This window comes from Mirounga angustirostris, unplaced genomic scaffold (assembly GCF_029215605.1).
Source record: "Mirounga angustirostris isolate CCGP_5_RB_7025 unplaced genomic scaffold, mMirAng1.0.hap1 SCAF_14, whole genome shotgun sequence".
In the NCBI taxonomy this organism is placed as follows: Eukaryota; Metazoa; Chordata; class Mammalia; order Carnivora; family Phocidae; genus Mirounga; species Mirounga angustirostris.
In genome coordinates, this window is record NW_026991722.1 from 72,356,323 (window position 1) to 72,858,476 (window position 502,154).

Sequence of the window (502,154 nt, forward strand, 5' to 3'; positions counted from 1 at the left end):
TTGTTGCGATGAGGACTTTTTTTTTTTTTTAATTTTATTTATTTGTTTGACAGAGAGAGAGAGAGATAGCGAGAGCAGGAACACGAGCAGGGGGGAGTGGGAGAGGGAGAAGCAGGCTTCCCACAGAGTGGGGAGCCTGATGCGGGCCTTGATCCCAGGACCCCGGGATCATGACCTGAGCCGAAGGCAGACGCCTAACGACTGAGCCACCCAGGCGCCCCTGCAGTGAGGACATTTAAGATCTACTCTCTTAGGGGCACCTGGGTGGCTCAGTTGGTTAAGCAACTGCCTTCGGCTCAGGTCATGATCCTGGAGTCCTGGGATCAAGTCCCGCATCGGGCTCCCTGCTCAGCAGGGAGTCTGCTTCTCCCTCTGACCCTCCACCCTCTCATGCTCTATCTCATTCTCTCTCTCAAATAAATAAATAAAATCTTTAAAAAAAAAAAAAAGATCTACTCTCTTAGCAACTTGCAAGTACATAATACAGTATTTTTAACTATAGTCACCATGCCACATACTAGATCCCTAGAAATTATTCGTGTTGTAGCTTGGAGTGTCTACCTTTCAGTTGACATCTCCCCAGTCCTGGGCTCCCAGCCCCTGGTAACACCACTGTACCCTGTTTCTCTGAGTTCATTTTTTTTTTTATTGCACATATAAGTGAGATCATATGGTATTTGTCTTTCTGTATCTGACTTATCTCACTTAGCATAATGCCCTCAAGCTCCATCCATGTTGTTGCAAATGGCAGGATTTCCTTCTTTCCCATGGCTGAATAATATTCCATTGTATACACACACCACATCTTCTTTATCCATTAATCCACTGAGGGACATTTAAGTTGCTTCCATATCTTGGCTCTTGTGTCTTAAGCACAGGATCTTTAGACACACAGGAACAGACCTATTATTCTATAGGAATAAAGAAAGGAGCTTCGGTGGCCTTCCCCTCTTCTACAATGTTTTAGAAGTTAGCAGAAATAACCATCCTGCCCAAAATATCAACACTGCTGTCATGGTGCCTGAAATTCCACTATTTGACATTAGCTCCTTTAGATACAATCACCTGTTCATTCATTCATTAACTGCCATGTTTATCGAATGTTTGCTGTGTGCCCCATACTATTTCTGCGTGCTGAGGATATAGCAATGAGCAAAACAGTTGTGTAGAAGAGGCTGAAAGTTGTAACTAGTGAAGTAGGAGAAAACATCAGATGGGAGTCCCAGAAACCAGAGGCACAAGGCATTTTAGGAATGTTGTTGGCAAACTGTGTAAGATGAGGACTAAGAACTCACCTTTGGATTTGGTAAAATGGGTGTCACTGGGGACCTTGACTGGAGCTGTTTTGTAGACCAGTGGAAACAAATGCCTGATCAAATTAGGTTCAAAAGACACTGGTAGTTAAGGAAGTGGAAGCAGTGAGTATGGACCAAGCCTCTCACGTGCAGATCAGCCAGTCGTGCACTTGCACAACTCAGGGGTGACCTTAATGTACACCATGATGTGAATGCTACTTACTGGAGTCACCCAGCTAGATAGCCCAGTTTAGAAGAGTCTTTCTAGAATTTTTGCTATGAAGAGGAGCAGAGAAATGGGGCAATAGCTATAGAGGAATGTGGAATCAAGGAAGATTTTTTAATAAAAGCTATTATGCTAAGTTTGTCACTAATTGGAGTGACTTAGCAGGGAATGACAAATTGATTGAAACCCAGTAGCCCATTAGATGTGATAACTTATCAGGTGGGGGAAATGACTCAATAACAAACTAAAAGCAAACCAAAGGGGGGGCGGGGAAAGGAGGATGCTAAAGCCTGGAAAGAGAAACAAACTCAGAAGTTCAAAGATGAACTTCATCTGTACCCCTCCTTCTACTTTCGTATGGGTTGATGTGCCCAGAAAGGGCAAGCTTAACACAAAAGGATGGGGTGAATTCCATGCACAATAGTACTTGGATAAGAGAAAGAACATTTGAACGTGTATATCAATTAGGAATATTCTGGGCTGCAAATAACAGAAAATCCAAACTAACTGGATACAAGTTTATTTCTTCCTCAAGTAAAAGAAACCTGTAAAGAGGCAGCCCAAGGCTGGCATGGTGGCTCCATGATGCCATTAGGGACTCAAGCTCCATCTATATTTCTGTTCCGTTCTCTCAGTATGTGGCTTCCATCCTTAAAGTCACCTCATGATCCAAGATGGCTGCTGGAGCTCCAGCCATCAAGCCTACCTTCCAGGCAATAGGAAGGAAGACAGAACAAAAGGGACTCACCTCCCAGTTGAGTTGGCCCTCTTTAAGAAGACTTCTTAAAAATGCCATGCAACACTTCCACTCACATTGGTCAGAATTCAGTCACATGAGTATACTTAGCCACAAGAGAAAGAAAGAAATGCAGTTTGTACTTGGGCACATTATCCAGGACTCTGTTTCTGAGGAACGATGCAAGAATGCAAGTAGATGTCATTGACTGAGTTTTCCCAGAGTCATTCAAATGATGCCACATCAGCAATACTGAGGTTAAAATTAACATCATCCCAACCCAGGCAAAGGGACATGGGGAGGGACCTAATCTCAACCTTAGAAAGGACAACGGACTCACATTTGTGTGACAGCTCCATGTGGGTGGAGACACGGCCACTGTTGGAATTCCATACCCTCATGGACCAGTTTCAAGCTCCTAAGGGCACCCCAAAGCCACATGCTGAACCTGGGGCTTCGCAGCATTAACCCTGGGAAGCCCTCAGGCTTCTGGATTTTCAGGGGATGAGCCCCAGGACTCAAGTAAGAAATCCAGCCTCTGGGCCATCTCCCCCATCCTGAATGGTACAGTTTACCTCACTGCAGCCCCTGAGCTTTGGCAGAGAATGTACATTCCTTCCTGTCCCCTTACACTTTCCGGCTCAGGAAATGGAGGATAGATGTTGGGGTCCCAGAACATGACTCGTGTGGCCCGATATTTTTCGAGACTGCTGATCTGACATCAATTCACAGAATTTTTTACAACAGGCTTCTCCCTTCCTGTTGAGAAGTTCCCCAGATATAAATATAACAACAGAAACAGACCTATGGGGTTCAGCCAGGAAGAAAGGGCTGTGGGTAAGTCAGACCTCATGGCTCCTTCGAGCACTCAGAGGCAACATTAATCTGGACACTTGGATGAAAGGCCCAGCTCCCCTTGCCAGACAATTTGTAAACGACATGGCCAGAAAGCATGTCTGGACGCCGAGACCTACTGTTCTCCTGAAGCTTTGTGGGGTGCAAGCACGGGGCTGGGAAGACTCGTGCTTTCTACAGTAGTTTTGCTGTCTCTCTTTCAGCTACAAATTTAGAAGCGGAGCTTAATAAGAAAAACAGAAGCCACAGGAAGGAGGCGGCTCTGGAAACAACATATGTTGCAAAAGCCTCTGAGTCTCAGCTGCTCCCAATTAGAGGACACCTGATTGGCTCTAGAGCAGGAGCCCAGAGAGGGGCCAGCTGAGCAGGAGTGAAAGATGCCCACATGTGTACCCAGCCCCCCTGGGAGTGTCCCCTGCAAACCAGGGCATGGATAGCCACAGCATTTCAGCTTCTCCTCCCCTTGACCTTGCCTACTTTCTCTTCCCCCCTTCCCTCCCTCCTGCGCTCCCTCCGGCCCTTCTCCCTCCTTCTTCTCCCTGTCCTGCTATTTCCTTCTCCTTTTTTGTCAGTTCCTTAGTCCTCTTAGAGGACATCCCTCAAGCCTTGCAGATGGACTGTGTGGCATTTAAGGCTAAACGCATCCCTGCTTAAGACATTTCCTGTCAAAGAGAAAAAGAATAATTCCGGCTGACACCAAGAGCCACATTTACCGATTGCTTATTAAGCATTGCTCTAGGAACAACCACCACTAGCTCGTTCCTTCCCCAAGATGATCTCTTGCAGCAGATGCTCGGCTTGTCTCCTGTGGAATACACGAGGCAGAGGGAAGAGAGCAGGTGGCTTTCACACAAGAAGGTGTGAGACAGAGACTGAGGGACTGCTTTCTGTTCTGTTTCTGGGGGGAGAGCCTTTTGAAACTCCCCAGGGAGTCCTTGGGAAGAAACTCCTTCCCTTTGTTGTGCCATCGTGATTTGGATGTAAAAAAAAGGAAAGCAGAGCTTCTCATTTTACAGGCACGGTTTGAAGAGGCAGACAATGGGTTAGTAAGTAAGGGACTCCAGGGACCAACCAATTGTGCCACCTGTTACTTCCACCTGACATGATCTGGAGGCATCACACCTTGCATCAGTTGGACTGGGCTTGGTTGGAAGCCACAGGAAGCCCACACAAAAGTGTTCCAATGATGAAGGCATTGATCATCACCCCTAACAAGACATTCAGATGTAGGGCAGTTCCAGGGCTGGATGACTCAATAGCTCAGCAACAGCATAAAGGACTCAGGTTCTTCCTTTCTTCCCGTCATCCTCAGCACCACCCCATCATGGTCTCAAGATGGCTGTCACAGGTCCAAGCAAACATCCACACACAGCATCCAGAGGTGAAAAGGGGGCAGTCTTTTCCTCGTGTCTCTTTATAGGAGCTAAGAACCTTTTCCCAGAAGCCCCCAGGAGACCTCTCACCTCGCATTGGCCAGAACTGGGCCACACGTCCCTGGTCTAAGCAGAACCAGGCAAAGGGGGATGGAGGTGCATGTCTGCTTTAGCCAATCAGGATTTACCACATTGGGGTAGGGGAGGGGTGGGCAAGAAAGAGAGCACATGGCTCTCAGTTTGGAAACCAATATTTTCTGCCTCAAGCATCTCCCTTAATGACACACTCCCATCCACCCCCTCTCCTTACAAAGCATTGTCATGCCAAGGAGTTCAAGAGTCAGCTTCTTTGCAGGCTAGGGAAACTACCTATTGTAAATGCAAAACATATGAAAGTCATCTTTTTCCAATTCTTTTGGTCTTTTGCCTTGACAAACAGAGCTTTGCCTTGCCAGTCTGTATCTGATCAAACACCAATAACGATAAGGTTAAAATAAAAATGGGTCCAAATTCCTGGCTCAACTCGATTCAGAGATAACCATGTACAGACTTTCTGGGTGTTTCTATAATGGATTTTGAGCTCAGCCTGTGTTTAGAAAAGATTGGTGTCACATATAAGCAACATGGGGTCAGACAAAGTTTAGGCTGATTCAGCAGTGGGTCTGAAAGAAAGAGGGAGCCAGAGAGAGTCAGTAAGAGAGACTGAGACAGATGAGCAACAGAAAGATATGAAGAGATGGAGAGAGAACTCTTCTTTTGTCTCCATCCTAATGCAAAGACATAGACACATTGCTCCAAAGAAACGGACAGTTCAACTCTGAAGGCACAGAACATATCATGGAACCCCCAATTGTTACAATCTCATCCCGTAAGTAGTCCTAAATCCTAGACCACAAAACCACTCGTGCAAAATCTCATGGCCAGCCCTGAAAGTATGCTTGGATCCCACCACCAAACTGTTACAAAACAAGAATAAGAAAAACCACCCCCACGTAATGAGCTTTCACCATGTGCCAGACACCGTACACAGTATTTTATATTCCTCACCAGATCTGCTCTTCCCAAGAATGCTGGGAGGCGGTGTTATTTTTAATGATTGATTTTCTGATGCCCATTACCAGTATGGTAAGATGTTTGGTGACCCGCCTGAGGCTAGTAAGTGGCAAAGCCAGGAACTTAACTGAAGTCCATCCTTCTAATAATAATTATGTTCACTTTTAAGCCATGCACACCTCCACGACCATTCCAAGCATGTTACTAGCACTGGAATATTTTATTAACATGGATAGTGGTGGCAGGGAGCAAAGATTATTCTGGAGGCTGGTTAATGGCATTATTATTATTATTTTAAAAACTCAAATGTCCATCAACAAATGAATAAATTGTGGTCTATCTACACCGTGGAATATTATTTGGCCATAAAAAGGTACCTCAGAAACATGATGTTGAATGAAAGCGGCCAGACATATAAGGTCACATATTGTATGATTCCATTGATATGAAATGTCCAGAATAGGTAACTTCAAAGAGTAGAAAGCATATTGGTGGTTGCTGGGGAATGGAGGTGGGGAGATTGGGAGGGAACTATTTAATGGGTATAGGGCCTTCTTTTGAGGTGATGAAAATGTACTGGAACAAGATAGAGGTGGTGATTAGACAACATCACAAATGCACTACACGTCCCTGAATTGTTCAGTTTAAAGTGGTTAATTATATGTTATATGAATTCTCCTCAGAAAAAGAACAAGAAGGAGGAGGAGGAAAAAGAGGAGGAGGAGGAAAAGGAGGAGGGGAGCAGAAGGAAGAGGTGGAGGAAAAGGAGAAGAGGAGGAGGAGGATGAAGGAGAAGAAGGAAGAGGAGGAGGAGAAAGAGGAGGAGGAGGAAAAGGAAGAGGGGGAGCAGGAGGAGGAAAAGAGGAAGAAGAAGAAGGAGGAGGAGGAGGAGAAGAAGCAGAGGAGAAGGGAGGAGGGAAGAAAGGAGGAGGAGGAGGAGGAGAAGAAGAAGGGGGAGGAGGAGAGGAGAAGAAGAAGAGGAAGGGGGAAAGAATCAGTCATTCTGGCCTTATAATCATCACATCCTCATCAAAACATCTGAAAGGGGCCCAGCGACTCTCCCTCCAATGGGTGGGGTGATAATACTCAAACAGCCACTGATGCTGTTATTAGTAACTGTTCATACATCAGGCTGTCTTGGTAAAGTCATATTGCTATGTGCAGAGTTGCCCAACTGAATCACATTACATCATTTTAAGAAACCAGGGTACATTTCTGATGGCTAAAGTTCTGCAGAACCAGACCAGAGGAGCAGCAAAGCACCACCACTGAGAGATAGGACTGCATATCACAAAGGCCAGCTGACTCTGTGCCCTCCCTGGGATCTATGAAATGAGTATGTAAGCATGAAACACAATCATTAGGTCTGAAATAAGCTGTGTCCTCCAGGAGGAATGGAGATAATTCAATTGGCAGTGTGCTGTCTCTGACATCGGTTACCTTGTAGACAAAGCCTCATATGGTCCTGATTTGAAATTTCTTTGTGGAAGATGGGAGTGGGATCTGGTTTCTGTCTGCTTGGGACAGGAGGGGTGAGGGCAGGTGGAGAAGAAAGAGAATCAGGCTGCAGTTATAGGGCCATTGTGGGAAGTTCCTGGCCACAAACATCCAAGACACCTCTTTCATTGAGAAAGAAAGAGAAAATTGCAGTGACTCTGAACTTTCCATTTTCAAAAGCTGGGTGACTCCATCCAGTGTGAATGAAAACTCTGACATCTCAATGATAAAGCCATCCTGCAATGTCGAATCCAGATTTCCTATGGAAGATAGCCTTCATCTAGTGGAAGGGGAAGGGCGAATCCCAGCCCTCCATATGAACAAGTAACTTCTGGAAAAATCTAGATTTATTATTTCTGCAGGACCTACCCTTCCCCTACCAGGAACAGCATGTGCATTGGCCAACAGGACAGCCAACAGGTTGGCATCTCCCCTCGGAGACGGTACCCAGCTGATGTGACAGAAGACAGCCCCAGGCCTCCCAATTTCCAAAGCTTCCTTCTTCTGTTTGTCCCTTTAGCCAAGATATTGCTGGATTATCTCAAGTGCCTGGATCCAGCTGGACTTTAACCTGGTCCTTCTTAACATCTCCCGCATGGTTCTCCTTGGTCTCACCTGACATTCCCTACATCCTACCACTTAAAATAACTTTCTTTCCTCACCTGTACTAAAGTCATAACTATGACCCAACTATTCTTACACTCATTTATGTACTTCCTGGAGGTTTCCCACTTGGTTCCATTGGCCTCTGCTGACTCATCCTCCACTCTCTGAAGGCACCGTCTACCACCTGGCACCACCCTCCAAATGTAACTCTCACCCACGGTAAACCTATTGGTGTCATTCCAGTTCAATACACATGTTGAGAATCACTCTTATCTGGGTATCAAGTTGAGAATTTTCACATATATATGAGAACTTTGGAAGACTTGAATGAACTCTGTTTTATCGACACTACGAAACATTATGCAGCTGATTAAAGGAACGCACTAGGATTAACCCAGAGATCACTGATATATTAAGTCAAAACCAACCTGCATGTGATCAAGGTTAATATCATCAGTAATATGTCAGTAGTACGTACTGTTAATGCGATGTGATGAGAATGGCACTTCATCTCTGTGGTCTTCCTCCCCCAAACCTATTGCCCAATCTAAGCAAGAGAAATACATCAGACAAACCCAGATTGAGAGGCACCATTATTCTTCAAAAGTGTCAAGGTCATGAAAGACACAGAAACCCTAAGGATCAGTCTCATGCCGGAGGAGACTAAGGAGACACAATAACTGAATGCAGTATAGTATTCTGGATGAAGTCCTAGAACAACAGAAAGATATCAGGGAAAAACTGGTGACATGGGAATGAAGGGTAGAGTTGAGTGAGTAGTAACCTACCAGGGCTGGTTTCTTGGTTTTGACAAATGTACAATAGGGAAAACTGGGTAGGGGTATATGGGAACTCTTGGTACTATCTTCGTGACTTTTCTGTAAATCTAAAATTATTCTAAAATTGGAGGTTTATTTTTTTAAATGATTTATTTATTTACTTTAGAGAGAGAGCATGCGTGAGTGGGGTGAGGGGCAGAGAGAGAGAGAATCCCAAGCAGACTCCCTGCTGAGCATGGAGCCCAATGCAGGGCTCCATCTCAGGATCCTGAGATCATGACCTGAGCCAAAATCAAAAGTCAGATGCTTAACCAACTAAGCCACCCAGGTGGCCAGAAGGTTTATTTTTAAAAAGAGCAACAAGTTGTAATATGAATAATATACTCTTCATTTGTTTCAAAAAATAAAAACTATAAACATAGAGCATGGCATAGGACACACACTAAACCTACTACCTGTTACTTGGAGCAGGGGACCTGAGGGTTGACAGAGGAGTTACTAACATCTTCTTTATATTTCTATGTTATTTGAACTGCTGCAGTGAACAACCTGTTTCTATGCTATCCCACCTGTCGTAGGAAGAAAAATATGCAATTTTTAAAAATCTAATAAAATTTTGGGTAATATATTTGCTTCCTTATTCCCAAAAGCACTGGCAGGAAAACATTTACTGGAAATTTAACAAGGAAGGCCAAATTATACCCTCCTCCAATCCCTGAAAGAATGTTTCTCTCCAGAAACATGGTGGTATTTCCACTAGCCCCATTGGGCAGTTAAACTGGATATCAAGTATGGGACCTAGCATTATCCTAAAGCCTGGAATTCTATAAATAATAGCCCTACATTATATCCCACAAAAAATTTTATACATTAAGGGAAGTCTAGGGAAATGTGTCCACTTTGTACTATGCGCTAAACCTGAAGATGTTGAATATGTTTTTGACTAATGAAATAGAGGAGCTCTGGTAGGGTGTGGATAGTGTAGGATGAGCAAGGAAAGTAAAGAGGGATAGACTCTAAGAAAAAATTGAGGGAACTGACAATTAAGAAACTACTTATGGGGCGCCTGGGTGGCTCAGATGGTTAAGCGTCTGCCTTCGGCTCAGGTCATGATCCCAAAGTCCTGGGATCGAGTCCCGCATTGGGCTCCCTGCTCAGCGGGGAGCCTGCTTCTCCCTCGCCCTCTCTCTCTCTCTGCCTCTTATGAATAAATAAATAAAATCTTAAAAAAAAAAAAAAAAGAAACTACTTATGACTCTTGAGAGAGTGAGCCAAACTGCAGAGCCTCTGAGGAGAGAAAGGAGGCAAAGATTCACTGGAGGAGAACCACCTGGTATAACTAATAAAAAGGTTTAGCAGGTTTAGTGGCCAGATACAAGATAAATATACAAATACCAGTAACTTTCCTTTATAGCAGCTTCAATCAATCACACAAAGTCAGGGACAAAAAGATCCATCCATGTCAACAACAAACCCAGAAAATACTGAGGGCATAAAGTTACAAGAAATGCCCAAGACCTATGTGATGACACAAAACTTTATTGGAGAACACAAGTAGACCTGAATCAGTGGATTTATCTTGTTTTTTTCCAGGTAAGAAAGTTTAACATTGTAAAGATGTTGACTTCACCCCTACTGTAATCCAGAATCTCCATGCAATTCCAAACAAACTCGTAAGAGGGGTTTTAATAGAACTTGAAAAGCTGATTCTAAAATTCATCTCATTGCTGTTCTTTTACACAACTTCATGGCTTTTCAAAACTGTAATCATTAAGGAGGTGGTCTCAGTAACTGGAAGTAGAGTTGTTGATTCCTTGCCATCCCCAGCATCTCACCTCCCCTCGCCACTGCCAAAGAGCACCCAAATAGCCAGGGCTTGCATAGGATTGACCTCACCCTCTCCTCTAGAGTGGGATCTGATGGATATAAGCCAGTTAGCAGGTCCCAACCTCCCACCCCACTGCTGGGTTCAAATCAGGTCAAAGAAGGACAATCAGACCTAATTTTTGAATGTTTTGCTTATAGATTCCTTCTTTTTCTTGTTGGATATGACCAAGAAAGCATGCAGTCTTACAAGTTTCTGGATTCAGACGAAGGTGGCACAAACACTAAGAAGGCCAAGCTGATAAATGCAGAGAGGGAAAGTAGGTCCTTATTGTCATCTGGGCTGTTGGATCCTGCCTTGTCTGAAGCCCGTGGCCCTAGACTTCTCAGTTACAAGTCAGTAAATTCATTGTGTTGTATTAATCAATTTAAATTGAATTTTCAGTTGTTTACAACTGAAAGTATCCTTCCTGCTTCAATACACCGCACACATAGATAAACAGAACAGTGTAGAGTATCCCAAAAGGGATAAGGATGTGTGTATGCATGCACACACGTGCGCTTCCTGTCCTGGGGTCAGTGGGTGTTTCTGCAAGAAAGCGTCTTAAACCACCTGCATCAATATCACTTTAAGGTCTTCCAAAATACAGGCTGCAGGCTGTCAGAACTAGAATGGGGGATTTGCATTTTTAACACGCTTCCCAAGTAGTTGGTAGGCACGGGGAAGTTTAAGAACCGTGGGTCACAACCAAGTAGTAGGTCGTGAAATCCATTCAGAAGGTCTGGGTCAGTATTTTTTTAAATAAAAGAATGGGTTGGAATGGAAGGAATGGGAAAAAACAGAGTAAAACAGAACACATCAGAGTGTGTCACAGCAGAAAAGGTAAGTACTGTTTTATGAAATTTTTGTTTCTGTTGTACATATGCAAGCTCAAATTCAGCGGGCGTTCAGCAACCCTTGACTATAATTGTTGTTAAAATATCAAAGTGCAATTTCTACTGGTTGGTAGATAGCTCCTGCCTACCCATATGCCCTCCTGCTGCCTTAAGACAACCCCACCCCCCACCCCCCACCAACATTAGCATCAAAAGGGTTAATTTCCGGCACAGCAGGGGGTTTCCAAGACCTGGCTCAGTTTTAAGACCAAATTCTGATCATCAGCCTCCTGGCCTGACCAGATGTTAAATATTTGACTCTCACCTCTGTACATGTGTGTAGGTGGAATGTATTGGAATGCTAAAATGTACTGAGTTTATGTGTAATGCTTGAAAAGCACCATTATGGACCAAGGGTTCTCAGTGGGTGTTGGTAATGGGAGATTGGGGCGGGTGTACTGGGTGCACTTGGGTGCGTGAGCCGATCCCATTCCCCCATGCTGGCTTTACAAGGCAAAACAAACAAGGAGTGGCCTTTGCTTCCTTCTCACATATTTGGTTTGAAAACAAGCAGTGGGAGGTGTGTAAATACACACACTGAACCCACGATTGGAAGAGCAAGTGGTGAGGACACAAGATCCAATGGGACGATAATGACGTCCAACTTCTGGCTAAAGTCCAGAGATGATCCACAGTCTGAGCTTGGAAAGAAACGTGAAAGAAGGAAAGAGAAAAAAAGCTACTGACCTTGTCCACTGACCTTGTCAACATGACCAAACTCCAGTACTGATGAGAAATTTTAATATTATCAGTCCTTCAAGTGCTAAATAACAAGCAAACCCTGTGTTTTTAAGTAAGATTCACCAAGAGCCAGTCATTTCACAAATTTAAAGTGGCCAGTATGATTCAAACCTTGGACTCTGAATGAATTCCATTTCCTAAAACCCTGCCCATCTTGTGACTCTCCACCTTCTTATTCCACTGGCTCATTCTCAACTCCCAGAAGCATGGTTAGACAGGAGATCAAAATCCACTTTTTTTTTTGTAAGCTGTACATATTTAATGTCCATGATTCAATGGGTTTAGAAATAAGTATACACCCATGAAACCATGACCACAATCTATGCCATAAATGTATCCATCACCTCAAAAGTTTCCTCCTGCATTCTTATTATTTTGTGTGTGCTATAAGAACACTTGACATAAAATCTACCTTTTTAGCAAATGTTTAAGCCTACAATACAGTGTATTAACTATAGGCAACTGTGGTATACAGTAGATCTCTAGGACTTACTCACTGTGTATAACCCAAACTTTGTACCCTTTAACTAATTCCGTCCTGTTTCTCCCTCCCCCAAGCCCCAGCCCCTGGCAACCACCATTCTACTCTCTGCTTCTGAGTTTGACTCAGATTCTTCATATAAGTGGCATCATGTAGTATTTGTCCTTCTGAATCTGGCTTATTTCACTTGGTGTTGTGTCCTCCAGGTTCTTCTGTGTTGTTGCAAATGGGAGGATTTCCTTCTTTTTTAAGGCTGAATAATATTCCATTGTGTGTATATATGTGTGTGTGTGTGTGTATCACATTTTCTTTATCCATTCATCTGTCCACAGACACTTAAGTTGCTTCCGTATCTTGGCTATTGTGAATAATGTTGCAACGAACATAGGAGTGCAGATACCTCTTCAAGATCCTGCTTTTAAATATCAATGGATGATTCTTACACCTTTCTTGTTACTCCCCCATTGCTACTTGGGAGTATATTAAATTCTTGCAAAGTACTAATAAAATGCATTTGGGGGCACCTAGGTGGCTCAGTCAGTTAGGTGTCTGCCTTCGGCTCAGGTCATGATCCCAGGGTCCTGGGATCTAGCCCCATGTTGCGCTCCCTGCTCAGTGGAGAGCCTGCTTCTCCCTCTCCCCCACTGCTTGTGCTCTCTCACTCTCTCTCTCTCTCTCAAATAAATAAATAAAATCCTTTTTAAAAATTTAAAAAAAAAAAAGATCCTGCTTTTAATTCCTTTGGCTATATACCCAGTGGGATTGTTGGATCATAAGGTAGTTTTTCAATTTTTTAAGGAACCTCCATACTATTTTCCATAGTGACTACACCAACTGACATTCCCATCAACAGTGCACGAGTGTTCCCTTTGCTCCACGTGTTCACTTGTTTCTTAAATAAAAGACATTCTAATGGGTGTGAGTTGATATCTCACTGTGGTTTTTATTTGCAATAACCTGATTATGAGTGATGTTGAATATCTTTTCATGTACCTGTTGGTCATTTGTATGTCTTCTTTGGAAAAATGCCTATCCAAGTTCTTTGCCCATTTTTAAATCAGGGCTTGTTTGTTTTTTATCTTTATTGCTATTGGGTTGTAGCAGTTCCTCATATATTTTGTATATTAACCCTTTATCAGACAGAGCATTTGCAAATATTTTCTTCCATAGAGTGTCTTTTCATTCTGTTGATCGTTCCCTTTGTTGTGAGGATTTACCTTTTGCCAGCACTTTTAAAAATGCTCCTCAAGAAGACAGGTGGAATGAAGCTTACTACAGTGCTTGATTTACTCCAGTAAAGTCCTACAACCTAGTCTAAATTCAGCTAGATTCTTCTGACCCTTGATCCTACTGCTGGGGATTTACCCCACAGATGTACTTACAGTGGTTACCGTAAGTGTACTTCCCCAAGTGGGGAAAGGGTAGGATTGCCAGGCACAATACAGGACGCCCAGTTAAATGTGAATTTCAGATTAAAAAAGGAATTTTTTTTTTTAGTATAAGTATATCCCTCCCATACAATATGTGGGACATACTTACACTAAAAAAAAAATTGTTGTTTATCTGAAACTCAAATTTAACTAGGCATCCTATATTTTAATTTCCTAATCTGGCAGCCCTAAAAAGGAGGGCCTATAGGAAAGGGAGTTCATTTTCCACATTGTACTTTTCTGTACTGTTTGAATTTCCAAGTGTTAACAAATGTAGGGGTTTTTATATAAGCAGGGATTATATGATATATTAACTATCTTTGTTGATCCATTTTCCTCTTCATTCTTTGTCATTTGTAAAAATTTCTGATGGGCTAAATACATCTTTTCAAAGATTAAAAAATTCAGCTGAATGTAAGTGGAAAAGGACAATAAAGAAGCATTTTTCCATCTAACAGATGGGGGGAAAGAAAGGGTTAAAGTCAAATGTGGAAAATGACCTGAAAATCCAGGGCTGTTTGAACAGTAAATGAATTGAAAGAAATACCAGAAATGGAAGCTGAACCAAAACATGGCAAGAGCGAGAAGCAGAAACCGAAGTGGGAGCAAATATCTGGTGGCCCACGTGGCCAGAACGCTGTGTTTTATTTTAATCAGCCTTGAATGTTCTCCGGTTGTTTTTTTTAACTTTACTCCTATATGATAAACAAATATTTCTCATTCCTATCATTCTGGTTTTCGCATTCTTATTGCACCATCATTTCACAGAATGCAGACAATCCTGAATGATTTACATTTTGCTTCAGTGAGTCTGTAATTCATACATTTATATATTAAAAAAATTTTTCCCCTAGGCTAAAAATAAATATTTGCTCTGTCCTTCTTGACAGTATTTTGGTCCCCAGCAGGCAACTGGAAAGTTTCCTTTGCAGGTTGGACAACTGTCCCTCTGCAGGCAGGAACCTGCCCGCCCCCATTTGGCCCCCAGGATCATTTGGGAAGGTCAGGTGAACATTTTCTGTTAAATCATCCCAAGAGCATCGTTTATCTTTCTCAAACCTTCCTTGGAAAAATTTCCTTGTGAAAATAAAAAAAAAAATTTCTTAAGTCATTCTGTAAACTGTGAAATGTGGCCCACATCACACTCAGCCCTCAGGAGGAGGCTGGTCTTGCCAGGCCAGGAATTCTGGAAAGTTCTGTCTGCCTCTGGCAGGTTTGTTTGCTCTGTACACTGGCCTTTGCGTTTGGGATTTCACAGCCGCACAAAAGGAGCTTTCTCAGAGTGAAGAGAAATATCCAGAAGGCCCTGGAGAACAGGTGACCAGTAATGAAGCCAGTGGCCAAAACAGCGTGAGGTGCCTGCTAACGAGCTTTGTCATCTAGGTAATGAAGTGCAGGGCAATGTCCAGGGGAGTCCTGGGGTTGAGCCGGCCCAGCCTGGGGAGCTCCCTGGTGAGGCCTGTGTATATCTGGGCCCAATCTGTCCACAGTTCTGAGGATATGGGCATAGGTGGGACATAGGTTGGTTTTCTCACATTTTTTCTACCTCTGGTTTTCTTTTTTGGTTCCAAAAACACTTTTTTTTTTTTTTTTAAGATTTTATTTATTTATTTGACAGAGAGAGAGCACAAGTAGGCAGAGTGACAGGCAGATGGAGAGGGAGAAACAGGCTCTCCGCCGAGCAGGGAGCCGGACACCGGGCTCAATCCCAAGACCCCAGGATCATGACCTGAGCCGAAAGCAGCCGCTCAATGGACTGAGCCACCCTGGCGTCCCTTTTTTTTTAAGATTTTATTTATTTATTTGAGAGCAGAGAGAAAGAGCATGAGCTGGGGGGGAGGGAGAGAGAGAAGCAGACTCCCCACTGAGTAGGGAGCCCCACTTGGGGCTCAATCCCAGGACCCCAAGATCATGACCTGAGCTGAAAGCAGATGCTTAACTGACTGAGACACCCAGGTGCCCTCCAAAAACCCTTCCACTCCATTCCCTAGAAGTTGGGAGCTTGGTGCAGACTAGGCTACTCCTGCCCGAAGACCCCAGGGAGGCCCAGGGCTGAGACCCAGCAGAGATGGGTTGGGGAGCATTCTTGGGACAGCAGACAAGCCTATACTCACCTGCTACACCTTCTGTAGCCCGGCTCACCTTCCACCTTCAGAGGGAAGGCTCTCTCTAACATCAGGCAGGCTGGCCCTCTAGTTCCATTAGCAAGGGACACCAGGCAATTGAAAAAGGAAAGAAAATGACCTCTGGGTTGACATTCAAGACACAGAGAGGGAGATTGCACAGGGTGAAGAGTCCAGAACCTGGAGCCAGGCTGCTGGGTTCACAGCCTGCCCCACCACTCCTGGCTGGGTGGCCCTGGGGAGGGGCTGAAATGTTCTGTGTCTCCATCTGTGAACTAGAGATGGAACAACAGTCCTTGTCTCTGAGGGTGACGGGCTAGTGCACGGGAGTGGTACGAACAATGGCATGTCCTGGCGGTTGGAGAAGCAGCCGCTGTCGCCACCATTAAAGTCAAGCTGGTCATCTTCAACAGAAAAAGTCAGAGGAAAATGGGATGCATGTCCACGTTGGGCTCAGTAGACCAGCCCCTCTGATCTACCCAACACTGCAGCACAAGGAAGCTGTTTGATAAAAACGTGTCCTTTCCTTTGATTTGACCATTCACGGCTCTCTACCTCCTTCCCCTTCTTACTTGTTTGGGTGACCTGGGGGCTTCCATCCACCCTAGGGAGACAAATGAAATAGCAGGCACAGGACAGCCATGCCCAGTTAGTTCCCCGCAGCTAATGGGGCGCAGAAGGGCTTAGATGACCAGCTCAAGGTGCAAGCACTCAAGTGCTAAACGAAAATGTCAGAGGATCATGAGAACCAGAAACCATGTGTTTCCTAAGAAGGGGTTAAATGAGGAAGATGTGACCAAGACTTAGAATGGTTTTATCACCATGAGCTACATTTCAATGTCCCCAGACATAGAGAAGCAGACGTTCAGGGACATCTGTACAATAAGGTGGTTCCAAGCTCAGGTTCTCAAGCCAAAGGCACTGGGTTCAAACCCTGACTCTCCTGCTTTCTAATGGTGTGATGTTGGGGAAAATAACATCCTCTACCATAGCACTGTCCAACAGAACTCTCTGCAATGGTAGAAATGTTCTGTAACTGTGCTACACAACATGGTAACCACCAGCTACCTGTGTACTGAACCCTTGAAATGTTGGCTGGCCCACACTTCAACTAATTAATAAGTAATTTTAATTGTTAATTTTAGTTAACAGAAGCTGTGCTGTTCGTTATGGTAGCCTCGAGCCACCTGTGATTGTTAAAATTGAATTAATTAGGACACCTGGGTGGCTTAGTCTGTTAAGTGTCTGGCTCTTGATTTCAGCTCAGGTCATGATCTCAGGGTCATGAAATCGAGCCCTGCGTTGGGCTCTGCACTGAGTGTGAAGCCTGCTTAAGATTCCTCTCTCCCCCTCTCCCTCTGCCCCTCCCCAACCCTGCTCATACTCTCTCTCTCCAAAAAAATAATAATATTAATTGAATTAATTAATTAACTTGTAAAAGCCCCTGGTTTTCCTCTATATGGTCTATACCATGGACATAATAATAAGATCTACCTCATAGAATAAAATGAGTTAAAGTAATGTAATGGGCCAAGTTCATGGTAAGCATGTAATGAAATTTAGCTGCTATTATGATTACTTTTATTTGATCCACAGTAGTCTCCTCCCTGCCCACATCTTCCATTTCCTTTTCTGTGACTAGCTCACTCCACCTTGGGGATCAGCTCTGTGGGAGGCAGAATAACACGGCCCCCCCCCCCCCCACAAAGTTGTCTGCATTCTTATCCCCAGAACTGGTGAGTATATCAGATTATATGGCAAGGGGGAATTTAAGCTTCCATGTAGAGTTGAGGTTGCTGATCAACTGACATTATTTCAGATTATCCAGGTGGGCCCCATGTAATCACTAAAGTCTGCAAGTGCTGGAAAAGAGAGGTCAAAGAGATGCAGCGTGAGAAAAACTCGAATGGTCACTGTTGGCTTTGAACATGGAGGAAGGGACCACGAGCCAGGGAGTGGGGTGACCTCCGGAAGCTGCAGAGGCAAGGAAAAGACTCTCCCCTAGAGCCTCCAGAAGGACACAGTCCTGCCGACACCTTGACTTTGCCCGTGAGACCCATTTCAGACTTCGGACTCCAGAATGGCAAAAATAATAAATTTGTGCTGTTTGAAGGCACTGAGTTTGTGGCCATTTGTTACAACATAAACACAAAGTGAATACAAGCCCTGACTTGCTGATTCTGTGAAGAGACTGTCCCTTGCCTGGCCCCGATGAACCCCAGCAGCGCAGGCATCCCATCTACTGGTCAACATCATGGTTAATTACAAACCTATAAATCACAGGGATAGAGGGGAGGAGCTGAAAGACTTATTTAAAATAAGACTTCTCATTTTTTTTTTGCAAGAAAAGGATTGGCATTCCATTATGCTTTCAAAGTCCTATTTATATGTTTCAATTCAGTTCTTCTCTAAATGGTGCAGAGCAAATTTCTAGTCCTCCGTGCACCCCCCTGGGAAGACCGTAGGGCTAAATAGAAATAAACTGACAGTGCGTGTATATTTTTCCTTGCAGTGCACTATCTCTTTCTTCGCCAAGCCCCTCTCCTTTTCTGAGGCACCTCCAAGGAAACAGGGCCCTTTTCGGGTGTCTTGAATGCTGCAGATCCTGAGGGATGGCAAAGGGGTGGAGGGCTTGTAGCCAACCCCGAGGAATCCAGTTGGACCCTGGGGAGGAGGGAGGGCAAAGCCACGACTTTGGTGACATGCCTCTCCTGTTCACCATCAACCCCTACCACAAAGGCCTCATGTGGTCATCTGCATTCCTGCTTCTCTCCCCAAAGCACAACTTTGTTTCCAAAAAACAGCCATGTATGTACCAGATTCTGTTTGGTCTGATCAAAGATGTTGATGCAAACTTTTCCTGCAGAAGAGGAATAATATCGCAGGCTTCTGGGGGTGAGGCTCATTTCTAACATCAGCCTGGGAAGGAGATACAAGCCCACAGGCCCTTGTCCACAAATCCGAAATCCAAAAATGTCTGAACACAAAAAGTCTTCTCATAACTCATTTGGCAGCAAAACCTGGACTGACTGGCCATGAGGTGACACAGTCCTTACTTCTCCAGTTTAGTGCGAATATTCCTACAACTTCCTGCAGAAAATAGTGTGTTAGCCCAGAGCTCTCCCCCAAACACCGAGCGGGGGGCAGAGTGTTCCATAACACACAGCATCTATAACGGATTACTTTTTGAAATTCCAAAAATATTCTGATTCCCTCAACACACTTGATTTTGGATAACACAAAGGTTTTGAATAATGGATTGTGAATTTGCACTAGATTTGCATTTCCCATCACATCTTCCTTTTCCTTCTCTTTGTTCTACTAGGAACCTAAAATGGAACAAAAGTATATTCTTCCCCTCGATAATATTTGTAGTTTAAAATGATGTGTCAATTTCAAAATTGGTTAAAAGCACAGCAGGAAGTCTGGGTCAGCTGCTGCTTTATCTGCACCCCGCACTCCTTTCTAGTGAGGAGCCTGATCGAAGTTGTCACCCCAACTCCCAGAGAGCTTGCTGGGTGTGGGGGGGGCTCTCTGAGTCAGTGTCATCTAAACCAAACAATCTACAGCACTTGGCATACTCACTTCCTCCATGCCAGGTTTCCTAGAAACCAAAAGTGAAGACGCCACGTGTCTCCCAACACCAGAAGCGAGGCCTGATTCCAGAGTCTGGTAAACCCACTGGTCCTCCAGCCAGCTGTGGGGCCTCACTGCCACCATTTAGCTCCAAAGCCTTAGCTCTGTCGGCCACTTGACTGCCCAAAATATAACAGAAGGTGACATTTCTGGCCATTCACAACTCCATCTGCCTCTACTGGACACCCTTGATTCTTCTAGAAAACAGCCTAGCTTCAGGTTGTGTGGGAACCCAGGGCTGGCCACAGGAAGTTGAATTTATGCTACCATTTGGCTTTGCAAAAATAATCCTGTTTCTTAGGAACATTCTGTTGGGTGTCTTTCAAAGATTCTAAAATTTAATCTGTTAGGTTGCATTCATTTAAGCAGAATACAAGGAAAAGTGGAGTAACCAGATTATTCGGAGAAAAGAATGGGTTATTGGGGAACAGGTGAAGCTCAGAGTTTTAATCAGAGTTTATGATTTTACCCCAACTGATTTCACTGCGTAGCTGCTCATCTAACCATGGCGCTCCCTGGGGTCACCTGTCTTCACACCTGCCCTGTCTATTAAGTGGGGAGGTAATTCTTTTACCATGAGACAAGCTGTCTTACTTTGGGCTCCCGAAGAAGCAGACCCTCGGTCAGGATTTGAGTATAGGAACGCTACTTGGAAGGTGCAGGATGCAGCACTAGGGAGTAGGAAGTGAGGCAGGAAAGGGAAGGAAGCCATGGAAGGATCTGTCACTTCCACCTGTGACTGTAGGCAGTGGACCTCACCCCCTCAGTAAGCTCCTAGGCAAGGGAACAAAGCATGTGCCCCAGAATGACCCCGCCCAGAAGGGAAGGCTCTTCCTTCAAGTGGCATTCTAATTAATAACTATAATAAATTACATAAGAATAAATGTGTAAATAAATATAAATAAATAAACTATATTAGTAAATTCCACACAAATATGGGAAGGAAATACACAATCACTGTTAGGCAAACAGCACACTAGTCTTAGCGGCAGGCAAGACCCTCCATCGGATACTGAAATCAGTGAGCCAAAGTCTGAGGAGAAATGGGATATTTGCAAGGTTTCAAATATCTTCCCCAAGGGCAGTAACTGCAAAGGGAAAAATGGAACTATTACAAAGGAGAAAGTTGGCAGGCATTTCCCGAACCAAGTGATCAAGTTTAACAACACTAGGAGTGAGGCCCCAAGGACAGCAAGTGCCCCCTGCTATGACGTCATGGAGAGAGAGGCCCGACATCACCCTGGGGCATTCTTGCCAAAAATACATAAGCTCATTTAAACGTGGGCAAACATCAGACAAACCCAGATTGAAGGTCATTCTCAGAAGTCACTGGCCAGTGCTCTTTAAAAATGTCAAGGGGATGGATGACAGACAAGGAAATGCTGAGAAACTGTCACAGATGGGAGCAGACCAGAGACACGACAATTAACTGCAACGTGAGCCCCTGCAGCAGGACGTTAATGGAAAAACTTGTGAAATTTGAATAAGGCTTGTTATTTAGTTCCTAGCTTTACATCAATGTCAATTTCCTAGTTTTGACCATTGTACTTCGGACGTGTGAGATTACACATCAGGGGAAACTGGGGAGAGGGTATCCAGGAGCTCTGTATGCTATTCTGCAACCCTAAAATTATTCCAAAATCTAGAAGTTTACTTTTTTTTTTTTTTTTTTTGCTGGTTAAAACACACAACTTTATTGATGAAACACAAGTCTAAGATTAACAAATGTAAACCAATGCAAAAGTGTAGCTTATTTAGAAGTTTACTTTTTGATAGAAGAATCAAGCCCCCAAAGAGGTGAGTGAACTGGGAATTTAGGCATCAATTGCCTACAGCCATTGGTTGAGGGCTTTGTGGGTGGGCGGTACTCCCTGGCACTTCCCACCTGCTGGGTAGGCAAAGTGGCCTCCCAGGTTCTGAGAAGGAAGCTTCACGTGGTGGTGGTTGGAAGCCGCGTGGAGATAATGACCACCTGAAAATTCAAGAGGGGGGTCCCAGCAGCAGCATCTCCCTGTGCTCACTCTGAGAGGCAGCCCAGCAACATTTGAGGGGCCTGGAGATTAGTTTCCACCTCTCCCTTCCCCGCTGGCAGAGCCTCTCCAAATACATTTCCATAGAACCCAAATGTCTTGCAACCATTCAACAATGACCTCTCCCCTTGCTGGGTGGGACCTGCTGATTTACCCCTCACCCTCATGACACCTCCTTTGTCACCTTTGGAACATCCACACCAGCAGGCGGAGAGTGGAGTCTTCCCGGTATTTAAGGACAAAACCCCATACAGAGGTCAGTAGATAATGACCGGTGAATTTAGAAAAACAGAACCAAAAAAACCAAAAACATTGCCGCATATTCGTAATTCCATTTAAGCACAGAGGTTCGACCTAAATCGGAACGTAATGATCTGTGTCGAGGAACCGGTCTTTCTTCCCACCGTATTTCAAGGACTGTATTGCTCACTTTATTCTAGAATCCACAGAAAGTAACCCTACTGAGCTGTCAGCTTACCTCATAAGGGCACCTACAGGCCCCCAGCTCCCAAGGCTGCAGCCTTTTCTTAGGAAAAGTCACCGCTTTTGAGGATCTGATGGTACATTTATTTTGGAAAAGAGGGGGGGAGTTCCTTACACACACTCCCAACCTCTGTTTTAAATTATTGCTTCAGGCCTTCCTGCCAAACCTGTCATGTATAAAGGGACTCACGGCAAAGTGTGTGTGTAATTTTTAAAATTCCACCGGTGGTGATTTGGAAATAAGAGGGGTTCCCCCCTCTTTTTCTTTTCTTTTCTTCTCTGCTAGGGCTACTAAGGCATTTAACATCGTTTTAATCTGGAACACGAGTGGAATCTATTAAAACCTCTTGTGCCCTGTATATCAAACTTGCACTTTACATCATCACAAAGCTTTAGAGTGTTAAGTAATTGATTTAATTAAACAAGCAACTTTTTTTTTTACCCTTGAGCCACACCCTGGATGTGAAAAGGTTTTATGAATTTCAAAGGATGTGGAGACACAGGAGCAACCTATGGCTCCAGAAAATCGGGGTCATCACTCCGGCAGAGGTAGCCCCGGTTTTAGACAACTTTGAGGGTCTTTGATGTCCTTGTTTTATCATAGTAAGATTTGCTGGCCAACCTGGCATCTGTCATCTTGCAGCCCATTATTCGTTCACTTTCTTTCTTTCTTTTCTGGGATAGTTGACAAACCCCAGCATTCATTCACTTTCTTCCCGAGAACGGGCTCAGCCTCCCTCCGGGGAGCCGCCCCTGCCTAACCCCGAGACCACCGTCTCTGAACCCGCTCCCGGCGGGCAGCGGGGCTCCAGGGACCCCAGAGCCACAGCGATTGGTTCAGGGTTATCATGTGACCCAGCAGAAGCCAATGAGAAGCCACAGAATGTTGACGGGCATGCTGGGACCAAGGAGCTTACTGGCTTTTTTCAGAAGTGCGGGCGCCGCCATTTTGGGGTCTCCGGGGGCGAGCGTTGTGCGTCTAGCGGCCTCCGGGAAGAGCCTAGGAAGGGACTCAGTGGGGAGAAGATGGGGCCAAGAATTAGAAAGGAAGGGCTGGAAACCGCATCTTGATGATTGTGTAGACCCCTGCATCCACCTACGCCCGGAATGGGCAACTGTTGTCAAATGAGACAACAAATTATTTTTAGTGCTTAGGTAGGGTTTCTGTCACTTCCACCCAAATGAGGCATAAATCAATCTCTCTTGGAAATGAGCGAAGCAGTGCCATAATAAGATTAAAAGCTACTACTGAGGGGCGCCTGGGTGGCTCAGCCGTTAAGCGTCTGCCTTCCGCTCGGGTCATGATCCTGGGGTCCTGGGATCGAGCCCCGCATCAGGCTCCCTGCTCTGCAGAGAGTCTGCTTCTCCCTCTCCCGCTCCCCCTGCTTGTGTTCCCGCTCTCGCTGTCTCTCTCTGTTAAATGAAATCTTTAAAAAAGAAAAGAAAATAAAAATAAAAGCTACTACTGAGATGCTGCTCGGCCCACATAGTGCAGCCTGAGGGGTCTTGAGGGTTCTCAGGGCGGGGGTCAGGGGTCCTGGGGTCTGACTCAGGAGGGACTCTGCACCGTCACTTCGTCCCCTGGAACCCAGTCCCTGAATGAGGAAGGGGATAAGGTGGTCTTTCAAATGCTGCCTCCAGAATGGTCTGATGGGTGATCTTAGGGACAGTGAAGAGAGATCGCAAACCTCATGGCTACACGTGGTCACGTGTGCACATACGGGTACACACGTACCTAGGCCACACACATGCGCATGCACACATACACGCATGCACACACATAGTATCCACGTACCGATGCTGTGTAGACATCATCCGTCCTGCAGCACCAGGAGCCTTGTGCTTGCTCAGACTGACTCCCTTGCCTGCATATCTAGAACCATCCACAATGCCTTAAACCTGCCTCTCGGCCACCCCTCAGATCTGGGGACACACACACACACCAGTGAGGTGGCCTCGTCCAGGCTCAGCGCTTTTAGCAGAGGATTCTGGGGTTCCAGGTACCAGGAGTTGCCTGGGGCCAGGGGAGGGATGAGGGTGAGGAAGGAGGAGAGCTCGCCCTCAGGCCCACCCCTGCACTTGTGCCCCTCCGAAAGTGGCCCCTCCTTACATTTGGCCCCCTGGGCTCCCTAGTCTCACCTGTGGGCCTGCTGGGGCCACTGTAAGCGCTGGGTGGACACATCTTCTCACCCAGTGGACTCCATGCCCTGTGGCACAGCCAGGGTAGCTGGCTAAAGCACAGGCCTGGGGCAGCCACCCCCTTGCTGGGCCCCCAGGCACCACCATCCTCCATCCTGGGGCCCTCATAAAACACACGTCAGTCCCCGCCCCCACAGCATCCCCAAAATACCCCTTCTGGGAGCCCTATTTTTAGTTCCCTGGGCAGAAGCAGCCCTCCCTTCCCTCTGCTCTCCCAAACAGAGTGCTTTTCAGAACCAGGCACGTGGGGCACAGTGGTTTCCTGCTACTTGGAAAAACAGAGTCTCAGCTGCTTCTGTCACAGCCAGCTTCAAAGGCACGTGGGACACACTGAGTTTTCCAGGGCTTCATTAACAGTCCCGGAGAGGCACTGTCTTCTCTTCCGCCCTGTTCTGCTTTCAGGGATCTGCTTCTCTAGGTGCCTCTGACCACTCACCTCAGGACTTTTCAGATGCCTGGGAAGGAGCCCTCTGCCACTTTGGTCTGACATGGCCTCATGTTCTCAGGAGGAGGGGATGAGAGGATATTGCTCTGCCTTAATGCAGCTAACGATGGCACCTTGCTTGGGTTTGTAAGACTCTGTCCTTCCTGGGGACGTGAAGCTCACTCCTCTGCATTGGCACTTTTTAATGGACCATCGTGCGGAAGGCTCAAATTGAGTTAAAGAAGCCATTTTTCCAATCCAAATACCAAAGTCACTTTCACAGGACTTAAAACAAAATTGCTCTGTGACAGTGAAGAAGGAGGGGATGATGACAATGGGGGTGGGGGTGACGCTTGGGCTGGAACTGGCCGAGATGAGCAGGCAGGAGGACACGGAAGAGAAATACCCGGGTGTGGTATGGTCCAGATTTTTGTTTTGTCATTTTTAAGGGAGCAATTATTTCCACTGGAATCCAGAGAGGACTGAGATTTTCAATTTTCCTCCAACGTGGGGAGGAAATGGAGACTTTTAGTTCTGGTTCATTCATTCCAGTTCAGAATCACTCTGGCTGGAAAACTCCAGTGGCCTTTTCTGGTTGAATTTTTATGCCTTCATTCCTGCCAACTCCCCATGCATTTAGCTCCAGCTCCTCTTCTTTTTTTCCTTCAGGCTCCAAACTACTGTTGCAAAATCATCCTTCTGTTTGGAATTTATGGTGCCTGCACTTTTCAGTCGTCTTCCATCCGATGCTTCAGCTGTTGCTTTTATGTCTATGGTAACATCCCTTCGTCACGATTTATAGACTTAAGGGGTATAAATTCTTATGGAGATGTCGAGGGTGCCAGGGACTGTATCCACATGTGTCCCTTCGTGGGCCAGGGATCCAGAGTCCATTACGTATGTCAGGGGCGCTGTGTTTTAGGGGAGGAACAGGAAATATGGACACCCTGTGGTGGATTATTACATTTGCTTCACATACTCCACGCTGAGACCATAGACCACCCTCCATAAATCTCCAAACACATCCCCTTATGCAAACCCCGGTCTTGATGCCATAGACTACCAAACACTGGGCCTGATGGCCCCCTTGTCACCCACCCATACAGAGCATCTCTACAAGGAATTGTCTATGCAATAAGTCCTGGTTCCTCCCCCTCAGAAGACAAGTGTATGATGGAAAAGACATATTCTTTTCATGCCAAACATTGCCTTGTTAAAACTACAACATAGGAAAAGAGTCTTTTTGGAGAGAGGGAAAGAGGTGGAGGTAGCAAAGGTCAGGGTGGAACCTGGACCCGTCCTGACAACAGTTGCCATTTTCTGGAACAGGAGCTTGGCTCCTTCATATTGTTCCATATATTTGTCAAACTCATCCTTCTCCACACGGAGCATTCCCTGGCAGTCACCACCAGGAATATAGTCTTGTGCGGTCTTTGGAAACTTCCTTTAAAACACCCTCAGTGTTCTACTTAAATGTTAGCAAGTCACAGGTTTCCTGGCCTGGAAAGAGAGATCTATTTTAAAAGATTCATAGCACCCCACCCTCCAAACACCCAATGTCTCCCCACCAGCTGTAAAACAAAGTACCTTTGTAGTTCCTACAGTGACAAAACAATGCACATTGTAGGTCCCCCCACACGTTTGTTGAAGTGATTCAACCTGTGTTGATTTCCTCATCTGGAAAACTGGGCATAAAGATGTTTGCCCTGCTAATCCCGAATTGCAGAGGGGAGCCAAAGAGGCAATTTCCCTGACTTCCCATATACCGCCAACCTTAATGAGATACCTTCGTTCACTAGCTCAGTCGTAGTGTTTTCCGGTGAGCCGTTTCTCCTGCATAACAACCAAACCCAAAACATAATAACGTAAAGTAAGAGCCATTTTATTATATCTCGTAATGCTGTGGTCAGCAACTCAGGCAGGGTGTGGCTTTGGTGATTCTTCTGTTCTCCATGGTGTCCACAGAGATCATTCGGTAGTACTCAGATGGCTGATAGGCTGGCTCAGAGAGTCCAAGATGGCTTTGCTCATATGTTCAGTACCTTGGAAGGCTGGGCTCAGAGGAGCTGTCAACTGGAGGATCACTCGAGGCCTCCCCAGCATGGCAGGCTCAGGATAATTACATTTCTTTCACAGTGGCTCCAGTCTCCAAGCATGAGTGTTCCAGTGAACAAAGTCGATGCTTCATGGCATTTTATGACTTAGCCTTGGAAATCATATGGACTCATTTCCACTGTAGTCTATGGACCCCCTCTCTCAATGGGAGGAGTGTCAGAGCATTTGTGGATATGTTTTAAAACCACCCCACAGTGTTAACCATCTTCTGTTGCCCATAGTGGGTTGGAAGTTCTACAAACGAAGAGCTAGTCTTTCAGGAAGATGAGACAACATTTACCTAGCATGCCAGGCCCAGTCTGAAATTCTTTTTATATACTTTTCCAGATGGAAGAAAGACACGGGGAACTGAATCCCTGAAAAATCTGTGTGATGGGTAAGCTGGTTCCTGAAAATAGGCCCAACCAAGATGGAAAGCGGCCATCCCATGCTCAGTCCAGGACCCAGATGCTGTGTTTAATCCCATCTCTGGCCTTAGTCTATCCTATTATCAGCTTTGTATGAAGCTCGGAAAAGGGGCAGGAAACACTGGGGTAAGAGTTCATGAAAACATGACTACTTATCTCAAAAGATCAGAATTCTTAACCCCATAGATAATCATAATAATGCCCAACCACGGTTCCTTTTCTCTCTCTCTTCCTTTCATTTTTTAAAAAATTCTTCTTTGTTTTTTCCATTCATTTTTCCTTTAATCCAACAATATTTATTGAATATAAATTCAATAGACTGAGCCCACAGTCTAGAAAGGGTAACAGATAATCACATAATCTTAATGACCAATGTATCATTGCAAACTAAGATCAATGCTCTGCAGCAGGGATCAGCAAACTCTTGCACAAAGGGCCAAATAGTCAGTATTTTAGGTTATGTGGGCCATGTGGGCTCAGTTGCAACTACTACTCAGCTCTGCCATTGTACCAAGAAAACAGCCATAAACCTTATTCACAGTGGCCAAGACATGGAAACAGCCAAAGCGTGCATCAGTGCATGAATGGATAAAGAAAATGTGGTGTATATATTCCACATAAGATTTACACAACACACACATACACACACATCCTATACAGTGGCATAGTATCCAACCTTTAAAAAGAAGGAAATCCTGTCATTTACAACCATAAGGATGAACCTGGAGGACATTATGCTAAGTAAAATAAGCCAGACATGGAAAAACAAAGACTGCACAATCTCATTTATATCTAGAATCTTTATTAAAAAAAAAAAAAAGCTGAACTCATAGTAACAGAGAGTAGAATGATGGTTACCAGAGACTGGAGGATGGGAGAAAAGCAGAGATATTGGTCAGAGTACAACATTTGAGTTATAAGATGAATAAGTTCTGGAGCTCTAATGTACAGCGTGATGACTATAATAAATAATAATACTTGAAATCTGCTAAGAGAGTGGATCTCAAGTGTTTTAACCACCACCCCCCAACACACACACACACAAGATGGACTGCGAGGTGATGGGAAGGCTAATTAGCTTGGTTGTGATCATTTCAAAATGTATACATCTATCAAAGCATCATGTTGCAAACCTAAGTATATACAATTTTTATTTATCAATCACACCTCAGTAAAGCTGGAAAAAAATTTTAAAACAAGAAAACAGCCAGAGACAATACACACAAAATAATGTGGCCATGCGCACATAAAACTTTATTTATAGAAACAGGTGGAGGACCAGATTTGTCCTAGGGCTGTAGTTTATTTACCTCTACTCTGGGAGTAAGAAACTTTGTTCTCTGAAGATGTATTACAAAGAAATTTGATCTACTTTAGTATAGGGAGAAAAGATGGGGGTTGTCTTTCTCTGAGGAAGTAACTTTTGAATCACTGGGTACTCACCAGGTGAAGGAGTGCATGAAGAGTAGCATCATGTGTTGGAAGAACTTTAAAAAGGTCAGTTTGGATAGAGAGAAGAAGGCTGGAGGGAAACTGGCCGGACATGAGATTGGGAAGAGGTTGACCGTGGCCATATCATGGAGGATCTTGGTAACACTAGTAAAATTTGGGGGGTTTTGATCTCAAAGCAATGGAAAGTCAGTGAGGGATTTTAAGAGGTTTTGTCTTTTTTTTTTTTTAAGATTTATAAGTAATTTTCTTTTCTCTCAACTAAGTCACTTATTGACCTATCTGAATGAGCTGAGGTTGCATTTTCTCACAAGGAATTAATTTGCTAATGAAGAGAATGTGATGGTAACGCTACAGAGCTAAGGTGTCACATTTTGGTGGTCTTTACAACCTTGGAGCATGGTCACAGGAATAAAGTCACACATTCCAAGGGATCAAAGAGGATAATGTATGGAAAAGTACTTTTTCAAAGTATTAAAATACTATTCAAATGAAAGGTCTTATTATTATTCAAGGTTGGTACTCTGGAGGGATTCCTTGCATAATTAACTAATTGGTCTCACATTTCTCACCATGGATTTTGAATTTTTTAAAAAAGAAAGTATTTGACTCCAAAGGTTGTTAAACTACTCTGTTTCATGGTGTTAATTTTTCCATTGTCTAGACAGCTGTAGAGTCAGACAGGATTATCAGGAGGAAAGAGGCGATTTATGACCAAAAGTCAACCTTCTCAGCCAATAGAATTTACATATTAATGACCACTGTGGCAGCTGTAATAAAAAAACAAAAACAAACATTAAAAACCAAACCTTTTCATATTTGTGCATTTCTGGAATTTGGCGACGGGTAGATATTTTGCATTTTTAATACACACGAAAGACCTTTTAATAAAACCACAGAAGGAGATTGATGAGTGTGTACCTGAGGGTGGAAGAATCTGAGAACAGGTTTTTTTCTTAGAGATTTTATCTATTTATCTGAGAGAGATAGAAAGCATGTGTTGTGGGGGAGGGCCAGAGGAAGAGGGACAAGCAGACTCCCCGCTAAGGGCAGGGAGCCCGATGTGGGGCTCGATCCCAGGACCCCGAGATCACGACCCAAGCCAAAGACAGATGCTTAACCAACTGAGCCACCCAGGCACCCCAAATCTGAGCACAGTTTTAAAGGATACATCAACCAGCTTTAAGATGAAGAGGGACATAAGGAGTCATATGGCCACATTCCTTAGAATCAAAAGGCAAAAACATGCCCATTAGAGTTGAGTCATAAAAATCAAATCCCTCAGAGGCTACCCTATCCTATATTTTGCCTTCCACATTCCCCTAAACAGGCATTCCATTCTGTTCTGTTTGAATATCTCTGTTGATAAGAAATTCACTGACTTCTCTAATTGGAATAACTTCTTCCTTCTATGGACTTAATATCTTCTTCTTTGAAGTTTTTAATCATTGGTTCCAGATCAAGCCTCTGAAGCCAGTAGAATATGCCCAGCCTTTCTGATAGACTGCTCTTCCACTTCCCCATCTTTAATAGGGTATATCCCTTCAAGGTCACAAGATGGCTGCTCCATCTCTAGCCTCTTGTGCCTGCTTGAAGCAAGAAGGAAAAGAGGAAAGGTACATGTATAAGGAAAGCAAAGCAATCCCAAAAGTCTCCACTGGATTTCCACTTAGGCTCATCAGCCAGAACTGAGTCATATGACGACCCTATGTATGAGCTCTTCATTTAAACAGTGGGGTATAGAGAAGGAAATGTGGGCATGTGTCAAGAGCCTTTAAAATGTTCTTAACTCAGATTTGGTCATTTGCTTCCAAGCACTGTCCTGGACAAAGGATGTTCATCACAACAGACAAAACCTAACTGCCCACGAATAATAAAGTAGCTCAGTTAAGTTGTTAGAACCAACCAAAGACATGGGACAGGCATCGAAAGTTGTTTGTGAAGTTATTAAAAACATGCAGATTTGTCATAGAACTCAATGAAACATCCATCAAGAGAACAAATGAATAAACTGGTTATTTGCTTATTTGTTTAAAATGTTATATTCACACTGGTTGTTTATTCAGACAATTGAGTTGTTCTTTGCAACAGTAAAGAACAAACTTGCTGATTCATGAAGCAACATGGATGAATCTCAAAAAGATAGCACTGACTGAAAAGATGGTAGGTAAGAAAACACATGGGATGATTCCATTTATGTGAAGCTCTAGAACTCCAAAAGTAATAGAAAGGGAAATCAACACAGTGGTTGCCTGCAGGGGAGAAAGAAGAGAATGATCCCCCCCCAAAAAAAGGCTCAAGGGAAGTTTCTGGAGGGTTGGAAATACTCTAGATCTTGACTGAGGTAGAGGTTACATAGGTACACATTTGTAACATACACACTTGTCAAAACCCATCACCCTGTACATTTAAGATAGATACATTTTATTGTACATACATTATAGTCCAATAATGTTGATATAAAATAAAATTTAGCCATGGGACAAAATCAGTGTACAATTTGGAAATACTGTATTAAAGTAGAAAAAATGTCAGATGGAAACATATCAGTGTTAATATAGTTCAGGGTTTTATTTTGGGGTGCTGGAAATGTTCTGGAACTAGATAAAGGTGTCGGTTGCAAACACTGGAAATGTGCAAAATGCCACTGAATTGTTCATTTTCAAATGGTTAATTTTATGTCGTGTGAATTTCCCTTCAATTAAAAAACAGGTTAATAGTGGGTATCTCTAAGGGGAGGGGCGACAGATGAATGATTTCTAGTTGCATTTTATCATCCTCTCCCTTCCATTCTGCCCTTTGAATTTTCTGCAATAAGCACACATCAACTTTATAATCAGGAAGTGACCATACAACTGATTAGGGACATGTCGTGTTTCAGGGGGTAGAAGCAGAGCCTGCTTTCCTAGGGGACCCAGCTCCCAAAGGACACTTCTGGGCAAGAAGGAGAGGAATTTGGTGAGTATTTTCTGCTCTCCTGCATCTTACGGCTGAGCCCCATTGCCAGCCGCAGTACTAAAGTGGACACTTTTCCCTTGCCCATACAGTTGGTCCTTCTGCATCACAAAGGCCCTCAGGGAATTTTCTGATAGTACGTAAGGTGAAATGTACATCAGACATTTTCCAGGGAAAATGGAGACACAGTGGCCCAACTCCCTGCCTGGATGTTAATGACCAAGCTTGCATGATGGAGGTCTAACTTGTGTGTGTCCTCGGAGGTTTGAGCAGAGTTGAGGTTAATGCGGGTGGGCGTTCCCAACTCCAAATTAAGAGATCAGAGACTGTGCCAGATACCACGCGCCAGGTCTTTGAGACATTCTCCCTTCTTCCTCTCCAACGTCAAGAGTCGAGATCACCTGGGGTTGGTGGAGGGCGTGCGTGCGGGAGCCGCAGACCAGAAGCCCTGAGTTCCAGTGCCAAGCCCACCGCGTGCCATCCTGTGACGCCGTGCACTTAACCTCCCCCTGGCCCAGTTTCCTTGCGGTGTTAGCATTCAATGCGATGGGGCGTGTCAGAGCCTTTGATAACCCTTCGAAGATTACAAACGCAGGTGCTGCTATTAGGATAGCCTAAAAATAGTTCCCCCAGAGGAGGACGGAGTCACCCTCTAAGAGAATGTGGTCTTTGCAAAATAAAACACGTCCTTTTATTCACTCAAACGCAGCACCTTTCCGCCAGAGAGCAGCCAACAGGCTCGTGTTCCGAGAGCTGGATTTTTCCATTTGGGGGCACTGAGGTTTATTTGGAGAGAGCAGAGCCTGTGCTCAGGTGTCCTTGTTTCACACGTCTGGCTCCAAGTCCTGTATTGTTTCGGTCAGACTGCTGGCCTCTTTAGCCCAGTGCAGATGGAGCCCCGGCAGAGAGGACAGAGAACAGTGGGGAGAGAGGGAGAAAATGGTAAGGTATTTCCTGTCATGAAATCCAATCTGATTGAACTTAAAAATAGCAGGAAAATCAACACTTCGGAGACTGACCTTTTTTTTTTTTTTTTTTTTAAAGTTGGGGGTGGATGGAGAAAAGAAACCTCCCGTGTTTCGCCCCTGGAATGCCAAGATTTTCTGCGCCAGAGTTATGGGCCAGAAACCAGAAAAAGAACACAGACTGTCCTCAATTCAGTGGCAACAAAAGGAGAAAGAAGGGGTTTGGATTTTGAGGAGCAAAAGGAAATATGGCTGGGGTTTCTGGCCTGCTTGCTTTCTTGGTGGGGGATGGAAGGAAGAGCTCCTCGCTGGGAAGGGTTGGTAGGCGGTGGTAACAATGGACAGCGGGCTGGAAGGGGATCCCATAGGGACGTCGGAGGATGGAAGAGTCGGTCACTCGAGGTTGGGCAGCCTCCAGTTTCTCCCACCAGATAAACCCAAGGTTTCTGGCGTAACCCAGCCATGCCCCCCACCCTCCCAGGTGAGCTGGGAAAGCCTGCTTTCACAAGAGGCCGAAAGGAGCAGTAAATGGAGGGTAATGGGGTCAAAAAATAAGAAAACGATGTGGCAATTCATCCTAGCTTCTGTCTGAAGCTGAGACAACACGGGAGAAATGAAGATTTCTCAGGACACATTTAAGAGGTGAGGCAGGACCTAAGGTTTTAAATAGGAGATGTAAATCTCTCTCCACGTGTTGGCTGGGGATGCGATTCTGGTGGTACTTCTCCACCCTGGTACTGGAATCGAGATTTGCTCCGGCCCCCAGAGATTTGGGGGGAACGAAGAGGGCATGAATCCTTGCTGGGTCAGTGGGGCAAACAATGGAGAAATAGGTTGGTTAGGTTCAGAGAGCAAAACATACTTCTTTCTTTTTTTTTTTTTAAAGATTTTTATTTATTTATTTGACAGAGAGAGAGATAGCGAGAGCAGGAACACAAGCAGGGGGAGTGGGAGAGGGAGAAGCAGGCTTCCTGCCAAGCAGGGAGCCCGATGCGGGGCTCGATCCCAGGACCCTGGGATCATGACCTGAGCCGAAGGCAGACGCTTAACGACTGAGCCACCCAGGCGCCCAAAACATGCTTATTTCTGTCTTTGACTTGCCTTTCTTTGGAGTTGGGATTGTGGTTACTTTTATCCCGGCATCTGGGCCTTTCCTAGTGCATTCTGCCTGCGCATTGACCAAGTGACCCCACTCCCCACTCCTTCATGTGCACTGCCTGACCGCATGGGCTTTCCCCCCACCAGCTTGTGTTCCTTTCTGCAGCAAATACTTCCCTCTCTCCGCCCCCCCCCCCGACCTGACTTCTTGTAGCCCCGGTGAGCGGTCTCATCCAATTCTATTTCACTTCCACTTTGAGGCGCAGCTCTGGTGAGTGTGCTGATTGTCTCATTTATTTCTCACCTGTTTGTCCTCTCCTGGCCCCCCTAAGGTCAACTCCTGCCCAGCTCCTAAATCTTCTCGCCTCCCTTGGTGAGGGCTCCTCTATCAATTCACCCTCTCTACTGTTGATCTCATCTCTCCCTCTACATTAGTTCCTTCTCCTTGGATTATAAATTTCCTGAGTCTCTGTGAGAGCGTGAATAATGATCCTTAGCCTGGTCTCCTTCCTGGCTTGTATTGCTCTCCTTCCCCAAAAGGCAGTCCTGGCCTTGGCTTCGGTCCGGATGCCCCTTCTTACAATGTACCTTTCTGCTGACATGGCTTTATCTGTGCTCCCAGCAATCTTCTGGTCCCCAAACCCCAGATGCCCTAAGCAGCCCCTGGAGGTCACCTGGCTTTACAAACAGGTGCCAGGAACCCAGAGGGGAAACCCACACAGTTAGGTCTAGCACCGCGTTATTATCAGCCACAGATGCAGTTTTCAACTTTCTAGTAGCCTCACGTTTTTAAAACGTAAAAAGAAATAGGTGAGATTCATCTAACAAATAGGTGTCGTGTCTCAGTCTATCCAAAATCTTACCATCTCAACATGGCATCAACATCCATTATTGAGTCATCAACATTCTTTTTGTGTCCTAAGTGTTTGAAATCCAGTGTGTCTTTACACTGTAGCCCATCAGATTCAGACTAGTCCCGTCCCAAGGGCTCCATAACCACATGTGGCTGGTGGCTGCCAGGCTGATCAGCCCAGCTCTAGAGCTATAGCGTGGCCCCAGCCCCAGTCCAGGGCCTTCTCACCATGCTGAGCTGGGAGGTGCCTCTCTGGTCTCTGCCGCCCTGCCTCCTACACCCCTTGACCCTAGGGGGTCACCACCACCATGCAGGGTCTGCTCTCCCCTCCCGTGCTCCTGACCCTGCATCCTTTGGGTCTCCTTTGCACCCCTCTTCCTGCTCTGGCTCTCCTCTCCTCTTAACACTCCAAAGATGGGCGTCACTCAAGAGAAACAGATTCATGTCAATGACGGTAGTAACAATCTTCTTCATCATCATCATCGTATTGAGCCACAAATTATCGTGAACTCATGGCTTAACACAACAGAAATGTAGTATCTTATACTTCTGTAAGTTAGAAGCTTGACACGGGTCTCCCTGGGCTAAAATCAACGTGTCTGCAGAGGGGTGCCTGGGTAGCACAGTCACTTAAGCGTCCAACTCTTGGTTTCGCCTCAGGTCGTGATCTCAGGGTCTTGAGATCAAGCCCTTAGTTGGGCTCTGTGTTCAGTGAGGAATCTGCTTCAGATTCTCTCTCCTTCTCCCTCTGCCCCTCTGGCTCATTCTCTCTCTCTCAAATAAATAAATAAATATTTAAAAAAAAAAAAAAGTATCTGCAGAATGCATCCCTTCCTGGAGCCTCCAGGAGAGAATTCATTTCCTTGCCTTCAAGCTTCAAGAGGCCACTTGCATTCTTTGGCTTATGGCCTTGTCTTCCATCTTTGAAGCCCGCCACAGCGGGTTGATTCCTTCCCACGTCACTCTTCCCAATCTCCTTTTCTGACTCCTTTTTCACTGGGTCCACCCAGATAATCCAAGATAATCTCTCTATCTGCAAATCAGCATGTTATCTAACATGGCCACAAATTCCAGGGATTAGGACAGGAGCCTCTCGGTGGAGGGGCGTTATTCTGCCTCTCCCACCCCATCTCAGATGAGGAAAGAGAGTTTAAGTAACTCATGCAAGGTTAAGTAATTCATGAAAGATCTACATGCATGTAGATCTCATTGACTTTGAGACCTTGACGTCTTTTTGATTCTGTCACTCCCCTGATACAGACTCTGTGGTCTTGGACTAGGAGACACCAGCCCACCACCCAAAGCCTTTCCTTCCAGATCCCAGGCTTGATTACAGCTATTATTTCCTGGATTTGGATATCCAGCCAAATGATGGAAGCAACCCAAGTGTCCATCGACAGATGAATGGATAAAGAAGATGTGAGATATGTATATATAATGGAATATTACTTAGCCATAAACAAGAATGAAATCTTGCCATTTGCAACAATATGGTTGGAACTAATGAGTATTATGCTAAGTGAAATAAGTCAGTCAGAGAAAGACAAATACCATATGATTTCACTCATATGTGGAATTTAAGAAACAAATGAACAAAGGGGCAAAAAGAGAGAGACAAACCAAGAAACAGACTCTTAACTACCGAGAACACACTGATGGTCACAGGGGGAGGGGGTATGGGGGAAACAGCTGATGGGGATTAAGGAGTACACCTGTTGTGATGAGTACCTGGTGATGTATGGAATTGTTGAATCACCATATTGTACACCTGAAACTAATATTTAAACACTGTATGTTACCTCTACTGGAATTAAAATTTAAAACTTTAAAAAAAAGATTTCTCCACCTGACCTTTGCTTCACCCCGACAAGGGCAGTCTTACTTGAAATGTGCCTCAGAAAGGCCAGTTCCAATCAAGGTAACCATTCTCTCTCCCCAGCCAAGAAAAACACCGAGGCGAGTTTTCAGATCATTAAGCCCTCTTTGCCCAGCAGCCAGGTTCCTTCGTTTTCCTACACTGTTCAGGAGAAAGAAAACCTCAAATCCATTCACCCACTGCATCCAAATGTTCCAGAAAGGTCGATTTGGGACAAATGTGGGCCTGCAGGCTTCTCCAGCCCATCCCTTGCCCATCTGCTCAGAAGCCCTCTAAGCTGCAGAGAGATGGATGGACAATACACTCTTCTCCTGCCCAGCTGACCCCAGCTAATTCCCCGTGAAAAATGCAGAGGCAGTGGAAAGATAGCCAAGAGCAGCCCAGCACCTTCCCTGAATCCCCCTGACTGGTCAGGTCCAGTCCTGAGTCTGGGGTCACCTCACCAACAGCCGCCCACCTCACTCGAACATAAGGCTCACTGGTTATAGGTTGAAAGAGGCAGAAGCTGCCCACTCACTCAGATTCCTGAGAACTCACAGACCCACCTTTTCCTCAACAGAATGTAAAAAAGTGGATTCTATCTCGTGATATTGTGATTTATAATAAGAAATATATATTTGGTCTTCATCCCGGTTCCTGACTCACAGCCCCTAAAACCCTCGGAATTTCTTACGTGATAAGAGAGATAAAGGTGTCTCCTGCGATTCCTAGCAAGCCCTTTCAACCACATCTGAGTGTCTGTGAACGTGGTGACTTTTGGAAAGGCCCTGAGGATGGGGGGCTGGGTGCCAGTGGGGCCAACCATGTGATTAGAGCATCGGAACTTCCAGCCCCAGCACTGACCCCCTGGGAGGGGAGAGGGGCTGGAGGTTGAATTAATCGCCAGTGGCCAATGATTTAATCATCATGGCTACAACATGAGAGACCCCCATAAAAACTCAGAACAGATGGCGTTCAGAGAGCTTCCAGGCTGGTGAACCCATGCAGGTGCTGGGAGGACGGCACGCCCAGCGAGGCCTGGAAGCTCCATACCTCTTCCCACAGCCCTTGCCCTCTACTTCTCTTCCCTCTGCTTGTCCTTGAGTTACATCCTCTTATAAGAAACCAGTGATCTGGTCAGTAACCTAGTTTCCCGAGTTTTGTGAGCTGTTCTAGCAAATGAACCAAACCCAAGGAGGAGGTCGTGGGAACCTCCAGTTTACAGCCGGTCGGTCAGAATCACAGGGGACAGTGTGGATCGGTGAGTGGCATCTGAAGTGGAGACTGCCTTTTGGGACTGAGCCCTGAACCCATGGTTCTCCAGGAAGATAGTGTCATAATTGAGTTCAGTGGTAGGACCCCGAGCTGCCCTCAGAGTTGCTCGGTGGTGGAAAAGCCCACAGCATCTGGCCACAGACGTGTTCAGTGTGAGGACTGAGGACACAGCCACCTCCCAGCTTCCTGGCACATCTGACTCTGGCCCCAAGACCACACTGAGCTTCCCCTGCCTGCCATCACCTGCCATCACCCCCATCACAGGAGACCACCCGCCTGACGGACGCGCGCAGATCGCCCACGGAACTCATTTCAGGCCAGGGTTTGAACAGCGTTCTCATCAAATCTGTACCCAGAGCTTTTCGCCAGGAGTGAGGGGGGCTCATTTAGGTTTCATCTCCTTCTATTTATTAAATGAAAATAAATGGAGACCGAACGAGATGAGGTGTGTGAGAGCCCTTCCCAAGGTGGCCGGCAAGGTCACGAACCCCCGGCTCCAGCCTCTCCTTCTCCACCCTCCCCCGCCCCCTGTGCACATGCCTGGCAGGAGGGCCCAGGTCCAGTCTGATGCCATGAAAGTGAGCAGATGGAGAAGGGGCGGGGGCGGCGCTCTCTGGAATAATAAAAATACTTGGTGTGTGTTCTTTGAGCAAGTTATGAACGCCAAAAATGGAATAAATGTATGTGAAAAAAGGAGCATTAAAAGATAAAGGGCTTAATGACAGGATTGCGTGTCCGGTGAACTCCTGGTTTTGTTGCTGCACTATTATTGTGAGAGACTAAGCGAGGCGGGGGGAAGCTGAGTGCACCGTCCATGGGACTAGCTCCGCTATTTCTGCAACTTTCTATAGAGTCTACAATTATTACAAGATAAAAAGTATTTTCTTTTAAAAGGTGAAGGGCTTGTAGCTGAATGAAAGGGGGAAAGAGGGAGGGAGGGGAGAGAGAGAGAGCTGGAGAGCCAGGGAGAAGGACAGAGAGGAAAAAGACAGCCATTGCATTCTATCACCAGGTGACAGATGATAAAGGCAGGAGAGGACTGTCCTTGGTGAAGCTAGCCGAGGTAGCACACCGACTATTTTCGATGCAGCCTGCTCTATTCTGTGTATATCAATGGCTTCCGACTGGTCTGAATTAAAAGCTATCTCCAAGATGTGCTTGGAGGTGCAGGTTTCTCTTTATTATTTATTCGGGACCCCTATCCAGTGGAAAAATGCCTTTGAAGGCCTTCGCCTCCGCTCCTGGGCCTGTTTTATTTGGAGAACAATTGGAAATGATGAGCAGCATTAAATGCAAATTCTACTTGGCAGCTGCCTGACGGAGGCAGGACGGGATGCATATCCCATATGTACGCCCACGTGCAGGGAGAAGTGCAGGCCTGGGCACAGGCGATCAACAAGGCGACCACGCTACTGGGTTTTCTCGGTTATTTTCCTCCTAGGAATCAGCGTTTTCCAACCAATCGCTCCTGGACTGACTTCCAGCAACACTGATCCTGGAAGATTAGTTCCAAATTCTGCAGCCTAAGGTGAAACATTTGAATGTTCTCCGAAGAAACTAGTTTTATTTGACTTCAAAGAACACAGACCATGGTGCCTGGAGGCTCCTTGTCATGAGTGGTGGAAAATTTATTCCAAAGCTCCATTTCTCATTTTTTAAAAATGTTAAGCCAAAGAGACATATATTTTCCTGACAACACAGAACAGAGAAAGGCAGCGGTTACCTCAGTATTAACTTTCAGATCATATCCACAAGGTAAATAAAGCATAAATTAACCAATTACAATAAAATACCAGATAAATGCCTTTGACAACTCTGAATTTCCCAGGAAAATGCTTCCAGCTGTGACCCCTGACTTGCAAGGCATGGGCTGCGCAGGACTGAGTGTGTTTATAAAGGATGGAGCTGTGTCTCCATCTTCATCCTCCACGGGGTCTCTTCCTTTCACTTGAACAGAATCGGATAGAGGCAAACCATTTTAAAAGTCACTGACAAGCAGAGATAAGCCTGGATATTCCCAAGACTTCCCATTACTATACATCAATCTGCTTTTTATAAATTGAAAATAGACTCCTAAGGATTAAGCCAAGAGAATGCCAGAGTTAGCAGCCTTGATCCAGTAAGAGGAATAGTTCATTGGACAGAAGATGGGAGGTGGAATGGGGTCCTCAGGGCAGATGGACCCACAGCCTGTTTTTGTAAATAAAGTTTTATTGGCACACAGCCATGCTCATTCCTTTACATACTGTCTGTGCCTGGTTTCTTGCTATGAGGGCAGAGACCACATGGTCCACAAAGCTGAAAATGTCTGCAGCCTACAAAATGGGGAGCCAAGATGGTACTATCTGTGGTGGCTGGAATAAGGAAGGACATGGAAGGTCCTTTGGAGTCACACAGGTGGCCAGTGGAGAGACTAAGGCAGTGATAGCCAGGTCGGCAGAAGGCACGGAGGTGACAATGAGTGGTGTGACATAGCTTCAGTCCTCACACCATCTTACACATCATCTTACATCACACAATAGCTGTATTTGCTATTGACGCTGTGTAACAAATTACTGCCACTTAGTGGCTTAAAATAATGTTTATTGGCTCACAGCTCTGTGGGTCAGGAGTCTGAGCCCAGTGTCACTGGGTTCTGTGCTCAGGGTCTCACCAGGCTGAAATGAAAACCACGCTGTCATCTGAGCTTGGGGTCCTCTACCGAGTTCACAGGGCTGTGTCAGAATTCAGTTCCTTGAGGTTGCAGGACTGAGGTCCTTAAGTGGCTGTCAGCTCTAGACCACTTTTAGGTCCCAGAGGCCCCCTGAAGTGCCTTGATATGTGGTCCCCTCCATCTTCAAGCCAGCAGTGGAGTTCTTCTCAAACATCAAGTCCCCCTTGTCCTTTGAATCTCTGACTTCCTCTGTCTCTGACCCCCGAGACCCAGATATAAAGGGCTTCTCTGTTTAGGTCAGAGCCCCTGGCTATTTCCCTACTTTAAGGTCAAAGGTGATTTGGGACCTTAATTACATCAGTTTCCCTGAGAATAGTGTTAAATTCAATGACTGGGAGAAGGTGTGTGTACCCAAAGGCTGGAATCCTGGGGCCATCTTGTAATTCTGCCCACTCTGTACCATCCTACAAAACAGCAAGCAAACAGGCAATGCCTGAAGTTGGTAAACCCAAAATTAACCACATCAGCCTGTCTTTTAGAGGTGTGGGGGTATCCACCAGAACTAAAATCTGAAACTGTTCAATAGAGGTTGACTCCAGGGCCAGGAATGGGGAGGTGAGGGATGGGGCAAGGAGCTGTCACTCACCACTAGAACACTATTCTAGACTATTTAGTTTTTTTTAATTATTCATATATATTACTTTGATAGTGATTTTTTTTAAGAGGGTAAAGAAGTCAATCCCACTGGATTTCTTTCCTATAGGTTCTTAGCTCAGTTTTCTCATTTACCGAAGTTACTACCATCTACAATTATCTTTATTTTCTTTTCTCCAACCTCAGTAGAGGACCCTAAGCTCTTCTCTTCCTCAAGGGCAACTCACCCACCTACCCTTGACCCCAAGCCTCCCCCAGCCTTTCCTGGGACCTTGCTCTATCAGATGAGCCTGGTCCACCCACCACCGACAAACTCTCCCTCTCAGTCTGGGCTCCTCTAGAAGCAGAGGCTGAGACCAGAAAGTGACTGGAAGTGGTCTATTTGGGAAGTGACCCCAGGAGGCACTGGATGGGGAGCAGGGAAGTGACACAGAGAGGGGAAGAGCAGCCCATAAAGGGTTTCCAAGCCGGGGCATCCTAGGAGGCCATGTACCCCCACAGCCACCCAACCAAAGAGCCAGGAAGCCAGGACATTTGCCCATCAAACCCCATCTGTTACTGGGGCACCAGCTGGGGCACCGGCTCTTTGGCATGCCATGTACCCCACAGTGGATCATGGTTCCAAAGGTGGAAAAGGAAGCTCTCAGGCAGGACATCACAGGTGCTCACGATCAAGTACCATCCATGCATGGACACAAATGCCCAAGAAAAATACAGGTGGCATCTACAACATCCATCATCCTCTCCCTCGCCATAAGCTCTTCCGTTGAAAAATGATGGCCTAAGGATTATGGAGCACGCTGCATTGGTTTCCTAGGGTTGCCATAACAAGTGACCACAAACTTGAAGCAACAGCCATTTATTCCCTCACAGTTCTGGAGGTTAGAGGTCCAAAACCAAAGTGTTGGCAAGGCTCCCTCTGAAGGCTCTAGGAGAGAATCTGTTCCGTGTCCCTCCCCGAGCTTCTAGTGGTTGCCAACAGTCCTTGGCATTCCTTGGCTTGTGGATGACTCACTTCACCTCTGGCTCCATGTGGCCTCTCCCCTGTGTGTCTGTGTCCAGATTTCCCTCTTCTCATAAGGACGGCAATCCCTGGATTGGAACCCACCTTAGTCCAGTGTGATCTCAACTTGATTACATCTGCAGGGGCCCTGTTTCCAAGTAAGGTCACATTCACAGGTCCCAGAGGTTAGGACTTGAACATATCTTTGGAGGAACACAATTCACAACCAACAACCGCACACTTACTATGGAGACTCTATGCTAAGCACTTCATATGTTTAGATCACACACAATACCTTTGAGGTTGGTCCTATTATGATCCCCATTTTACACATGAAGCCCAGAGAGGTTAAGTAATTTGCCCAGGATCACACAGCTAGCCAGTGACAGAGCCAGAAATCCAAGCCCACCATCAGACTCTGGTTCTGACCAGTGTGCAGACTGCCCCTCCAGTACCCCCATCTGCCCTCTTCTTGACCCCGAATCCCCTTCTAACTGTGGTTTCATCTTCCTTTCCCTTCCCATCCAAACTTTCCATTTGGTCAGCCCACATACACATGTTGAGCATCTTCTAGGTGCCAGATCCTGGCGAGGAGCTGGGGACACCCTGAGCAAAAAGAGGCATCTGCATTTTTATCATGCAGTGTTTTGTGTTTCCCTCTAAACTGCCTTACATCACTTCGGGGAATGGAACATACTATCTAGAGGCCAGACAGATGCTAGTCCGGTCTTTCTGCCTTGCAGTTCCCTTGTTATGCCCAGGCCTGCAGTAAGTCTTGTTACAAATTACCATCTGGTCTTAGCAATGCTCTGGTGCATGGAAAGATGGGCCTATGGGTCCCAATAGTCAGGAGATGGCCAGAAGCAGCCCATTACAGACCAGAGCCCCAGTTTGGAGGGAGTCCCAGGGCCCACAGGGAAGGATTTGCAGCACTTAGGAGCTCTCTTTGGGAATTCCCAGGAATAGGTAGGATGAGGAAGCAAGTAAAGGAGATTTCCTGGGTAAAGCAAATAGGAACTCGAACTATGGCCATGTGAGCACCTGAGAGAAACAGAATCCAAGCCCAGAACCTCAGGGACATCCCGCCCCCCCCTTCCTTCTCTCATTTTCTTCCCTGCCTTGTTCCAAAAGGGATTTGAGGCAGCTTATGAGAAGACCTATAATTCATTAGGAAGGGTTATCAGAAAATAAAAAAGAGACCCCATCCAAGGGTGAGGCTCCTTCAAGACCATAACCCAAACTGCCCTGCATATGTGATTCAGAGTTTTCTAGAAGCCACAGTGAAAATGAAAATCTGGTTATACAGCCGAACTCAGAGTGTCCCCGACAAAATATGAGCCGATTGCTCAGATGTCAGGGCTGACGTCCCCAAAATATCCTCAAGTTGGACACAAGGGTGATTTTGACAAGGCAGTTTCTCCATCAACCTCATTATCGTCCAGTGCATGTTACTCCTTGCAATTCAGTCAAGACAACTAATTACAGGTTAATGAAGAGTAACCTCTATAGTAGGTCATGTGAGTTAATTCTACAGGGTCTGGCATACCACAGTCTTGGGAAGGCACTTTGTGCCTGTTGTGTTAATCTAGCCAGTGTTAGACTTTAGACCTTCTATTTTGGCAAGGATGAGGAGAAAGGGGAACATTCTTGCACTGTTGGTGGGAATGGAAACTGGTAGAGCCACTCCGGACAACAGTATGGAGGTTCAACAAAAAGTTAAAAACAGAACTACCCTATGCTCCAGCAATTGCACTACTAGGTATTTACCCAAAGGATCCAAAAATACAGATTTGAAGGGGTACATGCAACCGATGTTTATAGAGGCATTATCGACAATAGCCAAACTATGGAAAGAGCCCAAATGTCCATCAACTGATGAATGGATAAAGAAGATGTGGCATATAGATATACAATGGAATACTACTCAGCCATCAAAAAAATGAAATCTTGTCGTTTGCAACAATGTGGATGGAGCTAGAGTGTATTATGCTAAGTGAAATAGAGAAAGACAAATACCATATGATCTCGCTCATATGTGGAATTTAAGAAAGAAAACAGATGAACATATGGGGGGGGGAAGAAAAGGAGAGAGGGAAATAAACCATAAGAGACTCTTAATGACAGAGAACAAACTGGAGGCTGATGGAAAGAGGTGGGTGGGGGATGGCGTAGATGTTGTGATGAGCACTGGGTGTTGTATGTATGCGATGAATCACTGAATTCTATTCCAGAAACCAATATTGCACTGTATGTTAACTAACTAAAATTTAAATTAAAAAAAAAAAGAGATGTTAGACCTTCTAGAGCAAGGGGTCTGCCATCTGTCCCCATGGCCCAAATCCAGCCCACAGCCTGTTTTTGTAAATAAAGTTTTATTGGCACTCAGCCATGCCCATTCCTTAATGTATTGTCTGTGGCTGCTTTTGAGCTATAGCAGTGGAGTTGAGTAGATACAACAGACGATCTGGCTCAAAGATCCTAAAATAATTACCATCTGGTTCTTTATAGCAAAAGCATGCAATTCTGCTCTAGAAGAAGGGAAGGGCCACACGCCCTTCAGGTCAGCCTTCCATAAAGACTGTTCTCAGCCAAATTCCCAATAGATGTGGTGCAGCAGTGAGGTTAAGATTATACTTCCTGGCAAGTACCTGGCGTGCACTGCTCGGCACTGACTGTTATAAATGGAACCACATGCCTGAGCCAACGTTGTGGGTTGACCTTGAGAATCCTGACAAGGACAGGTGCTTGCAAAGGAAACCTCTGCTCTGCTGAGAAGTGCCAAGTTCATCCTTAAAAAATAACTTAGCATCCCACTCAGCACAGATCGATGAGCACTGTAGAGCTCACATCTGTTTCACCGAGGATGGCCACACTAATTTTAGCCCGGAAATTTCTGAAGGTCCACACACCCAAACTCAATGTCTCAACACAGCCCTGGTAGACAGCTCAGCATGGAGGTATGTGCTTCCCCGTGAAGGGTCACAGTGTCCTTGAGGCCCTGCCTTGAGCCCGTTGGCCTGTTTTAGTTCACTGGCAGCTACAGTGAGCAATTTCTGTGCACACAGACAACTCCTCTCTGCAGATGCCTGCCTCTCTGCTTCTTGGCCACCCCAGAGCTTACTCCAGAGGTTGCTCAGCCTATCCCCAGGGAAACCTACAAGGACTGGGGACTTAAGGCCTCCAGGGTAGACCCCACCAAAGGAAATGAGAGTCAGTGGATAAATAGTCCAGTTTGCCCACTCCTCAGTAGAATGATTTCAAGGCTGGTCCATGGAATTCTAACGGGGACCCCTGATGGGACTGAGTCCCAGCTGCCACAGTTTCTGGGTTTTCTCCCTTTCCAGCTCACGCTCCCCACTCCCTTACCTGTGTTTCCCAGTATCAGCTCCTGGATAAGCTCCTGCCTCCAATGCTTGGCTCAGCATCCGTGTTTGGGGGACCCCAACGAGCCAGGTGCCCTCCAAAGATAGACTATTTACGAATTATACAATGAATGCATTAACTCACTTGACGTACTCTAGGGGAGTATTCATTAGCCTGTTAAAAGTTGAACAATATCCACCGAAGTTAATGGCATTGGCTTAAAACAAAAAAGTTTTAGTGCTACCCTGAAATGTTCCGGAAAGAATTATAGGGAGGGGCCAATTGTCTGTTAAGACCACTTGAAGACCTCAATGACAACACCATGCCCTGCATATTAAAAAAAAATAATCTTCTCTGAACAATGTCTATAATGGCCCTTGCCATACTGTATTACATTTTCCTGAATAAATCTCTCTCTCCTGCATGTGGTGAGTTGTAGGAGGGGACACAGGAGACACCCCACTTTATTAACTATTAACAGGGTTAACAGTGTTCCAAAATATCAGCCTTCTGAAATGGTCTGTTTGCTCCTCTTGGCATGTCCAAGGGGGAAAAGTTTTATAAATCAAAAAGAGGAAGTCAGGCTAAGATAGGTCTGGGAGCTCCATCAGAGCTGGAATGCCAGTGAGACTGCAGTTTAAGGTATATTTTGTAAGTTTGACTTCCTTTCTCTGGTAGATGGACGCAGTAATAACCTGACTGCTTGCCCCTTGAGTGTCCATGCTCAGCTCTGTAACCTTCCAGAACCCTCCCACCCAGCCTCTGGGTTTGGCCAGGTGCCTTGTTTGGCCAATGAGAAGTTGGCAGACTTGATGTACGCAGAGGCTTGAAAAAGTGCTTTGCGTTTCTGCTTGCCTTTGTACCTCTTCCTTGCCATGACAACATGCCTGGGCTAGCCTGCTAGAGTACAAAAAATACCTAAAGCAGAGCAACATCGCCAGCATTCCAGCCGGCGCCCTCTCAGACCAGCCAAGAGTTAGCCCACGCTCGGGCACATGAGCGAGCCCAGCCAAGGCCAGCAAAACCACTCTGATGACCTGCAGACCCATGAGCTACAGAAGTGCTAATTGTCTTAAGCCACCGGGGTTTGGGGGGCTATTCATTACACAACACTAGTGTGGCAATAAGTAACTAATACATCTTCCTTGTCTGAAAATCATATTAAAGACAGGTTTCCTGTGCCGTAGGCTTTGCAATCAAACATTACCACAATCCGTGGAGCATGACAAAGTAAACACAGAATGCCCCTTCCATGAAAGCTAAACCTCCACTGACATACCTCTAAAATGGATATAACAGCATCGGAAAGAATCCCAATTCTGGAGCCTCTGAGCCACCAGGAAATGTTGCTGTCCACATCCTCCCTGCCAGGAGCTAGTCTCCTTTGATAGATGATTTCAACCACTTAGTCATTTCTGCTGCAAGCATCTAAGGAGTATTTCCCATACAAAACCTAGATGAACGGGACCAAACTTAGACACGCATCAACAGAGAGCATGTGTCAGATTCTGGTGCAATATGAGCAGGGTATAAAAAGGGGGTGAAGAAGGACCAAGAGAACACAAGAGAAGGAAAGAGAAGGAATCTCTAAGTGGGTGGTGACTCAGGACACTTTGCAGAAGAGGTGACAGCGTGACCGATCCAGTGTGAAGGTGGTTAGGGAACACTGAGGCATCCCAGCCATCTGCCTCCACACGATCACACCTCTACAGAATGGTCCCAGAGGCATGGGCATATTTTAGGAGGAGGACACTTAGCCATCCCGAATGTCTTCTGAATCAAGTCGAGAAAGGAAACAAGGAAAATGATGGTGGGGGTGTAGGTGTGGCATAGAGGGAGGAAGGCAGAGGGAGGGAGGGAGGGAGGGAGGGAGTTTTTCCTGGCTTTTCTCATTGCTGGCTTATTTCTCCCAAGAGTCAGTCCTGCTGGACACAGCAGGGAGCCATCAATCAGAAGGTGAAATGCTCAAGACACAAAGGGACCCACAGACTCTCCTGGAGCCAAGTTTTCAGTGAGACCCCCCTCTTCACAACCTCTTTGGATGTCAACATAGTTTGAAAAATACATAAATCCTTTTTTTTCCAAGGCAATACTACTTCCTTCCTGCTTCCCCCCCAACGGGCCTCTCACACAAATCTTGCTTCCCTTGATTTTAAACAATGTTTTAAAAATTATAAAAGTAATGATACTGGGGCGCCTGGGTGGCTCAGTCATTAAGCGTCTGCCTTCGGCTCAGGTCATGATCCCAGGGTCCTGGGATCCAGCCCCGCATTGGGCTCCCTGGTCAGCGGGAAGCCTGCCTCTCCCTCTCCCACTCCCCCTGCTGTGTTCCCTCTCCCACTGTCTCCCTCTCTGTCAAATAAATAAATAAAATCTTTAAAAAAAAAAAAAAAGTAATGATACTTGTGGAAGAAAATAACAGACACTTATGGAAAAGTACAAAGAAGAAATGAAAACTGCCCACTGTTTTCAGCACCCAAGCCAAATCCCTATTACCGTTCTGGTGGATTTCCTTCCAGTCTTTTCTAGGCATAGTTGTGTGGGATTCTTGCACCTCTATCATCATGCTGTACGTTTAATTTTGGATCTAGCTCTTGTCCCTTAATGTTACAGCTTTCAGATTAAGTTTCATGATCAGGGTGGCTGGCGTGCCATGTGAGGTCATATGAGGCATAATTCTGAGTTTGTTACCACATAAAATTTCATCAAAAACATTCTTCATGGCATTTTGTGTCCATCATAAGCAGCTTTTAAATGACAATGGAATAATCTGTGGAATAGATATCTCAAATAAATAATGGTTCTATGAATCTATGTGTACGCGGGAATCTTAGAAAGATTTATATTAGGGAATGATACAACAGGCCTGCTTTTAGGATTGTTATATTGGGAGGACTGAATGAGACAGTATATGTAAAACGCTACAGTAACACAGAGTAGAACCTCAGTAAAAGTGAACTATCGTGAGAGGGAATGTTACCATAATTACTGTTAGCCTCACCACCGCTCTGATACCCCACTGCTAAATTTTTTCCAGAGTTTATACCAAACACACACTTCCACTGGAATCTCCTTCCTGACAACAGCATTGCATATTATTTTATTTTCTTCTCTGCTGATTTGATGGGGTGACATATTATTTTAATTTGCATTTCTTTGAATCCAATTCAGGTTGACCTTTTAAAAGGTCTGTTTTTCCGTATTTTCCATGGTTCATGTTTGTCTCCTTGGTCAGGTAGCTGTTCATATGCTTGGCCCACAGAATTCCATGAGGAGGCCTTGGTGCATCTCTAACTCGTCTTGTCTTTGTGAATTCACTGAAATAGTCCTGAAGTGAGCTCACCTGTTCTTTGTCAGGCAGATTGGGAGGCCCAGGAGGCAGGGGTGGGGGGGTCTGCACTCCCAGAGTTTACAGACAGGAGGATAAACAGACATTCAATGGCACCTTTACAACTTATCACCAGTTGTAGATGCTTCCAGAGGGGTCTGTCAGGGGGATCTCCCTGGTCTGGGGGATGGAGCAAGGCTGCTGAGAAGGGAATGCTGGCCTGAGAGATGTTAGGAGGGAGACAGAAGGAAAGGCAGGAGTGCTGAGAGCCCAAGCAGGAAAATTGGCTCTGTCTTTGACAAAGAATAGAGTTTTGTTACTGCAATCACACAAACATGGGTGTTGCTACAAAATATGTAAAAGTGCACCAGATTCTTAGGTAGCTAGGCATCTGAAAGAAATATACTAGTAATAATAATAATGATAATAATTTTTAAAATCTGGCTCTTTCTCTGAGTCGCATGTAACCTCGTGAGTTCTATCCATGCAAAGATTAATGCTCCCGGGAGGCATAGTCCTTGGCTACTCAGATGTCCTTGCTCTGCTTTCTCTCCATCGCTCTTTAATTGTTTCAGTCAAGATAGCATTCCCTTGTGCTTCCAGAGTTCCCAGAAATGCAGCTTTTTCCTTCTATGTTACACCTAACGGTCTATATTAAGATCGCCCCCCTGACTGGAAAGCAGCTTAGCCGGGACTTTCTAGGAAGGAAGGAGCTGCTATTGGCTGCAGGAAAGGCAGGGGCTTTCGGCTCAGCACACCAAGCCAAAACCTCATTTTCTAGCTCAAAACGTTCAAGGTTTTTTTTCAAAATTTGCAATGCAAATTCCGTGCATTATTAGATTTCAAACAAATAATGTTAGGTGTTCCCCACTGCTGACAAGACCCTGGGATATCCAAGGGTTCCCTCCTGAAACCATCCCCAAGGCTCCTGGAATGTTTAATTAACATAAGAAAAGAATTCAAAGACAAACTTCCCACCAGGGAAAACACAGTGTCCAAAAGCGAACAGAGTGATAGAAAAGCGAGGAGAGCTGGGAGAGAGGTCCCGAACTCTTCTGCCCTGGGTATCTTCCCTTCCCACACAGACCCAGGTTCACTGTTCTGCAAAAGCGCTCTGAAAGTGGGGGAGGGGGGGTGAGACAGGAACCCTCATCCTAAAAATGGTAGTAGTCACAACACTGGGTGATGGAAAAGGGAAGGTCCAGAGCAGAGGGAAGGGCTTCTCCTGGGTCGGGTTTGTAACCAAAAGGAGCTCTCTAGGCAAGGACGTCAAGGTGAGACTGTCCCAGCGCCCATCAATCTGCAGCCACCCCCCCCCCAACCCAGCACTGTTGTGTGACCTTTTCCACTCTTCACACCTTGTGGCCTGCCTGTTACCAATTAAACTACTCGAGGGCAAACGTCTTGGGGTTGTCCTCAGAATGGGAGACCAAATCAAGTCCCCTCTTCTACCAGCCATGGGCAAGGCAGAAATTAAGCCCTGGTCTCATGACTGGCAATGCAAAGCCTGAATGTTTTCAGGTAACCACCAAAGGGTGGAGTGAAAGTTGATTAGTGAGTTACATGGGAGAAGGGCTTCCTGTCCCTGTTTGCTCAGAGCACTCCTTACACAGCACAATCAATAAGTCCAAAGAATGTTTCCAGCTCCAAATATGTGACAGTGCTAAATGCTCAGGGGCACAGTGAAGAAACCAGAACATTGCCTAGCCTGCCAAGAGTCCACTGTTTATTTAAAGATGTGTCTGCAACTGTCCCCTCAAAAAGTCAATGTCATGGGGGGACGGGGGTGTGTGGGGCTAGATTAAAAGAAACGTACAACCAAATACAATGAGGGAAACTTCCTTGGTCCCTGGTTTTAAGGGAAAAAAAAGACAAGAAATATATTGTGTGAACAACTGGAGAAATTTTAATCTTAGGTGATATTAGGGAGTTCTTGCTACTTTTCATTGGATGTGATGAATGACAGTTTTGTGGTTTCATAAGATAAAGTTGTTCTTTGTTGGAGATGAATGTTGGAGAAGTATTTAGGGGTGAAGGGTCATGATGTCTGCAACCTGCTTTCAAGTTGCTTTCAATGGTTGGACAATAATATACATACTGGATCTGGAGATCAATAGATCGATAGATGACAGAACAAATACGGCAAAATGCTAACAATTGCTAAACCTAGCTGGTAGATATACGGAGCTCAACTCAATGTTTTATAATAAAAAAGTGTTATCTGACTCAGAGATTGACATATGTATTTTTATATGTGTGCATATACGTATATACAAATGAACGTGTGTATACACGCCTATCTATATATATCCACATGTATGGATATACATATAAATAACAAACATATATATACAAAATTCTGTTTCCTGCAAGGAAAACCACTAATAACATCTAACACAAGACTTATCAGGGGTCATGCTATCCAAGTGCTAAGGTCACAATGTGAGCCAGTCTATCTGATTTCTCTTTTCAGGGAAACAAAGGTCTATTGTTAAAGGGTGTATCATAGCAACTGTGATCAGTGCTTTATTATTTTAAGCATTTTCACATACATCCTATCATTAGATCAGCGGCTGACAAATTTTTTCTGTAAAGGGACAGACAGTAAATGGCTCTGTGGGACAAACAGTCTCTGTCACAACTATTCAGCTCCGTCCTTGTGGTGTGAGAACAGCCACGGGTTATGTGTCAATGAAACTGCATCCACAAAATGGGGGGCAGGCTGGATTTGGCCCAAGGACCACCCCTGGTCAACCCCCAATTTAGATCCTCTCAATGATGGGTAGGTACTATTTTTAACCCCATTTTACAGATGAGGAAACCAAGGCTCAGCAAGGTTGACACTGTTCAGTTAGTTAAGTAGTAAAATCAGCAACAAACCCGGATGCTCAGACTCCAACATTCATGTTCTGTTTCTACCTATCATGTTTCCACATCTGTGTCTTGAAAGTAAAAGATGAAAGACAGAGTAGAAAAAGACAGGAAACCATCTGTGAACAGGATCCCATTTGTTCTCAGTGACTTCCCTTTCCTCAGGATAGCAGGGGCTCCGGGTATTCCTGCCAATGGAAGAAAAGGCTAGACACGCTTTTCTCTAGGGCCACAGCTATGGAAGGATGAAGAACCCAGTCCTTTGAAAAATGTCCACTAAGGAAAAGAGACAGCCTCATGATGAAAAAGCAATCAATACATGAGCTTCCAACTTCAAAACTGGTATAAGAACTTGCCTCGATCTTGACATCTAAACGTTTTAGTTAAGCTTTCTATTTTGAAATAATTGTAGATTCGCATGCATTAGAACTAATGCAGAGATCTCTTGTGCCCTTTATCCAGTTCCCCCTACGGTCATTTCTTGCAAAGCGATAGTACCATATCATAACCAGGACGTTGACATTGATGCAGTCAACACACAGAATCTTTCCAACACCCAAGGACCCCCTGTTCACCGCTCTTCCCTCCCATCCCTATCCCCTCCTTCATCTTGGGGAACCAACAGCCTCTTCTCCATCTCTATAACTTCACCCCTGCAATCACGTTCCACAAATGGAATCATACAGTACGTAAACTCAGCGTAGTTCTCTTGTGGTTCAGCCAGGTTGCTGAAGGCATCAGGGTTCCTTCTTATTGCTGGGGAGTATTTCAGGTTCTACCTGGAGCCACTCCCAAGCCACTTGCGACACCACCTTGTTATCAGCCTCCTTATGGGTAACTTCCTCTGCATCTTCTCCCCACACGACCAACTCCCCCCACCCACCGCCACATAAAAGCAGCAACAATTGCAACACTATCTTCTCCCTTCTCCCTTCTCCCTCTCTCTTCTCTCCAACCTCTCCCATCCCACTGAGAACATCCTCGAACCTTCTCTTTCCAGAAATCACATCTCTTGACCCAGATTTCCTGTCAAGTGAATAGTCTGGCATAGAATATCTCCAGAAGGGTGATAAAAACAAGGATGTGTTGGTTGCCTCTAGAAAGGGTTGGGGGGCTGGGAACAGGGGAGGGGCAGAGACTGACTCTGTGCTGTATTGGGGGAAAATGATGACCTCTTGAACTGTATATCTATTCGAAGTATAGCGTTCCACACTCCCTGCACTTCACTGCTAAGCAGCCCCCCTGGGAGATATTTTCTTTAAAAATATGATTTTTTTCGGGTCACCTGGGTAGATCAGTCAGTTAAGCGTGTGCCTTGGGCTCAGGTCATGATCCCAGGGTCCTGGGATTGAGCCTGCTTTTCCCTCTCCCTCTGCTCCTCCCCCTGCTTGTACTCTCTCTTTCTCAAATAAATAAAAATCTTTAAAAAATATGATTTTTTTTCATGTGCCACATACTGTTCTCTTCTTAACCGGGCCCCAGTTTATTTGATCAAATCCCAGGTGTTCGATGTCTTCTCTGTGCCCAAATCGTTGACACTAAGAAGAATGTCCTGACCACCTTCCTCGTACTTGGATCATTGACCACATCTCTGATTATTTCCTTAGAAATTGCTGAGAGTGACCCACCAGACAGATTTCTCAAAGTGAACTCCGGGATCAAAGAGGCTCCACCTCTAGCCCCAAGTGCTCCCTGCAGAAAGTAGGAACGTAGAGGCCGAGGGATGCCCTTCCCACACCACTCCCAGCTTGGCATGTTTCCAATCCTTGCTCCATTATTAAGTCAAAACATGTTACCTCCTGCTGCTCACTTACATTTCTTTGATTACTGCTGAGGTTGACAATGTGTTCAATTTTTCATTTGCAATTATTTATTGCCCAATTGCATTTTCTCCTCCCTGAATTGTCGGCCCAGAATCTTTGCTCGTTTTTCTTTAAGGATCCTCGTCTCATTCTTACTAGTTAGTGTGAGTATTCTGTGGATTGAAGGACATGACTCTAATATATTTGGACATGTATTTGTTTTCATAGTTCATCTTTGGCTTTTCATTTTCTATAGGGAAAAGATACATACGTGTGTGGAAATTAAAAATTTTTTAAGGGGTCAATTTATGAATTTCTTTCCTCAGGGATTTTTTTTCTATTGTTTTTATACTTGGAAAGAAAGAACTTATCCAGAGAGCACCCAAGCAGCGGCATCCATATGCTCTTCTAAATTTATCTATGATTTTACTCATGGATAACTTTACGTTACGTATTTCCTTCATGCAACTGAAATTTATTTGGAATACAGGATGAAGTGAGACTCTTGACTGATTTTTTTAAGAGTCAAATTTTCCCCTAAATGATTTATTAGCTATTTATTAACCAAGCTATCCCTCCGATCATGTGGGAGTGCTTCCTTTAATGCAATTAAACATATTAAGTTTATACTGAGAATAAATTTTTGAGCTCTCTGTTCTGTCCCTTGATCTGCCAGTTTATTCTTGATTTAATGCAATTCTCTTTAATAATTATAGCTTTCTAATATGTTCACTGTTTGGAAGGGTAGGTCCCCTCCACGACTCACTCTTGTTATCAAAAATTCCCGGTCACACTTAATGATTTATTCTTCCTAATCAGGTTCAGAATCATTTTGTCAAGTTCCTCAAGTTCTCATAGAATGGTAAGTTCCATGCATTCTACCTCGGCAACCTCTTTTCCATCCATGCATTGACTTTTGTTTCCACTGTACCTTCCCTAGATCTGTGCATTGCTTTCCTGGTAAATACTTGAATTTTCTCCCAATGAACTTAGGAGTTGGTGCACTCAGGACATCTGGAGACCCCCCGGTGAGGAAGTCAGCAGGTCCTTACACAACAGCAGGTTAAACTCAAGCTGCACAATCAGTATTCTCTGCACACCAATGTGGCAAACTCTATCGTTGCTCTGAAATGTCTGGTGTCCCTCCCTCAGGGAGGACTGTACTTTCTTGCCCTGTTGAGGACAGCCTTGGTCACATGACTTGCTTTGGCCAACTGTCCTCATGTCAAAGCAATAATGTGTCACTTGCTGAGCTAACTCGATGAAGCATCTCTCGACCCCCAGCCCCCCAAAAAGAATGCCATCTCCCCCTCTTCGCACTCCGTGTGTGCTGGTGACTGTGACAGGCTGGGTTTCCAGCTGCAGCCATGGTGAATCTGTCACCCAGCCACTAATCAGAGGCAAGTCTCTTGAGGGCACAGACTGGCTATAGCACCTTAGTATTCCTCGTGGTGTCTGCTCCAACTCATATGCGGCGGGCGGTCAACATATTTATCTGTTGAATCGAGGAAGGCAAACAAACCACTGGTTTGAACTTATAAAGCAGAAGTTGGATGTCCTTTTTCCATTCCCTCTTTCTCGGGCCACCCTGAGACCAATGCTCATTCTAAAAATAATCACAATGGTTTGTAAAGAGGAGATTTCCATGTGCCTATAAAACCCCATCATTGACATTTATACCTATGTTCTATTTCTATCCAAAATTCATTATATTTTTCCACTCTTTACTCCCAGGAATGGAAAATGGATTGTAAAAACAGGCCAATGTCTTACAGGAAACTTCTCCATCCCAGAAAAAAACAGAGAGGGACTCTTCAGAGGAAGCGGATAACACTGGCCCTGCGTGTTGAAGAGCCAAGGACCTGCGTTTGGAATGTGTTGTACTCGGCCGCCCCCTTGCGACGCTCTCCGTAAAGATAATGTCACCAGCCTTGTCTTGGAGACAGAGACATAGAGGCTTTGAAGAAATAGCCTTCACAGGAAATGCCTCCTGAAGTTGTCTGCACAGGAAATATGTACAAAAGGAGAGGATGAGATAGAATGTGGACAGATCTGTTTTATTCTCAATTGGCGCATCACGCGAATATTTTCCGTTGTATTTCCTGGGTCAGCGTGGGAAGTGGGGTGCTCTCCCCCCACTCCCTCCTCTGTAACCTGCCTTTGTTTTTCGGAGAGAAGGGTTTTTACTCACAGCTACTCTCTTCGCAGCAAGCTCTCCCTCTACTCGCACCTCTAAGCCAAAGACTTGTCTCCCCTCAGCCTCCTGGAGCTGGGGACAGTGACTTTTAGGGCTGGAGGGACTACTCCATAGTGTACCCGACTCTTCTGGAGGGCGGGCATCCTGGCAATCTCTCTCCTCTCCTATTTCTGATCTTCCCTTAAGGATTCTCAATGAAAAAGCAAGACTGCAGAATCCACTCCATGAACAGGCTCCCAACCAGAGATGGGGGAGGGCATCTCTGACCTGAGGTGTGCTTTCTAACCTGGAGTCCAGTATTTACCTGATGCAGGACACCTTAGAGCAGTGGGATGGCTGCAGGGCCCCCAACACTGGGAGGTAACCCCAGGGGCCACCCACATGCATTTCTCTACTGTCCCTTCTGCTTCCCTTGGTCCCCACATCTCATCTCCTCTTGCACCATCAATAAGATGAGGCAAATATTTTTCTACTTGAAAAGAACCTGAGTCCACGGGAGGTGAATCATATGCCAAAGCCTACCCATTGTGTTAGAGTGGGGCTGATATGCAGCCTTCCACATGTACCTATTTGGTCTTCATCCCTGTTCCTGGCACAGAGCTCCTGAAACCCCTGGAATTTCCTAAGTGATGAGAGCCCTAAAGGTGACTTTTGTTATGTTAATGAGGTGACTTTGGGAAAGAACCTGAGGCTGGAGCTGGTTACCAGGGGAAGCAGCCCTGTGACTGGAAGGTTGGAACTTCCAGCCCCATCTCCCAAAACTCCAGGGAGGAGGGGGGGCTACAGGTTGAATCAATTGAATCAATCATGCCTGCGTAATGAAGCCTCCAGAAAAACCCAGAAGGTCAGCGATCGGGGTTGGGCGAGCACATAGGTTGGTGAACACACAGAGAGGCAGGGAGAGTAGGTGCCCGGAGAGCATGGAGGCCCTACGCACCTTGCCCTGTGCTGGTCCTGAATTATATCCTAGGTAGTAAACCCGAGATCTAGTGAGAAAAATGTTTCTCTGAGAGTGTGAGCTGCTCTAGCAAATTACTCAAACCCAATGAGGGGATCATTGGAATCTCAGTCTATAGCCTGGGGCCCAGGCCACAGGTAAAAATCTGGCCTTGTGACTGGCATCTGAAGAGAGGGAGCAGTCTTGTGGGACCGAGCCCCTGACCTGTGGTTCCTGATGCTCTCTCCTGGTAGACAGTGTCAGAGTTGAGTTTGACTGCAGGACACCCAGCTGGTGTCTTTACCCACCACTCACGATTCATCTCGGGGCTGGACAGCCGCCACCCTCACAAAATTGGGATTTGGGGATTAGCAAGGAGGAAGAAAGAATGGCTGTTAACGAGGCGACTTTGACCGGGGAATGGGTTTGGGCCCTCGCATAGTGTCAGGGATCGGAGTTTATACAGTTTTCTCGGGACACTTAGGCCGGTGTTCACCTGACCTCCAGGCTCTTCAGAGGAGGCCCATCGCTGTTGTGGATGAAAGGGATGAGGCCAAAGGCTTGGGAAGCACCGAAGTTTCAGAAATCACATGAAAGGTCTGCATTACCACACAGGGAAAGAGCCAGAAAGGATGGAAATGGAAGTCTGGCTCTGCCTGACCCTTTGGCCTCATACGAACTTCTAAAACAGAAGATGAAGAGCAGAGATTTTTAAAAGGAAAAGCAATTCAGGTGCGAGTTGGGGAGGACACTCATTTCACACAGCTTTTCTCCAGGGCAGCCGGCCCCCTGCACACGTTTGCACACGGAGCAGCCCGGGTCTCTGCCCGAGGCTTTCACGTTTGCTCGGTCGCACACACAAAAGGGGGAGGAGGGCGCATGGCCGCCAGTGGGGAGTAGAAACACAAAGACAGGCCTTTTCCTCTGCCTACTGACATCTTTTTGGGGGACCTCGGTCTACAAAAAAAATAATAATTTCCATTTTGGAAACCAGCCAGTCTGCTCTTGCGTTCACTCACTTCCACGAGCCCGAATCCCAAGGTGGGCTCACCGCCTCCCAGCCCATAAAATGCCAAATCAGCAAAACCTCTGAGCTCTCGGTTTTTCCAACTGGAAAGCAGGAGAGAATGCATCCCTGCCCTCCCGCCCTACCTGGGTGTGCCGAGGAGAATAAATGAGGCCGCCTGCGAGCCAGGAATTCTTCTCCACGCCCTGCCCTCCCTCACAAACCGCTCCACGGTCCCCCCTGCAACAGGGCCTCCCAGCAGTTCCAACCATGTGTCCAGAGGAGGTAAACGGATTGGCACTGTCACTGGGATCCTCCGGGAAGCAGACCCGAGATGGAGTTGGGAGGCAAGAGGTTTGTCGGGGCGATGCTGTGAAGGGTCAGGGGAGAGGCAGCAGGGCTGGGCCAGAGCTCAGACGCCCATGGGAATGGAATGGGAGGCTTCCACCAACCCCACCGCGGCCCCTCAGCCACGGAGTCCCGCGCTGGGCAGAGGTGGCCGGGCCCTTGCATCCCCGCCGTGCTCACCACCGGCGGCAGGCTCCCTCTGCTCGAGAGCTGGGATGGAGGCTGGAGGCACGTGTTACAGCTGGATGCTGTCAGATCACTGTCCCCCCTGCAGCTGAACAAGGGCTTCCTTAACGGGATGTCTGAACGTGCACCTCCACCATCGCTGTGTGTGTCTGTGTGTGGATGTGTGTGGACATACACAACACGTGAGCTGGTGTGGCTTATATCGTGTGCCCTAAAAATACATCACAAATTGAAATTTCATAATGATGTGATGCAAAATACAGCAACAGGTGTCTGCGTGTTTTCCTCCTGCTCCGCTCCACTGATTGTCTGGCCTTGAGTCCACTCTGAAGACTGCGGCTCTAGGACACCCCTGGACACCCCTGGACATGTGGCTTGTCATGGGGCGCCCCCCCCATCTCTTGCCTGGGCTGCGCTGGTTTCCCCTGGACCGCAGAAGTGACAGGGCTGGGAGAAGGGACACAGTGAAGGGGCGCTTATCCTGTCCTTGCATTGGGTTGTCAAAAACTTGAGATCCACTGGGGAAGCCACATCACGTCCATGTTCACAACATAAATTCACAAAGGTCCAAACCAAATGTAACCACATGGGGAGCTGTGCACCTCTCAGTCCTACGGTGAAGGAGCCGGCAGGAGACAAGGTCCTTCAGACGCTAACAGGAGAGGACGGACACCTTGATAAAGCATCTCCAATATCGCCCCACAGTTAGATCCTTCACCCACGTGTTGAGAATCCCCAAGACTATGATCATGATCTATGATCATGATGTATATTATGATGGACACAACTAGTTGGGGAAAACCACTCCTAGGATTTCTCTATTACCGTTTGAAGGACCACACCTGCAACTCTCAGCTAAAACCCTCAGCTGAATCAAAGTTCCCTCCCAGGGAAAATGAGCCTACACTTCCCTGCCCTACCAGGAGCAAACAAAATCTGGTCCGCGGCATTCACCTTCGTTTTCCATTACAGTCCCTCCAAGAAACTGTCCTGTGGGTGAAGAGGTTTTCGAAACAGAGGATAAGGTCGTTCTATCCGACTGCGGACGCATTCAGTGCCAAACCACAGGGCCACTGAGTCGCAGCGCTGAGAACCAGACCATAGCTGATTGCCTGTGACTGTGAGCTCCACGGCCCAGCTGGCCGGCCTGTTTCTGGTCTAATTCTATCTCTGCAAGGACTGTGTTGAAGATGGAACTTGTTTCCTCATCCTGCTTTTAATATCTGGGGGTTTGTATACACGGGAGAAATGGATTTTAAAGGTTGGACAACCCCATAGAAGAGAAGCATGAAGAGTCTTTGGAATTTTCTTGGGTCAAGTAAGCGCTAACTCATTCTTAATCACACGATACAAGGAGTTTAGGGACACACAGGAATTTCACGGGCAAGTCGGAAAAACGATTTTCCTTTTAATTCACGAGGCAGAGTTAGTTGGGCTGGACTTCCAACTTACACGAGCAAACTTGGGTCAAAGACAGTGTCAGCCAGGAGCGGGGGTGGTGACTGAGTGGGTGCCGGGCACCTGCTCGTCAAGCCCTGTGAGGTTGTGCCATTCTCAGCCCCTTTATATAACGAGACAAAGGGAAGGCACTGTGCCACAAAGAGAGGGTGCTGGATTCGAAGTCCAGAGCCCGTGTGCTTAACTACCCCTTGGTAATAAAAGGGGAGTTTAAGGAAGAATGGGAAAAGAAGAAAAATACAAATTTATAAAACTATAAATGTTATAAAAAGAAAAATATAAATATTATAAAATACATACAACTTTATGAAAACAGAAGCTTAAGGCTCACTGTTTATATAAATCAGTGTGTGTGTATACAATCAGCCTCTTAACTGAGAGCCTGGTCGCGACCAAAGATACCACCTTATTTTAATGGACCGAGACTACTTCATGTATTCATTTTATTTTATAAATCTATTTTGACCCACTCATACCATCTCTTCCAGCAAAAGTAAAAACAAAAGAACACTTAGATCCTTTCTTCAACTGCCACTTCGTTTACTGCTGTAAATCACACAAACTTTTCTCATTGACTTATAATTTCAACAAAGCTTTATATTTGTATAAAAATGATGTAGGGTTTCATTTATCCCTGTCCCCACGATCATGCTCCCATTTGAATAATCGGAATGTGTCCCACTTGATGCATTGAAATCCACATTTATAAAAGACCTGGCCAGTGCATAAGGCAGTGCAAGTCTCTTCTCCCAAACCTCCTCTGCACCAGGTCTGGCTGGAGTAACAACCCTGTTAGTCAGTTTAGCGAAAATCCCCCATCCCTGAAATCCGATCACCTTGTCCTGCCTTCAGTAAGAGTTGGTTGAGCAAGAATTCTTCCCCACCCACTGGCCCTCCTCCCCATTGACTATAAATCCCCAGCTGCCTTTGCTGTATTCCGAGTTGCCTGATCTGTCACCCCACTGCGATAGTCCTGACACCTATCGAAATAGCCCTGAATAAAGTCTTCCTTACCATTTTAACAAGTGTCGAGGCAATTTATTCTTTTTATTTCTTACCTTTTAAAGTAACCTTTATGCCCTATGTGGGACTCGAACTCATGACTCCGAGATCAAGAGTTGCACGCTCCACCAACTGAGCCAGCCGGGCGCCCCCAAATAATGTATTCTTTGACAGGCAAAACATCTCACCACTGACCCTGTTTGAAAGCACTGGAGTAAAAGAGTATTCATAGAATACCTTAAAATGCATTATTGCAAATGAAGTGTTCTGAGAGTATTCCAGAAGGGCTTTCTTTGTCTCATCTCCCGGGCAGTTTTGTTTACTCCACGGGATTCAGAGGCGATTCTCGGTCATTATTCGGATGTCACCCCATTACAGACCCCATCACCTCCAGCTGGACCAACAAGGTCCTTCCTCCTCTCCTGTCTCCAATTCGCCTCCACCAGTAACTCCCCCATGTCATTTGCAATAATGACCATGTTCCCAGCTTCCTAGTTCTGGGCCACCGCATCCAGCCTCCCTAAACAAATCCTATGTTCCGGAACATATCCCATGTTCCAGTACCTTCCGGCCCCTTCACTTTTGCTTGTGACATCATCATCGTCCTGCAATGTCCCGATGCTAGCTCGCACCCTCTTGGGTGTCAACACCACTCCTCTTGACTTCAAGCAAGACGGGTAGCTATTCACTGAACAACTGAACAAATGTCACCACTCAATTTAATAGAATGGAAAACAATCAGGGGAAATTTTTTTTTTATTCTCATGTTAATCCCCATACATTACATCATTAGTTTTAGATGAAGTGTTCCATGATTCAATGTTTGTGCATAACACCCAGTGCTCCATGCAGAACGTGCCCTCCTCAATACCCACCACCAGGCCAACCCATCCTCCCACCCCCCTCCCTTCTAGAACCCTCAGTTTGTTTTTCAGAGTCCATCGTCTCTCATGGTTCGTCTACCCCTCCGATTTCCCCCGCTTCATTCTTCCCCTCCCGCTACCTTCTTCTTCTTCTTCTTCTTCTTTTTTTTTTCTTAACATATATTGCATTATTTGTTACAGAGGTACAGATCTGAGATTCAACAGTCTTGCACAATTCACAGCGCTTACCAGAGCACATACCCTCCCCAGTGTCTATCACCCAGTCACCCCATCCCTCCCACCCCATCCCCCACTCCAGCAACCCTCAGTTTGTTTCCTGCGATTAAGAATTTCGGGGGAAATTTTTTAAAAAGAGTTATTTTCTGGAAGAACCTTGTATCCTGACCTCGCCTGAGCCTGACGAATTTAAATCATTCCAAGCAAACAAGTGCCCCCTTGTGGCCATGGCTGGCAGTACATCATCCCCAACAAAAGCGGCCAATTCCCCGAGAGGAGAGAGGGAGAAAGGAGTTTGAACTTTGGAAAAGAGGGAGTTTACCTGTTCCCATAATTGGGACAGGATATTTGCAGCCCTGCCCCTCCTGCACTTCCTGTTTGGGTCGTTGGCATCACCCCGTATCTGTCTCCAAATTTAAGAACCTAGATGTTGCTCACCCATATCCTATCAGCCACGAAGTCTGGGCTGTTCTACCTCCTACATCTCTCTCTCCAGTCGGTTAACCTGTGCTCCACACTTGTCTCATCTGTAAAATGGGCACGATAAGATCTCCTCCCTCAGTTGCTGTCAGGATTGCGTATTATGTTTTAGTGCCTGCTAGGGCTGGAATATGCAAACACGTCTTTATTTCTCTTGCTCATAGCTCTTTGCACTTAGGTCCCCTCCCTAACTCTCCAAACATATGGCTCAGACCCTTGAAATGGCAGCAGTACTGAGTTACTTACGGTTCCCCAAACACACGTCGTGAGTTCACGCTTCAGTTCTTCATGCAAAGGAGCAGCTCCCAGAGTGTGGTCCCTAGGGCAACAGCGTCAGCCTCAGCATCCCCTGGGAACTTGACAGAGACAAAGATTCTCAGGCCCCACCCTGCACTCACTGAATCAGAAACACAGGGTTGGGCTCAGTGATCTGTGTGTTCACAACCCCTCCGGGTGCACACTTCATTTTGAGAACCAATGGTGTGTACCCCATCCTCTGCTGGGCGTGTGCTCACTGTACCTGGGAGCTTGAGCACTGGTAAACTCCTCTGCATCCCTTAAAGCCCTTCTATAAGGAGCCTGGCCTGGCCTCATGGCCCTGGAGAGGGCTACTCATGCTCACCTCTGCACTAACACTGTATCTTGATCACACATTATAGATGTTCTTATCAGACCGTGCTATAATCATTTGTTTAGAAGTCTCTCTCCCACTAGGTAAAACCTACGTAGCAAGGAGCATGTCTGGTAATATCCTCTGTATTTTCAGCCCCTGGCAAAGTGGCTTTCACTTGGGAGGACTCTCAATGAAACTTCACCTACTTGAGCCGACTGGCAGCTTGGCTGGTTGTCAAGAGGAAGGATATAATTTTCTAATTGATGGAGCCCTGGTTTCAGATTCAGGATATCTGGTGCTCTTCTCTTTACACATACCTTTTAAAAATTTTTTTATTTGCAAATCATATATACCCATCTCTCCATTTCATCTACAAGAAGTGAAGTATTGACAAGGTTCTGACCCCTTTAAATTTCTTAACTGAATTTTCTGACCGTCTTTATAGGCTGTGATTTCCTCCCCAAGACCGTAGCACTTGGCCTTCAATTCAATTCAACAAATAACATGATGTGTGGCATAACGGTGGAGAAGGCTGGCCCTGGCTTTCTGCAGGAAGTGCTTCTTGCTATTTACTAGAAGCAAGTCCTTGGCCAGGTTAACCTCTCTGATAATGACAGCCGGTATTGATTGCATGCTCCCTCTGTGCAAGGCCCCTCTACTAAGCACTAACCTGCATCATCTCCCTTCAGCTTTATGATAAACACATGCAATAAGTACAAATATCATGCCCATTTTACGGATGAGGCATCTGAGGCACAGAGAGGTCAAGCAACTTGCTCAAAATCACACAGCTAGTAAATAGGGGACTGGGATCAAAGCCAGGCAAAGGGCCTTCAAAATCTACCCCTATTGTGATGCTTTTTTTTTTCTAATTCTGCATCCTAAATATTCTTCCAAGATGCCACCTTCCTTTTTTGTCTCTTTTTTTCATTGTAATTAAATATACAGAACACACAACTTGCCACGTTAACCATTTTAAAGCATACAGTTCGGTGCATGAAGTCCATTCACACTGTTGAGCGGCCGCCGCCACCATCTCCAGAACTTTTTTTTCCCAAACAGAAACTCTGTCCCCATGAAACACGAACTCCCCATTCTCCCTATCCCCCAGACCCTTGCAGCCATTCTATTTTTTATCTATGAACATGACTACTCGAGGTCCCTCATTTAGGTGAAATCATACAGTATTTGTCCTTTTGTGACCAGCTTATTTCACTCAGCATAATATCCTCAAGGTTCACCCATGTTGTAATGTGTGTCAGAATTCCCCTCCTTTTTAAGGCTGAGTAATATTCCACCATGTGGATAGATTACATTTTGCTTATTTGTTCATCCGTTGATGGGCACTTGGGTTGTTTCCACCTTTTGGCTGCTTTTGGCCAATCCTATGAACATGGTGTACAATATCTGTTAGAGTCCCTGCTTTCAGTTCTTTGGGGTATGTACTCAAGTGGGATTGCTGGATCTTACAGTAATTTCAGGATACCTGAGTTTGGGGTTAGCTTTGCCCCCTCACTTCTGCATGTCACTAAACGCTCTTTTCAGCATCCTGTGCATAAAATAGAGATAGAATATCTTTTTCCCCTCTGAATTGCTATGGCCATTACAGTAAGTATGTTAAGATAGAGATCTCAAATTCTAAAATGTAAAGGTAGTTTATAAGTTCCACCTATCGTCGCCTCAAGAGAAGGAACTTTTTAACCACTCATAGGTTCGTAAGTGGGTCTGGTCTGTAGGCTACAATCTGCACTCCTGTGTTGCTAAAAACCTTCCCCTTCTTAGAGCATTCTTATACTTCGTGGAACTCTTTTTGGTCAGATAATGGATTTTGATGACCCCCCACAGAAAAGAAACGGGGAAAGAATATTAATCTGCTGACACACGTGCTTGGGAATTTTGGAACCCCAAAGAACTGCATTATCAATAGGCTGTCTTACTAGAGATGATCCTTGGCACACTCCACCATGCATTGTCCAGAGTTTTTTAAAACACTGTCATTTGCCATATGAGTTACATGCAATGGTCTGAGTCCTTGGAATGAAACTATTTCATCAATCCACAGCACAAATGAAGTAATGGTTTGTAACTTAAAGATGTACATACTGGACTATCAATTTTCATTTTATATCATCCCAAAGAAATTGCCTGATAAAATCACATCATGCTTTTTAAATATAATACTACCTCTTGCAAAAAATCATTAATTATATCTTATATTAATCATTAATTAATGATAGCTTTTTCATCTTTTGAATGAGTGATTATTAATTACATCTTTTTATCTTTTGAGAGATCAGTTAAAGCCTAGATATAGTTGATAGAACTTAGAAAGAACAGAAAATTTGAAAATATGAAACAAAGTAAATGCACGTGGAGCATGAGATTCAACATTTAAATCAGATAAGAAAGGCATAAAGTGGAGAGAGAATGGGTGAAAACTTGGCACCATGAAGTTTTATAAGACACCCACAAATACTTTCACAGCATTTATGGTGAGTCAGAAAAATACTTTATGGATAAAAAAAATATATATCTTTTAAAAGCAATTCGGAGAGCAAGTGAACAGCTTCTGAATCCTCATAAGGGGAAAAAAAATGTTTAGAAATTTGCACAGAGGTTGGGGACTGGGATGGAGGATAGCCGCCCCCCCACACACACACTGACCACTAGAGGGAGCAAATCCATGCATCTCAAGCCTCACCACTGCTTCATCTTCCAAAGGGAAATGATGCCAAATTACCGGCCCCAAAATAACTAAGGAATTAATTTTCGGCCTCTTTGGCCACGTGACATAGAGCTGTCAGGTTTTTGATGTTCAGTGTCTCTTCCTTCCCTATGTAAAATAACTTTGGCGTTTAACTCTGCCACACTAATAAACTGTGCCTCGGGGATTTTGTATTAGTTAGTTTTGTTTTAAAATGTATCAACTCTAATCAAGGGGAGAGCAACACTATTTCCAGTAAAAACTGAATAGCAACGTAAATTGTTCTTCCATCTTAAAGGGGTTATTTTTGTTTTGTTTTGTAAAGGAAAAACAAACATCTCACTATTTTAAGGTCTGCACAGAGAACGTAAACACTTCCGTATATGATTAATATTCTACTCCCCATGAGTGAATCAGCAACTTCTAGATTCCTGTTCTTTATAAGGAAGAAAAAATGAACCCCAGGTGGGTCTTCCCCCAAATTATTGGCTCTCACCCAACCCATATAACTTGCCTTTGCTCAAGGAACGTAAGCTAATTTAATCATCTCCTTCAAAACTAAATCACGAAGGCAAATAAAATATAATTAATTCCAAAACAACATAGCTATCTTGCTATTCCACAGTCATGGAGATTATTCAAGCCATTGCTAAATAAAACTGCAAAATAAAATTGAATATTAAAACTGTGTCACTACACAGACGCAATGATCAGAGGACCTTGGGGAACTTGTAAGCTATTCTATGCATTTTCTCTGAGAGAGAAAAAGAGCAGAGAGACGCTCCTTGGTGTTAAGCTACTGGTGAGGAACACAAGCCGTGTCCCCATAGCCATCCCTGAGTAGCCTCTCAAATCTTCAAGAATTTCCTGCATTGAGCACATGAGGTCAACAACAATCTCTATCTCCCAGACAACCTGCAGCCCAAGGATCTCTTGAGGATCTTGATTAGCACTTACACTAAGACAGAAACACTTACGCAGAGAAGAGCTATTCACGCGCCCTCCTGCCACTCACTCTGGGGAAGGGGAAACAACTTGGCCAACATGAAAAGCCAGAGCACTGGGGCAATCAGAAAAAGACCTGGAAATACTGACTCACTAATACCCAAGATGCATGATCAAAGACGAGAGATCACAGGCTTTGGTTCCCGTTTCCTTCTTTCCTCAAAAATGACTGTTGGATAAATTTAATTTTGTTTATTCACATGAGGCAGACATTTCAGTTGGGCTGGTCGTGCCAGATAGTTTTGCTAGCTAAAACTTTGATGGTACATGGTCAGTGTGCACTGCCCTTGACCTGGACAAGAGGGGCCCCCACTCGGACCCTCGCAGGAGCCAAAGGGTGAGCCAACCTGGAGCCCTAGCTCTACACCAGACTCCCAATATCTCTGACCTGGACGTTCCTTCCCAAACAGCCCAGGCTTGCTGCCATAGCCTGCATGAGCCTCTTCTTCCAATGCCCTCTCCCAAGAGCAGGTGGCTGATATAGACACTCCAGCGTGAGGACCAACAAAGGGGCAACTGTGGGGCGGGATGGGAGTGGGGAATGGCCAGTCTTTGGACTGTGGTCGGGGGTGTCCACCCTCCTGGACTGCCATGTACCACCATTGAACACTGAAGGGTCACAGCGGTCTGAAGTTGGGCAGCCTTTCAGTAGGAGAACACAACATTTTATGGACCACTTTGTTAGCTTGGTTATAACTTTTACACTCATAAATCAAGCTAACACAGTGTTCGGTATGAATGTGGGTTTCCATTTCAATAGATGTGGGTCTCTATTTGTACTCTTGCCCGAGCCCCAAAACACAATACAGGCTGCATTATTCAGGGTTCTCCAGAGAAACAGAACCAATAGGATCTATAGAGATGTAAAGAGAGAGATTTATTATTAACGGATTGGCACACATACATACACGCACCCAGCATGAGTCTGTGGGGTTCGGTAATAAAACGCAGGGCAGTGCAGTCCATAAAAGTCAAATTGCAGAGTTGGGAGTGAGAACTCAAAACAGCGGGCACGGGCTGTGAACGTAGGAAACATAAACTGCACCACAGTTAAAAAAAATGAAAAAAAAGAAAATGTGTTGTGTCTGAAACATCCAATCCAAAAACAATGCTCTTAGGCTGTTTGCAAGGCACAGCTAACACAAAATGACACTGAGGTTTTGTTTTGTTTTTTAAAGATTTTATTTATTAATTTGAGAGAGCAGAGAGCACAGCTGAGGGTGGGGGGAGGGGCAGGCAGAGGGAGAAGCAGGCTCCCCACTGAGCAGCGAGCCCGATGTGGGGCTCGATCTCAGGACCCCGAGATCATGACCTGAGCTGAAGGCGGATGCTTAACCGACTGAGCCACCCCGGTGCCCCGACACTGAGGTTTAAAGGTCGCTGATCAAACATTCCAGACTAGATGGGCAAAATCTGGACAAGAAGAGTAATGAAGGGGAGAGGACCTTGCAAATATTAAAGCATATAATAGAGATACTGTAATTAAAAATATTTGAATGGAATAGAAATAGACCCAAATATATATGAGAAGTTTGGCTTGTAATGCAGCTGACGTTTCAAATCTGTGCAGAGACGACTTAATGAACAGTGGTAGGATAACTAGCTAGCCATCGGAGAAAATGTTTTTCAGTTGAGTCTTTACCACCTTCCTTACAAAACCAAAGACTTAACATTTAAATCAAAGATTTACACATTTCCAAAAAAAGCGTAACAGTAGTAAGAGAAAACATGGGGGAAATTGCCATGAACAGAGGACAGTTGGAAATATCCATTAAAACATTAAAAGGTGCACTTATCAATGTGTGGATATCGAACAGCCACTAAGGCACATGCTAAGTGAAAATCAATCACATGACAGCACAGGTACAGATTTTGATCATTTCTCCAGAAAAAGGCAAGATATGCACACACATGTTAGTATATTCTCGAAGGACTGTGCTGACACAGAACTCAAACACCATTTAAGAAGAGGGAAGCCTGGTATTTTACAAGGTACAACTAAAAACTAAACCAGGGGCATTGATTATACAATGAACAGCACAGAATTGGAAATACCACAGAGAAATTAACCAAACCAGAATCGCAGCGAAAAACAATTCTCTCAAGCACCTGCTAGGTCAAGTAGAAACAAGTAAATGTAATACTTCGGATTTGAATAATACAATAAATTAAGTTTAAAGGTATCAATTGCTTTGCAACTTCTCACGTTCAGGAAATTCCCCATTTCTTTGCCTAAATCAAACGCAATCCCACTCAGGCTCACTCATGCCGGGGTTGGCTTCCTCAGCCCCTGGCACTCAGGGATCCCACCTCTCCTGGAATAGACACTGCCACTCCCTCGAGGGGCAAAGCATTCCAGAACTCAAACATGCAAAATTCCTTTGTCCAAGGAGGCAGGCTGGTGCTCCTAGAATTACCTTTTCATGTTTTTATTGATTTGTCCGCAGTAGCAAAAAAGCCTCCACGTTCCTCCTTAACTCCCTGTCAGACAAGCCTGTGTAGTAGGTAGAAATTCCAGTATGCAAACTCGGGTCGGCACAAAAGATAACCTTATTGCTCTATTCTGAGTAAGAGTTCTAAAATCCTATTATGAGATCCCACATGACAGAAATGTAATTTGGGTTTTTTTGGTTGTTGTTGGTGTGTGTGTGTGTGTGTGTTTGTGGGTGTGTGTGCCTTCTGCAACCTTCTCCAGGGAAAGACCCCCTGTTTTTTGGTTTGTTACTGTTGTGTCAGTTCTTAAGAACAGAAATTGTACAGGCCAGATTCTCTAACAATGATTAATGAAAAAAGGGATACAATACAACTTGAAAACCTTAAATAAATTCCTCTGAATAATTCTTGGATCCAAGAGGCAAAAGTGACTGCAAATAAACACTGTTCAGAAAACGGTGACCATTTTCAACAACTACGGGTTGTAGCCAGAAGCTAGTGGTCGGAACTGAAACGTGGACACCACAGCCTTACGCTGGCTTTACTGTGATGGTTATAATGAAGTGTGTTTCTCTGAGGAAAATTGATTTAATATATTTATTATTAAACAGTAAGGAAATGAAGCATTAGACTAACAAAAAGCTAGAAAAAGAACAGCACAATAAAATTAAGGAAAAGAAGAGGATATGATTGATGATAAGAGAAGAGTAGTAATTACAAAATACACCCAGAAGAACTGATCATCAAATCCAATGTCCACTTCTTAGGGGATTTGGGAGCGGGGGAGGCTAACAATAAAATAGACATACTGGGGCAAGTATAATAAGAAAGAAAATATACACAATGGGAGGTATGAGAAAAGGTTATTAATCACAATGACAGTGAGAGCTAAGAACTTAAGAGTTATGTACATCTCTAAAATGAGATGTCCAAAAACAGGATGATTTTTCTGGGAAACTAGAAATCATCAATGGGACGCCTGGGTGGTTCAGTCAGTTAAGTGTCTGCCTTTGGCTCAGGTCATGATCTCAGGGTCCTGGGATCAAGTCCTGCATGGGGCTCCCTGCTCAGCAGAAGTCTGCTTGTCCCTCTCCCTCTGCCACTCCCCCCCACTCATGCACACTCCCTCTCTTTCTAATAAAGAAAGAACATCTTTAAAAAAAAAAAAAATGAGGGAGAAAATCTGAATAGTCCTGCAAAAAATGTAAGAATGTTGTCAACACATGGTAAACACCCCTACCTGTTGGATGGGCTGTATTACACTTTCAAAGCTCAAATGATTGATTAAAACATTAATACTAGACGTTGCCTTAATTCTGTACTTTTGGCAAGTGGAGAAGGACATAGATGTTAATCTACGTGCTATGTAATCTCTTCTAGAACAAAGAGTAAAAATAAAACTACTAAATCCTTTCTTAAATAAGAAGGCATAACTGAACCTCTTAAGATTATACCTGTGTCAATTTTCAAAAATTGGATGACCAAAAAAGGTGTTTTCCTTATTTTTCAATAAAATTGAAATTCAACTTTACTCAATAAAAATGAAAAATTCAATAAAATTTTTTAAAATTCAATAAAAAATTCAATAAAAATTTAAAAAGTCGCTTTCAATGATTCAGTACAGTAACAGATGAAAGGAGCGGGAACAGATGAGAATCTTGATAAAGGCCCTCATTAGTTTAAGGCCATAAAACATTTTACTCATCATTAACCCATCCAACAAGATGTGTTATATGATGCCATCTTGGTCACTCGTCTCTTAAATGATGTGGACTCATTTTGATTTCCTCTCCAGCTGTTAATTTGGAGAAGGAAGAGGATGTTCTGTTGTGTTTTATTTCCAAGTGGATAGGATTTTTGGCTCTTTCTCGGCAACTTCAATTTTTATTGTTATAGTCAGAGAACGTGACCTGTGGGGATTTTCCACATTCTGGAATTTAGTGAGATTTTCTCTCTGGGATAAAACATGGGTCAGTTTTTTGTGAATATTCCAAAAGGGTTGTTGGCACACAGTTCAAAGACAACTGACAGACTGTTTGTTAATAAAGCCAGTTGAGTAGTTAGATCCATCACAGTCTAGCTGATTTGCAGATTTCTGAGAGATGAGGATCAATATAGTCTGCTGTGATTAGGGATTACTGTCTCATTGTATTTCTAAAAACATAAACTCTCTCTCAAAGCTATGTTGGCCAAATAAAAGCATATAACTATCTTCTTGACAAAGTTCATAAATCGATGCCATTTACCTTGCACTCTACTTGGGCAATGCTATCACACTACTTGTGTCCTCTTTGGGAACATCTTCCTGGTGTTCTTCCACTCCCCCTTGGTATCACACTTCAGCCTTGGTGTCTCTTCCTGCAAGTGGTCTCTTGTCATCAACCTCTACACATGGTTGTGGTGAAACCTACCATTCAACTTGAAAATGTCTGCCAGTGGCAGAATTTAACCCATTCACATTTTCTAGGATCGATGCTTTGTTTAACTTTACTCCCACCATCTTGTTATACACTGTGCTTTTTAAAATTTCTTTTCCTGATGTTTACTGGATCGAGTGACCTGTCTTGGTGTGCAAGCCAGAGAGAGCCTGGTTCTCTCCCAACCTGTCACTGGCAGTAAGAGCGTCACAGCGACAGCTACAGAAACACGGCCTGCTGGCATCCCAGTCCCAACGTCCTGCTCACTCTCCATGGGACGCAGACAGTGCTTACCCTCCAGACTAAAACCCTGTGGGTCTCAAGCTTACCTCAGAAAGGCAGGAGGGGGACGCATCAGGATAGAGGAGTGCCAGGGGTAAGAACATCTTGGAGACAGGATGAAGGCTCAAGATGACTGACTTAAATGTTAACGAAGACACATTACCTTAACTCTGTACTGCAGGCAAGTGGGACACAGAAATGAAACATGGAAGAACACAACACCAAGCGACAGAATAGGTTTATTTGAGAATCTAAATACAATCCACACCAGCACTGGGACCTCACTCCAACGTTACAACAAGAAGTGCCTTCTTTGCAACCAAGAGGCCAACTCTGTTAGCTTCAGTGTTTCCAATCACATAGCCAGCTCCTTCTGCCTCCCAGCCAGCCCCTCGGAAACACCTAGCCGTTCTCACCTACACCAGCTTTCAGCTTTGGTACACTGCTCACAGAACTTGTCTCTTAAGCACCTTACATTATACCATAACACAGCTGATCCATTACATCCGGCACACATATGTGTCTTTTGTTTTATGCCAAAGGCCTTCTCTCTTTCTTTACAACACAGCACAGTGTGATATTTTTTCTTCCATTTATTACATCCAACATTTTCTATTCGTTCCAGTGGACCCACTTCTGTTCTGAACTCTTATTAGACATCCCTTTCCCCAAGGTTCCTGCACAGTGAATAACACGTGGCTAAATCAGATAGATTTCCTCAATTAGTGTTCTTTATTGATTAGAGTCACACATTCGAGGAAAGCCCTTCTTCCTAGAAAAATGCATATACCCACATATACACAAAATTCTGCATATATTTTAAGGAGGTTCAAGACCTCCCTGAAACACATCTATAGGTATCAGGTTTAAAATCCCTCCAAACACAACACTCCCACCATAATTCATGATACAGAGAAGACTGGGGCCAGGGCCAGCCCAGAGGAGGAGGGAAGTCTCTGAGTGAACCCATTTTCAGAAGCATTTAGTAAATATAACTGTCAAGGTACAAACAAGACAGAGTCTATAAAAGGCATAAATTCACCTGAAAACCAATAAAAGCAATCTTTATATGCTATTATTTTACTCTAACACTGTATTTCGTTTGCATGTGCCTAAATCCGAGCAATGAGAGCACTTTGGTGTGACAGTCACCTTCCACTGAGATCTATGCCAAGCTCTCGCCGACATGTATAATAAACACAAGGCCCTGGGATCTTTGGATTTGCTCATGTGCCTAATATGGGAATGATTAAAAAAAAATCTAATTTAGTCATGATCTTCAAAGTATTCTACCTATGTACACTAGGAGTAGTAAGAGACCCAGAGGCCTCCCTACCTGCCTCTCCCAGAGGCTTCTCCACACTCCTTGGAGCTCATGGGCTTGTGGCTGCTCTCTGCTGGCTCCAACATTTATTTTTATCGTAGTACAGATGTTTTGTCCCTTTCCAGCTGGGACACAGCACTCAGTCCCTCCAGTTTCCATAAGCAATCCACTCAGACCAAGCATCTCAAGACTTTAAGGAGGGATTCTGAGGTCCTAAGGGTTCATCTGTGAAACCCCTGGGTCCCTCTCTTCCAATGACCTTTCCAATTCTACTCTATTTTCTTGTCCCAGACTACCCTGGGAGAGTCAAGTTCTGCTGGCCCTTCTCACATAAAGCAATTCAGCTCTCTCTAGGTTCTACCCCCAAATTTAGATGCCCAAACCCATCACAGTGTGGTTCAGCAGAACAAAAGAACTCCAAACAATGGGACCCATCTTCCTTAACAGGCAACTGGGATTGTTTTCTTCCTGTTGTATTACTAAATGCTTCCAAACAGCCCTTCCAACTATTTCATGAGTTAGGTATTTTCAAAACCATAGGTTTTGTAGGTGAAAACCTGAGGTTTGGGAAAGTTAAGAAACTGCACACGGTCACAGAGTAAGAGCTCTGCCAACCTCATTCTCCCTATCTCTCATTCTCTCTCTTAATCCGGCAACGCTATTTATATTTGGCTCCTGCCCGGTGATGGTGTCAACCTCTTCCCCGCCTCTCCCCTCAGGTTTGATTCCCCCATTGAGGACTTTTTCCATCTGCTTCTGATTATTTGCTTTCCATTCACCTGTTTTTTTCAAATGCCTGAGAATAACAGCAAGTTATACAGAAAAATTAACAATTTCACATTTTTTAGGATAATAGAACCAAGAGTTGGGAAGTCCCTCAGAAGGCATCACATCCAGACTCACACAACACTCAAGAATCCGACAACTTCCTCGAGGTGGCCTGTGACAGACCTGGGCGCCCAGAGCCTCTACAGCAGACCATCTGGATGTTTGGGGCTCTCTGATTTGACAGAGTTCTTTTTTTGGGGGGGGGGCTAACCAACGGCCTATTTTATTAATGGCTTTGAATAAGAAAAGTGAAATGCTTCATCGTGTTCTTAAAGGTGCAATCTGCCACTTATTCAATAGGGCCCCAAGTCAGAAACTGTGAAGTAAGCCTTGACTTCTCTCTCACACCCTGAATCTTAGCAGGCACCCAGAGTGCTGACTCAGTGGGGGACAGGTGTGCCCACATGTGACACGTCAAAAAGGCCAGTTTGGACTGCTTCCACCTTGATGGTGGAAGTGGCATATAGACTTGCCCCTCAAAGCCAGCAGATGCAAGAACCAGAGTCAAAGGCTGTGGCACAGAACAGGGGCCACCACACCTTCCCCAAGGGGTAGATCACACCTTACCAGGAGCGGGCCGCAGTCATCAGGGACTGGAGCAGGGCTTTGCAAAGTGAAAGAAAAACCTATGGGCACTAGGCAGGTAATAGAAATGACCAAGATGGGTCACACAGGGAACATGAATTCGTTGCCAACATTCAAAAATCACTAAATTTTATATAAAACTCCAGGTTGCTGGTTTTCTCTTAAGAGAATATGTGGGAGCCTTTGGCCTATATTCTAGCAGAGAAATAAACAGTTACAGCCAAGTAGGGGCCAACCCTTCAGTAAGACATGCCTTCTCCAGTTTGCCACAGACCTTACCACTCCTCTTTGAGTTATTCCTGATGCAATTTAGTCATTTCTTACTTGCTTGGGTTGTGATCCTTGGGCCAGGGTGTCCTCGCAACTTGGTTTGCTAGGACAGTCCCAGTTTAGGCCTGTGGTCCTCATTAACAGCACCTCCTTTACCCTTAAGTGCCCAGTTTGGACAGTAAATTATAAGTTCACCCTAGGCATAATATACAAGCCACCCCCCACCACACACACACACACACACACACACACACACACACAAAATGACCCCTGAATTCACAGAACTACATGTCAAGCACAGAACCCTGTTATAAAGTGATTTTATTAAATTGATTTGGACATACTGTAGGTCAAATAATATTTTCCGAAGATAACAATTATGGACTTTAAAGCTCGACATAAAATTAGTAGCTTCAAAAGTGTTAGTCATATTCCCCAGCAACAGCATGATAAAATAATTCAACTATGTAGAAATATAGAACTCTAGGACTAGCTGGAAACTCGGAAATCATTTAGCCTAATGTCCTCGTTCTGTGAGAAAACTAGACTCAACGATTAGGCGATCTGCCCAAGCTCACACACCTAATAGTAATAAAGCTAGAAATCAAACCGATTTTTCCTAAAACTAAAATCCTACTGATGATATTTCCGCTGTCTCTCTACCAACTAAAAGTCTAGGCGGCTCTCTAACGCCGCAGGCTACCATGACATGGACGAAGGTAAGACACTACAGTAAATCGTAGTCGAGGGCGTCAGGCCTGGAAGGGGTTCCACCCAGGAACCAGGCTGGCCCTCTCCTGGGCAAGAAGGACACACAGGAGAAGGGACTTCCCAAAGGCTGTGAACAGAGCTGTCTGGATGAAAATCCAGAGAGGGACACAATTATCCCCAAACCCCATCTCTAGTTTCATGGCCCACCCACTAAATTATGTGCTCCTTTTAAATCTCCTTTATGCCTTTGAGGTTTTAGTTACACAAAAACCCTTTCCAGTCAAACAGAAAAAATTAATTCAAATATGAAGAGAAAATCAAGCTTTGTTTCAGTATTTCGATGACTATTTCAGGTAATTCATTTCCCAACCTCTTAAGACAATTGACAGACACCACAAACCTGTTCACCCATTTCAGAGCTTCAAAGATCCTTAACTTCCCCCAAGACTTCCTGAGCATAAGGACTACATGTGGGAATCAATGGAAACAGGAATGAGAAGAGAAAGTTAAAAATTAGTTGATTTTTGTTCTCATCATTGGGGACTTTTGGTCTTCTAAACATTCCTTGAGTTCTTCCACATGAGTTTTTAATATCAATCTAGCCACACACACACACACACACAAAAAAAAAAAAAAAAAAAAAACCAAAAGAAAGAAAAAGAAAAGAAAAAAGGGCCTATAAACGTTGGGATACTGAGCAACTCAGTATCTCTCCCCTCCCCGCTGCTCACTCTGCCCCAGCACCTGGCCACCTTCCGCTCCGCAAACATGACAGCGGGGGCCAGCCAGCTGGTGCTCCCAGCCTTGCACGCTCCACTCCAGCGCCCCCCTCAGAAAGGCCTTCCCTGACTGCTGTCTAATGATGCCCCACCCCCACCCCACCCCCACTCTAAATCATCACCCTAGTTTATTTTCTTCATAGCACTTAATCACTATCTCAAACTACAGTATGTATTTGCTTACTTGCGTATCATCTGTCTGCTCCACCAGAAGTAAACTCCATGAGAGTAGGGCCCTTGTCTGTCTTACTCATTGGTATTCCCAGCACCTAGCACAATGCCTGGCACATAGGAGGTGTTCAATAAATACTTGTTGAATGAATGAAGAAAGGAGAGAGTGACATAGATATTCATGCCTAAAAACGAAGGAATACATGATCCTCAATGAAGGTATCGAGGACTCCTACACATTATTGCCCAAAATTACAGAAACAGACTAAATATTATTAGTGACTCCTCCCACCATCCACTTCTCCTATGGTCTCCCCTAGCTGGTAAGGAGCTCCACGTGCTACAAAAGGAGCCCAAGAGGGCAATTCTGGATGGAGAAAAGTTCCAACTTTGCTTGCTTGCTTCTTCCTCCCTATTTACATTCAGCTATTTCCAAAAAATTCAAGTTAAAAATATGTGATGTAGCCACTAGAAAATTAAGTCTAACATAGAGACACAGTGATTAGCAGAATCCACAACATGTTTTAAAAAAAAGTTCAAGGGCATGTATGTCTGCCAGTGACTTCTCTGATGGGCCAAGTGAATGGAAATTATGAGTCACCTAAAATCTAAAATGAAATTTAATGCCATCTAGGAAGGGGTGGTTATTTATGGGTACTGTGAGGACATACAGGTAAAGCGGGCTCACAGGTAATAGGATCTATGGAACGACATGTAGGGGCTGAACCAAGGGATAACCTCAGAAATACCAGAACACTGTCTTTGTGGGAGCTGTCCCTTTTCAAATGCATTAACCAGTATGCCTGAATCGAGAGAAGGAAGGGCATGAGCTCCTGAAGGGGGGGATGACTGGGATAACTTTTAGGTAAAGCGTAGACAGAAGGTGACTCAGGAGGCTGGGCAATGATCATGGTTTCCTGTGTTGTATTTCCCATTAACTGAGGCATCAGGCCCAAATCCCAGGAAACACACACCCATGACTGGGACCTCACAGCCTGTCTTGGGCAGACACTCAGAGGGATTCCAGATTCAAAGCCAAGTTGTGGAACACACTCGGCATGAATCAAAAAAAACTAACCTCACATATGCCTCTTCAAAAAGAATGTCCTGCTGGGGCTTGCTGTAAAAATTTCTTGGGTCAATGTAGGTATTTACAGGGTTTCCTTCCTAGTGGCACTTATGGGTTTTAAGATTTTTAACTCTTAGCAAAACGCTCTATATAACTGATATTTTGAGATGGTTTCTCTCCTTTGTATGCACTCTCTGGTGGATGCAGAGGCTGGTGCTCTGACTGAAGGCTTTCCCACACTCATCACATTTAAAAGGTTTCTCCCCAGTGTGCACTCTCTGGTGGATGCAGAGGCTTGAGCTCTGGCTGAAGGCCTTCCCACACCCACAACATCTATAGGGTTTCTCCCCAGTGTGTACTCTCTGATGGATGCAGAGGCTTGAGCTCTGGCTGAAGGCCTTCCCACACTCATAACATTTATAGGGTTTCTCTCCTGTGTGAACTCTCTGATGCATGCAGAGGCTAGAAGTGTGCCTAAAGGCCTTCCCACACTCTTCACATTTAAAGGGTTTCTCTCCGGTGTGGACTCTCTGATGCATGCAAAGGTTTGAACTATTACTAAAGCCCCTTCCACACTCACTACAGACATAGGGTTTCTCACCTGTATGAACTCTCATGTGAATTTGAAGATGTGAGCTCCAATTGAAGGCTTTGCCACACTCATAGCATTTATAGGGCTTCTCCACTGTGTGGATTTTCTTATGTCTGTTAAGTTTTGTTGTAGTACTAAAATCCTTACCACAATCATCACATTTATAGACCTTCTCTCCTGTGTGGTCTCTCCAATGAATATGAAGTTCTGATATATGAAAGAAACCCTTGTCACACTTGTCACATTTATGGGGTTTCTCAGCAGTGTGAATTTTCTGATGCATAAAAAGATCTGCTCTCTCAGAGAAAAATTCCCTACACATGGGGCACTTGTAGATCATTTTTCCTATTTGGTATCGTGATTTAGAGGAAAAAATTTCTGTACGACTACTATAGTTACAGGATTGCTATTTCATAGAGTCTCTTATTTGGCCATTCTGGCAGTTTATCTCAGGCTTGCTCTATTAGGTAGGTCTAAGGTTGGCCTAAGCTTCTCCCTGCCTGTATTTCTGTGGAAGATTTCTTCCTGCATAGTGCTCCTCACTCAGTATTATTATTGATCATAAAGTGACATTTACTTCCACATGAATTCTGTAACTCATGAACACAGAACTTTCCTTTAGATCCTGAGTTGTCAACATTCCAAGGGGCTCCCAAGGTGCAAACCTCTGCGTTTGTAAGCCCCTGGAATCTTCCTCTTGTAGAACAATCTCGTACTTCCCACTTCTAGAAAAAGGACTGCACAGTGTCCCCTGTGGTGGAGGGTCTCGGTCCCCTGTAGCCTCCCCTTGAAGAGTCAGTAGGACATTCTGCCTCCTACACATCAGATAGGAGCCTTCCCAGGAAGCAAGCTCCTCGGGTTCCACGTGTGCCAATCCTTCCTTCTGGGGATTCCCTACATGGGTCTCACTCCAGTCTCCTGTAACAGAAACATAAGTAAATATACTGAAAATGCCTCTTTTCCAAAAATTGCTATTGGTTCCATAATTAATTTCATATAAACATGACAGCAGCAATACAGACCTTTTTTGATCTTGAGGAAGAAGCTCTCTTATCGTCCAGAGAGATGTATCTCTTGGATTTGCAGGTCTGAAGAAGAGAATTTGTAGATATCATGCTCCTGTTCATAGCCCAAGTATATAATCCACTTACAACCACTTACTGTAATTATTTAAACAACGTCAAGGGAGTATTATTGAAAAAGAAAAGAAATCCTCAGAAGACCTGAACATGAGGAGCAGCTGTCCTGCATAAAGGAGCAAGAAGGAAAACTATCTCCGCTTTGAACTTCAGAAAGGACAGTGTTTGCTTTAGAACTAAAACATCCCATTTGAGTAGCCTTCCGGTCTATAGAAAGAATAAATCTACGATATACCGGTATTGAACGTCATTCCCTTGCTTAATTGTCCTCAATGGTTTCCTGATATACTTAAAATAAAATCCAAACCCTTCAGTGAAAACCCAAGGCCCTGCATGACCTTGCCTCCACTCTGCCCCATACCTTGCTGTGCCTTCTGCTTCAGTCCTCAACACCACAAGCTAGTGCCTAAAATGCTTTCTCCCCCACCTGGCACGTGGCTTGCTGTGTCAGCTGCTCCTCCTCCCTCACCTGAGGAAGGTTCCTGGGCTGAGACTCCATTTTAATCTCTTTGATTCCTTCAAAGCACATAGAACTTGTAATTATCTTATTGTTCCTTGGTTTTTGATACATCTCTTGTAGTAGGATGTAAATGCCATGAGGAAAGAACTCTGTGTGTTGCTCACTGTTACGTTCCAGTGAAGGGGGGGTGTTTAATTAATATTTGTAGAATGCATCTATAGAATATTTTATGACAACCTCTCTCCTCCAACAGACATATCCCACTTCATTCTGGTATAGAGGCACACTTCCCAGTGCCTTATTACCAGTCTTTTCACAACCAACAGGGGACAAAATACACAACAAATAGAATGATCAGGAAATAAAATAAATCCCAAAATATTTATTTGAACTCTTGTGAGATTTAGGACTATGTTTTAGCAATCTTTTCATCGTTTGTATTCTATAATCAGTAACTGATACTTCAATTAATTAATTAAATGAAATCAACAGATCTTCTTAAAGTAACACTTTCAACAGTATGTTCCATACAAAGACAAGGTAATGGGCAAATGAGATTTCTTCAACATTAAAGTGGCAAAATAAATTGGACTCTTTTAAATGGAAGTGTCTGGATTATGAAATTGAACTAGATACCCAAATTTCAGCAAATATATAGTCAGTGGCTGGAAAAATATATGCATTTATTCTTTGTTCTATAACAACATTTCTAGAGATCCATCCCAAGATATAATGGCAGAAATAGGAAGTGACAGATGTCCTAGGTTATTCACTGAGGCAGTACCTGTCATGGCAAAACTGCAGACAACCAAAGGCCTATCCACAGGGGACTGGTCCAATCAACTCTAGTCCTTCCTCACAATAAAATGCTGCTTAGCTGCTCAAAAAAAAGGAATGAGGAAGAACACTATGCATTGATATGGAGCAAACCCCCGTCATACTGCTTAGTAAACAAAGCAAGACACAGAACAGCATATATACTATGCTAACTTTTGTGCAAAGCAGGGATGTGAATGCGAATGTATGTATTTATTCACATAACATGCACAAATTAATACGGAGGGTAACACAAAACCGAATGTAAGCAATTATCTATGGGGGAAGAAGGAGCAAAGATGAAGTAAAACTTTTCCGAATGTACCCTGTTATGTAGTTTTGGCTTTGGAAATGTGTTTATATATATATATATATATATATATATATTCCAAAAATAAAATTAAATAAAAAAAAGGAAAATGATACCTCAAATTTTAAAACAAATGAAGAGAATGAACCTTAATTTTCAAGTTGGTAACATCCACAAAGGGCTTCTGAGCACCACATACTGAGTGTACACACTTAGCGGGACATATCCGGTTGCCAAAAAAGCTGCAAAGAGGGGCGCCTGGGTTGCTCAGTCCGTTAAGCATCCACCTTTGGCTCAGGTCGTGATCTCAGGGTCCTGGGACTGAGTCCCACATCGGGCTCCCTGCTCAGCTGGGGAGTCTGCTTCTCCCTCTGCCGCTCCCCCTGCTTGTGCTCGCTTGCTCTCTCAAATAAATAAATAAAATCTTTTTTTAAAAGAGCTGCAAAGAAATCAAACTTCTTTCAATAGTTTAATTGTTAGTTATAACAACACTGGTGTGTTTATAAAGATTAAGCAAACAAGTAATTTTGTTAACATTGTTAGGAACCAAGATTCAATGTAAGATAAACCAAACACAAACATAAAATCAAAGTTAAGGAAAAAACTAATCCAACATAAAATTTGACTTATCAGTTTGAATTCATGTCTTTTTTTAGCTCTATCCACCAAAAAGACCTAGAAGCAATGACAACCAACAGCAAAACACCCTTCTCCACCAAAAGACACAGGGATCCTTGAAGGAGCAGCTGATTTCAAGGCCAGAGCAGCAGTTTACAAAATGAGCTGGGACATCTCGTTATTCCAGAAAGCAAGAGAGTCATGCCAAAGGAACACCAATGCCAATTTATGAAGAGACTCCCATTGGCCAAAAATGGGACAACCGAGCATCAAAAGGAATAATGAACGCAATCTACTGAAACAAATTAAATATACAAAACCTCAGGAGTTCACAATGATTTCAGGGGTGAGGAATGGGGGTAGAGGGGAGGAGGGAGAGAGAGAGAGAGGGACAGACAGAGGCAGAGAGACAGAGATTCAAGGCACTGAATAAAACTGGAAGTAACTAGGCCACCAACTTTTTACCCTGAAAACTGGCAATTAAAAGGCAAGAACCGTGCCTCCACCCTATCTTTCCTCTATGAGGTTTTTTTTTTTTTAAGATTTATTTATCTATTTTAGAGAGAGAGCATGGTGGGGAGGGGCAGAGGGAGAGAGAGAATCTCAAGCAGACACCCTGTTCAGTGTGGAGCCCCACGCGGGGCTCAATCTCACCACCCTGAGATCACAACCTGATCTGAAATCAAGAGTCAGATGCTTAAATGACTGGGCCACCCAGATGCCCCTCTATGAACTATCTTTTGAGGTAATGCAACAACCCAGGTAGTAAATGTGTAACCCTAACGAAATACCTGACCATGACCAGGAATTTTACATTGCAAGGTTCAGGCTGTTACCACCTAAACCCACTCACCGATCTTAGCATTACTCAAAAGAGGAGCAACCAGACCTGTGTGCCCCCCAATACGATGCGATAGGAAACACACAGCATCACTCTGAAATATTCTTCCCAAAAGATTGAACCAGGACCTAACCAAGACTCTAGACATCATTTTTATTTAAAGGAACAAGGAGGGATAGAAGAAATGCCAGGAAGCAAGTAGAAAATATCAAAGTGTGAGCCAGTCCATAGGACAGCTGCCCATTGTTCCAACAAGTAAATGGCCTGGAAGTGGGGAGTCGTGGGAGAGAGCTACTCTAGATTAAAGAGACTCAAGACCTAACAATCAACTGTAACATGAGGACCTTCTTTGGAATCTGATTCCAATAAACCAGCTGCTGAAAGGAGACAAGTGAGGAAACATGATTAGGGATGGGGTCATCACGTTGTGTAAGAAATGCGGCCAACTGTGTTATTAGGTATGCTAACACCACTGGAGTCATGTAAACAAATGTCAGTGTTCTCAGAGATATATAGTGAAGTTTGCAGGAATGAAGTGATACGAGATGGGACCAAGATGGTCTTCAAATGCTTCAGAAAAAAAAAACAAGACAGTAAAGCAAATGTGGCAAAAACATTGTCACTACTGAAGCCAGGTAATGGACACATAATGATGGATAAACGATAAATAAAATGTTGTACCTCTGTGCGTATCTGAAGTTTTTTATGATAAAAAAATCGGATGAAGAAGACGTGGTCTTCTTTAAAGAAGGTCTATCCTTCCATAACATACAATGGAATATTACTCAGCCATCAGAAAGGATGAATACCCAACTTTTACATCAACATGGATGGGACTGGAGGAGATTATGCTAAATGAAATAAGTCAAGCAGAGAAAGTCAATTATCATATGGTTTCACTTATTTGTGGAACATAAGGAATAGCATGGAAGACATTAGGTGAAGAAAGGGTAAAATGAAGGGGGGAGGAAATCAGAGGGGGAGACGAACCATGAGAGACTATGGACTCTGAGAAACAAACTGAGGGTTTTAGAAGGGAGGGGGTGGGGGGATGGGTTAGCCTGGTGATGGGTATTAAGGAGGGCACGTATTGCATGGAGCACTGGGTGTTATATGCAAACAATGAATCATGGAACACTACACCAAAAACTAATGATGTAATGTGTGGTGACTAACATAACAAAATAAAAATAAATTTTAAAAAATCAGTTAATGCTGGGAAGACATTCTTTTCCTGCTCCTCTTGCAACAACAAACTGATCCCAGAACCAGGTACACTGTACAGACATGAAACTAAACTAAACAAATATGATCTCCCAAATGGCTGACTTCTCCAACCAACTTTGAGCACGTAAGAATGTGCACAGCATCGCAGATGTCCCTGGAGAGAGAGGAGTCCATAGCTTCAGGGCAGGGACAACAGGAGGACAAAGGCGCAGCCTCCCTCCCTCACCAGCCAACCCAGACACTATGTGGCTTTCCTCACTTGGAAATGAAGCAGTGAGGGTCAGGGCACCCATCCAGACTGGCCTCGGAAGAGACTGACTCCACTCAGAGGGCAAAAACTCCACCCCAAAGCTCAGGGACATGAAATTCCTACATGAACTTCCGCCAGAGTTTCCCTCAAGGAGGAAATCAGTCACCATTCCTTCCAAGTAAAAATGCTCAAACATACCTGTAAGTCTTACCCCATGGTGGGGATGGGGGGTGGGATAAGCCACATTCTGCAGGAAAAGGAAAAAGAAGATAAAGCAAGAGAAACTCCAGCCAATTTCCCACATGACCAAACAAAGAACAACAGGACAAACAGCAGTAAAAAGGATCCCTGCCATAAACTTTCCTAAACATCACCTGCCCCACTACACCTGTACGCATAAAGAAGACTGGAAAGTGAGGGAGCAGGTATGAGCTAAAATTCCTACAAATCCCAAATGCACATGTTCCCAAGATTCTCCCACTCAAGACATGTCTCATATCCAATGATCCATAAGAGCTTTGAAGGGGACAGCCTTTAGAACTGCAGGATCACCCTTCTGACCTGAGGAAGAAGGAGCCTTGCCCTGAGGTCTCCTGACAGTGTCTCCAGACTGAGACACTCAGTCTCTCCACATGAGACCTCAGGAGCGGGCCAGCAGTCTGGAAGTTCAATCTACAGTGGGGAGGAACTGCTCAAATAGGAATGTAGAGTTTGCTGAGAATTGAGAGAAAAACTGCTTAAATTCAGCCCCTGAAATCCCCACCTTCCATGAAAAAGGGCCTTCCTTCCATCCACTGGAATCTTTGCCTCATCTAAACATTGTGACATGAAGGAACATCCAAATCAGAACTGCCCTCTCAGTACAGCTAAAAATGAGTAATCGGCAAATAAATACCTGATGCTGAGATGCAAAGAAGTAAAGAAAATGAGTCCTAAAGACAGAGAAACTGTCCTGAGGGCGTAGAAGCTCTGGGTGCTGGCACTGGGAAGGGCCATCTGGAGGTGCAGGTGCAGGATTCACAGCTGAGAGGACAGAGCTGTCGCCTTTTGAGGGCCGCTCCAGGCAAGTGCTCCCCATTCGAGATTGGGAGGCAGTGCTAACCCTGAACCATAGTCTAAGGCTGTGGGAGACACACAGGCCCCCACACTGGCCTTAATGTTCCTTGTAGGCAGACGTGCTTGTGGGGGAAGGAGCCCCCTCTGGTCACACCTGCAGGGGGCAAACGTCAAGAGGAAGGACAGAGCGAGGACACCGATTTTCTTCCCTAACTTCAGCCTGAGTCTGATGCAAAATACAGGTAACAGTCCCTCGGCCCTGGAAGAAGCTCATGCTGTGCTGGGAGGAATGGATGTGGATTCTGAAAGAGAGATTATTTAAACATACTTTTACATACACCTTTTACATATGTTATCTCTTTTACATAGCTCACCAAAAAATACTGTTTTGCCTGGGAAAAAAGAGTGCACTAGTTTTTCATGAATTTCTTGTTAAAATGATCTTATGGTTGCAAACCAGGAACTCAAAGTAGAAGGGCCTAGTCTCCACAGGGCAGGTGTTGGAGAACAGAGATGCCAATGACTGAGACACATGGACAGACAGCATCCCACAGGGACGCTTGGTGCCAAGATGACGGAAGGCATCAGAGGAATGCCAGCCATTCAACCACAGAGGGGGAGGTCAGGAAACTGCGACCAACGCTCCAGAAGGCTGGGTCATACTCTGTCCAGGTTAGACATAAAATCAAGACCAATCACCCTGACGCGGCAGGAGAGAGAAACGCAGTTATGCTCCTACAGGAAGCAGGAGCCAAAAGCCTCAACATCAGACTCTGCAAACACCTGTGAAATCAGATGCCACCTAATGCTGCAGCACGGCGCTATCCTGAATGAGGCAGACTGTGGCTCGGGAGCTACAAAGGAACACACCTGGGACTGCTGCCAGTGACAAAGAAGAGAAATTCACCGCCAGGCCACTAAAACCCCCAGCCAGGCTTCTGAGGACATACGCTTGCAGAAGGGCACGCCAGTGGGCCCCAGACCGGGGCCAGGGAGACTGAGGACCATGTCTTGATAGCACTGACGACAGGGAAGAGCGGGGCTGGTGAGGGAGAAGGGTTGGTGTGGGGACAGGACAGGGATGCCTTCAAAAGACTGGGGACTAAAAGATGCAGGGCAGCTGCTATGTGAATGAAGTTCAACCAAAGGAATGGAAGGGACCGAAAAGTGTATTTCTACTTAGTATTAGAACATCAGGCGAGTATTTCACCCAACACAATTTTGTATCTGTTTCCTTTTTAAATAATCAGGATAATGTAGATGTACCAGCCTATCACCAAAAAAAAAAAAAAAAAAAAAGTTTTCTACACTATCAGTCAGTCAAAATGTGAAGGAGCATGCTTTGGAGACCCAAGAACAGAGATCTGTATTACGTATTTTCTTCTTTTTTGAAATGCCGGCTGCACAAGTGCTCATATTATCAGTAAGATGCTGATACCCACAAAACCTCTCAGGTAATAGACTGGCTTCTCATGTAAACAAAGAAGTAAAGGAGCACATGAAGCAAGAACAGCAGATGATGATGGGTTTGAACGTGGGTGAAGGGTACACAGGGGTACATTTTGTTATTTCCTCTACTTTTGAATTTATTAGAAATTTCCCATAACAAAAAAAAAAACCAGTAAGCTTTTGCTGGTGAGATCCCTGTAACGAAGATGTGAAGTCATGAGAAAGACAGACACCGGCGTTCTCAACCGCAGAGCTAAATCAGCTGCCGGCAGGGACACCACTACCCTGACGACCCAGGCACATCACTGCACGCAGATGAGGAGGACGCTGGCATACAAACGTATGAGCAGCTGACCTGTCTCCAGGGAAACCTGATCATTTGACCACAACACTGTCTGTCCTTCCAGCTTTCTGACTCTGTTAATCCGACAGCATCTTTCCTTTGTTCCCAGAGGACCTCCAATCTGCTTTTCATGGTTTTCTGTCCCACTAATCAGACCCCATCCGCCTTTTCCTCCCACTCCCTTTCCTGGCGCAGACTCCGCAGCCCCACCCTTCTCACCGGCCACCCTCCTCTTGCATCACCACACGAAGGCCATTCCTCAGCTCTGTCATCACCAATAACGGCACGGCCATCTCCAAAATCCGTTCAAGCCACCCACTCTCTGACCACCTGGCGCTTCGTCCCCTGCCAGCTAACCGACTCCAGTAGTCCCTCACCCACAGACTCACAAGCGCTAGCCTTTCCATTTCTCCTATCAGCCGCTCACTCCGCTTCCGTCCACCATGAGAGCTCCTCTCCCAGGCTCACTGCTAGCTCTCTTGCCGCCTTCTCCCTGTCACACCATTGTAATAACACCCTCCTTCTTAAATCAGTTCTCCACCTGTCCACGCAGGCACCCAAGCGGCTGAATGATGCCAGGCTTTACTGAATCCATGATGACAAACCTCAAATGGGCACCAGGCCTCCACACACTCCTCTGAGAGTCTTGATTTCACACTTCCCAGTATTTCCAATTGCTGCTTCGCGGTCATAACAGCAATGTCCCTGGTACCCTCCTTTCTCCTCAAATCTCCCGTGTCTCCTCCACCTCCCTCTCTTGGGGCTGATAACCTGCCACGGTAATTGAGAAAACAGAAGCAGCCTGATGGCAGTGTCCTCATCCTCCCACAGGCGCCCCCGCAGCTGGCTGCATCTGCACCCACACTCCCTGCCACCCTCCCCCTTCTTCCTGCAGGCAAGCGTCCTGCTCCTCACAGGCCAGCCCTTCCACTGGTGTGCAGTCAGCTCTTCCTGAGGCCTCCCCAAATTAAATCCTGCAATGATTCTCTTTGCCAGCAACAACTTTGTCCTACCTACTGGTCCATTCCCATACAAACATGTTCTAGATGCCCCTTCCTGAAACAAACTTCTTTGGTTCCCACAGCCCCACCCCCCACCTATCAGCCAAAATACCTCTCTCCTTCACAGCAAAACTTCTTGGGAGCTTCATGCTTCACACTCTCTCGATCAGGTTTCTGTCTCTCCCTTCCCCTCAAAACCACTTTTATCCAGGCCATTGTGACCTCCACATTGCCGAACCCAATGGGCACTGCCCTCGTCTACTAGACGGGACCATATGACACACTTTCCGGGGCTTGCATCATGGCCCCTCACTGGCTGTCCTGCTCCCTCACTAGCCACTCCCTGTTTCCTTTACTGGACACTCCTCCTCCTCTTCTGCTTGACTTCTAAAATGTTGGGGTGCTGCAGGGCACCAATGGGGGATCCCCTTCTTTGCAAGTCTATAATCGCTCTTCAAGTAATCTCACCCAGTCACACAGGCTAAAATGCCATCCTGATGTCGGCTCCCAAGTTCTACGTCTAGTGCAGGACTGCATCACAAACAGCACCCCCAAACCCAAGCCTTCAGCGGGCTCCCTCTTCACTCTCCCATCCCAGGAGCATCCACGCAGGAAGCCCGCCTTACTTCCTCATCCCCATATCTGCCTCCCTCCATGATTTCTGTCCTGCCTGGCCTCGCCTCCGTGACCACGACAGCCACCCCAGCCAAGCTCAGACAAAGCCCACAGCTGCTCAATCAGCCATCTCTCAGCTTGACTCGTGCGCCTCCACAAGTCGTCAGCCTAATCTTTTAAAAACATGAATAAAACCATGCCACACCCCTGCTTCAACCCTCCACTGCTCTCTAAAGTGCATGCTCCTTTCTCCGGGGCACATGCAGGACACCCAATCTCACGCCCACACCCTCTTGCACACCACACACCGCCTCACTGGCCCCCTTTCCAGTCTTCAAACTCACCAAGCCTGCTCCCTCCAGCGCCTCAAGCGCTCCCCTGCCCACGCGTCTCCCTGATCCTCAGGGAGCCAGCGTCTTCGCAGCTGTGAGGGCGTCTCAGAGGGCCCCGCTCCATTAACCACTTTAGACTGACTCACCTCCTACCCCTCAGGCTCTCTCAGCCAGGGCTCTGTTGGGTTTTCTTCACCATCCCATACCCACCACAGCCGTCTGTGTGCTTACGGACGCGTTTCCTTGTTTGTTGTCTTCCCTGCCCCTTGAGGGCCGGCTCCCAACCAGCAAGAGGCACAGAGAACCAGTGAATTTAGTGAACATCTAAGACTCTTTCATCTCTTTGTCTTCCACGGGGCACCAAGCAACAAATGTTTATCGAGTGTGTGTGCCCTCAACAGTGAGCAAGAACACGCCTAGTCCCTTCCTGTGTGGAAGTTACCATCTGCAGCAGGAAGGCAGACATCATCAAAGACATCCACAAGAAATGTAAAACCCACACTATGCTAAGTGCTACGAGGCAGAGCCGGGTGGTGCTCTGAGAGCCCATGACCGCGAGGGCAGCGGGGCTGACCTGGTCAGCAGGGTCAGGGAAGACCGCCCCAAAGCACAGTCAACCACAATGGACTGTGGGAGGGAGTAAGGCCTGGATGAGAAGAGAGGAAGGGCCCACAGGGGACACAGGGCATGGTGAGAATGGGGAGGATGGTGTAGAACTCACAGGTCTTGATCTTTATACTAACAGCAATGGAAAGCCACTGAAGTGGTTAGTTTTTGTACATTTTAAAATGGAAACATCATACTTGTGTTTTTATTTTTATTTTTAATTTTTAAAAAAGATTTTATTTATGTGAGAGAGAAAGAGAGCGTGAGAGGGAGGAGGGTCAGAGGGAGAAGCAGACTCCCCGCTGAGCAGGGAGCCCGATGCGGGACTCGATCCCGGGACTCCAGGATCATGACCTCAGCTGAAGGCAGACTGAGCCACCCAGGCGCCCCACATTTGTGTTTTTAAATAAAAAACTGTAGCTGAAGTAGAGTTAACAGGTGAGTGAAAAGCAGGAGTACCTGGGGGTGAATACGTTAGCGATTACCTTAGTAGTCTAGGACAGGAAGGATAGTAACCTGTACGAAAGCAGCTCTAGAGATAAAAAGAACTGGATGATTTTAAGGCATATTTAGGAGAGAAAAATCAGTCAGATTAGTGGACTGAACACAAGATGAAATGCCAAGGATGACCCTTAGGTTTTCTGTTTGAATAACCGGGTGGAGGTGGGGCCGTTCATTAAGACAGGAAACACTAGGAAAGACCTCAGATTAGAGACTAAGAACATGACTTCAATTTCAGACATCTGTGATATCCAAGAGCAGATGTCAAGGACAGTAGCTGGATGGAAGGAACTGGCACTCAGGTAAGATGTCAGCACTTCATAAGATGCAAATTTGTGAGCCATTAACATGTAGAGGGTTAACTGAAGCAGTGCCAGGTGAGACGTGAAGAGGACACACTCCAGCACTAAGAGGACATCCTGCATGATTCCACTTACAGAGTTCAAAACAGGCGAAGTTAGTCTACGCTCTTAGGAACAGAGAGGGCAGAGGAGCTATGCCTAGAAAGGAGCACAGGGGGCTCGGGGGTCCTGGTCACGTGGCTCCCTAAGCTGGGCGCTGGTTTACACAGAGTGTTTACTTGAGAGCTGTGACCATTCATCATGCTGTACCCTGCAGTTTGTGACTGTAGTTATGCTTCCAGGAAAAGTTCAGGGAAGAAAGAGAAATGGGAAGAATTCCACTGAAAGGGAAAGGCAGAGTAGGGGAGAAAAATTGTGGAAAGGCCCGTGGAGAATCAGAGAGTCCGCCTGAGAGGGGGAAGGCCAGCCCTCCGCTGTGGCAGAGGAGACGGCACATGGTGGGAGAGCACAGGAAGGTGCTCAGTGAGCAGGAAGCAAGGCCACCTGCAGAGGAGAGGGCAAGTGGGTGCTGGGCAGCTTGGGAGCGCAGAGAGGGTCTCGAATGGTTGTGTGCAGGGCAGGAGAGTGGAGTGACCAGAGAAACACCAGAAGTGGTCATGGGCTTATCACTCAGGTGCTGTGTGAGGAACGCAGATGGATGAGTGTCTGCAGGACTGGGTTTTTGCCAAATGGGAATGATCAAAAGACAAAGCGGCTGCCTACCTGGAAGAAATCATTGCCTATTCCAACAGAAATTTCAGCCTTTGCGTGCTGACAGGGAAAATCATAAAACTCCCAAGGTTTTTCGGTCAACAACTTCAACTGAGCCTTGAGGGCTGCTGGAGTGCCTGTAGCCTTTCCTGCTTTCGCCTGTCTCTGATTCCACCTCTCCCCTGACTCCAGGCAGCGGCCCCACCCCCACCCGGATGGCCACTCCTCAGAGCGCTCCCTCCTCTCCCACTGCCAAAGCTCAAACACACGCACACTGTCCAGTTCCAGTTCTTCTATCTCCTTTTCCAGGGGAAGAAGTGCCCGTGATCCTGCTCACGGTGCATCCCTTCACCATTCCTCTCTGGACATCGACTTTTTCTTTTTTCATCTTGAATGTTTTCTCTGAAATTCAGACTGCTGCCTCAGGAAATCTAGTCATTTGAAAATACACAATTACTTTGTCATAAAGTCAAGTGAAAATTACCTCTTTTCTTGTTTCTGAGAAAATACAACTAATCTGACTATAAGAAACTTAAAAGTACTACCAGTCTTTCTAAAATTTTAGGGCTGCCAAGACTTCCTATAAAGCATGAAGTATAAATAATCCCACTCTGTAGTAGCAGACCCTTTAATTTGTGGGTTAAATCTATTTCAGCAGAGATCAAACGAACTTCCCATCCAGAACTAGATCTGTTAGAACATACAGGTTAAAGTTTTTTTCCCTCAAAGGAACAAGGGCACACTTTCTGGGAAGGATAAAAACAAAAGAAGAACAGGAAAGAAGATATGTCTACGCCTCCACACTCACCCAAAAATCACCACCACCAACGGCAATGGGCTGAAGTGGCCACATGATTAATCTTCCTCACACATGTAGAACAGGCAAGTGTGTCAGAGGGTCTGGAGAAGGCTCTCCAACAAAGATGATCAGCATTACCTCAGATGATGATGCACTAGACTAGTAACTGAAATATAAGGAATCCAAATCAACTTCTAGGTCCCTTAATTACTGGGAAGTATTTTAGAAGAAGAACCCTGTGTTCCCAGTTCTAATACATGCTGGCTCTTGCCATGTTTAGTGTTTGATACGTAAGCGATTCTCCACCCAGAAGCAGGCCTACAAGAAAAGTGTCACCATCCTGGATGCTGAACTCTTCTATGTAGGGTCAGAGCACGCATGCATACAGGCATATGTTCTACAAACATTTATTGAGTTCCCAGTATTCGTCAGGCACTGGCCTAAGTTCTAAAGAATCTTATGATGAACAAAACAGCCATGGTTTCTGCATCCATGTGTTTTACAATCTAGGAGGGGAAGGTGACAGGTCCAGTATCGCATGACCCATGCTATCACAGAGGCTCACATCTGTGGACACAGCTGCCCAAACAAGGGGCATCCTAACTAATCTCAGCATGACAAGGAAGACTTCTAGTAGACTCTCCTTCTAAACTGAAATACAAAGGACAAACTGAGTTAGCCACAAAGAGTAGGAGGGCAGAGGATCCCAGCCTAGGGAATGGCAGGTGTCTAGAGACAGTCAGGATGACAAACCCTAGCAAGTGAAAGTTCAGTATGTAAAAGGCAGAAGGTGGGGCAAAAGCAGGAGTCACACATCAACAGAGTCCTACAAGCAACAGGAACACTTTAAATGATAAGAACTTTTTTTTTTTTAAGGACTTATTCTTGAGAAAACATAACTGTTACAGTTGCGACACGCCTGTACAGTCAGTAGTGGTCTTCCTATAAAGCTAGAATTCCATCTTAAGAAAAACAGGAAGGCAGGGGCACCTGGGTGGCTCAGTCAGTTAAGTGTCTGCCTTCGGCTCAGGTCATGACCCCAGGGCCCTGGGATCGAGACCCACGTCGAGCTCCCTTTTCAGTGGGGAGCCTGCTTCTCCCTCTCCTCTACTTGCTGCTCCTCCCTGCTTGTGCTCTCTCTGTCAAATAAATAAATAAAATCTGTAAAAAAAAAGAAAAGAAAAGAAAAAAGAAAAACAGGAAGGCATGAGACTGCCAAGGTTCCTAAGAGGGAAGAAAGGATGGGATTCAGGCACAGACAAGGGGTGAAGCATGGTAAAGGCCCCACTGGGGGTTGGAAAACCAAGTTCCCCAAGGACACTAGCTCCTGAGTGGGCTGGCGTGCAGCTGCTTTTCTCGTAGGAGGTGAATCTGGCCTCACTACTCCTCCTGGAAATGCTAGTTCAGTTTCTGGAACAGGGAACACTCTCTTCCAGTGTGGGTACCAAAAACTGTGTAAAGATTTAACTTGAAGTCCTCATTGCACTCAACACGTCTTTTCCCTCAGAAACCCACACTGTCTCTGAGTCTCCCTTCCACTGTAGCCCAATCAAAAATCAACAGCCAAATCCCCATCTTCTAATTGCAGCACCAACTGCTGACATTCATTCCTGCATGAACTTGTCAATGTCAGGCTGGGTTAACCAGAGCTTTGCAGAAGAAAGTGTACTAGGTTGAATTCAGTCTCTCAAAAATTCATGTCCACCTGGAACCTCAGGGTGTGACCTTATTTGGAAATAGGGTCTTTGCAGATGTAATTACTTAAGATAAAGTCATACTGGATTGGGGTGGGCCCTGAATCCAATGACTGTGCCTTTATAATAGAAAGGAAAAAGAAATTCAGACAAATACATGCACACAGGGGTTAGAAAGCAGTGTGGCAACAGAGGCAGAGATTAGAGAGATGTGTCTACAAGCCAAGCCAAGGATTGTTGGCAACCACCAGAAGCTAGAAGGGGCATAGGATTCTTCCCTAGAGCCTTCAGAGGGAGTACAACCCTGCTGATACCCTGCTCACACCTTGATTTCAGAGTTCTGGCTTCCAGAATAGAATAAATCTCTGCTGTTATAAGCCACCCAGTTTGTGGCACCCTGTTACAGCCACAGGAAGCTACAGCCTAGGAAACCACCAGCTCTGGAAACTAACACCAGGACACGGAATGCTTTCAGTAACATCTTCCCCTCCACTGATCTCTGTCAGGTCCTATATTCACACAATGGGCCTTTGTTTATTCTTTTGGGATGTTGAATGGGGCAGGCTTATTTCATACTGATCCAAACCCTTTTCACTCCATAAAAACCTGGAGTCATTTCACCTTTGCTCCTTTTAGAAGAATACAAGTTATGTATTTCATTTACATTCTTTTACTAAAGAGATTACATTTCACAGAAAAATCTTAATTTTTTCTTTCCTTCCCAATAGTTTCCTCTTTGCTTCAACTTCAATCCATAAATGGTACATTCGGTCTTCACCTCCCCAAAGTCTCTCATGTACGTGTACACACACACACACACACACACACACACACACTCTCTCTCTCTCTCTCTCTCTCTCCCCGCCGCCCCCCCACCCCTGGTGGGCAGCACGGTAAAGGAGAGTGAGCATAGGTTTCACAGCGGACCAGCCGAGATGAAATGTAGCCTGTATCTACTGTGAGCTCCGTGGCCTCGAGAAGAGCTTTAAGCTGTTCTTAGCTCTACCAAATTACGGTTTTGTGTGTGATGGGAAAGGATACTTTCTTAGAATAAAATTTTAAAGTCCAAAATCAAAGGGAAGTGGGCAGGAATGGAAAAGAATGTTCCATCTGGAAAGAAGATAAAATGTAGTCAGAGAAGACTTTATAGTGGAAGCACAGCTTCTGCTGTGGCCAAGCAGTTGCAGGAGCCTCTCCTCAGTGCCTGGCCAGTGAGGGAACACGGTCCATCCCTGTACAACCAAGACAAAGCCTGCCTGTGTGCCATGGACTGGAATAGTCTGGGGTGCCCCACAGTCTGTGCATGCAAGACTCCCATTCACGTGGCCATGCCACTTCCCTTCCCACAGCAATGATGAGATCTCAGCATCTCCCTAAATCACCATAAACCCTGTCAAATAATCACCCAGTGGAGAAGCCTTAATACCATGTGCTCTCCAGGGGGCCGAGAGATGAATGAGCTCCGGTCTCACACACAAGGCCTGATCACCAGAGAAAAAGATTCCACTCTTCCTCTACATACATCAAACCATGAAAACCTATCATCAACTCAGCAATTTGTTCTTGAGAGCATTCTACCTCCGAGATCTTGAATCCCCAAGCACCTCCGCTCTCTGCATCCACACACGTTCTCCCCAACTTCCCCACTCCTTAAAATGATCAGCTCACTGAAAGCCACCTTTTACCCCAAAAAGCAGAAATTTCTGCCAACTTCTGTTCTATTACAAAATACACACTTTGCAGCTTTTCCACTTACTAACAGTCTGACTTTAAGCAAGTTATCTAAGCCTAAGACTCAATTTCCTCAAATACAAAGAGAAATAATACTTCTACCTCTATCTCTTAGGGTCATTACAAAAATGAAATAGGAATGCACAAGGCAAGGCTCAGTAAATACTATCTCTTTTCTTTCCTCAATCTGCCTGCCTGCTAAACACAGGGAGTTTGCACTGCTAACTGGGGGCGGCTTCAGAAACTCACACTGAACACAGTCACGTAATCACCTCCCAGCTGCCACTCCCTTTCCAAACTGCACTGTCGCTTCCTACTAGGGTTACCTCTCCCTCCTAAGCAGCACTGATGGGTCAATAAATCCGGGTGCTCCATCCTCCCACTGTGAAAGCCCAGTCCCCAAGATTCCTCATCACTATTCAGCAGTCAAGGTGCAAGGAGCAGACCTAAGCTCGCCCCAGACTTTCTCTCCTAGTGCCCCATGGAGTAAAGAATGGAGCTCTTCCACGTGGCCCAGTGATGGTGCCCAGGACAGATGTTCAAGCAGTTTCTACTACCATGACCCTCTAGGGCTACCGGGCTCTTCTGTCTTGCCTTCAATTCTATAACCCCTTCTTACCTTAAATTAGCCAGAGCCCTTCTCTGCTGCTGATTAACAAGCAACCTTAACTGACAAAGTGTTCTAAACAGCCACCACCAATCTGCACCCACCTCAGTTCTCCCTCTCCAAAGCTTAAAGTGACTGGGATCAACATTCGCATCATGAAGTAACCGAATGTGGAAAAGGAAAATTGGCTCTGGAAACTTGATTTCAAAAAGGGATCCACAGGGACGCCCAGGTGGCTCAGATGGTTAAGCATCTGCCTTCAGCTCAGGTCATGATCCCAGGGTCCTGGGATCGAGCCCCACATCGGGCTCTGTGCTCAGCAGGGAGCCTGCTTCTCCCTCTGCCTGCCTGTCTACCTACTTGTGATCTCTCTCTCTCTAATAAATAAATAAAATCTTTAAAAAAAAAGGGGGGGGGGATCCACAGACCAGCATTATCAGCCTGGGAGCTGGTCAGAAATGCAGAACCTCGGGTCCAATCCAAGACCTACTTACTCAGAAACTGCCTTTTAGCAAGATCCCCAGGGGATTCTGAGACTCTAACACACAGTAGAGCTTGTGAAGCAGTGATGAAGAGGATCAATGTAGTTCTTTGCAAGTGCTTGGTCAATGTCTCATACTTAATGTGAAAACGTTCTTTGTAAACTGTAAGAAAACAAAAACAACTTACTTGACTTCTAACTCTCCCCAACAGAGGACAGGGCTTGGCAGTATTACATGGTGCTTAAACACACAGTGGGCCCACAGATCACTGCTCAAATCCTATTCCTATCACTATCAGTGTGGCCTCAGACCATTTCCTAAACTACCTGAGCACCAGCTTCCTGTCTGTAAAATAGGTCTGTACTACATACCTACTTAGATCACTGGATATGCAAATAGTCCATTGTCATCACAGCCTTCATTATAACAGATATTCTTCATCTCCTTAGTTATGCTCCCAGGTCAAATGGTTCCTAACTACATGAGCTCAGCACCCTCTGACCTAGATCCTTGCTCTCAACATGCTTCTCACAATCTAATAATCATCTCTGTTGATTAACGTCCGTCCAGACATGAGCTCCATGAAGGCAGGAACTGGGTCCATTTTGCTCACCACTGAGTCACAAGCATACAGCATTACGCTCATCTCACAGGACACAGCCAAATGTTGAATAAATAATCCAGGTGGGTGCCCTATTAAATGGCTTCAGGTTTTATTTAGACCCTTCCCTGAGTTGGCAAAAATGCAAAGAATAAATATTGGCTACAGAATGACAAATTATTTTCCTTAAAGATTCCTCTTTTACCCAATTTCCTAGCTCAGAATAAGCTGGGTGTGCTGTGGTATCCATCCACCTCTTTCCTTCTTCCTTTTTCTCTATCCCTGCCCTCTCATTCCTCCCATCCACAGAAATTTTTAAAGTATGCTCTAAATTATGTTTACCCACACACATCCTTCACATTGTTTCCTTACTCACACACCAGGTCTGAGGCTCTTCATACAACATGCTAAGAGCCTAACACCTGGCCTGGTTCATCTTAAACAAAACTGTACCCCACCCAGCAAGGGCATGACGTCAAACACCTTCAGGGATCAGGCAGGTAATATAAATGTGGGCAGTTGTCTGTTTGAGACATCAGGGCCTAGTGGGCCCTTCCTGGCTACTCTCCCTTAAATTTAGGCATTCAAATTCCTACAAATAAGATATCAACAGGTGGATATCAAGCCAATAGCCACAAGTTGAGTCCCTTGCAAAAAAAAAAGGAAAAAAAACTAACTTGTGAGCATGGGATACTAAACAATTTGCCCAACCTCTTAGAAAAAATAATCTCAGTTCTTTCCAGTTATCATCCTAGACCAACAGTTCTTAAAATATTGTCTGAAGACTCTTTCAGGGTGCTCGCTTCGGCAGCACATATACTGAAGACTCTTTCAGGATTCCAAAACCCTTACAAAACAAGATCAAAATGATTTTCAGAATAATACTAAGACACTGTTTGCTTTTTTCACTGGGTTGAGATTTGCGCTAAGGATATAAAAGTATTTGTTGGTGAAACTACAGACTTCTTGGCTCCTCACATGAAAACCTAAGAGAGACCAAAGAGTGCTAGCAGTCAGTTGTATTCCTCACCTCTATGGACTCAGAGTTTAAAAAAAAAAAAAAGCTTCACTTAGGAATACCCTTAAAAAAGCAATAAAAATCATTAATTTTACTAAACCTAGACCCATTTATTATACTGACATTAAATATGTTTATATTTGTATTAAATACATGCAAGCATATTTTCTAAACTTCTATTTATCATATCATGTTGGGCGTCTGCCTTCAGCTCAGGTCAAGATCCCAGAGTCCTGGGATCGAGCCCCACATCGGGCTCCCTGCTCTGCGGGCAGCCTGCTTCTCCCTCTCCCACTCCCCCTGCTTGTGTTCTCTCTCGCGCTGTGTATCTCTCTCAAATAAATTAAAAAAAAAAAATCTTAAAAAAAATAAAATAAAATAAAATAAAATGGGAAATACACCAGGCTGCACAGCAAAGTACAACGGCTGCCTAAGGAAAAGCACTTGCATAACTGAGGTGTAACCTCAACTAGCCTTTTTTCTTGACAAAACATCATTTTTTACTCGAAAGAATGATTGACAAACTGGTTACGCAGACTCAGATACTGGGCGGACATTTGAGGTAACAGTAAACCACTGATGGTATATTGCCAATGGTCAAACCCAAACCTTCAAGGGAAAACTGGGATTTTGGGAAACTTGTGTATGCCACCATGAGCTCTATAGCTTTCCAATATTTGAAGACTTTTCCATTGAGACTGACAGTGATCCTAAAAAATGTGATTTTTTTATATTACATATAATGAAATGTATGAACATTTGCAAGATCTGTGTAACTCAGCGAATCAATGTTTTCCAAATGACCAATGTGTGAGTTAATAAAATCATCACAGGTAAAAGATCTGTTCAAAGTACAAGAGAGGGGCGCCTGGGTGGCTCAGATGGTTAAGGGTCTGCCTTTGGCTCAGGTCATGATCTCAGGGTCCTGGGATCGAGTCCCGCATCGGGTTCCCTGCTCAGTGCAGAGCCTGCTTCTCCCTCTCCCTCTGCCACTCCCTCTGCTTGTGCTCTTCTGTCTATCTCTCTGTCAAATAAATAAATAAAATCTTTAAAAAAAAAAAAAAAAGTACAAGAGAGACCCATGGATTTTACTCTACTTAGAGTAAAAAAGTTCACTGGTGTGGTTTCAGAATGATGTTGCGACTTTTACAAACCTACCACTTGTCAAGTTTTAGTGCTGTACACAATTGAACTCACAATTACCTGAAAAGGCTACAAAAACAATCCCTTTTCCAACTATGTCATCTCTGTGAGCCCAGATGTCTTCAGCTACTTCAACCAAAACCACAAACTCAAAAAGTCTGAATACAGAAGGAGATGCCTTCAATTTAAGCCTCATTATTAAGAAAATTTATGAAAATGTAAACATTGCCACTCCTCCCACTACATGTTTTTGGTTTTTTTTTTAGACAATAGCTATTTTTCATAAAAATGTCATCTGTGTTAACACAAAATGTATTTATTTTTAAATAAATTATTTTTGAAAAATTTTAGTTTTCATTTCAATTTATGGTAAATATCAATGCCTGTAACCCACATCAACAGAAAGCTCTTTGGAGTCCTTAGTAACACTTTTTGAAGCGTAAAAGGATCCAGAGATCAAAAGGGAGTTGAGATTCCACATTAAACATTTTTATTTTAAAGCCTGAAAGTACATGAACAAATGGTAAGATGAACACTTACTCGTGTTAGTAATTTATTACCGAAGTAAGAAAAATGTCCCCCACGTTCCTCCACAATAATCCCAAAGTCAAGTTTTATACAAGAGAACTTAAAGATGAACACCACAGGAAATAACTCTCTACCCAGACAGGCGTTTTATAGAGGATTCAGAAATTATCCCATTAGGCAGCAATCCACTAATGTGTTCTTGTAAGACCTTGATTTCCAGGTCCAAGGCCGTGCAATTCTATCATCTTGTTCCCCCTGGACATAATAGATGCCCCTGTTCATGGAGAGAGAACATGGGACATGTTCCCAGCTTGGTTAGCAACTCCTCCTCCTCACAAATTATCAGGAAGTGCCAGAAATCAACTCAATCAGATATCTGGCAGTGGTACAACTCCAAGGGAAGGGATAGCTCTGCTTAACCTTCTCCTACAGGCTTTGGCACACAAAACAGAAGTGGAAAGGCCATTTAGGTCCCTGGTGCCTGCATGCTGCCAAGTAACAGGACTAAGAGATTATTTGTTCTGTTCCAGGCCAGAGATCTGGGCACACGACAGAAGCAATATCTACCTCCGCACTAATCTCTACTATACCTTCTGGAAATTCCAGTCTAAAGTACACATTAACAGGCCATAGGAAGACTTAGATACTCAAGCCACACATGGACCCAGCCCACTTCCTTTCCCTAGCTATCTTAGTATAACTTAGTCCCATCAATCACTTAGAACTCATTGATCAAGTCTGTGGAATGCCAAACCCATTCTATTTAGCTTTACCATCACCATCAGTCCTGGAATAGAAGATACCAGCAGCCTGGAAGACACCCATTCTGGCTGCCCAGGGCAGGCTCATGGCCCCAAATGGGTCCTTCCTATTTCCCACACTTTTTCTAGTACCCCACTGTTCCAGATACTAGAGTTATTTTTCCTCATTACAGCCCCTCTGCTTGGGCCCTGGGCCACCTCAATGGTAACAGGTCACAGTGAAGCCCCACTTTGTAAGGTGCTAGCCATCACACCTGGGAGGCTTCGGAAAGCCTCTGAAGAACGATCCACCTGGTTTCCCCGGGCATTCTAAAGCACTCAGGCCTCTGGCTGGTCTACTCCTCGAACGTCTTCATCTGCCCTAGCTGACAACACCCCAGAAGGCCCAACTGCCAGGCCACTTTTCTGAGATGTGCTTCTCACTCCGAGAAGTGAACACAGGCTTCCTCGACTTCCTGGGCCAACTTCAGTAACCAGAAGTTGTAGGGGTCAAAGCTGACAGGGGAATTTCACTTATAGCAGTCTAAGCAGTCACCTAAAACTCCTGGGTCTAAGTCTCTTGTGGCCAAACCCTTCCACATCAGAAAGCCCAGCCTCAGAACATATTCCAGGTTTCTGTTCACCCAAAGGCCTGTTCAGATACTTATGTATGGCATCTAGTCACTGGAGTACCATGCACTTCTGAAAACTGGAATGACCTCAAAGCAGGATCCTCAAATTGTCCATCAGTCTTTGGCCATTGGCTGCCATCCATGTAACATCTTAGTAACATGCCTGACTAGTATTCAAATGCCCCTCTACCTGGTGCTCAAGTACCAGGTAGCATCTCCTGAATGCATTACCGATAATCACTGACCTCAATAATTTATGCGATAATTTCCCCCAAAGACACTGAGGTCAACTTTTTAAGTTGGTCAAAGGCAGTTCCGCTTCTGGGCAGGATTTGCCAACTAAACTTATGTCAGCCTGGGTCTATGCTTTTCTTTTCTGGAATGACATCAAACTTTGTTATAGAAAGCGTTACTGACAGTGGTAGAATTTATGTCACTTTTGATGCCTTCTCTGCATTTCCCTGCCACCAGATGGCTAGAAAAGACTCCAATCCAGTGTGACTCCTGAGCACTAAGAGAACCCCGGACAACGGCCCCTTCAGCCACTCACCCGGTATCTCCTGGGGAGGCCACCTTTTCCCTACCCTTGGCCACTTTCCCTACTTGGGGCCCCAAGTACGTCAGCTCCTCACTTCCTTTTTCCCCCTTCTCTCCTCACCCCTTATTTCTGCCCACATTTGACAAGCCCCACATGTCTAAAATCCGAGGTTCCCTGACCTCTCCCTCACAAAGCTCAATGGCTAATGTGGGCTCTCTGTTTTAATGAGATACGGGGAAGAGAGCTGTTTTCACTTTGTCCCCCAGACAACTGCTTTTCTTATGTCTTGACCTGATGACTCCTAATGCAGAAAAGATAAAAGACAAAAGAAGCCACGTGAATTTTCTTTAACTGGAAAGTACCACAAAGACTATAAATTTAGGTCCACAGAAGGGCAACAGAGAGTGTGGAGGGAATGATGCCAGGTTTTCTTCTGAGAAGGGTAACTACATGTGTCATTAAGGCGATAAAGGAAGACACAGGTATGCATTCCCAGCTTTCTCTCAGCCAAGTCCTCCCACAAAAATGGCCTACGGAATGACACAGCTGGGTGGAGGCCCTGGCTCTAGCCCTTGCTAGGGGATCATGTCTGATCTCAGGCTGATCTGTAAAAATATGGATAATAACATCTACAATGCTTTGCTGTGGTAATTAAAGGTGATAAATGTGAAAGTACCTATCCGAGTGCCCAGAGCACAGCTGAGGCTAAGTATGAGTTTCCTTATCTCCCTTATTTCCATTAGCACATGACACAACCATCCCTGCCAAGAGCACCACCTCACAGGCAGGGGCTTCCTGAGGCTAGTGGGCCGCCTCCCTGTAATTAGGGTTCCTCCTCTGTTCACAGTGGAGCGCTGCTTTCTTACCTCCGTGTCTGTCTCCTGTACCTCCCGGTTTCTGCCCCACTTTCAGCTTTTCTCTCTTGACCCTCGATTCACAGGACTGTTTTAAAATGCATCTTACTTCGGTGGCATTTTCTCACAGTGTGGACGTACTACTTTCTTCCTGCTCTTCAACTCTGCACACAGAAACCCTGCACACACAAATGCTGGAGCAATGGGACAGAATGTGACCCACTCCAGTGATGGCCCCTATGAGAATACCACATAGAAGGCACATGTTTATCTTATCCACCCAGTCAGTGTGTAACACATACATGCATTAGGAATCATAATGGTTTGGTGGGTAGAACACTGGACTTGCAGACAAGTCCGAAGTTCAAATTCTTGATGTGACACTAAATGGCAGTGTGACCATCGGTCATTTGGCCTCATCGGCCTCAGTTTACTCATCGGTGAAGTGTTAAGCCATGCAGATGCTCCCTCTCACTGTTAAATTGCGGGGGTTACATGCCATCCTCAGGAAGGAGGAGCACCAATCGGGGCACTGAAAGAAAGTGCTATCTTTCCAGGACACAAGGACGACACCTACAGAGAGTCAAAGCACTCTAAGTCCCAATCTTTCACAGCTGGGCCAAGGGACAGCTCCGGCCCTGAGGGCAAGCAAGAGCTGCACAGGGGCAGGAAAGTGAGCACAGAAGGCTCAGGTCAGATGAGCCCAAATGCTTGGTGAGAATGACTCTCTTTATGAAATGTGCTTCCTCCCTGTACTGTTGGAGTAGTAAGACCCAAAGGGGCAAATCCATGTCCAGGCCCTGGAGAGAAAGAGAGACTGCAAAGCTCAAGCCACCCTCTCAGGTAAAGGCAAGGGAATGCCTGAAGGCTACACAGGGCTCAGACTGGGTAACTAAAGGAAGGACAAAGACACACTGGACCCAGGAGGCCGCAACTGAAATAAAACGTGGGTTTCGCAGGACTATACCCAGTGACACCTGGACTGGAAGTGTCACTATAGTTTGGCAATCAAAAAGTTTAGGGATTTGGAATTCTGGCTATTTTCTTAAACATATATATATATATTTTGTGTGTGTGGTAAAAGATGCTTAACAAAATGTACCACCTTAACCGTTTTCAAGTGAACAACTCAGTGGTGTTAAGGATATTCACATTATTGTAAAACAGGTCTCAGGAACTTCATCTTACAAACTAGAACTCTGTCCCCCCAAACAACAATCCTTCCTCCTCCCCACAGCCCTAGTAACCACGAGTCTACTGTCTCTATGAACTGGACTGCTTTAGAAATGTCAGATTCTGGCTATTTTCATACCTGACTCGTAACTCATAACTTGTATTATTTGGCAAGCCAAAGTAACCATGTTCTCTCTTGACCCTCGATTCACAGGACTGTTTTAAAATGCATCTTACTTCGGTGACATTTTCTCACAGTGTGGACGTACTACTTTCTTCCTGCTCTTCAACTCTGCACACAGCCAAGTGTGCCCCTCTACCTGGTGCTCAAGTACCAGGTAGCATCTCCTGAATGACAGATTTATAAAGCAGGCTGAGATTTATAAAGCAGGCTCACTGAGGAAGCATAAAGTCAAGAGCAGCTGACTTCTTATAATGAAAGAATCATACAAAGATAACAATAATCCTAAAATGGGATAGGACCTGGCAATCAGAATTCAGGATTAGCATGTACTGAAATTTCTCAATGCCCCAAGCTCAAACAGGGACAGCGAATGGTTACAACAAACAATGCAGAACGTCATGGTGTTCAGGCTTTTATTTGGTAGGACTGGCACTGATGGGTGATCAGTGTTATTTCTGGAATTAAAGACTATTAAAATTAAAATTAAAGACTATTGAAGACTAATACCAAATTTAGCCAGTGGTCTCAGCAAACGCACTTCTAGGCTCTCCAGATAGAAATATCCACAGGACTGAACTAGAAACGCAAAACACGTGAACGCCTCACTATCAGCTAGGCCTGTGGCTCCAGTCCCTGATGCAGCATTTCATAGGCCAGGCTGGATCCCATGGAGGACTCCTTTCCCCCTTATTAGTGGCAGTCCTGAGCTTCAGGCCAAAGTAAGTATTGGCATGAACAGGAGAAACTAAGATACTAAACCTTAAGTCTTACCACCCATAATAAAGAAGGCTGGTAGAGGGTACCCCAGTCAGGACAGGAGAGAACTAAGCCAGAAAGAGATAGAAAGAACATCTGTCACTCTATTAGGCTTCCACTTAGGACAGTGACTTGCAAGACCATCAAACACAGGGGGGAAAGAGAGAAGGCGGGGGGGCTATGGGCTCTTCCATGTAGGAGTTGCCACAGTCTTACCACTCTGGCCATGTACAGTCAGGAAGGAGAAAAATACCACCCATCCTGTGGGCTTAACGTTTTAACCAGGCACAGTGACTAGGCCCACTGGAATAGAGGCCACTGAAGTGCCCTTACCTGACCAAGTCAATTCTCCTTATATGGTAGGGAAGTTAAGGTCAGGGTTGGGAGAAGCCCAGAAGCTGAGAAGTCAGCCTTTGGCAGTGGGGAGGAGGGGGGCGAATAAAAGAATCCACACCGTCCTGCCCCCATCAGTGCCCCAGGGCCAACAGTTATCAATAAGGGCTCTCCTTTCTCTTGCTTCCCAGCTGTGCATGGAAGTAATGGAAAAGCTTATCATGTGTATGAACCACAGAGACCCAGACTGCATGTTCCACTGGAGTATTTTGGATTTCAGCAATAAATGTCATTGCACATACTTCCTTTCATAAAGATGAACAAATACCTATCCTTGTCTTCTCGAGTTGAAGAGGAAGAAAAAAAACTATCAAAATATTATCACAAATCTAAAGGCTCAAAAGGAAACAAAGGGAAAAAAATGCTTGGCTGGAAACAGCGGCATTCAGAATCAAATGTGCACAATGATGTAAAACCATAAATCCAGGGTGAGATTTTCAGAAAATCCTATTTAAGGAGAAAGCTATTGCTGTTCAGGCTTTGGGAAGAACACCAGAAACTTACAGAGCAAATCCCACTGAAAAACAAGTGGTGCTATCTCAATGAAGGCAGGAACAGTGGGAGCTTCAGGTTTCTGGCCCAGAGGCCTCCAAGAAAGCAGAGGAAAACAGCATGGCAGAGAGAAAACTCTACTAACCATGGTTCACGTGAAAAGAAGCGAGACCTCAGAGGAACGAAGAAGAACTCGAATGAGACAAAGGTGTTTCTGCTGTGTTTAGAGCTGAGGAAGGTGTCCAAGGTCTAGGGGACTCAAAGCCAGATAGAGGCAAGAGTTTAGGGAAAACTAGGAGGCTGGAGGATCTTCCTCCTTGTTGAGCCCAAATGCTTAGAAAAAACTCCAGAGACAGCTTTGGTTTAGAAAAACTTGAGGGGGATTTTCCATCTAGGAAAAAACAGTGAAACAATGAGAAAACTTACCACAGTGACAGGAGTCAAAACCCCCAAGACATTCCAGAAAAAGAGACAGAGGAGGGGCCACAGTGGGTGCCTGAAGGGCCACCAAAGCCTTAGGATCCTGCTGGGTAGGGAAAATGCGAGAAAAAAGTAGAAGGTCTATATTATGAAAAATTTAGGATCACAAAATTTTTTTGAAGAACTGGCTCAGAATACAGGTATCCCCATTTATATATGGGATTCATATAAATATACGGGATTCGAGGTATATATGGTCAAAGAGAAAATGGGAAAACCTGAGAAACCCTTGAAAGGAAAATTCAGACAGTCTATATAAGTTCACTCCAAGATATCACAGTTAGGCTATGACAGGAATTTATTCAAACTGAATTTTAGGTTCATAGATATTGGATACTGGATGTAAGTGACTTGGATAGGCTGGAACCCGAGTGGGTCTAAGATCAGTAACTGGTTTTTCACCACTTTTCAGTGAGATGAGCACTGGAGGAGCACAAACTGGAGCCAGGCTGAGCAGGTTGGCACCCTGGCTTTACCACACACTAGCTCTGTGACCTTCACCTAAGAGGTTAAGAATGTAATTAGTAGAGATAATAAAGGCAGCTGACCTTGTAAGGTAATCTTCTGAGGTACTTTAAGAATTAAATAAGTTAATGCATGACAAGTACAGAAAAGAGTGCCTGGAAATTTGTAAGGGCCCAACAAAGATTAGCTATCATTACCTCCCCTCTCTGCTATACTCCCCGGCTGCTATGAGTAGTTCGGCTATAGATTTCAACACCTATTTTTTTTTTAAAGATTTTATTTATTTATTTGAGAGACAGACACACAGTGAGAGAGGGAACACAAGAAGGAGGAGTGGGAGAGGGAGAAGCAGGCTTCCCGCTGAGCAGGGAGCCTGATGCGGGGCTCGATCCCAGGACCCTGGGATCATGACCTGAGCTGAAGGCAGACGCTTAACGACTGAGCCACCCAGGCACCCCTCAACACCTATTTTTAAGTTTGGGGAACATCACTTTTCCTTGGGAAGTCAGATGACATATTAAAGGCACTTAGGTATCAAACTGCTGCCATGTTGACGTTCAGACCTAACATTTAGTTGTTCTAAATTTCATGCATCTGGGGATGGTGCTAAATTATTTTATGTCTATAGAGCTTCCCAGGTCCTTGGGGGAAAGGAAGTATGTGCATGACATGAGGTTAGAATTACCCAACTTTTCTAACAGCTATCTGAAGTAGCTGTATCATTTTCAGCGGAAATCACTAACATGAGAAATAGAATCCTGCAGATCACCCTGAGTGACCCTGCAATGTCAGCGTCTGAATAAAATATGAAGAAAATGGAAAAGTGAAAATGCTTTCAATATATTTAGGGATTGTAGTTTTTCTATGGGAACAAAGGGCTGACTTAGAATGAAGGCTGTTAACAGGCCTTTGAAGGGCAGGAATACATTTGGAAAAATCTCAAATGGTTTTGATATTGGGCCAAGTTTTTTCTTCCTTACTGAACTGCACATGCCAATTGTGGTACCTATGAGCCTACAAATCCTACCAACAGGGATGGTCTCAGCCTTCAGGGAAGGCCCAGGCTGCCGTGGACCCCACCGCCACTCCTCTTCACTCACCACGGCCTCTGAGACCGAGTGCAGACACCTGACCCAAGAGCTTAACAGTGACCTCTGATGTGGCTTGTAAAAATAAAAGCAGCAACCAAGTCAGATCCCCAACCTCTTTCTCAGGCAGCTAAATACTGAGAACGAGGTGATCTGCCGTGAGAGGTATAGCTGCAAGGTTATGATGTACACAGGAACCAGAGATGTCAGGAGCAAACGGAATCTAAGTCGGAGAACAGACAGACGGAGAAGGGAAAAAGAATAAGCCAGATGCAGCAAGAGGGAAAAGACAAAGAAAAGAGAGGCCCCACCATCCACGGGAAAGACTGCGGCTTGTCTCCAGGCTGCCGGAGTTCCTGAGGTTCTCTGGTCCAGGTGCATCCTTGCACCATGTTTTACAAAATAGTCTGAATGGATCTCTGCTCCTTGCAACCAAAACCAGCTAACTTGAAACAGTTACTTCAGCTCCCCTGAGGATGGAGTTTTCCCAGGCGGCAGTTTGGTGCCTCCAACAAACAGATAGTCCACTCTGCCGGACGTGCCTAGACATCCCAGCAGAACAGGGGTGTCTCATCCAGGCACCTCAGCAGAGTCCCTAGGGCTTATGAGCATCTCAAGGGCCTATGGAAATGCTGAGACCTGAAAAAAATATTTATTGGATCCAAAATACGAAAAGAAAATTATAACATCAAAGTTAATAAATGTTTAAAGTCCCCTACTAGTCAAATGAAGCTTAACTCACAGTTCTATGAAAGCCGATTTTGTGAGGGACGTGGGTGCATTTTTAATGTCTGCTATACAACATGGTACAGGAGAAAGGAAGAGTGTGGAGGCCTTCCATGGCCTACAAACCACAGCAGCAGACATGTCTGGCTGAAGCTGGGACCTGCCTATCCTACCCCTTGTATATGCGTACACTAATTATTATGCCTTACCACTCAAAACTGAGTACTATGAGGTTAGAAATCACCCTCCCCTCCCAAATTTAAACATACTCTTACTTTAATACTTCTGATATTAGGAATCTATTATCCTTTCTTAATATTTTACAAAACTGAAGACAAGCCTCTCTTAGCCATCTTACTAGTTTTTCCAAAAAGGGAAAAAATGTTATTCATGATTACAAATGGTCCTGCACATTTAAAGGACTGGACTTTTGACATCTTTCAGAATAATAAATCAAAAGTTGGTCACATTTATTCTGTCTTTCCTTATGCAAGAGCCCCCTTGAATGTCATGAATAGACCTAAACATTCTCTCCCACTTAGTCAGATTCTCAATCTATTCTCAAATCTATTTTCTAATAGGAGGTGGCAGAGAAGTTACACAAAATTTAAATCTTACACCTGTAAAAGCGAAAAGCAAGTATGATTCTTCTTCTACAGTCACTGTGGCATGGCTGTAACTGGCTGCACACAGACAGGTCCCCATCTGCTCTTTGGAGTGCCTCCGGCCCACCTAGCTAGGCCCAGTCTGCTCTCCTCACTTTCACTGCTCAGCCTCCCCACAAACATCCATACCTTCTGTTTCCACTCCTGCGCACCCTCCTCTCCCTTTCCGCCCCCCTCTCCCACCCCCAGCTGCACTACTTCTACAAAACTGCTCTCAAAGTGGTGATCTCCTCGTCAGACCACTGGGCCACTCCTCACAATTCACAGACTCCTGGTTCATACAAGTCTCCTTGGTGCCCGATCCCAATACTTGTTCACCTCCCCTCAGGCCTTGCTGAGGGCACGGACCGTTTCTTTCAGTCCTATGGGCTAAACACAAGTATCCTCGAAAGGTTATGTCCTGACTCAACCAGCTGCTTGGTTTCAATGAGACCATTTCCATTATAATTCCAAATTCTCTCATAACCAGTTCTGTCTTCTTACCTGTATTTCCCACTGCCTAAGGAATATTTCCCTATCATCCCACAACAAACTAAAAATCATTTGCCATCTTCCAAATCCCTATAAAAGGCAACATCCTCCCTCAACAACTATCCCAGGCCAATAACTTTAAAGCCAGCTCTCTCCTCCTAATCCCTACACATCTTTTAACTTTGTCTTCCCTCTGCTTGTTTTTCCTCCAGCACTTAAATGCAATGCAAAGTCTCTTCTATCTTAAGGAAAACCAATATTTAATCCTATCCCTCCGTTAGCTGTCATACACTCTTTCTCCCCCATTTCCCTGTGGAAGCATCTTAAAACTTTATTTTCCTGATTTCTACAGCTTCACTTCCCATTCATTCCTCAACCCACCACCACACCATTCAAGTTCCTCTTGGCCACTGACCACCACCAACCACACTCCTCTGGCTCCCTTCTGCCTCTGTGTTCTACTCTCGCCACATAACCCTTACACTCAGTCGGCCTGGAGAGCTCCTGTTCCTCCATAAATACTAGTATTCTCATGGGCTCCATCTCAGCTCTCCTCTGCTCCCAATTTACATCCACCCCAGTTCAACATCTAGACCACTGGCTCTCCTGGGGCTATTCAAGAATACCTTGAGGAGTGTAGGTTTTAACTGTTCATAATGCCTCCAGAGGGCACTCAAACATTTGCTCAGAAACCTTCATGGATATTTACACAAAGATATTAGAACCTGAAGTGAATCTCACAGTGGATAATGACTACCTCTAATGAGATGCCAAGCATCATAAGGACTTGTACAACCTGCAGGTTCCCTGATTCTGTGAGGTGGGGGCTTATCACAAGGGTCTAATCCTATCATAACATAGAGATGCCATAATACTGAATATTGGTTAACTGGGAAACCTGACATGTTTGCTAGCTGATGCCCAAGTACTAGGAATTAGTGAAATATTCTTCAATCCTATCAACCTTAATCCTAACATGTTTGAAATGGACATCTAAAAATAATTTGAAAGCCAGAGGGACATAATGGAGTTTACTCACAGAAAAAAAGGGGTTCAGATTTTTTTTATGAATTGTTTTATCATTTACCTAACAGGCAGAATTTATAACCTTTGGGACAGAGGTTTGCTCTGGCCATAACAAGGGCCAAAAGCTCTGTCACAATATCATGGAAGGCACTGCAAAATAAGATGTGGAAATAAGCTATGATTATTTTATGAACTTATGGGATATGAAAAATAAATGAGCTCTAGAATAGCTTTACTGAATTTCTTATAACATATCAGGTGACATAAGAGACATTGCAAATTCCAGAGTTAAAGGCATAGAAATGCTTCAGTGCAATTGTAGTGCAAAATACAAAATTACTGCTTTTTAAAATTAAACTTTAAGTGCTTCTGACACAACTCCAAAATTAAATTTCATTTTTTAAAAATCTCTTTTCCTCCAATTTCTGTACAAATGATCACTGAACACAGCCATTGGTTATCCATCTCGTGAGTCTTCTTCTAGGATTCGTTGCGGTAATTCTTTAAACCTAGGTTAATGACTTCAAGTTGCCAAACCTAGTTTCACTCCTTATCCCTTTATTGTATCTCTGAGCCATTTAAAATGACTGCTCTCGCCCAATTCTTGGAACTTCCTCCTCAGCTGCCAGGATTCTGCACTCTCACGAGTACCCTCTGTACGCACCGCCCGGCCAGCCCACCAGGCTCAGGTACACAGCTAGGCAAATCTGCTCTGCTGGCCCTGCAACCGTGAACAGTGAATTCTCAGATTCGCTCTCCTGAGAATCTAGAATTGGGAAGTGGAAAGGCTGGGTCTGTGAACTGGCAGGGGTCACAGACTCAGGATAGCCAAGGCAGAGAGAGCAGCTGCACTGACTCCCGTCAACTCTCCAGACACTAGTGGGCTCCAGCCAAGAAACCACCTTGAATGCCATGGAGACCTCCTCAGAAATCCCCCTTCACTTAAGCCATTTCAAATGGGGTTATTTCTTTCAACCACCAAACGGTCTCTGATTAAGACATCCTCTTTCCTAATTATTTCGTAGGCACATTCTCCCCTACTTTTTCCTTTAACGTACACATGCTGCAGCTCTGCTTTGAGCTTCTTCTCATTCTGCCCTACATGTTCTCACCCTCTCCCATCATGTGGCAAGTGAATGATTCTACACTTCTGCTGTAGATTAAATGCTTGCACTGCCCGCCCCCATTCATATATTGAAACCCAATACCCAACGTGATGGTATTAGAAGAGGGGCCTTTGGAAGGTGATTGGCTCATGAGGGTGGAGCCCTCACAATGAGATTAGTGCCCTTTTATAAGAGGCCCCAGAGAGCTCCCTCACTCCTTCTGCCATGCAAGGACATAGGAAGATGGTCACCTATTAATGAGAAGGTGGGCGCTCAACCAGACCCTGAACCTGCCAGACCTTGATCTTGGACCTCCAACCTCCAGAACTGTGAGAAATAAAGGTTTGCTGTTTTATCTACCCAACCTGTGGTAGTCTGTTTTAGCAGCCTGAATGGACTAGACAACTTCTCATGGTGAGGTGAGCACTTCCAGGTGAGTGCAGACACAGGCCACCACCCTATGTCCTGGCCTGTCTCTATGGGGAAGGGACCAGTTTGTCAACATCAACAGAAATCACTCCAGTCAGTCAGTGGTACTGACAACAGAAGCACTAACTCTTCAGAGAAACCACCACCTGCTGAGAGTGGCAGAGTCTAGTTCAAAAGACAATTACATTACCCAAAGTTAGGGTCGTGGAATCTTAAATAACTCCATATAAAAGGCATCAACAGTCCAGTCTAAACTAGACAGATTTTTCCTAATCTTAATCAACTTATAACTGTATAATTATACTCCAAAAAACTTTACCACATAGAAACACTAATTTTAATAATGGACTTGTGCACAGTGCTCAGTCATTCATATAACAAAGCATGTCTTTGCAGCATAAAAGCCTCTTCAAGAAGAACTACACATCTGTCCTATAAGCCTTTTACACTCAACATGTCCAAAACCCAATCTGTCATCTCCTCACCAAAGCCAACTACATTCCCAACTACAGGAAATGGGTCCACCAGCCCCTCAGCTGCCTGAGCCAGAAACCTAGTGGTCAGCCACCCTCCTCCCTCTCATGAAGTCCTGTCTACTTTATCTCCTCAATACCTCCTGAATTTAGCCCCCTACCTACCCTGTCTCAGCTCTAAATCGGGCCACTGTCATCTTCCCCCACAAAAGCCTCCAGTCTTGCCTCCCTCTAATCCACTATCCACTACAACGTAATCTTTCTAAAATGTAAGATGGGTTGCTATTATCCAGCTTAAAGTTCTTCAAAGGGTCCCATTAACTTTCAGTGTAATTTCCAAATTTATTCATGTGGTTTTTAAACTTTGAACAATGTTAGCTCCTACTTACCTCTCTTGGTTCGTCTCTCACCGCTGCCCATTTCAATTCTAGTTCCAGCCAAACCAAACATCTTCAAACTCCCCAGGTCTTGTTTGCTACTATGCCTTGACTACCACCCTCTCCTCCCCACACTCCTTTTACCTCCAGGCCTTTACACTAATCGTTCCCTTTGTTTACCATCAGGGCTCACCTCAAACATCATTTTCTGTAGGAAGCATTCCTTGACTTCCACCCCTATACTCAAATTTGGATTATGTGTGATGTCTTTCCATGTGCTCCCAGAGCCCTTACATGTCCTGTAATGTAGCTCTTCTATCACATTTACTTGGATTTGTCCACCAAAGCATATGTTACTCCACGTTCACACCACCTACTGCAGGTCCACAATAACACTTGGTAAGGAAATGAATCCATTTGCCTTGATGATAACCTCACCTACACTGCATGCTCCCAGGTACCCTGAGCTCCACTCAGCTGACCCACAGGCAGGCTCTGCACGATAACCATATTCTTGATGCTTCTGCCTGTGGTCCAGTGGGCTAAGCCCTCCTCATCCTGAAAGACTCTGTAAAATGCAACTTGTTCCATGACCAAATCTGTGTGTTCGAAACACAGCGAGTTAGTAAGAAAAGAAATCCCATGGCCCATGTTTAAGTTTCTGCATTTATTCTACAGATAGAAAATTAGAAATGAGAACTATTTTTATTGTGCATATTGCTAGAAGCAATTTTCCTCCAAATACTGAAAGCAAAAATCATCCCAATTTATTCCAAATGCCTCACTCAAAAATGTTTAGATATTAGTTTTTAGAGTACATTTTAGAGTATGCTTTAACATATGATAGGGCTTACCTATTTCTAAAAGTGCACATCCCTATTAACCATACAGCTAACATATTTGTCCGTATATATATTTTTAAAAGTAAATATTCCATTAGACGTGTAATACATATAATTTTAGAAAATATAAAAAAGTAAAAAAATTTAAATCACCACGCCCTATCACCCAAAGTCCATAATTTTTAAGATTTTCATCTAATTTCTTCTAGACACTTTTCCATCATAGGTTTTTGTGGAGCGTTACTGGGATTTCTGATTAAGAGTTTGAATCATGTCACATATGCAATTTTGTATTCTGATTTTCTCCCACTCAACACTGTCATAAGCATTTTAATACATTTTCTCCATAAACATTTTAATGGCTATATATTGTCCAGTGGACATACCATAATTTAATCATTCTGCAAATACACCCTAAAAAATAATTCTAGGATATACATCTTTTGTTCTCTATTTAAAAATATACTTTTGATCAGTTCCTAGATAGTTGCTACACGAAGGAATATGAATACTTTTCAAGGCTCTTGATACATATGGCCAATGTAACATAATAGTGTGACATTTTCCCCACATCCTCCTAAGTATTAGGTATTGTAACTTTTTAGTCTAAATGTAGGCCTTTATTAAATTGATAACTGAGAAACTGTAACATTTTAATTACAAAAGTAAATACTCATTGTAAAAAAAACTGAAACCAAAGCAAAAACATGTGAAATAAAAAAATCAGTCTCTCCTGTTTTTCCCTCAATAGTCACAATTAAATATTTTCCATGTATCCTTCTAGACCTTTTTCTATTTTTATTCAGAACACACACATGAATATTTTGGTTTTTTATCTTACAAAAAAATGGAATTAAATTTGTTTTGATTCAACAATATATTCCAGGCATCCATCCAGGCTATATGTCAATGCATACAAACCTACCCCTTTTTTTAAAAGCTACATAACATTCCATAGTACACAGATACCAAAATTTATTTGTGGTTATCTTCCGTTTTTTATTATAAATGATGCTACAATAGACTTTGCTCATACTAACTTGTGTTCTCTTGTGGGAATATTATAGATTCCTTGAGGAGTATCTGCTAAATCAAAGCATGTTTTTAAAAATTTTTATAGGCTCTGCCAAATTGTTATTTGAAACGATAGATCCAATTTTGTGTTCCCAACAATGTATTAGGTGCCTTTTTCTCCACACCCTTCACTATCTTAATTTTTGCATGATAGCCCCCACTGAAAAAATCTAGTTGTTTTAATTTTCATTTCCTTAATCACAAGTGATGTTGAATCCCTCCTCACTGCTTTGACTCTCATATCTTTCTGAGAACTATTCCTATTCTCCATTTCTTAATTGTGTCAATTCTGTTATTTTTTACCTCTTTATACATGTTACAAACTTTTTTCCCAGTCTGTCACCTTGTAATGTCTGTCACACAGAAATGTCAACTTTGATAATGATCAAATTTATCACTCCTTTCCTTATGATTTTGGGTGTTGGTCTTTCCTAAATGGTCTACAAAAAAATCATATTTTCCAACATAATATATCCTCCAACATATTTCCCTTTATTTTCTCCTAATATCTTTATAGTTGTTTTGTTTTTGAGTTAGTTTTTTGAGCCAAATAAAATTCATTTTGAATTTGGGGAAGTAAAATCTTTCTTCCCAAATAAAGAGTCATTTATCCCTACACAGTATACTGAACAATTAATTCCCAGCTGTATCAAAATACCAACTTTATTCAACCCTAAATTCCTATATATAAGTGGGTCTGTTACTGGATTCTACTTTGTTCCATGTAGCAATTTGTCTATGCTTGTGTTCACCATTTATATTAGTGCAGCATTACAGTATGTTTTCATATCTGGTATTATCCTCTATCACCACTTTTCCATTGGAAAAATTTCTTGGCCATTCTAGCACATTTCCTCCTCCAGATGAATTTTAGAAGCAATTAATCAAGTGCCCAAAAATAATTCTCACTGGGATTTTATGTGAACTACATTAAAATTACAGTTTAATTTGTAGAATATCTCAATGTTTACAATGACGCTTTCCCCTCTAATAACATGTAACATCTGCCCATTTATTTAGGTTAGCTTTCAAATTGTCCAGGTAAAGGTTCTTCTTCATAAAGTTTTTCTGCATTTGTTCCATTTTTAAACATCTTCTAGTTCTGTTGCTCTTGGGAATCAAATCTAACTTTTCTGGAGGAGTAATTACAAACTATTTGATTATTAGTGACAGTATACATCTTTCCACATGTTTAACAAATTATACTTCTATCCAGTGAACTGTCCACATCCTGTAACCACTTGTGTGTGGACTTTTATTTTCCTCACTGATCTGAGTTCCTTACATGTTGAAGATATTAAGCCTTCACTTACGTTTGTCATAAATATTTTCCTACTTTGTGGTCTGGCTTCTAATCTTAGGGTTTTGTTCTTCCTCTCTTCTTAAAGAAATTTTAAATTTTTTGTAGTCTAATATACTGATTTTTAAACTAATAACAGATCCGAGTACCCCAGAAGTGCCAGGACCTAGACCTCTTTCCCTCACAACACCTGCACAGAAGGTATTATTTTCCTCACTTAGAAGATTCTAGTTCAGGTCTATCTGATTGCAAAGTCCTTGCTCTGCCCACCTCAACACACAAAACCCTCTCTTCCAGATGTTTAATGTCTACTTCCACATTTTATTTATGATTTAACGGGTATTCTTGCTGATTTATCATTTACTGTATTCCCATACATATTTCTGGGGTGCTGAATAGGCTCCAGAGACCTGTAGAGATATTTTAAAGCCAGCATGACACTGTTTTGAATGGGGTTCTATAACATGTTTAATATCAGATAGGATTTGTCCCACCTCATTTCTCATAATTCTGTCCAGTTCATCCCAAAATGGATAGCTCTGTAATGTTTAAACATCACATCCAGGAACATGGCCTGTTTTCTCATTTAAGACATTCTTTCTTATCTTTCAGGATAGTTTATGGTGTCCTCCATGCAGACTGCACTTGTCTCAATAGAGCTGTACTTACAAGTTTTATGTTTTTTTGCATTGTGATCAGAGCCTGTTTTTTGGTTGGCTTTTTTCTTTTCCATTTTAGTTTCTGCCAGGTTATTTTTGGTATTCAGAAAGCTATGAATTTCATATATGCATCATGTACCCAGTCATTTCCTCAATTTTTCTTTGTATAATAGTTTTTTGTTGTTGTTGTTGTTATTCTCATTTTTGTAGCCAATAGCATCTACATATACTTCCCTTCATCTCATTTTGGATCCTTACCTCACTCTTCTTGCATATGTTACTGCTTTAATAAAACTTACAAAATCCATGTTAAATAACTCCCCAATTTTTAATTTGACTCTGATAACTTTCTGTTAAGTATAGTGTGGATAATTACCTTAATATTTCTGTAGGCACAAAGAAGTGCCTACTTTTTAAAAATAAGGATTTTTTTTTTTAAATCAAATATCTATTTTGTTTGTAGTTTAGGTGGCAGTTTGAATTCAATGTGAACTCCAAGGGAAAGATCACCTCTCTTCCAGACAGACTTCTGAAATGGCCTACCTAGTCTCCCCCACTTCCACTCCCCCCACACCACACCCCCACATTCTGCATGCAGCAGCTGGAGCGGCTTTTTAAAAATGCAAATCTGATTATGTCATTCCCCTGCTTCAAACCCAACCCTTGCAATGGTTTCCCGTTTCACTCAGAATAAAATAAAACATCATTAACGTGCCCTACAAGACCCTACATGATCTGGCCCCCTGCCTAGCCACACTTCCCTCTCACCCACCAGAATCTATCCACAAGTCATTCTTTCAGTTCCTGGAATGGGCAAAGCTCTCTCCCCCTTTAGGGCCTTCCCACATGCCATTCCCCTGCCTGGAAAATTATCCCCCATCACTCTACGCTAACGCCTACTCACCCTTCAGATCTCAGCTCAAATCTTATTTTTGCAAAAAAAAAAAAAAAAAGTCTTTCCCAGGCCACCTTTTCACAATCTAAAATTTGCTCCCCTTTTTATACTCTCTCATAACCGGTACTACTTAACTTTCCTAACAGATAACCATTTGTGATTATATGTGCTGTTGCAGGACTGCTTCATTTGTGGTCCCCTCCACCCCCACAGATTATACCTCTAAGAGAACAGGGACAAATTAATTATGCTGGCCACACCACAAGCATTCATATATATTTGAATGAAATAAAAATACCTAAAAAACCCTTAACTGTATCTCTTACATCTTAAAACAATACCCATCATATCATTCAATCAATATTTAAGCTGTTAAAACTCTTTTTGATACTGCCTACAAATTCAGTAAGAATACACTTTACCCCAAGGACATAACAGCTAACCTGCATCTGATGCTGCCACAGGAAAATACATATATAAATTATATCACTAGGAAATGTTTAAATATGAGAGTTTTGTTTTATGCAGCATTCATTTTGCTGATACTTTATTCACAATCAACTAATTTATAGGTCTTATTTTTTAAAGCACATAAAGCACTAGGAAAAATGTGCTTTGTCAAATACTCTTTAAGAAGTCTAATGTATTAACAGTACTTGATAAAAATTACAGCAAAATCACAAACTAAAAAGCATTCAAAGTTGGTGATCTCTATTATTCTGTAACAGACACTTCTGGTCAAAAAAAGTATAAATTACATTGCAAATAAAAAATCCTTTTGGATCACAAAAGCTAACAAAATCAACATTTATATACTACTTTACATTCTGCAAAACACTTTCACATATGTCATATCACTGAACTCTGTGGAGCAGACAGAGTAGGTATTACCAGCATTTATAGGAAAGAAAACTGAGGCTTAGAGTGATTGTCCTCCTCAAGGTCAAAGGACTGGAAAGTACTAGCGTCATAATTACATTGGGGGAGGGGTGGAGGTCCCACATGTAAATTTCTTAACCAAAGAGAACTTCCATCCTAAAGGCCTGTGTCTGTAATTAGTGTAGATTTATGCTCCCTTCCCTGAAATTTCATTTCACCAGAGAACCACCACCGAAAGAGCTGCTTTAAATATGAAGCTAAAATTTAAATTGCCACCAATCTGGGAAATAAACTATGGTATACCCAAACTATGGAACATGATGAGCAGTTCTTCAAAACGAGGTAAGGCATTACATGCTGAAACTGAAAGATAAGAGTACACTAGTACTTGTTAAAACAAAGATAATACAAGTACACACACGGGGAAAACATTTTAAAAGATCTAGAAGAATACACATGGAACATAGAATAATTATCATCTCTGGAGACAGGGGTTGGTAGAGAAAGACTTCAGCCATGTCTGTGATGTTTTAATTTTTACAAAGAAAATATATTACTTTACCTATTTAAAACTAATTTTTAAAAATTTAAATTAACCTGTGGTTTGAACAAAAATGTCATTTTTCTGCTCTAAAAGCTATGCATCCATAAAGGAAATCGGGGCCTCTCTAAAAGAGAAGACAAATATATTTAAAAAACGCTTCAATCCTGTTAAAACAATAAACCATCTAAATGTCACAAAACGTTCCTCTAAAAAAGCAGTAACTTAAATTATTTTTTAATACCTAGTCTCCTTTGTTGCAGTAAGACAACCAGTAAACAAACTAGCCACTGGAAGAGTACAGAGCAGGCTCCTCCTAGAGAGATTTAGTTGTTAGAGTTCGGCAAGGAAGGTTTCACAAAGGAGCCGAGTTTTGAGGGAAATGAGAGGTGACTTGGCAGAGAGATGCGGGAAGATTAATCCAGATGGGAAAATGTCTGGGAGGTGGATATACTGAGTTAATCGGAAGCGGGGGACAGTAAGCAAACTGAAGTCAAGTCCTGAAAGAGGAGAGGATTCCTTTGGATGTGGGAGCTGAGAGGGAGCTCGGCTGCGCGGCCATCCAGTTTACCTGGGTGAGAATCCGGCCCTTGTTGTGGTCAAACAATGGAGGCGTCCAGCGGCAGCGGCGTTCTGCGCTGGGTGCGCGGAAGGCTCCTCATCACCTGAGTAGGATGCTCGGCGGGCTCTGCTGGGACGCAGGGCGCTCTAAAACACACAACATCACACCATGCAGCCGGGCTTCTCCGCCGCACAGCCCGGCTCCCTGCTCCCCCGGCGCGGCCATTACCGCCTCTCCAGGGACCCGCCTGGAAAGGCTCCAAGGCGCGGCTTCACGGGCTTCCAAAGCGGTTTCGCTCCCCCTTCCCTCGGCTCCAACAACAATGGAGCCCGGCCCGGGAGTCCGGCTCCCGCGGGGCCTCCGCCCGGCCTCGCCCCTGCCGCTGCCCATCCCTCGCCGCGCACCCGGCAGCCATCTGCGACCCCCGCGCCCCGCTCCCGGCACCGCGGGCCCGCGCCGGCCGGCCGGCCGAGGCCCGAAGCCAGGCTGCCCTCCGTGGGGCCTTGCCCGGGGGCCGCCGGGCCGCCCGGCTGCTGGGGGCCGCTCTGACCTTTCCCACCGACGCCCAGGGGCCGGCCCCGGCCCGAGGCCCATCCTAAGAGCTGGGTTGTTTTTCTTTTCTTTAACCCACTCATCCTCCTTCCAACCCCGAGCCCGCTCCCCTTTCGCCGCCGCCCCCGCCTCGTTCCCGAAAAGAAATAGAGAGACTGAGCCCGGCCGCCCGACAACTCACTCCAAGTGAGGGGTTGAAGCGCCCCAGGCCGCGGGCTCCGCGCACCCACCCTCCCTCTCCTCAGGGGACACCTCACAGGTGCGCCTCCGAGCCGCGCGCGCGCGCTCCGCACACCCAGACGCCTCCGGAGGACAGCGCGCGTGCGCACGCACGGGGCCGACGAGCCCCGGGGGAGCGGGGGCCGCACGCATGCGCGCCGTCCGGCCCTCGCCCGGCACCCCCCCCACCGCCCCCGCCCCCGTCGGCTGCCCGCGCGCGCCCTCCCCCCAATCCCAAGCTGGTCCCGGGTACCCGCCCCCCTCGCCAGCCCCCGGCCCTGCGCGCGCGTTCCCGCGCGCCCGCTCGATCCTCCTTCCCCGCCCCACCCGGGCCCGCGTTACCCTGGGTAACCGCAGTGCGGCCGCACCTGAGCTCTGCGCCTGCGTCCCACCGGCCAGACCCTCCCTTCCCCTTGGTTGGGTCCCGTGCCCCGCCCCAGGTGGGGGAGGGGGGCGTTGCCCCCTCCCCGCCAAGTGAGTATCGAGCGGCCTCCCCCGCCCTGCCCGGCAGACAGACCCGCCGCCGCCGCCGCCGCGCCGGCGCCTCAGCCGTCCGCCGGTCCCCACGGCCTGGCCTCGCCACCCCGGCCCCAGGTCCCGGCGTGCACCGCGGCGAACGCTCGGGTGGGAGCCGGCGAGATGCGTTCGGCGGGCGGCGCCCACTGACCTCCCTCGGCCGCCCGGCCGGAGCAGGGCCGGAGCCGGGAGCCAGCCCCGCCCGCCGCCCCGCCCATGGGCCGCCAGCCCCCGCAGCCGCCCGCCCGGAGGACCGCGCCGAGGCGGGGAGCCGCCTGAAGGACCGCGACGGCCGCGCCCGCAGGTGAGGCGGGGCCCGAGGTGTGATCGAGTCCAGCCCGGCTCACCTGGCCGTGCCTCTGGGGAGGCTGTGCGGGCGCCGTGGGGGCGGGGGCACCTGTCGGGACCGGAATTTATTTAGGTTGTTTTAAAAGCCCTCGTTGCAGGGGGGGGGGGTCCTCGCGTCTCACCCCCAGGGCTCGGCGGTGGGGAAGGGTGTCCCCTTGCGGAAACAACGGGGCGGGGGGGGCACGAAAAGGTGGAAAGGAGGGCAAAAGTGAGGCGCAGCGACCCCACGCCGGCTGCCTGCCCCGTTTTCCAGCCGGTTATGGGGAGGGGGGATGCCGTTCCCAGGGCTCCAGTCCAGGCTGCGGACCGTCTGCACCGCGCACCCAAGCCAATCCGATGGGGCAGGAGCGGCCAGCTCAGGGGCTGCTCCGACCAGCCCCGGGGTGAGGTTGTAGGGTGAGGGATCCGCATTGCAGGTGCACCTGGAGCGCCCGAGGGCCTGGCCCTGCTTTGTCTGGGATGCTGCGGGGAGGCGGCCGTCTGAATCCACATCGCCTTTTTAAATGCGTTTTACCATCCTCTGGACGTTAGAGACCCTCCCTGATAAGTTGCCTTGTCTCCTGTCTTGATAACCCTTTACGTAAGTACTCTACCTTACAGCCCTTTTCTGAAGCTTTGATGTAGGCTTTAGATGACCCTGAATAACGATTTGCTTGTAATTCGTGAAACTGAGCATAATGCAAATATGCAGTAGAGCTCTAGGCTTGACTACAGAGCTGCGGTCTACTACAGTGAGTTACTCCAGTTTATCTAACTTACGTTTTCGTGCTGACCTGTATTGTTTAAATTCAAGCTTTGGTATTTAGCAGTATGATCTATTCCAATAATTGAAAATGAGGTCACCTAAGAGGAAATACAGTCGTGCTCCGAAATTTAGGTTGCGGTAATAGGTCTTATTACAAAATACAAGCTCCGAGGCTGTAGTGCTTTAATACATTACGCATTTTCAGAAACCTACCTGTAGGAGTGTTAAAGCTAGAATTGCTGGGTCTTTTTAAATAAGATTTTTAAGTTTGAGATTTATACAAAGAGCATTGTTATTGTTTTATTAAGTGATTTTTTTTTTTTGCACCGTCAATTTGCCTGCATTTTCTTCCCATTGAATTGTAAGGAAAAAGATACTGACATTTAAAGTGATTTTTATCCCCAAAGATGTTTTAAATATATGCATTTGTTTTGGCTAAATGTTTATCTTATGTGAAATGTTTTTGGGAAAAGGTTTTAAGGCTTGTGATATATATGTATATATATGTGTTTACATATACGCATGTATATATATGTGTATGTGTATTTACATGTACATACTATTGAAAAACCTTAAAATAGTTTTTATTGTTTCTCTGCATCATCTTATAATTACTCAGTAAATTTAGGTTAGGTGTATTTAAAATCCAAAATACAAAACAATTACTTGTGTGTATCAGATTTTTATTGTGGTACATGTAAACACATCAATCTAACAGGTTTCTTGGAAAATATTCTTTTTTTTTAAGTGAATCCTTTTGCTTTCATGGAAGATCACTTGGGTTCTTAACTCTTTCATCTGTGATTCATTGGATAAATTCATTTTAATGTCATTACTTAATTGGCGGAGAGCATTTGCAACAATACTGACGTTAACATTGATGCTTTTAAGAAATACTTATAAAGCATTTTCTCATATTTCTAACAAGAAAAGACATGGGGCTTTTTCTTCTATCTTGAACAAGGTCAGCCATAAAAAGTTCCTGATACATAGTGGGCACACATGTTATTAACTAAGATTAATTACATCTACTAGATTGGATATCTTTAAAGGTCAGCGACTAGGTTCCTCTCTATGCTTCACGTTTGACTCAGATTGACATTCCAGGCTAGTTAAGTAGGTGCTAGCTTAATGACACCAATTTTCACTTCTCCAGCTTTGAAATTTAAACCTGCAGAAAGGTTTGGGCAGGGAAGTGAACGTGTTCTAATTGTCTTCAGATATTTAAGGTTTGTCATGTAGCAAAGGGAATGTATGTATTTAGGGTAATTCCCAAGTACAGAAGAGGCCAAGTAGTATTTATAAGAAGACAGATTTCACTTTGACATAAAAGCAAAAGTTTCTTACGATTACAACCTCCAGCAGTGGAAAGAAGGGGCTGCTCCTTCCCCACAGAGTTTCCAGATAAGCCCATTCCCCAACAGGGCAGCAATCTACTAGGAGATAGCACACGGGGTGTGTGAGAGGCCTTCTGAGATGCGGTGTCTAGGGATTCCAGTGGCAGTGGATTGAAGGGCTTTGTGGCTTTTTTTTTTTTTTTTTTTTAAATGCTGGCTTCATAGCTACAGCTGTGGGCATAAGGACTCCCCAGAATGTGGCTGAACCCTTGGAAGATATTTGTACCAGGGTAGAGGCCAGCCTGGTATCAGGGGTGATTTTAATCCTACTTTGCTCTTGTATGGGGTTTTACAGGTAATAAAGCACTCTCACATTCAAAACACTTTTAAAAGACTTTTTTTAATTATACGTGATTTATATTTCTCTCTTTGGCTTTTATTTTCTACGATAAACAATTAAGAGGAAAATTACCCATTTCTATGAAGGCAAGCAGAAGAGGTTTTTTTTTTTTAAAGCTCTTTTTAAAAATGGGATGATGTCAGTCATTGTTTTCAAAGTCAGCAGGTTGTGAAGGTGAATAGATTTTCTTAAATTATTTTTTAAAAGATACTGATTAAGGGCTGATTCTTGTGCTTGCTCTGCATTTTAGTTTCTGTTTATTTCATTACTCAAACATGACTCAAATTTCACAGCAAAAAAAAAAAAAAAATCCAGTCATATCCACCTACAGTAAGTTGCATTGGACATTCTTCCAGTTTGTCTGTGTTGTTTTTAAATATATGTTGGCAGCTGAAGGTAAAACACAGCTGAGAGAAATACAGTTACAATGTGCTGAAAAGATTGGGTGAATTGGAGCTTTGTGTCTGAAGTAGAAGATTTGTCCTATTTGTGCTAAGCCAATCCTGGGAATGATAATTTATCAACAATAGCGATGATGATCTATCCATAATAAGAAAGATTAGGCGGCTCTTGACTGTACGTCACGATACATGTTTTAAATGGGTTGGTGGTGTTAGGACTCTGTCTGTGGCCAAGGAGCAGAGCAGAGCTTCTTGTGAATACCAGAGTACCCAAACGAACTTCCTCTGCACAAGGATTAAGTGGAGCATAATGGTAACGGGCCAATTGAGTTAAAATGGCGTCTGATCCCTCCAATTGAGGAAGAAGTTAGAGGAAAAACCATCCTGAATTAATGTATATGTGTGCTTAATCTTCCAGAAACCCTTTTAGTTCTCCCTTGTTCTTTATTTTTTTAAAAAAATATTTATTTGACAGAGAGAGTCACACAAGCAAGGGGAGTGGGAGAAGGAGAAGCAGGCTTCCCGCAGAGCAGAGAGCCCGATGTGGGGCTCGATCCCAGGACCCTGGGATCATGACCTGAGCCAAAGGCAGACGCTTAATGACTGATCCACCCAGACGCCCGCTCAGGCACCCCCTCTCTTCTGTTCTTTAGCAGATGAGTTTGTCTCATGCTTTTTGTGCCGGTTTATCCACCAACTGAATTTGGGTATGATCGTTTAAATAAGACAAAGACCCAAACTTTAAACACGGAATACATCATTTATTTATACTTTATTCATGAAGGGAAAAGAGAAGAATACCAAGTTCTTCTGGCCAGCCAAAAAATAAAGCCTTAAAAAAAAAAAAAAATCGGAGAGGCTACTTTAAATATTATGACCAGGTCAACAAATTATCAAGTAAGGTACCCAGTTAGAAAGCAGCCTTTTTAGAGGTCAAAGGTTGCCTTTTAGAGCTCCTCACCAGAGTTTCTGAGGCTGTCACACAGCTGTCTAAAAACCTCTTTGTTAATTAAAAAACAGGTGTTTGTGTATTTTATGCAGGTTTCCACACTGGAGAGCAGAATAAGTTATACATCTTTGTGATTATCCCCAGTTTACCATTTTATCAGAAATAACTTTATGAAGCAAGGAATGTCTGCTTCTCTGTAGCTATAAAGGAAGAGGGAATGTGTTTTCTCCTTTTATCCAGATTCTTTCTACTAGCCAAATTCTCAACACTGGGCAGTGGAATTCCTTTGGTTAGCACCAAACAAAAGAGCAAGACTGAAATGCTTGAAGCTGACAGTAAAGGAGAGGGAAAAAAAAAACAGAAGAGCACTTTTAACAAATGGAATTTGAGGCATATAGTACTCTGCTGCTACAGTTTCTTTCTTTGTTGCCTCCTTGGTGACACTTAAGATGTGAAATTTAGACCTGCATAAGATCCACTACTTTTGCTCATCAGATTTCCTTCCCAACCTATTTCTAAATGCACCGTATGCCCATTTTATTTACTATAGGTAAGGGGGTTTATGAGGCATGCTTTTAAGCCCAATTTCTTACATAAAATTGCTTAAGCATCACTGCTACATACAAATTATAATTTTCTGTATTATTACAATTCTGTTTTTCTTGAAGTTGCACATTTTACCTAGCAGTGCATGGCATTATACTCTGAAAGGGCTATCTGTTATGTTGGAGAGTATTCGTAAAAATACTGGTTCCCCAAGTTACAGTCCATCACTGTGTAGAAAATAATCCAGGATTGCCATATTTTTCTCTTGGCTTCTTACCTAGTGTTCTCAGGATGAACAAGTGTAGGTGGTTAGGCTCATGTCATACCCCGAACAGTGAAGACTCTCTTAACCCCTTTCCTCCACTGTCACACCTGTCAACCCAAGTGAAAGGCACTGGTGTTATTTCTCCTCCAGTGGCTTGTGGTATGTGGGAGCAGATCCAGTTTTGTTTTGTTTTAAGATTTATTCATTTGAGAGAGTGAGTATGAGCATGAGTAGGGGGAAGGGCAGAAGAAGAGAATCTTCAAGCAGACTCTCCACTGAGCGTGGAGCTCAACTCAGGGCTTGATCCCACAACCCATGAGATCATGACCTGAGCCAAAACCAAGAGTTGGAGGCTTAAACAACTAAGCCACCCAGGCGCCCCCAGATTCAGTTTTTAGAAATATTTGTTTGCACATTGGTAAGAAAGATGGAGAAAGGTTGGTTGGTTGTTCACTTTTATGTTCCCATAGACAAATATATAACAGGAGTTATTGGTATGGTCTATTCAAGGAGGGATCAGTCTTTGTCTTCAGCAATGAATCATCTTTATGTTTTGGTTCAGTCCTGGTGTCCAGACCAGAAAGTTTAGCCAGTGAGGTACTTGCTCACTGACCTGCCCTATTGCACTGCCCCAGGGGAGAGGGGAACACAGTCTTGTTTGATAGGGAGAAAGGATATGTAATCCTCCTCAGCCCCTGTGATGGGTTTCAAGTGAAGAATTCATTCCCATCAAGAAAGTGGTCAAGTCAGTTTTTGACAGAGGTTTATCAGTATAGTGAAGCTGTGGTATTAGGACCTGGTTCAGAGATGAGCAAAGCCAAATCTTGTTGAGGGCAAAGGCTGATGGGTTTTTTTGTTTGTTTGTTTTGGTTTTTGGTTTTTTTTAAGGAGGAGACAAAATAAAAGTCTAAGTTGGAACAAGTAAAGCCAGAGGTGAGGCCTTTTTGGAGACAGGTCGGTTGAGTGCTCTTTGTTGGAGGTGTTCTCCGGTCTCATCCATGGTTGTAGGATGGAACCCGGAGCAATTTGGACCGATCATTGGCTCATTCTATAACACTACACTGAATTCTACCCACCAGCAGGCTGTAGAGTGCCTTTCAAAGGAAATTTGGGACACCACCAAGACCTTCATGTGCACGTTATCATCCCATGTCGGAAGCTCAGACAGGAAGCAGATTACCCGTCACTGGGCCTTGGAGGAACACTGATTGCAGTGAGAAGTTGTTAAAACGGCTGAGCCAGTGTCTTCCTACCAGAGCTGCCATGAGTTCCTGGCACATTAGGACCAGTAACCCCGCAGAACTGCAAGTCCCTACGGGAAAGTTGAAGTGATACTCTGGATTGATGAACCCTGATGTGAACCCGGTCACCCAGGCTTCCTGCACCTGCACTTGAAGCCCATGGACACCCCTTGTCAACAATTCCCACTGGAGAACCCAGCTTCATCCAGAACACTAACATTATGCCACTGGAGCATAGTCAGAAGTCTTGGGAGCCTACTCAGTTTTTTAGGTGAAGGTCCCAGATTTTTGTTTGTTAAAACTCTTGTGTTCATAACCCATAGGTAGGACATCTATCTAGCCACTTCAGTCCAATTTCTGTAAAATCCTGCTAGATTATTTCTCTCAATTTCATCTTTTTTTTTTTTTAAGATTTTTATTTACTTGAGAGAGAGAGACACAGCGAGGAGAGGGAACACAAGCAGGGGGAGTGGGAGAGGGAGAAGCAGGCTCCCCGCGGAGCAGGGAGCCCGATGTAGGGCTCGATCCCAGGACCCTGGGATCATGACCTGAGCCGAAGGCAGACGCTTAACGACTGAGCCACCCAGACGCCCCTCAATTTCATCTTGATACTTCACCACCTCTTCTGATTCTGTGTGATACAGTGAAGGCCTTGGTGAGTGTGTAGGGCATTAGAGCTCTATTTACAATCTGACCTGTGAATTGTGGTTTCCTGTTATAGACAGACACACTTAATGTGCCAAATCTGGACATAGAATATTTCAGAAGTCCTTTTGACAGTCATTATGACAGCTTTTGTATGTGGGTAGCTTCTACATCTGTTGAAATTGCTAAGACGTTCACATTAAAACCATTTTCCTCATTTGAATAAAGCTGATTTGAATATGTGTTTACAAATGCCACCCCCCCAAAGGGATAGATAAGCCACTCTCTTTGTCTTTATGGTTCTTCTCTCCCACTCCCTCGACACCCACAATGTGAGCCTGACAAATAGGACAGCTCATATAATACTGTTGAGCTCCAGTGGAAAATTTGGAGCATACAGTTCATGCCTAATTATCCCTAGCATCCTCTTCCATGTGTGTACCAGGCTGTGGAGCAAGAAGAGGAAACTAAGTCCTTTGGAGCTACCAAGGAGCTGTCTGGGGCATGGTCTGGTTGCAAGGACTCCCTGCCAGACTCCAGAGGCCCTTTACTGCAGGGGCCTGGTCTGGGACAGAGACAGCATAGGGAAGAGCTTCCAGAAGGAACTGGTTTGTCTGAAAATAATGAGTGCTGATAGATAGCGGTGACCACATTATTCACCAAAAGAAAAATAGTTCTAAAACAGCCCCCAATATAGGGTAACATGAGCACCATTAGAAATGAGTTCCTTGGGGCACCTGGGTTGGCTCAGTCGTTAAGCATCTGCCTTCGGCTCAGGTCATGATCCCAGGGTCCTGGGATCGAGCCCCGCATCAGGCTCCCTGCTCTGCGGGAAACCTGCATCTCCCTCTCCTACTCCCCCTGCTTATGTTCCCTCTCTCGCTGTCTTTCTCTGTCAAATAAATAAATAAAATCTTTTTTAAAAAAAAGAAATGAGTTCCTCCCCAAATGAAGAGGACTCACTGTTTTTGCAACTGTCCATAGTCAGAATGAGAGTCAGAAAAAAAGAGTGAGAAAGACCAGTGGGATTGCATATTCCAGTGAGGACAATACATTTTGTCTTGTAGACGGACTGCAGAGGCAAAGGTGGATAAAGATTCTCCTTTGCTGAGAACAGTTTGCATGAGAGACTAATTTTCTTGTCTGCAGCTGTTAATCTTTTCTCCCCAATCATACACGAATTTTTATTGATTTACTTTAATATACCTGATTCACACACAGTCATTCCAAACAGTTTATCTAAATAATATATAGAGATTTAAAATTGTGGATTTTAAATGTTATCAGATATATCAGATGTCCATAATAACATCACTTGATTTTACCATCTTTGAGCTGTAAGAAGAGTGCTCAAAATAGGGCACCTGGGTAGTTCAGTCAGTTGGGTGTCCAACTCTTGGTTTTGGCTCAGGTCATCATCTCAGGGTTGTGGGTCAGGCCGTGCGTCCAGCTCTGTGCTCAGTGAGGAATCTGCTTGAGATTCTCTCCCTCTGTGCACCCCCCTCCGCCCTTCAGAAATAAAAAAATAAACCTTAAAAAAAAAAAGTATCCAGCAGATGACCCACGGGGGTTGTGAGGAGATAAGATATGGTTTTTCCCATTTGAATTTGTTTCTTTACATGTCTTTAGGTAAATATAGATTATTAACTAATTACCTCAGTGCTCTTCTAGTCCAAAAGGAATTAGAGATTTTAGAAAATATAGACAATTTACATTAAAGAATAATGCAATTGTTGACTAAGAATTTGTCAGAGAAATATGGTATTTTAAAACATTACTCAGCTAATGGAAGTGGAGTAATTTTTTTTTTTAAAGATTTTATTTATTTGAGGAAGAGAGCAGAGAGCACAAGTCGGAGCAGGGAGAGGGGCAGAGGGAGAAGCAGACTTCCCGCTGAGCAAGGAACCCAATGTAGGGCTCAATTCCAGGACCCTGGGATCATGATCTGAGCCAAAGGCAGACGCTTAACTGGCTGGACCACCCAGGTGCCCCAGAAGTGGAGTAACTTTATAAGTTAGCATAATAAGTAATATTGTCTAAGATTTTAAAAAAATAAATTATACTAGTTTCTTAAATTTTAGTTACCAGTTGCACACTCACATTTAGATTTACCGACTCTTATGATGTGGATAACCATGAGCTTATCAGTAAGGCAAGTGTAAGGGATTTATGAAGTACAATTTAGCCTTTGTGCAAAAATCCTACTTTTCTGTATGAATTAGTATATGTAGGGTTGTCTGTTCCTCCCCACTCTAGCATGTTGGCTCTATGACAGCAGGATTTGTATCTGTTTTATTCATTGGTGTATTCCAGTGTCCTTCCTGGTACCTGGCTCAGAGGTACTCAGAGAGAGGTGCTTGCTTTATGGAAAGAATAAAGTGTGATACTTTATATGCCCCCACTGAGAAAAATAGGACCTTCCTTTACATCCCCAAATTCACAAAACTGTGTGTGAGAGGATTTGCCTCAAGAGTACTAAGGACACCTTGAATAATTTAATTCTGTTATGCAGCCTTCCATGTTATATTGAAATACTTTCATTCTTGTTCTTAATATAGAGGCTTTTCAAAAGAGATAGCTTTTCAATTTGTACCTGTATCTTTAAATTTTATTTCTAAACTGGGATTCTTATAACCCAATTGCTTTTACTTTGGAAGAGACCTTTTCCAAGTAGAAAACCATTTTCAGATTTACCAGCTCAACACTAATTTCTTTAGTTTCCCCAATACATTTGTGCAAATAACCAAGTTTAAATTATAGCTCTTTTTACAAACAGCATTTCCCTGGTGATCATGGAGCCTGTTCTTTCATTTTTCCCAGCCTGGAAAGCTTTTCTTAAAGTGCTAGTACACATAATATATTAGGAGTTTTGGCATTATTTTATAAATTTATTTGGAGTCCTTAAAATCCTTTTAAGATTCATATATACTATTTAGTGGTCTCCTTAAAAAGAATTCCTTTGCATTCAAAATGTTAAAGCCTTTAAACATCAAAATTTCCTGGAGATTCATTAACTGTTCTAGATCAAAGGACTCCCATGGAAAGTGTATATTGGGTCAACTTTGATATACCCATTTATCATCTCTTAAAATACCACTTTTATAATTATAGTACTGGAGTCCCTCTTTGGGGTTCCAGAAATCTCTCACATTCATCCTCTCTGTTTCAGGTCACTTATGCATTTGTAGGAAAAGACAACATTTTAGACTGTCAAATAAAGGGAGGAACATTATTATAGTCTTAAGAAAATTGAAGTTTACATGCAGCCCTTTTCTTGCAAACAAAAGAAAGGAAGTGCACATATTTCTGGCCAGCATGGTGAGGCGGGTATAGCAGCACCTTCCTGCACCCACTCCTCGCCAGGAGCTTCATATGTGGGGGAGAAGCCCTTTCAAACAGAGGCCCTTTCCTCCAGGGTCAGCAGCTTGTTGCAGGGAGAACGCCGCACATGGCTGGAGCTTGTCCCTCCTGAGAGCTCCATCCAACCACAGTTTACTGGCAATCCAGGAAACCTAAGGAGAGTGGAGTAAACCTCAAGTCAAAAGAGAAAAAAGGCCTGCCTCCAATTAGATTGATGAGCCCAGGGCTTTTCAACCACAGTACTGCTATTTCGAGCTGCATCGTTCTCTGTTGTGAAGGCTGTCCTGTGCATTGTAGGCCGTTTTGCAGCATGCCTGACCTCTACCCACTAGATGCCAGACATGCCCGTTCCCTGATTGTGACAACCCCAAATATCCACCCTGGGGGCACAAGTGCCCGACGAGAACCACTGCTCTCACTGGGTCACACTCCCAAATGGAGTTAATCAAGAGGATGGAATTCCCTGCGTTCTTCCTTTAATTCTGACTGCTTACAGTTGTCTCAAATAATAACATTCACACATGAATTCCAGTTATTTTTTGAAATATATGTATTATATATATACATATCTTGGAATATATATGTGTGTATATATATGTATATGTGTGTAGATGTGTGTATATATATACGTACACACCCATATATATATGTATGTCAGCCACAAGAACAATGACTGTGTAGATTCTCTGACAAAAAAGCTGCTTGTGGAGAGCTGGTTAGAGTCAGTTTGCAGAAACAGGCCAGCTCTTCCCCAAGACCCAAATGGGTACCACTCCTCCCACTCTCTGCTGGGTTATACTTGCCTCAGCAAGGATGCACCCTCTTCTACTCCCCATTCTATTTAAAAATCCATCTGAGTGTGGCACTGGTGGTTGATTTGGATGGACACACACAAACTCCATCCGAATAAGGAATTTGTCATGGTCTAATTTATTTTAATCTTCTGTAGGAAGAGAGAAATCCCAGGCTCCTCTCTAACCAGGAAACCTTAAAGGTTTCTATATCTTCACATAAGAAATGTCACTCTAAATTATATTATTAAAATAATAAATTATCGGGTGCCTGGGTGGCTCAGTCGGTTAAGCATCTGCCTTTAGCTCAGGTCATGGTCTCAGGGTCCTGGGATTGAGCCCCACATCAGGCTCCCTCCTCAGTGGGGAGTCTGCTTCTCCCTCACCCTCTGCCCCTCCCCCCTGCTCATGCTCACTCTCACTCTCTCGCTCTCTCTCAAATAAATAAAATATTTTAAATAAAACAAAAAGTTATCAGTAAGGCAACCAATTAGAAAAGCAAACTTTTAGATATCAAAGGTTATATTTTGAGTGAATTAGCAATAATCTCTAAAGTCCAGATGTCTTAAAATACTTGTTTGGTGGTGAAACGAAAGTATACATTTCCACACAGGAGAGCAGAGTACGACCGTAGTTCTTTAACAGAACTAGCTTCTTAACCCAGACACAAAGGAGTGTCTGCTTTTCTGCAGCTGTAGGAGGAAAGAAATATTTTCTCTTATTCTGAGATTTTTTATTTTTAATGAACAGCATCCTCAAGAATAAGCACTGGACTTCTAGTTAGCATCAAGCAAAAAAAGAATAGACCCAAGAAGCTTAAAACTTAAAATATGGGGAAAGAAAAGGGCAAGAGAGGACTTTGAACAAATGGAACATGGGGCAAATGATTCTGCCTCTGCAGGGCATGCACTTTGAAGCATTCATGGGTTGTCGCCTTTATCTGGGCCAGGCAGCACAGTCTGCGGCTAAGGGCGTGGCCTTGAAGTCGCCCAGTTGGGGATGAAGCCCAGCCCTGCCACTTGCTAGCTGTGACTTCAAGGAAGTTATTGAACCTGTTGAAGCTTGTTTGTTAATGTGTAAAATGAGGATAATAGTGTCTACTCCTTAGAGTGAGTAGAAAGGGCATAGCTTGGTGCAAGGCATTGAAAGCACTCTGTGCAGGTGGTTCTCTGTGACCCCATTTCCCCAGAGCAGGGGGATGTGCTGTTAAGGCTCTTGCCTTCCATAATCCTACCCCACCAGACTAAACACTCTTCAGTCCAGGTTTTGTCTCTGTTGGATAAAACCTCAGTTTTCCCCCCATTTTCTCTCTCTTCTTCCATCACCATTTTTCTGAGTGTCTTTTAATAAGCAACTGAAATCCAACCCTGGCTTTTCTGTCTAACCTGATTTTCTACCATTCCCCGGAATGTTCTTTCCACGTTCAACATGGCCTCATTGCTACTCTTAAGACTCCATGTTTACCTCACCAGAAACACTCTCTCTTGTGTGAACCCGGTCCCTCTTCAAAACAAAACCATCTCTGCCCCGGCAGTCCTTCCCCTCTCAGCGCTCACCAGGTTCCCCCACATGCCTGGCAGCGCAGACGGTCCTGGGAATGCTCAAATGACTGGGACCCTGCCTCCAGGGATTTATACAGCCTCGCGTGGGAGACAGGCAGGTAATCAGAAAGCACTTCAGGCACTGTGGCAGGCAAATCTTCATGCCCATTACCCCTCCCCTGGTCCCTGTACTTGGCATATACCTCATGAGGATTTCATTATACTTAGTTTTCTTTGTACTTGAGAGGCTGAGTCTCACAACCCCGGTAAATTGTAGGCATAAGACTGAGTACACAGTGGGCACCAAGGAGCATATGCTGGCTTGGTATTTAACCTCTAGGCACACGTTTTAAACGGAGGATGGGTTGCTCGGCCTATTCTAACAGGCCTTGTCAACTTCAAAAGATAAAAAACAAAACCAGTGATGATGTCCAGCTGCTCGCCATAACCTCTTGGTGATTCGAGTGATTCCCAGGCTTTCAGAACTCCTGTAACAGTGCATTTTTGAATTGGGAAATCTGACAGTAGAAATAAAGAATTGTCCTGTGAATGGAATAGAGTCAGCTTTACAGAGAATTTGCTGCATTGTCCACGTTTTTCTCATGTCGTCAAGGACCAGGAAAAGCCTCTTCGGAGCTTGGCATGTGTGTTTCCTCATTTCCGAGTCTCTGACTCCACTGAGAATTTCCTCCAACGTGAACTAAGCCCTTGATTTGCACGTGGCATAGCCACATCCTGGTGCGTGAGCACCAAGGATTGATATGGTTGGCTCATAACAGAAATAACTTTTCCACGTGTAAATAAACTGCCCCAACAAGATCCCGTATGTCACAAACTCAGAATATCTTGAACATGCCCACACTTTCCCTCCCACTGAAATTAAACTTTATTTCATTTTTATGTGGCCTGATAGTTTTTGGGTCTTTTTATTTGAGAGATTCCCCAAAGGCATGCATGAACTGGCTATCCTTCCCTCCTTTGCCTTTGCCTTATTCCCATGCCAATTGGATAAATATTTCCACATCCTCTCACCTCACCAATACAAAATACATGACCTAACAGGGGAGGGTGTCAGACCAAAGATTGGCTGAGAGCACCACTAATTCCCAGCTATAGGGAACCCTTTCCCAAAGGGCCAGCTCAGATTACTAGAGGAAGGCATCCATTATTCTAGGTGCTAAGTGATATAGCAGGGAACAGAGAGAAAGGCCCTTGTTCCCATGGAGTTTACATTCTGGTAATGTAGGAAAGATAAATAAATGACCAAATTGTAGGTAGTGATAAATGCTAGGGAGACAGAAAATGAGATAGTGCGATGGTGATGGCAGTTAGCATGAAACTAGTAAATCATTCTTGCAGTGCAAAGTGAGAACAGGCCTGTAACGGTGTCTGGGGGCGCCCAGGAAACGTGTTTGGGTGATTCTCCGCATTGCAGCAAGCCCACAGTTCTAGGTGTGGTTCTGAACGCTTTACATCTCTGCTGCCGGGTATGGTAGCCCCCGGCCATGTGGAGCTATTTAAATTTGAATTAATTCAAATCAGAATAAATACAAGGGGGAAAATGTGCTTCTCAGACCTCCTAGCTACATTTCAAGTGCTCAGTGTGGCTAGTGACCGCTCTACTGGACAGCAGAGAGCAGACTGTTTGAATCGTCGCCCTAGGTTCTGTTGGTTAGCGCCTCTTCAGAGGAGCTCATTTCATTTTCATGGTGACCCTGATAAAGTGGGTACTGCTATCCCATTTCACAGATAAGGAGAGTGAGGCACAGGGACTAGACATAACTTGTCCAAAGTTGCATAGTTAATACGAGACAGGGCTAGGATTCAAACTGTGGCCATGTGGGGGTTAATTCCTACCCTGCTGTGTCGCTGGGGCCCATAGATGACTAGAGCTCGTCTAGGCAGTCCACCTTCCATAGGACTGCAACCGATAGAGGAGGTTACGCCTTGGTAAAATCTTGTCACAGGATGCTTTAAGATTCAGTGAAAAGAAATTCTGAGCCAAGGGCTACGTCTTTCCTGTCTAAAAATGTAGGCCTGTATTAGCACAACTCCCTCCTTGGAAAGAAAAGAAGGAGATACAAAGCAGCAAAATAATACCAGGGTGATGTGTGACCTCCATAGAGCAGATCATCTAAGCTGTCTGTGCCTCTTTCCCAGCGTGTACAGTTGGGAAGATAGTAAGGACCCACCCCACAGGGCTGTCAGGAGGACCTGGTGAGGCACCGCATGGGTGGCGCTCAGTACAGTGCCTAGCACCTGCTCCGCCAGGTGGGCGGCAGTCTGTAGCGGCCACAGGGATTGAAGTTCCACGGTGCACGTGAACAGCCAGGACGCTCACCTTCTCCCAGAGCTAACATGAGACCTTCTGGTTCCAAACACCACACACTGGAATTGGAGGAGAGCACCGGGAAGGACCCAAGCAGAGAAGATGTCCCCTTTGTTGTTTTTGTTGTTTGTTTTTTGGGTGTTTTTTTTAATATTTTATTAGAGAGAGAGAGGGAACACAAGCAGAGGGGGAGTGGGAGAGGGAAAAGTAGGCTTCCCATGGAGCAGGGAGCCCAATGTGGGGCTCGATCCCAAGATCCTGAGATCATGACCTGAGCCGAAGGCAGACGCTTAACCGACTAAGCCACCCAGGTGTCCCAGATGTCCCCCTTGGAAACAGATTTGCATTGAGCTCATACACTGTGCTTGTAAATCGAGGCAAGTGTCTTAGTCCTCTGAGCCATCATCCCTTAAAAAATGGGGATAATCATACCTATCTTGGATAATAGTTTCAATAATTAAATGATTATCTACCTATGAGCCTGGCGCATTGACACTTGGTCAGTAATAACCATAATTACTAAGATTGAGGAATGATTTTCAGCTTCTCATGACTAAAAAATGCCTTTGAGTATTTTCTTGCCCAGATGGCTTGGACTGACCCCAAGACTGGGTTAGGGCCGAGACAGAACAGATTGTCATCCAACACCGTCACCACCAGCACACTGTAAACTGCAGCAGCCAAACCCCAGAGAAGCCAGGGCAGAGCCGGCCGAGGAGCATCGTGGGGCACAACGTAGCAGCTGTCTCACTGAGGTGGAAGCTGCCCCATGCTCCCCCACACCCAGCGAGAGAAGTGTCCACCTGCAGGACTGGAGGAGACCGTCCTGCCCAGGATGCAAAGCAGGAGGAAAAACAAATCCCACAGGCTCCCAACTGACCCACAGACTTTAACCAGAGTTGGAGCAACCAGAAGACGCTGAAACACCCAACCTAAGAATTTGGGACTTCAAATGGAAAATCTGGGCACTCTGAACCAAAATTGCTGATTTCCAAAGATGTGGATACATCAGGTGCTTATTATTAAAAGTACTTAAATAAAAGTGGGCCCTGAAAGAGTGTGTCATGAACCAAGATTCTAGTTAACCCCATCGTGGGAGCACGGGGTCAGATACAAGATGAAAACAACAACAAAAGACTGTTGTACAAATGGAAAAAGTGACAAAAGTGTATAAAAGAATCATGACCTTTAAAAGGTAAAGGTCAGTAAGAGTAAGAGAATACTGAACTGCGCTCCATTCTTTGGAAATTCCTTACAGGACACAGTGATGTTTGCTTTCCCCGATTTCTTCTGCTTTCCTCCAACAGCTGATAGCTCATCTATGAAATACAGCTGCCCTGCCTCTTACTTTACTTCTCTTTGTTTTCCTTTATTTCCACTGGGCTAATGTACTGATGGCTCATCTATCTAGTATGATCCAAATTAGGTTGCAAAGACGAGCCCTAAGATGGCACGCACGGCACCTGGCAGCCCCCTCAAGCTCATCAGCTACATGTGGCTCTCAGCGTTGCCTGTTGAAGTGACAGACCTTCTCCATGGATCCACGTTTCAAGGAAGAGTTTTCCTCTTCTCTGGAACCTCCTGCGCAATTTATTGAAGAAGTGAAGTATGGGATCCTGGGAGTTCTCTCGTGCCCTGACATAATAAAGACTCATTGTGAGCAGAAAGAACTTTATGGGAGTCAGCCTGAAATGCCACCAGTAAATGTGCCTCATTCATTCAGCACAGACAGGAAGCTCATGGAAAGGAAACTTTGAAGGAACTGAGCAATCTCAGATCAGGACTGTCAGATCACAGGATGGAGAGTCAGAGGGTCATGTGGCCGTAGGTGGACATGCTGAAGCCATCCAAAAAAAGTGATAGGTAATGAAGCTCTAGGTAAATGCCTCCTTAAAAGACTAAGTTTATCTTCTTTTCAAATTATTGGTACTCAAGCTATGTTATTCCATAGAAATAAGTGTCCAATAAAAACAAATATTTTATTCATGATTATCAGAGGATATGTAATTACTGAAATTAAATGCCTGGCCACTGTGACTTTGGTTACTGAATTGACTATTGTTAGGATATTTTAATAATTTTGAAGATCTCTACTGTTTTCCCTGTTTAAACGCTTCTGAAATAATTAGTGTGGACCCATTTTGCAGAAGGGCAAGTCAGAGGAGGTGACTCTTTTTGGCTTGATTGCTGAGCTAAATTACGAAGCTGTCCAAGATGACGTAACTGGGAATGGGCAGAGCTCTTCCACCTAAATCACAAGGATAAGGTCTCTTTTTTCTGTAAGTGATAATCTTCCCAGATGCCCCATAAGGGTTTAGCTAAATATGTTTTATTAGCACTAGTGAAACAATTGACTGTTTTACCTTTTATAAGCAATAAAGGAAAAGTTTGGCTAAATTAAAGTGCATAGAGCTTCAGTTAATAATACCTTTCTTTCCTTGAAACCTACACTGTAATTAGGTAGGTCCACAGGATGGATAAAAGAAGCCCTATCAGTTAAATCAATTGAAATGGTTCATCTGTTTGGCAAACCATACTGAGAGATTTTTAAAGCAAGTGAACACATCTTCTCAGCCTAGGACATACAATTTAGATTGTGGTCACCAAGTGCTAAGATTTAAGGAAACTCTCCTATTTCATTATTGTGAAAAGGCAGTCTGCATTTGGGTCACTACATCTTTTAGGTTATCAATCAGTAGACAATTAAAATCTGCAGTAATCACAGTGTAGAAATGGAAACACTAATCAGATATGACCTGCTTATTTTCCCTTCCATTTAAAGGAAAATATCACTAGGTAGAACTGTGTGTGTGTTAAGTTGGGAGATTTATATGTCCTTAAATTGTTGGCTTAGGACCATCTTGGTAAATGACAAGCTTATTAGAAGTTCACAAGTGGCATTGCTATTGAGTTGTGAATGTTTTCATCTCTAGTTTCTGAAATGAGGCTACTGGGGTGGAGCCCAGAGGGCAGTCATCCTGGATGCTGTGCAGAAGGACAGGAGGAAGACATAGGGAGAGCAGAAGGGCCAAGCAGAGCCACCACGTGGCCATCTATTTCCCTAGAGGCAACTTCTCTTTAAGACTTTTCTCTTTGAAGTAGAAAGTGCTGAGCTGAGTCTCTACCAGCATTGTGTCTGGATATCGACTCCACCCCGCCCCCAGCCAGGAGATGGGGGTGCTGGTGTGCCTGCCACAGACTGTAGGCATTCTGACTATTAAGTGGCCCAATGTTCTCGGAGGCCCAGGGCACTCCCAGAAAGTACCATGTGATTGCAGACCATGGAGCTCATGCATCTGCCTGCTTAGAGACTCTCAGAGAATCTGAAACACAGACTTGCTTCTTCCTGAGATGTTTTTGAGTGGAGGGGCTGAGCCCCTACCAGGGTGTAGATACTTGATGTGGTTTTTAAATAGAAGCCAAATGGAAACTCTTAAAGTATGAGATAATCGGACTGCAGAGAAACTTGGTTAATAAATCCATCATGGAGGCCCCTAGTGACGGCAGACTTCCCAGACAGCCACGTATCACATTCCCATGTCTAATTGCCAATCTCTCTAATCACATCTATTACAACTTTAATGCTAGGCTGTACATGCTTTCAGGAGGAAATGGCTGTCAGTGTCTAAAGAATAGTTGACGGGCCTTGTATTTTATGATGGATAATGTCAGAGGATTACAGGAATGCATAATGCATGGGAGCAGGGAGGTACTCAAGTGCTCATCGTGATCATTGTCTGCATGTCTTGGGGGCACCCGAATTGTTGCTTTTGTAAAAATGGCCTTCCCGTTCGTTATTCTTGGTTCTGGTAAACTAGTCACAATTCTAGCAAGACTACCCTGGAAAAAAATAACTAAAACACGTGATACTACTTTGCTAGTGGATAGTTAGTGATTATCTTTTTTTAAGAGAAATTGCTTTGTAATTTTTTTCTGACTCTAAACTAATATACATTTATCATTAAAGCAGCTTTAGGGAGTATCAAAATAGAATTTTTAAAAAGTAAAAATCATCCACAATCCACCATCTAGAGATAAATGCTTTTAACACTTTGTTGTATATCCTTCTAGATGTTGTCTCTACTTATATAGACAAAAATATGACATTAAATATACAGCTTTTAATACACTTTTTTGACTTATCGTAAAATATTTCCTTGTCGATAAGTACACAGCTACATGATCATTTGTGATAATCTCAGAGTTTGCATGCACCATGCTAACCTCTTATCAGCAGACATTCAGATTACTTTGTGAGATGGTTATCTTGCAAAAAAAAGATGCTTTTCTTTTTTTTTTTTTTTCTTTGCTTTCTACTGGAGTTTTCCTCTTAGCTTTTAGGGACATGCCCATTTAAAAAAGATGTGCCACCTACCTAGCTCGAGACTCTCCATCATCTGCTCTGCCCCTCATGCTTGTGCTTTCTCTAAAATAAATAAATCTTTTTTAAAATTTTATTTTTTTAAAGATTTATTTATTTATTTGAGAGAGAGAGCGAGCAAGTGCACAAGCAGGGGGAGCGGCAGGCAGAGGGGGAGGGAGAAGCAGGCTCCCCGCTGAGCAGAGAGCCCGACATGGGGCTCAATCCCAGGACCCTGGGATCATGACCTGTGCTGAAGGCAGACACTTTAACCGACTGAGCCACCCAGGCACCCCTAAATAAATCTTTTAAAAAACCTAATTCTCTAAGGATGATCAATAAAGATTTTCTGTCACTTTAAAAAACAATTGCACCTTTTGTTTTCAACATTTTTTTTGCTTCTGCTTTGTTTTGGGGTTTTTTTTTTAAAGATTTTATTTAGAAGGAGAGAGCATGAGTGCTTGGTGGAAGGGGGAGAGGGAGAGAGAATCCCAAGCAGACTCCACACCAAGCGCAGAGCCCAATGTAGGGCTTGGTTTCACAACCCCGAGGTCATGACCTGAGTGGAAATCAAGAGTTGGATGCTCAACCGACTAAGCCACCCAGGCGCCTCCCAGGTGCCCCTTTTTGCTTCCACTTTGTCAAGGTGTTCATTCTCTTTACCAAAATATTTCTGGAGTGGTTGTTGAATGCTTATGCTCCCTGGAAATGATGTCCTTTTTCTTGGTGCCCTAATTCTTGGGGACTCTTAAATAACTTACTAGTTGAATTTCTTAAATACACGTACAAGTAGAAATAGTCAGGTCCTACAACGTAAAAGAGTTTTTTATCCAGGATTGTTCTGAATTCAGATTAATGTCAGTATTCATTTTCAGAGACGGTTTTCTTTCCTAAAAGCAGGTATTTTGGATTGAGAGTTGATGGCCTAATTAGCCTTGGACCTTTTTTAGCTTCTTGTAGAGCATTTCAGATTGTTTCTAAATAAGAAGTAGGCTTTACTGTCCCTGAGGGTGCCTTGCTCTGCCTACCTCTTTATTCTCTGCGTGAATGCTTCTCTCCAGTGCAAATGGAAGATAAAGGCCAGCAGAAAATGCTTCTGTTTCCTTTTATGTTTCTCTCTTCGGAGGTAACTAGAATTTCTTTGCTAGCTCATTTCCATACTTAGATGATGTTCTGGAAATACTGGAAGGTGGGACTCAGTAAGCAACTTGGGAGTATGTTTGCATAACTGTGGGCCAGTATTTACATGAAAACAATATAGCTAACATTTATAACATTTACAGCTCCCATTTAGCTATAGCTAACAGCACTTACTGTACCCAGACACTACGTGATTGCGTTTCGCTCTTGAAACAACCCTATGAGTTAGATGTTGCGGTGATTTAGGTGACAAGATGGGGTTCAGATTTAATCTCAGACATAGTCTGTCTCCTCAAGAGCTTGTCTGTTCTGGTCTTGTTTATCCCACTGTGTTCAGCAAATCTTTGGGCCTCAGTTTCTTGAAAGAAAGAGGGGTTGGAATAGCTAGCTGATTTTGAAGGTTTCCTCCACCCTCACCTTCTTGAGTCCAGAAATCTGCCTAGAAAACCACCTCCCTGCTAGAAATCCTCTCACATTGAACGTCTACACTTGCTGACTTTGCCCTCCTCAGTCAACCTCCATTTTCTCCATGGCAATGCCTATGTTCTAAGACCCGTAGGAGAGCAGCACACGGAGTCCCCAGGAGAAGGCCACAGAGGTCCTTGTCACAGAACACTGGGATGCCACAGCCTGTTCAGGGCCAGGTGGCTCCTGTCAGGTCACAGGCCTTGCCAAAGGCACGGACAGACCGCAGCTGTTCTGATTGCTCGTGGAATGAGGGAACCTAACATGAATGGGTTATAACTTATTCATGACTAGAAGCTGAAATAGCTTCTTATAACTAATTCACAGCTACCACGTGAGTGCTAGTGTGCTATTTTTTCAGATTCTAAAATTATTACCCTAGTTCCACAGGCTTTGTGTTGAGTGAAAAGATAAGTCTGCTTTTGATTGCCCACGAACAAAGAAGTTTCCCATTTTTAAATGGTGGGACCCTTTCCCATCAAAGACACTCCATTGCTTCTAGTCTAAGAAATGTGGACAGGTACACTTTAAAATATTGCTTCTGGCATGTCAAGGAATTATGGGATGAGGTCATGTTCAAATCAGTGCTGCCGTAATGCTTTTTGATTAATGCAATGTAATTCTCGTGGAGACCTGCACTCAGCAACATTAGGAAGCATTGTAAAATTATCTGAAGCCGGCCTGTAATGCATGAGTTCAGATGTAAAGGAAGAATGGAAGTTCATTAGGCAGGAGGGTGGGAGGTAGTTTGCCAGGAGAATTCCAGATGGAGGGAAAAGGCGCGCAAAGGCCCTGTGTTGGGGGAGGGGTATGGCAGATGAGGTGGGGGAGGACGACAGTGTTGATGGAGTCCAGGGGGAGACTGGTGTGGGGCAAGGCTGGGGAGGGAAGGCGGAGCAGGCTGGGCCTCTGGGAATGGGGGCTGGATCCCAAGAGCATCGCAGGGATGCAAGATGGTCAACTTTGTCTGCAGATGAAAATGTAGGCAAGATCTGTGTGTGCGCTTAGGAGGAATGTTGAAGAAAAAGGTATGTGTTTAAAAGGGGGCAAAAGCGAGTCTGGCTTTGGTTCCTCCCCATCGTAGCACCAGAGCTGCTCCCCACAGCAGCAGCGGGGCCAAGATGCGGCCTTTTGACCCCACACAGACTCATTGCTGAGTCAGCCCCAGAGGAAGACAGGGAGTATGGCCCTGGCTTTCGGATTGGGCATCCGCCTGAACCCCAAGGACCAGGGCACACATGCAACGCTATGTGTACCTTATTCTTTCTCCCAAGCTGGCTTAGCTGCTTCATGAGGGCTCCGGCTAGGCCCAGAGTGCCCTGCCCCCAGCCAGCTTCCTGGACAACTTTGCTGGTGAGCCTTTTTGCCATACTGGCTGGTCAGCAGTGCCCTTTGGTCATTGTCTGTCTAACCTGGAGCTCAGCCCGTGGATCCTGCTCCGGTGAGCAGTGCTGTGCAGGCTGTCACGTGGCCCGGGCCTGGCTCGGCTGGAGGAGCACTACGCTCCCCGTGCTGAGAGGCCACCGCGAGGTCCCCTGCTTTATTTGCCCCTCTGGGTCAGAGCATTCGAGATGTGATGCAGACGTTTGGAAAAGCATCTGATTTTCTGCATGGAATTGAGACCTACCCCAGCCTTCAGGATTCTCGCCCACAGAGCCTGAGGGCCCAGAGAAGCTGCAAGGCGCAGATGCAGCATTCTCGGATTTATGTTTTCCCTTGTCGATGGGATATTCCTGTTTTTCCTCAGGGGAGTGTTCAGAGAGCCAACGACGTAGGTGATAGGAGAGCACTTTGTGCCCGTACAAGTGGAGATGGCCCATAAATAAAATTATCATGTCATCATTTATACATTAATGCCCTGAAGGAGAGGAAAGAACATTACTTTTGAGTTAGGACGAAAATTGGAAACAAGCTACTGATAGGCCATTTGTCCTTGTGCTGCCACAGAGCAGTCTCGGTGAGGTCGGGGCCGACGTCTCTCCAAGGACCTTCATTAAAAGCATGTTATTGCCAGGAAATGGTGTTAGCATCCCTCCCCGCGCTGGGAGGAAGTCTTGGCCAGGTCTCCAGAACCCCTCTCTAGAATTTGGAACAGTCTTTGTCAAGCATTAATTTTCCCAACATGTAGAGGGAATTGCAAATTAACAGAAATTTACTACCTCATGAATTTACCACAGGAAAAACTGCATGTGTGGCTTAACCTCCAAATCGTGGTCAAGGTAGCCTGTTCAGCAGGTCTCCCTTCAGGATGCCCATGCCCACTGCTTCAGCCCGAGTTTGCTGGCAGAGCCGTGCACGCCGTGGGCGGGGGTCCTGCCCTCTGACCGCCACCGTGGCCGGGCCCTGGAATGCCAGTCACTTGGAAGCCCATCATCTGCAGCTAAGCACAGCATCTCCGAGAGGAGAGGAGGCCAATGTCCAGGCCGCACTGCCTTTGGCCGAGCCAATAACTGTGAAATTGCTGACAGCTCCCAGCGACGCTTAGAAACAAAATTGGATTGCCTCAAGACTAAAAGCGGCAATACAAAGAGCCCACAATTTGTAGCATATGCCCCTTTTGACATAGAAAGTGCAGTGTTGTGCAAGCTGTGCTCTGGGAGTGTCAGCCTCCATTACTGGTTGACACACTGTCGAGACGGGGTGAATGCCTTTACTCAAGAAGGATGCATTTTTCATGGGTAGTAGACGCCCTGCATTTTTACCTTCATCCATCACGCTGACCCTTTCAGGGATGAGTCCTGAATGCTCCTTCGTGTCTCTGACTCCCAGAGTGTCTTAGAGATTCTGAATTAAGCCTCTCAGGACCACCTTCATTTCTTCCTCCAGATTAGCCACATCTCCCAGCTGTGTCTCCATGGCCTAAACGGGAGGCTTCTGTAACTTCGTTCTTGCCAATTTACTGGAAGGATTAGGTCATGACCCGTGATTGCATGTCACAAGAGCTAAGGATAAGAAATTGAAATCATCACTTTCTTTTAGGCTATAGCAACGCCTTGTCATCAGGAAGTCTGTGATATTGTCAGCCTTTTGAGCGGAGGGAAAAGAATTGAGTAGCTTGAATACCATTTGGAGATGTGACTCGTTTCCTCGGGCCTAAGTGGGCCTGCACTGTTGCTTTGTATCCCAACAATTGGAGGGTGCCCTGCATGAATAGCTTCTCCTCACTTGGGCCTGTTACGTCAGCACAGAGTGCAGAGAAGGACAGAGCGCCAGTCAGTGAAGTGCCACGGGGTTGAAAACGCCTGCCTTCCCGCTGTCGGGACCCCAGACGGAGTCGCCACGCGCCCTTGCTGGCTCTGCACATTACAGACTCATAGTCTTCCTGTTCACTTTGTGTTTCTCCCGAGGCTGTCTGCCCATGACAATGGGAAGCTTCAAGGGCACGTTCTTATTTCTGTACTTGCCTCAGTGAACTAATAAATTACAGATTTAGTACAATTCAAAGCTGCTGATCCACTGAGGCAATTAGAATATGAATGCTTCTTTAAATCAGATTTAAATGTGTTACAAATAAAATGTACCACACTATGATTGGAACGGGGTAGCCGCTGAGGTCCTATTTTTACTCCCCTCCCTGCCCGCTCTGGTAGATTATGGGCACATCTCATCTTGTACAATCAGTGCTGGACAAAACTGTTTTGAAATTTTAGTGTTTCCCCTTTTCTTTGAGCAAGGCCTGACTTAAAGTGAGCATTAAGCAGGAAGTCAGAGGGGGCTCCTTGCCACAAGAGCACGCTGGCCAGCCCACCCGCGCCACTCGTGATGGCTGACTCCTATGTTAGTGTCCTGCTCTAACACGAGACCACGAGCTGGCCAGGCAGCATGGGCTCTCCAGAGCCCTGGGATCCCAGGTGGAAGTCCCCGCCTGGCCCAGGACCTGGACAGGAGCACCTGGCTGCAGCAGAGACAAGCCTTCAGGGTGGAAACTGCAAGGCTGCTCACAGCTCCCCATGGAAAAGCTCTGTCTGACGGAAACTCGACCCTGGCCTCAGCTGCAGCTTGAAGTCGAGTTAAAGGCCTGGGAAATCTCATCTCTGTTCTCTAGAAGCCATCACTGTAATGAGTTCCCTCTTGTTGGATTCTGTTTCTGGTCTTTTCTGTGAACTGCACTGTAACGGCCATTGTCACGGCTACCTCTTTTCACACAAAAGTAAATCTTGTCCTTCGCTCGATTCCTAGAAATGAAATCGTGAAGTCAGAGGGATGGTACGCTCCCAGGCTCCAGACACACTTCGCCAAATTGTACCCCCTTCCCCCCCCCCCCCGACAGGGCAAAGCGGCCAACACCACCACTGGACGCTGCACCATGCCCCGCTCCCCGCCGAATGTCCTTTTGTTCCTCTGTACCTGTTCCCCTTACCCGCCCTCCCTCCCTCCCTCTCGGGCTTGCCTCTCACACTCTATTTCCTCAGCTTGCCTCAAGTGAAGCCTGTGGCCCGAGGAGGTCGTGGGAAGCTTTTCCGTGTGACTGAAGACGCAGGTCTTGAGTTCCAGTTATGAACTTTGCTTAACTCCAGAGCTGGGGTGTGTCACCCAGTGTGGTGACAGCACCTGGGCGTGTGGTCATCTCCAGAGCCATCCACATACCGGAAGCCCTTTGAGAAGTAGTGTTCCTCTGGGAGGGCTCTTTGGCATAGCAAATGAGGAAAAATGCACTCTGAGGTTCTGTATTTACAAGAATAATTTACAAGCAAATAACCCACATTTCGTCCTTTGCATTTTTCAGTGCTGTGCAAGGCGTCTTAAATTTCTTTGGTAGCTTTTCCAGAAAGACCAATTGACTTCACCACATTTCTCGAGTTACAGTAAAGTCAGAGAATCTGAGGCCCTGAGTGAGCAGCTGATGATTGATGACAGAAGCCACCGTGGGTGGGGAGGCAGGGTTTGGGGACAGACTCCAGCTTCCCATAGTCACCACATGGCCCTTTCCCAAAGAAAGATGTGGGGCTCCTCTCAGCTCTGTGAAATCCATGGGCTTCCTTCTGGAGTTCTCCCCGCCTCTTCCTCCTCCTCCTCGCTTTGGCCATCTCTCAATACCATTTTGAGGAAACGTTCACCCCATTGCCCAGGTGCTCGGTCTTTCCGTGAGGAAGCTGTCAGTGTGTACCTTGTCGGGGAAATCTTTGGCAATCTAGCAATTTTGGTCACAGTCTGTTGAAGTCTATGTGGCATGTGGAAAGGCTAGGATTTGGAATCGGGGAACCCAGGTTTGATGTACCCCTTCTGCCTCCAGAGCCAGGCCTCATGCTGCCTGCCACCCCCCAGAGCCAAGGAGGGCAGGCAGCAGGCAGCGCCCTCTTCCAGCCTTCCACCCGCAACCCTCGCTGTCAGAGGTAGCCACCAGGGTCTGTGTTTCCCGCAGGCCATCTGGATGTCAGCATGGCAGCCACAAACCTGGAGAACCAGTTGCACAGTGCCCAGAAGAACCTCCTGTTCCTTCAGCGGGAGCACGCCAGCACCCTCAAGGGGCTGCACGCCGAGATCAGGCGGCTGCAGCAACACTGCACAGGTACCAGGGGCCCCGCGCGACCCCCGGAGCAGGGCCCCCCGGCCCAGCTGGGGCCGTAGAGCAAAGCAGGACCTGTTGTCGGGACTGTTTGAGACAGAAGCCGGCTCAGAAGCCATGCCAGGCTTGCTCAGGAGTGGAGCGAGAGGAGATTTCACTCTTCTCTCTGATGCGGTTAACCCCACCATCGCTGGAGTCCATCCCAATGTCTTCCCTCATCCTCTTTGCCTAATCAACACACACCAAGCGTAAAGCTGCAAAGTCATTCCTTGGCATACTGAGGATTTAGAAGATCAAAATGCAATGGTTAGGATTTACAGTGCATTTTGGAACTGATCGTCAGACTGTAACACACAGAGCAAGCTGCTTGCTAACTGTAGATGCCAGGGTGTGTCTTAGGGAAGGAGGGTCTCTCTGAGCCCTAGGAGGGACAGTGGCCGCTGGTGGCTCCTGCCATTTGCACGCCTGCCGCTAACGCGGCCAAGCCCTGCTCTGTCTGGGCAGGATTTGCGGGCTGATCATGGGAACCGGTTCTGCATTTTCAGAGCTGATGAAGACTTTGAAACCTACTGTAAACATACAAAATTAATGTATATGGTTTCCTTTTTAGATTTAACATATGAGCTGACACTCAAAAGTTCGGACCAGACAGGTAAGAACTTCTTCCCGGAAAGTGAATGGTGGTATTATTTCTGGTTGTGGCACATGTTGGTGCCATTTGTTCATTAGCTACACATCTAGAAGAAAATACATTGCTAGAAAGAGTTGCACGTGTGACCAGAGCTTTCTAAGAAAAGATGGGAAGGACGTTTGGACCCTGAGGTGTTATGAGGGGCTGTCAGTGGAGTGGGAAGGAAGAGTGGTTTTATTTTCTTTTGATGGACACATATATTTGGAATGTCTGTTATATGCTTTTCTTGATTTTGATATTTCTCCAGTGAATGTCTTCCTTCTCTAATCAAGAAATTAATGTAATTTAAACCAGAAAGAGGAGAAGGAACAGGGTCCCACCACCTCTGTCCGTTGAGCCTCACCCAGGACCTGGCACAGAGCAGGCGCTCCCAACACACTGGTTGAGTGAGGGACCAAATGACTAGATAGTCCCCAAAGAATCGTGAATGCCTTTCTCTAGACTGCAGTCTCGGAAATGCTTCCCCTCAACCAGAATCCTCAGGGACTCCCAAAGATATCAGCCTAATGGCAGCTGGGGCAGAGAAGATAGAACGGGGGCCCCTGTGGCTGATGACAATTAGCTTGCTCCCAGAACCAAGTGGGGATTTGAAAAGTGCAGAATCCACACGAGTCGAGATGCCTTTTCCTAAATAGGCCGCACTATGGTCTATTTATTATTCATGAGTGTGTCCAAGTACGGGTAACAGACACGGACCTCTCCATGGGTCTCGGTGCATCGCCAAGTACTGACTTTTCCATTTGTGATACTCAGGTTACAGTCTCTTAAGTGTGTCTTTCAGGGGCCCAGATGTCCTTTTGTCTGTGTGGCAGAGGAGGGGCCTCACTGAAGAGATAGGATGCCAGGCTTCTCCTCCCCCGAAGCCCTGGGCCAGGATCAGGGGCCTCCGGGGATTCCTGCACCCCTGCCACCCACATCTCGGGAATCAGGGTGTTTCATTTCCCACCCCCTCCTGGCCAGGCTAACCTGAAGATTAGTTCTTGCCCTTGAACCCTCTCTGCATACAGGAGGAAGGAACTCATATGCCTGGTCCCTCCTCCCCTGCCCCTAGAGAGCCCCTTGAGGGTCTCAGCTCTAAATCCCAAGGCCACCCACCCACCCTCCTCAGCGGCAGGGGCGCAAGGTGATGATTGGAGGCGGTATGAGAGCTCTCAGCTGGCCCTGGTGGGGGCATCTCCCCTCCCCAAGACTGGAAGTCACTGCTTTACCTTGGTGGATGCAGAACTTGCTCCATCTAGGGGCATGGGGCGGGGGCGCAGATACAGGCTCTTGGACCCCCTCCCCTGAAGGTTGATTCTGAGGCTCAGGGAGGAGACCTGAGAATCTGTTTAAAAAGTGCCACAGTGAGAGGCACCTGGCTGGCTCAATCCATAGAGCGTGTGACTCTTGATCTCGGGGTCGTGAATTCGAGCCCCACATTGGGTGTAGAGATTACTTAAAAAAAAAAAATTTTAAGTGATGCAGTGACTGAGCACTCAGGCAGCTGGGGAAATCTGTCTGTAGGTGATGAAGAGCAGTTGCCTCAGCTGAGTGCACATGCAGATTTTATGGGGAAAGACCGAAACTTTAAAAAGGATGTGGGTGTGGAGGAGGAGGTAGAGCAGAGCTTCCTATAGAAGAGTGGAAATTAGCAAAAGAGGAGGTGCTGATCCCTGGGAACAATGGTCACCAAGGAGCAGCTCTCTCAAGTCTCAGGGAGGTAGGGCAGGCAGACGCGGTAGCTCCTAAAAAGTCAGGAGCCAACAAACATCAGTCCATAGCCCTGGATTTGGGGCCCCACTCGGCCCGCATCCCCATGTGAGAGGTGCCCGCGGACGCTGGCTCCCAGCCCTGCACAGGCCCCGGTAGCGCTGGGGGGAGATCCTGAGCTGCTGGAGGTGGGCACACACAGGGTGGGCCGGGGGCTGAGGCGGAGCCCCCAGGCCCAGGAACAGCCGCCCTTTGAGACAGGAGGAGTTGGGGACCCTGTGGCAGGGAAGGCGGCAGCCTCCCCTCCTGTCTCCTCTGCAGCTTCAGAGTTTTGTGCTTAGACACGGAGAAAGTCTACAGTTGTCTTTCACAACGGGGCTTCGAGTGAAGCAGGCGCTTAGTACATGCGGCCCAAGCAGACAGAGGGATCTGCTCACAGTTTATTCCTCTTTGCTGGGGTCTGATAGCCTGAGATTGCCCGTTGTGACTTCAGCATTTTTGAAGTGTGGAGGCGTTCTGTGCAGTGAGCCAGGGAACCGAGAGCTGGAAGGCGCTCCGAGAGCACTCGATCCACACCTGGGTGAGGGAGAGGGCAGGGGGGTGGGAGCAAGAGGCCCCGGGGAGGGCAGCCGACACAGAAGGACTCCCTGCCTCTGCTCCGGGGGGTTCTAAACCCCGCCCCCTCGGCTTGTTCTTCTAGGAGAGGGGTCTTCCAGAAGCAGTGAACTAAAGAGAAGATGTGAAGAACTGGAAGCCCAACTGAAGCTCCAGGAGAACGAGAACAATGAGCTGCTCAAAGAGCTGGAGCAGAAGAACGCCATGATCGCGGTGCTGGAGAACACCGTCAAGGAGCGGGAGAAGAAGTACCTGGAGGAGCTGAAGGTGAAGAGCCACAAGCTGAACATGCTGTCCAGCGAGCTCGAGCAGCGCGCCAGCACCATCGCCTACCTGACGTCCCAGCTGCACGCCGCCAAGCGCAAGCTCATGAGCGCCAGTGGGACCTCGGACGGCAGCCCCTCTGGGAGCCCCGTGCTGGCCAGCTACAAGCCGGCCCCCCCCAAGGACAAGCTGCCCGAAACCCCCCGCCGCCGGATGAAAAAGAGCCTCTCGGCCCCCCTGCACCCCGAGTTTGAAGAGGTCTACAGATTTGGGGCTGAGAGCCGGAAACTCCTCTTGCGGGAGCCAGTGGATGCCATGCCTGACCCCACCCCATTCCTGCTGGCCAGGGAGTCCGCCGAGGTCCACCTCATCAAGGAGAGGCCTCTGGTCATCCCCCCCATCACCTCCGACCGTGGCCCGAGCGAGCAGCACAGCCCGGCCCGCGAGAAGCCGCACAAGGCTCACGTGGGGGTGGCCCACCGCATCCACCACGCCGCCCCGCCGCAGGCCCAGCCCGAGGTGGAGACGCTGGCAGTTGACCAGGTGAACGGAGGGAAGGCCGTGAGGAAGCACTCAGGGACGGACAGAACTGTGTGAGGCCTGCCCCAGGCGGCCCTTCACCTTCGGCTGTCGATGCACTGTGAGCACTACTAGGAAAAACTCATCCATGCTTTTGTTTGTTTTAAATCCAATGCATGCCAAATTTTTTTCAGACCTGTCAACAGATTATTCTTCTCCTGCTCCTCTTGCCCTCTTTACTGACACCAAAATACGATCGTGTCCTTGCTGCAGAATACGTATTTACTAATCGCTGTGGCCAAACACCTGTGTGCCGAATCGCTTGCTTCTAATCCCACTCCGTGTAACCTCCGTGCGCTCATGGACAAAGCACAGGCCACAGGCTGCATCACTACTCAACGTTAATGAAATCAGATAGTCACACGCCTCATTCTACAGCCAGAGCAATACATGCCGACCGACCTTGACCCTCTCGCTCCAGTTTCCAGGGCAGCCCGTCTGGAGCAGCCCCTGCTCCCTCCAGGAGACCCTGTAACCTCCCGACAAGCCTTTCCCAGGGCGGCACGGAGAGCCAAGCAGCTGTATGTGTGTATCACGGGAACGAAATATGATGTTACTTCTCATATCACTACAACCTGAACGTGTGTTATTTTTTGTTAGTTTTATCCAAAGTGTTCAAGATCCCAACAAACTTTATTTTCTAAACCTGCCTCTTTCTGTTTTGTGTCTTTTATTAAACCACCTGAGGGAGGAGCTGGGGGGAGGAGACTGTGGGAGCGGGAGAAACAGCTACCCCCCCCCCCCCCCCGCCCAGTAACTACTGCATTCTCACCCCATGTTCTCTCCCGGGGCTCTCGCCCCTGAGAAGACTGCACTTCCAGGTTCTGGCAGAAGCTACTTGTGCCCATGACTGGCCCCTGCCCTTCTGCCCTGCTGGTGCTCCACCCGGCTCCTCCCTTGCAAAGCAAAGCCACTCCTGCCCTCCAGCAGGCCTGGCCCCAGGGTGTGCGGAAGGAAGGGACGCCCAGGAGCCAGGCCGGGGTATTCTAAGTCTGCCCCCAGCCCCACGCAGACCCAGCCAGGGTGCAGGTAGGAGCTCATGCGGGAATGACACGCCAGCTCAGGGTCCTCACCCTCACCCGGCAGACTGGAGAGCTCTGGAAGGGGGGAGGGGTGGCGGTGGGGGACCACGGCCATCTCTGCTGGGGGCAGCAGCATGGGCCCAGGAAGGGGACTCTGCCGGACCCTGCCCAGCAGCCCAGCACTTCCACCTAATCACAACGTCTCCTCTGAGAAGAGCAACAAAACGACATACCTTAAAATGTTCTCTAGTATTTACTTTTCAAATATGCAGAATCCTTAGAAACAGTTTAAAAACCAAAACCATCTGCTTAATTTCTACGGAAAGAGATTAAATTGACTGATTTCAAATGAAAGGAAAAGCCATGTCCGTCCACCCCCAGCCGCTCCAGGCCCCGAGAGCTGACCGCAGACGTGACCACTGTTGCCGACTGCCCACATTCCCACCGCCAGCCCCGGACGGAGCTGGGCGTGTGGGTTTCTTGGCCCGGACGGTCAGTCGGAGTTCAGCGTGAGGCACACCCCCTGCAGCACCCAGTGAGAAATGTGTTTTGAGGTGAAGAGATCGGCTTCAAACACCAGACCAACTCCCATGGCGTTCCTTCTCATGGAGGTGGTGTAGACCGGCGTCCGGAAGGTGTTCTGCAAAGGAGAGGCAAGTGAGGTGTGTTGCCGGAGGGCAGAGGAGCTCAAGCCCAGGCCATGGGACACTCATGTGGGTGCAGATGGTGCAGCGCCTCCCGCCGGCCTGGCCGGGCCACCCTCCGCAGCCGAGCACCGACAGGGTGAAGGTGGATCCGGGCTGAGCGGGGAGGCACCTGCTGCCACCCCAGATGCGAGGACTTGATGAGGCAGGACGTGACAGGGTGGGCTTCCCCCACCCACCAGAGTTTAACCACCTGTGTTTTAAAGGGCCAGAATGTCTGAACCACCCCAAGTGTGACCCCCCCCGACCTGCAGTTTGAGGCGATGGGCTTCGATGGGGATGATCTTCAGAATCGGCAGGTCGACCACCAGCACCTTAGGTTTGCTCTTGATAAGACATCCTCTTTCTACATCCCAGTCAGCGCCTTCTAGATACAGTCCCGAGACAAAACATCCTAGAGATACCAGGAAGAGACGGGGATTTCTGTGGAGGCACCGGCGGCTCTCCCGGATGTCCGCGGTGCACGCACAACAAGTAACCGGCTCTCCGTCCCCAGACACAGCCCAGGCCTTTTTCCAAGAGAGGTGGCCGTCCTTTCTTCCCTTTGTGGAGGGACAGCCCAGACAGGACACTCTGTAGATCTCATGAGCCTCCCCCAGAGCCTCGGCGAAGGGGACGAGGGGTGGGCGCCTCCCCCAGCAATCTGCTTCAAGGAACACAGCCCAAAACGCTGGAGCCCCGGGTTATAAAGACGGAAGCACCGGTCATTCGGTACCACGGCAACCCCAAGTCCCCCCTGAGCCAGAGGGAGTGGGGGCAGGGAGTCAAACCCAGCAGAGAAAATGGTGTCTGGGGAACAGGACACGACAGACATGCACAACAGCAGAGGACAGTCAGTCACCCAGAGAGCGTGGTGGCCCTGACACCTGCCAGTTCCTCTGAGACCTCGCTGGCCTTGTGCTGCGGGGATGGTGAGCATCCCTGAACCTCTACCATGAAGCCCGTCTCGACGAAGCTGGCTCAAGAGCGCTTCTGTTGCTCACGGTTAAATGTCCTCCGACTCCAGGGCCCCGCCCTAGGAAGTGGCAGCTCCCAGCCAGAGTCTGCAGCATCAGTCACCAGTGTTGAAGGGACCTGACGTTATACTTTATGGGTCCAACCTCGTCTGATCTGCCTTCTGGCGCCCACGCCCCTGACCCCTCAGGGTTTCCAGGGAAGCCCTCGGGTGATCCAGTTCTGTGAAAGATCTAATTCTGACCGAGGAGCCCACTTCCCACAAAGGAGCCCAGGGAACATGGTTCAGGTCTCGCCTGACATCAGCCCCAGGTCTCAGTGCTGAAACTGGCAGAGCAGCGCGTGTGGCCACCCTCCGGTCGAGACTCGGGGAGCGCACCCATAGCACCGCTGTCCGCGGCAGCCTCACTTTCAAACGTGGCCTGGCCCTGTTTCAGCCCACACCATGCTTGTTGCTCTGCCTTGGGGACAGCTCGGGGAGGAGACTCCCCAGCCAGCTGACCGTACCTTGTCCTGCCCGCTCATTCACTTCATCTGCATCTTGGAACTTGGTCACTTGCGTGAACAAGGTGGAGCGGTCAAGCGGCCAGTTGTTCTTCCGGCAGGTGGCCTGCACCAGGGCCGTGAGGTAGGACTCTGGGATGTGCAGCCCCGAGAGCCACATCACGCTGGGCTCGCTCTCGGTGACCTGGAGGGAAAGGAGGGAAGCTGGCAGGAGCCTGGGGCCAACATCAAATGCCAGGGCCAAGCGTGAACCAGATGTTAAGTTCACGATTAAACATAGTTCACTTTGGCAGCAGAAAGATGGGCGTGGGTACAACTGGAAGCATGCTGGGGAAAACAAGCTGAACTGCCTGATTCCAGAAGGAATGAAGATCTAGATATAAAAGAACCAAGTCACAAAAGTACCAGATCAAATCTCCAATGGATGTTGTCAAGATCTTGGAGTTGGGAATGCTAAACCCAGAGGCCATAAAAGAACAGACTGATACATTTGACTAAATAAAACTGTAAGACTTTCTTACAGGAAAAAATGCCATAAGCAAAATCAAAAGACTTATGACAAGTTGGGGGAAACACAATACTGACAGACACAGGGCTAATCTCCCTGATACACAAAAAGCTCCAAAAGATCATTTTAAAAAGATGAAGAACTCGATAAAAATGAAATCAAGACACAAAAAGACGATTCACAGAAAAAGAAATGAGATACCTACGTGTGTGTAAGATATGCTCAGCCTCACCATAATTAAAGAAATGCACACCCACACGTATTATTATTTACCTATCACGGAGCAAAGATCCAAAATATTAAGAATACACAGTGTCGCAGAGAGGGGAGGAAATACTCGTGTTCGTTCACTGTGGTTCCCACTTCTCTAGAAGACTGTCTGACAAGAGCTGTCAGAATGTGAAATGCACACCCTGGGACCCAACTCTGCCATTGTAGGGATTTGCCTGTGAAATATACTCATGTGCGTAACTAAAGACATGGGCGCCAGAGCATTGTCCCTCCTAGCTAAAAAGAGAAAAAACCCAAATGGAACCACCTAAGTGTCCATGAGGGGAAAGGACGTGGAACATCTGTAAAACAGAGCCCCATTAAAAGAGTAAGTTAGATCCAAATGTACTTAGAGGAACAATGGCCAAGATGGACTCTGAGATGAATAAATCAGATTGTGCATAATAGGCTTCAAAGTCTTGAAAACGAAACAAAAAGGAAAAAACAATACAGGTATGCCTGTAGAGTCAGAGACCATTTCTAGAACACCCAGTCAACTGCAAAAGGAAGGTACTACTGCGGAGTTAGAGAGGGGTTGGGAGTTGGAGGTGGTTGGGGGCAGGGTCAGTCCGGGCTGAACCTCGAACCAACGAAAAGACCGTTGCCTCTACTTACCCACAACGTGTACTGGCTGAACCGTCGCAGGAAGTAGAGCATCCAGTTCCCAAGGGACTTTAACGTGTCCGGGGCAAGCTTTCTCCAGATACTAGGGATTTGCCCGAGGAAAAGAGACCTGGCTACGTCATCTAACTCGTTGCTCATGCCAACTTCTCCCACCAAGGCCTGTTCGCAGAGTCGAGAGCAGTCAGGCAAGACCATCAGAAAACTGGGTGGTGTGTCTAGGCAGTGGTGTGCGCGTTAGGAGCATGCTCACCCTCTGAAGTTCAGCCAGAGACTTGGACATCCGTATGACGAGCTTGTTGAAGCGTTCCAGCTCCTGCAGAAGCACTACCGACGTGGGGGAGATTCCCACCCCGAGGTGCTTCCTGATCTGGTCCAAGTCAAAGATTCTAGGCATCTTGTTTTCTATGTCCTTGGCAATGTGGCCAATGTAATCATCCCGGCTGATGCCACTGCTGGATTCCCCTAAAACCAGGACAGTTTTTAGGGAAAGCAAGGCATCTGAGTGTTGGGACTGGGGCATCCTGAGCCTTCTGGTTCGTGGAAAGGCATCAACAATATACAACCTACAAGAACCAAGAGCACCCTGTGCCAACACCTTCCACCCTAACCAAACCAATTCCGTCCTCCACAGACTTCACCTGTCTGAGGCTGCAGCTCCAGCAAGTGGGCCCACATGTCCCGAGCCGCCCGAGTGTAATATCCAATCTCAGCATTGGAATGAAGACCAAACACTTCGGGTGTGTTGGCCAGTGGGAGGGCCTCAATGGCTTCTATAATCAGAACAGGGAATACACTGTCACACCACCCTCATTTCTGAGGGCCCACTGCCTCAACATCCCCAGATAGGCAAGACTAATTTCCACTGCTTAAGGGGTGACACGTTTTTGAATAAAAATTCTATACCACCACACCCTAATACAGCTGTATGTTTATCATTTATGAAAATGGCTCAGTGGGCTTCCCTTCCAGGCAGAATCTGACATATTTGTCATCATTCTAGGACAGGAAATCTGAACTAATTCCATCAATGCTGAGGCTATAAAGAACGTGCTGGGCCCCCTATAAAAACATCATGGAGCACGCCCACCAGCCAAGGATCCCCACCAGCAGAGAGGTCAGAAGAGCCATCAAGCCAACCACAGAAAACAGAACAGCTGAAATGTATGGTGGATCTCCCTTAGAAAACAATTTTAACATACGTTTTGATGCCTGAGAAATCTCACCAACAAATTTTTCCTTTACATCACCAACGGGGATTTTATAGTCCACTTCCTTATTCCGGAAGAAGTGGAATGGCTGGAAAGTGTCAAAAACGAAGTCTCCCAGGTACTCATCCATGTAGATGGTCAGGATGCGCCGATCGAAGCTGTCGATGGCTCGTCCTCCGTACATGACCTGAGGTACAGGAAGCAAGAACTGGCTGGGAGCGCAGGACCCACCAAAGGACCCCTGAGACCAGACGTGCCCTTGGGGATGCTCCTGCTGGCCTGGCCACTGTGCAGCTCAAACCATGTCGATGGCATGCCTTGTGACCCACTGTGAACAAGAGGTGCCCTCATGAAGAGCCGGGAGCCCATAGGCCATTTGCAAAATCCCCAAAACCTAGTGAACAGACCACAAAACCACCAAAAAAGCCAGCTGCCGCTTTGGTCTTTGGAATTGGTGATGTCCCTGTGGGTGCCACCTGCAGGGCATGGGGGTGGGGGCTGTATAAAGTAATGGTCTCCAGAGTGGCCCTCCATGCCTGCTGGACAGGAACAAGATTACAATGACAGGCCCGAGGCCATGCCCACCCCTAGAGAACACAGCCCCCACAGTGATGAATCCAGAGCGTCCATGGGGATGGAGCCCACTTAGGAGAAAGACACCCAGGTGATGAGCCAACAGAATTCCTCAGAAACCTCAGGCCTCCAGCTGACGGGTGGCAGAAGCAAGAGGGGAGTCACCAAGGGCTTAGAGGTCACGCACGGGGCCCCGGGCCACAGCCCATCTCCAGCCCCAGGAGGCAGCCCATGAAGGGTCCCCCAAGAGGCTCCTACCTCTCCAATGAGGTACTTGAGGCTGCCCCACGGGATCCTAGGGTCATGTTGCTGGAAGGCTTTTGTTAGGTACGTGTTCAGAATCTCCATGCAGACCTTAAAAGAGGAGGCACCGGCGTGGTTATCCTCCAACCTACGAAGTCACTCCCGTGCTGACCCTTTCCTGAAGTGTGGGCGGCAGCAGCCGGGTGGTCGTGAATTGGAGAAAGGGTCAGGGGAGATGAGCCGGGTGAGGGGGACCAGCAGCCACCGCGTCTTCACCTGGAAGTCAGACTCATTGAAGTCATAGTACACGTTCCACCCGATCTTCCCGAACTTTCTCCTCTCCTGCACCACCGCGTGGAAGAACGCCAGCACATAGACCAGGGACTTGAAGGCCGGGTGCGGACACTGCTCCAGTGTGTCTTGAGAGATCTTGAAGTACGTTGCTCTCATGTTGAGTTTCAGCCCGTTGGGGGGCTCTGTAACAACCTGTCAGAAGACAAATCGTGACCAAAACCACAGACCCATGAGTCCAGCTTTGAAGAGGGTGCAAAATGTAGACATCTCGGCTTTCCCTTCCTCTCTGTGCGGCCACCTTTCCCATCCCCCACACAGCAAACGTCTCTTGTGAAAGGCCCAGCAAAGAAGTTAGGGAACAAGATACTGTTCTGGCTCCTGTTCATCAAATGACCCAAGGAAGGTGCTTTAGCTTCTCTGGACCATGGAAAGTAGTTAAGTTTTCCCTCAACCTGCCCCAGATGACAAAACCTTTCCAAACACAACTTCTCTGGAGAGTAAGTTAAGTGGGGCATCTAATCCGCTAGAGCACTGCAGATATGGGCAGAAGGTTTGATAAATGTGAAGTACAGGAAAACGAACCTAGATAGTGTTTTGGATACGTGTGGAAGTGGTAGAGACAGGCCTGAGAGGCGTTAACTGTCCCCCCCCCCCGAAAATCATCACCCAATACAGGACAGTGCTTATCTCTGAAGAGAGAGGAAGAGATGGACGTGGGAAGGGTGGGTGTGAGGGTCCGGCTGCGTCCTGGATTTCCAAACCCACATGCGTGCACACACGGGGCTGGGGGGCCGGGGTGTCTGTCAGAAGCCAGACCTTCAAGGACTTCTGCAGAATCCCAATGGGGAAGCCCTTGGTGGGGTCTGTGGTGAGCCACAGGCGGAAGTCCGGGTGCGGCTTGCTGATCCTCTCCAGGGACTTCTCCAGATCTTTCAGCCACTGGACCAGGAGATGGCAGTTCTGCAGCATCAGCCACTGCCCACGGGCCACTGCTGTCTCCAGCAGCTGCAGCGCTACCTGCACCAGGAGATGGGGCGGGGGGAGGGGGGTCGGCGTCCCAAAGCCATGCTGGCCCCATGCGCTCCCAGACACCCACCGCACACCCCCCGGAAATGAACAGCCCACCCCAGCCGGAGCCAGGGACCCAGGAGCTCCAGAGGTGCCTTCCAAGAACTATCTTTCAGAATCCCTCAGGGCCCGGAAGATGAGCCAGCACCTTCCACCCACCGGCTTCCCTCGGCCCCGGGAGCTCCAGGTTCTCTGGGACAGTCGCACCAGCGCCCTGACTACGTCCGTGGCCATGCCCTGGGGGCAGTGACAGCCCCGATCTGAAACGGGGACGTCACCGGGACAGGAGGAGATGACGACTACGTGTGAACAGACGTTGGGAACAACAGGGCACAGCGGCCTGGCAGGGTCTGCATGACAGCATGCCCGCGGTGGGACCATACGGCTGTCATGCATCATCCGGGCACCAGAGCACCACTGCCCAGAGGACCGGAAATGCACCCAGCTCCCGCGTGGAGCGGCACCCTCAAAACCAGATATTAACCAACTGTTAACAGAGGCAGGGACCTCACCTAAATTTAGAGTTCGTTCCTTCCAATAACAAATTACCTTTTCTTGGCCTTGACCCATGGCGAGGAATTTGAGGCGGTTTCCTCCAAAACCACTGCGCTCGGCTAATTTCATAAGGTCGCTGGCAGGGTCAGAGCCGGGACTGAGGATGAACACAATGGGCGAGTTTGGAGTGCTCTGCTCAAAGATGGCCTCGAAGCTGATCATGGGGGGCTGCACGTACCTAGTGAAGGAAACAAAGCAGGGTCTCTTGTGGAGGACAGCCACAGCGCACTCACCTCACCCCGTCCGGAAGCTTCTGGCTGTTCCTCTGGTATAAGTCTGCACAGGTTAGAGTCCAATGTCTACACACACATCACACACAGGAGGGTGAACTCCTAGGTGACACGGGCCCCACTGCGTCCCCCTAGCGCACCCCAGCACATTCATGGGGGCGCCTCCCGACAGGGGCCCTTCTGGGCAGACGTCCCCACGACACACAACCCAGAGGCCCCATGCCAACAACTCCACAGGTATGTCCTGAATAGCCCACTTCTCAAGATTTTTGAAAATTAGTTACCAACACATCAGGCTTGGGCGATTTGACACAGAAATCCAAATTTGTAACTTCTTTCTAAGAGTCGGGGGATCCAGCCACTGGGAGGTGGGCCCCTGCCAGCTGGTGTCAGTCAGCGGGAGCTAAGGGGCAACTGCCCCTGTGGACCAGGCTTGACCTCTCCCATGTGCCGCCGTCCCCAGCCAGCCCCGCTCACTCATTGCCGTCTGAGTTTGAGTTTGCAAGCCCAAGTTATCTGCCTGTCTTCAGTTCCAGAGCCGTGCTGTCCAATACGGAAGGCATTCGGCACGCTGGCCACTGAGCACTGCGAGTGTGGCCAGTGCAAACCGAGCTGTGCGGTAAGGCTGAATCACACGGGACTTTGAAGACTTAATACTAAATAAATATTTCCATAATGTTTGCATTGACTACATGTTGAAATGATATTTTAATGTGCTGAGTTAAATAAAATGTAATTAAAATTAACTTCATCCATTTCTTCCTGAACGCGGCTACTAGAAAACTTGACACATGTGACTCCCACTGAACCTCTCCCGAATAGCACAGAACTAGAGTGACTAACACTGCCAAAGTTGGGTGGCCACCGCTGTCTGCGAGTCCGGGGTGCGGGCGGGCGGGGACGAGCCCACAGAAGGGCCAAGCAAACTCCGTAACACACTTACTTCTCTCCCATTGTTTCAGTCACGTAGTCGGTCACTGCCCGATACACCCGATCCACACGGAAACAGCGCAAAATAAGCAACTTCTGGAAAGGGGTGATGTTGTTATCGTAACCCAAGGGAAATGGAAACTGCTCGAGTGAGTCCAGGTCATACCACTAGGAAAAGAACATTCATGGTGGCATCAACTTGGGAACGATATAGGCCCCCATTTCTATACGAAGCTCCCAAAAGTCGCTTTATAAAGGAATGAAACCTATACGAGTATGAACCTCCAAGTCACTTCTAGTCAGATGTGTCATTTTCTACCTCCCCCGCCCCCCAAAAAACGACGAATTTCAGGAAGGGAGGGGCTGAGTTTTTTTCACTGTTGAGTCCCATGGCAAGTGCCCATTTCTCGGATGGATGGATGGGTGGATGGACGGATGGACAGACAGATGGACGGTTCTCCCACACACCAGCTGACCCACATAAAGGAGAATTCCATCAAGGGTGTTGGAGGGAGCTGACTCCACTCTGAACGGGTCACTCGGGTCACAAGGAGTAAGGCTACGGTTGAAATCTCAAGCCCACCAACATGGAGGGAAGGGAAGGAGGGGAGAGAGAACATGGTCTCACCTCCTGCCAGACTGCCACGTGTTTCTCCACATCATCAGGAAGATTCCCAAAGTTGTCTGAGAACATTTCGGATAAAAGCATGATATCTTCCCAGCCCTGGTCAGACAACCATGCACAGGGCTTTTTTCGTTGGCTCTTCTCCAAGGAAATGTTTCCTAATCACAACAGAAGATGGAAAGTAAACAGCCAGCAGCAACGTGCCGGGAGGAGTGAGTAGTCGGGCCTTCGACTTCTCCCACTCCGAGGAGAGACCCGCGTCTCCAGAGGGGATGGACGGAGAAGGACACGTAGACTCACTTTGTCACTGTTGGGGACCCCACCCAGGCAGCTCAGCGTGGCCTCCGGCCTCAGGGCAGCCTGTGGGCAGAGACCCCGCTGCTCTGGGCCAGACCAGAACCACTTCGGAGGTTGCAATTGTCAACTGAAATATTTAGTAAAGCAGTGCTGTTGGACGGTGCCCGGGGCGGTGGGGGCGGGTGGGGGGCTCAGTCGGTTAAGCGTCTGCCTTCAGCTCAGGTCATGATCCCAGGGTCCTGGGACCAAGCCCTGCATTGGGCTCCCTGCTCAGCGGGGAGCCTGCTTCTCCCTCTCCCTCTGTGGCTCCCCCTGCTTTTGCTCGCTCTCTCTCTCTCTCTCTCAAATAAATTTTTTTTTTTTTTAATTGTGCTGCTGGAAGCCAAGTTCTAAGGAGAAGTTTGGTAATACTCTGGTTTGTTTTAACGAACCTCCATGTGTGTGCAACGGGGAGGAGGGGGGGTCAAGGAAGTGGGGAAGAATGAAAGGAGGCACGTTCATCACCTTTTAAGAAGAAATCTAATTCTTCCTGGGGGACTCTGCCTTCTGCTTGTTCTATCTTGATCGTCATATTGAAAGAGAAGAGTAACTTGTGTCTCTCAAACAACCCTGGAGGGAAACATCAGACGGGCACTGATGAGGTAAATTTGCTTTCAAAGTGGAGTTTCCTACACACGACAAGCTTAAACGTAAGAGAAATGAACTGAACGGCCGGACATCTCGGTGGCGCCCAGCACCCCCACCCCTCCACCCCTGGATGTCCGCGGCTGAGCCCACACAGCGCGGGCCCGGTCTGCGCAGGGAGCCCAGGAGCCAGCCTGCAGTCCCGCTCACTCGTGCATGTCCACAGCGGCCCTGCCTGCCGCACCCACCGCACCTGCCTGGGAGAGCAGAGCGGGGTCCAAAGGCGGCTGGAGGACCGCGATAGAAGGCCAGAGCCACCTTCTCGATGGAACACGGGTCGTTTGCCTAACCCTAAGTGTGAGCTCTTGTCTGGCGTCATCTAGGAGAGGCGTTAGCAAGCTCCCTGTAAAAGGCTAGATAGGAAATATTTCCGACGTTACAGGCTGTCTCCATAATTACTCATCCACCGCTGCAGCGGGGAAGCAACCACAGACGACTATAGACAAATGGCCCTGCCGGGTTCCAACAGCACATTATTTATACAAGCAGGCAGGGGGCCAGACCTGGCCTGCTGGTCACGGTTTGCCAACCTCCACTGCAGAGCAAGCACATTCCACCAACAGATCTGTTAGTGATGGGGGATGCTGAATACTAAAGTTCTTCTTCTTTAAAATAAAAAACAACAACATAAGAAATGTGTTCTTGGGGGAAAAACTGTAAGTCAACATCTGTGACTTGAATTCTAGCTTCTGTGCGCTGCAAGAAGTAAGCGAGCCCTGTAGGGACAACAGTCCTCAACCTTTTTCCTGCCCACCTGGAATGGGCTGAATTGTGTCCCCCCCCAAATCCATATGTTGAAGCTCTGACCCCCAGTGCCTCCGAATGTGACTGTGTTGGGAGTGGGGGCCTTTAAAGAGGGAACGAAGGTAAACCGAGGCTGTTAGGGTGGGCCCTGATCCCCTCTGCCTCACATCCTCCACAGAAGAGATCTGGACACACACACAGAGCAGAGGGGTGCTCACCCGTGCAACCATAGTTATAGATGTTAAAGGTCAGCGTGTCCATAATGTTCCGTAATCGCTTCATGAGAATGGAGTCAGGCAGGGACTTCTTAAGTGACAAGCCAAAGACCTCCAGGAAGGCGATGAGGGAGTACTGGTACATGGCATTGACCAGGGCCATCTCGGACAGCACGAAGAACAGGATGGCTCCCCGCCTGGCGGCTGGCCGGTAGCCATCCCGCAGCCTGTCGATGTCCAGGGCTGTCTTCTCCGCCAGTTTGAGCTTCTCTGATACCTAAAGAGAAGGTGTGTATCACCGTGGAAACAGGGAGACTGACACCGTCACCAGGATGACTTAGGAAATGGGCAAGAAAGTAAGGAATACAGAGAGCAAGAGTGGGAGGGAGCAGCAAAGAAGTCTGTGCAATGCTTGCTGGGGTTTGCAGAGCACCTACCCTCTTGCCAGATGTTTGTTGGCCAGACTCCCTAGCACCTGTGCCCCGTCCTTCTAATAACAGTCCCTGACTTCAACTTAGACACTCCAACTTCCCCCCTCTCTTCCCATATGTGGGGTCCACCCCAATCCCAGGAGAGGAGCGTGTGACCCAGGCCCAGCCAGTCTATACACAGCATCCCCGGCCATGGGATCGGCTTGGGGTGGACATCTGGCTGAAGTGACTCTCGGGACCTTCATGATAGGGACAGGTAACAATTCTCACTCTTCCCTTTGGACCTGAACCTGAGGGGGCATGAGGACATACCCACCTGGTGACCATGAGGGGAACTTGACTCATGGGGAGGCAGAGAATGAAGCCACCCCAACAAAAGGCCCAGCCCAGAAATGGAGAGAAACTGGGTCCTGGTGATATGCTTAGAGTCCTGAATCCAGCCCTGCCTGAAGCCATCCCTGGACTTTCTGTATTCTAAGCTAATAATTTCCCTTTTGACTTAAGCCAAGTAGAGCTGGGTTTTCTATCACTCTTAACTCAAAGAGGCCGACCTGATGCACAAGGGTCCCTGGGAACACCTCTAGGGCTCCCCTCCCCATAGCACACCCCAATAGAGGTGGCCTGTTCTCATCAGGCAAACCCTCAGGTGACTAAGAGCCCAAATCTGAAGCCAGCAGATTTGGAGCCAACACCTCAGCTTCTAAGATGCGGGAATGAGGCCCTGAGATCCCCGAGTCCAGTCTTCTCCTTGAGCAGATAAGGGAACTGGTACCAGCTCCAAAGGAACCACCCCGCCCCCTCCCAGTGCAATGCACTTTCCATGCAGCTGATACCTCCGTGGCCTTGGATTTGGTCTCCTCCAGGGTCTGCACCAGCTCCACGTTGTCCAGCATGTTCCCCGTGGAGGTCGCCAGTTCCCGAAGGAGGGAGTCTTCCAAATCCTTCAGCAGGTTCTTGTTCTCACTCGTCTCCTGGATGAGGTGCTCCCGCTGCTCCTCCAGCTCTCGCCTCTCGGAGGCCACTAGCACGCTCAGCAGCTGGTCCTCGAGGCCTTTCAGTGTGACTGTGGGAGCAAGGGGAGGCTGTCACCGCTGGGCACCCCGCGTCTCCTCACCTGCTGCACGCTTGTGCCTGGCGTGGGCAAGCGGAGGGTGCATCTGAGCCAGCATTTCGGGAACTCGAGGACTCGCTCCTGCCGTTACTCTAAAGCCACCGGTCAGAACAACGTGGAGATGCTCCTCCACAGAGTGGTGAGCGACAAGAGTGCAGAGGCTCCCACAGATCGGGGAGCCCGAGTTGAAAGCACAGCTGGAGGACAACCCTAGAAAACGTGAGAAATGGCACTCAGCTCCTAACAGAATTCAGTTGGGAGGAAGGGGGGGGTGGGAAATGCAAAATCCTGCCACATATTTAAATCACCAACACAGAATAACTTCCTGCCCCAGCAGAATGGGGGTCTCACCCCACTCCAAGTGTGGGTATCCGAGCCCTATGGTCCAGACTCAGCATTCCCCAGACACGCATCTCCCTGCCTCCCAAGGGGGCGCCCAACCTTCATCAAGAAGAACCGACCGATGAAGATGTGACCCCGAGAGCATGACCTGGGGTCAGCGGGCACCCCACGAAAGCCCTGAACTCCCACTGTGGTCTCTGTGGTAACCACCCCAATTTGCCACTGAGATTGTGTAGATCCTCACCCGTGTAGTTGATGACCATGGCCTTCCCAAACACAGACGGGGTGTATCTGGGATTGGCCAGCTTGGTGTTTAGGTACAGTCTGAAATTTGAATCGTAATCCACTTCCTTATCTCCCAGTATGATGAATTGCCGTCCTTGGACGACTTTGATATTTTTCTCTAAGACGTTATCAATCACAGGATCAATGTACTCATCCACGTCATGGAACAGGAAAGGAGTCCCATACTTTATGGACATCTCCAGCTGCTTCAGGAAGTCAGGGTCATTAAAGGAAGCCACCTGGAAGACAGGGGTGCTGTGCGCTCAGCAAACATACGAGGAGAGCGCTTCTGGAACAGGGAGTGGGCATGCCGGAGCCTCAGAGGGAGCCAAAGGGGAGAAAGAATGAGGGAGAGAAGCAAAGCATGAGACCCATGGAAGCCAGAAACCTGTTAGGTTCAGGCTCTGAGCAGCCCGAAGTAATCATGACAGAGTCTCATTACGACTTGCAGGATGGGCCATCTCAGGCCCCTGGCAGGCTGGGGGTGGGGGGGGTGGAGTTGAGAACCATCTCAGCATTAATAACATTTGTCTCACTGTCTATGTATATTTTAGAGGCAGACCCTGCCCCCCAACAGCAGGTACATACTTGGGAGCAAGGATTCGAAAAAAAAAAAAAAATAAGGAAAAAGCAGAACTGAGAATCATGAGTTTGTGAACTAGTTCAGCAAAAAGTGATTGGGCCCCAGCAATTTCACCCAGCGAAATTGAACACATATGCCCACCAAAAAAAAAAAAAAAAGTGCATGTGAGTGTTCACAGCAGCATTATTCATAATAGCCAAAAAGTAGAAATCATCTGAATGCCCATCAATGGATAAATGGATGGTAGAATGTGATCCATCCCCACAATGGACTACGATTCAGCTACAAAGAGGAAGGAAGCGCGGACACCTGCTACAACCCGGGTGAGCCTTGCAAACATGATGCCGAGTGAGAGGAGCCGGACACAAAGGCCACATAGTGCATGATTCCATTTATGTGAAATGTCCAGAGGAGGCGAATCTATAAAATACATTAGTGGTTGCTAGGAGACAGGGAGGGGGGAAATGGAAGGATGGTTGGGGGGGCGGCGACGGCTAAAGCACACAGCATTGCTTTTTGGGGTGGTAAAACCTGATTCTGGTGATTGTTATACAACTCTGCATATAATACACTAAAAACCATTTAGTTGTATGCGTTAAATGGGTGGATTTTACAGTATGTGAATTACATCTCAACCAGAAGATATTGAGATATCCTTCCTCCATTCCAAAAGAAAAAAATGACTGAGCGTCTCAGGCCACCAAGCACGGTGCAGGTAGGGGGACACAAAGATAAGGGAAGCACGATGTCCAGCTTCAAGCCGCTCACAGCTGAGAAGCAACACAAGGGTCAGAAAGCAAAGCCCAGGGCAGGTCATGCTGCCCTCAAGGACTCAACAGGGTGGGCACGCCGGGAGGGGGAGGGCTCCGCCCAGGGGCGGACAGGACGTTTTCAGCAGGGCATTGCCAGGGGCCCAGCACTGCCAGGTAGAGACGGTGGGAGAGACAGGCTGTGCCCCGAGAGCAGGCAGTGAGTGAGGGCAGAGGACACCCAGGGAGGAGCGGGCCATACCCGCAGGTTATTTTTCTCCTCTTTTCTCTTTATCCAGTTGAGGGCCTGCTGCTGGGGGTCGATGCAGAGGGGGAAGCGGCTGGCCCGGGTGGTAAGGATGCCATTCTGAACCGAGAGCTCATCGGGGGGCAGTCCCTGGGATCCCCACCTGGAAGGGACAGTGACAGGGAAGTCTGTTTTTCTTGTCAAGTTGTGACTGAGTGCTAAGAGTGGTAGGATTGGCCTTCCAGAACAATCTACCAACCCCCAAGCTGCTCAACACTCCTCAGGGTCGGGGAAGCTGGATTTGCAGCTCAACATGCCATTTCTGTGCAATCAGGTCGGCTGCACCCCTCGCTCTCCCCTGCCAGGGTGATGCCCACGTGGACCACGCACCACACCCCCCCGCCCCCCACAAGGCCCCCTCATCCTCTGGGCTCAGGGTTGCACACACCTGCTGATCTCAACATCATCTGTGAGCAGGTTTTCTAACCGGAAAGGCTGGCTCAGGGGAATCTCCCGCTCCAGGAGATCATTCTGCCAAACTTGGTTGACCATCTGGTCACGGAACTCCCACGTGAACGCGCCCTCATAGCTCAGGAAAGCCGCGCAAAGCAGGCAGTCCCCCAGCAGCTTCACCCGCCGGTGCATCAGCTCATCCAGGTCGTTCAGCCACCTGGTGCAGGAGATGGGGGCTGCAGTAAGCCGTTATCTTCTGGCACAATCAAAAGGAACATTCTAGAAGAACCACCCTGACGCACTGCTAATGGGGCTAGCCAGAAGGAAACTTCGTTGAAGATAGTCCCTTCTTTTAGAAACAAAGATTGCCAGGTCATTTTGCAACTTCCCACCCTAACGAGCCCAGTGTTTTGGAAGACCTTGTTCAATTGCAGGGCTCAGTAGAACCCAGCATCTACAGGGCTGGAGAAATGTGAAGCATCTAGTCTCAAAGCTACTTATTAAGTAGTAATCACATTGTTTCTGAATGCTTTAATCAGCAACTTGCAGACATGCCCAGCAGAACTCAGGAGCTCTGGTCCTGCTTGGTGACAAAATTCTACCTTCTACCGAAGATAAAATGGAGTAGATGTTTTATTTGGCCCCTTCCGCTAAGCGGCCCAAGTCTTCTAGGTTTTAGAAATACTGAAAATGGTTTGTTTCCCATGAGCAAACAGTATTTTCTAGTGTTTTCCATATTACTTTTATAGGCGCCAGATTAGAAACTTCTCTCATGTCCAGTGGACCAGCTATGGCCAAACGGCCTTGCCCCTAGGCATTGGACAGCCCTATGTGCTAGGTCGGAAGAGACCCTAGAAGACATCTGTCCAGCCACAGAGGCGGACCCCTCCTCCAGACCCACCCAGGACGCGCTCAGGGTTAAAGGTCACTAGGAAGTAAACATTTCCAGAACACACAGCACCTTGCCAGAGGCCCCTGGTGCCTCCCTGTCCCCACAGCTGCACTGCCTCCTTCACCCTTAATAATTAATAAACCGCAAGAATGTGTAAAATGGCCTTAGCCACCCTAAACACGGTAATAGCGAAATCAGAACTTTCCCACGCGGTTTCCAGATAAAAACGCGGCGTGGCGGAAAGACGACATGGTAAGAAATTCGGTTGCTGACGTTCACTGACACAACACGGAGTCTCACTCGGACCTCTCATCGGAGGGGTTCCTCAGCCGCTGACCTGATGTTCTCAGACCCCAGGCCTGAGATGAGCTTGTCCGCAGCGATCAGCCGCCTCTCCATGATTTCGGCTTCTTCCTGCAGCATTTGCTTTTCCAGAATGGCCGCCTCGTATTTGGCCCCCAGGGCTTCCAGTTCCCTCTGGATCGCTGCCAACTCATTCTGGATCCTTTCTAGCTCGCGTTTAGTGAGGTAAAAGTTCCGCTCCAGCCTGGCCACCTAAGTGAAGACAAGGCACAGAACGGTGGGGAAAGGGACCGTAGTGGGGCAGGGATGAAAAGAGTCTCTCACCCCGGGGCTTAAGTCCACACCACATTTCTAATGTTGTTCCTACTCTTTGGGGCTACCGTATGCCCTGCTGAGGTACGTGGCTCCTTCTTAGTCATCTCTTCTACCATTTGCTGCAAAAGCTCTTTTTTTTTTTTTGGTAAAAAAGCTCTCCTGCATCCAAGTTAGCCGATGGCTTCATTTCCATGTGTACTGAGGTCACAGCAAAATGATACTGTGGTTCTAAGTCAAAAACTCAAAAGAATGCATCGAAAACAATGCTGGTCTTCCACCTGGTCCTGAGTTTTCTGAGTAACAAAATTCTGAGTGATAAAGCAGTGTCAAAATAGGTCTCAAAATGATCAAATCAGCCTAATAACTCTCTTTGTATTGTGTGTTCTACAGGTTACTCTGACCCAGTGGTTCTCAGCTGGGGCCGATAGTGCCTCCCACGCCAGGACAGATGGCAATGTCTGGAGACATTTTGGTTGTCACATCTTGGGGGTAGGGACAATGGCATCCAGTGGGTGGAGGCCAGGGATGCTATTACACATCCTACAGAGAATGGTCCAGCCCCAAATGTCAGTAGCACCGAGGCAAAGAGGCCTGCTTGAGTTATAGAGGATGATTTTTACCCATTTATCCTACTCTTTCCACACAAAATTTGAAAATCTTCCAGACTTTGGTTCTGTCAGTTCATTCACACTGTCTAGATGAGAGTGATATAATTCAGGGTTATCATGTATTAGCAGTGGAGGGGGGGAAATGTTTATGTGATGGAAAATCGGAACCTTGCTCACATTTGTCCATCAAAGCTGTGGACATATTCATTCCGACTCCAGATTGCTCCCTTGGCAGCTCTATTTAGGTCTTACAGATGGACAATACCTTTTCTCTTTTGGGCTTGATTTCTCTAAAAACGTCACAGTAGCCCATCACAGCTTCAACAAACTTCAGCATCCCCAAGCCTGCTTTGCTCACAGCTTCCATTTCTTCAGTTGTGGTATTGAGAGTCTTCAAGAGGCCTAGGGGTCAAAGATGGAATGATTTTGATGATTGACAAGCTTCATCTTGGGAAAACAAAATGGGAAATAAATTGCCGATGGACAAGTGTCACTAAATGAGTTTTATGTAGGTGGATGCTTAAGATGTGAGTGAGGGACACAGGTTACTGCCACCCAGGACATCCTATGATCCAGGCACCTCTTGTGTCCAAGGTGTCCGTGGGGACCCTCAACTGTGCACCAAAGTGGCTCAGAGCAGGTAGCTAGCTGGAATTCATAGGCCATGATGGCTCACCATCACCTCTACCCGCACCCTTACCCCAGGAGTAATTTCACATGAATGGAAACCCATCCAGTCAATATTCGGGTAAAGAGAGGTCCTTAGGTTTTTGCAGTTGTTGTCATCCTTTGTGTTTCATTTAGTTTTTTCTGAGTGGCTGAGAAAGAGCACTTGATAATAACGTTTTGAACAAAACATGAAGGAAAACAGTGACACTAAACTTGAATGGCCTTTGGCAAAGACTAAAACCTCATTCCCACTGGCTAAGCATCTAGGCAGGTCAGGCATCAGGCTCAAAGGGAATGCCGGCATTCTATAACTGAAGATGGGGAGGCTGGCTGTGGGTGGTGCCAGCCCCTCCTCACCTATCTCCCAGGGACCTATAGAAGACTTTATACTGGCAAAAGGTGCAAGGGGAGAAGTCACGGTTAGACCACCTCTTGCACCACCATGCCTGATGGACAAGATGGACGGAAGACCTAAGTCCAGGCTGGGTTCCATAAGAAGGTCCTATATCCTAAGGGGAAACACCAGAGTGATTGCTGTCGAATGTTCAGAGGGCATGGGCTTCTACTGCCCATCTAGCACCCAGCCTTTCCATTTCACACAACAGTGCCTCAATCTCCTATTCTTCCTCTGGGAATGATCATTTGGCCTATTCTATCCAAAAGGCCACAGTGACAACTGACCACAACAGGAAGGTCGGCCTGTGACAAGCCCCCTCTGTGCTCTCCGTCCCTGCTCTCAAAGCCTGAGTTGCCAAACTGAGATCAACCTTGGCTATTCCTGCATCTGTCTGTACGCACCTCTGATATTTTTCACCTGGCTTGGGGTGATTGAATCAAAATCAATCTCCATCAGAGACCTCAGGAAATTTGAGTCAGACATCATGCCCTTGGCAGTTTTCCAGTTGAGTTCTTTGTACCCTTTCATGATGAGGATGCACTCACACACCGTCTGCACCTGTTTGGGGGGCTTAGCGAATGACCTGGTGAGAAACAGAAACACGCGTGAATCAGACCCAGGATGTGGCCAGGATCTAGCCTAAATGAGAGTTTAGAGAAAGTTCCAGAAAAAACGGCTCAACCCAGAGTCATTTTTTTTTTTTTTTTGAGAGAGAGAATGAGAGACAGAGAGCATGAGAGGGAGGAGGGTCAGAGGGAGAAGCAGACCCCCCGCTGAGCAGGGAGCCCGATGCGGGACTCGATCCCGGGACTCCAGGATCATGACCTGAGCCGAAGGCAGCCGCTTAACCAACTGAGCCACCCAGGCGCCCCAGAGTCATTTCTTAGCAGTGACACCGCATGGAGGCAAAGGAAGCCATATCCCAACATGGAGTTGGGCTCCTCCGGTGGGCTTCTCCCAGGGCCAGGACTGGTCTCAGCCATCAGGGGCCAGATCGGGCTCCTGGAATGCAACTGGCATCAGAATCATGGGGGCAGGTATCATTAAAATGCAAACCCAGGCCACCCCAAGCATCTGAGTCAGTAGGTCAGGGTGGAGCCTGAGAATCTGTGTCTAATTACACCTTGGGGTGGTTCCTCAGACTCCGTCGCGCTGCCGCTCGCATACTGCCATCCTCCTCCTCCTCTTCATCATCGTCCTATTTTCCGTTCACTGGATGAAGAGATGGGGCTCAGAGTGTTTGGATGGCCTGCCTGTGTTCACACAGCCTGTGGGATCCGGGGTCCCCACACCCTGGGCTCCTTCAAGGCTGTGTCACCCCTTACCCGTTTCCTTTGTCTTCGAGGAGACCGCACCGTCACTCTGCTGCTCCCAACACTCTGATGTCCGGTGCCCTCACCCTCCAGGGCACTGAGACCCCAGGGGATGGGAGTCAGCACAACAGCACCAGGACATGCCCGAGAAGGAACGGGTGGCACGTTAACTGTACCCGGGGGGCGGGGGGTGCTTGGCCGCCTGTTGCCGCACAAAGTCTCTAAAAGCCACGCGAGTCCTGCAGACACCAGACCCCCGAAGAGAGCCAGAAGCAGCAGGAACACGATGAAGAAGAGGTGAAGGGAAGGAAGGAAAAGAGAGAAGAGGGAGAGATGACAGCAGCCCCTGAAGGGCATAGGGCAGCCTAGGGGGGAGTGAGGTGGGAGCCCAGCCATTCCAGCAGGAGGCCAGAGCAACCCAGAGGCAGGCGGGGGGCGGGGGGCGGGGGGTGGGAGGGGCGAGAGAGTGAGAACAACCTGACCAGCACGGCAGCATGGAGACTGTCTCTACTGGGCAAACGGCCCAGCCATCCTGGCCCCAGGACCCCCACCCACTCGCCTGCGGACAGGAGAGGAGAGAAGGAGCCACGCGGTATAAGGACAAGCCAGGGCAATGACTCCAGCACAAAGCCCAATGATTAAAGCAATGGTCCTGAGTCACCGGGGAAAGGTTCAGTTTACACTGGCATTAGGCGTTTACGAAAGCCGACCATGCTGTCAACTGTTTTTTTTTTAAAGGTTTCCTTCAGGCCCAGGCCACTGACCTTTGAATAATCAGAGGAGGAAAGAATTAGTGACATGTTTTCAGATATAAGGCAGAAAGAACCCCAGCCTCAGAGAAGGGTTCTGAGCCCATGGGCAAGTTATAAACTATTCAGGGTTCTCAAATTTCCCACGTGTAAAACGGGGAGGCAGAACCAGACCTTCCCACTCCAAAACCCTGTGAGTCTATGAAAGTGAAGTTCTCTGCTATTAGCTTACAAACTAGTACCTGGAACCATGTTCATTATACAGAATGTATTGCTGAGGTGTTAGGAAATCCTGAGGTTGTCAGTCTGGGAAAAAGAAACATTTTTGTTTCATTCCCTTTCTCCTATCACAAAAGAAACTCAGGTGAGAGAGAGCGAGATGGTGATGATGATGATACGCTGCCCTCCCTGGAGGGGAAGAATCATCACAAGCCCCACTCCCTACCTTCCTCACTCTAATAACCCAGACACTCCGACTGTCTCTGCTTTTCCCTTGGCCCAAGCTCCTTCCAGCCTCAGAGAGGGTCCCCCTCTAGCCTCTATCCTACAGCTGGTGGATCCCTACTCTCTGGTCACATCTCAGTTTAAATGTCACTTCCAGGGGGTGGAGGATGCGTCTGGATGGTGCAGTCAGTTAAGCATCCAATTCTTGGTTTTGGCTCAGGTCGTGATCTCAGGGTGGTGGGAGAGAGCCTCACACTGGGCTCCACACTCAGTGTGGAGTCAGCTTGGGTTTCTCTCTCCCTCTGCCTCTGCCCCTCTCCCACCTCTCAAATAAACCTTTAAAAAAGTAAATGTCACTTCCTGGGGAATACCTTCCCTGACTACCTACCCCCAGACTAGGTGAGGTTCCCCATTATCCACAGTCATGGCAGCAAAGACCTTCCCATCCGAACTTCTTGGGTGATGTTACTGTACATGTGGGATTCCTGCATGAATGCCCGTGCCTTCCTGAGAGTGTCAGCTGAATGCAGTGAAGGCCTTGTCTGCCTGGCTCATTGCTGCTCAGCCCCAGTGCCAGCACAGGATGCGTGGGTGCTAGGCACCCAAAGACTACCCAGTGAATGGAAGGAAGAAAAGTCAAATCGCAAGCTAGTAACAAAGAGAGCCTTTTATACTATAGAGGATCATCCACTTCTGATCTTTATGACTCCTAATCTTCCCGCCTTAACATCTGATGATTTTTACAAAGAGGACTGAGCATTACAGAAACAAAGTGCTATTTAAAGAATCAAAGGATTATGAAATCGTCAAGATGTCAGTGCTAGCTCACCACACTTCATCCAAACAACCTAAAAGAAGCCAGATTATAGTCATCTGGAAAAAATAAAATTGGATCCAAACTCACACTGAACCCCAGGAAAACCCAAAAGATCAAATATTTAACTGTACAGAATTAAACTGTAAAAGTATGGGAAGAAATCATGGGGAAGGTGTTTTACAATCTTGCAGTTTTAAGGCCATTTAAGTATGACATGACATCCAAAAGCCACAAAATAAAATATCGCTAAAGTCTGCCATATAAAAACAAAAATCTTACACACAGCAAACACAAACCTCACAAGCAAACTCAAATGGCCAATGAACCACTGGGGAAAATATCTGCAACTCACATGGTTAAAAAACTGATCTCCCTATCACATAAAAATCCACTGGAAATGCATAAGAAAAAAAAAACCCAACAATAACAATTTAACAGATAAATGGGCAAAGCATATGACCGGTTCACAGAAAAGGAAATACACACGACCCTTACACACATTTTTCACATATGAAAAAAAGGCCAACCTCACTTGCAATAAGGGAAATGCACATTAAGACTACATAAATACCATTTTTCATCCACAAAATGAGCAAAAATTCAAATGTGTAATAATGCTCTCTATTGGCAAGGCTATGAAAAAGCAGGCACTCACGTGGATTGTCAGTGGCGTGTAAATTTGTTCATCCCCCAGGGACAGCATTAAACAGCAGCTAGAGACATTATAAATGCACACACCCTTGGACTCGGCAATTCCACTTCTGGAAATGTATCCTTCCAGGGGACTTGCCCAGCTGCACAATGAAGTATGGTCCGGGTTGTTCTTCGTCACGCAGTGTGTAAAGGCAAAAGACTGGCAACAAGCTAAAGATTCATAAGTTGGGGCTGGCGAAGTAGACGATGGCACAGCCTTACAGGGCAACGGGGAAGTTCATCATATAGCAACATGCAACAAATCTCCAAAATGCATTGTTCACCGGAGCAGCCAAGATATAGGAAAATGTGTACAGTATAAGACCATTTACACACCAAAAAACAGGAGGAAAAAAGAACACTCAGGTATCCCTTGTTCTACTACAGACCTTCAGAATCTACAGTCAGGAACTGAAGAGGCGCATGTATATGTGGTGGCCTTGAACATAAAAACTCCGGGTGGATATGTGAGAACTAAACGGCAGTGGGTATCTGTTGTGTGGGGGAAGGGGAACTGAGCTGACGGGGCAGGTGGGAGGGGCTTTCACATGTCATTTTTAAGTCGGAGCCATGATCCTAGCTCATGCTCACTTGGCACCGACTTCATGATCAACCCAGTCCTGAGAGCTCTTCATGTAATAGTTCAGTCCATCCTCCCAACAGCCCTGATGCCATGGGGACAGTTATCATCATCCACATGTCACAAATGAAGAAACTGCAGCACAGAGAGGTTAGGGGACTTGCCAAAGGTCACACAGCCCATAAGAGGCAGAGCCGTGGATGAACATATAATCTACTCCAATAATCACATTTTTAAAATTATTTCTTTTAGGTCATAGGCCATTTCCACTTTCTCAGGAATGAGCTGAGCCCCCGTCTCACACCTGTCTCAAGCATGATGCAGGCAACCCTCACTCACTGTGGGGGACACATAGCGAGCTCTCCATTTAGTTCTGCAGATGCCCCATCTCGCCTCTCCCCCCTTGGGCTGATGGGGGGACTCACACCCCCTTCTCTCCAAATAAATCCCCTTCAAACCCCCTTCTCTCCAAATAAATCCCCTTCAAAACTCCTCCCCAGCTCTCTGCTCTTACAGTATTTTTATGCTGCTGAACTGGGAATGGTGCCCAAAATTTGTGTAACTGGTGACTGGCTATTTCCCTTGAAACATAAACTGAGATGAACCTAAAAGCCTTTGCCGATGGTCTGTCCTACAGCGCAGCTTGCTATGCATGTCTGCTTTGTTCCGGCACCTCGGTCTGAATGTCTGACACGTACGGTTGTGACTTTAAAACGTCCATCCTTATACCTTCATTCAACCACGCTTCGCAAAACTGAAAGAACGACTTCTTGCCAACAGCAGCAGCATCTGCAGATGACCTCCCAAGAATTGCTTGGGTCCCCTGCCCTGGAACGAGCTGGACATTCAGTTCAAATCCCCATGTTTCACTAATGAGCAAACAACAAGGGCACAGCCGTAACAAAGGAAGGCTGCTCAGCCCTCAGGAAGAGCGAGAAGCAGAGAACAAGCCTCGTTCTGCTGGGAGCCCAAGATGGAAAGTCATCCACTGACCTGGAAACAGGAGTCTCTCTCTCACGAGCCCGGACTGTGGGGCCAGAAGGACCAAACCCCTTCTGACAATGAGGATGTGACAGGGAGAGCTGAGGGGCTGAGGGTCACAGGGGGGAGGAGTGGGGGGAGCTAGGCAGACGGCAGCGCTCCTTCCTGGCTTTGGTCTTGGTGCTAAATTTACCAGTGAGATCCATTAACGGTGCCCCAGGGTCAGACCACACAACACGGGGAGAAAGCTCCCCCGCCGGCTCCACACCAGGCCCTTTTCCTGGAAGTCCTCTGGTTGTGGGAGATGCAGTCATTTTATAGATTGTTTGCCAAATGCCTGGGAGTCACAGCAAGGAGCCATTCTCCCCCCGCCCCAGAGCACCCCCTCTCCACTCGCCGCTCGTGGCACATCTCTGTCACGCTATTTTTAGCAGGGCGCTGGCCCCCTGCTTCAGGTGCCCTACTGTAGTTTAGGGCAGACACTGATGTGGGGTTTCCTGTGGGGAACACTGGCTTACTAAGCTCTGGAACTCAGTCCCCTCTGTGAGACAGCCTGGGCCCAAAGTCAACAGGCCCTGCTACGTCCTGGCCCCGGGAGGGACCTGGGGCGAGCCACCTCACCGCCCTGGGCCCCACCTTCCTCATCACAAATGAGGATCATAACAGGAATGACAGAACCCGCCTTGGACAGCGCTCAGCCCAGTGGCCGGCACATGACGTAGCTCCGCGCCTAACTGCCAGGATGTAATTGTTCTGAGGAGTGCCGTGGGCGGCCAGGCACACGTGGAGACCGCCATCGGTTACCTGATCTCGGTCACGTCCGATTTGTCCAGCTTCTGCAGCTCCAGCTTGGCGGCCTCTAGGATGGGCATGACCTCAGCGAGGGCCATCTCGGCCTCAGCCTTCTCCACTGCGATGATCTTGTTTTGTTCTTCTATCTCCATGGCTTTTTCTTCTGCGAGCTTCTTCTTTTCCTCGGCTGTGGGGGGAGGGGCAGGTCAGTGAAGCTTCTGGGCGTGGAGAGGAGAGACCACGACCACTGACACAAAGCAGCAGAGAGCCCTCCAAGGTGGGTGCTGGGCTGACAGGGGGATCTAACGAGCTCGGGCCAATAGGGCGGCCTTGGGTGTTCCTGCTAGAAGAGAAGTCCTCACTGGGCACGGGGTCTCCAACCCCAGGACCACTACTCTCACTCTGACTGGCCCACCCAAGTCCCACCACTCCATCCACTGGACGGCCCCCAACCCCGCTTGACCAGTGTGAGCTGAGGACACCAGGGCTGCCCTTCCTGTCTTTCTGGCTCACTGAAAGCTCTCTGCTTCTCATCACCATCTCCTAGGTTTGTTCAGGCCCTGCTGGAAAGCCACCCCTCCTAAGGTGGCCTGCCCCTTCTGTCACTCTGGACCTCATTGCTCTATTTGCTTCATGACACTGATGGAAATCTAGCATTTCACCTAATTATTGGCTCATTGATTGGTTCCAGTCACTAGAATGTAGGCATCTCCCCAAGGGCTGTAACCCCAATGCTTAGCACAGAGCTCAGCTCACAGTAGGTGTACTGGGTTGACTAGTGTTCCCCACAGTCCGCATCTACCCACAACCCCAGAATGCGATCTTATTTGGAAAGAGGGTCTTTGGACATCTGATGAGTTCGTGTGAGGTCATACTGGGTTAGGGCGGGTCCTAAATCCAATGGCTTATGTCCTTATAAGAAGACCACGTGAGGACACAGAGACATAGAGGGAAGAAGGTAATGTACCATTGGCCCCAGGCACTGAGATGAACCTAAAAGCCAAGGACTGCCAGCAAATGCCAGAGGCTGGAAGAGGCAAGGAGGGATCCTCCGCTAGAGCCTTTGGAGGGAGCACTGCCCTGCTGACACCTTGACTTTAGACTCTGGTCTCCGGAATGGTGAGAGAGTCAACTTCTGTTGTTTGAAGGCCCCCAGCTGTGGTCATTTGTTTGGGCAGCTCTAGGAAACAAATGTACTGTCCCTTGTCCGCAGGCCCCAGGTGGGACAGGAGCCCAAGGACTTGAGCATCACAGCCATGCTCATAACCAGTTTGGTGCATCACCATCCTGCGGGCCCGGGGGCCCTGCTAAAGTTCCTGCGGCTCTGCTTCAGCAAATGGCCCCAGGGAACCCAGACAGCAGGCACCTGCTAAACAGAGGCTGGATGCCCTCGGATTTTCCAGTGCAGCGTCCTCTAGGGAGTCCTGTCCATAGTCAACAAGCAAGCGTTGACGGAGCATCTGTACGGTGAAAGCATGTACGGGCCCTGACACTGAAGGATCCTGGCCCAGGGAGGGATTCTGGCTGGAGCGGCAGGAAGACAAACACATGGGAAGAAGGAAGCGAGGTCACAGCCGTGAAACCGTCGGAACTGAGAAGCAGAGCGGAGACCGTCAGCACTGTCGGGGTGCTGAGAAGAGGGGCCCGCGGGGCAAGTATCACAGAGGAGGTGGACCTGGAGCAGAACCGCATTGAAGGAGGGCTGGAGTGACTGCAGGTGAGCTCAGCACAGCGGGGAACCCACCGGAGGGGCCCAAGAAGCCCCACACGTAGGAATGCTCGTCATGCTCAGGAGAAAAACGGCAGGCTGACAAGTGGCTTCTCAGGGATGTCCCCCAGGGGAGCCCTGTCCTGTCTGGGGGAGCCCCTGCCCCTCAAGCTGGCCCCACACTCACCTATGGCCGTGTTGGTGGCGATCTCCTCCAGCAGGGCCTCACAGGCGGCCGACTTCTCCGCCAGCACGACCTTCTGCACAGCCAGCTTCTGGTTCAGCTCGTCCAGCTGGATGGTGGCCTCCTTCAGCTTGTCCAGCCCCCCCTCCAGACGCTTGCACTGAGCTACAGAAAGAGAGAAGCTGTGTTCGTCACAAGGGTGGGTGCTGTTCCCCACACGCCTGGGGCAAGCATTCCAGGGGTCTCACTGTGATCCGTCCCACTGGGGCTCAACCGAAAAAGTCATCTTCATGAGATGTCAGGCACCATTCAGTACCTCTACCACCATGCTGGGACCGCATCGGCCGAAATAAATGTATTTCTGAAAACAGCGTTTCACTTGGCCAACAGCCAGAGCATTTTTTCAAAAGCATTTCCCGACAGAGCATGTTGTGGCCATCAGACCCTATCTCTAGGCAGCGAAAATGCAGAGCTCCAAAGGGCATGATCCAACACTGCGGCTCTGCTTCAGCAAATGGCCCCAGGGAACCCAGAAAGCGAATAAAAATACGAGCATGCCAGGCCTCTCCCATCCAGAAGAATCGCTCTGAGAAGTAAAATCCAGAACATGCTGTACTTGGCCTCAATCCTGAGTACACCTGCGCGTGCTAATAAAGCACCTGCTTAAAGACAAGGTCAGCACTTGGATCCTCTCTCGTTCCCTACCCCATCCCCCCGTCTTACCTATGTTATACTGAGTTTTCTCATCCAGCAGTTTTGAATACGTGTTAATAAAGTCCAGGTAGTTTTTGGGGGTTACATAGTTGCTACGTCTCAATTTCTGTAGAAATTGTTTGCTGAATTCACCCACGGATTTATGGACCAAAACAACGTGCTCCACCACACTATCTGTGTTTTCCACCGGGATCATCGGATTAGTCCCTGAAAAGAATGGGAAAAATGCCTCTGAGATGATGGGAAAGAGCAGCTTCCCAAAGAGTTAAACACGGGATTCCTATATGACCCAGCAATTCCGCTCTGAGGCATGGACCCAAAAAGACCTAAAAACGTCAGGCAGACTCTTGCAGGCCAATGCTCATAGCTGCGCTGCTCACGACAGCCAAAAGCAGAAGGGACCCAGTGTCCGTCAACAGATGCCCAGATAAACAGAATGCGGTCCATCCACACGATGGAAGAAAGGAAACTCTGCCCCGTGACACAACACAGATGAAGCTCAAGAACATGCTGAGTACAAGAAGCCAGGCATGAAAGGACAAATGTTACATGATTTGACTTCGTATTAAGTCTCTAGAATAGGCAAATTCAAAGACAGAAAGTAGATGAGAGGTTACAGCGTGGGGGGTTGGGGCGGGGGGTACGGGAAGTTCGTGTTTCATGGGGACAGTTTTGGTTTTACCAGATGGAAGGAGGTCTGGAGCTGGATGGTGGTGGCGGCTCCACAAGAATGTGAATGTGCTTAATGCCGCAAGCTCGACTCCTAAAAATGGCTAAAATGGCAAATTTTATGTTATAGATGTTTTAGCACAAGAAAAAGGTGCTAGAAAAATGTTCACTAGAGAAAGGAAAAAAGCAGCTATCACTTGGTTGGTGGCTCTTCTGGGCCACGGGACCGATCCATGCTCTGGCAATTCCTCTTTCCCTGCGGGTAGAAGGTCTGTCTCCGGGGCTGGCTGTGCCACTGTCCGCGGAGGGGGCTCGGGGTTTCAGGAGGGAAACGCACCCAGTGTCCCTGCTGGATCCCTTGTGCCCAGCGCACAGTGGGCACAAAGTGGGCCTCCCTCTACATCTGTTGAAACAATCAATCATCGCTTCCAGTGCTCAGATCACATCTGTTGGACCACCTAACAGACAGCACAACATACTTAACACGGAATGTGCCTTCAACTAAAATGAAGGAAGAGAAGATTGACCAAAAGTAACCATTCAGCCGGATGCTGCGGGTTTGATCTTGAATTATACAAGGGGCCAGCACTCCACAGCCCACGGTGCAAATATCCATACTTTGGGGCACAGTTAGCCCAACGCCAGGGAATCTGTTCCAAGAAAAAAAAATTCTAAGCGAATTCGGCGTGGTGTTGTTTATGACATGGAGCCACTGGATACTGAAAGCAAACCTCAGTGCTGCTAACACACGGGAATGGCTCGCGTGCCTACGGAAGCTGAGGCACACCTGGATCGGGTGACCATGCAGGACACATGCGTCCCACCACCTGGTTTTGTAGACAGTTTGATGGGAACACAGCCACGCAGGCTCACGTACGTACTATCCGCGGCTGCCTTTGTGATTCAGTGGCAGACATGAGTAGTTGCAACCGAGCCTGCATGACCCACGAGGCCGAAAATATTTACCATCTGGTCCTTTACAGAAAAAGTCTGCTGATCCCCGAGCTATATTGTCAGTACAGAGCCATTTTCTTAGCCCCTGCATGTTGATTCAAATTATGAGTGCTCCCTGTGTAAAGGGACAAATGATTTATTTACTGAACACATATGTAGAAGGTAGAAACTATTGACAAGGCCACCCAGTGTCATTTGCCGTGAATCTGCTCAAGTTAGGTCCAGATAAAGAAAGCTTTTCCCTAAAGATGAAGCTTTTCCCTAAAGATGAAGAACTTCCTTTCTTATTTCGAAGATTAAAATTAATAACCAAGGACTTAAGTGTTTGAAACTTCTGAGCAAATTCAGCGCTGACTGATCATCAATTGGCCTACTAAAAGGTCCTTTGGGCATCCTTTGAGTCAGGGATCAGGCACACTTCTACTGTAAAGAGCTAAACAGTAAATATTCGGCCCTCGTGGGCCTTATGGTCTCTGCTATAATTCCTCAACCCTGCAGTCTGAAGTTTAAAAGCAGCCATAGACATCATGTTCGTTGACAAATGAGTCAGTGCCCCAATCACATTTTGTTTACCAAAACAAGCCATTGGCCACATTTGGCCCAAAGGCCATGATGTGTCAGTCCCTACTTCGGATGATAACTGGTCAGTTTTATCTTAAATTGTAAGTCCCCTGAAATCCCTTTATTTTTTAAAGATTTATTTATTTAGGGGCGCCTGGGTGGCTCAGATGGTTAAGCAGCTGCCTTCGGCTCAGGTCATGATCCCAGGGTCCTGGGATCGAGCCCCGCATCAGGCTCCAAGCCCGCTTCTCCCTCTGCCTCTGCCCATCTCCCTACTCATGCTCGCTCTCTATCTCTATGTCTCAAATGAATAAATAAAATCTTTAAAAAAAAAAAAAAAGATTTATTGAGAGAGAGAGAGAGAGCACACACAAGCAGGGAGATGGGGAGAGGGAGAGAGAGAATCTCAAGCAGACTCCCTACTGAGCATGGAGCCCAATGGAGGGCTCAGAGCCCAGGACCCTGAGATCATGACCTGAGCCAAAATTAAGAGTCAGACGCTGAACTGACTGAGCCACCTAGGCACCCCCAGCCCCCTGAAATCTTTAGATTAAAACACAGTATAAGCCAAAAACACACTGACAAACTTCAAAACCATTCACGGCCATGGGGGTGAATGGTGAAGGGATCTACTGGACCAAAATTCCAAGTCAGAAAAGCAATAACAAGTTATTTTGTTATACCATTAACACGGCCCCCCCATTAGCAGTCACGTACCTAAAAATGACTTAGCGACCGCGTGCAAGGCTTGAGAAGGCCAGGGCATGAACCAATCGATACCAGTGTTATTTACAAGACCTTGAGAAGAAGGAGAGACAAAAGAGATGATCAGTCTGCAACCCTAAGACGCTCGAGGACAGTGACACGCTCTTCAGCACCCAGCACATTGGTGAAAGAGCTAGACGTGTCCAAGGCTAATTCACCCAAAGCAGAGTTTCTCAACCTCAGCGTGACTGACATTGGGCCGGATGGTCCTCTGCGGCAGGACTGTCTGAGCAGCGTGGAACGTCCAGCAGCACCCTGGCCTCTATCAACTGGATGTCGGTAGCACGCTCCCTGACACACCCAATGCGACAAGCGAAAATGTCTCCAGGCATTGACAAATGTCCCTGAGAGGGGCCCAGTAAAATCACCCCCCACTTCACAACCTCTGCTCTAGAGGTCTAGGACTGCACCTTCTGCGAGGCTGGCAGGACGGTCCAAACAGAGGAGAGCAGAGAGCTCACTATGGGCCGCACACCGGGGCCTGGGAGCATTTCCTGGTGTGGGAAGACAGCGCCCAGCCCGAGAGCCTGCTGGCCATTGTGAGGGGCAGAGCGGGGCCCACATTCCAGCCCAGGGCCCAGGCCATGTTTTGCTTTGCCGGGAACGCCCTGCCGGGGGGGTGGGAGGGGGAGCGGGAATGGCTGTGCATGCTCAGCTCAGGGGCACCTGGGAAATTCCTGCACCGGGTCCTCAGGGTGTCCCCGACCGGCGACATGCCCAGGACGATGTGCAGGTTGTTTGCGCTCTTGTTCACGAAGTACTGCCACACGGACTCCTTGGCCAGGCCCGTCCCTTGCTTCAGGGCTTCTGGTCCGATCTGACTGAGGATCGTCTCCTTCTCCTCTTCTGGGAAAAGCGCCGGCACGATACCTGGAAAACAAAGACACGTTGGGTTTTTCAGCCCCGGGGTCATCATTTCTCTAGGCCCCGAAATGACAGAAGCACAGCATCCCTGGAGGAGCGGAGAATGCCAAGGCCAAGGAGCAGGGTTGGGCCCTGACTCTGAGCCCTGAGGCTCACACGCCGTGTGTCAATCCCTTTGAGCCTCAATCTCCTCATTGGCGAAATGGGAGGAATAAATGCTTCCCGCTTACCTGGGAGGGTGATCGTGAGCGTCAGAGCGGGGGTACCCAACCAGGGACAAGTGTGCCCCCTAAGAGACATTGGCAACGTCCGGAGACATGTTTCGTTGCCCCAGCTGATGGGTGTGTTGGGGCTAATGGCAGGGAGCAGGTAGAGGCCGAGGGTGCTGCCAACCAGCCTCGGAGAGGAGAGCCCAGGAGAGCCGCTGATGTCGTCAGTGAGAAACTGCTGCCGGGGGTAAGGCCTTCAGAAAATAAACAGCCTAGACCGCGTGGGGTGCTGTTAAGTGAGGCCCCCCGCAACACTCTCAGCCTTCACAGAAATACACCCCAGCCCTGCAAGGGGCTGGTTTACAGATACGGAAAATGGGGCTGACACGTCCCCGCCTGTTCACGAGCCTGAAACCCACATGTGCAAAGTCCGATGCCAACCCGAGGAAGCGTGTGCTAAATGCGCTGTGCGTAGCCCGGCCTGCAGACGCCCCGGGCGCTCAGGAGCCTCGAAGCTGCCGCCGTGGAGGAGGCTTCTCAGGGGAGGGGGACCCTGCGCCGCACAGGAGCCAAAATCGGGGAACTTGCACTAGACTGGAGGAGAATCACTTCTCCACTCTACACCTGCCTGTGGTTTGGGTGGTCTGCCCCATCAGAACCCCTGCGCCGACCGCCGAAGGGATGGGCTCAGAGGTGGGCATGTGATCCGAGCCAGCCGATCAGAGCCCTGTTGGGGACTCCGGCCGCAACATCTGGGAAAGAGAGTCTCGTTCACCCAGGCTGAGCAAAGAGCATGCAAGCCTGGAGCTCCTAGTATCCATTTGTGGGTTTTTTGTTGTTGTTGTTTTGTTTTTTAGTTACTTTGGGAAAATTCAAAAATGCGAAGACAAGAGAACAATGGTAATGCCAAGACAGGGCGGGGGAGAGACGAATTAGTGACTGATCTCTTTCGAGCCCCTGAATCCAACCATGCCCCGGGACTTTTTCAGTCTTGTGAATCAATACTGACTGCCCCATTTCTCTTTAATTTCCTGTAAGCCAATCGGAGTTGAGTTTCCATCATGTGCAACCACGGAGGCCGCTAAAGAGAGCGGCAGAGAGAGAGTGTGGCAGGCAGGACGAACAGCATGGGCAAGAAGCAGAGGCAGGACGGCACAGAAGGAGGGCAGAGGAACTCGGGCTGCAGAAATAGAAGTCAGTCTGTGGAGACCCAGAGCACCGAAAGCGTCCGAGAAAGGGAGCTGGTGATGTGCTCGGACGGCAGGGTTTGAGTTGATCAAGGTAGGGATGTGTGTGAAGAGTCGAGGTCAGACATGATGAGGGTCTGGCTCTGATGGATGGTAAAGGGGACGCGAGGGAAGGGACAGGTTTCAGAGACAAATGAGAAAGCGTGATGTGGGAGAGGCCAGGAATCAACACAGCGGTTCAGGCCTAATGAGAATTCTGGAATAATGAAGTAAATGGGAAGGTGCTGAGAGAGCCCCCTGACGACAAGAAAGCAGCCAGATTTTCACTAGGTGGGGTATTGTCTTAACTATATCTATGCCATTTCAAATTAGTACCACACATTCTTATTTAATATCTGATAGGTTCCCATACAGAACGAAGCTGACACAGCAGGCCTGGGGCTGCACTCCTTACAAAGGCCTGCGTACAGGGTTGGCCCCTGGCCGGCGTCCGGGAACTTGGACTTGGGGAGGGTTCCCACCACCGTTCATCCATCCAAGTGGCTCACCTACAAACAGTGTGGTCTATGCTGACCACCTGCTTCCCCTCTGGAAATCTGGAATCTTGGTCATGCCAGGCAGCAGGTGCCTACATGACCAGCCCCCAGTGAACCCCCTGGGTGCTGAATCCCTAATGGGCTTCCCTGGGAGACGACCCTTCACATGGGGTGTCACAATCAGAGGGAAAGGACTTAAACGTGTCCTGTGTGACTGCCCTGCAAGAGGGTTCTGGAAGCCTGTGCCTGTTTCCCCAGACATCCCCCCCGTGTACCTCTTCCCCTTTGCTGATGATGCTTCACGTCCTTCTGCTGTAATTAGATCATAGCCGTGTAGTCTGCAAGAAATACAGGAACTCGCTCCAGGTTCTCCTCCTACCATCTCAGCCTCTGGCTCACTCCGCCTCTTCTCCCTGAACCCAGTCCTGGGCTCACCTGATTTCTCGAACTCTCCCCCCAGATGCTTCCATCCATCCCCAAGGCTTGGGGAACCACACGCCAGTGATGCTAAAATTGACATCTCCGCCCTGGGCCCCTATTCTGAGAGCCAGACCCCTGTAATCCAACCACCCATCTGCCAGGGGTTGTGTTGCCCCCAAAAAGAGATGTTGAAGTCCCCAAGACCTCAAAATGTGACCTCACTTGGAAACAGGGTCTTTTCAGAAGTCATCAAGTTAAAATGAGGTCATTGAGGTAGGTCTTAAGCCAATACAACTGGTGTCCTTATTATAAGAAGGGGAAATGTGGATGCAGAGACAGACATGCACACACAGGGAGAGCGGGAAGGCAAAACCCGGGCGAGGCGTCACAAGCCAAGGAATCACAGAGACCAGCAGAAGCTGGAGAGAGGCCTGGGACAGTCTCCCCCAGAGTCCCAGAAGGAACCACCCCTGCCGACACCATGGTGTGGGACCTCCAGACTGTGAGACAACAAATGTTAGTGGTTTTAGATTTTTTTTTAAGTGATCTCTACCCCTAACATGGGACTCGAACTCACAACCCTGTGATCAAGAGTTGCACGTTCCCCCGACCGAGCCCACCAGGCGCCCTAAATATCTCTGGTTTTCAACCACCCATTCCATGGTCATTTGTTACAGCAGCCCTAGCGTGCTAGCTAATACACTCTGTGATGTTCTGTTTGGATTTCTTGTAAGTGTAACACACTCCACACATCCTGAGCGGCACAAGCCCCCAGCTGGTCTTCCCCCTCCTAGCAATGGGACCACTCATCACTCGCTCCGGCCAGAAACTGGGAGCCTCCTGGGTGCGCTCTCCCTTACTTGCCCTCATCCGATCTGTACAAGTCCTGTTGGCTCCACCTCCAAACTAGCTCGTGAATCCACCCACTTCTTTTTTTTTTTTTTTAAAGACTTTATTTATTTATTTGAGAGAGAGAATGAGATAGAGAGAGCATGAGAGTGGGGGAGGGTCAGGGGGAGAAGCAGACTCTCTGCTGAGCAGGGAGCCTGATGCGGGACTCGATCCCGGGACTCCAGGATCATGACCTGAGCCGAAGGCAGCCGCTTAACCAACTGAGCCACCCAGGCGCCCTGAATCCACCCACTTCTCTCCATTCCCACCGCCCCCAGCCCCCGCCCAGCACCGTCCAGACCCAGGTCACCGGCCACCCTCTCCCGTTCTCACCTCCCTCTTGCCTAGACCCCACGGGGCAGGGACCCGTGAAAACATAAGCCTAGGCCACATCATTGCCCAGACAGTGACCTCTAATCTGCTCTATGTGACCCACCAGGTGTGCGCCGAGTGGCCCCTCCACCTGCCCTTGTAACCAGCCAGCACGTCCCTCGCGGGAGCAGCCACCCAGCACCTGACGTCAGCATGTTGTTGATGAGCTCCAGGAAGCCCTCCTCGGCCACGTGGGCGTCCGTGAACAGGAAGATCATCATTTTGTTCTCGATCCCGAGTTTGAGGTAAAGGTTCTTCAGGTCTTCCCGGAAGTTGTTCTCAGAATAGCCTCGGGTCAGAAGGATCTCAAATACCTGCCGACAAAGAGCACAGCAGCGGTGAGACCACCGGCCAACGGCGGGGGGGAGAGGGGCAGGCTGTGCAGCCGTCTCGGGGACACGAGTGACAGCGAAAGCAGACGCCCCGGGCCATCTTCACAAATGCTGCTGAGTGGGAAACGCAGGACAAAGGAAACTCGGACATCCCTTTGCGTCAGACGAGCGGTGACAGATATATGCTGTGTGTGCACACACGTGTAGGCGTGACAGTGTGTGCGGGGGACACAGGTCTGTGCAGGTGGGATCACGTGAGTACGGCCGAGAAAAGGACACCTTCGGTCATTAAACGAATCGTTTGAGTCACAGGGCAGGGGGACAGCCGGGAACGGGGACGGGGTGGGGGGCAGGAAGCAGAGGATGGGCCAAGCCACGAAGGACAAGGGAAAACGAAACGTACACACACACAAGCACAACCATAACGTGTGGGCACAGTCTCGTTCAGAGTTCATCGAAAATGAGAGAGATCGTGGGAAGATGTGTAGGGCAACTAAGGAAGAAGCCATTTCAAATTCTTAAATTTAAAAATCTTACTACACACAAAATAGACATAAATGTAAACGAGGACACAAATTTCAGTCACCTCTTTTCCCTTCATTTCCCTTGGCCCCGGGGGCATACACGTGTTAACTGCAAGCAGCCCACTGTCAGCTCCGAAACAGCTCAGAAGACTTACAGGAACTCGAATGTCCCCAGGACCTAGCCTCCCCTTGACCCCAATTCACACCCACGCACGGGGGCACACGCACCCTCTGTTCCACTCACGTGTCCTTGCACAGCACTCGGTGCACTTCCACACTTACACTCACGTGGTCGCACAGACCTTCACATTGTCTCTCTCTCTCTCTCTCTCTCTCTCTCTCTCTCTCTCACACACACACACACACACACACACACACACACACACACGCTCAAGGCAACACGGATGACGTTCAGCCAAATATTTGGTCTCCGGTTCCATCTGACACCTGCAGACCCTATCCATCCTCCCCGGGTGCAGCTTCTCTGCTTCCCCACCACAGTTCCTAACTCCACTTGGCATGAACCGCTCGCTGGGATCCTGCCCACCACCCCCCAGCCTCCCCTCCACTTCCCGGGCAGGGCACAGCGACAGCCCAGCTCGCCTTCATCCTCCTCCTCGGTCCCTCGGGCACCCTCTCTCTGCCATTCCCCGAGGCCAAGACGCACAACCACTACCTCAGAGGAAAGTTATGTCTGATTTACCCAGACCCATCAACAGAAAAAAATCAACTTGTCTAGAAAAAGGTACAATTATAAAACAATGACATTTTGGTCACATTTTTTTTTAAGATCTATTTATTTGAGAGAGAGAAAAAAAGCAAGCAAGGGGAGAGGGAGAGAATCCCAAGCAGACACCCCGCTGAGCACAGAGCATACATGGGCTCGATCCCACGACCCTGAGATCACCACCTGAGCCGAGACCAAGAGTCAGCTGCTCAACCGACTGAGTCACCCAGGCGCCCCTTGCTCACACATTGTATCAGATTTTAAAGATAAATCAACCAAATTTGTTTTTTCACTTTTCTAGAAATGTTTTAAACAAAAGGTCAATATTTGTGAAATACTGCAAGCTAGATTCATTCAACTAACCCTGACTGCTCTTCTATATAAAGAGTTCTCACAAATCAGTAAGTGCATAAAAAGGCAGCTCACAAAAGAGAAAAGACAAATATCCAATGAGCATATAAAAAGATATTCAGATTTCACTATGAATTTGAAGAAAGAAATGCTTATTTAAACTATACTATATTTCACCTATAATATTGGCAAATATCAGAATGACAGTATCCAGCGGTGGCAAGAACAGGGGAAAATGGATATTACCAGTAGCATAAATCAGGATAATCCTTTGTTGTGGCTGCTATTGGTTGTTAAGGCATTTAAATGAACAAACCAAGCAAGATGAAGGACATAATGCCACTGTCCTCATCACCCATATTTAACCTTTGCTTAAAAAAAAACCCACATCCGGGCGCCTGGGTGGCTCAGTTGGTTAAGCGACTGCCTTCGGCTCAGGTCATGATCCTGGAGTCCCGGGATCGAGTCCCGCATCGGGCTCCCTGCTCGGCAGGGAGTCTGCTTCTCCCTCTGCCCCTCCCCCTCTCATGCTCTATCTCATTCTCTCTCTCAAATAAATAAATAAAATCTTTAAAAAAAAAAACCCACATTGTCATGCATGGGTCTTGGCAATGACTCTTTAGATATGACACTAAAGCATAAGCAACGAAATCAAAAATAAACAAGTGATTTGTAGAGATGACTCTTCTCCAAAATTCAGCCTCCCTGCATGTTACACATCTCCACTTGGAGAGGCCCCCGGGAGTGAACTGCCAGTGGGCATGGCGGGAGCTCACTGGAAGATTCTGAGAATGGTGTGGAGAAACAGGAACCCCAACGCAGTGCTGGTGGGACTGGAGAATGGTACGGTCGCTTTGGAAAACAATCTGGCAGTTTCTCAAGTGATTAAACATGAAACTGCCATATGGCCCGGCAATTCCACCGCTAGGTATCTACCCAAGAGACACAAAAACACATGTTGACACACAGACTTGTATGTGAATGTTCAGAGCAGCGCCGTTCACAGCGGCCAAAGGGTGGAAACAACCCACATGGCCATTAACGGGTGAAGGGGTAAACAGAATGTGGTCAATCCAGACAACAGAACACGATTCAGCCATAAAGAGGAATGAAGTACTGATCCGTGGAGGGAGCTTGAAAACATTACTACGCTAAGTGAGAGAAGCTATCACAAAAGACCACATCCTCTATGATTCTATTCACAGGAGAGTCCAGGACAGGGAAGTCCACAGAGACAGAAAGTAGATTAGTGTTTTTTTTTAGGGCTGGGTGAAGGGCAGAAAGCTAAGGGGCATGGGATGTCTTTTGGAGGTGACAAAAATGTCCTCAAATACACTACAGTGATGGTTGTGTGGATCTGTGAATATACTGGAAAGCCCTGAATTGCACATGGGTGAATTGTATGACCAGTGAATTATATCTCAATAAAGCTATTGCTTTGGGGGTTTTTTTTCGTTTTTTTTTTTTTAAAGAGATTCTAAGAATGGCCCAGAACTGTGTGGGCTGGTCGTGCAGATACAACGGCCAGGAAGCAAGTTGCTGACCCGAATGCTGGGTCCACGGAGGTTTGGGCCAATCCCTCCTCCACATGAATACACACCACAAACCACAAGACTTGCTCATGTTTGACTCTCAAATTTGATTTGACATAGTCTCCACTCCAAAGATAATACAAAAGTTAGATTCTTTGGACATTCAGTTAAAATAATAACAAGAAAAAAAAAGCAACTCTACACTCCATGAAAACATCATGTTATGATCTGTTATAGATTATTCCAATATTTGCATGAACTACCAATGGCTGAAATTGGTTTAACAAACTTATTTCTGGGAGGGGAGGTTGACTCACCTCGCAGCCGGCTGTGAAGGCGGCCAGCCTGGCAAGAGACTGCTTCCCAGAGCCTCCAACCCCGACCAGCAGGGCGTGGCCACGGTCCATCCGGATGATGCGATGCACACGGGTTAGGTGCTCCAGAGCATCATCAAAGAGAACTAAGTTCATTTTGGTGTTGCTTTCATTATACTCCTCAAGAATTTCCTGAATTAAAAAAAAAAATTGAAAAGGATCACTGGATTTTAAGAGACAGACTATTTCCTTTTGTCCAGGGGGAATTAAGAACAGAGGATTGGTTTTCTTTTCAATAATCTATAGTGGTTGAAATAATGAAATCATCTGGGTTTATGGGACTAAATCTAGTGTTGACAGCTAAGGTTTTGATCTGCTGGTTTGTGATCAGCCAGCAGTGAGCCAAAGCTCATTACAGGGCTCAAGTCATGAGTTAAAATGAAAATGAGTATCAGAGAGTCAGCTGAGTAGTTCCCAAACCTGGCTGTGCATTTGAACCCCGGGACCTTTCATGGGCTTGAAGAAGGGAAATTCAGAAGGGCGAGGCCAGGGGCCCGTGCATTTAACACATTCCTCAGGTCATTCCGTGCACCGCCGGACGTGGTGATCACCGGACTGGACACGAGCCTACATTCTGAACCTTGAGACAGCGTCATGGGTATTCTTCTCAGCTCTGCCTCCTGAGTACCCGTGCAGTGCTTGGTTCCCCTGAGAAGCGCTCCCAGGAAACGTGAGCGCATGGAGAAGATCACCCCCATCCACACCTGAAACAAAGCCTTGGCTGCCTCATAATCCTGGATGTCTTCATAAATGCGTGTTTCCTCTTCCTGCAAGGCCATCCGGAAGTCTCCAAACAGGATGGGATCCCGCATCACCACCTCCACATCATCGTTAAAATGTTCCATAACTAAGTCTCTTATGTGGTCTTGCACCTTTCGACAGAAAACCACTTAAGGACCCAGACTCAACAACATAGATGTGCTAAAACTTGTCAGAAAAAGAACATACGCTAAGATTATCTGAGGTAATTCCTTTTTTCCAGTTGCTACAAGGTACTTAATAACCCACCCTCCTTTATCCGTCAACTTCTGTTGTTAGTATATTTTTCTCCATTGGTGAACTATATAAAAAAAAATACATGGTGGGAGAGGGGGGTTACTACACTTGTTTATTTCACCCAGAGTTGAATTTGCTGGTCTATTTTGAGGTACTGACCAGTTGCTTGTCTGTTTCATTGATTAATCGGTCGTGGAAGACCCTCAGACACTCGTTTCTCCAGACTCTCACCATCTGGGTCACTGTCTGGAACCTACATGATGGAAGGGGCAAAATCAGTCTCGAAGTCATCTAGAGAGAGAGGCGCCACATGCCACTATTTTCAGATGGATACACAGGGCACAGAAAAGGACAACTTCTCTATAGTCCTTTTCTCCCCCTGGTCTCACATTAATGAAATTTAAAGGAAACTAACAAATTAAGTGTAAAGACCATAAAATCACCATCTACAATTTATCCTCTGGTCAGGAAGAAAAAGAACATTATCTGTAAATGACATAAGTGACATAAAATGTATACCTGACCCGGCTCCTATTTGCTGGGATATATGGATTTAAAATCAGCATCAAGGCCACTGGCCGCTTAAGAACCAGCTCCATCTGGCCCCAGTTCCAGAATTTTCTCTGGTTTCTGACAAAGAGCCCTCACCCCCTGCTATATACCTGGAGCTGTCTTCTCCTGAACTATCATTCCAAACCCTTCAAGGGTACCTGAGAATAAGTTTGGGTACGTGGAAAGCCCTCAACTAACTCACTTTTCAAAATTTTGTGGACTCAACGTGAATCCACAAAATCGGACTATGCTTGCAAATCCGCATAAAGTATACATTAACATAAATACACAAGTCTAGCTTTAACAAGAAAATGTCTATACCCAGACTTAAATCCTTTCTGTCCCCTGTGCTTCCTTCTCCCAAAGACACACATAATGTAACCAATTAGCAACTGCAAACAATTCAGTGCCTGAGCAAAAGGCAATTTTAGAACTAGGAACAAATGATCAGTAGAGCAGTCCCACGGAAGGGCTAAATCCACTTGTCCACGTGTCCACACATCTGCCTTTCTTGATTCCACCTGTCTTTAAGTCAAGGGCTTATAAGTCATCAGGCCCTAACCATGCATTTAACTCTTCTCTTAACAAACAAAAAGTGGGTGAATAAGGGATACATTGATTCATCAAGTTCATTGACAAGTCCTCTGTCATAAAAAAGTAAGAAAAAGCATCATCATACCAATGGGCCACATGTTAGTGAGACAAAACAAACTCACCGCTCTGGATTCGTGAGGACAAAACCATTAAAAACTCTCGAGAGATCCCGAAGATTAAAGATGTAATGGAACTTAGATGGAGTGGGAGGCAGGTCCTGAACAATGGTTTTGTAAAGCGCCAATGTGCAGAAAGTCAGCTTGTCACTCACAGCCATGATGCTTTCATGAAACACCTAAAAAAATGAAGTGTCTATCAATGGATGAATGGATAAGCCAATGTGGTCTATCCATACAGCAGCATATTATTTGGCCATATCAAGGAGCAAAGTATTAACACATAAACTACCACACGGATGAACCTTGAAAACATAAGGCTAATGAAAGAGGCCAGTCACAGAAGACCACATAGTATATGATTTCGTTTATATGAAATGTCCAGAAGAGGGAAATCCACAGAGACAGAATGCAGATTAGCAATTGCCAGGGGCTGAAGGATGAGATAGTGTGACCGCTTTTGGGGTGACAAAGATATTTTGGAATTAGATAGTGGTGATGGTTGTACAACATTGTGAATGTACTCAATACCAATAAACTGCATACTTTATTTTTAAATATTTTATTTATTTATTTGACAGAGAAAGACACACAGAGAGAGGGAACACAAGCAGGGGGAGTGGGAAAGGGAGAAGCAGGCTTCCTGCCGAGCAGGGAGCCCAATGTGGGGCTCGATCCCAAGACCCTGAGATCATGATCTGAGCCGAAGGCAGACGCTTAATGACTGAGCCACCCAGGCGCCCCAAACTGTGTACTTTAAAATGGTTAAAATAACTAATTCTACACCATGTGAATTTTACCATAATTTTTAAAGAGGAGATATGTAGGGGCGCCTCCGTGGCTCAGTTGGTTGAGCATCTGACTCAATTTCGGCTCAGTTCATGATCTCAGGGTCGTGAAATCAAGCCCTGCGTCAGACTCTGCACTGAGCATGGAGCCTCCTTAAGATTCTCTCTCCCTCTGCCCCTCCCACCACCCCCCATTCTTCTCTCGCTCTCTTAAAAAAAAAAAAGAAAAAAATTAAAAGGTCAAAGAAACTTATCATCTGATTTGCTTTGTTTCCCTAAATTTTCACATTAACTGGCAAGTCAACATGATGTGAAACCAAAACCCAAAGCAGCCTTTGGTTTGCATTTGACTAGTGCAGACCTCCCAGTTTTGAAAGTGAATAGTTTAAGGTAAGGCGTGAACATCCCAGGTGCCCCCAGTTCCTACCGATCACACCTCACCATTCCACGCCTTTATCTTTCCTGCCCCTGAAGACTTTGTGTGCACAGACCTCACTGTAGGAGGGAAATGCCAGGACCAAAAGGTCATCGTTTAAATGAATGGGTTCCATTTTGCAGGAGGTGGTGGCCAAGTTAAATCATCATACTGAGAGCAGTAACTAGTATCTAATGAGTATCTGCTATGTCCTAGACACTGTGCCGCACATTTCACGTGCATTTTTCTCCTTTCATGCTCCCAGAAACTCAGTGACGTGGATACCATCATTATCCCCTTTCCAGATGAGAACCAGGTCTAGGAGAGCTCAAGGAACGTGCCCAGGGAGCAGAATGGGGTCTGATTCCCGGTCCTGGTCCCCTAGTTGAGTCACTGCTGCAACTCGATGTGGCACATGCAGCTCAGGGCCACATCATGACTTCTGTGGACCCAAGACACTCTTGCCTTCTGGGCCTCTTCCACCATAAAAATATATTACTTTATTTTTTACGACTGTACTGGTATAAAGATGAATATAATCCAGGCTAGACTATATTCATTTTTTTCTTCTGGTTTTGAAAGGAATCAGAACATTTTCATGGACCCCCCCAAAAGGACCGTGGGCCTCGTGCCTTCTGTGCCTAATGCCTAAGTTGACTTCTCCCCAACACAAGGCCCTCTAGTTTAGACAGCTAACTAAAAGCAAGTTACCGAGGTGTGGCCTTTCAGGATGGAGGAATAAATTAAATGCAAAGACTCCTCTGAAGGAAATGGTACATTGAAGACATTGAACAGTGAAATAAATCTCGGATCAACTTCATTGCGGCCTCCTCCAGCTTTTCCCATCGCAGCAATAAAGCCAAGGTCCCGAATGCTTTTACAGTTCAGCTCCTTCCCACGGTCATATAAGTAGCCTCTTTCCAACAGCAGCTTCAGCAAGGCGACTGGCTGTTGTGTGCCATATTCATCCACCTTGATTTAGTTTTTAAAGAAAAGAGATAACAGTAGTACCGTAAAAGAGAACTCAGGGATGCCTTTGCTGACCATCTGAACTAATTCTTGTCTCTTCTCTTACTCTCTGAGCACCGTGGTTTTCGTTCCACAGGGCTTCTCAAGGTTTGCGGCTATATATTCATTTGTAATTTTTTAAAATCCGTCTCATAAGCTCCATGAGAGCAGGGACTACTTATGTTTTGTTCATCACTGCTCAGCACCAGACCCATAAGAGGTGCTCAATAAATATATGTTAACTGGATGTATGCATGGATGGATAAAAAGGTGTATGGGTGTGTGCATGGATAGATGAACAGGTGCATGAACAGATGGATGAGTGTGTGGATAGATGAATGGATAGATAAATGGAAGGATGGATGGTTGGATGGATGGATGGATGGATCCTGGCTCTGCACACAGTCTATGTGGAAGATAGATTTTCAGAGGAAAAAAACATGCTGCAGGAATTACATAAACTTAAATTTCAGTACTAAGATAGATTCACACCACTCAGGCTCTGGCCCCAGAAACACTCTCCTCATGCATGCTGAAGTTTCTCTTCCTTGGTAAATCCAGAGGAATCCTTGGGAAGTGTCTGCCGTATGCTTCCCAAGTATGTGGGACTGAGAACAATATTATCATCTAAGCGCATTGGAAATCACTTACTCAACCACATGCTGTAAAGAGTTTGGAGGCTGCCTGCTGCTTACTTTACTCCTTTAAGAAAGCAAGGAAAGCCATCAGTAAGCAAAAGTCCCTCTGCGTAAGAAGAGCATTCCGGTAACGTTGTCTCCTGAGCTGGCTCCCCATAACCAGCACCCTGCAGGTGTTACGAAGAATGAAGACATGTGTTCTCACACTCCCAGACTCCATACACATACGCAACACAAACACAAGAACACAGCCTTGGCCACCGCTCCCTGCTCCACAACCTAAGGCTACCTTTGGCATATTCATGTCGTCCATGAACACCAGGAGGCGTTTTCCCATGGGTGGGCCATACGTGTCTTTGGTTCGTTTTTCCACATTTGCTTCCAAATTTCTTTGGATATCCATTGATGTGGTGCGGGAGGAGAAGTTGACAATTAACACAATCTGCAACAGAGAAGGATCATTCCAGAAGGTGGTCGTGTCTTCACAGTACCAGAGGGAAATGCTGGACCATGAGCTACCATCAATTTTGGAAATTCACTAGTATCTGAACTTTTTTATAACCCAACATGTGTCTGTCCTCCATTCTTTCCTTTTGGCAGGTGATACAGGGCAATAATGAGTGGCAGCACATGGGACTTGGGCACAATGGGGACTGGGTAGGGGGGGATCTTAGTTCTGCCCAGTTCTGGCTAGGGGACATCCAAAGAGAGGTTCAACCTTTTAGAGCTTCATTTTTCTCATCTGTAAGACGATTATAAAGCATCTGCTTGGACTACTTCATAGGGTGATTTAATCACAGGAAATGAAATCCACAGAGGTGTTTGCAATATGACAAAGTAGTATTCAACCATAAGTGACTAGCGTGCCTGCTGCATCTTAATAAATAGGTCTGAGAGAGCATCTTTAGAACTAGCTGCTGAGAGAAAGGTGAGGGAGGCCCCCGGATCCCTGTGTGGAGTGCACATCCTCACACACGGGACGTACCCAGGCCTCTCACTGTGCTTCTTAGAGCAGTGAGAGTTCATTGGTCAGTGGTTCTCAGACTTAATTATGCCCCGGGTCACCTGGAGGGCTTGGTGCGACGCAGCCCCAAGGGCCCCATCCTCAGAGTTTCCAATTCAATAGGTCTAGGACAGTGTAAGCAAGTTTTCAGGCAATACTCCTGGCCGAGGGACCACCCTTTGAGAACCACTGCTGTAGATCACCCTGCCCTCTAAGGGGCCCACAGGGGCAGGTGCACAGGAGCTGAACGTGGCAAAGGCGAATGTGCATCTCGTTATAATGAATGTGATCAGATGTGCCTGTTGGGCCGAGAAGCATTGGCTGCTGAATCCCAGGGGAAAGGGCATCGTGGTGGGGGTTTCTGAATGTCACTATTGTTTGCCTGACTCCACAAACGTGCAGGTCCCTCGGGCTGGAAACCTCCCGCCTGTGCCCTCCACAATGACATCCTGAGAGCTAAGTAAACCATGTTTTCATGCGCCGGTGTGTGAGTGGGCTTGAGCACTCACAGGCAGGTCGGCCCAGTCCTGCCCACATCACACGACGCCCATCGCACAGAGCCCGGCTGCCCACTCCCTGCCCCAGAGGGCCCTCTGGTTTCCTGGGAACAAGCCTAAGTAAGAGAGTCAGGGAGGAAAGCTGAAGGAAACTTTGCTCCCCTTGGAGGTTCCAGAAGGAGGTTCCAGAAATGATGAGTGAATATTAACAAAAACCTGAGTCAGAGTGGATCTGGGGCAAGTACATATGAGCTGGATATCCTGAAACTCACAAGCAGCTCCTTGGAGGAGAGAGAGTCTTTCCTCAGTTATTAAAACACTAAATAAAAATTGTTTAAAGCCAGGGCAGTTGAAATGATGAGCAGGCAGCCCACGTAGGGCAACTCTAAGTCTAGAAAGGAGAACTACCCTCCTTGTTCCTAACATTTGGTGGTGCCCTGGCACATTCTGCACTCTCGTGTTTCAGGGGTTCTCCCCCACTGACTATGAGTCTCTCCAGATCTGACTGCAAGTTGGCTGTTGCCTGCCCCTGTGGCACAGACACGGTCAGACCCTCCCACGTATAACACAGGGCTGGAGGAAGGCAAAAACCACAAAATGGTGATGAGTAATGCGACGGCCAGCCTCTAAGATGACCCCCACTCATCTTCACCTCCAGGTATTCACCTGCATAGGCCCCTCCCACACTCTATCAAGGTGATTCACCGTGATCTCTGTGTGACCCACAGAAGGTGGCAGAAGTGAAGGTAGGTGATTTCCTAGGTCATCAAAGACAGTGCAGTATCTGATTTGCCATCCGTCTTGGACACTGGCTCTGGCAGAAGCCAGCGGCCCCATCAAGAGGCCATCCAGCAGCCCTTGGAAAGGTCTACACAGTGGGGAAACTGAGGCCTGCCATCTTGGAAGAGGGCCCTCCGGCCCCCGTCAGGCCTTCACATGACTACAGCCTCGGCCAACGGCTGGCCAGTGATCTCAGCAGAGAGTCTGAGCTCAAACCACCCAGCGGAGCCACTCCGAGATTCCTGACCCACAGAAACGGTGAGATACGGAGCGTCGGTTGCACTTGCTACACGTTGGGGTTGTTTGTTACACAGCCGTAGGTAACAAATGAGTACAATGACTTACATTGATCTCTTCATTCAGATTTTTGAGGAAGTTCTGGGTAGTGGCTGTCTTGGAGGTGCCAGATTCACCGACCAAAATAACAGGCTGCTTGATCTTGACCATCTGTTCCAGCATCCACGTCATGCGTGTTGTATCCACTGTATGAACTGAGGAACATGTTAGGCATGGGAGCATCCCGGAAACGCCAGCGGATGGGCAGGTGGCAACACAGAGCTCCACGGAATCCCAAACAACCCACAAAAAGCATCAGCGAAAACCCAAGATGTGACCTTGAAAACGCACGGGTGGGTGCGATCTGCTTAGGAGAATCTCCTTACCCCAACCATTTATCTTTAATAGCTTTACGGAGATATAACCTACACACCATGAAATCCACCCACGTCAAGGGTCTAGTTTGGTGAGTTGGACACATTCCTATCACTGCCACAGCCAGATTTAGAATACCCAAATGGGTTTTTGATATCCAGTTCTGCTGGATATCAGGATATTAAAAACTCAGCGTCTCCGTGGCTTACATCAGTCACCTCTCTGCAGGGCCTGGTTTCCTGACCAACGACTTGCTCCGAAGATGAAGCCGGGTCTGGCTCAGTCCTACCCACTGGTCGTTTTTAATCCTGACCGGCTCCTGAGGAACTGGGTACGTCTCCCTCTATCAGCCACTATTACCTAAATAGCCAGAGGGGCGCATTCAAAATACAGCTCGACACAGAAACATCCACGGCACGCAACCCCGAGGTTGCACGCTGCAACCTCGCTCGTTCCTCTTTCTCTCGTCCTTCATTCCTTCCGGGGCCAGCCCGCACACTGAGTGGGCCTTGGGAGGGCCACAGAGGCCACCGGACCCGTGCTCCTGCCTCACGGAACGAGAGCCCCACGCGGTTAAACCAAGAACGGGGTTTGCTTCTCACTTACCCAGGATGTCGATGAATTTCCTCTTGGGGCTGTGCACATAGTCAGGAACTAATTGATTCCACGGTATCCATTTCTTCCGCGTGGAATCAAAATGAAAGTCATACAAGGTTGGAAGGTGACCTGCGGTAAACAGTGGCCTGATTTCACTTCAGTCCTAGACCTGGAACTTCAGAATCAGCTTTGGCACATGATAGAGTTGAGCTAATGCTCCCTGTTCCCTGGACGGCAACTTAACTGAGTATCCCAATGAACGTTCCCGTCCACTGGGCGGAGAGCCGCTGAGTCCCTTCCCTGAGAACACGAGAGAGAGGCAGACAGGCCCGGTCCCTAGGCTGCCAGGTGTTGGTGGGCCCGCGGTGGGTGGTGCTATGTTCTGCTACAGGGCAAGCCCAGGTGCACGGGCACCGCGTGAGGGCGTCTAACCAGGAAGGGGCAGCACCGGGTGCCACAGGGAGCATGGGATGCCCCGGGCCTCCCCAGAGCACAAACCTCTTTGTACCTGAACACCACTCACAGGGTGCTCTGCAAACTCAGCTCTAAGGAAATCTCCCTCGGGCACCTCCTCCCAGACAGACTTCTGGGGCCCCCGTAGGCCCCAGCAATGCCAACTCTTACAGCTAGCACTGGGGGAACCTTTCCCAAAGGAAATGCCATCCAATCTGAGACCTGAAAGGTGGGCAGTCCTGAGCTGAGAGCCCTGGGGGCCACCGGGAGGCTCTGTCAGAGGGAGAAGAGAGCATGGCTGGTGGCTGGAGGAAAAGAAAGGAGTGAGTGGGTAGTGCAAGAGGGAGCAGGCGAAGTCAAGCTAGAAGGGCCGCAGGGCTGTTGCATGAAGAACCCGGTTGACCATTCCAGATGCTGGTTCTCCACCCTGTGGGTCCTGGGGAGCCACTGACATTAGCCTCTTGGGGGAGATGTGGTCAGATCTGCATATGCAATGACCAGTAGGACTGTAGAGGGAAACACATCTGGAGGAGGTAAGGAGAGACTGGGAGATCTGTTCGTGAGGCCCCTGCCTTGCCCGGGGCACAGGTGACAGGAGCTCACGAGAGATGGCAGGGGTGGGGGTGACAGAAATGACAGGTTGTGGGGGAAAAAGTATCAAGGTCACCAGTGTGCAAGGCAGGCAGACAGGTGATTGATAGATGATGATCATAGACAGATTTCAACAGAACTGAGTTAGGGAACCAGGAGAAGGCACAGAAGGGAAGGAGACTGGCAGTCAGAAGATGTGGGCACATGGCCAGCACTCCGTGAGGACATGAAGCACAAAAGGAGGCTGGAGGACTGAACCCCAATGTGAGGAAGGGGCGGAGGAAGGAGACGGGCAGGAGTGGCCCGCAGGGCAGAGGAAGAACATTTCAAGAGGGCAGGGCGTGGTCAGCCGCACTGGACGCTGGGGCAAGGTCAGGACAGCGAGGGCAAGAAGGCCCATGGGCTCTGGCAGAGAGGGCAGGGGGGATGCTTGCTGGAAGCACATTTCAGCTGTGGGGCGAGGAGGTGGTGGCTGTGGGTTGAGAAGCGAGAGGGATGAGAGGACAGAGCTTGCAGCCAGCCTTTGAAGGATGCATGGCCTTAAAAGGAAAGAGGCAGAGAGACGTCTCTAGAAGGAGACAGGATTAGGAAGGTGTCACCTGAGCAGGTCCAGGAGTGGCTGGGATGGGGTCAGTAGGGGAGAGACGGGAGAGATAGCTCAAGAGGAGCCCAGCGAGGAAGCGGGCCCCTGAGCAGCAGGAGGGCAAGCCCCAAAGTGCAGGGCAGCCTCTGTGGCCGGGGCCACCTCCTCCCTGAGCAGGGAGATGGGGAGCGGAACAAGTCTGGGGGAATCTGATGCCTTCCATTTTTCCTGTGGAAGCAAGAACGATCTTCTGCAGAGCGAGGGGAGAGGGTCAGGTGGTCTGGGGGGAAGAAAGGGAGGCTACCCGTGAGGACGGGAGAGTTCAAGGCCGAGACTCCATTTACGGAGGCAGCAGTCTGAATTCGTGGTTTTCTGTGTCACTCAGCCCTGGAGAAGCACAGAAGACAGATTCAGGGCTCCTCACGGGGATTTCAGAAAGGACAACAGGGCAAGGGGGCCAGGGGTTGGGACAAGAGAGGGTAATAGACCAACAGTGAAGGACGCGAAGAGAAAAGCAAGGAGCACAGGGTTGGGCTAGAGAGGGGACAAGAAGAGAGGTGGGTGGCAGTCCCCGCGAGGCCCAGATGGACAGGTATGGCTGGAGTCACGGAGGCCAATATACATAGACGATGCAGACACAGTGCCGGGTGTTTTGAGCTAGCATGAATGAGGTCAGGGGACCCATTGCTGGGGTTGAGGGCAGAAGGCATCTGGAAATGAGGTGTCCACAGGGCCACTCAGGTCCCCAAAACGAGAGCACACTAGGGCCCCCGAGTGAGGGGCTTGCTGATGACTGCCACACGAAGCCCGCGTGGCATGCAGAGTTGGGAAGCACTCACCCAAAGGAGGCTTGCCGAGCTGGGAAAGTCTGAGCAAACTGCCACCCAAGAGGGCGGGGACTTGAAAAACATCTTTAATTTGCTCAGTGGTCTCCATTAGAAAGACCTGAGACCATTTTACTCTATGCGTTCAAAAGAACACCCGAGGTAATGAGGATAGACTACGACTTGGAAAGATGTCTACGGGCCAAGTCATATTCAAATATCATCAAGAAACAGACAAAGACGGATCCTAGTGTTATGTATAGTTCTTGAAAAAGGCATGCTTTCACCAAATATAGTTCTTGGAGCATGCGCATTTTTTCACAAACCTAAAACTTTAATATGAGGATCTCCTAGGAATGACCTACCGATCCTCACTTGATCACCTTCTGTTCAAATACTTGGGAAGACAGCAGCTGAATTAAGTCGTGGAAATTTAGAGAGGCGGTTTAAAAAAAAAAAAAAAGATAAGTCCAAAGGAGAAGAAACTCAAAGTCAGGCAAAGTGTGACAAATTTTAAAAACTTAAACAAAGGGAAGGCAGCAAGTGCCTAGCCTCAGAGGAAAAAAGTTTAGTCAACATGAAAAGCCACCGGGGCTCCAGCTCATGCATCAGAACTTCTGAGGATACACCAGGGGCTCTGACCATTGCATGTTTGTCCACAGAAGCAAACGAGCTGCAAAACCCATACAGGCAAACACGTGGAAAAGCAAGGTCACTTCCTCTAAAAACCTCCCCAAAAGCATTCTGAGCAGGAAAACAGGTTGCATTCAGTTCTTACTTGGCAATTCCCCGGGATTGGCCCATTCTCCTTCCGTATCGGCAGAAGGCAAAGAAGCAAGTCGTTTAATACATTCATCAAATTTAATCCTTCCATCCTCGAGCAGAGAAGCGCCCAGAGAACAGTACAGAGCCTCTAAGAAATAGCACTCCAGAAGGTCGGGGTCCTCTATTTCTCCTTCTAGTAGTGCATCCAACATCTTGGTTAACTGGGTTACCTAGTGCACAGGAAAATCCCCGATCAGCCCATATATTGTACTCCCCCCACCCCAGGGTCAGTTCTGGTCCTAAATCCTGGGATCCCAGGTCCCAGAGTGATGGGAACTTATGACCCACCATATTGGTTCAATCAGATGGAGCCTGGCATCTTGTCCTGCACAGGGTCCCTGAAGGAAGAGCTGTGTCTTCCTTGTCAGTAACCTGCAATGTTACAGTTCACCCCCCTAGCATCTCTGCTTCCCCTGGACCGTGGGTCCACCTTTAGGGAAGAATTTCTCTTTGCTAACAGAGATAGTTTCTTACCATATTTAGGTCTGTCTGAGGGACTATTGTCTTCAGCTTCTCGCCTTGTCTTCCATCCACTATCCCTTCTACTATCACATCGATGAGATAGGGCACGTATTTCTCAAAGAGACTCTCTAAATTGCCCTGCTCTACCTATAAAAGAGCAGAATTCCAATGCATTTTCAAGGATTCCTTTATTTAAATGGAAGCTAGTGGAAAGCTTATCTTGGCAAAAGAGGGATGAGAAAGGTCTTCTGATGAATGATAAATTTGACAGGTGAGTAAACTCTGGTAATAGTGCCTTATATTTGTAGAGATTTGTCCCCTATAGTGCACTTTCATCGTGAAGCATTTCATTTCACTGCCATAGAGTCTACCCCACCACCGGGGAGGGAGGGAGGAAAGCAGATCCCATTTGACAGCAATGGGGCTGATTATCTTTGAATTCAAGTTACATGGCCATAGTCATCTTGCAGAGAGTGCAAAGCAGCAGAAGGCCCCTCTCCCTATCAAGGCATTGAGGACCACCAGAGATTGCATGGGCCATTAGACAGCCCTCTCTCCCTTACAGCAATGCCTCCCATGGTCCTATCATGCTCCCCTTGGTCTTCTCTTCTGTGGGATAATTATGTCCCGGTTTCCAATTCACCATCAGCCTAATGGTCCTTCTAGCGATACTTTGAGAATATGGTCATGGTGTCCTGGGTGTGGTCAAATCTTCACATGTGTGTGGGCCTCACAACCTTCACATGACTGTCACACCTATCTCTGCACTTTTTTTTTTTTTAAGATTTTTTTTTTATTTATCTGAGAGAGAAAGAACAAGAGCACAAGCAGGGGGAGGGACAGAGGGAGAAAGAGACTCCCCACTGAGCAGGGAGCCTGATGTGAGGCTCGATCCCAGGACCCTGGGATCATGACCTGAGCCAAAGGCAGACGCTTGACTGAGCCACCCAGGCTCCCACTCTGCACTTTTTAATGAAGCCTTTTGTACAATGATACAGGTTTTAGCAGTCACGTGACACATGACAGAGTTTGAAGTTAACTAAAACCATCAGAACTCAATTACATGACAAGCTAGGTCCTTCACATACAACATTCATCCAATTAAGTAAAAGCTGGGCCCAGCCCCTCTAGAGACAAGTCTCTTAATAGCTGGGCCTGGCTGGACCAGGATTTGCCAACTACAACCCGCAAGCCAAATCTGGCCCACCACCTGTTTATGTAAATAAAGTTTTATTGGTACATAGATATGCCCATTCACCTACAGTGGCTGCTTTCAGGCCACAATGGCATAGTTCAGTAGTTGCAAAAGAAACCATATGGCCCACAGACCTTAAAATATTTATTCTCTATCCCTTTACGGAAAAAATTATCAGCCCCTGATCTATATTATCAAAATCATTACCTATCCCATCAGTTATGGAATTATCTGGAAATCTCCTAAGTGTATCTTCCATGTTTTCATCCAATTTATTAATAACACTAAGTGCTTAAGATCATAAACAGATCAAGGTCAAGGTCATGGCTTTAACTACAAACATCCCTCTGGATTATGTTTATCCAACTAACCACTAGTACTAATAACTTTTAAGTTCATTTTAGAAATAATTTCCACCTTGTTCTGTATTTCATTAACCCATTTTTTCCAGAATGGTTGATATTTCAAGTTTTTAGGATCCACATAAACCATTCCACATCGAGACACAGTTGCAGGAGAGGCATACTGTAAATCTCCAACCTGGAGAAATAAAGAAAACCAGTCATGTCTACAGCTATAAACAACTAGACTGCATGTTTAAAAGCCTTTGCTTTATGTAAAGTTTTTTCAACTGCATAAAACCCATGTCATACCCAGATTAACACAGCTTTCATGAGGCTTCTAACTGAACACTTAAGTTTATCATGGGAAGATTATACATTCTGATGTAGCACCTTTTTAAGTTTTCTTTACCTATAAATTAACGTGAAAATTAATATACTTTAGACTACCTGACAAAAATAGAAAACTATAGAGGAGAAAATAAGTTATCCAAAATCCCAACACCAAGAAACAAACATTGTTTTGGAGTATTTTCCTCTCAGTCTTTTTTCTTCACTTTTTTAAAACATAGTTGAGATTGGGTAGTATAAAACTTAATATGTATGCACCTAAACTATAAATATAACACACTTATCTCTCTATGAAAAAACACAGTTCAGTCAACCAATAAGAATGATATGCACAAATATTCATGCATCGACAAATTTTGCAGGCCAAGTTAAAAACAGCATTGACACTAAGCCAAAGTGAAAGCAAGTCTCAGGGCCACCACTGTGAAACAGGTTCAAAAGATACGATAAAAAGTTTGAAAATTTCAAACAAATGAAGAAAAGGTAAAGGCAAATAGTGTGAGAGAAAAAAGAAGGCAACTACAAACTCCAGATTTTAAAAAAAGACTCTAAAAGAAAGTAAAAATAACAGTATACTAGTTGGCTCTACAGTAAATATTTCCATATACATAATAATGCAAATACTGTTTACTGATTTAACTGATTTAGCAATATAGTATTCTGAGGAGGGGAGTAAGCTAGTGGCATGAGAGATGAACTCTCATAGCAGTCATAGCATAGACTGGAAGGAAGGAACAGCATGCTAAGTGTGTTATTTACTGAAACTAGGATAATGATCAGAAGTAATGCAAGAGTGAAAAGTAGTTACTTCTGGGATTCAATAAAGAGGGATAAGAGGAGTAGGGGGAGTACTGAGTTGTACTCATCATAAAAACTCTTCTGCATTGTTTGGGTTTTCTTTAGTCATCTATATTTACTACCAATTTAATGAACATTTAAATTTTTAATTAAAAGACATATTAAAATTTATTTTTCATCACTACTTGCCTCAAAGAGCAGAGCACAGTGTGCTTGAAGCCGAATGCGCTCACCATTGGCCAACGTCAACAGTTTGTTGTCATCCATCACAGAATTCATGTTTTCCACCCACAGAGCATCTACATCACCATCAAATAAAATATACCTGTAGCAAAGAAAAGTAAGCCAAGCTTTGGAAGAGGCATACTGTAAATCTCCAACCTGGAGAAATAAAGAAAACCAGTCATGTCTACAGCTATAAACAACTAGACTGCATGTTTAAAAGCCTTTGCTTTATGTAAAGTTCATGAACCTCCCCATTCATGCTGATGTCTTTTTCCTGGAGTTTTGTCCCAGGACCTGTGACAGAGCACCCAACTTGGTCCAGAGCTTTGACGCATAAAATCAAATGGAAAAACAACAACAACAACATAAAAATTGAGTCCAGGCCCCTGTGTGGCTTGTTCAGTTGAGCGTCCAACTTTTAGGTTCTGCTCAGGTCATGATCTCATGGGTCATGGGCTCAGGTCCCACTTCGGGCTCGGTGCTCAGCAGGGACTATGCTTGGAGATTCTCTCCCTCTGCCCCTCCACTCGTGCACTCTCTCTCCCTCAAATAAATAATCTTACAAAAACTGTTTGAGTCAGTCAGCAACATTGAATTGAGAAATTAAGAATTAAGAAACTTCACACAAAAATCTGGATGTCTTGCTTCTCTTGCAGACTGGAGGGCTGACAACACAGACCTGCATTCTGGCATAGGAACAATCTGCAGAAGCTCAGTAGCAGCTGTCCATGGAGACAGACAGTACCACGATCTCATTTTTTTCTTGAAACTGAGACTGAATAGCAATGGCTATTTATCACTGGTTTTTACACCAAGTTTTCTCATGGTAAGGTTAAGAGAAAAGGGAAATATTTTATATACCCATGTGCAATGGGTTGAATGGTGGCCCCCAAAAGATATGTCCATCCAGAACTTGTGATGAGACCTTATTTGGGGGGACAGGGGGGTCTTTGCTGATGTAATTAAAGATCTCAAGATGACAGCATCTTAGATTATCCAGGTGGGGCCTTCTCCAATGACAAGTACCCTTACAGAGGGGAGAGTATCCTCACAGTCAAGGAGACAGAGATAACACATAGAGAACTAAGATCCCACCCGGTACTTTGTGAACAGGGCCCTCAACATCTGACTCTAGGTCTGTGGGCATCCATGCATGAAACTGCAATACCGTACATTGTCTTTTTTACCCGTAACATTTAGATAATTAACATGAACTAACCCAGGCTCTCTCCTACTCACAAAGGTACTCACTTTCGCTCCTTCTTATCTGTTGGCCTGTTGATCTCCCTGAAGATGTTTGACAGCACTCCATCTGTCCAGTCTCGGGTAGTGGGGTCCAGGATGCCATAGAGCTCTATGACACTCATGGCTTTGGGATTCAGGATGTACAACTTTGTCATCAGCCCAAGCCTAAATCAAAGGAGAGGCTTCAGCTGTGGTCCAGGTGGCCTAAACGCATTAGGAAAACAGTCTGGGCCACCTGTGTGGGGATTTGATGTTTTAGATCCAATCCAGAATTAAAATGCAATCCACACATCTGAAACTAATGATGTACTACTATATGTTGGCTAATCGAATTTAAGTAAAATAAAACACAACACAACCCACACAAACTCTCCGCTGGGCTTCCCACTTACTGTTAATGGCTTACACTAAATGCAAGGGAACCATGTTTCACCGAAAATGTGGCCCCAACACAAGTAAGGTCTGAACTAAAAACACAGCTTTGCCTTTTGAGGGCATCGAGAGGCTAAGTTATATGTTCATGCCTATGACAATTTATGTAAATATTTCTTAATTAGCTTATAGGAGATAATAGTCATCCAGGACAACATAACACACCCTTGGACTACTAATGTTCAATCCCTCATATTTACAGGATATCTGCTCTGTGTTGCTGACTTTATAAATCGTGTAGACAGGGCATTTGCCACCATAATGCCTATAAATTCCTGTAACATTATGGGATTAATTCATCTACAGAAAACCAGACTACACAAAAACAGTAGTTCATAATTAACTAAATAAGTAAATAAAAATAATGGTGACATGTAAATACACACATGTAAATGAAGTTCTATCAATTACCTATGATGAATTAATTAAAGAATAAAAGGCAGGGGTACCTGGATGGCTCAGGTCATGATCTCAGGGTTAAGCATCTGCCTTTGGCTCAGGTCATGATCTCAGGGTCCTGGGATCGAGCCCACATCAGGCTCCCTGCTTAGCAGGGAGCCTGCTTCTCCCTCTGCCTCTGTCTGTCTCTCGTGAATAAGTAAAATATTAAAAAAAAGAATAGAAGGCAGGATGGCTATGGCACACCCATTTAAAATCAGTAAGCCACTGTCCACTGGTTTTCTCATAAGAAACGTAAGAAGAAATAAGAAAAAAAAAAATGACACTTACTCATTAGCTTTATAGACTATCTAGAAATGTTAGTCACAAAGATTATAAGGCTTGATTTAGATTTTTGCTGGAATATTAGCATGAAGTCTTTGTGGAAGCTAGTTCTTGCTTAAGAGAAAAGTGAGAAGTCAGAAGAACCAACTCAGTATAAGGATAGGCACTACATTCACTACAGGTCTTCAGAATATTCTGTATTAGGAGTGTGAGGTCCCTTTCCCTTGGACCAGCAATGCTCCCACTGGGCTGGCGATAATAAGGCCTTTGGAGAGAGGACACTCTGTTTTTGGCCACTCTGATACCATAATAGTATTGCATAATGGTGAGTGTCCTGATTTACTTGGAAGGAGCAACCTGAACACCAAGAAAATACAACTTAAGTTAATTTTCAAAATATCCTTATAAGGCTGTTTGTGAAACACTCCTCTCACAGATAAACCCAGTCATAGTCTGATGCACGAAAGGGTCACTGTTTTGCCTTCTAAACTAGCAAATCAGCAATGAAACAAGTAGAGACGCTCTGAGTCTAACATGGTGTTTAGGACACTGATGTGTTCAGATTTCAGTACTCAGGATTGAATATTGACCCTGTGTAATGGGTGCCCCTCTTCTCTCTTTTTGTATTGTATGCAATTCTGAAGATGATTGGGTCATGAAAGTAATTGGTGGCCATACGTCCAATGCATTAAAAATGTTTTGTGTTCCTTTCTAACTGGATTACACCTGGATTAAAAATGTCTTCTTTTGGTAGCTATATGTAGTTTCAAACATGAATGAACTTTTTGCTTTTGTAATTTTAAAAAAATGCAGTGTTTGCAGCACCTGGGTGGCTCAGTCAGTTAAGCATCTGACTTGATTTCAGTTCAGGTCATGATCTCAGAGTCGTGAGATCGAGCCCCACATCAGGGTCCACGCTCAGCACGAGTCTGCTTGAGATTCCGTCCCCCCCTCCCCCAACTCTCTAAATACATTGAATAAATAAATAAATAAAAAATTTTTTAAAAGGCAGTGTTTTATGACAAATTTTACCTCCCAGGAATTGAGAAAGCAAAGTGGGGTTAGGTGATACCACTACCATCCTGACCGGGACACCACCCTGGCAACCAGGCCCTCCCCTCGGGGTCATACTCACTTGGTCTGGGCCTGACACAGAGCATTAATGACCACGGACTTGCCCCCTCCGGTGGGCCCCACCACCATGGTCGTGTGGCGGGTTAACATGGTCTCGAACATCTGAACCACTTTATCCACCTGTGGGGCAACCATTGGCAGGAGTAAACACATCTTTTTTTTTTTGTTTAAACAGCTTTGTTGAGTTATAAATCACATACCACACAATTCACCCATTTAAGTGTGCAGTTCATTGGGTCTTAGTATGTGCAGCATTACCACATTCAATTTTAGAACATTTTCATCACCCCCAAAACTGCATTCATTCATCCCCACCCCCCAGCTGCTGACACCACTCCCACGGTATATGCAGGCCTTCGTGTCTGGCTACTCTCACTTCGCATGTTCTCACGGTCCATCCACGTTGCGGCGTGGGTCAGGACTGACTTCTTCTTTGTGGCTGGGTACTATTCCACTGTGTGGATAGATTGCATCCACAATAAATACGAACCTATCCACAGTGGATAGGTTTATTCATCCATGGGTGAACATCTGCATTGTTTCTATTTCTGGGCTCTTACGAATAATGGTGCTACGAACATTTGTGTGAAAGTTCTTACATGGACCTATGTTTTCATTTCCCCTGGGTAGGTACACAGGAGTGGGATTCTGGGGCATATGGTAACTCTACCGTTAACGTCTTGGGACTCTGCTAGACTATTTTTCCATAGCTGCTACGCCATTTCACATTCCCTTCCTAAACAACCACATCCAGAAGAAAACGTCAGGGTCAGGAAAGGTGCAGAGAGCTCTCTCATCTGTGGCTGGTACCTGCTGCCGCAGCCCGAGGCTTCTGGGGAGCCTGACGCCCTGAGACAGCCTGACCAGAGGCGGCCACTCTGGTCCTGCAGCCTTAGGCATTTACACCCTCAGCAGAACACTCCGGCAATAATTTATGGCTTACTGACAACATATACAACCTTACAGACTTCAGACGATCAAAATCTTATCAGTAACATCTAATTTAATTTTTCTTGTAAGTGTGACTCTGGAAAAAAGAAAAAGTTTGGGGTGGGGAGAGAACACGAGATGGTGGGACCCCAAAACGAAATACTTATCACATTATACCAAAAACACCTGGAGGGTGGTAGGTACATACCGTGGAATAGGACTCAGCCTCAAAAAGAAAGGTGATTCTGATATCTGCCACACTATGGATGAGCCATGAGAACATGCTGAAATAAGCCAGTCACGAAAGGATGCATGCCGCAAGATGCCACTTACATGAGGTCCCCAGAGGAGTCAGATTCATGGAGACAGAACGGGTGGGTGCCAGGGACTAGGGAGGGGGATGCGGAGTTGTTGGTTAATGGGGACAGAGTGTCAGTTTTGCAGGATGGAGAAGTTGTGGAGATCTGTTTCACAGCAATATTAATATACTTAACACTGCTAAACTGTATGAAAAATGGGTAAGATGAAAATTTTCGTTATGGGTACTTCACCACAAAAAAAAAAGAGAGAGAGAGAGAGAAATGCTTAAGATGGTAAATGTTAGGTGTGTTTTACCACATCTAATTTTTTTCAAATGGAAAGGACCCAGATGCCGCCTGTGGACTCATTTGCACACCAACTTACCTGGACAGGTAGGACAATGTAGCCACTCTCCTCCAGCACCCGCTCCACGGCATCGTTAAAATCGGGGTAGCGGACGCGCGGGCAGTCTAGTCCAGGAAACAGGTCAGAAATCAAACCAAGGAAAAGAGGGACGTCCTCAAATACGAACTTGGGCAGATTCATGTCTCGAAGGGCCCTCATCAGCACCACATCCTGGATGGAACGGAAGAGACGTCTTCAAAGATATTTCCGAAAGACCCAGGGACTAGTCTAGAAATCCACTTATGAAATATAAAACGAAACTGTATATAAAATATAAGACCTACAGCACTGCAAGTGTAGTCGCTGGAGAAACATGGGAGCCTGCTGCCCACAAAACAGCCATGGCTGATGTCTGCTTTAGAGGAAGTCTCATGCTTTTATTGCAAAGCAGAAAAAACACCGCAAACTTAGGCTCATGTCTTCCTGAGAACGGGGTTTGTCCCCACCCCTCCACCCCACCTTCCTGCAGACACTTTGGTGCTGTGAAGACCTTCAACTTGGCCTATGATAATTAGTCAAATTAGAAAAAATAATAATAAATTATAAGAGACTCAGTTAAGGCCAGCAACCAAATGAAGTGACAGCGAAGACTAAAACTTTCCAGTGGGGACCATACTGTAGCCCATCCTCTCACCCCAGTGTTTGTTCGGTGCGGGAGAACTGGAGGAAGCCCCGGAGGATGCCCGCATGCGTGGCCCCCTACCTCTCTAAGGTCAGAAGAGCCTCTCTTCAGCTCTCCAGCCATTACCAACACGGACTTCAGGGCTCTCAGTCCAAAATCATAGTGATGTTGCTTGGAGAGTTGCTCCCGGGCCAGCTTATAAAGGACGGTCATCTTTTTGGCCAGGGTCTTTTGTGATCAAAGACAATGAAAAGCAAAGAAAGAAAATGACCCGAAAGCAACAGAACACCATTCCACAAAGAAAATGGACATAAAGGTGTTCAGGTGGAGCACTGCCTCCTAGAGCAATACCTTAGGGTGGGGCCTTCGTTTTCAACGATGACAAATTAGGCACTAATTTCAGAGAATGCAGGTCTTACCAAACTTTGAGGACTGTCTTTGAAAGCTGAGGAAGATCTTCACTGGCTTAAAGAATAGAACCCGTCCAACTTTTTAAATCCTAGCAATCACACTCTGAAGATATGCTTCCTGTTTATTTGGACCTGAACATATTATTAAATCTCCTGGGGGCGCCTGGGTGGCTCAGTCGGTTAAGCGACTGCCTTCAGCTCAGGTCATGATCCTGGGGTCCTGGGACTGAGCCCCGCATCGGGCTCCCTGCTCAGTAGGGAGTCTGCTTCTCCCTTTCCCTCTGTCCCTCCCCTCAACTCCTGCTCACGCATGCTCTCTCTCTCTCTTGCTCTCAGTCTCTCTCAAATAAATAAATAAAATCTTTTTTATAAAAAAAAAGCTTCTCCTGTAACTCATTTTTCAAGACGAATCAGCCACTCATAGACTACTGATGTAGCCACTGATGCAGACGACTACCTCAAGTATTCAAAGCCTGCTGCTCCCTAAGGATGGCGTGGGGACTAAGAACCAGAGATCCCAACACTCCTGTTCAAAATCCGGACAACATGCGAGCAGTAAGAGCCTTTTTAAAAAAAAATTACACAAAAGAAACCTCACAACCCTTTGTGTTGAAAATATTTGCTATTTTGCATATTTTCCAGAAGCTTCTGGGAAAATACAGGTGCATACTTTTTTATACATATTTTCTTTTTTTTTTTTTTTTTTAAGATTTTATTTATTTACTTGAGACAGAGAGAATGAGAGACAGAGAGCATGAGAGGGAGGAGGGTCAGAGGGAGAAGCAGACTCCCTGCCGAGCAGGGAGCCTGATGTGGGACTCGATCCCGGGACTCCAGGATCATGACCTGAGCCGAAGGCAGTCGCTTAACCAACTGAGCCACCCAGGCGCCCCTATACATATTTTCTAAGATGATAAAGGAGATTGTGTGCATGTGTGTTTGTGTGCGCCTGCGTGTTTTAAAAGCCACCTATTCTCACGGCATGAGGCTAAGTGAAAGAAGCCCATCAAAGAGGGTTACATACGTATGATTCCATGCACAGAACATTCTCGAAGCGACCGACTGTCACGACAAAGAATGACAGGTGGTTGCCAGGAGTCAGCGCGGGCAGAGGGTGTGTTACCAGGGGATGACAGGAGGGGCTTTCTTTGTGGTGATGGCCCAGCTCTGGATCGGGAGTGTGGAGGTGGTTATGCCACACACGCGACAAAATGTTCTAGAACTCTACATACATACCAGAGAGAGAGAGAGAGAGGATGTAAAGCCTGATGGAATCCGGGTAAAGGCTATACCTGAGCTAACAGCACTGTGCCCTCGTCACTTCCCCGGTTTTGACAACCTGCCTTAGGGGGTATAAGATGTCCTCACTGGGGGAGGGCCACGTGGAACTCTGCACTATTTTTGCCACTTTTTTTTTTTAAGATTTTATTTATTTATTTGACAGAGAGAGACACAGCGAGAGAGGGAACACAAGCAGGGGGAATGGGAGAGGGAGAAGCAGGCTCCCCGCCGAGCAGGGAGCCCGATGTGGGACTCGATCCCAGGACTCTGGGATCGTGACCTGAGCCGAAGGCAGACGCTTAACGACTGAGCCATCCAGGCACCCCTATTTTTGCCACTTCTTGTGAGTCAAATTACTCAAAAATAAGACTTACAATTTTAAAAAGAGACCAGGAGGAGGAGAGAGGCAAAGCAAAAAAACAAACAAACAAACAAACTAAGCCACACAGAATGCAAACTTCCCAAGTGCCCCGTCTGAGAGTGGAGCCAGGCTCCTGGGATGGCCGGGCCGGGCGCTAACGAGGCCGCACCTTGGCCCAGAGGAAGCCCTCCGAGAAGAGCATGATCTCGCAGATCTGCTGCAGGTCAGGCGCGATCACCACCACGGGCCTGAAGAGGGCCTTCACCGACTCCGGCAGCTCCGTGCGGCCCGCGTAGCCCGGGTTCATGGTGATGAAGATGCCCATTCTCGAGTCCAGGGAGATCTCCTGCCCTTCAAACTGGAGGATGATAGGAAAGGAAGACGGTTACAAGGCCAGCAGGCCCACCACCGGGGAGAGGGGGCTGGGAGAGCCACGGGACCGTCTGTCTTCACAGGTATAAGGCAGAGGCCACCCTTTGACTCCCTTCCGTTTCCAGGCATTAAACATGGAGTCCTCATGCTTATGACCTGAGTGTTCTAGGCGGCAAGCCTTGACCTCCCCCCAACCCTGATCTGAATCCAGGCTCTGCACACTTGAGAAGTGGCTGAAGCTGGCAAAGAGTGCAGTCTGGGGATGCCCCAGATGCCCCTATACTTTGAGTTTCTTTAGCCTCCGGTCCAGTTTCACCTGTTTCAACTTTTTCTCTAAGATTTTACTATTTTATTTCTTTCACTGGTCCACCACATAGACAAAGACAGAAAACTGTGTTTTTATGAAGCACAGATTGCCTCGGGAGCTAATGCGGCCCCGAGGAAGGAAGCCACTGTCTTGTCTCCCAAGCCCACGCTGAGACCGCCCTCACCCACTCCCTGATATCCATGTGGGGCCCAGATTGCCTTCTGGACAGACAGGCCTGCTCTTTAAAAAACAGCTTCTAGGGATGTCTGGGTGGCTCAGTCGGTTAAGCATCTGCCTTCAGCTCAGGTCATGATCCCAGGGTTCTGGGATCGAGCCCCACATTGGTCTCCTTGCTCAGCAGGGAGCCCGCTTCTCCCTCTGCCTCTGACTCCCTCTGCTTGTGCTCTCTCTCTCTGACAAATAAATAAAGTCTTAAAAAAAAAAACACACAGGTTCTACAAACCTGAATGCACTTCAGGTTCAATTTCCCTCCCTCAGAAGCAGTAAGCTTGGCCCTAAAATATTTCAGAAGAACCAATTAAAAGAAAATGCATCCAAAGCCTTTATGGGAATCCTGAAAATGTTTAACAGGATCAAGTTTACATAATCTCTTGACAGTGAGCCTCACTGAGATCTGGGAGAAAAGCAGGCGGGATGCCAGGGCCACAGAAGTACCCACAAGTGAATCCTCACCAGCCCAAGCCAAATTTGTGCCCTGAACTTCTTGATGAGGCTCTGTAGGACCCTAGACAATATATAGGCGTTTTCAGGCACAAAGGAAGGAAGGACAATTTCAGGCAGACAGGAACACATTTGGTGTGACAGAGCCTGGTGTGTCTGCAGGGCGAGTGGCATGTGGATGACAGAATGCTGGGAACACAGGGTCACAGGGGGAACAGCGGAGCACATTAGGATCCCAGGAGGCCCGGTGCAGGGACGTGGCCCAGCCACTCTGGTCCCTTTGGTCAGAGAACCCACTTCTGGGCTATCTAAATTATGTAATAAGATCATGTTTCTCCAAATTCTGATCCAGCCTCATCAGCTGTAACTTAATACAGACTTACCAACTCAGGTCTACAAACGCATCCTTGGATGGGCAGAGATTGGTGGATGCTCAAAAATTTTTCACATCTGCCTTTTCGTTTTGATAACAAACAAACCTTAAAAATCCTCTAACTTGACGAGGTAGGAAGGCAAAATTTTGTGTTTGTGTGATAACATCTATTGAAAGACATTTTGATCAGACCATTAATCTTGAAGACTGCTTTTTTCTCGAACTTGGGAAGTGACCAAGAATATATTTTTCTTTAATGGGGGCTCTGTCCACCACTTACTTGAGAACACTGCCTTACCCATCGGTAGCTACTACTTCTTCTACTACTGGAATTCGTTCAAAGTTCTAGAATATTGCAGTTCCTAATTCTCAAAGAGGCTGATAATTTTGGGGAAACCCAACCATCTCAATTTGAAAGCAAAAATCTGTCAAATCTTCATCTGATGTTTCTAAAGTCACACGGCAAAGCTTCCACCCCGGAGAATGTGATCGGGTCAGGCTGCATGCTCGCGCCCACCTGGAACGTGGTTAGCTGATGGATCAGAGCATTTCGGATCGTCTGAATCTGAGAGGAGATGACTGACAGCACAGAGGCATCGATTCGATTAAACTCATCAAAGCAGCCCCAAGCCCCACACTGGGCGAGGCCAGAGAAAATCTTCCCAATGGCCTAGCATAAAAGAAAAAAAAAGCACAAGGGCAATTTTTACCTTTAAAATCGCACGCGATACATTTACAGATAGAGTCCCTAAATTAAAACAGTGAACATCAGGTTGGTAGAGGCAGCAGGCCAACCGCCCCACTAATGGATCTTTCTGGCAAGACTTCCAGGACCCTCCTGGGCCAGCTCTCCTATTCACAGTTTACAGATTAAGGATTTTCATGGAAAACTCCAGAGTCCTGGCTTCTCTTGAAATACTGGAAAATCTAGCAGCCGGGGGTCCATTTTCGCTAAGTGGTAGCGATTAACCGCAGCTAGAGAGTGGCGCCCCCTGGGGCCACAGCAGTGCCCTCCAGCCGGCCGTGGCCCTCGCCTGGCTCCTCACCTCCCTCCCTGTCTCCCCGTGCTGCAGTCCTCATTTACATTACCTACGCGGCTCTGGTGGCATTTCAGTTTACAACGTTTGCTCTGCATGCTGCTAACAAGCAGACACGTATAAGCTCTGAGACTGAGGGTCAAAGATTTTTTTCTGCTCCATTCTTCCAGCTGTCGCCCCGTCTTTTCATGGAGGAGTGTGGGGTGCAATGCCTTCCTCCCACGTCCCGCGTTCAGCTCTCCACCGTACCTTGTAATCCATGCCTTCTCCGCAGTTGGTCACGACACAGAGCAAGCCCAGGGCTTTGGCCAGATCCTTGGTGGTCTCGGTCTTGCCAGTACCTGCTGGGCCAGCAGGGGCCCCTCCCAGATACATGGACAGGGCCTGTTGATGAGCCAAATGCAAAACCTGTGTTGTCTGATTCACACAAGGAAACAGGTGCTGCTTCCCAAAGCACTGTGACAACATATGTGTAGTATACATGTGGCAATGGACACGCTCACACTCACCTGTCCTGATAGTCACTATCTTTTACATTTCTTTTCTGTTTTTCCATTGACCTCTGCTGGCCGCCCCCACGCCGTGATAGAGGGACCAGTGACTAAGCGACATGCTGGAACGGGTGCCTCCTCCGAGGACGAGGCCCTAGCAGTTCCCAGAGCTGAGGCGAGACTCGAGCACACAGGTGCATCTGTGCCGTAAAGGATGAGCCCAAGGAAAGGTCTGGCCCTGTGTCTCCAAATTCTAGGAGTTGACCTCAGAGCCCATGGAATGCCCTGAGAACTGTGACTCTGGGCCGCATGGTATCAGCCTGACCTCTGGAGAAGCTGGAAACTCAAGTCAGCCATGCAAGCAATCGGCCATTCCTACACGACCAGTCCCCAGCTGAAAGCCTAGACACCACGTACGAGCTTCCCCACTTGGCGACACTCGCTGCCCGTGGCCACGCGGAGCTGCTGTGAGAGCGAATGCTGTCCGCACGCCGACTCTGCCAGACGGAAGCACAGCTCCCAGCCCCAGCCGTCTCCTGCTGTGGGGTTTGACCTGCACCCTCTGGCTATACTAAACCACAACCAGGACTGCGATGGCCTTTCTGAGTTCTGTGAGCCCTTTCAGCAAATTATTAAACCTGAGAGTGATTTTAGGGGCCGCCTGAACCGGCAACAGCCCAATCCCAAAAGGTGGCAAGAAGGTCCTGTTCCGAGTTCAAACTCGTTTACAGATTTTGAACAATGATGTCCCTTGCTGCCAGCATTGGTTTCCTGGGGCTGCCCTAGCAAATTACCACCACGTTGGGGGTGAGGGCGGGGGTGCTGAAAACAACAGAAATGTATTTGTTCACAGCACTGAGGGCCAGGAGTCTGAAATCGGGGTATTGGCAGGGCCGCACTCCCTCCAAAGCTCCTAGGGGGTTCTTTGCTCTGGTGGCTACAAGCATTCCTTGGCCAGTGGCCACCTCACTCCAATCCCTGCCTCTGTCTTAACATCACCTTTCCTGTCTCTCTGCATCCTCTCCTCTTTTCACGAGGACACCAGTCATCGGATCTAGGGCCTTAATCCAGGATGTTCCCAATCCTTCCCTAGTTAAACAAAGACCCTATTTCCAAAGAAGGTCACATCGTGAGGTTCCGAGTGGACATGAATTGGGAGGGAGGAACACTGGTCAACCCAGTATGGTATCTGCAGTCGCCCTAATCACACTTCGAGAACAACCCATAGCCACAGGCAGCTGGTAACCCCGTAGTCCGGGCGGCCGATCACCTGAGTGAGAGTCAGGTAAATCCGGTCGGTGAGCGGCGTGATGACCAACCTCCCGTTCAGACCCATGAACTCATAGCCGTAGCTGAAGGTGCCCGTGCACTGACGAATGTTCAGCTCGTCAGGTTCCCGGTCCCAGTAGAACCGCAGCTGACTTTCCCATTCGAACTCCCGGGCCTCGAGAATGCTGGAAGGGGAGAGGAGGGAGAAGAGGTCGGAGAAACGGCGAGGCCAAGCCCGGTGGAGGATGCACTGTGACACGCCGGGGCCCCCAGAGGTCCCTACCTGCCTCTTATGAAAGAATCAACTATATCTCTGGCATGCACGTCGATGATGAGGACCGTGTTCAATTTCTTTCTGTCGTTTTTGCTCAAGGGCATGGTGATCCGAGTGACCAACTCATCAATCTGCTGGTGCATTTTCTTGCCATAGTCCTTCATGGCCTGCTTCTCCCCTTCCTGTACTTTGTGGAAGACATCCTCCACCTCCCAGGTCCACCACACCTGGCAGGCGGCCAGCACCACCATCCCTTGGTACAGGAGCATCCAGTTGACCCTAAAGGAAAATGCACACCTGTTCGAGATCTTTTTCCAGGGACTGGCACCAGATGACAGTCCCCGTAAGAATGTAATTTCTTTGATCTGGAACTGAGGAGGCAAAGTGAGGGCTCTAGGTAAGCGAATGACCATAAGTCTTCCAGCTGGATAGGAAAACACCAGACCAAGGACACGCACACACAAGAAAGTTAGAGGTGATGATGTAGAAAGATGCTAGATCCCTTTTAAAATATGCCTGGACAGGTTTGCAGAGTGACTTAATATTATGGGCATATGATAAGAATTTCTACATTTTTAAATTCCAACAAAAAATTTAATCATCTCTGACCACCTCACCCATTTGCCTAAGTTAGAGCTTCCTGGGTGTTGCTCACTACTCTTTTCTCTCCCTTGCACACCTGACCAAAGTTATACAGATGTACAGGGAGATGGGGCTGTGGTGGTTGTTCCTCCAAAAATGGCACCAGACGATACAGGGTACTCTGCACCTTGCTTGTCCCATTTAAGAATTCTAAGAGGTAAGCCTCTAGGTCAATGGATGTAGTCTAACCCAATCTTTATAAAAGCCGCATGATATTCCAGAGCTTGAGAGTCCTGCAGTGTACTCAAACATTACCTTACTGGTGTCTAGTTAAGCTGCTTCTAGTTCCTTCACCAACACAAATAATACTGCAATAAACATCCCTCTACACCATTTGGCGATGTCCGGAGACATTTTCAGTTGTCACAACTGGAGGTAGGGGTGTTACTGGCATCTAGCGGGTGACAGGGTCTGAGGATGGTGCTAACCATCCTACAAGGCACCAGAGTCCCCCACAGCAAAGCATTCTCCAGCCTCAGACGTCAGTAGTGTTGAGGTGGACAAACACTGCTCTGCATCTAACCTGATGAGTCGGAGCTGCTTCTAGACTTACAGAACAGAACCCCAAAAGCAAAACAACCAGGCCAAAGTATAGTGCATTCTTTGGGTAGTTTAATAGAAATGGTCAAATTACTTTTAAAGGTTGAAGCAATCCTTACCCCACCAACAATGCATAGCACTGCCCTTCTCACCACATGCTCTCCAGCACTAGGTATTATCACTCTTTTGATTTTTTTTTTTTTTTTTTTTTTTTTTTTTTTTGCCAATCTAAAAGGCAGGGGGAAAACAGTATCTTATTCTAAGCTAATTTGCAGATCCCCAATGACTAACAACAGCTCTCCTCTTTTCATATGTTTATTGGCTGCTTGGATTTCCTCTACAGAGATACGAATTTCCAAAGTCGGTAAGTGCCTTGAAATATATTTAGGGCACATTTTTTTTCCAAATCGCACTTTAAAAATAATGGACCCAGAGCTGTAAGTTCCAATCCATGGAAAGTGACTGTAAATTACTAGTCTTTACCTTGATGACACACATGAATGGCAAAATAAATTAAGAATATTTAAAACAATGGAAAGATTAGGCTTTGCCATCTTGTTTTAAGGTTGTCTGGCGCCTCTAAAAACCTATATAGTATTTATAGTTATGATCCCTACACACTAGAAAGATATAATGAAGGTGATGAGGGGCCTAGGAAGTTAGAAATCAGGAGGGCAGAAGCAAACTTGACCAGAGAAAATAAAGTGACTCAGGGCAGAGCTAAGAGGAACATGATGGTGTTTTGCAGGATAGTGGGTGCTTTCTGGGGCTGCATACCCCTGGGCTTGTCTTCTCAGTGATACCAAAACATGTCTGTTCAAACAAACCAATACATTCATTTCAACTACACACCCTTTCGTTAGAAACAACAGCTCCCACGTGAGGCGGAGGGGCATTTGGGGAGGAGAGGGGTGGCGCAGAGACTTGGGGGTGCTTTCCCTTATCCCGTCTCCCACCAACCACACCCTGTGACACACAACAATGCCCTGGCAAAGTGGTAGTTATAATGTAGCTAAAACTAATGTTGGTGTAAAATTCATCTGATCTGGGAGCATTAAGGAGACTTCAGAATACTCAGTGATCACTATTTCTGGAGGCTGGTGATTTCTGTCTAGCTCAGCTTTGTAAGAGCATCTAGCACAGTGATTAGCTCGGAGCAGGAGCCCGATAAATATTAGCTCAATCAATGAATATAACTGATAATATGCTAGAGCCACCTCCTACCAGTTCACGAGAGTTCATTGTCAAATATTCAAGAATTTTGTAGGCTGATGTTCAAACCACTTACCATTATACCACTTAGCTTTGAAATCAGCTGTGATGGGAGTATTGACACCATGAACACTGATGAACTCTCTAAATCAAAGGGGTTTTTTTTCCCCTTTTTCAGAAAGCCAGTGTACCAGCATACCACTGGGCAGATCTATATATACCTGATTACCTAAGGATATAAGCCAATTCTTACAGTACCTAAAAAAAATAAAGGATCATAATCATACAAATAAAATGCTATTCTCTAATAAAGGTACTTAACTAGATGTTTTCAGTCCATAAATCAAAAAGGCAGTGTATAAAATCGAAAGGATAGCATTCTTAAAATAATAATGGAGGTTTTATGTGTGCATAAAGGCCCTGCCGAATATATTCCTGGGAATCCCGCTTGAATCTAATGGAACTCGTTATCCAAAGATGCTTTATATACTTTGTGTTCAGGTGCATATTAAAGTCAGCTCTCCTCGCAGCAAGAAGCAGGCTCAGCTCGGTGCCTAGATGCTTCTCGGGCCACAAAAGTCAAGGCATGATTGAGATCGTTAAATATTTTAGGAATGACTTCACTCCTTAACCCATACACAGATTGACCCTCCCGAACACCTGGTTTCTGTTGGGTCACCAGGTCAGTGGTTGGCTCAGAATCCCTGGGGAGGGGCTTATGAAATACACAGATGGCCCACCCCCAGAGTTTCTGATGGGGCAGATTTGGGGGCGGGCCCAGGCATTTGCGTTTCTAACAAGCTCCCTGGGGCCCTAATGCTGTTGGTCCAGATGCCACCACCCTTTGAGAAGTCCTGAACTAGGTGGGCCTTTAAAGACAGACAATGCACGGGCCAACTTAACTACCGCAAGAGAAGAAAACTTCATTCGGGATGTCGCTTGATCTACTCCAAGCCCTTAGTGTTAAATCATCCACTAGGACTATTCATATGAGAAAGTGACACGCATTCCCAGTCGCGACCCTACCTGCTTCTGTCTTCACAATATCTAAAGATAGCCTCTTTGGTGATCAGCCGGTTGGTCCTCCGCATTTCGTTCAACACGGCGGTCATCCAGTCCTCCACGCGCCCCTCCGCCCGGATGATCTTGCGGAACTCCATGACCTCTCCTTCTGCTGAGATCATGGCGGACACCAGCTTTTCTCCATTCTCCCCATCGTGAAACCTCAGCAGAGCGATGTTGTCGAACATCTGCAATACAGCGGGACATCCACCCTGTGACACGGATGCTGGGTGGCGGCACCAGGTTCTAGAGAGTATATGCGGGGAGGGAGAGGTATGTGGACAGAGGAGACACAGAACAGCCTGGTGATTCAACACCATGGGGCTGACAAGTGAGACGTGTGCTTGGATCCCCCACGGCCCAACTGGGTGACCTGGGGCAATCTGCTGCTCCTCTCTTGGCCTGGAACAGACATAATTACGACACGTCCAAGATGAGGTTGGAAGGTCAAATCAAACAACATGCGAGAAAGGCCGCCGGCACATAAAACACTTGCCTTCCATTGCCCATCATCAGCGATATTGATCAGAATGCTATTCAGAAAAATGAGTCTTTTAGGACTCAGGATATAAGACAAGGCACTCTGCCAGTCAGAGAGGAGAAGGGAAAGGCAATAGGCTTTAAAAGATAAAACCAGAGGTTTGCAAAAGGGGCTACCAGTAAATGTACTTCTAACACGCATTTTTCTATAACAGTCAAATATTTGTTTATGAAAGCAGAACAAAATATAAAACTCCCCTTTGAGAAAGGAACACATACGACCCAAGACATGAATTCTAGTGTAAGAAGGAAATCAGCATTAACTAAAGGGAAACTGTGGAGTTCTGTACTTGATCCCACATGCTCTGTTTATTTGGAATAAAGGAATTATTCTACAACACCGATTCAAAACCACAAATGGTCCTGCCCCCAGGGGGGACACTAGGCAATGTCAGGAGACATTTTTGGTTGTCTTAACTAGAGAGCGATGCTCCTGGCTTCGAGTGGGTAGAGGCCAGGGATGCTGCTGAGTGTCCCACGGCACACAGAACGGCCCAGGCCCCTGACACACACATGTACACACACAGAGCAAAGCGTTATCTGGCCAACTACCGACACTGCCAAGTCTGGGAACCCCTGGCCTAGGCTGTTACAAAATATAGAGCTTTGACCCGCTGATCGAAGATTCATTCTGGCCGTGCTCTGGCTGTCTATCCCCAGAGACGGTACTGTCTGTTGTTTCTTGTTGGTCAATATTGTTCATGGATACGCGTATGTCCAAGTATGCAAAGCTGGAAGGACTCACAAACCAACTCGTGATTGTGGCTGCCTCCCAAAAAGGGAGGGAGAGCTGTGACAGGGAGAGGGGGCAAAGAGTGTGGCAACTTTATCTCTACAGCTTTGTTTGACAAAGAGAGGGCGAGAGAAGGGAAGGGGGGAGAGGGAGGGAGAGAGGAAGCAAATAGGATTAACTGGAAACAAGTTGGTTACCAGTCAATTCTGGGTGATGGATAAGGTTATTTAGCCAACATCATAAGGCAGGCACTAAGTATTTTACAAATACAAGCTCATTGACTCTTAATGACAACTCCACCGAAGCAGGTAACTCTCCGGGTTATCCTTATTTACAGATAAGAAACCGATGCCCAGGGGCACGTGGGTGGCTCAGCCAATTAAGCAGCTGCCTTTGGCTCAGGTCATGATCTCAGGGTCCTGGGATAGAGCCCATGCCAGGCTCTCTGCTCAGCGGGGAGTCTGCTTCTCCCTCTCTGTGCTGGCTCTCTCAAATAAATAAAATCGGGAAGGGAAGGAAAGGGGAGGGGAGGGGAGGGGAAACCGATGCCCAGAGAGGTTAAGTAACTTGCCAAAAGTCACACAGCAAATTTGTGTGGTCAGGATTTGAACAAGGCAATCAGTCCACATGCTGAAACCCCATCCTGCATCATCACCCTTTGCTTATTATATTAGTCTTTGTGTATTACTGGGTTCCTTTTAGTTTCTCCAAAAAATAATGTTTTTGGACTTTACAAAAAGAGCAACAAATAACAATGGAATCTTTGTACAGTTTCAGACTGAGTGGATTTCATCAGATTTTTGTTTCCGATAAAGGCCAGGCAGCATTTCCTAGCCTCGGGGCTGAGCCGACCGCGCAGAGACCTAGGATGGAACAAGCCCCGGGACAGAGCGTGGGCAGCCGCTCCCGGGGTGGGGGGTGCAGGGCCGCGGGAGCCCACCTTGATCATGTGCTCCTGGACACAGAGAGGGTCGCTGTTGCCCAGGATGCTGAGCAGCTCGTCGTCAGAAATGAAGAAGAACCTCGGGAAAGCGTTTCTCTTGGAGTCTAAGTAGTCATTTAAGCTCTTCTGGCATTTCTCGAGGCCCTCGCTGACGTGCTGCAAGTCAGCCAGGCGGTTCGGGGCCTCGCAGCATCTCTTGATCACGGGGTCCTTCAAGGCCTCACCCATGATCTGGACGAGGGCGAGAGGAGAGCCGTCGGGCCAGGGAAGCGCAAAACCAACACGCACCCAAACCACAGCCTTCTGCGGGCCGAGGCGGATGTCCCCAGCACCTCCTAGCGTACTATAGACAATTTACTTATTTCTGACGTTAATGTTTTCCAGCCTCCCACTAGAAGGTCAGCTGCTGGGGTAAGCAATTTTTAATCTCTCTGGCTCACTGATGTGTCCCTTGGGTCGACAACAGTGTCTGTACATGGAAGGCCCCCAGTCACCCTTTGCGGGATGAATGAACCCAGAAGCTCCACTCTGGACCACGTGCATGTCCCGGGACGGTCCCTCCGGCACCCTTCATGGTGGCACATGGAGGGGGCAGTTAGGGAAATATCCCCAACATCCAACAGGAAACTGGGTCAATCGTTGGCTGAAAGTGATCGTTTCCACGTTTACTTATTGAAATACATGCCAAAGACATTCAATTTTTTTAAATGATCCCATGGGCAAGAATGATCTTATTTTGCGGAGTATTTACTTATAATACTTATTTATATGTTTATACAGGAATAAACAAATTCTGGAAAGATAGATATTGACCTGTCAAAACGGTTATCTGGGGTGTGGGATTATAGGTATTTTTTTCCTTTCTTTGCTTTTTTTTTTAGTTTCTCAATTCTTCTATAATAAATATCCATTGTGTGATTTAAGTTTAAAAAAATAGGGCGCCTGAGTGGCTCAGTTGGTTAAGCGACTGCCTTCGGCTCAGGTCATGATCCCAGAGTCCCGGGATCGAGTCCCGCATCGGACTCCCTGCTCAGCGGGGAGTCTGCTTCTCCCTCTGACCCTCCTCCCTCTCATGCTCTTTCTATCTCATTCTCTCTCAAATGAATAAATAAAATCTTTAAAAAAAAAAATAGGTTATGCAAATGAATAAGGAAATACTATCAACTCTAATGGATAAGAGAGACCCAAATGTGAACCGGCCGCTCCTAACTAGAGAGCGTGTAGCAACACTGAGCAGCAAGGCACCCAGCTTCAAGGGCAGGTGGCTCTGGGTTAAGACCCTCACCCCACTAATGGCTAGGGGCGGCAAAGACGGGCACAACCCTTTCTGGGAAGGACTTTAAAATGGGTGCTTCTCCTTCACTGGCAATTTACTTTCCACCAGCCTCTCATAAGATATTCATCCTAAATGTGGAAAAGGCAGAAGCACAGGCCTGCAAATTACTGATGAACGCAAAGAATTCCTCTTGGAACAATATGTCTCGTTACAACAATCAACTAAAGTAATGTCAAGCCACTCACTGGAACGTTTTATAAAGCTATCAGAATCTTCTCTCGAGTGTCAAAATACAAAATACCTTTCTCATAATATCAAAAGAAAATTAGGAGGAAATTATGCAGAATATCATTATCGTTGTGTTTTTAAACCCATGTGCACAGAAAAGAAAGACAAAAGAAATAAACAGCATACTAAAGTGGTCACATCAAGGTGACAGAACTCCGGAAGATACATTTTTTTTTTCTACCTTTCTACATTTTCCAAGTTTTTTAAGCAAGTATTACCTTTATAATAAAACATCAAGGGGCGCCTGGGTGGCTCAGTTGGTTAAGCAACTGCCTTCGGCTCAGGTCATGATCCTGGAGTCCCTGGATCGAGTCCCGCATCGGGCTCCCTGCTCAGCGGGGAGTCTGCTTTCTCCCTCTGATCCTCCCCCTCTCATGCTCTCTGTCTCCCATTCTCTCTCTCAGATAAATAAATAAAATCTTTAAAAAAAAAAATCAATATAAAAAAGTTTCAGTGCCATGTGCCAGCGGCTTGAAACCAAACACAAATTTTTACTGAACAGATGAAGGTCATAGGTAATGATTTAAAAAATTCAGAATTAGGGGCACCTGTCTGGCTCAGCTGGAAGAGCATGTGACGCTTGATCTCAGGGTCGTGAGTTCGAGCCCCATGTTGGGCATAAAGATTACTTAAAAAGTAATAAACTTAAAAAAAAATCAGAAGCTACTTAACAGACAAAATACGACCTGCAGAAACATAAGTAAACGTATCTCAAATCACTGTCCTTTCATGACTAAAACAGAAGCCAATCACTTGCCCTTTTAAATATTCTGTCGATGTTGTCAAACTTCTTCGCCTCATCAGGAAGTTGTGACCTGATATCGCCACCGATAAAAATGCTTTCAAGATACATCCATTTTCTCTGAACCAACATCCAAATCTGGAAATGCACAATGTGAACATCAGCACAGATACCTTGAGGTATGGAGGGCAAACTCCCACCCTAACACAGGACAGATGAACGTCAGCTCAGATCAGAAGTCTCCCCAGGCAAACGACAGAGTACACACACTCCCAAATATACAAGAATGATGAAGAAAGCATAGCTAAATATTTTAAGATACCAAGCCCCACACAAAAGCAAAAGCAAACTCTCCACACCAGCCCAAGGCAAGGAAGAAGCTTCTAGTTGTAAGCAGGGGTGGGGGCGTGTTACCCAGAGGAACAAAAGACAGATCATGTAAAAAAAAAAAAAAAAAAAAAAAAGCCCAAACAGGGCCACCTGGGTGGCTTAGTCAGTTTAGCATCCAGCTCTTGGTTTCAGCTCAGGTTGTGATCTCAGGGTCATGAGATTGAGCCCCGTGTCAGGCTCTGTGCTCAGCGGGGAGTCTGCTTGAGATTCTCTCTCTCCCCATCTCCCTCTGCCCCTCCCCTCATCTCTAAAATAAATAAATAGGGGCGCCTGGGTGGCTCAGTCGTTAGGCGTCTGCCTTCGGCTCAGGTCATGATCCCAGGGTCCTGGGATCGAACCCCGCATCGGGCTCCCTGCTCCGCGGGGAGGCCTGCTTCTCCCTCTCCTACTCCCCCTGCTTGTGTTCCCTCTCTCGCTATGTCTCTGTCAAATAAATAAATAAAATCTTTAAAAAAAATAAATTAAATAAATAAATAAATAAATAAATCTTCTTAAAAATAAAATGGGATCGAGTCCCACATCGGGTTCCCTGCTCAGTGCAGAGCCTGCTTCTCCCTCTCCCTCTGCCACTCCCTCTGCTTGTGCTCTTCTATCTCTCTGTCAAATAAATAAATAAAAAAAATAAAAATAAAAATAAAATGATTAATGTTATGTAAATTTCACATCCATTTAAAAAAATGTTTAAATAATGAAGAAAAATAAAACAGTGCTATATCCTACCTAACAAAAAGTAATGGACCAAAACAAGCAAGCGAAGGAAGCCCATGCTTGAGAGGAGTGAGGGCCTGGGCCACCTCCCCAGCCAGTGAACCAGGGCCGGTATCATCCCAGCCAAAACTCAAGTTTGTGCCTGGAACAAGGCACTTGCCTGTGGTCTGGGGAGAGAAAAGAGGCAACACACAAAAATGGTGAGATGAGCCTGGGCCGCTCAGAGAAGTCTGGACTAGCACTTCCCACAACAAGAAGCAAGCCCCAAGCCGCCTACCCGACTTGGAGAAACTGCAGAAACACATGACAAAGTGAAGCAAGCACAGGCAGAAACATTTTATGTAAGATTGACTTTAAAAATAAATAGATCCCACCGAGAAAAACCCACTACCAGGAAAGACAGTCCCGGTACATACATACATACATATACACACAACACACAGAGGAAAACTCGGACCTGAGAAAAGAATAAATATGGAGAAATGTGAAAAGGGCTTTAAATATGTTTAAATTCTTCCATGTGCTAAAGGAGATGAACATATCCTGACAAGAACAGGACAGTATATAACAAGAATAGGGTCGTATGAAAGAGACCCAATTAAGAATCATGGAAGTTAAAAACGCATTCATTGAAATAAAAACTCAGACTGACTCTTCTAATCATGCACACACAAACCCTACAATAAATCAAGCCAGAAAAGCATCAGGGTCTGAGCACAAAATATTCTCGTATAAAAGTGCTCTCTGGCTTTTCTCTCACCTCAATGACTTCCCCTATCAGAGAAAGCGTTTTCTCCCATTTGTGAACAGTCTGCAGAAAAGGCCCCACAAATCTGCTTCCCGAGATGCTTTGCAGGTTGACAGTGTTGTCATCAAGGCACTGGATGATTTCGTCAACAGACCCCAAGATGTAGCCTCGCTCCTGTGTGCCTTTGAAATATTTGATCACGGTAAACTTCATACTTTCCCACGTATCCAGGATTTCCTTCACCGCCTGCTCAGGAAGATAAAAAGAGTGGTTCGGGCACAGACATCGAAAAAAACAGAACTCCAACTCAATAGCAACCTTCTGAGCTTGCCTTCGGTCAGCTACTCGACCCAGAGCCTTGGTCAGTTTTCCAAGTAAGCGGAGATTCTGTCATGGCGACCCCAACATCCCTGACCAAGCACTGGCTATGTGCCCGGTAAGCACAGTCCCTACAGGACCGCCTTCTGTCCCCAAAGCACCCTAGGGAAGTAAGGATTACTACCCGCATCCTATAGAGATGCCAGCTGGGTGCTCAGAGAAGTGAAGCAGCTTGGCCAGGTCACTCGGCACCAGAACCAGGCTCTAAATTTCCTGGTCTGCCTCCCTGCACACATGATCCTGCCCCTGGGTTTGCCATTAAGCGAGAAAATCAGATTACAAATTTATATACCTATTGATGATTGCATTTTCAAAAACCAGTTGTATCAATATTTGTGTGTATTGTGTGTATGCGATGCATACATGTGTGTACTGCATACATCCGTGTATGTGGTATGTGCATTTATGCACATGTATGTGTGTGCATGTATGTGTATGGGCTTATGCATGGATGTGCCTTTATACCTGTTTGTGTGGGACTATACGTGTGTATGTCTGTGTGTGTGTGTGTGTATGTGCAGGCCCGTGTCTACACACTTCTAAGTATTAAAGGACATACACTGAAATATTACTAATTATCTTCAGGTGGTAGAGTTACAAGTGATTTATTTTCTCAGTTTTCTACCATATACATCCATTTAATAAATACACTTAATAAATGCATTGGAAGTGAAACGATAATCTAGAACAATAAAAAATTTAACCAAGGCAGAAATCCTAGAATTTCTAGAGCAAACAATTCTTTATTACTCAAATACAACAAGTGCTATAACAAAAGTTTCCGGTTAAGCAACTGCCTTTGGCTCAGGTCATGATCCCAGGGTCCTGGGATGGAGCCCCAAGTCCAGCTCCCTTCTCAGCGGGGTATCTGCTTCTCCCTCTCCCTTTGCCCCTCCCTCACAACTTGTACTCGAGCATGCGCACTCTAATAAATAAAATCTTTTGAAATAATCATAATTCTCTGAAACTAATATAACACCGCATGCTAACTACACTGAAATTAAAATAAAGTAAAAATAATTCTCTTTCTTTTCTCAACTGTTTGGTAACTAAAAGCAGTCTTACTTTCTCGATGGCTATCTCCTTGACAGCGGCCATTACGATCTCATCGAGAACATCCGTGTGTTTGTGAAGTTCCATAGCAAACATGTTTTCCAAGGTGAACGTCTCTGTCATTTCAAAAAATACGCCTGTTTTTTCCATGAGCTCTTTCCAGTGCCTGAAAGTGCATCCACATTAAAACCTTTAGGCTTCCTGGATTTAGTGATGAATTTAATTATTCCTGCTTACATCACAGGACAAATCCCATTATAAATGAGGACATCCCTGGGATCACGTTTCCAAAGTTTTCCAAAAATCCCACTGGCTTCCAGAATCAAACCCAGGAAACCACCTCTAGCAAGATACGCTCTTAGATGGCTAGTCTTCACAGCCATCTAAGAAAATATACGGCTTTGAACTTTTTGGAACCTACTTCTGTCATGTAGTCTGTGGACCAGGGATCTCGACCGCTGTCGGCTCACTCAGCCTGGCTGAGACCCTGGTGTAAGTCGTGAGCTGCCGTGTATTTGGTAAATATTTATCATGCTCTTTCCTCTGCTCCAGGCAGTAGGCTAGCTGCGGCAGGGGCAAGCGACCAAGGGCCACGCTCCTGCCCGCGGGGACTCCACCACCTACGCAGGGGTACAGCCAGGACACGATACAACAGATCTATATATTAAATAATCACATACTGCTTTGAGTGCCATGAGAAAACCACAGAGTACAGAGACAGTAATAAGGGGTCTGCTGTAGGGGCGCCTGGCGGGGGGGGGGGGGGGGGGCTCAGTCGGTGAAGCATCTGCCTTCAGCTCAGGTCATGATCCCAGGATCCTGGGATCGAGCCCCGCATTGGGCTCCCTGCTCCTCAGAAAGCCTGCTTCTCCCTCTCCCACTCTCCCTGCTTGTGTTCCCTCTCTTGCGGTGCCTGTCTCTGTCAAATAAATAAATAAAATATTTTTTAAAAATGAGAGGGATGGATCTCTGCATATACATGTACATATGTAAGTAGGTGAACAGGCTTGAATTGGCACAGACTGTCTGGACAGGTGGAGGGAAAACTGATAAAGTGATTGACTCTGGGATTCTCCCAAGACTTGTAGTCAAGGATAAGAGGGAGGATGACCTTCCACTATCATGTGGTGGTGCTTAAATTTTATGCCTTTTGTGCACAGCTTTTTCAAAAATGAGAAAGATAGAAGGTAAATACTAAAGTGGTGTCATCTCTATTCCCATCAACATTTATAATGCCCCTGAAGCCAAACACCCTGCAAAGAAAGCATTTTTAAAATGAGTTTGCTTCTGGGGTGCCTGGGTGGCTCAGTCTGTTAAGCATCTGGCGTTTGGCTCAGGTCATAATCTCAGGGTCCTGGGACTGAGCCCCGCATTGGGCTCCCCGCTCACCAGGGAGCCTGCTTCTCCCTCTCCCACTCCTCCTTCTTGTGCTTGCTCGCTCGCTCGCTCTGTGTCAAATAAATAAATTAAATTTTAAAAAAGGGGGGTCTGCTGTAGATGGGAGGGTGAGGACAGGCCTCTGTGCACACAGACACATCCAGCCGCTCTGCTCTTGACCCAATCCGGCCTTCTTTTAAGGTTCACATTTGGCCTGTGGGTTGGCCCTTTTTTATGGTTCCATTTATATGGAATGAAGATAATAAAGAGGCTAAGTGCTAGACCAGCAGAATGCCACGTATCCAGCATATAAGCAGTAAGCACTGGATCACTGACTTTATTGTAAAAATCCAGCCAAAAAAGGGGCACCTGGGTGACTCGGTGGTTGAGCATCTGATTCTTGATTTCGGCTCAGGTCATGATCTCGGGGTTGTGGGATTGAGCCCTTGTCGGGCTCTGAGCTCAGCACGGAGTCTGCTTGAGATTCTCTCTCCCTCTGCTCCTCCCCCCACTCACACACTCTAAAATGAATAAATAAGATCCTTTTAAAAAAAATCCACCAGGGGTGCCTGGGTGGCTCAGTTGTTAAGTGTCTGCCTTTGGCTCAGGTCATGGTCCCAGGGTCCTGGGATCGAGCCCTGCGTCGGGCTCCCTGCTCCACAGGAAGCCTGCTTCTCCCTCTCCCACTCCCCCTGCTTGTGTTCCCTCTTTTGCTGTGTCTCTCTCTGTCAAATAAATAAATAAAATCCACCAAAAAAAAAAAAAACCAACCCCACACAAACCAGAAATGGTCAGGAAGGAGAATCTACTATTCATCCTCCTCTATTCCCAGGCCTCGGCCAGGAGCTGGTATGAAGTAAGGGTGTCACAGCATGAATAACACCAGGTCACCAGAGAGAAAGGGATTTCCTTTTCAGTTTCCCTCCACTCCTCTGATTACATCAAGGGGAGAAAGTCTCGGCTAGGTGCTGCTGGGCCTTTAACACCTCCTCACGGTTATTCACCCTTCGTCCAGGGTAGGCCTCCCACTAAGCGACAGGCAACAGTTTTGAGCTAAACTTTTTGAAATGTTTTTATTTTTATAATTTTTATAAAAATAAAATACAAATTTATATAAAAAAATTTTTATAAGTTTTCTATTTATGGCAAAAGCTTTTGGTTTCCCATTTACAGTGGTGGTGTGGGTTTCTTCTCCGAACATGTTCAAGTAAAAAAAAAAAAATAAGCTGATAGGAAAAAAATCAAGCCATGACAATATAAATGATTTTGGCTGGGATATGACAAAAATGGTGAGAAGTTACCTAAGCTTGGGAAGCACTGGGTTATGGCATCAAAAAACAGGGAACTTCAGCTAGAAAATGCTTTCTTGCTGAGCAGAATGACGTCATCCTCTGATGGCATTCCATGACTCTCTGCCCACCCACTGGGAGATACGATGGAGGGAGAGAGGAGCATGGCAGGGAGAGCGTGACTCCCAAAGCTCCTACTATTTCCTGTCCCTGTGTGGACACGTCCTGCTGATCCCAGACGAATGAGGAGTGAATCTCCTCCATCTCACCCCCAGGACTGCTGTTCCATTGAAAAACTAGGGACACCTGCTCTGTCCAGTATGGTCTCCACAAGTCACCTGTCGCTGCGTGCCAAGTCCAAATTAAAGATGTCGTACTCATAAACTACAGGCCGATTGCAACTCATTTTTTTAAGAAGAGCATAAAATATCTTGTGAGAAATGTTTTATAGTGACTGCATGTTGAAACGATAATGTTTTGTGTAGACTGGGTTAGTTAAAATATATTACTAAAATTACTTTTACCTGTTTTCTTTTTCAAAGCAGCTAGTAGAAATACTTTAAATACCGTATATCTGCTGGATGGCGCTGATCTAGATCCCCTAATTTTTTTTTTTAACTGTTTGAATGAAGCAACCACCAATGCCCATTTACATCTGGCAGGGTTTAAAAAAAAAAAAAAAAATAGAATCCTTGTGGTTGGTAATTGTCTAGAAACTTCACAAGGAAACAATTTCATAGAAATATGACCTGCATCTTTCAAGTTCGGCAGAGCTGTTGCAACCTTGGGCTTTGTCATCAGATCTAAGCAAGGACTCCTTTTAGACTAAAACTCCTCCCCCTTTCACAACGGCTAACAGGACAAAACCAACCTGTCTCTCAGTGCTTCATGCTTCAAGTCAAGAAGTAAAGGAATTGAGTCTTTGAACGCCTTCATTTTTGCTTCTAAATGGAAGGCCACTGATAAGTTTCGGACCTGCCGGGGTAGCTTTCTGAGGGACTTGAGAAAACCTTCGATTCCTTCCTGGAGGAACTGAACATTCAGGTTGATCCAGAGGGTCTGAGACCATTCTTCTTTTGCAACCTGGAAATGGGTGAGAAATTGGCTCATCAACAAGGCCCCTTTGACAGGCGGGAGCCAGTACTCAACCCTTGGTCACGCTCACTTCTTTGCCAGCAGGATCGCCCATCTATCCACAAAAACCTCAGATTCACAAAAGGAAGCATTGGTTACTGGCTTCAAAACACAAACAAAGGAATTCCAACTCTTTCAAGGCCTGGCCAAAATAATGCTGCTAAGATTACAAAATACTTACAATTTAGATAATCCTGCCCGATTATCATAATCAGCATTTTGTGCTGAATTTCCTGAGATTTAAAAAGTACTGTCTTGCATAAAATTTACCATCTTGGATAATCTGCATTTGCAACCTGTGACATCGAGGTTCCGATGGGGTTGCTTCGAGTCACGAAACGTATTTAACAGAAAATTGTGTTAATTGATGAAATATACATATGGTAATTTTTTTGACTTAGATGTAAATGACATTAAGACATTTACAATTTTTCATTTTTTTTCTTTGTCTTCTAAAAAGATATTAAAAGCTCAAATACCTTTTTGATTATTTTGAGATGACATTCACGAATCATGAACTTTTTGCAAAAATTTAATGAGAGATGAATCAGAAAGAAACTAAAGTACTTCTTAGGAGTTCTTACACCTAAACGTACAGCCTGTCCATCATTAAAGGGTCTTTCTTCCCTCCACCCTCCGTTCCCCTCCCCTCTCTCACTGACACGTTTGAAAAACCTCAACTGCAGTTAAATCCACTCCTTGGTATTTGTTCAAGTGTCAACGCCTACACAGCGCATATGCTCTGCCTTCCCCGTATGACCTACTTATCACCATGTTTCCTCCTTACTGGATCATTCCCATCACTATACAATTCCCATTGTTATTTCTCCCATCTTAAAAAAATTATCCTGACCCCACATCCCTTCCACCTAACCCCTCCTCATTTCTCTGCTTCCCTTTGCAAACACATTGGGAAAGCTGTCTAGATTTGGCGTTTCTGATTCCTCTCTTCCCATTCTCTCTTTTTTCATCTTTATTGGGGATTAACTGGCATACACAACTGGACATATTTAGACGCCCAATTTGCTAAGTTCAGGCATGTGTGCACACCCATGAGACCATCACCACAGTCGAGATCGTGAACTTGTTCACAGCTCTCAAAAGTCTCCTCCTGCCTCTCTGTAACCCCCCTCCCACCCCCAGACACATGGCCCTGCTTTCTGCCATGATAAATTCATTGGCATGTTCTAGAATTTTATGCAGATGGAATCATACAGGATGTACTCTTTGGTATCCCAACAAGATGATTTTGAGACCCATCCATCTTGTTGCCCCAGTACATCAATAGTTCGATCCTTTCTACCACCTTCTCACATTCCATGGGATGGACGTGGCACGGCACTTACCCATTCACTTGGTGGATATCTGGGTTTCTAGTCTTGGGCTATTACAAGTAAACCTGCTGTGAACATTGATGTAAACGTCTTTGCAGGGACTTATGCTTTCTTTTCTTTGGGGCAAATATCTCGGACTCACTCTAATCAGGCTTCCACAGCTACGACTCCATCGAAAGGTTTCCAAGATCACAGTGGCCTCTGTGATGTGAAATTCAGCGTTCATTCCACACCACCTCTTACCTGATCTGATGCAGTGTTTGGTGCAGTTGGACAGCCTGGAAAGGCTATTTTCACTTGGCTTCCAAGACATTCTACTCACCTGTTTGTCCTCCTACCACCGAGGCCCCTCCTCGTTCTCCTTTCCTTTTGGGGCATCTTCTTGTGGTATTTGATATTGGAGTGCCCCAAGTTCAATTCTTGTTCTTCTCCTCCACGTACCCCACTCCTCACTGTACTGGGCTGAAGAGTGTCCACCCCCAACCCCCCACCGCCACTAGAACTCACATCCCCCTGGAACCTCAGAATGTGGAGATCAGGATTTGCAGATGGAGATCAGGATTTGCAGATGGAATTCATTAAGAGGAGGTCATGCTGAATGAAGTAGGACGGGCCCTAAATCCAATGACTGCACCAGGAAAAAACCTGCCCCTGGTTCAGAGCCTTGCTCAAATGCCACCTCCCTGAGCCACCACCTTCCTCCCCTGGGCCCCGTGGTGCTCTTGATAAGGGAATTCTGTGTCTTAAGATGGCCAGCAAAGGAGTCCCAGCCCCTGCCCCGAGGCTCTTCCAGGTCCTTTGTTCTGCTCTGCTTCCCGAGCTCCAATCCAGGCTCTTCTCCCTGCCCGCTTCGTTCAGAAGCCTGAAGTGCCAAGTATGCGGATGTAGATGTAGATAAATTGCCCCTTTGTTTGTGCTCGGGGCTCAGACCTTTGGAGACCACTCTCCTCTGAGCCTGCCGGAGTTAAACAAACCTCCAATCCTACAAGATCTCCGGGTGCCGCTTGGTTCTTCCATCGGGCCATCCAGTCCAGGTTCTGTAACACTCTGTCTACTGTATTCCTATTACACATCAGAGCAATGGTGATTTGTTTGCGGGTCAGGGTGACGGTTAATTTTATGTGTGAACTTGACCGAGCCACAGGTGCGTGGATATTTGGTTAAACATCATTCCGGACAATGTTCCCCAGGGTGTTTCTGGGTAAGATTAACATTGGAATCAGTAGCCTAAGTAAAGCAGATTTCCCTCCCCACTGAGGGTGGCCTCATCCAATCCACTGAAGGACTGGAGAGAAAAAGACTGAGTAAGAACTCTCTCTCTCTCTCTCTCTCTCTGCCTGTCTTCAGGCTGGGACATCTGTCTTCTCCTGCCTTTTAGTTCAGACCTGAGCCGGAACTACACCATCAGCTCTCCTGGGTCTCCAGCTTGCCAACCCCACATCCTGGGGTTTCCAGTCTCCAACAACTCTATTTGGTGGGATGCCTGGCTGGCTCAGTGAGTAGAGCATGTGACTCTTGATCTTGCGGTCATGACTTTGAGCCCCATATTGGGCACAGAGTTTACTTTAGATAGATTAGGTAGATAGATAGAGGATAGATAGTGAGATAGAAAGAAAGAAAAGGAAGTAAGGTCCATCTATTTGGTGCCTGATGGTTCTGTGTCTTGGGAGAACAAATTAAAACAGTCAAACTCTCGTGGGGCTCAAGAGGGCAGAAATGGAATGGGCAGATGCAACTCCTTTCCAGACCCTATTCTCCAACTAGCACAGCACTGGGCTGTACAGAGCAGAGGGAATAGATGGAGGGATGAATAAATGAATGGCATGAATTTGCATGGGGAGCATATATGCAAGAGGGTATCCAAATGTCATGATAGTTGCTACTTTTTTTAAAAAAAAGATTTTATTGATTTATTTGAGAGAGTGAGGGAGAGCGTGCATGAGATTGGGGCAGAGGGAGAGGGAGAAGCAGACTCCCTGCTGAACAGGGAGCCCAACCCGGGGCTGGATCCCAGGATCACAACCTGAGCCGAAGGCAGACGTTTAACCAACTGAGCCACCCAGGTGCCCCAATAACTGCTTTTAATTTCCACTTCAAACTAAATGGTTCACCCCACTCCTTAACCAAGCCCCAAGCACCAAAGAGTGTGTTCTTTTTTATTATTGTGGCAAAATACACCTGACATTTACCATTTTAAGCACTTTCACACACGTATGATTCAGTGATATCAAGTATATTCACCATGTTATGCAATCATCACCACCATCTAGTTCCACACCTTTCTCCCCAAATGGAAACCCTAAAGCCATTGAATATCGCTCCCCATCACTTCTTCCCAAGAGCCAAAGTGAGAGCTTCTACAAAATTGGCCCCAGGCTCTTTATCATGGTGGCCTCACGATCCACTGAGCCTAGTCGGTTCTCACACTGCCTTCAATGAGGGGTACACTAACCTTTAGTCCTTCGTAGAGCTCATAAATGGTCCTCAGCCCATTCATTTCCTTCTGCACTTTGAGCAGCTCTGGATACATTGTAATTGGAAGATCAAAAAGTTTCTCAGCATTAGCCAACTCCTGACGGTTCTTTTCATGTTTCATGAGCTCTTTTTCAAAAGTGGCTAAAAGTTCTACTCCTGGTGATTAAGTAAAGACATAGATCAATGAGTGCATAAAAATACAAGGTACACAAAATTAAGAAATCACAGGCAATGTACATAAACTATCATTCCATCCATAGAAGCCATCTGGGAAGACATGTCTGGAATTACCACAATTTTATTTCTCTGTCATTCTAACAGAAATCAGAGGGCCAGGTACATACGCAAAATTCTCCAGTTAGAAAATTCTGTCTCCTGGGCGCCTGGGTGGCTCAGTGGGTTAAGCAACTGCCTTCGGCTCAGGTCATGATCCCAGAGTCCCGGGATCAAGTCCCACATCAGGCTCCATGCTCAGCAGGGAGTCTGCTTCTCCCTCTGACCCTCCCCCCCTCATGCTATCTCATTCTCTCTCTCAAATAAATAAAATCTTTAAAAAAAGAAAATTCTGGGGGCGCCTGGGTGGCTCAGTTGGTTAAGCAACTGCCTTCGGCTCAGGTCATGATCCTGGAGTCCCGGGATCGAGTCCCACATCGGGCTCCCTGCTCAGCGGGGAGTCTGCTTCTCCCTCTGACCCTCCCCCCTCTCATGCTGTATCTCATTCTCTCTCTCAAATAAATAAATAAAATCTTTAAAAAAAAAAAAAAAAGAAAATTCTGTCTCCTTCACATTTATCCCTCTAAGTGGCCTCAACCTGGGCTGCACGTTAGAATCCCCATGGCATCCGGACCACCCTCCAAAACAATGGGATCAGACAATTCAAATCTGGGCCCCAGGCATCCGTGGGCTTTTGGGATCCTCAGGTGAACCCAGTGTACAGGCAAGGTTAAGAACTACTGCTCCAGGGCGCCTGGGTGGCTCAGTCGTTAAGCGTCTGCCTTCAGCTCAGGTCATGATCCCGGGGTCCTGGGATCGAGCCCCACATTGGGCTCCCTGCTCAGCGGGAAGCCTGCTTCTCCCTCTCCCACTCCCCCTGCTTGTGTTCCCTCTCTTGCTGTGTCTCTCTCTGTCAAATAAATAAATAAAATCTTAAACAACACTGCTCCATTCCATCATCCCATAAAATTCTTAAGCAAAACATACTCAAGTACCTCAGTAAGTCCAACGGAATATTCTTACCTTTATCAAGATCATCACCAACAGAACCAGGGCCTTCACGATAAAAACACTTTGCAAAATCCTCTATCTGCTGTCTATAGTTTGATATTTCACCTCGAGTAATCTGTGAGGGGCAGGATTGCATTAATTTATCCCAATGGATATTTGTCAATATCTTTACTCAGAAAGTAAAAAATTTAAAAGGTACCTCTGTGAAAGTTCTCTTGATGCCCCCAAGAGCATGCTCCACATTCACTGAATCATTAAACAGATTTGACCACATGCTTTCAATGTTGTCAACCAGTTCTTTCTCTGCATCAGAAGGCTAATAAAAAGATTTCAAAAAAAAAAAACAGAACAAACAATAAATGGTCTGCATTTGGAAATGAAATCCTGGTCAAAGCTACTTCCCAAGGATTTCTGCTTCTGATAACTAGGTCATTTGAACCCAAGAGAAAACTGCTTGAATTAGAAAAAAATTATATATTTATAATGCAAACATCAGGATAAAATCACATTTAAAAATAAGTAGATAATACAGATAGAAAGAGAGGTAACCTAGAGAGATAAGCCCTTCATAAACTAAAACCCAGCTTCAAATCAACAATCTCTAATTAAAACAAGGTTATCTTAGTTTGCTGATGCATCCAGCTGTGCTGTCAGAAGCAAAAACAAATCTCCTGTGATGAAATATAACAACATCTAGAGCCTCCAATTCTCTACAGATTTGTTATGTACACTGTCCAGAACTCACTCAGAAATAACAGGTACGTAAGGAGCAAAATGACTTGAAGGAAACCAAAACACACAGACAATATAAGCAGACCATCATGGAGTTCTAAGACACAGACTTTTAAATAATTTTACTTAATAAAGGAAAGCAAAGACACCATTGAGAACTTTTAATTATAAAAATATAAATTTTGCATACTGTGCATTTTTCTGATGAAAGGATCTCTAGCTTTTCAGGCTACTGCTCAGTGAAGGTGTTCAAAGAAGTCAAGCAACATAAATGCTGAAATACAAGTTTTATGCAAATGTAGACTTATAACAATTACTTGCTGCTGCTTTCTAGTCTGTTTTTCCAGCTGATTCTTTTTGAGTGTATGGGATGCACAGCATGCAAAATTTTGCACGCAGTTTCACGGAGATGCCACCCCCCCCAAACTCCTCTATGGACTTCTAAAGGTCCTTGAAAGCACCCTGAATGACTCCAAATAAAGACAATTGAATTATTATCCTCTACCTGTTTCTTTTATCGTCTTACACCTCCTCTCTGATTCTCCCTCCCTCACTTCTTATCATTTTTGCAAGAGCCTTTTATTTATTAGAGGAAGTTAACACCAAAAGAAGAAAGGAGGGAGGAGGAGGAAAGGAGGAGGAGGAGGAGGAAAGGAGAAGGAGGAGGAGGAGGAGAAGGAGGAGGAGGAGAAGGAGGAGGAGGAGAAGGAGGAGGAGGAGAAGAAGGAAGAGGAGAAGGAGGAGAAAAAGGGGGAGGAGGAGAAGGAGAAAAAGAATCGACATGGTGTGCAGTTACAGATCAATCTACGAAAAATATTTGAGCCATGCAAGATCAAGAAATAATCTCTGCTTTCATTATTCTAAATAACTGTGGGGTTGCTTTACATTTAAATTTTATTAAAGTCATATTTGAGAAGTATGTCTGAAAAAGGTCTTATAAGTCAACCCAGCTGTAAAATGCTTAAGAAAATCGTTCACTCGGGCGCCTGGGTGGCTCAGTCGGTTAAGCGGCTGCCTTCGGCTCAGGTAATGATCCCAGGGTCCTGGGATCAAGTCCCGCATTGGGCTCCCTCCTCTGCGGGGAGCCTGCTTCTCCCTCTCCCTCTGCCTGCTTCTCTGCCTACTTGTGTTCTCTATCTCTCTGTCAAATAAATAAAATATTAAAAAAAAATCGTTCACTCACAAAGACATTATACATTGCCATGGTGCGGTATCGCTCCTGGACATCCCTGTATCTCAGTTCCATGACCAGAGATTTACTTCTAATTTCTGCAATGGTTGCAAGGACAAACTTAAGGTCTTCAAGGGTGCTAGGGCTCTTCTTCAGGTTCTTGGCCAGCCTCTAGAAAAGAAAAGTCCAAGGACACTAAATAAACCTAGAAAAAACCTGACTTTCATGAGAGGCAGTTTCATTAAACCCAGTGATCCACTACCTCCATCTCTTCATGGAGATTATAGAGCTCCTCCTTTGCTGACTCATTGAGAAGCTTTCCAAGTGAGGTCACCCAGGACTTGGCATTTTCCTGCACCGTGTTCGCCAGGGGCCCTAGCTGCAGCCTGATGCAGTGCTCATCCTTAATTAAAGGGTGGCGCAGGACATCATAGGCTATCTTGGAATAGAACTGCAACTTTTCATCATATGCCACACAAGGAGGTTTCTTGGCGGCGAACTTCTCCATCACAATGGCTTTGTCCAATTTCCATAGAGGTCGATACCTCTTCCATTTTTGGAGGTACTTCATAAGACTAATCAGAATCCTGTGGACACTTTGGGGGATCATAACAGCTTGTTCAATTATCTGAGGGTTCAGGGAAATATCATTGTAAAAGCTGATTATAACAAGTTCTTCTTCCTCCCCCTTCTGAGGAGGGCATTCGATGCAGCTGCCGTTCATCCATCGAACAAAATGCTGGCAAAAGAAGAATCAGGGGAAAAGACAGCACTTCAGTATTTATTTTGCTTCCTATGTATATATTCATATTCAGGAATAAGTCTTGCTAATAATGGAAATCACTTTATTATTTTTTTCCCCTTCACATTTTTACTGTGGTAAAAAAAACACATGACAGAAAATTTGCCATTTTGGCCATTTAGAATGTTTATAATTCAGTTACACTAAGTACATTCATAATGCTGTACAACCCTCACGATAACCTCATTCTAGAAGTTTCTCATTACCACTAAATTACCTATTAGTAGTTACTCCCCATTTCTCCCATTCCCTAGCCCATGGCAATCACTATTCTACTCTCTGCCTCTATGAGTTTGACTTATTTTTAAATTTTTTTATTTAAATTTTAAACATACAGTGCAATATTGGTTTCCCTATGGAATGGGAGAAGATATTTGCAAATGGCATATCTAATAAAGGGCTAGTATCCAAAATCTATAAAGAACTTATCAAACTCAACACCCAAAAAACAAATAACCTAGTTAAGAAGTGGGCAGAAGGCATGAACAGACAAAGGCGACATCCAGATGGCTAACAGACACATGAAAAGATGCTCAACGTCACTCATCTTCAGAGAAATGCAAATCAAAATCATGATGAGATACCACCTCACACCTGTCAGAATGACTAAAATTAACAACACAAGGAACAACAGGTGTTGGCAAGGATGCAGAGAAAGGGGAACCTTCCTGCACTGTTGGTGAGAATGCAAACTGGTGCAGCCAGTCTGGAGAGCAGTATGGAGGGTCCTCAAAAGTTCAAAATAGAACTACCCCACAATCGAGCAATTGCCTACTAGGTATTTACCCAAAGGATACAAAAATAGATTCAAAGGGGTACATACATCCTGATGTTTATAGCAACATCATCAACATTAGCCAAACTATGGAGCCCAAATGTCCACCGACTGATGAATGGATAATGTGATACATATATATATATATCACATTATCTTTATATATACATATGTATATATATATCTTTATATATACATATATATACATATATATGTGTGTGTGTGTGTATATATATATATATATATATATATATATATATATATAATGGAATATTACTCAGCCATCAAAAAGAATGAAATCTTGCCATTTTCAGTACCATAGGTGGAGCTAGAATATATAATGCTAAGCGAAATAAGTCAATCAGAGAAAGACAAATACCATATAATTTCACTCTTATGTGGAATTTAAGAAACAAAACAGATGAACATACGGGAACGGGGAAAAAAGGAGAGAGGGAAACAAACTATAAGAGACTCTTAACAATAGAGAACAAACTGAGGGTTGATGGAGGGAGGTGGGTGGGGGATGAACTAAATGGGCGATGGGCATTAAGGAGGGCACCTATGGTGATGAGCACTGGGTGGTGTATGTAAGTGATGAATCACTGAATTCTACTCCTGAAATCACTTTATTAATAAATTGTGCTAGATTGCAAAAATAACCACAATTTTTGTTCCTCCCATCAAGGGTTGAGTCTATTGGCAAAACTGTCTATTGTGTGTGTGTGTGGGGGGTCTATTTTCCCACCCTGCCCTAGCCTGTAACTTGACTGATGGAAAGGGGCAGACATGGTGTTGTGCCAGTTTGAGGCCAAAGGCTCCTGTGGCCTGACGGTTTCCCCTCTCATGCTCTTGAAATCGTGCAACCAGCAGATGAATGCCCTTGAGCTAGGTTAGTCGATGGCAAGCCACACGCAGGAGAACCATAGTACCCCAGCCAATAGCCAGCCGATCATCAGACACGTGACCAAGCACAGCCAGGACCAGAAGAACCTCTCAGCAGAACCCAGCCCACAGAACCATGAGCGAAATACAGTTATTGTTTTAAGCCTCTAAAACTTAAAGTGGCTTATTATGAAAAAAAGCTAACTTGTAAAAGAGTAATAACCACTCCTTCCTGAACAACATCAGTTTCCATATTTACAGGTAGAGACACAAAGTCAGGAAAAGGGACTCCCCTGGGTCCCAGAACAAATCTGTGAATTTGACACCCCTTGCCGCACAGTCAAGACTTCCTCTTCTTGGGGCGCCTGGGTGGCTCAGTCGGTTAAACGTCTGCCTTCGGCTTAGGTCATGATCCCAGGGTCCTGGGATTGAACCCCATGTCGGGCTCCCTGCTCAGCGGGGAGCCTGCTTCTGCCTCTCCTTCTGCCCCTCCCCCCCAACTCGTGCGCTTGCTCGTGCTCTTTCAAATAAAATCTTTAAAAAAAAAGAAAAAGGATTCCCTCTTCCTTTAATCAAGTGTGGTGCATAACAGCAAAGCATAAGTGTGTTACACATAACTCCTCGCCGTCTGTAAAATGGGAATAACATGAAGGACCAATCGGACTGCTATCACTAGGACTCATAGGCAATGTCCATTCGGAACCACGAACTGCCAAGCACGATGCTAAGCTCTCTGCACGCGTTACAAAATGTAACCCCATTGACAGCTCTAGAAGGCAGATTCTATCATCCTCTCCACTTAATAAAGAGGTCGCTAAGCTCCTAGTTAAAAACTTTTGCTTATTTTGCTTTCGGTCATGAAATGGGAACCCTGAAGCTCAAAGAGAGGGTGTAATTAAGCTACAATGGGGTGGAGCATGACAGGTAGCAACGGGGATCAGAAAGGCAGGCAGGTGGGGCACCTGGCTGGCTCAGTCGGTTGAGCATCCCGCTCTTGATTTCTACTCAGATCATGATCTCGGGGTCATGAGATCGAGCTCAACGGGGAGTCTGCTTAGGATTCTCTTTCTCCCTCTGCCCTTCCCCCCACTCACACACATGCTGTCTCTCTCTAAAAATAAATAAGGCAGGCAGGTACTAGATTAGGACCACAGTAAGGGGTTCAGATTATGTTCTAATGCAATGTGAAGTCATCGGGGGTTCTGTAGAAGAGATGTGACATGAAATGACTTGTACCTTAAAAAGATAACTCTGTCTCCCCCCACCCGCCCCCCGTGGTGGAGAACGGATTGTGGAAGCTACTGCAGTGGTCCAGGTGTGAGATGATGCACGGGAGTCAGCCAGGCCCCCAAGGGGCGGGATATGGGCAGATGGGAGGAAACAGAGGAATCGAGGCTGGCTCCTAGGTTTCTGGCTCCAAGTTGGGCGACTGTGTTGGTGCCAGTTTCCTGCAGGAGGAAAACCTGGGGCAGGATCAAGTTGCAAGATGGGGAAGGCAAGAACTCCACCCCGGACATGCCAAGACTCAGGTCGGAGGGGACGGACCCATCCAGGAGGCAGGTGACTCGAAGAGCCTGGTGTATGGCAGAGTGGTCTGGGCTGGGGATGGATGTGGGTGGTCATCCCCAGAGCGGTGGCATTAAAAGCCATGGGACTGGCCGTGACTGCATGGAGAGGAGAAAAGGGAGCTGGGATCAAGCCAGAGTGGGGCACCCTGGGCTCTAGAGCTCTAGAGGAAGAGCCTGGAAGGAGTGCAACAGTCTGGACAAGGGGCAGAGTGGAGCCTGTGTTCTTATGACCTCGGCGACTCGAGTCCCAAAGCTCGCGGGCCAGCTGTCGGTGGCAACGAGCCCCTGTGAAGCCACACAGACGTGTCCACCCTTACCTTGGTGATCTCCACGCAATTTCGGACGCAGTGGACGCACATTTTGTCGATCTCGTTTGCATTGGGATGCAGGATGATCTCAGGAGCCGTCAGAATGGTGTCCGTTTGAAACAATGGAACATTCCCAAGGATTAGAGAATTAAAAGACTGCAGATTCCTAGGAGGGGTTAATAAAAGAGACCCAGGGCTCACTGGACTGAAGTACAACCAACACTCGAATGAAAGAGCCGGCGTCACCGAAGTCACATGTGAAAGCCCACTGTGAGGACTACCACATGCAGAGTTGGTAAGGGACAGGGTACACTGAGTTTCCTTATGCGCCCCTGTTTGGGCCTACATTTTTCAATAGCTCATTTCTACTTTTGGGAAGTGAATATCTTGTAGTTGGAAGACACTTAAATAACAGTGATGACTTCCAGAAAATGTTCCACCTGTTTCAGGAAAAACTGTCTTCACACTGGCTTTGTCTTCCCCCAGGAAGTCCCTCCCTCTTGTAGCTCACTCCTTGTCTTCAGGATTCAGCTCAAACACGGCCTCTGGAAGCCTTTCTCGACTACTCAGTCACAACAGCTGCTCCGTTTTCTCCCAGGAGCCCTATTCTGCCTTATTTCTTTCACAGAAATCATCTTGGTTATGTCTGGTTCCTTGTGTTTTGTGTCTCTCCTATGAGGATGGAGAAGCACCAGAAGGACAGGGGCCCTGTCTGGTCCAGTGCCTGGCATGTACAGGCTCTAAGAAACCTGTGAATGAATGAATGAATGAATGAGTGCATGGATGGATGGATGGATCAGGGGAAAACATAGCATATTAGAAAGGGAAACACTGCAGGAGGTGCCCTATGTAAGGGGCTGCTGCAGGAATCTAAGAAGCAACAATAAAAAAAATGAAATGTGTAGAAAACAGATCTTTGTAAAGGATCAACTTAGTGAAATTTGTCAAACTGGGTCCAGGAAGCAAGACAACCAAAGGTGTTTTATTTATTAATGTCTTGTTCCAAAATAGATTTTAGCAGCTCACAAAAATAACTGCAGTAAGAGACCCTAAAATCAAAGTGGGATAAAATAAGGAGACACTAATCACAGATATTTAATGAAGTGATAACTGACCCAGGTTCACATCCTAGCCCTTCTTCTTACTAGATGTGTGTGTGGCCCTAGGCAAGTCACCTATTCTCCCTACAGTCTGTGTCTGAAAAATGGGGATGAGATTGTAAAGAGTGTAACACGAGCCGGTACAGAGTAAGCTCCCATATATGATAGATTTAAATATATATATGTAGTCAAGAAAGAGACAATGCAAACATAAATACCTAAACACTTGCTGCATTTAGGCTACAAATTTCATTCTGAGTTTCCCAGCAGCCAAGGAGAAAAGGGAAAGCTGTACAGTCAACAATTCATAGAATCCACACCATTTAAAAACAAAACAACAAAAAAATGAAGGACAAAAAGAAAACTACTTTTTCAGGAGGCTAAGATCAGAAGGGATGCTGCAGAAATTTCTTCTGGGGTTCTTCACAAAGGGGTTGCATGATGAAATGAACACCACCTTTGACAATATGGAGGTAACAGTCCCAGTGATGAAGTTCCTAGGCTGCATTCCTAGAATGATCCTAAGTCAATGCAATGAAGCCCAGGCAGTCAGCTTTCACCTGGCCTAGCTGAGGTGCTGGGCTGTGGGCTAAGAGCTCTAGGGGGGTCAGGAGAGCCTTGTCTGTTGTGAGGCTGGCCCACATGACAGGCATTCAACACATGTGTGATGCCCATAGCAGCCAGGGATTTACTGTAGACCATCAGGGAGAGTAACTGGCTCATATGTCCTTCAGTTCAACCTCTCTCAATACAGGGGAGGGCATCACCTAGGATTTGGGTAATACTGAGCAACAGGAATTCTCTGTAAGAGAGAGACACATGTATGTCTTTCAGATAGTTGAAGTGGGGAGAGGGATCATTTCCTTTTCTGAATGTTGAGCCAAAATGGAAAGTCACCCTTAAACCAGAAAGCAGACTGTCCAAATGATTTCTATTATGCATTTTGTGACTCCCTCTTTAACTATTCATATATGTAAACTATTTTAATCTATGCACCCTGTCTTTAAGACAAGCAACAAGATTAACTTACTTCAGGATGAGCTTTGTCAAGACCTCATAAATTTTATGTTCCCAGTATTCATAATAGGAGGCCAGCTTGGGAGCCTTGCCCGTGTTGGTGTGGATGACCAGACCCTCGACTTTGGTCAGTAGAGGCCCAATGGTAAGATACCACCTGACCATGTGATCCACATCTTTGGCCCTTTCTCGTTCGATGTGCTCAAAGAATTCCTTCACGCCTAGAAAGCAAGACACCTGTTACCATTCTTCATGAACGCAGGAAAGGACATTACTCGCAAAGCAATCCAAACATTAGCTGTATCTCTTAGAAATACAAAACCAGCCTCTAACCGAGATTGAAAGCAGAAAATAAGTCAATACCAAAAGTCAAGACATGCCCTAAGCAAAAAATAAACGACAACATGGGAATGCCCATTGTGCATGCCAAAACAGACCACATACAAGAGATGACGTTTATACCTCTGGGCAATCTTGCTTTTCTTAAATTGCTTTTTGACTACTCTAAGACCACTTAAAATACCTTGTTGAAACAAGTAAATGTGAGTCCATAAAAACACAATCTACTTTACTGTTACAAAGTTATTGACAAGAGTACTACTGATTTTCACAGACTCAGGAATTTGTAAAACTGTCTAAGCAATATATAAAACATGGCAAAAAGCAAGAATTACTCATGATCCTTTCAAGTAAATGACTGAAATCTTTAGGAATGGTTTTATTCCGTTCGTGGAATAAATGTGTGTGTGAGTATGCGGGCAATCATAACCAACAGGTTCTTTTCATTTCTTCTGTAATCAGAGAAACAAGAAATCATACCTACCTGGGAGATCTTCCTCACTTTTAGGTGCCGGATATTTAAAGAGATTTATAGACTCTATTAACGTAAGCCTGTTAGAAATGTCATCTGCATTCTTATGAATCTGGTGGACAAGGGACTCAAATTTCCCAATGGCCTGTTTGCACCGAGTTATGTAGTCAGCAATACCTTTGGGGAAAAAAAGGAGAATGAGAAAAAGATATTTGGCTTTCAACTCTTTCTTTCCATACCCTGCCCACCAACATCTGGAAGGTTAATACTGGCATCCCTTCACAGGAAAGACCCTGCTCATCTCATCCCTTTGGGTCTTTGTGGTGGCAAACAAACACTTAGCACTTTTAGGGACCAGGACAAGGAGCCCTGTTCTCAGAATCAACCAGGGACGCCTGGGTGGTTCAGTCGGTGAGGCGTCCACCTTCGGCTCAGGTCATGATCCCAGGGTCCTGGGATCGAGCCCCACATTGCGCTCCCTGCTCAGTGGGGAGACTGCTTCTCCCTCTCCCTTTGTCCCTTCCCACTGTTTGTGCTCTTTCTCACTCACTCTCTCGCTCTCAAATAAATAAAATCTTCAAAAAAAAAAAAAAAGAATCAAGAAATGATAAATTTTCTCTGTTCAGATTTTAGCTAATCATCATCTAATGCACTGTGAGGAGAAAGAGAAGGTCCAACTCTGCTGTCTTCCCACTGCCATGGAAGCATGAACCCTCCACTCTACCCTAACCTGCCTCCAGTCTCCTTTGGCCTGTTGCTTAGAAAAGTAGCCAGCAATAACATGAATAGTAAACCTGGATTAAGAACATGTAATTTGTCAGGTAGTGGTCTAAACATGTTACTATGTCATCAAATTTTTACAACAATCCTGTGGATTGGGTACTAAGATTATGCTGACTTTACAGATGAGGACACTGAGCCTCCACAAGGTTGAGTCACATGGGGAGAGCTGGACGTTTAACTCTGGAGCCCAAGTCCAAATATACATGTTCTCCATACAAAGGAGAAGGGAAGAAGAGAAGGAAATGACAAGGAAAAGAGGAGAGAATATTTGAAAAGAAGGAAAAAAGATTTAAAATGCCTTGCCTATTTAAAATAGTAAAGGGCACGTGTTGTAATGAGCTCTGGGTGTTATACGCAAATAATGAATCCTGGAACACTACATCAAAAACTAATGATGTACTGTATGGTGACTAACATAATAAAAATAAATAAAAATAAATAAAAGTAAAGGGAAGGTGCCTGGGTGGCTGTTGGTTAAGCATCTGCTTTCGGCTCAGGTCATGATCCCAGAGTCCTGGGATCGAGCCCCACATCAGGCTGCCTGCTTGCAGAGAGCCTGTTTCTCCCCCTCCCTCTGCCTGCTGTTTCGCCTGCTTGTGTGCACCCTCTCTCTGTCAAATAAATAAAATATTCAAAAAAATTTAAATTAAAAAGTAGAGGGAACTTCTACTTCTAAGAAGAGGGAGTAGACATGCTTTTCCTTATTCCTCCTGCTAAAGATAGTTAAGAACCCTGCACATTATCTATAAAACAAATATAAAACTCTAAAAAATAGAGAAGAAAAGAGTAGAAGCCAACCAGCTAGGGACCTTGGGACCTGAAGAATGAGTTCCCTGGGTTCCTTTTCCTTCTATATCTCAGACTTTGAGCTTAAGAAGTTGGCAACCCATAAATGCCAAAGCCCCCAAAAAGCCTGCTCTCTCTAGCCAAAGCACCAGGAAAGGGACATCCTGGCAAGACAGAAAATTTTACACAGTAACTGCTCTACTCTAGCCAAACACCATAGAAAAAACTGTGACCTCACCCAAGCCCTTGCCAATAAGGACCAGTTGGGGGGCCTAGACTTCCACCTTCCTAATACTGTGAAGAGGTACCCCAGCCCCTCTGCTCCTCATGCCTGCCATGGTAGTATCAGAGAAGGCCATGGAGGTAGAAGGGACTGTGTACAAAAAATTAATTGTATCTCTATAAACTAACAATAAACATGTAGACACCAAAATTAAAAACACAGTATCATTGACAACCACTCAACAAAAGATTAACCACTTCCACATAAATCTAACAAAACATGTACAAAACTTGTACGTTGAAAACTACGCAGTGCTAATGAAAGAAATCAAAGATCTAAATAAATGGAAAGATATACCATATTCATGGATTGCAAAGCTCAACATAGTACCGATATCAATTTTCCTCAAATTATATACAGAGCTAACATAACTCCCAGCAAGCATTTTTTGGTAGATATAGACAAGATTATTCTAAAATTTATATGGAAAAGCAAAGAACTAGAACAGCCAAAACAATTTGCTTAAGAAAAAAAATGAGAAGAATCAACCTAGCCAATTTCAAGACTTATACCATATAGCTACAGTAATCAAGACTGTGATACTAGCAGAGGAACAGACACATAGATCAATGGAAAAAAAATAAAGAACCCACAAGCAGACCCATACAAATATGCCCATGTAGCTTTTTTTTTTTTTTTAACAAAGATGCCAATTCAATTTAATGGAAAAAGTTAGCCTTTTCAATAAATGATGCTGAAGCAATTGGAGGAGGGGGAGAGAAGGAAGAAGAAAAGGAGGAAGGAGGAGGAGAAATAAATTTCAACTTAAGTCTCGCACTTTGTACAAAAAAATTAACTCAAGATTGATCACAAACTTAACTGTAAAATATAAAATTATAACATATTTAGAAAAAAAATAGAAGAAAGTCTTTGGGATGTAGGTTGAGGCAAAAAGAGTCCTTAGACTTGACACCAAAAGCATGATCCATAAAAAGAAAACTTGATAAAATGCGGTTCTCAAAATTTTAAACTTTCAGTCTGCAAAAGACACTGTTAGGACAATGAAAACACAAGCTACGGAGTGGGAGAAAATATTTGCAAACCACATATCCAACAAGGGGCTAGTATATATAATATATAAAGAACTCTCAAAACTCAAAGTAAAAAAGCAAACAGTATAATTAGCAGAGGGGCAAAAGACATAGACATTTCACCAAAGAAGACACACAGAGGCAAACAAGCACATGAAACCATGCTCAACATCATTAGCCAATACAGAAATGCAAATAAAAAGCACAATGAGACCATTACACAGCTATGCAATTTAAAAAACAGTGACAATACCAAAATGCTGGCCAAGACCCAGAAAAAAATGGAACATACATTGCTGATGGAAATGTAAAATGGCACAGCCACTCTGGAAAACACCACGGCAAATAATAACAACAATAATAATAAAGCCTAAACATGCAAGTAGCATAGGACCCAGAAATTGCACTCCTGAGCATTTATCCCAGAGAAATGAAACTCATGTTCACATAAAGCCCCACACACAAATATTTTTCTAGCACAAATGTTTACTCACCATAGCCAAACCTGGAAACGATCCAGGTATCCTTCAACAGGTGAATGGCTAAATTAGGGCACACCGATACCATGGGATTCTAGCCGCCAAAGGAACACACTACTGATACATGTAACAACTTGGACAACCTTCCAGGGAATTATGCTAACAGAGAAAAGCCAACCCAAAAAGGTTATGTACAATTTCATTTATATAACACTCTTGAAATCACAAAATTATAGACATGGAGAGCAGATTCCTGGTTGCAGGGCTTGGGGCTAGGAAAGAGAGTGAAGTGGATAGGACTTTAAAAGGGCGACATGAGTTCCCCCTGCAGTGTGGAAACGCTCTGCATCTCAACTGTATCAATGTCAATGTGTCTGGAGTGTGAGTTGTACTACAGTTTTGCAAGAAGTTACCGTTGGGGGGAGACACTGAGTAAAGCATACACAGCACCTCTCTGTATTAATTCTTACAACTGGGTGTGAATCCACAAATTATTCCAAAATTAAAATTTTAATATTAGAAAAATATTAGGAAAAAAGTAAAAGTCATTTTATTTTTGGAGGACAAAGGGTTGGGTCAGCAGAGTGTCCAAATGGCATCCTATCTGGTCTTCAGTCCCAACTAAAGCCTTGAGATTAATTCTAAGTTCCACCAAGTATAAATGATTAATGTTCAAAACTCAGGTGTTAGCGACATCTACATACACACAAAAATTATAATTCAACTAAAACAATCTAAAAAAAATTATTTTTGCATCCCGAAGTCTAAAAGGTAATAAATAGGTAGATGAATTATGTTACCTAGTGAGTTCCAGTTTAGCCTCTTATATCCAGACCTAAACACTCTTATTAATTCCTGGGAATGATCGTCGAGAAGAAGAGACTCTGCCTCATTTAACGTTCCTATGAGCATGTGATAATGATCCAACATACGCTGTACTCCTTCCGTGTACCTGTGCATCATAGGAAAGTCACTGATACTAGGACGTACAATGCAGCTCATAAAAAGCTTAACCTTTTAGATAGGTTACAAAAGACCATTAACCAGGCTTAAGCTATGTCTTTTTTTTTTTTTCTTTTTTTAAGCAGACTCCCCGCCCAGCATGGAACCCAACACGGGGCTCGAACTCACGACCTTGAGATTGAGACCCGAGCCGAGACCAAGACCCAAGCCAAGACCGAGAGTCAGACACTTTACTGACTGAGCCACCCAGGCACCCCCAGGCCAGAGCTTTGATAGAAAAACTTGCAGAAATTGAAAATAATGCCAGTCTTCCCACTGACCTTCTTTTTTGGAAAATATTGGTTACTTTTCATTAGAAACTTATTTATGTTAACACGTAATGGAGTTGTTATCGTTACTTTTAGATAAATGGATGAATACATAGTTTAAACATTGCTTAGTTTTAATTTCTCATCCTGGTGGCTATAAAATGCAGAAAAAAGCAAGCAGGAGGGGGTAGGGTTAGCATGAATTTTTAAGAATGTATAAAGGGGACCTGAGATCAATAAGTTTACTGTTGATTTAAGAGAAGAATCTTTTTTACCTAAGAAATTTGTCCTCCTGGAGAGCAACATTTCTTGCTAATTCAGGGACAGAGAATCCTAGCTGTTCCAAGTACTTTGTTTCGTTAATAATCTCCTTGAGAGCAGGTGAAAAATTGATTGCAAACAGAGACCGCTTGTCAGCGTTGGCCATCTCGTCAGCAACAGAAGAAGTCTGTGGAAGAGAGGTCTCACAAGCATGGCAGGGGTGGTCCGAGAAGCAGCCCGTACAACCCAAGGTCCACATACATTTGAAAAAGATCAGCATAGGGCCCTAGATGGGGCCAGACTGGGGAGCCGGCTGGAGCTAGCTCGAATACATATTTTGTTCAGTGAACAGTGTTTAAAGAATTTAATTTAGTCACTCACATTCCCAAATTGGTCAACTGCATGTAAAAATCCAGAATTCTGGCTTCCCTACCAACCCCATCCAGCCCTCTGCGCTCATTTTGGTCCCTGCTGCAGGATTTCAGAGACCACAGTTCTAAAGCCTCCACGCCCAGGTCTCTCCTCCCCCCGAGGATTTCTTTACTGAGCATCTGCCGTGTAGCAGGCTCTGTATAGCCCAAGTGCCGTGGACAGGGGTGAATCACGGGAAATGGCATTTTCCCGTAGGTCAACTGCCAGCTGTTTCACACATGGTTCAACGAGCACTTTGTGTGTTGAGGTCCTCTGATCCGACTCATTTTACAAATGGGGAAACTGAGGCTCGGAATTGAGCCGCTTGCCCATGGAGTGAACAAGGCTGCTGGATTCCGGCACGTTTCCTAGCCATGACGAGATGCTCCCTCCATCTCCTCCCCGGGCAGCCTCAGCCCTTCTTTGCCTTGGATTTTGGAAATACCCATCAACGGCAAGCATGGCAACACACCAAACCTCAAGAAAATGGCAGACGCCATCATCTACCCTGACCGCCCTAACCTGGGCAAGGATCTGGAAATACACACCTTAGTGAGCAGACTCTTCTTCATAAGAGTGGGCAGGACCAGCTCCGTGGCCTCTCTCCACTGCTCGTACTTTCTGTCCTCATAGTCCTTCATTGTCCTACCCACTTCCAAGTACTTTTGTTTTACCTGTCAAAGAATTCAGGCAATTGTCAGTTTGCCCTTGGAAATAACACTTTTCTCTCTCTCTCTCTTGCTCTTCCCCCAATCGTCCTCTTTTTAAAAAAATGATCTGTGAGCACATTTTGCAGAAGGAAGCGTACAGATTTTCACAAATTTTGGAGGGTGTGTTTAAGATGGTATGGCTTGAAATCCACACCAACTAGGAGAGATCAGCAGACCCCAGCCCGAGAGCCAAGAACAGCTTTTACATTTTTAAATGATTAGCAGGAACCCAAAAAGAACAACAGTGCTTTGTGACATGTGAAAAGTACACGAAATCAGAATTTTGGCACTAGTAAAGGAAATTTTATTAGAACACGGCCATGCCTGCTCGTTGTCATACTCTCTACGGCTACTTTCTTGCTACACCATGGCAGGGTACGACCTGCAAATGCCTAAAACATTTACTCTCTGAACATTTAAATGAAAGGTTTGTCAACCCCAGTGATCTAACATACAAAACCCATGGGTGCGGGGAGGGACAGTATTCCAGAGAAGCTGAAGATCAAGTTCAGGGAGATGGATGTGCTCCTCCAACAGGCAACCCTACGTGGTCTCTGAAATACACAAGGGGACGACTCTAGCAAAAGCAACATACTTCTCTTCCTCGGTCGCTGTCCAGTATTTCCTCCACTTCCTGAAACCTGAGGATGGTGTGCTTGATCCGAAAGAACAGGGACCGTTCCCAGTAGATTGCACCTGCTACTGGAGGGTGATTCTTGTACAACGGTGGGTTGTCCAGGTTCTGAACAAAGAGTTTATTAACTATGTCGATCTGAAAAGCAGAGGTACTCTGTAAGTGGTACGCTTCGGCACGTGAGCCAAGAAAGACTGAACTTGAGGTGTCTTTAGAGCAATGAACGCTGGAACGTCAGAAATCAAATGAGATACAGAATCATGCTCTCGGCTACTTATCATTTACTATTTTTTCTTACACCCCAGTAGTTTTTTCTTTGTTCTCCAAATTGCCTTATTACTACAGACTAGGTACAATCATTTCAGTGACTTACTAGATATTCTGAAATCTGTTCTAGGCATGACCAGCGGCCAAGCCTGCACTGTGCGCCTGTGTGTGCCCACACACATGCACCACTGAGATTTTTTTAATGATTTATGTGATTTTTTCAAATTATGGTAAAATATGCATAGCATGAAATGCCCATCTTTAAGGGCATTTCAGTGCATGAAGCACATTCACACCCACCACCATATAACCAGCGCCACCATCCGTCTCCAGAACTGTTTCACCCTTCCCAAACTGAGACTCTGTCCCCATGAAACATTAACTCCCCATCCTCCTCCCCGACCACTGGCACTCAACCACTCTACCTTCTGTCTCCTAATTTGACTCCTCTACGCACCTCGTGTAGGTGGAATCAGAGTAGGTGGGGTTTTCTATCTCACTTAACAGAATGCTTACAGGTTCATCCAGGTGTCAGAATGTCCTTCATCTTTAAGGATGAATCATATTCCTTTGCATGGAGAGACCACATTTTGTGTATCCATTCCTCTATCAATAGACATTTGGGTTGTTTGCACATTTTGGCTAGTGTGAACAGTACTGCTTTGAACACGGGTGTGCAAATATCTCTTCAAGACTCTGTTTTCACTTCTTTAGGGTCTATGCCCAAAAGTGGAATTGCGGGACCACATGGGCTGGACCTGCATTTTAAAAGGAGCTCCACGCTCTTGTGTGGGTAATCAGATGTGGGAGACAGACTAGTAGCCCCCCAGTAATGGTCCTGACCCCCAGAACCCGTGGCTATGTTACATTATATGAAAAAGGGGACTCAAGGTTGCCAAGCAGCTGACCTTATAATAGGGCAATAACCCTGGATTAGCTGGGTGGGCCCAAGGTAATCATAGGGGTCCTTAAAAGAGGAAGAGGGAGGCAGAGGAGAGGGTCAGAGCTATGGACACGGGACTAGCCATTGCTGGCTTTGAAGATGGAAGGGGGCCATGAATCTCTAAAAGCTGGGGGGGAAAAAAAACAACAACAAGAAAATCGATTCTCCCTAGAGACTCCAGAAAGGAATACAGCCCTGCTGACCCTTGGATTTCAACCCAGTGAGACCATGGCAGACTCCTGACCTTCAAAATCCTATATAAGATAACAAATCTGTGTGGTTTGAAGTCACAAAGCTTGTAGTACCTTGTTCCAGCGGCAAGAGGAAACTACACATTCGGAAATCACTTTATCCCTTTATGTCACTCCAACTGATTATATCGCATATTCTCATTTTATCCTCTGAATAAAATCCTTTATCCTCTGAATAAAATGATAAGCAATTTTTTTGGTCTGTTTCTCCCACTAGATACTGACTTCTTCGAAGGCAGAATCTGTGTTTTGTTCATCTCTCTGTCTGTCTAACCCCATATTTGGATTTTGTGAGCCCCAGGAACAGTTTTCTGAATATATAAACACACACATAGTTAGCTAGGACTTCCACAATGATTGATGTGATTCTTACTACTACTAACTCATACAGAGCCCATCACAGTGTGAGCTATATAATATTGTACTTGATAAATTCTTACCAAATTTCTTCACTAAACAAACCAACCAACCCACTTTGTTTTGGTTACCTGTGGTATGTGACATGCTTATTTGGGAAAATTCCACAGTTCCTCTGAATTTGGATGGGAGAGACAGATAAGAGCATGACTCAATTCTGCACATTTTGCCAAGTGCCTTTTACTGCTATGGCACCTATAGATCTACCAGTTACCTCTTTGCAATACTGTGCAAGGATATCATTAAATTTCATCATCATTTGTCGATTGATAGCTTCCCGTGAACGAATATGCTTAAATTTTAAAAGCATGTCGAATGCTGCTTCAGCTGACCGAAGTGTCTTGAAAGATTCATCAATAAAATTTTTTGCTTCTTTCTCAATAACCTGACCAAAAAAAAAGGTCAAAAAAAGGTCAAAAAAAAACCCCACAACCCCAGTCCTTATGTCCCTATAACTATCCTGCAAAAACAAAGTGGCAAGAAATAAGCAAAAAAGAAATTCGTGATTTGATATGGATTTCCATTGTGCTTTAGTGGAAGCTGGTGTCCAATTAAAAATAGCAGATTGGCTGCATTGGCTTTCTGATCCCTCCCCTCATTCAGTTCAAAATGGTCAAAAGGAAATTTGCTGTTGTTGTTTTTTAAGATTTTTTTATTTGACAGAGAGAGAGAGACAGTGAGAGAGGGAACACAAGCAGGGGGAGTGGGAGAGGGAGAAGCAGGCTTTCCGCTGAGCAGGGAGCCCGATGTGGGACTCGATCCCAGGACTCTGGGATCATGACCTGAGCCGAAGGCAGACGCCTAACGACTGAGCCACCCAAGCGCCCCAAAAGGAAATTTTTTTAAGTGTTAACTCATATAAACAAAGAAAACGGGAGAGGACACAACAGCAAGAAGAGATACTTCAGGAGTTTTAGGCAGACGGAAATAAATAACGTTACAGAAGGCAGAGAATTACAACCTGATGCAACAGGGGAGTAGGTAGGAATCCATTTCCTCCCCAGGAAAACTCCAGGAGGCTGAACATTTGGAGACACCAGGTACCAGGAGGCTGAGAGGCAAACACAGGATCCCTTCTCTACCCAGCATGACCAGGCTACTCTGCTTCCTCTGTACCCTCATCCTGTCCCACTCTAAAAAAAAAGCAGAAGGTTGGTTCTAGAAAAATTAAGTCAGAGCAACATCAGAATTCAGGAGCGTCTGGGTAACTCAGTCAGTTAAGCATCTGACTCTTGATTTCAGCTCAGGTCATGATCTCAGGGTCGTGAGACTGAGTCCCACAGTGGGCTCCACACTGGGCATGAAGCCTGCTTAAGATTCTCTCTCTCCCTCTGCCCCCTAACTTTGCATGCACACACACTCTCTCTCAAAAAAAAAAAAAATCAGAATTCTAATAACACTGGAAGCTAGAAATCAATGAATACCTTCAAATTTCTGAAAAAAGTTACTTCAACCTTAAATTCTATAACTTTATTTCAGAATTCACACATACAAGACTGAAAAAATATATGTCCCATGAAAAGTTTCTTAGAAAGCTTCTAAAAATTATGTGCCAGCAAAACAAAGAGCCACAAGAGGAAGATGTGAAATCTAGAAAACAGGATCCAACACAGATCAGAAGAGATAAGAAGTCCTAGGGTGACTACTTTGCAGTAAGTCTAAAGAGCCAACAATCTAGACTGGAGCAGAAAGAGAGCTCTGGGACAAAGGCCTCTAGGAAAATAATAGCACTGATATTTTTGAGCAGATGGAACCCATTAGATATGTGGCAGAAATGTTAGAGCAGTTGGGAAAAAGAATAACAAGTATGTAAATAACCAAGCAAATAAAAATAAAAGCAATGATTAACTTTAGGAAAAATGAAGGGTTGTACGAGAAAGGTGGTGTGGTTATGATGGTCTTCTTGACTCAGCAGTGAACAATATTTGCACAGGCATAATGAGTAAACACTAACCATTAATTTAACCAAAAGTTATGATAAAACTATGTTAGATGACAAAGAGGCAAAGAGCGATAGGGGTAGGAATAGGACAGGCAAGTCTATATCTACTCTGAAAAGTTAATAGGTGTCTAAAACTGATTAAATTTGATAAATCAGAAAGTAACCACATTGGCATGTTCTTTAGGAAATAGGAAATTAAACAACAAAAAAATCTAGAATTATGAAAAATGACAGCAAGAATGGGAATGAAGAGGAGTTAAGCATAGGGCTGCTTTTTCTTATTAATAGCCTTTTAGTATTACTTGACAAAGTGACAATGAAAATTTCAATTTAAAAACTAATAACACTTAAATACAATAGAAGCTGAGAATAAACTAGATACAATTAAAATGGAAATGTTTGGGGGCCCCTGGATGGCTCAGTCGGTTAAGTGGCTGACTCCCGATTTTGGCTCAGGTCATGATTTCAGGGTCCTGAGATCAAGCTCCACATTAGGCTCCGTGCTCAGCAGGGAGTCTGCCAGAGGATTCTCTCGCTCCCTTCTCCCTCTGTCCCTCCTCCTCCTCGTGTGCTCTCTCTCTCTCTCAAATAATCTTTTTTTTTTAATGGAAGTGTTTAGAAAACCCAAGAAGAACTGTCTGGGGTTGTCCATATAAAAAGATGCTCTGGGGTTATAAATGGGAATGCTACTGATGTACTTCCCACATGAAGCTGAAAAGGTATGCATGATGAACCATCCACCATCCTATCACACAGTGTGGAGTGAAACTATATTCTCAGTACAGTCCCTCTTTGACGGCTCTGCCTCCTCCACACCCCAAGCCACAACCTCCCGTATCATCTCCCCACCTCCTGTCATACCCCAGCCCAAATCAGCCTATGCTGTGACCAGAAGAACCTTTCTCAACCATAATTCTGATTACCTCACCCCACTGGTCAACAACCTTCAATGGCTCCCTGCTGTCTACTAAATCAAGTCTCATTCATCACCCTCCTACATCCTCTCCAATTATGCACCATACCTACCTTTGTAGAAATGCTACTGTGTCCAGCTTGATTTAACCTTATTCTACCAAGGGATAGGAATGGGGACAAAGGAGATTAAGGAATGTTCACTTCTACCTATACTCCTCCACATCATTTCTGGGTTTTTGTTTTTGTTATATCTTTTTACAAATAAGCAAGTATTACTTTTTATAACTTAAAAAAAATGCTAAGCATGACTAAATAACTAATTTAACATGGAGAAAACATGGTATCAGCTTCCAAGATTAAATGAATCGATGAGTTACTTGCCAGAACTTCAATCTTAAAGTCATCCATCACGTATTTCCAGTACTGGGAAGACTTGATGCTGAAGGGGTCAAAGGCCAGGTTTTCCATGGGGGTGACCAGGCTGTCCACCCTGCACAGGACATCATCGATGCGCTTGGGATCCCCTGTCACTGCCTTTAGTTCGGGACCAAATATATTGTAAAATTCCTCCATAACCTGCCCAAACAAAACACAAAGAAGTTGCCTTTTGGTTTTCTCATGAATGTTCTAACTACAAATGGATTGCATCTAGATTGGCCTGAGGGCAAGAATCATGTTGGTTGGGCGTCTGATTCTTGATTTCGGCTCAGGTCGTGATCTCATGGTCGTGGGATCCAGCCCCAAGTCAGGCTCCTCGCTCAGCGGGGAGACTGCTGGAGATTCTCTCCCTCTGCCCGCACCCCCCAAACAATAAATCTTAAAAAAAAAAAAAAAAAAAAAAATCATGTCACACAGGCAACTTCTTCCCAGTCTAAGACCTCTGGTACTATGCCTACTGCATGTAGGACACGATCCAGACATCCTGACACAGTTTGCAAAGCCTACATGTTCAGACTCCCACCTTCTCCTCCAACCCCTTCCCATACTGTGCCCCACGCCACTCCTCCTTGTAGCACAGCCTAGCCCTCTTTCAGTCCCATGTTCCCTCCTGTCACAGGGCCTTCGTACTTGCAGTTCAAATTGCCTAGCTAGCTACTCCTCATCATTGATGATCACTTTATCACATCCAACCCCTTAGAACAGGTCAGGCCCCGGTACACACTTCCAGAGCCCCTTCGACTGCACTCTTCAGAGCACTTAACGTCAGCCACAGCTGTGTATCTGTATGATTGTTATGTCTACCATCTTTCTTCTACCAGACTGAAAGCTCCATGGAGCCACAGGCTAGGGACATGCTTGCCAGGGCCAGCTTCATAGACGTGGGACCCAGGCAGGTGCACGGGGCTCCAGGCTCAGAAGGGCCCCATGCTGGGTGTAAGGCTCTGCTATAACCTTCTTGAAATTCTTCATAATTTCATCTTTGCAGGTGTATTTTGTAAATGAAGTCTGATGGGACAGCCATGCGCACATATGAGCAGGTACTGGGATCTGCATTTCCCCTACTCCTTCCCACATAGAGCGTGTGATGCCCCACAACCCCACAAGCAAAGGATTCCAGTGGGCCCCCCGCACACGCCAGTTCGGAGACATTCACAGTCAGGACAAGTAAGCGTGTTGCATCAACAAGTACTCGAGGACCGCGGCTGCTCCACGAGACCATGTTCTCCCTTCAAACCAGACTTTGCTTCAGACTCAGGAGGCCATGCACGGTTCTGAGAAACACGCCTGAATAGGAAACTGACCCTATGGTTTCCTGCTCCTGTAACTTCCCCGTGTTCACCAGCTACGCACCCCAAAATGATGACATAGGACGAACAGCAGAGACCCCAAAGAACTCTCCTTTCCCTTCCAGCCCTTCCCCCGCTCGTCAGCAAGCCGGGGGAGAGAAGCTTGGCAGAATGTGCGTGCATCGAGAAGTGAGAGAAAAAGTTGTGTGGGACGTTGCCACTGCTCCAGCAACAAGACCGTCCGTCTGCGCATCCCAGCGACAGAGCACAAACTGTGATTCTGCACACAAGCCAAATGCCCTTGCATTTGCATTTTAAGCCAACACTGCACAATTTAAGGATGAACGGTAAAATTCATGGAATAATTTAAATGTTTAATTTCCCTTTACTCTCTTTACTTTGCTATAGTCGTGGCAAATAAAAACTAAAGCCCGCTAAGGCGAAAGACGTCAGGAGAGAGAGAAAAGCTTTATATTTCAATGTTTTTAATAGCATTTTTTTCCCTGCTTTTTGAACAAGGGGTCCCACGTCTGTTTGCACTGAGCACTGCGGGTTAGGTGGCTGGCCCTGGATGTGCTCGCACTGTTTCTCTAGCAGCAAGTGCAGGTGCCTGGCACAAATGAGTTCTCAACAAATACTAAGAGTGAATGAATGGATGGACCTTCATGAGACAAAGGACTGTGGATCATTCATCCACTCATCCACTATACCGTTTTACATTCATTTAGGAGAGAGAGGGATCAGATAAACGGGGGTCACTGGTGGATGGGTAGAAGCTGAAGCAATGGGCAAGCATGAGCTGGCTTCAGGAGAGAAGTCTTGGAGTGGACTTCGAGAAATTCCAACATTTAATGGGAAGACAGAGGAGGAAGATTTTGCAAAAGACACTGAGAAGGAATGGCCACAGGTCAAAGCACAGCCAAAAGCAAGGAGAAGGAGGGGTGTCGCAGAAGACAAGGAAAAGGTGCAAGAGGTCTGGTGTGGCTCTGGTATATTCTGGTACATTCTGAATGCTCTCTCAAGTGCTTCCCCCTGCCAGACCCCATCTGTCTCCTGGCTCCCCCCCAACACCCACAACACACAGAGAGTATGCCATCAAAAAGCCAAACTGTTTTCCATCAGGCAAGTCCCAACTCCAACTAGCCTCATGTGCAGCAGAGAAAACGTCCGCCAGCCTGCCCACCTGCAAAATGTCGCAGAGATCCTGGCAGATGGTGGCCATGTAATCCGTTCTCTCAAACAGCCGCTTTCGGTCAAACTCCCACCGAGCTTCTCTCCCTGAAGCCTCGATCTTGGCCCTGGTGTCAAAATAGGCCTTTTTCCACATGTGGAGGGTGTTCCTGGCCTCCAAGATTTTGTGCTGGGCGCTGGCTCGATTTTCTCTGCGCAGAAAGAGAGAGGCCGCGATGGGGGGTAGGGGGAAGGCGGAGCTGCAGTGGGTCCGAGCCACACCCTCCAAGGGCAGCAGAGAGCTTCCCGGGGGAGCTGCTGCCCCGCCCCAGTGTGCAAGGGGGTGAGGCCCTTACACACCTGCAAGGTCACGATCGCAAGCCACACCCGGGCTGACCCTCGCTGCAACTGCCCACCCAGCCCACAGGAACTACAGTCCCCCTCAGGGAGCTTTCCATCTGAGCTGGGAAGTGAGCAGGCGGCCTCGGGCCCCAGGCCAGAAGTCCACAGTGGAGGTTGCAACACCAGAGTGAAAAGATACTACCAAGGTTTTGGTACCTATTTCACCTGTATAGTTTTTTTTGTTTGGTTTTGTTTTTTTTAAGAAAATGAAGATCTGCATCTCCTTCAACATTTGATCCCAGAGGCTCTCCCACTCTCAGGGGCCTGGGGTCCAGAAGTAAGTTTCCCTCTGACTGTGGGACTTAGTCTCTCCCAGGATAACAAGAAAGAAGGTCCTGATTAAAATAACCTATGGGGCGCCTGAGTGTCTCAGTCGGTTGAACATCTGACTCTTGGTTTTGGCTCAGGTCATGATCCCGGGGTCCTGGGATCGAGCCCCACATCGGGCTCCCTGCTCCGCGGGAAGCCTGCTTCTCCCTCTCCCATTCCCCCTGCTTGTGTTCCCTCTCTCGCTGCGTCTCTGTCAAAAGATAAATAAAATCTTTTAAAAAAATTAAAACAGGGGCGCCTGGGTGGCTCAGTTGTTAAGCGTCTGCCTTCGGCTCAGGTCATGATCCCGGAGTCCTGGGATCGAGCCCTGCATCCGGCTCGCTGCTTGGCAGGAAGCCTGCTTCTCTCCCTCTCCCACTCCCCCTGCTTGTGTTCCCTCTCTCGCTGTGTCTCTGTCAAATAAATAAAATCTTTAAAAAAAAAATTTTTTTTAATAAAAATTTTAAAAATTTAAAAATTAAAACAAAACAACCCATGTATCCCACACAACGGGGTATTATTTGGCCATAAAAAGGAAGGAAGTACCGACACCTTCTCCAATACGGGTGAACTTTGAAAACGTGATGCCGAGTCAAAGGAGCCAGTCATCAAAGACCCCATGTTGGATGACTCCATCTGTATGAAGAGGCAAATCCATCGAGATAGAAAGTAGATCTGTGGTTGCCCAGGGCTGGGTGGGTCGGGGAGGCCAGAGGTGACCGCTACAGTGTATGAGGTTTCTTCTCTAATTGAAAAAAATAGGGCGCCTGGGTGGCTCAGTTGGTTAAGCGACTGCCTTCGGCTCAGGTCATGATCCTGGAGTCCCTGGATCCAGTCCCGCATCGGGCTCCCTGCTCGGCAGGGAGTCTGCTTCTCCCTCTGACCCTCCTCCCTCTCATGTGCTCTCTCTCATTCTCTCTCTCGCAAATAAGTAAAATCTTAAAAAAAAAAAAATATTCTACCTTCGATTACGGTGATGGACACATGACTCTGACTACCCCCAAAGAGCCACTGAATTGTACATTCTAAATGGGTGAATTTCAATAAAGCTGTTCAAGATCTTTTTTTAAGTAGGTGCTACACCCAGCGTGGAACCCAACGTGGGCTCCAACTCACGACCCCGAGATCAAGACCTGAGCGGAGATCAAGAGTCGGACGCTTCACTGACTAAGCCAGCCAGGTGCCCCAAAAGCTGTTTAAGATCTCAAGAAGAACATGGCGTACGATTTCTTACTTGAACAAAGTCCGCAGATTAACCACTTTGCAGACTCTCTCGGCAATTTCCCAGGCAATCCGCTCCATGAGTGGGATCATCCTTTCGTCTTTGTTGTAGTGTCGGGAGATGATCCACACCATCCTCAGGGCACTCATCATGGAGGGGATTGTCTCCAAGATGACGTGGAAGCTGGATCCATGCGTGATGTTCTAACCGGAGAGAGCAAGCAGCCTTAGCCTTGGGGTCAAGTAGCTTACTAAAGCAACACGTACGCGGGAAGCTTCCCTCTTCCTAATTCAAAAACTCAATACACTTATTACAGGAGGAAGTGTTTCACCACCGAAAGAAGCCTGAAATAGCTCTGGACGCACTGACATGGAAAGAGACAGGAGATTTACAATGAAAGTAAATAAAGCAATTTGCAGACATGTATGAAGTATGAGTGTGTGTGAGTATATAGAGAGATATAGAGCGAGAAAAAGAAATAGAAAAAGAACGCGTATGTGTACCTACTGAGCATACACATACACACCCAGTACATGGTATATGTGGCAGATTGTATTTTCCAAATGCAGTCACAACATCTTGACTGTGCCCCCCTCGCCATGAAGAGATGGCATCATCCTCTCCATCCCCTCAAATCCACACAGACTGTTACTTCTTTAGCCAGTAGAATATGGGAGAGGTAATGCCGTACCCCTTCTGAGCATAGCCCTCAGCTGGTCTGCTTCTGGGCTCTTGGAAGCCAGCGCCCTGTAAGAAGTGTGACTACCCTGTTACCCGGAAGCCACCAGGCTTGGAGACATCCAAGCCACGTGGAGAAATTCTGGGGGATGAGATACGGCGTGGAGAGAGAGAGACCCAGGAGCACCCAGGCACTAGCTGTGTGGGCAAAGAAGCCATTTGGGGGGTGCCTGGGTGACTCAGTTGGTTAAGCGTCTGCCTTCGGCTCAGGTCATGATCCCAGTCCTGGGATCGAGCCCCACATCAGGCTCCCTGCTCAGAGGGAAGCCTGCTTCTCCCTCTCCCTCTGCCCCTCCCCCATGCTCGTGCTCTCTCTCTCCCCCCTCCACTCTCAAATAAAAATCTTTAAAAAGAATAAAGATTTAAAAGAAAAAAAAGTAAAGTGAAAAAGCCCACAGATGGAGATACTGCAAATCCCATATCTGATAAGGAACTTATCTTCAAAAAAAAATTTTTTAACTCCTAAATCAATAATAAGACACATCAAAAATGGGGAAAAGATTAAAACAGACATTTTATCAAAGATAGAAGCACATGACAAGGTGTTAAATCTCATTCATTAGTTCTTAGGGAATGTAAATCGAAATCACAATGAGATCCTTTATTATGCATAAAAGATGAACGACCCTACTTACAGAAAACACCTAGAATGGGCAAAGTCATAGAGACAGAGAGTGAAATTGAGGTTACCAGGGGTGCCGGAAGGAGGGAATTGTTGGTTCAGGGGTTCTGAGTTTATGTTGGGGGTGATGAAATGCTTGCTTTCGGGAGAGGAGGTTGGGTGCCCAGCACCGTGTATTTACTGCCACTGAGCTACATGCTTGCAAGCAGTTAAGACACTCAATGTCATATGCATGCTACCACAGTGGTTTAAATGCTGAATTAAAAAAGGAAACTCAATCCGTTTAAGATCTAATTTACGGCCCCGCCTTTCCAAAGCGCCGGCCCCCGGCGTACCTTGAAATGGCGTTCCACTGTGGACAGAAACCGCACGTTGTCTGAGGCCTCCATGTGGAGCTTGAATAATTCAGTTAAGACCGGCTGCAGGTTAGCCACGAGCATGGAATCGGACTCCTTGATCACATCCAAGACTCTCCTGACTACTGGAAGCTTCGTCTGTTCGTGGAGTGCACTCAGCGTTGCATTTCTTTCCCGCCAGAATTCAATTTCGGCCAGAGGACCATTACCCTGAGAGGTGACAGGAACACATAAAGAGTCATCACTGGTGTGGAGTGTATAACTGTGCTTGTCTCTCCAGCTCCTCCAAATAGGAATCAGTGCATGCACTTGACCTAGGAGGGTCCGATCAGAGTGGATCTCAGGACTCTGGCTAGGAAGGCTGACCAAAGACAGTCCGCCTTTCTCCAGGCAATATGACATGGGGATGTAACAAGTTGCCACCATAAAGGAAACCAGCCTGAGGAGGATGGAACGGAGGTGAGAGATTCCCAGGGAAACGCAGCCAGACCAAACCCTACCTGAAACCAGCCCTGCCTCTGGACTTTTCAATTATGTGAGCCAACAAACTGTCTCTTGTTGAAGCCAGCTGAGTTACGCTTCCTGTTTTTGGCAGCCCAAGCATCCTGACTGATACACGGTATTATCTTTATCAATCCAGGGTATGATCTGGCAGCGCGCTAAACATCAGAAAGCCCAAGGATGACATTTGGGTATGTATGCTTTGATCCTTAAAGGAGGTCACAAAACAGCAAGACAAGAGGCTGCATCCAACAGATCCCCAGACTCCCGGCTCTTTCTCCGGGGGCCAGCGTGAGCCGTCAGGGAATCTGCAAAGGCATGGCCTGAGTTACCTGAGGAGTCTTCTTCAGTTGGCCCTCGACAGCTGCAGATATCAGGTTCAACCAGTTTATCACACACTGCTCTAAAATTTCAATGGCTTCCGGGTCAGCGGCCAGGTCAGACACCTCTCTCTCGAGGCTGATGCATGGCATTTCTAACTTGATCTCACCTAATAGAATAGAAATGGTCAGTTAGCCACTTGTTTGGGGAAAAAATGATTACAGACAACAATGTTCAAGTGAATCAGATAGCTCTTCTCCCTAGACGTCAGTCCAGCAAGATCTGCTACATCTCCCGTCCTGATCCGTCTATACTTCATTCTCTTCCATTAGAAAGCAACTAAAAATTGTAGATCATTTTAACAGTGTTAAGATGGGTCACAGTGATCCAGTTATTTAAGATGTTCCTGAATTTACAACCTGTAACTTCAATTTAAAAAATTAAACAAGGGTTCGCCTGGCTGGCTCAGTTGGAAGAGCGTGCAGCTCTTGATCTCAGGGTTGTGTGTTGGAGACCCAGCTTTGGATGTAGAGATCACTTTAAAAAATAAAACTTTTTAAGAAAAATAATAAGTAAAAATTAGACAAACAACCCAGAGCTCAACAGATATTTGAAAAAACCTCCAGCATGAAATAGACGGGCCAAGATAAATCAGAAGGAATGACCTCAGAGGAAACGGAGACAAGGCAAAGAAGAATTTGTTTTTAATCCCAATTAGGACTCTCAGAGAGGTGAGACAAGATGGCTTGTATCAAACAAGAACAGAATGAACGCTTTGGAAAAGGGACAATCACGGAATAAGAGGTCTTAAAAATTAAAAAATGTGACAGCTGATGTGAAAAAGTTCAGTCAAAGGTTGGGGAAAAGTTGAACTCCTCAGAAAATCTGACTACAAAGACAAAGACATGGGAAAGACGAGAAAAGATTAAAAAAAAAAACAAAACAGCATCAACAGCATTTGCCCAATGTTAGCAAGAAAGAACAGAGATAAATAGTGGAGGAAATTATGAAGTGTTCAGACTACAAGGCTAGGTCTTCAGGCTGAAAATACAGAGTGCTCAGCAAAATAAATAGGAAAAGGACCACACAAAAGTCCTTCATCACAGCATTTCAAGACACTAGAGAGGGCGCCTGGGTGGCTCAGTTGGTTAAGTGACTGCCTTCGGCTCAGGTCATGATCCCAGAGTCCCGGGATTGAGTCCCACATCGGGCTCCCAGCTCAGTGGGGAGCCTGCTTCTCCCTCTGACTCTCTCCCTTCTCATGCTGTTTCTCTAATAAAAAAATAAAATCTTTAAAAAAAAAAAAAAAGACACTAGGGATAAAGACACAAATTAAAAGTTCACATAAAGCAGGGGCACCTAAGTGGCTCAGGTCTGCCTTTGGCTCAGGTCTTGATCCCAGGGTCCTGGGATCGAGCCCCGCATGGGCTCCCTGCTCAGTGGGAAGCCTATTCTCCCTCTCCCACTCCCCCTGCTTGTGTTCCCTCTCTCACTGTGTCTCTGTCAAATAAATAAATAAAATCTTTAGAAAGTTCACATAAAGGGGAGAGGGGGAAAAAACAGGTTGCCTTAAAAAAAAAAAAAAAAAAGGAATCCAATTTCTCCTAGGAAACACTGGATGCTAGAAAACAATAAAAACTATATTCAAAATTCTGTGCTAAAATTGTTTTAAATTCCAACTTATATGCCAAAAGCCACTGTGAAGATAGAATGAAGTCATTTTCAGACATGCAAGTTCTCATAAAATTATTTCCCATGTGCCTTTTCTAAGGAAGTTACTTAAGGATGTATTCCCACCCAGTGAGGGAGGAACCCAACTGAACGAGAAGACCTGCGATCCAGGAAACACTGCATGTGGGACACAGTCATGCATCACCCTGCGGGTGCCCTGCCTGCGTTGCAACAGGAAACACAGGACACCGGGGGGCAGGGGGGCATCTAATAAGAGGAGGGGCTTTTGCAAAAACAAAACCAGAGAGGACTGTACAAGATATTTTTATAAGATACTTTAAGAATGGCAATTTGGAATGCTGGCGGAGGAAGGGGCAGGTGTACAAAAAAGGAAAGCTCATTGGGGCGCCTGGGTGGCTCAGTCATTAAGCGTCTGCCTTCGGCTCAGGTCATGATCCCAGGGTCCTGGGATCGAGCCCCGCATCGGGCTCCCTGCTCCACGGGAAGCCTGCTTCTCCCTCTCCCACTCCCCCTGCTTCCGTTCCCTCTCTCACTGCGTCTCTGTCAAATAAATAAAATCTTTAAAGAAAAAAAAAAAAAAGGAAAGCTCATCAAACGATCCTATTCTGCTCTGAAGTAAACAGTATTCCCGTTACCGTAATAACGTCAAAACCCATTTTGTGACTTAACGAAAAGAAGGGCATGGAAGTATGATGGGAGCTGGCTGCAGCAGGGGAGAGACAAAATCCTCATCATGCCAGGAAATAATACTAATGCCTACGATTAAGAAGAAACAGCAGTGTAAGCGTATATTTTAGAGACGTGGCAGTAGTCATCAATAGAAAGAGCTAAAGGGGCGCCTGGGGGGTTTGGTCGGTGAAGCAGCTCTGCCTTCAGCTCAGGTCATGATCTCAGGGTCCTGGGATATAGAGTCCCATGTCAGGCTCCCTGCTCAGTGGGGAGCCTGCTTCTCCTTCTTACCCCACTCTTGTGTTCTCTCTCTCAAATAAATAAAATATTTTTAAAAAATAAGAAAAGGGGTGCCTGGGTGGCTCAGATGGTTAAGCATCTGCCTTCGGCTCAGGTCATGATCCCAGGGTCCTGGGATCGAGTCCCGCATTGGGCTCCCTGCTCAGTGGGGAGCCTACCTCTCTCTCTCTCTCTCTCTGCCTCTTATGAATAAATAAAATCTTTAAAAAAATTTTTTAAATTAAAAATTAAAAAATAATAAATAAATAAGAAAGGAAGGAAGGGAGGGAAGGAGGAAAAAAACAGCTAAAGAACTAAAGTCACCAGCAGGGAGCAGAATGGACCGATAGGGAAAATGAGGCAGGGACAGTTTTTCAAGGCACTGTATGTTAATACCATTTAATTTTTTTAAACCTTACGTATTACTTCAAGAAAATGCAACGTATATACATATGTGGACATATTTATTAATATATTTAATATAAGTATACTTGCTCTTAGCATATTAATATACTTGTATTAAACATTCACTCCACAACAGATAACCTGACCTTTGCAATCCTGTGCATCATAAAGAAAAAAGGGCAAAAAGAGCTTTCTTAACTGACAGCCAATGACTTACAAAAAGCCATTCGTAAATGTCCCATAAAGAAAAACAAATTTCTTCCTCGAGATGATATTATAAAATAGGGATTGGCACAGTTTGAGGTTTTTGGTGTTTTGTTTTTTTTTTTAAGATTTTTTAAGTAAGGGGAACCTGGGTGGCTCAGTCGTTGGGCATCTGCCTTTGGCTCAGGTCATGGTCCCAGGGTCCTGGGATCGAGCCCCGCATCGGGCTTCCTTCTCTGTGGGAAGCCTGCTTCTCCCCCACCCACTCCCCCGTTTGTGTTCTCGCTCTCCCACTGTGTCTCTGTCAAATAAACTTAAAAATCTTAAAAAAAAAAAAAGTTTGTTTTTTTTTTTTTTTTAAGTTCTCTCCACACCCAACTTGGGGCTCGAACTCACAACCCGGAGATCAAGAGTCACACACTCTATTGACTGAGCTGGCCAGGTGCCCCCGACAAAGTTCTTCCTCGAGTACCAGAGAGTAAGTATTTCCAGCTTTGCAGACCAAGAGGCAAAGCTGAAGACAGAATATAGGTCCTTATATAATCATTTAAAATCTAAGCATTGGAAACTATAAATACAGTTGTTAGCCCACAGGCCACACAAAAACGAGCAGCAGGTGGGATGTGGCCCATGGGCTGTAACTTGCTGACCCAGGTTATAGAATATTAAATCACCTGCTTTTCTGGTTTTTCTAAATCATACATGATTGTAGGAAAATAGGAAAGAAAGAAAGAAAACCATCTTACTCTCACAACCTAGAGTAAGCGACACTGGCTGATAACATTTTAGTGCATTTCCTTCTAGCAGTTTACCTAAAACACAAAAATGTGTTCACTCATCTTTTTTTTTTTTTTTAAAGATTTTATTTATTTATTTGAGACAGAGAGAATGAGAGAGACAGAGAGCACATGAGAGGGGGGAGGGTCAGAGGGAGAAGCAGGCTCCCTGCCGAGCAGGGAGCCCGATGCGGGACTCGATCCTGGGACTCCAGGATCATGACCTGAGCCAAAGGCAGTCGCTTAACCAACTGAGCCACCCAGGCGCCCCACTCATCTGCTTTTTGACACCAGCAACAAGACACAGGGGCGCCTGGGCGGCGAGTCGGTTGAGCATCCGACTCTTGGTTTGGCTCAGGTCGTGATCTCAGGGCCGTGAGATCGAGCCCGGTGTTGGGCTCCGCGCTCCGCATGGAATTTGCTGGAGATTCTCCCTCTCTCTCCCCCTCCCGCCCCTTCCCTCACTCATGCGCTCTCTCAAATAAATAAAGACATCTTTAAAAAAAGAAACAAGACACATAAATCCTATCCAAGATTAGAAGAAACATTTTTTTCCCATTTCTGCTATTTTACACTAACTCAGGGAGAGAGGGGTTAGGCAGACAGGCCAAAGAAGGCTACAAATGTCAGTGAAGGAAAAACACAGACACCAAGAGAGTAGTATCATTTTGGGGGGCGGCGGGCCGGGGGGGGGAGATAGTAAAAAAAAAAAAAAAAAAATTCTAAAATAGAATCTGAAAAACACATGTCTGTTGCATGTTATCAAAAGTTTGGATCTCTATGGGTGTTTCTCATTTCCAGCAGAGAACATTTCTAGCCGGTGGGGCATGTTCAAGGTTACTTCCAAGAGGGGGAAAGTTCCTCTTCCTAGAATAGCGATGCCATCTCGAAGACCGTGCTAGCCCTTGCTGATGCACACCGTGTTGGCTGTCATGGGCTGGGACTCTCCACAGTGTAACCCCCTCAGCCGGCCTCTCCACCTTGCTGTTCTCCATTCCTGACATGCATGTTCCCAGGCTCAGGGACTCTCGCCATGCCATGCTCCCCCGGTAACGAGGTGCAGATCCAACAGTAGCTGCTGCAGACCCACCATCTACAAGCTTCTGGCCTTGCCCACAAAGCTAACTAAGCCAGGACCAGCCAGCCACCCTTCCCTGTTCACAGAAACTCCACTCTTTCCAACTCCTTTTCTTGTCCAGGCCATTCTCCCTGCCTGAAATGTACTTGCTCCCCAACTCCACCTACTAAAGCTTTGCTGTCCGTTCAGAGGTGGTCAAATGCCACCTCCTTCGGGAAGTCTCCTTTGATTTCCCCCTGCTTCTCCCACATGATCTCCCTCTTCCAAACCCCTCAAGGCCCTAATATCTTTCCCAAGCTCCCATTCTGCCATAGTTCCTTGTGCGCCAGATTATAAGATCCTTGAGGACAGGATTCTGTCATTCCTCTCTGGGTCTTCCTCCCAGCTCAGGGTCGCTCGTATGGTGAGCAGGGAAGAGGAGAATTATAAATGAAAGCAAGAGACTCCTGGACCCTGAAATTGCCTTCTTAAAGGAAATCCATCACGCTTCCCTCAACACGGGCAAAAGGAAGCCTCACCTTCAAGTTGCTGCATTGTTCTTTGAATACTGTTCGCAAATTTCTGGATGTTCATTAAAAATTCATCCCGTATCAGCTGAATGCTGTGATAGGCTTCCCCGGGCATGTTGGGTAGGTCCACTTCATACTCAAAAGAGTCAGAGATTTCTGAAGATGTGAATCCCAGGGAGGCGTCCTTGTGTTGATTGAAGGACAAAGCCGGCATGAAAACCTGAAGGAAATCACACAATATTGTGTTCAAGATCACGCACTCACGCTGCCTCTGGTGTCGAATGTTCTATCAGACGCAGCACAGCGTAACTACAATGCAGAAACTGCTCAAGTCCAGAGCACAGACCTAGAGAGAGAGAGATGAAAATATTTGACCTAAAATGATCCCAGGGTAAGAATGTGACCCAAGCCCAAGGTGACAACCCAGAAGATAATCCTGCATTTCTTCGGCTGCCACCGGCTGCAAGGCGGCTGGATTTGAAACTACGGCACAAACAAGAGTAGAAGCAGGTGTTAGAGAGTCTGCTCAGCACCAGGCTAGCTCACGGGAGAGTTAAAATAAAGAAGGGCATGGGGGCGCCTGGCTGGCTCAGTCTGTAGAGCGTGCGACTCTTGATCTTGGGGTTGCAAGCTCGAGCCCCACGTGGGGCATAGAGATTACTTAAATAAAGATCTAAAATGAAGGGTCTGAGGACACAGTCCTTTTGACATTTAGCTGAGGACAGAAGCATGCATTTAGGAAGTCACTTGAGTATAATAACAAAGCTTCACCCACATAAAAATGATGGAAAAAATGCCCGTGAGTTAGTTGGGTGAGTCTGGGCTTTGGTGTGTAGTTTTGCCTTTTCTTCGGAAACTTGGATCCATGGTTTAAGACAATGTACGTGTACCTCCCACTGACTGAAGAGCCCAGAACGTCTGACCTGTGGTTTCACAGTCTGGATTCTGCCAACCGCACACTCATGGTGACGTTCAAAATGTCCTCTCCCCAGTAAAACATATTCTTGATACTGCCTGCCTCCCACTGCCTCCCCTGATTGAACTCCTGCCTGGGCAACCATCCCCCTCCACAGACTCTTCTACGGCCTCATACTGGTCTTCTCTTCCCTTCAGCGTCTGCCCCCCGCTCCCACGGTCTAAGTTTCACACGACAGCCAGAGGAATGATGCAAACCAGACCATATTATTCCCCTGCTGAACACCTACCTCCCTTTCCAACCTTCCCCACTCCTCTCCAGCCACACTGGCCCTCCTTCTGTTCCTGGACCAGGCTATGTCTGCTCCTGCCTCAGGACCTTTGCACATGCTCCCTTCTCTGCCCAGGAATTCCCCCCCCCCCCCCCCAGATCTTCACATGTCTAACACCTTTACCTAATTCAGGTCTCAATTCAATGCCACAACCTCAGACGGGCCTTTCCTGACCCCCCTGAGCCCCACCCTATTACACTTCCCTAGGAACTTATCATTAGGAGAATTAGTCTGTTCACAAGGTGTTTTTTTTTTTCCATTGTTTGTCTATCAAACACTGCCTCCTCCGTGAGGCCATCCCTTACCACCACTCCCTGCACACACAAACACATGCGTGTGTGCACGGAGTCCGTTTCTATCACATTACTAGGATTTATTGAACTCATGCCACTTGTCACTGCCTGATATTTTCCAGCTTAGGAATCTGTGTCTCATGTCTTTCCCCCAGTATCAGCTCCTGGAGCACCGAGATCCACTTGGACAATGGCACCTGGGAGGCAAGAGCTGCTGAACATTCCTTATGTGTGGAGGAAACGAACCAGACAGCCTGAATCTTACAAAATGCTGAGACCCCTTCCCTTGTCCACGGTTACCTGACATATGACATTCTTCAGAAAGGGAAGCACGTTAGAATTGATAATTCCGTACTCCAGCATCTCGGGCATGATCTCCATGGCTTCCTTCATGTCTGTAGCCTCGGAGATCATCTCTGCGTGGGAACAGACACAGAGGGTAAGTCACGTGGGGAGGTGGCAGGCAGGTAACTCCCCCAAGTACCCGGCGAATCGGCTCCTTCTTCCTGAGTAGCTAACCCAGGAATGTTCCAGGCACAGACTCAAAATGATGCTGACGTCTAGTCAGACAAATCCCTCGGCCCATGAGACACTGAGGGAAACCTGACGTGCTGGGGTCCCCAGGCTCCCATCAGTAGCACAACAGAGCTACCCAGACCAACGGATAGACACACTCGTGTTTCCTAGAAATGTTTGCTGGGCTCCTTGCTTTGCCTGGGTCCCCACTCCTAGCAACGCCTCCCCAGTTCATCGCCAGAGTCCCTTCTGAGTCACGAGTATTTTTAAAGACAGATTTGGTGACAGCCAACCGTTCGGCTGGGTTTTATTTTACACGTCTTTACTCCACCCAAACATCAATGAGCACGGGAGACATTCTGAAGGTCCCTTGGGCCCTTCCCTCAACCTCATTGGGAAACAAAACAGAAACACGACAAATACATCAACCAAGGCAATCATTTCGCTGGCTTCGGACCCACATCTGTGTAGACTTTATCCTCTCCTCACTACGCTTCTGTATATCAAACTCCTCTTTACTCAAATTGAGAGGGAAAGTACGTAAGAACCCAGAATGTGAAAGAAAGAGAGCCTGAGCTCAATGAAAGACGACCATAGAGACACAAGATGATGAGAGTGAGCAGTAATAAAGCCCGAGGGGACGCCGCGGCTGTCCTGCTCATGGCCTGTGCGCCCAAAAACGCCATCCAAGTTCAAAAGAGAAAAAAGAAGGCCACATAATGTTTGCGCTGGAATTTACTGTGAGTCCTAAAACATAGCTTTGCACCGCCTCCACGGAGGCAAAGGCAGAAGAAACGGGGGAAACCCAGGCAGGAAGACTGCGGAGTCAGCCCGGATTAAATAAGGCAAGAGGAAGGGCCGGGGGTCAGAAGAGACAGGAGAGTGGCAACCACTGGGAGGCCGGGGGTGTCACCAGAAATGCCCAGGTGGCTCCCAGAATGCAGCAGGAATGCACAGTGGGAACATCCCGCCCAAAAGTTACCCCGAGGAATGAACTTGGCCTCCAAGCAGCTCCTCTGTCTTAAATCACATGGCCACACGGAGAAAGCCCCAGAGCTCATCCTACAACTCAGGATCACATCATTTTGCATCTCTCTCCCTTTAATTGTTACAACAGAACCAAGAATATATTCACACAGCCAGTCCTCATTATTCCTGGTAGTTCTGTTCCGTGAAGTCTCCTCGAACAAGGAATTAACGAATACCCAGCCATTGCTCCTGCAGGACACCCGAGGTTAAGTTCCTGCAGCCTCTGGTCACATTTTCATCAGCCATCAACATATAACCTGGCTTTATTTGTGTTTCTGTTTAAAGACAACTTATCTAATGTACACGGTTGATTCGTTAACACTGAACTCAGCCTACGCTATAACTCACGCCTGAACTACGCTTCTCTAATACACCTGTGTCCTCCATGAGAAACGTCACAGCCTTCTCGCACTCAGAAACACTGGACGGTGCTCCAGGACTATGCTTGAGGCCATTTTAAACAGTGAAACCACCAACAAAAAGTACCAAAAAATGTGAAAACCACGGCACTAAAGAGATAACAATAAGGACAGTCCACCCTCAGCCAGGAACACACAGATTCAGTGACTCAAATGTTTCCCCATTAAGGGGTGCCTGGCTGGCTTCATCACTGTAACATGCAACGCTTGATCTCAGGGTCATGAGTTCAAGCCCCACGTTGGGTGTAAAGATTTCTTAAAAACAAAATCTTAAAAAAAAAAAGTCAAATGTTTCCCCATGCCGTGCACATCCACGAATGACCTCAAGGCTCGGCAAGGATTGATTTGGGGGTTATGAAAACGTATGAGCAAGTAGGTGAATTCACAAATAGGGAACCCACGAGTAATGAGGATTGGCTGGCCTGGGGAAAAAAAAGGCTGTATTCTCAAGAAAGTGTAAAAATTAAGAATCTCACAGATACACACCCAGGGGCATACTCACCCACACGCATGCACACACACTAGAAATATACCTTTTGTATTTCTGAGAAAATACACCACATTCTGGTCCAGAAACTCCTCAGGAACAGGAGTACACAGCACATAGAGATGGGTCTTATCCACAATGTGCTTAACGGTTCTCTGAAACATGGGGGACAAAAAAACATCAGGCTGAGAGACACTCACTCACCCAGACAAGCTAGCGTTCAGGCCCACCTGAGCCCTCCTCTCTGTGCCTTCTGAACTCCCGGCTGACAAAGGGCCCTAGCACGTGCACGACAAGGCAGCCAGACTTGAGCGCTCAGCCTGACTCTTCTATTAATTGGCTGATGCAGCCACACTTGACCTGGGAAGTCCAGACAGAGCTTTCCGAGGCTGTAAATTGCAACAAACGGGCTTGAATTTGGTTTCGGGGGTGGGGTATATTCATGGAGCCGATCAGAGTAATTTCATTTAGCACAGGCCAGACTCGATGCTTACGTCCTGGCTTTAAGCTCCACCTCTGGGATTTGTGAAATAAAAGGTTAACTCAGCAGGCCTGGGTTGTCCAAACTCTGCGTGTTCCAAAGGTTTTCAAGCTGGCCCTTCACGGGCTCCTGGGTGATCACCTCTGTTTTTGGAAAAGCCTACCTGATGTGAGTGTCTTTGTATACCTGGGGCCTTGGCTCATGCCAGGTAGTTTATACTAGCAACATGATGGGTGGTGAATGCCTGTTTCTGTTTGCCTGGGGCCCCGGTCACCTTATATCAGTTTGACTTCCTGCAGGCTTAGAGACCGGCCCTTCACACCCATAGATGCTCTGTAGAAACTCTAGACTCCAAGGCTTGGGTGGGCTTCCTTGACTTCCTATGTGTTCTCGCACATACTTGCTGGGAGAAATAGCACATCCAGGCCACGCTACCGGGAGCTCGGGCCCCTTTTCCTCCCAGACTCTGCCATACGTACCTTTTTCTTTGATTCTACTCTGCATCCTCTCACTGCAATAAACTGTAACCACGAGTATAAAAGTTTTTCTGGGTCCTGTGAGTCATCCTAGCAAATCATTCAATCTGAGTCCATCATCTCTACTCCAAATAGGTTCCCTCAAATATGAAAGTCAGTTACACAGACTCATCAGAGGGGAGGGAATTCCCATTACCCCACCAAGGAGGAGAAAGAGCCGAAAGTACCTTGACGGGGAAGTCTTCTAAACTCTCTTCGCCTGCTTCTTCATTCTCTATGTCGATTATAGGCTGATTTACAGAATCGTTTCTCACCTGCAAATTCTTGGCTGCAAAACATTATTCAGTGTGCAAACTGAAATAAGCAGAAAAGTAGATTTCCTGCCATCAAGACCAGACCCGCATCTTGTACAACAGCATATTTCATTCAACAGACATGTTATCCAAAAGCTATACATACATTTTTTACAAATGAATCCTATCAGAGCCTTGTTGTACGTTATAATGGCGAAAGTTCTTTGTATTTCTGATGGGTGGGTTCTCAGCCGGAAATTTAATGTGTATGCGTGTGTGTGCGTGCACACGCGTGTGCATGTCCCAGCTACCGTGTGCAATGTGTGACTTCTCAGAGATTTTCACTTTAAAAGGGAGTTTTATTATTAGGACGAGAATGAGAGCTCACATTAGCATTTATTCTATTTTCTCTATGAAACTCGAAACTGGTGGGGGATGAAAATGAAAGAAATCTAAACAAAATGAATGTGTATCTCTCAAGTCTACTCTTACCGATACAGATCTGGAAACCTCAGAGCCTGTCGGTCACAGCCCTGGGAGTTACTGACGAGTCCAGTGATCACACAGAAGGGAGAGCTTCCCCCAAAACGGTTTGGCTCTTAGTGCAAAAGGCGCCACATGACCCCAGGGTGGCTTGGGAATCAAATCAGTGTGTGGGGTCTCCTGGTCTACTTTTGGTTTTCTCATCCATAAAATGGGAACAATAACATCTAGTGGTGAGACTGGAGAATTCAGTGGTGGTGTGGTTCCGTGCCTGGCACAGTGACGGCCTGAGGCCAAAAACACACTTACAAATGCACCAAATGAGTGCAGCTGTACTCCTAGACTTGGTTCAAATGGTTAAGTTTTAGGTTATGTATATTTTACCACAATAAAAAGAAAAAAATGCACTTGAATATCCACTTGGAAGTAACGTTAATTTGCTTTGTCGAGAAGACCTCCCTGACTTTTCTCCCCAAGCAGCCTCCTTCCACGGAGTTCTTTCCCGTCCAGAGACTGACTGGTGTGTCTTCGTGGAACGTCGCAGGAAGTGTGGCTGTGGCCTTCATCCCCACCGTCTGTCTTATCGAAATCCAGCCTAGCTAGCCTTCCTGAGAATGAACGGACAACCTCTCTTTCTGACCTCACAGTCCTCTCCCTGCGATCTGTAACCACATTGTGGGTAAAAACGAATGCTTCTGAAGAGAGGAGGAGGACTAGCAGAGACAGAGCCCGTCGCCAAAAAACCCCTTTCCCTCGGATTTTCAAATATTCGGTATCTTTCAAAAGTGAAGTGTCTAACCTACAGCTTCTGCTTCTTGTAAGGGCAGGTGAATCACGGGGTAAGTGTGGCATGGGGGCCGTTTAGCTCTGCTGGGGACGTGCACGGCCCGGAACATGGTTTTCTCAGTCTCGGCCCCACTGGTGTTTGAGGCTGAATCATTCTTTGTTGCGGGCACTGTCCTGTGCGTTTTAAGATGTTCAGTGGCATCCCTGGCCTCTCCCCTCCAGATGCCGGCAGCACCCACCCTCCAGTCATGACAACTAAAATGTCTCCAGACATCACCAAATGCCCCATGGGGGCCCAAGTCACCCCTGGCTAAGAATGCTGCCCCCGATAGAGGGCCAGCAGACCCATGAAAAGATGTTCAACATCACTCAGCCTCAGGGAAATGCAAATCAAAGCCACAGTGAGATACCTCCTCACACCTGTCAGACTGGCTACAATTAAAAACACGTTGGCGAGGATGCGAAGGAACCCTCGTGCACTGCTGGTGGGAATGCAAACTGGTTTAGCCACTCTGGAAAACAGTATGGAGGGTCCTCAAAAAGTTAAAAATAAATCAGAGAGGGAGACAAACCATAAGAGACTCTTAACTCTAGGAAACAAACTGAGGGTTGCTGGAGGGGAGGGGGGTGGGGGATGGAGTAACTGGGTGATGGACATTAAGGAGGGTACGTGATATGTGTACTGGGTATTATATAAGACTGATGAATCACTGACCTCTACCTCTGAGACTAATAATACATTATATGTTAATTAATTGATTTTAAACAAACAAACAAAAAGAACTACCCTACAATCCAGCCATTGCACTACTGGGCATTTACCCAAAGAATACAAGAACACTAATTCAAAAGGATACATGCACTCCTAGTAGCATTATCTACAATAACCAAATTACGGAAGCAGCCCAAGTGTCCATCGGCAGATGAATGGATAAAGATGTGGTATATATACACGATGGAATATTACTCAGCCATAGAAAAGAATGAAATTTTGCCATTTGCAACAATATGGATGGAGCCAGAGAGTAGAAGGCTAAGTGAAATAAGTCAGAGAAAGACAACTACCTTATGATCTCACTCATATGTGGAATTTAAAAAGCAAAACAAATGAACAAAGGGAAAAAAGAAACCAAGAAACAGACCCTTAACTATAGAGAACACTCTGATGGTTATCAGAGGGGAGGCAGGTGCGGGGACAGGGGAAACAGATGATGGGGATGAAGGAGGGCACGTGTCCTGAGGAGCACCAGGTGATGTATGGAGGTTGCAGATCAATATATTGTACACCTGACACTGATATAACACTCTACTGAAATTAAAAGTTTAAAAACTTAATACATGCAACTGCCCGCCCCCAAAAAGGGTAAAATAAAAAGTTTCAGGAATGAGGACAAAAAGAAAGCTCAGTTAGGTAAATAGTAGAAATACACTAGAAATAAAATGAAATCGTTCAACAACAACAAAAAAAGAAAGAAAAAGAAAAGGTGAGGCGGGAGAAGTGGGTCAAAGCCTGAAGGTGAAGCCACCGCCCCCCTAGACGAGGCACAGAGCCTGCAGAGGCCCAGCAGGTCGGGCCGCTCGGGGTACTTAGAGCAACTTCTCCAGCTCCGACGTGTCCGCTGAGGGGCATGAAAGCCTCCAGTCGAGCCGCAGATCAGCCCAAAGCAGCGGCGCGAGCGGTTGGCACAACGGGAAGGAAGCCGCGGCTACACAACAGGGCGCCCACCGCGGGTCGAGGGCTCCCAGGCGCGGCTTGCACAGGCCTGGGGGGTCCGGGCCCTGCACTGTCCTGGGTGGAAGAGTGCCCCCCCCCCGAAGTCACGCCGCCCAGACCCTCGGAAGGGGACGCTTTTGGAAAGAGGGTCTTTGCGGATGTGAAAGAGGTCATGGAGAGGGCAGCCCCTAAATCCGCTGGCTGTCGCCTTTACGAGAGTAAGGACAGGAAGACTCTGGGCCCCACGGAGGCCGAGCCGCGAGGGATGCGCGTGCACGTCAAGAGGGGCCCCGGCCCGAGGGGCAAGGCAGGTGCTCCCCCCAACCGGCCCACCCCCGCACGGCCCCCTGGGGCCTCAGGGCTGAGGGCGGACAGCCACACCCCGCTCGGTACCCCACACCGGTCCCCTCCCCCCAGTCGCGGGGGAGCCCCGCCCCTCACCTGGCTCACGCCCCGACCCCACTTTCTGGGCGTCCTCCTCTTCCTCCTCGCCTTCCTCCTCGGTGGCCACCGGCACGTCGCCCTCTTGACCGCCTCGAGCATGGAAGAAAAAGTAACACGTGGCTGTCCCACCACACGAGACACGTGAGGCCACTGCTCTGCGACAGCCCCCCCACCCCGGGCGAGGTCAGGGCGAGGACGCGGGAGCCCCTTCCCCTCCCGCCCCTCGCGACCCCGCCCCGCACCCTAAGACGCTGGGGGGCGGGGGAGACCTGCTCCTCTCGCGTGAAGACGGGCCTCGGGTGCGAGTTCCCGGGCTTGTGACACCTGCCACCTGCCCGGCTGGAGCCTTCTGCCTCCTTGCTCCGCCTTCCCTGCCCTCCTGCGCTGGCGCCAGTTTCTGAACCAGTGGTCACACCGGAATGTTCCAGTTACCCCAGACAACTTTAAGTGTTACCAAAGGAAGATCTGTGCAAATTCCCCAGGAGATGAAGGTCAAGGTCGCAGAATGATCAGATGGTTCCACCAGCCCCAGGAAATATAAGTGATCAACAAGCATAAAAAAGAGGCTCCACTCCACTGATTATTATTTAAAATGTCATATAGGGGACACCTGGGTGGCTCGGCCCATTAAGGGTCTGTCTGCCTTGGGCTCAGGTCAGGATCCCAGGGTCCTGGGATCAAGCTCCAGGTGGAGCCCCGCACTCAGCAGGGAGTCCGCACCAGGATTCTCTCTCTCCCTTTGCCCCTCCCCCACTGCGCGCTCCCTCTCTTTCTCTCTCCCCCCCCAAATAAATAATTCTTTTAAAAAATGTACTATAGATTAAGCAAGTGCAGCCCCCTTTCATCTATGGGATTGGCAGATATTAAAAAGACAATATCCAATGTTGGCAGGACTGTTGGCAAACAGGCACCTGGCCACTGTTGGGTGTGGGCCAGGAGGCCCTTTCTCCAGAGCAGTCTGGCAGCCTATCCATCGTGTAAATGCACACACCTAGGAAACCAGCAATTCTGCTTTTATAAACCTCTCCCACAGAAATACACAGGGTGCAAGGACGGATGTGCATTGTTACCTTGTTTGTGAAAAAAATACTATGGAAAGGTAAATAAATGTTCATTAATTAGGGAATGGATAAAATGTGGTATATCAATGTACTTAAAAACCTATAAAGCTAGGTAGTTCTATAGGTATTGACATGAAAAATTCTCAAGATGCATTTGAGGGAGACAAGTCACAAAATAATATATATAGTATGACTGATTTTAGAAACTTATTATATAGAGAAGATATAGATGATTGATTGATTGACTGATTGATTCAGGGAAAGATCTGGCAGGATACACGACAAACTAACAATAGTGGTTACCTACAGGAATGGGAGTAGGACTTAAGGGATAATGAAGGCTTGCTTTTTCACTTTTTACTTTGTATAATTCTATGTCATGTGAATTTTTAAGAGAATGCCCTTCAGTAATACTGTCATTTTTTAAAATTTAAGTGAGTCATTACATGACATCTACAGCCTGATTCCATTTTATTTTAAGAAATACACACTTACCAATTGGAACAGCATCTTGGGCTAGCTGCTCCTAGTTACAGACACCCCTCTTTCCTACCACCACCCCCACCAGCATCTATTTGTCTCCATTCATATAATTTTTAACTGGGAGCGGAGAGAAATCTTAACTGGGGGCAAGGACAGAAATAGAAAAGAGGGATGGTGGGGCGCCCGGGTGGCTCAGTTGGTTAAGTGACTGCCTTCAGCTCAGGTCATGATCTCAGGGTCCTGGGATCGGGCCCCGCATCGGGCTCCCTGCTCGGCGGGAAGCCTGCTTCTCCCTCTGACCCTCCCCCTGCTTGTGTTCCCTCTCTCGCTGTCTCTGTCAATTAAATAAATAATTAAATCTTTAAAAAAAGAAAAGAGGGATGGAGGGGCATGCACTGGCCCCACTCCAGGTCCTGTGAACAGACCAGAGCGCCATAAAGGATCCAATAAAGCTTCCCAAGTGTCTTCATAAGCAGAGAGTGACAGTGTGAGCCACAGAGCTGGGGAGGAGGCCGCCCTCCCCACCTCTGTCTAGAGCCCAACACCATTCTGGTGACTGCAGGATCGGCAGCGGTGAGTCTCTAGGGACAGGATGCTCAGCGGGGGATGCGTTGGCATCCTCATGACGTGGTGACGGTGGAGAGGAGCCAGAAAAGGAGGGAAAGAACGGGGAAGCGAGTCAGAGACAGCACAGAAACAGGTCACAGGCCAAGGCAGACTTCCGAGCACCCTTTCGAGGGTCCAGGAGTGACCCCGGGGACTGAAATCTGCTTCCCCAAGGAACAGGGACATCCAGCCGGGGGCCACTGGGCTAAGCAGGTGTCGGGGTACGCCGCTCGGAAAGCAGCCGCCGAACCGCAGCAAGTCCGCGCCGCGTCGGGGAGGCTCACCGATCTCCACCTCCACCTCCTCGGGCACCACCTTGCGGTAGAAGAAGAGCGTCAAGGCGCCCTCCTCATCACTGGTCTGGTTGAGGAAGTGCAGGATGAGGTCCTCGACCTCGCCGTCGTTGCGGTTGAGCAGCTCCTCGAAGAGCCGGGGGTCTGTGATGCCGAAGGCCGCGTACACGCGGTCGCGCATCCACAGCACCCGCAGGTCGTCCATGGCGCCGCGCAGGGCCCGATGGCGCCCTAGGAGCCCAGCGACGGGCGGCGTCCGTGGCAACGACGCCCCTGGCAACGGGCGCCCCGGCAACGGCCACCCGGCGCGCGTCCGCCGGGTCCCGGGCGCGCCCGCCCCCGCCCCGCGCTCGCAGGGGCGCGGGCCGGGAGGCCGGGGAGGGGGTGGGCGTGGCGCCGGGCCCCGTCCGGACCCGGGCCCGCCCGTCGCACCGGAGAACCGAGCGGAGCAGCCCGGCAGCACGCTCGCTCCCGGGACGCGCGGGGACGAGGACGGCCGGGAGCCGCCGGAGCGCTGTTGCCCGGGACAGCCGACTGCGGACCCCGGGGCCGCCTCCTGGCATCCTCTCCACCGCGGGCGAGCGTCCCGCCCATGGTGCCGCCAAGCAGGCCGAGACCAGCGAGGTGACGGAAGAGGCAAGGGGAGGTGGCAGGCGCAGAGTCAGAGGCGAGGCGGGACTAACTGCCTGAGCCCCCAGCCACCATGGACCAAAGGGCCTCAGAAAAGCAAATACTCTCCAAGAGTTCCAAGAAGGGGCAGGTTCACCCTTGCACACAGGATCCGGGAGGACAGTGACCCAAGAAGGGACAAGTGACTTCTGGCATTTGGGATCAGGGAAGGGGCCAAGTGTTTTGGCTTTCCAGCCATGTACAAAGCAAAAACACCCATGTTTTAAAAAATATATTTATTTTTCATTAGTAAAAGGAAGTTCAGTACTGATAGGAAGATGCAAAATTGTCCTTTCGTGCATTTGTGGAGCTTTAACTTAGTGACTGTGATTTCCCCCTCACAGAGCTGAGTCTCTAGATGACAAGGCTGACTCTAAGAACTCAGCCTTCCTGTTGGATTTTCCCATCAAGGAACAAGTGGAATGTTCGAAGTATTTCTTACAATTCTAAAACCAAAGCTCAGCATCAATGACCTGGCTGTTAGAAAACTATTACTTGGAACTGCCTTATTTTCATCATCCTGAAGTAAGATTTCTTAATAACCTTACCGGAGATAAACAAGATGGCATGCAAGCAAATTTGGCTTTAAAATTTTAATGAAGAAATTTACTGTTTTTAAATGCAGACTGCAGAACAGTTATAGAAGTTTTTTGTTTTCCAAAATGAATCAGGTCCGAAAATATCTGAATATTTAACTCATAAATATCATGAGTTACCTAAGCTATAATCTATGGCTTATTAAACTACTGCAGACTGAAAACTGAGAACAGAATGTTTTTATAAAATACCCACTCAGGAAATGAGGACACAGTGGCATTCAGTGAAAGGTGAGGCTCTTCAAAGTCCAATCTGCGATGAATGGAAAGCTCAACGTGATCATCAGAACAACCTTTGAGCTCCTTAACTGATCACAATTATGTCACCATGAGGACATTCCTTACCCTTGCAGGATGAAATCAAATTCTGTTTCCTGAAGAAATCCCTTGGATTTTTATTTTAGGACTCCATCAACACAGAGAATGAACACCTGAATGAAAACTGGAAAATGTGGCCGTCATGCCATTTATCATGACATGTCCTCTTTAGGAAAATAAACAGGTATTTAGCATCATCCAGACAATTGACCATTTTTCCTCTGGATATTTGCTATTAAGGGAATGGAGTCGGTCTTGAAAATTGTATGTGTAATGGTTCTACCAAACAACTTAAAAACAAAGCACAGCAACCACTCTGGTAACATGACATTGGAACCTATAGATTTGGGGGGGGGGGGGAATGTCCCCGGTGCCTAAAAGACACCATCAAACTCTATTTCTAGAGAGTTCACAGATGTTAGACTATTAATACATTCTTTTATATAACTATGTAGAATATAATACTATTACATAGGTTTCAATTAAAAAATGACTCTTCCCTCTCTGTTCTATATCATGATAAGAGGTGTTACTTAGAATTACCAACTGGCCCATAACAAGTTACCAGAGGGGGCCCTAAAAAATTCCAGCAGACACCACATTGTCTCTTGTTTACTAATCAGTTAATAGTGCGCTGAAATTGGGGGTTTCCTAGGGATGGATCAGTTACCATTTTCTTACCACAGTTCCTTGGAATAAAGTAATAAAGATGCCAACTGGTGGGGGACAAGTCTGCAACCTCGGCAGCATTATTGAGATTTTGTATTCCCCCAAAAGAAGTGTCCAACCAACAATACACCTTTCCAGGGAAACAACTCTGAGAACAGAATCAATTCCCAGAGTCTCATCAGCATCGTTTTAGGTTTGATACTGTAATAGGAGGAACAAAACCCAGCCACTCCAAACTGGTTTTGGGTAACAGCTCCCAGAAGCGGCATGGAGCATTTACTACACTTAGAAAGGTTTAATGGTGGAGTCACAATTACATCAGCGTGCTCAGTTCCTGCCTCTCAGCAAACAGGTCTTGACATTACTTGAGAAGATACGCTTAGATTCGGGGCTACCACAAGCTCAGCTTGGAATGAAAATTCCAAACTCTGCCACTAGCCAGGTGAAGGAGTATGGTGACAAACAGGCCTTTTCATGTGCATTCCTCAAAATGTTAAGAAAGTGAGAACACTGCAGATTTCTTTTTGAAAACAGTTACCTAAAATCAATTACAGTAAAATATGAAAAATGAACATAATTTACAAGAATATAGATCTTCCTCGACTTACGATGGGGTCTCATCCTAAGTTGAAAATGCATCAGGTGAAAAACACACCTCACCTAGCGGCCACCACAGCTCAGCCCGGCCCACCTTCAACGTGCTCAGAGCACCGACGTGAGCCTCCCGCTGGACAAAATCACCTGACTAGGCACTGACGGTGACAGACGATGCACGTGGCGTCTGTGACCCTCGTGATCGCGTGGCTGACGGGGAGCGGCGGCCGCTGCCCAGGATCACAGACGGAACAGGATGGGACCGCGGATCTTAAGCCCGCGACAAGGTCTAGATTCAAAATTCCAAGTACGGTTTCTACTGAATGTGTTAATCGCTTTGATGCCATCATTAATTCAAAATTCATTAAATCAAATGACTGTTAAGTCAGGGGCTGTCTGCACCGATTAAAATGTTCAGTAGGACTGACCCAAATTCATTCAAAACTAAATGTCAAGTGAATAGATTAATTTAAACTAAAGATTACAAGAATTAATTTTCAATTGATCCGAATAGTGTTTGAAAGTTTAACTCTTAATACCTTTATCAGACCTTTATTTAGAATTAGTCTGAAAGTAAAAAATTATAATTATCTATTCTCAAGGACAGGTGCAATCTCTTCATGGTAAAATATCTTAATTTATATTTTGTTATAAAAATATACAAAACACTACTTTTTCTCTTCCCTTCACTCAGTATAAACCCCTTTTGGTTCAGTAACATCAGTAACATCAGCCAAGCTGGTCTCGAAGTTCAAATCACATCCATATTGTATCTTCTACAGTCACACTGGGTTTTAAGGCTCAGTATACAGTTTATCTTTCAAACACTACAATTATCATAATCGGTTTTATATAAGGATAACAGGGTAAGAATATTTTTAAAAATATACAAGTGCGATAACCATCTGTTGTACGTTATTTTATCCCATTTTCCCCAATTATTAAAACAAGGCAAAATTGTAGAAACAATCCCCTACTTGCAGTTCTAGATAGCATACAATAAAAAAATGTTTACATACTTTTAATCAAGCAGAATGTGAATCTTTTGATTATCCGTCATTAAATTTTTTAAAAAACTAAACTTCAGCTGTTGGAAAATATTATCTGACAATGTCAAGCGACAGAATAACTTTTTTTTTCTAATAAGGTGAAAAGGAATTGAGTATCTAAGACCATTTTCACTTAGCCATTCAAAACCGCTTCTCTCCTCCAAGCCTGTATTTTTAAAAATAACTTTAACATAACTTTTGGCCTTAACTTATATTTACTCATCGTAAAAACTGAAAGAAATTTATCTATCTGAAATTGATAAACTTTACAAAATATTTAACATGAGGAAGAGGTATATCTTACAGAATGATTTGGCTATATCATAAGGCAATCAACGAAGACGGAATTTTTCCTATCGTAACTCTGACGTAAGTGAAATTCTGTAACATGATAATTCTCCATAAATTTGACAGCTTGTTAGATACGGCAACTCGATCATGCCATGTCGTCACTGAATTTCGACGAAAGTAGTCTGAATGAGAAAGGAACAAATTTGGTGCCTGCACCAACGTAGAACTTGTTCTGAAATTCTACCCTAAAAAAAAAAAAATTTTCAGTTTATTAATGAAAGATTGTAACATTTCCTACATTTCTTAAAACAACATGTATAAGTTAAAAAACAAAAAAACAGGGGCGCCTGGGTGGCTCAGTCATTGGGCATCTGCCTTCGGCTCAGGTCACGATCCCAGGGTCCTGGGATCGAGCCCCGCATCAGGCTCCCTCCTCCTCAGGAAGCCTGCTTCTCCCTCTCCCACTCCCCCTGCTTATGTTCCCTCTCTCGCCGTGTCTCTGTCAAATAAATCTCTAAAAAAAATAAAAATAAAAAACAAAAAAATTAAAAAGTTCCTGTGCTGAAGTTGCTTCCATTCCGTACATCTTTTTTTTTTTTAGATTTTTATTTATGTATTTGAGAGAGAGAGCATGACAGAGAATGAGAGGGGGGAGGGTCAGAGGGAGAAGCAGACTCCCCGCCGAGCAGGGAGCCCGATGCGGGACTCGATCCGGGGACTCCAGGATCATGACCTGAGCCAAAGGCAGTTGCTTAACCGACTGAGCCACCCAGGCGCCCCATTCCGTACATCTTGCACAAATGTTTTTACTTAAATAACACACACACACACGCACACACACCCTGCCCCATGTGGCCTTTCTTGGTGTATGATGGAAACACAAACCCATCACACCACCTCCCGCACTCCACGCAGACACGCCCCCCTCCCCAGCCTGGCACCTTCACACACAGACAACTGATCTGAGGCATACTAGAAACCATTAAGAAATATGTAAGAATTTTACTTTACAGCAAGATCAAGTAACCTTTCAGACCCCGAATGAATTGAAAGTATTATATATACAAAGGTATTCAGCAAGCATAAACTTCTACTGGCCAGTGATAATACTTCAGAAACAAAATACAATTTTCACTCGGGGGATCTGAGTCTAGATCCCAGGGTTGGGAAGGCAAGAACCAGCCCAAATTAAGTGGCCATATTTGTGTGGGGTTCAATGTCTACATGTGGGGAAGGGGTTCTTTTTTCAAATAACAGCTTCAAAGCTAAATTTCGCGCTCACCAGTGGAGGCGTATGGCGTGAAGAAATGCAGAAAGGCCTTCCATGATCAAAAGGACGAAAACCGTCAGGCCCGCAAAGAGAGCGACCACCGGCAGCAGCAGCAAGACTCCGTAAGTGGTGTCCACTCGGAGGCCCACGCGCACCAGCAGGGTCCACAGGACGTCGGATAACTCTGCGGGGAGGCGGTTAGCAGAGCTCACTTCCGTTTACACACGCGGGGTCGCTGCAATGAGCTCGTGGGACCAGGTTTCCTTCTGACAATTCCGAATCATTATCCACGAACTAATATACATACTTACATAATCTAGATGTAATCTGCTGCTCGTGTAAAAGCTAACCAGCCCCTGATCATCTCACACCCTGAGGAAGATGGGACATGCCAGAGAAATCTGAGGCCTGCCTGCCAATGAGAGAGCTTAAGCCAAACCAGGGTCGGGTCGGCTCTGTCCCCACACGATACTAGTTCGCACAGCATCTGAAAGATGGGACTGGGCTTCCCTCAGAAATGTGAAATTTCCCACAGTGCCTCCCGAGGGGTTCACTGTGGCACTGTGGGGTGTCTCAGCATAGAGTTGGGGAACTGCAGGTCTAAGCGAAAACTTACGTGCGTGAGCCAAACTGAGAGCCCAGAGCCTCAGGTATGAAGCGGTGTTGGAGATGCATCCCAGACAGTACTCGATGGAATGAATCACTTGGGTCATTAATATTTCTCCAAAATTAAACTGGGAGAGATCACACAACAGGTGTTAGATCCGGTATATTGCCCGTGTGCTCCCACAAGTTACCCGTGGGTCCACTCTCACTCCCACGCTCTCGGTGAGAGAAGTGGCCTCTGGGATGGTGGGGAGAACACGCCGGAGCATGAGGAACAGTGAATCAAAGATCTGAGCTCTACTCACAGCTCTACCACAGACCGACAGAGTGGCTCCCCCGGCCTCAGTTTCCCACAGGGCACTGGACTGGAACTGTCCTCACAGCCCAATGTGACTCAGGAGCTAGACTCCGACTGACTATGCATGTCTGAGAGACACATGCAAGCCCAACAAGGAGAAACTGTGAAGAGGAGACCCTGACGGCAAAAAAGGCTATATGGCCCCGTGAAGGAGGCCTCCAACACTCTTTCCAGCTCTGCTTCTTGGTCTTTTTTATGATCCTATGAATCATTAGTCGTCCCAAATTAAAACACTAAATTACATCATAATTACAAAATGTTGATTCTAAGAAATTTTGTTTAGTCTTTATCAGATGGCCAAATGAAGTTTCCAAGAACACGAAGCAAACCAGAGTAGCAGAAATGGCTCAGTTGTATCTGCCCAGGACTGTGCCTCCCTTCTCTGTGGGGAACCTGCTTCTTCCACCATTCACCCCATCCCCCAACCACAGCTGTCATGGGCCTGACCTGTGTGTCCCCCTCCAAATTCCTGTGTTGCAGCCCTAACCCCCAGTATGACTGTGTTTGGAGATAGGGCCTTGAAGGGAGTCATTAAGGTGAAGAGAGGTCATAGGGGTGGGTGTCCTTACAAGAACAGACACATGCCCACAGAGGACAAGGCCCTGTGAGGACACACTGAGAAGGCAGCCATCCACAAGCCAAGGAAGGAGGCCTCGGGAGAAACCGGCCCTGCCAACATCTCGAACCTGGACTTCTGGCAGTCGATTTCTGCGGTTATGGCGGCCCATGCAGACTACTAGAGCTGCTGTTATATGGGGAGGGCAAGTGACCCCCGCCAGGCAGTCACAGTACTTCCTTGGGATTCTTCCTAATATAACAATCAGCCCAGAGTGCTTTTCTCTCTGACCGAAAGACTGAAGAAAATAAGCTCTGGGCTAGCTGTGGCCAAGGTTCCAAAATCGTGGGGCCAACTGGCTTCAGAATGTAAAACAAACTTTCAAAGAAAAACCAACCCAGAATTCTTGGAACTGGAGACCCGGAAACCAATCGTCCTGGAGCTAGCATGGCTCCTGTCCTGACGTGAGCCAGTCAGCAGACTCGCCCTGAAGCCAGTGTCAGGCAGGCCTCCTCCTTACATCTACGAAAAAGTTCTGAGACAAGATTCTTCTGAAAGCAATGCTCATGGCACCTTAAGTTACTTTGCAGGACAGCGTGTAATGTTAACACTATAAATCCCACTGTACGGTTGAAAAAACAAAATGAGAACCTTCCTGACAAACAGATGACCAAAGCAGCATCTGGGAAACTTTGTGTCACAGGTGTTTGGGGCTTGTTTTTTGTTTTGTTTTTTTTTTAAGATGATTATTATCATTGTTCTAATGGTAATTATCTCTATGAAAGCTTCACTTTTTTTTTTTTTTTAAGTAAACTCTACGCCAATGTGGGGCTCGAATTCACCACCCCGAGATCTACCGACTGAGCCAGCCAGGCACCCAAGAGCTTGGCTTCTAATCTAATGTTACTGATAGTAACAGAGAAGATTACCTCTTCACACGTCATTTCTCTACATCCATCTTCCATTTGGTTATTTCCTTCTATGTCTTGGCTTCCCAGCAGAGAAACTTCTTCCTCGCTATCCTTCCTGATAAGTGTGTAACCACTCTAACAACAACCAAAAGAATGCAGAGTCATTGCCTTTAAAATCATAAGGATGTGACAAATCCAAAGCCAGAGCCCCTTCATTTCTCTTAATGATTCAGCTCTTTGAGAATAAAAAAGTTGTTCAGAGACTCTTAATGACAGAGAACAAACGGAGGGTTGGTGGAGGGAGGTGGGTGGGGCATCAGCTAGATGAGGGATGGGCATTAAGGAGGGCACATATTATGATGAGCACTGGGTATTGTATGTAAGTGATGAATCACTGAATTCTATTCCTGAAACCAATTTTACCATATGTGTTAATTAACTAGAATTTAAATAAAAACCTGAAATAAAAAAAATAACATTAAAAAGTTGTTTACAAGAACATGAGCATACCACACCTATTAAGATGGCCATTATTAAAAAAATAATAAGTATCATTTAGGGTGTGGAGGAACTGGCCCTCTGTGCACTGCTGGTAGGAATGTAAAATGGTGCAGCCACTGTGGAGAACAGCATGGTGGGGCCTCGAAAAATTAAACACAGACCGACTATGTGATCGAACAACTCCATTTCCGGGTACGTATCCAACAGAATTGACAGCAAGGACTTGGACAGATTTCCAAACACCTGTGTTCACAGTAGCATTACTCACAATTGCTAAAAGGCAGAAACAACACAAGCATCCACTGATGGATGAATCAATAAGCAGAATGTGGTCCCGCCATGCAACGGAATATGACTGAGCCTTAGGGAGAGAATTCTGACACCTGCTGTGACATGGATGAAGCTGGAGGCCATGGTGCTCCACGAAACAAGCCAGGCACAAAAGGACAAATCCTGTGTGAGTCCGTGCCCTGGAGGAGCCTGGAGGGGTCGAACTCACAGCAACAGAGGGCAGAGTGATCGGGGAGGAGGATGGGGAGTCAGTGTTTCGCAGGGACAGGGTCTCAGCTGGGGAGGATGACACAGTTCCGGAGATGGGACGGTGATGGCGGCTGCACAGCCCTGTGAATGTGCTTCACACCACCGAACTGGACACTCAAAAATAGTTATAATGGAAGCATTTGTTACGTCTATTTTATCACAGTAGTTTTTAAAGAAATAAAATGAGGAAGCGGACACACAGGAAAAGTCTAGAAAGAAATCTAGCAAAATGGTGATCCTGGCTCTAGCCGAGGGACAGAGGAAGGCTCTGCTTTCTCTACATTCCCTGTTTTCTATAATTTAGTTATATTACTTACATGAAAAAAAACACTTTAAAGAAAAGAAAGTCAAGAATCCAGAATAAGGCACAAAAACGCTTTAACGATGACCACCGTGCCGAAGGACTGCGCTCCAAGCCGCAGCGGACCCGCTGCTCGGGGGGCGGCTCCACTCGTCCGCACACAGCAGGCTCGCCGCAGAAGCTCCTGCAGCGCAGGGAGCACCTCGGAAAGGTGTCTTCTGGACTCACCTCTGTGTAACGAAAACCGGACTCCGCTCGCCACCTGCAAACACACACCCGGACTCGCGCTTACCCTGCTCACTCCGAAGCAACTGCGCCCATTGTGCAGCCACAACAAGAAGAGTGGTTTTCCCAGGAAGAGAACAGGGACGGACAGCGCCGTGACGGCCAGCAGCAGTCTCTGGACGTGCTCCTGTGGGCGCAGAAGCGGGGCAAGTCAATTAGGATGCAAAGACGTGCGAACAGGGTCACTGGTGCACTCAGTGAGTGAAGACCACGGACAGTGTCTCCTTCTTCACAATAACAAGGAACAGAAGGTAAACACAAGCCAAATTCTATCTGCCAGTGGATCTTTTCCTAAACTCCTAGCTGAATTCTAGAACCGATGAGTAACACTACTGACAGAGTGGGGAAGTATCATTCAGTTCAGATCCATAAGGAATGAATAAGAAAATTCTAAACAGAGTCAAACTCCAGCTAATAATTTTCTGAAAATACCATTAAGAGGATGAATACAAACACAAGCTCTTCATTTTTTTTTTATATTCTTGTTCTGTTTTTTTTTTTTATTATCATTTTAAAGATTACTTGAGGAATGTGAGGACACAGTTAAGCGGATTCACTTTTACATGAGAAGAATACTAAAAGAGGATTCAGAACAAAACTAAAAAATTTTCTTTAAAAAGTAGGGATATTTACAGTTACCTAAAAATAAATCGAGAGCAAAGCATATTCACACTTATACAGCCACTGCAGTTTGCATGATTTTAAGGGATCTGTAAGTGGCTATGAAAACAAATGACCAGGCATCACACTGTCCCCGGCTTCTCCCTCGTCTGTGGCCGTCCTCACGTTCGTTACACAGATTCCCAGAGCCGTATGCGCTACGTGGGTACACATTAGGAGGAGGTAGCAGACTGGGTTAACGTCTGGGCCCCACTGGCCGCTGAGTGACCAGGTCTGCCCTGAGCCACCGGGACGGCAGCACCCACCCCGAGGGCTGCTGTGAGGTAAGGAGGAAGAGTCACAGGAAGCACGCTTTCGGGCGTCCAGGACATGTATAAAGTAGTTCCCTTCGCTGACCTTTCTGACCACAGCACCTGTGTCCCACTCACCTCCCTGCTGGCCGTTCATCTCATCTACGTCGTTCTATAAAGGCTCAATGAAATAACAACGAAATACAATTTAAAAACCACAAACAGGAGAAACATAAATAAGTAAGAGTTGAAACTCAAATAATTCAGAAAGGACGTACGCACGCAGCTCACAATGGAGCCCACGGTGCAGCAAGCTGAACCTCAAATCCGACTTAAAACGTAGCTGTCCGTGGAACGTGGAAAACAAAACCAACGCTCCGTTTGCAGGGTCACCAAGGTTTTTAAAGAACAAAAGCAAAACCTACAGCTCGAGAGGACAGAGGCTGCGACAGTGCTGATGGGGAGCATCTGTCCACGCCGGCAGCAGCATCCTCCGGGAGGGGCGCCGCGGCCCGCCGCACGCACGAGACCGTCCGCCCCGAGCGAGCACGGCACGGGCCAGGCACCTTCCCAGGGACTGGATCGTATTAACTCTCGGCTACTAATGCGGTCCTGTTTTCACTCCCATCTTTACGGACGAGGGAACTGAGGCACGGAGGAGTCAGATTATGTGTTCACAGTTCCATTTTGAGGAAGTGACAGAACAGGGCTTGCAAGCAGGGTCGTCACCCGAGCCCACGTTCCGCCACCATGCCACAGTGCGGGTGCACGATTCCAGAAAAGCCAGTTTGGGAGAGGGCCCACGTGCTGTGGTCCAGACGCCAGTTCCGTGATGCCCAGGCTTAGTCAGAGACTGATTTTAAAGCAACTAGAAAAACAGGGGGATTCGCCAGCCCTCAGAAATCCTCTAGAAATACACTTTCTTCCCAGCAGTTCTGACGGCTACTGAGCGGCAGCGAGTTCTGATTATATTGCCCAACCAGAGGCCCCAGCACAGCTTTCAGAGCCAAGTGGTAGCTCTTGTGATCACATCCAGAGAAACGGAAAGCACCTACATGCCCGAGAGGCCTGCAGAAAGCCCCTTTAGTCATCCACTGATCAACACAAAGAGTCTCTCGGGAGAACTTCCTTTAAGTTCCTAAGAGTGGAAAAGAACATTACCTACCTGCCCTGAGTAAAGACCGTTTGTTCCACTAGCTGGGAATAAAAACATGTTGATAAATTCAATCAGAATGCTGGGAGCAACTCTGGAGGTTTCTGCTGAATAAACCAGCCACTTATAGATGATCATAAATATGAGGTATCCAAAGATGCACAGCATGAAGAGAAGTTCTGGGACGGAAACCAAATAAATATTGAACTTCTTCCGGAAATGCCTAGAAAAAAAAGGAATCGATCAAACCCCAAGCCAGTTTGGAGAGTAAATTACTCTTCAATTCTTTGTGACAAGGCCTATCTCAGCAGAACATCCTTCGTCTTCTGATAACTCATACAGGATTCAGATACATCCATGAAGAAAACAGATGTGAGCACAGTGAAAATGCTGGTGTTTCACCATCAGGTCCAGTTAGAGGAAGAAAATATAACCTCTTCCTCTTCACACACTAGCTCTAGTAAACAAAGAGTTTTCTAATTTATAAAATGAAAAAAAGAGTATAGCAAAAATTAGTTCCGGAAATAAACTGAATGTATATGTTGCATGCCTCCCTCCCTTGAATGTCAAACTCCATGGGGGCAAAACCTAATCTCTGTCTTCAGCACCACTCGATTCCCGGAGCCTAGACCAGTGCCCAGCAGTACTATACACTCAATAAAAATAAGTATCTGCTAAATAAATGAATCACTGCAACAGTCAAAAACCTGTATCATCACCACAGAATCAAACAAACAACACACCACCACACCAGCTGCTTCTAAGACCCATACAGTCTACCCTCAAGAAGCAAAGTTTAAGAAATACCAAGCTTAGCTTATAAATACTGCTTAAAAAAAAAAAAAAAAAGAATCTGTACTTACAAGTGGTTAAATATTCCCAGAATGACTCCAAAAGTCATGTGAATAATTCCTAAAATCACAGACATTTTCATTTTGAAAGAGTTTAGAAAAGTGAGACGATTTGTGGCCAAGTTCCAAATCTGAAGACAGAACAAAACAAGACAAGACATCTTTAACTTCCTTCAACTGCTTGAGGACACAGAGGGGACACTGAACAAATTTCCTACCTTAAATCAACGGCAGCTGTAGATTTAAAAAGAAAGCAACATTGCGACTTTCTTCTTGGAGCCTCTGACCTGAGAACCACTGATTTTCTTAAACCAGGGCCACAGACGGTTACAAACAATTCTATCTTTAACATAAAGTTCAAAGGATGCCAAATGAAACAGTGCTGTGCTTAAGGATCCGAGCCTCTGAGGCAATACTAAAAGGAAGCCCAAGAGAAAGAGTAACACAGAGTCCGGGGGGTGGGCAGTGCCCTTTGGGGACAGCTGGTGCCAGGGGGACACGTTCCAGGTCCCGGGGTCTCTTACTGGGCAGGGGCCGTACAAGTATGCATGTTGTAACTTCACATGCATGTTTTATACCTTCTGTGTATGTGCATTTTATAATAAAGTTTAACAGAAAGGAAGGAAGGGAGGAAGGGGAAGAGAGAGGGGAGAGAATGAGGGAGAGAGAGGGCGAGCCAGAGGAGGAGGGAGAGAGGAAGGAAGGAAGCAGAAGGGCACGAGCAGCCAAACCGCGCTGATGATAAGGCCCAGGGGCACTGGGTGAACTCCCCGTGGCTCCCTGCCCCAGCCCCTCCAGGGCCCGCTGGGACGGCTTCTTCACTCTCTGAAAAAATAATTCTAAAAGTCCCTCACTCGGGGGATTGGGAAAAGGGAAACAGGACCTCTTAGGACAGAAAGACTCCTTCTTTTTAAGTGGAAATAAGATTTTAGAAAGGACTTTCGGCTGCCTTCAGCTTGACAGTGTGGCGCCATGGAAGAGCCAGCTGACGGAGGTCACTGCGGGATGGAGGGTGGGATGGAGGGCAGGAGAGGGCAGGAGAGCAGGAAAACCAGCAACAGCGCCACCCGGCAACACGACATGGAAGTCTCTCTCCGACGACTAAGCTAAACACAACTGGGTACAGAACGATCTTTTAGGCAAAGAAAGGGGGAGAGAAAGAAGATGTATTTGCATGATCATAAAGAAACCTGGAGGAGATACAACCCCCGCAGTTCCCAGGTTGGAGCCAGGGGTACTGAGGGGATAAGGACAGGGCAGAGGAGACCTTTCAGAAGAGCTGGACCTTGTACATACACAAAGTACACACTTTGGGTCTATTTTTGAACCATATGAGCATAATGTTGATTTTAAAGTTAAACTAAGGCAAAAAGAAGCAGTGCCATGCCCCAGTCTCCTCCTCCCCCTCACTTGAACTTTCTTCCTCGGGGCCTTTATTCAGAAATGTTTCTTTCCTTCAAGCAAGGCCACACATTATTAGGAATTTGGCTGCAAAATGCCGTACCTTAAGAGAATTGTTATAAAAGTCTTTTCACGCTTCCAATTACATGAAGATGGAAGGCAACAACGTTGAATTATACAATTTATGTGTAGAGGCAAGAATGAACACACGATTCACAATTAAGAAGGCACTAGCTTGCAGAGCTCGGATGAAGGCATGCTGGACCTCTGTCATTCCGTTTTTTTCATTCCTGTACACAATTAGAGCACATGCCCCCGGACCAATTTTGAGCTGGCCTCTAAGCTCCCCTTTCTAGGGTGAGATTCCTCCAGAAGATGGCCGACAGTCCAGGGAAACAGTGCCCCAGCCTGGAGGAGGCCTGGTGAGGGCCTGGTGGGAGGAGGGCCTGGTGGGAGCCTGATGAAGGCCTGGCGGGGGGAGTGGAGGGGTTGGCTCACTGAGCGCTGTAGGGTCTGGGGTGGGGGTTGGTGGTGGGCAGCAGTCCTGGCCCCCTGCAGCTGCGTCTTCCTTTCCCTACTCCCAATACTTCCCATTTCAAACTACCTCCATAAGCACCCTGATAACTCTGAGCTCCCTTTCAAGCTCTAAAACTCCATACTCTTTCTTTCTAGATCAAAGGGTAAAAAAAAAAATAATAATAATCCCCACACACAAAGAAGAAATGTAGGAAGCAGCCTGCACTTAATGGCTCCTGAAGGGTTGGCTCTCCCTAGAGTAAAACAGGTCAGGAACCATGACAGAGTGCGGCTCCCCCTCTCCCCACAGACTCCTCCCGTCTGGACACTGACCCTGGCTTCCCAAATGGAGAGCTCAGCTTCATCTCCAAGCCAACTTCACTCGGGATGCACACGGGCCACAGCCGCGAGGCAGAAACCCCCAGGGCACCTTCCCCATCGTGTGCAACCGTGTGAGCCGTGCCCGAGAGTCTGAGGAAGCACTGTGACAATTAAAACCAGGTGGCACCACAGAGGAAGCCGCGATCATGGCGAGGAAAAAGCGCACTCACGGGATCTATGCCAAGAGGATAAGGGCCTTGGAACACTCCAGGAACGCTTGGGTCCAACTGCAAAACCCTGCTGTGCCTGACGATGGTGTCACTGTAACAGAGAGCGGAGTGAGCAGGCTTACGGACAGGAGGACAGAGGAGCCTCGCAGAAACGCTCTTCCCACCGAAAGCTCCTCTTCCCTCCGAAAGCTAAGCCCACACTTACTTCCAAAGCACCATTTTCCCGCGCTCCGCCGGACCGTGACCGGAGCTGTACATGGCGGACACGTTCCACCCGGAGCCGAACAGGTTGACCGACTTCGAAAAGCAGTCATTGTAGATGAGGCCCGTGTACACGGAGAACAGTCCCATCAGCAAGAGGATGTATCGGCCATTGAAAAACATGCGCATGATCTGTGAAAAGCAGAGCACAGTGAGCAGAGGAGGACCGCCGCGAAAATGCAGGAAGCGGCCCCGGCTCTGTCCACGCCCGCTCTGAACCACTCCGAGGGCCGACGTGACACAAAGGCCACAGGCCCACACCTCTTACAGCTCAGTCAGGGACGCTGACTGCCAAAACCCAATATTTAAGAAACGTTCTTGTTTAGTCAAAAAGAAGAAAACGACTACTCATCACCCAACCAGGTGTAACAGGCTGGAGTATCTATGCTCTTACCTCTTGTGACTGATTTAGTCTGGGATGGTTTTCATTTAACACCAGCAAGAGGGCAAATAAGAACATCACAAAGCCATGTCCGAAGTCTCCAAACATCACGGCGAACAAAAAGGGGAAAGTGATGATGGTGAAGAGAGCTGCAGGGAGAGCAAAAGAGACTTGATTCACCAGAGGCAGAAAATTCCAGTTAATCCAAACACTCAACCTTCTCCAGACTCCCGAAAGAGAACGGACAGGTTAAAATGAGCGCTTTACACTAAGCAAGATGACACAAAAGAGCCGTGAGCCTACTTTCCCAAATGTCTACTACATCCTTGCAGGGAGAAGCAGCTGCAATCAGACAAAACAGGAGGATTTACAAACTCAGACTTCCGACCTGGGTTCACTTCTCTGTAGCTCCCAACTCCGTAGGCGTCCACAATGTTCTGAAACCCCTCGGTGAACTTGTTGGTGCGGATTAGAGTTGGGGGTGTTTCTTTTGTTGGGATTGTGTTCATAAATGAGGGGATCGTAGCACCGCTCTCTCTCTTTCACATAAAAGAAAGAAAAAAAATTACTATCCAGGAGTTCATTCAACCAACACTGGCTCCCTGCTATGGCGAGGCTCTGCATGGCCCGTGGGGACGTGCGAACCACCACCCGGGGGTTCGAGGGCAACCGGAGTGGCCGCAGGAGTCAGGGAAGTCTTGGAGGGCAGCACTCGGGGGTGCGGTCTTGCAGAAGGAAGTGGTAGCCTGGCTGTGAGGGCAGGAAAGTGGACAGCAAGGCTGGGAATGACAGGGATATGTATATAAGGCAGTCTCAGAATCCTAACATAAAACTGAAATTTAACCTTTTATCTGGTAAAAATGTTCAAGCGCAATCTGGAGACAACTACAACATTAGCTAATAAAACCAAAAAATAGACGAGAATAAATCAAAATGTCAGCATTAGTACAACAAAGTTGTATATATAGCTTTTTCCTGTGTTTACAAATCTTCAGAAATGTATTTATTTATAATGGGAGGGAAAACTTTTTTAAATAAAGTAAAACAGGTAATTACCAAAAATTCGATTTTCCAGTCAAATTCTATTTCTTAGGATACTGCAGGTAAGGGGATTCTGGGAAAATCCCAAATGGAGGTGTAGTTTTGAACCTCCCCAAATCCCCTCAAGAGCAGACAGGGCAACCGGAGAGCAAAACCAAAATCCCACAGACAACATTTCTCTCAAATCCACGTCCGCACAAGCCACAAAATGCAAATGGGTGGGGACAAACTGCTGAACACAACAACACCTGCACGGTAAGAGCCTCTTGACCAGAGGAAGCGAGGGAAGCAATGTGGTTTGAGAGACCTGAGGAAGAAACATCCCAAAAGAGTCAAAAGCATTCCCTGGAAAGCACAGCAGGCCAATTCAAGAAAAGCAGCTGGAACTGGGAAGGGTTCTGTCCAGTCCCAGAGTGGGTGAGTGAAGGGGCCCACGGGAAGTGAGGTCTGCGGGGTAACAGCAGTCCAGCCCCCCCGAACTTGTGGAACAGACCGGCCAGGGTGCCCTCCCGCCACGGGAGCCCTCCACTGATGAGAGACCCGGGAACGAAACAGAAACTGAGCAGGGCAGGAACAAAAGAGATAAGGAAAGAGAAGGTCCAGGTAAAAGAGGAAGAGAGGAAGCCTTAGGTCCAGGAGCTAACACATTTTTGATCCCTGATCAAAAGTATTAAAGAAAAAAATTCTGTGAAGTTAGGAAAGTGATCCTGAATCTGCCCCCTTTTAAAAGTCCCTTGAGTATCTTAAACATGTTCTGTAAAACTAAGATATAAATAGATGATGTACTTACATTATATGTAATGTATGGTTACTTTTAGTATCTTAAAAATACGTTCATACATATGAATATATATTATGTCTAATACAGAATTTCCTTGAGTATTTAAACATGTTTTCAGAAAACTAATTACATTTTAAAGTGATCAAAAGAAGGATGGAGGTCAAAACTTATATAAAATTATAGTAAAAAAGAAGACTGAGCAGAACAACATCCTTGTGGACAATGAAAGCATGCCAGAAGGACATGTCCACAAAACAGACAAAAATTTAACTTACTTATTTCAAAATGAGCAAAAAAAATTAGGAAAATAATACATAATATGAAAAAGCACCAGAAAGCAGAATTAGAAAGAGTCAGAAATGAGGTAATAGAACTCAGAAAGGAATTAGAAATAAACGAAAAAATATTCTGCAACATGATAAAACTAGAAGGAACTCCCAAGGTGAACAACTTTCCTAGTAATAAAAGCCATAAGAGAAAGAGGCGAAAGAATAGAAATTTTTAAAAAATCAAAAAGAAGAAAAAAGGACTCAAGAAAAAGTGACAAACACTGAAGAAAAGCAAAGAAGGTTCAACTGAAACATAACAGCAGGTCCTGAAGGAGGAAACCAGGGCAAGAGAACAGAACAAATACTAAAAAGCATAATTCAGAAGAACTCTTCTGAAACTTTTTTTAAAACTATATATTAAAAGAATCACTGAGGGGCGCCTGGGTGGCTCAGTCGTTAAGTGTCTGCCTTTGGCTCGGGTCATGATCCCAGGGTCCTGGGACCGAGCCCCACATCGGGCTCCCTGCTCGGCAGGAAGCCTGCTTCTCCCTCTCCCACTCCCCCTGCTTGTGTTCCCTCTCTCGCTGTGTCTCTCTCTTTCAAATAAATAAATAAAATCTTAAAAAAAAAAAAAAAGAATCACTGATCTCTACCTCTGAAACTAATAATACATTATATTTTAACTAATTGAACTTAAAAATTTTTTTAATTAAAAATAAAACTACAGGGGCACCTGGGTGGCTCAGATGGTTGAATATCTGCCTTCGGCTCAGGTCATGATCCCAGGGTCCCGGGATTGAGCCCCACATTGGGCTCCTGACTCAGCGGGGAGCCTGCTTCTCCCTCTCCTTTTGCCTCTCCCCCTGCTCATGCTTGCTCTCTCTCTCTCTCTCTCTCTCTGTATCTCAGATGAATAAATCAAATCTTTAAAAAATAAATAAATAAATAAAACTACATATTAAAAGAACACACTGTATATCTGAGACTCCCAACCCAGAATGGCCATATCAAGACATATTCTAATAAAATTATTGGCCTCCAAAGGAAAAAAAAACTCTTAAGCACATAGGCAAAGAAAAAAAAAAGTACAAAGCTTATAAGGAAAATTCAATTATCAGCCTTGTTGTTAGCAACACCGTGCCAGAACAAGATGGACTCACATGTTAAGACACCCACAGAAAACAAAAACAAAAATTTCAAAAACACGAGCCAAGGATTTTATTTCCAAAAAGCAAACTTCCAGTAATAAAGGCTGGAGACATACACTTGAGAACTCAGGGAGTGCTGTTCCCGGGGGCCCCGCGGAGGACTCTTGGAGAACACGCTTCCAACAGCCAGAACAACAGGAGTTGCCAGCATTAATCTGGCAGTCTGCAGGCCAGAAGCTCCAAGTGCCCCACCTGAAGCAGGGTGCTACAGGCCAGGAGCTCTGCACCCCAGCACTGCTGTGTGTCCCCATCAAACGCCATCTCATTGGCAGCTAAAAAGTATCTAGACATCAGCCAACCCACAGGTCCTCGTGACGCAGGGCACTTAGCTGGTTTTCAGCAACACTAGGAAATGTTGTAATTGGCTGGTTATGCCTACGAAAGCCAGCCCTCTTCCAAGAAAACTAAAAGTCTATTTATGCCATCAAAGAATTACGTAAGGAAACAAGGTGACTTAGAACAACAAAAAGAAAACCCATATGAAAACTTGTTTCCTGGGGTGCCTGGCTGGCTCAGTCAGCAGAGCAGGCGACTCTCGATCCCAGAGTCGTGAATTCAAGTCCCATACTGGGTATGGAGATTACTTTAAAAAATTAATTTAATTAAAAAAAAGAAAATTTGTTTCTTTAACTGTCACTTGAAATATGTAAACCTGTTATTTCCATTGAAGAATTGAGTTTTGATGTAGAAAAAAGCCCTCATGGGGACGTGGGAGACTGACCCCAAAGCCTTGGAGCAGGAAAAAGCACATTCTTCAAAGTTACAGCAAAGTTCAATTTGCTGTAAGAGCAAATTGATAAGTTCAACTATATTTCACAAAAAACTTCCGCATGAACAAAACAAGCCAACAGAAACATCAAAAGATGAGTGACGAATTGGGGAAAATATTTTTGTTCATATCATAGACAAAGAGCCAACAGAAACTAGTAAAAGACTAATAACTCAGCAGAAAATGGGCAAAGCATAGGAACACAGAGCTCACAAAAAAAGGAAAATTCAAATGGCTCCTAAACAGAAAAGATTTTCAACCTCTCTCAAAATAAGAGAAGTGCAGGGGCGCCTGGGTGGCTCAGTCGTTAAGCGTCTGCCTTCGGCTCAGGTCGTGGTCCCAGGGTCCTGGGATCGAGCCCCACATCGGGCTCCCTGCTCAGCGGGAAGCCTGCTTCCCCTCTCCCTCTCCCCCTGCTTGTGTTCCCTCTCTCGCTGGGTCTCTCTCTGTCAAATAAATAAATAAAATCTTTTAAAAACAGAGAGATGTGCAGCAGCTGGCAATATCTATCAAACTGATCCGGCAACTCCATATCTGGGACTCTCTCCTGCATACGGATCAGGTGGCAGTCACTGCGGTGGTCGCATCACCACAGACCACCTAAACAAGCAGGGAACCGGTGTGACAAGCCATGGTACATCCACACAGTGGAACATTAAATAGTTATAAAAAGTAGGGAAGTTTTATTAGGCGAAAAGAACAGTATGAATGAATAGCATGTAACCCTTCGTGAAGAGAAATATCCATTCATACGTGCTTATCTATGATTAAGAAACTCAAAGACCTAACAGGAAGCAACGGTTATCTTTGAGGCAACAGGGTAGGAGGAAGCCACTCCGCCACTGTGTCTTTTACTTTACATATATAAAGTTTTACTTTTAACCACGAGACTCTATTCCCTACTCAAAGAACACATGCAAGATGCTCGCGCCTGCGCACAGCTCGGATGGCTGACTCTCCAGAACTCTGGTTCAAGAGAACAGTCAGCTCAGTGTCCTCTCACCGCTCGAGGGCATTCCCACTTTCTTCCTCCGGCTTCCCTAGAGCAGCCCAGTCCTTCCCTCTGGTCCCGACCCGGCCACGGCCGCCTTACCGACCCCTCCTGGAGCGCCCGGCGCAGGTCGTGCAGGTCGGCCTCGGGACACCAGACTTCAGCGATGAGGCACTTGTTGGTCACGTCGAAGCTGCACATGTTCAGCATGTGGTAAATGGCTTTCATCTTCTTCACCTGGATGACGTGGCTGTAGACGGATTCGGCGGCTTTACACAGCACTTGCCTTAAATAATCCTCGGTTTTGTGAAGCACCTGGGTGGGAACAAACTCAGGCTGCCAACACTGCGGGCACTTCTCAGTATCTGTCCGTCCGCACCTGGCCCTCCGGGGGGCAGACACGAGAACGGTCTGTTCCTTCTCTTCCTGACCCCCAGTACCACCAGGAAGCGGGCGGAAGCCCAAGCCCCGCCGATCTGAGGCTCCCTCTGGGGAGCTGCCCCTCCAGGACACCACCCCAAGGGGACAGGAACTGGTTAGATGGCACCATCGGGGTGGCAGCACAGTGACCTGGCTGGGCCCACGGAGCTCCCCTCTCTTGCCATTCCCAGCCTCAGCCCAGCTCCCTGTCAACCCTGAGAGCCACCAACTCCACCCCATCACACATGGCCTGAAACCCCTTTTGCTTAAGTGGGTCGGAGTCCACTTCTTGCCACCAAGAGCTCTCACTGATAGAAGCAGAAACATTAATTAAAGTAGTGAAAGCAAAATAGCCAGCACTTTAAACAGACTGCTTGTCTCCTGTGATGACCAGAGAATCTTCTCTAAAGTCCCATCAATAGCACCTAGATTTCTAACAGCCTGCTAAAATAAAACTTGCATGAAGAGGAGCAAGGTAAATGACACGCCTAAAACATCTTGATTTGTCCCCAACCAAAATTTTCCACATTAAAAAATTAGAAAGTAAATGGATTTGTAAAATGTTTTACACACCTCAGATAAGGAGGCAACCGTTGCCCGTTTACTCACAGTGTAAAGATCTTGAATCCGGGTATTTAGTCCCTCCTGAATCTCCTTCCGCTCCTCAGCAGTGTTTGGGTAGGGGTAAACATGGCAGTGGTAACTAGAAGACAGAATTCAACAGTCGCATGTCCAGTGGGACCAGAAGAGGCTATACCAAACACCAGAACTAAATTCAGTGTACCAGGTGGGCACATCTCCCTCCAAAATGGAATAAAAGCAGCCCTCTGGGAGAAAAAGGTGCAGACACGCACGGGCCCACAGTGAGGCCTCGCACAGAGACACTCAACAAATTCTGTCTACAGGATTCAACAAATTTAGCAAACTCTCTTGGTTCCATGCTCCATTCCTGCCCTCCCATCCCCGGAGCTCGCTTCCAATTCCTACTTTCTGAAATTCACCACCATCCTTGGGCTGGGAATCATTAAACAAGTTTGAAACACAAAAGCAAAGAACACACAACAGTAATTACCTTTAAAAGAAAAAGAAAATGGAGGGAGGAAGGAAAAAAAAAAGCTCCGGTTTCCCAGCAACTGCCTTTGACATGCGGTGCAGTAAACCTCTCCCTCCCCTCCCAGGGCCCATCTCCTGGGGGCTGCACGGCACCCCAACACACCCCAACACACCGGGAGCGGAAGCTGCACCTTTCCTCCTGCAACTCCCATCCCCCTTGACATTTTTATGCCATACTTAACATTTTAAGTTCTGACTATTAAAATTACTCACTCTAGCCTTATCCCAAACAACACTATCTATGAAATCATAGGTTTGTATGCTGGTTATACTTTTCCTACTGTACATTAAAATAAATACATATTTATGAAAATAACAGCAGGTTCATCCACATAATACCTGAAATTGCTGTCCATACCACCAGTGACTGAGAATCAGCCTCTGGGAAACACTTTCCAAAGGAAATACCCGAGCCCCACCCAAGCCCCCACAAGAAACAAGGCCATCTAAAAACAAAGGGCATTCTTTTGACATTTTTGTTTGGCTTCTGCTTATTTTTCCACTGTTGACGAGACTACATCACAGTGAGATTGTCACAGCGACACTCATCGACACTCCTCGGCTGCGGCTGCGCTGGTGGCTGCCGGTGGCTGCCGCTTGCTCGGGGGGGGGCTCCTCGTCTGTGTCGCCTCAGGCCTGAAGCCCACTGAGGGAGGGAGCCTGGCCGTGGTGGCTCGCCAAGCTCGCCCAGCACGTGGGTGGAGCCAGACTCTGGGTCCAGGCCCTGAATCCAGGCCACGGTGCACAAAGAAACCTGCCGACTGTTGTTCGGCCAAAGATGAACCAGATGCTCCGTGATGAGAGACGGGCCTCCGTGGAGCTCAGTGCAACACAGAGGCACAAAATATTAAAATTCGATTCTTTCTCCAATTATTCTTAAGCCCTGATTCCCAGGGAGGAAATAAAACCTAAGAATGTTATTAAAAATGGTCTCTACTTCTAAAGTGTCTTAAGTAGAACACTGGCAAGAGAGATGACTAAATGTTTAAAAACATGGTTCTACGGCGAAGACATAAAACCAGACACAGCAATCTTTGCACCCACTGCATTTCCCCTCAAACACAGACGGATATTTAGGGAAAACTAGAGGCCACTGAATATAAGCAAATAGATGAAATGTTTCTTGTTCTTACCAATCACATATCTTCTTTACCTTGTGGCCAATCTGCTCTCCCCAAAAGGATATTAAAAACACATACCATTTTATGACTTCTCCCTAGAAGAATAAATCGGGATCATTGTTACTCATGTGTCCGGAACTCTTGAGAACTCTGGCATCCCAAACTCTGTCACAAGTCAGCCCCTTCACCCCCGCAACAGGTGCAGCCGCCCTCAGGCCCCGCAGACTCCGCAACTGCGCCTAGCCCACCCCGGCCACGTGTTCTTCACCCTAACATCAGTCCTGGCAGTGGTGTGGGGTCATTTACAGACACACAGAGCAGCCCAAAGTCTCAGTCCCCGGATGCGCCTATTCCAGCTGAGGTCACACGGGGCGGCTCTCTGCCTTCTGGTTCCACATCATACGGTAAAAAAGGGGCCTTGTCATGGTTTAAACATGTTTTTCACACTTTTGCGCTCTTTGTTGGTGGTTTCACTATCTAAAATGGTCCTCGGGTGTAATGCTGAAGTGCTAGCTAGCTTCCTGGGCCCGAGAAGGCAGTGATGTGCCTTACACAGAAAATACATGTGTCAGATAAGCTTCCTTCAGACGTGAGTCATAGAGCTGTTGGCAGAGTTCCATGTTAATGAATCCATAATACATACTGAATAAGAAACACACATAGAACAAGGTTATTATTGATCGGTGGACAAAAATGTGAGCAGAGGCTCCCAGAAACCTAACCCTGTATTTCCCCTGGTACAGTGGTTCAGTGTCATTAATTCAAGTGTTCATGGAGACCTTACAGAACTACCATAAATACTGAGAAATAATTCTACAAATAAAACTGAGCAGGTTTTTGGCCTATTTGCCAGGCTCTGTTCTAGGTGCTAGGAATACGGAACTGAACAAAAGAGACAAAAATCCCTGACTTGGGAGGGGTGGGGATGTATCCAAGTTGGCAGCAAGAGACGCAAAGAAAACACACGGTCCACCACATGGAGAGAAGTGATAAGTGTTCCAAAGGAAACAGAGCTGGAGGAGGTGAAGGAGGGCAGGGGGCTGGGGGCTGTGATTTTAAATAGGGTGACCAGAGAAGGCCTCCCTGAGAAGGGGACATCGGAGCTTAAAGGGGTGAGGGAGGGGAGGGAGCCGTGTGGCCACCGTGGGAAGGCCTCCCAAGGCACAGAAGAGCTCACGGAGAAGCAGGTTCAGGGAAAGCAAGAAGGTCAGCACGCTGAAGGGGTGTGGACAGGGCAGAGTAGTAACACAGGTCAGACATGCGATGAGGCCACAAGAAGTGACACTATAAGGCTCTGGGCGTTTTGCCAAGTGAGACGGGAAGCCACCGGCGGGTTTTAAGTGGGGAAGTGACATGATCTGACTGAAGTCTTATAGGAATCGTTCTAAATGCTGGGAGGAGAGAACACAATAGGACAGCGGCCGGGGCGGGAACTGAAGACAGAGGCTCCTGCAGAAGGGAGGTACTTGAGGTGTGGATGCTCATGTCCTGGAGCAGGGTAGTGGCAGTGAGGGTGACAAGAGAGACCAGAGTCTCTTCCTATTTAAAAGACATGGCCAATCACCCTGCTACAGGATTAAACATGAGGTCTGAGGAAAAAGAGAAGAGTCAGGAGGACCCCCAAGGTTTGGGCCTTGGAGTCGGAAGGATGGAGCTGCCACTTACCAAGATGGGCAAGCCTGGCAGGGCAGGTTTGGAAGGAAAGACCAAGAGTCCAGCTTTAGGCATCAGGTGCAAATGTCTTCCAGGGATTTTTTTTTTGTTTTTAAGATTTTATTTATTTATTTATTTGACAAAGAGAGCAAGAGAGCACAAGCTGGGGGAACAGTAGGAGGGTGAGGGAGAAGCAGGCTCCCCGCCAAGCAGGGAGCCTGATACGGGGCTCGACCCCAGGACCCTGGGATCATGACCTGAGCCAAAGGCAGACACTTAACCATCTGAGCCACCCAGGCGCCCCATCTTCCAGGGATTTAGAAGAAGACCTGGAGTAGCCAGTTAAATAGAAAAGTCTGTTTTTGTGGGGAGAGATCCAAGCTAGAGATAAACATTTGGGAGGTAGTATCTAAAGCTGTGAAATTATATAGGATCCCTAAGGGCAGAGAGAGGAGAGAAGCAGCCCAAGAACTGAGCCCTGGGCCGCAAAAGATGGGGAATAGGTCAGGGATCCTCAGGGAAGCACAGGCAGGTGGGTCCCCACGGCAAGAAGACAGGATGGTGGGGGGAGGAGGAGATGGCCTATGTGTTTGGGAGATGGGTTATGTTGAATAAATAAGTAAACTAACTGCGCAATTCATGAAACACATTGAGGATAACGGGAGCCAGATTTCTCACTGTCAGAAAAGAAACTACAAACACATGAAAAAGGTTCAGTCTAGAAAGAACCGATCGGAATTTTAAGTTACAGTTTGAGCACGTGGTTTTATAATCGCTAAGCACAGGTAGCCACAGAAGTGGGTACAGCCGCGTGCGTGTGTGCGTGCACATGCGCGTGTGCACACACACGCTCCAACCGCTCAGACGGCCCAGGGGCAGCGACACTCCGCGACCTGATGAGCACTCGAGCACCCAGATCTTTGTAAACACCGTCCTCCGCTAAAAGGCACCAGCGGTCCTTGGAGAAATGGCCGCTTCCAGGCTGAGGTAGGGAGAGCCCAGGATGAAGCTGGCACATCTTCCGGTGCCAGCAAGGAAGGGACTACTCGGTGGACGCTGACAACAGGCCAAAGGACACAGGGACAGGCACGAAGGGATCCTCAGCAGCCAAATCAGGGACAATTTGGGCGTCGAAATAAATAAGGACCGTAACAAATTACAAGTCATTAAATACAATGGAAATCCACAAGTCCACGGAAGCGAGAGGGGGAAGCCCGCCTTCCGAGCAATCACTAGTAAGTATAGAAGGAATGAGGACCACATGGCAACCACGACCGAGGTGATGGATTCAGGAGAGTCATCCATGGACACTAAGCCTGGTGGGCAGGTTGGGGAGGCACGGGACACCAGCACAACTTGGAAATTACTAATCCGTCACAAAGGGCAACATGGTGACATGAAGGTGGAGAAACCCAGCAGACACCAACGTGACAGATGGACATCACGTGTCACCTGGTAGGAGGTGCTGAGGTGGCCAGAGAGACACTTCTAAGGTGTTTCCTGCCAAGAACACATGGCCCAAGTCTGGTCGTGAAGAAACATCAAACTGCCCAGAGGGAGGGGGTCGGCCCACGGGATGGGATGCCTGTTCCCGATGCTACTACAGGCCCAGGGAGGGAGCTGGACTGGGAAGGAAGGAAGAAGAACCTCCGGGAGACGAGAACGGCATGTTTGGATCGGACAAAAGTGTTGCACCTGCGCTGGTTTCTCATGGTTGGGAGGCCCCTTGGTGCTTGTGTAAGAGCGTCCATGCCTGGGGGCACACACTGGAGTAACTCAGGGGTGATGGGGCCACATCTACAGCTTCCTCTCACCAGGCGTGCACAGAGCACAGTGAAAATGGGGACAGACTCACAGAGAGAGCACATGGCTGATGGAGCCAATGTGGGAACGTGGAAACGACTGGGAAATCTGGGTGAAGGGACACAGGTCTCTGTTCTCTTCTGGCAACTTTTCTATAAACTGAAATTCAAAATAAGTTATTGAAGAAACTAAACTGGGGGGAAGAAAGAAATGGCATTTACAGCAAACCTGACCTCGAAGATTCCATAACAATTTTATTTTATTTATTCGTTTTTTTAAAGATTTTATTTATTTATTTGGCAGAGAGAGACACAGCGAGAGAGGGAACACAAGCAGGGGGAGTGGGAGAGGGAGAAGCAGGCTTCCCGCCGAGCAGGGAGCCCCATGCGGGGCTTGATCCCAGGACGCCAGGATCATGACCTGAGCCAAAGGCAGACACTTCTCCCAGAAGACTGAGCCATCCAGGCACCCCTCCATAACAATTTTAAAAATAGTACTGGGTCAAGGAACACAAACACCTCAGGCGTAAGATGGAACAGGGACAGCACACAACATAAAATACAAATCATTAAACCAAGTGAGATCGCCTGAGTCTAGCTTCGATACAGAGTGGTCAGCACCTAGAAACGAGACCGACAAGGAGGAGATAGCTAGAAATACGCTCTGGAGGCTGTAATAACGCTAAGGGACCAGATGGTCAAACCCAAAAGGCACTAAACCTGACACAATAAACAAATCCTAGAACCTGAGTACCAGGTGCCAAATCAAGTACCTGTATCTTCTCCAGAACAAGCACTAGAAGAACACATGCTGAAATGTCAACAGTGGCCCTCCCTAAACGGGATCACAGGGGTTGATTTTCTCATTCATGTTTTTGATATTGTTCCCAATTTTCTGCCACAAGCATACATTTCCTTTGTAACTATGGGGAAGCTGTATTTTCAGGATAATACTTCTCTCTAGTCCATTTCTCTGTATTTCTTCACAGACATTCAATGCCCTTTCACATATTTGGTAGGAACTCAGCACAAAAGAGCTTAGAAATATATAGAAGTTTTTCACTTTAGCAAATGCTCTGCATAAGAATGACTGACAGGTTTTCTCAATAAAGAAGAAGCTCAGAGGAACAGGTAAATGCTACCACAGGACGCTTTCTATCTTCAGCTTTATAGACAGCGGTCATAAAGTTCACAGTAAAGGACAATTAACAGATGGCTCCTGGCAGTTACAGGAGCCACGAAAGAGTAGAAAATATTACAAGTGTATGGTTAATGAACAGCTTGACTGATTAGATTTTCACTAGATTAAATTTGTGTGGCTCATACAGGCTAAATCTTATGAAAGTCCATTTCACAGCCAAACTCCTCTTTATGTGTCAAAACTATGGGACATATATTCATCTTGCAGCCAAAATTCCTGAGGCAAATTTAGGAAAAAAAAAAAAAAAAAAACACAAGCCCTTTCCTCAAAAGTAAGAAGCCTAAGTTCCTTTTCTACCTTTAATAGATCAGTTCATCCTCATTTAGAGCAATATAGTTATTTTTATGGTAAAGTCTAAAAAAAAAAAACAGATTTAAAAAGGTGATTATGGCTTTCTCTCTCCTGCCCCTCAGCTTCCCTTCCTGAATAATTCAGTCCTAAAGCCTTAAGAATACATGCAGGGATGAACCCAGAAGGAGGGGAAGACCAACGGTGGCCCTGGGCAAAGTCAGAGCTCAAGCAAGATGAGGAGAGCATCCCTGCAGGGGAGCAGCCTGGGTGGCGTGAAGAGGACATCCACAGCAGGGGCCCACCCCAAATGGGGAACTTGGGACTCCACGCAGGAAGAAGAGGGGGCGGCAGAGATGGGAGACAGGTTACATGCAAGTGGATGAAAAATAGTAAAAACGTTAACAACAAGAGCCGAGTTTCTCATCATCAAAGAAAAAAGTTACAAAAACAGAAATGGAGAAACCGACACTGACTTCTATGGCACTAGCTTGGAATTGGACATGAACCCACAGTTTTCAATATATATGCATAGGTACAGAAATAAGGTTGTGTGTGTGTGTGTGTGTGTGTGTCCCAGAGCTGTCCAGTGACAGAGCCAGGGAACAGCGACACCTCCATGAACAATGGGCACCCCCAGAGTCCATTCCTTGGCTTCTAAATACCATTCTCCACTAAACAGAACCAGGCACCTAGAGAAGTGGCTGATGCCAGAGCTGGGTGAGGGAAATTACATGAATCTGGACATCTTGTTGTGCAAGCAAGGAAGTGCACGAAAAATGATGGCAGCATGTGAAAGGACAGAAAAGCCAACTTGTATGGACTCCAATGGGCCAAACCTAGAGAATCTGAATATCAAAATAATTATAGTAACAGAGTGTAACTCACTGACTCAAATAGGAAATAGTGAACTGAAAATCTGATGGGAGGTACCTGGGGGGGGCTCAGTAGGCTGCGCAGCTGACTCTTGATTTTGGCTCAGGTCACGATCTCAGAGTCTTGGGACTGAGTCCTGCACTAAGAGCAGAGTCTGCTTGAAGATTCTCTCCCTCCCCCTCGGCCCCTCCCCACCTCTACCCCCGCCGCTCACACTTTTGAAAGGAAGGAAGAAGGAAGTCTGATGAGGAATGACATAGTTACAGTTTCAAAGCGTTTCCCCCAAAACACATATTAATTACAAAGGAAAAAGATGACTTCACACTGGAGAAGCCTAAGCATCACCACCTCGACCAAATGATCAAAGCAAACGTTACCAGCAACAGGACGAACTGAATCATGCGCTCGACAGGATGCAGTGAGGAGAACATAGCATCACTTCTGCCAAAGATCCATGACCTGAATCTAATCATGAGAAAAGATCAGACAAACCCAAATGCAGAGACATTTTACCAAAACAACTGATCTGTAAGAATTTTCAAATGTCAAGGTCAGGAAAGTCAAGGAAAGACTGAGAAATTGTCCCAGAATGAAGGAGACCAAAGAGATGTGACAATTAGATCCAAACTGTGATTCTAAACTAGACCTTCACTATAAAAGGTGGTAGCGGATGACCGGTGAAACCTGGATGGGGTATGAGGGCCGGAGGGTAGCACCGTGTCTACCTTCATTTCCGGGCTGCAATCCAAGAGAGAGCCCTTGACTTTAAGAGCCACACCCACATGTGCTCGAGGATGGTAAGGCCTCAGGTGAACAACTCACTCTCAAGTGGCTCCCCGCGCACTGAGCCTCCAACTCCGCTGTCAGTCTGTCATTGTTAAAAGGTGATCGTGACATTGACTCACTGTTTCAGGGTCCTCGAGGGGCTCATCCAGCTCTGCATAGGTCACAATGGTGTACCCTTTGCAGACCCTCCACAGCATTTTCTCAAATGCTTCAACTTTTCCTTGGTTAATTAAGCCAGATACAAATCTATGAGACAATAAACACAAGCTGCAGTCAATTGAAAGCAATGAATTATCTGATTGCATTAAAAGGAGAAATGAATCATTTCTGGCAAAATGGTGAAGGTATCCTGAAAGCCCTCCAACAGCAAAATATCTAAAATGCTGGATAAAAAATTTGGGGAGGCGTCTGGGTGGCTCTGTTGGTTGAGCATCCGACTCTTGATTTTGGCTCAGGTAGTGATCTCGGAGTTGTGGGATTGAGCCCCGTGTCAGGCTCCACACTCAGTGGGGAGTCTGCTTGAAGGTTCTCTCTCCTTCTGCCCCTCCCCCTCCTCACACACCCACATGCTCTCCCACTCTCTCTGAGATAAATAAATCTTTTTTAAAATTTTATTTTTGAAACATCCTTTCAAATGTATAGGTGAGCCTATAATTAAGAGAAATTCTTGGAATCGAAAAATAAACCAGGATCTCATAGCTATCTTGATATATTCCACTGACCCAGTATCTTAAAGCCTTGAGCATCAAGGTCAACATGGGAGGCAGGAGACAGGCACCAGGTCTGCCTGGGCTGAAAAGATGAAACTGAATCATCTCTCCTAATCCCCCCCTTAGGTTGGGACTCCCACCCCCTCACCCCAAAGAGCTACACCCTTAGTGAATGGATGGACTAGAAAAAATCTTACAAAGGAGCCCCCAAATAAACTTATTTATTTCAGTTTTGGTTCTACAAAGAAGAGGAAAAGTCTTCCTTGATTATTTATTTTTTAAAGATTTTTTATTTATTTGAGAGAGAAAGGGAGAGAGGGAGAAGGAGAGAGCAATAGCGGGGTGAGGAGCAGAGGGAGAGGGAGAAGCAGACTCCCCGCTGAACATGGAGCCCGACTCGAGCCTCAATCTCAGGACCCTGAGATCATGACCTGAGTCAAAGGCAGACACTTAACCAACTGAGCCACCCAGGTACCCCTGCCTTGAGAATTTATAATCACAGGCTAGAATTCACTCAGGTTTGTGGCTTAAATTCACATTACTTGCATAGTAAAAAAAGAAGAACAAAAAATCCAAGCTGAGAAATTAATGTAAAATGATTCCAGGTTGGTACAATGCTCCCCCGGTATCTGACAAATGTAAAAACAAATTCTCTCTGAAGGAATACATCCTCAAACTACATTATCATTGGATTCCTACAGACAAGGAACAGAGGAACAGATGTTCATAATAAAAAGAAATCACAAATCACATGAGGAAACAAGTTACCATTGGTTCAAGGAAACAGAAAGGATTAATAGCAGAAAGAGATCCTTAAAATACAATTAATGAATTAACCAACTCAATTTAGCCCCTATGTTTCCACCAAACAAAACAGGACTTGACACTTCACTGAGCAATTATTTTAGGCTTATTGGAATAACACTGAATGGCATAAATGTTCCTTCTTTCCAGCTCATTATACCAAAAGAAGAAATTCCCATGGTATTTAGCTAACAAGTCAATACAGCTGAATAACTCCACTCAGCAAATACAGGAGTACAGTGTTTTCTCAAACAGATATTCACTTTCTTTCATTCCATCACAGGCTTTCAAATGGGAGCATTCATCCCTCCACTGACGACAGGGACAGTGTGACGCTCAGCCCCCCAGTGGTTGCCACCTACCCCAGTTTTGCTCCCAGCCTCTGCATACAGCTGTAGTCCAACAAGGAATCATTCTCTAAGGGAGGGAATTCTTCATAAGTGGGTTCAAACTACAAAGAAATACGAAACCAAGTGTGTCTCATTACAAGTGACACTTTATTTCCCAAGTCACATTTCCGAGCAAGTTTACGGAGCATCCTAACTGGGTGCCAGACCCGGGTGCTGATGCCCCAAGATCACTCAGATGTGGAACACAGCTCTGGTAAATAAAAAAGATCGCTTCCCCGTCCCTTATTTATAAGTTACTTGCAGTCAGGTTACTGGAGGTAGGGTGTTATAATTTATGTCCCTGCCTCACTCCGAGACAGAGCGCTCAGTCAGACACCAGCACCAAGTGTACCAGCTCCATGGGATGGACTTCTCCCCTCCATACCCGGTGGAGGGCGAGCTATTACAGAGACTCTACTCATAAACTAGAGATCTCTTGTGAATTCCTTTACTCTTAGCAATTTGGTGAAAAAAACAAACTAAATTTTGGAGTTCAAACCCCACTTTCCCATTTCTTTCCTCATGATCATAAAAAGGTATTTTTCAACTACAAACTAAAGCATTTTACAAATAGAAAGTACTGTTATTGCTAAAACCAACCAACACAGGGAAAGGCTTAATGCTTTGTTTAATGTCATGTAATCTGACTGAAAAATAAAGCTAAAATCAAAATGTACCTCTTTGATAACTGATAATCAAACTGGAAACCTTACAGGAGCTAGATTTTTAACAAAAGAAATGTGTTTCCTTGCGTGTGCGGTCAGTACCTCCACGTTTCGTTTAACGAAGGTTTTTGTCACTCTGAGCATGTGAGTGTACTCGATCAGTTCCAGCAAGTTTTTCCTCAGCTTCTCCTTGTTCTTGGTGACTTCTCTCAGCTCAACCTCCAGCTTTTGCAGCTGCTCCTAAAGCCAAAGGGCAGTTACTTAAGAGGACAGGTCCATTCTAAGTATGGTTCTCAAAAATTTTTTATAGTACATTAAAGCCCAGGGAGGGCTTCACAAGCCAGAATCTGACAATCTGAAGGGATACGGAAGCATGCAGAGATTTTCAAGGTCCATCATGTATTGTTTCCTATTGATTCAGGGAACTCCTACGCAGCTCACACTGTGCAGGACGGAGGCATCCCAGATGATGAATCGAGGCATCCTAGGCTGCCCTAGCCTCATCTCCACTCCCACCACTGCTCTGGGCTTCCCTTCATCTGCTTCTCCACTGTCACACATCAGAGAGTCTTCCTCTTTCAAGGCTACATATCCTTTTATTTGCAACACAGAAAATAATTTAGGTAATCTTTGCTAGGCATATACACCCCGAGCCTCCAGCTTAAGAGTCTGCTTACAGGAGCACTTACACAATTAATTGGGCTGAAGAATCCTTGAGGACGAGTCTTCTTTAATAAGCAGTTACATAGCAAGCGTCTTTAACAATACTTAAAGTATTCAAACAGCAGCAACAGAGATGTGTAAAACACATCACTCACTCCGTGAAAACTTGTATGCAAACAAGTCCCTTGACATTCTACTTGTGCTCCACCTGATAAAAACTATAAACACTCAGTAACCACTGAAGTCGTCCTTACATCACAACCAACCCAAACAGGCCAAACCAGATGACTGTGTTCTACTCATCTGATGGCACAACTCTCTCTCAAGTCCACTCACACAATAAATGTTAAGTGACTTCCTCCCAGATAAACACACAGAGCGACCAGCTGCAGAGTGGTGCTGGCTATACAATGCTGATTGTTTCAGTGTTCGGGAGCTCTGGTCCATTTCCCGGTACAATGAGCTATCCGAGGATCGGACCCAAACCTCAGTGGATAACTCACAGGGGTGCTAACGAACAAGACAAGCCACGGTTCTCGCAGGGGGAACGCTGTATCCCCAACACCCAAGACGCTGAACTTGGGGACAAGGAATTGTGTTTGCTGCCCACCTGGAATACCCTATCACCTTCCCACTAGCTTCTAAGGATCAGAGGGGAGGCCAGTGAGTTTGGGAGAATGCTAAAGGGCATTGGCCTGCAGCCTCCCTTACTTGCACCAGGAGAGGCATGCCAAGGCATGGATAAGCCCAGAAAGAACACTCAGAAACATTACACCAGATTTCTCAACCTGATTTTCTTAGCCCCGGTTCACCAACCACCTGGAAAGAGAGCATGCATCTTACATCACAGATAATCTATTACTGAAGGCTAACCATAGCATTGTTCTTCAATTTTCACTGCACAGTTTTGAGAAGAAAATCTGACAAGCCCTAGACAACAGAACGTAAGTAAATAAGCAGCATCTGAGCCCAGTGACAGCTTCGTCAGAAACAAGTTACCTGCATTTCTAGGACTTGTTTAAGAGGTGGTGCAGGAGGACTGGTCTCTCCCTCAGGAAGGGGAATGTCAGCTCTATTAATTTCCTGCACCAAATATGCTGTGGGAATAAAAGGTAAACAAATTAGATGCAAAAACTCACTCTAAGACATTTCTGTCAGAACATTTTCCATCCCAACCATTCCTGGGTCACCTAAAAAATTAATGTCTGAATGCACCAAAGTCTTGCTTGTTCCAATTGACTTAGAAAAAGCCTTTTGCAACCTCGTTTCCAAAGATCTGCAAAGTAAACCGCACCTAGAGAGATCAGCATGCAATGACCAAATAAACAACAACCTGATAAACACTTTCTGAAATTCCCCAAGTTTTCTCTATTTCTGAAACTCTAGTTCAAGAACTTTGGAGTCATAGCTGTTTCTGCACCCATAGATGAAGCAGGTTAAGGACACACTTGCAAGTGCAGGAATAATCCAATGATAGACCATCTCCACCAGAGAGGGCAGCGTGACTTCCCTGCAGATGCCCTTAAGAGGAAAGAAGTATCCATCAAGAAAAGCACAACCTCTATCAGCCAACGGAGCCCCGAGAGATACAGGGCAGAGAGCCAGGCTCTCCTGAGCATTCCCAGCCAGTCAGGCTGCTCTGACTTGCAACAACCTGATCTCGCGTCCCAAACCAGATTCATAAAACTGGTAATGAGCCAGGCAAAATTAACGGAATTTCTTTAGTTTATATTTTCAATGCCATGAAGCATCCTTGTCCTTAGGATGAAACTCACAACGAATAGTAAAGCATTACTAGATATAACATTTTGGAGAAGTGTTACTAGTTATTTTATTAAGAAAGAAAAAGAAAAGTGAGGAAGTCTTAGCAACAGGATAGCAAAGGAAGCAGGGGGTTAAAGAGGTTTCTGGAAATGGGACACAAATCGTTTCACCAATTAAACCTCATTTACTTGGGAGATCGTTTTTTTTTTTTTTTTTTTAAGTCTGTATACTTTTTGAAACAGTTTAAGCTACAGGAAATCCTGTATGTGTCTAAAGTGTTGTCACTGCCTTTAAAAACCTCATTCCTAATACACGACCTGTCCAATGATTCACTATGTTACAAAGACAGGAATATGATGTCACTCTATCGCACACGATCCACACAAGTAACTAGGACCTCAAACAATATGCAAAGGAATAGATGATTAAAAGGATTTTCTTGTCTTAAAAATCTCCAATTAAAAAATGTAAAATCCACAATAAATATTAGCTATTAGAAATCATTCCAAATGTCATATTCTGGCCCCTCCTGGGCTCTCTCATCCCCATGTTTTTCGGTTCATCCTACAGAGTTTTCTACTTCAGTCAGTTGTCTGAGATCAACCCCCCTTTCCCCTATTTTGCTCAGAACTTACAGGTTTGAACTGATAATTCTGACTATCTCAGGCTAAAGATGTTAAAGATTTTACAGATAAAGCAAGGAGCCTTTAGCTACTGAGTTTTGATGGTAAACAAGCAAGAGAACACTGATTTAACACCTTCGTGAACAAAGCCAATCCATCTGCCATTTCCCACCTTCCTTGTTCTTTGAGATAATTTTAAGTAATACGTTAACATGTATATAATGTTTTTAAGTTATGATAAATGGCAAGGGATTGGCTAAATAAATTATAGCATATTAATTTCATAAAATACTAGGCAGCCATTAAAAAGGATGCTGGGTCCATCTGTTTATTGACATGAAAAGATGTTGCAGGAAGTACCAGAGTGAGAACCAGAGCTGACAACAAAATAAACTGATCGTTATGTAGAATCCTTACTTTTACAGATGAATAGTAAAAAATAAGGAATGGTGAGTTCTTTTTTTCCTTTTCTAATTTTTCTAAAGTGAACAAGGTTTACTTATATAAAAATCTGTTACTAACCTGAACTTATCCCCCCCAAAAATAACAAAACAAAATAAAACTTACCTAATATTCGTTCTAGTTCTTCACACCTCTTCACCTCACCAACAAATTTTCTTTGGAAGGAACTTACATTCTGGTTGAGCTGAGAAAAGGATGAAAAATTTGCTTTGAAATTTCTAAAATTTAAATATAAATGTGATTTTAAAAATAAAATATTGGCAAGGGTTTAGGGAAAAGCACATCCTCACACACTACTGGATGGGAGTAAAAAACCGACAGAACTTTTCTGGAAAGCGACTTGGCAACTGTTATCAAAAAGGCCTGAAAAATATCCTTTGGCCCAGAAATATCCCGTGAAGAAAATAAACCTAAGGAAAAAAGTGGATACGGACAAAAACCTACCCAGAAGAACATCAACCTCAGGGATAGAGGAAAAAGTGATTAACAGTAGAAAACTGTTAATCTAGAACACATAGTCTCCATCCAAACCACGGAACACTACCCAGCAATAAAGTACAAATCCCTGACACACTAAACACCATAGATGACTCTCAGAAACACAATGCAAGTGTGTCCTTCAAGAAGACACAAAAGGCCACATACTGTGTGATTCCATGTCCATGGAATGCCCAGAAGAGGTGTATCTAGAGGCAGAAAGTAGAGTAGTGATTGCCTGGGGCTGGAGGCAGGTATGGGGATGAAGTGTACGCACAAGGGATCTTACTAGGGGGATATGATGTTCTAACACTGGACTGTGGTGATGGATGCATAACGCAGTAAATTTTCTCAAAATCAATGAACTGTACACTTGAAATGGGTGCATTTTACGATTCAGATCAATAAAGTTGTATAAAAATTATGGTTCAGCCATATAACTGATTATTATGCCCTTAGTAATATTATGTTTTAAATGACTAAGGTATTGGATTATATTAAGAAGTTATCATTAGGGTGCCTGGGTGGCTCAGTCAGTTAAGCAGCTGCCTTCGGCTCAGGTCATGATCCAGGGGTCCTGGGATCAAGTCTCACATCGGGCTCTCTGCTCAGCGGGGAGCCTGCTTCTCCCCTCCCTCTCCTGCAGCTCCCCCTGCTTGTGCTCTCTTTCTCACTATCTCTATCTCTCTCTGTCACATAAATAAGTAAAATCTTTAAAAAAAAAAAGAAGTTATCATTAAAAATGTTAGGTATGATAATGATATTATCATATCATTGATATGATAAAAATCATAATATCATTATGATTTTTAAGAATCCTTACTTTTTAGAGATACTTGTTGAAATATTTATGAAAGAAATTATACATCTGGGATTTGCTTCAAATCATCATCTCAGAGAGAGGGGAGAGACAGATTTTGTCTGGAGGTGGAAGGCTGGAACGAGGGGCCATGAATTTATATTATGGGTACACGGGAGTCACTGTTCCCATATACTCCTCTCTCTACTTAACTTCTAATACAAAGCTTAAAGCAATAAAAAACATCGTAAAAGAACATTTAATAAAATGAGGAAATTAGTTATGATTTGTGTCTGGAAAAAATTAAAGATACTTTCAGTGTGGTTCCAATTATATGAGAATACACATATATGTACATTTTAAAACATTATTAGGAAAATAATGTTAGACCAATATTAACCAAGAAGTTAGACCGTTTATTTCTAGGTAATGGACTCGTGGAAGTTTTTATCTTATTCTTATGTTTTCCAATTTCCCCAGAATGGACATATATTATTTTATAACAAAAAAAAATTAATCACTCATGTTGAAAGGCATTTAAGGCAAGAATGTTATCTTTCCTCCAGCCCATCACTCTTACTGAGCCCTCTCAGAAACCACAATTAGACGAGAACTTGGCATGAAACTGCCCAGCCGGAGAAGCGTCACCCCCAAGGGCTCAGTTCTTGTTCAGTTTTTCAAATATTTTTAAAAGGATTAACCAGAAAGAAAACAAAAATTCAGATTTCACTTCTGTTTGTCACATTCGCATTCATTTCTGGGATCAAACTAATCTCAAGTAACCCCTTTCAAGCTCACGATGACTCAGGCCCAATCCACAGAACCAAGAACAAAAAGGAAGCGATGCATCACAAGTGGTCTATGAACCACCCAAGTGCCCCGTTTCGGGGTCTGTCCTTCAACATTCAACACTGCTGAGCGCTCCATGGACATCAGGGTTCTCCACACGGCAGGGGCTTCACGAAGAGGCCCGTTTCTGCGGCCGCGATACAAACATACTTGGGTTTGAGCGATGCCCCCATCATCCCCTCACAGATATGAGCTGCTTTTTTCTGTTGTGTGGTTTCTTTTACAAAGTTTTGTTTCTGCTTTCTTTTTCGGGAGGCTATGTCACCCATTTCTAGGCTGATAATAGGGTATCACAGTAGTGCCCCCGTCCCCAGTTTCAGGCACCTGCGGTCCACCGAGGTCAGGAAGCAGACAACCCCCCTTCTGGCATGTCACCAGGTCAAACAGCACCTACATCATGCACCTCACTTCATCCCACATCATCGAGAGAAGAAGGGTGAGCACAGGACAATACGATACATTGAGAGACAAGTAACTCACATATACCCTCCCAAACACATTTACATAATTTTTATTAGAGTATATCGTTATAGCTGTTCTGTTGTTCCTCTCTTACTGTGCCCAACTTGTACATTACACTCTACCACAGGTATGCACGTACAGGAAAACCCATAATACCTACAGGGTTCAGTACTCTCCGGGGTTTCGGGCACCCGCTGGGGGTCTTGGAACGCATACCCGCAGATACTGGGGGACCACACTGCATTCTATTGTAGACTCATCTTAAGACTAACCTTGAACCTAGAAAAGCCAGCAGAGGCTACGTGGTGCTGGTTTTACGGACACCCACACCAGCCATCTTCCCACTCCAGCCGCTGAGGGGCTAACGGTGAAATTGTTCTTAGACTGTAGACCATCGCAACAGTGAGATGAACTGGCCCTTCTCTCTACTTGGCTGTCACTACAGAAACCCTGGGCCTGCCTGCTTTCCCTCAGGAGGCATACTAAAAGGGAAAAATCATCCAGCCTAGGCGAGCCAGAAAAGACTAATGTTAGTAAGCCCAGCCAGTGAATGCAAACTCAGTGAGGAACTCCATTAAAGAGCAGACAAGTGTCAGATGCTACGGGGCTTTCTGCACTAGCACCCATGACACTGGAGTGTCAACCCAACCTCCCCACCCCCCCCACACACACACACGCAGAGCTGAGATCTTTATCTGCACTTTTTCTTTCACTGGTTTTCAGTCTTGAAGGATCCCAAGTATAGTCTACTACCTCAGGTAATGGCACTCAGTGAAACGCGAATCTTTGTGGTGATTAAGGCCTTTGTTCAAACCTCCACGGTTTAAGCGTGTTAAGTCCCTCGGCTTGAGTACTACCAGGATGGAACAAATCTACCAGTTACAAATAAGGGAGCCTATTTCTCTCCTGTTTCCTGAATCTTTCGGGTGCTCCCCACAGCTGATCACAGCACCTACTGGGTAAGTGGGAACAGGAGCTGAAGCCCAAGTGACTCCAGGAAACAGGAAGAGAGCCCAGCCTTCCCTGCAGCCTCGGCTGTCACTCAGGAGTTTCTCCCTAACCTTGCAATCCCTTTGGAATCGACCCAAGGGTCACTGATATCAGATCTTGAGTAGGGGTGTTCCCTTTTGAAATTAAGGGCCCCTCAGAGAGATGAAGGGAAACAACCAGGAGATCAAAGTTGGGGCCCAGGAGGAAATAAAATGTTCCCCTGAAGTGACTTTCAGTTCCATCACTCAGTATTAGATCCTGCTTACTACACCCCTTCCACACTTTGTTCTTTCCCTTCACAGCACTTCACAATTCCAGTTCACAGAGCCTGTTTATCTGTCTCCTCCCAGGCTGTAGGCAGCAAGAACATAAGGACCTTGTCCACCTTGCTTACCACTGAGACGCCAGCATGAAAAACACTATCCGGAACAGAGCAAGCACTCAATAAAGGCATGCTCCTTCATCCAGCAAATGCCTACTAATGCCCACAAATGCCAGGGACTGTGCTAAGTCTTGGGGAATCAGGAGTGAACAAGTCAGGAGAGGCCCCTAGCCCTGGAGGTTGACAGTCCATGGTGTAAACAAATGATAAAAAAGTAAACAGATACAGGGGCGCCTGGGTGGCTCAGTCGGTTAAGCGGCTGCCTTCGGCTCAGGTCATGATCCTGGAGTCCCGGGATCGAGTCCCGCATCGGGCTCCCTGCTCGGCAGGGAGTCTGCTTCTCCCTCTGACCCTCCCTCATCTCGTGCTCTCTCTCTCTGTCTCATTCTCTCTCTCAAATAAATAAATAAAATCTTTAAAAAAAAAAGTAAACAGATACATCAACAAGCGTTTATCATTACTTGCTGGGAAGACAGTTCCCATTCCTTAGTAGGCAGTGGTATGCACATCACACATCAGTGAACAAAACCAAGGAAAACCCCTTCCCCTCAAGGCGCTTACACCGAGTTCATTCCCAATTCAGGTTCTGGGCTCCTTCTGTTCCCTCCATCCGGGACCCTGTCCCCCCAGATCTTCCAGGGCCAGCTCTTCCCCATTCAGGCCTCATCTTGGCTCAAACGTCACCTCCTCAGAGGGGCCTTCCTTGGCCATCCCGACTCGAGTCACCAGCCCATCATCCCCGTTTCATTACCCTCACAGCAAACATCATGTTTACGTATTTACTTGCTTGGTATTTGTCCCCGCCACCCCCATTAGTTCCAAAAGGTCTCCAAAAGGCCTCATCAGATTCGTTCTGCCCCCGGTTAGCCCAGTGCCCGGCACGGAGTCGGCGCTCCGAAGCATCTGATGGCACTCCCCTAAGTTGATGAAGGCTACACAGAGCGCCCCTAACCAACCCGGCCACAGCCGCCGCCGACCAGACGCCCGGCGACCCGCGGCTCGGGCCCCGCTCTGCGGAAGCTCTGGCCAGTAAGCCGGGCCCCAGCTTCCCTGCCTGCGAAATGGGGACAGCGGCGCGCCCCTGCCAAGGAGCCCGCGGAAGCGAGGCCCGAGCGAAAGGCGCGATGCCGCGCTGGGCGGGCAGGTGCGGCCCGCGTCTCCTGGACGACACTCACGTCTCGGAACTGGACCAGGCCCTTCTCGCCCAGGGCGCTGAGGCACTCGTAGGCAGTGCCGGACTGCAGGAACAGCTGCGCCAGGCACATGGTCTCGCTCCGGAACAGGGACCCCATGGCGGGCCAGCCCGCGCCCCGGCGAGGCCGGACGGGCGGCGGCGGCTCCGGGCCGCTCGGGTCCGCGCGGTCAGCCGGGGCGGCCGGGGCCTCGGGCTCCTCCTGCGGCCTGGCCGCCGCCGCGCACCATGGGGCTCCGGGCTGCAGCGGCCGCCCGGTCCTGCCACCGCGGCCCCGCTCCGGCCGCCGCCGCCACCGCGCGCGCGAGGCCCCGCCCCCCGCTACAGCCGGTTCCGGTTCCGCCCCCCGGGTGTGCCCGCCCCCCCTCGCCGGCCGACCAATGGGCGCCCGGAGTTGCGGCCGGCGGCGGCGGCGGCGGCGGCGGGGCCGACCCGCACAAACCCGGCGGCCGGTAGCGGAGGCTCCCGCGCAAGACTGACGCTCGCCCAGCGCCGTCTCTCCCCAGCTCCGGGCAACCTCGAACAACCTCGTCTCGCGGATCTGCCTGTCAGGACATTTCACCCCGACGGAATCGCACCGCAGCGTGTGTTTGCGGCTGGCTCCCGCCGCGGGCCTTCTCTCGGGTCCCGTCCCCCGTGCGGGCCGGACAGCGGGGGCGGGCGCCGGCACTGTCGCCCCGGGGCCACGTTTGCCTCCGCAGATCCTCCACGCGACAGCTCCAGTCACCCGACACGGGACGCAAGTCTCTCGTAGCCCACTTCAGATCTTCTGGTTTCTCCCCCCGCTTTCCCGGTAAAATCCAAACTTCTTACCATGGCCAGCAGGACCCCACAGGCCCTGACGCCCCCTGCCCCCAAGCCCGCATCTCCATCGCCTGCCCTGGACTCCCTTTGCTCCAGCCGCACCTGCCGTCTTTATCCTCCCAGGTCGGGGTGCTGGAACTTGGCGATTCCTCCCTCTGCCCAGAACACCCCTCTCCTAGGCCTTCTCAAAGCTGGCTGCTTGGGGTCTCAGCTCACATGTCCCTGCCTCTGAGGCCGTCTCAGGCCCCTAGCTAAGGTAATCTCCCACCCCAGCCCCGTTTCATTTCCTTCATCACGCCTACCACTGTCTGAAATTATCCTGTCTGTATTTACTGCCAATTCTCCCCCACTAGAATGTAAGCGCCACTAGACAAAGGACATTGACTTGGTATCTCCAGGCATGTAGTAGCCACTCAATAACTAGTCCTCAAATGCATACAGAAATGTATAAACTTAGAAAAGTTAAAACCATATAGCAGGTCCCTCAGATCCCATTCCTCTGCCAAAGTGAGCTTTTCCCCTCTTAACTACAAAAGTCATCCTAACAAAGCCCACAAAATCAGGCTCAATTTCCTGTCATTTGAAAATTTTAATTTTCTAGAGCTAGTTATATTAACTGCCCTAGAAAGACTTTCTGAATCACTACAATTAACTGATCAGTGGGTATTTCCTTTTCTTTGACAAAGGACAATTGTTTTACTCCTTCTATAGGGTGTAATCACTTGGACCATAGAGATCCAAATCAAAGAAAAAGAGAAGCAGAAGGGGAGGAATCCAGTATTTCTCAATGCAGTACATAGACAGGTAATTGAGGGAGAAACTTCTTTATGTCGTTAGTTACGTGTTTAATATGAATCAGTAAAAAATGGAACTGGGCTTACAGATTTGCACTGGAAAATGCAACAACACATTGGATGTGTCCGGGAAGTCAGGAAGCCCCAGGAATTCCATCAGAGTGTGAAAGGGAAGACAGTCACTTTTCAAAATTAGGTTTACTGACCGTGTCCAAATCCATCTGAAACATGACTAAATATGTCTGGGGCACAGAGAAAATGCAGAGATTTGCCATGTGGCCAAGATTGGGCTATGGTTGAAGACATCCATTCCCTCCCAACCCCCGGCATCATGCTGTGTGTCCCCTCGTAAGAAGCCACAGGAGGATTTTCTCTCAAGCCTCAACTAGGAAAAACTATCCTTCACTGAAAATCAGTTTATTTTAAATCCATGGGTCTATGATTCCTGTACCTAATCATACTTTTGCTGACCTCCCCTCCTGGTTTTGTTTTACTCTCCTCCCAATATAACTTGCCCTCCCTCAGCCTCCACATCTTCCCTCATCAATTTATTTTGTGTATATATACAAAATAATACATACACTTCATAGTATACACATTTTTAAGGCTTTAAGAATTTTTAATTCTTTCTTTGGAATAGAGGAAATTAACCAAACAATTCATCAGAAATACATACAAATTTGGAGAAAATACTAACTTTCTAAGAATAACATACGTACCCCGAAACTCCTGTGACTTTAGTAACTTGTGGTACACAAAAGCTTCTAATTACATTTATTTACACAGTTGACCCTCTTGTGCATTTTGCTCAGTCTCATCCAACGATGAGAATGTCTATTCTGAATTGCTCTGCACATCCAGATAGTTACATATGTGAATTAAATTCACAGTGCACTTAATTAAAAAAAATTTTACAAAAATAAAGCACTGCATTTATTACAATTTTACAGAGAGGCACACAGGAGTACGACAAGTCACTGAAGCAAAAGTCTGTGGTCTGTGAGAAGTCAGGTGGTAGATGAATTTCAAGCTTTGCATGTTCTGGTCCAGGGGTTACTGAGGAATGCAGCTAATATCAAGAAGGATACCAACAGTAAGCCCTTGGCCACGCACTGAGAATAAGGCTCCCCTGCAAGAAAATGAACCAAATGAAGCACAATTCTTATTTCTTAACTATTTTGGTAATTAGGTAGAAATAAACCAAAACAGTAATAGTAATAGTGATCACTCCTAAGTGGCAACCTTATTAGTAAATCATTTAAAGCTCTTTCTATGTGTTTTAAGTTTTCTGTGACACATATTTTTTAAAAATATTTTAATTGGCAAAACATAATGATAACCCTTCCAGAAATCTGCTTTACCCTACCTTGATAATACCGGGTCAATGGATACAGAAGTTGCGGCCAACACACCTCATTTCTGTTACAGTCATACTCTGTAAAATTGATCTGGAATCTAGGAAACATTTTAGAAGATTACAATAGGCACAACAAAGCACGCTTTTGATGAAATGTGTCAAACTTGATTAAAGAAATAAACTTCTTCTTTTCAAGTATCTGTTTTTCTGCCTCCTAATAATGGTAACTAGGTTATCAACTGGATTACCTTGTCAGTGGACGGGGTAACCGTGCAGGTATCTTAATAAACTGGACAGATGCACTGACAGGGAAAAGATCGGCCTTATCCTCACAAGTAAGCCCACACTGGAATTGCCAGTTCACCGTAGAGAACCTGGGAGGAAAAGATTATGCAGGTAACACATCCACCATTCGTTTCTAGTCTGTTAAGAGCATGAGGGAACCAACAGCAACAATATAAACTGGGATTCTCTTGAAGAAGCTTCAAATTCTACTAGTGCTTTTTCCCCCTTTGAACGATGTAAACTTTCCAACATATGCACAGGGAGAGAGAGTAGCATGGCGAACCTCACAGGCCGATCACCCTGCTACAAAAACAAACAATATAATAAGAAGAACAGCAACAACTAGCCATCTTGGAGGGTTTTCCAGGTGCCGGGCAGAGTACGAAGGTGCTCTATACACATCATGTACGCACACACCACATCACTCTCAGAAGAGGGCTACCAGCCGTTTGGTGGTTAACGTCTGTTGTTTCTGCCTATCCAGCCCCCCGTCCCCTTTTTCTGGCAACTGCACCCCAGCCTCCCCTTGGGGAAACCCCTCCTCACAGTATTCCCTACTCAGTATGCATGGATTATTATATTCCCCCCCAGATTTCATCTTTGTACGTCGAGACACCATGCAGAATCCCTTACACACAGCTTTATAAATACCTGTGAGAACAAGTTACCATTATACACATAGTTGTAACACATTTCATTTATACACATAATCATGTTGCTAATAACTACAATTCATAAACAATCAGATTGCACATTAGCATTTCCCTATTCTTTGGAGCACCAGCAACTCTACTGACTCTCTCTAAATTACACTTACCCAAGATGCAATCATACCTTGTCTCTATGCCAAGTATCTCCTGCTGAGTAATCCCTTCCACTGCACCAGCATCTGAGATGAGGATGCGGATATGCAGCCGGGCAGGAATATCCACGCAGATGCCGTTCACACTGATGGGAGGGTCTGCACCTGTATCAGGGGCATCTGCACCTATAGAAATATCAAGTTAGGGATGCCTGGGTGGCTCAGTCGGCTAAGCGTCTGCCTTCAGCTCAGGTCATGATCCCAAGGTCCTGGGATCGAGTCCCGCATTGGGCTCCCCGCTCAGCGGGAAGCCTGCTTCTCCCTCTGCCTCTGTCGCTCTCCCTGCTTGTGCTGTCTCTTTCTCTCTGACAAATAAATAAAATCTTAAAAAAAAAAAAAAAAAAGAAATACCAAGTTGTGCGTTTTGGAAAGAATAATAGCAGTTTTCCTACAGTGCCATGATACGGGGAAGAAATGGGAAATGTTTTGAGATGGGAATCACATGAAGGCATTTCTCGTCTCTAACAGGCTCTCGGTATCGTCACTCTGTGCCTCTGCTAGCCCTTGTGTTCAAAACGTCTCCTGGTCTGTTCAGTCACCGGAACTTTAAAATCCCAGACCCACATAATAAAACCAGACATCCTGATTCAGTTCCCAAGCTCCAAGCTCCCCCAGAGTTTTAGCAGAAATACCAACCAACTGCAGTAAAATACCATGAGACTGAGTCCATGCTCTTGCTGCTCTAGTACAAGCCGTCTAAGACATTCACAATCCATGCGAACAACTGTAGTTAGGATGGATTAAACAGTGAAGAAGCAATAGAGTAACACAAGGGAAGAGAATACAACTGAATAAGAAATGAATAACTACAGGAGGTGGGTGGCAAGTTGTGAGGGGACACTGGAGGGACTTGAAAGTTGGTGACAGTTTATGACTTCCAACTTCCTCCTCCTCAATGCACACGTTCGACATCTCTTCTGTTTATCAACCAGGATCAGGGTTGATTTTGGCTTAGAGACAACGTAGAAGCCAAGTGCCTTCACCATGAAGGTCGCAAAATGTCATCACTTCAGACTTACGTAACCACCTTGGGTTCTCCGTCTTGAAACCTCCCATTCTTTCTACTTCTCAGGTGCTTTACTGACTCCTTCCCTCCATCCGTCGGGCATGCCACAGCCCATCCAGCTGGCCTCGTGGCAAAGCCCAGGGGTTGACAAGCCCCAACCTCTGGATTCTGTCTCCAAATGAGGATCTAACTCTGGGCCTAGTGACTTAAGAGCGGGGCACAAGAGGGTCAGTGAATCACAGCCTGAGAGCCCCATGGCCCCCAGGACCCCTCCCAAAGTCAGAGAGTGATATGGGGCGCTTCCGGCCCACAGACATATTACATGATCCCTCACCGCCCAAAGAGGGCTGGGGACCCGGGTGTCGTAATGATCCAAACCAAGTCACAAGGGGTGAGGAGAGCACAGGCACATGTCTGGGTGGTCCTCTGTGTGAATTCCAGGCTGCTGAGCGTAAGTGACCGGAGGTGGTATGGAAAGCAGGATCCAAAAAGCTGCTTACCACCAGCCAGGCAGAGGGGAGGGGAACAGCAGGATCCTCAGTGACACGAGGGGACTTAGGACAGCAGATGCTGCAGAGCCAATTCTTTCTGGCCCCAGAAGACAATGCCATTAATCAGAGCACTAGCAGAAGCTGTCCTGTTGGCACATTTCCACACTCAAGACTCCCCTAATTTGCCAGCCAGGGAGCCAGCAAAGAGGCTGGAAGCCTGGGTCTGGGGTCCAGCTCCGCCACGACCAACTGAACCCTCGAGCTTCTGCCCTGACGAGCTGAGTGAGCGACAGCTCAGTGGCGGCCAGACGGACGTTTTAGATCGGAAGGTGACCCCAGGCCTGCTGTGGCGAGGAAGTGTGGCTCACAGCCACTGCCTGGGCCTCGCGCACCCCACCTCCTCGCGCTCGATCCCCTGCCAGCGCAACGCTGAAAATGCCTCCGCCCAAAGGCCCAGGACTCCAGCCTTTCTACCCAGCCTGGGTGGGGCCTGCTACCCTTATCTGCTATCCCTGCACTTCTTTCTGCTATAACCGCTGTCCTGAGAGACAATTCACACACCATACAATTCACCCAGTTAAAGTGTACAATTCAGTAGTTTTCAGTATATTCAGAGCTACGCAGCCATCACCAAATTCCATTTTTACTGCCCCAGAAAGAAACCCTGTATCCATCAGCGGTCACTCCTCACTTGCTCCCACCTGCGCCAGCCCCTGGCAACCACCCATCTGCTCTCTGTGGCGACAGATCCGCCCGATCTGGGCCTTTCATACACATGGCACCGTGCAGTTTGGGGTCATGTCTGTCTGGCTTCTTTCACTCAGCATCATCTTTTCAATCACCTTGTTTTAAATTAACAACATTGCTTTTATAAATTACAAAGTCCGGTCTCGATTGCCTATATTCCTTGCAAACGAAAACAGCAAAGCAAATTGAAATGCACTGAAAATCTTCAATCTTCATTTAGATCTCCTTTTACAAAGGCTGTTAGCTCATAAAACAACTGGGCAATCTGAACTTCATGTGGATTTCCTCTTAAAAAAAAAAAAAAAGCACAAAAAAAACACAAAAGGCATCATGAAGAAGAGGTAAAGGATGTGAAGAGCCTGCTGCCCGGAGAGCTAACCTCTAAACAAATGTCAGTTGAGCCTCAGCGAAGGAGGAAGACCCATCCCGTGGGCTCCCACGCATGGCCAGCGCCGTGCACTCCTAGCAGCAAGTTACACGCAGCACACATTCGCAGCTGTGACTTACGGATTATTTCGAGCCAGTCGTCACTAGGATGGTTGTAATCAGAGTTGCCTCTCGTCGCAACATGAGTTGCTTGTATTAATGAGTCAAGCAGCTCGACAGCATTCTCCCTGCAAGAGAGTAAGACATTTCTCAGCACATGGCCAGTGGCTCTCATCCTGAAGTCCTTTCCAGGTTGTGCTTGCAGGGGGCCTAACTAAAATCTGCCAGAGGGAGTGGCATTAAAAGCTGGCTGGGCGTCTGCGTTCTCTTCCATGGCCCGTCCAGGATGGACCTGAGCCACCAGGGGAAGACATACAGAAGCAGTCGTTTACTTTGGATTTTAAATGTTGGTATCATGTAGTTTACAGGCTCCACTGAGTGTCATAAAACTTGGGAGGTGCGTAGATCACATACCAAGTTACCAGGATAAATTTATAGGCCAGAAGGATCCGAGAGCAAAAGGAACCTAAATATTTTAGCTAGAATTTTGCGCCAGAAGATTAAGTGAAGATTAAAAATTAGAACTTAGCGGGCTTCTGGGTGATTCAGTCGTTGAGCATCTGACTCCTGATTTTGGCTCAGGTCGTGATCTCAGCGTTGTGAGATCAAGCTCTGCGCTGTGTCCCACACTGCAGCCTGCGTGGGCTTCTCTCTCTCCTTCTCCCTCTCTTAGAAAAAAAAAAAAAAAAAAACTGAAACTTAGCATCCCTCCTTTCTGGTGATGCCTTTGGCAGGTACAAATCTTATAAACTTCAGGGGAGAGACTGCAGACTCCAGCCTTATTCCCCACGACCAAGAGCTTTGCGGGTAACTTACACCTGCAATCTACTTCCCTGCTTAGTGCCTCCCCATCTTTTCTCAGCTCCCAAAAGAACCACGCTACTCAGGATGTGTTATAGATGAAATGGGTGTAAGAATGGATGCAATTAAAAACCACAACGAGATACCACTTCACACCTACTGGGACGGCAACTATCAAAACAACAGAAACTAACCAGTGTTGGGAGGATGTGGACAAATTGGAACCGTCTCATATTCCTGGTAGGAATATAAAATGGTGCAGCCACTGAAAACGATGTGGTCGTTCCTCAAAAAATTAAACATCTAGTTACTATATAACCCTGGGTATACGCCCAACATCACTGAAAGCAGGGACTCAAACCAAAACCGGCACATGAACGTTCATGGCAGCATTGTTCAACAGCCAAAGCTGGAAACAACTCAGATGTCCCTTAATGGATGAACAGATCAACAAGACGTGGTAGAGCCGTACAGTGGAACAGGATTCAGCCACGAAAGGGAACAAAGCACTGACACCTACTAGAGCGCGCATAAACCTCGAAAACATTAAGCTGAGTGGAAGCAGCTAGACACAAAAAGCCACCTATTGTAGGATTCCATTTATATGAAATGTCCAGAATAGGTCAATCCGTAGAGACAGAACACAGATGGGTGGTTGCCAGGGGCTGGGCGAGGGGGGAACGGGGAGGGATAGTTAATGGGCAGAGGTTTTCTTCTGCAGAGATGAAAATGTTTTGGAACTAAATAGGGGTAGTGGTTGTATAACATCATGAATGCACTAAATGTCACCGAACTATTTACTTTAAAATGGTTAATTATCTTACATGAATTTCACCTCAATTTAAAAAAAAAAAAAAAAAGAATGCATATGCATATCCATAAACACACCTTCCAAATGCCACCCAGACAATTAAGTGCAAAGTTCCTTATACACCATGTAACAAGGCTTATGTATTCTTTTTTTTTTTAAGATTCTATTTATTTATTTGAGAGAGAGAGAGCAAAAGCACAAGCAGGGGGAGCAGCAGAGGGAGAAGCAGACTCCCCGTGGAGCAGGGAGCCCAACACAGGACTCGATCCCAGGACCCTGAGATCATGACCTGAGCCAAAGCAGATGCTTAACCGACTGAGCCACCCAGGCGCCCCAAGGCTTATGTATTCTTTCAGTGTTATTCACACGAGTTATATCTGCCTCCTGTCCTTTTTTTTTTTTTAAAGATTTTATTTATTTATTTGAGAGAGAGAATGAGAGAGAGAGAGAGAGCACATGAGAGGGGGGAGGGTCAGAGGGAGAAGCAGACTCCCTGCTGAGCAGGGAGCCCGATGTGGGACTCGATCCTGGGACTCCAGGATCATGACCTGAGCTGAAGGCAGTCACCTAACCAACTGAGCCACCCAGGTGCCCTGCCTCCTGTCCTTTTTACGCTTCTAAGAGTATTGGGTTCTAATAATGAACAGACTTTAGCAGAGTAACTGCATAAACATGGATAAAAGGGCTCTAGTCCCAAGAAAGAATTCTTTTTTTTTTTTTTTAAGTAGGCTCCATACCCAATATAGAGCCCAACACTGGGCTCAAACTCACAACCCTGAGACCAAGACCTGAGCTGAGACCATTAGTCAGACGCTTAACCGATGGAGCCAGCCAGGCGCCCCTGAAACAGTTCTAAAGAAACTGTAATTTTTGTCCACTACCACTTTACACAAGTGTGTTATGCAGACTGCAATTTTTCACATTCATGTTGTCTTTAGTTTTCATGGGGTGAATTCATTTTAAACAAACCACTCAAAACACAGGCAGATTCGCCAATGATACGCTCACCTGAGCTGAGTACAGTTTTCATGGATCCCAACTTCTAAAAGACATCCAGATAGTGCATTTTCTCCAAATAAAATGGGTTTGAAAGTTGCTGATGCACACAAACCCCTTCCAGCTAGAAAATAAAAAGATTATCCTCTTACCATTTTTGCTAAATGAAAGTAAAGATTTACTTCAAAGTTTCTCTTGGAAAACAGAAAACAATCAGTAGAAATAAAGTTTCCAATTTTCTCAAGAACTGAGGTCATTGTTACTCTAATCCTTTCAAAGCTGAACAAAGGCGCCTTTCTATATCAGAATACCTGGCCCAGGATCAATGGTTTATTCTGAACATGAAAGTTAATGCCTTCTGGCAGATGCGGGCACTCACCACCAAGGCAAAGATTTTCCATTGTTTGGAACAAAGTTATGGTCGAATGTCCAATTAGCAGCATCCTGGGCTACAGGCAACAATGACAAGAGACTCTCCAGCCAGCCCCGTATTTAAAGATTTTGTTTGTTTACTGGAGAGAGAGAGAGCCGCCAGTGTGAGCAGGAGGAGGGGCAGAGGGAGAGAGAATCTCCAGCAGACTCCCCACTGATCACGGAGCTGGACTCAGGGCTCCAACCCATGACCCTGAGATATGACCTTGAGATCATAGCTGAAATCGAGAGTCAGACGCTCGACCAAGCCACCCAGGCACCCCAGCCAACCCCATGTTTAAATCTCTCTTATAAATAACCAGCACTTCAGGAGCAAACAATGTTCAATTTAAAACCAAGCTAAAGAAAGCTGTAGAAGCATGATCTCCTCCACCCTCCCCACCCTCACCCCCAGCTAAATAAACCAACCAGAATTTAAAGTGATTAACTACTTGATTAGAATCAAAATAAGGCAGTATTTCCAATTCTAGTTTATCAAAGAGCGAATCATATTACCAAACCAGATTACCCGATTGCCAAAGGTATAAAGTCATCTCATTATTCATCCTGTTGGTATTTAGAGCTCGAACAGGCTTGCCAAGTTGGTAACCTAGACAAACACAATAATGAGAGGTAGCTAAAGTTAACCTAACATAGCAACTCCTCCTCATCAAATAGTATAAAAGAGGAATATGCAACGAAAGGAAACATACAGGCAAAGCTTTGTCAGAATACACTTGAGAGAAACCATCTTCTTTCCTTTTTTTTTTTTTTAAACAAAGCTTTTTGTGTGACTTTTTAAAATAAATTTTGAAATTAAAATCTGAAAAGACACGAGCAGGCAAGAGTCAGTCCAGGGCCCTCACACCAGGGAATCAAACGCCAAGCAGGCCAGTTACTAAGTACTGCTGAATGATCACTACTGCTGGTCGGTCCCAGGCGCTTTGAAAGGAGACTTACACCAAAGTAACCTTTCGATGGAACACTCTGGTAAATCAGTCCCACCCCGGGACGATTCAGGTCCTATTCCCGTTCTCTCCTATTAGCCTGCCTTACTGCTTCCACTTTTTTACTATGAAAATGTTCACATGTACGCAAGAGTTGAAAGGAATACCACCCAAAATCAACAACCGTGAATTTCCAGCCAGATTGGTCTTCTCTGTATTACATAAGCATATACATACATATTTATTTTGGGCAAGACCTTTTGAAAATAAGTTGTAGACTTGACACTTCACCTCTAAAAGCTCTAACATACATCTCCTGAAATGAAGGATATCCTTCTACATAACCATGATACCAATATTTCTCCTGAGAAAATGAATAATTCCCAATAATCAAAGTATATCCAGTTCATACCTCTATTTCCACGTGTCCCCAAAAAAACATGTTTTAGAGCCATTTTTACAAACCAAGATGCAATCAGGGTTCACGCCTAGTGCTTGTGTTTCTCACGTAACTGCTCAGCATTCCTGAACCAGCCGGAATTGAACCAGGGTTCATCGCTGCCCACCCACACCTCCCGTTCCTTGCTGCCTCCCTGGCCGCCCCCAGGTTATTCCTGTTCCCAGCCCGCACTATCTGCTTTCCAAGGTACAATCTCCTCCACACAGCCCAGAATAGAAACTTGCCGAGGGCAGAACTGTGACTCTGCTTTTCTTGCAGCACTGAGATCAGAACCTGCACAAACCAGAGACTTCACACAGGTCCTTAAGGATGGGAAGTGTAGGTGAACGGTCAACATTCCACTTCTCTGAAGTTCTAGAATGCCTGTCCGTGAGTCCAGCACACATTTATTAATTATCTTGTATTGTTCTCTGTTGTCTCTATGACCTGGTGCCGTCTTTCCAAATAAGAGAATTAATTCCTTGAGAATCGGGCCCATGTAGTGTACTCCTCCTAAAACCCTTCCTGCCTTGGAAAGTGCTAGAGAATGAATGGCTGCGTAGACACAAACTATCTCACGGATTGACTGGTTCTGGCTCGTAATCAATTCATTCTTTTTTGACAAGAGCGTCAACATTTTTCACATATTTTGATGGTGTTTCTCAGAAATCCTGTGAAATTAAATAATGACATGAAAACCCTTAAATTCCAGGAGGCTGCTTTGAAATCCAACCATAAAATCCAAAATTCCACATTAACAAGTACACTAAAATCTCATTTAAAAGAAAAATATATATATAAGTAAAATGGAACATGCATTATTAAATCAACATATACAAATATTGAAAATCACGCAAACTAAAAAGTTACTTTAACTTTAAAAAGTTGTTCCTTCATGGTTACTTACTGCCTAATGAAGAGTAGTAAAAGGAAGAAACAAGTTTTTAAAAAAACAATGATAGTTTATCCAACATATATTTACTGGACACCTACTATAGTCCAAGTCAGTGTTGCCAAAGAGAAATATAATGCAAACCACATATGTGATTTTAAAATATGACACATTTTTAGAATTTTTTAGACATTTAAAAATGTTTTTCTGGTAGCCCCATTAAAAAAAGAGAGAAAAAGTAGATGAAGTTAATTTGAATAATATATTTTATTCAACTCAATATATCCAAATATTACCATTTCCACATATGCCATTGGCCACATTGCGCGGCTAGCGGCTGGCATGTTGGACGTGCAGTCCTCCCTACTGTTCCAGGTGCTGAGGAGGCAACGGTGAATTAAAGAAGCAAACAAATACACAACAAATCAGGTGATGCTATATTTGTACATAATCACAAAATGCACAACATGACCGGAAGTTCACAGTCCCTGTGAAGTCTCACCACAGAACCCCAGGTTAGGAACCCATCATCTATAGCTTCTTAGTTCTATAAAAGCTAATTTTACCAACATTATTCAGCATTATCTTTTTTTCAAAAGACTAGTAGCTAAAGAGAAAGAATGTTTTGCATTTACAACTACACTTACAACACGTCTGGTAAAAAAAAAAAAAAGTTGTTATCAGAAAAAGAATACAGTGTCACAAAAGAGAAAGAGAAAGGTTAGAGTCACAAACTAAAATTGGAGAGAGTGAGTTATAATCATTGTAGCACAAGAGAATTGAATTAAAATATGTTTGTAGGATCAGCAATTGACATACACTGTCTTACCTGGATTCCCAGAAAATTCCTTTTCATCACCACTATTATAGCTTAAAAATTTTACTGTAAATCTCTGTGTCATGCTCCCTAGAAATAAAACAAAATAAAAATATAATGTGCACCATTTCACTAGGAAAAGAAATTATCCCTCATAGTGTTATTTTCTTTACCTTATAATTACATCTTGACATGCAAAAGAAAAAAATGTTTTCTATTAAATCACAAATACAAATAAGAAACAAGTCTGACTTAGTTTTATGTGTAATAATTATGAGAATCGTAAAGAAAGAAAAAAAAATGTTTTAAGCTGAAAACATTCTCACTGCCCTCAACAAAGTTACCTTTCTGGTGGGCATTAATTTCTGCTCTAATAATTTTGACATTTATTTCGCTGATTGTATTATTATTCCATCTGAAAATATAATGTTCTTCCACATTCACGTTTCTGGAGGCTGATTCATTGCTTAAAAGTGTTTCTGCAAATAAAAAATACTTTCATAAATTAACGACCCTCCTTGGGTTCAAGTCTGTTATTGGCCCCACCAAGTCAGCACTGGCCCCCTACTCGAGAGCATCACAGTGTCCTGGGTGAAGTCTGCCCTTTCCTTCCATTTCCATACCCCCAGAATGCGGCTCATAGCTCGATACACAGCACACGCTCGGTCAAATATTTGTCAAAGATGAAGGACTACAGAATGTCAGCCCCATAGGAGCAGAGGCCTGATGTCTAGCTCACTACTATGTTGTAGGTACTTTGCTAAGATCTGATGAATGAATACATTTGAGAATTTCAACACATTGTAAGGAAACACAAATATCCTTCATGCACAACAAAAGTCCTGGTACTATTAGCCAAACTCTGAATAACTTGTTTGGCTGCATCAAAACTGCAAAGTTTAGTTATTTAAAAAAAAAGGAGAAGAAAAGAGAGCAAGAAGCCTACATGCTGGCTCCCTGAACAACATTTCAGAAAAGGTCCACAGGCCCTGAAAACTAGCAGGGACCCTGGAGCCCACAGAACTCAGGGCTGTGAGGATGGGCAGATACCACTCTCAGAAGCAAGGCAAGACAGAATAAGGAGCAAACCAAAAGCGGAGCAGACAAAACTCTGTGTTGTGAACCGCCTTAAATTCTTCATAAAAATCTATTTTCCTCTAGGACTGCGTATTATTTATAAGAAATGACCTACATATTTCTGTAGAGGTCATATGAAAGCGTTAATTCAAATACCTGTCCCGGTGATGAATCTGTCTGGGTCGGCTGCTTCCTCATAGATCACTTTTGGCGTAACGATGCCTGAAAAGATACAGAAGTTAGCCTCCCGAGGACGACACGGCCCAACACGATCGTGTTTACTTATTCAAGGGAAAGCTTATCAGGCAACTATGGTAACTGCGCCCAGCCTGTGTGCAAGCTACCAACCTCTCTCCCACTCCCCAAACGCCAGCCGTGGGAACCCCACTGTCCTTGGCATCTGGTAATGGCTGAGGAGGAGATTCCAGTCAGTGACAGAGATGCAGAGAGCTACTCTCCTGTAGGAACAAACATGCGGGACACTGCCAGTGGGAACGGAAGGTGGTGCGCTCGCTCTAGAAGCGGTTTGGTGCTTCCTCAGAAAGTCCAATCACCACGCGACTTGGCAACCCCACTGCTGGGTGGACAGCCGAGAGAGATGCAAACGTGAGCCCAACAGACATGTGCACACCAGCGTTCACAGCAGCACGATCACAGCCGCCAAACGTGGGGAACAACCCAAATGCCCATCAAAGGATGAACGGCTGACATATGTGGCACAATTATTCACAGGATGGACTAGGACCGAGCCACGGAAAGGAGCGGAGTTCTGGTCCGTGCCACGGCGTGGGTGAACTTTGCAAACGTGATGCTAAGTGAAGGAAGCCAGACACAAAGACCACCTATTATAGGATTCCTCTTATATGGAAAGCCCAGAACAAGCAAATCCATAGAGACAGCTAGGGGCCAGGGTATAGGGTCTCCTTTAGGGGAAGGAAAATGTTCTGGAACTGAACAGAGGGGGTGGTTACACAGCACTGTGAAGGTCCTAAATGTCACTGAACTGTCCACTTTAACATAATTTTATGTTATGTGAGTTTTACCTCCAGTTGTAAAGAAGAACTAACATCAACATGCTGCCCTATGGAACTGGACTTCTTCTGAAGAAAACATTTTCCTCAATTGGCAGTTCAGATATTTTAAGTTGATCCAGTAGAAGTGATTTATATCATGAGATCACAGTTTATGTAGACATTCACGTCTGTATTCCTTTTTTTTTAAGATTTATTTATTCATTTGAGGGAGAGAGAGAGAGCACGCGTGGGGAGGGGCAAAGGAAGAGAGAGAGGCTGAGAAGCAGACTCCCCGCTGAGTGCAGAGCCCGACAACCACGCAAGGCTCAATCCCACGACCCTGAGATCATGACCTGAGCCGAAATCAAGAGTCAGTTGCTTCACCGAATGAGCCACCCAAGAGCCCCACGTTCTCTTCTCAAACCAATGTGCCATACCTCCTACCACACCATTCTTGATCTTCGCATTGATAATACCATCTTGCTCTCGGTACGCTTCCAAACTAGTGGTGCAGCGAACATCAAAATTCTGAAGGAATGCCACCGGCGCGTTCTGCATGCACTGCCCAGCCAGGGACACCTGAGGGCATGGGGAAATCCCAGCAGGGCTATGACCTCTCTTCAAGTCAGAACATACAGGTCAGCGTCCCATACAGACTTGCTTTCCGCAGCCTGCTCCTCCTGCTGGGTTAGTTTCAATAACGAGTTCACTGACTAGATGACCCATAAATAGACTATGTAGATCATTTGCTAATCAAAGTCTGGAAGCCACTGGTTGAGGAGTAGAAGTATTTAACAAAAACAAAGAAAACTCCTTGCTCCATTTACTTTGCAGAAACAGGATTATATTCAACTTCATTTTCTCTCCCTCGGGACAACCAGATTTTTGTTAAAACCATAAAAATGGAGTCCTTGAACAGCGAAGAGAGATGGTTTAGACTCCCATGTTTTCTTCCCACAGATATATGATTTTGGACTTAAAAAAAAAACAACAAAGATCACATAAAACTCCACAGCCTTGAGATAATTTTCAAAGTTCTGGAATATTATATTAAACTATATACTTATAGCTTACTGGAAATCGGCTGTCAAACTAACAGAAGTGCATAATTGTAGTTCTATGGAAATTGATAGAATGTCTTTGGTTGTTAAGTTCACTCTGAGATTTAGCAAAATCAGTGGCTAATTTAAGAGAGGCTGTTAAAAATAAAATCCACAGACCATAAAGAGTTGAGTGCCTGGCAATTCCACAGGAGAAAAATAAGGAACTTAGGATGAGACTTTTTGAGTGCAGAAATTCAATTAACAACAGGATGGGAAAAAATATCAAAGGCCCCTAGCACATTAAAATTGAAATTCTTACCTGCGGAATGGTAAAATATGCCTTGTCTACAGTCATGATCGGATCTCCTTGCTTGTAACCAAAGTCTGAAAAGTCTCTTAGATCAGTATGCAGATGCACTTCAAAGGAAGCGTGCTGCCGAGGGGAACTGTAAATCAATGAGAAGGATTACCACTAATACTCGCAGCTATTATCTGCTAAAAACAATTCTTCTTTTAATTTTTGCTTTACTTTTTTAATTACAAAAATAATACGTGGACTAAAAGCCACAGAGGTATACACTTGAAAGTAGTTAGAGGTTAATTTTATGTTACGTGAATTCTACTTCAATAATAATAAGAAGAAGACAGGTGTAAAATTTCAACATCGGGGAAGGTACAAGAAAGAAAATCAAGACCCCGGGAGCCCAGCACTCCTTCCCCAAACCCAGATGATCACTATTAACTGTTTGTGGTATCAACAATTTCTCTTCAGTGAAGCCCAATTCTTTCAAATACTTAAAGCAAAATAAACTTGCTAACAGAAATCTAGGACCGAATCTCGAACGGAGGTGGTCAGGCCTGGGCCCGCGAGAGGCCGTGGGCACCCGTGGGCCGCGCCCGGACACGCACACGGAGCCGTGGTAGAAGTAGCCCAGGAAAGGCGAGTTGGCCGGCGAGGACTGCACACACAGGAACGGGAACCAGCCAGGGGCCCCGGGGGTCTCCTGCACGGAGCACAGGTGGTCAAACTCCGGATTGACGTCGCCTCCAAAAACGCCGGTGAAACAGGCCTCTCTGAACAGCTCTGTTAGATCGGACGAGCATTCCTTGAAAGGAAACGCAGAGGAGCAGTGAGCAGACAGAAGCTTCTGTGGTGCCCCTCAGCTCTCAGGCGAGCAGGACGCCGCTGAAGAGGCGTGGAACGTAGTCTCTGTCCAGGCTACGAGCGCTTTGTGCTCACAGGAAGTAAAATCCTGCTAGAATTTCTCTCAATTCCATAATGAGCCTCCAGGTCAGGAATTTCAAACCTTCCAGGGAACCACATCCTTACTCGAGACGTAAGATGTGCCCACAAAAAAAAAAAAAAGAAAGAAAGAAAACAATATGAAGAGAAGAAAATATGGAATAGACTCCAACTGGGGAATAAAACAGAGTAAACTCCTCTCTTTTTAATTGCCATCACCATCCAAATCCCTAGCCCAGAGAAACCTAAAGACATTTCGAGTCAGGGCAAACAGTACGAACTCTGTAAGAATCCTTAAGGTCCGTATGAGAACACGACCCAATTAATGTCATCAAGAAGTGACTTGGTTCCTGTACTTGGTTATTCATCCATATTCCTCCCTGTTTCACATGGCATTGAGAGCTAAAAGTATGCCCTGAATCCCTTGTTTACTGACAGTAGAAAAATAAATTTTAAACAAGAACAATTCAAATTAAACAACTGATCGTGTCTAACGTGGTAAGTAGCAGCTATGAGATGACATCACTGATCCAGAGGACTAAGCAAGGCCAGTGCTTGGTGCCGTGTACATCGATACCAAATACGACAAACACAAAAGAAGTTAGAAACCGGGTGCAGCACTGCAGTCTGGAAGACAGAGGAAGAGAATACCATCTTGACATTTCTACTGATACTGATTTATCATGTGCTGTATTCTTAAATTAAATATAATTGTTATTATAAGTACAATTGTTAGTATGAGAATTACAATATAAATGAAGGCCCTAAGCTCTCCTTTCTACTTTTCCCTTTTCTGTTTTATGAAACCAACCACGATATAATTGCGCTCAACCGCAAATGGGAGTGACTCGGGTCCCAGTAAATGTGCCTCTTTCGCATCTCTCATTGCTCTTAAGTCGCAAAGAAGGATTAGAAATACGTATCTGACCTGGATCAGGCAACGGTTTCCTAGATAAGACACCAAAAGCACCGGCAACAAAAGAAAAAATTGACGCATCGGACTTCATCAAATTACAAAACTTCTGGGCTTCAAATGCCATCTACAAGAAAGTGGACGACCTACACAGTGGGGGATGTTTGTTGCAAATCCCATACCTGATTTGGGACTAGTATCCAGAAGGCACAATGAACTCTTATAATTTAACAACAAAAAGAGAACCCGATTAAAAAATGGGCAAAGGGTGTAAATAGATATTTCTTGGGGCGCCTGGGTGGCTCAGATGGTTAAGCGTCTGCCTTCGGCTCAGGTCATAATCCCAGGGTCCTGGGATCGAGCCCCGCGTCAGGCCTGCTGCTCGGCAGGGAGTGTGCTTCTGCCTCTCCCTCTGCCTCTCCCCTGCTTGTGCTCTCTCTGTCTCTCTCTCCCAAATGAATAAATAAAATCTTTTAAAAAAATAAAAACTAAATAGACATTTCTTCAAAGATATACAAATGGCCAGTAAGCACATTAAAAGATGTTCAACATCATTTGCCACTACAGAAATGCAAATCAAAATCACAGTGAAATACCACTTCACACCCAGGAGGATGGCTAAAATCAAAAAGATTATTGTAACAAATGTAGGTGAGGACATGGGAAAAATCACAACCCTTCCACACTGCCGATGGGAATGTAAAACGGTGCAGCCACTTCGGAAAACAGTTCCTCAAAAGGTTAAACATACAGTTGCCATAGACCAGAGCAGTTCCACTCCTAGGTACTACACCCAAGAGAAACAGAAGCCCATGTCCAAACAAACCCTTGCACACAAATGTTCACAGAAGCTTTATTCATCACAGCCAAAAAGCGAAAGCAATCCAAATGTCCATCATCTGCTAAACGGATTGGCAATCTGTGGTCTATCCCTGCAATGGAATGTGACTCAGCCATAAAAAGGAACAGAGCACTGAAACCTGCCACAACGTGGAACCCTTAAAAACAAGATGCCGCCTGAGAGAAGCCAGACACAGAAGGCCACAGGCTGTCAGAATCCACAGTGTCCGGAACAGTCCAACCCATAGAGCCAGAGCGCAGATGAAGAGGGGCCTGGGATGAGCAGCGGGCACGGGAGAGACTGCAGAGGGGCACAAGGGGTTCTTTTTGAGGTGATGGAAACGTTCTCAAATGGGGTTGTCATGAGGGTTGTGCACCTCTACAGATGTCCCAAAAAAATCACTGAAACAGTGTCTTTTCCTTCCTTTTTACCTTTCCATGGAGGCTTCTCAATAAGACAGTAACACCACCCTCTCAGTATAATCATCTCAATCCTGATTTTATCGGAAGGGATCCATTTTTTCCTTCCCTAAACTAGACCGATGGGACTAGACAAGAAAATACTCAATTTGAAAACAACCTGCAACACAAAACACAATCTCAGTTTTCAAAGCCCGTCCCTCAAAAAGCTGTGGATGGAGAACTGCTGGTATTCTTCACATGCTCTCGGGTATCAGAACTTTTGTGCCCATGATCAGAAAGGACATACCCACCTGGTCACAGCAGCAGCGAACGTCACAGGCCCCGGCTGTCAGATTACAAGGACAAGGACCAAGGGGCTGATACACCTGGTTGGGAATTACAGTCACATTCTCTGAAAAGTAAAAACAACAGAGAAGTCCAGCTATGAAACACTGACAAAGCACTGCCACGTTTTGGACACACAAAAGAAAGCTGAATCATTGTTTTACAAATCACCAGGACCAAATATGACACATTAAGGAATCCCTGAGCTATGCGTAAACCCTATCTGAGGCCTGTTATCTACTACGCCCACAAAAACCCAAATATAGGAAAATACGCCAGTTATAATAAACTGAAAGTCACGGTTGATCTTAAAGATAATCAAGTGACTAAAACTGACTAGTTGGGATAAATGTAATGCACTGATTTTATTTCTCAATATGCTGAACAATCCCTTTCATAACACGGCTGACATTAAGCATTGACTCCTTCAAATTCATTACCTCCTCCAGCATAAAACCGAAACTACGGTGACATTTCAGACAGCTTATCTGGGGCCTATATGGCCACAAGATTATATCTAATCACGCTACCTGCTCAACCTCATATCCTACCGCACTGCCGACCCGACTCTTCACATCCTGATTCTGGTTCAAGTGTGAAAGTGTGGAGGAAATTAATTTTTACATGGATTGGAAAAGGAATATGTTATATTCCATTTCAACCTAACTCAGAATCCAGAGAGTAATGTTTCCAGTTTCTCTGCAATAATTTATTGGGTAAAATTTCAGTCTGCTGAATGTTACTTTTTTTTTTTTAAGTAGGCTTCACACCCAGCGTGGAGCCCAATGCAGGGCTCAAACTCACGACTGTGAGATCAAGACCTGAGCCAAGATCAAGAGTGGCTTAGCCAACTGAGCCACCCAAGCGCCCCCTGAATTTTATTTTTGCCCTAGGATTTGGTACATGTTGAAAAACTATGTAGCGATTCTTTTTTTTTTTTTTTTTAAGATTTTATTTATTTGACACAGAGAGAGACAGCCAGAGAGGGAACACAAGCAGGGGCAGTGGGAGAGGGAGAAGCAGGCTTCCCGTTGAGCAGGGAGCCCAATGCGGGGCTCGATCCCAGAACCCTGGGATCATGACCTGAGCCAAAGGCAGACGCTTAACGACTGAGCCACCCAGGAGCCCCTGCAGCGATTATTTCTTTAAACTCTATGTAACAGTTAACTTCAATGACATGACAGTTGAAGTTCTCTAAAGAACCTCTAACTACATAGTCTATGCTATAGGATAGTAGAACCCCAGTATGTCAATGGCATCAGAAATGAGGAGAAGGTCTGAATAACAGACTATGTTACCAGGCAAGGCTCTGACCATCAGCACAATCAAACCCATGGGATGGAAGCAAGGCATTTTAGAATAGGGTTTTACTATATGATATATAGATCGATGTTTGTGTATCTATCTATGTCTCCTCAGCCATTTGCTAGCTTCATTGTTACGAGGCATACCATGTGCCTCCTGTCTGTCCTTCTATCCTTTTTCTTGTTCTGAGCTCTGTCTGACTGGGTGCAAAACGTTTCATACCTTCATGGGATCAGAGCAGACATCTCATAATTACCAGTATACAAATACTCTAATTTTCCTAAGTTTGGCTATTTGTACAAAGACGTTTTGAAATATTACCTAAATGTAGTGAATATTTTTTAAAAGAAATTTTATTTATTACCTAAATGTAATCAAAACAACATTTTTTAAAAGAAAAAAAGCCACCACTTTGAATGGTAGGGCTACCATTAATCCCTCCCATACTTTTTTTTAAGCCCCCACTGGATATTATTTTGTTGGTTTGTTTTGAATTTTAAACATTAGAGATTGTTTTTTCTTCTAAAAACGAAACTTTAAACCTTTAAATAGGTCACAGATTCACATGTTCAAAGAATTCAAGAGGATCTAAAAAAAGGTACACGGTGAAGTCCTCACAGCCGGCCCCTTCCTGTTCCCACACCACTCTCCCAAATGGTCTCACATGGTTGGCGTCTCGATAGCCTTCCAGAACTTCTTTATGCACATATAAATATATATTCTCATTCCAGGCTGTAGGCACCCATCTGCATCTGCTTTCCACAGCTGGCGATTTATCTTGGAGACCCTTCCATGCCAGCACGCTGAGGGCAGAGTGGCCCGCTGAATGGCGCCATCTTAACTTACCCTATCCTCCTCCACTTCCAAAATCACACGGAGGACAACAGGGAGGGCATGTGATGAGGGAACTGACGGTGTGGGAGTCTCAAAGTGACAGACCTTTGCTACTAAGGAGGAACGCATCTCCCTTCATCCCAGATGACCAGAAAGGCAAGAGATGCTGGAGTTGGTTGCAGGAGACGGGGGGCATGGCGGTGGCACCTATCAGAGCAGACCCCTCACCACCCACCGGCACACCTACATTCTCTTGTTCTTTTTTTTTTTTTTAAGATTTTATTTATTTATTTTGAGACAGAGAGAATGAGAGAGAGAGAGCACATGAGAGGGGGAGGGTCAGAGGGAGAAGCGGGACTCGATCCAGGGACTCCAGGATCATGACCTGAGCCGAAAGCAGTCGCTTAACCAACTGAGCCACCCAGGCGCCCTACATTCTCTTGTTCTGAAAACACTGCCACGGGAAAGGGAGAATGACACGATACCACTTTCGAGTCTAAACACACATGTGCGCGGTGACGTCTTCTACAGTGCTGGTTACACATCACGAGCTGGAAGTGCCTTCAATTCCAGCAGGAAGAGGCCAGTCAAGTAAACAAGGGTTCTCCACACAATGGAATACCATGCAGCTATTAAAAAGAACGAGGCGAACCTACATTTATATGGAATTTATTTTAAAAGGTATAGAATAGTAAACAGTGTGTTTTGCGTGTGTGTGTGTGTGTGTGTGTGTTGTTTTTAAACAAGAGAATGCCACGCACTTCCATAAATTAAGAAGCCGCCTCTGGAAAGGCAGCTGGTGGCAAAAGCTTTCACTGAAAATCTATTGTGGGTTTTTTTGCTTGTTTGTTTTGTAAACTCCTCCATTAATCTTTCCCTTGCTTTTTTGTTTTTGGTTTTGTTTCAAGATGGGGTCACAAGAATCAATACACAGAAACAAACTTCACTTTCTCCCTTGAAGGCAGTCTACAAGGACACAAACACTAGAGTAAAATAAAATAGATCCTAATTAAGTAAAATAGGACAAAGTGAAAATTTCTAAAATAAGAAAATTAAACAAAAGGGAAGTATGTTTAGAAAAGCAAGACTGACTCAAGAGCAGAGCGCACAGATCACGTGGCACATGCTTTGAGTCCAACAGATAATGTTTGGCATGAATGTTTTTACCATCAAAGACTTTACTTGCCTGATGCATTATGGGCCAAAGAAGAGTTGGCATAAATTTCCGCTCGAATGAGTAGATGGGCTAAACAGGATGAATTGCGAGATGCTGAAACCAGAAGAGTCTGGACCACACACGGAGACTCTGAGAAGGAACCCATCTCATTAGAGGAACACCTTTGCCATCCCCTCTTCAACCTCACTGTCACATCCAACGCATTCTGAAAGGAAAATACGCTGTCTCTTTTAAAGTGACTCAACACAGCGTGAATCATTTTAAGAACACATAATGGAAAACACAATAAAATCACACATCAGCCTCAGTTCACTTTACAAAAGGAGAACTGTACACAAAGATGACATCGTTCCGTTCAATCCCACCCTGTTGCAAGCCCTGATTCCTTATCTTCAGTTTAACAGAAAAGCAAGCCACTTTTGGATAGAGAAGACTAAACACAGGTCTGTCTGGTAAATTAACTCAGTGTGTCCACGTCTTTTTACTTTCTTTATCTCCTACCAGCATATCAGCAGAAATTAAATACACACACAAAAAGTCAATGAGAACAATCCCCAGTTCCTGGGATGCAAGTAAAGTCTGCCTTTCTCAGCCTTTATCTCCAGAGTTGGTGTCTTGCACATACTAGGTACTCAATAAAACATTTATTAAATTGAAGATATTTCATCTCTTCCGGCTTGAGTATCCTTACACGTAAGCTCAGAGCTGGGTGAGGTCAGTGGTTCATGAAGATTTTTGAGTCACAGGTCCATCTGATAATCTGATGGAAGCTGCCAACCCTCTCATCAAAATGCACATATAATGTTACAGATCATTTCAGAAGGTTCACAAACTTCTTGAAACTCGTCCAAGGACCCCTGACCCTAGCGTTAGCACCTCTGGGCTGGGCGGGTGCCTGTAGATCTGATAACCCCCAGTTTCATGGTAGTTCCAAGCCCAGAGAAAACTGTATCATGTCCAACCACGAGAGCACTGCAGAAACACTAACTGTGGGTCTCTGCAGGTGCTACCAAGAACATTTTTACCTCTGGTCTTATCACAGTGGGCGTCACAGTCAAGCTCCAGTCTTCTGTCTCATTGGTCAGCACTCCACAAGCTGGAACCGGCAATAATCCTTTAGGAGAGAAGATTAGGATGCAAGGCCGTATTGCTCAGCAGCTAAGGGTGTGCACGCTGGAATCAGGCTCCCTAGGAGGGAATCCTTTTCCAAGCCCAGGACTGGGCCCACCACAAGCTGTGCAACTTCGGACAAGTGACAACCTCTCTGAACTGTAGTGTCTGCATTTGTTAAATGGCATGAAAGGATATTAGTGTTCTTACTAGGAAAATGTGGGGATGCATATAAAGCACAGGAGACAGATAGCTCAGTGAATGCTAGCCATTACTGTCCCAAGCTTTCTATCCCTGAGCCTGTCCGTTGGTCCTCTTTGGTCCACAGCAGCCCCCTACCCCTGCTCCCATGGCGACTTTGCAGGGGACGGCGGCCGGGCACCCCAGGGACGCCACCTCCTGCGATGCCACCTCGCCGGCTCCTTGGGCGGCCTGGCCCTGCGCCCCCCAAAACGCCACCCCAAAGGAAGGGCCCGACGTCTTACCTTCCTTGTCCTGCAGCAGGGCCAGGGACACGGTCACATCCTCGGTGCCTCCGACCAGGGACGCACTGACCGCGGGGCCGGTCATGTGGATGAAAGCAGGAATGAAAACTAGGCGGGAAGGAAGGGGAAGGGCGGACTTACTAGTTGCAAGGACTCCGGGAGGAGTCCCAAGTCTGGCCCCTTAAAGGCCTCGTCCCCAGCCCCCACTCACCCCCACCCCCGGCCTGCAGGCCCCTGTCCTGCGGTACACACCCAGGTCCCCCCCCAGCGGCCTCAGGACGCCCTGCAGAAGGAGGAGCCCCAAGAGCAGAGGGGAGGGCGGCGGCAAGCCCATGCCTGAGGCCTGGCGGGGCTCGCGTCACAGCATCCCGCCCGCCTTAGACGCCGGGAAGCACGGGACCCGAAGACCCGGCCCGCGCCGCCCCGCCGCCGCCATCCTGTCAAGCCAACCGGAGCTATGGCAACCGCCAATCGGCCGCGGGTCTGAAGAGCGGCGGGCGGTGATTGGGCGGACAGCAGGAGAGAGCCCGCCCCCGGCCCGGGCCCCAGCAACCCGGCCCCGCCCACAGGCCCTGGGCCCTCAATCGCAACCCAAGGGATCAGGAAAAAGTGAGAGTCTGCGTCCAGTTTAAAGAGCTCCCCCAGCCTAGAGTTAACTCAGTCACACTGCATGAGCGAGCCCAGGGGAACTGGCTTCTTAAACACGCTCCTTAATAAACTTGATTTTTATGGGGACTTTGGGAGAAAGACAAAAAGGGGGTGAGGCTGCAGTGCTGCAATTGTGTAGCGCTGCTGAACTGTTATCCTTCTCCCAGTGTTTTTTTAAGAGTTTGTGTGGTTTTTACCGCACAGAGCTGCAGAAAGCTGCACAGAGCTGTCAGCACTCCGAAAGCAGATCTTATCAAAGAATACAAAACGTTTTGCCCAGCGTTAGGACAGATGCCAAAGTATCTGAATTCTTATGTCAATAGCTTCAAAGCATTCCACGCCTTATTACAGTTCCGTGTCGAGGCGTGCAGGCTCTGAGGTCGCTGTGGGATTTCTCCCTCCTTCCGCGGTTAAGTGACCTGGGGCAGCTCATCTAGCCTCTCCAAACTTGAGTTTCCTCATCCAAAGAAGGGAGAGATTAGTCCCTCCCTGATAGGATTGTGTGAGGATTAAATGAACTAACATACTAATGAGTCTAGACCAACGCCTGGCATACAGTAGGCACTCAATAAATGTTCACTCATTGTTAGCTCTCAGAGGGATGGTATGCCAGTTAGCTGAGAGGAGCTGCACATCTGCATGATACCTGCCAACAGCAAATGCCAAATAAATGTTTGCCGTATTAGGTGATCAGCAAACCTAACATTCTGAAAGCAATATGAAAGCTGAGGTTCTACAAAGGCCTTGCACCGAGCTTTGCTTTGTTCTTACACTCTTGGAAAATCGTGGGATTTGTGCAGTGTAAGACTGGCAGGAAATCCCGGCCACCACCCCGCACATCAGCTCTAGGAGAACTGCAGAGTGTTTATATCTCTTGCTATCTGGGACTAAAGCCTAGGAGAACGTTACTAACAGGAGGGCTGTCAGACACATTGCTGTTATTTACTATTCCTTAACAAGAGAGTAAGAAGCATTTTCATTGAGGAAAATCGTTATCTTGAATTACTTGTAATCCCTGGGTCAAAATCGTTGTCTTGAATTATTTGTAATCCCTGGGTCAAAATGCTTTTACATCTAGGGGAAACATGAGAAAGTAACTTAGGCAAACACAAATGTTCGTGGGGGTGTTTTAAATATACTACAGATCTTGGGGTGCCTGGGTGGCTCAGGTCATGATCCCGGGGTCCTGGAATCGAGCCCTACGTCGGGCTCCCTGCTCAGCGGGAAGCCTGCTTCTCCCTCTCCCACTCCCCCTGCTTGTGTTGCTCCTCTCGCTCTGTCAAATAAATAAATAAAATCTTTAAATAAATAAATAAACTACAGATCTTTATCCTCACTGAGTTCTATTTTCCTAGACCTTAACATTATTGCCATGTTGTCACATACTGTAGGTAGGCATCGTTAGTACCACAGTTACCTGTATTGGCAAATATCACTCATCAGACACTCAAAATAAGAACATTTTTGTTTTAGGTCAGTTGAAAAGTCCTTCCTTACCAAACAACAGATAAACCTGTCAATTCTTCCAGCTGCGACATCCTGCTACGGTAAAGAAATGCACCGGGGGCACCTGGGTGGCTCAGTCGGTTGAGTCCAACTCTTGTTTTCCGCTCAGGTCATGATCTTGAGGTCATGCATGGGATGAAGCCCTGCGCCAGTCTCCTCCCTCAGCAGGGAGTCTGCTTGAGATTCTCTCTCCCTCTGCCCCTCCCCCTGCTCTCTCTAAAATAAATAAATAAATCTAAAAAAAGAAAGAAAGAGAAAGGAAGAAATGCACCAGATAGGGATTCTCTAACCCTCCCAATTCTGGGTGGGTGGTGGAGGAATGATTAAGGCAGGTTTTCTCTCCCCCCCCCCTAGTTTTATGTACTTTCTTTTCTTTAAAAAGCATGCAATCGTTTTCTGTTCTAATCAGAAAAAATAGTACTTATTAAAAGTATGTTTTTATTTTCTGCTTTTGGTTGCATTAAGCTACTTAGCCAGTAGTGGAATGAACTGCGGAATTCTAGGGCATTACAGTTAAAAAGGGGGGGGGTTCAAAGTAAAAAAAATGTCATTTGTGAGGTACAATGACATTATTAATTAGAAAACTGTTCTTAAAATGATCTGTAATCAATTCTATTAATATAAAACGTAGGCATAAAATGTAATTCAACTATTAATGAAAAGCCCTGATTTTTAAATACTGTACTTCTCATATAAAAATGTCATTGGTATATTTACTCTCTTCTCCATTACTGCTGGAAGCATTCCATGCACTCTTCCAGGAATTACTAACAGCCTTACAAATCATGTTTGGATTACTTGAAAAACAAAATAACTTTTTTTTTTTTTAAGATTTTATCCATTCACTTGACGGAGAGACAGCGAGAGAGGGAACACAAGCAGGGGGAGCGGGAGAGGGAGAAGCAGGCTTCCTGCTGAGCAGGGAGCCCAATGCAGGGCTCAATCCCAGGACGCTGGGATCATGACCTGAGCCGAAGGCAGACACCTAACGACTGAGCCACCCAGGCGCCCCCAAAATAACTTTTTTTTAAAAAAGCAAGGGAGCAGGAATCTTTTTGTGGACTTACCTACAGAAGGTAGCCCAAGGGACCACCTTTAGAAAGCAGACTGGATAGTCACAGCTATCTATTTATAAGAGAATAATTTCATGGTTTTAAAATTAACTCTTATGAGATAATAAATGTCCTACTTTTATGACATCAAAACATACATTATACTAGCTTGCTTTATCCAATGAAAATACCAAATATTTAAAATTTTGCTAACCTTGCTCCAATATAAAATTACAAGCAAACATCAAATCTTTCTTCTAATAGTCTCATACTTAGAAACTTTGTATTAAATACTTCATACCAATCTATTATTATGCAGTATTTGTAATAATATTTTCATATATAGTTTTAGCAAGATTTTAAATTAAAGTTCTTCAGGGTACCTGGCTGGCTCATTGAGTAGAGCATGTGACTCTTGATCTTGGGATTGTGAGTTCAAGCCCCACACTAGGCATAAAGCTTACTTAAAAAAATAAAAGTTCTCCAGAGTTGAATAAAAAATTGACATTTGACCAAATCCAGGTGAAGTACAAACTTGAAGGTAAGTTGAATTAGCATGAAATAAACAATGAATAAGAGAAAATAACTTAAGCAAATGTGAAAATTTAAATTATTTTATTATAAAAATTTATATAAACCATAAACACAACAGTTAAAAATAAAACCTAAGCAGAATTAAGCCAGTACACAAAACATCTCAAACAAAAAAATTGTAACATGAACTTGATCAGCTTCTTTGAAATTCTTCATCTTTTAGATATCTGATGACTTCCTAGACTTAAAACAGTGATTTCCATTACACTTAGGCTGTGAAATATTAAATATTATTTCTAAAAGACAAATAAGATTCTCAAACTCAAGGATTAACAAATATTTGCCAAATTATAACCAAAACCTGTGTGAATTTAACAAAATTATAAATCCAAAGTACAAAATCTACCTGAAATCATCTAGCCAAATACCAAATTACTTAAATGAGACTCAGCTTCTGAGATGGTAGAAAGAGAAAATTAAAATCTTACTTACATACAAAATTGTGTACACAAATGGGTTTTTGTCAATATACATTTAAAACCAAACCAAACCAGCCACCATTCCTGAAAACTCTTCTGTGATGGAATTTGAAAAGACTTCTAATAACCTCAAGGTTACATAGAAAAATAAGTTTTTTCTTGTTGAAATTACAGATAATTTTTCTTTTGAACCTATCGCACTTGTTCTAGAGAACAGTTCTCCAACATTAATGCTTTTTTTTCCTCATTACAAAATTAAAGAATTCTATCTGGGGGACAGTACTGAACCGTAAAGAATCCATTCTCCTGGGGCACCTGGGTGGCTCAGTCGTTAAGCGTCTGCCTTCGGCTCAGGTCATGGTCCCAGGGTCCTGGGATCAAGTCCCACATCGGGCTCCCTGCTCGGCGGGAAGCCTGCTTCTCCCTCTCCCACTCCCCCTGCTTGTGTTCCCTCTCTCACTGTCTCTCTCTGTCAAATAAATAAATCTTTAAAAAAAAAAAAAAAGAATCCATTCTCCACCAAGAAATTCCCCCTCCAAACCCAGACACCGGCTTTCACACATAAGCTCTTCACCCAACTATCTCTGAAGAGAAAGTCATTGCCAGAGTACTGCACCCTCTCTCCTCACTCAAGATCAGACTTTGTACTTATGCAGCGACAGACAGTTATTATGTGGATGACTATGTCCGAACGCGCAGTGATGTCCGACAAAAGCAAAACTATCTGCTAGTATCCAAAGCTAAATCTCAACTTAGACAATAAGCATTATATTTACAGGACTATCGTCAAAGTCAGCTGTTGATTCAAGGAAGATGGTCTATGTGGATTAATGCCATTACTGCGTGGTTGCTTTTTCCAAAACTGCGCTCAAATTTCACCGGTTGTACATTTCACAGGCAGAACCCAGACTCAGCTACAAAGTCAAAAGCCTACAATGAGTCAGGCCAGGCTGACTGGCAAAATGAGCATCTCATTAAAAAAAAAAAAAAAAGTCACTAACTAATTTGTGCTTTCTTCTCCCTCTGTGGACAAAAACCAGTCAGAAAAGATTGCATAGAATGACCCCCTCAAATAAAGCAGTCTCCCAAAAGCACAGCATGAGGATAATGGTCTAGAAATCTTTCCTGTAAGGAACTTCATTCAAAATTATCCCACACGCACTGTATTTTTTTCAGGGCCTCCTAACATTCCACCATACAATTTCTATTAATAGGCTCTAAAAGACTGGGGGGATTGTATGATCACACGGACACTTTCAGTTTCTTTTTCTTGGCCTTCAGCACAGGAGGCAGAGAAATCTTAAAGGCTGTCCTGTAACGACACAGAGAGGAAGACCCTCTTAGGAGCTCTGAATCTCTCCCGCGTGAGCCAGCCACACCAGCCCAGGGATACTTACTCGCACGTGGTACAGATAGGACTGAAACTGCAGAATACTGTAAATATGAAAAACAAACAAACAGGATGTTGAAAAAAACCGCCCAGTTGACTTATTTTCTGCCACCCCCGCCCCCAACACAGAAAAGTCTGCACTTGAACTTACTTGACAAGCACACAGAACAGACATAGCCAATTTCAATGAGATTTCGATGGCAGAAGCAAGCTGCCCGGTAGTCCACATGAACGGGGGGTGGGAGGATTAACTGAGATCTTTGATCTTGATCAGGAAGAAAAACCCACTTTAAAAAAAAAAAAAAAAGGAGGCAAGGAAATTTTATTTAAAACATGGGGAAAAATAATCAGAAGTTACAACACAGGTATCAGATATTAGCCAGTGATCACTAAGGTGAATAATAAATTAGGATTTTCCTTAGAAGTCCATCAAGAATTGCGTTATTCATTCAGCAGTTACAGAGCACCTCCCCAAGCTGTTGTAGGACTGTCTGAACAGTCCTCCAACAGTCTGTATGCAGCTCCCTTCGAAGACGACCCGAAGTGTCCACTTCTAGCACCCATCTACTCCTCCTCCCACTTACTAGCATCAGCCATTGTGCTCCCCTTCATTCCCCGGGGGGCGGAGAGGGGCTCACCCAGACGCAAGGTGTTAGGTTCCTTACCAGTAAATACTGCAGAAGGGACGGCATCTGAGGCACCTTCAAGTACAGTCCCCCCGTGATGTCACAAGCCTGCAAGACATCCAAAGGGCTCTCTGCCAAACTGGCACTCGCTTACCTTTTCCAGAGAGATGTAATTCTCACCAGCAATGCTTCAGGTCTCCAAAGGAGAGGGGGATATGACGGTGCCAATCAAAAGGGCACGGTTTCCCAAGGGTGCGTGAGGACCAGAAACTTCCTGCTACCTCTCAAGGTGTTCAACTATTTCTGCCACAGGCACCACACTCTTCCACCCTTTGAAGACCTTAGTGAGCACAGTACATGCCCCTTCTCCTCTGTGTTTACTACTGATGAAATTTTTATTCCAGCCACGTTTACTCAGTTTCATTATATTTTTAACAACAGCTTTGAGATTATGCTCGGCCATAAAATTCACCCTTTAAAGTGTGGGCTTCACTACTTTTTACTGTCTTCAGAGTTGTGCAACTGCACTATCTAGTTCCAGAACATTTCCTCACCCCAAAAAGAAACCTCAGGGACGCCTGGGTGGCTCAGTCAGTTAAGCGGCTGCCTTCGGCCTGGGTCATGATCCCAGGGTCCTGGGATCGAGTCCCACATCAGGCTCCTTGCTCATCAGCAGGGAGCCTGCTTCTCCCTGTCTCCCTCTGCTTGTGTTCTCTATGTCAAATAAATAATATCTTTAAAAAAAAAAAAAAGAAACCTCATACCTATTAGCAGTTATTCCCAACCCCCTACTCCTAGGCTACCAGTGACCCACGGTCTATCTCCATGGATTGGCCTATTCTGGACATTTCAGATAAATGGGCTCGTACAATTTTCCTTTAGCATCATGTTTTCAAGGTTTATCTACATTGTGGCAAGATCAGTACTTTATTCCTTTTTATGACCAAATAATATTCTATCGTATGGTTATACCACAACTTATTTAACTCCGTTCATCCACTGATGGACACTCGGGTGCAAGCGGGGGAAAGACAGAGAGTCAATCAGTTAAGTAAATGCTGAAATAATGTCAGAGGTTATGATCACTTCTATGAAGACAAATGAAGTTGGGTAAGGGGACAAGGAGTGACACTGGATGGTCAGGGAAGGCTTCTCTGAGGAGGTGACACAGAAGCAGAGACCCAAATGAGGGCAGAGAGTAAACCAAGCAAATATCTGAGGAGAAGCCTTAGAAGCAGAGGGAACAGCAAACACAGACACCCTTAGGCGGTGGCAGGCCTGTAGTTTTAAAGCAATAGCAAGGAGGCCAGTGTGGGTGGAGTAAAGAGGGAGATTCCATGGGGACAAAGAGATACCCAGAAACCATATTGTGCGGGGGGTACAGACGGCCATGGCAGAAATCTGGGTTTTAGTCTATGTGTGAGGAGATGCCATGCGAGGGTTTTAAGCAGGTGAGTGACAAGATCTGATTTATATTTTGAAAGCTTCATTCTGACTGTCTTGAGAACGGACTTCAGTGGGCGGGGTAAGCGTAGAAACAGAGACCAGTTAACAGATACTACAATCCTCCACTTGAGGGGTAGCAACGAAGGAGAAGACATATGGTGGGATTCAGGGACTATTTCAAAGATCAAGTCAAAAGGATTGGCTAATGGGTTGGAAAGGGAGGAAGAGAAGAAACAAGGCAGAGTCAGGATTTTGGCTTGGATTTTTGGCTGATGAACTGAGCTGCCACTTGCTGCGATGGGGAGGCCCCTGGGAGGCAACATGGAAAAAATAAGGAGTTCTGCTTCAGACAAGTTAAAGTGGAGATGCTTCTGGATGTCCAAGGGGAGATGCTGCCTGAGCAGCTGACTATGCAAGTCTGGAACACAGAGAGCCTGCATCTGGCCCAGACATAGCGATGTGAGGGTCGGGGAGGCAGAGCATTTAAACTCAGGGTACAGCCAAGATCTTCTAGGAGTTAGCAGACACTGTGTAGAGTGAAATGTGCAGTTAAAAAATGTATTCAACATTTTTGATTTTTTAATTCTGAAATATAACCATATGTGCAAGAGTATATATACATAACATGTAAGTATGGTTTAAATAAAATGAACACCATGTATCTACCATCAAGCTTAAGAAATAGGACAATTTGGAACCTCTGACGTTAGTATACTTTCTAATCATATCTCCCCTTCCCACTCTGTGTCCTCGGCAGTATCCTAAACTCAGCATTTTCCAGTTTTGTGCTTTTAACTGATCTTTTAGCAAAGAATATTTCTTGTGGTCGAAAAAAACATTTATCAAAAGTTCAGCAATTTCTTCAGTCTTATTTGTTTCTTTTTTCCCCTTTTTGGTTACATTAGATTGCAGTTTCATATATTTGAAAAGCAACATCTAACAGTGCTGTCCAACAGAAATAAAATATGGGCAACATGTGAAACTTAAAATTTTCTAGCCGCATAAAAAAAGGAAAAAAAAAAAGATAAAATTAATTTTAATAACATTTTATTTAACTCAGTATATCCAAAGTATTATCAGCTTAATATGTAATCAATATAAAAATCTTTATTTTACATTCTGTTCTTCATATTAAGTCTTTGAAATTCAGTGTGTGTTTTACACTTAACAGTACACCTCAATTCACCAGACTCATTTCAAGAGCTCAACGGCCATATAACTATCATATAGGACAGCACAGATCTGGGGTACAATCCTATCTTTATTAAACTCTCTGCTTAGCAATCCATTCTTCCATCTATACCTATAGAGATCTGTTACGCTGTTCACCTAATATTAGCAACGGTAATTTTAAGATGATAGGATTTGAAGGGATTTTTTACCCCTTTAAAAAATACTTTCCCGTGTTGCTTGAATTCATGTCAATATGTGACTCACTTTTACAGCATCAATCATTATGTAAAACGTAAATAAAAATTTTGAAGGAACCAGAGAGTTGTACACCTGAAACTAATGTGACATTGTGTGTCAACTTACTTCAATAAAAAAATAAGGACCAGAGAGATGTTAGTGCTCTAAGCGACAGCCTCACACAGGCTAATTCCTAAAAATGTGTGAACGTTGGTGACAGACATTTAACAATAAAGAGAACACACCATGCTCCCCAGACCACCACTACCACACTTCCACTGAACACGTACCTGTTGGAGGAGTCCTGAATCCGAGTCTAAAACACAGGCATCGATCAAAATATTCTGAAATGAATATTCCGAAAACATTATAGGAATAATAAAATAATGACTTACACTGGGAACCTACTATGTGCTATTTTTTTTTTAGACTATTCCTAAAACAGCTTATTTGATATGCAGAATAACTCTGCAAAGCAGATATTCAATCTGCATTTTGCAGCTGAAGCACCCACGCCTTGGCCAGGCTGTGGCCACAGAGCCAGGGGGAGGGAGGGGCAGTGCTGTCAACCCCAGTCTGTCTGTCCCCAAAGCCCGTGGTCTTTTCACTACATCATGCTGCTGCTACGACACAGAGACTGTTAGGCATGAATATGGCAGCATTTGGGGTTAAAACTTAAGGTTTTTTTTATTAAAGTTTTTATTTATTTATTCATGAGAGTCAGAGACAGAGAGAAAGAGAGGCAGAGGGAGAAGCAGGCTCCCCGCTGAGCAGGGAGCCCGATGCGGGACTCGATCCCGGGAACCTGGGATCGTGACCTGAGCCGAAGGCAGACGCTTAACCATCTGAGCCGCCCAGGAGCCCCAAAACTTAAGTTTTAAGAAAGTTTATTCTTTAACCATATCAAAGAAAATGTATTAGTGATAATTCATTTGAATTAGTGTAAATTCATTCAATTATCTGCAAAGTAAAAAATATCAATTCTTGATAAGACCTCCCTAAAGCAAAGAGATAGAGGAATTGAGGCAAGGCACACAGCAAAACTGTAAACTAGGGACTCTTAGCCTGAGGTCCAAGGATGTGCTAAACGGGGTTACACTAATACCATGAAACCATAGGCAAAACTGTGTTTCAGTGTACCTTTTTCTGGGGACCCAAAATTGAGAAATGACTAGTACAAAATATGAATTCCAGATTCTTCATCCACTGATAAGGCCAGTTAGTCAAAATATCTCTGTATGTAGGTCATTCAAAAAATAAAATTCATTATGAAACAAATATTTTCTAAAAGAATGCTCCCAAGGGGGGAAAAAGAGAGAGAGAGAGGCAACCCAAGAAACAAGCTCTTAACTACAGAGAACACACTGATGGTCACCAAAGGGGAGGGGGGTGGGGGAAACAGGTGGTGGGGACTAAGGAGCACACGTGTTGTGATGAGCACCAGGTGACGCATGGGAGTGTTGGATCACGATATTGCACACCTGACACTAATATAACACTGTATGTTAACTATGCTGGAATTCAAATTAAAACTAAAAAAAAAAGGATGCTCCCAATTCACCTGCTTCTGTGCTGCAAAGATGACATTCATGAAGTTCATATACTGCAGCGCGCTGTCTTCTGCAGCCTTGATCACCTAAAAATCATATCCGCATGAATACCTCGCAGGCATAGCCGAGGTCTCCCTGCAGACACAACCAGCGCAGCTTCCCTAATCTGCCTGCCCGGTTACCGTTCTTAACTAATACGTACGGCGTAAAGATGGCGGCAAGAACCTCCCCAGTCCCTACCCTCCAAGAGAGAGTCCCTGTTAATAGTTCCAGGCAACAGCTAGGTGGGTGCGTGCACAGACACACCCGGGATGATTATCTAGTGCTCTGCAACCTGATTTTTTTTTTTTTTTTTTAAGTAAACTCTGCACCCAACGTGGGGCTCAAATTCGCGACCCTGAGATCAAGAGTCACATGCTCTACCCATTGAGCCAGCCAGGCGCTGCTGCAACTTGCTTTCTGGTTCCACAGTATCTGGGGGAGTGGGGAATCTTGTATCAGTGAATTTGGATGTGTATCATCCTTTGGGCTAACTTCATAGAGTCCACTGCTGAGCCAATTATCTATAGAGGAAACTGCAGCGGCTTCCAATCCTGTTTTAGACAATGCTCTGGTGAACATTCTCATATACGCTTGACACAACTCTCTGACTAGCTCCTAAAATAATCAGGGAGATTGCTGAAGTATACCTCTTAACAGAGGTTACCAAACGTTCCTCCAAAAAAGTTGTACCAATTCACCCTCCCGTTGGCAATGCAAGAGAATAAGCCATCCCCAACCCTGCCATCAGCACTGCAAACTGCCCATTTGTGCTGAGCAAGAAGCACACAATGAAAACCCTGTTACTGGATGTTTCTATTTCTTTGCTTACTAGTAAGGCTGCATGTATTTTCAAATGCTTACTGGTTATTTGCAGTTAGCATTTGCAGGCTGCTTATGTTTTCTACCTATTTCTTTAGAGTAAACCTTAGCTTTTAAAATTTAATTGGTAAGAGCAGGGTGCCTGGGTGGTTCAGCTGGTTAAGTGTCCGACTCTTGATCTCAACTCAGGTCTTGATCTCAGGGTCATGACTTCAAGCCCCGAGTTGGGCTCCACGGCCAGCATGGAGCCTACTTAAAAAAATAAATGAGTAAGATAAAAAAATAAAATTTAATTGATAAGAGCTCTTTTTCATTTTAGAACTACTAAATTAATCCTCTGTCAGGTAGCTATGCTGAAAATATTTTTCCTAATAGCTTCTCTTTCATCCTTGTTTTGGGGATTTGATTTTCTTGAGGTCTTAAGCTTCACATCATGCTCAGCAAGGTCCTCTCCAACCTGAGATTATAAACAGGTATTTTCTTTCAGCACTTTTATGACTTGAACTTTTCCAGTGACATGTCTGACCTTTACTAGAATTATTTAGGTGTGAGCAATGAGATCTAACTTTGTTTTCCCCCAGATGGCCAACCAATTGGCCCAGCACCTTTAACTGATCATTCATTTTCTTCCCACTAACTTAAGTGCTTCCTTTCCACAAGTCAAACTCCTCTGTGGACCTGATTTTATTTCTGGAGTCTAGTCTTCCCTATTTACTCTGGGCCTACTACTGCCCCAGAACCACACTATTATTGTAGCTTTGCAATGTGTTTTGAGGCCTAACAGCAAGTTCCTGCTTATTATTCTCTTTCAGAAAGCACCTGGCTATTCTCACTGAGCTATTGAAAAAAAAAAATTTTTTTTTAAGATTTTAAGTAATCTCCACACCCAACATGGAGCTCGAACTTTACTACCCTGAGATCAAGAGTCACACAGTCTACCAACTGAGCAAGCCAGGCACCCCTTACTGTTGAATTTCTTAAAGCACTTGGCGTGGAGTCGGCTTCAGAGTCCCTCTTCCTCTGTTCACCGCCCTCTCCCCTTCCCCCACCCCACCCCCGTGACATGCACGCTCTAAATAAATAAAATCTTTAAAAAAAAATTCTGAGATTGCATTGAATTTACAGTTTAACTTCGGAAAAACTGACATCTAAGAATAAAATATGGCCATTCTTTCAATTCTGTCTCTCAGAATTTGTTTTTCATCATAATCAATTTTACACATTGCTTGTTAATTTATTCTGAATACTCGTATTTATTATAAATGGGTGTTACTTCCCATTATGTTTTCTAATTGGTTATAGTTGGTATATAAAAATAGTACTGATTTTTTTAATCTTACCAAAATCCTTGATTTCATTTCCTGATTATCTATAAAGAGATAAAGACAGATTACGATTTAACTGAATCTTATTAAACATATTATCAGGTTTTATTCCCAATATTTTTAAACAGTCCACCAAAACTATAGCAGTAAAATAAGGATTCTAGATCTCACAAAAAACCACAGACACCTACCTTTAACCTCCTTGTTCATTCTATGAATGTCTAATTTTTTTAGCATTAAGGAATTTTAAAATATTATTTAATTTCATGAAGATTTATAGTAAACAGAAAAATAACCTCAAATTTTAAATAAATCCAGTATCCACCTAGCTGAAAAAAGAAATGCTCTATTTCCCCTGATAAACACACAAGAGTAATTGGGGGTTTCCAATTACCAACTGCAATCAACTGAGCTTTGTAACCTGATCAAAACATGATCTCTGTCCCAGAAAATTAAAATTACCATGATTTATCCTCCTGTGATTATCCACCACATCCTAGATTTGAATACTGGGATGACAGGTAAATCGATAAGCCAGATAACAAATGTGAAAACCACACACAGATGACCAGGCATCCCCAAAGTCTAGGGCACAGGGCTCACTCAATACTTTCCAAAACAAAGAAATTAAATTACACAAGACAGGGAGAATACAGGGGCGCCTGGGTGGCTCAGTCGGTTAAGCATCTGCCTCCAGCTCAGGTCATGATCTCAGGGTCCTGGGAATGAGCCCCACGTCAGGCTCTTTGTTCAGCAGGGAGTCTGCTTCTCCCTGTCTCTCTCTCTCTATGCTCTCTCTCAAGTAAATAAATCTTTTTTTTTTTTAAAGACTAGGAGAACATCACACAGACAGACAACATCAACATGCTTAGAACAGTGTTGTTCACTCTATGCTAAGTGCAAATAACCTGTGGGCCTCTGGAGAAACCATTCATTTATTAACCCTCAGGATCAGTAAATGGCTTTTATAAATACCAAACACACTGCTCCTAACTTAAGGAAGGTGGAAAAAACAAACACACCCTCCCCAATTTGTCAAAGCAAGATACAAGCATCCTGAAGAATTTGTTGTGAGCAGAAGGACATACTAGAGAAACCAGAGTTTTCTTTACATTTCTTTTTTTTTTTTTTTTTATTTACGAGAGAGAGAATGAGAGACAGAGAGCATGAGAGGGAGGAGGGTCAGAGGGAGAAGCAGACTCCCTGCCGAGCAGGGAGCCCGATGCGGGACTCGATCCCGGGACTCCAGGATCATGATCTGAGCCGAAGGCAGTCGCTTAACCAACTGAGCCACCCAGGCGCCCTTCTTTACATTTCTAATTTTTAATTTTTACAGCTTATCTTAAAAATATTCCAAAGCCAAGATAAACTATTTTTTGGTTACCCACCACTTTAGAATATTCATGATTTTCCTTAATATGGACACCCAAAGTTCTAAAAATTATCACAAGTTAAGATATTCAGAAGCCACCTTCTGAGTTACTAGAACACCAAGGATACAGCAAAGAGCTTTGGCGAGGGATCCTGCCAGCAGCGTTTCTGTATGATGACCCTTTATGTCACCTGCAAAAAAAAAAAAAAAGTTAAAGAAAGTTTTTAGGTATTTTCCTGAACTAAGATCATTTTTAAAGCAAAGCATTCTTCTTCATGAATAAAATCAGCTGATACTTCCAAACCAGGTTTAAAAACATAAGATAGCCATCTGTTCTCAGTAATGCTTAAATAAGCAATTTTTTTTTTTAAAGATTTTATTCATTTATTTGACAAAGAGACACAGTGAGAGAGGGAACACAAGCAGGGGGAGTGGGAGAGGGAGAAGCAGGCTTCCTGCAGAGCAGGGAGCCTGATGCGGGGCTCGATCCCAGGACCCTGGGATCATGACCTGAGCCGAAAGCAGACGCTTAACGACTGAGCCACCCAGGTGCCCCTAAAGATTTTATTTTTAAGTAATCTCTACACCCAATGTGAGGCTCAACTTACAACCCTGAGATTGGAGTCACATGCTCCACTGACTGAGCCAGTCTGCATCATGTATATTCTACCACAGTAAAAAAATATCCTGGTGTTATCTGGAAAGGTTCAGGTTTGTTGGAGATCTAAGTGGTACAAGAGGTCACGTGCAACTGCCTGCTCTGAGCCTCTCTGCCCTCCTTCCCGCCACTGCCTCTGTCTCATGCCCCTCAGAGAGCTGCCCCGCTAATGGAAATGGGGCTGGAAGAAGCCCTCTGGCTGTGGCAAGCAGGGACAAAGCTAGCAACTTGTTTTAAGCCTTGAGTGAAAATGTCAAGCAGCTCAAGATGGTGGAGAGCCCAGATTGACATCTGGTGCGAATGGGGCCTGCAGCTGGTCCAGGACCACAAATACTTCCACCCATGGGTGAGGTGAGACCACGAAAGGTCTTGAACACCATACTGAGAAGTTGGGACTTTACTCTGGAGGCCCATGATTCTCAAAGTATGATTCTAGAACCAAGTATAAGAGCATTACCTGGGAACTTAAGAGAAACACAGGTTCTTGGGACCACCCTAGACCTGCTAAATCAGAAACTACAGAGTGGAACCCAGCATTTTGTTTTAATAAGCCCTCCAGGTGATTTTTACCAGCTTTATCGGGGTATAACTGACAGATCATAAAATTCAATCCTTTTAAGTAAACAATTCAATGTTTTTTAAGCAAATTTAGAGAGTTGTAAACGATTACCACAACCCAATTTTAGAACATTTCCTTTACCCTAAAAGATCACTTGGGCCCATTCCAAGCACTCCTCCCCCAACCCCGAGAAACCACTAACCACTTCCTGTCTCTAAAGAGTTGCCTTTCTTTTCCAGGTAACTCTGATAGAGGCTACAGTTTAAAAACGACAGTCTACAGGCAACAGGGAACCAGTCGTAGTCTTTAAGCCAGGAAACAGCAGCTCAGGGGCGCCTGGGTGGCTCAGTCGTTAAGCATCTGCCTTCGGCTCAGGTCATAGTCCCAGGGTCCTGGGATCGAGCCCCGCATCGGGCTCCTTGCTCTGCGGGAAGCCTGCTCTCCCTCTCCCCCTGCTTGTGTTCCTCCTCTCGCTGTATCTCTCTCTGTCAAATAAATAAAATCTTTAAAAAAAAAAAGAAACAGCAGCTCAGATTTTTAGGAAGATTAACTGTGAAAGAGTTAAGGAAAGACCTGAATGGGGACAGACAGGAGTCAGCGGGCAGAAGCTGTTCCAATGATCCAGAGCAACAGTTCTCCACCTGGGCAGCTGTGCCCTGCAGGGGATATGTGGCAAAGTCTGAGATATATTTGGTTGTCACAACTGAGGAATGTTATGATATCTAATGGGTCTAGGCCAGGATGCTGCTAAGTATCCTCCAAAGCATAAGACAGTCCCCACAACAAAGAATTATCCAGCCCAAAAGACCAACGGTGCTGGGTTGAGCTAGATGAGATATTAGAGGTCAGATTTTGGAGGTACTTCTAAGGCTAAACTAATAGGACATCATAGCTGATTAGATGTTGAATGTGAGCAGAAAGGGGTCAAAAATGAAAGCTCTGAATTTGAAAAAGTAGGTGGATGGGCGTGTCAGAAACTAGGAGTGGAAATGGTGTGTAGCTGGGAGGGAAAGATAAGGAAACTGGTCTGGGGCGCGTTAGCCACACTGTGGGACACCTACGTGGAGACATTTGGTGAAAGAAAGGCTGGATTAGAGACAAAGACTGGGAAGTGTTCACATAGAAATGATAATTAAACATGAGTGGATGAAAACATACAGAGGAAGAAAAAATAAAATAATGTGCGGAATTAAAAAACCTATTTTTTATGGGACAAGATGAAAGAAAAGTCAGAAATGGAAGAATGGTCCAAAAACAGAGGAAAACAAGTCAAAAGGATATCCTGAGATGCTGAGAGTCTGATTCAAGAAGTAGAGGCTGGTGGACAGCGTGAAATGCTGGCAAGGCAGGCAAACAAGGCACAGGCCTTGAGGAAAATGATTTTACAAAAGAAAAGAGAGAGAACACAAGTAAATACTCCCAAGAGCCCCAAATCTCTGGACTTAAAGCCTCAAGGACCACCACATGCAACTGCAATTGTAAAATAACAATAATGGAGAAAGAAAGCTGTTACTCTTGGTCATGAGATCTTTAATCTCTTCAGCAATAACTTCATTCGCCGCTGTGAACAACTCGTATTTCCCATCCTTGCTCCCTGAGGGGCTGAATTCAGAAGAAGGGTTGCCAGGCTCTCCAAAAAAGTCTCCAAGTCTGCCATTTTTTCCAGGATATAAGAATCGACTGAAACAGTGGGGGGAGAAAACACTGAATTACACCAGGACTCTGTCCTCACTCAACATTCAGATGAAATTCAGCAACCAACCAACCACACCAATTCTGCCTCACAAGACTCTATAATAAATTTCATTTTTAAGAAATGTATAAAACAGGGGCGCCTGGGTGGCTCAGTCGTTGAGCGTCTGCCTTCGGCTCAGGTCATGATCCCAGGGTCCTGGGATCGAGTCCCACATCGGGCTCCCTGTTCCACGGGAGGCCTGCTTCTCCCTCTCCCACTCCCCCTGCTTGTGTTCCCTCTCTCGCTATCGCTCTCTCTGTCAAATAAATAAATAAAATCTTTTAAAAAAAGAAAAAAAAGAAATGTATAAAACAGGGGCACCTGGGTGGCTCAGTCAGTTAAGCGGCTGCCTTCGGCTCAGGTCATGATCCCAGGGTCCTGGGATCAAGCCCCACGTCGGGCTCCCTGCTCAGCAGAGAGCCTGCTTCTCCCTCTCCCTCTGCCTGCCTCTCTGCCTACTTGTGCTCTCTCGGTCAAATAAATAAATAAAATCTTTAAAAAAAAAAAAAAGAAATGTATAAAAGAGGCAAATTGGCAAACATGAGTCTACCACCAGAGAATGTTTTGATGATCCCACTGTTTTCTAACAAATGAGAGGAAATAATGCATGTGCTGGGTCCCAGTCTCTTGAAATGCTTCACAGTCATTCTCATTCTACTTTCTCAGATGCCAACTGGGAAGAGAGTCATACCAAATTCTAACTTACGACCAGTTTATTATTTGAGGTATATTTATCTAATAAAAATCTGCTCCAAGGGTCCCTGAAAAGATTCTCCTAGTGCTTCATGATTTTTATAGTACTCCTGTAAAAACACATATCTGATTTTTCTAAAAGTTGGAATACTTTGCTTTTTATAGTTTTTCTTTTGATGTCTTAACCAAATCGGTGTCATCTTTTTCATCCAACTCAGAAAAATGTATGGTGATCATGGGAGCAGGAGCACTTGCCTGGGGGCCCATAGGCTCTTTCAACACACCAAAGAGAGCAGCCCTAAGAAATGAGAAATTTGAGAACTATCCACTGACCTCATATGAAATACACTGGTACACAAGAGTCACTTCTACCAAGATGTGACATTTAATCAAGACATAGAAGAGCCATGTCTTACATGAAGAATATGATTCTGTGGTCAGCATATATATGAAAAGTAAATATGGTGAAAATATGTACCATATACATGGTCATGTTTGCAAAGCAGCTGCAAACCTATGCACCCATCCTGAAGAGACTCTAACCCAGCCAGTGTTTACACCCATGTTGGAAAAAGTCACTGTTTCTTCAGCTGAGCACCAGATGGAGTAGTTGGCTTGGGTTAAAACCCAATTAACAAGAAAAAACCCTTATCTATAAACACCAGAATCACACCCAGAGCAGCAAAACATTACACCCTGAGAAATTCGCAGGGCCCACAACTGGCTGAAAGAAAGCAGAATCACACTGCCCATTTCACCTGCCCCCCTGGGGCAGACTCACGCAAAGAACAGTGATAGGAGCTGCCAGCCTTGCTGGATAATTCCCCCTGTTTTTTGCCTAGCATATGGTTGAATCTGGGTAAGTTACAGGTGCACGAGATGCAAATCTATTAGATACCAGCTAATGAGGTTTCCAATATTCATTTCTTTTTTTTTTTTTTAAAGATTTTATTTATTTATTTGAGAGAGAGAATGAGATAGAGCATGAGAAGGGGGAGGGTCAGAGGGAGAAGCAGACTCCCCGCCGAGCAGGGAGCCCGATGCGGGACTCGATCCCGGGACTCCAGGATCACGACCTGAGCCGAAGGCAGTCGCTTAACCAACTGAGCCACCCAGGCACCCTCCAATATTCATTTCTATCAAAATGTACATGTACTGATTCTTGATGCTGTTAGTCTTGCTCAATGTTACATTAAAAAAAATTCTGCAACACAGAAAAGGAATAGTACATGCTGACTGGCATAAAAACCTCACAAATGTTAAGCACCAAACAGGTAATCACTAAGGTCATACCTTTCTTGAATGTGACTTGCTATCACAGCAAGTTTGTTGGAACGATTCATGAATAAATGAGAATTTCCCAGTACCATCACAGCATCTATGCATTTTGATAAAGTAAACTGTTGAAAAACAGAAAACATTAGAAAAGGTGAAGTAGCTATCCAAATAACTAGGTTAGGTCTTGAAATGATAGGGATTTCCTTTAAATTGTAGACCATTATTCACTGCTAAATATTTGCTCAGGAGCTCCCTCCTCCAAGGCATAAGCAAAAACACTTGAAAACTAGTTTTCTAATTTTATTTATATGAGATGATTTCTGCATTATTCCACAAATATTTTCTGCAAACATTTAAGGAAAGCAAACATGTCACATATTCTGTGATAAAATTACTAGCAAATTATTACTACAAACAGAGTAGGTGATTAATACATACTGATTAAATTGGTGATTTGTACAAGTTTTCAATTCGTTCACTCACTAAGTATGCTAAGCCCCTGTTATGTGTGTTATGTGTCAGGCAAAGATCCCTTCTTTCGTGGAGCTTACATTCTCATAAGTACTAATATTACTAAAAAATATAAGTGGATATTTTTATAATCCTGGAATAAAGCATGTTTCTCTTAAAGAAAAGGATACTTCTGGCAGCAAATAAAACACTGATAAATTCCACTTTATAAAAAAAAAAACATAAACCAAACCTATTAAAATTTCTATATGGCAAAAAAATGACTGTAAACAAAAGTGAAAGGCAAATTACAAACGGAAAATATAATACCAACACGTGACAGGCAAAAGGTTAACCTTCTAATATAAAGAGTGTCCACAATCAGTTTAAAAAAAAAAAAAAAGAGGAAAATGGGCAATGCCCCAAGGGAAAAATACAAGGGGTCATCAAATACACTAAAAGCAAAGTGAGGGGAGCCTGCGTGGCTCAGTCGTTAAGTGTCTGCCTTCGGCTCAGGTCATGATCCCAGGGTCCTGGGATTGGGCCCCGCATCGGGCTTCTTGCTCTGCAGGGGGCCTGCTTCTCCCTCTCCCACTCCCTCTGCCTGTGTTCCCTCTCTCACTGTCTCTCTCTGTCAAATAAATAAATAAAATCTTTTTAATAAATAAATAAATAAATAAAAACAAATTGAGATAGCTTTTATGGTACATGATATTGGCAAAACATAAAATAAGGAAAGAGAACATCTCGTGTGGGTTCAAAAAAAAAAAAAAAAGGCATTCTCATATACCACTGATGAGAGTTCAAAATAAAACAGTATTCTTAGAGAGTACCAGGGTAATATGCAGTGATGTGCTGTTCTATCTATAAAATGGAATACTATTCAACAATAAAAGGAATGAATTACTGTAACAACATAGACAAATCTCAAAATAATTATGCTGAGTAAAGAAACCAGACCAAAAGTAATCCCACTACGTACTGTTTGATTCCATTTATATAAAATTCCAGAAAATGCAAACTAATCTATAATGATAAAACTGATCAGTGGTTGCCTGGGGGTGGGGACAAGCAGAGAGAAGTGGGTAGAATAAATTACAAAGGAACGTGAACAAACGTCTGGGGGTGACAGATTTATACGCTCATTATTTTGATTGCAGTGATAATTTCACGAATGTATACATATATGAAAACATATCAGGGCGCCTGGGTGGCTCAGTTGGTTAAGCGACTGCCTTCGGCTCAGGTCATGATCCTGGAGTCCCTGGATCGAGTCCCGCATCGGGCTCCCTGCTCGGCAGGGAGCCTGCTTCTGCCTCTGACCCTCCCCCCTCTCATGTGCTCTTTCTCTCTCATTCTCTGTCTCAAATAAATAAATTTTAAAAATCTTAAAAACAAACAAACAAACATATTAAACCGAACCCTTCAAATATGTGTTGTGCACTGCATGTCAATTATATCTTGATAAAGCTATTTTAACTTTGACTTTTCTTTTGCTTTTTTTTTTTTAAGTAGGTTCTATGCCCCATGTGTGGCTTGCACTCATGACCCTGATATTAAGAGTCACATGCTCTACTGACTGAGCTGGCCATGCGCCCCTTGATTTTAAACAAGACACCATTAAGAAAATGAAGAGACAAGCCATAAAGTCATAGACCAGGACAAAATAGTAAATCATATATTTGAAAAAAGACTTGTATTCAGAATATATAAAGAATATATAAAGAGTTCTTATAACTCAGTAATAAGAAAACAAACAGCCCAATTTAAAAGTTGGGTGTAATAACTGAATATGCTTTTCAACTAAGAAAATAAAAGGACAGCCTATAAGCACATACTACATACATAATAGATATATAAAATATCTATCTATATATACTAGTCATTAAAGAAATGCAAATTAAAACCACAATGAGATACCACTACCTACTTACTAGAATGACTATAACAAAAAAGACAGACAGGTGTTGGCAAGGATGTGAAGATGCTGGAACTCTCACACACGGCTCAAGGGAATGGAAAATGGCATACCCACTTTTTAAGTCTGGCAGCATTTTAAAGTTAAATTTAAACCTACCATGTGGCCCAGCAATCCAACTCACAGGCATCTACTCAAGAGAAATGCAAATGTATGTCCACACAAAGACTTGTTTGAGAATTATCAGCATTATTCGTAATAGTCAAAAAGTAGAAACAATCCAAATGTCCATGAATAGATAAATAAGAAGTATATCCATACAATAAAATACTATTCAGTAATAAAGAGGAACCACCAATACATGCTACAACATGGATGAACCTCAAAAACATTACGCTAAGTGGAAAAAAACAAGATCGAAATACTACCTATAACCAAAACTCGCCCAATATGAAAAATACCATTCAAATAGTTTAGTAACTATTAAAAAAAATTAATTCATAGTTTAAAACTTCCCCAAAAAGCAAACTCCAGGCCCAATTTCACTGGAGAATTGTACCACCTAAGCATCCCTATACAGGACTTTTCTGATAAAAAATATAAAACACCAGGGCACCTGGGTGGCTCAGTTGGTTAAGCGTCTGCCTTTGGCTCGGGTCATGATCCCGGGGTCGTGGGATCGGGCCCCGCATCAGGCTCCTTGCTCAGCGGGAAGCCTGCTTCTCCCTCTCCCTCTGCCGCTCCCCCTGCTTGTGCTCTCTCCCTCTCTCTGTCAAATAAATTAAAAAAAATCTTTTTTAAAAAATGTTAAAAAATATATAAAATGCTAATGAAAGAAATCAAGATCAAAAAAAAAAAAAAGAAAGAAAAAAATCAAGACCTAAATAAATGGAGAGATGTACTGTATTTATAGATTGGAAGACCTAACATAATAGAGACATAGCAAGGCTATGTTGAGTATATCCTCAAATTGATAAACAGGTTTAACATAATTCCTATCAAGATTCTAATAAGATCTTTTATAGACATAGACAAGTTCATTCTAAAATTTATATGGAAAGGCAAAGGAACAAGAATAGTTTAAAAAACAATTTTGAGAAAGAAGAATAAAGTTGGAGTAATCAGCCTGCTGGAGTCCAAGACTTACTATCTAGCTATTGTAATCAAGACTCTGTGGTACTGGTAGAGGGAGAGACACAGAAATAGATCAAGGGAAGAGAAAGAGCACCCAGAAATAAACCCACACATGTATACCCAAGTGATTTTTGACAAGGCTGCAAAAGCCATTCAGTGGAGAAAGAGTAATCTTTTCAAAAATGGTGCTGAAGCAATTGGATTATCCACAGGCAAAATAATGAACCTCAATCTAAATTTCACAGCTTATTAAAAAATTAACTCAAAATGGGGGCACCTGGGTGCAGTTGGTTGCGCGACTGACTCTTGGTTTCAGCTGGGGTCGTAATCTCAGGGTTGTGAGATCAAGCCCCATGGAGTCTGCTTAAGACTCTCTCTCTCCCTCTCCCTCTGTCCCTACCCCTGAATGCTTTCTCTCTAAAAATAAACACATAAAATCTTTTTTAAAAATTAACTCAAAATTGATTGTGGATTTTTTTTTTTATTTTATTTTTAAGTAATCTCTACACCCAATGTGGGGCTCAAACTCACAACCCCGAGATCAAGAGTCACAGGCTCTACTGACTGAGCCAGCCGGGTGTCCCTGGATTGTGGATTTAAATGTAAAACTTTTCACAGAAGACACCGGTGAAAATCTTTATGATGTAGAGCAAGATTGAGAATTCTTACAGCACCAAAAGTACAGGCTGTATTTTTTAAATATCGAGAAACTGGACTTGATCAAAATTAAAGACCTTCTGCTCCATGAAAGATCGCCAGAAGAGGATGAAAAGACAAGCTAAAGACGGGGAGAAAATACTTGCAAACAAAATATCTGACAAAGAGCTTATATCTCGAATACATAAAGAAATCTCAAAACTCAATAGTTAAACATAACCCAACAATCCAACTAGAAAATGGACACATGACATGCAAAGACATCTCAGGACGCTTATCTGTATGGGCAACAAGCCTATGAGGAGCCGTGTAACATCACCAGCTACTGAGGAAATGCAATCAAGACCATAATAAGGAATCATTACACACCTGTGAAAACAGCTAGTATAAAAACATGTCAGCATCGAATGAGGGGAGGGAGAGACTGCATCTCTTACACTTTGCTGGGGGGAATGTAAATCCATTCTAGAGAACAGTGTAGCAGTTTCTTATAAAGCCAAACACAGGACGTATGTTCTAGCAGTTGCGATCCTGGATGCTTATCCCACAGAAATGAAAACCTCTATCCACACAAAAATGTCTATACAGATTTTCAGAGCAGCCTTTTACGTAACAGCCAACTGAAAAAAACAATGCAAATATAGAGCTTTCCCATGTGAGTGAAGGAACAAACTGTGGTATCTCATACCCTGGAATACCACCTGGCAATAGAAAGGACAAACTGATACATGAAACAACCTGAAACAATCAAGGGCATTCTGTTGAGTGAAAAAAAAACCTCAAAAGCACTTTATGAACTATTTACAGAACTAAAGCGCTGGAGAACAGTAGTAGATCAGTATCTACCACGGTTCAGGACCAGGGACTGGCTACAAAGGGGTAGCATCTATAAAGGGAGCACTAAGGAGCTCCTGCGTGTGATGGAATGGTTCTCTGATTTGACCATGGTGATGGTTACATAAATGTATACATGTGATAAGACAGCACAGAACCACACGTATGCACGAGTGCAAGTAAAACTGCTGTGATCTAAGTAAGGTCTCAAGAGCGTACTGATGTCAATTTCCTGGTTTCGCTATTGGACTCTAGGTACACGAGATGCTACCACTGGGAGAAGCTGGGGCAAGGGTACATGGGACCCCTCTGTTACCATTTTTTTTTTTTTTACAATTTCCTAGGTGTCTATAATTATTTCAAAATAAAACATTTCAAAATAGATTTTTTTTAAGATTTTTTATTTTTTGGGCGCCTGGGTGGCTCAGATGGTTAAGTGTCTGCCTTCGGCTCAGGTCATGATCCCGGGGTCCTGGATCAAGTCCCGCATCGGGCTCCATGCTAGGTGGGGAGCCTGCTTCTCCCTCTGCCTCTGCCTCTCTCTCTCTCTCTGACTCTCATGAATAAATAAATAAAACAAAAAACAAAAAAAAAGATTTTTTATTTTTTATTTGACAGAGAGAGAGAGTACAAGCAGGGGGAGCAACAGGCAGAGGCAGAGGCAGAGGGAGAGGGAGAAGCAGGCTCCCCGCTCAGCAGGGAGCCCGATGCAGGGCTTGATCCCAGGATCCTGGGATCATGACCCGAGCCGAAGGCAGACACTTAACCATCTGAGCCACCCAGGCGCCCCTCAAAATAGATTTTTTTTTTTTTTTTAAAGATTTATTTATTTATTTATTTGAGACTGAGAGAATGAGAGAGAGAGAGCACATGAGAGGGGGGAGGGTCAGAGGCAGAAGCAGGCTCCCTGCCGAGCAGGGAGCCCGATGCGGGACTCGATCCAGGGACTCCAGGATCATGACCTGAGCCGAAGGCAGTCGCTTAACCAACTGAGCCACCCAGGCGCCCCAAAATAGATTTTTTTTTAAAGGACTACCTATCTCGTGGACCATATTAAATGTCCAGAAAAGGCAATATAGAGGCAGAAAGCAGATCAGTGGTTGCCTGCAACTAGGGGGTAGAAGCAGTGACTGAACAGGCATGAGGGAACTTTCTAGGGTGATAGAAATGTTCTAAAATGAAATTGCAGGGCGCCTGGGTGGCTCAGTTGGTTAAGTGACTGCCTTCGGCTCAGGTCATGATCCTAGAGTCCTGGGATCGAGTCCCGCATCGGGCTCCCTGCTCAGCGGGGAGTCTGCTTCTCCCTCTGACCCTCCCCCTCTCATGTGCTCTCTCTCTCTCTCAAATAAATAAATAAAATCTTAAAAAAAAAAAAAAAAAGAAATTGCAAGGCAGTCCTAAGGGGGAAATACATAGCCATCCAAGCCTCACTCAAAAAAATAGAAAAATCCCGAATTCACCAACTCTACACCTTAAAGAACTAGAGAAAAATCAACAAACGATGCCTAAGCCATGCATTAGAAGAAAAATAATTAAGATTAGAGCAGAGATCAATGAATTAGAAACCAGAAACACAGTAGATCAGATCAACGAAACTAGAAGCTGGTTCTTTGAAAGAATTAATAAGATCGTTAAACCACTGGCCAGACTTATCCAAAAGAAAAGAGAAAGGACCCAAATTAATAAAATTATGAATGAAAGGGGAGAGATCACGACTAACACCAAGGAAATAGAAACAATTATTAGAAATTATTATCAACAACTATATGCCAATAAACTGAGCAATCTGGATGAAATGGATGCCTTCCTGGAAACCTATAAACTCCCAAGACTGAAACATGAAGAAAGTGACAACCTGAATAGGCCAATAACCAGTAACGAGATTGAAACTGATCAAAAACCTCCCAAAAAACAAGAGTCCAGGGTCTGATGGATTCCCTGGGGAATTCTATCAAACTTTCAAAGAAGAGATAATATCTATTCTCTTGAAGCTGTTTCAAAATAGAGAAACAGAAGGAAAGCTTCCAGACTCATTCTATGAGGCCAGCATTACCTTAATCCCCAAACCAGGCAAAGGACCCCATCAAAAAGGAGAATTTCAGACCGATATCCCTGATGAATATGGATTCCAAAATTCTCAACAAAATCCTAGCTAATAGGATCCAACAATACATTTAAAGGATCATCCACCACGACCAAGCGGGATTTATCCCCGGGATGCAAGGGTAGTTCAACATTCGCAAATCAATCAATGTGATAGAACACATTAATAAGAGAAGAGAGAAGAACCATATGGTCCTCTCAATTGATGCAGAAAAAGCACTGGACAAAATACAGCATCCTTTCCTGATTAAGACTCTTCAGAGTATAGGGATAGAGGGAACATTCCTCAAGTTCATAAAATCCATCTATGAAAAACCCACAGTGGATATCATCCTCAATGAGGAAAAGCTGAGAGCCTTTCCCTTAAGATCAGGAACACGTCAAGGACGCCCACTCTCGCCACTATTGTTCAACATAGTACTAGAAGTCCTAGCAACAGCAATCAGACAACAAAAAGAAATAAAAGGTATTCAAATTGGCAAAGAAGAAGTCAAACTCTCTTTTCGCAGATGACATGATACTTTATGTGGAAAACCCAAAAGAATCCACCCCCAAATTACTAGAACTCATACAGCAATTCAGTAATGTGGCAGGACACAAAATCAAAGCACAGAAATTAGTTGCTTTCTTCTTATACACTAACAATGCAACTGTAGAAAGAGAAATTAGAGAAACGATTCCATTTACAATAGCACCAAAAACCATAAGATACCGGAATAAATCTAACCAAAGAGGTAAGGATCTATACTCTAGGAACTACAGAACACTCAGGAAAGAAATTGAAGAAGACACAAAAAGATAGAAAAACATTCCATGCTCATGGATCGGAAGAATAAACATTGTTAAAATGCCTATGCTACCCAGAGAAATCTATACCTTCAATGCCATCACGATCAAAATTCCAATGACATTTTTCAAAGTGCTGGAACAAAAAATCCTGAAATTTGTATGGAATCAGAAAGGACCCCGAATTGCCAAGGAAATGTTGAAAAAGAAAAACAAAGCTGGGGGCATCACATTGCCCGATTTCAAGCTATCTTATAAAGCAGTGATCACCAAGACAGCATGGTACTGGCACAAAAACAGACACATAGACCAATGGAACAGAAGAGAGAACCCAGATATGGACCCTCAACTCTACGGCCAAATAATCTTCGACAAAGCAGGAAAAAATATGCAATGGAAAAAAGACAGTCTTCAATAAATGGTGCTGGGAAAATTGGACAGCCACATGCAGAAGAATGAAACTTGACCATTCTCTAACACCATTCACAAAGATAAACTCAAAATGGATGAAAGACCTCAATGAGAGACAGGAATCCATCAAAATCCTAGAGGAGAACATGGGCAGCAACCTCTTTGACATTGGCCACAACAACTTCTTTCAAAATACAGATCCAAAGGCTAGTGAAACAAAAGCAAAAATGAACTTTTGGGACTTCATCAAGATAAAAAGCTTCTGCACAGCAAAGGAAACAGTCAACAAAACAAAGAGGCAACCCACAGAATGGGAGAAGATATTTGCAAACAACACTACAGATAAAGGGCTGGTATCCAAGATTTATAAAGAACTTCTCAAACTCAACACCAAAAAAACAAATAATCAAGTCAAAAAATGGGCAGAAGACATGAACAGACACTTCTCCAAAGAAGACATACAAATGGCTAACGGACACATGAAAAAATGGTCATCATCATTAGCCATCAGGGAAATCCAAATCAAAACCACACTGAGATACCACCTTACACCAGTTAGAATGGCAAAAATTGACAAGGCAAGAAACAACAAATGTTGGAGAGGTTGTGGAGAAAGGGGAACCCTCTTACACTGTTGGTGGGAATGCAAGTTGGTAGAGCCACTTTGGAAAAGTGTGGAGGTACCTCAGAAATTTAAAAATAGAGCCACCCTATGACCCAGCAATTGCACTACTGGGTATTTACCCCAAAGACACAGATGTAGTGAAAAGAAGGGCCATATGCACCCCAAAGTTTTTAGTAGCAGTGTCTGCAATAGCCAAACTGTGGAATGAGCCAACATGCCCTTCAAGAGACAAATGGATAAAAAAGATGTGGTTCATATATACCATGGAATATTACTCAGCCATCAGAAAGGATGAATACCCAACTTTTACATCAACATGGATGGGACTGGAGGAGATTAGGCTAAGTGAAATAAGTCAAGCAGAGAAAGTCAATTATCATATGGTTTCACTTTTTTGTGGAACGTAAGGAATAGCATGGAGGACATTAGGAGAAGAAAGGGAAAAATGAAGGGGGGAAATTGGAGGGAGAGATGAACCATGAGAGACTATGGACTCTGAAAAACAAACTGAGGGTTTTAGAGGGGAGGTAGGTGGGGGAATGGGTTAGCGCGGTGATGGGTATTAAGGAGGGCACGTACTACATGGAGCACTGGGTGTTAAACGAAAACAATGAATCGTGAATCACTACATCAAAAACTAATGATGTACTGTATGGTGACTAACATTACATAATAAAAAATAAATAAATAAAAATAAATTTAAAAAAAGAAATGTAGTTTTGCCCTGAATATCATTGTTTCTCCATCATGGGTGGTTTCTCTGATTATTCTTTACAAAAGTGTACTCTGAGTTTCAATTAAATGACTCTTAAACACAAAAAAATTAAAAATAAATAAATAGGGCGCCTGGGTGGCTCAGTTGGTTAAGCGACTGCCTTCGGCTCAGGTCATGATCCCGGGGTCCCGGGATCGAGTCCCGCATCGGGCTCCCTGCTCTGCGGGGAGCCTGCTTCTCCCTCTCCCACTCCCCCTGCTTGTGTTCCCTCTCTCGCTGTGTCTCTCTCTGTCAAATAAATAAATAAAATCTTTTAAATGAATAAATAAATAAATAAATAAATAAAAATAAAAATAAATAAATAAATAAAATGAAATTACAGTGATGGTTACACTCTTTTATTGTGATTTTTACTAAAGAAGCATTGAATTGTACATTATAAAGGATGAATTTTATGGTATGTAAAATATGCCTTAATAAAGCTGATTTTTTAAAATGAAGCTGATTTTTAAAGAAGCAATATAAACAGACAGTTAAACCAGAATTATCCACAGTCCTCCTCAAGCAATCTTACCTGAGATTCCTTTAATGCTTGCTTTCCCCACCAAATTGGGTTGGTATCAACTACAATAACTAGAAGATTCAATTCATCTTCTGAAAATATTAACAAAAAATAAACACATTAGCCTCATGAAAGCGTATCCAAGCCAACATTCCCAATTTGTAAATTAAACCCATAGCAAGCACCACCACACGCCTTTACACGTTTATCATCCTATAATCATGAAATTAATCAAAGGTCAAGTGCTTTTATTTTTTTTTATTTTTTTAAAGATTTTCTTTATTTATTTGACACAGAGAGAACCAGACTGAGAGAGAGAGACAGAGAGCAAGCACAAGCAGGGGGAACGGCAGGCAGGGGAGAAGCAGGCTCCCTGCTGAGCAAGGAGCCCAATGTGGGGCTTGATCCCAGGACTCTGGGATCACGACCTGAGCCGAAGGCAGCTGCTAAACCAACTGAGCCACCCAGGAGCCCCAAAGGTCAAGTGCTTTTAATGATTTAAAGCTCTGTGGGCCCGTAGCAGGCTCTTGCCAGCTTTCTGTCCCCCTACATCTTTCGTGCATTAGTACGTAAGCTCCATGAGGGGGGATTCTTCTCTGTCTTGTCATTGCTTATCTTCTGCTCCTGGCACAACTGCCTAGCACGTAGTAGATGCTCAATAAATACCTGTTAAATGCACCCAAAATATTCACATTTTAAATGTCCAGTCAAGGACACAACCCACTGATTAACCAGTTAATATTCAACAGCAGTAGAATTTCAGGCACAGGGAGGCTGAAGGGAGACACAGGAACCAGTTTGACCTCAAATCCATCAAATCACCTAGCAGCAAGGCCAACAGTGATTAGGAACCACTTTTTTTTTTTTTAAGATTTTATTTATTTATTTGACGGAGAGAGACACAGCGAGAGAGGGAACACAAGCAGGGGGCGTGGGAGAGGGAGAAGCAGGCTTCCCATGGAGCAGGGAGCCCGACGCGGGGCTGGATCCCAGGACCCTGGGATCACGACCTGAGCCGAAGGCAGACGCTTAACGACTGAGCCACCCAGGCGCCCCTAGGAACCACTTTTTAAAAGGTGAAGACCAAAGACGGAAAAGCAATTGCTATGTAAATATTTTACCGTGAAAAGGAATAGGCTACTCTCCAAAGTTGGACACAACTAAACAGGCTAACAACACATTGATTCATTCAACAAACATTTACACTAAATACCAGTGTTAGGTGCTGGGGATACTGGGTTCAAGCTCTCGAGGAAGTCTATAAATTCTAACTGAGGTGACAAACATGAGAACCCTTATGTACAGCTGTTACGAAAACCCCAGGATGCTCCTTTAATAGCAAAAAGCAATAATGTCTTTCCTGCCCCCGTACTTTCCTTCCAGCAGTTCCATCTCCTACTTCAGGATAATCCCCACTCCATCATCGATTTCTGCTCACACATCCAAATCCTATTTACTCTACAAAGCCCCAAGCCAATGCTACCTCTTTCTTCCAAAAACCCTCCCCAGGTCTTCCAACAGGTCCTGGCTCCCCCATTTGAGAGAACACCAATGTCAGCCTCCTTTACATCAGCCACTGGCATATGTAATCCTATAATCCCCTTCCATGCTGACAACAAACTACTGAGGGAAATATTACTGCCATCTTCCATCGATTATGACATGGACCCTCTCCTTTTTTTTTTTTTTAAACATTTAACAGTTGCTAAAATCAACTAAGACTGGCAGCGGGGCGCCTGGGTGGCTCAGTCGTTAAGCATCTGCCTTCGGCTCAGGTCATGATCCCAGGGTCCTGGGATCGAGCCCCGCATAGGGCTCCCTGCTCCGCGGAGAGTCTGCTTCTTCCTCTCCCACTCCCCCTGCTTGTGTTTCCTCTCTCGCGGAGTCTGTCAAATAAATAAATAAAATCTTAAAAAAAAAAAAAGTTCAACCTCTTTATCATGGCCCACAAAGGCCAAGCATCTGCCTAAGCTTCTGCTCTTATCCCTCTAGTTCACTTCACTCCCACCACCCTGGTCTCTTTTTTCTTCCTTTAAGACATCAGGCTTAGGGCGCCTGGGTGGCTCAGTCGGTTAAGCATCTGCCTTTGGCTCAGGTCATGATCTCAGGGTCCTGGGATCGAGCCTGGAGTCAGGGTCCCTCCTCACCGGGGTGTCTGCTTCTCCCTCTCCCCCACCCCGCTCCTGCGCACGGGCTCTCTCTCAAATAAATAAAATCTTGAAAAGAAAAAAAAAGGCATCAGACTCTATAACTGGTAGTTTAATTTATGAATGAAGGTCTCTCCACCTTCCTCTACCCTCAAGTCCCCCATTTCTGTCTTAGTGTAATACAGTGGCTCAACTTGCCACAGGGCCTTTGCAGTCGTTCAAGACTCACTTTCAGTACCTGGACTCTTCTCTAAAGTAGCTCCTCCATGATCATCCCCTAATCACAACGAAGTGCAGCATCCCAGTATCCTGTCTTCACAGCTCTTGTCACCCTTCAAAATTGTTCTGATTTACTTGCCTGATGTCTGCCTCGCGCACTAGACTGTAACCTGCACGAAGGACCCTGAATGCCGTGTTCTCTGCCGTATTCCCCAGAGCATAAAACAACGCCTGACACACAGGCCATTCAAAACTATTTACTGAACAAATGAACACATTTGCTACTCCTCTAAAGACCAAACAGGTTGCCCCAGCCCCCCAAAATAATGCTCCAACTGGGGGGTCCTGGCCAGGCCCAGTCCGCCCAGTCCCGGGGTCGGGGGTCCCTCCCCGCACAGCCCTCACCGTCTGACACCATGGCGGCCAGGATCCCCCGACGGACAGGTAGCAAGCAGTCAAGCGCTCCTCCCGGATCCTGCGCGCCCCGACTTCCGGCGCTGCCGAGTGACCCGCAGGCGGCTTGGCCCAGGCCGCGCGCCGTACCCACGGCCCCGCCCCCAAGGCGCCGGAAGTGGAGTGAGGAGCCGCGCTGCGTGCTGTCAGTCTCTGTGGCTGCGAACCCAGTGGTCGTGGGACCCGTGCAGGCAGCGCGGGCTGTCCCGGTCCCCTCGGGCTGCGCGATCCGGAGAACACAATGGACAGCAGCGGTAAGTCGGGACGGGACGGGCCTGCTGGGCCTAAAGCGGAGCCGCACGGGGGTCCCTCCATCTGGCACGCCCAGGCTGGGCTCGGCCAGAAGTCACTTTCCAAGTTTCGGCTGCTGGACTGGATGTGCTGCTTCTCGGGGCGACTCGATCCCTCTCGCGGTCCCTGTATCCAGGGAATGGGTCCTGAGGGTATCCCCAGACCTTCCTGTCCCAGCGCTTTACAGCGCCCTCCTCCAAAAAAGGGAGATTTAGACCAGGTGTGCAGATCTCGGCGGTCGTGATTCCTTCATATGTGAAGTATGAGTAAGATTCCCCGCCTTATTGGATCTGGTACTAGAATTTTTTTTTAAAAGACGTGTTTGATGTGCTCATCTAGTATGGTTATCAGGGTGTTTTATTAAGTGAAACAGAAGGGCAAACTAACATATATGATACTTCTCATTTAAAAAAAAAAAAAAAAGAGGGGCGGGTGACTCAGTCGTTAAGCGTCTGCCTTAACGTGATCCCAGGGTCCTGAGATCGAGCCCCGCATCGGGCTCCCTGCTCAGCGGGAGACCTGCTTCTCCCTCTCCCACTAACCCCTGCTTGTGTTCCCTCTCTCGCTGTGTCTCTCTCTGTCAAATACATAAATAAAATCTTTAAAAAAAAAAAAAAAAAGAAAGGGATGGATCTCTGCATATACATGTACTATGTAAGTAGGTGAACAGGCTTGAATTGGCACAGACTGTCTGGACAGGTGGGGGGAAAATTGATTAAAGTGATTGACTCTGGGATTCTCCCAAGACTTGTAGTCAAGGATAAGAGGGAGGATGACCTTCCACTATCATGTGGTGGTGCTTAAATTTTATGCCTTTTGTGCACCGGTAGCTTTTTCAAAAATGAGAAAGACAGCCGGTAAATGCTAAAGTGGTGTCATCCCTATTCCCATCAACATTTATAATGCCCCTGAAGCCAAACACCCTGAAAAGAAAGTATTTTTAAAATTAGTTTGCTTCTGGGGTGCTTGGGTGGCTCAGTCTGTTAAGCATCTGCATTTGGCTCAGGTCATAATCTCAGGGTCCTGGGATCGAGCCCCGCATTGGGCTCCCCACTCACCAGGGTCTGCTTCTCCCTCTGCTTGCCCTTTCATGTGTGTGTGTATGTGTGTGCACGCCCTCTCTATCTCTCTCTCTCAAATAAATAAAATCTTAAAAATAAATAAATAAGGGGCACCTGGGTGGCTCAGTCGGTTGAGCGACTGCCTTTGGCTCAGGTCATGATCCCGGAGTCCTGGGATCAAGTCCCGCATCGGGCTCCGGGCTCGGCGGGGAGCCTGCTTCTCCCTCTGACCCTCCCCCCTCTCATGCTGTTTCTCTCTCGCTCGTTCTCTAATAAATGGATGAGTAAAATCTTTGAAAATAAAAATAAATAAATAAATAAAATTAGTTTATTTCTTAAGGTTAGCAGTCATTGAAAACTCTCTGGTCTTACATCCTGCTAAATGAGTTTGATGAATCACTTTTTTTCCCTCCCCAGAGTTAATTGAATACTTTAAGTCTCAGATGAAAGAAAATCCTGACATGGCCTCAGCAGTAGCTGCCATCCGGACTTTGCTGGAGTTCTTGAAGAGAGATCAAGGTGAAGAGGGTCATATTCGAACACTCCTCTAGTAACTGTCAGAAGCGTAGAAAGTTGGGGCGCCTGGGTGGCTCAGTCAGTGAAGCGTCTGCCTTTGGCTCAGGTCATGATCCCAGGGTCCTAGGATCGAGTCCCCAATCGGGTCCCTGCTCAGTAGGGAGTTTGCTTCTCCCTCTCCCTTTGCCCCTCCCCCCTACTTGTGCACATGTGCATGCTCTGTCTCTCTCTCTGTCAAATAAATAAATAAAATCTTAAAAAAAAAAGAAGTGTAGAAAGTGAGACTGCGTGAGGGCCTACTTAAGGTAATGCTCCAAGTTCAACTTCTCCTTCATTTCAGTCTTCATTTTAATTTGCAAAGAGCCCACCAGTTATCATTAAATGGGTCCCCTTTCATAAGTGAAATAAACTTTGAATCAAGAGTGACCATGTTATATATCAAGCTAACCATGAAGCTTAAATTATAGCAATAGTTCAGCTTTGTGTTTATTGAGCTTCTGTCTTGTGCCAGAATTTGTGCAGTTGCTACAGAGTGTTCCAGAATTCTAGTATTAGCGTCATTCATTGTGATCGCCTACTCATTCAGGCATCGTAAATATAAGTTTCTTGGTTGAGCATACGTCTTTTATAAGCAAAATAACAATAAAAATAATAGTAATAATGCCTTCTTTGATCCGAAGGGCTGGCCTAAAGACATGTGTCTCTAAGATAACCTTCATTGTCTTCCCATTGGACCTACAATAACACCCAAACACCTAAGTCTTGCCTACACCGCCTCTCTGACCTCATCTGCCACTTCTGCTTAATTTCCTTCCATGCTGTCCCTCACTAAACTGTGCTTCAGCCGTGGTGGCCTCTCTCTGTCATGTCAAGTTTGTTCCCATCTCAGGTCCCACTGGGTCTTTACGTGGTTGGATCCTTTCTTACTCAGATCTCAGTTTAAATGGCCTCCACTCCAGAGGCCATCCCTGTTAGCTCTGTCTAAAGTAGCCCCACGTTTCTCATCATTCTGCTGCTTTCTGTCCTCATTCAGTCTGTAACTTGTGTATTTCTTTGTGTGCTTGTGTATTGTCTGCTGCTTCCACTAGAAGGGGAGTCCCATCAGAGCAGGGACCCTGTCTGCTCACTGATGTGCCTCTGCATACAGGATGCATGCAGTAAACACTGATTGCATAAATCTATGAATCACAGACCCACCAAGGGGCTGTGATACTAACCTGAACACCGCATTCCTCATGTGATCCATCCAGGGGAGACGATCCAGGGCCTGCGAGCGAATCTCACCCGTGCCATAGAAACCCTGTGTGACGTGGACTCCTCTGTGGCCGTGTCCTCCGGCGGGAAGCTCTTCCTGCGCTTCATCAGCCTGACTTCCCTGGAATACTCTGTAAGCCCTGCCCTCCTTGGGTTACTTTCTACTTCTGTGTCGGGCTGCAGGTATTCTCAGCTTTACCTGGATCTCAGCTTTACCCCTCATTTTGCTCTTTTCTTCCTAGGATTACTCTAAATGTAAAAAGATCATGATTGAGCGGGGAGAACTTTTTCTCAGGAGAACATCCCAATCGAGAAATAAAATTGCAGATCTGTGCCATACTTTCATCAAAGATGGGGCGGTGAGTAGATTTTCTCACGTGTAGTAATTGGGAGCAAGGACTTTGGACTTAGACTCCTTTGCCACTTACTCGCTGTGTTACCTTGGACAAGTTACTTAACCTCTCTGTGCTGCAGTTTTCTCATTTGTTAAATAAAGGTGATAACAGCACCTACCTCATCAGGTTTTTGTGGAAAGAGGTATTGAGATGATCTAAAGACTCTGTACTATGCCTGGCACATAGTAAGCATTATACAGATGTGTAGATGTTACTACGGAGGTTGTCACATTAAACAGGCCAAGAGGGGCACCTGGCTGGCTTGGTCAGAAGGGAGTGGGAATCTTGATCTCTGGGTCGTGAGTTTGAGCCCCACGTTGGGTGTAGAGATTACTTAAAAACAATAAATAAACTTTAAATAAAATAAAATAAACAGGAAGAGAAAAAACCACTGGGACAGCATGGATGGTTCATTGTTTAATAAGATGTCTTTACCAAAGAAGTGTTTTCATTATCGGGTACATACTAAATTGAAATTAAATCAACACCTACCAGCTGCTGGCACTGGTTCATACTGACTGTCTTCCCAGTGAAGGTCAGCCCTGGGCTGGGATGTTGTCTTTAATTTCATTTCCAGTGCTATTTCATAGACGCAGAACTGCCAAGGGTTTCTAGGTGAAGTGAGGATGGGAGCTGCAGGTTAAGCCAGTCCCCCAGCAAAGGGGCAGTAAAACTTTTATGATGTCTCTCCCATGGTGTCCCTCTTCTGCCATCCAAGCCTTCACGGACCATAAAATTCTTTACTTGCGTTTTGACTCTGAAATCTTGTCCTCTGTGTTATTATCCCCTTCCCAACCTTTGAAGTGTGTTCTTCACGAAATGACGTAATAGATGTGAGCGGAACTTGTACAAAAGCCAGTTGCGAACAAAGCCACTTTGGGCCACATGGAGGCAAGATTAAGACCGCCTCTCGATGAGGCCTTCTGCTTCCACCAGACTCCCGCGCTCAGCATTCTGCAGGTTTCACATGCTCTGGTGTATGTGAGTGTGTTAATGCCCACCTGCATCAGTGCTGACTTTAGGCTGAATTCAGGGCAGAGCTGCCCACATTGGAACCTGCAGACGAACCACCTGGGATCTTACTCACTGCTGATTCTGATTCAGCAGGTCTTGGGGCGGCTGAGAATCTGCATCGCTGACAAGCTTCCAGGCGAGGCCCAGAAAGGAGCCAGGGCGCTCTGTCCATCCATTTTGCATTATACAGATCCACGTAGTCTGTTCATTAGAACAGAGCTGAAGTGAGTGTCTCTGCCCATTGGATCTGGCCTGCAGATGGGTTGTGTTTACCCCCAAATGGTGTTTACAGATTTAAAAAAATTAGTTAGCCAACACTTCTGTCTTGGATTTTCAAGAGAAAAATGAGATCATCTGGCAGCAGTGGGACCGTGCGACAACAGCTGGAGCTCGGTCTGTCCTCTGCTGCAGCCTGCCGTGTGCCGCGGGCCTGAGTGTGCAACACCACGTCTTAGAACTAGGAAAGCCAGCCCGAAGGAGCCGGACAGAGCCTTCACATAGGCTTTTGCATCTTGCGAGCAACACCACGTGGGGATTCCACTCCTGCATTGGCTGTGGGAGGAGGTGACCCAGAACAGATGGGCCATCAAGGATCTCGCTTCTGATTGCAGCTGATTTGTGAGACAGCATAGCAAGAAGCCTGGGGGTACCGAGAACAGGCATTAGCGTGGCAGAGGGTGCGCGTGATCACTGCGAAGCTTTCCCTTCTGACGAAGCTTTCTTGGTCCGCAGAAAATATTAACTCACGCCTACTCCAGAGTGGTCCTGAGAGTTTTGGAGGCAGCAGTGGTGGCCAAGAAGCGTTTCAGTGTGTACATCACAGAGTCACAGCCTGACTTATCGGGGCAAGTATCATTCCATTTGGTTCTGGGCCCAGCAGTCATTTTAAAGAGCAAACGAAGGATTAGGCCCTGGGTAGGAAGCCCCAGAACATGGCCCGCGACTGGCCAGTTACTCAGCCTTGCCTTTGTGCCTTTTCCTGCCCCCGAAGAAAATTCTCTGTGAAGTGGCAGTAGGCCACCGTACAGGATCTAGGGTGTTTCTTTAGGAGTTAAATCAGGGGAACAGCAATAGATATGTCAATGGAAAGATTTTTATCAAGGAGTAGATAATTCACATCTCCATCCAGAAGATAATGAAAGAAAAAAACTGTCTCCTTTTTTGCTGAATTTGCATCTCCTACCCAGAGTCCCCAAGAATATAGTTTTCCTGAAACACATAGTTTCTTCTAAAGAACCCAAATTCTTGTTTCCTTATTCCAGAGTCTTGGGACACGCCCCTTAATCCCTGAGTATGAACTGAGTTTCAGGCTAATGTGATTTACCATTGTCCAAATTAAATGACTCATCATATGCCACTACGGGACTTTCTTGGACTTTCTCTAACATTCTCAAAATGTCATTTTCCAGTAAGAAAATGGCCAGAGCTCTCTACCACCTCAACGTCCCTGTCACCGTGGTCCTGGATGCTGCTGTTGGGTAAGCTTCCATCTTCCCTGAGCACCGTTACTTGTCATCACCCACTCCCAGGGTTGGCTTGGAGCAGGGTTTCCGATTGGAGGTTGGAATCCCATTCATAAAACTGCCCTGGGTAATGTTCTGCATCCAAATTGATGGCTGCATTAAACCAGCAAGCTCGTGAAAAGGTCTTGATGGTATATGCAGGAGACAAGCTGTAGAGTGTTGCAGAGAATGGGAGTCATTTATGTAGTCTTATGGTGCATTTTATCTTTTTTTTAAAGATCTTATTTATTTGTCAGGGAGAGAGAGAGCACAAGCAGGGGGAGCGGCAGGCAGAGGGAGAAGCAGGCTCCCTGCTGAGCAAGGCGCTCGATGTGGGACTCGATCCCAGGACGCTGGGATCATGACCTGAGCTGAAGGCAGACAAGCAGAGCCACCCAGAGTCCCTTATGGTGCATTTTAAGAGCAAGGTGCAAAAGCCGGGTTAGGGTCAGCACACGTAATCAGTGCTCCATCCTCAGCGGAAGGCATGGGCCGTCCTCAGTGGCACTCTGGGATTCTTTGACTTACTCATGCAACTTCGCTTCTAAAACTGAGGACGCACGTTCTGTGAATTCAGTGTACCTCACAAAAGAAAACAGGACTAAAAGTCCCTCAAGGGGGAAAAAAAAACCAAACACATAAGGCAGATGATTAACGAAATTAGGAATGCGTTCAAAAGAAAGCATTTTGAAGAATTCTACTTAATTGCCCATTTTCAGAGGTAAATTGGCCTTCACCCTAGCTGAAAGATTGTTGAATTACATAACATTTCTTCCAACTTCGGATCACAACAGGTTCTTAAATTTTTGTTTCTTGTATTGAAGTAGATCAGAAAATAGAGTGTACCACACGTAGTGAGGATAAATACTGGGTCACGAAACCCTCGCGTCGGTCACCACACCTGTACGCGTACGTGTGCTGGGCGGCTGTGTGGAGGGCACATTCACTGGGGGGTTGTGATCACAGTGCGTTTTCATGCTCCTGCTGGCAAAGCCGCCAACAGTGCCCGGGGTGGTCTCATGGGTTAAGTGCTCTCTTTTGAAGAAAGTGAGGAGAGGAACTTTCGGTGGTGAAAATGGAGTATTAATCTTTGCAGGTGATGCTGCTACTCGTAAGAGCCAAGAAAAGAGCATAATTTTTTTTTTAATTTCTTTAGCTATATCATGGAGAAAGTGGATCTTGTCATAGTTGGTGCTGAAGGAGTTGTTGAAAATGGGGGCATTATCAACAAGGTAAGAACGTCAGTTCCCCACAGCTCCTCGCTCCAGGCGGGGAGGGGTCGCTGACCCACATCCTGGCGGTACCAGATGTTACGGTTCGCTCATCCAGCCCCGCGTGGCCTCTGGACCTCACCGTCGCAGCAAATTTGTCTCCCAGTCCCCAGAGGCCACTGTAGTGGCCAAATTTTGGTCACATTTCTTTGATCTATGTGAATCATGAGAATGCAGCTTATCTTTTCTCAAAAACTGTTTTAACTGGAATTGGGTTTGATTGTTGGTTTTTTTTTAATTGGGCATATTTGACATCAATATAGTGTGGTGTTAAAATTTCTCTATTCCTTGCTTAACACGGAAAAATTTCATGATCATTTATTTTTTTGCATGGTGAAATATACATAACATTCGGTGTTCACGTGTACAATTCAGGGGCGTGATTTCACACAGCACAACGATGTTCTCGGAGCCCATCTTTGTTGTAGCAGGTGTCCACACATCATCCCTTTTTACGGCTGAATCACATTCCATTGTGCGCAGAGAGCACATTGGTTTGTCCACCGACTCCTGTCCACTTGAGTCGTTTCTACGTTTTGGCTCTTGTAAATAATGCTACTACAAACATGGGTGCAGAGATCTATTTGAGTTCCTGTTCGCAGTTCCCATGGGTACGTTCCTGAGTGGAATTTCTGGGTCACTTGATAATTCCGAGGACCCACCAGACTTTTCCATAGTAGCTGCACTCTTTTCCGTTCTCCTCAACACTGTACAAGCATTCCAGTCTCTCTACATCCTTGCCAACACTTGTTATTTTGGTTTTTTAATTATAGCCATACTAGTAGGTGTGAAGTAGTATCTCATTGTGGTTTTGACTTGTGTTTGCCAAATGACGAGGGTCTTGAGCATCTTTTGAGCATGTGTATATTGGCCATTTGTGTATCTTTAGAGAAAAGTCTATTCTGTCATCTTTTTTAAAAGATCCTAATTCCAAAGCCAGACTTACACATATTATGTTCACTCACACGCTTTCGACTATGCTGTAAGATCTCATCCTTCTACTTTTTCTCTGACTCTCCAGATTGGAACCAACCAGATGGCCGTGTGCGCCAAAGCCCAGAACAAGCCTTTTTATGTCGTTGCAGAAAGTTTCAAGTTTGTACGACTCTTCCCACTAAACCAGCAGGATGTCCCAAATAAGTTTAAGGCAAGAATTTTTTTTTACATATTTGAAGGGGTATTTGAGTCTAAACTGAAACCTTTGGGAAGAAGCCGTGTAAGAATATTTCAGTAGGTTACTCCCCTCCCATCACTAGTTTCTCCAACACTTAGGACACAAAGATCAATTGTTGGCTGAGCTCAAGACTCGGAGAGTCCCATTTGTCCCCAGAACTTCAATCTCTCAGTCTCTCTTAGGCATGAGAGGGGGCTTGCGAGGACGCAGGGAAAGCTGATGGTTCAGTCCAAGCTTTGGAGCCAACTCTCTGGGCTCAGCCCCCATCCCCACCGCTTACTAACCACGTGGCCTGGGGCAGATGCTCTCATTTTATGCTCTGAACTTCAGTCACCTGTAAAATGAGATGGAAGTGTATTTTGAGCATTATGACAGCTCTGAGATAATCCAGAAGAAAAGCTTGGCACGTGCCTGGCACACAGTAAGCTCTCTATAAAGACTCGAAATTGTTATCTCGAGAGGTTTGGAGCTGTGAATCCAGCACACCAGTCAGGGGAGACGGGGTTTGGGTTTTTGGCCGGTAGGCCGCCATCCTCTGGCTCCGCCGCGCTGCCCTCCGCCCTCCGCCCTCCGCCCTCCTCGCCAGCGTCCTGCCCGGCTGGCTTCCCCCATGCAGGGAACACTTGCAGGTAGTAGCTAGTAGCACACTGATTGCTCAGCCCAAGCCCACACCACTTCTGAGCCCGGGGTGTGTGGGGAAAACCAACACGTGCTTCCTGTCTCCTCAGTATAAGGCAGATACCCTGAAGACTATGCAGACCAAACAGGATCTCAAAGAGGAGCACCCATGGGTCGACTACACCTCCCCTTCCTTAATAACACTGCTGTTTACAGACCTGGGGGTGTTGACGCCCTCAGCAGTCAGCGACGAGCTCATCAAGCTGTATCTGTAGCCACTGAATCCCTTCCTGCGGGCGCACAGCTGTTGCACGTGGGGCAGGGTGAGTAGCCTCTTGACCCCTCCGTGAGCCAGGACATACTAAATTTTTTTTTTCTTTAAAGCTTCTATTTTTAAGTAATCTCTACCGTAAGTGGGGCTCGAACTCACAACCCTGAGATCAAGAGTCCCATGCTCCACTGACTGAGCCAGCCAGATGCCCCTAAAACTGAATTTTTTTTTTTTTTTTAATGAAGACTTAGGGACGAAGGACTTAAACCTTAAGACTTGGAAAATTTTTTTTATCCATTTCAGCCCCATCTAAAATGTGTTCATGGTTTCCCTAAAACCCAACCTGAATTGCGTTTATGGTTTCTAGACACTTTCCAGTTTCCAGAAATATAAGTTAGATTATTGGCTACTTAACCAATGAAAGCCATGCCCAAGCCCACCTCCCTTCTTCCCTGCACTCCAGACTGATTTGCCAAAAGCATCGATTAAAGAGATGCAGGCCTGCAAAAGCAGGCATTCCTATCTGCAGCCAGGCGCCCCTGCAGGAACATACAGGCGCCCAGGACACGTTACAAACGGTGCCTTATGAGAGGCTGGAAACCCGGATTGAAGTCACATCAGGCTTCCAGTGGTGACCACGAGCCTGGGGCCGCCATCCCCTCCTCGAAATTGGGACAGATGGGACTGGAAACCACCCAGAAAACCCAAGGAAGGTAGAAACAACATTTAGCAGGAGTAGCCTCCGTGGCTCACACATACGAAGACCTTCCAGAACATCTGTAAACTTGAAAGTCTGCATCTGTGGAAGATGTGAATTTCCTTTAAACGTGTTTGATCCCTGAACAGCTTTTTAAAAATTGTACTTGGGGACAAACTCAGCCATCTTTTCAAATAAATTACATGAAAGATTTTGATATGGTGTTGTATGAGTATTGAGCGCTACCCGAGGCCCAAAGGGATTGGCCATCTTGGCGAAGACACTGCAGCCACATTCACACACTCAGGACAATTGGAAGGAAGTAGTTTATTCGACACATAGGTTTTTTTCCCTAGAATATGACTTGCTTCCTCCCCCCACCCCCCTCCCAAAACTGTGGTGGAGACGATTCTTCGAAAAGAAGAAAACCCCAGCAATAGCAGCTGCCCCACGCAGGTGTTCTGTGCAGTTCCTCGAGGAAGAACTCAAGTCCAGGGGTAAGGACACCCACGAAGGTCAGCTGCCTGAAAACACTAGGAAACTTAAAAAGCCAAAACTCAAGTATACCTCAGTGTCTTTATGTTAGAAAGTAAGTATAAAATAGCCACAGAAAAATGAGCTTTAATTAAGATGTGACCCATCAGAATAAATACTGACCTGTTATTTACACTCAGTCTTACACTCTTCCGTTGGCCTTAAAGGCTGGTGTGGTTTTCATAACAGTCATGAGTGTGAAGTGTGCCCCCCCCCCCCCGCCCCATCCCCAGTGTGAACACGGCTCGCTCGGGCACCGGCTGCAGTATGGCACACGATGAAAGCACGCGGCACCATGCGGGGCGCGGGGTGCAGGCCACTCATCATAATCCCTGCACTTGTGTGTGCCCCGGGGCCAATGTCAGCAGTCCTCTTCCGAATCAGGGATCCCCAGATCTGCTGTCGGGACTGTTCTCTTGCCACTCGAAAACAACCCCTTCTCAAATTCTTCTTCAGTAATTTTCCCTTTCTTAAACTTTTTCAAGAGCCTCGTGTCATTGAGAAGTTCCTCCATGTCCTCGTCTTCAATATCACAACCCTAAGTGCAGAGAGCGACAAAACACCAAATTTCTCAGGGACGTGTTCTCACAGCAACAACACACTCTCAGATCAGCTTCCACAAACCCATCATGCTCCCACCCGAGGCCCAACAGAATACAGAATACGAGAGCCCCACGCGCTCCCCACTACTAGACACTATTTTGATAAAACTCATTTAGAATTCTCAGCTGAGTGTTCAAGTAATAAAAACGGTACCTCTTCCCTCTTCCTTTTTTCATTCATCTTTTTCTTCTTCTCCTTTTTGGCCTTCTGCTTTGACCAAGCTTTATTTTTTATGAATTTTTTTCTCCCTTCATTTTCTCTTTTCTCTTTTCTTTGTTGCTCCAGGAGTTTCTGCCTCTGCTTCTCTCTAACTTTATCTTTAAATGGGATGGTGTCTGTGTTAACATCCGCAGGCGCGAAATCTGGAAACTGCCTCCCCCTCAGCTCCGGCATCTTTGGCATCCTTAGCAGGGCAAACCCTCGAGCAAGTCGAGCAAAATCAAGATCTGATTCAACCAAAACGGCAGAGTTAGCACACCCAAAATAGAGTCATGAGCACCAACCCAAGGAAGACGGCTGCTGGCCAGCCGAATGATCTAATGGGTTCATTTTAATTAGAATTAAAAGAATTACATTTTTACCAAAAAGGAATACTCGGCAACGAGTCTGTTCTGTCTACACAAACCCTAGGGAGACTATACTAACCCTGACATATGCCTAACATCTTTCTAAGACAAAGCAGTTTCACACCTGCACTACTCGTAAGGCTGTAGGTGTTTAAGGAGACAATCACGTGAAGTGCACCTTACCCTTTAATCTGAAGATGAGGTTGCATTCGTGCTTCGCATAAGCCTGGACGTAGGACACAAAGGCTTTCATGCCCTTTTCAAACACAGCTCTGTCGGCCAAGGCCATGGACTTGAGCTTTGGAAGGAGGTCTCCTGTGTTTTTCTGGAGTCTCATCTCCTGCAGGGGGCACTGCACACAGACCACATGCTCACCTCCTCTGTCTGGGATCCCCTCACCTCCAAAACCCCATCAGAGCCAGTGCAAAACCAAAGGCAAAACAATTCATTGTAATCTTTAATCAGAGACACTGACTGAAGCCCAAATTCCCAAGTTGGCCTGACATTTTTTTTAAGGAAAGTTTAAAATCAATTTTACATAACAATCCTGATTTCTGGTTGGAAAGTATCCAACACCAGGTCTGGGTTCCCAAGTATACTGATACTGGCTGGAGCTGAGCAGTGGCTGCCACCCTGAATGGGGCTGGTGCCTCCCCACAGCCGTGAGGCCAGCTAGCTCCTGCCCTTACATCACTACCTGGCCCCTGAGAGTGTGCAACCCCTCCTCTAAGTTCCGGACCGCTTGCTGGAAAAGAACCCTACCAAGTATCCTGTCACTGGGCATGCTATATGAAAAAAGGAAACCACTTACTTTTTGGTTAATTTCAAGGAAACTGATATAGGACTCTTCCATGGGAAGGAGGAAGACGAGCGCACTGCCGCTGTGGCCGATGCGGGCTGTACGACCACAGCGATGTACGAAGGCACTGAGAATGGAGGACGGGACCACGATCACCATGTGAGAGTACGCGGAGCGGGGGCCCAGGGCTGCCAGACTCCACGGCTCAGCCCAACCCTGCCCCTCACCAGGGTCACAACACAAGAACTGGCAGTTAAATATGGACCGCAAACCAGGTAGGGGTCTGCAAGACACTTAATGTGAACCAGAAAACTCTTACATGAATGCCTATTTGATGACACAGGTAAAACACAGTCCTAGTAGAAAACTGGGAGACAAAAGCATAGAAAAAGTATAGAAAAGAAAAGTGGCCTGTAATGATCATTACCACTCAGGAAGTCTATTCCCCCACATTTTCCCGTGTTTGGAAGCATTTATGAGGAATATATGTTTGCTATGGGAGAGTAAGACTTTCATATACAGTGTCATGTATTACTTTCCTTTAAGCATCTATCAGATGCACTTGTGCAAGAGTTTTAAAAAGCATGTGGAGGGGCGCCTGGGTGGCTCAGTCGGTTAAGCATCTGCCTTCGGCTCAGGTCATGATCCCGGGGTCCTGGGATCAGCGGGGGAGCCTGCTTCTCCCTCTGCCTCTGCCTGCCGCTCCCCCTGCTTGTGCTCTCGCTATCTCTGTCTCCCTTTCTCTCTGTCATATAAATAAAATCTTTAAAAAAATTAAGCCATTGTTTAAAAAAAAAAAAAATCATGTGAAAATAACAAATTGCATACTATGGCATCACTATTTTCACACACCAATTGACGGTTCACCTGTTCATCCATTTTTGCTATTTAAAGTAATGTTTTGATGAACATCACTATGCATATCTTCCTCAGAATTCGTGGGGCCAGATTCCTGACAGTGAGGGTCACATTCCGTCACTCAGTACCTTGCACTGCTGGGAGGGTCGTACTGCAAAACCCAGTTTACTTCAGGAATGTCTATTCCTCGGGCCATGACATCCGTGCACACTAAAATCCCACTAGAAAATGAAAAAACACCGTTCTGAGCAAGGGGGCCACCAACGTCATCACCGCCAGTCTTTCCCAGCCCTGATGAGGAGGACGACAGTAATGCACAGGTTCCAAACCTCTCACAGACGCAAGCAGTTAGGAATCACATTTTGGCTTTTTTTCCTAAGGATATCTAGGACTTTACAAATTCCCAACAAAAACAGGTAGGGGTGCCTGGTGGCTCAGCTGTTAAAGCGTCTGCCTTCAGCTCAGGTCATGATCCCGGGGTCCTGGGATCAAGCCCCACATCGGGCTCCCTGCTCGGCGGGAAGCCTGCTTCTCCCTCTTCCACTCCCCCTGCTTGTGTTCCCTCTCTCGCTAGGTCTCTGTCAAATAAACAAATCTTTAAAAAAAAAGAAAACAGGAGGTAGGGAGGAGACCAGGGAAGAATTTTTTAAATTAGCATACTTTTCTTTAAAACAAACCAAAAACTGTAGTGAGTCTAATCCTGAGGTGTAACAATCCATTCTATCACTCTGTCTACAAGAGTGCTTTTAACAACACAGCCAGGAGGCTCTTAGAAAAGCAGAAAAATGTTACTTCTACATGCAGAATTAATTATGGCCACTGAGAGATGTGAGCTCCCAACTGTGTAGTGACCAGACGACAACCTACGAGACTTTAATGAATCGCTCCCATCCACACCCTCCACCCGTTCAACCAATAGGTATCAAAACCCCCTGGGCCAGGCGCTGGGGAACCCAGGAGTGAACACAACACACAGGTCCCTGTTCTTATAGAGCTTACGATCTTGCAGGGAAGCTGGTGATAACTAGGGATGACGGGGTCAGGCCGGGGACAGGGCCCCCCGGGGCCACACAGAGCAGGTGTGATAACTGGGCAGAGGAGAACAAGGGTTCTAGGCAGAGAACACAGCCCGTGTGAGGGCTGAGACGCAGAGGGACCTGCCAAAGCATACAGTGAGCTCCGAGGCAGCTAACTCACCTTTGCAGTTTGCGGAACTCCATGAAGATTTTATTGCGCTTGTGTTTCATCTTCCCGTGAATGCACATGATCTTCACACTCTTCACCAGGGCCTCCAGAGCCTTTCCATAGTATTCCACACAGGCGCAGGTGCTGCGAGAGGGGACAGCGGGCTCAGAGTCGCTGGCCACCTGGGTCCCCTACTGCTGGGGGAGGGAGGCGGCAAGCACCAGATGCAGCGGAGAGGACCCGACCGATCCTCTCTGGGAGAATGGCTACTGACATCATCCACCCTAAGCTCTGTATCTGAAATCCTCCTGGGGTTCGGACACCAGGACAAAACCCCACCGTGCAGCCACGGGGCTGGCTGCTTCAAGGCCATGCCCAGCCACTTCCTCCCTTGCCTCCCTCTACGGCAGAGGCTGGGACAGCTACGCACGCATTTCCTCTGCCTCTCTGGAGGGGAGCAGCTGCCCAGTGACTCACCTTTGGCCCCTGAAATGAAAGCCTGAGTCAGCTGGGGAAGCGGGGCTTCTGGGAAAGCTTTCTGCTCTTCTGATGTGAAGAATGCCCTTCCCCTCCCCCTGCCTTTCCTCCTTTCTGTTTCAGTGCAGACGGGGCAAGAGGCATGACAGTGGCCATCTTCAAACCAGGAAGGGACAGACATGAACAAAAGGCCAAGACAGTCGCAGAAATACTGACCTGGACACTGGGGAGACATAACCCAATGTCAGGACCTGCCTAACCTCTGGCCTTCTTTCTACAGGAGAAAAATAACTCCTCCCGCTTGAGCCACAAAAGTTGGGTTTTCAGTTACTTGCAGCCAAACACATTCCTGAGAGAATTCCAAACCTTAGGGCTACATGCATCTGTACATTCTGGATGTGGCTGAGCCCCCGATTCTCCTACCACAACATCCAGAAGGATTACCTGAAGAAGATCAGGTGCTTTTCCTGCTTATGATTTCGAAGAAAATGTACCAGCTGGTTAAATTTCTCATCTGCCTTACATACCTGCAAAGTAAAAAGGAAAACCAATTAAAAAAAAAACTTATTGACGATAATAATCTCTTTAGCTGTTTCCAGTTTCAGCCTTAAATGTTAAGGAATCTGATTTCCTCCACTGATAGAACACATGCTAATTGGTCTACCTAGCTCAGAATGGGTATCAGCATGTGCTGCTGACACATTCAAGTCACAGAGTCATGTAACGAAGAGACGCACAGTCATCTAATGCAATCGTCCCCAAATCCCAGTATACGGACAGGGACCACACCAGCTATATCCAGGGTGGATTTTTTTTTTTAAGTAAGTTCTACACCCAACATGGGGCTTGAACTCATGACCCCAAGATCAAGAGTTGCACGCTCTCCAGACTGAGCCAGCCAGGTGTCCCTCCAGGGTAGATTTTTTTTTTTAATGCAGATTCTTGGGCACAGCATACAAATTCAGTAGGTCTAGGATTGGACCCAAGAACCCATATTATTTAGGAACTCCGAGGAGACTGTTACATCTCCATGTTCAGAAATCACTGCTCTAAGATGAAACCAGGTTTCCAGAAGAGAATGTACAAAATTTGAAAGACCTCCACAGAGAGAGACTCCAGTCTCTCTTAATATAATCAAGCACTCCATTCAGGCCCCTAAATGGGAGACATCTAAACCCATCTGTATGCATGCCCCCTATTTTTACCAAAACCAAATTCTCAATTTGGAATTTCTTCTCACACACTCAGATCTCTCTAAATGCAATCACTGAAATGAATACAAAACGGCAGAGCCATGTGGACGTCCAAAGCTAACATTTATTAGTACTTACTACGTACTAAGCACTGGCCTAATCTGTATTCATCAATCAGTCTCACCACAACCTATGAAGTGGGTAGTACTGGAGCCCCCTATGTACAGGTAAGTGCATCCAGTTCAATTAGTAAGGGACAAAGCCAAGATGTGTACCTGGGCTTGCTGTCCTGGGCAGTGCTGCTCTGGCACCCACTCAGCCATGCACACTACCTACGGACCCCTCCCTCTGCCTGGGAAAGGCCGGGCTCCTGACTTCACCAGCCCAGCCCAGAAACGCCAGCAATGAGAAAGGCCCCCCAACTCAGGTGAGCCTGCCGGATTTCAACACCGGATTTCAAGACCCCAGTCAGCATTATGACCGACCCGCAGGAATCAGCAAGGAGATCAGTGCACACCATGTAGTAGTTCTCCAGGCGGGAAGGAGTTTTCTGAGTGCTGCTGGCCACTACGCCCTTCTCCTTCACCGAAATCCGTACAGGGTTCCGGAGCCCCGCTCGCACCAGGCTCTCCACTTCCTGCGTCTGAGTGGCAGAGAAAAGGCCTGTTCTCCTCTGCTTTGGCAAAAACTCCAGGATGGTGTTTATGCTAAAAAAGAGGGCTCAAACTTAATCCCTCGTTTATCAGCGTCATCAACAAATACCACTTTATGATACTAAACAGATATTTAAAAGATTAGGAAAAAAGCCGTCACAGTATTTACAGTAGACGTTAACCAGAGGATGAGATTATGAGCAATTTTTATTTATTTATTTTTATTTCTTTATACTCTCGTTTTTCCAAGTTTTCTCCAATATGAACACATAATTATACTTTTATCATGTGGGGCAATTAAGAGAATGAAGACAAATAACTTTTGGGGACTAAGAACCATTGACCTATACATTTTAAGTAGCTGAATTGTATGATATATGAATTTCCCAATAAAGCTATTCAAAACACACACACACAAACTTTCAAAGAAATCATGAAGGAAAATGCATCTTAAGAAGTAGAATTGGAACTTAAATTGTGTGCTAGAATTTAACAACCTAATGATTTGAAATTCAAATGAGGCCAAGAAAGGCAGTCATAAAGTGGTAAAGGAATTCCACTTTGCTCTCCTTTTCTCCAGTATCACCCAAAGCCAATGAAGCCCATAGTTCAGTACCTTGCCTCAAACCCCATGTCCAGAAGTCTGTCTGCTTCGTCCAACACCAGGACGTCGAGGGACCTCACACAGCTGGCCAGATCCAAGCCCTCCGCCTTCCTCCGAAACATGTCCTCCAGGCGGCCTGGAGTGGCCACAACGATGTTCCCACTTTGAAAACACAATCAACATTTACCACACTCTCTGGATCTAGGGAATATCTGTGATTCCAAATACCAAGTTTTGTAAACCGCCCCCCCCACCCCAAGTCATCTAAGTTCCAGTAAAGGGAAATACAGCCATGAGTGAGGAGACAGGGCTCAGGGCAGAAAAGTGAGGGCCATGAGGGAGGCAGACGGATTCCAGGCCAAGAGCCAGGGCGGGGTCAGCACACGCTGGACCGCTGGCCACATCTGGCCTGCACACAACCATGCCCATCCGTTCATGCATTGTCTGTGGTGGCTTTCACACCCCAACAGTGGAGCTGAATACCTGTGACAAACCATGTGGTCCACAAACCTAAAATATTTACCATCTGTTACTTTACAGAAAAGGTTTGCTGACCCCTGACCTAGAACAAGTTATTGAACCACTTTAGGCCCCAGGTAACTCGTCTATAAAATGAGAATGTTGGGCGCCTGGGTGGCTCAGTCGTTAAGCATCTGCCTTCGGCTCAGGTCATGATCCCAGGTCCTGGGATCGAGCGCCCGCATCAGGCTCCCTGCCCAGCAGGAAGACTGTTTCTCCCTCTCCCACTCCCCCTGCTTGTGTTCCTGCTCTCGCTATCTCTGTCTCTGTCAAATAAATAAATAAAATCTTTAAAAAAAAAAAAAAATGAGAACGTTAACAGATTTAGAGAGAATTTTATGTTAAAGATCACAGCCACGGACAAAAGGCCAAATACAGCCCCTACACACTGGCTGACCTGCAAGAAGTTGGTTCTTTTGTTTTTTGGAGTTTTTAAATTTTTTTAGAAGGATTTTTTTTTTAAGATTTTATTTATTTTTTTATTTATTTAAGATTTTATTTATTTATTTACTTATTTGGCAGAGAGCAGAGAGAGAGAGAACAAGCAGGGGAAGCAGCAGAGGGAGAAGCAGATTCCCCACTGAGCAGGGAGCCCAATGCGGGGATCAATCCCAGGACTCTGGGATCATGACCTAGACCTGAGCCGAAGGCAGACACTTAACCAACTGAGCCACCTAGGCGCCCCTTAAAATTTTTTTTTTTTTTAAAGATTTATTTATTCATTTGAGAGAGCGAGAATGAGAGAGAGTACATGAGAGGGGGTAGGGTCAGAGGGAGAAGCAGGCTCCTCGCTGAGCAGGGAGCCCAATGCGGGACTCGATCCCGGGACTCCAGGATCATGACCTGAGCCGAAGGCAGTTGCTTAACCAACTGAGCCACCCAGGCGCCCCTTAAATTTTATTTTTAAGTAAGCTCTACACCACTGTGGGGTTCAAATCCACAATCCCAAGATCAAGAGTTGCATGCTCCACTGACTGAACCAGCCAGGCTTCCCAAGAAGTTGTTTTCTGTTTGTTTTTTTAATGTGAATTACATGTCAATGGTTAAAAGAAGTCTGGAACTAACACATAAAAATCTGGAATTCCATATTCTTTTTTAAAAATTCAGTATCTGACAATACTGAGCCCAGAATCCCTCAAGGCAACTATCAGCTAGAGATAAGTATTTGGCCACGTACTGGGCAGTTCCTACTCATCCATCCCCACCCCCGCCCTTTCACAGCTCTGACCCCTGCAGAACTTGACTTTGTGACCCCTGCTAAAAAGCATCTCACAGGATAGCTGGAACACGGCAAATGCTCAATAGAAACAGTTCTCTTTATTAAGATTCTCTAACAAATTGGGCACAAAACCTATCACTGCTCATAATAAACCTTATTGATGGTGGGACTGAAAAAAATCCAAAGGGCTGATGGCCACCATGTATTCAAATACCCATCTGTTTATTAAACATGTGTGTGTGCTCAGCACCGTGTGAGGCTCTGAAGCTGCAACGCTGCAGGACAGACAGCGCCCTGACCACTGGGCCTGCCTGAGGACACGAGGAGCCTAGCCCACGCAGTGCTCTAGAGGAAAGTTGGGTCTGTGTGGCAGCAGAGGCGTGAGAAAGCAGCGGCAGTGGAGAATGGTGGCCTGGCAAGCCCTGTACGAACATCAGGATCCTTCCTAAAGGCCAGCAGAAGCCAATAAAGAGTTTTCAATGAGTGACATGATCAGGCTGGCATTCTGAAAAGGCCACTTGGGTTGCTCTGTGGGCAGTGGATTATAAGAAGGCAAGAGTAGAAACACATAGGAGAGAACGCTATTGCAGGAGCCCAGGAGAGACGGGGTGGTCTAGATCAGAGTGGGAGAGGGGGCGAGGGAGAAAATCAAAGGGCTAGAGATGTGTGCTCTGGAGAGAAAATGTAAATGATTCAGTGATGGTTAACGGGGGCGGGGACAGAAGGGACAGTGAGGCATCAAGGCCAACTCCCAGACTTCAGGAGAAGCACATGGGTGGACAGATGACTGAGAAACTCCAGATGACATGCACATTTGGGGTAAAAAACACCCATTCCAGACATGTTTGCAATAGCCGGGAAATGCCCAGGAGATGCCAGGCAGACAAGCAGCTACCTGTAGGTCTGGGACTCGGGGTGAGGTCGGGGACCACCAGGAGTGAGATGAGACCACTTAGAGAGCCCCGAGTGAGAAAAGCAAGGGCCCTAAGTCCCATACAGTCAGCCTGGGGAGAGAAGGGGGGCCACCCCCTGACTCCCTTCTCCTCTGCAAGGTGAGACTCACTGAAGGGGAAATGCCCATCAGGACGAGAAGGAGCCAGCAGGCAAAATGGGAGGGTGGCCTGGAGAATAAAACCTTTCGGGGAGAGGGGATTGCCGAAGGGAGTGCTCCCCATTAGGCCTAGACCAGATATCACTTCCTCTTGGGTTCTGTGCCAAAAACAAGCAAGGAAAGGAGCAGAAGCAAGCAAACTTACCCTTGTTCCTTAAACCTTGCAACATCTTCTCCAGGATTCCTGCCTCCGATCCAGAGAATCTGGCTAAAACAAGAAACAGGTCTTCAGCAGGTCAGGCAAAGTAACAGCCCGTGGCTAACAGGGGCACTGCATCCAACTCACCTGAACTGTGGGAAGGGCTTCGTGAAATGTGCCAGGACTTCATCTATTTGAATAGCCAGCTCCCGTGTGGGTGTGATGATGATCGCCCCAACCTGCCCATGTGCAGGGAAAGGAAATAATGAGCCGAGTGGGCCCGCAGAGCTGAACCCACACGCCAGGACCGAGCACCTCAGAGAGCCAAGTTCCCAGGGGAACAGCACTTCTGGGCTTGTTCAGCACCAGTCCCAGTGCTTATCAGTGACTGCGCTGGATCACAGCCAGTTCTCATTATTGACAAACACGGGTTTCGAAAATACTGAAACGCTGCCTCTGGGGGAAATGCTGGGTCAGGTTCCGGCGAGCCTCGGGTCATGTTTTGTCAATGAATCAATCAATACAGAAGCCGGTTTTATGTGTGCTTCTGTCTAAAGACACCGTGAATAATATGTAGTTGATTTATCAATACTGAATTTGCTGCCGGTCACACTATTAACTCTTGCCTGAATGAAGCATATCTCGCCTACTTGTTTTCTCCAAAAGGGCCATCCCAGCCTTCTGGTGCTCAGGAACACTAGACAGTGCTTCAGCTCTACACTTGAGGCCATTTTAAACACTGAAATCACCAGCAAGAATGCAAAAATCATAGGGGTAAACTGTGAGAAGGACGCCTGTTTACAGCCTGAGAGCTAAAACAAGAAGGCAGAGCATTGCCCTGTTCAGACTCAGCTGGGAACGTGCACAGCAGGTGACTCCGATTCTTTGCTTCTCTGCACAAATCCGTGAATGAGTGAGAAAACACAGTAAGTACTGATCTAGGGAGCCACAGATAAATTTTAACAAGCAAGCAAATCCAGAAATACAGTATCTACAAGCAAGGAGGATAGATTTTTTTTTTCAATCTTTTGACCAGCTTCTTTGAATTGTGAACTCTACACAATGACTAAGTGAAAATAAGCCACTTAGCTATCCTCACCTGATTCTTTTTTAACTTCTCTTCCCTTCTCAGAAGAATTTCCAGGATGGGGATGACAAAAGCGAGCGTTTTGCCACTACCTGTGACCTGCCAAGACGGAGAAAATTTGGTTTGCTTTTCCTCACAGTTCATTCTGGAGGGAAAACAGGGGGACAAGCTGCATTTCCATGAGGTACTCACCGCCTCTGCAGCGACATCTTTGTTTTTCATGAACAGGGGGATGGTTGCAGACTAGAGAAAGAGATGCAAAGCCCAGGTTAGAGAATGCCAGGCTCCATGGAAGTGGCCCAAGGACCTAGGAACACAGTGGGCGGCCTGGGTCACAAGGGACCCCACCACAATGTAGACTCTTACAGTCACCCCAAGACACCCCAGGGAGATGGGCTCAGAGGCAACACAGCAGCAGTGTCTACACAGTGTGGAGGGGACAGCGAGCTGAGCTGGGATTCGGGAGTCCTGAATACTAGCCCTGCCTCACCTCCTTTTCCTCTCTGGACCAGGAAGTATTTGAAGACACTGAGTTTTAGGGTCCCTTCCAGCTCTCCTATCAAAAAACAATGATTCCAATAAACCCTCTCATTTTAAACACTGCAGGGGACCTCCAGATCTTGTGAAAAGCAGACTCAGGTCTCAGCTTTGAGGTCATCCCCTTCAGGACGCCACTCCTGGTCCTCAGAGCCTGAGCTCACCCATCACAGCACATGTAGCTCTTTTCTAGCAACCTCTATGCAAGTGGTTTTCAACCTGGATGATTCCTATGCCCTCGAGATACATGCAGCAATGCCTAGAGATGTTTCTGGTTGTCAAAACCCACAGCGGGGAGGGTGTGCTACTGGCATGTAGCAGGTAGAGGCCAGGGATGCTATTAAACAGCTGACCGTGCCCAGGGCAGTTCCCCACCACAGACTACTTGCCAGTCCAGAATATCAAGAGTGCCGAGATGGAGAAACTCTGCTCTAGACTGTTGTCCAAAAGGAACGTGATGTGACCCACATACATGGCTTTAAATTTTCCAGTAGCCACATTAAAAGTAAAGACATAAAATGAATTTTACTAATGTGTTTTATTTAACCCAGGAGATCCAAACTATTGTCACTTCAACATGTAACGGATTTTTAAAAATTAATTAATGAGATATGTTCCATTCCTTATTTTTATACTAAGTCTTCAAAATCCATTGTACCTTTTACAGTTGGAGAACATCTCAATTTGGACTCACCATATTTCAAGTGTTCAAGAGCCGCAGGTGTCTACTGACTCCCACAGTGGCCGGCACAGCCCCTGATTACCAACATCGACGGCAGGGACTGGGTCTCCCTGCACTACAGTCCCAAGGCAGGGTTCCCAGCACTCCCAACTTTCATCTCCAGCTTTCTCCTCATCTTTCCTGAGGACCTCATGGGCATCTCAACTCAGTAACTCTTGAATTTCCCTCGGAAACATGTTACCTCTCCCTGCCTTCCCCATCTCAGTAAACGGTACCGCCATCCACCCAGCTGCTGAAGACAACCACCTCGGACTCCCTCTAGATTCCTCTCTTTGGTAACCCCTATATCTGGCCCCCCAACAACCCAAGCCCTCTCTCGAACTTCACTTCTCAGCATCTACTGCTACCTCTCTACTCCAAGTTGCCACCTCTCCTCACTTGACACTGGCCCCCTGACCTTTGAAGTCCATTCTCCACACAGCAGTCACCTCCCTTCCCTTCATACATAGTTTCCCATTAAGATGGCTTCCCACTGCATTTAAAAAGAATACAAACTCCTCCAAGACCCTGCCCAATGTGGACCCTACTTTGCTCATCTCTTACACTACGCCTGATGCTCCTGCCAAAGGCCTTTTTTCTGTTCCTCCCAGGTCACCTCTAGCCCCAGGACATTTGCACTGGCATCTCTCCCTGCTGGCATATCCTGCCCCAATCACCCCACAGCCAGCTCTTCAATCATTCCCGTATCAGCTCAGTGACCTTCGGAGGGGCGTTCCCTAACACACCACCTTAACCTCTGTCACTGTCACATCGTTGTGTTTTAGTTCTTTAGTGACACTTATCACCGACTGAAATTACCGTATTCTTCTACTCCTTTCTCCCTCCCCTGAATTAGAAAATAAGGCCCCTGCTTGGGGACCAACACTACAAAATCCCCAGAGCCTAGAAAACCTGATACACAATATGTCCTCAACAAGTATCTTTTGAATAAATGAATAAATTGGGCGAGAACCCTTCACTTGGCCCACATAGTAACAACGGCAGGTAATATTTACTGAGCTCCCAGTCTCACAGCAACCCTACGAGACAGGTAAGAAGAAAACAGCACAGAGGTTAAGTCACCTGGCCGAGATCTCATAGCTAGAGGGGCAGGGCCGGATGCAGCGGGCACTTGGGCGCCAGGACTCACAGGCGGAGGGGGCGCGGAGGTCAGGGCCCCCCACCCGCCGGGGTCATTAACCAGGGTGGGCAGCCTGAAGACGCGGCAGAAGTCCCAGGCTCGGAGCCTCCCTGCCCCGCCTGACCCCCCCACCCCGCCCCGGCGCACGGAGGACCCTTCCCCGCCCGGCAGCGCCGGGTACCTGCACCGGCGTCATGTACGGGAAGCCCAGCTCCCGCAGCGCACCCAGCACCAGCGGGTGCAGCCGAATCGGCAGCGACTCCCAGGAGCCCTCCGTCACGTGCTCCATGGCTCGCCCCCTCTGGCAGCGCCGCCGCCGCCGCCTGGACGCCACCCGGATGCCACCGGGCGCCGCCCGCGAGCACTTCCGCTTCCGGCCACCCGCGGGACCGCCGGCAACCGCGCTCTAGCAGCGGAGTTCCGGAGGGCGGGGAAAGGGTCCTCGTTGCCGAAGCTGGAAAAGCTGACCGCCCGGCAGTGAAAGTGGGCGGCGGGGCCCAGGCCCGAGCAGTTCCGTCGGTCCTGCGCAGCCACCCTGGCTCGGGCGCCTTCCCACCGAGAGCAGGCATTTCGGCGGAGGCATTCTGCTCCGGCTCGCGGGCTTTCTGCGCCCATCAGAGGCAGGGGGCAGCACAAGACCGCGTCCTGGCCAAGGCACAGGTGGGTCTGGCGGGAATGGACAGAAATGTACCCCGGGCCCGGAGCCCCAGGTCAACGGATATGCGAAATCGGGTGATGGTCGGGCCCCAGGGCCCGGTACACAATAAATGTTGGTTTACTTCCGAGAAAGTTAGAGCCCCAAACGAGAACATGATCTTCCCGTTCCTGGGTTCACCATGGGCCGGGGCCGCTCATTTGTCCACGCACACATTCGTTCAGCAGTTTTCACTCACCGCCTGGTACATGCTGGGCTCCGTACTTAGAAATGTCATCTCAGTGAGGCCTTCCTTTCCTAATCACTAAAACCGCTCACACTGCCTCACTTTTCCTCCATTGCACTTACCATTAACATGCAGATCAATTGGCATAGTAGGTTCGTCTTCCCCACTAAAAGGTAAACCCCACGACAATGGGGATTTTTCTTTAATTTCTTTAACCCAGCGGCTGCAACTGGCAGCAACACAGCACTCACTCAAATATTTTTAGGATGGATAAATGGGAGTAGTACTCATACAGATTCCAGTCATCACAAACTAAATGAAGTGAAACAAAAAGCCTGAGGCAACGTTTCCACTGAAACAGGATCACACTTCAAAATACCTTTGACAACTGTTATAACATGGGACTTCCACAGTTCTGAAAGTAAAGGCAGAGGGAAAGAGCATACTTGCATTCGCGTTTGGGGCTCTACTTAACTAGTTTTTGGACCCTTGGATGCTTTCCAAGCCTGTTTCCCTATTTCCAAAATGATTATAATAGCACCCAAGGTAAGGGCTGTTTTGAGGAATAAATGAGACAGACTGCATATAGCACTTAGCACAGTGCCAGTACATTCCACAATGTTCAACAAATAATAGTTTATTTTATTACTAGCAGGCCCTTAGTGTAATAGAGGAAGAGCAACGGTTTCTAAAAGCAGAGATCTAATTTCTGATTCCACCTGTCTTACCTGAGGGCCTTGCACAAATCACTGAATCTCTCCTAAACTTACTTCCCACATCCATAAACCAGGCAGTTGAGTATAACTCAACTTTTTTTCCAAATGAAAAAAAAAAAATACTTAAGATGTTAACACTGAATCATCCAAAGAAACCACACAAGGAAAACTAATATTGGGTTCCTACTCACTGTCAAGTTTACAGACATACAAAGTGACAGACATCTATAACGGGCATAGTAACTCAGAAAACACGGACATGTCTCATTTCAAATATGAATAGAAAGTTGATATTTAACAAATGTGAATTAATCATTAATATGAAACACAGAATATTGTTTTTAAAAAGAATTGTTTATTTACTGAACCTGGGGCAGATTAGATACACAACCAATTTTAAATGTACATCTTTTAATTCAATTTTGAAGTGTTTTCACACACACCCAAAAAAAAAAAAAAAAAATTTGGCATTGCAACAGTTGTCTTAAGGTAAAATACAGTCACCTTAAACTGTTGCAAGCATTTTCACCCAAAGTTGAAAAATTGTTTATCCTGAACATGAAAACCTGTAACAAATTTAAATTAATTATATAAAACTCGTTACTTGTAGTTTTCCCCTTGCAAAGATCCAAAAAAAGTGTACAAGTAACTAATATACATCAGTCACAACATAATCCTGGATCACCCCCACACCACAACCAGATGCTCCTTTAATGTTAAACCCATCATCAGAGACCAAGAGAAAGTCGTTTCATTTTATACAAAACAAAATTCACATGTGCCAAAAAAGACCCAAGAAAAACAAAAACAAAATCCTAGTACTGACAGTGATGTCCAGTACCCTAATTAAACAGTGGCCAAAATGCCACTGATCAAAAATAAAATAGTGGCTGTATATCATTGCAATGAAATCCAAGAGGCTTTAACCCTTTGGCATCAGTAATCCAGATTTTTCCAATTGTATGAATGCACACTTCCTACACATGCCAAGAGCAGAGAAAGTGGATGTGCCAGCATAGAAAGGAAAGAGCTACCATTGGCTGAAACACCCAGAGAACTGGCTTTAGTAGAGACTGCTTACAAGGTGAGGCAGAAACCAAAAAATGGCTATTAGCTGCTTGTGTCATTAATTTAACTGGAGGTGACTGAGTCCCAAGGTTCAAAACACAAATTTAGAAGGGGAAATGTGGTTGGGTTAAGTCTTATCTTTAAAGCAAAAACAAGATAGACAAGTATAAAAGTACCAACCTGGTAACACTCCAGTCAGAGTTCTGCCAGTAGGCTGGGTAGAAAATATCAAGATTCAGACAGTTGTTTCTCATAAGGACTCAACAAAAAGAATCTTTAGTGACTTGAACTGTAGGATAAGAGATCCAAAGAATGCAGTCATTTAAGTGAAGTACTATCCATGAAGTACTTTTCTGAGCTGCACTTCATCATGAAAACAAAAGGAAAGAAGATATAATCGGAACTATATGCCTGTATTTCATTTACAGTGTTGGACAGATCTGTATAATGGATGCAGAATTCAAATAAGAAATTATGCCAATCAAGTGTCAAATTTTCACTCTAACTTTCCTAAAAAGGTGTTTTCCCCCAATATCTATTAATCACAAAGAAACATAAGCTGTGAATGTACAGTTTCAAAAATAAAAATGTAGAAACTAATGACATTATTATCACGAAGATGTTTGGTAAACAGTGAATTATGATTTTGAGATCATCAGGAAAAGGCTTTTTAAACAACCCTCCGGACTTCAAAAAATCTCTTCAGGTAGTAGATCTGTCCCAATGTCATGGCAACTAGAACAAGAGCTTCAAAGAAGGACCAAAGGACCACTCTGCTGTTTGTGTTGTCGTTGACTGTGAGGACAGACAAACAAACAAAATTTAACCAAAACAAAACAAAACAAAACAAAACAAAACAAAAAAAAGCATAAGCATCATAAATCATCCTAGTCTTTACTCTATGTAAGTAGTATTTTGCACACCAAAGTACTCTAAATACTTTTGTCTTGTTCAGAAGCAACTCAACAAACTTAGAAGCCGAAAATTTTAGCTTTAAATGGGACCTTAAAGATTCATGGAGTATGATCGGGACACCTGGGTGGCTGAGTCGGTTAAGCATCTGCCTTCGGCTCAGGTCATGATCCCGGGGTCCTGGGATCAAACCCCGCATCAGGCTCCTTGCTCAGCAGGGAACCTGCTTCTCCCTCTGCCTGCTGCTCCCTCTGCTTGTGCTCTCTCTCTGATAAATAAATAAAATCTTAAAAAAAAAAAAAAAAGATTCATGGAGTATGATCAAGGCTGCTCTGCTTGTGTATGGGGAGCAGAAAGGAAAAGTGACTTGCCCAACTGCCCAAGTGACTTCAATCTCTAGGTTTAAAACCCAATACAACCTTCTTTCTCCCTCACATTAAAATATTCCTACATTAGGGGCGCCTGGGTGGCTCACTCGTTAGGTGTCTGCCTTCGGCTCGGGTTGTGATCCCAGGGTCCTGGGATCGAGCCCCACATCGGGCTCCCTGCTCAGCAGGAAGCCTGCTTCTCCCTCTCCCACTCCCCCTTGCTTGTGTTCCCTCTCTCGCTGTGTCTCTCTCTGTCAAATAAATTTTTTAAAAAATCTTAAAATATTCCTACATTATAATTTTTTGCTGAATCAGAAAATTGACTTAAAAAAATGGAGAGATTATTTCAAGATCATACAGTTATCCAAAGCACTACCTACCTAGTCAAAATGTGTCAATCTAAGTGGCTTTTTCCTTAAACATTTATTCAACAAATATTGAGCACCTACTATGTATTTGGCAGCTGTTCTACATGGAAGAGGTTTCTCAGTTTCATGGACCAATACTGGCAGTTACTACCAAACTGGAACCAGTCTCATGATCTATCCCACTCTTAAGCTAAGGATCTGATTCTTAAAGCAACAGCCATGACCACTCTATCCATGTCACATTCTTTCAAATTTCTTTTTTTTTTTTTTTTTAGATTTTATTTATCTGACAGAGAGAGACACAGCCAAAGAGGGAACACAAGCAGGGAGAGTGGGAGAGGGAGAAGCAGGCTCCTGGCTGAGCAGGGAGCATGATGAGGGGCTCAATCCCAGGACCCCGGAATCATGACCTGAGCCGAAGGCAGACGCTTAACGACTGAGCCACCCAGGTGCCCCGACATTCTTTCAAATTTCTGATCAAATTCTACAGCCTTAACTTTTTAAAATTACTAGGTAGTTTCCGATTTTTCTACCAATGGCCAATATTAAAAACAATTACAACCAGCAATATAGTAACAATATTAATCAGCTGAATAAGTGAGTGCCATATTTTTAGATATATGTATATCATTTGTAGAATAACTAGATTATAATAGCTACTGGATTAATAACCACTCAAAAAGAAGTGAAAAGCAATTAACATGTTCCCAAAAAGGTAACTTGCAGTTACCAAAAAATGTGACTTTTTTCCCCAGAGTAAGAAGAGACACATGGCCAAGAATATTAATTAGAACCCCAAAAATCACAAAGCTTAAAAAATTTAAAAAATCACCAAAGCTGAAATTTTTCATACTAAGCCCATGGCATGAAGTTTACTTCTGCTGAAAACTTGGTAACCAGTATCCAGCATAACTGTGAAGGACTAGCATTTTAAGATTTGTGCCTGAAAAGGGAATGACTAAGTAAACACTTCAAAATTATTAAGCAATCATGTAAAAAGAAGTATTTCTCTCTCCCTTCACTTTACCTGGAAAAGTGTGTATATAAGACACTGTCCTCATACTATTCACACATTAGCCATATCTAGAAGTAACACAGTATAACCACAACACTGGAGTAAAGGAAGAAAAAATGTCTCATTATGTTCACCTCTATGGATTAAGTGCTGTAGGAAGATGTACAAAAAACAAACATTGTGAGAACTATTTGATTTGCAAAAACAAACAGGATGCCTAAAATTCTATTTGTCTGTGAAACAAATACAGGAGCATTTCCACTCAAATTAAGTGCAAAAGAGTAAGGCTGGATGCCCCCGAAGACCGGAAGACAGGTGTTCCTCTGACTGCTGTGCTCCCAAGAACCTCCTATACCTTTAAAGCCATCTGGTCTGAACTGGTTAAAAATGAAAAGCAGTGTAAGCTCTTGGCCCTCAAGACTCTGCTCAGTGCCCTTCTCATCTCAGAATGGGCTGGGCCAGTGGAGAGCAAGGTAATCAACAGAGGGGTCTTGGCCAGGTGAGGGGGGAAGGTGGCGATCCGAGAGGGTAAAGAGATTACCAGTGGAGGCCAAGAGGAGAAGGAATCATAGTGGAAGAGGCAACAGTGCACGTATACAAGCCTTGGTCTACCTCACGCCCACTGCACCCCTAAACAGTGAGAACAGGGGCTCTCACTTCTCTAATCTGTTGTGTTCACTCATCACTCTCCCACCAAAAGGCAAGGTGTGTGCTCTAGGTCCTAAAGGCTTATTTCCATCCATGGCAAGAGATGTAAGAAGGTAGGGAGAACACAAACCACATCTTGAAGAGGTTCAGCCTGTGCCTCTCTCTCAGGAGTCACTCTTCTCTCTGCTTTCTAGCCCAACCTCGGAACAAAGACTCCTGACTTCAACCACTTTGCATTCGCAGATGAGCTTGCTCCCGTGAGATCTAGCCCCAAGAACTATTTGGAGGATGAAAAACACTGAACCACAGGTGTGGACCTGGATCTAAAATATGATATCTGCTCTGTGTCAGTATGGTACCTCTTAATTTTACATGCAAAAGCATAATACTAGCCATATCATGGGCTAGACAGGCTTTTGCAACCTACCATGGGATTCCAGTCACTGTTTCCTCAGATAAATACATTCCCCATTCCCAGTTTACAAACTCAGGAACCCAAGCTGAGCTTCACCTGGTGACTGCTTAGATTCATGTTGTAGTGCTCTCTATTTTAACTAACATAAACCTTCCATTTTAGGAAAAAAAGCTAAATCTCAGCATATAATATTAATACATTGGCACAGAAATGTCAACTTTATGATTAAAAACCAACCACTTTAGGGGCGCCTGGGTGGCTCAGTTGGTTGAGCGACTGCCTTCGGCTCAGGTCATGATCCTGGAGTCCCTGGATCGAGTCCCACATCGGGCTCCCTGCTCAGCGAGGAGCCTGCTTCTCCCTCTAACCCTACCCCCTCTCATGTACTCTCTCTCTCTCTCATTCTCTCTCTCTCTTAAATAAATAAATAAATCTTTAAAAACCAACCACTTTATATTTGTCCTTTCCGCTTTGAGAAAACTATTAGTTTATTCCTTAGCTGACCATAGATTTTTTTTAAAAAAACTCTTAAAAGCTCATGCTAAATCTTAACAGCATTTTTCAGTTTAGATGAATGGTCCCAATGAAAAACTAGACTAGTACAAAGCTCTACAAACACGTACTCAAAAAATATCTCTGCAGAGGTACTTTTTCAAGTTAATGCTTTAGTATAATAATGTTTGTAAAATACCCAAATGAGGAAAATTCAAGCAAGCTGTTGGGTAATACACCTTCAGGATTTCATGGCCACCAGACACTGCTGCAAAGTTACAGCATTAACTTACTCGCTCTGTGTATTCTCTCCCGAACTTCCATGTACTCCTGTTCATGCTTTACAGCTGTCATCGCCACTGCTAGCTCATTAATCATTTCTTCTAGCTTGTTCTGGTGAGCTACAGAAAAATGTTAAGAACAGATCAGCATGTATTTGGCAATTTCCTTTTGAAAAAATACATATAAAGCAGTATTCCTCAAAATATTCTCAGAGAAGACATATAAAAGAAGCTGTTTAGAAATGGCTCAGACATCATGTTGGACTACTGATGACAATTTAATTCTCAAAGCATTTTTTTAACGTCCATTCCCAGAACAGAAAGCTCTTTCAGGGTGGAAAACATACTATACAACACTTACTAACTAAAGGAAAACAATTAATCCTAAGAAATTTCCTCTAATGAATTGCTGCTAAGTTCACTGTATTGACTAACTAGAGAAGAAAAAAAGACTGAGGAGGGAAAAAAAAGAGAACACAAAATATAAAACAAACAAAATTCCTAACAATAATCCTGTAAATAACAATATTTAACTAAAATCAAAACCTATGCTTTAAAATCATATAACTCTAATGTTAATTTAAGAGCAGCCTCAAAACAGACATTTAATCTCAATGAAGCTGAGCAGACAAAAACCCAAGACATTCTTGAAAAAACCCACACCAAAATTCAAACATTCTTCTATGGAAATCAAAGCAGTAATTTCACTACAGTGGGGAATGGCAGGCATTATAAGTGAGAAGACAAGCTCTCAGTTGCACAAGGTTTAAAATCAGGTATTCTTTTTAGCCAAAAATGAAGACAAGGTGAACTAACAGTTCTGAAGAATAAGTGTATGCTTCTAGACAGTGCTATGTTATGACAATGAACACACAGTTAGGAAAAAATTATCTACCACAAGGGAAGATTCCCATTAGAGGGCCCCTACCCATGTTAAGTTAGTTAGGCTAGAATCTCAAATCTTTTTTTTTTTTATTTATTTGAGAGAGAGAGAGCACAAGAGGGGGTAGGGTCAGAGGAAGAAGCAGACTCCCTGCCGAGCAAGGAGCCCGATGCGGGACTCGATTCCAGGACTCCGGGATTATGACCTGAGCTGAAGGCAGTCTTTTAACCAACTGAGCCACCCAGGCGCCCTAGAATCTCAAATCATCCCTCACTGGCTTCATTCGGGAAACCCTGAGCATGACATGAAACCTTAGGAGCAGGGTCTCTCAGGATGGCATTGTTGACATTTTCTTTTTTTTTTTTTTTTTTAAAGATTTTATTTATTTGACAGAGAGAGACACAACACAGCGAGAGAGGGGAACACAAGCAGGGGGAGTGGGAGAGGGAGAGGCAGGCTTCCGGCTGAGCAGGGAGCCCGATGCGGGGCTCGATCCCAGGACCCTGGAATCATGACCTGAGCCGAAGGCAGACGCTTAACGACGGAGCCACCCAGGCGCCCCCATTGTTGACATTTTCAACCAGATAATTCTGCGTTGTGGGGGGTTGTCCAGTACATTTTAGGATCTTCCATCCAGCCATGAGAACCAAAAATGTCTCCTGATAGGGGCGCCTAGATGGATTAAGTAGAGCATGCGACTCTTGATCTCAGGGTCGTGAGTTCAAGCCCCACAATGGACGTGGAGCCTACTTAAAAAAAAGTCTCCAGATATTGTCAAATGTCCTCTTGGGGGCAAACACTATCCTCACTTGAGGACCACTGCTTTAGAATACAGTTTGATTTCAGGGCTTCCATTCACTGACTTTAGCAAACAAAAGCAAGAATTTTAAATATTAAAGGTTTAAGAATAGGGTGCCTGGGTGGCTCAGTCGTTAAGCGTCTGCCTTCGGCTCAGGTCATGATCCCAGGGTCCTGGGATCGAGTCCTGCATCGGGCTCCCCACTCAGCGGGGAGCCTGCTTCTCCCTCTGCCTCTGCCTGCTGCTCTGCCTACTTGTGCTCTCTCTGTCAAATACATAAAATCTTAAAAAAAAAAAAGGTTTAGGAATAATTCAAGAGTCACATTCATCAGCCAACGTTTTCTAACTATTTAGAAAGGACTAATTTCCAGAAAATGAACAAGCACAAACCCCTTCAAAACTCCGAATTCTCCTTGAGTTAGCCAAGTCCTACACTGTAAATGGCCCCGAAAAACAAGCACAGGAATTACTAAGTAGTAGGATTCTCTAAATTCTAGATTTCAAACTTAACAAATACTTCTTTATGACGTAAGTACTCTACTAACTGCTTAATATCTAGGACAAATATTATCACGTTAATACTAGGAAATGCATTGAACTGCTAGTTTCCACAAATCCTGACGTACGCTGTACAACCCCTCCCACCCCCGCAATGCCCCAATCCAAATGTGCTGGTTCTTGGTAAGCAATTTATCCAGAAGACTGGGTTCAGGGTTTACTGCTGGTCAGTGGAGAAATAAAAGTTAACTGAACTACAACATATGGCTGAAAGAGCTTTTGTCACCATCTCTGGAGACAGCTTCTACAACTGCATTTCACATCCAACCAAGTTTCAAGTTACAAAACTTCAATAATGGTTAAAAAACAAGCCACCAAAATACTTCTTACAAGGTGAACAGCATCATTTGCCATTAGCTATGTTTAAGACTTTTACTCCTCCAGTTACAGTTGAATCCTTCCACCCTCAGCATTCATTTAAAAGAAATAAAGTATGATGTTACTACGAAGATATCAATCACTGTATTTCCACTGCCATTCATTTAAAATGACCTAACCTATACCTCTCGTCAACCAAATAAAAACAATCACTCTAAAACTCTAATTAGTTGTAGGGGTCTGTTTTTAATTAAGAGAAAAAAACACTCTCATGCTAACAAACTGAGGTTAGAAAGAAGGAAAGCAGGAATTAGCAGCAAAGAAGAATACGCAAGACAGGATGCTGTCAAAAAGCAATCCACCTACCATCCCAGGTATCTCCACCACCTAAAGAAAAGTGTAAGATATAAACACACAAAAATAAAGTTTAACTCAACCACCCATGTATAAATGAGCAAACAATGATGTATATACCAGGATTAGCAAATCAACACAACAAACAACCTAAAACACACGTAACCTACATTCTTACAAAAGCACAGACTGACTACAAAAAGTTGCCAGAAGAGGCAACTATAAAGAACTAAAACAAATATAAACTTCCAGAAACTTACTTTTGCTAATTAGGAATCCTGGAGAAGTAAAATGTATCACAGAAGTTTTTGGTTTTAAAGACAGTGAATCAAGGTACAATAAGAAATCAAAATAAACACTCTATTCAGATAAATAACAATGTACCCAATATTAATTCTTGAAACAGAATGTAAATCTTCCGAATGTTCATCTCACCTTCTGTTTCCATGTCTTGTCCTTTGGGAGCCTCCCCAATATCAATGGTGAACATCACTATCTTTGGAGTCATGGTAGACATCCTGTTGCTGAAACAAAACTTGTATGTTCCATCCATGTGAGCAGCAAATGTGTATTTCCCACTGGACTCTCGGTCTCCTTTATAAATTCCTTTATTATCAGGCCCTGTAATCTGGAGGCAGGAAAGAAATGCACATCACAAAAGATTTAAAATCATACTCTTCGCAGGTGCTGTCTACTGGCAATAGGATATTCGCGAAGAAAATGTAATTTTCACTTAATGACAGTAATCTCTTTGGGCTGCAGTTCTCCCACTTATGAAACAAGGCTGGACTAGATGGCTCTCCAGAACATCTTCCAATCCAGACTACATGTTTCATTTACCCAACTTAAGCATGAACCGCTCAGAAACAGAAATAGTACCTTACACATTGTCTCCAAACGGCCTTCTAACACCAAAACACATGCAAACTATTAATATCAAAACATGAAAAAAAATCTTTAAAGCTAAGGAATTTGAGCAAGCTCCACTTTTAGGTTTTCTTAATTGATTGCTGCAAACCAGTGAAGGAATCTGCTTTATCTGAGATACCAGAAGGCTTGAGAAAAAAAGACCAGACTGGAAACTAAGAGACCCATGTTCTCATCCATCTGCTAAAAATCAACTGTTAGGCCTTGGTTAACTAACTTAGTTCTTATAAAGCCTGTCACCTGCAAAACCTGGGAGACCGGAATAGTTTATCTCTAAAGTCTTAACTAGTTTTACCAGTCACTCCTTCCATTATCCCCTTATCTTTGGACTTCACTTGGGACTGTGTAATTGGTGCCCAACTCTGCTGTTCATTGTCAAATGGAAAATTCTTGAACCCAATTAATCACGTTAACAGTGAATTTAAGTATTAATTACATCTGGTTTCCTAAAAAAATAATTAAAAATAAAAGCGAAATCATCTGCTTTAAAAAAAGACAGAGCAGGAAATTTAGGGACTGCTAGTCTCTTAAAATAAATTCCTGTTTTCTCCAGATACTTCATCTGCAATCATTACCCCTAAACTGAACGACCCAACTCCACCTTTGCCCTAGTCAGAGATGGCTCAAGGGGGTATCTGGAGGTTTGCATAAAAATAGGTTAAACTTAAGCTCAGCCTTTTTCTATGAAAAATAAAGAAAAGCACAACGCAAATATCTGCCCGGCCTTTCGCTTTACTTTTTCTAAAGTTTCCACGTCATGCCCCAACGTTAATCCGTAACACGACGAAGTGCAGCTGCAGACCCAGCGGAGACCTGCCGTCGGCTAACCTCAACATCTAAGTGCCTTCTGGGCCCCGAGCTGACACGCGGCGCCTGGCCGACAAAGCTCGGCGACAGGTTCCACCGGAGCCCGCCGTTCAAGCTGAGAACCCAACGCGACGAAGCAAGGCTCTGTATCCGCACGGGATCCTGAGGCACGGAACCCGGGCGGGCCGCGGCTGAAAGAGCCGTTAGGGGGTCCCGCGGACGTGGGCCGGACGGCGGCCCGGGCCCCTCCCAGCACTCGGACAGCGGCCTCCACGCCCCGCGCCCCCGCAGGCGCCGCGCGGGCCCCAGCGCCGCCAACCCCCGAACGGCCCCGCGACCCCGCCTGGGCCCCGGGCAGCGTGCCCGCACCTCCACGTCGATGTCCAGGAAGCCGCCCTCGGCCACCTCAAAGATGAGGCCCATCTTGGTGCCCGAGGTGACCCGCTCGAAGAAGCACTCCTCGGCGTGCGCGTCGATGCTGACGAAGTAGCCCGAGGCCGTGGCCAGAAGAGCAGCCAGGAGCACCAACAGCTCAGCGAGCGTCACCATGGTGGGGCTGGGGCCGAAGCCAGGACCGGGACCGCGGCCTCCAGAGCCGCCGCCGCCGCCACCGCTGCCTCCTCAGCCGCCGCTGCCTCAGCTCCGCCTCTTCCGGCTGCGCCGCCCGAGGGGGCTGATGCGGGCGCCGTGGATTGGCGGGCGCCGGCAGCTGCCACGTAACGGACGCACGGCGGCCGCCGAGGGACACGGCGGCTCCGCCCAACCCGAGCCTGGACGGTGGCTCTGAGGGGCCAAACGTCGTTGTCCCCACCTCCCTCCTTTCTCGTGCGCAACCTAAATTTCACGTGGACCACAGGAGAAAGCGACGGTATCAAGAAACCTCCGGCGCCCAGTGCGACTCCCTAAGACTGTCCAAAGAGATGGTGAAGGTTTAGAGGCAGTAAGAAGTAAAAGGAGAGGGGCGCCTGGGTGGCTCAGTTAGGTGTGGGACTCTTGATCTCCGCTCAGGTCACGATCTTAGGGTCGAGACCGAGACCCGGGTGGGGCTCCGCGCTAAGCAGGGAGTCTGCTTGAGATTTTCTTTCTCTCTCTCCCTCCCCCCCAGCTCGTTGGCCCGCTCAGTCGTTAGGCATCTGCTTTCGGCTCAGGTCCTGATCCCAGTGTCCTGGGATCGAGCCCCGCGTCCTGGGATCGAGCCCCGCGTCGGGCTCCTTGCTCCTCCCTCTGCCTGCCGCTCCCCCTGCTTGTGTTCCCTCTCTCGCTGTCTCTCTCTGCCAAATAAATAAATAAAATCTTTAAAAAAAAAAAAAAAAAAGATGTAAGAGGAGACAGGGGGCTCACCCCAAGGGCTTTGAGATTTTCTGTTGGCCTCCCCTTGACACCAGAAACTCGCTAACAAGCTCCAAACCGGTCTCCAATTACCCAGTTTTCCACCGGTTTGATCCAATTCAGATGCCTGGTAACCCTCCAGAAGACCTCGGGATCATTACCATCTAATTGTTTTGTTGTTGTTTTTTAAGATTTTTTTCTTTAATTTTATTTGAGAGAGAGAGCCCAAGGGGGCTGAGGGGGAGAGGGAGAGAGAGAAACAGACTCACTGCTGAGCAGAGAACCTGACGGGGGGGGGGGGGGGTGCTGGATCCTAGGACCCTGAGATCATGAGCTAAAGGCAGACGCTCAACCAACTGAGCCACCCAGGTGCCCCTTAAGCTTTTCTTTTTTTTTTTTTTTTTAAGATTTTTATTTATTTATTTGACAGAGAGCAAGAGAGGGAACACAAGCAGGAGCAGTGGGAAAGGGAGAGGCAGGCTTCCCCCGAGCAGGGAGCCCGATGCGGGGCTCGATCCCAGGACCCTGAGATCATGACCTGAGCCGAAGGCACTTGCCTAACCAACCGAGCCACCCAGATGCCCCAAGATTTTATTTTTTAAGCAAACTCTACATACCCAAGGTGGGGCTGGAACTCATAACCTTGAGATCACGTGTCCCATGCTTCATGGACTGAGCCAGCCAGGCACCCCACTTCTAGTTGTTAAAACCAGAAACCCACTTACCAGCTTGCTGACACATCCCACTGTGCCCATTTAAGGGAAGAAATAATATCCTCTGATTCAGAGAATCTTCCTACCCCTTCTGGGAAAAACCCTCAAGTCAACTTCCATGCCAGCCCCTTCCACCCTAACCTCAGAAACCCTGACCATGAGTCCTAATGGCAGAAGGTTCCTTCAGAGCCTGAGCTCGCCTTCTGCCTTCTCTGGCCATTGAACGAATTACCTGCCTGCCATCCAATACTGTTTGGTTACTTGGCAGACGGTATTGAGCAGGGAAAGCACTTACCCCTTGGGAAGCACCCTCATCCCACAGAAACCTACGGGGAAGGATGGAGATGGATATAGACTGGGAAGGGGCACAAGGGAACCTCCTGGGATGTTGGAAAAGTTTAATATCTTCGCCTAGTGTTTACATATTATTTTTTTAAACAAGAAGATCTAGACTTAAAACTGATGTACCTTATTTTGCTGTATGTATATAACACTTCAACTACAAAAATATTTTTCTACCTTGTTCAAATCCTCCAAAACTAGAATTCTCTTAGTTCCCCCAAGTGTTGCTGCCACATCAGGCCCCCTTAGCTCTTGCCAGCCGCTAGGACGATTCTCTGCATTTTGCTTCCAGACATAATTCTACTCATCCCTCAAAACCCAACTCACCTCTTTTCTTCTCTAGAATGTCCCTAGACATACCTCTGCCACATACAAGCCCCATGCTCTGTGCTTTCGATGCAGATTTGTGCAACTGAATTATGGTTATTTACCAGTCTGCGACCCTTGTGAGCCACCAGCCTTGCACATGTATGCTGTGCTCACAGGGCCACAAAAGACCTCACTCATGACATACGAGTTGAGTTCATTGCCCTGGCCTGGGGATGAGGAGACCTGGGTGGTTACTTCAGCTTTGCACATAGCTGTGTGACCTTAATTATGTTCCATCAACTTTGAGCTTCAGTCTCCTCACCTGTAAAGAGGGGATGATGACACCACGTGCCTTGCTTGTTATCGTGAGGACCAGATGACACGGTGTATGTGAAGGTGCTCTCCAAATTTGAGGGATTATTTCCGTTTTTTCCCCTTTTTTAAAGACTATCAAGCAATAGGGGGCAGTAGTGGCCCAAAATCCAGTTTCCCGCTTCAGGTGTCAAGAAATAGGTGCTCAGGGCGCCTGGGTGGCTCAGTTGGTTAAGCGACTGCCTTCGGCTCAGGTCATGATCCTGGAGTCCCGGGATCGAGTCCTGCATCGGGCTCCCTGCTCGGCGGGGAGTCTGCTTCTCCCTCTGACCCTCCTCCCTCTCATGCTCTCTGCCTCTCATTCTCTCTCTCTCAAATAAATAAATAAAATCTTAAAAAAAAAAAAAAAAAAAAGAGGTGCTCAGTTACAGCGATGGAAGCTTCCTTGCCATCACACTGTGTTACTGAACTCAAGTGTTCTCGTAATAGTCCCCTGATTCCCCACTGTCCACACTGTGGCGAAGGCCCTGGTTCTCCTGGCAGGTCAGATCTGTAGTGTTATTCTAGGAGCCTAGAGCCTGTTTCTCCAGCCTCACTAACCCACTTATGTGCTCCATTTCCCTGTATTAAATTTCTTTCTGATGATAATACCTACAAGTAGCTTCCTACTAAACTGAATTAATCTGATGGAAACAGCCTTTTGGACTTCCCAAGCAACTGAACTCCATAGAAAAGTGCCAAGAACAATTCTGTTTTTACCCAGAAATTAAATATGTTAACTTTCATTTTCAAACGGATTCAATATTCTAAATCCACTTATCGGGAACTTAAAATGTGGACATTTATCATCTTGGTGGACCACAATGAATTGTATATTGTGAGGATTTTACTATATAAATCGGGGGACCCAAATTCAAATGCCTTCAGGGATCAGGCAGTTTATGTGACTGAGAGATGGCACCCGCTGAAGGCAATAGGGAGAGGGGAGGACTGTGGCAAATTGGAGCATAGATTCTGTATCTAAATACAGTTAACTGGGCGTCTGGGTGGCTCAGTCGGTTAAGCATCTGCCTTCGGCTCAAGTCATGACCCCAGGGTCCTGGGATGGAGCCCCACATCGGGCTCCCTGCTCATCGGTGAGCCTGCTTCTTCCTCTCCCTCTGCCTACCACTCCCCCTGCTTGTGTGCTCTCTCTCTTGCTCTCTCTCTCTGTCAAATAAATAAATAAAAATATTTTTAAAATAAAAAAATTAAAAATAAACAAATACAGTTAACTCCAATGTTGGACAACACAATGGTGGCCAAACCAAAAATGCAGCCAGAAGTCCTCCGGAAATTTATTTTTTTATATTATAAAAGTAATTAACTGTGCTTTCTAAAAATCAGAAAAGTAACTCTAATCACAGTATCATCATAAAATCACTGTCAACTGCCTGGCATAGTTCCTTTTTCCTACAGCACCACTCTCATATATTACTCATGAAGCATCTTTCAACATTATTTCAGTATCTGAAGACAGGCTCTAGGGACTTGCCAGGTCACCCACAGGAAATGGGCGCATTTAGGGTCCTCGGCGCAGACTGGCATATGCTTGTGTGCCTTAGTGTGCATGAATACATTCGACACAGCCCACGGTTGGCACATTGCAGGTACTTAGTAATAATACGATGAATGATGAATGAATCTCTCAGCTGGGGTCTGGCCCAGAACCTACCAGGTGTTGTCAGGAGTCAGTGAGGTGCAATAAAAAACAGATCTTTCCTCCCTCCCTCCCTTCCTTCTTTCCTTCTTTCCAGCTTTATTGGTTTATAATTCACATACCATGAAATCACCCTTTTTGGGCACCTAGGTAGCTCAGTCGTTAGGCGTCTGTCTTCGGCTCAGGTCATGATCCCGGGGTCCTGGGATCGAGCCCCGCATCGGGCTCCCCGCTCGGCGGGAAGCCTGCTTCTCCCTCTCCCACTCCCCCTGTTTGTGTTCCCGCTCTCGCTATCTCTGTCTCTGTCAAATAAATAAATAAAATCTTTTTTTAAAAATCACCCTTTTTTTCCACAGAAAAGTTCTTAGTTTATTACCTCTCTCATGAAAAATCTGCTCCATCACCACAGATCAAGTCACTACAGAATCTTGAACTTCTGTTGTCCAATCTCCAGCTCACTGTTTGCCCACACCAACCCTGGCTTTTGCAGTCCCCCCGACTTTCTTCATTCTGTCCTCATGTTCCTTTCACTATTTTCTTGACATCTTTTTCTTCTCATACAGGTCATGTCTTGCAAGTCTATGTTGAGGTTCATTTTTCTTTGCGTAATCCAAGGACTCATAAATCATGCCACAGCCAGTTGTCTTGCCTCCGGTAAGAGATAGAAGCAGAAAAGATGTTCACCTTCAGCCCAGAAGGCTGACCTATAACCTGCATGGTTTTGACAAGGATCAAATATGTGCTGGTTGCCACATTCTTACAGGGTCTCATGACTGCCTGTACCTCTCACAGACAGTTCATATCAAACTGAATGATGAGCATCAGAGAAATCTTAACAAAAGTAGTTTTATGAGTAGAAATTCAGAGAAGACATTTATGATCTAATAAAACCTGCCCATCCCCTCCTGCTTGAGCACAAATCATATAACCACCAGCTTCATACAGCGAAAGTGCAGCTTTTTCTGCCCATGGGTCCTGTCCTCCTGCTGCTTAAACAAACTTACTAAGTTGCACCTTAAAAGATCTCAAGAATTCTTTCTTGACCGCCCCACTCAATGATCCTGCAACACCACCGCCAAAATTGGCTCTGAATCCAAATACAAAGATGACATCTGATGTGGTCTTATACATTTTGGCTAGTTTTTCCCGAATTTCTGTCTTAGGTATCGTTGTCTTTCCAGGGTGAAGAACATCCATGACCATTTATTTCGGTTGAAGTAGTCAGTTGGTCATGAACTTCTTGGTCTGGATCGTTGCTGTGTGTTCATGATGGCGGCCGAGCTACAAGCAGCCAGGGAGGAAAAGAGCGGACTCACCCTTTTAAAGTGTGATCTCAGGGTTGTGAGAGCCCCAAATTGGGTATAGAGATTACTTAAAGATAAAAATCTCTTTTTAAAAAGAAGAAAAAGAAGAAGGTAGCAGGAGGGGAAGAATGAAGGGGGGGAAATCAGAGGAGGAGACAAACCATGAGAGACGATGGACTCTGAAAAACAAACTGAGAGTTCTAGAGGGGAGGGAGGTGGGAGGATGGGTTAGCCTGGTGGTGGGTATTGAGGAGGGCACGTTCTGCATGGAGCACTGGGTATTATGCACAAACAATGAATCATGGAACACTTCATCTAAAACTAATGATGTAATGTATGGGGATTAACATAAGAATAAAAAAAAGGGCGCCTGGGTGGCTCAGTTGGTTGGGCGACTGCCTTCGGCTCGGGTCATGATCCCGGAGTCCTGGGATCGAGTCCCACATCGGGCTCCCGGCTCGGCGGGGAGCCTGCTTCTCCCTCTGACCCTATCCCCTCTCATGCTGTATCTCTCTCTCTCAAATAAATAAATAAATAAAATCTTTAAAAAAAAAAAGAATAAAAAAAAAATCTCTTTTTAAAGAGATAAAAAAACAAAAAAACAAACCTTTCTGTTGGAAAGATCTAGAATGGTTTTGTTTTCTGACTGATACAAACTCCTGTCCTGAATTATAAACCAAATGTGAAATTAGCATCTGTAAAAATGAAAAGTCTAGGGGTGTCTGGCTGCCTCAGTTAGTTCAGTAGAGCACATGAATCTTGATCTCAGGGTCATGAGTTTGAGCCCCATCTTGGGCAGAGATTACAAGAAAGAGAGAAGAAAAAAGTTTAAATGTGAGGCTGCCAGTGAATGTGAAGGCTTGGCCACATGACCCTGGGCCCCTGTGATAGATTCTGCGTGCACATTACCTAGAAGTAATTAATTAGAGGAAAGGGGTAATCCAAGTAGAAAATGCTACAGAATAGAAGAGGGCCATTCTTGATGATAGAACCCAGCGGTGAGGATATTAGTGAAGCAGGGAAGAACAGTACTTAAAGATTTGGGAAATTAAGTGAAAAGAAAAGGATAGTCCAGGTCATAAAAATGAAATTGAAGTATTAAAAAGAGAACATTTTTAATATCAACTTGATTAGATGACTTCATTTCTACAGTGTGAGGAAGTACTACCAACTTCCTGGTCCCAGACTAAACATTGATTTTTTTAAACATGGGGAGGGGGGTCTGCTCAACATCTATTCTCCCTTCTGTAAGAGAACTTCACTGGTTCATTGAGGATTCCTTTCCCCCCTATCTTACCCAACACCGCTCTGGTGGACCGTCCCCACCCTCTGACTCTGTGCTTGACCAGTCAGCAATTTTCATGTCCATAAGTACAGTGATTATACCAAGGGTAGGAATGTGTCCCAAACTGAGCCAATGATATGCAATGAAAATTCATTGAATTTTCTAAAGTTATTGGCAGTATGTAACCCCACAGGTCCTGGAGACCACCTTTGCCTCCATGGGTAGATAACCTGCATGAAAGTAATGTCAACATTATGGAAACCCAAAGCTAAGGGGCAGAGGACAACAGAAGTCAGATGACAGTGCTATCACTAAGCCCCTGGATCCAGCTGTGCCTGAAGTCCACATTCTGGATTTCCTATTTATGTAACTATTTGCTTAAGTCAGTTTGAGTTGTGGCGGACTTTTTGACAAACTCTGGAAATCCAAAATAAGAGGCATTACAACTACAGAAATTTTCCCCATGTCTATTTGGAGATGCTAATGATAATCGGGCTCAATGCTATAAATGCTTTAAAATCATTTAGGTCAATTATTGGCAGCATGGTTTAGACATTTTGAACAGTATGTAAGGAAAGACTCTGTTTTCAAAGACTAGGTTATGGTCTAGAAATATAATTCTCTTTCTCTCTTTTTTTTTAAGATTTTATTTTTAAGTAGTCTCTACACCCAACATGAGGCTCGAACTTAAACCCCGAGATCAAGAGTCACATGTTCTATGCACTGAGCCAGCTGGGTGCCCCTAGAAATATAATTCTTAGCCCTGTCACTCATTAAGAGGCTCACACTCAATTCCTTTCTGGGAGTGTCTTTGGTTTCTCACCTGTAAAATGGAGTAATATCTCCTCAGGAAGGCTGCTTGCTCTCTGCTTTGCAGACTCCATGTCTGAGCCCTGCTTTCCTTCTCTTGCCTTCTTCCTCAGGCTGACTCTCCCCAGACAACCGCAGTATGGCCACTGGCAGCCCCAGGCTTCTGGCCTACTTTCTCAGCAACCTCATAGGAAAAGCAATGAACCCAACAAAAAATTACCTTTTGTGAGAGGTCCAGGAAAAGTGTCATGGAATCTCACTGGGCTGTCTGAGGCCGATGCCCATCTGTGGGCCAACCACTAGGCCCACGGGTTGGATAAAGCAGATTGGTCTGGCCTGGGTTTCTCCTTCCCGGGAACCAGGGAGCAGGGGAGGCGTGGTTCCCCTGAAGAAGATTAGAAAATCCTGGGGATCCTGGAGGAGGGGAACAACACGTGTACCCTCTCCACTCACTGGACTCCGAGTTCATTGAGGGCAGGGACTGCTGCCCTAATTTCTCTGTGCATTCCCAGAGCTCCTCCTCCTGGCACACAGCAGGTTCTCCATGGCTGTGAACTTCCAGCCTGGATGAAGCCCTTTCCCCCCTTCCGTCCCACCCTCTTCTGGAGCCTGGTTTCATCTCCCAGAAACAAGGAGTTCTGTGAGGAGACAGAGGTTCCTACGAAATGCTCTGAGCTTTCAGAGGGAAGTACTGTTTTTACCACAGTCCCTACTCAAAAGTCCCTCAACTGACGAAGGGATAAACAAAAGGTGGTCCAACCATACAATGGACTATGATTCAGCCATAAAAAGGAACAAAGGGTTGACACCTGCTACAACGTGGATGGACCTTGAAGAGAGGAGGCTCAAGCTGGTCCCAAAAGACCAAATATTCTATGGTTCCATTTACATGAAATATCCAAAATACTGAAGTCCACGGAAACCGAGAGTACATTAGTGGTCACCTTGGGCTGTGGTGCGGAGGAGGGAGGAAACGGGGAGTCACTGCTCATGGGGTTTCCGCTTGGAGCAATGAAAATGTTCTGGAACTTGACAGTAGAGATGGTTGCACGTATCTGTGAATATACTGAAAATCATGGGACTGTTCCCTTTAAACGGGTGGATTTTCATGACATGTGAACCATATCTCAATAAAGTTGTTTAAGACAAACATACCCACGGGGAAGCTTTCATCCTCCGAGGTGTCATCTAGAAATAGCCGAGAGAGGAGAACAGTGCCCGCCATCCAGGAGCTGGCCGGCACGGTCAGCTGGCCTTTGCACTTTCCCGTAAAGAACAGTTTCACAGAACATCAACATCAGACAAGGCCATCTTGTGACATGACGAAATAAGACAAAACATGAGCATGGTCCAGGCCATGAAATACCAAACATCTCCCTCTCTTGGCTAAGAGGAGTAACAGCTGCTTCTTGACCAATTACAGCCTCTCCCTGGCTCTAGTCTGTCCTCTGTCTAGGTAAGATTTAAGGGCTCGAGTCCTAGGATTATCCCTGCTTCCTGACAGAATGCGCTAAACTCCTCAATCCTTAAATTTTCCCCAGAATCACCCAACCAAAGTGCAAACGCTACATACAGTTCTTTCTAACGCCCCGACGTTCTCTTACTGAGACGCCCCACAGTCCCCCCGGGGGTGTGCGTTCTCCCGCGCTGCAATGAGTATTAAATCCAACTGGCCTAACCACTAGTGTGTTCTTGGTGCTCTTTGGCTGGAGGACATTGACATTTTCCAAACTTCTGCTTTTTATGTATTTATTGGACACCAAAGACAGCTCAAAGGGAGCACAGAGGTCAATAACATGCTCTCTGGCTGTGGACAGACCTGGCCTGAACCTCAGTTCAGCCACTTACTGTGTGACCTGCGGCAAGTTAATTCACCTCTCTGAGCCTCGGTTTCCTCTGCTACAAAATCATGTCGTGCTTCTGCTCAAAAACGCCAGTGGCTCCCAAAATCATTCCGTGGGGGCCCCACCCTCCGCGCTGGATGTCTATTAGGGCACTTCCCTTGCAAAGCCGATTAAGCCCACAGACCCCCTTGCCAGCCCTGCACCGTGGCAGGCACACTCCTGATTCAAAGCCTCGGCACTTCCAGTTTCCTCTGCCTGAAACCACCCTCCCCCCTGTTTTCCCTTGGCTTCCTCCCTCACTTTAGCCAAGTCTCGGCTCCAATGTCACCCCCTGAACAAAAAGCCCCCCCTCCAATTTCACCATCCTCTAAGCCAATGGTTCTCAACTTGGGTGAGCAGCAGAATCACCCAGAGACATTGGTAAAATCACAAAGGCTCAGCCTGTCCTACTTCATCACGGCTGGTAGGAAGGGAAAATGGCACGACCATTTGGGAAAACAGTTAAGTGTTTCTTGAAAAAATTAAACATACATGGGGCGCCTGGGTGGCTCAGTCGTTAAGCGTCTGCCTTCGGCTCAGGTCATGATCACAGGGTCCTGGGATCGAGCCCCGCATCGGGCTCCTTGCTCGGCGGGAAGCCTGCTTCTCCCTCTCCCACTCCCCCTGCTTGTGTTCCTGCTCTCCCTCTCTCTCTCTGTCAAATTAATAAATAAAATCTTTTAAAAAAAAATTAAACATACACTTAACAGGGCGCCTGGGTGTGGTTAAGCGTCTGCCTTCAGCTCAGGTCATGATCCCAGGGTCCTGGGATGGAGTCCCACATCAGGCTCCTTGCTCAGCTGGGAGTCTGCTTCTCCCTCTGCCTCTTCCTGCCACTCCCCCTGCTTGTGCACTCTCTCTCTCTGTCAAATAAATAAATAAAATCTTTTTTTTAATTTTTTTTAAGATTTTATTTATTTATTTGAGAGAGAGAGAATGAGAGACAGAGAGCATGAGAGGGAGGAGGGGGAGAGGGAGAAGCAGACTCCCCCCTGAGCAGGGAGCCCAATGCAGGACTTGACCCCGGGACTCCAGGATCATGACCTGAGCCGAAGGCAGTCCCTCAACCAACTGAGCCACCCAGGCACCCCATAAATAAAATCTTAAAAAAAAACCAACCCCATTATACTGAGGAAAGAAGCTGGACCCCAAAAAAGTGCATCCAGCTTCCCTCCTGTGAGGGATGATTTTGAGTAGAGAATATGGACATTTCTGCAGGCATGAACCTAGACGTGGAACTGCAGGGCAGGTGTCTGTTCAGGTTTAATAGACGCGGCCTCTTTTCCAGAGTGATTTCCTCAAATACTCTTAACAGCATTGTCTGAGGGTTTTGGCCTTGGCAAATTTGAAACCTGGAAAGGGACTCGTGTCCTTGAAAAGTGGAGAATAAAGGGGCACCTGGGTGGTAGCTCAGATGGTTAAGCTTCTGACTTCAGCTCAGGTCATGATCTCGGGGGTCCTGGGATCACGCTCTGTGCTCAGCAAGGAGTCTGCTTGTCCTTCTGCCCCTCCCCCTGCTCCTGCTCTCTCTCTCAAATGAATAAACAGAATCTTAAAAGAAAAGAAAAGGAAAGAAAAGAAATGTGGAGAATAAAGAAGGGCTAGGCACCCCTTGCCCCAGCCCCCAAAGAACAATGGGAATCATGCAAAGGATTTAAGTCAGAAAATGGCATGGGCAAAATTGCCTTTTAGAAAGATGCAGGGCTGCAGGGGGTAACCACCAGCACACAGCAAGCACCCTGGGGTTTTGCTGTCTGCCATGGTGAGCTGTGGCCTCCAGTCTCCCTCCGTACCCCCAATTTGTAGGCAGGAATGGAGGTGCTGAGCAGATGAGGATTCAACATGTTTTGGCCACTCACTTCTTGTCAAGTTGAAAACACCAAAAATTGTGTCCATTTGCACAGCAACATTGTTTAAAAGAGCACAAACCAGAAAATCCTGCCAATGTCTATCAAGGGAGAAATGATCAGGTAAATTACAGTACATCCTTAAGCCAAAAAACTATACAATCATTTTTTTTTAAATGAAGCAGGTATTATCTATTAAAAAAAAAAAAAGGACTGAGGAATGGCTAAAATCAAAAACACAATATACAACAGTTGTCGGCGAGGATATGGAGAAAAAGGAACGCCCGTGCACTGTTGGTGGGAATGCAGACTGGTGCAGCCACTGTGGAAGACAGTATGGAGGTTCCTCAAAAAGTTAAAAATAGAACTACCTTATGATCCAACAATTGCACTAATGACTATTACCCAAAGAATTCAAGAACACTAATTCAAAAGATATATGCACCCCTATGTTTATTGTAGCATTATTTACAATAGCCAAAGATATGGAAGCAGCCCCAGAGTCCATCGATTGATGAATGAATAAAGGAGATGTGGTATAAATATACAATGGAATATTGCTCAACCATAAAAAAAAAAAAAGGAAATCTTGCTGTTTGCAACAACATGAATAGATCTACAGGATATAACGCTAAGTGATTTAAGTCAGTCAAAGAAGACAAATACCATATGATTTCATTGATATGTGGAATTTAAGTAACAAAACAAATGAACAAAGGAAAAAAAAGACAAACCAAAAAACAGACTCTTAACTATGGAGACCAAACTGATGATTACTGGGGGGGGGGGGGGGGGGGGGCGGCGATGGGGGAAATATGTAATGAGGATTAAGCATGCACTTATCATGATGAGCACTGAGTAATGTATAAAATTGTTGAATCACTATATTGTACACCAGAAACTAACATAACGCCGTATGTTAACTATGCTGTAATCAAAATTAAAACAAAATAAAACAAAACACAAAATTAGAACTTATGCTACTAAAATATATATGTGATGAGCTAAAACCTATTAGGATTCAGATTTATTTGTAAAAATAATAATAATAATAAATAAGGGGCGCCTGGCTGGCTCAGTCAGTAGAGTGTCTGACTCTTGATCTCAGGGTTGTGAGTTCAAGGCCCAATTTGGGTGTGGAGCCTACTTAAAAAAGAAGAAGAAGGGGCGCCTGGGTGGCTCAGTCGTTAAGCGTCTGCCTTCGGCTCAGGTCATGATCCCAGGGTCCTGGGATCGAGCCCCGCATCGGGCTCCCTGCTCGGTGGGAAGCCTGCTTCTCCCTCTCCCACTCCCCCTGCTTGTGTTCCCTCTCTCGCTGTCTCTCTCTCTGTCAAATAAATAAATAAATAAATCTATAAAAAAAAAAAAGAAGAAGAAGAAGGAGAGGAAGAAGAAGGGGAAGAAGGAAAAGTGGAAGAAGAAGAAGAAGGTAGGTCTATATATGCTGAGCTGGAAAGATAATTATAGGGTATTATGAAGTGAATAAAACAAATCGCATACTAATATATACGTCATGCTTCCATTTAAAAAGTAAATGCATGTTTAGATAAATGTAATGTGCATATTCTCAGGGGGGCAAAAACCAGGAAGAGCATGGAGCAAAATGTCAACAGTAGCTACCTGGGAGGGGAAATGAAATGGGGGGAATTCTACTAAGCACATAATTTTGTCAATGGTGGAACGGTGGGTATGACAGACCCAGCTCTGTTCAACCCACCCGGGATACTTGCCTTGCTTCCCAGCACGAGCAGCATCAGCCCCTGCTCACGCTGTTCCCACGTTTGCAAAGCTGTACACAGGGCTGCAGGCCCCTCAGCTCCTAACATCTCTGACGGCCTCAGATGCTCACACGGACAAAGGCTGCCATTGCCTCAGCACCCAGGACCCACCTGACTAGAGGGGTTCCACCTAGAAATGGGGGGAGGTTAATGCCCCATAGGGAGGAGTCAAGAGAGTCACACAGGAGCAGGCAGGTAAGGAGCTCAGTGTCCCCTGTGTACCCCCACCCTGTATGCCCAGTACTACACTCGGTGCAATGGACAGTATGAGAGCCTGTGGTTTCATCCCAGGAGAGGGACGTCCCAGGACACTGAGCAACCAGCGTGAGTGTTCTCGTGAAGCCAGGCCAACCTTGGTAATATTCCACCTTGAATCTGTTCTCCCTCCTTTTCTGCCTTACTTCTCTTCCCTCACTCTTGCTTCTCTGGTACCATACCCTCCAACAAAGCATTAGCTCATAAACTTTGCCTCGGGCTCTGTTTCTAAGGAACCCATACAAAGGCAATAGGTGGTTTTCTGCTTGGTTACTATTTTTTCTTTAAACATTTTCTTTAATTTGTTAAAAAATAGAATTTTTGTTAAAATTTTAACGAATTTTTAAAATTTGTTATTTTATGTATAAAATATAATATATTATAAATATAAAATACATAAAATAATGTATAAATATAAAATACATAAAATAAATAAATTTGTTTATACATATTTATAAAAAGTTTTTTTTTTAAGATTTTATTTATTTATTTGACAGAGAGAGACGGTGAGAGAGGGAACACAAGCAGGGGGAGGGGGAGAGGGAGAAGTAGGCTCCCTGCTGAGCAGGGAGCCCGATGTGGGGCTCGATCCCAGGACCCTGGGATCATGACCTGAGCCGAAAGCAGACGCTTAACGACTGAGCCACCCAGGTGCCCCTATAAAAAGTTTGGTTAAAAAAATTTTTATCTGAGAGAGAGAGAGCACATAAGCAAGGGGGGAGGGGCAGAGGGAGAAACAGACTCCCCGTTGAACAGGGAGCCCAATGTGGGGCTCAATCCCAGGACCCTGAGATCATGACCTGAACTGAAGGCAGACGCTTAACCGAATGAGCCACCCAGGCACCCCAACATTCTGTTTAATTAAAAGCCCAAGCATTGGATGAGACCCTTGAAGCAAAGAAACACTACTAGGTCAATTTAACATGATAGAAAATCTGCCCAGACTACCATTTCCAGGTAACCTCCCTTCAGGTAGAAACAGGTATTGAAATTCGGAGAGGGTGCTAAATGCACTTTAAAGAATCTTGTTGCTAGGGTTTGATCATCCTGTTTTCCAAGATGGATTTGGGGAGCCTGAGTATAAACCTCTATCCAATGCCCTTAGGGGGAGGTCGACTATCAAGCAGAATCAATGCAAAAGAGACCATGAGTCTCATGTGACATCACCAGGGTTTAGATACAATGGTGACATCAGAATTGTCCATGATCATCTCAAGTCCATCAAAGAAGGAGGAGGAGGAGGAGAACGAGGGATGAGAAACCAGAACAGCAACCATGGGAAGTCAGGAGGGTGATGTGGGTGGAGGAGGGGGTGTGAGGCTCTTTCAGGTTATCAGCCCTTGGGATCGAGCTCAAGGAACAGGGCAAGTAAAGCAGAGTTGTGTGGGAGATCACTCAGACTCCCCCAAAATAGGAATGCTCATAAAACTGTAGTCTGTCCTAGTCAGCGTGGGTTGTTATAACAAAAATACCAAGATTGGGTTCTTTGTCAACAACAGAAATTTATTTCTCACAGTTCTGAAGTCTGGCAGTCCAAGATTAAGATTCTGGCAGATTGGGGTCGGGTGAGAACACCCTTCCCTTGTTCCTAGATTTCACAAGGCGGAAGGGCAAGGGAACACTCAGGCCTCTTTTATAAAAGCACTAATAACACCTAATACCATTACCTTGGGGGGCAGGATTTCAACACATGAACTTGGGGGGATACAGGCATTTGGTCCATTGCACTGTCTATGGCAGCAGGACAGGGAAGCTATACTCAACTGTCCCCAAGTTGCCTCTCGAGCCCTAATGTGGTTTCTCAGGACCCTGTGGCCTGATTTTCCAGGAAGCAGTGACTTCTCCTTCCACATAATCACTGCTTCTCTCTGCCATGTGCCCAGCCCAAAGGACTCATAGAGACAGGAAACATCTGCCCCTACCTGTGGGTGGTCCCCAGCACCCACTCGCCCTCTCTCCCCACTCCAGATCTTCTGTTCCTCTTAGTGGCATCGGATCTCTCTTGTCCCACCTATGGCTGAAGCAAGAGGTGTGATGATCACAGGCAAGCTAATACTTTGCCATTCCTTTTATTTTATTATTATTATTATTTTAAAGTAAGCTCTTGGCCTTAGGTGGGGCTTGACCTCACAACCCCAAGATCAAGAGTCACATACTCTACTGACTGAGCCAGCCGGGCGCCCCACTTTGCTACTCTTTTAGCCCCCAGTCTGCTTTCTTTTAAAAGCTGTTTTCTTATGAAAATTCTCTAATAACACAGAAGGAGGGAGAACGTATAATGAACTTCCATGTACCCAGCTTCAACAATTATTAACAGAATGGCCAGTCTTCATTGCATCCACATTTCCAACCATTCCACCCTCCTAGTGGGCTATTTTAGAGCAATTCACATTGTATCATTTTATTCATAGACAGTTCAATAGGCCCATAAGTCTTTAAATTCCGAGTTATTGAGAGGGGATTTAGGTGCTGACCAGATGGACAGAGGAAAGGGCCCTCGAGTGACCTGGAATGCCCTGGTGTTTCCCAGCCATTCAGCTCTGGCCCACATTTGCACCCCTGCCTCAGCGAGAGTCGTGTGTTGTTTCCTGCTCAGCATCTGAGCTGCCTTTCCAAGCGTGGGCAAGGCAGTCCATCCCCGGGTGACTCCTGGTGAAAGTAGAATTCTTTTTTTGACAGCGCGAGACACAGTGAGAGAGGGAACACAAGCAGGGGGAGCAGGAGAGGGAGAAGCAGGCTTCCCGCAGAGCAGGGGGCCCGATGCGGGGCTCGATTCCAGGACCCTGGGATCATGACCTGAGCCGAAGGCAGACGCTTAACGACTGAGCCACCCAGGCGCCCTGAAAGTAGAATTCTGTTCCTTCTACAGGAGCTGAAAAAGTTAAATGTTTGCCTTCCCTGATCTCCGGGATTGGGCTGTGACACCAGCTGATCACTTTGGACGCTCTCACCAGAGATTTGAGTTTGGAGATGCACTGTGGCACACAGGAGACCTCAAGGAATAGCAGGTGGCGGGTGTTTATGTGTGAGATGAAGTAGACATAGATCAGACTATGAAAGTCTGGGTCGGCCACAGTAAGGGCTCTGGGCTTTATTGTAGCCTGGCGTTGATACCTGGCGGGATAAAATGCAAACTTACTTACTGGCTGTGCAAAATTTCTGCTGTGCAGAAAAGAGATTAGAAGGGAGAAGAGGGGCGCCTGGGTGGCTCCGTCAGTTGAACGTCCGACTCTTCATTTCGGCTCAGGTTGTGATCTCAGGGTCGTGAAATCGAGCTCCGCATCAGGCTCCACACCAAGCATGGAGCCTGCTTGAGATTCTCTGTCTCCCTCTCCCTCTGCCCCCCCCACTCTCTATCTCTCAAAAATAAATAAATAAAATCTTAAAAAAAAAGAATTGAAGGGACTTGGTGGCCCTAATTCCTAATTCTTCTAATAGCTCCTCACACCGCAGCCAGACGTCAGCTTTGATTTCATGATGCCATTGCTCGGAATGGGATGTTTCAGTGGTAACAAGAGTAGCACCACCTGGACAGTAAGAATAGCAACAGTTAACGTTAGTGTAGCCCTTACCATGAGCCAGCCTCTGTTCTAAACATTAAACATAGCTTCACTCATTTAATCTCCACAAACCTCCTAGAGGGAGACGGGATTAACACTACTCCCATTTTACTGATGAAAAGACCGAGACAGAGTCAGAGGCAATGACTTGCTGGATGTCACATAACATCCCCACTACATCCGATATGAATTTGACCCCACAGTCAATCAATCCCTGGTGCCCTCTTTAACTTCATTCCACACCGTTCCCCATCCAGTCCCGTGTCAGTCTGCTGACTCACACACAAACAGAGCCTATTCCTCCCCTGGGCCTCACATACGTGGTTTGTGGCTTTCTCTTCTCCCCTCCCATAGCGTCTGATTCCACTTATCTGAAATGACTAGAAGAAGCAAATCTACAGACAGAAAGCAGGCTTTGGAGGGTGCAGGGCTGCCTGCCTCACCTGGCCCGCAGAAAGTGCCGATGGCTGTGAGCTCCCTGGGCAGATAAAGCCCTTTGCCCTTTTCCTTCCTACCCTCCTCTGGAGCCTGGTTCATCTCCCAGAAACAAGGAGTTGGGCGAGGAGGAAACGTTTCTACGAAGTGATCTGAGCTTCCAGAAGAAAATTACCATTTTTCCACAGGCAAAACAACAGGGAAGGTAGAAACACCCCAAAAGTCTGCCGGTGGATGAATGGATACACAGAATGTGGTCCATCGGTACAATAGGAGATTATTAGGCTACGGAGAGGAATTACATCCGGCCACAACACGGATAAACCTTCAAAACATTATGCTGAGTGAAAGAAGCCAGGCACAAAAGGCCACATGGTATATGAAATGTTCAGAACAGACACATCTATGGACCCAGAAAGCCGACGAGTGGCTGCCAGGGGCCAGGGGCAGGAGGGAATGGAGAGAGACTGCTAATGGGAACAAGGTTTTAGGGGGAGGTTGTTGAGAATGTTCTGAAATTAGAGAGCGGTGAAGGCCACAGATCCCTGTAAACGTACTAAGAACCACTGGATTGTACACATTGAAAAAGGTGAACATTATTGCATGTGATTCATATCTAAATAAACATTAAAAATGAGTCCATCTGGGGTGCCTGGGTGGCTCAGTCGGTTAAGGTCTGCCTTCAGCTCAGGTCATGATCTCAGGGTCCTGGGATTGAGCCCTGCATCAGGCTCCCTGCTCAGCGGGAAGCCTGCTTCTCCCTCGCCCACTCCCCCTGCTTGTGTTCCCTCTCTCACTGTGTCTCTCTCTGTCAAATACATAAATCTTAAAAAAAAAAAAAAATGAGTCCATCTGTCCCTCCCCTCCACTCTCTCTCTAAAATAAATAAATCTTTAAAAAAAAAAAGAAATTTCAGGGGAAGGAGAAAAAAGAAGATGGAGGATTAAAAGAAAATAAGGGAGGGAGCCTGGTTGGCTCAGTTGGTTAAGCGACTGACTTCGGCTCAGGTCATGATCCTGGAGTCCCAGGATCGAGTCCCTCATTGGGCTCTCTGCTCGGCAGGGAGTCTACTTCTCCCTCTGCCCCTCCCCCGCTCATGCTCTCTCTCTCTCTCTCTCTCTCTCATTCTCTCAAATAAATAAATAAAATCTTAAAAAAGAGAGAGAATAAGGGACATATCAACTAATTGCAATATGTGAATGCTATTTGGATCTTGAGTTAAATAAAAACTGCAAAGAAATAAATTGATGAGACAATTGACATTTTGAACAGTGTGGATATTTGATAAGAAGAAATTAACTTTCTCAAGGGTGATAGTAGTATGGATACATGGTTTCAGTATGTTTCAGAAATACAGATTAAAATACTTACACTTGAGGGATGCCTGGGTGGCTCAGTCGGTTAAGCAGCTGCCTTCGGCCCGGGTCATGATCCCAGGGTCCTGGAATCGAGCTCTGATTTGGGCTCCTTGCTCAGCGGGGAGCCTGTTTCTCCCTCTCCCTCTGCCTGCCTCTCCCCATGCTTGTGCTTGCTCTCTCTCTGTCAAATAAACAAATAAAATCTTAAAAAAAAAAAAAGAAGTTACATTTGTGTGCAGAGCTCCAATTACCAGAAGCTGAAAACTGGAGACTCATAATTGGCTTGCAGAGTATTTTTTGAAATGTTGACTTGACTGCCAATATTTAAAACTCAGGTGGCGTCTGGGTGGCTCAGTCGGTTAAGCGTCTGCCTCCAGCTCAGGTCATGATCCCAGGGTCCTAGGATCGAGTCCCACATCAGGCTCCTTGCTCAGCAGGAAACCTGCTTCTCCCTCTCTCTCCCTCTGCTTGTGCTCTCTCTGTCAAATAAATAAAATCTTTAAAAAAATAATAAAATAAAATAAAATATTTATAGTTGAAAGAATACAGTGTGTGGGACTCTTTTTCCAAATGAATCGTGCTAACACACCTGGTTTCTGAGACACACTAATTTCTTGATTCTCCTCTCCTTTTTCAACCCTTTCTTGTTCTATCTGAAATTAGTTTATTTTTGGTTTTACTTGTTTCCTGTCTGTTCCCCACAAGAGCAGCAATCCTGTCTTTTGCACATCGCCACATCCCACAGGGTTAGCATACTACCTGGCATATACGAAGAGCTAAATACTTATTGAATGAATGAATGTCAGTAGAGGTCTTATCATTGCTCTGGTCCTGAGTCCCAGGTCCACATTTCCAATCGTGAACTAGACAGTGATGTCTACACCCAAACCAGATATCTCCTCCAGTTATCTTCAATGACGATGGTGATGATGATAGAAACTAACTGTTCTTTTAAAGATTTTATTTATTTATTCATGATAGAGAGAGGCAGAGGCAGAGGGAGAAGCAGGCTCCCCTCAGAGCGGGGAGCCTGATGCGGGACTCAATCCCAGGACCCTGGGATCATGACCTGAGCTGAAGGCAGACGCTTAACGACTGAGCCAGCCAGGCGTCCCAAAACTAACTGTTCTATCGCACCGGGTGAGGCCAGCACATATGTTGATTCATTTAATAATAACAATTACCCTTGGTGATCCCACTTAACAGAGTGGGAAGTTGAGGCCCCGAAGGTCATTTGGCTTGCCCAAGCTCACACACCTGGTAAGTGACTGCACCAGGGTTAGAGCTCTGGACTTGACTGCCTCTCCTTACTTAAGACTAGCCATTCTCCTAAGCACTTGGGCTCACCATTTGCGGTCACCTCAGACTTCTGTCTCCCTCCTCCTCCCCACCCTTTCCTGCCCTGGTCTTAAGGTCAGGCTTCAGGCCGGCTCTCCAGATCCGCAGTCATTGTCCCTCTCAGCCAACAATGCTAATTACATCTTTGCTGCCTTGAGGGCAAAACTGCCACTATCTGGGAATTCATTATTTATTCCTTCGTTCAACATGGGCACCCACTGGGTTCAGCTCCATCCCTCCCAGCTGTGGGAACTTAAGCGAGTTAATTAACCTCCTGCAGTGGGTTGGATGGTGCCACCCTGCCCCAAAAGATACTTCCTTGTCCCAATCACGGAACTGGAGACCTTCTTTGAAAAAAGAGTCTTTGCAGGTGTGATTAAGTTAAGGATCTTGAGATTAGATCATCATGGATTGTGCAGATGGGCTCTAAATCCAAAGACAGGTGTTCTTTTTTTTTTTTTTTTAAGATTTTATTTAATTATTTGAGAGAGAGAATGAGATAGAGAGAGAGAGCATGAGAAGGGGGAGGGTCAGAGGGAGAAGCAGACTCCCTGTTGAGCAGGGAGCCCGATGCGGGACTCGGTCCCGGGACTCCAGGATCATGACCTGAGCCGAAGGCAGTCGCTTAACCAACTGAGCCACCCAGGCGCCCCCCCAATGACAGGTGTTCTTATAAGAGACACAGAAGAGAAGACACACATGGAGAAGGCCACCTGAAGACAGAGGCAGAACCTGGAGTGATGTGGCCACAAACTAAGGATCCCCGAGTCTGGAAGAGACAAGGCAGGATCCTCCCAAGAGTTTTCAGAGCGAGCCCGGTCCTGCCAACACCTTGATTCCAGACTTCCGGCCTCTTGAACTGTCAGAGAATACATTTCTATTGTTTTAAGTCACCAAGTTTGTGGCAACTTGGTATATTAGCTACAGGAAGCAAATGCCCCTATTTCTCACTGGCCTTGATTTAGGATGGGGATAATCACATGTCCACCTCATTAGGTTGCTGTGCACAGATCTGACCTCTGGTTTTAGCACTTACCAGCTGCTCGGCCTTGGGCAAGCTATTTGAGCACTCCATGACTCAGTTTCCTCATTTGTAAAAGTGGGATAATAATACTCTTTAGGATGTGGTGACGCAGCTGTTCTCAAACCTCCCGGTCTCAGAGAGCCTTCTCCAAGGGCACTCTCAAAAACTATTGAAGACTCTAAAGAGATTTCGTTAAGTGTGTTCTATCTATGGATATCTACTGTAACTAGAAATTTAAACTGATGTTTTTTTAAAATATTTGTTAATTCAAAAGCAGATACATTACATTTTAACATGCTATTTTTTAAAAATTATTTATTTATTTATTTGAGAGAGAGAGAGAAACAGCATGAGAGGGGATAGGGTCAGAGGGAGAAGCAGGCTCCCCGCTGAGCCGGGAGCCTGATGCGGGACTCGATCCTAGGACCCTGGGATCATGACCTGAGCCCAAGGCAGTCGCTTAACCAACTGAGCCACCCAGGCGCCCAACATGCTATTTTTAATACAAGTAACTATGCTCCCAAACAAACAAAACACTGAGAACAGTGGTGTTGTTTTGCATTTTCGCAAATCTCCTTAATGTCTAGCTCATTGGAAGAGAGCAGGATCCTCACATCTGCTTCTGCACGTTCAATCTTACTGTGAGATGCTGTTCTGCGTTAAATATGCCAAGAACATCTTGCCTCCTACTGATATAAAGCTGGCGAAAGGGACCACCTCACGGAGACCCTCTGGGTATTGGAGACCCCCAGTGGTCATTAGGCCACGCTCTGAGAACCGATACAGTACAGATTAAATGAGGCAATATTTATTTGTAAAGCACTTAGAATTAAATATGAAATAGATGTCCAATACATTTTCAACTTAATTTTTTTTTTATCAGTATGTGCCAGGTTGGTGGGGGCTTTAGGGCTATAAGAGCATTAAAGTTTTTTTTTTTTATGCCTTCAAGGAGCTCCCAGTCTCATGGGGGAGGCGTCTGTGTCACCAGCGTGCGAGGGGCAGTTCCGTGGGAGAAGGCAGCGGGCTGTGGGAATGCAGAGGAGGGTCCCTAAACCCTGCGTGGCGCGTGGGAAGCGTGGGAGGACTTGGTGGGTTCTGGAAAGACTCTGCTGGGGGCGGGGTGTCGGATGGCCTAGGGCGTTTAGCCAGGTCAAAAGGACAGGGGGCTTGGACAAGAAAACTCGCGGTGCCGAGATCCAAAGCCCGGCCTCACCTCCTCTGTGAAGCGCTGTTTATGTCACAAGGAACTGCTAAAGGACGTGGCTCTGCGGGCGGGGCAGCCCGGCGGCTTCGGGGGCAGGGGACCCCTCCACCCTTCCTTGTGCCCCTCTCGGGCCGCTGTACTGGAACGCAGGGCCCGGCGCCACCAGGTCCGCCGGTGACGGGGTCTGCGGGCTGGGGGGTGGGGGTGGGGGTGGGGGTGCGGGGGGCTGGTCCTCGCTCTCTCCCCCGCATGGGCCCCATCCCCGAGCCCACCTCGCGACCCCTCCATTCCTCTCCAACGCAGACGCTGCCCCTCGGCTCGGCGAGGCGTCCAGAGACCAGCGTGCCCCCCACCACCCACCGCCTCCGCCCCCTCCCCTCCGGGCTAGCCTCGACCCCTCCCCGGCGGGACCGGGAGAGGAGGAGCCAGGACCGGGCCGGAGGAGGGGGCGGCGAGGAGGAAGGCCCGGCGGGGGTGGGAGGTGGGGGGGCCGCCTAGTCTGCGGGTCGCGGTGCGGGGCCCGCGGGGGCCCGGGCGCCCTCGGGCGGCGGAAGCCGGGCGCGCCCCTCGCCAGGCCGGGATCGGGGCGGGGCGCGCGGCATCCACGCGGGGGGAGCCGGTCAGCCGGTCTCGCCGCCGCCACCAAAGTTTCCTGGAGGAGCCGCGGCCGCCCTTCCTTCCCCGGCCCCGGGCGCGGGGGCGCCCCTCGGGCGAGAACTGTTTCCGAGGGCGACAGGGCCCGCTCTCCGGCTAGACCCCGCGCCTCCATTGCGCCCAACTCGGATTCCCAACTTGGGAGGCGCCGCGGGCCTGCGCACGCGCGCCTTCCTCGCCGCCGCCGCCGCCGCCGCCGCCTCCTCCTCCTCCTCCTCCTCCTCCCGCCCGGGAGCAGGCTCCGGGCCGAGCCGCGCGCCGAGACTCGCCCCCCGCGCGCCGCCCTCCGGCTCGCGGTCCGCCGCCCCCGCCCATGCGGACGCCGGCCGGCCGCCCGGTGCGCCCTCGTCCGAGGGCCGGCTGAGCGCGGACCGCCGGCGGCGGCGCGAGGTGGGCCCGGCCCGGCGCTGCCCTCGGCAGCGGCAAGTTTGGGAGTTGCACTAGTTTGCGGGGTGGGGGAGAGGCCGGGCGGGGCGCCATGGAGGAGGACCGGGGGTCGTCGCTGGCGGCCGAGTCGGCGCTGGAGAAGAACGTGGCGGAGCTGACCGTCATGGACGTGTACGACATCGCGTCGCTCGTGGGCCACGAGTTCGAGCGGGTCATCGACCAGCACGGCTGCGAGGCCATCGCGCGCCTCATGCCCAAGGTCGTGCGTGTCCTGGAGATCCTGGAGGTGCTGGTCAGCCGCCACCACGTCGCGCCTGAGCTGGACGAGCTGCGCCTGGAGCTGGACCGCCTGCGTCTGGAAAGGATGGACCGCATCGAGAAGGAGCGCAAGCACCAGAAGGTGGGCAGCGAGCGGCCTCAGTCTGCCCATCCGGGGAATGGGGCCGCTGGGACCCAAGGGCCCTTCAGCGTCGGGCAGCTGTAGGTGCACGCTGTGTGTGTGCAGGGACTAGATGAGAAGGGACCCGACTGGGGGTGAAAGACGAAGGGAGGGAGGCCCCCGGCCCTCTTTTGTCCAGCCAGCGCTCTCTGGCATATACCGCTTCAGAGATTAAGGGCAGTTCTTTGGAGTCAGACCTGAGTTCCAGTCCTACCTTTACCATGTAATAGCGGTGTGACCTTAGTTAAGTTACTCATCCTCTCTGTGCTTTATTTCCTCGCATGTCAGATAATGATAGTAGTAAGACCCACCTTATAAGAATTAAGTGGGATATATCTAAAGTGCTTAGGTAATATTATATTCCAGAAATGAAATAAGCCCTCTGCCCTTCAGTGTTACCCAAGAAGATCTGACATCAAGCCCCTCTCTTCTTCTCACCCCAAAACCCCCCAGAGCAAAGGGGATATGACCTCCAGCCACGGAGCTCATTGACCCCCCAATCTCTGGAATTCTATTTGCAAATTGTTTCCCAGGGTTTCTTCTAGTTTAATAACCTGAAGTGCTTTTCTCTCCTTGGTTTTATCTTTAATCTTCACAGAACTCTGTGAGGCAGGAACTATCTTCATTTTACAGATGAAGAAAATGGGGGGGGGGGGAATTTGTCCCACATTAGTGCTGAGAGAATCCCAGCCCCAATAGAGGTAACTCTAGTGCTTCTTCCCTGATTTGGGGGATGGACATGGTTTGGGGCAGCTTTAAAGCTAAGCCTCTGCCCTATGAACAAGAATCCCTCCAAGAACATGAATCAGGGCGTCTCTACTGGGCTGGGAGTCTAGACAAGGTGCCTGGGGAAAAGGAAGTGGGAGATGTGTGGTTTCCTGCCCCAACCTCAGCCCGAGGAAGATTCTGTCAGACCCTTTGGACAGAGAATAGGAGGAAACGCCTTTCCTTGGAGGAATCAGGGTGCCTGAGTGGGCTCTGGCTTGCTGTGTGGCCTCAGGAAATACACTTGGCCTCTCTGAACCTCCCTGGCAAGCCATAACCTATTGTGTTTCAAGGAAAATAGCCCTATCGGTGGCTGTGTCTTAATCTGGGGGCAGAGCTGTGAGTGGTTAAGAGCACTAGTGTTTGTGAGGTTTGACGGTGTTTGTCCTCACAGGTCCTTATGCCCTGAGGTCAAGAAAGAAACTCAGGCTCCCAAGTGTTAGGCAACATTTCCAAGATCACACTGAGAGCTTGAAAATGCCCCGGCCCTGTAATTAATGTCAAATTCCCCAGAGCAGGGACTTTGGAGCTACACGGCCTGGTTTCAAACCTTGCCATGGTGTGATCTTAGGCAAGTCACCTCGCTTCTCAGTGCCTGTTTCCTCAGCTGTAAAATGGGGATGATAATAGCACACATCTCATGGGGTTGTGGTGGAAAGGGTTGGTTTGGGACAGAGTCTGGCCCATTATGAGGGCCTTACAAGTGTTAACTGTTGTCCTTAGTCCTGGAGAGGCTTTCAGGGAGGTGTTCATAGAGACCCTACCCCCATCTCCGGCACCGCTCCTCCTACCCCACACCCTCACCCCCCCCATCTCTCTTAGAGAGTTGGGGGAAGGGATCTTTGAAATCCTGTCATGTGGCTGCCTCTTATTAACCGGGGCCTAGGAGCTTAGCCCAGGTCACTCAGAAGTCCTGGCACCTGTGTCCCCACCCTTGGCGTTTGAGTTCTGCAGCAACTGGGCTGGGAGACACCCTTGGGAGCCATCGGAGGCCACTAGGCCTGGAGTCAGATGGAATTCCCAACCAGCTGCACTTGTCACTTCTGGAACGCTATCAGCCAGGAAGTAAACCCCAGCGTGCTCAGAGCCGGGGCTTGTTGTAAACACTGAGGATGATTTCTCATAAATCAGAGGACAAAACCCTTTTCCCATCCCAGCCCTGGTCCCCTTTTCTCTGTATTCTTAGGATCAATAGAGACTCATCTGATTTTTTTTTTCTTGTAATCTCAAAGGCTCTTCACGGTGCTATTTCCACAAAAATCTTCTGAGCATGTCCTTGGTCTTATCGGTTTGTCTGTTCATTCCTCCTTCCTTCCTTTGCATGCCCCCCCCACACACTCTTTTCTCTCTCAGCACACGTGGCTCCAGTAAAGCATGCACCCGGTCTTCCACCAACCCTTCCCCCAAGCACACCCCCAAACTCAGTCAGTTCTGCTCATCACACAGACTCAGGCCACAGTCTTAACATGTTCGATCTGCTTACTCAGTCTGCAACCCTGTGGATGGGCCACGGCATGCAAGGTGCCCTCCTGGGTGACGTGGGCAGTGCAGAGACAGGGGAAGCTGGATCCTCATCTCAGGCAGTGGGTGGGTAACTGGGAAGACAGGAAAATACAAATAGGATTAGAAAGTGATGGCTATGCAGATACAGTTGTCTATAATGTTAACAGTGTATATTGTTCATTTACTCATTCAACACATGTGTTTATTGAGCACCTACTGTTCTAGGCACTGGGGAGACAGCGGTGACCACAACAGATGAGGTTTTTGCCCTCATGGGCCTGACTTTCTACTGCAGTGCTGTCCCATAGAAAAATTATGTGGCTTGTCCTCTATTAATAAAAAGACATAGACGAGGTTAATTTTAATAACATATCCTATCAAACCCCACCTATGCAAAATACTATTTCTATATGTAATCAACGTAAAATGGGGATGATAATAGCACACAATAAAAAAAAATATTTTTTATTGAGATCTGATTAATACATGACATTGTATTAGTTTTAGGTGTACAGCATCATGATTTGATATTTGTGTATATTGTGAAGTGATCACCACAGTAAAGTTAGTTACCATCCATCACCTCACATAGTTACCCCAAAAATTTTTAAAAAAAGAAGTATTTTGCATTTTTTTCCCCTATGTCTTTGAAATCTGGTGCATATTTAACAAGTGCTCAGCAGCCCCATGTGGCTTGTGGCTACTCTGTTGGATGGTGCAGTTCTAGTGTGAGGAGATTTTTTTTTTAAGTTTTTAAATTTTCAGCTTATAATAAGTGACATGAAGAAAATAAAACAGGGCGATATGAAAGAGACTGGCCAGGATGGGGATCTAATATAGATGGAGCAGTCAGGAAGGCTTCCCAGAGGAGGTGACATCTGAGCTGAGATCCGAATCAAGTGTGGGTGAGGTGGGGTGGGGCATTCAAGGCAGATGCCACTGCAAGTGCAAAGGCCCTGAGGTAGGAATGGGTGTGTTCAAGGAACACAATGGAGGGGGCACCTGGGTGGCTCAGTCATTAAGCGTCTGCCTTCGGCTCAGGTCATGATCCCAGGGTCCTGGGATCCAGCCCCGAATTGGGCTCCCTGCTCAGTGGAGAGTCTGCTTCTCCCTCTCCCTCTGTTGCTCCCCCTGCTTGTGCTCATTTGCTCGCTCGCTCTCTCTGTCAAAAAACAACACAAAGAAGGCCCATGTGGCTAGAACAGAGCAAGTAAGGAATAGAGGTGGGAAGTGAGATCAGGGAGATGCAGGGGTCTGATTATACTGGGCCTTGTAGGCCAGCATATGGAATTTCAAGATGGCAAAGGAAATAATCAATCAGGGGTGATTTCCTGGAAAAGCCTTTTAGCTGGTATGGAGGCTAGATTAAATTCGCCGTGGTCAGCTCAGAGGCAAAAACCATACCCCCTCCCACCCCCTTTAGGAAAGGGGGGAAAAAAAACGCTGATGGTTAAAGTCTGTATTCATCTCCTATTGCTGCCCTGACAAGTTACCACAACTTACTGGCTGGAAGTAACACGAATTTATTATGATAATACAGAGTTGGATATTTATGGGTCATATCAATATGGATAATACTGCATAAAATTCTGGAGGTCAAAAATCACACATGGGTTTCAGTGGGTTAAAATCAAGATGTCAGGAAATTCATTCCTTCTGGCAGCTCTAGGGGAGAATCCACTTCCTTGCCTTTTCCAGCTTCCGGAGGCCACCTGCACGCCTCGCGTTTTGGCCCCTTCCTCCATCTTCACAGCCGGCAGACAACTGGATCTCTAACTCTGACCTCTGCTTCTGTCAACACATCGTCTCCCACTCTGACCCCCCTCCCTCCCTCTTTCACCGAGGAGGACCCTTGTGATTACATTGGGCCCACCAGGATAACCCAGGAGACTCTCCCCATCCCGGGGAGTGGGATGCACAGTCAGGTACACTTGACCATTGCCCCCGGGGGCCTCTGTGCTCAGCCTGCACCAGGTGGGAGCAGAGAGAGAGCATGGGAGAGCCTCCCTCTGCTTCCAGCCCACACCTGCGCATGGGAAGGCCCCATGCCTGCTCCCTCAGTCTGCCGTCTGGCCCTGTCCTTCACCTCGCCTGGTGACCTTGAACCAGCTGGGTGAATACTTAGTTATTACCTCTCACTTCCCTGCTGCGGCAGGCTTCCTGACAAAGGAGATGGGGATTTAGGGATGTATTTAAAAGATGAACGGAGGCCGTGTTTATCCGGCCACTTGGGCCAGCTGGTGACAGCCTGTAGGAGGAACAGAAACCAGCAAACACATCTTCAGCACTTTCTGGGTGCTGGGCACTCTTCCAGACATTGACATCAGCCTCATGACAGCCCTCAGAGGTAGATATCACACTATTTTCCACATTTCCAAGGCACCCAAAGGTCGAGTAACTTCTCCGGGATCAGCTACTATGTGGCGGAGACAGGATTCAAACTTGGGTCAACAGGCCCCAGTATCTTTGCTTTTTAAACCAGCATTGTGTCCCCGCAACAGCGATTGTGCTATGTTTAGTTTCTGGTTTTACAAAAGATCTTTTTTTTGGTTACAGCTTTATTGAATATGATTCGCATACCATATAGTTCACCCATTTAAAGTGTCTAATTCAGTGGTTTTTGGTCTATTCAACAGTTGTGTAACTTCCACCAGAATTGTTTTTATTTTTATTTTTTTAAAGATTTTATTTATTTATTTGAGGGAGAGTGAGAAAGAGAGCACGAGCAGGGGGAGAGGGAGAAGCAGGCTTCCCGCGGAGCAGGGAGCCCGACGCGGGGCTCGATCCCAGGACCTTGGGATCAGGACCTGAGCTGACAGCAAAAGCTTCACCGACGGAGCAACCCAGGAGCCCCCAGAACCAATTTTAGACATTTTCATTACTTGGGAAAGAAAACCCATACCCAATGAGCAGTCACTCCTCATTCCCCCACCAACCCTCCAGCCCTAGACAAGCGCCCATCTGCTTTCTGTGTCTATGGGTTTCCCTGTTCTGGATATTTCCCATCAGTGGAGTCATGCACTGTGCGGCCTACTTTCACTTAGCATCATGTTTTCAAGGTTGATCCATGTTGTTCGTCAGTTGACGGACATCTGGGTGGTTTCTATGTGTTGGCTCTTGTGGATGATGCCGCTGTGAACACTCACATACAGATTTTTGTGTGGACGTTGTGTTTTCATTTCTCTTGGGCAGATCCTTGGATTGGAATTGCTGGTCACGTGGTAATTGTTTAACTTACTAAGGGGCTGCCGGGCTGTTTCCCACGGTGGTTGTACCAGCAGGGCCTGAGGCTTCCCATTTTTTCACATCCTTGTCAATCTTTCTGTTTCTTTGATTACAGCCATCCACAAAATGATTTTAATAGACTAATCTTAGTTATCCACACATCAGCCCCTTGAATCTTTATATTTGGCTCCCCGGCTAAGGGAAACTGAGGCTCAGAGTTGTAAAGTGAATTGGTTGCCCAAGATCCCTTGAAGAGATGCCAGTATCAGACATATAAGGAGCACTGGGCCAGGTGGCATCCCCGGGGTCTTTGCTGCCCCTTGGTCCCTTGGAGACAGGTGGGTCCTGACTCAGGGTCTGTCCACAGCTCAGGGCCGTGACCTCCCCAGAGAGGTTGGGAATGTCAGGGTCCCCGTGGTGCAGGGCTGCTCATCCGCGTGCTCTCTCCGTCTAGATAGTCATGAGGTACAGTTGCGGCTCTTGAGGCCATTCTAAACCCGGCCGAGTCCTAAAGCACAAATGCAGGCCTTGCCCGGAATAAGGGCACCTTCTGTTTCTTGCAGAGTTGCCGTGTGGCCTAGTGGTGGCCCTGTTCTCGGTGCGCCTGCCCTCAGGGGGAGCCCTGGCAGGCCCGAGCCGCTGCCGAGGGTGGGGGGTGGTGGATATGAGGCTGCTGCCTGGGCAGCTGTGACCCCACGCCGGCCCGTCGCCTTCGCAGGAGTTGGAGCTGGTGGAGGACGTGTGGCGGGGGGAGGCACAGGACCTCCTTTCTCAGATCGCCCAGCTGCAGGAGGAGAACAAGCAGCTCATGACCAACCTCTCGCACAAAGATACCAGCTTCTCTGAGGAGGAGTTCCAGAAGCACGAAGGTAAGGGGAGGGGCCGGCCTGGGAGGTCGGGAGAAGGCTGCTCCCGCGGTGATCATAGGCACGGGGGACACGCAGTGGACAGGACAAAGCCCTCGTGAAGCTTAGGTTCTAGCGTGGAGGAGCAGGATGATGGATGTGTAAACAGATAGATGGCATGGTTCCGGACGGCGACCAGTGCTCTGGAAGAACCCAAACTGGGGGGTATGATGGAGGTGTGGGGGGGCGGAGCTTCTTTAGATACAGTGATCAAGGAAGGCCTCTCTGACAAGGTGACATTTGAGCCCTAATGAAGTGATGGAGTGAGCCACGTATCTTGGGAGAGAAGCAAGTTCAAAGGCCCTGGGGCATGAGTTTTATAGAAAGCCAGGGAAGGCCAGTATAACGGGACAAGATGATCGAGGCCAAAGGTGGTTAAAGATGAGGTCAGAGGGGTCAGATCACATACCCCTTAGAGAGCAGGGTTTGGATTTTATTCTAAGTGTGCTGGGAAGAGATTGACTCCTGCCAGAGGCATGCATTGAACAATGAGCAACCCAGGATAGTAAGCCAGATCGGAATGGCCCTGGAGCCCCCGAACTGTCATTCATCCTGCAAACAGTTATCTAGAACGTTCACTCTAGGCCCTCTGCTGGTTTTGGGAAAGCAAAAACAGAGATGGGATTTGGTGTGGGCCCTATGGGCTGCATCAGCTCTGTTGTCCCCCACAGCCTCCTTCCCAATCAGAGGCTGCCTCTTGCCCCGGGAATCTCAGACCTCTCTCTTCTGTTGGAAGAAACTCCCTGGGTCTCCACACAAGCCCCCTCCTCCTGGATGGGGTGAGAGATGGGCTTGCATGGAGGCTGAAGTTCAGAACCATAGTTACACTTCTGTGAGACTAAAGTAGCACCCTAATAAGGACTGTAGGGCCTGAGAAAAGAGGAAATTTTGATCCAAGTGCTGGAATTCTGTTTTCCTTGGGTTTCCTTTGTTGGCATGTGATCTGGGCAATGGATGCAGAAGTCTTAGTGGTTGTAAGCATTGGCTCCAGAGCCAGACTGCCCAGGTGTGAATCCTAACCCAATACTTACCTCCTAAGTGACCTTGATCAAGTCACTTGACCTTTGTGTGCCTAAGTTGCTCCCCGAGTAAAAGTGAGAGAAGTAACCGTAGGTCGCTCATAAGTTTGTGGTGAGGATTCGATGAATTAATATCTGCAGATCGCTTAGAATAGTACCTGGTACGTACACACAGCAAGTGTTAGCTATTATTACTGAGCTTTTGGTTACCTAGTCCAGCCTCCCTATCGAACAGATGAGAAAAAATGAGGCTGAGGGAGGTGCAGCGAGGTGCCCAGGGTCACACAGCAAGCTAGTGGCGAAGTCAGGACTGGAGCTCAGGTTGGCTGAAATCAGCCCCCTGAAGAAAGGCTCGTTTCTCTCTGGGACCCCTTGATCTGGGGCCACCAAATGGGCCACTGTGATATTCTAGTGCCCAAGCGCTAATGATTCCGGACAGAACACCGCTCATTCATTGACGCTTTGTAAACTCATTTATCACTGACAGCCTGGCGCTTGGACTGCCAGGTTGGAGGCTGAGAGGCACATGCTAGGGCCTGAATCTCCATTCCATGATGGCAGAAGAGCTTGGCTAAAGGAAAACTATTTTTCTGATTACAACACACTGATACCAACTGTGCGCAGTTCCCCCCCCCCACATCAACCAATTTTCCAACTCTCCAGGCACCAATAATTTAATCCAGTTATGACACTGTCTACCCTGGAGTTAGCATCAGGCTCCACAGGTTAAGGGATCAGTCCAACGAGACTGCCCTGACTTCAGGTGTCAGTTGGCAGGTAATGGGTCCCCAGGATACTCACTTCTGTCTAACTTGGCTACAAAGTCAGAGGTTCCCACACATACCCCCACCCTGCAACAAGCTGAATACTTTCTGGAATGGCTCATAAAACTCAGAGAAACACGATTACTGGCTTACAAAGGATACAGAGGATATTATAAAGAATACAGATGAACGGCCAGATGAAGAAAGGTACATTGGGTGAGGTCTCTGGAAGGGTTCCAAGCTCAGAGATTTCTGTCCCAGTGGAGTTGGGGCACGCCACCACCCTTTGTGCACATGGATATATTTATTCATCAACTGGAAGCTCCCTGAACCCCAGAGACTAATGGAGGTTCCGTTATGTAGGCACGAATGATTAAATCATTGGCCTTTGGTGATTAGCTCAACCTCCAGCTCCTTCTTCCCTCGCCCAGAGGTGAGGGGTTAGGGCTGAAAGTTCTAACCCTCTAATCACGAATCACGTGGTTGGTTTTCTGGCAACCAGACCCCATCCTGAAGCTCTCTAGGGGGACCACCAAGAGTCACCTCATTATCATAAACTCAGGTATGATGGAAAGGGGCTTGTAATGACAACAAAAGACACTCCTCTCACCTCTATTAGGTAATCACAAGAGTTTTAGGAACTCTGTGCCAAGAATGGAGGTCAAAGACCAAAATATATATATTACATATTTTCAATTCATATGTATTATATATAATTATTTTATTATATATAAATATATATTATCACATTACAGTACCTTGATGGCATAATGGTACACACTCAGTCCCTTGAATGGAGGCTAAAAACAAGCAGAACAAGTATAACAAAGCAGAAAAGGAGTAGATTATAGGATGGGAGATTTAAACCAGTTATACTGGAGGTTATATTAGATGTAAATGGACTAAAAGTTCTAGATAAAGACTATCAAAAAAGAGTTTAAAAATTCAACTACATGTTGTTTCTAAGAGACCTCTCGTAAAGGTTGAAAGTAAAAGGCTGAGAAAAGATAGACCGTGCAAACACTAACCAAAAGAAAGCTGGTGTGGTTATAGGAATGTAAGACTTTACAAAAGAAAATAGACTTTAAGGCCAAGATCACTCTGTAATGAAAAAAGTTCCATTTATCAGGAAAATGGATTTGCAATTTCTGCACACCTAATAACTTGTCCTCAAAGTTTATAAAGCAAAAGTGAACAGAAATATGTCCAGAGTAGGCAGATCTATAGACAGAAAGTAGATTAGTGGGAGGCCAGGGGCTGGAAGGAGGAGTGATGGCTAATGGGTATGAGGTTTCTTTTGGGGGTGATGAAAACATAGCAGTGATGGTTGCACAACTTTGTGAACATATTAAAACCCACCAAATTGTACACTTTACATATACTAATTTAAAAAGTGGGCAGAAATAAAAACATATCCACAATCATAGTGGTAGATTTTAACATGTTTCTCTTAGTGATTGATAGAATAAGCAGGAAAAAAAACCAGTAAATATCAAGAATATGATCAGTAGGTTAGTAGAGCCATGTCCACGTCCATGTGTGAGGGGAGGAGAGGCCAGCCCCAGCCCCGCAGCTCCTGGCCCAGTGAGCCCAGGGAGATGCAAGGCAGACAGACCGTCTAGAGGGATGATCCTTCTCCAGCAGGTGGGCATAAGCAGATGAAGATGGTTGCACATATGGAACACCTGCCCAGGGGGCCCCAGAACTAGACAGAGGTGGAGGTAAAATTTGAGTTTCTTCGCTAAAAAATGGCATACAGCTGGAAAGCTGAATAGCAGAAAATTGCTTGGGCGCCTTGGTTAACATTTCCTGTCAAAGGAGACCTGAGCCTGAGGAGTTCTACAACTGAAGCCCCAGTGTCCAGCCTCAAGACGTGAGGACACAGATGGCAGTTTTTCCAATGTTTTACTTTCTAGAAAAAAAGAAAAATCATTTTCCAAAGTAAAAAAAAAAATGCACGCATATTATTATTTTTTTAATCAGACAACGCAAAAATGTTAATGGTGAAAAACTTGGTCTCCCTTCCTCTCCTGATTCCTGTTCCCAAGCAGTCTGCCTAGAGCAGGAAACCCCTTACTCTCTCTGCAGATTTTCTATGCACTTCAAATGTACATAGTTACCCAATGAAGGAGGAGAATATCCTTTTCCGCCTCCTCACAAATGGTAACATATTCTAGACAGTTAGGCACCTTGGTTGTTGGGTGTTTTGTTTTTGTTTTACTGTTTTAAGATACATTTTTATTGGGCGCCTGGCTGGCTCAGTCGCTTAAGCGACTGCCTTCAGCTCAGGTCATGATCCTGGAGTCCCTGGATCGAGTCCCGCATCGGGCTCCCTGCTCAGCGGGGAGTCTGCTTCTCCCTCTGACCCTCCTCCCTCTCGTGCTCTCTGTCTCTCATTCTCTCTCTCGCAAATAAATAAAATCTTTAAAAAAAAAAAAAGATACATTTTTATTTTGGAATAATTTTAGATTTACAAAAAAGTTACAAAGATAGTACAGAAGGTTCCCACAGTGCCCCTCGCAGTATCCCCTAATAGGGACATGTTACCACGGTCATGGGTCACAACTAAGGAACCCACATTGGTATGATACTATTAACCAACCCACAGAATTTATCTGGATTTCACCAGATTTTAGGTGAATGTCCTTTTTCTGTTCCAGGATCCAGTCCGGGATGCCACGTTGGATATAGCGCACCTTGATTTCTTTCGCTTACTGTATCTTGCAGAATTTCCCTATCTGTATAGATCTGTTTCTTTCTTTTAGGAACAGTAAGGCATGGCTCAGTGGCTCAGTGAGTTAAGTGTCTGACTCTTGAGTTTAGCTCAGGTCATGATCTCAGTCAAGGTCCTGAGATCAAGCCGCATTGGGCTCTGTGCCGGGCATGGAGTCAGCTTAGTGTTCTCTCTCTACCTCTCCCTCTGCCCCTCCCCCCCACTTATGCGTGCACTCTCTCTAAGTAAACTAATTAATTAATTAATGAATTTTTTAAAAAGAACGTGAAGCCAGTAGAGCATAGGAGTTAAGACCATGAACTCAGAGGCCAGATTGCCTGAGTCCGAATCTGAGCTCCACTGGATTCCACCTGTGGCCAGATTAATGACCTTTACGTAGATTGATTTCCTCATTTGTAAAATGTGAATATTATTATGAGGATTAAATGAGTTAATACATGTCAAGTGCTTATCTAGTAAGCACTAGAGAAACATTTGCTACTATTTGTTTTGTAACAGCTTCATGGAGATGTCGATTCGCCCACTTAGAGTCTACCTTTCAGTGGCTTTTAGTAGATTCAGAGTTGTGCAGCCAGCACCACAATTTTAGAATGTTTTTGTCACCTTAAAAAGAGACACCATGGGGCACCTGGGTGGCTCAGTCGTTGAGCATCTGCCTTCTGCTCGAGTCATGATCCCAGGGTCCTGGGATTGAGTCCTGCATCAGGCTCCCTGCTCAGCGGGGAGTCTGCTTCTCCCTCCGCCTGCCACTCCCCCCTGCTTGTGCTCACTCTCTGACAAATAAATAAAATCTTCAAAAAAAAAAAAAGAGACACTGTACCCTTTTAACTACCACTGCCAACCCCTCCCACTTCATCCCACCCCCAGCCACAAGCAACCTCTGACTTACTCTCTGCCTCTGGAGATTTGCCTGTTCTGGACATTTTGTGGACGTGGACTCGGCTAACGTGGCCTTCTGTGTCTCGTCTTCCACCGAGCGGGCGTCCTCAAGGCTCATCCACATTGTAGCAGTGCGTCAGTGCGTCATTCATTTTTGTGGCCAAACGACGTCCCATGATGCGGACGGGCCCCTGTGTTTTTTGTTTATCCATTCATCTGTTGATGGACACTTGGGTTGTTTCCAGCGTTTGGCCATTGTGAATAGTGCTGCTATGAACATTCCAAGTTTTTGTGCAGACGTGTGTTTTCGGTGCTTTGGGGTGTAGACCTGGGAGTTGAATTGCCGGGTCGTAGGGGAACTACGTTGGATTTCTTGAAGAAGCCACAGCCATCTTTCTGCGCGTGGGGCTTCTGCAGGGCACCGTGAGGCCTCTGAGGGGGACCGGGGACCTCCCTTGCCGGCCCTGGTGCCACCACAGGGGCCTCGGGGGCCGCAGGCCGTGGCCCCAAATGCCCAGGGCCGCTCCTCTGCACATCAAGGCATCTGTGTGCGTGCAGCTCACCCCGTGTGGGAGAGCTTTGCCTCGGCTCTCCACATCCCTGCTGGCTTACCATGAAACAGCCCACACGGGCACCATCTGACACACTTAACTGGCATCTAGCGTGGGTCCGGCTCCCAAAGGGTTAGCTCGGGGAGGCCTGGGCTTTCCAGGCAGCACCAACCCCCTTCCCCGCCCCGAGTGGAGAGACCAGGCAGATGCCAGGCATGCCTTTCACGGTTATTTTTATTTTGCACGGGAAACCATGGGAACACAGCAAAGACAAAGCATTTCTTCCACCTGCGAGAGGAACAGACGTCGGGCACAGGGGTCCCTTTGGGGAGGTGGAGCCTGCGAAGTTGGACTGTGTGCCAGGCACCACCGTGAGCAGCGTGGCAAGGCCTAGGGGCTGACTGCAGATTTAGGGGCGCCGTTGTGAGATGTGGCGTGAGTGGGATGGGAAAGCCTATTTAGGGGAGCCGACCCTACGTGCAGCAGTGATTAACAGACCAATATGGGGCACGGGGGCACTGCACTCAGAGCCACCTCAACACTCTGCTGTCTCCTGCTCCCTGGAAGTCTCCAGGTTGAAAAGCACGCCTCTGTCCCTTGTTTTTGGAAATCCGCCTTGTCTGCTGGAGGGCAACGAGAAACGCTACTCCTTAGTGCCCGTGGAGATGAATTACAGGGATCGAAGCCATTGGACCGGGGACACGCAGGCGTAGGATCTGGAAACAGTTCTCGGGCTCCAGACAAACAGCTTTGTCACCGGAAGTCAGGAGGAAGACTGACCCCATAACCACTTTCTGAAGGGCAGCCTAGAACTGCAGTGTCCCGAAAAATACAAGGCAGTGTGTTCTCAGGGACTGCTGGATGGAGCAGCCCTCAGTAAGGAGAACATGCAGTGGAGTGAGGCGCACCTGAGTTCAAGTCCCAGCCCCACCCTTCCCAGCTGGGTCACCTGGGGAAGGGGGACCGACCGTTCCCACCCTCAGGTTCCTCACCCGTGACATGGGAACGGCAACTCCGGACTCCCAGGACCGTTGAGAGAAAAGTATATACAGCATCAGCCTCGCAGCTGTCCAGTAAGGCACGTCCCTGAGGGCAGTGACGTTGATTTTGTGCTACCCGTCGAACCGTACATGGAAGCCAAGAGTGACTGGTATGAATTTTAGCTCCATAAAAAAACCGGCTGCGCGCCCTCGCTGGGCCTTCCTCCATAAGCTGGCTGGAGTAGTTTTCTCGGGCTAATGTAACAAAGCACCCCAAACTGGGGGGCTTAAAGCCACAGAAATGTGCTCGCTCACAGATCTGGAGGCCAGAAGTCCAAAATCAAGGTGTCCTCAGGGCTGCGCTCGGTCCAAAGGCTCTAGGGGAGGATCCTGCCTTGCTTTGTTCAGCTGCTGGAGCACCCGGGGTTCCTTGACTTATATGGCTGTGTCCCCCCCCAGCCTCACCACAGTCACAGTGTCTCTGGCCTCCTCTGTTCTGAAGCGCCCTCTTCTTTCTCTTATGAGGACACCAGTGTTAGGATGTGGGGCCCACCCTCACGCAGCATGACCTCATCTTACCTGCAGGGACCCTGTTTTCACACAAGATCACATTCTGAGGTTCCAGACGGACCTAAGTTTGGGGGAATGCTCTTCTACCCAGTCCACTTGCCGATAACATAAGGATCGTGGGCCGTGGGAGACCAGCAGTGTGGCAGTGGTTTGCAAGAGTGGGGGGCTCTGCAGCCAAGACTGCCTGCGTTTGAGTCCCGTAGCACCACTGACCAGCCGTATGGCCTGGCGTGAGTCTACCAGCCTTTGTATACCTCGGGTTGCTTTGGTTCTACAGTGGGGACAACAGGAATCCCATTGCAGAAGGCATTCCGAGGATAAAAGGAGCTAAGTACAGTGTAGTTCAGATTCTTCTAGAAGGAGACTCTGATGTGAGGATTCCTGTGCCCGTGATTTATGAAGGGAGCACCCCCAGAGGAGACCGTTGGGGGGTCGAGGAAGTAGGATAGGGAAGTGGGGGGAAGCATGCAGCAAGGGTGGGACTTGGGCAGAGCCTCCGGAGGGCTGTGAGCTCTGGAGTGTGACACTAACTTTCCTGCCCTTCGAGCCCGCCAGCCTAGTGGCCCCCAGTGCCTGGTCAGTGGCGAAGGCACATTGAAAAGGGGTGCGGGTGGACATAGGGACCCAAGGGCATTGGCGCACCATAATCGTCCCCGCCACAAGCACTCAGCCCCGTCACTGCCTGCGGCAGGCGCTCAGTAAATGTTAGCTGTCCTTTTCGTCCTCATCCCGTATGGAAGGCACCTTTCTGGTTCTGATGGGGTCAAGAGCACATCGGTCTGGTATCAGGACACCTGCATTGCAGCTCCCCCCACATGGCTACTGACGAGCAGTGAGGTTTGGGGCAAGTGGCTCAGTCTTCTTGGGACATTTTTGTCTTTAGTGATCAAGGGGTGCAGACAGTATGGGTATGTGGGTGGTGGTTGTTTGGTCTTAAAAAAAATAACCTAGGGCGCCTGGGTGGCTCAGTTGGTTAAGCGACTGCCTTCGGCTCAGGTCATGATCCTGGAGTCCCAGGATCAAGTCCCGCATCGGGCTCCCTGCTCAGCGGGGAGTCTGCTTCTCCCTCTGATCCTCCCCCATCTCATGCTCTCTCTCTCTATCTCATTCTCTCTCTCAAATAAATAAATAAAATCTTTAAAAAAATAATAATAACCTAATGCATGCATTGATATCGTGAAAGATTGTAACAAAACTCAAGAAATGCATGAGAATTCCCTCTGCCTCATTCTCACGGCACTTAGCAGAGGTAAAACCATCCCTTTTTATGCATCTACATACGGAGTCCATGCCTGTTTGTTTTTTTTTTTTAATGAGCCAAAGCTGCTGCAATTCAGACATTGCAGGGAAACATGTATTTAGTTTTTCAAATTAAAGGGATTGTGCCGTATGGATTGTCACTTGCCTTTTTTTTTTTTTTTTACAAATTAAAATTATGTGTTCTTTGGGTTGCCTTTTTTAAAAAATTGAGGTGAAATTCACATAACATAAGAGGAACAATTTTAAAATATACAGTTCAGCATTTAGTACATAATTTACTCACACCATTAGGCAACCATCACCTCTGTTTGGTTCCAGTATATTTTCACTGCCCCCGAAGGAGACCCCGCACCCATCAGTGGTCAGTCCCCAGTCCACCCACCTGTCTGTTCCCCCAGCCTCCGGCAGCCACCAGTCTCTTTCTGTCTGTATTCTGGACATGTCCTGTAAATGGAATCATACACCGTGTGGCCTTTTATGTCTGGCCTCTCTCACTTAGCTTCCTGTTTTCAAGGTTAATCACATTATAGCAGGTGTCAGTCATTCTTCTGTATGGGTGGTTAATATTCCATCGTGTAGATAGACCACAATTGGTTTATCCATTCAGCTATTGATGGACATTCGGGCTCTTTCCACCTTTGGGCCGTTATGAATAGTACTGCTGTGACTTTGTCGCTTGCCTTTTTGACTTAACCGTTGTATCTCAGCCTTTTGGCCGGTTATCCGTGGTGTGGAAGGAAGGTCCTTGTGTGTTTAACCATTTCTTTGCTCCTGTGACCAACCTTGGACTTGTTTCTTCCTGCACTTGCTCAAATGCACCTTTAAATCTAGATCCAGGAATCCTAAATTGCCAGGTGGCTACATTTCCTCAGCCCTCTTCCAGCTTTTAACAAGGTCTGTGGGTCTGTTAAAAACATACCACCTTCTTTTAAGTTCTCCAGGCACTTTTGTAATGACTCTTGGACTTTATCTGAGCAGCAACCTTTGGAACAAGGAGGACTAACATTTCCATTTTGTGGATAAAATGGCAGCTAACACTGAGGCCTGTTGTGAGCACTTTACGTAGATTAACCCCTCTAACCTCACAAGAGCCCACCCCCCCCGACCCCCCGGCCCCAGGTCAGGGCTGCCCATGATCCCACCTTGCAAGGGAGAAAATGGGCCCAAGGTCAACAGTAGATAAATGGCAAAGCAGGGAATGAGTCCAGGAAATCTGGCTTCAGACCCCAAGCTCTTGACCACTTTGTTCTCCAGCCTCGGGTTAAAGCCCGGGCGCCCCCAAGGTGAACGAGGTAGCTGGGTTACGGATCCAGGTTTCTTTTCTCTGGACCCACACTCCCCCATCCCCCACACCGTTCTTCCTACCCAATTTCTCCAGGAGCGGAATCTGTCCCCACAACTTGCCACCACCAAGGATTAAATGAGCTCAGCCCTTGACGCCCTGGCCCAGAGCCTGTAGCAGGACAGGTGCTCAGAGAGCAAACAGCAACGTGTTCGTGGCTTTTTCAGATTCTGCTGCCACCTGACTTCAGCCCCAGCATGCATGCACGCACTGTGTCTGAGGAACGCCTTTCCGGGAGACATTAGTGGTGTCCTCTTGTCCCACCGGCAGAGCCCAGGCCCTGCCTTGCAGCAGTGGCTGAGGGATGTTAGGGGCACGCGCCCATGCCCAGGACCTCCAGATGGCCTTGTGACACCCCACCAGGGGTACGGCGGGGGGCGGCCTGCAGCTTCTAGGCTGACGCCGCGCTGAAGGAGGAGGAGAGCCTGAGAAGTCACCGACTTTGTGAGCTCCAAGCGGAGCTCGTGGCTTGTCCTTCCTGCTGTGTTGTAGTCCTCTGCACGCTAGTACACCGCTTTCTCTCTGTCTTCTATTAATGGGCATTTCAGTTGTTTCCAGTCTGGGGCTGTTCCGCATAAAGCTCCCGTGCACGTTTTTGTACGCGTCTTGTGCCGTAGACATTGTCACTTTCCTTCTTCACTCACCAGTGTGTCTCAGCCTTGATTAGCCTCCTAGTGTCTGGCTGTGCAGCCGTTTATGGAGCCGCCCTGCACCTGTCGGGCGCATACCCGGGAGGCGGCTGCTGGTGCCTACGGCATGTGCATCAGCCGTGGTCGGTAACGCCCACGTTCCGAAGCCGCTCCGAGCAGCGATGCACGCGCGCTCCCGCGGCCCCACCTGCTCCCCAGCACTCAGCACTCAGGACTTTCCGTTCTAGCCATTCTGTCGGGATGCCTGCCCCTTCTTTCCATCCCTGCTTCCCCTCCCCACCCCAGCCCGGCCTGGCACCTCTGCGCCTCTCAGCCGCATCACTTAGGACGCCCCGGCAGGTCAAGGAGGAGGCTGAGTGCTGGTCTCGGTCCCAGGCCCGCCCGTAGGAAAGGATTCTGTTTCATCGGCTTGTGTGATTTCCTCCTGCACTTTGTATGCACAGCCTTGTTGGAGAGGTAGGAAGGTAGAAAACGTGCAGATGAACACGTGAAGTCTCAGAGAGGTTAATGTTGCTTTAAAAGCCAGTAGTTAGGGGCGCCTGGGTGGCTCAGTTGGTTGGGCGACTGCCTTCGGCTCAGGTCGTGATCCTGGAGTCCTGGGATCGAGTCCCACATCGGGCTCCCTGCTCAGCGGGGAGTCTGCTTCACCCTCTGACTGTCTCCCTTCTCATGCTCTCTCAAATAAATAAATAAAATCTAAAAAAAAAAAAAAAAAAAAAAAGCCAGTAGTTACATGTTGTGTCGGAACCAGAACCTAGACGTTCCAGCTCATCTTTCTCTTACTCTCTGGAGCCTCCCGGGTCACTTGGCCATCAGCGTCTTTGTTATAATTCCTTTCCCTCTGGCCTGTCTCATTTGCATCCTGCACACCTGCCCTCCGGCAACCTTTCTTCTCTGGCTCCCCCTCCCTGGTCTCCCTGGTCTCCCTCCTTCTGCTTCCTGCAGGCCCTACAAAATCCTGAGGCTCTTATTGCCTCTTTAGGCGAAAATCCAACCTCCTTCCTGGCCATTGAGGTCCCACGTGGTCTAGGCTTGCTTGCGGCTCAAGCTCCCGCCGCCCCTCGCCCGCTGTGCTTTGGCTACTAGCTTTGGCCACCAGTATTGTGCTTCAGCTCTCCAGACTCGCAGTGTCTTCCCCCAGGGTCTCTGCACCTGCTGGTGCTCGCCTGCAATGCTTGTCCTCGTCACCTGCCCACCCTCTGGTCCTTCAGGTCTCAGTGTAAATGGCTCTTGTGAGAGGGCTTTCTGCTCCCACTGTCTCCAGTGGGTCCCCTCTCCAGTGGGTCCCCTCGAGATGTTCTACAGGCCCTGTTACATCTGCCCTGTCACTTATCTCGGTCTGTAACGACACCATCTCTGTCTGATGTCTGTGAGTCAGTCAGAGCAAAAATGTGTTTCATTTATTGACCATCACGATCCCAGTGATTCTAGGTCAGTGCCAAGTACACAGCAGACGCTCCATGAACACTGCATGTGTGTGTGTATGCGTGTGCATGTGTGCATGCACATATGTGCAAAAAGATGTGAGGGCGCTCCAAGCAGGTGGGCCCGTCAGAGAAAGTATGGACTAGAGTCTGCCCCATGGTGACACTTTCTAGTGACCTTAGCAGAGCCTCTGAGTCTTGTCCTGCAGTGGGAAGGCAGTGTGGCATCAGGGAAAGGACATGGGACGTAAGAGTCTGAAAACCGGGGTTGGAGTCCTGGCTCTGCCAGCACTTGGCTGTATGTCTTTGAACGAGTCTGTCTCTGGGCCTCAGTTTTCTGGTTCTGTAAGATGGGACAGATGTTAAAAACCAACAGTAATAGGGGCGCCTGGGTGGCTCAGTTGGTTAAGCGACTGCCTTCGACTCAGGTCATGATCCTGGAGTCCCGGGATCGAGTCCTGCGTCGGGCTCCCTGCTCGGCGGGGAGTCTGCTTCCCCCTCTGACCCTCCTGACCCTCCCCCCTCTCATGTGCTCGCTCTCTCAGTCTCTCTCTCAAATAAATAAATAAAATCTTTAAAAAAAACACAAAAAACCAACAGTAATAATACCCATTCCCAGTGGCTGGAAACGACACTAAAATAGAGTCAGGGAGGGGCGCCTGGGTGGCTCAGTCGTTAAGCGTCTGCCTTCGGCTCAGGTCATGATCCCAGGGTCCTGGGATCGAGCCCCACATCGGGCTCCCTGCTCCGCGGGAGGCCTGCTTCTCCCTCTCCCACTCCCCCTGCTTGTGTTCCCTCTCTCGCTGTGTCTCTCTCTGTCAAATAAATAATAAAATCTTTTTAAAATAAATAAATAAATAAATAAAATAAAATAGGGTCAGGGATGTAAAGCAGTTTGTCCTTCATGGGCTTAGCGGGAGTGAGTTGCGCTCTGGGAATGTGCATGTCTGGGGGGGAGTCGGTCCCCGTTCCATCAGCCTGGAGCGTCTCCCATGTGGGAACCCTAACATACAGACGGTTGGGGCAGCATGGCCGCCCTCTGGGACATCCGCGTTTGTGCCTGTCACATAAAATCTCGGACTCTTCAAGGGCAGGGACCCACGTCTTATCTGGGTTTGTGGCCCGGCAGCATCACACACCGTTCTGGACACACAAATGCTTGTTCTTGGTGGTGACCACCTGCTTGGGAATATCTAGGACAGGGGAGAGGAGAGATTCAGATGGGATGGAGCAACTTGGACGAGGGAGTCATGTCGGGAGAACGGTGGAGGGGTCACACACAGAAGAAACTACTCTTCTCAGACACCTGGTCCATCAGCCACGTGCCCCCCGAACACAGGAGAACCAGGTTAGCCTGTGGTTGAGCCTGACCACCACTGCTCCTGGGAAGCAAGGATTAGCTGTCTGCCCCAGTGCCTGGAGGGGGCCGAATAATGGTCCCCCATAATATCAGGCCCTAATCCCTGAAACCTGTGGATGTTGCCTTATACGGTAAAATCTTTACAGATGTGATTTCATTTAAGATCTTGAGATGGGGAGGTTATCCTGAATTTTTCGGGTCCTAAATGCAATCAAAGTGTCTTTATAAGAGGGGGGCACAGAGAGGTCTGACAGACAGAAGAGGAGGAGGCCATGGGACCACGGAGGCAAGGACTGGAGTGATGAGGCCACAAGCCAAGGAACACTAGCAGCCACCAGAAGCTGGAAGAGGAAAGGACTCATTCTCCCCTAAAACCTCCAGAGGGAGCACAGCTCTGGCAACATCTTGACTTTGGACTGATTTTAAACTTCTGGCTTCCAGAACTATGAGAAAAAAAATTTCTGATGTGTTAAGCTATCAGATTTGGTTGGTCATTTGCTATATCAGCCACATGTAAAACTAGCACAGTTCACTAACTCACCAGACCACTGAGCAAGCACCTACCGTGTGCCGGGCCCGCTTAGCAAGCACCTACCGTGTGCCAGGCACTGTGCTAGCCAAGGCAGTACACAGTGAGTAGGTCAGTCAAGGCCCTGCCTCCTGGGGCCAACAGTATACTTGGGGGCCGGGGGCAGGAGGGACAGAGGATGAACAAGCAAGTAACAGACACCACTCCTTGGCTCTGTGCCAGGCATCATCTTCCATATGCTTCCTGTGTATTCACTAAATCAATCCTCACAGCAGCCGTATGGGGTAGGGTTCTGTTATTCCCATCTTGTAGATATGGAAACTGAGGCACAGAGAGGCTGGTCTGAAGCCACGCAGACCATAAATGGGAGAGCCCGGTGTGTGCGCTCAGAACCTCTGCTCTGAATCATCTTTTGTTAGATGATAAGACCTGTGAGACGGTAGTTGTAACAAGTGAGGTGAAGGTAGTAGACGGGGTGGGAGGGTCGTTGAGGGGGGCAGGGAAGGAAGGGCCTCTGTGGGGAGGGGACGGTTGAGCTGAGGCCTGAACAACGAGGGGAGCCAGTCCAGACATTGGAAGAGAGGAACATGCCAGCCCGGCGTCCTGAGGTGGGGATGAGCTCGGAGGGACCCAGGGACAGGAAGCAGGCGCTGGCTCCGGGGAACGGGGCACGGAGAAGGCTCGGGGCCAGCAGCATCTCAGCATCTCCGTAGGAAGCTGCAGGTGGGTTAAGCCAGGGAGGCGGAGGGGGAGGCTCACCTGCTGGTCTCGCTCGCCCCACCCCAGGCATGTCAGAGCGTGAGCGGCAAGTGATGAAGAAGCTGAAGGAGGTGGTGGACAAGCAACGCGACGAGATCCGTGCCAAGGACAGGGAGCTCGGTCTGAAGAATGAGGATGTGGAGGCTGTAAGTGACGAGCCCTTACCCCATGTCCACCCTCCCGGCCAGCCGATACAACGGGAGACTGGATCCTCCCCGCAGGCGGTTCCCCTTTGCTCCCTTGGGCTCGTGCTGGGGGCTCTGTGGGGCGGGGGTCCTGCCTGAGGCCGCAGCTGTGGGGAGGACCCTCAGCCGGGTCCGCATTGTAACAGCAGGAGGGAACGTGGCACTGCCTGGTGACCTGCTGCTCCCATGCCCTCGGGAGCTGCCGAGGCCCAGCCTGGCTTTGTTCTGACCCTGAGGCTTCCTCCAGCCCACCCTCTTCGTGCCCCTCTATGAGCAGGCCAGCATGGTTCAGGCTGCTCCAGGAACCCATACGGTGTCTCCACCTGAATTAGAAAGATACCCCTTTCTTAAGGCATGTTACTTCCATCTGTTGGGAAATCATCATGATATACTGACAAAACACTTACCTTCCATCTGTCATAAAATTATCATAGTAAATATACAAATTGCCCATCTCTGGCATCAACAGTTGTAAGAATATGAACAAACTTCAAACGAATGAGGATGTCTTCAATATGATGGCACGCCTGTAGAGGATTTGCCCTTGTGTAGTACACAACATGAGCTACTGTATGTGGCAGCCCCATAAATGGCCTTCCTCTTTCTCCAGCTGCAACAACAGCAGACCCGGTTGATGAAGATCAACCATGACCTCCGGCACCGTGTCACAGTGGTGGAGGCCCAGGGGAAGGCCCTGATTGAACAGAAGGTAGAACTAGAGGCAGATCTGCAAACCAAGGAACAGGAGATGGGCAGCCTACGGGCAGAGCTCGGGAAGCTGCGAGAGAGGCTGCAGGGCGAACTCAGCCAGAATGGAGGGGAGGAGCCCGAGGTAAGTGGGAAGCCAGCCACTGAAGCAGATGGGAAGGTAGGTCTGTGAGCTGGCTTGAGGTGGGCAAGGCTGCCTTGCTTTCCCCATTACGCTTGAGGGAAATGGGAGGAACCTGGGAGGAGCTATGGTGTGTAGCTAACTGTGTGGATGCTAGAGCTGGTCTGCTTCAGTTCAGTCTAGCCTGTTACTACCTCCATGACCTTGGATAAGTTATTTAGCCTTTCTGTGGCTCAGTTTCTTCGAGTCTAAAATGGGAATAATAATAGTACTTAGCGCCAGATTATTATGAGAACTAAATGAGTTAGTTCATTTAAAGTGTCAGCTGCCACAATCATCTGGAGGAGTCAGAACTTTTCGAAGGAAGTGACTAAAAGAATGAGAGGAAACAAGTGAATGGAGAGTGAGTTCCAGGCAGGGGGGTGGCACATGCAAAGGCCCTGTGGCAGGAGAAATTGCAATGGAATCGAGAAAGGGTAAGAAGGCGAGGGTGGCTGGTATGCAGGGGGAGGAGGAGGAAGAAGGTCTGAGTGAGGTCAGAGAGATAGGTAGGGGTCAGTCCTGCGGGCCAGGTAGGCCACAGAGTGGAGTTTGGTCTTCTACCTGAGAGCACTGTGCTGAGTACTGTGGAGCTTCAAAGAGCTTACAACCCAGTGTAGGAGACAGACTTGGGCACCTCCAAGTGGCATCACACTTAAGGTGGGAGGGGACTGTCTTAGTGGTAAGAGATTGTCTTCGTCTGGGTTCCCTTGAAGCAGAGCTTGAGAAAAGGAAAATGGGCAGGAGATCAGAGGCGTGAGACAGGGGAGAAGGAAAAGTGAATTTGAGTGTGTGTTATTGGGGCTGCGGTGGGAGCTCAGTCCTGCTGGGACCTCTGAGAAGCACATAGATCATGTCCCAGAACCGTCTTTCTGGAGGAGAAAGGCTTGGAACATAAATTTATCTGCCTGCACCTGCCCCCAGTAGCTGAGGGTAGCCCCCGGGGGTGTTATCTCCCTGATATTCCTGGGTGGAACTTACAGAGCAGATCTCAGGGCATGAGTGGGAAAACATGCAGTGTGTGCTTGAGGCGGGGCCCCATCCGCATGGGTGGGACTACACCACAGCTGTAGCGAAAATCCACATGGGCCCAGGGCTGCGACATGGGGTGGCAGAGGTGTCTCCCCCAAAGATGTGCCCCCCAGGGGGGGGTGCCAGCAACGCAGAAGTAGAACAGTTAATCCTGATGGGGGTGGTGTGCAGTTTCATGGAAGAGCTGTCCCTTCAGCTGGATGTCAGTGTTCACAATGCTAAGATTTTGAGAGGTAGATGAAGATGATGGATATGCTGCTTCAGAAAAGCATAGTGGACTCTTAGGGCAGAGGTCGGGGCTTACTCTTTCTTCCAGCAAATATTTATTGACTGTTTCCAGTTTGCAGGCACTGTGCTAGTTTCCTGGTTACAGGTCGGGGAGGTAAGACAGATGAGCTCACCATCAGGTTGGCCCAAGTGCCAGCACAGTCAGTAGGAATCTTTCAGGCCAGACACTTCTAGGTTCTCTGAAGGACAGGAACCTGGGATACAGTTAGGGAGGTAAGGGAACGAAGTCTTAAAAGGGAGAGGTTAGGGCTAGTTTTTGGCCAAAAATGACAGAAGCCTAAATTAAAATGGGTTTAAGGATTTAAAAAAAGAATTTTTGGTTGTATAGCTAAAAACTTTTGAGTTAAGAATGGCTTCAGGTATAGCTGGTTCCAGGTGCCCAAATGATGCTATCAGATGTCTCAGCTTTGCTTTCCTCTGTGTTGGTGTTCTCAGGTAGGCTATGCCATATCGTGGCCCTTGGTACTCTTATCAGCTTTGCAACCCCAGTGAAAAGAAGTTGCCTCTTTCCCAAATTCCCAGCAAGTCTCAGGAAACCCTCTCCTCAGCCCATCACTGAACCAGTCACGGTGGCCTGAGGTCTAGAATATGCATGGTGTCCATTCCTGAGTCATATGGCTACCCCTCGTGGTGCCCATCCATGCCTCGTGTGCTGAGAGTGGGGCTAGGGGAGTTTCTCCAGAGGACAGCTGCAAGGACTCAGCCCCGAGAAGTACGGAAACAGATGCAGGGCAGGCAGAGACGCAGCTGTTGCCTACAGTGCCCGGAATGCCACACACGCAGCTCTGGGCCATGGGGAATGTGGATCCCTCCACAGGCTTCGGCAGGGGAATAATGGGATCAGCTCTGAGTTTATGGAGGACAGTTTGAACAAGGAGGTTGCTGATGGCAGAACATGGCTGTTGGGAGCCCTTTGCAATAATCCAGGCAAGAAAGTCAAGGGCTGACCCAAATCTATGGCAGTGGGATGCAGGGGATGAGGCAGCTGCCAAAAACAGCCGCTAGGCAGCTTGGCACAGTTACTCCTCTCCTCCCCTGGTGTACCCCTTCCAACCTCTTGTGCCCCATGAGAACTCAGGCCTGTCTGCTCCTGGGCAGTAGGGGCTCGGTTGAAACCCAGGTCCTGAGGACACTACCCCAGCCACAACACTCTACTTAGCAACAAGGACAGGGACATGTCATACCTCCTTGGCCCGCCTGCCTGTCTGTTTCAGTTTCTCTTGCTGGAAAGAGGAGGGCGGGGGGGCACAGAAATGGAGGAGTAAAGTCAGGTAGCAGTTACAATTAACCCACTGAGCTGCTTTGCAGAGTCTGTTCCCAACCTCAGGGCGCCTTTGCTGGGTTTGACTCCCGCCCTCAGAGCTGGGTGGAGTTCAAGGTGCTTGTCACTCAAACAGGGAAGCCGCAGGCCATGGTGGCTTTCCACCTGCAGCTGTGTGACCTGGGGCTCATGCATCATTTTGGTGCTCAGCTTCCTGTCTGATAAGTGAGGGGAATGAGCTTGACTTGGTTCAGTAGATCAAATAGTGTGGCTGGGATCAAGGGCCGTGGGATTGGAGGAGGGCACAATGAATTCTCAGTGGGAAGCGAGGGCAGGGCAGGTGTTCAAGGCATTGAGATGGGTCTTACGGGATGGGTAGGATGTCTGGGGTGGAATGTGGGGGTAGGCCACCCCAGACAGGAGAAAGAACGTGAGCCAGACTGGAGAATGAGCAGGTGCGGCTGGGGTGGTGGGCTAGTCCTGGCACGAGATTGGTAAGAGGAGACGGGAGCTATGGAGGGATCCAGAGCTGGGGAGGAGTCCGTTCTCATCAATGCCTAGATTACTCCAGTTCTCCCCCTTGATTCATGCAGTCCTTTCTGAGCTATGTCACTGTCATTTCACTGTGATCGCCAGTAAACAAAGCTCCTGGTATATTTTTGTAACATAGTTATTGAGATATAATTCAACTATTGAAAGTATACAATGCGACGGGTTTTAGTATATTTACTCTCTCGTACAACCAACACCACTATCTAGAACGTTTCCATCACCGTAAAAAGAAACGCCATACCCACAAGTAGCCACTCCCCATCTCTGCCCCTTGCAGCCCCTGGCCGCCACGAAGCTATTTTCTGTCTCTACGGATTTGCCTGCTGCAGACATTTCAGGGAAACGGAGTCGTGGGACATGTGGTCCTGACCAGCTTCTTCGCTCAGTGTTTTCTCACTCATCCAGCTCCTCATGTTTTCACATGGAAGCTTCCTGCCTTTCACAGGTAGACATAGAAACTCCTAAGAAAATGATTTGGTGGGCTCCCTGTCTAAAGACTTCATATAAAACCAGTAAGAAAACTGACGTTAATAGTTACCTACTTGACGTCTGTGCCTTACAAATTCTGATGTCTTCGTAAGTGTGTGTTTGTTGTTTAAGTGCACGGGGAAAGCAGATGGGGCCTAATGGTTGGCGTGTGAAGCCAGGTTTTCTGGTTGAATGTATGCATGGTGGGCCTAGAAGTTACTGGGGGTGACCAGGGCACAGTCACTCCCCCTTGCTGGGCCAGGGGCTGTTCAGAAGTATGTTCAAGGGGCTGCCGGAGCATTGTGGCCTTGATGTGCCCACGTGGGGGGAGTGGGTCCAAGAGGCCAGGCCTAAGGACGCGGGTCTCTGGTGGAGGATATTGCTTCCATTTTGGCCACTCTGGTCCTGCTGCTTGTCAGCGGGGTCTCCTGGGCCTCCCTGGGGAGTGCCTGGGGCCTCAGGGCATCTCCCTCTGTGCCCAAAGTGCCTCCGGGGACCAGCGGACAATCCTCGATAACCCCAGGCACCTCCGTGGTCCCTCGTGGAGTAAGCCTAGAAGACCCACTGCCGATGGGCCTGATTTCCATATTGGAAAGAGCCTTTTCAGTCTCTCTCCCAGGACAGGCCCATCCAAGGGCGCTGTATTAGTGCCTGCTGGCTTCCAGCAAAGCTGCAACTCCCAGGCAATGGTCCTGGAAGTCGGGGCTTTTTTTGCAAACCTGTCTGGGAATCCCCCAAGCTCTAGGGCATCGGGTTGCTACCCTGATTGAAGAGCCATCCCTCCTCCAGAGAAAAAGACCTCAGGCCTGAGGAAGCCCTTCGATGTCTTGGGTGCTCACAACCCATGGGGGTAAGCAGAAACCGGCTGTGTCCGGAGGAAGTGTGTGAGCCTGAGGTTTGGGTCCACAGCCTGGGCTGCCAGTGCCTATGGGGCCCAGGCATGGAAGGAAAAAGGGGTAGGGGCTGAGCAGGCTGGAAAGAATACATAGAAGGCAATAGCTGCCACGTAGGACCAGCCCAGTGTTACCATGTGGACCTAGTGTGACCCAATCTTCCAGTATTCTTTCCAAAAGGAAGCCCAAGACCCAAACTTTAGTGTGAAATCCCCCAATATAAAACTGTTGGAAACTAATTCCAAAAAGTTCTAGAGGGGCGCCTGGGTGGCTCAGATGGTTAAGCGTCTGCCTTCGCCTCAGGTCATGATCCCAGGGTCCTGGGATCGAGCCCTACATCGGGCTCCCTGCTCAGCGGGAAGCCTGCTTCTCCCTCTGCCTCTGCCTCTCTCTCTCTCTCTCTCTCTGACTCTCATGAATAAATAAATTTTTTAAAAAATTAAAAAAAAAAAGTTCTAGAACACAGTGAAGGCCAAACAAAATGTGTGTGGGGGCCGGGCTGGGCCCAAACTTCCTGGTGAACTCCTACACATTCGTCAAGATCCCATGCACAGAGACCACATCTGCAGTAACGTCTTCCATGATCCTTCCCAGTTAGAGTTTGATGTCCTTGCTCCTCTCTTATCATCTGACCCTGTAAGTTTTCCTCTGTGTGTCTCTTCCTTCCACTCCCACCGGATTCATCTCATCAGCTCAGTGCCCAGCAGGCACAGAGTTGATGCTCGATGAATGTTGAATGTTTATCGAGACATCCAGTGTTTACTGAGACAGCCATGTATTCATTGAATATTCATTACAGGCCTTCAGGGATGCTCTGTGGCTAACCCGGGCGGGGGAAGAGAAGGGATCCAGTGCTAGTGAGTGCTGCTGAATACCAGCTACTTGCTCTGCACGGCCTTGGGTAGAGGACCCCGTCCGGCTATGCGGCTCTGTAGGAGGTGGACGCCGAAGACGAACCCTGAGGACACAGCCCCCCCTGAAGGTGTGGCATCAGCAGGTGCCTCGAGTACCTTCTTGGGACGTTATATCGTCCAACATTTCCTCCCCTACTTCTTGGGTGGGAGCCCCACTCCACTGCCCATCTGTCAGGTGTCCATTTTCTGCTGTAGCCACGTGCCTCCCCTGCTGGGCGACTCTTCTGTCACCTGATCTGCCCTGGTGCGTGGTGTCTCCTTTCAAGTGTCCTTTCCCAGAACAGCCCGTCCTGACTCCCAGGACACAGGCATCTCGGCTCTGCCTTCCTGGGTCCTTCAACGTCCTGGCCTTGTGTCACCATCTGGGTCGGAGTGCCTTTCTCCCTGTGCTGCTGTGGGGGTTTGGGGGGGGGGGGGGTGTCTCTATTTCAATCCCATATTCCCCTGTTCCAGAGCTTCACCACTGTTGTCCTGAACTTGTGTCCACTCCTTCCAGTGGATGATGGGATACTGGCGGTTCAAGGGTGTCAGGAACGCCGGGAGAGTATGGGCCACCTGCGGATCTGGCCAGCTGACCTGGGGGCAGCTTGCCAAAACTTCCTTGCTTTCAAAAAATGGGGGAGGGGCGCCTGGGTGGCTCAGACGGTTAAGCGTCTGCCTTCGGCTCGGGTCATGATCCCGGGGTCCTGGGATCGAGTCCCGCATCGGGCTCCCTGCTAGGCGGGGAGCCTGCTTCTCCCTCTGCCTCTGCCTCTCTCTCTCTCTCTGACTTTCATGAATAAATAAATAAAAAAAAAATGGGGGAAAAAAACACAAGAGTTAGCAAGGATGTGGCGAAGGTGGAACCCTCCTCCGCTGCTGAGTGAAAAGTGGGGCAGCCGCTGTGGAAGACAGTTCGGCCGTTCCTCAAAGAGCCACACACAGAGTCACCATGTGACCCAGCAGCTCCACCCCTAGGTACCCACCCGGAAGAACTGGGAGCAGGTGTTCAGACAAATCCTTGTGCACAGATGTTCGTGGTAGCACTATTCACACCAGCCAAAAGGTGGAAACTGCCCAAATGCCTATCAGTGGATAAAGGATACATAAAACGTGGCATATCCATACATGGGAATAGTATTCAGCCATGAAAAGAAATAAGAGCCCTGACTCCCTACAGCATGGATGAACCTTGAAAACATGTTAACTGAAAGAAGCCAAGCACAAGAGGAAACATACTGTACGATTCCATTTATTCGAAATGTCCAGAAAAGGCAAATCCATAGAGACAGAACGCAGATGGTGGTCACCAGGGGCTGGGGGTGGGAGGGATTAGGGAATGACTGTTAATAGGTATGGAGTTTCCTTTGGGGGAGATGAAAATGTTCCAGAACTAGACAGAGGTGGTGATCGCACAACGTTGTGAATGTACTAAACGCCACTGAATTGTATATTTTAAAATGTCAGTTTTATGTTAAGTGTATATTATTACCACAGTTTGGGTTTTTTTGGGGGAAAAAAAAAAACCTTCTTGCTGTGAGAAAGAGGGAGGACAGGGTTTGGGTCTGGCCTGGGGCAGGTGATTTAGCATGGTAGGATCCATCTGAGTGACCTGCATGGAAGAGAAATGCCCTGCATCTCACACCTGCTATGCTCCTACCTGTCCCCCCCCCCCCCGGCTCCCACTGACCTCCAGAGCACAGATGCCCTTAGCCTTGGGGGAGGAGAGGGCTTGACCAGAAGGCCAGTAACACATGGGAAAACATATGTGACTTAATGCCAGATGAAAAAGGAAGAGAGGGGCGCCTGGGTGGCTCAGTTGGTTAAGCGACTGCCTTCGGCTCAGGTCACGATCCCAGGGTCCTGGGATCGAGTCCTGCATCGGGCTCCCTGCTCAGCGGGGAGTCGGCTTCTCCCTCTGCCCCTCCCCCCTCTCATGTGCTCTTTCTCATTCTCTCTCTCAAATAAATAAATAAAATCTTTAAAAAAAAAAAAAAGAAAAGAAAAAGGCAGAGAAAATTGTGCATGAGCTCTAATTCTAACAACTCTGGCTAAATTAGCAATGGTCTTAGTAAGAATATGAGGCGAGAATGTGGGAAAAGGAAAGCAGATTGATGAGGGTGGCAGCATTTGAGCCATGCTGTTTTCTTCTCCTTGGACTCCCTTTCATGTTATTTGTAAGAAGACCCTGAGTCAGGTGGGGAGGCACCAGGACCCCAGGTCTAGCTAGTGAGAAGGCGAACAATGAACAGGTGGCCGCTGGCTTTCGTCTCCAAAGGGACGCCGACTGCACAAACGTGAGCACAGGCCGCCCGCGAGTTCTTAAAATAGCGCCCCCGGCAAGCTGCAGAGGCCCCGGGAGGGTGGGAAATTTGGGCTCTGGCAGGATGTGGAGTGGGCGCTGCCGGTGGCCGCCAGGAATTCATTAGCAGCATCTCTGCCTCCTCCAGACGGAGCTGGGCGGGGAGGAGTGTGCCTCGGAGGCGGAGAAGGTGGCCATGGATCTCAAGGACCCCAACCGCCCCCGGTTCACGCTGCAGGAGCTGCGGGATGTACTACACGAGAGGAACGAACTCAAGTCCAAAGTGTTTCTGTTGCAGGAGGAGCTGACGTACTACAAGAGGTGAGCGTCCCCGGGAGCCCCCAGGCTGGCTGCTTTCTGGGGTTGTAGGTCTTGGGAAGACAGGGATTGCACCTGTCTCCGTTCCGGGGACCCTGTCGGGCCGGAAGGACTTACACACACGCCTCACAAGCCCTTTCTGAAACTCTTAGGCCCAGGTGCGTTTTATGATTCAGAACTTTGCAGCTGTGAGAAAGGAATAGTCCACAGATGGTGTATAGATAACATCCGCCCCCAGGATGTGGGACAGCTCCCCAACATCAAACACGTTAATATTTTCACAGCAAAAGATGTGAATGTTCGTACTACATGCGATCAATAACCATGATAAGCAGGCTCATGAGAGCTCATTTCACGTTCTGCCACCAAATGAATGACCAAAAAGTGAATTTTCATTTTTAGAGCTTTTTGGATTTTAGAATTGTAGATTAGAGAAGTATTTGTTCATTCAGCCCACGGCCAGTGAACTCCTTGCACTTACTAGAGCTGCCCTGTCTGATATGGTAGGCCACTAGCCCTGCGGCTGTTCACATTTCAGTGAGTCCAGTTCCTCGGGCGTGCTTGCCACATACTTGTTCAGCTTCATACACACTATCCCTCTACTGGTTTCTTAAAACAGTCCACACTTGTTTCTACCTCAGGACCTTTGCATATGCTGGTCCTGCAGCTGGGGAAACGTTCCCCTGGGCTCTTCTCATGGTTGACTCCTGGTCATTCAGGATTCAGGTCAGGGGTCACCTCCTCAGAGAGTTTTCCTTCCCCGTTACCACTCATCCAAAGGAGTGCCCTGTTCCAGTCACTGTCACTTTGCTCGGTTTTACTTTTTTCATGGACCTTCACCATCTTACTTTAATCCTGTTCATTAATGTGCTTGTTCTATTGTCTGTTTCCATAACAGACTATGACAACATGAGACGAGAAAGCATATTTGTCTTGTTCATGGCTAAGTTTCCAAGTTTAGAATGGAGCTTAGCACAGAGTAGGTGCACAACAAATACTTCTTGAATGGAAAGCCAGAAGGACAGATGCACCAGATGTGGCCCCTGATCCAGTAGGGAAAATAAGAGATGCACAGAAGATATAGTACCACGTATTTTTATTGAAAACCCACTGTATGCCTGGCACATAAGAAAGTTTTACTGATACTGTGTGCACTGGCTGTTCAAAGGGAGAGATCACTTCTCAGGGATGGGGTGGAAATCAAGAAGGCTTCATGGAGGGGGTGGCATTTGAACTGGGCTTTCCCTAAAGGATAGGGTACTGTTCAGGTATGGGAGATGTTGAGGGGTGGGTGCCATATTCCAGATGGAAGAAACACAAAGGTATGGAGACAGCATTTGTCAAGGACAGGAGACAGGAAGTAGTTCTGTGTGGCTAGATTCTTCAAAGGAAACTGAAAATTGCCTTTTTGAGATGGGGGTTCCTTTCTTGAAATTCTTCACATTTGACCAACTGGGCCAAAGGGACCACAGGCACCCACATCCACTGCCTCCAGGGTTGACCCCTTCTCTTAGCTGGCCATGCCCATTGCTAAGAGGCCAGACCCCCCAGGCAAAGAGACTGTTGGGGTACAGGCCACTTCTGCCATCTTCCTAGGTCCCCCTATTCCCAGTATAAGCCCTCCCAGACCATTAGACAAATACCCTTCTGGAATATTCCAGCTCTCACAGAATTTTTGACTCTCTTATCTCACGCCTCTCAACTCTCTCCAGTGAAGAAATAGAAGAGGAAAATCGAATACCCCAACCTCCACCGGTCGTCCACCCGAGAATGTCCCCCCAGCCGGAGTCTGGGATCAAGCGACTGTAAGTGACCTGCTTCTAGAGTGTAGGGCTGCTCGCGCACAGCCCACCTGGTGGTGCACACAGCCTCTCGCTTCTGGGCACCTGCTCCGGGGCCAGGCTTGTCACTAACCACCTCCTGCTGAGACAGGCTTAACCCCGGAGCACGTGGGGCCTGGCCCTCGACTTGGAGCTCATCTCTGCACCTGAATGCTGAGTTCCTCCAGGGGGGTTCCCAGGCAGAGAGGTTTGGGTAAGGCTGAGAGGATGGAAAGGGGGTGGGGCCTGTGGCTGAGGTTCAGGGCTTGAGTGTGTCAGGTGGGGTGTGTCTCTGGGCAGCAAATGAGGCTGGCGGGGGAGATTCATGCATCCGAAGGGCCTGCAACCCCAGCTTGCAAAGGCCTGGAATGGCCCCTGGTCACCCCATCTGTGCATTTCTGTGACGACTCCCCCACCCTCCCGTAAGAAAGTATTTATTCCTACATAAGCCATGCAGAGTCAGGCCATGTTTGCTATGGGGAACACACAAGAACGAAAGAACTCAACCTTGCGTTCAACCAGACTTAAAGCTACTTGAGCGGTTCTCAAAGACCCCTTTGAGATTCAGAGAGTTTGTAGACCCTCTCCTTGGGGGAGGAGAGAAACCACACATACAGCTGTGCATACAGTTTCAGGTTTGTTGAGCCTTGCAGCCCTTCAGATAAAGGGTGAAAAGCTCTGGTCTGGTTGGCTATGGTCTGCCAGGTACCGTTCCTGCAGAGAGAGGAGCTCATCGAGTCCCCACCATACCCCTGTGAGGTAGAGGCACTGTCATTCCCATGTTATAGCTAAGGAAACTGAGGCAGCTGCCTAAGGACATTCAGCTATTAAGAGGCAGAGCCAGGGTTCAAACCTAGGCAGCCTGGCCCCAGAGCCCACATTTCAGACTATCTGCCGGGTACGCACACTCACACCATTGTCTTGTAGCCTGTTATCTCCCCCAAGAGGGTCTTCTGGCTCCTGGCCTTCCATCTGTACCCACGACTTATTACAGAAGAGGCCTCCTCTCTTTCTCCCAAACTCTGGCAGAAGCCTTGTGAAAGCAGGCGGCGTGGGTTGGAAAGCCACCGGGAGCATGTGGGGAGAGCAATTGGGGTGTTACTTGGGTGCTTCAACCTTTAAAAACCAGTTACATTGGGAAATTCTTGGCTAGCTCTGACCCCGTGAAGTGACTTGATGCTCAGCGATGGTGGACGGGAAGGGCAATACAGAATGTGTGCAGCCCTGTGACTGCCCGAGCCTCTCCTCTTGGGAGGGGGTGGCGGTCCTGTAGAGTGTGCACGGGAGCACATGGCCCCTTCCCCAGCCTTTCTTGCCAGCTTCACATTGCTTATTTGCTTGGCCCTGCATCTCTGCGTGGGGTCCCCAGTTCTGGTTAGAGGTCGGCACTTTATTAGGAGTGAAGCTTGGAACCAGAAAAGCTTCCTCTGAATCCTAACACCATTTGGCTACATATTAGTAATCTAACATTGGCAACTGAAAATCAGCTCAGAGTAACTTAAGAAAACTGTTGGCTAAAAAAAAAAAAAGAAAAGAAAACTGTTGGCTAAGGAACCCAGAATTCCCAGGCCAGGCTGGCTTCAGGCTCAGCTGGATCCAGGCCTTGTCATCAGGGCTCTGCTTCATTTCCTCCACCTCTGGCTTGGTTTTCCTTATGTGGGCTGTATTCTTGGACACGCTGTCCCTCAGGGTGGCAACATGGCAGACATCAGCTCAGGCTTCTACTTTCTTTGGTCTGAAACTCCAGTGGGAAGAGAATTTTCCACAGCAGTCATGGAATCGAGTCTCATTGGCTCAGACCGGGTCACATGGCCTCTATGCCAACCACAGAGCAGTGCATCCATCGGCCAGGTCAGGGTCTCCTCCTCATGCCTGGGGCTGGGATAGCTCTAACTCGGTCTGGTTCAGATGGACTGAAATTAGGGGAAGGATGGGCCCCATGCAGATCAGAGGGCTAGGCAGACAGAAGGTATGGGTGTCCACTGTAGCCTAATCATGGGGGAGGGGGAAGCCCTTCGGTCTCAATGTATGATGTACTCGGTACCCAGGGAAACTCGCCTTTGGGTAGGGTTTCTCATCCAGTGCTAAGAAATGGGATTGACTTTGCTTAAACTCTGAGCCACCTGCTGGCCCCACGCACAGGTAAGGATGAGCATAATCAATTTTGTGTTTCAACAGCTATCACTTTGGGTGAAAAGCTGGGGGAGCGGAGAAAAAGTTCATGGGCCCTCATAGTCCGCCCCTGGGCTGAGGAGGGGCAGGACCAAGAGACCATCCCTGTGCTTCCTTGAGCTGTTCATTGGCAGGTCTTTAAAAATCAGGCCTTTTTAGCATCTCCACGTGTGCCGCATGCAGGACGCCTCCAGCACTGTAATTCTAAGACATCCGCATTTCTAAGCCTGCCTTCCAAAGCCGGGCTGTACTGATTTTGTAGTTTTCTGCTCCGGCCCCCTTTCCTCACAGAAAGGCAATTAAGAGTTGGCTTTTGCAAATCCCCAACTGGGTAAAATCCAGAGGAAAGTAATCAGAATTAGCTAGCAATCTTCTTCTTCCCACTGGTTCTTCTACCCACACCTTAAGGAGCTTGTGGTGTCAAATCCTCTTTTCCAGATTGTTCCACAAAGGATGCTCGGCCCTTCTCCCATTTAGTGTGGCCTCTTTCTGCTCAGCAAGACCTAGGGCTCTGAGCCTGGCAGTAGGAACAGCTGGAACTGGAGAGCCAGAGAGAGAGAAACAGAGAGGGAGAGAGATCAGAAAACCCCGTCCAGAGGGTGCAGGTGGCCAGTCCCGTGGCCACCCCGGCCTTCTAGCAGATGACTGGATGATCAGGCTGGCACAAAAGGCTTTTGACCAGCCCAGGCAGGACACTGGTGCCTTTGTCCAGCTCGGCTGCTGACTGGGAGCTGCAGCAGTGCGAACCCAGAGCCCAGAGCCAGGGGCAGGGACCTATCTTCCGTGGGGGCTGGGGCAGGGAATGGCGGTTCTCAAGACGGTTGTTCCATGCCTACCTCCCTTTCCATCCCTCCCACCTCTGGCACTCCTTAGGGTCCATTTGTCCCTTCGCCCTTGCTTTTGAGGCATATTAGTCACATGGCCTTTCCAATACAGGTCATGGCTGCTTTCCAGCTCAGCTTCACGCCCTTGCCTGGTTTCCTCCATCCACCGGCAAGTGAGCAATAACTCCCACTGAGGTTTGAAGGGGCTTTATTCATCGGCTCACACCACCTGAAGTAAGGTATTGTCCACCCTGTCAGAAACTCAGAGCTGGGATGATTAGCCCCATTTCTCAGATGCGTCACGGGCCCGGAGAAGCCCATTGACTTCCTTTAGAGCAGACCACTGGGAAGGGTCAAAGTTGGGATTTGAACCCATGCCTTCTGCCTCCCGCCCCCCCCCCCCCGCCCATTTCCTCACCCTGTGCCAAGTCACTAGCTGCGGGCGGACTGCCCAGTTCCCTTATCTCTCAATTGCACCGCAAGCCAGGGACGTCAGCGTCTACGTTTCTGGGCTGAACTGGTGAAGGGAACCAGAAACCCCTGCTTCTGGTCAAAACAGAAGACGGTCCAAGAATAGCTTGTGACTGAGCAGCTGCTGGCCGGAGAGTCCAGGTTGGCACCGCCTGGGAAGGTCACGAGGGAGCACGGAGTGGCTCCAGTGTTGTCCCCGGTGGCCACCAGGCACCAGCGCCCCCCTTTGTGTGGTCTGCATCTCTTGGTCCCTACAGACTCACACACTTTCTGCGGAGCCGGGGCGGAGGGCTGAGCCGGGGTGGGGTGGGGGAGCAGGCAGTGGGGACACGGGGACAGCCACGGAAGCGATGGAGCAGAATAGCTGGTCACACATGCCGGCAAGGGTGGCCTTCGGAGTAGGCGGCCCCGAAGCATCAGGCAGTCATGGCAACAGTGCATTCTGTCCCTGTCCTCCTACCCACCGCCCTCCTCGCTTCAGCCCAGAAATAGCTTCTTCACAGCCCCGCCCGTTGCACCGCCTGAAACGCCACTGTTGCAACTTCATTTGGATTGAGTCTTCTAGAAATGGTCAGTGGGGAGGAAGTCAGTAAAGCCAGCTACACCATGTCCAGGACATAAACGTTCGACCGAAACAAGCCAGCCTTTTTTCAAGGAAGGGGCTGTCCTTCTAGAGGAGGTGGTTCCTGCAGGGAGGCACCTGGAATAGGAAGGAAGGGGGCCGTGCGTCCAGCGACACATATGGCTAGTCAGCCAGAACCCTCCAGGCGTCCCAAGGCCCCTGGGCACTGGTCTGACCCCTGGTGGGACCCCAAGTGAAGGCAGGCAAACATGTCACCCTGGGTCTGGGGCCACCCTGCACGATGACTGTGTCTTTGGGGGTTCCTGCTAGGCCGAGAGGGGCTCTGGTAGAGGCCGGTGCAAAACCGTGTGGCTGGAGCCCCTGAGAGCCTGTCCTCGGGGGATGGGGCCCATTTGTCTGACAAAAGGTATCCGCTTTTCTCATCACCACGAGAAGATACCCATGTGGGTTCTGCCAAGATGCCAACTCCCAGCTACTCCATGAAGTGTATCGGAGGTAAATCCAAACACAGATAATCCCCAGCCTCATCTGAAACAGTCCTTCCTCTCTCTTCCCAGCCAGCATCTTAAAAAAAAAAGAAATCGTAGTTCAAAATCAGCTCTGGTGGCTTGACTGGAGTCTTCTTCATTCTCCTTGCCAAGACAAGAGACTGATGAGTATTCACTGTCAGCTCTGACTTACGCAGGCTCTCTGCCTCAGTTCTCCTGCCCGGACTACCCGGGCCACCTCATCTTCTCCCTTGGATGCCCCCTGGCTGCCTTCTTTGGGGCGTGGAGCCTGCAGTGTGTGGCAGTCGGGGGAGACGACCCGAGGGTGTCGCCACTAACCCACGGCAGGTTTGACTCCTTCCTTCCCAACCCCAGGCCTGCTTTTCAGCCCCGAGGGCCTCCGCAGTCAAGTATCACAAGCAGGCAGCCTTCCACAGCCCAAACGCTTTGTCTCAGGCCTCTGGAGGCGAGGAGCCTCAGACCCAGGTGTCGGCAGGGGCTGTGAGAGAGAACGTTTCGTGCCTCTTTAGCTTCAGTGGTTTGCTGGCGATCTTTTTGCTGCGGATCTTTGCGGATCCGCAGAAGCATCGCCTGGACCCTGGCCTTCATCTTCACCTTGCGGTCCTCCTGTGGGAGCATCTGTGTCCAGATTTCCCCCTTTTAAAAAGACCCACTCTTCTCCAGGATAACTTTATCTTAACGTGTTACCTCTACAAGGATGCTTTCTCCGAAGAGTCGCTTTCTGAGCTGCTGGGGGTTAGGACTTGACCGTGAGTTCTGGGAGGGGGACACAGTTCCACCCATGACATCTGCCGTAAGCAAACCCTTCAGCTGGCCTGTGTGTGTAGTGTGTTTATTTTTCATGCCTCCCTGTTTTTATCTTCTCTGTGTCTATCTGTACTTCTCTAACCAGGATCTTTACAGCCATAATGCCCATGGTAGCAGCTGGACTGATAATAGATGACCCCACACTGCAGCCCGTCCGAAGACTTGTTCCCCTTGTAGGCACTGGGTTTTTGTGGGTCCGTTTTGAGCTGTGCCCCCGGAATGTGTGCTTCGGCTCTGCTGAGGCTGGCCCGCCTTCCTTGGCCACTTTAGCTGCATGGCCATCACCTGCGTGTTCCCGTTGGAAGTGGTGTCGAGTGTGATTTCAAACGTGCCCTCGTGAGTCTTGACATGCACGAGTGAAGCCATGGCATTCTCGGCTCTGTCACCGATAATTCTTTTTGTCTTTTTTCTGTTTCCATTCTAAAAACCACCTTGTCCATGATCCAGTAAAGAAGGTCCTTTAAGTGACGGGTCAGTAATCAGTGCCCACGGTGACCCCCACCCCCGAGTGACACTAACGCTGTGTCTTCGACCTTCATGCCCCAGCTTTCTAAACTGCTTTGTTTTGCCAAGCCATCGCCAGAAAGCCATTTGGTCGTCTTTTTAAAAAGGAAGAGCAGAGGAGGGGACCAATGCTTTGTTTCTCTCTGTGTCCCCTTGGACAGGGAGTGGCACATGGCTTTCCTGTGTGAGTCAGGTAGAGGTGAAATGTAACAGTGATGTGTTGCTGCTGTATTTTTGGCCAGCTAATTGCCCTCATTACACCATGGAAAGAGCTCACAAATAACCCAGTGTGAACATTGCGCCTTCATTTGTCAGTGCACATATCTGTTGTAGAGAAAAGAAACTTTAGCCGGAATTTCTCCACATACACTCGGCTTGCCCCAGCTTTCGATGAAAGACCACTTTATTCCTGGTAGGAGGTGATCGTAGGGGCCAGTGACCACAGAATAGTAAAATCATTTGCACCCAGATGTGATTACAACTGAACTCCATAGGCCACAGCACTTAAAAAAAAAAAAAAAAAAAAAAGGCTACTGGGTGAACAGACAGAACTAAAAATAGTTGATCTGAAGCTTCAGTTTCTCAGCAGTGCATTCCTATTCCTTCCTGCCCCCCTGAGAAACATAACATAGCTATTATCTCTCTTACCAAGTTCAGAAACCAAAATTCAAAAGTAGCAGAACTCGGTGAGAGTAGAATGAATCTCATTAGAAAGTAGGAGTATCAAAGGACAGTGGGCAATTCTGGAAAGGTTTTTGGGGGAAATTCAAGGTGGGCCACGTCAGGTTTACTGGCCAAGGTCTTGGTCTTTGTGGAGGTGGGGCCAAAGCAGACCTTGTTTCAACTGGGCCAGTTTTGGGGTGCCTGGGTGGCTCAGTCAGTTAAGCGTCTAACTCTTGATTTCGGCTCAGGTCATGATCTCAGGGTCTTGAGAGATTCTCTCCCTCTCCCTCTGCTCCTCCACCCTTGCACATGCTCTCTCTCTCTTAAAAAAAAAAAGTCACATGCTCTATGGACTGAGCCAGCCAGGCACCCCTAAACTGGCCCATTTATTTTTTGAGAGAGAGAGAGAGAGAGAGGGAGAGGGAGTCCGAGCATGTGACTCTTAATCTCAGGCTTGTGAGTTCAAGCCCCACATTGGGTGTGGAGCCTACTTAAAGTAAAATTAAAAAAAAAAAATTTTTTTTTAATGGGCCAGTTTATAAGCTTGCCTGTGATTTCTTCATCTTTTATTTTATTATGTATGTTAAACACCATACATTACATCATTAGTTTTTGATGCAGTGTTCCATGATTCATTGTTTGCGTATATCACCCAGTGCTCCATTCAATACCTGCCCTCTTTAATACCCATCACCGGGCTAACCCATCCCGCCACCCCCCTCCCCTCTAGAACCCTCAGTTTGTGATTTCTTCCTTCATCTCTGAGGCTTCAGATGGTTCACTTTGATCAATGATCAGTTGTCGCAGCTGTTTTTGGTTTTGGTTTTGTTTTTTTAATTTTTTTTTTTAGAAAGAGAGTGTGGGGGCGGGCGGGCAGAAGGAGAGGGAGAGACAGAATCTTAAGCAGGCTCTATGCCCAGCAGAGCCCGACACAGGGCGCGATCTCATGATCCTGACATCATGACCTGAGCCACTCAGGTGCCCCAGTAATCACAGCTGTTTTAAAAAGCCCTCTTTGTCTACATTAGCTGCTGCCATGTAGCAAGTTACAGTGCTAACTTTTTTTTTTTTTTTAAAGATTTTATTTATTTATTTGACAGAGAGGGACACACAGCGAGAGAGGGAACACAAGCGGGGGGGTGGGAGAGGGAGAAGCAGGCTTCCCGTGGAGCAGGGAGCCCTATGCGGGGCTCGATCCCAGGACCCTGAGATCATGACCTGAGCCGAAGGCAGATGCTTAACCAACTGAGCCACCCAGGCGCCCCTACAGTGCTAACTTCTAAAGGCTTTCGCCCGTAATTCAGTTTTTGACACTGTAAATTGGTGTTTTCCCCAATTTCATTCGCATACAATATTCACAGTGTTTATCCAATGACAGAACCATGTGTACTATTACTTATTTTTCAGTTGTCTCATTTTTCTAAAATACCTACTTTCGGCTCCTCTCTAGCAGTCATATCCACAAAATCTGGGCTTTGATGTGCTGCATATGTACTTTCCTGATTCACGTTACATAACAAATTAAAAACATTCATTTCTTTATGTCAGAATCATCTTAAACTCTATGTGGCTTTCAGTTATTACCTTCTCTGCATCATTAGGGTAAGGAAACTCCAGATGTATGTTTCTAGTCATTTTTTATTTCCACTGGTAATGGGAAGAGACCGTCAGCAGTGCCTAAGAGAGGAGATGCATCACACATCACCTATGTGCATGCCCCGTTCACACTGTGTCACCTCCCAGGTTCAGTGACAGTGACATGCAGAATCCCCTGCTGCTTTCTCAAATAACTCTGACCCGCGCCCCCACTTTTTCTTTCACACCTTGAATTGATGTGCTTCCTTCCACATTTGCTACTGTATGTCCTGGCATGGCAGAAACTCTCTACAGTGCACAGCAAAGGACCGGCTCTCATTTCTTTCTTTCTCTTCCAAAAAGGTTTAGCTTCTTCTCCCGAGACAAGAAGCGTCTGGCCAACACGCAGAGGAACGTGCACATCCAGGAGTCCTTTGGCCAGTGGGCCAACTCCCACCGTGATGACGGTTACACGGAGCAAGGACAGGAAGCCCTGCAGCACCTGTGACCACAGCCCCCCTCTGCCCTCGGACCAGAACTGTCCCCCGCCAGCACCTGCAGCGGAACCTGGCAGCCCCAGGTGTCACGACCTTGCACACCTCTGGGTTCAGATGCACCCTCAGAACTGATCCCTCAAAACAGACTGTCTGCTTTGAGGAAAGCACACCGAAAAACTGATGCCAAACTCTAAAGACATGTTTATTTATACCCAGGGCTATCACCGTTTATAATAGATGACTGATCCCTTAGGATATATATTTAATAATACCATGAGCAGAGGCCAGACTTTTGCATTAACTTCAGTAACACAAGCTTCTTTAAGCCAAATACATCACATGCCACTATAATTGCTGTTTGACTTGCTTTGTATGAAATTCTGTGTGTAGAGGTTTTATTAACACATTTGTCATACTTAAGTGGGAGGCAGGGAAGTGGTAGATTTTCAGTAGATCATACATGAAATTGTCATGGTGGTAGCATAATATATAAGATGCATCCGTTAGATAAGCGGGGCCTCCGAAGTCACCAGACAAGCTGGCCCCGATTAGATGCGAAGCAACAGAAAATATGGACGACAGTCCAGCGCAGAAACTGGAGATGACTTGCAAGAGCCGGTGGTTCTATTTTGCATCTTGTTACTGATACTGCCTGGAGCATGTAGCGAGCGAGTGCCTTGGAATCAGCTGTGAGTTCTGCAGTACGAACCAGAGTTGCTAAGGATAAGACATTGCAACCTTTCCCATTTGTAATTTTTTCCCCTTGGCTTCTTTCTTCCTTTTAGCCTTCCATATATCAAACACTTAGTCCCCTATTAAGACAAGTGTACCAGAGCGGATTTGGAATGGGGTGGGGGAGCCTAGGGGATGCAGGACTGGGGAGGAGGCCGGGAGGCTCGCCAGTGCAAGGGCAGTGGGTGAAGAGATTGCTTGGGGACCGCATGTCGGGCTGACTCATGGGGCTGTGGTGGCAGACAGAGGGCCAGAAGCCTGCATCTGGTGAGCTGGGGTTTTGCCGAAACAGCACCGTCTCTCTACCCACAGAGAACCCAGGGCACAGGCTGGGTGCTGACAGATTGAGAGAGGTAGCATTTGCTAACAACACTCAAGTACGTCTGACGGGTCCACTATCTACACATTGCTAAGAAACCATCAGGTTGGTTTAGAGTCGACGGGGACTCTGTTTCCAGACTGCTGAAAGTAACGACCAGACAGGATAATGTTGCTTTTGCACAGTGGTTCTCAAACCTGACTGCCCACAAGAATTATCAGTTGATTCTGAGAGTATAAAAGCAGGTGTATGAAGGAACCCCCCTCCCCCTGGCCAACTTTAGCTGCCCTTTCCCCAGGAGTAACCAGTGTTGCCAGTTTCTTGAGTGTCTTTTTTGAAAGAGCTTATAAATATACATGCAGTTATGTAACAAAATGTATTTTTTCCTTTTTTTTTAAACATAAATGGCAGCATACTATATATGTGCTATTCTGTACTTTTCTTTTCTTAGAATACCCTGGAGATGACCACATCAGTACATAAGACGTGGGTCTCAGTGTCCCCCAGGGACATTTGACAATGTCTGGAGATGTTTTTGGTATTTTGGTTGTTACAACTGCTATGTCATCCAGTGGGTAGGCTCCAAGGATGCTGCTCATCATCCTACAGTGCTCAGGACAGCACCCCACAACAAAGAATCTTCCAGATGTAATAGTGTGAAGATCGAAGGACCCCTGGTCTACCATGTGGATGCATAATTTGTTCATGTTTGTCCATGCCCCAGTGATGGACAGGGAGCTTCCTTCCAATCTTTTACTGCCTAAAACAGCACTGCACATTTTCGCACACATACATCAGTCTGCAGAATAAACTAGAATTACTTGCTAGGTGATAGGGTGTATGCCTTTGTCATGTGGCTACTGCTAAGGTCCCTGCTGTGGGGGCTCTACCAATTTTTTTTTGTTTGGTTACCCAAGGCCCATACAAGATGAAGCCTGAATGTCAAGGGTTGGGTCTGAGTGTGCATATTTGTAATCCATCCATGTTCTGGTACCCAGGGTTGATAACCGCTGGCTTGGACAAGGTAAATACCATGACTGGATTTCTTTCTTCTGATGCTGTCTCGACACACATGCTTCCTTGATGTGGAGCGCTCTTTTAGCTGAAGTACCTACCAACTCTAGCCCATAACACACTTTTGGTGCCATAATAGGGAGCACTTTGTGAAACCTGAGTGAAATCAAAAGGGTGTTCCTGCGCGGCTGTTTTTTGAGACATGGGAGATGGTAAAATTCTGCACTGGAAGTTTACAAAGGAAAGAGTCTATTTTTTAAAGATTTTATTTATTTATTTGACAGAGAGAGAGCACAAGTAGGCAGAGGGAGAGGGAGAACCAGGCTCCCCGCTGAGCAGGGAGCCCGACGTGGGGCTCGATCCCAGGACTCTGGGATCATGACCTGAGCCGAAAGCAGCCACTTAACCAACCGAGCCACCCAGGTGCCCCAAGAGTCTATTTTTCTAAAACTGTTCTAACAGCTAACAGTTTTAAGATAGAGCAGGTTCCCTATGTAACAAGATTCATACTCCAAATGCAAAAACCTAGTCGTGAATATGTTGAGTCTTGATACTAAGTCATTTACTTTGCATGAAACATCTTGAATTTTAAGAACCTGAGCTTTCAAAGATACAGCCATTGATAAAACAAAAATGCTAAGTGTCACTTCTGTGAAAATCCTGTGAAGAGCATGGTACTTTTCAAAGCCCTCAGAAACTAAGGTCAATATATCCAGCCCCCAAACAAATGGGAGGCCGGATGTCCAAGAGGGAGAAGACAAATCAATCTATCAGAACCAGACAGAAGCCTTTCATAGATTTCTCTTCATTTCTGTTTCACGCTCACTTCTTTGGAGCTTCACAAACCAGAGCCCCAGAGGCCTGCAACTTTGGTTTTTCATTTTAAATGCCAGCCTCCCTGCCCAAAACAGCGAAGAAAAAAAGGCAGTCAGCATTTGGCTCAAGACTGGAGTTATATTTGTTCAAGAGTAGCTGGTTGCTGACCCAGGCCACTGCGCACACTGGTTTTGCTATGAAGTTCTGGACATTCTCCCTGAATTCACTTTTCTATCCCATTTTTATTTCAGCTCAGCAAGCCTTTACACTATAGATATAAAGATGGAAAAGATATAAGTTACTCTGATCAGACTCGGGTTTCCCAGGAGTCTGAGAGCAATGCAAATGATTTTTGGTCATCACCTCTTTTTGCCAAGCCCCCAAAATGGTCAATTCCAACAGATAGGAGAGAATCAAAATCACAAAAACAATTCTTTACTGCCAAATTAAAAGAGAATTCTCTACTGCCACATGCCCTTCTGTATAGATGCTGGTGAGGACAAAACTGTCCAAGTTTATTAAATAATGGGTCCTTAGAACAAGATGAAGAGAAATTCATAGTATCAGCATGTTCAGCTTGAACCTCGGTTCCAGACCGAAAAGAAAACTTACTCCAGACCTCATCACCATCAGCAAATTTTATTCAAGCACTGGACATAGTTTCAAACTGTATAAAAGCAACACAGATCTCTCCGTGCTTCTATTTATGCTGTGTCTTCGTCTGGGTTCTGGTGGTGGTGGTGAGCCTCTATTTACTTCGGTCCCTCTTCTCCCTCCCCTTGGCTCTGTCATCTCTGAAGTCCCTCTCTCTCTCCCAGTCACTTTCTGGCCACACCCTGGTTGGCTCTCTGTCCTGCCATCTCCTCTCCCGGCCACGGTCGTGGTCTCGGTCTCTTGTCCGAGAGTCCCAGTGCCTTTCTCGAGACCGAGATCGCTCCCGCTTTTCCCTTTTTCCCTCTCTGTATTGGTCGTTTTTAACAATTGGCAAATTAATGGGTTTTCGAAAAGGCCGATCACGCCCCCCAAATCTCAGTTGCCCGGATTCCTTTTTCCCCCCCAGACCTCCTCCAAGTCGCCGAGGGATCCACCCTTTGAGGGTCCTTTCCAGTTCATAGTCCACAAATATCTCATGCTGGTCAATAACCAGGCCGTCTGCATCTCGGTAAGCTTTGATCAGAGAACGCTCCTCTTTGTATTCAATGAAGGCATAGCCCTTTGAAAAGCCAGTGACCAAGTCCCTCACCAGCCGAAGCCGCCGGATGTCCCCATAGCGGGAAAATACTTCCTTTAACTTCTCCTCTTTGGTCTGCAAGTTTAGTCTTGCCACAAACAGGGTGAGGAGGGGGTCTCCTGTGACGCCTTTGTTGGGGGTGTATCGTGCCAACATTGCCCTCCAGACGGCACGATCGTGTGGGTCTTCATCAGTGCCATCAATGCTGCCAGCTTTAAGCGGGTCATACTCCTTGGCAATGGGCATCCAATCATTCATGTTCTAGGAAGGATCACAGCAAGCCTTTATGTAGCACCTATTATGAGCTACTCATTTAATCCTTACAGCAACCCCACGAAGTAGATACTATTATTCACTCCTTCTTCAATAGGGAAGGAAGCAGGACCCAGAGCCTGAGGCCTCCCAGCTACAAAGTGGGTGGAGGAGTATCAAAGCCAGACAGTGGGGCTCCAGAATGTTGTCACCCACCGCTCCACCCTCCATCCCGGGAAGAAGCAAAGGGCAATGTGCTTGAATTTGATCCATCTGTGTATCATCCAATTTAGTCACATCAGGACACTTACCAACCACATAATAACATGGCAACATGGATCAAAATCCAGGCTCGCCTTTCAGACTAAAATGGTCATTGGAAAACCAGCCTGGGAACTGCTATGAAAAATGGTGTTTTTAAAAACTCTTTACTGCCAAAAATTTCAAACACGTACCCATGTAGAGAATGGCATAGCCCTCCACAAACTCATCCCCTGACTGACCAACACGTGGCCAGTCTTGTTTCATCTGTGCCCCACTTAGATCCCCACTCTTAGATTCCTTTGAAGGAATTCTAGATATTACATGCTCATCTACAAATGTTTTGGTATGCGTCATTAAAAGATAAAGTAAGGACTTTTTTTTAAAACACAAAACTACAAGGGAAAATGGTGCTTATAATGTAGTATTTTGCAATAGGTAGCAAAGCTAAAACTACAGTGACCCAGCAGCAGCCCGCTCTGGTTCAAAAGGAATATGGGATTTCTTCCCAGTCCCCTGGCTGATAATCTGTTCATGCCTTAAGGTATGGGAACTGATTGCAATGGTGATTTTAGCCCCACAAGCATACTGCAGTTGTCATTCCTTCTGATACAGGATACGTCTTTTTTTTTTTTTTTAAAAGAGGGTGGGAAAGTTTAAGTTGAGAGGAGAGGCTGATAACATGGTAATTGATTCACATTCTGGTGAATCTGCTGGGATAATAAATACAGTGCTTGCCAACAATTCAGACACTGCTACTGCTCACATGACCACCTCTATAAAACGTTAGAGCCATTACTGAAATCTGTTACCCTAAAACCAGGACTCCAGGTGCTTGGCTGGCTCAATCAGTAGAGCATGTGACCCCTGATCTAGGGGTCATGAGTTCAAGCCCCACATTGGGTTATAGAGCTTACTTTTATAAATAAACCAACAAACAAACCAGGGCTCTGTCAAATTTATATAGTAATCTCATAACATCTTTCCATGATATTTATTAAAATATCTATAATTTTCCCCCTCTTACTCATATTTTCCTCAAGGATCTTTTTGCTTTTCTTTTTCTTCGGTTGATGGGTTATGTAGGGGGAGTGATTATTTATGGGGTGCACTATGGAATTATCTTGCCAGTAAAAAGACCAAACACAGAATAAAATCCAAAGTCAATGGCACTGCACTCAAGACCTTTGACTGTCCCTTAGCCTCTTACCACAGTCCACGCAAAATCTATTTTACCCAGCATTGCTCCCCATTCCTGAAATGTGCCCTAATTCCCCAGCTCCAGGTCTTTCCCTGTGCAATTTCCTCTCCTGGGAACACTTTCTTCCTTTCCACAGCTCCACTTACGGAAATTCTATTGGTCCTTCCAAGCCCAGCTTCCAGCCTCTTCCCTAGGAAGCAAATTTATCTGTCCCACAGCTCAGGGCACCTCGTCTAATACCAATCACATTTCCCCCCTAACACACAGTAAACACTCTTTAGTCTAGCATATGCTTTACTTTATCTCCAGATTCTAGGATACTTCCTGATGAATACTGAGGAACTGAACCAACTCCAGTCAAAATTCAGTGAAGTTCTTTTGTGTCCAAATCAGACAAAAAGGATGATTTTATTGAGAACTGAGAAGCAAAACAACTTTATACTGTCTGCCACCACACTGTAAAAGGAGAGCATATATGCCTGTCATCGGTAACCAGCAACTTTGGAGAAGGCACCTCTGGTATCCTTATCGGTAAAAGGATGATAAAACAGCGGGAGTAACGAGACGAAAGAGGATTTCAGTCCCGTCTGGGTGCTGCCTCTAACTCACTTTGTGTCTCTTCTCTCTCATGGCTGGAACTTCTCCACATGATAAAAAAAGAAAATAAGAGAGAGCACTGTGTTGTTTGACTCTCTCCCTGCTCTAGTATTCTCTAACAATTCCATTCTACTGGTCCTACCATTCTAGACCACACTCCCTAACCTCCATCACAGGGCTGCAGGGAAACACACACATACACACACACACACGGACCATAATAATTATAGTTAACTTGTACTGAAGACTTAGGAGGTGCCAGGCACTAATGCTAAGCACTTAATTCCCCTCACGTCTCAACACTGTCAGGACGGAGGTTCTACTATTACTGTCATTTCAGATGAGGATGGAGACACACAAAAAGCTTTCTTTTGTCCCAAATCACAAGGCTAAGAAGTAGCCTTGCCAGGGAGTTACATTCAAGGGCTTTTACCACTCCAGAACTTGACTTGAGCTCTTAGTATTTTCTTAGATGGCTGTCACAAAATATAAAACTTTGAAGATGGGGCTAGCAACAGCAACAACAAAAACCAAGAGGATTCTGTGTTTTTGAGGCTGAGGAAAGAATCCCTTCCCCAACCAACAAGAAAAGGTCATAAAAGATCCATCAAATAAAACTGATACTATTCTACACAGAACTCCTTTCCAAAGCTTTAAGAATTATTTGATGTAGCAAAGACATTAGGGTTCCAAGCCAACAGCCAAGACAGTATTCTTGAAACATCTTTGGTACAAAAAGGAGGTTTTATTAAAGCACGGGGACAGGACCTGTGGGCAGAAAGCTGCACTGGGGTCATGAGGAGTGGCCCATTATATACTTTCAAGTTGGAAAGGGGTTAGGGATAGTCTAAGTCTCTAGCAATTTTGGAAGCAAGGTTTCCAGGGCCTTGAGGGGGCTAGCTATTGCTGGGAAACGTAATTTATTACTGTCTAATAAAACCTTAGTCATGAGACCCTTGATGTATATTGGTGGGTCATATGCTTGGGGGATGATTGCCAACACGTACCTTGAGAGGGTAGAGATAAAGGAAGTTTCCAAAGGAATTTTTATATATTAAAGTAGACTTACAGGATCCTGGGGTTTGGGCTAAGACTGCCTTTTGCCTTTAGCAAAGTATCAACATCAAGGCAGTTGAGCCCCTAGACTAATGTCACTCTGCCTGTTTCAAGGACTTGTCAGTGGGCTGTAGGTAGTAAGGACATTTAATAATTTTTCTTCTGCCTTTGTTTCCCACATCATTCTTCAAATTAAAATTTGAAGAGAATTACAAAGGAAGAGTCTGAATTTTGTTTCTCCTTCATGGGTATACTTCTATCAATACTAAATGCCAGGGTGCCTGGGTGGCGAAGTCAGTTAAGTTGTCTGCCTTCAGCTCAGGTCACCATCTCAGGGTCCAGGGATGGAGCCCCACATGGGGATCCCTGCTCAGTGAGGAGTCTGCTTCTCCCTCTCCGTCTGCCCCTTCCCCCCCACCCCGCTTGTTTGTTTGTTTGTTTTCTCTCTCTCAAATAAATAAAATCTTTAAAAAATACTAAATGCCAAGGGGGGTTAAAAAAAACCACACAGGGGCGCCTGGGTGGCTCAGTCGTTAGGCTTCTGCCTTCGGCTCGGGTCATGATTCCGGGGTCCTGGGGTCGAGCCCTGCATCGGGCTCCCTGCTCAGCGGGAAGCCTGCCTCTCCCTCTCCCACTCCCCCTGCTTGTGTTCCCTCTCTCGCTGTGTCTCTCTCTGTCAAATAAATAAATAAAATCTTAAAAAAAAAAAAAACCACACACACACAAAAACTAAATGCCAAAAGAGCAGCAGGCTTCACGGCTTCTCATTCATCTTTCTGGGAGTATTCCCTCCGCTGCATTATGTTGAGATTTCCTACAGTTTCTTTGGATTTTTAGATAAATGTCATTATTTCATAAATGGGAATGAGATGTGAGAGATGAATGGTGGGGAATGAAGGTGGATGGGGAAACTAATCTTAATTAAAGACAAAAGTGTGAAAGTGAACAAGATCACGGGATCGGAGACAGAACACCGGGTTTAAGACCTAGTCCGATCTTGGGCAAAGTTTAAGTCAACTGTAAAACGTAGCTACAAGCCACTTCACTAGGTTTTTGTGAAGATTAGGTAAGACAGTGTCCGTGAACGTGCTTTATAATTAGAAATTAAACAGATCAGGGCGCCTGGGTGGCTCAGTCGGTTAAGCGACGGCCTTCGGCTCAGGTCATGATCCTGGAGTCCCGGGATCGAGTCCCGCATCGGGCTCCCTGCTCGGCAGGGAGCCTGCTTCTCCCTCTGACCCTCCCCCCTCTCATGTGCTCGCTCTCTCTCATTCTCTCTCTCTCAAATAAGTAAATAAAATTTAAAAATAAATAAATAAATAAATAAAAATAAAAAGAAACTAAATGCCGAGTTTAGAATATTCCCGCGCTTTGCATCCAAGTCAACTGAAGTCGGACCCGCGGAGCGCTCCGGAGCATGCGCAGTGGCGCCGCGGCCGCGAAGGCGGAAGTCTGGGGGGAAAAGCCTATATACTCCCAGTAGCCCCGCCGCACCTCAGCCTTGACCGAGGGCCCTCGAGGCTGCCCCCCGCCCCGCACACCTCTCACCATCCGAGTGGGAGAGGGGGAGAAGAGGCCCTTCTTCCACCCGAGCTATCGCCCCCGCTTCCCGCACCACAACCCCAGAAGGGCTCCCCCTTTGCCAGGCTCCAACATGGCGGCCCTTACACGAGTGGACGCACCGTCCGGACCGAATTTCCCTCGTCCTTCCCGCTGGCGTGGGCTCTGCTGCCACCAGGCCGCTCCCACTCACCTCAGCAAGGCTCGGGCTTCCCTTCCCACCTTAGCCAGCGGACTCCACGGACTCGAAGCGCCAGCGACTCCTCGCGCCTGCCTGAGCGGTCCTTTATATTGGAAGAAGCCGATTCGCCACGAGCAGTGCTTCTCGTTTTTGCTTTTAGGAAATGTCATCCACGTGTGTTGAGCCTCGAGGGTGTATCATCGCCGAAGAGAACGGGCTTTCCCGTTTTTCGAACTTCTTGCGCGACGACAGAAACTGCTAAATTGAACGATTGAGTTGAAAGACTAGCGAATGTGCGGTTAGGGGTCTGGGAGGAGCCGAACCGTTCGCCTTCCGTAGAGAAGGGATCTGTCAGCGCGGCGAGATGGTCGGTTCTCGGACTCACTTTGGGGGTCGGATTATGTTACGGTGTGTTCAGAGGGTGCGTGTGCTGGTTCACACTGCAGAAGAAGAGCGCCCAGGGAAGCGTTGACAACCCTGACTCCATCTTGCACCAGCCACCATTTTGTGGAGTTCCCCGAAGAGCGGCCCCTCTCGGAATCACGGTAAACCCTCCGCGGTTTGAACACCTGGAAAGTTCCCTGCGTCTCACAGACCTGAGCAAAGAAAGCCAACCGGTCACTCGGCAACCCATACCAACGGAAATTTCTCCCTCGCTGGGGTAAACAAGCCTTAAAAAACGCCTCTAGGGACGGGCACACCCGCTGAGTCGGATGGTGCTTCGCAGTTTGCAAACCTAAATAAAGAGTTGTCTCCTTTTTCCTCGCTTTGTCTTCGCTCACAGGCTCGCTCCTGAGGTTTTTCCCTAACAGTTTGTGGAGCAGCCGAGGAAAAAACGTGAAGCGGTCTAGGCACCTGCTGCGGACCTCCGGACCTGCCAGAGTGAGCACCACAGCCCCGCTTTGCTTCTCTTAGGGTGGCTCCTGTGATGGGGGGTGGTAGTGACGGGCATGGTCCTTCATATCCCCGACCCCCCACCTCCGAAGAGCTCAGGAGACTTTTCTTTCTTTCCTTTTTTTTTTTTTTTAAGATTTTATTTTTAAATAATCTGTACACCCAAGGTGGGGCTCGAACTCACGACCCTGCGATCAAGAGTCTCGTGCTCCATGGACTGAGCCAGTCAGGCACCCTGAGACTTTTTGGGGGGGAGGAAATTTCCTCACTTCAGAACTGTTAGCAGTTCAGGGCAGGGTTCCTCCAATACAGAGTGGGTACCAGTCTCTCAGAGCTTTTGATGATCAGCCTGCTGATTGTACAGATGAAAACTATGGCCCCGGGGCACCAGCGTGGCCAAGCATCTGACTTCAGCTCAGGTCATGATCTCAGGGTTGTGAGATGGAACCCTGCCCCAGGCTCCTCCTTCAGCGGGGAGTCTGCTACTCTCCCTCTCCCTCTGCCCTCCCTCGCTCGTGCTCACTCGCTCTCTAAACAGATAAATAAAATGCTAAAAAAAAAACTATGGCCCCGGGAGCTGTAAGTTTCCTCAACCTGGGTTCAGATCACAAAATATCATTTAAAACTTCACTGGCCTCCTTGGGGCACCTTTGATATCCCTAAGTTGGTGTATTTAAGAGCACAATTGGAAAGGTGAAGCTATCATACTTCACAAAATCAATGGAAGCCTATCTTCAATTGGTACTTAGAAGCCCCCAAAAGAACCTAGTCAGTCATAGCCTCTGCGAAAGAAAAAAACTCAAAGAAAGATGAAAACAATTAGAACAACTCAACACTGAATCAGAAATTACTCCACATCTTCCATTTCCAGTTCTCTGTCCCCCACAGCATGCCTTCTATTTCCTCTGCTATATGCAGATCTTTCCAAACTTCCTTTTTCCCCTCTGAAGTTTCTCCTTCCCCAGCCCTGCCGCCATCCATCCTCCCAAAACTAACATCATAGCACCTTTCAAAGTCAAAGTTACTTGTCCTAATCCCAATAATCAGGTCCTTCCTTTCACGTCCTGGTCCTAAATAGAACTTCTTAATCTTGCAAAAGACTTTCCTAACCCAAAAGAAAATTCAAAAGAGTTCACCTGACAATCAATTTGGACTATCAATGCCCTTAATGCAAGCCCTTCTGACTTTTACCAACTAATAGGCATGCTCGTTGGACCTCTACAGGCCCAAGAATGGATAAATAAAGCTGGATAGGAAGACCTCCCTGCAGGATTTTAAACTTCCTCATAATGAGGCCCTAGAAAAAACTTCTAATATAGCTGCAAATTTAATCAAAATGATTCCCCATATGTGGGCACCTCAAATAAATTAGAAGGCAGCACAAAACAAAAAAGGAAGAACTTGTTCTAGAGTTTTTTGATAGATTCGAAAAAGGTTTTGTCCAAAATTCTGGAACCCTTAGATTGGATAAAGGATCAAATTATTTAATTCAGTGTTTCTAGAGGACTTCCTTTTTTCAATCTTAACTGTGGTCAGACAACATGACCCTGACCAACAGACCAAAACTCCTCGTGATCTAGCCACCACCACCAACAGATTGGCAAAGATGATTGGCTAATAACAAAAATAAATTTTAAATAGAACAAATGGCTAACCTTATGGCTCTACAAACGGCAAACCCCAAATCCATGTCATAAGTTAAAACATCTGGGCACGTCTGGGTGGCTCAGTCGGCTAAGCGTCTGCCTTCCGCTCAGGTCATGATCCCAAGGTCCTAGGATCTAGTCCGTGTCTTGCTCAGCAGGGAGCCTGCTTCTCCCTCTGCCTGTAGCTCCCCCTGCTTGTGCTTTTGTGTTCCCTCTGGCAAATAAATAAATAAAATCTTAAAAAAAAAAAGTTAAGGGGCGCCTGGGTGACTCAGTCGTTGGGCGTCTGCCTTCGGCTCAGGTCATGATCCCAGGGTCCTGGGATCGAGCCCCGCATCGGGCTCCCTGCTCGGCGGGAAGCCTGCTTCTCCCTCTCCCCCTCCCCCTGCTTGTGTTCCCTCTCTTGCTGTGTCTCTCTCCGTCAAATAAATAAATAAAATCTTAAAAAAAGTTAAAACATCTGGCTCAACTGATAAAACATGTTTCTTTTGCAAAAACCTGGACATTTCAGGGGTCAGTAGGGTGAGCCACTCTTGATCTCAGGGTCATGAGTCCAAGCCCCACCTTGGGCATGGAGCCTACTTAAAACAATTATAAACAAAAATACCCTGGACCTTTCAAAAAGGAATGTTTGAAATATAAAATATGGCTCCAAAAGAACAAAAAAATCCTGGGGCGCCTGGGTGGCACAGTCAGTTAAGCATCTGACTCTTGATTTCAGGTCAGGACATGATCTCAGAGTCCTGAGATCAAGCCCCGAGTCTGGCTCCTCACTGGGCGTGGAGCCTGCTGAGGATTCTCTCTCCTCCCTCTGTGCAGCCCCCTGCAGCCCCACTCACATATGCATTCATGTGTGCACTCACTCTCAAAAAAACAAAAACCAAAAAATCAAAAATCTCAAAAACAATTCCTCGATCAGATTAGAGATGTTCCAAGGACAAAAGGGGGATTTTTTTCCCCTTTCTCCTAGCAAACACCACCGGAGAAACTCCCATAACAATTCAGAATGAAGACGGTTTTATTCTTTTTTTTTAAAGATTTAATTTGATTAATTAATTTATTTCAGAGAGAGAGTGTGAGCGGGGGAGGAGCAGAGGGGGAAGGACAGGCAGACTCAGCGCTGAACCCAAAGTCTAACTTGGAGCCCAGAGTCTGACGTGGAGCCCAGTCCTACCACCCCAAGATCACGACCTGAGTGAAAATCAAGAGTCGGATGCTGAGCCATCCCACCCAGGCGCCCCTAAGACGCTTTGCTCTTATAGACACTGGAGCAGCTTCTTCAATCCTCAACCACTGATCTATTTTCCAGTCCCTGGCCTCAAGAATACAAAAGCACTTAACCATCAGGGTCAGGGTCACTAATCAGCCACCAACTATCACATTATCTCAACCCCTAGAGTTCATTCTTGGCACTTGACAAGGCAACCATTCCTTTTTATTGGTGCCCTCATCCCCAGCACTTTCTTTTATTTTTTAAGTAGACTCCATACCCAATGTGAAGTTCAAACTCAGGACCCCAAGATCAAGAGTCACTGCTCTACCAACTGAGCCAGCCAGGCACACACACCCCTCCAGGACTTTTGTTAGGAAGAAATTTTTTGCAGGCATACCAGGCCCATATTTCCTTTGACCAAAAAAAATGAAGTGCTGTTATATCTGCCTTCTCAATCTTCAGAATTCCTAACTGATCTGCCCAGTACTACCCTCCAGTAAGTCCACTGCCCCCGCTCCCCGTTCCTAAATGCACTCCCTGATCAATTGTGGGTAACCTCTTCTACCAATATAGGACACATAACCTCGGCTTCCCTAATAACTATTCAGATTGATCCATTAAAGGCCTTATCCACTATTAAGTAATACCCTTTAAGCACTATGGCCATTAAAAGAATAACTCCTATTATTCAAGACTTTATCATCCCCACTACTAATCCTTGTATTACCCCAATTTTTCCAGTTAAAAAGCCGCATAATAGAGGAAGGCATTTTGTTCAAGACCTTAGGGCAATTACCAATACAGTCATACCCTGTCACCCTATTATTCCTGACTCCCACATCCTCCTCTAATATACCAGCTGAAATTACTACGTTTTCTGTCATTGCCTTGTGCAGTGCCTTTTTCAGCATCCCTGTCAGCCCCCAAAGTCAGTATCTTTTTACTTTTGCATGGAACAATCAACGATACACTTGGATAGTCCTACCCCAGGAATATGCTAAAAGTTCTACCTATTTGCTGACCTAAAAGATCTTGATTTCCCTGGGATATCGACACTTTACAATATATAGACGATTTATTACTATGTTCTCCCACCCTAAAGGCTTGTCCCACTGATGCTCAGTGCCTTCTCAAACAATTAGCCAACAAAGGACACAAAGATCTAAAGATAAATTACAACTCTGTTCTGCTTCAGTCAAAATCCTAGGCCACCTTTTCCTGGATGGGCTAAAAATAGAACCAGACAGAATTACTACCTTCACCCAGTTCCCTCAACCTCAGACTAAAAGACAGTTACAGGGTTTCTGGGTCTTGCTGGGTACTGTCGTCTTTAGATTCCCAATTATTTCCTCACAGCTCACCCCTTATATGCCTGCCTTTGCAAACCTGATCCATGGCCTCAAGAGGCCCAAGATGACTTTATATCTTTTTTTTAAAGTTTACTTATTTAAGTAATCTCTACACCCAGCATGGGGCTCGAACTCACCAGTCAAGATCACAAGGTCACCAACTGAGCCAGCCAGGCGCCCCACCTTTATATCTTTAAAACAAACAAACAAAACCAGCTCATCTTTTCCACAACTCTAAGACACCCTAATTGCCAACTGCCCTTCTCCCTTCTTGTTCATCTGGGAATCCCAAAGGCTTGGAGGCCTACAACATCCCATAGGATATTATAATCTTCAAGTAGACCCCGTGGCCAGATGTTTATCTCCCAGACTCCATGCCCTAGCAGCCTGCCTCTGTACTCATTACTGCCACTGAAAAACTAATATTAGTTCCACATACGCTTAAAACTCTTAGACTCCCGCCACACCCAACACCTATCTGCCAGTCGACTTACAAAATTTGAACTAGTTTCCTTCCTCTCCAAGCATTTCAGTCTCTCATTGTCCTCCTCTCAGTCCTGCTACCTTATTTCCCTTACCCCTCAAAAACTCAACTGAACACAACTTCATCATTGTAACTGACTCATTACTTACCCCTCAGTTAGACTTTCACGAAATACCCTTCCCAAATCCAGATTTTATTTGGTTTACTGATTGATCTTACATTAAAAGATGATCAAGGGCCACCTGGGTGACTCAGTTAAGCGTCTGCCTTCAGCTCAGGTCATGATCTCACTCTCTTGGGATTGAGCCCATGTCAGGCTCCCTGCTCAGCGGAGAGTCTGCTTCTCCCTCTCCCTCTGCCCCTCCTCCCTGCTCATGTGCTCTCTCTCTCAAATAAATAAATAAAATCTTTTTTAAAAAATGATCAATAGGGCGCCTGGATGGCTCAGTTGGTTAAGCGACTGCCTTCGGCTCAGGTCATGGTCCCAGAGTCCTGGGATCGAGTCCCACATCCGGCTCCCGGCCTGGTGGGGAGCCTGCTTCTCCCTCTGACCCTCTCCCCTCTCGTGCTGTTTCTCTCTCTCTCTCTCAAATAAATAAATAAATAAAATCTTTAAAAAAAATGATCAATAAAAATACAATGCAGGACACTCTAGTACCACTGAAAAAATTATTGAAGCAGAATCTTTATCCCAGGTTCATGTGGCCCAACAAGCTGAATTATATGCTCTAATAAGAGCATGCCAATTGATGATAAATAAAACTCTCATCGTCTATACAGACAGCAGATATGCTTTTGGGATCACCCATGATTTTGGTAAGCTCTGGAAGCAGGGTTTCTAACATCCTCTGGACAACCCATAAAAACAAAACTTAGGGGCACCAGACTGGCTCAGTCGGTGGCGCATGGGACTCTTGATCTTGGGGTCATAGTTTCGAGCCCCATGTTGGGTGTAGGAATTACTTAAAAATAAAATCTTTTAAAAAAAACCCAAAACTTATTTATTTTTTTTAAAAATTTATTTATTTGACAGAGAGACAGTGCAAGAGGGAACACAAGCAGGGGGAGTGGGAGAGGCAGAAGCAGGCTTCCGCTGAGCAGGGAACCCAATGTGGGGCTCGATCCCAGGACGCTGGGATCATGACCTGAGCTGAAGGCAAATGCATAACGACTGAGCCACCCAGGTGCCCCCCAAAACTTACTTATTAAAACTGCTTGACTCCAGGGCACCTGGGTGGCTCAGATGGTTAAGCGTCTGCCTTCGGCTCAGGTCATGATCCCAGGGTCCTGGGATCGAGCCCCGCATCGGGCTCCCTGCTCCTTGGGAGCCTGCTTCTCCCTCTGCCTCTCTCTCTCTGTCTCTCATGAATAAATAAATAATAAAAAAAAACAAAAACAAAAACAAAAAAAAACTGCTTGACTCCATTCTCCTTCCCTCCAGCTTAGCTCTTATAAAAGTTCAAACCCATTTCAAACTTGATAACCCTGAAGCCAAGAGCAATCGTTAGGCTGACCAAGCCACCAAAGATGTGACACTTCAAACTTCTGATTCACAAATATTCATCTGTATGACACATGGGGCACAAATAAAATGGTCCTATGGGCACAACAATACTATTGGAAACCATCTCTAACTGTTGCCCAACTAATATTTCAAAATGTACAATTTGCCCCCTTGCACAATCCTGGGAAACCATATCACACTGTGTGTGTTAGGTCAAGTTCCTCTTCCTGAGGGGCCTTTTGACATCTGGCAAATGGATTCCATCCAGCTTCCCCAGTGGTAACGATCTGTATGTTGTCTCACAGAACTGAGGCATTTCCTTGCAGGCAAGCAACAGCAAAAGCAGTGGCCAAAAACCTATTAGAAAACAATCATTCCCAATTGGGATATTCCTTGATAGCTACACTGTGATTGAGGAACCCATTTTACTGGACAAATTGTCCAAGAGGTCTGCAAAATCTGGCCATCTTTCAACATTTTCATTGCACCTACCATCCTCAATACTCAGGATTGGTTGAACACTCTAATGGCCTAATCAAAACCCAGTTGGCCAAACCAACAGCTGCCTTTGGTCCACCCCAGTCCAAAGCCTTGCCTCTTGTCCTTTTAAATCTAAGGTCTCTACAGATATAAATCTCACTTTTGTATTAGCTGATTGCTATAATCTATCAAGCTGCAACTATATCTCATCCACCTCCCCTAACGCTACTGCCCTCTGCCAGGTCATCCCAGAGCAGAAGATGAATAATGAAACTTACTATCAATGCTTGGGTCCAGTAATCTCCAGGGGAATGATTCATAAAAAGCCCTGTCACTGGAACCCTTGGAAGAGGTTTTGCTATAATCAAACCAATACCAAGTTCTAGCCTTACTGCAGGGCCCCTATCTTCCCACTGTGCCACTCTTCTTTCCCAATCATCAGTAGCACCACTCTGGGCGATAAAACAGGAGCAATTCAATCTTGGTGTGCTCCTGAAGCGTACTTGTTCATCTGTGGTTGTCCCCTTAATTATCTTCCCCTATTGGCAACCCCTATGAAAAAATAACTAACCAAACCCTACCCTTCAAATGCATTAACTGGGTCACTAGACAAAGCATGCTAGGATTCATACAACCCCATCTGTCTATCATGTTGCCCACAAACCCCACAGTCCCTCATAGAACCAAAAGGGCTTTAGGTATAATAATTGCTAGAACTGGTCTGGCCATAGGCATGTTGGCCCCCTGGGAAGACTTTGCTTATCATGAAGCTACCCTGTGTAATTCAACAAATACCCTAGAAGAATTATCCCACTATATTGCTTCAGTCCTGCAAAACTTAACAATCATTCTTGCACTCCCTTGCTTCAGGAGTCCTAGACTATCAAATAGCACTGCCAGTTGGCAGGACAAGGGGGTGTCAGCTGTTGCTGATAGCTCTTGTTACACCTTGAGAACTACTTCCTCCCCAAAGTAGAGCTACATAATTTTTTTATACAAGCCTCCTAGCTTCACAATATCAACAACCCCACCTCCAGTGAAATTTGGAATCACGTTAAAAGTTATCTACCATTATCCAATCTCTTTAGTTGGTTGCCTGGCAAAATAGGAAACATCCTTCAATCTGGACTACAGGAGGTGCCTGGCTGACTCAGTCATAGGTTCGAGCCCCATGTTGGGTGTAGAGATTACTTAAAAATAAAATCTTAAGGGGTGCCTGGGGCTCAGTCGGTTAAGCGCCCAACTCTTGATTTCAGTTCAGGTCATGACCTCAGGGTCCTGGGATTGAGCCCCGTGTCAGGCTCCGTGCTGAGCTCCGTGCTGAGCACAGAGCCTGCTTGAGATTCTCTCTTGCCCTCTCCCTCTGCCCCTCCCCACCCTGTCTGAAATAAATAATTTTTTTAAAAATTAAGTCTTGGGGCACCTGGGTGGCTCAGTCGTTAAGTGTCTACCTTCGGCTCAGGTCATGATCCCAGAGTCCTGGGATCCAGCCCCGAATCGGGCTTCTGCTCGGCAGGAAGCCTGCTTCTCCCTCTCCCACTCCCCCTGCTTGTGTTCCCTCTCTCGCTGTGTCTCTCTCTGCCAAATAAATAAATAAAATCTTAAAAAAAAAAATTAAGTCTTAAAAAAAAATCTGGACTACAGTACTGTATGGTACTATTAGTTTTGGGATTAAGCATCTGATTGCTATATAAAATACTCTTTCTAGGGGTGCCTGGGTGGCTCAGTTGGTTAAGCATCAGACTCTTGATCTCAGCTCAGGTCTTGATCTCAGGGTCACGAGTTCAAGCCCCGCACTGGGCCCATGCTGGGTGTGGAGCCTACTTAAAAAAAAATACTCTGCTTGTTTCCAGAAGTTGCCTCTCTTTCTCTTCTTCCACTCCCAAGCTAATTATGATGACTTGGGCTTCTGAATGTACTGCTCCAACCCTATGCCCTGTGATTCTTGAGGCATAATTAAAGACCCCTGCCGTTAGCGTCACAGTTAAGAAGCTCAGATTTAAAATTTGTGTGTGAGGGGCACCTGGGTGGCTCAGTTGGTTAAGCGACTGCCTTCGGCTCAGGTCATGATCCTGGAGTCCCTGGATCGAGTCCCGCATCGGGCTCCCTGCTCAGCGGGGAACCTGCTTCTCCCTCTGACCCTCCCCCCTCTCATGTGCTCTCTCTCTCTCTTGTTCTCTCTGTCTCAAATAAATAAATAAATAAATAAATAAAATCTTTAAAAAAAAAATTTGTGTGTGGGATGGAGGAGAGAACCATGTGGTCAATAAATACTTGTAGAGCGGATAGATGTATGCATTCTGATTAGGTTATGTTTCTTTTTTTGATAGGTGCTTCTATTGGGGTAGATTACAACTGGATTGTGTTACAACTTGAAATTTGTTGATACAATCATGCTTAAATTTGATGGTGGGTGTCTTGTGGTTTTCTTCAGCCACTCATTTTATGATCAAACCTTACAAGTGGATGATTTCTGCAACTGATGTCATTTTCAGTCTAATCTTATCCTTAGAAGGTAAGTTTATCTATAATTACTAAGGATGTCTTACTGTTACCTAGTCTTCATTGAATCTTTATTACATAGGTAAATGTAGCTTTCTTCATAGTACGTTTTCTTAAAATATATTAATAAAAATGTATCATTGAGTAAAAAATGAGTAATACCTATGGTTTGAAATTGTGTTTAAAAATACGTGTGTGGGGGGGCGCCTGGGTGGCTCAGTCGCTGGGTGTCTGCCTTCGGCTCAGGTCATGGTCCCGGGGTCCTGGGATCAAGCCCTGCATCGGTCTCCCTGCTCCACGGGAAGCCTGCTTCTCCTTCTCCCACTCCCCCTGCTTGTGTTCCCTCTCTCACTGTGTCTCTCTCTGTCAAATAAATAAATAAAATCTTTTTTTTTTTTTAAGATTTTACTTTTTTTTTTTTTAAGATTTTATTTATTTATTTGAGAGAGAGAGAATGAGAGAGAGAGAGAGCACATGAGAGGGGATAGGGTCAGAGGACGAAGCAGACTCCCTGCTGAGCAGGGAGCCCGATGCAGGACTCGATCCAGGGTCTCCAGGATCATGACCTGAGCCGAAGGCAGTCGCTCAACCAACTGAGCCACCCAGGCGCCCCAATAAATAAAATCTTTTAAAAAAAAGTGTGTGTGTGGTATATGTGTAGATGCAATAGAATACTACTGAGCCTTAAAAGGAAGGAGATTCTAATCATTGCAATAATATGGATTAACCTGGAAGACATTATGCTAAGTGAAATAAGCTGGCGTGAAAGGACAAATATTGTATGATTCCATTTATATGAAAGACCTAGAATAGTCAAATTCACAGAGACAGAAAGTAGAATGTTGGTGGGTTTAATGTTAGTGTTTAACAGGTACAGAAGTTCAATTTGGGAGGATGAAAAGGTTCTGGAGATGGATGGTGATGGTCACACAACATTATGAACGTACTTAATGTCACTGCACTGACACTTAAGAATAGCTAAAATGGAAAATTTGTATGTGTATTTTACAACAATAGGAAAAATTTTGTTAAATATATATATGCGCAGTCCAGTAGCAATGAGCACAACTTAACATCCAGATCTTGGTTTCTAGTATTCTCCAATAAAAGTAAACAGTGCTCCTTGGAGAAATGGCAATTCTCACCCTGGGGCAAGAAATACACAC

At 46.2% G+C, this 502,154-nt stretch overlaps 10 protein-coding genes and 3 long non-coding RNA genes across 31 annotated transcripts; 4 read left to right on the forward strand and 9 right to left on the reverse strand.

Annotated features, from left to right (window-relative positions):
* Positions 1 to 74,852: 74,852 nt before the first annotated feature.
* On the reverse strand, positions 74,853 to 119,802 carry LOC123853161 (uncharacterized). Its single transcript, XR_006793053.3, has 4 exons — positions 119,643 to 119,802; positions 118,919 to 119,055; positions 78,893 to 78,958; positions 74,853 to 78,788 (listed from the first exon to the last, which is right to left on the reverse strand). It is a non-coding gene; the product is annotated as an uncharacterized LOC123853161 (long non-coding RNA).
* Positions 119,803 to 120,034: 232 nt separating this feature from the next.
* On the forward strand, positions 120,035 to 151,048 carry CCDC92 (coiled-coil domain containing 92). 2 transcript variants are annotated; one of them, XM_064578245.1, is made up of 5 exons: positions 120,035 to 120,500; positions 120,961 to 121,124; positions 146,422 to 146,568; positions 147,176 to 147,217; positions 149,646 to 151,048. In XM_064578245.1, exons 3-5 carry the CDS (start codon positions 146,439 to 146,441, stop codon positions 150,419 to 150,421), a joined length of 948 nt encoding a protein of 315 aa, XP_064434315.1. In that variant the 5' UTR covers positions 120,035 to 120,500; positions 120,961 to 121,124; positions 146,422 to 146,438; the 3' UTR covers positions 150,422 to 151,048. The 2 variants fall into 2 exon arrangements, with proteins under 2 accessions (XP_064434315.1, XP_045743785.1); XM_045887829.3 differs by lacking the exon at positions 120,961 to 121,124 and having other exon boundaries at positions 120,037 to 120,500.
* A 617-nt stretch (positions 151,049 to 151,665) lies between these two features.
* DNAH10 (dynein axonemal heavy chain 10) lies at positions 151,666 to 283,842 on the reverse strand. The gene is made up of 79 exons (XM_064578247.1): positions 282,937 to 283,842; positions 280,500 to 280,583; positions 277,010 to 277,110; positions 275,872 to 275,980; positions 273,675 to 273,790; positions 271,844 to 272,054; positions 266,234 to 266,391; positions 265,380 to 265,610; positions 263,697 to 263,887; positions 261,765 to 261,963; positions 259,236 to 259,430; positions 256,212 to 256,382; positions 254,081 to 254,257; positions 253,324 to 253,449; positions 252,379 to 252,551; positions 251,633 to 251,784; positions 247,483 to 247,647; positions 246,673 to 246,880; positions 244,552 to 244,708; positions 240,467 to 240,943; positions 240,217 to 240,375; positions 238,501 to 238,617; positions 238,314 to 238,416; positions 237,055 to 237,233; positions 233,006 to 233,217; positions 229,481 to 229,634; positions 228,050 to 228,283; positions 226,207 to 226,329; positions 223,883 to 224,116; positions 221,634 to 221,857; positions 218,223 to 218,492; positions 217,941 to 218,124; positions 216,429 to 216,563; positions 215,660 to 215,812; positions 213,579 to 213,767; positions 211,439 to 211,585; positions 210,715 to 210,906; positions 209,102 to 209,220; positions 206,818 to 206,976; positions 205,531 to 205,666; positions 204,269 to 204,391; positions 202,669 to 202,803; positions 202,148 to 202,364; positions 198,928 to 199,047; positions 198,016 to 198,161; positions 195,680 to 195,832; positions 194,456 to 194,716; positions 192,548 to 192,720; positions 191,439 to 191,532; positions 190,988 to 191,155; positions 190,227 to 190,415; positions 186,586 to 186,757; positions 182,631 to 182,834; positions 181,917 to 181,997; positions 179,025 to 179,222; positions 178,305 to 178,466; positions 176,422 to 176,596; positions 170,442 to 170,623; positions 169,240 to 169,376; positions 168,086 to 168,303; positions 166,852 to 167,073; positions 166,419 to 166,566; positions 164,784 to 165,063; positions 163,920 to 164,149; positions 162,659 to 162,932; positions 161,517 to 161,621; positions 160,719 to 160,873; positions 160,104 to 160,258; positions 158,925 to 159,108; positions 158,124 to 158,324; positions 157,290 to 157,499; positions 157,029 to 157,124; positions 156,213 to 156,384; positions 155,628 to 155,759; positions 155,240 to 155,451; positions 154,981 to 155,148; positions 153,591 to 153,771; positions 152,378 to 152,523; positions 151,666 to 152,065 (listed from the first exon to the last, which is right to left on the reverse strand). Exons 1-79 carry the CDS (start codon positions 283,148 to 283,150, stop codon positions 151,919 to 151,921), a joined length of 13,764 nt encoding a protein of 4,587 aa, XP_064434317.1. The 5' UTR covers positions 283,151 to 283,842; the 3' UTR covers positions 151,666 to 151,918.
* A 2,566-nt stretch (positions 283,843 to 286,408) lies between these two features.
* ATP6V0A2 (ATPase H+ transporting V0 subunit a2) lies at positions 286,409 to 324,333 on the reverse strand. Of its 3 annotated transcripts, XM_045887813.3 has the most exons (20): positions 324,019 to 324,332; positions 318,990 to 319,068; positions 317,035 to 317,132; positions 315,475 to 315,612; positions 314,681 to 314,769; positions 312,924 to 313,050; positions 306,211 to 306,293; positions 304,574 to 304,667; positions 303,647 to 303,859; positions 298,874 to 299,024; positions 298,498 to 298,634; positions 298,048 to 298,235; positions 297,843 to 297,933; positions 295,387 to 295,505; positions 294,536 to 294,746; positions 292,467 to 292,586; positions 290,851 to 290,967; positions 289,018 to 289,135; positions 288,414 to 288,585; positions 286,409 to 287,376 (listed from the first exon to the last, which is right to left on the reverse strand). In XM_045887813.3, the coding sequence occupies exons 1-20, from the start codon at positions 324,133 to 324,135 to the stop codon at positions 287,277 to 287,279; spliced, it is 2,562 nt and encodes an 853-aa protein (XP_045743769.1). In that variant the 5' UTR covers positions 324,136 to 324,332; the 3' UTR covers positions 286,409 to 287,276. The 3 variants fall into 3 exon arrangements, with proteins under 3 accessions (XP_045743769.1, XP_045743770.1, XP_064434314.1); XM_045887814.3 differs by lacking the exon at positions 286,409 to 287,376 and having other exon boundaries at positions 288,527 to 288,667; positions 324,019 to 324,333; XM_064578244.1 differs by lacking the exon at positions 286,409 to 287,376 and having other exon boundaries at positions 288,585 to 288,664; positions 324,019 to 324,333.
* Positions 324,334 to 326,241: 1,908 nt separating this feature from the next.
* TCTN2 (tectonic family member 2) lies at positions 326,242 to 349,191 on the reverse strand. Its single transcript, XM_045887815.3, has 18 exons — positions 349,021 to 349,191; positions 348,769 to 348,876; positions 348,199 to 348,287; positions 347,183 to 347,378; positions 343,824 to 343,924; positions 341,024 to 341,220; positions 340,434 to 340,560; positions 339,509 to 339,650; positions 338,215 to 338,280; positions 337,326 to 337,460; positions 336,994 to 337,071; positions 334,416 to 334,496; positions 333,488 to 333,599; positions 330,889 to 330,995; positions 328,110 to 328,263; positions 327,239 to 327,364; positions 327,000 to 327,088; positions 326,242 to 326,762 (listed from the first exon to the last, which is right to left on the reverse strand). Exons 1-18 carry the CDS (start codon positions 349,100 to 349,102, stop codon positions 326,659 to 326,661), a joined length of 2,094 nt encoding a protein of 697 aa, XP_045743771.2. The 5' UTR covers positions 349,103 to 349,191; the 3' UTR covers positions 326,242 to 326,658.
* Positions 349,192 to 352,572: 3,381 nt separating this feature from the next.
* Positions 352,573 to 380,981, reverse strand: GTF2H3 (general transcription factor IIH subunit 3). Of its 4 annotated transcripts, XM_045887830.3 has the most exons (13): positions 380,857 to 380,981; positions 378,098 to 378,177; positions 367,906 to 368,012; positions 365,698 to 365,864; positions 363,096 to 363,158; positions 361,787 to 361,816; positions 361,611 to 361,639; positions 359,421 to 359,495; positions 358,150 to 358,203; positions 355,043 to 355,111; positions 354,529 to 354,664; positions 354,385 to 354,421; positions 352,573 to 354,299 (listed from the first exon to the last, which is right to left on the reverse strand). In XM_045887830.3, exons 1-13 carry the CDS (start codon positions 380,867 to 380,869, stop codon positions 354,230 to 354,232), a joined length of 930 nt encoding a protein of 309 aa, XP_045743786.1. In that variant the 5' UTR covers positions 380,870 to 380,981; the 3' UTR covers positions 352,573 to 354,229. The 4 variants fall into 4 exon arrangements, with proteins under 4 accessions (XP_045743786.1, XP_064434320.1, XP_064434321.1 ...); XM_064578250.1 differs by lacking the exon at positions 359,421 to 359,495; XM_064578251.1 differs by lacking the exon at positions 367,906 to 368,012 and having other exon boundaries at positions 380,857 to 380,916.
* An 18-nt stretch (positions 380,982 to 380,999) lies between these two features.
* EIF2B1 (eukaryotic translation initiation factor 2B subunit alpha) lies at positions 381,000 to 391,183 on the forward strand. The gene is made up of 9 exons (XM_064578253.1): positions 381,000 to 381,158; positions 382,674 to 382,775; positions 384,023 to 384,159; positions 384,269 to 384,385; positions 386,168 to 386,284; positions 386,849 to 386,913; positions 388,094 to 388,169; positions 389,230 to 389,355; positions 390,111 to 391,183. Exons 1-9 carry the CDS (start codon positions 381,146 to 381,148, stop codon positions 390,273 to 390,275), a joined length of 918 nt encoding a protein of 305 aa, XP_064434323.1. The 5' UTR covers positions 381,000 to 381,145; the 3' UTR covers positions 390,276 to 391,183.
* On the reverse strand, positions 390,492 to 405,284 carry DDX55 (DEAD-box helicase 55). 5 transcript variants are annotated; one of them, XM_045887816.3, is made up of 14 exons: positions 405,096 to 405,283; positions 402,708 to 402,758; positions 402,528 to 402,614; positions 401,576 to 401,667; positions 401,435 to 401,497; positions 398,453 to 398,602; positions 397,701 to 397,890; positions 396,435 to 396,517; positions 395,526 to 395,657; positions 394,457 to 394,549; positions 393,483 to 393,597; positions 392,855 to 393,023; positions 392,259 to 392,551; positions 390,492 to 392,040 (listed from the first exon to the last, which is right to left on the reverse strand). In XM_045887816.3, the coding sequence occupies exons 1-14, from the start codon at positions 405,201 to 405,203 to the stop codon at positions 391,864 to 391,866; spliced, it is 1,803 nt and encodes a 600-aa protein (XP_045743772.1). In that variant the 5' UTR covers positions 405,204 to 405,283; the 3' UTR covers positions 390,492 to 391,863. The 5 variants fall into 5 exon arrangements, with proteins under 5 accessions (XP_045743772.1, XP_054366535.1, XP_064434319.1 ...); XM_054510560.2 differs by having other exon boundaries at positions 402,708 to 402,822; positions 405,096 to 405,245; XM_064578249.1 differs by lacking the exon at positions 405,096 to 405,283 and adding an exon at positions 404,857 to 405,032.
* Positions 405,285 to 406,846: 1,562 nt separating this feature from the next.
* On the reverse strand, positions 406,847 to 417,378 carry TMED2 (transmembrane p24 trafficking protein 2). 2 transcript variants are annotated; one of them, XM_045887835.3, is made up of 5 exons: positions 417,094 to 417,378; positions 415,426 to 415,618; positions 415,003 to 415,023; positions 412,091 to 412,198; positions 406,847 to 408,374 (listed from the first exon to the last, which is right to left on the reverse strand). In XM_045887835.3, exons 1-5 carry the CDS (start codon positions 417,271 to 417,273, stop codon positions 408,250 to 408,252), a joined length of 627 nt encoding a protein of 208 aa, XP_045743791.1. In that variant the 5' UTR covers positions 417,274 to 417,378; the 3' UTR covers positions 406,847 to 408,249. The 2 variants fall into 2 exon arrangements, with proteins under 2 accessions (XP_045743791.1, XP_045743792.1); XM_045887836.3 differs by lacking the exon at positions 415,003 to 415,023 and having other exon boundaries at positions 417,094 to 417,377.
* Positions 417,379 to 417,488: 110 nt separating this feature from the next.
* On the forward strand, positions 417,489 to 423,246 carry LOC135362552 (uncharacterized). Its single transcript, XR_010407386.1, has 3 exons — positions 417,489 to 417,664; positions 421,992 to 422,082; positions 422,610 to 423,246. It is a non-coding gene; the product is annotated as an uncharacterized LOC135362552 (long non-coding RNA).
* On the reverse strand, positions 421,587 to 426,286 carry LOC135362553 (uncharacterized). The gene is made up of 3 exons (XR_010407387.1): positions 425,983 to 426,286; positions 424,841 to 425,011; positions 421,587 to 422,077 (listed from the first exon to the last, which is right to left on the reverse strand). It is a non-coding gene; the product is annotated as an uncharacterized LOC135362553 (long non-coding RNA).
* A 13,529-nt stretch (positions 426,287 to 439,815) lies between these two features.
* Positions 439,816 to 483,167, forward strand: RILPL1 (Rab interacting lysosomal protein like 1). Of its 8 annotated transcripts, none has more exons than XM_054510557.2 (9): positions 439,816 to 440,953; positions 447,204 to 447,354; positions 462,239 to 462,357; positions 463,007 to 463,228; positions 466,675 to 466,842; positions 471,102 to 471,274; positions 472,984 to 473,076; positions 478,543 to 478,630; positions 481,563 to 483,167. In XM_054510557.2, the coding sequence occupies exons 1-9, from the start codon at positions 440,645 to 440,647 to the stop codon at positions 481,566 to 481,568; spliced, it is 1,329 nt and encodes a 442-aa protein (XP_054366532.1). In that variant the 5' UTR covers positions 439,816 to 440,644; the 3' UTR covers positions 481,569 to 483,167. The 8 variants fall into 8 exon arrangements, 7 of the variants coding, with proteins under 7 accessions (XP_054366532.1, XP_054366530.1, XP_054366533.1 ...); XM_054510555.2 differs by lacking the exon at positions 478,543 to 478,630 and adding an exon at positions 478,905 to 478,928; XM_054510558.2 differs by lacking the exon at positions 481,563 to 483,167 and adding an exon at positions 478,905 to 478,928.
* Positions 483,168 to 485,200: 2,033 nt separating this feature from the next.
* Positions 485,201 to 491,067, reverse strand: SNRNP35 (small nuclear ribonucleoprotein U11/U12 subunit 35). Its single transcript, XM_045887833.3, has 2 exons — positions 490,929 to 491,067; positions 485,201 to 486,069 (listed from the first exon to the last, which is right to left on the reverse strand). The coding sequence occupies exon 2, from the start codon at positions 486,064 to 486,066 to the stop codon at positions 485,326 to 485,328; it is 741 nt and encodes a 246-aa protein (XP_045743789.1). The 5' UTR covers positions 486,067 to 486,069; positions 490,929 to 491,067; the 3' UTR covers positions 485,201 to 485,325.
* Between the last annotated feature and the right edge of the window lie 11,087 nt (positions 491,068 to 502,154).

Coding starts and splice junctions, on each gene's coding strand:
- CCDC92 (XM_064578245.1), top strand. CDS start 146,439: ATGGCAGCCACAAACCTGGAGAACCAGTTGCACAGTGCCCAGAAGAAC. Junction 146,569..147,175: donor GCTGCAGCAACACTGCACAG/GTACCAGGGGCC, acceptor TTTCCTTTTTAG/ATTTAACATATGAGCTGACA. Junction 147,218..149,645: donor CAAAAGTTCGGACCAGACAG/GTAAGAACTTCT, acceptor TTGTTCTTCTAG/GAGAGGGGTCTTCCAGAAGC.
- DNAH10 (XM_064578247.1), bottom strand. CDS start 283,150: ATGGACGACCTGCGGGTGCTGTGGATGCGCGACCGCGTGTACGCGGCC. Junction 238,618..240,216: donor TGGCAATGTATAATGTCTTT/GTGAGTGAACGA, acceptor TCTTTTTATTAG/CCTTCTGATGCAGAGAAAGA. Junction 228,284..229,480: donor AGGAGATAGCCATCGAGAAA/GTAAGACTGCTT, acceptor CTTCCTGAGCAG/GCGGTGAAGGAAATCCTGGA.
- ATP6V0A2 (XM_045887813.3), bottom strand. CDS start 324,135: ATGGGGTCCCTGTTCCGGAGCGAGACCATGTGCCTGGCGCAGCTGTTC. Junction 295,506..297,842: donor ATCCTCTTGGCATAGATCCC/GTGAGTGCGCTT, acceptor TTCTGTCTTCAG/ATTTGGAACTTGGCCACAAA. Junction 288,586..289,017: donor TCTCAGTTTGGCTCACGCAC/GTAAGTTTTCGC, acceptor GCCTCCCCGCAG/AGTTATCCGACGTCCTGTGG.
- TCTN2 (XM_045887815.3), bottom strand. CDS start 349,102: ATGGGCTTGCCGCCGCCCTCCCCTCTGCTCTTGGGGCTCCTCCTTCTG. Junction 327,365..328,109: donor ATACTTGGCATAGAGACAAG/GTATGATTGCAT, acceptor TTTTCCTCCCAG/GTTCTCTACGGTGAACTGGC. Junction 326,763..326,999: donor ATTGACCCGGTATTATCAAG/GTAGGGTAAAGC, acceptor ATTTTCTTGCAG/GGGAGCCTTATTCTCAGTGC.
- GTF2H3 (XM_045887830.3), bottom strand. Junction 368,013..378,097: donor AAGCATTAAAGGAATCTCAG/GTAAGATTGCTT, acceptor GTTTTTCAACAG/TTTACTTTATCAAAATGCAT. Junction 361,817..363,095: donor CCTCGCCAAAGCTCTTTGCT/GTATCCTTGGTG, acceptor TAAAAAAATTAG/ACATTCATAGAATGAACAAG.
- EIF2B1 (XM_064578253.1), top strand. Junction 384,160..384,268: donor TGACTTCCCTGGAATACTCT/GTAAGCCCTGCC, acceptor TTTTCTTCCTAG/GATTACTCTAAATGTAAAAA. Junction 384,386..386,167: donor CTTTCATCAAAGATGGGGCG/GTGAGTAGATTT, acceptor CTTGGTCCGCAG/AAAATATTAACTCACGCCTA.
- DDX55 (XM_045887816.3), bottom strand. CDS start 405,203: ATGGAGCACGTGACGGAGGGCTCCTGGGAGTCGCTGCCGATTCGGCTG. Junction 401,498..401,575: donor AAGCCCTTCCCACAGTTCAG/GTGAGTTGGATG, acceptor TTCTTGTTTTAG/CCAGATTCTCTGGATCGGAG. Junction 394,550..395,525: donor GAGTTCCGCAAACTGCAAAG/GTGAGTTAGCTG, acceptor TTCATTTTCTAG/TGGGATTTTAGTGTGCACGG.
- TMED2 (XM_045887835.3), bottom strand. CDS start 417,273: ATGGTGACGCTCGCTGAGCTGTTGGTGCTCCTGGCTGCTCTTCTGGCC. Junction 415,619..417,093: donor TCCTGGACATCGACGTGGAG/GTGCGGGCACGC, acceptor TCCTGCCTCCAG/ATTACAGGGCCTGATAATAA. Junction 408,375..412,090: donor GGAGAGAATACACAGAGCGA/GTAAGTTAATGC, acceptor CTGTCCTCACAG/TCAACGACAACACAAACAGC.
- RILPL1 (XM_054510555.2), top strand. CDS start 440,645: ATGGAGGAGGACCGGGGGTCGTCGCTGGCGGCCGAGTCGGCGCTGGAG. Junction 440,954..447,203: donor AGGAGCGCAAGCACCAGAAG/GTGGGCAGCGAG, acceptor TCGCCTTCGCAG/GAGTTGGAGCTGGTGGAGGA. Junction 473,077..478,904: donor GAGTCTGGGATCAAGCGACT/GTAAGTGACCTG, acceptor TCCATGATCCAG/TAAAGAAGGTCCTTTAAGTG.
- SNRNP35 (XM_045887833.3), bottom strand. CDS start 486,066: ATGAATGATTGGATGCCCATTGCCAAGGAGTATGACCCGCTTAAAGCT.